At 44.3% G+C, this 576,716-nt stretch overlaps 1 protein-coding gene across 8 annotated transcripts; it reads right to left on the reverse strand.

Moving 5' to 3' along the window:
- Positions 1–3,826: 3,826 nt before the first annotated feature.
- Positions 3,827–486,493, reverse strand: NAV1 (neuron navigator 1). Of its 8 annotated transcripts, XM_044288203.1 has the most exons (31): positions 486,400–486,493; positions 485,481–486,005; positions 474,379–474,483; positions 432,686–432,788; positions 389,980–390,324; positions 379,460–379,598; positions 374,407–374,686; positions 344,745–345,405; positions 344,283–344,645; positions 339,801–339,842; positions 304,009–304,154; positions 303,222–303,389; positions 264,868–264,920; positions 264,670–264,693; positions 264,475–264,552; positions 250,186–250,269; positions 243,884–243,995; positions 241,805–241,926; positions 226,573–226,751; positions 226,051–226,213; positions 224,482–224,629; positions 206,649–206,743; positions 206,357–206,452; positions 206,084–206,249; positions 205,743–205,978; positions 195,382–195,536; positions 188,528–188,599; positions 116,640–116,836; positions 115,052–115,170; positions 38,088–38,285; positions 3,827–7,752 (listed from the first exon to the last, which is right to left on the reverse strand). In XM_044288203.1, the coding sequence occupies exons 2-31, from the start codon at positions 485,989–485,991 to the stop codon at positions 7,657–7,659; spliced, it is 5,256 nt and encodes a 1,751-aa protein (XP_044144138.1). In that variant the 5' UTR covers positions 485,992–486,005; positions 486,400–486,493; the 3' UTR covers positions 3,827–7,656. The 8 variants fall into 8 exon arrangements, with proteins under 8 accessions (XP_044144138.1, XP_044144141.1, XP_044144139.1 ...); XM_044288206.1 differs by lacking the exon at positions 474,379–474,483; XM_044288204.1 differs by lacking the exon at positions 264,670–264,693.
- Between the last annotated feature and the right edge of the window lie 90,223 nt (positions 486,494–576,716).

Genomic DNA, 576,716 nt, shown 5'->3' on the forward strand with positions numbered 1-576,716 from the left:
CCACCCTCTTTCATTAAACCACCAGGGAAGGTTTAATAAGTAGAAAATATGTATTACTTATTTTCTGTTGTTCTGAGGTGTGTCTTATAGTCCGGAAAATACAGTACACATGTTTGGGGGTCTATGTTTAGTGGCTCCTGTGCCTAGCGGTTCTTGCTGCCCAAGCTTGGGGTGGGAATTCTACCTGTGTCTATGAAAGTAGGCCATTGGGAAACCATGCAAAGGGACCTCCACATTGGTTTGTCCTGGATATTTTGTGCATGATGCCTTTGGGTTACAGCTACAGGTGCATCTCAATAAATTATAATATCATTGAAAAGTTAGTTTATTTCAGTAATTCAATTCAAAAAGTGAAACTCATGTATTATATAGATTCATTACACACAGTGATCTATTTCAAGGGTTTATTTCTTTTCATGTTGATAATTGACTAATGAAAACCCAAAAGTTAGAATCTCAAAAAATGTGAATATTATCTAAGACAAATAATAAAAAAAAAATTTAATACAGAAATATTGGCCTACAGAAAAATGTGTACAGTATATGCACCCAATACTTGGTCGGGGCTCCTTTTGCATGAATTACTGCATCAATGCAGTGTGGCATGGAGGTGATTAACCTGTGTCATTGCTGAGGTGTTATGGAAGCCCAGGTTGCTTTGATAGCAGCCTTCAGCTCGTCTGCATTGTGGGGTCTGGTGGCTCTCATTTTGCTCTTGAGAACATCCCATAGATTCTCTATGGTGTTTAGTCAGGCGAGTTTGTTGGCCAATCAAGCACAGTGATAATGCAGTTATTAAACTGGGTAATGGAAGTTTTGGCAGTGTGAGCAGGTGCCGAGTTCTGCTATAAAATGAAATCAGCATCTCCATAAAGCTTGTCAGCAGAAAGAATCATAAAGTGCTCTAAAATGTCCTGTTAGACGGCTGCGCTGACTTTGATATATGATATACTGTCACACAGTGGACCAACACCAGCAGATTGCATGGTTCCCCAAACCATCACTGACTGTAGAAACCTTATACTGGATCTTAAGCAACATGGATTGTGTGCCTCTCCACTCTTCCAGGCTCTGCAAAATTTACTTCAGTGGAGTTTGGACCACTGAGCAATAATCCTTTTTCTCCTTAGCCCAGGTAAGGCACTTTTGACAATTACTCTGGGTCATGCAACAGTTGTAGCTCATGCCCTGGATTCGTCTGTGTGTAACTCCAGCCGCAGGCCCCAAAAGTCTTGAATGGCTTTTTCCTGACATTCCTGGCTGTGGTTATCCCTGTTGCTTGTGCACTTTTTTCTACCAAACTTTTTCCTTGCACTTAACTCTCTATTAATTTGCTTGGATACAGCACTTTGTGAACAGCCAGCTTTTTTTTTTTTAGCAATGACCTTTTGTGGCTTACCCTACTTATGGAGGGTGTCAATGACTGTGTTCTGGACAACTGTCAAGTCAGCAGTCTTTCCCATGATTGTGTTGTCTACTGAACCAGACTAAGCGACCATTTAAAGGCTTAGGAAACCTTTGCACATGTTGTGTGTTGATTAGCTGATTAGAGAGTGACACCATAAGTCTACAATATTTAACTTTTTCACAATATTCTGATTTTCTGAGACACTGCCTTTTGGGTTTTCATTAGCTGTAAACCATAATCATCCACATTAAAATAAATACATGCTTAAAACAGATCACTCTGTGTGTAATGAATCTATATCATATGAGTTTAACTTTTTGAATTGAATTACTGAAATAAATTATATGCAAATGTATTGAGATGCACCAGTATTATTCCTAATTCCATTCAATATATAGATTGCAGTCATTGTCTTGGAATAAGAACTCTTTCTTAAGTGGATGCATTTTCTATTACAGTAACCATCCTGGGATGGGTTATCTACTACCAATATAATGTACACGGTAGAAAAAAAAATATAGAAACCATGTAAGACTCAAATATGCGGCAAAAGCAGTCAGTCAACACAAACAAATATTTGCATTTGTAATTCTATGAAATTCTTAATTGTCATTGTGTGAAATAGTTTATTGTCTTCCACATTTTCACCTCTCGCTCCCCTTTAAGTCTCATTATATCCACTTATATTTTAGTTTATAACATTAAAGAATACACTGTTAACTTTGAGATGGTCACATTTTAAATGGGAACATTCACAAAAAAAAATCTAATAAAAATGATTGTTGAATATATGTTTTCCAATGGCACAACTTTCTAAATACATAAAAAAAACTACATGCTACATGTTACCAGAATGGTACTGTCCATAATATTCTGTTCTAAAGACATCCAGGAACTGGAATAAAGTAAAAGGCAAACAATAGAGGAAATTGTGTACAAATGAGGAGGGGAATGTTTTATACATCCCACCCTAAGGCCACTGATGTCTCAGGGTATATTCATAAAGGGCCAGTAATTGTGCAGTAGAGTGGTAAAACTGAGGCAAAAAATGCACACAGTGTTTATATGCAGTTTTTTTAAATATATAACTGCCCTATGTGAATATACTTTTGTGGGTTGTTTTAAGCACCATGATAAATCTTGCTTGGCCAGAAAAAACAGCATCAACATTTTAGGCATTTCTAACAGGGGAACTTTAAAATAATCCTTACTAGCACCTGTGATCTTTTGTATAAAAGTCAATGATTCTCAATTTTGAAAACAACTTTACAATTGTAAAAACTTTCTGCTGCAATGGTTTTCAATTTCTTACAATTAATTCTTTAATCCACTTCATGAAGTATAATAGACTGTGTATACTGAGCTTTTAATAAATCAAATACAATGGTTCATCAAGTTACAATATTAATTGGTTATGAGATGACCATTGTATGTTGAAACAATTGTAACTTGAGTCCATAACTCTATGGAAAACTAGTAATTGGTTCCAAAGCCCTCAAATGTCATGCCAAGGTAACAATTTAATAAAGATAACTAGGACAGATAAGGAAGGTCCTATCATATAACAAGAATAGCTGATGAATGCTCTAAATCACTTTCTCTAATGAACACATGATCTTCTTCAGGGTCTGTATAGTACACAGTGTACCAGAAAAATAAAATGGAGCCACCATCATCATCTGACATCAAAAGGAGCAGCTCATCCTGGCACAGAGGTCAGTATAGGGCATGTAGGGTACTGGACTGTACTGCAAAGACGCCAATATAAATGTTTTAACTGAGAAATGTTCATGTGATTGATTGGATCTGAGACTGAGGCACTGTATGTTGAGTCTAGATTCAACTTACTATCCTACACCTCCTCAATCCTAAAACGTAATCTTTATTGGTTTATCTTAAATATCTAACTATAGAATTGTTAAAATTGTCAGTAGTTTCAACCCCTCATAATACCATATATAGGGTCCTGCATCAAATGGCCTGTGAATCTTAAGTTTTAATTCAGTAGAGTCACTCAGCCAACACATATAGGAATGATTATAACATTGTGCTTGTATCAATACTGGCAGCGCGCAGCCAGTCAAGCAACAATGGTTTACTCCAGACAGGCCATTTGAGGCAGGAGTTAAACACCACATCCGAACACCATAAGGGAAAATACAGTTATTAGATTCAACTTACGGTGCTCAGGAAAGACCGTTGTAAGTTACAAATATAGGTAAGGCTCGGACTGGGCCACAGGAGAACAGGTGAATCACCCGGTGGGCCCTGAGCAAGGTGCCGCTTTGTATCTTGTATCCTGTATTAAACTGGAGCCTATAACTGTTTTAACTTCTGTAAGTCACTGTTTTTCATACAGAAACACTACAAGTAGCTCAACATAAGAAAATGTGTATTCAGCAAAATTATTTAGATGAAAAAAGTTAATATAATTGCTTTATTTTCTGTTCATTAATAGAAATTGGAAAATGACAGATTTAGCAATATTAAATAAAGTTTTATGTTCAATATTGATATACTGGGAAACAAGCTACTGTACATCTACTGGTAGTGGCCAAATGAAGATGGTGAAATGTCCTAACCATTTCAAATTACTCTATCGATCTATCTATATAATACAACAGCACATGATCAGAGCTATTGATTGATATTTGTACGTCAAGAATCGACTTATTCGATTTTTTTAATAAACATTCATAATAGTCATAGTGGGGGTAACCATAGGAGGCACAGATCCATGTCTTGCAGGCAGGTATTTTTGTCAGCAGTATAATATTCCTTCAGCCCATTCGTTAGGGTCATTTACAGATATAAAATGGCTCTAAAGCACCAAGAAGTCTTAAATTCAAGTCCTGACAGAATAAATAATGGGAGAAAGGTATCTGCAGGTGTTCCCCTGAATCTGACAAACTGATCTTAGCACCAATGCCATATGGCTTTGTTTAACCCCAAATACCAGCCATCATTCTCCTACTCTCATAGTATTAAAGTGGATTTGACATTGTGCTAGGAGGGCAGCATATAACAGAGTTGTATGTAATAAGCTCAAGGGAGATATAATTTTCAACGAGATTCGGTACATGTAGAAAGCAGTAAGATTAGTTATTTCCCCTGCCAATAAAGTGGGATTCAAAATATTTCTGAGCGAGTTCATGAGTTTGTAAAATCTGTAAATAGGGAGACTTGTGAATGAATGCACGACTTTCTATATGAGTACTATATACTATATGCAGTGTTTTTACATGCATATATTCAGTCAAATTTATATATCTCATTTTCCCCTCTATCACATGACCTCCTTGGATATGGAACCATAGACAAAGCTACTCATTAGTGTACTAACCCACTGAAGTTGCTTACCTGTAATAAACCAAAGAAAAAGTAAAGTGCATTTTAGATAAATTGAAAGTCAGCACTACAAATACATTAATTTAAACAGCACAAAATGCTGCTAAAATGTTTGATAATAGTATCATGTCTTCAACCGTTCTACAACATAAAGGGGTTTGCCGGCCTAGGAGCCAACCAAACCAATGCTTTAAACCTGTGTCCAAGTTAAAAAAAAAACACTTATCTGTCCACAGTCCTGCCTTTGCGTCGCTGCTGTCCCATCCGCCAGATGGGCAGTGGCTTGGTCTCATGACTTATCTGGCCAATCACTGGCCTAAGCAGTCACATGTTAGCACTTAGAGACGTGCTGTTCTAGCATGAGTGCCCACTGAATGGCTATAGCAGTTACAGGACTAAGCCCCTTCTAATCCAACAAGGACAAAAAGCTGCTAGGAAGGGGGCAGCACTGTGGAAATTGGGGGATTCTGAACAGGTGACCCTTTTTTTGTTTCTAAATTGGGCACAGGTTCTTTGGAGCTTTGGGTTGATCAGCTCTGGAAAATTCCTTTAAATTAAAGTTGATTTCACTTATTAGTGTTGTTACACAAATTTACACAATATTCTTGTCATAATAGCTGTGGTGTAAGAAGAGATCTTCTGTAATTATAAGTCCAAAGATATTTACTGACTGACTGAAAAATGTATCAAAAGGGGCAAAACAAGTTCATTGTCTCATAGAACTCAGCATAGCTGAGTGATCTACAGTGCTTCATAGAAAAACATATACACAATAGGTTTGATGCACTATGTCAATGCTGACACTGAATTTAGCATACATTCCTATATTTAAGCTATATTGACTGAAATGTTTACAATACTGATATCAATAACCTTTTCAGGTTGTAATGAATTATTGATCATTTGCTTTAAGTTATTTGGGTTAGGCTTGTCATAGTTCTGCAACAATGTAGAATATCAATAATTTTAGGATTATTTTTTTTTTTGCAAATTACAAAGCAATATATTTAAAAACGGAATTAAAAAGAATTCAAAATTCTTAAATGACACATCCCAATTAGGTCTATTAACATTACAGTTATGTTGTATACTGAATATTTAGTTTAATTTAATGGTTTACTGCTGCTGCTGCTAATGAATTGCCATACCGTACTTTGCTTCACTGTACAGTGCTTGGTAATTACATCTTACAGGATGATACCCTTACCCAGAGGTGTAGCTAGCAGGTGGGTGGCTGCCTAGGGTCCACTGAGGAGAGGTGTCCACCAAGGGCACAGATGTTAATTGTGTACGGGAGAAGAGTGCACCCGCTCAAGGCCTCTGTAGGAGTGATCACCGCCGGACCTCAGGTTACACTGTGCCTGTTCTAAATTCTAGATCAAAACCCCCTGACAATGATTAAAATTTTCAGTGTGTGCATTGATGGAGTGGGTGGCCCTAGAACTTGGAACAGACACATGCCACAGCTCAGTCTTAACGTAGTTCTGTACAGGGCTCCAAGCTGGCGCCGTCTTCTCCCTCTTGCCATGCTGCTGCTAATAGAAGAGGAGCAACTTCAGCACAGCAAGAAGGAGGAAGAGACACTAATTTGGAGCCCCATGGAACAGGCACAGGCCACTGTAGGTAGAATCTACTGTACTAAATTACCAACAATCAGAGTGTTATCACTATGTTATCTGTGGTGTTACTTTACATAGGACTGCAGGTAACCTCTACTACATTATCTGTACTCAGTTATCATTGTGTTGACTGTGGTCAAAATCAACCCAGGAGTAGTCTGGTGGTGGCCAACAAAGAAGACATATGTTGTGTAGTAGCATATACAGAACTCTTGTTCAATTGGAATTCAATATAACTACTGATATTAGTCTGGGTATCCACATTCTGGTTTTGTTTAGGTTTTTGAAGCCAAAACCAAGAGTGCACTGAATAAAAGAGGAGTAGTAGCACCTGTCCTATATACAGTTTTTTATCCCCCTTAATGATTCACACCTGGGTTTGGCTTAAAAACATCAACAAAAAACCTGAAAACTGTGGAAACCCAGCCTTAGGATGCACTTCTGTAGTTGTAAATACACATTGGGGGCCCACTGGGTTTGGTGAACCCCTAGCTATGCCTCTGCCCATACCCTTAAAGGTACGGCCACATGATCAGGTTTCCTGATGCAGTTCTGGAAGCCAAAACCAACAGGTAATTAAAAAAAAGAGAAGAAGTATCTGTCCTTTAAACTTTCTCTCTTTTTATGATCCACTCCTGATTTTGACTTCCAAAACTGCATTAGGAAATCTGACCATGTGGCCGCACTGAAAATTAGAAAAATATATCTGACTTCAAATTTTCTAAAAACAAATCATATAGCAGTATATATGTACCCATTATTATGTCTAGCATGCTTTTGTGAGAGAGAGGGGAGTTCCAATTGGCAAAAGAATAGCATGAGAAATATGCTTAACAGAAGAAATAATATTTTGGTTAGGTCCACACAGTGCAGTTTAATGGACCTTTTGGTGTCTTTGGATATTATATTTTATAACAATAATAGCCACCTCTTTTGTCCTTGACAAAAAAGCTGGCATTCATGTAGTAATTCAGACTCAGTACTTAACATATAAGAAATAAAATAAGTAGGAACTTCCTCCTATAACTTGATTTATGAATTTGCCATTATAAAAAATAAAATAAAATAACATGTAATAAAAAAAAGCATCTGTGGCAACACTTGCTTTTTGATTTCTGAGCCAGGATTACATAATTATTCAGAAATAGAGGTGAAATAGGGTAATAAAAATCTGAATGCATCTAAATAATATAATTTCGCTCCATTTTGCAACTAGGGTATTGTATAGAGAATAGGTATCCTATTGTGGTTTCAGACTGCTTTCGGAAGATATTTGAATCTTCAGATGGTGGAAGATAGATCACCGTCACACATAGTCTCTTGGTCAGGTGATTCAATATAGTTGGCTGCTTCTTGGAGTTTTAAGAGCATTGCCATCTGCAAGACAAAAAAAAAAGAATCAATCCAGTATCTCAAAAGTTTTCTCTTGTGTTTTAGCTAAGGCTATTTTCACACCAGCGTTTAAGTTTTCCGGTATTGAGTTCCATCATAGGGGCTCAATAACGGAAAAAAAACGCTTCAGTTTTGTCCGGATTCATTGTCAATGGGGACAAAACTGAACTGAACCGAATGCTCCAGAATGCATTCTGTTCCTTTTAGTTGCGTTCCCAGACCAGAGTGCAAACAGCAGCATGCTGCGGTTTTCTTTCCGTCCTGGTATGCGGAGCAAGACGGATCCAGCATGATTCCCAATGCAAGTCAATAGGGGCGGATTCTTTTTCTCTGACACAATAGAAAATGGATCTGTCCTCCATTGACTTTCAATGGAGTTCATGACGGATCCATCTTGGCAATGTTAAAGATAATACAACCGGATCCGTTCATAATGGATGCAGATGGTTATAATTTCAGTAACGGAAGCGTTTTGTCTGAACCCTGCCGGAGCCAGCAAAAACGCTAGTGTGAAAGTAGCCTTACTTGGCTGATAAAAGGAATGTGAATGGATTTCTTGGATAACTACAGTACAGGTGAATAAAATAAATACTGTAATATATCTTATCAGAGAAAAATGCCTCAACATGAATGACCTTCAGTATGCTTGATCCTTTTATTTTCATGTAGATTATCCACTGCCAGACATGTCTCACATCAGTGTCCTCCCCTCTCTCATTCACAACATAGTGCATGCCCAGCAGAGCATGCATGTATATGGAGGAATCTTGAGATGGGTCAAACACGTCTTCGCCCAATATTCATCTCATGCGTATGGCTCGCTTTATATTTATTGTTTCCTACTAACTCTTAAAGCCTACTCATACATACAGATTATTAGCACTTTTCAAACAATTTAAAGAGATAGCAATTATAAATGTCATGCCTTATATGCCATCATTTATTATTGCCCCACAAAAAAAAACAAAAAAACATTCAACAAAAACCTAACTTAATCTCCTTATTTTTCAGGCTCTTGTTTTGTCAAATATCACAATTGTAGCCCTCCGATGCTATTGCAAATAAGTCAGAAAGTTTAGGAGGAGAAGGCTGGGTTTATGCTGCATACTTTTTTTTTTTTTTTTTTACTACACAGTGAGTGTGGCCACTTTGTTGGAAGGAATCTGCTAGTTTCTAATAATATAAAATACATTTGGTACAACCTGTAGGACATACTCAGTACCAGACACAGTACATACAAAAGTGGGCAAAATTGTTGGCACCCTTCTGTTAAAAAATAAAACGCCACAATGGTCACAGAAATAACTTGAAAATGACAAAAGTAAAAATAAATTTTTTTTTACTGAAAATCGGGCATTGCTTTTGAATTGTGGTTCTACAGAATAATAATAATAAAAAACTAATGAAACTGGTCTGGACAAGACAAAAATGATGGTACCCTTAAGTGCAATCACGTGCATTGCATTCTTGGATGTTTTTAGCTGTGTGTATTGGGTCACTATCCTGTTGGAGGACCCATGACTTACGACTGAGACCAAGTTTTCTGACACTAGGCAGCACTGGGCATTTCGCTCCAGTGCTAGATGCAGCCACAAAACATAACAGCCTCCTCCATGTTTTACAGAAGGTACAATGTTTTTTTCTTTGTATGATTGATTTTGCATCCGTGAACACAGAGCTGATGTGACTTGCTTTTTGGTCTCCAGTTTTGTCTCATCTGTCCAAGGACACTCTCCCAGAAGCTTTGTAGCTTGTCAATATGCATTTTGGCAAGTTTCTGCCAATCTCGCTGGTTTCCTCCTCGGCTGTCTTCCATTAAAGGGCTTTTCCAAGATTTTTATACTGATGACCTATCCAAAGGATAGTGAGACCCCTGTCAATCAGCTGTTTGAGAAGACACTGGCACTCCTGTGAGTGCAGTGGCCTTCTCTCTGCTTTTTGTAGGCTGCGTGACGACTAATTGGGCTGAGTGTGATACCAAGCACAGCCAATATACAATGTAAGGAGCTGTGCTTGATAAGCTGCGAGAAGGCAGCGAAGTTCACAGGAGTGCTGGTGCCTTCTCAAAACAGCTAATCGGCAGGGATCCCGGGTGTCAGACCCTCACCGATTAGATACTGAAGACTTAACCTGAGGATTGGTCTCAGTATAATTATCTTGAAAAAAACACTTTGGAATTAAGACAGTGAACCATTCGTATTATCCATCTCTTTAATTTGTCATAAATTTTCCTCTTGCGGCATGTCCAGGGAGGATGGCTCAGTCCTGTAGACAAACTTCTGAATAATATGTTAAACTGTAGTAACAGGAGCCTCAAGTTGTTTAAAAATTGTCTTATAGCCTTTACTTTTAACATGTTTGTCTCTCCTTTGCTTTGTTCAGTCCATGTTCAGTGTGGTACACACCACGATACCAAACAGGACAGTGACAACTTTTCACCCTGTAAATAGGCTGATCAATTACAAGACAGCTGTTATGCTAATTATAGGACACACCTTAGTTTATCATGTTCCTATGCTCCAATTATTTTCAAGGTACCATCATTTTTGTCAAGGCCAGTTGAAATAGTTTGCTTTAGAATTGTGGTTTAATGGAATCATTTTAAAAAACAATGTCTGATTTTTATTAGTTGATTTTCAGTAAATTTTGCCTGGTTACACAGTGATACTTCCATACTTCACTGTATAATTGGGCAGATTTGCCTTTTAGCAGCTTTGGATAGCATGTGGAGTAGGGTTGTTTCAATACCAAATTTTGTATTCAGTTTCGATACCATAAAAAAGTATTGCGATACTCGATACCACGCGAAAAAAATAAAAAGCCAAAAAAACTGCGTGTATTGCACATTTTATGGAACGTTTGGCCCTTAATCTAACAGTTCTATCCTATTTTTGGGGGGGACAAGATGACTAGAAAATAAAATGGCGAATCGCGCAGTATTTCTATTTTTTTCTTTTACGGCATTCACCGCATAAGAGATGTTTTTTAATATTTTAATAGTTTCGAATGTTTGGACGTGGAGATATGTAATATTTTATTTATTTATTGTTTATATATTTTTTATGTAAAATTGGGAAAGGGGGTTATTTCTACTAAATATTTTAGTGTATTTTTTATTTTTTTTTACAGTTTATTTAATAACTATTTCCCCCTTAGGGGCTAGAACCTGGGATCTTATAGTCCCTTGTCCTATTCACCCTAATAGAGCTCTATTAGGGTGAATAGGATCTCACACTCTCCCTGCTGCCCTGTGCATTGTGCACACAGCAGCAGGGAGCGGACCATGGTAGCCAGGGCTTCAGTAGCGTCCTGGCTGCCATAGTAACCGATAGGAGCCCCAGGCTCCAATCAGAAGCTGCCACTGCACCACCAATGAGAGGAGATGAGGGGACTCTGTGGCCACTGCCACCAATTATTTTAATACTGGGGATGGGGAGGGCGCACTGCGCCACCAATGATAATTAACGTTTAATATACAAATACAATCAGCGGCAGTTAACCCCTCAGGTGCGGCACCTGAGTGGTTAATTGCCGCGTGTCGCAACAAGCTGTCAGAAAGTCGGGTGCCGGCAATGTGTTTCTGCCGCCTGTATTTGTAATGTATTAAACGTTAGTTATCATTGGTGGTGTAGTGCGCCCTCCCCTTCTCCGCTCCTCTACGCTCTCATTGGTGGCAGCAGCACAGGGGGAGGGAGAGACTGCCTCCTTCTCCCCGTGCTGCTGAGAGCAGCCCGGCCATGTTCTCTGATACTGCACAGCCTACAGTCGTGGCCAAAAGTTTTGAGAATTACATAAATATTGGAAAAGTTGCTGCTAAAGTTTTTATAATAGCAATTTGCATATACTCCAGAATGTTATGAAGAGTGATCAGATGAATTGCATAGTCCTTCTCTGCCATGAAAATTAACTTAATCTCCAAAAAACCTTTCTACTGCATTTTCAGGAAAGAGGTTCAATTCTTGTTAAGAAGGCTTCAGGGCATCCAAGAAAGTCCAGCAAGTGCCAGGATCGTCTCCTAAAGAATATTCAGCTGCGGGATCGGAGTGCCACCAGTGCAGAGCTTGCTCAGGAATGGCAGCAGGCAGGTGTGAGCACATCTGCACGCACAGTGAGGCGAAGACTTTTGGGAGATGGCCTGGTGTCAAAAAGGGCAGCAAAGAAGCCACTTCTCTCCAAAAAAACATCAGGGACAGAATGATCTTCTGCTGAAAATATGGTGAATGGGCTGCTGAGGACTGGGGCAAAGTCATATTCTTCCGATTGTTTGGGGCATCAGGAAAAAGGCTTGTCCGGAGAAGAAAAGGTGAGCGCTACCATCAGTCCTGTGTCATGCCAACAGTAAAGCATCCTGAGACCATCCATGTGTGGGGTTGCTTCTCATCCAAGGGACTGGGCTCACTCACAATTTTGCCCAAAAACACAGCCATGAATAAAGAATGGTACCAAAACACCCTCCAACCGCAACTTCTTCCAACAATCCAACAACAGTTTGGTGAAGAACAATGCATTTTCCAGCACGATAAAAGCCTTTGAAACGTATGAAGTGCATGTAATTATATTTCACTACATCACAGAAACAAAGATCTAAAAGCAGTTTAGCAGCAAACTTTGTGAAAACTAATATTTGTGTCATTCTCAAAACTTTTGGCCACGACTGTAGTATCGATAAAAGGCAAATCCCAGTATTGTATCGATACTAGTCTAAAAGTAGACCAGGCTACATATGTATACAGAATATATGTTCTAAGTGTGGCCCTATTATATTTCTGCAGAGGTTGTTACCCAGCTTTCCCAGCAGGCTGCATTGTACAGCTGCATTGATGACTGCAGATTATGTTGCCCTGGTACCTTATAATAGATTCACACAGTGTATGGCATTGTGTGTATTTTATAAAACCAATATGCCCCCATCACTGCCCCACAGAGATTGTTGCATGACTTTCCAATATGCTGAATTGCTGAAAATTTGCCTAGTTCTGTAGTGATAAATCCCTTTAGTTAGCTACACGTCGTTCAGTGTACTGAAAAATCGGAGAGACAACAATCATGTTGTCCGTGAACCATATGACAAATTTACACACTGCATCAGGGCAGAGCTGTATTTTATATAACCAATATGCCCCCACCTCCGCCCCACAGAGTCTATCCCTGGACCAGATTTATTAGCCAGCCTAAGCCATTGTGATAAATCTGGTGCATTAAGACAGCCTGTCTAAGCTTATGCCATCTTTGAGTTTAGTAAATCTGGGCCAATGAGTTCACAGGTACATATACTAGGTGGAGCAGACAAAAGCGTAGTGTCCAAAGTCCTTAGACTATTCAAAGTCCTGGTTCCACTTCAATTCCAAAACAGTCAATGACCATTCATACTGCAACAATGAAATGCACTTTTGATCTTTAAAGCCACATCATATTAAAAATAGAGCAGCGCTTAAAAAAAATGGAAAAAACCAGCGCACATAAGGTGAAATGGTTTCACACCATTCCTCTGGTCAATAAATTGCAACCTTTATTATACTCAGAAACAGACAGTAAAGTCTAAGCATATCATGTCATATAAAGTCATGAAGTCCATACATGCCTGACTCAGAATATCACCATCTTTTTAGCTTCTTCAAGGGCATGGACTTCCAGTTTCCAGCAGGAGGCTTTCTCGTTTGTGATTACCTCTATTAACCCTTAGTAAGTCCCTACCCAAAATAGGTAAACTTCCCCAGTTAACATGATTTTATAAGACTTTAATTGTTAAATGCTTGGGTGTATAAGGAGATAAATTACCAGTAGAAATTACCAGTAGAAAGAGGGAGGAGCTCAAGCCGCTCTACAGAGCACTAGTGAGACCTCATTTGGAGTATTGTGCTCAGTACTGGAGACTACTGTATATCTCCAGAAGGATATTGATACTTTGGAGAGAGTTCAGAGAAGACCTACTCAACTGGTACATGGATTGCAGGATAAAACATACCGGGAAAGATTAAAGGACCTTAACCCCTATTTCACCTTAAGGACTTGGAAATTTTTTGCAAATCTGACCAGTGTCCCTTTAAGTGCTTATAACTTTAAAACACTTTGACTTATCTAGGCCGTTCTGAGATAGTTTTTTCGTCACATATTGTACTTCATGACACTGCTAAAATTGGGTCAAAAAAGTTAATTTTTTTGCACAAAAAAATAAATTTTTTACCAAAAATTTAGAAAAATTGTCATATTTCAAAGTTTCAGTTTCTCTACTTCTGTAATACATAGTAATACCCTCAAAATTTGTGATGACTTTACATTCCCCATATGTCTACTTCATGTTTGTAGCATTTTGGGAATGATATTTTATTTTTTGGGGATGTTACAAGGCTTAGTAATTTAGAAGAAAATTTTGAAAATTTTCAGAAATCTTCAAAATCCCACTTTTTATGGACCAGTTCAGGTTTAAAGTCATATTGTGAGGCTTAGATAATAGAAACCTCCCAAAAATTACCCCATTCTAGAAACTACACCCCTCAAGGTATTCAAAACAGTTTTTGCAAACTTTATTAACCCTTTAGGTCTTCCACAAGAGTTAATGGCAGATGGAGAAACAATTTTGAAATGTCTATTTTTTTGAAAATTTTCCAATATAATCAATTTTTTCCAGGAGTAAAACAAGGGTTAACTGCCAAACAAAACTCAAAATGGGTTGCCCTGATTCTGTAGTTTGCAGAAACACCCCATATGTGGTCGTAAACTACTATTTGGCTAAACGGCAGGACATAGAAGGAGGGGAACCTCATAGGGTTTATGGAAGGCAGATTTTGCTGGACTGGTTTATTTACACCATGTACCCTTTCAAGCCTCGTGATGCACCCCTAGAGTAGAAACTCCATAAAACTGACCCCATCTAGGAAACTACGGGATAAGGTGGTTGTTGTTTTGGGATTATTTTAGGGGTAAATATGATTTTTGGTAGCTCTATATTACTCTTTTTTGAGGCAATGTAGCAAAAAAATTTAATTCTAAAATTGTTTCTACATTCGCTATTTAGTTTTGTGGAACACCTAAAGGGTTAACATAGTTTGTAAAGTAACTTTTGAATACCTTGAGGGGTGTAGTTTCTTAGATGGGGTCACTTTTTTGGAGTTTCTAGTCTAGGCTACATCAGGGGGGCTTCTAATGGTACATGGTGTAAAAAAAAAAAAACTGTCCATCAAAATCTGCCTTCCAAAAACCGTATGGAGTTCCCTTCGTTCTATGCCCTGCCGTGTGGCTATATAGCCATTTACGACCACATATGGGGTGTTTCTGCAAACTACAGAATCAGGGCCATAAATATTAAGTTTTGTTTGGCTGTTAACCCTTGCATTATTACCGGCAAAAAGGATTCATATTGAAATTTTGCCCAAAAATGGGTGTTTTGGCACTGTTTTTATTTTATATTTTTAACACCATTCATCCGAGGCGTTTGGTCAAAAGTTATTTTTATAGCGACGACTTTTACGCACGCGACGATGCCCAATATGTATGGCTCTCAGACTTTGGAGACACTAAGCAGACATCCTAAAAACTGCGGCCCTCCAGATGTTGTAAAACTACAACTCCCACCATGCCCTGCTGATGGCTGTAGTTTGTCTGGGCATGCTGGGAGTTATAGTTTTACAACATCTGGAGGGCCGCAGTTTGAGGATGCCTGCTCTAAAACTAATATTTTTTGGGGGGAAAAAATTATTTCTGTGTCTCCAAAGTCTGAGAGCCATAGTGTTTTATGTTCTCTAGTGGACTGTTGGGGATTATAAAAATGTTGTACTTCATGGAAGTGTGATACTCCCTGAAGCAATCGATAATGCAGAGGCCCGGATGATCGGGGAATGTGTCACATTGAGTAGTGGTGTCCCCCTCTTGTGACACACTCTGCATCTTTTTTGGGTTTGTCCCTTTTTTCCAATATGGGGGACCACACCTGGAAAGTGTTGGCCATGGACGATCTGGGCGCCTCCAGTTCCCGAGGTACTCCGGCCTGCTCTTTCCCGGTCCAAAAAGATCTGCCTCATAGAACTGGAGGAATGTACCTGTGCTGCCAGCGCTTTGGGATAGTACAAAAGAGTTGTACATGGCAACCTGTACCAAGTAGACCGCAACTTTTTTGTACCATGCCTGGGTTTTGCGCATGGCATTATATGGCTTGAGGACTTGATCAGAGAGATCAACTCCTCCCATATACCGATTGTAGTCGACGATACAATCGGACTTGAGGACCGTTGCCGCGGTACCTCGCACAGGGACAGGGGTGGTGCTGTTACCGTGGATTGTGGACAGCATAAGGACATCCCTCTTGTCCTTATACCTGACCAGCAACAGGTTTCCACAGTTAAGTGCACGGGTCTCACCCCTGGGGATAGGTACCTGGAGGGGGTGGGCAGGGAGGCCGCGTTGATTTTTACGCACGGTCCCACAAGCGAGCGTGGATCTGGCGGCAAGGGACCTGAACAAGGGAATGCTGGTATAAAAGTTACCCACGTAGTGGGGTTATCCAGCAGTGGGTACATAAGGTCCCACACGAGTTTCCTGCTAACACCCAGAGTGGGGGGACATTCTGGGGGTTGAATACAGGAATCTCGCCCCTCGTACACACAAAATTTGTAAGTGTACCCTGAGGTACACTCACAAATTTTGTATAGCTTCACGCCATACCTCGCCCGCTTTGTGGGAATATATTGGCGGAAACTGAGTCTCCCCTTGAACGCAACGAGAGACTCATCAACCACGACCTCCCTTCCAGGTACGTAGGCCTGTTCAAATTTGGCCCCAAAGTGATCGATGACCGGCCGTATCTTATACAGCCGGTCATAGGCAGGATCACCTCGGGGTGGACATGCTGCATTATTGGAATAATGCAGACATTTCCGGATGGCCTCAAACCGGGGACGTGTCATGGCCATACTGTACAGTGGAGTCTGGTATAGGACGTCCCCACTCCAGTATTGCCTGACACTGGGTTTTTGGTAGGGGGGGGGGGCAAGTGACAGGGGGGGTCTGGGGTCTGATAGATGGATCAAAGAAAGTTTTGTGTAAAAGTTCATTATTTTTTTTTTCCTAACTAACGTTTCCCTTCTTTCCCTTCCTAATGGTGCCTCTCCCTCACTGACCCTAACCTACCTGGGTGGCGATGGGTGCAGGAGGGTGATGGATTATGATTAGGGGGACGCAGGAGCCTGGTGTGGACGGTGCTGCACGGTCAGGGTGCTGGACAGGAAGAGGAGGGGGAGAGAGGAGCGCAGGAAGTTTGAATCTCGCACCTCTCTCCCCTGCACCAATCAGCACCCTGGACAGCAGTGTTCAGCACCAGGGCCAGCACCGCTTCTGCAAATCTTCGCACTGCGATTGGTGGTGTGTAATCACGCCACCGATCGCAGTATTTTTCCGGTTCATCGGGTCACAGGACACCCGAATAGACCGGAAACGCAGAAAACCGCAGGTCTGAATTGACCTGCGGTTTTCTGCGATCGTCAATACAGGGGGGGGGGGGTTTGACGAATTAACGCTATGACGTACTAGTACGTCATGGGTCCTTAAGGATTCGGGATCCATGCCGTACCACTACGTCATGGGTCCCTAAGGGGTTAAAGGATAACTGTCACATTTAGACCCTAATTTCAATATATGTAGTTACTAATAACATGATATTCCAGAATCAGTTACTAATAGACTGACTTACCCCATATTTAATATGACTTACCCCATATTTAATAAGATTCAGCCCTTAGCAACCAGTCTGCATAAAACTGCAATTTCACTATTCAGTTAAGATGGCCGCCACTGCCCTCACCCTGAGGCTAATCACGCCTGCCGTCACTAGCCTTAACAATAGCCCCCCAAAAGTGTCAGTAACCAGAGCCCTCCCCCTAAAGGATTAATCTCCTGCAGCACAAAGGGGTCCTCTTACCACATGTTGCTTTCCCTGTTGTGCTCTGCTTCGACCCGCATTATCCAGCTCTGCTGAGTGAGGGAGCATCTGCCAAGCGCAAGGAGAGGGAGAAGTGCACACAGCCCAGGCACTGTTATCAGCTGCTGGGGAGGACCTGGCTTTAATCATTTACTTACAGTCCCTGGCTGTCAGTAATGTGACCCTGCACGCAGCGTGCTCCGTCCTTCAACAGATAGACTGACCATGCCTAGCAACCCTATTTTAAGCACAGGTAAAAGTAGGCAGTAGAGGAACAAAAATGTGGAATTGAGGGGTAATTGAATGCACAGTGAAAAGTTTAAATAGGGCCACCAAGGTGATATTAATCACCACAATCCAATACTCCCCCCCAAAAAAATATACGACAGTTATCCTTTAACATGTATAGCTTGGAAGAAAGATGAGACAGAGGGGATATGATAGAAACTTTTAAATACATAAAGGGAATCAACAAGGTAAAAGAGGAGAGAATATTTAAAAGAAGAATAACTGCTACAAGAGGACATAGTTTTAAATTAGAGGGGCAAAGGTTTAAAAGTAATATCAGGAAGTATTACTTTACTGTGAGAGTAGTGGAGGCATGGAATAGCCTTCCTGTAGAAGTGGTAGCTGCAAATACAATGAAGGAGTTTAGGCATGCATGGGATAGGCATAAGGCCATCCTTCATATAAGATAGGGCCAGGGGCTATTCATAGTATTCAGTATATTGGGCAAACTAGATGGGCCAAATGGTTCTTATCTGTCGACACATTCCATGTTTCTAAATCATACAAAAACAATTCTATACAGGGTGGGATAATTTAAATCAAGATTCTTATATCCTGGACATAGTTGTGTCAACCATAAAAAAAAAAAACACTCAAATAAGAAAGCCCTTTTATCACAGGGTCATATTTAAAGTTCATGCTGCCTTAGACACTTTAGTGCCGCCTCTCCCACTGTTCTCCAGACAATTTAGATAGCTGATGGCCAAACACTCCCTAGGTCATTAGCTCTCCCTCCCAACTCCCCAATACGCATACATGCTTAACTCAAAGCCACACTGCAAAAAAAAAGAAAAGAAAAAGATTAACCCTTTCGCTACCAGCGCCGTACATGTATGCCGCTGGAGCAATGGGTAAACCAGCTCGTGCAGGGTATTGAAGCTGCAATTCTTATTTTGGCCAGCAGATGGCAGGTCAACATAAGAAATTAGCAATTCTTGTACCAATGTAAGACATAATGCTTATATTTTTCCAATACGGTGATTGGTATAACGTAAAAATGTAATAAAATGTGATCAAAAAGTCACACACACTCCAAAATAGTATCAATAAAAACTACAGATTGTTCGAGTCCCCACACAGCTCAGTAGCTATAACTATATAAAAGTTATGGTGGTCAGACTATGGTGATGTAAAAAAAAAAATTTTTTTTTTCAACGTTTTCATTTATTTTTACATAAAAAAATGCAACGGGAACGCCGTAGGGACAAAAACCATAAAACGGTGGAGGAATCGTGCCCAATTTGGAATTTTTTCCCGCTTCCCATTACATATTAAATGGTGGAATTAGAAAGTACAACTTCTACCTATGTGAATGGAAAAATAAAAAAGTTATGGCTCAAGGAAAAAAATCTCCAGTATCCAAGGGGATAGGGCTGACATTTCCTACTTCAGTGTCATCAAGAAGCCCACTGAATTTAGATGCATGTAACTTAGCTAGTCCGATCAGCGGCAGGGGTCTGGCTGTTCCTGATTTAACCCTCTGTATGCCGCTGTCAGCGCTGAGCTTGGAATGTATGGGGTTTGTGGTACGGCTCCCTCCCTGTCCCAATCAGGTCATGGGGACCCAATGCCTATGGAAGCCATTTACATGCAGCTGTCTCCCCCAGAGATCGGGAGGAGCCATCGCTCTTCCCTACAATTACTTGTTGTTTCCCGGCAACAGATAGTGTTTACACAGCACGATCTGCTGTAGAGAAACAAGGATTTGTGTGTTCACACAAATGATCCAATTACCTGATGAATGAGCATTTCACTCGTTAATTGGGTAATTGGCAGTACATTTACACCACCAGATCATCGCTAACGAGCGTTACTATGAATGCTCTTTACAGATGATCTACGCGATTCTTGTGCCATGTAAAGGGCCATTTAGGTACTAAGGGTAAATACTATAACAGCTCTTTGAGGGAGTAAACATAAATTAGCATCCAGTATATACACATCTAGGCAAAAAGCCACACAGGCACAATTTTTTTTGTGTACACACTAGACAAGGATAAAGAACAGAGGCAATATATTGATATAACCATAAATGAGTCATAGATGTCTCACATTTATGAACATATGGACTCATAGGGGACTGCTTGCCTTAAAGATCCTGGACCTGCCAATGTTCTGGAGATGCCAGAAGCTTGACCAAATCTTTTACAGGTAGCCAGAGGGGCATATGGTGGGTACTGTAACAATGCCAGCTGGATACTAGACATCGGAACTGGACTTTACCTGCAGCAGTCACATTTCCTACCGGTGTCTCCCAGTACTTAGGGCTGATGTAACAGTCCTACAGGCTCACCTGTGTCAGAGGACCGCTGGCTGGAGGTAGGAGTGGAGCCCAGTGGCAAGGACCGCAGGCAGGTAGTAAGGGTGGTCAGACAATCCGGATGGCAACGGTGGTAGCAGTTCAGTAGGTAGGGATAAGGCAGAAGAGTAGTCGGTAGGCAGGCGGTGGGTCAGGGCAGGCGGCAGTAAGCGTGGTCAGACAATCCAGATGGCAACGGTGGTAGCAGTTCAGTAGGTAGGGATAAGGCAGAAGAGTAGTCGGTAGGCAGGCGGTGGGTCAGGGCAGGCGGCAGTAAGCGTGGTCAGACAATCCAGATGGCAACGGTGGTAGCAGTTCAGTAGGTAGGGATAAGGCAGAAGAGTAGTCGGTAGGCAATTCCTGGTCAGCAGTGGACTTCCAGCAGTAGCAAGAGCAACAGATGAGGAGAAGCTTGATCAAGGCTCAGGAGCTCAATAATCAGCAAGCTAGAGTGCAAGGGGCTCGACTTATATAGGGAAGTACCAGGTGTGGGGAATCAAGGGTGATGAGCAAGGCTTGGCAGGACTGAGGTTAACTAATAGGTTTCAGGGGGGAATGTCCAGAGAGGATGGTAGCCTAGTAAGCAGGGCTACTGCCTGGGATGTGGCTGGTCACGGGTTCGAATCCCGACAGTACTCCCCCCCTTCCAAGGTGACCTCCGGGCACCGCAGGGGCAGGCTTACCGGGGTGCCGTTGGTGGAACTCTTTTACCAGTCTGGGGGCGTGGACATTCTCTTCTGGCTCCCAGGAGTTATCCTCGGGAGGGTAACCCTCCCACCCAATTAGGTATTGTAGTCTTCCCCGGTGGATCCTGGAGTCGAGGATCTTTGCGACAACGTATTCTTCTTCACCCTGTACCCTCACGGGTGGTGGTGGGGGCGAGTGGGGGCGAGTGGCGGCCTGTGAAGGTGTTCTCCACGTATGGCTTGAGGAGAGAGCAAGGGAAGACAGGGTGCACCCTAATGGAGTCCGAAAGGTCGAGCCGGAACGTGACCTCGTTGATTTGTGCGGTGATCCGGAACGGACCCATGTATCTTTGGGCAAATTTTTTGGAGGGGACCTTCAATCTGAGGTTCCTGGTGGACAGCCATACCTTGTCTCACACATGGAAGCCCGGGGTGGGTTTGCGACGTCTGTCTTCTCCCTGTTTAAAGCGCCTCTGGGCAAGCTGGAGGTTGTCTATAATGTTCTCTTGTGCCTCCTGTAGGGTTGTTAGGCGTTCGGCCACTGCTGGGAGGGTGGAGGCAACGGGTAGGTGGGGAATGAACACCGGGTGTGAGCCTGTGTTAGCAAAGAAGGGGCTGTGCTTGGTTGAGCTGTGCTCAGCATTGTTGTAGGCGAACTCGGCCGTGGGGAGATGATCAAGCCAGTCATCCTGCAGGTGGGAGCTGAAACAGCGTAGGTATTGCTCTAGGGTCTGATTAGTTCTCTCCGTCTGCCCGTTTGACTGAGGGTGGAAAGCAGAGGACAGGTTCACTTTAACCCCGAGCGCCAGGCAGAAGTTCTTCCAGAACTTTGAGGCAAATTGTACACCTCGGTCGGAGACCACGTCGTCCGGGATCCCATGCAGCCTGAAGACCTCTCTGAGAATAAGATCGGCCGTCTGTTTGGCTGTGGGTAGGCCTTTGTAGGGGATGAAATGGGCCATCTTGGTGAGACGGTCGACCACGACCAGGATGGTGTTCATCCCTTTTGAAGGAGGAAGGTCTACCACAAAGTCCATGGAGATCGAGCCCCAGGGGCGGGAGGGAATCGGGAGAGGTTGTAACAGACCCACGGGAGAGGAACGAGGAGTCTTATTGCGGGCACAGACCGTGCACGAGGAGATGTACCTCTTGATGTCCTCCCTGTATGTTGGCCACCAGAAGGAGCGGGAGAGAAGCTCCTGGGTCTTTCTTGTGCCAAAATGGCCGGCCACCTTGGAGTCATGGTTGAGTTTGAGCACTTTGAGCCGTGCGATTTCTGGTACATATAGTTGTAGGTCCTGATGAAACCAATGACCGTTCTTAAACGTAAGGCTGACATTGCCTGTGGGGTGGGAGAGGAAGGGGTCATTTTCATATCCTTCTTTGATTGTGCCCAGGAGTTCTTTAGAGTAGGTGGCCCCTACAACCCTTCTCTCGGGCAAGATGTTATTTTGGCCCTTGTTACTCTGTGAGGGCTCGGAAAACATTCTGGAGAGGGCGCCAGCCTTGCCGTTTTTTGATCCAGGGTGATAGGTGATGAGATAGTTGAAGCGGGAAAGGAATAGGCTCCATCTGGCCTGTCTGGCTGAGAGTCTCTTAGCGCTGCGGATGAACTCGAGGTTCTTGTGGTCAGTTAGTACGATTATGGGGTTGGTGGCTCCCTCCAGCAGGTGTCTCCACTCGGAGAAGGCATCCTTGATCGCCAGTAGTTCTTTGTTCCCGATGTCATAGTTCTTCTCAGAGGGGGACATCTGGCGGGAGAAATATGCGCACGGGTGTAAAAGCATCCTCTCCCCTGTCCGTTGTGACAAAACTGCCCCCACCGCAGAGTCTGATGCATCCACTTCGACTGTAAATGGGAGCTCGGGGTTCGGGTGGATTAGGATTGGGGCAGAAGTGAAGAGGAGTTTCAACTTGGTGAAGGCCTCCTGGGCCTCGGGTGTCCAGGAGAAGGGGACTGCCTTCTTGGCGAGTTGGGTGATTGGTGCTATGACCTTGGAGAAGTTCCGGATAAACTTCCGATAGAAGTTGGCGAAGCCAATGAATCTTTGTATCTCCTTCTCGTTTTTCGGAACGGGCCAGTTCATCACAGCTTGGACCTTCCCCGGGTCCATACTTAGGCCCTCTGGGGAGATGATGTATCCGAGGAACTGAGTGGTGGTTCGCTCAAACTCACATTTCTCTAGCTTGATATAGAGAGAGTTCTGTCTGAGCCTCTGCAGTACCCTGCGGACGTGTTCGCGGTGCTGCTCGAGGTCTTCAGAGAAGATCAAGATGTCGTCCAGGTAAACGACTACAAACAGATCCAGCATGTCCCTGAGGACGTCGTTAATGAAGTGCTGGAAGGTGGCGGAAGCATTGCAGAGTCCGAAAGGCATGACCAGGTACTCGAAATGACCATAACGTGTCCGGAAGGTGGTCTTCCATTCGTCCCCAGGGCGGATTCGGACGAGGTTGTAGGCCCCTCGAAGGTCGAGTTTGGTGAAGATCTTCGCTTCCCGGAGTCTCTCAAGGAGTTCGGAAATCAGTGGGAGCGGGTACCGGTTTTTTACGGTTATGTCATTAAGCTTTCTGTAGTCTATGCAGGGACGCAGGGAGGAGTCTTTTTTCTCTACGAAGAAAAAGGGGGCTCCCGCGGGAGAGGTGGAGGGCCGGATGAACCCCTTCCTCAGGTCCTCGTCCAGGTACTCTTTCAGAGCCTTGAGTTCAGGCTCTGAGAGGGAGTAGATACACCCAAAGGGTATTTCGGCCCCGGGCAACAGTTCTATAGGGCAGTCGTAGGGTCGGTGTGGTGGCAGCTTGTCTGCGTTTTTCTTGTCGCAGACATCCTGGAACTCGCTGTATTGAGGGGGTAGCAGATCCTTGACAGATAGTTTTGAGATGGTGGTGTCTTCGGGTGGAAGGACGGGTTTGTGGGAGCAATTTAGCGTGCAGAACTCGGACGGGAATCGTATGCAGCGGGTTTCCCAGTCCACCGAGGGGTTGTGGGTGGCCAACCATGGGATGCCCAAGATCACTTGGAACTTCGGGGAGGCGATCAGAGAGAAGTGGATCTTTTCACGGTGATCTGGTTCTATGAGGAGTTGTAGTTCGGTGGTCTCGTGAGTGGCCGGCCCCAAGGAGAGTGGGGATCCGTCGACGGTTTCCAGGTCAATGGGGGCTGCCTTGATTGTCAGTGGAATATTCTTTTCACGTGCGAAGGTTAGGTCCATGAAGTTGCCTCCCGCCCCGGAGTCTAACATCGCTGAACAGGGGAGTTGTCGCCCCTCAATCTCGATGAGGATGGGGACGATGAAGTGGGATCCATGAGCCGCCGTGTTGTTATTTTCAGGGGCTGCTGGTGGGGTTGGAGTCTGTGGTTGCTCCTTTAGTTCCGTGACGGCAATAGTCTTTCGGATCTTATGAGGACATTTGATGGCAAAATGACCCGGCTCCCCACAGTAGAGGCAGAGGTTTTCGGCCTGCCGTCTCTCCTTGTCAGCTGTGGATAGAGACCTACGTAGAGCGTCGACCTGCATAGGTTCAGTTGCTGACCGGGGGTCGCGCTGGGCGGTGGAAGAGAAGGAATAAGTGGGTCTGTGGTCCAAGGACCAGAGTCTTTCTTTCTTCCTCTCGGAGAGTCTTTGATCTATCCGGATGCATAACAGAATGAAGTCATCCAGATCGTCCGGGGCCTCAACTCTGGCGAGTTCGTCCTTTATTAATTCGGACAGGCCTCGCCGGAATTGGCTCCTCTGTGCCGCTGGGTTCCAGGTGGTGTCCGTGACCCAACGGCAAAACTCAGCGGTGTATTCGGCGACGGAGCGTCTCCCTTGCCGCAGACTATGTAGTCACGCCTCGGCTGTCGCACAGCGGTTGGGGTCGTCGAAGACTTGGCTCATTGCGGTGATGAAGTTGTTTAGGTTGTTCAGGAGCTGACTGTTAGTCTCCACGTATGGTGATGCCCATGCTAATGCTTCATCCGTCAGGAGATTGACCATGAATAGCACCTTCTTCTTCTCGGTGGTGAAGGGGGCCGGGTACATCTGAAAATAGATGCGGCATTGGTTTAGAAACCCCCGATACTGACGTCTATCACCGCCGAATCTTGGTGGGAGTGGCATGCGGGCGTCTGCAGCCGTGCCGCGGACGTCCAGGAGTTGCCTCTGTAGTTCAATAATCTCGCTCTGTTGGCTTTGGACTACGACTTGGAGCTGGGCAAATTTCTCCTGATATGTAGTACCAAATTCTTGAAGTTCAGAGACCTGCTTACGCAGAGTGGCCATTGCGGACTCCATAGTGTGGCTGATTATTCTGTAACAGTCCTACAGGCTCACCTGTGTCAGAGGACCGCTGGCTGGAGGTAGGAGTGGAGCCCAGTGGCAAGGACCGCAGGCAGGTAGCAAGCGTGGTCAGACAATCCGGATGGCAACGGTGGTAGCAGTTCAGTAGGTAGGGATAAGGCAGAAGAGTAGTTGGTAGGCAGGCAGTTGGTCAGGGCAGGCGTCAGTAAGCGTGGTCAGACAATCCGGATGGCAATGGTGGTAGCAGTTCAGTAGGTAGGGATAAGGCAGAAGAGTAGTCGGTAGGCAATTCCTGGTCAGCAGTGGACTTCCAGCAGTAGCAAGAGCAACAGATGAGGAGAAGCTTGATCAAGGCTCAGGAGCTCAATAATCAGCAAGCTAGAGTGCAAGGGGCTGGACTTATATAGGGAAGTACCAGGTGTGGGGAATCAAGGGTGATGAGCAAGGCTTGGCAAGACTGAGGTTAACTAATAGGTTTCAGGGAGGAATGTCCAGAGAGGATGGTAGCCTAGTAAGCAGGGCTACTGCCTGGGATGTGGCTGGTCACGGGTTCGAATCCCGACAGCTGAATTGTGTAATATCTGAAAGTCGCATGGATAATAATATGAAGTATGTATAACACTAGCAGCTAACAAGAAAGCAAAGAAATAGGACTTCACCAATGGATGACAGGAACAGAACATGATAGTAAAGGGACAAAAAGATGATGGTGACAGTAGTCAGATGATGAAGCATATGTATGATAGGGATGATATGCAAGCAGCATTTTGGTGGAGCTGAATGGAGGCAAACTGATGCATTCTGAACGGATCCTTATCCATTCAGAATGCATTGGGGCTAAACTGATCCGTTTTGGGCCACTTGTGAGAGCCTTGAAACTGATCTCACAGGCGGACCCAGAAACATCAGTGTGAAAGTAGCCTTAGTTCCACAAGATCTTTCCATTAAATTTTAAAACAAGGTGACAGAATTCCTTTAAGGTTTGGCCTTAGAGCTCTATGGGCTATTTCTACAGTCAAATCCATAGTAGAGTCCTGGATTAGGATAGAACCTTCCTAATCCTGAAATTATTTCACAGTCCCAGTTCTCACGGTCTGGTATAGAGGCCATTTAAATGAAGTTAGCTATTAGGATATCAGTAACTGCAGAGTCATGTGAATGTAAGCTTGATTGTATTTCATCTAGAAGTTCAACCTGTAACCCCATTTGGAACACATCATGTTCACTTTCACTTTCATGGTGAGGTCAGAAAGATCTCTACGGTAAATAAAAAGAATGTGCGATGTACCACAGGGATCTTCCTCATCTGCAAGAATCTCATTGTCAGAGGGTGGGAGCAGGTCTTCTATTGGGTCAAGTGCAGAGGCCTGAGACATCTTTGCAGGGCTGCAATATCTCACAGACAATTGTTTAGGGAGGTATTTGTCCAGCTCTGTGAGAACGATAGCCTGACTTAGGGGTACCAATCACATCTTTAAACTGACTCTCCAGATAGGGCTGAAACGATTATTCGAATAACTCTATTAAATCGAGTCAAAAAATTCATCGATGCAGTTTCCCTGCATCGAGGAATCGTTCAGATCACGTGATCATGGAGCGGGAGTGAAATTAAGCGTCTCACTCACCGCTCCGTGTCCTCCGGAGCCAGAGAGGCAGGACTGAGCGGCCGGCACAGAGGAGGAGGGAGGAGGAGGAGGGAGGAGGGGGGAGTCTCTCCCTCCCCACTGTGCGCAGCTGCCGCTGAAGACCAAGTAGGAGGAGGAGGGGAGGGAATGAGGAGGAGGGGAGGGGAGGGACTGAGGAGGAGGGGAGGGGAGGGACTGTGGCCACTGCACCACCAATGAATGTGCCGGCCATATCCCACAGGGTCCCCCTCCCCCCCCCCCATCATTGGTGGCAGTGGCAGTTCCGATCGGAGCCCCAGCAGTGTAATGCTGGGGCTCAGATCGGTTACCATGGGAGCCAGGACGCTGCTTAAGTCCTGGCTGCCATGGTATGTTAGTAGTGAGCAGAGAGCAGCACATTATACTCACGTGCGCTGTGGCCGGCGGTCGATCCTTCTTCTGTCTGTGCGGCGGATTGCTAATGCTTACAGAATTAGCAATGCGCCGCACAGACCTATGAGAAGGAGCGACCGCCGGCCACAGCGCACGTGAGTATAATGCGCTGCTCTCTGCTCACTAACATACCATGGCAGCCAGGACTTAAGCAGCGTCCTGGCTCCCATGGTAACCGATCTGAGCCCCAGCATTACACTGCTGGGGCTCCGATCGGAACTGCCACTGCCACCAATGATGGGGGGGGGGGGACCCTGTGGCCACTGCCACCAATGATTAATACTGGGGAGGGAGGGAGGGGGGGTTGCGTTACCAGAGGCTTGGGGAGGCAGATCAGAGGCTGGGGGGAGGGAGGGGAGGCAGATCAGAGGCTGGGGGGAGGCAGATCAGAGGCTGGGGGGGGAGGCAGATCAGAGGCTGGGGGGGAGGCAGATCAGAGGCTGGGGGGGAGGCAGATCAGAGGCTGGGGGGGAGGCAGATCAGAGGCTGGGGGGGAGGCAGATCAGAGGCTGGGGGGGAGGCAGATCAGAGGCTGGGGGGGAGGCACCTTGGCATGTATAAAGTTATTGGTTTAGAGAGGGGTTAATGAAGGCACCTCCAAGGTGCTTTCATTAACCTCTTCAGACCAATAACTTTATACATGCCTAATGCCAAGGTGCTTCCATTAACCCCTCCAAACCCAATGGGCATGTATAAAGTTATTGGTTTGGAGGGGTTAATAGAAGCACCTTGGCATTAGGCATGTATAAAGTTATTAACCCCTTCAAACCAATAACTTTATACATACCTAATTACGTACGTTATTTTAAGTAGCTTTTTCTTATTAGATTACTCGATGAATCGAGAAATATAATCGATAGAATACTCGATTACAAAAATATTCGTTTACTGCAGCCCTATCTCCAGAATTGATCCAAAACATTGGTATCGCAGCCAGGATATTGCGGTTACCACATCCCAGTCATGTTTTTGTTAGTGTTCCCTATAAAGTTCTGAATGTGCTTTTGGGGAAAATAATTTACATTGAACACAACTTTGACCTGATCAGTGCTGTGCCTTGAAGGTTGAAAAGGGAGGGGCTCAATGCACTGCTGCCCCTACTAGGCCAGTGGTGCAGTACATAATAGGACCCATGTGAAATGATGGAGGAGTGAGCAGAAATGAAAGAAGAAAGACAGGAGGTATGTTGAAACCACACAAGGTAACTATTATATTATAGCAGGGAACTGAAGGGTCACTTTAACTTTGTCTTAACCAGATCAGACCATCTTGTATAATTTCTAAGCAAATATGAAAATGACAGAGAGAAAAGTGTTCGCAGATTATGGCTTCATGAAACTATTCAGATCCCACTTGGAGTAAAGGAGATTTCAGTCCATCATTTACTCATAATGAGCAATTCTGGAGTTGTGCACCTAATTGAATAAACAAGCTTGCAGATGTACAGAGTATTGTCTGCTCCTAAAAAAGAAAGATTACAATGGATGGAACCTGATGGTAAGAATCTCCGGTGCTGTCTATCCTTCTATTCCTGCGGTCCGCCACGTCCCACCAGCGAAGATTTTCAAAGTGTTCCATTACACGAACAGACCTTCCTGTCTGTTTAGTTAGAACTCCTCTGTCTTTCTAATAATTGCTTAAATATGTACACATATTACTGTTTTTGACAGCGTGCACAAACTTTAAAGTATAGTTTTATAGTACAGTTGAAAAGAAGACACAAATTTAGGATTTTTGCTGTAATTGACTGTAAAGGATTTGCAACCAAGTATTACAGAGTGATAGACACCAATGATAAAGTGAGTACATGTGCTAGGCCTGAACGCCAAGTATAAACACCAAAAGAGAAAAAGGCTAGCACAACTGGCAATGAATATAAACTTTATTATAATCTCAAAAAGAAAAAGAGAATCCAATAAAAAAAAATGATGAACAATATAATGGTGGATGAAGGACACACAGGATAAAATCGGAACACCACACTGGGCAAATGTAAACCAATACTGGCAAGGTCACAGAAATACTTACTAATGAGTAAATAACCCAAAGTGGGCGTATGATAAGTGGACCCGGTCAGAGCCATAAAAACAATATTAAAACCAGATACAGTACATAAGTATAAAGTGCAAAGTACACTGAACATGGATAATATAATAAACGGTTGAATAAATAAATAATGACATAAATACCAGAGTGGTGATCCAGAGAGCCCCGACGCACGTTTCGCGTAAGCTTCCTCAAGGGGTGTATGGTCACAGAAATACTAACTAATGACTAAATAACCCAAAGTGGGCGTATGATAAGTGGACCCGGTCAGAGCCGTAAACACAATATTAAAACCAGATACAGTACATAAGTATAAAGTGCAAAGTGGAAGCTTGAGGAAGCTTACGTGAAACGTGCGTCGGGGCCTTCTGGATCACCACTCTGGTATTTATGCAATTATTTATTTATTCAACCGTTTATTATATTATCCATGTACAGTGTACTTTGCACTTTATACTTATGTACTGTATCTGGTTTTAATATTGTGTTTGCGGCTCTGACCAGGTCCACTTATCATACGCCCATTTTGAGTTATTTACTCATTAGTTAGTATTTCTGTGACCTTGCCAGTATCGGTTTACATTTTGCCCAGTGTGGTGTTCCAGTTTTATCCTGTGTGTCCTTCATCCACCATTGTATTGTTCATCATTGTTTTTATTGGATTCTCTTTTTCTTTTTGAGATTATAATAAAGTTTATATTCATTGCCAGTTGTGCTACCCTTTTTCTCGTTTGGTGTTTATACAAGTATTAAAAAGTGAAAGCTTGATTTAGGGTTTTTATTCTGTCCCATTACTTTTGATTCCTTAACAAGTGGGAGGAACATATGCAAACTGTTGTAATTCCTACACTGTTCACCGGATTTGGATGTAAATACCCTCAAATTAAAGCTGACAGTCTGCAGTTAAAGCACATCTTGTTAGTTTCATTTCAAATCAATTGTGGTGGTGCATAGAGGCAAAAATGTTAGTATTGTGTTGATGTCCCAATATTTATTGTTGACCTGACTATATATATATATATATATATATATATATACACATACACACACACACACTGCAGGACACACTGCAGGACTACCCCTAGTAACATATATATATATATATATATATATACTGCAGTACATAGCTATTACTAAAGGTAGTCCTGCAATATAGTTGGTGAGGACATGGCACACAAAGGGACCAGGCTGAGGGACTGACTGATGGAGTAGCAGGAGGTAGTGTCAAAAAACCTGATAGCAGGAAGGCCGATGTCTCCATGTTTGGAGGGCAGGCAATCGAGTCTTATTGGTAGGGGCTGTAGCTCTGTCAGTGCATGGTGTGGGCAGGATGGGGAGGTGTCACCTTGTGGGGGCAACAGAGGATTTTGATCGGCTGAAGCTCTCACACATCGCAGGCCGTGTGGTCATTACCACACACATTATATGATAATGACAGCACACTGGGCACAGCAGGGCGGTAACCCGCAATGCTAGCCTCTGCTGTCATGATCATGCGGAGCTTCATGCATGATTTTTTAATATAATGACAGAGCAGGAGGACTGGTGGTTTTCCCGGTAAGGTGCATTGCCAATCCGCCCTGGCGAATTCTGGGGATCACACATGTGCTGGTGCTGTATGGTATAAGTAATCAATGTTGATATTGTTGACATGTGGGATAATATGACGCTACAGTGGAGGTGATATGTGTGGGGGTTCCACCAGTCCACATTTCATGCTTAGCCCAGTTTCTTTGATATTTTTTATAATTTTTTGCTCACGCTTGGATAATTTATCTCCCCATATCAGATTGATGTTGTAGTATTATCTTCAGTATATTTTGTGGCAAGTCCTTTTTTTGTTTTTAGTACTGCATAATATGCCCACATGTGTCTGTGTTCATGAACTTTGATTAAGCATTGGTTGGCATCATAAGGTATAGGTCTTTTTATATTATATAGAATAGGGCTTTTTGTCTCTTTATTTCAACCTTATTGTGGGTTAGTACTTGCATAAATAATGTGTTTGAAAAGGTTTTAACTCTGTGGATTTTTTTTATTTATTTTGTGAATTCATAAACCTGTTTTCTCATTTACTTTCGGTGTAAATATGTCTAGTCTCTAGTAACCAGCTAAGGTGTAATCTCTCATCTGACTACCTGTTTACTGTACTGAGCCTGACTATCGATTCTGCTCCTTTCCCTGAACTTGGAATGGCTATCTAGATTACGCATGTTCACTGCCTGCCCTATCTGGAATATGCATGTATTTAGCTTGCCAGACTGTATTCAGACTACGTGATTCCTTAGTGCTTCACACTGGTGTCTCTGACCCCTATGTGTCAGCAGACAACTACACCAAGACTACTCCAGAAGGTAGGTGGCTGGTTCACATCCCTGTACAGGGTAAATACCAGGGAACCACTAGGAGAGCGCCCTTGGATTTAGCCCAAAGTTAAACTGATTAGTTGGCACAGTGGGTCTACACCCATTTTTCTTGCTAATTATTATAGGGATAAAGGATTAATTGCTTGGCCTTAGAGATGGTTGCCAGGTGTGTTCTGGTCCACTAACCTATAGCTGGTATACTGCTGACTGAGATGCAAGCACTTCAGCTCTGTCAGACTATAGCTGTCAGCAAAGTGACAGTATATGTGCCAGACCTGAGAGAAAAATGCTGTATATAACAGAAGGTTTAACAGCCATACAAGGAAGAGTCCTGAGTATCTGTCATACAAGGTAATGCCTATACTTTGTTTACAGACTTCCCTGCATTTTGGTAAACCGAAGGTCCCCCACCATATTAACCACTACAGGACCGCCGTACGCAGGATTGCGTCCTGCCGGCGGCCCTGCTCTTCTGGGTGGACGCATATACGCGTCCTCCCGCGAGAGCCGAGATTTCCTGTGAACGCGCGCTCACAGGAACGGAAGGTAAGCGAGTGGATCTCCAGCCTGCCAGCGGCGATCGCTCGCTGGCAGGCTGGAGATCCGAATTTTTTAACCCCTAACAGGTATATTAGACGCTGTTTTCATAACAGCGTCTAATATACCTCCTACCTGGTCCTCTGGTGGTCCCTTTTGTTAGGATCGACCACCAGAGGACTCAGGTAGGTCAGTACAGTCGCACCAAACACCACACTACACTACACCCCCCCCCGTCACTTATTAACCCCTTATAAACCCCTGATCACACATGATCACCCCATATAAACTCCCTGATCACCCCCCTGTCATTGATCACCGCCCTGTCATTGATCACCCCCCTGTCAGGCTCCGTTCAGACGTCCGTATGATTTTTACGGATCCGATCCATGTATCCATGGATCCGTAAAAATCATGCGGACGTCTGAATGGAGCCTTACAGGGGGGTGATCAATGACAGGCGGGTGATCACCCATATACACTCCCTGATCACCCCCCTGTCATTGATCACCCCCCTGTCATTGATCACCCCCTGTCATTGATCACCCCCCTGTAAGGCTCCATTCAGACGTCCGCATGATTTTTACGGATCCGATCCATGTATCCATGGATCCGTAAAAATCATGCGGACGTCTGAATGGAGCCTTACAGGGGGGTGATCAATGACAGGCGGGTGATCACCCATATACACTCCCTGATCACCCCCTGTCATTGATCACCCCCCTGTAAGGCTCCATTCAGACGTCCGCATGATTTTTACGGATCCGATCCATGGATCCGTAAAAATCATGCGGACGTCTGAATGGAGCCTTACAGGGGGGTGATCAATGACAGGTGGGTGATCACCCATATACACTCCCTGATCACCCCCCTGTCATTGATCACCCCCCTGTCATTGATCACCCCCTGTCATTGATCACCCCCCTGTCAGGCTCCGTTCAGACGTCCGTATGATTTTTACGGATCCGATCCATGTATCCATGGATCCGTAAAAATCATGCGGACGTCTGAATGGAGCCTTACAGGGGGGTGATCAATGACAGGCGGGTGATCACCCATATACACTCCCTGATCACCCCCCTGTCATTGATCACCCCCCTGTCATTGATCACCCCCTGTCATTGATCACCCCCCTGTAAGGCTCCATTCAGACGTCCGCATGATTTTTACGGATCCGATCCATGTATCCATGGATCCGTAAAAATCATGCGGACGTCTGAATGGAGCCTTACAGGGGGGTGATCAATGACAGGCGGGTGATCACCCATATACACTCCCTGATCACCCCCTGTCATTGATCACCCCCCTGTAAGGCTCCATTCAGACGTCCGCATGATTTTTACGGATCCGATCCATGGATCCGTAAAAATCATGCGGACGTCTGAATGGAGCCTTACAGGGGGGTGATCAATGACAGGTGGGTGATCACCCATATACACTCCCTGATCACCCCCTGTCATTGATCACCCCCCTGTCATTGATCACCCCCCTGTCAGGCTCCATTCAGACGTCCGCATGATTTTTACGGATCCGATCCATGTATCCATGGATCCGTAAAAATCATGCGGACGTCTGAATGGAGCCTTACAGGGGGGGTGATCAGTGACAGGGGGGTGATCACCCTGATTACCCTGATCACCCCCTGTCATTGATAACCCCCCTGTAAGGCTCCATTCAGACGTCCGCATGCGTTCTGTGGATCCGATCCATGTATCCATGGATCCGTAAAAAATCATGCGGATGTCTGAATGGAGCCTTACAGGGGGGGTGATCAATGACAGGGGGGTGATCAGGGAGTCTATATGGGTGATCACCCCCCTGTCATTGATCACCCCCCTGTCATTGATCACTCCCCCCCTGGTAAGGCTCCATTCAGCCATTTTTTTTGGCACAAGTTAGCGGACATTTTTTGTTTGTTTTTGTTTTTTCTTACAAAGTCTCATATTCCACTAACTTGTGCCAAAAAATAAAATCTCACATGGACGCACCATACCCCTCACGGAATCCAAATGCGTAAACATTTTTAGACATTTATATTCCAGACTTCTTCTCACGCTTTAGGGCCCCTAAAAAGCCAGGGCAGTATAAATACCCCACATGTGACCCCATTTCGGAAAGAAGACACCCCAAGGTATTCCGTGAGGGGCATATTGAGTCCATGAAAGATTGAAATTTTTGTCCTAAGTTAGCGGAAAGTGAGACTTTGTGAGAAAAAAAACAAAAAAAAATCAATATCCGCTAACTTATGCAAAAAAAAAAAAAATTCTAGGAACTCGCCATGCCCCTCATTGAATACCTTGGGGTGTCTTCTTTCCAAAGTGGGGTCACATGTGGGGTTTTTATACTGCCCTGGCTTTTTAGGGGCCCGAAAGTGTGAGAAGAAGTCTGGGATCCAAATGTCTAAAAATGCCCTCCTAAAAGGAATTTGGGCCCCTTTGCGCATCTAGGCTGCAAAAAAGTGTCACACATGTGGTATCGCCGTACTCAGGAGAAGTTGGGGAATGTGTTTCGGGGTGTCATTTTACATATACCCATGCTGGGTGAGAGAAATATCTGGGTCAAATGCCAACTTTGTATAAAAAAATTGGAAAAGTTGTCTTTTGCCAAGATATTTCTCTCACCCAGCATGGGTATATGTAAAATGACCCCCCAAAACACATTGCCCAACTTCTCCTGAGTACGGCGATACCAGATGTGTCACACTTTTTTGCAGCCAAGGTGGGCAAAGGGGCACCTTTCGGATTTCGCAGGCCATTTTTTACACATTTTGATTTCAAGGTACTTCTTACAAATTTGGGCCCCTAAATTGCCAGGGCAGTATAACTATGCCACAAGTGACCCCATTTTGGAAAGAAGACACCCCAAGGTATTCCGTGGGGGGCACGGCGAGTTCCTAGAATTTTTTATTTTTTGTCACAATTTAGCGGAAAATGATGATTTTTCTTTTTTTTTCTTTTTTCCTTACAAAGTCTCATATTCCACTAACTTGCGACAAAAAATAAAAAATTCTAGGAACTCGCCATGCCCCTCACGGAATACCTTGGGGTGTCTTCTTTCCAAAATGGGGTCACTTGTGGGGTAGTTATACTGCCCTGGCAATTTAGGGGCCCAAATGTGTGAGAAGAACTTTGCAATCAAAATGTGTAAAAAATGCCCTGCAAAATCCGAAAGGTGCACTTTGGAATATGTGCCCCTTTGCCCACCTTGGCAGCAAAAAAGTGTGACACATCTGGTATCGCCGTACTCAGGAGAAGTTGAGCAATGTGTTTTGGGGTGTCATTTTACATATACCCGTGCTGGGTGAGAAAAATATCTTGGTCAAATGCCAACTTTGTATAAAAAAATGGGAAAAGTTGTCTTTTGCCAAGATATTTCTCTCACCCAGCATGGGTATATGTAAAATGACAGCCCAAAACACATTCCCCAACTTCTCCTGAGTACGGCGATACCAGATGTGTGACACTTTTTTGATGCCAAGGTGGGCAAAGGGGCACATATTCCAAAGTGCACCTTTCGGATTTCACCGGTCATTTCTTACAGATTTTGATTGCAAAGTACTTCTCACACATATGGGCCCCTAAATTGCCAGGGCAGTATAACTACGCCACAAGTGACCCCATTTTGGAAAGAAGACACCCCAAGGTATTCCGTGAGGGGCATGGCGAGTTCCTAGAATTTTTTATTTTTTGACGCAAGTTAGTGGAATATGAGACTTTGTAAGGAAAAAAGAGAAAAAAAAAAAATCATCATTTTCCGCTAACTTGTGACAAAAAATAAAAAATTTGAGGAACTCGCCATGCCCCTCACGGAATACCTTAGGGTGTCTTCTTTCCAAAATGGGGTCACTTGTGGCGTAGTTATACTGCCCTGGCAATTTAGGGGCCCAAATGTGTGAGAAGTACCTTGCAATCAAAATGTGTAAAAAATGCCCTGCAAAATCTGAAAGGTGCACTTTGGAATATGTGCCCCTTTGCCCACCTTGGCAGCAAAAAAGTGTGACACATCTGGTATCGCCGTACTCAGGAGAAGTTGGGGAATGTGTTTTGGGGTGTCATTTTACATATACCCATGCTGGGTGAGAAAAATATCTTGGTCAAATGCCAACTTTGTATAAAAAAATGGGAAAAGTTGTCTTTTGCCAAGATATTTCTCTCACCCAGCATGGGTATATGTAAAATGACACCCCAAAACACATTCCCCAACTTCTCCTGAGTACGGCGATACCACATGTGTGACACTTTTTTGCTGCCAAGGTGGGCAAAGGGGCGCATATTCCAAAGTGCACCTTTCGGATTTCACCGGTCATTTCTTACACATTTTGATTGCAAAGTTCTTCTCACACATTTGGGCCCCTAAATTGCCAGGGCAGTATAACTACCCCACAAGTGACCCCATTTTGGAAAGAAGACACCCCAAGGTATTCCGTGAGGGGCATGGTGAGTTCCTAGAATTTTTTATTTTTTGTCGCAAGTTAGTGGAATATGAGACTTTGTAAGAAAAAAAAAAAAAAAAAAAAAAAAATCATCATCATTTTCCGCTAACTTGTGACAAAAAATAAAAAGTTCTATGAACTCACTATGCCCATCAGCGAATACCTTAGGGTGTCTACTTTCCGAAATGGGGTCATTTGTGGGGTTTTTCTACTGTCTGGGCATTGTAGAACCTCAGGAAACATGACAGGTGCTCAGAAAATCAGAGCCGTTTCAAAAAGCGGAAATTCACATTTTTGTACCATAGTTTGTAAATGCTATAACTTTTACCCAAACCATTTTTTTTTTTTGCCCAAACATTTTTTTTTTATCAAAGACATGTAGAACTATAAATTTAGCGAAAATTTTTATATGGATGTCGTTTTTTTTTGCAAAATTTCACAGCTGAAAGTGAAAAATGTCATTTTTTTGCAAAAAAATCGTTACATTTTGATTAATAACAAAAAAAGAAAAAATTTCAGCAGCAATAAAATACCACCAAATGAAAGCTCCATTAGTGAGAAGAAAAGGAGGTAAAATTCATTTGGGTGGTAAGTTGCATGACCGAGCGATAAACGGTGAAAGGAGTGTAGTGCCGAAGTGTAAAAAGTGGCCTGGTCATGAAGGGGGTTTCACCTAGCGGGGCTGAAGTGGTTAAAAGAACAGACTGGCCATCTGTTGGAGTACTATTGGGAGTACTGCACCTAGCTGTACTGTGGAAATACATAGAAAGAGTGGGAGAGAAATTTAGCACCCCTTGGCTTAATTGGGAGGATTGTGCAGGTTATTTGCAACAGAAATCAGAGGGAACCTCTATATTATCTACACTCACTATACGCTGTCTTGGGAAAGCAGTCTATGAAACGTGTGTGATAATAACTGTGTCTAGTTTGGCCAACACGTATATTTGTGAACTGCTGAAGTTGCTAGTAAATCAGTTCATCTATCACCTCTGAGACCAGATTTGTCATTGCATGGATCAACACCTGCATTGCCACGGCATTTTACTTTGTCACCTTTATGGGATCCTTGCCTTGCACCCATAAACGCACTGAAAATAAGGGCATCCCGAAACTCCACCAGGCAGGCCTTCACTGGGGTAAGCCCCAAGGGGAAGAAAGGGTGCACCCTTCCCATCACTGCACGGCTCAGGGAACCACTGTATTACTGCCACTGTGAGTAGTACTGACACCGTGAGTACCATTGCCACCATCTGCAACACCAATATCACTATTGTACTCATCATCTCCCCTACCAGGCTTTATTCATCGTGGGACACATATGTTGGAAGATTTTCCAGATTTACTTGCCACGAATATACAAAAAACTTGATGTTTTCAGAGCCTAAGTGACAATTTATAAAAATAATTTAGGTATACCAGTGGGTCTGACTCCAAGGAAGCTGGTGGTGATTCCTTCACAATGTGTTCTCTAGGTGGTGATGCCGAGAGACTGGTACCCACAGTGGGTTGCGGTAAATGTAACAACTTTGACTGGTCCTGTTGTGCCAGAGGCCAGGGTAGTGTGCCTCTAACCCACTCAACTGGGTCTTCCCAGGCAGCTCTTTGTCCATGAACCTATAGTAATAAAGAGAGAAAAAAGGTGAATGTAGAAAATGTGCAGATTTACTTTCAATTGCAAATCGCAATCGTCACTAAAGGCTCTCACAAGCGGCCCCGTACGCCCCAATGCATTCTGAGTGGATGCGGATCCGCTCAGAATGCCTCAGTCTGGCACCGTTTGGCCTCCGCTCTGCTCAGCAGGCGGACACCTGGCCATGCGAAGCCAAACGGATCCGTCCAGACTTACAATGTAAGTCAATGGGGACAGATCCGTTTGAAGTTGATACAATATTGGCTCGATTTCAAATGGATCTGTCCCCCATTGACTTTCAATGTAAAGTCTGGATGGATCCATCTGACTAACTTTCACACTTAGAATTTTTTTCTGAAATATAATGCAGACGGATCCGTTCTGGACGGATCCCATCGTCTGCATTATAGAAGCGGATCTGTCTGTGCAGACACCAGACGGATCCGCTCCAAACGCAAGTGTGAAAGTAGCCTAATGAGAGAGAGCGCAACACGTACACTCTTCTTTCCCTCATTCTAGAGATCAGTGGGGGTTTCAGCAATAAGCCCTCTACTAATCAAAGCTTTTGATATGTCCCTATAGCATATAATTTTTTTGGGGAAATCTTAAAGGTGACTTGTCACCTGGATTTTGGGTATAGAGCTGAGGACATGGGTTGCTAGATGGCCGCTAGCACATCCGCAATACCCAGTCCCTATAGCTCTGTGTGCTTTTATTGTGTATAAAAACCGATTTGATACATATGCAAATTAACCTGAGATGAGTCAGAGCTTGAAAATATGACTCTTCTCTGGTCACACAAGTAAGATATGACTCTTTTATGTTAATTTGCATATGTATCAAATCGTTTTTTTTTTACACAATAAAACATATATACGGGACATATCCTCATTTTCACCCAGGCAGCACCCCTGACTTGAGCATTGGAGCAGTTCATGCTCTGATGCTCTCCAGTGACAAACCGGGCTCTCCATTGGGCTGCCAGGTGGAGGCTTCCACCCAGCAGTGACTTCGCCAGCACTGATGGGTGGGCTTTAGCGCTGCCCTAGCCTGTAAAACGGCTAGGGCAGTGCTAAATCCCGCCCATCAGAGCCGCTGACGTCACCGAACACTCTCTGAGCGGAAGCCTCTGCCCGGCAGTGTGTTATTGTAAATAAAAGAGCAGTGAGAGCATCAGAGCATGAAATGCTGCCTGGGTGAAATCATTGATATGTCCGGGTTCAGCTCTGATCCCGGACAACCCCTTTATTGACAGTTGGGGTCTCCAATTGTCATGTGCAGGAGGCAGAGATGCTAGAGTGATGTGATTTGTCCACTACTAGCAGTTTGCCAGCAGCCATTATACACTATTATATGTGATCTGCATATTGAGAACTGCATGGACAACAGATCCAATTATCAAGGTTCCTCTGCTAAAAAAAATTTGTATAATAAAAATAGAAATGAAGAAAACTAAACCCTACCCAAACCAAACTGCACTGCCAGGGACCATCTTATATGACATACAGTTGCAAGAAAAAGTATGTAAACCCTTTGGAATTATATGGAATTCTGCACAAATTGGTCATAAAATGTGATCTGATCTTCATCTAAGTCATAACAATACACAATCACAGTCTGCTTAAACAAATTACACACATAATTAAATGTTACCATGTTTTTATTGAACACACCATGTAAACATTCACAGTGCAGGTGGAAAAAGTATGGGAACCCTTGGATCTAATAACTGGTTAAACCTCCTTTGGCAGCCATAATGTTTCCTGTAGTTGCAGATCAGACATGCACAATGGTCAGGAGTAATTCTTGACCATTCCTCTTTACAGAACTGTTTCAGTTCAGCAATATTCTTGGGATGTCTGGTGTGAATCGCTTTCTTGAGGTCATGCCACAGCATCTCAATTGGGTTGAGCGCAGGACTCTCACTGGGCCACTCCAGAAGGCGTATTTTCTTCTGTTTAAGCCATTCTGTTGTTGATTTACTTCTATGCCTTGGGTCATTGTCCTGTTGCAACACCCATCTTCTGTTGAGCTTCAGCTGGTGGACAGGTGGCCTTAAGTTCTCCTGCAAAATGTCTTGATAAACTTTGGAATTTATTTTTCCTTCGATGATAGCAATCCGTCTAGGCCCTGATGCAGCAAAGCAGCCCCAAACCATGATGCCCCCACTACCAAACTTCACAGTTGGGATGAGGTTTTGATGTTGATGGGAACCCTCTTTTTCTCCACACATAGTGTTGCGTGTTTCTTCCAAACAACTCAACTTTGGTTTCATCTGTCCACAGAATATTTTGCCAGTACTGCTGTGGAACATCCAGGTGCTCTTGTGAAAACTGTAAACGTGCAGCAATGTTTCTTTTGGACAGCAGTGGCTTCCACTGTGGTATCCTCCCATGTAAATTATTCTTGTTTAGTGTTTTACGTATCATAGATTCGCTAACAGGGATATTAGCATATGCCAGAGACTTTTGTAAGTCTTTAGCTGACACTCACCTCATTGAGCAGTCTGCGCTGTGCTCTTGCAGTCATCTTTACAGGACGGCCACTCCTATGGAGATTAGCAGCAGTGCTCAACTTTCTCCATTTATAGACAATTTTTCTTACCGTGGACTGATGAACAGCAAGGCTTTTGAAGATACTTTTATAGCCAGCTTTATGCAAGTCAACAATTCTTAATCGTAGGTCTTCTGGGAGCTCTTTTGTGCGAGGCAATACTTCTTGTGCATAGCAAACCCAGAACTGGTGCGTGTTTTCTATAGGGCAGGGCAGCTGTAAACAACACCTCCATTTTCATCCCATTGATTGGACTCCAGTTGGCTGACACCTCACTCCAATTAGCTCTTAGAGATGTCATTAGTCTAGGGGTTGATATACTTTTTCCACCTGCACTATGAATGTTTACATGGTGTGTTAAAAAAAACCATGGTAACATTTAATTCTTTGTGTGTTAGTTTAAACATGGTAACATTTAATTCTTTGTGTGTTAGTTTAAGCAGACTGTGATTGTCTATTGTTGTGACTTAGATGACGATCAGATCACATTTTATGACCAATTTGTGCAGAAAGCCATGTGAACCAAAGGGTTCACATACTTTTTCTTGCAACTGTAGATGTATTTTACATATTCATAATGCATTGCAATCTATGTTATACCAAACAAACATACCAAACATATTAACTTTTAGATTTTTATCTCTCAACCCACACCCTACCTGATCTAATGTCTTCAATAAAACATTCTGACAGAGGAGCTTTAGGTTAAGATAATCCATAAATATCACACCTTGACTGGGAAAAGGATAATTTAGAATGTAGTCTTACCACCCAGTGCAACAGCAGCCACCCGGGGCTTATTGACAATAACGTCAATGGCACACAGTTAATCCCTCAGATGCCATGGTCAAATGTGACCACAGCATCTGGGAGAGCAAAAAACTGAAGCGTGCGCTCCCAGGCGTGCACCAGTTCCCCCTAGCAAGGATCAGGGTTGCTGAATAGTGTGTGCGGTAGCCTCAGTCCTCCTGAATGAGGCTGCCCCACATAGGTTCCTATTGAACATAGTCTCTATATACACCAATGCTAATGCTCTTGGGTCTATGGGAGAAGCAACGTGATGATTGTTTGTTCAAGTTCCTTATGGGAACTATAAAAAAAGGTGTAAAAAAATCTATAAATGTTTTTGAAAATATAAAAAAAATTAAAACTATAAAAGTTCAAATTGCCTCTTCTTTCCCCAAAATCAAAACAATAAAAAAATAAACATCATGGGCATCGTCGAGTGCGTAAACACCGTATCATTAAAATATAAAAATATTTATCCCATACAGTGAAATAAAAAAAGAAGTCAAATATTTTTTGGTCACTTCACCTCCCACAAAAAAATGGAATAAAATGTGATCAAAAAGTCAGACACAGCGCCCCGCAAAAAATGAGCCCTTACACAGCTCCGTAAACATAACTACAAAAAAGATATAGGGGTCAGAATATGTAGATGAAAAGAAAAAATTAAATTTTTCAAGGTTTTTGTTTTCAGTATTATAGGGCAAAAAATACGGTAGTTTTTCTTGCATTTTAAGACGCCCCGGCCCATAAGACGCACCTAGGTTTTTTAGGAGGAAAATAAGAAAAAAAATGTTTTGAACCAAAAGGTGTGCTTTTGGTGGGTTTTGAACTAATTGTGGTCTGTGGATGACACACTGTTATGGGGGATCTGTGGATGGCGCACTGTTATGGGGGATCTGTGGGTGACACTTATGGGGGATCTGTGGGTGACACTTATGGGGGATCTGTGGGTGACACTCATGGGGGATCTGTGGGTGGCTCTTATTGGGCTCTCTGGATGGCACTGTTATAGGGGATCTGTGTATGACAGTTATGGGGGGGTCTGTGGATGACACATATATAGCATCTTATGCTATGTGTCATCCACAGATCCCTCCATAAATGTCCCTGTAGTGAATGACCCTCAATACACGGGGTGGGGGTCGCATCTGGTTTTATAATGACAGAGGGGCCTGTGCAGTGACTGTATTCTACTACACGGGCCCCGCTCACTGTATAATCGTATCTCTAATAGTTAATTGTTATGTATATAATCGCATACTGAGCGCTGTGTATTACTTACAACTACAAGCACTCGCCACTCGGTAGGTAGCAGAGAGGAGGGAGAAGGCAGGCCGGGAGGACAAGCACTGGCAGTGTGAGTCATACATCACGTGCCTGCGCCGCCCACTTTATGAATGAATCAGGCGGCGTGGGCGCATGATGTATGACTCACGCTGCCAGCGCCCGTCCTCCCGGCCTGCCTCCTCTCTCCTCTCTGCTACCTACTGAGCGGCGAGCGCTTGTAGTTGTAAGTAATACACGGCGCTCATTTTGCGATTATATACATAACAATTAACTATTAGAGATACGATGATACAGTGAGCGGGGCCCGTGTAGTAGAATACAGTCACTGCACGGGCCCCGCGGCATCGCGGCGGGTGTATCATTGAAAACTCTGCAAAATCAGCAGCATTCGCCCTATAAGACGCACTACTATTTTCCCCCAACTTTTGGTATACAAATGTGGTATCAGTGTAATCATACTCACCCAGAGACTGAAAGTAACAGATCAGTTTTACTGCTTAGGGCACACTGTAAAAACAAAACCTATAAAACTGGCGGAATCTGGGTTGTGCAGTTGAAGAGCAGCAGCCTGACAAGGCACAGTACAGTGATTAGTTAAGCAAGTGCTCCACTTTTCACCCTTTACGTAAATAAATATTTTCTTGCTATGAGAAGAAATAACATCTCAACCAGAGAATAGTTAAAGTCAAAGGACAAATAACTAGCCAAAAGGGCTCATTACCAAACTTGACCCAGATCAACAAATAAATCCTTAAAATATAACTTTTAATGAAATATTTAAATGACTGTGAGCCAAAGAAAGTGTTTAAAAAGGACCTTTCACTACAATAAAAAAAATCTAAACTAAGTATGCTGACATGGAGAGCGGCGCCCAGGGATCTCCCTGCACTTACTATTATCCCTGGGCGCAGCTCCGTTCTCCCGGTATAGGCTCCGGTATCTTCAGATTTTCGGCTCAACTGGGAGGAGCCTGATCTTGTTCTCCTGGGCGTCTCCTTCTCCCAGCTCATAGCCTGAGAGGTTTTTTTCTCCCAGGTTATAAGCTGAGCGCTGCGATTGGCCAGCGCTACAGCCTGGGAGAGGGAGACACCCAGGAGAACAAGAGCAGGCTCCTCCCAGTTGAGACGAAAATATGAAGATACTGGAGCCTATACCAGGAGAACGGAGCGGCGCCCAGGGATAATAGAAGCGCAAGGAGATCCCAGGGCAACGCTCTCCATGTCTGTATACTTAGTTTAGATTTGTTATTGTAGTGAAAGGTCCTCTTTAAAATAAACTGTTCCCTGAATGCAGCGTCTGATTGATGTGGTTTTCTTGCCTGTAGTGGAGATGTGCACTCTCTCCACCACTCTACACTGTCATCAACCCTTCACTATTGGCCAGTTACATCACTGACTCACTATGAGAGCTGAACTTATTAAATCACACTGTCTGAAATACTGACTAATAAGACAGAAACAGGTGAACAGATCTTAAAAACTAAAGCTGCCCCACAACATGTTTCGCCAGAGAACTGGCTTCCTCAGGGGTAACGGGCAGAACTGTTTGGCAACGTCCAGGAAGTGGAGAATTGAGGATTAATGAGAAGGTCCACTTCAGGGACAAAAATGCAGACTGAGCTTCTGGGGTCAAATCCCAAGTGTTCACCCTCTTTTGGGTAAGAGCAGATAATGGGGAAGTCAGAGAAGAAAAATAGAGACTGAATTGCCGTTAGTAATTGGCAGTCCAAAAACAACTCTCAGAGCGGGGCCAGTCCAGTAATGCTGTCAACTTCTCAGGATCCATCTGAATACCTTTGTTATGATTACATTACCCAGGAAGGGTAGGGAGTTTTTTTTTAATTCAGCATAGTCTGTTCTCTCTTAAACGCTGGAGAACAATACAGATGTGCTTCCGGTTCGTAGACAGTCCAGAAGAGAAAAAAAAGATGTCATCTCGGTAGATCACCAAACAGACATGCAGCAGGTCAAGGAACACATGGCTAACAAATTCTTGGAAAACTGCAGGAGCATTGAATAAAACAAATTGCTGTCTTGAGTGTTAAAGGCAGTCTTCCACTCATCTCTCTCGTATTCAGATTAAATTGTATGCCCCCTAGAGATCCGACTTTGTGAATACCCTAGTTCCACATAATCAATATGTAATCATAATATGTAAAACATGAACTGGCCGTACCAAAGACAGACAGTCTGAGTGACAATCAGGACCCCAACCCAAAATCTGCTCACTGTTTCAGCTGATTATAAGAGCATGGAAGTGGAGCCACGGCAATCCCAACAAGAGAGGTCTAATGGACACATGCAGGATGTTAGGAGATCTTCTCCAAATGCAGGGCACACACTTGGAAGTTCACGGGCACAGTGACATATTGGATGGATTCTAGGAGTGGAGACCTTCTAACCAAGAACTTCTCCAGTGGTACAGTAGGTCTGCGGGCTAGATCATCAAGGCCTGGTGTGTTACCTGCTGAACCGGAATTCGGGAAGGCCTGTTCAGGAAACCTGACATCTCTACAATCAACCGTGGGTGCTGGAGTTTCCTGACTTGTGGGGATGGTCCCAACATACTGCCTCCACAGTACATACAGAAGTCGTTACTGCTTCTATGCTTGTGCTCCTCTTCTAACAGTCTAACGTCTAATGCTGTTTACCTGGAGGAAAAGCTAGGGGCCTCTGAAAGCATGGGGCCAATCAGGGAGTTATCCTCTCACATGTGGAGTCCATGAGACGTTCCCTGAAGTGAAGGTCTATACAGATGGCTACAGGGATCATGTCAACAGTGTAGACGGCATGGCTCATTCTTCCAGCCCAGACAACCCCTCCCAGATTGCAGCTACCAGGGCCTCAAGAATTTAAGAAGAAGCTGCAGAAACTATGGAATCAAGCTCCATAAAAACCTTGTGGAAGATATTAAAAAATAAATAAAAAATTAGGGGTCAATTAGTTCCCAGGTGAGTGCTTCTCTGGAGGAGAGGGAAACAAAAAGAACAACTTTGGACTGGTCTGAAGGAAACTGATGAACTTGTAACTTGAATTGTATGGTACACTGATTCAGAACACTTTAAAATATCTTGGGGTCCCCTTCATAGTGTATAGGAAGTGGCAAATGCAGGATGGAACCCGCAGGGGCTGTGAACAGCAGAGGTGATGAGCAGATGCTGGTGGTACAGGAACTATAGTGGTCAAAGTATCCTGAAATAGTATTCGGATACTACTGCATGTGTTGCTCCTGGCGAACACGCTGACTAGTTAGTTCCTGTTGGAACCACTGTGGCAACAGATTGGCATTACCCTGTCACGGCACATGCATTAAAGGGGTTTTACCAGTATTAGAAATGTATTAAAATAAAAGAATTCCCCATAAATAAAAATTCATTGAATACATGTATGTAAAATAAATTTATATTTTAAAAGATATAGATGCATTTTCCCCCCTATGTTTACCTGTCCGTTTCCTATGGTTACAGCCACCTCAGCAGTTGAGACTCGTTCTGTACTGCTTTGTGAAGGAGATGGCTGGGCTAACGCTAAGCGCTTTGTACAGCAAGCGCAGAAGCCTCTTGCCACTCGTTCACCCTGAAGCTCACCATGCTCCTGGCCCTCCCGCTCTGCCCAGGGTTGCCACCTTTTAAGCCAGGATTTTTTATTTTCTTTGTGGTGCCCGTATGTTTTTTGCCCTGGCAAGATCACACTGTGCCGCTCATCCCAGCACCTTCAGGAGGTAAATTATTATGTGTGCAAAGGTGAGGACCGCAGGGCAGCAGCATTACACATTACCAGGCACACTGTGTACACGTGCATGCTGACATTGATGAGGCCCAGCGGTCCGCACTCAAACTGCAATAAGCATGCCGAGGTCAGAAGAAAAGACCTCTCTGCATGCTATCAGCGTTGCTCCCCCTCTGTGCCTCCTAACTGCTCCTCTGGCGAGGATGTCGACTACCGTGCGGTTGTCAGTGATGAAGCATGTTGCTCCATTCTTCGCCCCAGACTTGTGAGGCCGCCACGATGGGATACAACTCTAGGAGAGGATTGAATGGCCTGAGGGTCCGAGTGGATTTTGGAAGGCCAGGAGTCCGCGAACCACTGGTGGCCGAATAAGGCACCAAACCCGACAGATGCAGCCGCATCGGAATACACGGTCGGACAGGTGGGACTCCAGTGAGGGACCATTCCATTCTGATAGGAAGACCCTCCACATGGCTAGGTCAGCCAGGGCTTCTCGGTCCAGCTGAATCAGTGGATGGAGGAGTCTTGCCGTGAAGGATCGACCCTGTGGAATGATACGGGTGGCGAAATTGAGAGAGCCCGGCAATGACTGAAGGTCGCCCTTAAACATAGTCCTGGATTCTACGTGAGTGGAAATGGACGTTTGGAGCCTGACTAATTTGTCCTCTGGGAGTCTGGCCTCAATTCTGCGGGTATCTAAAGATATGCCCAAGAAAGTGATGACCGTGGAAGGGCCATCGAACTTCGATGTATGAATGTGTGGGTATGTCTATAAATATGCATGTATGGGTATATGTGTCTATATACAGTGGGATGCGAAAGTTTGGGCAACCTTGTTAATCGTCGTGATTTTCCTGTATAAATCGTTGGTTGTTATGATAAAAAATGTCAGTTAAATATATCATATAGGAGACACACACAGTGATATTTGAGAAGTGAAATTAAGTTTATTGGATTTACAGAAAATGTGCTATAATTGTTTAAACAAAATTAGGCAGGTGCATAAATTTGGGCACCACAAAAAAGAAATGAAATCAATATTTAGCAGATCCTCCTTTTGCAGAAATTACAGCCTCTAAACGCTTCCTGTAGGTTCCAATGAGAGTCTGGATTCTGGTTAAAGGTATTTTGGACCATTCCTCTTTACAAAACATCTTTAGTTCATTCAGGTTTGTTGGCTTCCGAGCATGGACAGCTCTCTTTAAGTCACACCACAGATTTTCTATTATATTCAGGTCTGGACTGAGATGGCCATTCCAGAACGTTGTACTTGTTCCTCTGTATAAATGCCTTCGTGGATTTTGAGCAGTGTTTAGGGTTGTTGTCTTGTTGAAAGATCCAGCCCCGGCACAGCTTCAGCTTTGTCACTGATCCCTGGACATTGGTCTCCAGAATCTGCTGATACTGAGTGGAATCCATGCGTCCCTCAACTTTGACATGATTCCCAGTCCCTGCACTGGCCACACAGCCCCACAGCATGATGGAACCACCACCATATTTTACTGTAGGTAGCAGGTGTTTTTCTTGGAATGCTGTGTTCTTTTTCCTCCATGCATAATGCCCCTTGTTATAAAAATAACTCAATTTTAGTTTCATCAGTCCACAGCACCTTATTCCAAAATGAAGCTGGCTTGTCCAAATGCACTTTAGCCCACCTCAAGCGGCACTTTTTGTGCTGTGGGCGGAGAAAAGGCTTCCTCTGCATCACTCTCGCATACAGCATCTCCTTGTGTAAAGTGCGCCGAATGGTTGAACGATGCACAGTGACTCCATCTGCAGCAAGATGATGTTGTAGGTCTTTGGTGCTGGTCTCTGGGTTGACTCTGACTGTTCTCACCATTCGTTGCTTCTGTCTATCCGAGATTTTTCTTGGTCTGCCACTTCGAGCCTTAACTTGAACTGAGCCTGTGGTCTTCCATTTCCTCAATATGTTCCTAACTGTGGAAACAGACAGCAGAAATCTCTGAGACAGCTTTCTGTATCCTTCACCTAAACCATGATGGTGAACAATCTTTGTCTTCAGGTCATTTGAGAGTTGTTTTGAAACCCCCATGTTGCTACTCTTCAAAGAAAATTAAAAGAGGAGGGAAACTTACAATTGACCCCCTTAAGTACTCTTTCTCATAATTGGATTCACCTGTGTATGTAGATCAGGGGTCACTGAGCTTACCAAGCCAATTTGAGTTCCAATAATTAGTTCTAAAGGTTTTGGAATCAATAAAATGACAACAGTGCCCAAATTTATGCACCTGCCTAATTTTGTTTAAACAATTATAGCACACTTTCTGTAAATCCAATAAACTTCATTTCACTTCTCAAATATCACTGTGTGTGTCTCCTATATGATATATTTAACTGACATTTTTTATCGTAACAACCAACAATTTTTACAGGAAAATCATGACGATTAACAAGGTTGCCCAAACTTTCGCATCCCACTGTATATATATACAGTACAGACCAAAAGTTTGGACACACCTTCTCATTCAAAGAGTTTTCTTTATTTTCATGACTATGAAAATTGTAGATTCACACTGAAGGCATCACAACTATGAATTAACACATGTGGAATTATATACATAACAAAAAAGTGTGAAACAACTGAAAATATGTCCTATTCTAGGTTCTTCAAAGTAGCCACCTCTTGGCATTCTCTTGATGAGCTTCAAGAGGTAGTCACCTGAAATGGTTTTCACTTCACAGGTGTGCCCTGGCAGGTTTAATAAGTGGGATTTCTTGCCTTATAAATGGGATTGGGACCATCAGTTGCGTTGTGGAGAAGTCAGGTGGATACACAGCTGACAGTCCTACTGAATAGACTGTTAGAATTTGTATTATGGCAAGAAAAAAGCAGCTACTGTAAGTAAAGAAAAACGAGTGGCCATCATTACTTTAAGAAATGAAGGTCAGTCAGTCTGAAAAATTGGGAAAACTTTGAAAGTGTCCCCAACTGCAGTCACAAAAACTATCAAGCGCTACAAAGAAACTGGCTCACATGCGGACCGCTCCAGGAAAGGAAGACCAAGAGTCACCTCTGCTGTGGAGGATAAGTTCATCCGAGTCACCAGCCTCAGAAATCGCAGGTTAACTGCAGCTCAGATTAGAGACCAGGTCAATGCCACACAGAGTTCTAGCAGCAGACACATCTCTAGAACAACTGTTAAGAGGAGACTGTGTGAATCAGGCCTTCATGGTAGAATATATGCTAGGAAACCACTGCTAGGGACAGGCAACAAGCAGAAGAGACTTGTTTGGGCTAAAGAACACAAGGAATGGACATTAGACCAGTGGAAATCTGTGCTTTGGTCTGATGAGTCAAAATTTGAGATCTTTGGTTCCAACCACCGTGTCTTTGTGCGACGCAGAAAAGGTGAACGGATGGACTCTACATGCCTGGTTCCCACTGTGAAGCATGGAGGAGGAGGTGTGATGGTGTGGGGGTGCTTTGCTGATGACACTGTTGGGGATTTATTCAAAATTGAAGGCATACTGAACCAGCATGGCTACCACAGCATCTTGCAGTGGCATACTATTGGACCATCATTTATTTTTCAACAGGACAATGACCCCAAACACACCTCCAGGCTGTGTAAGGGCTATTTGACCATAAAGGAGAGTGATGGGGTGCTGCGCCAGATGACCTGACCTCCACAGTCACCGGACCTAAACCCAATCAAGATGGTTTAGGATGAGCTGGACCGCAGAGTGAAGGCAAAAGGGCCAAGTGCTAAGCATCTCTGGGAACTCCTTCAAGACTGTTGGAAGACCATTTCATGTGACTACCTCTTGAAGCTCATCAAGAAAATGCCAAGAGTGTGCAAAGCAGTAATCAAAGCAAAAGGTGGCTACTTTGAAGAATCTAGACTATGACATATTTTCAGTTGTTTCACACTTTTTTGTTATGTATATAATTCCACATGTGTTAATTCATAGTTTTGATGCCTTTAATGTGAATCTACAATTTTCATAGTCATGAAAATAAAGAAAACTTTTTGAATGAGAAGGTGTGTCCAAACTTTTGGTCTGTACTGTATATAACTATGTATGCATGTGTCGGTATACACATATGTATATATATATATATATATATATATATATATATATTTATTTATTTAAATATACACACATACATAAGTGGGTATATGTGTCTACCCCTCATCGCCAGTGTATTTTAACGGAGACCAGGATAAAGGGTAGAACCCAAAGAAATATATCGAAAACAAAAAAGGGTGGGAATATATGTGCTGTTATGGAGACTTCCAGGAAACTGGATTACCGGTGAGTGTAATACTCATTTCCCCAGTCGTCTCCATGACAGCACACATTGAGAACTAACAAAGTGAAACAACTCAGGGGAGACTACAGTACCCAGGACCTTGCATCCAAAGGCCATATCCTCATTGGCAAATACATCAAGCCTATAATGTTTGGTAAAAGTATGGTCCTCTTCCAAGTGGCCGCCCTGCAAATCTGCTCTAAAGAGACAGAGGCCCTTTTGGCCCAGAAGGTAGACACTGCTCTCACTAAATGGGCTCTGAGAGATGGAGGAGGATCTTTACCAGAGGCTGTATATGGAGCTCTTAGCTGCTTTCCTACCTTTATTAGGGCCAAAAAACTGCACAAATACATTTTTGTCTATTCTCCATTCCCTGGTAGCGTCAATATAACGAAGAACTGCCCTTCTTACATCAAGTTATGGAATTTTGCTTCCTGCTCATTCCTGGGATTGGCACAGAATGAGGGAATGACAATATCTTGGGACCTGTGAAAGGTGGATACTACCTTTGGGAGGAAATTGGGGTGCAATATCAATATTAACTTATCCTTTAAGACCCGAAGGAAAGGTTCCTGGATGGATAGGGCCTGAAGCTCACAAACTCTCCTAGCAGAAGTTATTGCTACCCGGAAAACCGTCTTACGAGTAAGCCACTTGATAGACAGAGAATCTAATGGCTCAAACAGGGAATCTGACAAGCCTAAAAGAACTGTGTTCAAGTTCCATTGGGCTACCAAATTCTTCATTCTCGGCTTTAGCCTATCTGCAGCGTTCAAAAACCTAGCAACCCAGGGGACATCATAAAGACTAGTGTTGTAGTGGGCACCTAGGGCGGACACCTGCACCTTTAGAGTGTTTGGGGAGAGACCCATATCCATACCATCCTGGAGGAACTCCAAAATAAGAAGGTTATTGGGAGTGGACTGGTTAAACCTGCCCCCCCCCCCCCCCCCCCCAAGAGGCAAACTTTTTCCACATCTTAAGATATGTTCTGGAGGTATTGGATTTTCTGCTGAACATTAGGGTACCTACCACCCTCGGAGATAAACCCAGACCTAGGAGGATGGACTGTTCAGTAACCAGGCTGATAGTTTGAAAAGCCTGGGATTCGGATGGCTGATTGGGCCCTGCGTTAGGAGGTCCTCCATCGGGGCAAACAGGATTTGATCCTCCCGGCTGAGGGATCTCAGAAGACCGAACCAGCCCCTTTTGGGCCAAAAAGGGACCACCAGGATTAGGGTACACTTCTCTGTCAGTAATTTCTGCAGGACCTTTGGGATCATCGGGATTGGTGGAAAGGCATAGACAAGACCCAACATCCAATCCTGAGTAAAGGTGTCTACTGCCATGCAGGGATCCCTTGGAATGAGGGAGAAGTAATGAGGAACCTTGTGGTTTTTCTTTGAGGCAAACAGATCCAGACTCGGACGGCCCCATTGGACCTGGATCTTCTGAAAGGCTGTATGAGAAAGACACCATTCGCTTGGATCTAGTCTCTGCCGACTGAGAAAATCTGTCTTTAGATTGAGGGAGCCCTTTAAGTGTACCACTGTAAGGGATTTTAGATTCTTTTCTGCCCACGAGAATATCTGTCTTTAGATGAAAGTGCGTCGTATCCCCTTGATGACAGATGAAGGCCACTGCTGTGGAGTTGTCAAAGTTGACCAATACATGTCGGTTTCTTGACTGTGTTGTGTTGCTTTTAGACCTTCCCATATTGCCCGAAGCTCCCTGTAATTTGATGACATCCCCCTCTGAGATTTCGACTAAGTCTCCTGGAAGGAATTCTCGGCTGCAAGAGTGCCCCAGCCCCAGAAGCTGGCTTCCGTTGTCAATGAGAAAACTTCCTCCTGATTTCAGCAGAGCCCCGTCTGTAGATTTTTTATCTCTGAGCCACCACTGTAAAAAGATTTTTACATCCCTGGTGTGGGGATTTCCTCTGGTAGGCAGCTTAGAGGACGCAGTATAGAGGCAATTACAAAGTCTTTAACTTAAATAGTTCAGTGTTTATTCACACAAAAGGCAAAACAAAATAACAGTTTGCAGTATTGGTGTATGTTCACACCATGGAAAGTCCACAGAACACAAATGTTCACCTAGTTAGCAGTTTTTTTATCAGCCATCCACTGCAGGCTTTAGGGGGCCTGTTTTCCAGCAATGCGGCTCTCAGTCCTTTAGCACGGCACACCTCATGCAGATCCCAAAACCACAGCGTCTCTACAGCTTCACTGTGAAGTGGAGTATAATCCACACAGCTGAGACTGCTGGCTGGGTTTTTATATCCCAAACCAAAACCCGTCCTGAAATGTGGGGAGAAGCCATCCACCCTGCACTTTGGCTGCGCCCAGTAAGAGCCGGCCCGGATCGGCTCTACAGCCATACTAAATAACAAATAGTGTCAGTCAGCACTAACTGCGACTAATACTTAAAATTACCGGCTCTTACCACACCGAGGCCAGGAATCTCGTTGACACATATATTCCGTCAATGACGGACCCTTGCGCCTTCCTACACTGCGTAGCTATATCTTCTGGCCTAGAGTTAGCTGAGACCTGTTCCATTTCCTGAGGATCAGATCTTGCAGGGGTCTCATGTGGTGTTGAGCCCAGGCAACCTCAGGGATACATGACGAGAGACGACCCAGCATTTTCATGCTTTCTCTTACAAAGCAAGCCGGAATTCTCAGGAATTGCCTGATTTTGACCTTCAGATCCTGGACCTTTGGGGAGGGTAGGAAAGATTTCTGGAGGCTGGAATATAGAGGGATGCCCAGAAAAACTCTCTGATTGGATGAAAGAAGGCTGGAGTTCTCCCAATGACTATCCAGCCAAGATCCTGAAGATGAGCAAGGACCACCTGGATATGTGATTGAAGCAGATCTGTACTTTCCGCTATGACTAACAGATCGTTCAGATATGGAACGATTAGTATTCCCTTCTGGCTTATGGCGGCCACTACTTCTGCCATGACTTTGGAGAAGATGTGAGGGGCAGAAGATATTCAGGCACATCAACTGATGATGATGAACCCTTCCTTCAAGCTGTACATGAGGATGGATCGGGATGTGGAAGTACGCATCCTTGAGGTCTATCGTGGCAATCATAGCCCCTTTCTTGATAAGTTTCACTGCAGACTTCACAGTTTCCATTTTGAATCTGTGGTAGATGATATGTTTGTTCAGTGGCTTCAAATTTATAATAGTCCTGAACTTGCTGCTTGGTTTTTCAAATAAAAAAAGGAGAATAGTGACCTCTTCCTATTTCCCAGATGGGAACACATTCTATTGCCCTAGGCATAATAACTTACTTATGCCATCAGACAGAAAATACATTTGAGATAAGGGGAGCCAGGTTAAGGTGAATATTTGTGTGTGGGAAGAGATTCTAGTTCTATCGCATAACCTTTCCTTATAATGTTGATAATAAAAAGGGTCTGCGATGACACGCTCCTAGGTATCTATGAAGAAGCTGAGTCTTCCCCCAACCATTGCTTGGAGGAGGAAGGGGAAGGATCCCCTTTATTGGGATTGAAGAGTAAATTTCTTCCGTTCCCCCCTTTTGTATAGCTCCACATGCCTGATTTCCCTCTATCTGTTTTGGTATCCTGAAGTTGTGGTTTGTTACGAAAAAACTGCCTCCTGTTTTTTGGTCTGTCTTCGGAAAACCCTTTATTGCAGTTAGTGGCGTTGTCTAGGATTTTATCCAAAGTCGGGAACGAATACATACTGGACATGCAACGGAAGAGAGATCAACTTGTTCTTGGACATCATATCCCCCGACCAGGCCTTCATCCAAAGGACCCTTCTAATTGTGTTAGACAGGACCGCCGTACGGGCGGATAGTCTTACGGACTCCACTGAGGCGTCTGCTAGTGTACATCTTCAGTAGGGGAAGGCTGTCCAAGGTTTGTTCCCTCTGAGTTTTATTAACTAGGTGTAACTCTAACTGCTCCAGCCATACTTTTATGGTACGGGCCATACATGTCGCGGCTACCCCCGGGTTTAAAAGGGCTGCCATAGCTTTCCATGTCTTCTTAAAAAGGCTCTCTGCCTTCCTGTCCATAGGGTTCTTCAGATGCATGGCGTCCTCAAAAAGAAGGACCGTACGTTTTGCGACCTTGGTCTTAATTCAACGGGTAATGAAGGAACCCTTTTCCGGCTTATCCCATTCAGCTTTAATCAGCTTCTGGATGTTATCCGGCACTGGAAACTAGGGCTGCAGTAAACGAATATTATTGTAATCGAGTATTCTATCGATTATATTTGTCGATTCATCGAGTAATCTATTAAGAAAAAGCTACTTAAAATAACGTACGTAATTAGGTATGTATAAAGTTATTGGTTTGAAGGGGTTAGTGTTAAGCAAAATACTAGTATTTTGCTGTATTTGTGAGAGGAGAGGCTGATTACACGGCTACTTACTTGCACCTGTGAGGCCAGGCTGGGTGGGTACTAGGCTATTTATAGGCTCCTGTAGGCCTAGGCTGACGACGGGTCAGCTGATTTCACTACCTGTGAGTCAGCTCTAGGATACAGCAGCATGGTGTGGAGGCTCCTTACGGCTGGGCGATGGCAGAATGTCTTAGCAGGGCGCTGGTATTCACGGTAGGATCGGAGTGGTTTGCATGGGACCAACGCTGCGGTCCGCGACATGTAGCGCTCTGAGATGTAGCAGAGTCGGGCGCTAAACGGTTGAATGAGGGTTGTTAGTTGGTTCAAGTCATGCACGCTGTGTTTTATATCAATGGTAAGGGGGAAAAAAAAAACGCTGTGGTATTGCATTTGATGGCATGGTGCCTACAGGGCGGCATGCGATGTGCAGTACTCTGGTTCAAAGCAGAGCGGGGTGCTAACGGTCTAGGGAATGCTCGGCTGTCTAGGGGCTTGTTGGGGGTCATTGCATATAGTTGTTGGCCTAGCAGGCGCCTGGTGTAGGTATGGTCGCAGGTTTCCTCTATTACAAAAAAAAAAAAAGAAAAATGTGTGTTTTTAACATGCAGGGGCACATCCGTAGCTAATGCCAAACATGCAAGGAGTTGGGGTATGTATACCAGGGGTCTGCATGTGGGGATCCACGCAGATCAGTCGAGGCGCCCGCATTTGAGTTCTGATGCTCCTGTAGGTAAGAGTGGTTTATCTATAAACTGTATGTTATGGGCACGCATGTGTCAGCGGTTCTGTGCTGGGGTATAGGTGCATTATATGTTGCCTTATTGTCGTTGCTTCATGTTCATACACGTTTATGTTTTGTTTTTTCTTTTTCTTTTTTGGTGGTGCTGTGGTGACCATCCCGGGAAAAAAAAAAAAAAGCCTGCAGGGTGTTACCTTCATAGCTATGTCCATGTGTCTGCATTTACAATTTATACTCTGTTCACCACTAGAGCTGCGTTCATGAGTTGCTGTTGCATAACATTGATACCCTGTTATCTCAGATTGCATTCACAGCTGCGTTATACAGTGCTCTTCATGCTCACAGCTGGGCCCATACCATGTTTCAGGCACTACTCACATCCAGAGCTGCGTTCACCCACCTGTTCATACATCACTTCGGCTTCCACTTAAGGCCGCATTTTTCTTTTCATTGCTACATCATGGTTACTCAGTATTTTCTCGGGGGCAGTCAGTACACCGCTCTGATACCGTTCTCCTAATGAACATAGCTGCTTTCCTTCAGGTTACATTTCTTCCCTCGCAGATTATATCGTCCCTCGCAGATATATGTCATGCAAGTATAGGTGTAGTATTTGCTACTAGTGATGAGCAGCAGGTGCCATATTCGATTTCGACGAAATTCGCGAATATTCGATAGAATATTCGTTTTATATTCGTCGAAATCGAATATTCGTCATTATCTTGTTATCGCGATTAATATGCGATTTAAATAATCGAATTTCGATTTTAACTTAAAGGCTACTCTCCTATTGAAATAGCAATTCGATTTTTTTCAAGTTATAATAATCGAATTTCGATTTTAACTTAGCCTAATATGGCATATAGCAGTGCTAAGTTAAAATCGAAATTCGATTATTATAACTTTAAAAAATCGAATTGCGATTTCAACGTAATTCTCCAATCCGACAGTACATTCTAGTATATGGAGTCGTTCCCATGGTGATGGGGACGCTCCATAAGCATGGAATATGGCTTCAATGGCTTGGTAGAATTAGCGAATTGACGAATATATTCGTTATATTCCACAAAACGAATATAACGAATGTATTCGTCATATTCCACAAAAGGAATATAACGAATGTATTCGTCATATTCCACAAAACGAAGATAACGAAGTATTCTGCATCTTCATTTTAGCTACCTATTCATCAACTTCGCTAATTCTAGCAATGATATAGGAAAGTTGACTATAGAGACAGCTAAGTATAATTCGCTATGCGATTATATGACTGCTTTTTTTTTAAATAAATAGAATAATTATAATACCTGATAATTATTATAATTATACTATTTATAAAAGTTACAATCGCATTACGCGATAATGACAACTACGTAATTATCGAGTAATGCGATTTATCTTTGTATGCATAATCATGCTGCACAAAAGTTAGCTTAACACCATAATAAAGTTACAATCGCATTACGCGATAATGACAACTACGTAATTATCGAGTAAGCCGATTTATCTCTGTATGCATAATCATGCTGCACAAAAGTTAGCTTAATACACCATAATAAAGTTACAATCGCATTACGCGATAATGATAACTACGTAATTATCGAGTAAGCCGATTTATCTCTGTATGCATAATCATGCTGCACAAAAGTTAGCTTAATACACCATAATAAAGTTACAATCGCATTACGCGATAATGACAACTACGTAATTATCGAGTAAGCCGATTTATCTTTGTATGCATAATCATGCTGCACAAAAGTTAGCTTAATACACCATAATAAAGTTACAATCGCATTACGCGATAATGACAACTACGTAATTATCGAGTAAGCCGATTAATTTTTTATTTTTCCGATATCGAGTATAGCGTTTTGAATCTTTCAATCATAAAATTCTCTTTACATACAATTTATTAAACAGTGTTGGATATAGTTGGTATACTACATGCGTTAAAATAAGCTAAAATGTCACAAGAAAAATAAATGGCGGGAGATTTACCTCAGCACTGGGCATGAAAATCGAAATGCGATTTTAAATTAGCGATAAAATCGCAATTTTTTTTTTTTTTATTCAAACTGACAGAGTAGAATCGTCAACCCTCCCCTCTCCTACCTTGAATAGCCAATGGGAATGGCCTGTCACACCTTAGCAACATCCATAGCAACCAATCGGTTAGTAGCCTGCCCCTTCACTATATAAATCAAGACACCGCCCGGTTGCCATTTTGTGGGTTTAGTTGTTGAAGTGAGAGGAGCTTGATTGTTTGTCAATTGAATTTTGCATTGATCTAATTGTGCATTGATCTAAATCATAGTTTATTAGATAGATAGGGATTAGGGAATTGATTAATTAGATAGTTTGCAGGGTAGTTCAGAAAGTTAGTTAGTTTAGGCAGTGTTAGGGCTCAGTTTATATAAAGTTCAGTGTAGAGTAGGGACTAGTTAGTTTGATTTGATTAAATACAGATAGGGAATTAGATAGTATTTTCAGTATCACTTAGCTTAGATAGAGTTAGGGTTTAGATTAACTTCTGACATATTAGCTTAGTGTAGGGTCTTAGTTTAGTGTCCTTCCGTATAAATTTGTAGTTTGTTCGTTTTGTCTTAGTCCATCCGTCCGTCTTTGTGTTTGTTCCGTTGTAGTTAGTTAGTAGAAAAAAAAAACAAAAAAACAAAAAAAAGTTTTACTGTTAATTGTGTTTGTTTTGTCTTAGTCCGTCCGTCCGTCCGTCTTTGTGTTTGTTCCGTTGTAGTTAGTTAGTAGAAAAAAAACAAAAAAACAAAAAAAAGTTTGACTGTTAATTGTGTTTGTTTTGTCTTAGTCCGTCCGTCCGTCTTTGTGTTTGTTCCGTTGTAGTTAGTTAGTAGAAAAAAAAACAAAAAAAAGTTTGACTGTTACTTGTGTTCATTTTGTTTTAGTCCGTCCGTCTTTGTGTTTGTTCCGTTGTAGTTAGTTAGGAGAAAAAAAAACAAAAAAACAAAAAAAAATTTGACTGTTGTGTTTATTTTGTCTTAGTCCGTCCGTCCATCCGTCCTTCCGTCTTTTTGTTTGTTCCGTTAAGGAGAAAAAAAATGAGCCACAAAAGTGAGGCACGCAGCCAGAGCAGTAGGGGCAGGCGAAGGAACGCCGCAGGACAGCAGCCAGCAGTCAGTGGAGCACGCCTGATCCCAGATTTTTTTGGGCATTGCAGCCGCCCAATTGGTTCGGACGAGGCGGATGCAATTGTGGCATATGTGGCACAATCTAGCGCCACCGATTCATCCGCCCAGGCTCGCAGCAGGAGCAGCAGCATCAGCAGCGATGGGGCAACTCCTCCTCCTGCTTCACCACCCCCCAGTCCCCAAGATGCTACCCTGCTCCTGTTTAGCGAGAGTGAGAGGGACATCTTGGGGGACTTAATGCAGGAGGGTGATCTTCAATTCAGTCCACCTGATTGTCAGGACCTTATGGAAGGGATAGAGGAGGAGGAGGGGGTACCTCCTGTGAGTACCCCAGTCACATCCCTTCCAACTGGTGCGGGTGTGGTCAGCCACACTACTCCCGCACCTAGTCAGACTCAGGTGTCAGTGAGGGGACAGCAGAGCCATGGCAGGGGCTCCATGTTTGCTGGTCCTCTCGGTCCATCACATGGGGGCCTTGAGTCTGAGGAGGAGGGTCACACAGAGTGTGTGCCACCTCCTTCATCACGTGATACCAGCACTGACGAAGGTAGGCAGGCCAGGCAAATGGTGCGCCAGGTCACCAGGGAGCCCAGTGTCAGGGGCTCCACTGGTAAGAGCAGCAGGCAGCAGCAGCCAGCTCCTACTGTGCGCACCGAGCCTGAACAGGCGCAGGTATCCTCCGCCCCATCTGACCAGAGGTTGGGGCGGAAGTCGCCTGTTTGGGCCTATTTCACCCTGGCAGCAGATGATGTCACAATTGGCATCTGTCAGCTATGCCATGCCAGGGTGAGGAGAGGGAGGTGTTTGTCTCGGCTGGGTACCAGTGCCCTGACCCAGCACCTTAGAGTCAATCACTGGCGGGAGTGGGAAGAGATGCGTGGTGGTCGTAGCAGCAGCGCCACCACCAGTGTGCAGGGGACAGCACCTCCTGCCACTGTTCAGCAGCAACCGCAGACTCAGTCCCACTCCACCACTCCCTCTCCTAGAGGTATTGGTACCGGCAGCCATACCTCTGCCTCCACTGCACCCTCCTCCAAGTCCTCCTCCTCTGCCGTCCGGCGCCAGCCCTCAATTGCTGAGGCTTTGGAACGCACCGCGCCCTACACCCCCGGGGACAGACGTGTGCGTTCTCTCAATGGGCTCCTGGCAAGGGTTATTGCCCAACATCTGCTGCCCTTCAACCTTGTGGATAGCAATCCATTCAGGCAGATGTTGGAGCAGGCCCAACCTAGATGGCGTGTCCCCAGCCGCCATTTCTTCGCCAGGACCGGCGTCCCTGCCCTCCACCAGCATGTGGTGCAGAATGTCTCCCTGTCGCTGGATCATGCTGTCAGCGACAGGGTGCATCTGACCATGGATGCCTGGACCAGCAGGAATGGGCAGGGGCGCTACATTAGTTTTACCGCCCATTGGGTGTCCCTCCGAGGCGCCGGGGAGGGAACAGCGGCATCAGACTTTGTGGTGCCGCCACGGGGTGTCCAGGGTGGAAACACTAGGCTTCCTCAAGCCACTGTCTCCACAGCTGCTGAGCCCCCCAGCAAGCGTCCCCGTAGCTACGCAACTGTGGGGCACGTCCGCTGCCAGGCCGTGCTCCAGCTTGTTAGCTTAGGGGAACGGAGACACACAGGACCTGATGTTCTATCAGCACTACAGGATCAGGTCCAGAAGTGGCTGACACCCCGAAGGCTCCAGGCAGGTATGGTTGTCTGTGACAACGGCAGCAACCTCCTCGCCGCCCTCCATGCTGGCAGTCTGACACACGTCCCCTGCATGGCACATGTCCTCAACCTGGTTGTCCAGAAATACCTACGGACATTTCCAGGGTTGAGTGACATTGTGCAACGTGTCCGTCGGATTGCCAGCCACTTCCGACGCTCCCCGACTCACCCTGCGTCCCTGTCCAGACTGCAGCGGGACAACAGCCTGCCCCCTCACAGGCTGCTTGTCGACAGCGTGACGCGGTGGAACTCCACCCTCCACATGCTGGAGAGGTTGTGGGAGCAGAGAAGGGCGGTGAGGGAATACCTGCTTGACCTAGGCACTCCAGGGCCAACCAACCCACTTCCATACATCACTAATGTGGAGTGGGGGCAGATACAGCAGGTCTGCCATGTGTTGGCCCCATTCGAGCAGGCGACCAAGATGGTCAGCGGGGAGCATGTCGGCCTCAATGACGTGCTCCCCTTAGTGTTCCTGCTGGACAGGACACTAGATCGCCTGCTCGAGGCTGGGGAGAGTGCCTTGGTGGAGCAAGATGAGGCGGCCTTGCTCCACCAGGACCAGGCCCAGGACGACGTGGAGGAGGAGGAAGACATTCACGACGTCCAGGAGTCTGTGCCTGGTCAAGAGGGAGAGACGGTGTTGGGGGCACCGTTAGTCCGGGGGTGGGGCAGCAGCAACAGGGACCACCATGAACAGCAGCTTGAGGACCAGGATATCATGGTCCCTGGCAGCCATGATGAGGCACAGCGAGCTGTCCTGTTCCCTATGGCTGCCCACATGCTACGCTGCCTTAGGAGGGACCCCCGGATCAGGAAACTGAAGGAGAGTGATGATTTCTGGTTGGCCACCCTTTTAGACCCTAGATGCAAGGGGAAGCTGGAGCAGTTCATCCCAACCAGCCGGAGACAGGCCCGGATGGAAAAACTGCGGGCCTGTCTCATCAAACGGCTGGAGGAGGCTAACCCGCGGCCTCAGGCTCCAGCTCTCCCCGCCCATCTCACCCAGCCAACGGCTGGTCCCAGCAGCACCAGCCGAGTTGGTGACCTTATGGGTGAGATGAGGCAGTTCTACCAGTCTGCGCGACCCAGTAGCAGCAGCAGCAGCAGCAGTCAACACCAGCGGCTGGCCCGCATGGTGGCTGACTACATGGGGTCAGTCGGTGCTTCCGACAGCATGAGCACCGACGACCCCATGGAGTACTGGGTCGCCAGGCTGGACACCTGCCGTGAGCTCGCTCAGTATGCGCTGGAGCTACTGTGTTGCCCCCCCTCCAGCATACTGTCTGAGCGGACCTTCAGCGCGGCAGGTGGGGTGGTCACGGACAAGAGGACCCGTCTGTCCACTGACTCCGTGGACAGACTCACCTTCATCAAGATGAACGAGTCCTGGATCGGCAGTGACTTCTTGGCCCCCGCTGTCGGTTCAGGCCGTTGAGAGGTCCCTTGTCCATCACTCTCCTTTTCTCTCCCTCCCAAAATCCGTTGTTTTTTTATCTTTTTAACTTATTTATTGATATTTTTAATTATTTATTAAATTATTTATTTATATTTAAATATGAATTGAATTATTAATGAATTAAACTGAATTTCTTTTTGATCAATTTAGTTATTAAATTATTGATTCTTTTTTTATTTTATATTTATTAAATATATATTTATATATGATTTTGCATATATTTTTAAAAAAATCTGACATAATTTATTATTTTAAGTAATTACTGTGCATGCCCACACAGCACACAATCTGACCTCACTAGTCTACGCCAGGTTTCCTGATCAAGGCACATGGAAGATGCAGCAGAACACTGTCTTTTCACTTACAACGACATCATGTGTTTTCTTGAAGCCAGGGGGCTGTGGAAGTGTCGGTGTTTAGCAGCGGCTCTTTCGTTCCTCCTCATGTCTGTGAGGAGGAATGTGTCCCGACGCTCCACCAACCCATACACGATCAGTATCGCACACACGCTAGTCTACATCCAACTGCTACACCCATCCCTCATGTTCCTGTGTGAGCACCGAAGGCAGTGATGAGTCAAGTTTCATCGGCCGGAGTCTGGAAGCGTTCCGTCATGATCCGACGGGGGCAACGCAAACTCCCTTAGGCCATGAAGCAGCGTTGTTCCAAAGCTGATGGAAGTGTCCACATTGGGGGTTCCACCAGTGAGCAACCTGCATGATCTCTTGCCGGTCATAGGGCATAATGATCCATTTTATGAGGCTATTTTGAACAAACGTGGTATTGATGTCAGGCGCAAAGGGTGCATACATCAGCATGGCACAGCGGATCGCCAACACTGTCATCCAGCACAGTGCATTTTTCATTCTGTTAAGAGGGCAACAAATGTTCTTCAGTTACATAGAACTGACACTAAACTGTTTGTGCATAACGATTAGCAGCTTGGCTACTTTTACATGGGCGTCGCAGATATGGTCCGAATGCGTCGTGTGAGCTTTCATGTAAAATGATGTGATCTTCCAAGCAAAGTTAATGACTTTTATCTGCGATTGTGCTAAGTCATTTATTTTTTTTCCACGGTGGTTCAATGCGTTGTGATGCGCTTTTCACGCCTCAGTTAAAAATATTCTGATTTATTTAGAACATATCTTAACAACCATCATTGAAAAACGTGCCGACACCTGCTTGAGGATGCGATGCATTTTTCACCCAACCCCATTAACTTCTATGGGCCGTGTCTTGCTTTAAAAATGCTGGATAAAAAACAAGCTGCATTTTTTAAGTAACACACAACTGATGCGTGAAAAATAAAAGCTCATGTACACAGACCCATAAAAAATAATGGCTCATGATTCAGTGCGTGTGCTATGCGTTCACATAACGCATTCCTACCGCGTGTTTAAATCGCCCTTGAGAAAGAAATGTATTATCTAATTTCATAAAATAGTATTCTTTCAGGATTTATATAAATGTACATTAATACGGTCCTCTAAAATGCGGTTGTACGGAGGAGTAAAAAAATCACCACTTAAATAGATCATATGTGGTAGCTAAATATATAGATGTTGTCTATAATGCAATATTAATATATCTATCTCACCCATTTCAGCACAGAAGCAATCAAATTTTGTAATAGTGCTGATATCAGCATTCTATTGGACCGTATTACTGCACATAGATATAGAACATAAACTAAAAATAATTTTTAATACCACGTTTGTTCAAAATAGCCTCTTAAAATGGATCATTATGCCCTATGACCGGCAAGAGATCATGCAGGTTGCTCACTGGTGGAAGCCCCAATGTGGACACTTCCATCAGCTTTGGAACAACGCTGCATCATCGCCAAATCGAGTTTGCGTTGCCCCCGTCGGATCATGACGGAACGCTTCCAGACTCCGGCCGATGAAACTTGACTCATCACTGCCTTCGGTGCTCACACAGGCACATGAGGGATGGGTGTAGCAGTTGGATGTAGACTAGCGTGTGTGCGATACTGATCGTGTATGGGTTGGTGGAGCGTCGGGACACATTCCTCCTCACAGACATGAGGAGGAACGAAAGAGCCGCTGCTAAACACCGACACTTCCACAGCCCCCTGGCTTCAAGAAAACACATGATGTCGTTGTAACGGATAAAAAAAAATTCCGCTGCACTTTCCATGTGCATGATATGTAAAATGAGATATCTTGTTCTATATGTACATGTTAATTCCTTTATATATTTACATACATTTTATGCATATCTATAATGTATATAATTAATCTCAATCTGTCTCAGTGGATGTATGTTGTTGCCCGGGTCTGGTGGGGGCCCATTCCCGGGATCACACCGCTGCTGCCCACACATTGCCTGCTGATGCCCGTCCTGCGCAGTGAGGCAGAGATATTTATAGGCCTTATACTGCAATCCTACTTCTACCTGCTGTTAATGCTGCTGCTGATCTACCTCACGTTGAATTGTCTGTATGACTTTTAAAACAAAGTTTGCTGCTGATGCCCATCCTGCGCAGTTAGGCCGAGATATTTATAGGCCTTATACTGCAATCCTACTTCTACCTGCTGTTAATGCTGCTGCTGATCTACCTCACGTTGAATTGTCTGTATGACTTTTAAAACAAAGTTTGCTGCTGATGCCCGTCCTGCGCACTTAGGCCGAGATATTTATAGGCCTTATACTGCAATCCTACTTCTACCTGCTGTTAATGCTGCTGTTGATCTACCTCACGTTGAATTGTCTGTATGACTTTTAAAACAAAGTTTGCTGCTGATGCCCATCCTGCGCAGTTAGGCCGAGATATTTATAGGCCTTATACTGCAATCCTACTTCTACCTGCTGTTAATGCTGCTGTTGATCTACCTCACGTTGAATTGTCTGTATGACTTTTAAAACAAAGTTTGCTGCTGATGCCCGTCCTGCGCAGTTAGGCCGAGATATTTATAGGCCTTATACTGCAATCCTACTTCTACCTGCTGTTAATGCTGCTGTTGATCGACCTCACGTTGAATTGTCTGTATGACTTTTAAAACAAAGTTTGCTGCTGATGCCCATCCTGCGCAGTTAGGCCGAGATATTTATAGGCCTTATACTGCAATCCTACTTCTACCTGCTGTTAATGCTGCTGCTGATCTACCTCACGTTGAATTGTCTGTATGACTTTTAAAACAAAGTTTGCTGCTGATGCCCGTCCTGCGCACTTAGGCCGAGATATTTATAGGCCTTATACTGCAATCCTACTTCTACCTGCTGTTAATGCTGCTGTTGATCGACCTCACGTTGAATTGTCTGTATGACTTTTAAAACAAAGTTTGCTGCTGATGCCCATCCTGCGCAGTTAGGCCGAGATATTTATAGGCCTTATACTGCAATCCTACTTCTACCTGCTGTTAATGCTGCTGTTGATCGACCTCACGTTGAATTGTCTGTATGACTTTTAAAACAAAGTTTGCTGCTGATGCCCGTCCTGCGCAGTTAGGCCGAGATATTTATAGGCCTTATACTGCAATCCTACTTCTACCTGCTGTTAATGCTGCTGTTGATCGACCTCACGTTGAATTGTCTGTATGACTTTTAAAACAAAGTTTGCTGCTGATGCCCATCCTGCGCAGTTAGGCCGAGATATTTATAGGCCTTATACTGCAATCCTACTTCTACCTGCTGTTAATGCTGCTGTTGATCGACCTCACGTTGAATTGTCTGTATGACTTTTAAAACAAAGTTTGCTGCTGATGCCCGTCCTGCGCAGTTAGGCCGAGATATTTATAGGCCTTATACTGCAATCCTACTTCTACCTGCTGTTAATGCTGCTGCTGATCTACCTCACGTTGAATTGTCTGTATGACTTTTAAAACAAAGTTTGCTGCTGATGCCCATCCTGCGCAGTTAGGCCGAGATATTTATAGGCCTTATACTGCAATCCTACTTCTACCTGCTGATGCTGCAGTGTGTCTTGGTGCTGTTAACTTAGTTGTAGAACTTTGACCAATAAAGTTAATCTTATAGTGCCATTTCCTGTATTTAATCTGAATATTTAGTCCTATGTATGTGTAGAACTTACACTATAGCGTTGACATTTATAAGATTTTGTGTTTATGTATCCTGCCTGCGTAGTTGTGTGAAAAAATTTGCAGTGCTTTTAGTGAAGAGTTATCATTTATAAGCTGATGCCTGTCATGACAGTGTTGGGTTACGCAGATCAAAGGGTAGCCCTTGTTCTGTAGCTTTAGTATTTAAATTCTACTGTCTGACATTATTCTGCTAAATTATGATTGATCCTTGTATTACATTACAAAAAAAATACTTGTTTAAGCAGTCTGTCAAGATTGTTTGGAGACAACCAGCATGGACCACTTATTTACAATTGTAGTTACTCTAGTAAATAGTATTGCATTTCTCAGAAATTGGTGGTCATATTTGCTATTCTGACATGTGATATGCTCATTATGTATAATCAATGATTAAGATAATATTAAAAAAATAAATATTTATTTTAAGTGTTATTAATCAACATTCACAAAAATTTTTTAATTTGATTTAATTTTTTATTTTAGTTTGTTATTTTTAAAAAATTGTGTTTGGGTGAGCCTAGTTGTGGTTGTCACTGTAAAAGGTGGGGACTGCACCTGGACTTCCATTGTCAGCAGTTGTTGTGCAGTTAAAACTGTACAGGACTGATTGATAAACACAAAAAAAGTTTATTATTTTATTATTTATATTTATTTTATAAAAGGATCGAGGTTCAAACATGGTGTCGTCAGTCATCCTGGGAGGGATGTCTGACTTCCGTGTTGGCCTCTCTCTACATGGTTTTGTGTGACTGGCGTCATACGCAGCCGTGTGGTAATCCGGTTTTGTGAATGTAGAATTATTGGCACATTTTGATGTAGCTATACACATTATTAATTTCGTTAAAGAATATATGTAATGAAAATTATCACCTGATTATTATAGAAATCATGTCAACATTTTTTGTGGGATTGCACTAAATTCATCCCGGTTTTCTTTTGTTAATGAGGTTGAAATGCTCCAACAATGAAATTTGCGTAACAATATATTTGCGTAACAATATTTTTTTTTTTTTGTTTGAAAATTAAAAAAAAAATTATGACATAAATGTCATTTTTAAATGACATGAAAAAAATAAATGCACATACAGTTTTAGTAGTTATTAATTAACACACTGTATTAATTTCTATTTTAAAATAATTTATTATTATACTATTTGATATATTGATAAATTCATAATTTAGCGGAATTTTGTTCACACACGTAGTAATATATTTTTTGGGTCAAATAATTATAATTTTTAAATGTAATTAGTACTTTGCACTATTACGTTTTTGCACTACTTGACTACTGTGCAAAACTTCTGAAAAAAAATAGCTTACAGTTCATTAAAGAAACAATTTAAAAATTTAATTTTATTTTTTGGTTTATACAAGATAACTTTGCCCTAAAAAGGTATATTATATAAAATATATAATATCCCAGATGCGCTTATGAAATGTGGTCATGAAATAGAAAAGCGGAAGGGGCTGTCAGTTCAAACTTGTTATCAGGAGAACCATTAAGAGTGGATAGATACTACTGTATATCAACCCTGCTTGGAGTGAATTCAAATCCTCCAAAATAAAACAACATGTGTAGTTTAACAGAGAAATCAAAGTTAGGAATGCAACTGGTTTATTAGTTTTGGCTTGAGCAAAATCTGCCTGTGGTGAAGACTAAACTGACACCTGTGTGTGGACAGTGAATAATTAATGAAATACACTCAAAAATATTTTGACTCCATGATGGTGGTGGTAAAAACATTGTCGTCATCCTACTCCTCGACTTCCTCCAGTGACTATGAGGGTAATGAAGGTGGTTGGTGAGAGGGTACAGCTTCACCTCTTACCCACATCTGGTGGGCTCGAGTCTGAAATATGGCCCAATGGTACCGCCTGCTCTTGTTCCTCCACACTGAAATTAGACTCCAACACATTTTTTAATGGAGTTCTGAAAAGGAACTTATAAAGAATAAATTGCTTCAAAATAACAGATAATTATTATTTTTTTAAATGTTAAAGCATAACCAATTTTTACGTCAAAAAATTATTATATGATGGGTTCTGTATAGAATAATTATTATATCAATGTTTTATTGTGCTTATTTCGGATTAAAAACAAATTACAAAACAAGGGTTAAAGATATTTTAAAATAGACTAACTTAATATCTCAATTAAGGTAATTTTTTTTGGGGGGGGAAGGTACTATTGCTGTTACTGACTGGATGATTTAAATTTAGAAATAAATAAATATACATTTTATTTGGAAATAGGTTAAATAATATATCTTTAACTATGTGAGTGTATATGTAGAAATAAATATATATATTTACTCTAGAAGAAGGACCATGATTCGCGCTGGTATATTTCATTGTTATTTAATTATTTCATGTTTCAATGGGTCATTCAATGAAATAAACAGTATACTAATAATGGCGAAAAGGTTAATTTTCTATAATTTGACAAAGATGGCCCATATCTTTGACTGTGCAATTGTTATGAAAAATCCTGTGCTTGTGCTGGGTCCCACATGGATTTATGAGGAACAATTACACGCCACCCCTCTGCCTTACAGAAGACCGTCACCACATTTATCATGTGAGTGAGGCCCCAGCATTTTCATATCTAGGTTCTATCTCCTATCCTCAATACAGGCATGTCTCATTATGCTAATCCTCCCTACCAGTTCTCGGCATGTCTGAGTTGTAAATTAACCAGGCATAAAGGTAGGGTTAATAAGCATGTCTTTAGTTTGGTTGCCTAAGAATAGCAACAGGAGACATACAGTCTGAGGTTTCCTTATGAAGCTGCATGAGGTGTGAGGTGATCTCAGCAGATGGTTATTAGGGTCTGTTGTCTTCAGAGGCTACAGGTGCGGTCATATGAACGTCCTGCTTCCTGGCTTAATATTCTTAATATTCTTATTTTACATTAACAGCCTGATTATACTCCTCCAAATATTTATGATTCAGATCCGGATAGGGACATGACATTGCGTAAGACCTAACTCAAAGCATATCGCTGTGTGGTTGTGCCATCATCCGTCATATGACTGAATATTTCAGGAGCTTAAAACAGGTCAAAAGTTGAGATCAGTGCTTATTGCAACCGGGGATAGGACCAGCGAGTTTGTATTAACTGATAAGACAACAGTTGTGTTGCTGTTACGCTTGTATTGGCTATCATACTGTAATTTATTTGTGTATGTCTCAGGATAGTACGTCCGACAGAGCATAGAACACCACAACAATTCTTTCCTGTTAGCAATGAATCTGTGTTCAAAGTTTCATTGAAATCAATTGTTGTTTTTTTGGAGTTTTTGAGGCACAGACATACATATGGTACATTTGATATAGATATATATATATATATATATGTAAAATGAATTATTTGCTACGTTTCTAACCATGTAGAAAGTAAACATTTTGAGACGAATATAAATAAATACTTTCATAAGAGAACATGTACATTACTGAGTGTTGGCGATGTTATGTCAGCATTGTACCGGGACATTATTTTGTTCGGATCGACAAGATCCATTGACATGGTCCAGCATATGGTTGGAAAAATTATTCACTATGACTATTTTCTTGTGCCGGTGGTCATGTGTGTGCCACAATTCAAACCGAATACTGCGGACTGTGGCGCTCATAGCAGCACGCGTGACGGGACCAGGTCCAATCATAGACATTGTACAACATGTATACATGTAATGCCAAAAATTTTTAATACAAGTCTTAGTAATTAATGTGATCATGTCACCAAAATAAGCAAAAATTTAGTTCAATTAATGTAAAATGTTTGATTTTAGGTTACTGTTAGACTATTTCATTGAATTTAAAATGTATGTTTGTGGTGTATGAGGAATGGTGTATTAGCCATCTGAGGAGAGGTGTACCTGTCTAGTGAATTGACGGTACGGTATGGGGTGCACAGCTGGTTCGCCTCCACGTGGTGCACCCTGGGTAACGCTAAATGAACCAGCAAATACTGAAATACTGGAGGTCGATCATTACTTCTCCTAAACTGTGTATGTGTGTTTGAGTGAGAGTGAGGTGGGGGGGGAATAGTTGATGGAGGCGGGTTAAAGGTGGTAAAGGGTTTAAGGGGGGATGTGGGGTTGGTGTGGGTTTTATAGCGTGGGATATATAGTGTGTAGCACGTTATTAAAGGTGAGATGTGCATGTAAGAGATATTTGTCTGCTCTCCATACATACATGTTACAGACATTGTAGTGTGATGTAACCACTTTAATTTGTGCCATAATCAAACAGCTTCACACCTAATGACATAGCTATACTTCTGCGTCTGATGTCTGTGATCGTCACTAATACTGATGGTGGACATTTAACCCATAAGATGCAGTGGTAACTTGTTAACTATAACACTGCACTGCCCATTGCACATTGCACTGCCTTCCGGTGATGAGCCTGTGAGATCCAGCCCTCTGGATGTCACAGGCCACGGGAACTGTATGAGTAATCGACAAAGTATTATTCATAAAGCCAATGCATTCCAATACTGAAGTATTGGAATGCATTGTAAAGGGGATTAGACCCCCAAAAGTTGAAGTTCTAAATTGGTAAAAAAATTAAGGTAAAAATAAAGTTGGAAAAATTTTTTGTCAACCAGCCCAAAAAAATGTTTCATGTCAAAATACAGTATTTCTCACCAAATAAATTTAAACAAAATACACCAAAAATTACTATGCAAAAAAAAAAAAAATACATAATAGGTATATAGAGCCAATTCAAGTGCCAATAAATCCAGCTAAAATCATACCTGTAAGGGACTCTGCGGTTTTGGTTCCCTTGCAGGCAGATACGGTGAGGCGTCCGCATGGGCGCCGGAGGGGAGGGCCGCGGGGATCTCTGTGGCAGAATTGCTGGGCTGATGGCAATACGTTGCGGCCGGTCCTGGCTCCGGTGTCTCCTGAGAGTTCCGTTCCGGCGTCCATGCTGGCACAATACAGTGCCCGTGCCAAGTGTGTTGGGCGTACGCGTGCATGCCCGAGGGGTTATTTGTAAAGAAATGCGCTACGTCGGTCACTGACAGGAAACGCATCTGTGCACAAATTCAAAGTTGATTAGGGATTTGATGCACAGGTGCTAATGAGTAGGATCATCGCATGACCTATGAGGTTCTGAAAAGCAGAACTCTGTGATTGACCAGCAGGTGTTTAAAAGGTGATCTCCCTGTGTGATCAGTGCTCACTGTTGTCTCTACAACCTGGGAGTATGCTGTTTCAGGTTCACTAAGTTTGTTCCATGCATGAACTCTGTTTGTCTCTATCAAGTGAATGCCTCTGGAAACCTAGTCTCTGCTCTACAGTTGCACCGTGTGTGGCCTCGGATCAGACCTTGGATACTTCACCGTCTCATCCTTAGGTACCTGGTTTCACAGACTCTTCTTTATGAACTTTAGCCTGGTCTGGCTTTTCTCTGACGTTTTCCCACAGAGGTTATTATTTGGTCTACGTTATTTCTGTATGATTTCTGGCTTGGACTTTACTGCTGTGTTTTCCATAAATCCACGTTTGTTCAGATCTTTGCCTGGTTGCTTGTGGTTCTGCAGCATTACAATACCCTAACCAAGTTAATCGCCAAAACAAATTAACAAATTATGGTTCTCCGACTATGTAAACAATAGAACATGATTGTTTGGTTTCTAATAATAAATCATTGTGTAAAAAGTTCAGAAATTAAAAATGATACCTATTAGGTATCCGTGACAACCAAGTCTATGAAAAAAAAAAAAACAATCTAACCTGTCAGATGAATGTTGTAAATAACAAAAAATAAAAACGGTGATAAAACAGCTATTTTTGCTTAACTTCACTCACAAAAAGTTTAATATAGAGCAACCAAAAAACATATGTACCCTAAACTATTGCCAACAATACTGCCACCCTATCCCGTAGTTTGTAAAATGTGCCTATTTTTTCAAGTTTCTACTCTAGGGATGCATCAGGGGGGCTTCAAATAGGACACGGTGAAAAAAAAAAACAGTTCTCAATAAATATTGAATTTGGTTTGACAGTTAACCATTGCTTTGGAACTGGAAATAAATAAATAAAATGGTAAATCTTACAAAAAATAGAAATTTAAATATTGTATCTCTATTTTCAATTAATTCTTGTGGGACACCGGACGGGTTAACAATATTTTCAAAATCAGTTTCAAATACCTTGAGGGGTGTAGTTTTTTATAATGGTCTCATTTTTGCATGGTTTCTATTAGGTAAGCCTCACAAATAGGGATGAGCAAAGCCGAAATGTATAGTTTTGGTTCGCACCGAATTTTTGGTTGTCCGTGACACGCAACAGAACCCTAACTTTTTCGTAAAAGTCCGGGTTCGGTGTTCGTTGTTCATCGCTTTCTTGGCACTTTTTGAAAGAGTACAAAGCAGACAATCAACAAGCGTCATACTACTTGCCACAAGAGGCCGTCACAGCCATTGCTATTTTATTGAGGGGTGAAATACAATTGCCAAAATAGCAGTTCCCTAAATCTGGTGTTTCAGCTGTGGCCAGCCAATTGTAATACTGTCTGGCAAAGGATATATTTTTGTTCAGGGTTGAAATACAATTCCCAAATTAGCAATTTCAGAATTTAGTGGTTTCTGCTGTATCAGACCTAATTTAAATATATCCCTAAAAGGGTATATCAGATTCAAGGTGCACATAGGGTCATTCTGAATAACTTCACACACACGCTACTGTGCATATCCCAGTCTAATTCTGTCTGTAAACCTATACCTGTCACCCAGCGCCTAAGTACTAGGCCTCAAATTTATATTCAGCTAAATCTGTGGTTACTGCTGTGCCTGTATTAGTGTAATACGGTACCTAAATAGATAGCCAGATAGTGTTAGTTGTCTTTAAGAAAAGGCCTGAATTTGAATTCAATACATTGGAGAACATTCAAAACAAGGTCATGTTACCAGTGGGATTCCACAGGGATCTGTACTGGGACCAATTTTGTTTAATATCTTCATAAGTGATATTGCAAAAGGCCTCGATGGTAAGGTGTGTCTTTTTGCTGATGACACAAAGATATGTAACAGGGTTGATGTTCCTGGAGGGAAACGCCAAATGGAAAAGGATTTAGGAAAACTAGAAGAATGGTCAGAACTCTGGCAACTGAAATTTAATGTGGATAAGTGCAAGATAATGCACCTGGGGCGTAAAAACCCAAGGGCAGAATATAGAATATTTGACACAGTCCTGACCTCAGTATCTGAGGAAAGGGATTTAGGAGTAATTATTTCAGAAGACTTAAAGGTGGGAAGACAATGTAATAAAGCAGCAGGAAATGCCAGCAGAATGCTTGGATGTATAGGGAGAGGTATAAGCAGTAGAAAGAGTGAAGTGCTTATGCCGCTGTACAGAACATTGGTGAGACCTCACTTGGAGTATTGTGCGCAGTACTGGAGGCCATATCTCCAGAAGGATATAGATACTCTAGAGAGAGTTCAGAGAAGAGCTACTAAACTAGTACATGGATTGCAGGATAAAACTTACCAGGAAAGATTAAAGGACCTTAACATGTATAGCTTGGAAGAAAGAAGAGACAGAGGGGATATGATAGAAACTTTTAAATACATAAAGGGAATCAACTCGGTAAAGGAGGAGAGCATATTTAACCACTTAAGGACCACAGGTTTATACCCCCCTAGTGACCAGGCCCTTTTTTACAAATCGGCACTCCACAACTTTAGCGGTTTATTGCTCGGTCATGCAACTTACCACCCAAATGAATTTTACCTCCTTTTCTTCTCACTAATGGAGCTTTCATTTGGTGGTATTTTATTGCCGCTGACATTTTTACTTTTTTTGTTATTAATCGAAATTTAACGATTTTTTTTGCAAAAAAATGACATTTTTCACTTTCAGCTGTAAAATTTTGCAAAAAAAACCGACATCCATATATACATTTTTCGCCAAATTTATTGTTCTACATGTCTTTGATAAAAAAAAAATGTTTGGGCAAAAAAAAAAAATGGTTTGGGTAAAAGTTATAGCATTTGCAAACTATGGTACAAAAATGTGAATTTCCGCTTTTTGAAACAGCTCTGACTTTCTGAGCACCTGTCATGTTTCCTGAGGTTCTACAATGCCCAAACAGTAGAAAACCCCCACAAATGACCCCATTTCGGAAAGTAGACACCCTAAGGTATTCGCTGATGGGCATAGTGAGTTCATAGAACTTTTTATTTTTTGTCACAAGTTAGCGGAAAATGATGATGATTTTTTTTTTTTTTTTTTTCTTACAAAGTCTCATATTCCACTAACTTGCGACAAAAAATAAAAAATTCTAAAAACTTGCCATGCCCCTCACGGAATACCTTGGGGTGTCTTCTTTCCAAAATGGGGTCACTTGTGGGGTAGTTATACTGCCCTGGCAATTTAGGGGCCCAAATGTGTGAGAAGAACTTTGCAATCAAAATGTGTAAAAAATGACCGGTGAAATCCAAAAGGTGCACTTTGGAATATGTGCCCCTTTGCCCACCTTGGCTGCAAAAAAGTGTCACACATCTGGTATCGCCGTACTCAGGAGAAGTTGGGGAATGTGTTTTGGGGTGTCATTTTACATATACCCATGCTGGGTGAGAAAAATATCTTGGTCAAATGCCAACTTTGTATAAAAAAATGGGAAAAGTTGTCTTTTGCCAAGATATTTCTCTCACCCAGCATGGGTATATGTAAAATGACACCCCAAAACACATTCCCCAACTTCTCCTGAGTACGGCGATACCACATGTGTGACACTTTTTTGCTGCCAAGGTAGGCAAAGGGGCACATATTCCAAAGTGCACCTTTCAGATTTTGCAGGCCATTTTTTACACATTTTGATTGCAAGGTACTTCTCACACATTTGGGCCCCTAAATTGCCAGGGCAGTATAACTACGCCACAAGTGACCCCATTTTGGAAAGAAGACACCCCAAGGTATTCCGTGAGGGGCATGGCGAGTTCCTAGAATTTTTTATTTTTTGTCACAAGTTAGCGGAAAATGATGATTTTTTATTTTTTATCTTTTTTCCTTACAAAGTCTCATATTCCACTAACTTGCGACAAAAAATAAAAAATTCTAGGAACTCGCCATGCCCCTCACGGAATACCTTGGGGTGTCTTCTTTCCAAAATGGGGTCACTTGTGGCGTAGTTATACTGCCCTGGCAATTTAGGGGCCCAAATGTGTGAGAAGTACTTTGCAATCAAAATGTGTAAAAAATGGCCGGTGAAATCCGAAAGGTGCACTTTGGAATATGTGCCCCTTTGCCCACCTTGGCATCAAAAAAGTGTCACACATCTGGTATCGCCGTACTCAGGAGAAGTTGGGGAATGTGTTTTGGGGTATCATTTTACATATACCCATGCTGGGTGAGAGAAATATCTTGGCAAAAGACAACTTTTCCCATTTTTTTATACAAAGTTGGCATTTGACCAAGATATTTTTGTCACCCAGCATGGGTATATGTAAAATGACACCCCAAAACACATTCCCCAACTTCTCCTGAGTACGGCGATACCAGATGTGTCACACTTTTTTGCTGCCAAGGTGGGCAAAGGGGCACATATTCCAAAGTGCACCTTTCGGATTTTGCAGGGCATTTTTTACACATTTTGATTGCAAAGTTCTTCTCACACATTTGGGCCCCTAAATTGCCAGGGCAGTATAACTACGCCACAAGTGACCCCATTTTGGAAAGAAGACACCCCAAGGTATTCCGTGAGGGGCATGGCGAGTTCCTAGAATTTTTTATTTTTTGTCGCAAGTTAGTGGAATATGAGACTTTGTAAGGAAAAAAGAAAAAAAAAGAAAAATCATCATTTTCCGCTAACTTGTGACAAAAAATAAAAAATTCTAGGAACTCGCCGTGCCCCTCACGGAATACCTTGGGGTGTCTTCTTTCCAAAATGGGGTCACTTGTGGCGTAGTTATACTGCCCTGGCAATTTAGGGGCCCAAATGTGTAAGAAGTACCTTGCAATCAAAATCTGTAAAAAATGGCCGGTGAAATCCGAAAGGTGCACTTTGCAATATGTGCCCCTTTGCCCACCTTGGCAGCAAAAAAGTGTCACACATGTGGTATCGCCGTACTCAGGAGAAGTTGGGGAATGTGTTTTGGGGTGTCATTTTACATATACCCATGCTGGGTGAGAGAAATATCTTGGCAAAAGACAACTTTTCCCATTTTTTTATACAAAGTTGGCATTTGACCAAGATATTTTTCTCACCCAGCATGGGTATATGTAAAATGACACCCCAAAACACATTCCCCAACTTCTCCTGAGTACGGCGATACCACATGTGTGACACTTTTTTGCAGCCTAGATGCGCAAAGGGGCCCAAATTCCTTTTAGGAGGGCATTTTTAGACATTTGGATCCCAGACTTCTTCTCACACTTTCGGGCCCCTAAAAAGCCAGGGCAGTATAAATACCCCACATGTGACCCCACTTTGGAAAGAAGACACCCCAAGGTATTCAATGAGGGGCCTGGCGAGTTCCTAGAATTTTTTTTTTTTTTGCATAAGTTAGCGGATATTGATTTTTTTTTTGTTTTTTTCCTCACAAAGTCTCACTTTCCGCTAACTTAGGACAAAAATTTCAATCTTTCATGGACTCAATATGCCCCTCACGGAATACCTTGGGGTGTCTTCTTTCCGAAATGGGGTCACATGTGGGGTATTTATACTGCCCTGGCTTTTTAGGGGCCCTAAAGCGTGAGAAGAAGTCTGGAATATAAATGTCTAAAAATGTTTACGCATTTGGATTCCGTGAGGGGTATGGTGCGTCCATGTGAGATTTTATTTTTTGACACAAGTTAGTGGAATATGAGACTTTGTAAGAAAAAACAAACAAAAAATTTCCGCTAACTTGTGCCAAAAAAAATGTCTGAATGGAGCCTTACCAGGGGGGGGGGGGGGGTGATCAATGACAGGGGGGTGATCAATGACAGGGGGGTGATCACCCATATAGACTCCCTGATCACCCCCCTGTCATTGATCACCCCCCCTGTAAGGCTCCATTCAGACATCCGCATGATTTTTTACGGATCCATGGATACATGTATCGGATCCACAGAACGCATGCGGACGTCTGAATGGAGCCTTACAGGGGGGTTATCAATGACAGGGGGTGATCAGGGTGATCACCCCCCTGTCACTGATCACCCCCCCTGTAAGGCTCCATTCAGACATCCGCATGATTTTTTACGGATCCATGGATACATGTATCGGATCCACAAAACGCATGCGGACGTCTGAATGGAGCCTTACAGGGGGGTTATCAATGACAGGGGGTGATCAGGGTAATCAGGGTGATCACCCCCCTGTCACTGATCACCCCCCCTGTAAAGCTCCATTCAGACATCCGCATGATTTTTTACGGATCCATGGATACATGTATCGGATCCACAGAACGCATGCGGACGTCTGAATGGAGCCTTACAGGGGGGTTATCAATGACAGGGGGTGATCAGGGTAATCAGGGTGATCACCCCCCTGTCACTGATCACCCCCCCTGTAAGGCTCCATTCAGACATCCGCATGATTTTTTACGGATCCATGGATACATGTATCGGATCCACAAAACGCATGCGGACGTCTGAATGGAGCCTTACAGGGGGGTTATCAATGACAGGGGGTGATCAGGGTAATCAGGGTGATCACCCCCCTGTCACTGATCACCCCCCCTGTAAAGCTCCATTCAGACATCCGCATGATTTTTTACGGATCCATGGATACATGTATCGGATCCACAGAACGCATGCGGGCGTCTGAATGGAGCCTTACAGGGGGGTTATCAATGACAGGGGGTGATCAGGGTAATCAGGGTGATCACCCCCCTGTCACTGATCACCCCCCCTGTAAGGCTCCATTCAGACATCCGCATGATTTTTTACGGATCCATGGATACATGGATCGGATCCACAAAACGCATGCGGACGTCTGAATGGAGCCTTACAGGGGGGTTATCAATGACAGGGGGTGATCAGGGTAATCACCCCCCTGTCACTGATCACCCCCCCTGTAAGGCTCCATTCAGACATCCGCATGATTTTTTACGGATCCATGGATCGGATCCACAAAACGCATGCGGACGTCTGAATGGAGCCTTACAGGGGGGTTATCAATGACAGGGGGGTGATCAGGGAGTGTATATGGGTGATCACACGCCTGTCATTGATCACCCCCTGTAAGGCTCCATTCAGACGTCCGCATGTGTTTTGCGGATCCGATCCATGTATCCATGGATCCGTAAAAATCATGCGGACGTCTGAATGGAGCCTTACAGGGAAGTGATCAATGACAGGGGGTGATCAGGGAGTGTATATGGGTGATCACCCGCCTGTCATTGATCACCCCCCTGTAAGGCTCCATTCAGACGTCCGTATGCTTTTTGCGGATCCGATCCATGTATCCGTGGATCCGTAAAAATCATACGGACGTCTGAACGGAGCCTGACAGGGGGGGTGATCAATGACAGGGGGGTGATCAGGGAGTTTATATGGGGTGATCAGGGGTTTATAAGGGGTTAATAAGTGACGGGGGGGGGGGGGGTGTAGTGTAGTGTTTGGTGCGACTGTACTGACCTACCTGAGTCCTCTGGTGGTCGATCCTAACAAAAGGGACCACCAGAGGACCAGGTAGGAGGTATATTAGACGCTGTTATGAAAACAGCGTCTAATATACCTGTTAGGGGTTAAAAAATTCGGATCTCCAGCCTGCCAGCGAGCGATCGCCGCTGGCATGCTGGAGAGCCACTCGCTTACCTTCCGTTCCTGTGAGCGCGCGCGCCTGTGTGCGCGCGTTCACAGGAAATCTCGGCTCACGCGAGATGACGCCAATCGGCGTTAGTGTGACCTGGCAGCGCCGCAGCATTGACGCCTTTCGGCGTTAGCGAGACGGGAGGAGGTTAAAAGAAGAAAAACTACCACAAGAGGACACAGTTTTAAATTAGAGGGGCAAAGGTTTAAAAGTAATATCAGGAAGTATTACTTTACTGAGAGAGTAGTGGATGCATGGAATAGCCTTCCTGCAGAAGTGGTAGCTGCAAATACAGTGAAGGAGTTGAAGCATGCATGGGATAGGCATAAGGCTATCCTTCATATAAGATAGGGCCAGGGACTATTCATAGGATTCAGATATATTGGGCAGACTAGATGGGCCAAATGGTTCTTATCTGCCGACACATTCTATGTTTCTATGTTTCTATGTTAATATTTTTCTTATTGTGGTGAATGGTAACAATGAGGAAAACATCCAGTAAAGGACGCGGACATGGTCGTGGTGGTGTTAGTGGACCCTCTGGTGCTGGGAGAGGACGTGGCCGTTCTGCCACAGCCACACGTCCTAGTGTACCAAATACCCTAGGTCCCAGTAGCCGCCAGAATTTACAGCGATATTTGGTGGGGCCCAATGCCATTCTAATAATAATGGGCGAAATCTCGTTGCAGCTCTGGGACTAGCCGGTTTCAAGCACATCCCTTGCTTGGCGCATGTGCTGAATTTGGTGGTACAGAAGTTCATTCACAACTACCCTGACATGTCAGTGCGGGCCGTCTGTGCGCGCTTCCGCCGTTCAGTTCCTGCCGCTGCTCGCTTGTCTGCGCTAAAGCGTAACTTCGGCCTTCCCGCTCACCGCCTCATATGCGACGTGCACACCAGGTGGAACTCCACCTTGCACATGCTGGACAGACTGTGCGAGCAGCAGCAGGCCATAGTGGAGTTTCAGCTGCAGCATGCACGGGTCAGTCGCACTACAGAACAGCACCACTTCACCACCAATGACTGGGCCTCCATGCGAGACCTGTGTGCCCTGTTGCGCTGTTTTGAGTACTGCACCAACATGGCCAGTGGCGATGACGCCGTTATCAGCGTTACAATACCACTTCTATGTCTGCTTGAGAAAACACTTAGGGCGATGATGGAAGAGGAGGTGGCCCAGGAGGAGGAGGAGGAGGAAGAGGGGTCGTTTTTAGCACTTTCAGGCCAGTCTCTTCGAAGTGACTCAGAGGGAGGTTTTTGGCAACAGCAGAGGCCAGGTACAAATGTGGCCAGCCAGGCCCCACTACTGGAGGACGAGGAGGACGAGGATGAGGTGGAGGAGGATGAGGATGAAGCATGGTCACAGCGGGGTGGCACCCAACGCAGCTCGGGCCCATCACTGGTGCGTGGCTGGGGGGAAAGGCAGGACGATGACGATACGCCTCCCACAGAGGACAGCTTGTCATTACCCCTGGGCAGCCTGGCACACATGAGCGACTACATGCTGCAGTGCCTGCGCAACGACAGCAGAGTTGCCCACATTTTAACCTGTGCGGACTACTGGGTTGCCACCCTGCTGGATCCACGCTACAAAGACAATGTGCCCACCTTACTTCCTGCACTGGAGCGTGATAGGAAGATGCGCGAGTACAAGCGCACGTTGGTAGACGCGCTACTGAGAGCATTCCCAAATGTCACAGGGGAACAAGTGGAAGCCCAAGGCCAAGGCAGAGGAGGAGCAAGAGGTCGCCAAGGCAGCCGTGTCACGGCCAGCTCCTCTGAGGGCAGGGTTAGCATGGCAGAGATGTGGAAAAGTTTTGTCAACACGCCACAGCTAACTGCACCACCACCTGATACGCAACGTGTTAGCAGGAGGCAACATTTCACTAACATGGTGGAACAGTACGTGTGCACACCCCTCCACGTACTGACTGATGGTTTGGCCCCATTCAACTACTGGGTCTCTAAATAGTCCACGTGGCCAGAGCTAGCCTTTTATGCCTTGGAGGTGCTGGCCTGCCCGGCGGCCAGCGTTTTGTCTGAGCGTGTATTCAGCACGGCAGGGGGCGTCATTACAGACAAACGCAGCCGCCTGTCTACAGCCAATGTGGACAAGCTGACGTTCATAAAAATGAACCAGGCATGGATCCCACAGGACCTGTCCATCCCTTGTCCAGAATAGAAATTAACTACCTAAATATCTGACAATAGACTGTTGCAGTGGTGGCTGACGTGAAGCCTGATTCTCTGTTATGGGACCTCTCTCCTCTGCCTGGGTGCCGGGGCCTAAATATCTGACAATGGACTGTTACAGTGGTGGGTGACGTGAAGCAAGATTCTCTGCTATGGGTCCTCTCTCCAATTGATATTGGTTAATTTTTATTTATTTTATTTTAATTTTAATTTATTTCCCTATCAACATTTCTTTGCAGCCCTCTAGCCCTTTCCTGGGCTTTTTTACACCCTTTTTAATGCCGAAAAGTTTGGGTCCCCATTGACTTCAATGGGGTTCGGGTTCGGGACGAAGTTAGGGTCGGATTCGGATCCCGAACCAGAACATTTCTGGGAAGTTCTGCAGAACTTCTCAAACCCGAACAGCCAGGTGTTCGCTCAACTCTAATCACAAAGTGACTTCAGAACAGAATTGGTACCTAAAAATTTGTTTTGCGAAAATTTAGGAAAAATTCAAGATTGGCTTCTAAACTTCTAAGCCTTGTAACAACGTTAAAAAATGATATATCATTCACAAAATCAACAAAAAATTAAGTGGACATATTGGGGATGTAAAGTAATAACTATTTTATTGAGGCATTAATATGTATTATAGAAGTAAAGAAATTGAATCTTTAAAATTTGTTAATTTAAAAAAAAATTGGTTAAATTTGGTATTTTATATATAAAAATTAATTATTTATACTTCATTTTAACAGTATCATAAAGTACAATATGTGAGGGGGGGGGGGGGGGGGGAATTCTCAGAATGGCCTGGATAAATCAAAGCGTTTTAAAGTTACCTCCACTTAAAGTGACACTGTTCCGATATTGCAAAAATAGCCTTATGGTGATAAATAGACCAGTCCCTAAGGGGTTAACAAATAGAACTGATATATGACTATATGTATGAATAGTGCATTATAGCAGTTGGATTATCAATGCTAATAGTGCTAGTAAATACTTTCGATTCACCCAATAGGTTGAATTGATATCTAATCCTGCTAATAATAAGGTCTTTACGCAATGCTATTATTTTAACTTAAATTATTAGCATTGCTATTTTAACTTACTACTGTCCAGATTGAACCTAACCAACCAATAAAGTGAATCCTGCTCTATTTTCTTATTTGTTAAATCTAAAAGTCAATTGTTCACATTATTCAATTTTCCAATTCGTCCCCCACTTTAAGTTTGGATCGAGTTCGAATGGAACATTAGCGCTATTTGTCTAATTTAATAGTCTATGGCTCAATATAAAAAAGTTACATTCGCACTCGAATACAACTTAGAGCAAGGTACCAATATGATATTTGCCTGCCTATACAGTCTACTATGTTTGGTTCGTTATCTCGAAAAAACGTCATTTAAATCATCGTGCGTCTGTGCATGCCACTGCCTGCGTCTGTAGGGGCGTGTCTGGGATCGAGTAGTGAGTGGAGATAGACGGAACAAAGATGTCGCGAAGCAATTTTACAGATGAGGAGCTGGAGTATTTCATCACTGTAAGTAATTCGACTCGAAAAAGTATGTCACTGTGCTGTTGTCCAAGTCCAAAGTACGGCCACTGTTCCAAGTCACTTTTAAAGGGGCGGTCACTAGTCTATTGACTGTTATAGGTGCAGCCATTGTTCCAAGTCACTTTTAAAGGGGCGGTCACTAGTCTATTGACTGTTATAGGTGCGGCCACTGTTCCAAGTCACTTTTAAAGGGGCGGTCACTAGTCTATTGACTGTTATAGGTGCGGCCACTGTTCCAAGTCACTTTTAAAGGGGCGGTCACTAGTCTATTGACTGTTATAGGTGCGGCCATTGTTCCAAGTCACTTTTAAAGGGGCGGCCACTGTTCCAAGTCACTTTTAAAGGGGCGGTCACTAGTCTATTGACTGTTATAGGTGCGGCCACTGTTCCAAGTCACTTTTAAAGGGGCGGTCACTAGTCTATTGATTGTTATAGGTGCGGCCATTGTTCCAAGTCACTTTTAAAGGGGCGGCCACTGTTCCAAGTCACTGTCAAAGGGGCGGTCACTAGTCTATTGACTGTTATAGGTGCGACCAGTTTCCAAGTCACTTTTAAAGGGGCGGCCACTGTTCAAAGTCACTTTTAAAGGGGCGGTCACTAGTCTATTGACTGTTATAGGTGCGGCCATTGTTCCAAGTCACTTTTAAAGGGGCGGCCACTGTTCCAAGTCACTGTTAAAGGGGCGGTCACTAGTCTATTGACTGTTATAGGTGCGACCAGTTTCCAAGTCACTTTTAAAGGGGCGGCCACTGTTCCAAGTCACTTTTAAAGGGGCGGTCACTAGTCTATTGACTGTTATAGGTGCGGCCACTGTTCCAAGTCACTTTTAAAGGGGCGGTCACTAGTCTATTGACTGTTATAGGTGCGGCCATTGTTCCAAGTCACTTTTAAAGGGGGGGCCACTGTTCCAAGTCACTGTTAAAGGGGCGGTCACTAGTCTATTGACTGTTATAGGTGCGACCAGTTTCCAAGTCACTTTTAAAGGGGCGGCCACTGTTCCAAGTCACTTTTAAAGGGGCGGTCACTAGTCTATTGACTGTTATAGGTGCGGCCACTGTTCCAAGTCACTGTTAAAGGGGCGGCCACTGTTCCAAGTCACTGTTAAAGGGGCGGTCACTAGTCTATTGACTGTTATAGGTGCGGCCACTGTTCCAAGTCACTTTTAAAGGGGCGGTCACTGTTCCAAGTCACTGTTAAAGGGGCGGTCACTGTGCTGTTGTCCAAGTCCAAAGTGCAGCCACTGTTCCAAGTCACTCTTAAAGGGGCGGCCACTGTTCTAGTCACTGTTATAGGTGCGGCCACTGTTCCAAGTCACTTTTAAAGGGACGGTCACTAGTCTATTGATTGTTATAGGTGCGGCCATTGTTCCAAGTCACTTTTAAAGGGGCGGCCACTGTTCCAAGTCACTGTTAAAGGGGCGGTCACTAGTCTATTGACTGTTATAGGTGCGACCAGTTTCCAAGTCACTTTTAAAGGGGCGGCCACTGTTCCAAGTCACTTTTAAAGGGGCGGTCACTAGTCTATTGACTGTTATAGGTGCGGCCATTGTTCCAAGTCACTTTTAAAGGGGCGGCCACTGTTCCAAGTCACTTTTAAAGGGGCGGTCACTAGTCTATTGACTGTTATAGGTGCGGCCACTGTTCCAAGTCACTGTTAAAGGGGCGGCCACTGTTCCAAGTCACTGTTAAAGGGGCGGTCACTAGTCTATTGACTGTTATAGGTGCGACCAGTTTCCAAGTCACTTTTAAAGGGGCGGCCACTGTTCCAAGTCACTGTTAAAGGGGCGGTCACTAGTCTATTGACTGTTATAGGTGCGGCCACTGTTCCAAGTCACTTTTAAAGGGGCGGTCACTGTTCCAAGTCACTGTTAAAGGGGCGGTCACTGTGCTGTTGTCCAAGTCCAAAGTGCAGCCACTGTTCCAAGTCACTCTTAAAGGGGCGGCCACTGTTCTAGTCACTGTTATAGGTGCGGCCACTGTTACAGGTCACTCTTAAAGGGGAAGCAGCTGTTCAAGTCACTCTTAAAGGGGAAGTCACTGTTAAAGGTGAGGTCTTTGTCAAAGTCAGTATTAAAAGGGCAGACTCTGTCAAGGTCACTGTTACATGGGAGGCCATTGTTGAAAGTCACTGTTAAAGTGGCGTCCAATGTGAAGTTTAATTTGTATATTTGCTTTTAATAAAAAAAAAAATTATTACTTTACTGTCATATAGTTCCATAGTGAACTATATAAATATGTACTCGTTTACCATTTTCATATTAAATTATATTTTTTTACGGTTGAGATGACTATAATTACTAATAATTGGATTTTAGAATTTTGGGATTACATCCTTTAATTGTTATATTGCAGAAAATGTTAGAAAAAAATTATGATGAAAGAACTTCACGGATAGAGAAGCAGGTGATTCTGAGGCGAATTGCCCAGCACCTGTTTAACCTGAATTCAAGGAGGCATTCAAAGAATGCATACTTAAAAAAATGGTCCGACCTGAAGAGGCACAAAATGAAATTTATCAAAGAGGTCAGAGACAGGAACTGTCCAGGTATGATGCTTACATTAATTTTCTATCACCCACCTATTGTTATTTATGTGTTCAGTTAGGCAAATAAGTATTTCTATCCCTTTACAACTGATAACTTAGTTGAGTGGTGTCGAACCGATGGGACGGGTGCTAGAGGCAGCACTCAGAGCCCTCTCTGTGGGCCGCATACCCTTGAAAAGGTCTAAGGTGCACTAATCGCCTTTAGACCTTTCCTACCATACAGCTTGGCAGGCACACTATTAACAGCACAGTCAGCATATTGAATGTAAGCAGCTGTTACAGCAAAATGATAATTGTGTAGAGGACAGACTATACTGGTATTATGGTACAATGGGAACTTTGGAAATTTGCAATAAATAATTTAGTTGGGTTTCTCTTCTGCCTAAAAGTTCTCCAGCACGGATTTAGTACATGGTGGGACACGTAGCTGATATTTACAATATATACATACACTGACAGCGAGATACAGATATATGATGTAAACCCTTATCCAATGTCAAAACAGTTGACTTGGTCCACCTCATTTCAATAACCCTGCAACAGTACCTTACAAACAAATACCCCCCCGGTACCTCATCCTAGCTCTTAACGTACTCAACTGTAAACCATCTGAAAGACTTCATTCATAGTTTCATCAAACACCAAATGATGTGAAATCAAACATAGGGGTAATCATCATCCCATCGAGATCACACCATAGATTCATTTGTGTACCGGTAGCTTTTTTTTTTTTTTTTGCTTTGCTTGTTTATCTTGGAATTTTTGTAACATTTGTTCATTACAGGGGCTACTCTTCCTAAAGTGCGCCCTAAGCGCTCCAATAAGATGAAGGTGGTGGTGGTGGAAGAGGAGCTGATGGAGGATGAGGAGGATGAGGAGCAGGAACAGGAGCAGGCAGGACCATCGGGGCATCAGGCCCATAGCCCACCGGAGGCAGATGAGGTCCAGGAGAATGAGGAGGAGGAGGAACAAGACGAGTTGGTGACCACCCCCCACCAGGAGGGTAAATACATTCTGTTGTTTTAATTCAAAAAATGTCCCCACACACATACAGGTGTCAGTTTAGTCTTCACCACAGGCAGATTTTAGTCAAGAAAACAATTTTAAACAAGTTCAAGTTAAACCTCTAATTCTTATTCAGACTTCAGATATTGCATAACCTAAAGTCCTCCACTTTGCGTTCGCTCCAAGCAGTGTAACAACAATATTAGCAGTCTTTAGGGTCTGTCAGAGACCATGCTTATTTCTCCGCAGGTTAAGTTTTCACATCTCCTGTCCACACTTGAAAAGAACTGCATTTTTAATCCAAACTTTATTAAAAAGGCTTGATGGAGTATGGGAGTGACCTGTGCCACTATATCTGTCTGGGCAGCCAGTTCAAAAACCCGGAGCCTAATTAAATACTAGTAATTTTTTTTTTTACAGCTAGCTGATGTTACTGGTGTACTGATTTCCGTAAAGTATCTAAATGAGGCATACTGTTTAATAATGGCTGTAACGAACATCCAAAATATAAAAATTTTCTTAGACTAAAAAATGAAAGTGCACAAAACAATATTAATATTTATATAAAAAAAGTCAACAAAGAACGTACAACACACAACAGTAATATAAAACATGAACACTATAAAGTAATTAATATACATAAAAAGCATTAACTTAACTAATAAGTCCATAACGTCTAATGAACTATTATTAATCCTAACTAAACAAATATATAATGGATTAAAATAGTAACATGGTACATAAGGCCGAATAAAGTCATCTGTCCATCCAGTTCGGCCGGTTATCCTGCAGGTTGATCCAGAGGAAGGCAAATAAAAAAAAAAAGGTGAGGTAGAAGCCAATTTTCCTCACTTTAGGGGAATAAAAAATTCCGACCCCGACTCAAAACAGGCAATCAAAATAACTCCCTGGATGAACGACCACTCTCTAGTAGCTATAGCCTGTAATATTATTACACTCCAGAAGTACATCCAGGCCCCTCTTGAATCCCTTTATTGTACTCACCATCACCACCTCCTCAGGCAGAGAGTTCCATAGTCTCACTGCTCTTACCGTAAAGAGTCCATAGTCTCACTGCTCTTACAGTATAGAGTCCATAGTCTCACTGCTCTTACAGTATAGAGTCCATAGTCTCACTGCTCTTACCGTAAAGAATCCTCTTCTATGTTTGTGTACAAACCTTCTTTCCTCCAGACGCAGAAGATGTCCCCTCGTGACAGTCACAGTCCTGGGGATAAATAGATGATGGGAGAGATCTCTGTACTGACCCCTGATATATTTATACATAGTAATTAGATCTCCCCTCAGTCGTCTTTTTTATAAAGTGAATAACCCTAATTTTCATAATCTTTAAGGGTACTGTAGTCGTGTGTGTGCCCACCGCCCCCCATTCCAGTTTTTACCTTAGTTGCCCTCCTCTGGACCCTCTCCAGCTCTGCTATGTCTGCCTTGTTCACAGGAGCCCAGAACTGTACACAGTACACCATGTGTGGTCTGACTAGTGATTTGTAAAGTGGTAGGACTATGTTCTCATCACGGGCATCTATGCCCCTTCTGATGCAACCCATTATCTTATTGGCCTCGGCAGCAGCTGCCTGATATTGGTTTTTGCAGCTTAGTTTGCTGTTTATTAAAATTCATTCATCCTTTTCCATGTCAGTGTTACCGAGTGTTTTACCATTTACTATGTACGGGTGACTTGCATTATTCCTTCCCATGTGCATAACCTTACATTTGCCAGTGTTAGACCTCATCTGCCACGTATCTGCCCAAGCCTCCAATCTATCCAGATCACTCTGTAGCAGTATACTGTCCTCTGTAGTATATATACAGTATACTGTCCTCTGTAGTATACAGTGGAGGAAATAATTATTTGACCCCTCACTGATTTTGTAAGTTTGTCCAATGACAAAGAAATGAAAAGTCTCAGAACAGTATCATTTCAATGGTAGGTTTATTGTAACAGTGGCAGATAGCACATCAAAAGGAAAATCGAAAAAATAACTTTAAATAAAAGATAGCAACTGATTTGCATTTCATTGAGTGAAATAAGTATTTGAACCCCTACCAACCATTAAGAGTTCTGGCTCCCACAGAGTGGTTAGACACTTCTACTCAATTAGTCACCCTCATTAAGGACACCTGTCTTAACTAGTCACCTGTATAAAAGACACCTGTCCACAGAATCAATCAATCAAGCAGACTCCAAACTCTCCAACATGGGAAAGACCAAAGAGCTGTCCAAGGATGTCAGAGACAAAATTGTAGACCTGCACAAGGCTGGAATGGGCTACAAAACCATTAGCAAGAAGCTGGGAGAGAAGATGACAACTGTTGGTGCGATTGTTCGAAAATGGAAGGAGCGCAAAATGACCATCAATCGACCTCGCTCTGGGGCTCCACGCAAGATCTCACCTCGTGGGGTGTCAATGGTTCTGAGAAAGGTGAAAAAGCATCCTAGAACTACACGGGAGGAGTTAGTTAATGACCTCAAATTAGCAGGGACCACAGTCACCAAGAAAACCATTGGAAACACATTACACCGCAATGGATTAAAATCCTGCAGGGCTCGCAAGGTCCCCCTGCTCAGGAAGGCACATGCGCAGGCCCGTCTGAAGTTTGCCAATGAACACCTGAATGATTCAGAGAGTGACTGGGAGAAGGTGCTGTGGTCTGATGAGACCAAAATAGAGCTCTTTGGCATTAACTCAACTCGTTGTGTTTGGAGGAAGAAAAATGCTGCCTATGACCCCCAAAACACCGTCCCCACCGTCAAGCATGGGGGTGGAAACATTTTGCTTTGGGGGTGTTTTTCTGCTAAGGGCACAGGACAACTTATTCGCATAAACGGGAAAATGGACGGAGCCATGTATCGTGAAATCCTGAGCGACAACCTCCTTCCCTCTGCCAGGAAACTGAAAATGGGTCGTGGATGGGTGTTCCAGCACGACAATGACCCAAAACATACAGCAAAGGCAACAAAGGAGTGGCTCAAGAAGAAGCACATTAAGGTCATGGAGTGGCCTAGTCAGTCTCCGGACCTTAATCCAATCGAAAACCTATGGAGGGAGCTCAAGCTCAGAGTTGCACAGAGACAGCCTCGAAACCTTAGGGATTTAGAGATGATCTGCAAAGAGGAGTGGACCAACATTCCTCCTAAAATGTGCGCAAACTTGGTCATCAATTACAAGAAACGTTTGACCTCTGTGCTTGCAAACAAGGGTTTTTCCACCAAGTATTAAGTCTTTTTTTGTTAGAGGGTTCAAATACTTATTTCACTCAATGAAATGCAAATCAGTTGCTATCTTTTATTTAAAGTTATTTTTTCGATTTTCCTTTTGATGTGCTATCTGCCACTGTTACAATAAACCTACCATTGAAATGATACTGTTCTGAGACTTTTCATTTCTTTGTCATTGGACAAACTTACAAAATCAGTGAGGGGTCAAATAATTATTTCCTCCACTGTATATACAGTATACTGTCCTCTTCAGTGTTAATTACTTTACACAGTTTAGTGTGTTCTATGAAAATTGATATTTTACTATGCAAGCCTTCTACAAGATCATTAATAAATATATTGAAGAGAATAGGGCCCAATACTGACCCCTGGGGTACCCCACTAGTGACAGTGACCCCTCCAGTACTGACCCCTGAAGTACCCCACTAGTGACAGTGACCCAATCTGAGTGTGTACCGTTAATAACCACCCTCTGTTTTCTATCACTGAGCCAGTTACTTACCCACATACAGACGTTTTCTCCCAGTCCGAGCATTCTCATTTTATATACTAACCTTTTATGTGGTACAGTGTCAAATGCTTTGGAGAAGTCCAGATACACGACATCCATTGATTCGCCGCCGTCAAGTCTAGAACTTACCTCCTCATAGAAACTGATTAAATTAGTTTGGCATGACCGATCCCTCACGAAGCCATGCTGATATGGCGTTATCTGCTTATTTCTGTTAAGATGCTCTAACATAGCATCTCTCAGAAAACCTTCAAACAGTTTACCCACAACAGATGTTAAACTTACCGGCCTATAGTTTCCAGGCTCTGTTTTTAGACCCTTGTTGAATATTGGCAACACGTTTGCCATGCGCCAATCCTGTGGGACATTCCCTGTCAGTATAGAATCTGCAAATATCAGAAATAAGGGTCTGGCTATGACATTACTTAATTCCATTAGGATACGGGGGTGTATGCCATCCGGTCCTGGCGATTTGTCTATTTTAATCTTTTTAAGTCGCTGATGTACTTCTTACTGGGTCAGACAGGAATTCATCTGCTTTATACACCAATCAATGATTGTCTTTTAAAGTAGATTTAAAATGTACATTTCCTTTACTTTTACAGAGCTTAACAGGTGTATTCGGAAATTTCGAAAGATGAAGCAGGAGCAGCTCGAGAGGATGAAGCAATTGAGGGCAAATCAAATGAGGAGGATGAGGGAGCTGAAGCTCCAATTCTCACATGAGATAACGGTGATGGAGATGGCCAACCAAAAGGCCTTTGAGGAAGGGATCCAAGAGCTGATAGACATGAAAAGGCTTCCATAATTTTTTTCATTTTATTTTTGTACGTTACTTCTGTTATTTGTTAATAATATTTTTCTTTATTTAAAGATTGTTTTCGAAATATTTATTGACTATCTCATTTATTGTGTTTTGTTTTATTTTAACCAATGGGGTTAGAGTACGGACAATTTAGTCTGGGCCAAAGTAATAATTCATTATCATTACATACAGCAGCCGCCGTTACATGGAAACAGGGTAATAGACATGGCGCCGCTTATGGTCGCACCACTTATTCACTATGACTATTTTCTTGTGCCGGTGGTCATGTGTGTGCCACAATTCAAACCGAATACTGCGGACTGTGGCGCTCTTAGCAACACGCGTGACGGGACCAGGTCCAATCATAGACCTTGCACAACATGCATACATGTAATCAAAAACTTTGGAAATACAAGTATTTGTACTTAATGTGATCATGTCATCAAAATTAAAAAAAATATGGGTATGAATGAAGAAAAATTGATTTTAGGTTACCGTTAGAACATTCCATTGTGTTTGGGGTATGAGCAATGGGGTATTGGCCAATGGTCATCTAAGGAGAGGTGTACCTGTGTAGTGAGGTGACGGTACGGTATGGGGTGTACATCTGGTTCGCCTCTACGCTGTGCACCCTGGGTTATGGTAAATGAACCAGCGAATACTGAAATACTGGAGGTCAATCTTTACTTCTCATAAACTGTGTATGTGTGAGTGAGGAGGTGGGGGGGACATGATGGAGGGGGGTTTAAGGTGGTGGAGGGTTTAAGGGGGGAGGTGGGGTTGGTGTGGATTTTATAGCGTTGGATATACAGTGTGTAGCACGTAAATAGAGGTGCTATGTGCTTATGAGAGACATTTGTCTGCTCTCCATACATACATGTTACAGACATTGTAGTGTGATGTAACCACCATAATTTGTGCCATAATCATTTACCGCTTCACACCCAATGACGTAGCTATACTTCATCCAGCAGAATAATTAAACATGGATTAATACTTATGCGGGCGCAGTGGCCACCTGCTTTGTGTGGCTGCATACACCCACGGCTAATGTGCGTGACCACCAGTAATACCGATGGTGGACATCTTAACCCATAAGATGTAGTGGTGACTTGTTAACTATAACAATACCAGCAATACGAATATTTTAGCAATAGTGTTGAATTCAAAATGCAACTTATTTTTATTGCATTGCAATTCCTGCTTTGGAGATTTTGCTATAGGTGGTATTGGTAGAATTAACTAATAAAACAAATACATTACTGTATGTCAGAATAGTGCATTATAAAATTTGGATTCACAATGTGGTTACTAATGATAGAAAATATTATCACATTGTGATTAAAAATTACCACTGCAAGATTCAATATCAGTTAAAGTTCGTTAATTCTAGACCCATTCCATTAGAGAACCAGCAGCAGCAGCATCAAATTGAAATCGCAATGCGATTAATATAACTTGAAGTAATCGCATTACGATTTAGCAAAATACATTAGGCTAGTATTAACGAATATGGAATATAGCATTACTTCTAAGTTGAAATCGCAATGCGATTCCTTCGAGTTATATTAATCGAATTGCGATTTCAACTTGGACCTGGTTTACTATGGTTGGCTTGGTTGAATTAGCGAATATGACGAATATATTCGTTATATTCCACAAAACGAAGATAACGAAGTATTCAGCATCTTCGTTTTAGCTCTATATTCATCAACTTCGCTAATTCTAGCAATCATAGGAAAGTTTACTATAGAGACAGCTAAGTTTAATTCGCTATGCGAAAATTACTTTGATTTTTTTAGAAAAGTAAATAGAATAATTATAATACCTGATAATTATCATAATTATTGTATTTATTAAAAAAAAAATATATAATATAATCGAATAGCGAATTAAACTTAGCTGTCTCTATAGTAAACTTTGCTATATGATTGCTAGAATTAGCGAAGTTGATGGATAGGTAGGTAGCTAGCTAGAGATGGAGAATATTTTGTTATCTTCGTTTTGTGGAATATAACGAATACATTCGCCATATTCATTTTGTGGAATATAACGAATATATTCGTCATATTCGCTAATTCTACCAAGCCAACCATAGTAAACCAGGTCCAAGTTGAAATCGCAATTCGATTAATTCAAGTTATAATAATCGAATTTCGATTTTAACTTAGCACTGCTATAGTCCATATTAGGCTAGAATTAACGAATATGGAATATAGCAGTGCTAAGTTAAAATCGAAATTCGATTTTTATAACTTGAAATAATCGAATTGCGATTTCAACGTAATTCTCAAATCCGACAGTACACTCTAGTATATGGAGACGTTCCCATGGTGATGGGGACGCTCCATGAGCACGCAAGTCGGCAGAAGCGGCAACGGGCACTGACTGGAGCAGCCAGGAAGCCCGGAATCCAAGGGACAGGTAGAACAACTTTAGGGAAGTGGGAAAGAAAAAAATATTAAAAAAAAAACAAAAAAACAAAAAAACGAATATTCGAAATATCGAATTTATATCACTATATTCGAAATATTCGCGAATTAGCGAAGTGCCGATATTCGCGAAAAAAATTCGCTATTCGAATATTCGCGCTCAACACTATTTGCTACCAGCAATAGTTGGTGTCCGAGCAGGGCCCTTAGCGAATGGTTGGACTTCATTAAGTCTTCTATCACATTCACCATTGTTATTTCAGTCCGCAGCTCCCGGGTTCAGACCTTCTTGCAATATGTTCATATGATCGTCAACATAGGGGTAAATCGTTTCTGACTACCGTCCGCTCTTTCAAAACATCAACTTTAGCTACCTCCTAAAACAACGGCACGTGACAAAGAGGTAAGGTATATAGAAGTCGCTGATATGTACGGTATATTCCGCACCTTCATCGGGCAGAGTTTTCGGCGTTCAAAGCGGGCATCGTAATGGTATGTATATATTTACTCTAAATAAGGTCCATGCTTTTTGGCCCCTTTAGGCTGCCCTACAGCAGCAGTTACGGCACAATTCTACTGCTTGTTGAAGATAGGGTTAGATAGGTTAGGGACACCTTTCTGATAGCCGATCCGAACACAAGTGTTAAGCAAAATACTAGTATTTTGCTGTATTTGTGAGAGGAGAAGCTGATTACACGGCTACTTACTTGCACCTGTGAGGCCAGGCTGGGTGGGTACTAGGCTATTTATAGGCTCCTGTAGGCCTAGGCTGACGACGGGTCAGCTGATTTCACCCACCCACCCACGCCATCTTACAGTCACTTCATATAGGGGTGGCCCCCTTTAGGCTGCCCTACAGCAGCAGTTACGGCACAATTCTACTGCTTGTTGAAGATAGGGTTAGATAGGTTAGGGACACCTTTCTGATAGCCGATCCGAACACAAATAACTTTATACATGCCAAATGCCAAGGTGCTTCCATTAACCCCTCCAAACCAATAACTTTATACATGCCTATTGGGTTTGGAGGGGTTAATGGAAGCACCTTGGCATTAGGCATGTATAAAGTTATTGGTTTGAAGAGGTTAATGAAAGCACCTTGGAGGTGCCTTCATTAACCCCTCTCTAAACCAATAACTTTATACATGCCAAGGTCGTGCCTGCAGCCTCCATTAACCACTCTCTCTCCATTTGCCTCACCCCAGCCTCTGATCTGCCTGCCCCCAGCCTCTGATCTGCCTGCCCCCAGCCTCTGATCTGCCTGCCCCCAGCCTCTGATCTGCCTGCCCCCAGCCTCTGATCTGCCTGCCCCCAGCCTCTGATCTGCCTGCCCCCAGCCTCTGATCTGCCTGCCCCCAGCCTCTGATCTGCCTGTCCCCAGCCTCTGATCTGCCTGTCCCCAGCCTCTGATCTGCCTGCCCCCAGCCTCTGATCTGCCTGCCCCCAGCCTCTGATCTGCCTGCCCCCAGCCTCTGATCTGCCTCCCCCCAGCCTCTGATCTGCCTGCCCCCAGCCTCTGATCTGCCTGCCCCCAGCCTCTGATCTGCCTCCCCCAGCCTCTGATCTGCCCCCCCGCCTCCTCCCAGCCTCTGATCTGCCTCCCCCCCCTCCCCCCAGCCTCTGATCTGCCCCCCCTCCCCACAGCCTCTGATCTGCCTGCCCCCTCTGGTAACGCAACCCCCCCTCCCTCCCCAGTATTAATCATTGGTGGCAGTGGCCACAGGGTCCCCCTTCTCCCCCCCATTATTGGTGGCAGTGTCAGTTCCGATCGGAGCCCCAGCAGTGTAATGCTGGGGCTCCGATCGGTTACCATGGCAGCCAGGAGTCACGCTACTGAAGTCCTGGCTGCCATGGTATGTTAGTGAGCAGAGAGCAGCGCATTATACTCACGTGCGCTGTGGACGCCGGTCGCTCCTTCTCATAGGTCTGTGCGGCGCATTTCTAATGCTGTAAGCATTAGCAATCCGCCGCACAGACAGAAGAAGGAGCGACCGGCGGCCACACCGCACGTGAGTATAATCACGTGAGTATAATGTGCTGCTCTCTGCTCACTAACATACCATGGCAGCCAGGACTTCAGTAGCGTCCTGGCTGCCATGGTAACCGATCAGAGCCCCAGCATTACACTGCTGGGGCTCCGATCGGAACTGACACTGCCACCAATGATGGGGGGGAGGAGGGGGACCCTGTGGGATATGGCCGGCACATTCATTGGTGGCGCAGTGGCCACAGTCCCTCCCCTCCTCCTCCTACTCTGTCCTCATTGGTGTTCAGCGGCAGCCGCGCACAGTGGGGAGGGAGGGACTCCCTCCTCCTCCCTCCGCTGTGCCGGCCGGCTCAGTCCTGCCTCTCTGGCCTCCGGAGGACACGGAAGCGGTGAGTGAGACGCTTAATTTCACTCCCGCTCCGTGATCACGTGATGTAAACGATTCCTCGATGCAGGGAAACTGCATCGATGAATTTTTTGACTCGATTTAATCGAGTTATTCGAATAATCATTTCAGCCCTACTGGAAACACAGACCTCTGCCTTTCCACCAGACCCCCGAATATCTCCTTCTGAACTATTCTGGGCTTCCTAGGAATTTCCATCCTGATCATGGACCTTATAGCTCTGATTAACTCTTCAATGTCTGCAGGGTTAAACAGAAATCTTATGTATTCATTAGATCTCTAGAAGTTACCGGTCTAGGGGGAGGGGCCTGGGAAGCTTCCTTTTATTGTGAGGCCAGGGCTGATTGAACTTCCTCTCTAACCATAGACTTGATATCCGCCTACAGGACTCAGATTTCACAACTGATGCAGTACACTCCTTGCACAGCGGTTTAGACCTGGAAGAGGGCAGACGCTTTAAACATAAGCCGCACTTCCTGGCCTTAACGTTAACAGAAGAGGAAGACTCCTTTTCTCCCTGAAAATATACAAGGGAGAGAAGGGTCAACCACTAAAGGGTAACAACAGTACATGAAGGGTGCCTGACTCAGGCTACTTACTGAACCTTGGGTAGTGGGGAGCTTCGATCCCGAGCCAGGTGTGGTAGGGGCACTCATGTTCAGCAGGTCCCGTCCACCAAGATCGCCAGAAGAACAAACAAGCGTGAAAACGCTTCGCGCCATCTTCAGCCGGCATTCTGCCCCTTTTGTTCCACTGGGCATGCGCCGGAACGAGCACCGGCGTGACGTCATGACACAAAGCCAAGCCCCCTCTGCGTCTGATGTCATTCCCTGGCGGCTGGAGGGATTTGCGTCGCTCCAGCCGCCATACCACTCCACATATAGTCCCCCAGGACCGCTGCAGGAGGGAACTTCGCCGGGGACACCAACACCAGCAGGGGCCCGGGCACAGACCTTAGCAGGAGGGAGAGCCGAACCACCAGCAACCACCTCCAGTCTGTATGGAAGATGCGCAAGATGAGCAAAGAAAAACGTTACTCACAGAAACCCCATAGAGCTCCCAGCACCTCTCCGGTCTTTCTTCCCTGGCAAGACAGGAAAAAACACTGGCGATGTGGGGTAGGGGCAGGGTTTTTAACCTCTGTGATTTTCCTGCCCTATCAGAGGAAGTCAATCTCTCAGTGTGTGCTGTATATATATATATATATATATATATATATTTGTGGTCGTGACTAAAAGTTGGACCCAGGCAGGCGTGCCCGTCTCGACATCTAACCGGCTGAGTTGTGCCTGGAGCCGGGTACAAGAGCAGCCTATAAGGGGGCTGCCCTGGAGGAGAAGATTAGAACATAAAGGGAATGGGAGGGTGGGTCGATAATCGAAACGCCTGCCGGGTAACAGTGAGAGAGGCCGATATAGGCTCAAGCCCCTCCCACAAATGCAGGCTGAGCTTCAGCCTTTCTAACTTGTGGTCATGGCTAAAAGTTGGACCCGGGCATGTCTGCCCGTCTCGACATCTAACCGGCTGAGTTGTGCCTGTAGCAGAGTACGAGAGCAGCCTATAAGGGGGCAAAAAGGAAACCAAGGTAGTTAATGCAAGGACTTTATTGAATCACAATACCAGAGGATGAAAAGCTTGCGAAATTTGGGGACCCTGTGCTTGGAAGCTGCGGGTGCAACACCAATATGGAAGGAATGGCCAGAGATTGAGCTAGGGTCGAAGTCTAAGCCTGATGCAAGTGTACGGATATGGCATATGAACTGTGCAGAGGTGAGAGGGCCATTGAGATGAGGTAGCAGTGGGCTGTTAGGGGGAGCTTCACAGATGGCGTTCATGAGCTGCCTGAGGACTTGTACCGGGCACCAATTATTGCTAGATTGGAAGAATTTCACCTCAACTGGGGGACCTGACTGTCTTGTCTTAGTGGACAATAACCTGAGCGTATAGTGGCTCTGGCTCCACACTAGTTGCTCCTTTAACAGACCGCTGCTGACCCTGCTGAGCTGCAAGTGAATTCACCTGGCCTAAGGAACCTGTAGAAGCCCAGGTACATGGTAGCTTTGATGAACAAGCTGGAGAAGGGCCCAAAAGGGTTGCCATCAAGGGCTGAATGCATCCTCCAGAACATCTCGCCCGTGGCCGCCTGTCTGCGGAAAGGGGGGTTGACCCTGCATTTCTGGACCTCACGCCTTGACTGCATGCGATGAAATGGAGCCCCCTCCCGGGTTACGGAGCATAGCGTGGTGTTGGACGCCCGCAAGGTACAACTTGATGGTGTTATATGAGAGATGTAAGTGGTGATGACAATGGGCGATAAAGGCCATGATGTACGGGATGTCCGCTAGCTCACCCTGTGGGTGGAGTCTGGAAAAATCCTGGTAGGTTCTCAGGCCAGATTGGTAGTTTCTGGCCGTTTTTGAGGCGAGGGACTGCTGTGCCAGGCCCCTTGCTGAGGAGATGAGAGCACTTAGTCCATGGTCAGGGAACTGAATGCCAGGGTGGGCTTCGGGCATGACCTGGAAAAAAAAGGGGAAATTAAATCGGGACAATGCGTCTGCCGCAATGTTTTTCTGGCCAGAAATGTGGCTGCAGTGCAAATGGAGGTAGATGCCGTTCCACCGGGAGAAGAACAACTCCCACATGGCCAGGTACGCCTATGTGTGGCTGTCCAATCGGATGATGCTGTCCTGGTCGGGCACCAAGGGAAGAAGCTGGAGTAGCCTCGATACGAACGTCCTCTGCCCTGGGGCATGATCCTAGAGGAAAAATTGAGCCAAAATTGAGCCCAGAAGAGATTGTAACTCGATTTTTTTAAGGCACCCGGAGGAGGCAGCGTGGGCAATAACCTCTCGGCATTGGGCGAGCTTCTCTCCCGGGAGGCTGGCTCCATTCAGACAGAATCTAGGATGATGACCAGGAATGTGACCCTAGTGGCGGGACCTTCAGTCTTGGCCTGGGCGACCGAACCTCTAGACTGACGAATATCTCAAGGAGGGTGACGAGATTGCGTGATCTGTCCTGCGGGCCCTCAATGATCAGAAAGTCATCCAGGTAATGGATGTCCGCCGTAATAGACCAAGATCCAGTGTAGCGCCTTGGCGAACTGGTCGAACAACCAAGGCCTGCTTTTAGAGCCGAAAGTGAGCCTGTTGGCAAAGTAATATTGGCCGTCCCACTTAATGCCACAACTGAGGTTGGATGGGGAGGAGCTTGAATGCATCCGTGATGTCCGCCTTTACCAACCAAGCGCCTCTGCCATACAACAAAATGGCTCGTATGGCGTCATGTATGGCGGAATACTTTATGGAGAACTCTTCAAAAGAAATGAGTGAATGAAGGCTAGGAATAGCAGAAACATGAGGGGCGGACAGGTCATAGATCGACCTTTTTTTATTAGTATATTTTTTTTTAGACACCAGGCCGATTGGGTTGATGCGCCATGAATGAAAGGGTATGGATGGAAAGGGACCTATAAGGAAACTTTTATCTACTTCGGACTGTATTAACTCGCCTGTTGCTGTTGGATCCCCGGTGGCTGATAGAAGATTCCTGCCTTCCCAAGGGACCTGCGGTAGTGTGATGAGCCCGTTGTGGAACCCTTCCGAGAAGCCTGCCAACAGGAATGCCGCAAAGTTCTCATCATGGTGGTCCCGAAGGAGAGCCGCCAGGAGGTCCACATTAATGTCGGCTAGTCAGGATTGTTTAGCCGCCCTCTTGGGACAGGAGGAACGAGGGAGGGCCCTAAAACACAAGTAGCAAACGTGGAGGGCAATGCAACCACCTGTGTTCAAATTATTACAGATTTGGCTCCTTCCCAGGTAGATGATGGGCCGGCCGAGCTTGTCGGTAGAAGGGGTGGGCCACAGAGGCCCGGGACTCCAGTTCCGATACTCTTGCTCGTACGTCCGCCACCGAGTCGACCAGTGTGTTCAAGGTGGACTGTAGCTGCACCAGCAAGAGCTGGATAGATGATGTGCCTGGCTGAACCCCGGAAGGATTGTGGCTGGTCATGAGGAGCTTATATAGTTCTGCCTTTCTGGCAGAGGCTGGGTGCGGGATGCCCCTCCTGTTAAGCTCCGCGAGTAACTTTGGAATGGTCCAACTCCTTTGTGACGAAGGACCGGCTTGGCCTGAAACGACTGTTTCAGGAAAGGCTGTCATCTATATCAGAGGGTTGAGACATGCTTGACCTGTGGAAACATAAATCGCCTGACAAACACAAACAAAAAACTAAACAAAAACAAAAAAAACAGAAGGGTGATGGAGTAAAGGACCGAGAAGGTGTGAGGACGGATAGATGCTCGGATAGATGAAGAATCTGATTAACCAAGAAACATTGACCCGTTGGGCTTGCCGAGGATGTCAGTGAGCACTTACCTGGACAGGACTGACTGGAACCTGTGAAAAGGCTAGAACCTGAAAGAAAAAGGGGGACAGGCGAAAACTTGAGAGTGCAGAACGAGGGATAACCCCAGACCTGTTGAGCCGGGCGAAATTCCCAGGATGGGGCGCACCCCTGGAGTCAAATAAACGATCTGAGCGTATCAGATTGGCTATTGACAGAAGAAGGCCACCTGAGTGTACCAGTTGGTAGGAGGGAGAGATGGCGCGTTGCCATGTGACGAGACAGAAGCTGCACGTAGCAGTGGCCTGCGGAGGGCGGAAGACATTACATAACGGACCTGTGAGCCAGGTGGACAAAGAGCGTGGAAGAAACCTGAGGACCAGGCGGAAGAGTGGCCCTGTATGCTGTGCTAGACCAGACAGCAGGACTTCCAGCTGGTGGAAAGGTGCGAGGAGACCCACGTACCAATTGAAGGTGAGTAGGCAAGGAGGACCTAGGTGTACCATGAACGAACTGTGCCCTGGGCGAACCCGGTGACGACAATGAGACAAAACAAGACAATCAACTGTGCCCGGTGAACAATCAGGGGCCTAGGAAGTGGCTAAAGACACAAGGACAACAGTGACCTGGGCGTACCAGGCAGACAATGACAGGCCTGGGTGTTAACAGGTGGAGAAAAGGCGTTGAAAGAGTGCCTGGGCGATCCTGGCCTGAGAGTATCAGGGAGGTGGGTCATTTAAAAATTTTTATTTATTTTTTTAACTTTATTTTTTATTTTATTTTTTAAATGCAACCCACACGAGCTAAAATATATTTCAGCTGTTATTGCTCCAAGGAGCATGCTAGCATGTCCCTGCCGCACCCTAAATGGGATGTCAGCGAACAGGACCGTAGGGTGGATAAACGTAATGGCATGCCCAATGCCACCCCCTGCTGACCAGATATGCGCAGCAGGCGCCCGAAAGCAGCTACCTGGAACCCAGCGTGACATGACCCCTAAAGGAAGCCGCGAGTCCCACCAGCCACCGCGAGAAGTACGGCGGGCACTAGATGTGGTGCGCGGGTCCCGAGCCCCCCCGGGAATCAGGTCGTCAAGTGGCAGACCACAAATGTCAGACCGAGGCCAGGAGGCAGGGCTGCTGGCCACCCATGAATCCCTCCTAAGAGAAGGCGGGGCGCCGCGTGCGTTCCACGGTGGAACACGCGCTGCCAGCCACGGCATTGGTAATTCTGCAGTGTGTTACCTGTGGCAGCTGGGGTGCGATGAGGATGCGACCAGCGGGAAACCTGAAAGCAAAGCTCGAAGGGGGAAGCTTCCAACTAACCCCCGTGCAATGCGGAAGCTGCAGCGTGAAGCGGCTGGGACGGCAGAGGGGAGCAGATGCGACTCTTCTACCCGGAAGTCGATAACCGAAATGCCTGCCGGGTAACAGTGAGAGGGGCTGATATAGGCTCAAGCCCCTCCCACAAATGCAGGCTGAGCTTCAGCCTTTCTAATATATATATATATATATATATCTATATATATATATATATATATATATATATATATATATATTATGACACAGTGAGAGGTTTGGTCTGGGAAAACACCTTTTTTTCCCAGCATGTGCTGCTGGGCTGATTTACAGCCAGTTAAGGTCAAATACCGGACCGGATTTTAAATGCCAGTCCGGGTTTTGGCAGCACCTGGCTGTCCTTAAATAGGCAGCTGGGCTCTGAAGAGAGGTACCTGTGTTGGGATCTGGGTGTCTTGTGTCTGGATGAAGGCTTGCTACCTGTTTGGCGTCAAAACAGGTTGGTGCTGCTATGAGCAAGGACTCTTTGAGGCAGAATTGCTGCATGGTGTGAATTACCACCAACACCGCAAGGTGACTTTTTTGTTTGAATATGAATGGTTGTTTTGTCACTTGCCTAAAGTGTGAATAAAACACTGAACTGTTTGATCCAAAGAACTTGTTGTTGTCTCCATACTGTGTCTGCTAATCCTGTCTACCAGAGCGCAGTACGGCAGTTTTGTGGTGAGAGGCTGCAGGACTAAAAAGTCGGACATGCAGGACTTTTAGTCCGGTGGCCTTTTCGCCGTGCACTGCTGTGTTGCGCCGGAGTTCCGCCCCGTTCCCATTATAGTCAATGGGGACGGAGGTCCAGCGGCACAGCGAAATAGCGGAAGGACAGATCCGACAGGGTCAACAGCCTGTCGGATCCGTCCTGCAGCAAGTGTGAAAGTACCCTAAGATGATCCCCGCAGACTACATCGAAACTTACCTGTCGATGTACGAGAAAGTGGCCATCAGGGAAAAGTCGCTCCATTCCTGGCATCCGATTACCAGCTGGTGTATTTCAACTTGCTGGGCGATAAAGCTGCCAACTACCAAAAAGTAAAGGGTGAGATTTTGGCAAGGCTGGGGGTGAATCTGTTGGTCCAGGCCCAGTGGATACATCAGTGGGGGTTTAAGACGGCTGAGCCTTCGAGGACCCAGTATTCTGACTTACTCCACCTCTTGCAAAAGTGGGTACAACCTGATGTGCTGAGTCCCCCGGCTTTGCCATATCCTCTCCAGCACTGGATCGGTCAGGTGTCTCCTGGCAATGCCCTTGAGATGGTGGACCTGGTGGAACGCTATTAAGCTACCAGGAATCTAAAGGAGGGTTCTGTCGGCAGGGGGTCGGCAAACCCCGGAAATCTCCACCCGAGGCCCAGAGACTTGAACCGATAAGACCTGCCCGGGATCTACCCAAGGTGGACCTGGCTCCAATAGTCTGCTGGCGGTGTCAGGAGCCTGGCCATGTAAGGGCTGACTGTCCCAATCGGGTTGAGCCCATGGACACTAACTATGGCTACCGTCAGTCACTATATGCCAGGAGACTGTGTGCAACAGGTACCCCAGTCTCTAGATCACTTGTGCCAAGTGGAAGTGGGAGACACTCCGGCGGAGGCTCTTCTGGACTCAGGGAGTCTGGTGACCCTATAAGGGCTAACCTGGTGCAGTCCCCTGAGTACACTGGCTGGAAATTCGGGGTGATGTGCATCCACGGAGACTTAAAAGACTACCCCACCGCGCTGGTGCCTCTAACCACAGTGGCTGGTAGATGGACCCACGAGGTGGCTGTCGCCACAAATCTACATTATGAGCTCATAATAGGGAGAGACTTCCCGGCACTGTGGCCTGCTATGAGAGTGACTGATACCCATGAGACAGGGGTAACCCTAGCAGAGTGGACTGGCTCAGGAGGGAGACCAGAACCCTGGGAACCTGAGACCGACGGGCCAGCTGTAGGGGTGACCGCCACTTCGGTGGGGGAGACAACCCCGCTAAGTGTGATGTGGGAGATGTGAAAGACTTGCCGCCGGGTCCTGAAATGGCGGACCTCAATGTCTCTGGGGATAATTTTGCTACCGCCCAACGTCGGGACCCAACCCTATCCCGCGCCTGGGAAAATGTGTTAATAGTAGATGGTGAACCACAACACCCTGGGGCAGAGTCAGTGTTGTGGTTCATCAAGATATGTTGCATCGGGTAAACCAACTACAGGGTGAACCTATTGAACAGTTGGTGATCCCCAAGGCTTATAGACAGCTTGTGTTCGATCTAGCCCACCAACAAGTTCGAACTGCTATATGGCAGACACCCTCACGGTCTCTTGAACGTGGCCAAAGAGGCGTGGGAATAACAACCCAATTCACATAAAAGTGTCATTGAGTACGTTACCCAGATGCAAGATCGGATAGAGACAGTGTTGCCTCTTGTTAGGGAGTATATGGAGGCAGCTCAGCGAGCCCAGAGTCGGGTCTATAATCGGCAGGCTCAGGTCCGGATCTTTAACCCAGGTGATCGGGTTTTGGTTCTGGTGCCGACAGTGGTCAGTAAGTTCCTGGCTAGATGGCAGGGGCCCTACGAGGTACTCATAGAATGTGTCGGCAGATAAGAACCATTTGGCCCATCTAGTCTACCCAATATACTGAATACTATGAATAGCCCCTGGCCCTATCTTATATGAAGGATGGCTTTATGCCTATCCCATGCATGCTTAAACTCCTTCACTGTATTTGCAGCTACCACTTATGCAGGAAGGCTATTCCATGTATCCACTACTCTCTCAGTAAAGTAATACTTCCTGATATTACTAAACCTTTGCCCCTCTAATGTAAAACTATGTCCTCTTGTAGCAGTTTTTCTTCTTTTAAATATTCTCTCCTCTTTTACCTTGTTGATTCCCTTTATGTATTTAAAAGTTTCTATCATATCCCCTCTGTCTCGTCTTTCTTCCAAGCTATACATGTTAAGGTCCTTTAAACTTTCATGGTAAGTTTTATTCTGCAATCCATGTACCAGTTTAGTAGCTCTACTCTGAACTCTCACCAAAGTATCAATATTTTTCTGGAGATATGGTCTCCAGTACTGAGCACAATACTCCAAATGAGGTCTCACTAGTGCTCTGTAGAGCGGCATGAGCACCTCCGTCTTTCTACTGTTAATGCCTCTCCCTATACACCCAAGCATTCTGCTAGCATTTCCTGCTGCTCTATGACATTGCCTACCTTTAAGTCTTCTGAAATAATGACCCCTAAATCTCTTTCCTCAGATACTGAGGTTAGGACTGTATCACTGATTTTTTATTCTGCTCTTGGGTTTTTTCGCCCCAGGTGCATTATCTTGCACTTATCAACATTAGATTTTAGTTGCCAGATTTTTGACCATTCCTCTAGTTTTCCTAAATCCTTTTCCATTTGGTGTATCCCTCCAGGAACATCAACCCTGTTACAAATCTTTGTGTCCTCAGCAAAAAGACACACCTTACCATCGAGGCCTTCTGCAATTTCGCTGATAAAGATATTAAACAATATGGGTCTCAGAACAGATCCCTGAGGTACCCCACAGGTAACAAGACCATTGTCTAAATATACTCAATTGACTACAACCCTCTGTTGTCTGTCCCTCAGCCACTGCATAATCCATTCAACAATATGGGAGTCCAAGCCCAAAGACTGCACTTTATTGATAAGCCTTCTATGTGGGACAGTATCAAAAGCCTTACTAAAGTCTAAATAAGCGATGTCTACTGCACCTCCGCCATCTATTATTTTAGTCACCCAATCAGAAAAATCAATAAGATTAGTTTGACATGATCTCCCTGAAGTAAACCCGTGCTGTTTTTCATCTTTCACTCCATGGGATTTTAGATGTTCCACAATTCTCTCCTTAAGTATGGTTTCCATTAATTTCCCCACTATTGATGTCAGGCTTACTGGCTTATAGTTGCCTGATTCCTCCCTACTACCTTTCCAATCTTCTGGGACGACTCCTGTTGCCAGTGATTGGTTAAATAAATCTGTTAATGGTTTTGCTAGTTCACCGCTGAGCTCTTTTAATAGCTTTGGGTGTATCCCATCAGGCCCCTGTGACTAATTTTGTATTACTTTTAGACAGCTGACTTAGAACCTCTTCCTCTGTAAAGACACATGCATCAAAAGATTCCTTCCTAACTGAAGTCCTTTTCCTTAATTTTCCTTTGTAAAAACTGAACAGAAGTATTCATTGAGGCAGTCAGCTAGTTCTTTATCTTCTTCCATATACCTTCCTTCTTTTGTTTTTAATTTGGTAATTCCTTGTTTTAGTTTCCTTTTTTCATTTATGTATCTGAAGAATGCCGTACCGCCTTTTTCCCCTGACTGAGCTAATTTCTCTTCTGCCTGTGCTTTAGAAGCTCTTAGAACTTGTTTGGCCTATCTCTGCCTAATCTATTTTTTTATTTTTTATTTTTATAATTCCTAAATGCTATCTTTTTGTTTTTAATGATCTTGGCCACTTCTGCTGAGTACCACAGTGGTATCTTCCTTTTTTTTGCTTTTACTGACAAGCCTAATGCAATTTTCAGTTGCCTTCAATAGTGCTACTTTTAAGTAGTCCCATTTCTCCTGGACTCCAATGCAGGGGCGTAGTGTGGGGGGGGGACGGGACAGGGGGGCCATTGCCTCAGGCGCCAAACTGCAGGGGGGCGCTCCTGCGCCGGCTGCTAGAGTTTATATAGTATCTTTTTTCAGGAAGCGGCTCTCTCTGCCGGAGTGCCGGGCCCTGCGCAACGGCCAGAGTCTGAGGCACTGAGGCAGAGAGCTGTTTAGTGCGCCCGCCTGGCCATGATGATTCATTTGTGCGGTCGCGGCGGGCGCACTACTAGGTTAGTTAACTGTTAACAGTAACTAGTAACCACTAATTAACATACATGGTCGGCGTCGCCGTCGGGATAGGCAATCATTAGGTTGGCCTGGCTCCATCCGGCTCCGCCAACTTTCCAGACGGGAAACACAGTGCGGAGCACGGGAGCCGGAGCCAGAGCCAGCAGAAGATTGCCAAGGAGCAGGAGGCGCCGCCACGGCAGAAGACAAAGACTGAGTCCGGTAGACCTATATGTCTCTTACCAGTTATGTTATGCAAAGGTGATTTCATTTAAGGGGCATCTCTGCTTTGGAAATCATTATTTGTTAGAATGGTCCCCTGAAGATAAATGGATCACAAGTTTGGACTCCCCACAATCAGATGTAATCAGTAAAGAGAACCTAGAAGTGAGTGTTCAAATCCCTTGCAGTGTCATCACAGAAGAAATTAAATATTGCAGGATTGTCACTGAAATCAGTGGACTGTCTATGTAAGGTACAAACCTGTTGAGTCCTCTAGAGCTAAGAGATGAGGGTCCTGAAAAGAGTACGCTTCTCTCCTAATGGATTTTCTAAATCAAACAAACCTTTTAACTGAGCCGCACTAAGGCAGTATGTGAAAAGTATCAGTAAATGGTGAATTGGTGATTTCAATAATATGGAATCACTAAGGAAATCTAATATTAATCTTATTTCTATAGAATATTATAGTAGTCATGTGTCTGATGTTGGCGAAGTACCAATGTCCTGATTTCCCCCTCCCACATATTACTGATATAATTGAGAAAAATATGCCAGATGGGGTGACAAGTCACGTTCTCTCAAGTTGGCAAGTGAAAAGTAATACGAGTTCATAAGTTCATGCTCGGAAAGCACGGAAGATTGGCAAGATAGATACCACGTGTGATCATATAGATATATGGTTCATGTTCAGTACTGCATACATTTAATTAGAGCACTGCTTATTATCCATATCTGCAAGGTATTATCTCATCGACTAAAGGTTAATAACCCCTGTTTCAAAAAGGGAACTTAGCCGGTACTTTCACCTCATATTATCTTACTAGTAAACGTCACATTGTTAATATACAATTTTTTTTCAATTAATTAAATATATCATTTAATAATGTCATTATTATTATCTTTACTCTAACAACAATATCAGCACTAAAGTAAATACTATGATGGAAAATATGATGTCATTGAATCTAGGTCCTTTCATGCATTCTTTTGAAAAGCTGTAGCCGTATACCTAATTTTCTATATTTATTTTATTCGTCACTATTTATATAGCACCGGCATTTTCGGCTGAGCTATTAGGCAATTTATGCATATACTTATGTAAAACAACTCTCTTCTTCCTTATCCCTCTCTGCTTGGCTCACAATTCTGTGCATTTTTCTACAATACACCTAGTAACAGACTAAGAGCTCATTCAGACGACCTTATAATTTGTTTCTGCATTTTACGGAACAGAATGGCCAGCCCTATAATAGAAATGCATATTGGGATATGTTTTTTGCGGGACCTCGGAAGGAAATTAATGGGTCTGCATCCGCTCCGAAAATTGTGGAAAGGAAGCAGACTCATATATACAGTTGTGTGAATGGGCCCACTTTTAGGGCTTACTTTGATGCATGGAAACCACTTTGGAATCAATGTAAAAGAATGCCTCAAATCTGTCTGCCAAAAAGAATGTGTCCTGCCCTATTCGGCAAGTGATTTCTGCACCAGAAAGCGTGTGGAGACCATGGCGGGAGGCAACACACTGATTATCATCAATCTATGTGGCTAATCAAGGTGTAAAACATGTAAGGAACTTCTGAAGAAACCCAAGGCTGTGCCTCGGCTTTTTGCCATGAGTTCCACAGGCAAAATACTTGGATATTTCCCATGTGAACATACCCTTATGTTACACTCAGACAAAATGTATATGTTGTGGACTTATCTATCTGCTGGAAACAGGGGTGGACTGGGAACTTAAAGTGGCCCTGGAAAAAAAACTAAAGGTGACCCCATTTTGTAGTCGGGTCCAATTGATGGAAGGCAGGGCCTAACAATACCATATTGTGGCACATTATACCACCCCAACAAAGCCAAATTCCACCAGCCATCACAAAATACTGCCCAGCAGCACAAAATACGTCCCCAACCACTGGCTGGCTGTGAAGAGGGCTTAGTTGGCACACTGGGCATCGGCCCACCAGGGAATTTCCCTGTAAGGTCTATGGCCAATGAACCCCTGGCTGGAAATCCACAGTAGCAAAATCTGCACTAAATTGTATTTTGTTGGAGAATTTATAGCATAAATGATATGGGTTCTCAGGAGCATAGCTAAAGGCTCATGGGCCCTGGTGCATGAGTTCAGCTTGGGCCCCCTTCCCTCAGTGCTTTTTGTCCAGAGGCATGGAAGCACATGTGCTGCCTGAGGCAAAAATTTAAATGCCACACCCATGCCAATTTCTTGGGGAACATGATTACTAGTATGGGCATTATTTAAGCATTATTACTTCTGAGGCACAAAAGGGACATGTTGGGGGCCCTGTAGGAGCACTATTACTACCATGTGTGCTCTAGCAGAGAATTATTCCTATTGGTGGGACTTTTGGAAGCACTATTATTGTGGGGGCACCTTGGCATAGTATCAGCTTACCACAATTATTTTTGGAGGATGTTATGTTTACACCATTAGTGTCAGGGACACTATTTGCTGGGCGTAGTTATTTTTGGGCACTGTGTGCCAATAATTATTGAAGGGGGTATTATCTGTGTGGTACTAGTATTATCAGGGGACTTATCTGTTTCTGCAGTATATTATTGGGAAGCACAGCGGCACAGTATTAGGGGTGGTAGGATGATTTGTCCAGAAAATGGGAGGATGATCGAAAAGTAGTAAACAATTTTTTTTTGTCAAACTGCAGAGACAAGAAATGGCTGAAAAATGGTGGTCTAGGCTGAAGGTCTAAAAGGAGAAGATGAAGAAAGAGGACATCTAATTCAAAGAAATGTCACTGGATGTAAGAGGTATGGGGGGCTGTATTACCCTGTATGCTCTGTAGTGATGGGAGGGTGGGTATAGAATTTAGCCTGTGCGTGTTCTGAAATCTGGGGCCTCACACCTATATACTACATTATCTGTACACAGATTGTTATCACAGTGTTATCTGTGGTGTTACATAGGACTGCAGAGGATATCTACTACATTATCTGTAAAAAGGGGCGTGGCCACAGGTTGGGGGGGCACAATACACAATACGGGTGCTGGCAACCCACGCTACGCCACTGCTCCAATGAAACTGTTTCAATCTGATGGGGACTCGTATACCACTAATCTAATTTTAGAAAAGTCCGTTTTTCTAAAATCTAAAACTTTTGTTTTTGTGTGGTATGACTCAGTAACTGTACTTATAGTAAACCACACTGATTGGTGATCACTAGAACCCAAGCTTTCCCCTACAGCAATATCAGATACCAAATTCCCATTTGTGAATACTAAATCTAAAATGGCCTCCTTTCGGGTTGGGTCCTCAACTACTTGCTGTAGAGATAATCCCAGTAGAGAATTTAGAATATCTGTACTCCTGGCAGAACTAGCTATTTTGGTTTTCCAGTTTACATCAGGAAGATTGAAGTCTCCCATAATGATAACTTCCCCCTTCAAGGTAATTTTAGCTATTTCCTCAACTAGTAGATCATCTAATTCTTCGACTTGGCTAGGTGGTCTATATATCACACCTACATGAGTTACCTTATGATTATCAAGCTGCAAGGTAACCCAAACTGACTCTAAATTGTTCTCGCAATCTTGTATCAAATTAGATTATATTCTATCTTTCACATACAGGGCCACCCCTCCCCCTTCTTGCCTTCCCTGTCTTTCCTGTATAGAGAGAACCCTGGTACTGTTATATCCCAGTCATTACTCCCATTGAACCACGTCTCAGTAACAGCCACTACATCTATATTCTCAGATGCCATTATAGCCTCAAGTTCATTGATCTTATTCCCTAAACTGCGATCATTTGTAGACAAGAATCTGAGCTTGTCATTTCTTAACCTTTGTGCTACTGGCATCTTCTGGCATTCCGGGGGGCAGTTGGACTGCTGGATTATCACTCTTTTGCCCCCCTTTCCTAGTTTAAATGCTCCTTAGCAAATACTTGGAACTATTCACCGAGGACAATCGTTCCCTTGAGAGAAAGATGCAAACCATCTTTCTTGTACAGTTCTTTTCGATTCCAACAAAAGCTAACATGAGACACAAAGCCAAACCCTTGGTTCAGACACCATTCACCAAGCCATACACTAAATTCCTTAATGCGCATCTTCCTGTAATGCTGAAGGTTATGCACAGGCAAAACTGCAGAGAATGAAATAGTTGATGCAACCGCCCGTATATCCTTTCCGAGTGTGTGAAAAGCTTCTTTCACCTTTGAAACCTCATTGCAAGCCAGATCATTTGTCCCAAGATGGACAATAACAGCCACCTCTCTTTCCTGCTTTGCTTGCCTAACAATATTAAGGATCCGTCGTCTATCCCTGCTAGCAGTAGCACCAGGGAGACATCTCACAACACCATTCTCCTCAAACTTCACACCTCTTATGATGGAATCGCCCACCAACAGCTGCTTACTATCAGTCCTCACCTTCTCCTTTTTGTCTTTGGCTTGCATACTTTAGGCATGGGAGATGATTGTTTCTCACCCACTGTGCTTGAGCCATCCTCCATGTTGCTCTTGCACTCTGAAAGTGCTGCAAATGAATTATGGAGAGCCACAGACTGTAGGGGCATGTCTTCTATCCCCAACTCTCAGTCTACCTGAACCTGCAGTAACCCATCTTGCATTTCATGGGGGCCTCTGTGGCAGTGGCATTGCAATGTTCTCAGCCTGAGTTTGTTTAATGGTTAATTTACAAATCTCATATTTCAAAAAGACAATTTCCTGCTGCATTATGGAGAGCTGTATACAGATCAGACAGTATCCAAACCTCAGAAGAGTGGAACCTGAAATAAAAGCACAACAATTCCTGCACAGAACCAGGTCTGCCATTGTAAAGAGGGGAAAGATTTTAAACAAACCAATCTTACTTGTTTTGATTGTGTCCACCTCCAGATTACCTCCTGAGTATCTCCTGAAAATCTCCAATGCACTTAAAAAATCAGCCAATTTTACTCGAGAAAATTGGAGATGTAAACTACAAGGTACACCAGCTATGGCGGCGAAAGCTGGAGCAGGTTTACCATGTGTATTTACGCAAACTGTGGAAAGATAGGGAAAGCTGTACAGAAGACAGCCTGCTGCCGTGTTTTCTAGAAGAGGGACCGGCCCCTCTGTCTGATGCAAGAGAGGCGGCTGGCACAGTAAAAATTGCTGATAGGCACTCCTCTAAACAGACTCAGGAGGCCAGGGAGTTTATTAGTCGGAACACAGATGTATTTTCAGACCTCCCTGGACGCACATAATCCAGCATGAAATTGTCACTTAAGCCTCAGGCAAAAGTCAGATTAAAACCATACTGGGTGCCCGAGGCTCAGCGACCAGCCATATCGGAGGAGGTGCAGCTAATAATTTTGCAGCTAGACGTCATTGAGGAGTCAAAAAGTGAGTGGGCCAGTTCTATAGTATTGATACCCAAGCCGGACGGGATGTTGCGGTTTTGTAATGACTTTCGAACAAGGTTTCCAAATTCGATGCGTATCCCATGCCTCGGGTGGATGAGCTCATCGAGAGTTTAGGACAAGCCCGATATTTTTCTGTTTGGGACCTCACGAAAGGGTACTAGCAGTTGGTCTTAATGGATGCTGCCAAAGATAAAACTGCCTTTATCACACCTGAGGGGCTGCATAAGGTGTTACCCTTTGGTCTGCATGGCGCCTCCGCCACTTTTCAGTTACTAATGGACATTGTGCTTCGTCCACATCGTCGGTACGCTATGGCTTACCTGGACGATATTGTCATCCACAGTACCGACTGGGAAAGTCACTTACCCAAAATGCAGGCTGTTGTGGACTCCCTTCGGAAAGCTGGCCTAAACGCTAACCCATACAAATGTGCAATAGGGTTAGAAGAGGCTAAGTAACTGGGGTATGTCATTGGGTGCGGAGTCATCAACCCCAAGTGAACAAAATAGAGGCGATATGTAATTGGCCCCGACCTGTCACCACTAGGCAAATAAAGTCATTCCTGGGAATGGTGGGCTATTACATGAGGTTTGTTCCCCACTTTGCTACTCTAGCCACGCCCTTGACAGGACTCTTGAAGGGACACATCAATGATGGTTTGCTGGGATGATTGGGCGGAAGAGGCTTTCTCCGCTTTGAAGCCGGCCTTGTGCGAGTCCCCGGTTTTGGTGACGCCCGACTTCAAAAGGGAGTTTATAGTACAGACCGATGCTTCCAAAGTAGGCCTTAGGTGCTGTACTGTCTCAGGAAGTCAACGGGGAGGAGCATCCCGTTGTCTTCCTCAGCCGTAAGCTCACCCCAGCCGAGACCCGGTATAGTATAGTGGAGAGAGAGTGCCTGGCTATCAAGTGGGCACTAGATTATCTCCGCTATGATCTGCAACTACAGGAAACGTTTGGCTGAAGTTATTGCTGCCAAAGGAGGAATAACTTGAAAACTTGGCACAACCCCATTGAAGGGGTATTTTCTCCTAACGACAGGTCATCTATATCAGATTGGCAAGAGTCCGACTTTCGGCACCCACGCCGATCAGCTGTATGAAGTGAATTCAGCATTTGTACATTCTCCTGATTGTTTACCTGCTTGACATCGCAGCACCACGCAGTTTAATTACACCTAAGACATCCTATTCACTTCTATGGACGTCTCTGTAGAATTCAAGTGTATGCGACGGAGCCATCCCATAAAAGTGAATGGGATGGTTTAAAGGGAACCTTTCATTTGGATTTTGTGTATAGAGCTGAGGATATGGGTTGCTAGATGGCCGCTAGCACATCCGCAATACACAGTCCCCATGCTTTTATTGTGTAAAAAAACAAAACAATTTGATACATATGCAAATTAACCTGAGATGAATCAGAGCTTGAAAATATGACTTTTCTCTGGTCACACAAGTAAGATATGACTCTTTAATGTTAATTTGCACAAAAGGCGGGAAATGCAAAAATGCATAATACTTTAAATATAGAATTTGTCTGCAAATGAAATTAAAAGTGTAATTTATATGTTTAGGGTAACACAATGAACATTCAGAAACGCTCAGTGAGGGTAGCATAGTAGAGGTGATAGGTTCCCTTTAAGTGTAATTACACTGCGTGTCGCTGCAAATTCGACGGCAAGCAGGTAAACAATGAGGGAAAGTCTGTACTCACACGGAGCACAGCCTTCTCTTCATAGAGCTGATCGGTGGGCCTGCCTGCACCAATCTGATATTGATGACCTATCCTGAGGACAGATTATTAGTATTAACCACTGCACAACCCCTTTTAAAAACAAAGGGTTGCAAAACTCAATATGATCAACTCGTCTGTGTCAAATAACTCCCTGTGTTAAGCCATGCCCCCCAAAACCACACACCCTTTTTTTATCCGAGTGAACTTGGCCGGTATTTTTTGTTGGGAAAGGTGGGAACCATAGCTTTGCCATCTCATCAGTATCGGCGATAGTGCGCTCAAGCTCATAAGAAGTCTAAGGGCATGCGCAGATCAATAATCAATATGCATCCTCATAATTTTCCACAGGGTCTTTGGTTATGCGTAGAAGCCATATGCAGGTCTTTTCAAGTTAGAGTTTATAACTTTGGACCTGCTAGTTTATATAAGGTGGCTTACATTTAGAACTGGCGCTGGAGGATCCACCGAAGTTATGGGGAGGCCTGAAACCATACATAACTCCGGCTTATCCACTTCCAGTTATGGGTCCAAACGCTGGTATAAATGTTACCCTAAGTAAACATTTTTATGGAGAATTATTATCAAATAGACTTTGCCTATAAATTCACCGATTATCTAATATACATATGATAGAGTGCTCATGTGACTATGATGTAGCCCCGTCCACAGCCTGTGAAATCTGAGAGAAAAGAAAAGAGCAGTTGGGATGCACAGTGAGAGTAAACTCACTGCTGGCAAAACCCCTTTAATGTTTCAAGTTACTAATCCAAACTTGGGTTCATGGCGTGTGCCACGATCATAACAAACCCGTAATTTGAAACTTTAATGCATCTGCCGCTACTTATAGTACATAAGTATACAAACATGAGACTAATCAAGTCTCATGTTACTGGCGGCCATATTAACAAAGCCTCGTCGGAAGCAATACATTTTATCACTGTAAGGAGCTGTATATTATTAATTATGAGTAGGAACAAACCGGGTTCGCTCATCACTAGCCCTGTCCCAATTTTTTTTAGATGTGTTAATTTTTTCATAAAATGGTAAAATGTCTCACTTTCAACATTGGATATGTGTTCTATAATCTATTGTGAATAAAATATGGGTCTATGAGATTTGCAAATCACTGCATCCTGTTTATATTTACATTTATTTACATATTATACAGCCTCTCAACTTTTTTGGAATTTATGGTCTATTGTGAATAAAATATGGGTTTATGAGATTTGCAAATCATTGCATTTTGATTTTATAAACATTTTTTTTGCAGCATCTCAACTTTTCTCTTCACAATACAGTAGCACACTTGCCTTGAGTCCATCCTTGGCTCCTTCTGAAAGGTATGGAATAATAGAGTTGTTCCACAGATCAATAAACCATACACGGAAATCCTCAATTCCAATTGGGCAGGACAAGAAAAAGCAAGGACCTATAAAAGTAAACAATGATCACCTTCCAAACGCTAATGCATTTTAAAATATGAAGAGCCATGGAAGTTACATACAGATATCTTTATGTAATAAGTATCGTAATGTAATTTTAGGTTACTGTACAATGCTGCTTCAAAGTACCGTATTTTTCGTCGTATAAGACACACTTTCCCCCCCCCCCCAAAAGTGGGGGGAAAATAGCAGTGTGTCTTATACGGCGAATGCTGCTGATTTTGCGAGTTTTCAATGATACACCCGTCGAGATGCCGCGCGGCGGGTGTATCAGCTGTGAGGGAGGAGGGGCTGGGGGCCGGCATCTGCTTTTATAATTACAGCGGGGCCGATGCAGTGACTGTATTCTACTACACGGGCCCCGCTCACTGTATAATCGTATCTCTAATAGTAAATTGTTATGCATATAATCGCATAATGAGCGCTTTGTATTACTTACAACTACAAGCGCTCGCCGCTCGGTAGGTAGCAAAGAGGAGGGAGGAGGCAGGCTGGGAGGACAGGCGCTGGCAGTGTGAGTCATACGTCACGCGCCTGCGCTGCCCACTTTATGAATGAAGCAGGCGGCGTGGGCGCCTGACGTATGACTCACGCTGCCAGCACCCGTCCTCTCAGCCTGCCTCCTCCCTCCTCTCTGCTACCTACCGAGCGCTTGTAGTTGTAAGTAATACACAGCGCTCATTATGCGATTATATGCATAACAATTTACTATTAGAGATACGATTATACAGTGAGCGGGGCCCGTGTAGTAGAATACAGTCACTGCATGGGCCCCGCTGTCATTATAAAAGCAGATGCCGGCCCCCAGCCCTGTATTGAGGACCCCTAGCCTTGTATTATGTGTCACCACAGATCCCCCATAAGTGTCACCACAGATCCCTCATAAGTGTCACCACAGATCCCTCATAAGTGTCACCACAGATCCCTCATAAGTGTCACCACAGATCCCTCATAAGTGTCACCACAGATCCCTCATAAGTGTCACCACAGATCCCTCATAAGTGTCACCACAGATCCCTCATAAGTGTCACCACAGATCCCTCATAAGTGTCACCACAGATCCCTCATAAGTGTCACCACAGATCCCTCATAAGTGTCACCACAGATCCCCCATAAGTGTCACCACAGATCCCCCATAAGTGTCACCACAGATCCCCCATAAGTGTCACCCACAGATCCCCCATAACAGTGCATCACCCACAGATCCCCCATAACAGTGCCATCCACAGACCACAATTAGTTCAAAACCCACCAAAAGCACACCCTTTGGTTCAAAAAATGTTTTTCTTATTTTCCTCCTCAAAAACCTAGGTGCGTCTTATGGGCCGGTGCGTCTTATACGGCGAAAAATACGGTATAATAGTGCAAATGAAAGGTGCATATTAACTCTAATGAGAGTGAATTAGTAAAAAAAAAAAAAAAAGAAAAATAAATTATATAGTAATTAGTTGCATACCTATGAGGAAGTCTGGGGTACTGTGTTTCTCCAGGAAAGTGTGCAAATGGTACCACAGCCGAGGGACCCAATCAAGAACCTTGAGTAGCTCCCCATGTCCAGTTCCAATGCTGCCCTCAGATTCTAGCAGCTTTCGACGTAAATATCGACCTAAGAACCCATTTGCTGGTTCCACATTGTTAGAGAAAGTTAGCATCCTGCAAAGGACAAAATGTTTATCACTGCATACTACCACTAAGCAGACAGAGTCCATAATATCTGAATCATACAGTCATGTGAAAAAGTAAGGATAACCTTTAAGGTTTAAAGGTAAAAAAAAAAAAGTATATCATAATTAAAGAAAATAACAGATAAGGTCAGGTTCACATCACCATTTAGCTTTCAGGTCATCTGATCTGTCAGAAGAACAGAAAAATAAATATGTTCCGTTTACATCACTTCCATCAGAGATCAGTTATTTTTAACGGGAGAAAAACTCCTGCAAAAAGTACTTTTTCTCCCGTCAAAAATAACTGATCTCTGGCAGAAGTGACACAAACTGATGCTTAAAATAATGAAATTTTTTTGTTCATTTTGTTTCTTCTTCAGATGGATTAGAAGAGCAAAAAGCTAAATGTTGATGTGAACCCATTGCCTGAAATGCCTGCCGAATCTGGAAATCTGCATACAAACTGATATAATTTGTTTCCGGATTCGTCTAACAAATGCATTGCAAGACCGGATCCGTCCCTCCGGTGTCATCCGGAAAACCGGATCCTGTATTTATTGGTCTGCGCATGTGCAGATCGGGAAACTGGATCCGTTTTTCCGGAACACTTGCTACCGGATCCGGCATTAATACATTCCAGTGTTCTGGAATTTTGGCAGGAGAAAATACTGCAGCATGCTGCAATATTTTCTCCAGCCAATTACCGTAAAAGGGACGGAACGGAAGACATCCTGATGCATACTGAACGGATTGCTTTCCATTCAGAATGCATTTGGACAAAACTGGAGCATTTTTTTCCGGTATTGAGCCCCTATGATGGAACTCAATACTGGAAAACTTTAAAGCTAGCGTTAAAGTAGCCTAACTGATAAGTTATTAAAAGAGATGTCTAGAATTTTACAAGCGATGGCCTAGCCTGATAAGGCCATCACTATCTGATCAGTGGGAGTTGACACCCCACACCCTTGCCGAACAGCTCTGGTGCCGGAACTAGACAATAGACTGAACTGGTTATTGCAGCACAGCTCATCGATAATCAGATAGTAATGGGCTATGATGAAAATAGGTCATCACTTGTAAAATCCTGGACAACCCCATTAAGGGGTTCGGGGCTCCGCTTGTGAGTTCCGTTTCAAGGCTCTCACATGCGTCCCCGAACGGATCCGTACTGCCCTAATGCATTCTGAGTGGATGCGGATCCGCTTAGAATGCATCAGTCTGGCACCGTTTGTCATCCGCTCCGCTCAGCAGGCGGACACCCGAACGCTGCTTGCAGCGTTCGGGTGTCCGCCTGGCCGTGCGGAGGCAAACGGATCCGTCCAGACTTACAATGTAAGTCAATAAGGACGGATCCGATTGAAGTTGACACAATATGGCTCAATTTTCAAACGGATTTCAATGTAAAGTCAATGTAATGTCAAAATTTCAATTATCATCTTTATTTTTTTTGTTCATGGCAATGCAAATGGATCTGCAGGTGTGAAAGTAGCCTAAGGTGTGAAAGTAAACGCAGGTGTGAAAGTAGCCTAAGCAAAAAATTCACAGATCTGCAATTCACATCTGTGGCAAAAATAAGTACACCTGAAGTAGCGGAATTCTAGTCATCCATATATGAAGCATTATTACAAATATGTGGTATTACTATCCCCTTCTTATCCAAATTGCGCCTCCTACGTTTATTCACAGAGTTGCAGGCTCCAAGTGAAACTAAAGCATAACTATATCCTCTTTTGGCGATTGCGAGAAACTGGAAAAAGAGGGAGCTTTCTTCACTTACACATTGATGGGTCAAGGCAGATCGGGTTTACAGATATGAAAAATTAGCACACTGGGAGTCTCTTTTCTCACTCAAGTTTGCAAATATATGGGGTCCATGGAAAACATATAGGGGTTACTCTGGTTAGGTTTTATTTCCCTGACCACGTGGGGATGACAATGCTGGTATCTGCTACGTCCTTTCTCTTTCTCTGGGCCAAATTAACTTTAAACACCCCTCCCCCCCAAATTTAGGTTATATATTTCTTTTTTTGGTTTGGTTGGTTTAATGTACTCATTGGTATAAAGTGGGCATTCAGATCAGGGGGATCATACTTATGTACTGTTATTAGTTGTTTGGTGTATTATATTCTGACTTGTCCAACCCCCCACCCCCAATGTTGACTCTTGTCTGCTAACCTTTAACAGATAATATAATAAAAACAGTTTTAAAAAAAATACACAATTAGATTTATCAAAAACATAAATAAGATCCATCCTCAAAGAGGAAAAAATAGTTTTAATTGACTCCTTTAGAAGAAGTGCCAATGAGTCTGGTAAAGGGCTAAAAACATTAGCCAAACAATTGGACATTTGGGGGCACATATATTTATGGGGTTCTCTGGGAATTAAGAAAGTGAAAAAAAAAAAATTGAATATTACTTTATTATAAATATATTCCCAAATACCTAATTTTGTCTGGGGAGCAATCATCAAGGGAAATAAAATGGCCGCAATCCTAATAGTACACAGAATACCTGTCCTAAACACATAGCAAGTGATGAATCGTTTGTGTGCTAGCACACGGTGTGGGTACCTCTTTGGTGCACAAAGACGACCTGGATTCAGAGAATTTTGGTATAGATGCTATTTATTATATTCAGTGGACAACGCGTTTCGGAGTTTATAACTCTTTTTTCAAGTCTAAAGAGATACAACAAAAAGGCCAAAGCCAAATGGATCCCCACACAGTTGGAGAGAAGTATATATAAGAAAAATATAGAATAAAATGCAAATAAAATAAATAAATCAATTAAAATAGAGTCAATCGATGTTAAATATTACACATCAAGGGCAGCTAGTAAGCCTAGCCCAAAATGAATTCTCAGTAAGGCCTCTTTCACACTTGCGTTGTCCGGATCCGGCGTGTACTCCACTTGCCGAAATTACACGCCGGATCCGGAAAAACGCAAGTGTACTGAAAGCATTTGAAGATGGATCCGTCTTCAAAATGCTTTCAGTGTTACTATGGCAGCCAGGACGCTATTAAAGTCCTGGTTGCCATAGTAGGAGCGGGGAGCGGTATACTTACAGTCCGCGCGGCTCCCGGGGCGCTTCAGAATGACGTCAGAGCGCCCCATGCGCATGGATGACGTGCCATGCGATCATGTGATCCATGCGCTTGGAGCGCCCTGACGTCACTCTGCAGCGCCCCGGGAGCCGCACGGATCGTAAGTATACTGCTCCCCTGCTCCCCTTTACCATGTCTGCCAGGACTTTAGCGTCCCGGCAGCCATGGTAAACATTGAGAAAAAGCTAAACGTCGGATCCGGCAATGCGCCAAAACGACGTTTAGCTTAAGGCAGGATCCGGATCAATGCCTTTCAATGGGCATTAATTCCGGATCCGGCCTTGCGGCAATTGTTCAGGATTTTTGGCCGGAGCAAAAAGCGCAGCATGCTGCGGTATTTTCTCCGGCCAAAAAACGTTCCGTTCCGGAACTGAAGACATCCTGATGCATCCTGAACGGATTTCACTCCATTCAGAATGCATTAGGATAAAACTGATCAGGATTCTTCCGGCATAGAGCCCCGACGACGGAACTCTATGCCGGAAGAAAAGAACGCAGATGTGAAAGAGCCCTAAAACGCGTATTCTAATAAGTCCTAGTAACGCAGAATAAACAAACAGGAGCATCATTTTATATATATATATATATATAAATATAAAAGTTTGGACACACCTTCTCATTCAATGAGTTTTCTTTATTTTCATGACTATGAAAATTGTAGATTCACACTGAAGGCATCCAAACTATGAATTAACACGTGGAATTATATACATTTTTATATTTTGGGACTATTCTAGTACTATTGGTATTATTTGCAACAGACTTGACTCACTCCTTTTGGTCGGTTTTCTATGCTTTAATTAGGGATGGGCCCTGAACTTTGTTTGGGCTATACATAGGTTCCTTACCGGAATTATATACATAACAAAAAAGTGTGAAACAACTGAAAATATGTCATATTCTAGGTTCCCTCAAAGTAGCCACCTTTTGCTTTGATTACTGCTTTGCACACTCAGGGCATTCTCTTGATGAGCTTCAAGAGGTAGTCACCTGAAATGGTCTTCCAACAGTCTTGAAGGAGTTCCCAGAGATGCTTTGCACTTGTTGGCCCTTTTGCCTTCACTCTGCGGTCCAGCTCACCCCAAACTATCTTGATTGGGTTCAGGTCCGGTGACTGTGGAGGCCAGGTCATCTGGCGCAGCACCCCATCACTCTCCTGCATGGTCAAATAGCCCTTACACAGCCTGGAGGTGTGTTTGGGGTCATTGTCCTGTTGAAAAATAAATGATCATGGTCCAACTAAACGCAAACCGGATGGAATAGCTGCAAGATGCAGTGGTAGCCATGCTGGTTCAGTATGCCTTCAATTTTGAATAAATCCCCAACAGTGTCACCAGCAAAGCACCCCCACACCATCACACCTTCTACCCCACTATGCTTCACAGTAGGAACCAGGCATGTAGAGTCCATTCGTTCACCTTTTCTGCGTCGCACAAAGACACGGTGGTTCAATCCAAAGATCTCAAATTTGGACTCATCAGACCAAAGTACAGATTTCCACTGGTCTAATGTCCATTCCTTGTGTTCTTTAGCCCAAACAAGTCTCTTCTGCTTGTTGCCTGTCCTTAGCAGTGGTTTCCTACCAGATATTCTACCATGAAGGCCTGATTAGCACAGTCTCCTCCTAACAGTTGTTCTAGAGATGTGTCTGCTGCTAGAACTCTGTGTGGTATTGACCTGGTCTCTAATCTGAGCTGCTGTTAACCTGCGATTTCTGAGGCTGGTGACTCTGATGAACTTATCCTCCGCAGCAGAGGTGACTCTTGGTCTTCCTTTCCTGGGGCGGTCCGCTTGTGAGCCGGTTTCTTTGTAGCGCTTGATGGTTTTTGTGACTGCACTTGGGGACACTTTCAAAGTTTTCACAATTTTTCGGACGGACTGACCTTCATTTCTTAAAGTAATGATGGCCACTTGTTTTTCTTTACTTAGCTGCTTTTTTCTTGCCATAATACAAATTCTAACAGTCTATTCAGTAGGACTATCAGCTGTGTATCCACCTGACTTCTCCACAACGCAACTGATGGTCCCAACCCCATTTATAAGGCAAGAAATCCCAGTTATTAAACCTGACAGGGCACAACTGTGAAGTGAAAACCATTTCAGGTGACTACCTCTTGAAGCTCATCAAGAGAATGCCAAGAGTGTGCAAAGCAGTAATAAAAGCAAAAGGTGGCTACTTTGAAGAACCTAGAATATGACATATTTTCAGTTGTTCACACTTTTTTGTTATGTATCCAATTCCACATGTGTTAATTCATAGTTTTGATGCATTCAGTGTGAATCTACAATTTTCATAGTCAATGAAAATAAAGAAAACTAGTTGAATGAGAAGGTGTGTCCAAACTTTTGGTCTGTACTGTATATATATATATATATATATATATATACACACACACACAAACCGGATTCCCAAAAAGTTGGGACACTAAACAAATTGTGAATAAAAACTGAATGCAATGATGTGGAGATGGCAAATGTCAATATTTTATTTGTAATAGAACGTAGATGACAGATCAAACGTTTAATCCGAGTAAATGTATCATTTTAAAGGAAAAATACGTTGATTCAAATTTTCACGGTGTCAACAAATCCCCAAAAAGTTGGGACAAGTAGCAATAAGAGTCTGGAAAAAGTTAATTTTAGCATAACGAAGACCTGGAAGACCAATTAACACTAATTAGGTCAATTGGCAACATGATTGGGTATAAAAAGAGCTTCTCAGAGTGGCAGTGTCTCTCAGAAGCCAAGATGGGTAGAGGATCACCAATTCCCACAATGTTGCGCAGAAAGATTGTGGAGCAATATCAGAAAGGTGTTACCCAGCGAAAAATTCCAAAGACTTTGCATCTATCATCATCAACTGTGCATAACATCATCCGAAGATTCAGAGAATCTGGAACAATCTCTGTGCGTAAGGGTCAAGGCCGTAAAACCATACTGGATGCCCGTGATTTCCGGGCCCTTAAACGACACTGCACCACAAACAGGAATGCTACTGTAAAGGAAATCACAGAATGGGCTCAGGAATACTTCCAGAAACCATTGTCAGTGAACACATTCCACCGTGCCATCTGCCGTTGCCAGCTGAAACTCTACAGTGCAAAGAAAAAGCCATTTCTAAGCAAGATCCACAAGCTCAGGCGTTTTCACTGGGCCAGGGATCATTTAAAATGGAGTGTGGCAAAATGGAAGACTGTTCTGTGGTCAGACGAGTCACAATTCAAAGTTCTTTTTGGAAATCTGGGATGCCATGTCATCCGGACCAAAGAGGACAAGGACAACCCAAGTTGCTATCTACGCTCAGTTCAGAAGCCTGCATCTCTGATGGTATGGGGTTGCATGAGTGCGTGTGGCATGGGCAGCTTGCATGTCTGGAAAGGCACCATCAATGCAGAAAAATATATTCAGGTTCTAGAACAACATATGCTCCCATCCAGACGTCATCTCTTTCAGGGAAGACCCTGCATTTTTCAACAAGATAATGGCAGAACACATTCTGCATCAATCACAACATCATGGCTGTGTAGGAGAAGGATCCGGGTACTGAAATGGCCAGTCTGTAGTCCAGATCTTTCACCTACAGAGAACAATTGGCACATCATAAAAAGGAAGGTGCAACAAAGAAGGCCCAAGACGATTGAACAGTTAGAGGCCTGTATTAGACAAGAATGGGAGAGCATTCCTATTTCTAAACTTGAGAAACTGGTCTCCTCGGTCCCCAGACGTCTGTTGAGTGTTGTAAGAAGAAGGGGAGATGCCACACAGTGGTGAAAATGGCCTTGTCCCAACTTTTCTGGGATTTGTTGACACCATGAAATTCTGATTCAACATATTTTTCCCTTAAAATGGTACATTTTCTCAGTTTAAACTTTTGTTCCGTGATTTATGTTCTATTCTGAAAAAAAAATATTAGAAGTTGGCACCTCCACATCGTTGCATTCAGTTTTTATTCACGATTTGTATAGTGTCCCAACTTTTTTGGAATCCGGTTTGTAGTTTCTGTAATCTCCTTAGATGTTTTCTCTGCTTGATGCATGCCAATGATTTGACCCGTCTCAAACAGACTAACATCTTTTCCACGACCACGAGATGTGTCTTTCGACATGGTTGTTTAAGACATGAGAAGCAACTCATTGCACAAGTTGGGGTTAAATAACTTATTGCCAGCTGAAAGATAATCGCCCATGCAGTAATTATCCGATAGGAGGCTCATAACTATTTGCTTAGTTAAATCCAGGTGGCAACATTTTTTTGGGACAGGCAGTGAATGTTTGGCAAAAGAACCACATGATGATGGGAACGTTATAGTTTGAGGATAATTTGCTGCATCACAGACTCATAGAATACACTGTAAAATCCTCATTATACCAGAGGCATGTGAGGATAATGTGAGTCCATTGACCATCACAACAACATATTCAATGCCAACTCAAAACACAGATCTGCTGTACGTGCCAACAAGACCCTGTGGGGGATTAGAAACCTGTACATGCAAGAAATTTGCCAAACATTGCACAAGTCAGAGACTGTAGAAGGTTAAAAGAAACGCCTGCTGGAGGTCGTTTTTGCCAAATGGAACAATACCAACTATCTGTTAAATTACTGCGCTATTGTTCATCTTTATCTTTATTTTCTGTGGGAATGACAATCAAATATTATCAGCAGTAATAAGTCAGAGCAACTGGATTAGTATTTTCTCTTGAAGACATTTTGCTAGTCAACCAACTGACTTTTCTCAATTAGAATTTCTAAGTCATCCAGTCGAATGACTTGTGAAAGAGAAAAAAGAAGTCCAGTTGCTCTGACCTACTACTACTGATATTTCATGAATTGGATGAATGAAAACCTTCACATAAAATCGAAGATTGACAAATCTGTAAATTAGGAGGCGTAAGCTTCTAGGTTCAGGACCAGCCATATGTTTGGGGAGCATCACATGAGCTTTTTATGCTTAAAGGGGTGCTGTCCCATCATGGTCTTACCTAGCACACTGCTTTGTTAGCTGAAAGGGCTTATCTCCAGTAGCCTATATGCCCTGTGGATGACTAACCTGGCAGCCTAGAATCACAGTGACCTACAACTCCACATCTTTGTTTTGAGCCTTCTTTAATACTTTGATCCAAATTGCAGAACAGGCCTCTGATGCAAACTAGCTTTCCTTAACCGCCTGCGGAGCGCCTAACGCAGATCCACGGTCCGGAGGCGGCAGCGCTGCGCACAGTCACACATTGGCGCGTCATCTCGCAAAACGCGAGATGATGCGCTTAGCCGGCCCGCGCATGCGCAATGCGGGCCGGCGTTTCTTCAAGGGGGGTCGCGTCATCAGCTTGCCAGCCAATGATCGCGGCTGGCAAGCTGATGATTTTTAAAAAATCCAATCAAAGGCCAGATAACAGATCATATTAGTAAATATGATCTGTTATATGGCTGCCCTGCTCCTCTGCTGGTCCTTTTGGTCGGTTGGATCCAGCAGAGGAGCAGGCTTCACAGTGAGTACACCAAACACCACACACTAGCCCCAGATCACCCCCTGCACCCCAATTAACCCTTTGATCGCCCCTGTCAATCACTAGTGAAAGGAAAAAAGTGATCAGTGTAAACTGTCACTTTTTTTTCCCACTGGTATTGACCGTTAGGTTTTAGGATAGTTTAGGCCCCTTGGTTAGGTAGTTTAGTGATCAGTTAGCGCCCAGCCCACTGCACCGCAGTCCCTTATTCGCTGATTAGCGTATCGCTAATCAGCATTTGTACTTTTATAGTATCTGGGTGTGATCAAAACTGATCACAGTCAGATCTATAATAGTATTAGTGTCACTTTAGTTCGCCCTCCACCCAAAACGCAGTGTTTGCCGATCAGGCCTGATCGGTCGCATTCGCCCACACCCGCCCCACCGCAGTGACAAAAAATCTTTTTTGTTTTATCACTGCACATTCACTTTACACGCGCTGCGGCGATAAAAAAAAAAATCAGTTTTGATATTTTTTATCAACCGCAGCGGCCTCCGGTACTTCGCTAGCCTCCCATTTGTAAGACAGGCTTGCTTTTTTTCTTGGGTAGTCTCAGGGAATACCCCTAAATTTAGTTGCCCAAATGTCAAACAGGGGGTATTCTTCTGAAGAGGCCTACAGGCTTCTGACCCAGTCGGATGAGGAATGGGAACCCTCATCTGACGAATCTAGCGGGTCAGAATATGAACCTGTAGAAAGCAGTGGCACTCTGGCCCAAAGTTCGGACGAGGAGGTTGAGGTCCCTGATAGCACCAGGCGTACCCGGCCCCGTGTCGCTAGACCACAGGTTGCGCAGGATCCGCTTCAAGGGCAGCAGAGTGGGACTGGCGCTGTCGGATTACGTGGTGAGGCATACACCAGCAGCGCAGCCCTCCCTGGACCTAGTACAAGCACTGCCGTACAACATGGTGAAGTGGCGAGCACCAGAAGGGCAGTTGAAGCTGGTACGGTGGCACGTGCATTAGTTACCCCGTCGCAGCCACCGCAAAGACGGGCCCGTAGACCCCCTAGAATCCCTGAGGTGCTGGCAAACCCTGATTGGCAGTCCCCAACTTCAGCCGCACCTGTAGTTCCCCCTTTCACCGCCCAGTCTGGAGTTTGGGTTGAGACAGCTCAGATCGGTTCGGCCCTGGGATTTTTTGAGCTGTTCTTGACTGCGGAGCTCTTGGACCAGTATGCCACAAAATTTATAACCGCCAACCCGGGAAGCTTTTATGTCCAGCCTTTCCGGTGGAAACCAGTCCAAGTTTCCGAATTTAAAACTTTTCTGGGCCTTCTCCTCAACATAGGTCTAACCAAAAAGCATGAATTGCGGTCATATTGGTCCACGAACCCAATTCATCACACGCCCATGTTCTCTGCTGCTATGTCCAGGGCACATTTTGAGGCCATCCTGCGTTTCCTGCACTTTAGTGAAAATAGCACCTCTTGTCCCAGAGGCCACCCAGCTTTTGACCGGCTCCACAAAATTCAGCCCCTCATAGACCATTTCAACCAGAAATTTGCAGATTTGTATACCCCAGAGCAAAACATCTGTGTAGACGAGTCCCTAATACATTTTACCGGGCGCCTTGGCTTCAAACAATACATCCCAAGCAAGCAAGCCCCGTATGGGGTCAAATTGTATAAGCTCTGTGAAAGGGCCACAGGCTATACCCACAAATTTCGTGTCTATGAGGGTAAAGATCAGACCCTGGAGCCGGTCGGTTGCCCTGACTACCTGGGGAGCAGTGGGAAGACAGTCTGGGACTTGGTGTCACCCTTATTCGGCAAGGGGTACCATCTTTATGTGGACAATTTCTACACAAGTTTGGCCCTTTTCAGGCATTTGTTTGGCGCCAGATTGGCGCCTGTGGCACAGCGCGAACTAGTTGCGTGGGCTTCCCCCAACGGCTCGTTACCACCCGTCTTGCAAGGGGGGAGAGGGCTGCCTTGTGTAACGAAGAACTGCTCGCGGTGAAATGGAGAGACAAGCGTGACGTTTACATGCTCTCCTCCATTCACGCAGACACGACAATCCAAATTGAGTGAGCAACCCGTGTCATTGAAAAGCCCCTCTCAGTCCACCACTATAACCTTCACATGGGAGGGGTGGACTTCAATAACCAGATGTTGTCTCCATATTTAGTTTCCCGCAGAACCATACGCTGGTATAAGAAGGTGTCTGTATATTTGATTCAATTGGCTCTGTATAATAGTTTTGTTCTCTACAGTAAGGCTGGGAGAACACGATCCTTCCTCAAATTTCAGGAAGACATCATCGAGAACCTCCTGTACCCAGGAGGTTCCGTGGCCCCATCCACCAGTGTAGTTAGCCGTCTACACGAGCGACATTTCCCCAATGTCGTTGCCGGTACCTCAACCCAACCGTCACCCCGAAAAAGATGTTGTGTCTGTAGCAGGAGTGGAATAAGGCGCAACACCCGCTATTTCTGTCCTGACTGCCCTGACCACCCTGCCCTATGCTTAGGGGAGTGTTTCCGGAAGTACCACACACAGGTACACCTAGCATAGGGATCATCTTACCAGGACAGGCACACAGGGCTATTAGGGCCCATTGACACAGAGCTGCTGCAAACGTCTCCTTTCACCTGGGACAAAGTGCATAACGCACTTCGCCACATCTTTGGGCGATTTGCGCTTTGCACATTGTCCCATGGGGAAGGAGAGGTTTGTTCTATAAAGGTAAAAAAAAAAAAAAAAATCACCAGTTCAAAAAGTTAAAGTTTATATGTTCTGTTCCAAAGTTAATAAAATTATTGCGTTGCGGCCTGTTTGTTTTTTTTTTTACCTTCCAGGTGGACCAACCGATTGACTAGCTGCAGCACTGATGTGCATTCTGACAGAAGCATTGCGCTGCTGTCAGATTACACACAAGTCAGTGTATGCGGCGCTGCAAGACGAGATTTCTCCTCTACAGTAAAAGATACGTTTGCCGAGGCATATGAGCTGAGGAGGAGGCGATGTTCCTATGCTTTGGCAAACACTTTGTATATAAAAAAAAAATCCCGGCAATGATTTATTCATCCACATCGATTGATATGAATGGAGAAATCTGGTTTGCCAGGGCATACGAGCTAAGTGGGTATGGATGTTGGGCGGACGCCTTTCCCGTCCTTTTTTTTTTTTTGGCAGAGATTTTTTCATCCACATTGATCGATGCGAATGAAGAAATCTGTGCTGTTCATTTTTTTCTTTCAGCCCAGAGGCCAAAATAAAAAAATTCTATGAACTCGCTAGGCCCCTCATTGAATACCTTGGGGTGTCTTCTTTCCAAAGTGGGGTCACATGTGGGGTATTTATACTGCCCTGGATTTTTAGGGGCCCTAAAGCATGAGAAGAAGTCTGGGATCCAAATGTCTAAAAATGCCCTCCTAAAAGGAATTTGGGCACCTTTGCGTATCTAGGCTGCAAAAAAGTGTCACACATGTGGTATCGCCATACTCAGGAGAAGTTGAGGAATGTGTTTTGGGGTGTAATTTTACATATACCCATGCTGGGTGAGATAAATATCTTGGTCAAATGCCAACTTTGTATAAAAAAAAATGGAAAAGTTGTCTTTTGCCAAGATATTTCTCTCACCCAGCATGGGTATATGTAAAATGACACCCCAAAACACATTTCCCAACTTCTCCTGAGTACGGCGATACCAGATGTGTGACACTTTTTTGCAGCCTAGGTGGGCAAATGCTGTGTTCTGGCTGTATGGGTATCTTCACTGCCAAAAAAAGTCTGTGTGTTTTACAAATAAAGCTTTTATTTGTTTTATATTAAAAAGAGAAAATGTTAAAGGGGGTGTCCCATGAAATATATTCTACAGTTTTCAAACCAACACATGGATCTGAATACTTTTGTAATTAAATGTAATAAAAAATGTAGCACAGCCACTGCGTTATTCAGTAAGGCTAGTTTCACACTAGCGTTCGGCTGTCCGCTCGTGAGCTCCGTTTGAAGGGGCTCACGAGCAGACCCGAACGCTTCCATCCAGCCCTGATGCAGTCTGAATGGATGCGGATCCGCTCAGACTGCATCAGTCTGGCGGCGTTCAGCCTCCGCTCCACTCAGCAGGCGGACACCTGAACGCTGCTTGCAGTGTTCGGGTGTCCGCCTGGCCGTGCGGATCCGTCCAGACTTACAATGTAAGTCAATGGGGACGGATCCGTTTGAAGATGCCACAATATGGCTCAATCTTCAAGCGGATCTGTCTGGACGGATCTGTTCTGAACGGAGCCTCCGTCTGCATTAATATGATCAGAACGGATCCGATCGAACGCTAGTGTGAAAGTAGCCTAAAATGTATAATGCCGGGGCGTGGCCAAGGAGCCGAGGAGTATGGCCGCTTGAACTCAGAGCTCCTGCTCCAGCAAAGCGTGTTAGTCAAGCTAAACCCTCAACAAAGTCGCTGCAGTGTCACCATTGGTACCGACTGGTGCCGGCAACTTCCCTGATGATGACAAGAGGCAAGAGAAGTATGAAGAAGCAAGGGAAGTTGGAGTTTTTCTTTGGCCAAGACAGAGACAAAGATGACAAAGATCAACCTGAAATTGAGAGGTGTACCAGAAGCAATCCAACCATCGGAGCTGCAGGCTTATATTAAAAAGCTATTCATAATCCTCTTACCAGAGAGTACAGAGCAAGATCTAATCATAGACCGAGCGCATAGAATCGCTAAACCTAAACACCTTCCTGATGACACTCCTCGGGATGTATTAGCCCGCATCCACTTTTTCCATATTAAAGAGGAAATCCTGCTGGCAGCACGGAAAAATGATACCTTGCCGGATCCGTATCAACCAGTGAAGCTATTTGCGGATTTATCTATGGCAACCCTCCAGCTTCGCCGCAAGCTTGCGCCCATTACCGCGGCGCTGCGATCACACTCCATTTTGCATAGATGGGGATACCCAGTGAAGGTACTAATCCAAAAGAATGGGGTTTTACATGTTATCCGCTCGGCTGAGGAGGGGAAAGCGATCCTGGCTAACTGGGACATTTCGGTGGAAGACGTCCCTCCGGCAACACAAAACCAGCGCGTTGATGCAGAAGGTGAATGGCACCGGGTTGAGAGTCGCCGCCAGAAAAAACACCGTTGAGTGGTTTTACAAGTACCCAGCTTACTGTGGAGCAAGGACATGCTCTACCTACTATGTGTCTCCAGGCAGTAGGCAAGACTGTATTTCCCCCAATTGATTCGCAAGGGATTGTGAGTTTTAACCATTGTGCTACTCTATTCTTGCCCTATTACTCGGGCAGTATGTTTTGGTTTTGCAGGTTTTTGTTTTTATTCTGTTATTATTTTACCTTACTAGAGTCGGGTCAATTCTTTGTATCACAGCTGAGTGTTTCGCTGGTGTCGTGGTGCGGTTCTCTCCACGTCGTCCGGGCAGCTTTTCATAAGCCTTTTACCAACATTAAAAATGGTGCTTAAATTAGTCTCATTGAACGTTCGCGGTCTTAACAGCCCATTTTTAAGCGACGGATGATGTGGAGAGAGGCCATCCTGACTAAATGTGATATATTCTGTGTGCAGGAGACACATATAGTTGCAGCAGACAAAGAGAGGCTGAAACATCCTGCGTTTCTGATAATTCTCCAGGCTCATGGAGCGAGTAAAAAACGTGGGGTAATGTTGGCGATAAAAAATTCTGTTGCTTATGTAGAGAAAATAACGTTGGTGGACGAAGGGGGTCGCTATATTATACATGTGTGCTGCATTAATAACATTCCTTATACCGTAGTGGGGGTGTATACTCCAAATATCCGTCCCTTGAGATTTTTGAATAGACTCTTCAAAAAAGTTCAATCTGTGAGAGAAGGGAGAGTTTTAATCTGTGGGGATTTCAATATGGTCCTTGACCCACTTCAAGATTCCTCCTCTGTTACAAGACATAGCCCCGTGTCTCTTGCTCAGACTCTGCTTGCAAACTCTTTGTTTGATGTTTGGCGTATCCACCACGCATCGGAAAAAGATTTCTCTTATTATTCGCCTGCGCATAAGTCCTATTCCCGTATTGATCTGATATTGGCTGATAGAACTACCTTAGACTCATCTACTGGTTCCTCTATAGGAACAATTACGTGGTCGGACCATGCTCCAATATCCATATCATTATCAGAAGAATTCACTTCGCCTCCGAACCCTATGTGGAGGGCTAATTAATTTATTTTGGCTAATGATAAATACAATTCAGAGATAAAGGAAGCATTACTTGAATATTTTCGATTCAATGTCAATTCAGGTCCAGACCCTTTGATTGTGTGGACGGCCCACAAGGCGTTTATAAGAGGAATATTATTGAAGATAGGTCATAGGCATAGGAAATTGAGAGAAAAACACCAGTCCGATATATTACAGCAAATTCAGACAACGGAAAAAAAAAAAAAATCCTCTCCCTCGGTTGAACTCTCTGATAAGCTTAGAATTCTTAGACTCCAACTAAGGGAAAGTTATTTACATTCCTATGAACTCTCGCTTAAAAGAATGAAGGCTAGATATTATTCGCAGGCTAATAAAGCGGGGAAATTATTGGCAAGCAGAGTCAAAGCGAGAGCCCTAAAATCGAAAATACCATTCTTGTGGGATTCCTCCAAGTCATATAAGTTATATGATCCTAAATCTATAGCTAATAGATTTATGTCTTATTACCATCAACTATACAATTTGAGAGTTGAACCGGGTTTTATCCCTGCTTCTCCAGAGAATATTGATGAGTTTTTGAACACTTTGGCAATCCCTTCATTGGAGGACTCTCACAAGACCTCTTTCTGACCCTATTTCGCAGGAAGAGATTTTAAAAGTAATTAAAAGCTTACCACACAACAAAAGCCCTGGACCGGACGGTCTCCCGAATTCCTATTACAAAATATTTATGGATAGCTTGCTCCCTCACTTGCAGGCATCACTGTCTCGTGCCATGACAACAGGTAATATGCCCAAAGAAATGTTGGAGGCGGTCATTGTCACTTTACCTAAGCCAGGGAAGGAGCCTTCCATTCCTCAAAATTTCCGTCCTATTTCCTTGCTCAATACAGATTTAAAGATCTATGCAAAAATTTTAGCGGCTCGCCTAACAGATATTGTCCCCACTCTGATAGACCCAGATCAGGTCGGGTTCGTGAAAGGGCGTCAGATTACTGACAATTCCAGGAGAATATTGAACCTTGTTGATTACGTGAATCGCATGAGAATACCGACACTGTTGGTCACACTAGATGCCGAGAAGGCTTTCGACCGTGTCAATTGGTCGTTTGTCTTCTCGGTACTATATAAAATGGGCTTTCCGGAACCTATTGTACGAGCCATCCAGGTCCTATATTCAAACCCATCGGCTAGGATATTAGCCAACGGAGTGTTATCTGACCCGTTCGCATTGTCTAATGGCACGAGGCAGGGGTGCCCCCTGTCGCCGCTGATCTTTATCCTATCTTTAGAACCCTTGGCGCAAGCAATCCGTCAAGATATTGGGGTGACGGGGGTTGGTGTTGGGAGCAGGCAACACTGTATATCCATGTACGCGGATGATATCATATTGTCTTTTACAAACCCTATGATATCTCTGAGGAAGGTTATGGACCTTATCCGCTCCTATGGAGTCCTCTCATATTACAAAGTGAACGAAAGTAAATCCCAGGCCCTCCCGCTAGGTATACCTGAGCCTTTATTGTCCCAAATGAAGACAGAATTTGCCTTGGACTGGCAAGAGTCTTCAGTCCAATACCTAGGTTTTAAGGTGACAACTACCCCTCAAGAATTGTATAAGGCAAATTTCCCGCCTCTTATACAACCACTCCAACTAGAACTCACCAATATGGCTAAATCGGAGTTACCCTGGGTGGGGCGCATCGCAGCGTTCCAACAGCACACACTCCCGAAATTGTTATACTTATTCAGTACCATTCCTATTCCCATTCCAGTGACTTTTTTCAACGCTATTAATAAGATGCTGAATGGTTTCATTTGGAATGGGCATAGGCCAAGGATTGCGAGGAGTATTATGTACAAACATAAAAAATCAGGGGGTCTAGGGCTGCCTAATATTTATGATTATTTTTTGGCTTCCAGAATCAGCCAGTTGAGGGAGTGGTGGAAAGGCAATGTGGAAAGGCATTGGGTACATATAGAGCAGTCACAAACCCCAGGAAGGAACTTGCGTGCCCTTTTAATGGTGGCGTTGCATGATGATTATATGGGCATTCAACCTGCATACTTTGTGTCTACGTCATTGGCGTTATGGAAATCTTACCATGACAAAGGATCGCACACGGTGGGATCAATGGCGCATATTACCCCGATAGAATCTCTCCAGTGCTTTTCCACGGATCTTCAGTTAAAAGAATGGAAAGATAGGGGGATTAATACAGTAGCAGATCTGGTGTCGGGGACAGCCTTGAAATCGTTTGAAATTATTAGGCAATCCTTCCAAATTCCCAGTAAGGAGGTCTTTCAGTACCTTAAGATTAGACACATTTTAGGAAACAATCCATCCTTCGTTATAAAAAGTCATTCCCAGCTATTAATTAGATGGTCTGCATCAGACACGGTATTTACAGGAATCAGATTCCTATATAGGTACCTGGGGGATAAGGATCAATTTCTTAAAACGGCTCCACTTCTGGCTTGGGAGTCAGACTTGGGAAGGCCCATTACTTTATTGCAATGGAAAACGGCTAACAAATTAGCCACCTCAACCCTTATCTGCGTATCGCACCTTGAAGCATTTATCAAGACCACCCTCCGATGGTATTTTACGCCATTTAGACTGCACACATTTTTTCCAAATGTAAGCATGCTTTGTTGGAGGGGTTGTAGTTCTAAAGGGACTTTGCTACATATTTTATGGTCCTGTTCGAAGGTTGCTACTCTCTGGGAAAGGGCATTTGATAAGATCTCTGAGATTGTGGGTTACCAGATCTCTCCGGACCCAGCACTAGCCTTGTTATTTATAGATCTGGACAAATTTTTACCCAAGTTTAGGACTATTGTGATCCACATACTGATTGCCACCAAACTAGCAATTACGAGGAATTGGAAGACTGACATTATCCCTGATATGAGGGAGATCATCGGAATGGTGGATGTAACAAGATCATATGAATATATGTTAGCACATCAGACCTTCCGAGTTGTTCGACATATACAGGCTTGGGAGCTCTGAAGAGGTCTGGACCCGTCATTGTCGGGGAGAATGGGATTGGGGTAGTCTCTCAGAAGGGCGAAAGCTAGGAACGGTCTATGCTTAATTGAACCCTGCGTGTATGTAGTGTTACGTGAAATGTTCAGCACATGCTTATATATATGTGAGTGCTTACATATGTGATTGTGATTATGAGACCTGACACTGACTCTACTTTGTATTTTGTGTTAATTCAGCTTTATTTGTTATGTTAGCTCTTTCTTCATATAACAAAAAAGTGGAGTTATTGCTTGAATTCTTTTATACAATTTGGATATGTATGACTGTTCATTGAGCATGTACTCTGACAATAAAAACGTATTGAACGTAAAATGTATAATGCCGCAATATTTATGGATTGTATATGCTCTTTCGCTGTTGTTCCCACGCTCTGCTACTTTGGTTCGAGTAGAATTGATACTTGTGGTCGTGGCAACCATGAACGTACCGAGTCCTACCTGAGATACCCTACTCTTAAGCGGTTAGAGTTGTGCCGCAAAAGCGTCGTGGAGGGACGCCTGAAAGAGGGCAAAAAGGCATACCGATTGGCAGGAGTAATTTATTATAACGTAATTACAAAACCAGACTCTAGAAAGCCATTGACATTTCAGTTTCGGGGTGAGGTACGTAACGGTTAAAACACGTGGAGCACCAACGTCCTAATTTCCGAATGACATGCGCTGGCACCTGGTTCATGGAGGCCGCGGATGCTACACCTATGCGGAATGAATGTCCCGAGATCGAGGTGGGGTCGCCGCCCAAGTTGGCTACTAGGGAGCGTACGTGGGACACAAACTGATGGGTGGTGAGTGGTGCCACCCCAAAGGGCAACAGTGGACTGTTTGGGCCGGACCCTGGCAAGGCTGATAGTAGCTGACGGAGAACTGTGACAGGGCACCATTGATGAGACATAGGGAAATAGGACACCGGGACTGGGGGGCCCATCTGTGAGGTTTTAGACGTCCTCAGCAGCAGCACGTAACCTTCGGCGTTTTGGACCAGCTGGCCGACTGTGAGAAACCTGCTGCCGCTGGGAGAACAAGTGAACTCCCCAGGCCTCAAGAAGCCATAGAAAGCTAGATAGATGGTGGATTTGAGCACCAGGCTAGGTAGAACCCCAAAAGGATTTCTATCCAGGACGCCAGACAGTCTACGGAAAAGGAGCCCGGTGACAGCCTGCCTACGCACTTGGCCTTGGGGCCCGCATTTGCTCAAACCCTTAAGTGCGGCTCTGACGGCATGCATGGAGAACACCGATGCCCGTTCGGGATGACTGATTGAGAGGAAATGTTGCACTCCCGACAAGTATGACCTCACCGTGTTGTGGGAGAGCTTGAGTTCTGAGTGGCAGTAGCCAATGAAAGCCAGGATGTACTCTACAAAACTGGATTCCCCCTGAGGACATTCCCTCTGAAACTTGCAAAACGCCTTCCACCCGGTGTTGTATGCCCTGGTGGTGTTAGGGGAAAGGGACTTGGATATCAAGGCGTGGGCCGTCTCTAGGTGATTGGTCACGCTAGGATTAAGGATTCGTGAGGAGGGACGGTAGCGCCCGCTACATCTGCCATCTGCGAACCTGGCACATGCGCACTATGGACATGGAAATGGTAATGTAGGGAGAGTTGCACTAATCGTCTTAATAGACACATGACATGGGATGATTTAGACGACCCACTGTTTACAATGTCTACCACTGCTGTATTGTCAGACACGAACAAAACAGACTGATTTACCCAATGATTGCCCCATATGTGGGCAGCTACCACAATGGGGTACAGTTCGAACAGTGCCAAGGTGTGGAGGAAACCTGGGATCTGTCTCACCTCGGCAGGCCATTCGCCTGCGACCCAGTGGGTGCCAAAAATAGCGGCAAAACCTGAGCTTGCAGCCGCATCTGAGAAGACTACAGGAGATTGACACGACAACTCGGGAATGAACAAGGACAACCCATTCCACTGACAAAGAAATTGGTCCCACATGTGGAGATCAGCTAAGGCCTGACTATCCAGACACACTGGGCTGTCCTGCTCCGGGGCCGTGGCCAGGAGCGCCAACAGGCGGGATATGAACGATCTTCCCTGCGGAATGATGCGCATAGCGACATTTAACATGCCCAGTAGTGACTGTAAATCAGCCTTAGTGACCACTGATTCTCACTAATTTGTCCGAAGGTAATCTGGCTGACATGTCCTGTGAGTCTAGAAAACCTTTGTTCAATTCGGACTCTATCAGTGTGTCTACAGAATTGGGATTCCTCTGGGCAGACTGAAGGTTCTTGCACTCATACGTGAATTCTGGAGTCGTGACTAACCCTGTATGGAAGCCCTCGTGAAACCCTAAAACCAGGAACTGCACGAACCCTCGATTGTGGTGACCTCGCAAGAATTCCTGTAAGCAGCTTGTAATGACCACACTCATGTAATTTTTCACCGACTTTGATGAGCACGCGACTCTGGGATGGGCCCTAAAACAGTTGGTGCAGATGTGCAACAGACGACATTGCCCGAAATTACAAGATGCGTAATTGTAATTGTTACAGATCTGGGCCCTACCTAGCTGAACAATGGGGCAGCCTAGCTTGTCCACGGAGCTGGGGGGTCTGAAAACATTGAGTGGCCCAGCTGACGAGCTGGAAGGGTACGATGAAGTACTGGCGGCTGACTTGTGGCACCACTCTACGGAGTGGAAGATGGACTGACAGGCGGAACAGGAGGGAGCTTTCAGGCCTGCAAAGTGCCTGCAGAACAGTTCTGTATCTAGGTTGGACCAATCTGTAACATGTTGGAACTTAGAAAGCGCAGCTGCTGCTTTGGCTAAAAACGAACAATGATAGTCGTAAAACGAATTTCCTCCATACTTGTAACCCAACTCTGTAACCCGAAAGAGGAACAGATCGAGTTCCTCCCTCCTGTCCGGCCTGGCAGAACATATGACATCCCTAAAAAGGCTAAACGCCATTACGAACTCCGGGGTGGTTAACTTGCGGTTAAGCCTGTGGTCACGGCCTCTCAGCACCACCGAGAATTCCCCGCAAGTTATGACTTTGTTGTCAGACAAGTCCCTGGAGGCTATCAGCAACGAAGTGAGGTTAACATCCCTACCCTCAAGAATGTCTTTCCTGATGCTGATTGGGACGAAATGAGATGGAGCCACGTTGGGGATGGCCTGGACAGTACGGGTATCCCCTACAGCAGAGCTGGTAGCGATCGGGACCTCAGGGGCAGAAACCGGAACGACCGAGCCGTGAGACTCGATTAACTCCAACCAGCGTCTGTATCGAAGTGACCGCCGATGTCAGAATGTTCAGCATGACGTGCAACTGAGCAAGTGACGTTTGCACCGTGGTCATAGGGGGATCGTCACTACTGGGCACTAAAGAGTCTTTCCACAGTCGATACAACTCTGCCTTCCTGGCAGAAGCCGGGAAAGGGACGCCCTTCTTCGTTAGCTCCGACATGAGCTTGGGAATGGTCCATGCTCGTAGGGACGGTATACTGCCCCCCTCAGACATTCCTGCTATGTTCTCATCCACAGACGCCTCGACGATGTCTGATGCTGTGGAAACAGTAATGTAAGTGAACGGCTGAACTGGGCGACCACCAGCATCCGTGAACTGTTTGGCAGCATGAAGAAGGTGCACTGCCCCCGTGTAACTATGCACACAAACACCAGAGGAACCGTGAGGGAGTGGCCAGGAACCGCCACCCAGAAATGCAAACACAGGGAAAATATGATCTACTTACCTACTCAGAAATCTACACTGACCACCGCAGAAAGCTTGTGAAACAGCACAACCTGGACGTGAGATAGTGCATGAGACACATAACCCACTTGTGGGCACTTCCTTTCCCCTCCCCAACGTGTACCCCTACTACCTTACCGACAAGCCACAATCACGGAATGAGATCAAGACAAAACTTGGACCTGGAAGCAAAACAATGAAGGTGTCAACTGTGGATCGTGCCTGCCATGCGGAACCATGCAGGTAAAACATGAAATGACTGGACGTGGGCAGTAAGCTGCAGGCGACCGGTAGAAGGGAGTTAATCGCTGGCTAACATGTTTCCCCCCGACCGTTCCTGGCATTGTCACGGATCCCTGCCTATCTAAGCGGCACGGTGGCCCGTGCCAGACTTTAGTGAAGATGCGGAGCGTGGCCAATGCGCCCCCCGCATCCCTCCACAATAACCACGTGGGGAGTGCGGAGCTCCCTGGCACCGTGGACCCGAATGGGGGGACCCCCTTGCGCAATGGCCTCCGCCCCACACCAACACGGTACGTGAGCCACGTGGAGGGCTGCGCAGCTCCCTGGTAGAGTGCCCAGTGCGGGGGTGCCCTCCTTCGCCCAGGGCCGACCCACCTGCCGGCTGAGCACTTCTACCGCGTGGGGAGTAGCGTAGCCCTCTGGCCTGAACCGGTGTAGGGGGGCCCCCGAATGAACACGGGCCCCGCCGCACTGGTCAATGGATGTTGCCGAGTGGGATGTCGCGCCGCTCCCTGGCAGGGTGCCCAGTGCAGGGGTGCCCCCCTTGCTTGAGGGGCCGACCCGCCGCCGGCTGGGCACACCCACCACGTGGGGAAACGGCGCAGCCCCCTGGCATCAGGGAGCCGGGACAGGGGGGAGGCCTTATGTGACACGGCCCCCACCCTTCACCGGTTGAAGACGTGCCGCGTGGGGGGTCGTGCCGCTCCCTGGCAGGGTGCCCAGTGCAGGGGTGCCCCCCTTGCTTGAGGGGCCGACCCGCCGCCGGCTAGGCACACCCACCACGTGGGGAAATGGCGCAGCCCCCTGGCATCTGGGAGTCGGGACAGGGGGGGGCCTTATGTGACCCGGCCCCCCCTTCACTGGACAAAATGTATGCCACGTGGCGCCGCACTCGCTCCCTGGCAGGGCGCCCAGTGCGGGGGTGCCCCCTTCATTTGGGGGCCGACCCACCGCCGGCTGAGTCCGTCCACCACGTGGGGAAGCAGTGCGGCGCTGGCCAGATCAAAGGGGAAGGGGGCCCTCTCCATCGTGGGCCCCGCCCCCCGCTGGTAATGTGAAACACTGTGGGACCTCCGAGCGGGGAAGGAGGGGAGCGTCGCCACCGTCGTGGCTCCGCCCCCCCGCCGGAGGAGGGCAGTGCTCGGGAGCTCTGTGGATGGGGGAGGAGGGGAGCGCAGTCACCGCCCCCCCCCCCCCGCCGGTGAATGACGGCCAGAACGTAGCCCCGTGGATGAGGGAGCCTGCCCTCCGTTACGGTCCGCCCCCAGCCTGGAAGAAGGAAGCGATGCGGTCCGGAGCGTGGCCCCCACTCACCTAGAGGCCAGCCACTGTTGTTGGCTTTAGTCTAAATACATTTTTGAGATGAGGAAATAGCCATTGCATGCTTCAACTTAAATGCCCTACTTTCATGATATAATATCACTAAATATTCCTAACTTTTTGTGAGAAGTGTATATAGTATACACACATGGTTGTCCTAATACTATATTTATGGATATAGTGTATACAGAATGTATGTAGTGTGGCCTCCATTACATCTCTGCTGGGGTTGTTACCAAGCTTTCCCAGACTGCTGAATTCAAAATTTGCCTTGCTATGTAGTGATAAGCCGCTTCATATAGCTAGCTCAAGTTGGCATTCAGAGTTGTGGAAAAGCTAGGTGAGAAGACTGTAAAGCTTGACCTGTGATAACAGATTACATTGCCCTGTTATCTTATGATAGATTCACACAATATATCAGGGTGTCATTGTGTGTTTTTATATAGCCAGTATGCCCCCATCAACACCCCACAGAGATTGTTACCCACTTTTCACAGACTGCAGAATTCAAGATCAGCCTATTTATGAATTGGTAAATTACCAGAGCTGTAGAATACCTATCTTGATTTGCTAGTCAGAAGCCTGGGTAAGTTGAGCAAGAATCTCAATGCCAAATCCTCCATGCTGTAAAATTGCTAGACAAATTTGTCATTCAGGATCACAGGAAAGTTTGATAACACATTATGTGGAACTGTAATAGGGACTGCTAAATACTAAAGTCTAACTAAATATATCCTTCTCCTCTCTCCCAAATAGTGTCCCACACGGACTATAAAATGAACACCTCCTGACAGACTGCACTGACTATATAATGAGCGCAGCCTGACAGACCGCACTGACTATAAGATGAATGCCTCCTGACGGACAGCACTGACTATAAAATGAGCGCAGCCTGACGAACCACACTGACTGTAGATGATCTGGGGTGAAATAATAAATTTAACCCCAGAGAAGTGCCCCATTTTTGGAACTACACCACTCAAGGTATTTATCAAGGGTGAAATGAGCATTTTGACACTACAGGTGCTTTGCAAAAAATGAATGAGCAGATGACCATACGAAAATTGTACATTTTCCACAGATATGGCATTTCTGTGCCCAGCTTATGCGATATGAGACTTGTGCTACATCCTTAAATTGTAGGGTATGAAAATTCTATAAATTTCAAAGTAAACTGATGTATAGGCACATGGCACTCTGATTTTTGTTTATTTTGTAGTATATGCTTGACGGAGTGGCACCTTCAAGGGTAAATGTGCTCCTATTTTATTTCGGGAGTAGCATTCCTGTGCACTTTTGCCCTTTCTATCAAACAGACCGCCTTGATTAGGTGGTACATATACTGTAGGTGTATTGAAACACGGATATGAGTGGCTCTACTTTGTGTGGGGAATTCTGGCTGGGTGCACGGTCAACTTTAAACACCCGTTTACTTAATAAATGCTAAAAGAAAATAGAATGACCGGCACTCACAATATACTTGGGTCACGCAGAAAATGCTAATGTCAAATTTAAAATGTATTCACATCTATAACGCATATGATAAAACATCTAGATTGGCCAATACTGCTAAAATTACAATAAAAAATACTAGACCACCTACATCTACAATCGTAAGGTCTTCGTACTAAATAAGTCACAATATACTAATATTCAAAATAATCGCTGGTTTGTTGCAGAAAGTTCGCAATCAGACTCTGGTGGAGTAATAAATCAGATGGAAAGATTGCTTTGAAAAAATATTTTCGAATGGAAAAAGGAGATGTATTGGGTATATGGGTACACAATGGCTCAATTCTTGCTTATGTTCACACTCGAACCGTATTGCGGCGATAATTCAGATGAACGGAAAATTCGGTATGGCCGTTTGGTTCACTGCAATAATTTAAATGGAAGGTGAAGTCAATCTAGCCACTTGGTTTGCGATTTTTTTCAGATAAAAATCAATAGATATAAGATCCTTTATCGATTTGTATCTGAAAAAAACGCAAACCAATTGGCTAGATTGACTTTACCTTCCATTTAAAATATTGCAGTGAACCAAGCGGCCATACCGAATTCACCCTTCATCTGAATTATCGCCGCAATACGGTTCGAGTGTGAACATAAGCAAGAACTGAGAAAGCATTCAGCCATTGTGTACCTATATACCCAATACATCTCCTTTTTCCATTCGAAAATATTTTTCGATTCGAAAATATTTTTTCGAAGCAATCTTTCCATCTGATTTATTACTCCACCAGAGTCTGATTACGAACTTTCTGCAACAAACCAGCGATTATTTTGTATATTAGTATATTGTGACTTATTTAGCCACTAAGACCTTCCGATTGTAGATGCAGGTGGTCTAGTATTTTATATTGTAATTTCTATTGTAATTTAAACAGTATTGGCCAATCTAGATGTTTTATCATGTGCATTATAGATGTGAATAAATTTTTAATTTGACATTAGCATTTTCTGCGAGACCAAAGAATATTGTCAGTGCCGATCATTCTATTTTCTTTTAGCATATACTGTAGGTGTGCTTGCTCCTCCTCTCATTGGTTGCTGGATGTTCAGGAGTGCAGACCCTGCACATATAGTGTGCTGCTCCTAGTCACCTCTATAGGTGACTAGGAGCAGCACACTATATGTGCAGGGTCTGCGCTCCTGAACATAGATGCCTAATGGCATAGGTAGGTTTAGCGTAGCACCCGCCTGACCTGAGACCATCTTTGCAGGGGTAGGTGGGCACAGATGTGTTTTGATCAAAATATATTGTCTAGAGGCTCAGATTTTATCATATCAGAATGAGGGCTTAGTCCATATATAATGCTTGCATCTATTTTGTTAGTCCATTATTATCTTTTTTTTTCAGTGATTTTTTTCATAAATGTAGTCATTGACATCTGCATATTTATTTATCGTATCGTGCAGGATGCTTTTATCTTAGTTTTTTTATCTTTTTCTGTGATTTTTTCACTACAGGTGTTTTGCAAAAAATGAATAAGCAGATGACCATATAAAAATTGTACATTTTCCACAGATATGGCATTTCTGTGCCCAGCTTGTGCGATGAGACTCACACTACATCCTTAAAATTGTAGGGTATGAAAATTCCATAAATTTTAAGGAAACTGCTGTATAGGCACATGGCAGGGCTCAGAAGGAAAGGAGCGCCATTTGGCTTTTGGAGTGCAGATTTTATTGGCTTTGGGAGCCCAGATTTTGCTGGTATGGCTTTTGGGTGGTATAATCACATTTGCAGAGACCCTGAGATACCCGTACAGTGGACAATATCAATAAGTGTCCCCATTTTAGAAACTAAGCCCCTCAAGGTATTTATATAGGGTGGAGTAAAAATTTCAACATCACACATATATTTTGCAGAATGTAATAAGCAGGGGACCGTGCAGAATAAAATCTGGAAGTTTTCCATAGATATGGTATTTCAGTCTGCAATATGTTGTGGCCAGCTTGTGCCATCTGAGACACACCTGTATGAGCAATTCAAGGTTTGGCCAATAGATCGTAGCATAGTCCACAAACTGAAACTTAAAGGGCTTGTCTCACTTCAGCAAATAGCATTGATCATGTAGGCTAATGTATTATTATTATTATTATTGACATTGCCTCATTTTCCAAAAAACACTCGGTACCACTGACATGGAAAAGGATCTAGGAATTTTAATAAACAGCAAACTAAGCTGCAAAAACCAGTGCAGGCAGCTGCTGCCAAGGCCAATAAGATAATGGGTTGCATCATAAGAACATAGTCCTACCACTTTACAAATCGCTAGTCAGACCACACATAGAGTACTGTTTACAGTTCTGGGCTCCTGTAAATAAGGCAGACATAACAGAACTGGAGAAGGTCCACAGGAGGGCAACTAAAGTAATAACTGGAATGGGGCAACTACAGTACCCTGAAAGATTATCAAAATTAGGGTTATTCACTTTAGAAAAAAGACGACTGAGGGGAGATCTAATTAATATGTATAAATATATCAGGGGTCAGTAAAGAGATCTATCCCATCATCTATTTATCCCCAGGACTGTGACTGTGACGAGGGGACATCCTCTGCGTCTGGAGGAAAGAAGGTTTGTACACAAACATAGAAAAAAATTCTTTACTGTAAGTGCAGTGAGACTATGGAACTCTCTGCCTGAGGAGGTGGTGATGGTGAGTACAATAAAGGAATTCAAGAGGGGCCTGGATGTATTTCTGGACGCTATAGCTTCTAGAGAGGGGTCGTTGATCCAGGGAGTTATTCTGATTGCCTGAATGGAGTAGGGAAGGAATTTTATATTCCCCGAAAGTGGGGAAAATTGGCTTCTACCTCACAGTTTTTTTTTGCCTTCCTCTGGATCAACTTGCAGGGTAACAGGCCGAACTGGATGGACAAATGTCTTTTTTTAGCCTTATGTACTATGTTACAATGTTATGTACTATGTTACTAAAAAGGAGATTTTTGTATAACTTACCAGTAAAATCTCTTTCTCACTCTTCATTGGGGGACACAGGAACCGTGGGTATAGCTATGTCCTCTAGGAGGTGCGTACGGAGTACTTAGGCCAGTGGTAGGGAAAATACCCCACCTAAGAAGGGGGGTTAATGCCCATGGCGACAACTAGTGCATATGGCGAGTCCTGTACCCTGTGGGAGTGCAATTAGCACCTAAGTAAGGGGGTAGTGCATACAGCACACCTTGTAACCTGTGATAATGTCATCCCGCCACCTATGGAAGGAGCTAATGAATACGGCAGGTACTGAACCCAGTGGAGATGCAATTCCAGCACCTACAGAAGGAGGAATGTATCCGTCCAGCACTGAAATCAGTGTTATTGTACTTAGTCCACCTATGGCAGTAATAGGTGGACTAAGTACTTAGTCCACCTATGGCAGTAATGTACTTAGTCCACCTATGGCAGTAATGTATCCCAAAGTAGTGCAATTACTCTGCCTAAGGAAGGGGGTAATGCCTACTACAAGTGCTGCTGGCCACCGTAGACCCAATCTTAGGAGATTGCTTTGGATTCATGTCAGGGTCTGAATCAGTGACTCCCCCACCCCTCCCTCGGACGGACCCGCTCCTGTGAGAGAGGGTGTGCCTGAGCGTGACCCGGGGAGGAAGGGAGGGGGTGTGGAGATATTCGAGAAGATGACCTGCTGTGGTCCGCTAGCGCGCAGGTCTACCTCTCAAAATCTCACCCCTGGCAGATGCAGACTGCGCAGGTGGGGGCTTATCAACCAAACTACCCAGGGGTGGAATGAGAACAGAGGTCCTGTATAAAATTGCACCGGCTGAGAATCATCAACCAAACGACCCAAGAAGGTGGATTGGGAACAGGGGTCCTGCATAAAATTGCGCCGGCGGAGAATTATCAACCAAACGACCCCAGAGGGTGGATTGGGAAGTTCCAGTTGTCTCCCACTGGAATTGCGCAGGTGGAGAATTATCAACCAAGCGACCCAGGAGAGTGCATTGGGAATTCCAGAGGTTCTCCACTGTATTGAGCAGGTGGAGAATTATCAACCAAACGGCCCCGGAGGACGTATTGGGATCCTGCAGTGGTCCTTCACTGGATTGCGCAGGTGGAGGATCATCAACCAAACGGCCCTGGAAGACGGATTGGGATCCTGCAGTGGTCCGTCATTGGATTGCGCAGGTGGAGAATCATCAACCAAAATGGCCCCGGAGGACGGACTGGGAACTATGCAAGGTCCCCCTTTACCCGAGATAGGACACGGTCCCAGTGTAGGACCACACAGACTGGTTGAGGAGGGGGACCCGTATGGACGCACATTTCCTTTATTATTATTATTTTTTTATTTTATTATTTTTTTAAACTAGGAAGATAGGAAGACGGCTTTTCACAGAGTTACCCCCCCCCCCCCCCCCAACGAATGCTGCATCGGCCGTGTCACAGACCGGGCAGAGAAAAGTGTGGTGCACGGCCGATCGCAATGCAGTTAACCCCTTCCGGAGCGGTGCCCAGGCGTCCGCTCCTAGGGGTGTAAATGTGGGAGGTGTCGGGGAGCGTGAGTCTCCTCCGCATATGTGACCGAGCGCCTCGGACTAGTGGTGCGCTCGGTGCCCGTATGCCCTGCTGGCTGCCATATTTTGAGCGGGGCAGCAAAAATCGCGACCAGAGCACCGAACGGTGCCGGCCGAACGCAGGGCGGTTAACCCCCTATGTCCTCTGAGGAGGAGGTCCTCAAAACATCAACCAAACGGCCTGTGTCAGAGGGGAATACTTTAGGAGTGCTGGAATGGCTGCAGATGCTGGGCTATGCTGAAGCTCTTTCTGTTCGCAGACTATTGCCACCACGAGGGAGGGGGAGACCAACCCAGAGGGTTAAACATACTCACCTCTCTTCTCTTTCCTGCCGCCATCTTCACCCCTCCTCGGGTCCAGCAGGGTCACCCCTTTAGCTACTGGTACTGTAGTGGCAGGACGCTGGAAAAGGGGGGGCTTGGATGGGTGACCCCTTGGCTGGTGGGATACAGGGGAGTGAAGCTGCCCTGGTCCACCTTGTCTTCTGTGGGGGAGGCAGCAGTGCGGGTGACCGGCGCTGGTGCAACTCAACCCCGGGAGAACAGGGAGGCGAGGAGTCCACTGTTTTCCCATCTGAAAAAGAAGGAATAAAATAAAATAAAATAAAAAATCTTCAGGAGCTTCCCTGTTGAGCAGGGAGGTCTTGCCTCCTATTGACACTAGAAAAAACTGAAGCTCTCTATCCAGGCTGGAGGGGGTATAGCTGCCAGGGGAGGAGCTAACAACTTTTACTAGTGTCAATGCCTCCTAGAGGACATAGCTATACCCACGGTTCCTGTGTCCCCCAATGAATATGAGCGAGACATACACTGCTCGTTTCCATGGTTATGACCACCCTGCAATCCAGCATCAGTGGCCGTGCTTTCACATTATAGGAAAAAAGCACCAACCTCTCTGGTGACAGGAACCGTGGGACCGCACATAGGCTAGTGATTTTTCCTATTTTGTGCAAGCATGGCCACCTCTGCTGGATTGCAGGGTGGCTGTAACCATGGAAACGATCAGTGTATAATGTGATGAAAAAATGTATGTAGCATGGTTACATCTGGACATAAAGGAGGCATGACTACTGTGTAGTGGAAACCCCTGTATGGGGGGTACTGCACCTGCCAGGACCCAACCAGTGATGGAGAAACAGGAAGCTGATGGCAGGAAAACTTGAGGAAGCTGAGTGGAGTCAATGCGGGGCTTCACTCCATAGGAGCATTACTATCAGGAGGCACTTAAGGGGATTTGAGAAAGAATCATTGTGAGGGAAATACAAAAAACTATGAGGGGGGAACTAAAGAAGGCATCATTGTGAGAGAGCACCTTACTATGTGTAACCCACTTAAGGGATGAGGCAGGAACTCAAGGGAGCATCACTGTGTGTGGGGACCAATTAAGGGGACATAATACTGTGCGGAGGGCACTTAGAGGGGATCACTTTGTGTGGGGGCCAGTAAGGGGTCCTTATTCTGTGTATGGGCTCTTAAGGGATCATCCTTTTGTGAGAGTGGCACTTAAAGAGGTATTCCAGTTTTAATGATTACATTTATTTTTATAGAGAATAGGTAGTTATACATCTTTCTAATATATATCTATTTTGCCCGCTGACCCGCACAATAGCGTCTCTCTAAAGAAAAAAAAAAATTGTATGGTCCACTTTATTACTGTAAAATGCATCCACAGGAGATCTGAATAGGTGCAAAGATGGTGTCAGTCATGTGATCCCTAAATCGTTACGTGACCTCTGGTATCCAGTTAAATGTCCAGATATCTAACAGGTTAATAACATTTTATTGAGATGCAGAGCATAAAATACAGTATATACTGCATTACTACCTGTTGTCCAATGGAAGTGTCCCAAGTGCTGACCTTGCACATACAGTCAGGTCCATAAATATTGGGACATCAACACAATTCTAACATTTTTGGCTCTATACACCACCACAATGGATTTGAAATGAAACAAACATGTTGTGCTTTAACTGCAGACTGCCAGATTTAATTTGAGGGTAGCTACAGAAATAAGCGGGGTAGACTTTTCAAGCGAATGGTAGAGGTGCAGATACTGCTAAGTCTGACTCTCCCAGTCAGAAGAGTAAAATAAAGAAATGGAAAGATAAGCAGGCACACTCTTATTTGGGTCAATCTATTTTGATTTATTTATAATATTAAAATATTGTTGTAGTTGTAGAGTCTTTTTAATAGACAGGAAAATAAATATTAAAATATGAATGAGTGCTAGCAATAAAAATCATAGGATCAATGGTTCAAGGTTAAGAGTCTATGAAAAAATGTTCTTTGTGGTAAAAATGGTAGAATGTAGAAAAATGTAAATAATAATATAAGTGGGTAATCGCCACTGGGTAGAGGATGAATAATTGCCACTGGACAGAGAATAGATGATGAGCCTTTTATTTGTGGAATAGTCTTTCATGAGTCAATAAAGATATACATTGGCAATCTTGTGTTAAGCGAGAGATGATCTTCTTTAAATCAAAACTTCAAGGTATATGTCACAATATATATGTGGTACAAATCGTTGTATCTTTGTGCAATGCTGTGGGAAGAAGGGATGCTCTGTGCCTGAGTGCGGCATCCCGCACTGTCTCTGGCTACAGAGGTCACTTTCCCTTCACCCGGTGCTGTTGTATCAGGTCCTCCAATGACGGTCGGCTGTTCCTGGAAGAGTGTCTGAAGTCCAGCGCAGCCTGGAGAAGTCGTCAGCGTGCCTCATGTTGCCTAGGACATTTAATTTGGGGGTATTTACATCCAAATCAGGTGATTAGTGTATGAATTACAACAGTTTGCATATGTGCCTCCCACTTGTTAAGGAACCAAAAGTTATGGGACAATTGGCTTCTCAGCTGCTCCATAGCCAGGTGTGTGCTATTCCCTCATTATCACAATTACAATGAGCAGATAAAAGGTCCAGAGTTCATTTCAAGTGTGCTATTTGCATTTGCAATCTGTTGCCGTCAACTCTCAAGATGAGATCCAAAGAGCTGTCACGATCAGTGAAGCAAGCCATCATTAGGCTGAAAAAACAAAACAAACCCATCAGACAGATAGCAAAAACATTAGGCATCGCCAAAACAACTGTTTGGAACATTCTTAAAAAGAAGGACCGCATCGGTGAGCTCAGCAACACCAAGAGACCCGGAAGACCATGGAAAGAAAACAACTGTGGTGGATGACCGAAGACTTCTTTACCTGGTGAAGAAAACACACTTCACAACAGTTGGCCAGATCAAGAACACTCTCCAGGAGGTAGGTGCATATGTGTCAAAGGCAACAATCAAGAGAAGAATTCACAAGAGTGAATACAGAGGGTTCCCCACAAGATGTAAACCATTGGTGAGCATTAAAAACGGGAAGGCCAGATTAGAGTTTGCCAAACAACATCTAAAAAAGCCTTAACAGTTCTGGAACAACATCCTTTGGACAGATGAGACCAAGATCAACTTGTACCAGAGTGATGGGAAGAGAAGAGTATGGAGAAGGAAAGGAAATGCTCATGATCCGAAGCATACCGCCTCATCAGTGAAGCATGGTGGTGGTAGTGTCATGGCACAGGCATGTATGGCTGCCAATGGAACTGGTTCTCTTGTATTTATTGATGATGTGACTGCTGACAAAAGCAGCAGGATAAATTCTGAAGTGTTTGCAATATTATCTGCTTATATTTAGCCAAATGCTTCAGAACTAATTAGACGGCACTTTACAGTGCAGATGGACAGTGACCCAAAGCATACTGCAAAAGCAACCAAAGAGTTTCTAAAGGCAAAGAAGTGGAATGTTATGCAATGTCCAAGTCAATCGCCTGATCTGAATCCGATTGAGCATGCATTTCACTTGCTGAAGACAAAACTGAAGGCAAAATGCCCCAAGAACAAGCAGGAACTGGAGACTGTTGCAGTAGAGGCCTGGCAGAGCATCACCAGGGATGAAACCCAGCATCTGGTGATGTCTATGGGTTCCAGACTTCAAGCTGTAATTGACTGCAAAGGATTTGCAACCAAGTATTAAGAAAGTGAAAGTTTGATTAATGATTATTATTCTGTCCCATTACTTTTGGTCCCTTAACAAGTGGGAGGAACATATGCAAACTGTTGTAATTCCTACACCGTTCACCTGATTTGGATGTAAATACCCTCAAATTAAAGTTGACAGTCTGCAGTTAAAGCACATCTTGTTCATTTCATTTCAAATCCATTGTGGTGGTGTACAGAGTCAAAAATGTTAGAATTGTGTTGATGTCCCAATATTTATGGGCCTGACTGTATATGTCATGTAGCACTGTTGCTTACTGAATGTCAGTGGAGTTCCACACAAATGATGTCATGTTTCATAGACTAAACTACTTCACTACGCAGTCGGGCTGTTTTACCAGCACTGCCATCTCCCTTCTGCACTTAGTGTCCACATCCATTGCTTCTGCCAAAATATCAACAAAGTGGAGATCAGCTTAAACAAGACCACCGCTTGAAAATATGAGGGCTAACATACTAAGGGTTAATAACTATGGAAATTATATAATATATTTTTTATGTGCACTTTTTATACATTTTTAATATATGTTTTTTATAGATATAATGATTCTATTTTTAGTATCCCTATACAATTAGGATTAAAGGGGTTGTCCGGGATCAAACTTATTTTTTTTAAAACATCTTACTCACCTTTAGTAGCCAAGTCTATGTTCCCAAGGTGGTTTGAGGTGTCTTTTACACTGGAGCATGGCTCCTACAGCCCTGGACACATTGTTTACATATCTGTTTATCTGTTTCTTCACTTCCTGCCGCACTGCATTGTGGGTCTCAGTGCAGGGCAGCATCTGCTGATTTCTCCTGTCTAACATCGTGTCCCTGCACCCGCCCCCCTCATACATATTCATGCATCCTGCACAGCCTTCACTCCTCCTTCGATCCGCCCCCCTCATACACATTCATCCTCTTGCCTCATATTCCTCCCCCATATGTACACCCATAAACTTCTCCTTACTCTATCTCTGGCATCTGTCATGTGCTCAGTGTTTGCACGCTTAGAGACAATCGGACACCATCACACTGTAAGGGGCACGCTCCCACATGCATCCATAAACATACCAGACACTGTCACACTGTAAGGGGCACACTTCCACATGCATCCATAAACATACCGGACACTGTCACACTGTAAGGGGCACGCTCCCACATGCATCCATAAACATACCGGACACCATCACACTGCAAGGGGCACGCTCCCACATGCATCCATAAACATACCAGACACTGTCACACTGTAAGGGGCACGCTCCCACATGCATCCATAAACATACCGGACACTGTCACACTGTAAGGGGCATGCTCCCACGCGCATCCATAAACATACCAGACACCGTCACTGTAAGGGGCACGCTCCCACATGCATCCATAAACATACCGGACACTGTCACACTGTAAGGGGCACACTTCCACATGCATCCATAAACATACCGGAAACCATCACACTGTAAGGGGCACGCTCCCACATGCATCCATAAACATACCAGACACTGTCACACTGTAAGGGGCACGCTCCCACATGCATCCATAAACATACCGGACACTGTCACACTGTAAGGGGCACACTTCCACATGCATCCATAAACATACCGGACACCATCACACTGTAAGGGGCACGCTCCCACATGCATCCATAAACATACCGGACACTGTCATACTGTAAGGGGCATGCTCCCACGCGCATCCATAAACATACCAGACACCGTCACTGTAAGGGGCACGCTCCCACATGCATCCATAAACATACCGGACACTGTCACACTGTAAGGGGCACACTTCCACATGCATCCATAAACATACCGAACACCGTCACTGTAAGGAGCACGCTCCCACATGCATCCATAAACATACCGGACACTGTCACACTGTAAGGGGCATGCTCCCACGCGCATCCATAAACATACCAGACACCGTCACTGTAAGGGGCACGCTCCCACATGCATCCATAAACATACCGGACACTGTCACACTGTAAGGGGCACACTTCCACATGCATCCATAAACATACCGGACACCATCACACTGTAAGGGGCACGCTCCCACATGCATCCATAAACATACCAGACACTGTCACACTGTAAGGGGCACGCTCCCACATGCATCCATAAACATACCGGACACTGTCACACTGTAAGGGGCATGCTCCCACGCGCATCCATAAACATACCAGACACAGTCACTGTAAGGGGCACGCTCCCACATGCATCCATAAACATACCGGACACTGTCACACTGTAAGGGGCACACTTCCACATGCATCCATAAACATACCGAACACCGTCACTGTAAGGGGCACGCTCCCACATGCATCCATAAACATACCGGACACTGTCACACTGTAAGGGGCATGCTCCCACGCGCATCCATAAACATACCAGACACCGTCACTGTAAGGGGCACGCTCCCACATGCATCCATAAACATACCAGACACTGTCACACTGTAAGGGGCACGCTCCCACATGCATCCATAAACATACCGGACACTGTCACACTGTAAGGGGCATGCTCCCACGCGCATCCATAAACATACCAGACACCGTCACTGTAAGGGGCACGCTCCCACATGCATCCATAAACATACCGGACACTGTCACACTGTAAGGGGCACACTTCCACATGCATCCATAAACATACCGAACACCGTCACTGTAAGTGGCACGCTCCCACATGCATCCATAAACATACCGGACACTGTCGCACTGTAAGGGGCACACTTCCACATGCATCCATAAACATACCGGACACCGTCACTGTAAGGGGCACGCTCCCACATGCATCCATAAACATACCGGACACTGTCACACTGTAAGGGGCATGCTCCCACGCGCATCCATAAACATACCAGACACCGTCACTGTAAGGGGCACGCTCCCACATGCATCCATAAACATACCGGACACTGTCGCACTGTAAGGGGCACACATATACATATATAGAGAGATCAAGGTAAACCTTATATACTGACCAGTTGAAACCGATGTATAACCACAGGAAAGGGAAATGCACGCACTGCAGCTCCAAAAGGAGAATGTGCAAAAAAGATTCATTCCAAAACACAAGTACGGGGCTAAAAAAATTATTTTAAACTAGACAAAAGCAGCCCCATTACATAAATAGTATTATCCGTTTATTTCAAATCAAAAAAAAAAAAAAAAAAGCAGACTGATTACACTATTACCTTTTCTTTCAACTGAGCCATTGTTTTATCTCTTTTTTTTTTTTTACACAATCAACATGCCATTGTCTAAATGCAATATATGCAATTAGCATGGCCATGTCATCCTGTGGTGAAAGGAATTCCTCCTTTCTAAAGCCTTCTGCCCCATTAGCTAGTAATTCTGATGGGAGGAGTTTTCTATGCTAACAAGCATAGTAATCCTCCTCCATTCATTGTAATGCTGAAGGCCCGGTGACGTCACCGACTGGGGGCGGGGCTTAGCGCGATGTTGGCCGGATAAGTAACCGCCCCTCCAACCTCTGCATTATCACCTAGACTGCCAGTGACGTCACCGACTGGGGGCGGGGCTTAGCGCGATGGGGGCGGGGCTTAGCGCAATGCCGGCCGGACAAGTAGCCGCCCCTCCAACCTCTCTGCATTATCATCTAGACCAGTGTTTCCCAACCAGTGTGCCTCCAGCTGTTGCAAAACTACAACTCCCAGCATGCCTACACAGCCAAAGGCTGTCCAGGCATGCTGGGAGTTGTAGTTTTGCAACAGCTGGAGGCCTACTGGTTGGGAAACACTGATCTAGACTGCCAGTGACTTCACCGGGCTCCGTGAGCAGGAAGAGGAAGCTTTGCTCGCCTGCCAGGGACCCGGTACGTCACTGAAGATAAGAAAATACTCACTTCCGGCCATGAATTGAAAGCAGAAAAACAGGGCTTCAGCAATATGCTCTAAAGGTACCACATGCATGTTTGTAATGTTTATGTTATTAGATTACTAATAGACAAATGTCCCCAATCCCGGACAACCCCTTTAATTATTGCAACATTGGACAGTATTAACTATAAAGGAAAATCACAACAAAACCGCAATATGCTGTATGAACTACATCTATAGCCATGCTATCTATAGTGGAAGCATGAGTCCACAACGGGTTTTCCAGCCAACTTGAAATCCTGATTCAACAGGACTATAAGGCCCCTTTCACACGGGCGAGTATTCCGCACGGATGCGATGCGCGAGTTGAACGCATTGCACTCGCACTGAATACCGACCCATTGATTTCTATGGGGCTGTTCACATGAGCGGTGATTTTCACGCATTACTTGTGCGTTGCGTGAAAATCGCAGCATGCTCTATTTTATGCGTTTTCACGTAACGCAGGCCCCATAGAAATGAATGGGGTTGCGTGAAAATCGCAAGCATCCGCAAGCAAGTGCGGATGCGGTGGGATTTTCACGCACGGTTGCTAGGAGACGATCGGGATGGAGACCCGATCATTATTATTTTCCCTTATAACATGGTTATAAGGGAAAATAATAGCATTCTGAATACAGAATGCATAGTAAAATAGCGCTGGAGGGGTTAAAAAAATAAATATATATTTTTTTTAACTCACCTTAATCCACTTGCTCGCGTAGCCGGCATTGCCTTCTGTCTTGATCTTAGCTGTCTGCAGCAACAGGACCTGTGGTGACGTCACTCCGGTCATCACATGATACAACACATGATCCATCACCATGGTAAAAGATCATGTGATGACCGGAGTGACGTCACCAAAGGTCCTGTTGCTGCAGATAGCTAAGATGAAGACAGTAGGAGATGCCTGCTACGTGAGCAAGTGAATTAAGGCGAGTTAAATTATTATTATTATTTTTTTTCTGTATTCAGAATTGTATTATTTTCCCTTATAACCATGTTATAAGGGAAAATAATACAATCTTCAGAATATCAATCCCAAGCCCGAACTTCTGTGAAGAATTTCCGGTTTGGGTACCAAACATGCACGATTTTTCTCACGCGCGTGCAAAACGCATTACAATGTTTTGCACTTGCGCAGAAAAATTGCGCGTATTCCCACAACGCACCCGCACATTTTCCGCAACGCCCGTCTGAAAGAGGCCTAAAAGTTGTACCAGATCTGGGGGACTCCTAACCACTGAGGAAGGAGACAGAGATCTCTGAAACGTAAGTCTGGTGTAAAGAGGACCCCCAGCCTAATGCTATATTGATACAGGATCCCCAAGATCTTGGAGCGCTTCATTTGATGCATCACTCTCTGCTACTTACAGCTGTGTGAAACGAACCGACACCTTCGGACTTTGCAGCTATCCCACACTCTGAAAGACTCAAACACTGCCGCCTCTGTGAGCACGCGGAACTCCGCGGACACAGAGACAAACAAATAATAGCTTGCAGTTACAGAGTGGAAGTACCAAGCCGCCTATACTACAATCTGCAATCAGGGTCAACTAATTGTGAGTAGCAGACATAATATATTAACCTCTAGATCAGCGGTTCTCAACCTAGGGGTCGCGACCCCTTTGGGGGTCGATCGTCCCTTTCCGGGGGGGGGGGGGTCGCCTGAGGCTTCTTATTATGCCCCCGTTCCCGGCCCCCAAGTGAGCCGCCGCTGCAGTCAAGCACAGGGAGATGAGTGCTTCCATTGCGCTCATCTCCCTTGTAATCTGCCTGTGCTGCGGCGGTGCAGGGGAGGGAGAGGTGTGACCCCTCCCCTTCCTCTGATAGGCTGCCGGCGCACTAGGCCGGCAGCCTATCAGAGGTCGGCGCAGGCGGCGCGACGACATCACGCCGCCTGAGCCTTACAGCGCGGGACACAGGCCAGAAGAGACCTGCATCGCATCGCTAACACTGAGGTAAGTATAAGTGTTTATTTTATTACAATACTGGCACATGAGTATGATGGGGGGGGGGACTTAATACTGGCTGGCACATGATGATGATGATGGGGGGGACTTAATACTGGTTGGCACATGATGATGATGGGGGGGACTTAATACTGGCTGGCACATGATGATAATGGGGGGGAGGGACTTAATACTGGCTGGCACATGATGATAATGGGGGGGGACTTAATACTGTCTGGCACATGATGATAATGGGGGGGGCACTTAATACTGGTTGGCACATGATGATGATGGGCAGGGGACTTAATACTGGCTGGCACATGATGATAATGGGAGGGCACTTAATACTGGCTGGCACATGATGATGATGGGGGGGGACTTAATACTGGCTGGCACATGATGATAATGGGGGGGCACTTAATACTGGTTGGCACATGATGATGATGGGCGGGGGACTTAAGTCCCCCCCCATCATCATGTGCCAGTCAGTATTAAGTCCCCCCCATCATCATCATCATGTGCCAGTCAGTATTAAGTCCCCCCCCATCATCATCATGTGCCAGCCAGTATTAAGTCCCCCCCCCCATCATCATCATGTGCCAGCCAGTATTAAGTCCCCCCCCCATTATCATCATGTGCCAGCCAGTATTAAGTCCCCCCCATCATCATGTGCCAGCCAGTATTAAGTCCCCCCCATCATCATCATGTGCCAGCCAGTATTAAGTCCCCCCCAATCATACTGGCTGGCACATGATGATGATGGGGGGGGGGGGAACTTAATACTGACTGGCACATGATGATAATGGGCGGGGGGACTTTATACTGGCACATGATGATGATTGGGGGATTGGGGGAGGGCGACTTTATACTGGAACATGATGATGATGGGGGGACTTAATACTGGCCCATGATGATGATGGGGGGACTTAATACTGGCACATGATGATGATGGGGGGACTTAATACTGGCACATGATGATGATGGGCGGGGGGGCTTTATACTGGCACGATGATTGGGGGGACGACTTTATACTGGCACATGATGATGATTGGGGGGACGACGACTTTATACTGGCACATAATGATGATTGGGGGGACGACGACTTTATACTGGCACATGATGATGATTGGGGGGACATATCAGATATTTACATTACAATTCATAACAGTAGCAAAATTTGTTATGACGTAGCAAGGAAAAAAATTTAATGGTTGGGGGTCACCTCAACATGAGGAACTGTATTAAGGGGTCACAAACAGTGGCCTGTCTATTTGACTGTGATCATGAGACCGTAGAACGGCATCTACATTTAAGGAGTATGGCATAGCGATATAATTGAAAAATATACGAAAGGAAGATATACAGAAATCGATTTAGAAGCAACTACCGCAATATATTGAAACTTTAACAAAGCTGGATAAGTCGGCTAAATGAATTAACTATTGCTACACTATAGTGCAGTTTTTTTTTTTTCCCCCAGTGCTTTTTGATTAGTGCCGTTTCTCAGAAGGAACTATTTCTCAACAACAGCACTGCTGGATGAAAATTACAATACTGCTGGGTACAACAATGTCCAATATAGTATAGTTCACCTCAGGTGGCACATTGCTGCAAAACGGTGGACTATTAGTCTCTCCATTTGACTATTGTGGTGACCGAATTTGAGAACTTTTTTGAATATATGGTTCCTTCTTGAAGATTCCATTATTGCTGGATCGAATGTTATTGCCCATTGTGGCGCAGTGTGTCTAACTGTAGATTCTCTGGGCACTGCTCACTATGGGAATATACTTCCATTGTGCCTTTTCTACTACATATGCACTTTATAATAAATATAGCAAATAGTGAGAAGGGCTATATTTATTGCATATTTTAATGAGTGTAATTTCACGTTGGATACTTTGCTTATAGGTCACGATTCAATTTTTGCTACATTTTCGACTTTTAAATTTTTATAACACATTTTCTGAAGTAATAGTGTGAATCACATACACTCACCTACAATATTTTATATATATTATTTTGTTACATAACATTTGGGCATTTTGATATTTATATAGATATTTCACAGATCACATTAAACATCACGCTAGGATTGAATTTTTATTATAGCAAATTAAATAAAAAGATATTCTGTCAACACATTGTTCAGCTATCAAGTGTATCTATATAAACTTTTTTAACTTATGTACAATAAATATTGAGTACTTATCCAAACAAGTTCCGAAATATATGCAATATTCCATATGAGGTGTGCACAACCAATCCATTAATTTAAACTTCACTACTCTAATTAGTAGAAAGATGGCTGGGCCACTTTAGGGGCCCAAATTCTAAAGAGCACCTTTAGGATTTCACGGGGCATTTTTTACACATTTGGATTTCAAACTACTTCTCACGCATTAGGGCCCCTAAAATGCCAGGGCAGTATAAATATCCCACAAGTGACCCCATTTTGGAAATAAGACACCCCAAGGTATTCCGTGAGGGGCATGGCGAATTCCTAGAATTATTATTTTTTGGGGCACAATTTAGCGGAAAATGATTTTTTATTCTTTGTAAGAAAAAAAAAAGTCTCATATTCCACTAACTTGTGACAAAAAATAAAATTTTACATGAACTCGCCATGCTCCTCACGAAATACCTTGGGGTGTCTTCTTTCCAAATGGGGTCACTTGTGGGGTATTTATACTGCCCTGGCATTTTAGGGGCCCTAATGCGTGAGAAGTAGTTTGAAATCCAAATGTGTAAAAAATGCCCTGTGAAATCCTAAAGGTGCTCTTTAGAATTTGGGAACCTTTGTCCACCTAGGCTGCAAAAAACTGCCACACATGTGGTATCGTCGTACTCAGAAGTTGTAGGGCAATGTGTTTTGGGGTGTATTTCTACATATACCCATGCTGGGTGAGAGAAATATCTCTCTAAATGTCAACTTTTCCCATTTTTTTGTACAAAGTTGTCATTTTAGAGAGATATTTCTCTCACCCAGCATGGGTATATGCAAAAAGACACCCCAAAACACATTGCCCTACTTCTCCTGAGTACGGCGATACCACATGTGTGACACTTTTTTGCAGCCTAGGTGCGAAAAGGGGCCCTAATTCCTTTTAGAAGGGCATTTTTAGACATTTGGATTCCAGACTTCTTCTCACGCTTTAGGGCCCCTAAAATGCCAGGGCAGTATAAATACCACACATGTGACCCCATTTTGGAAAGAAGACACTCCAAGGTATTCCATGAGGGGCATGGCGAGTTCATAGAAGATTTTTGGGGGGGCATAAGTTAGCGAAAATTGATTTTTTTAAGTTTTTTTCTCACTTTCCGCAAACTTAGGACAAAAAGTTCAATCTTTCATGGACTCAATATGCCCCTCAGCAAATACCTTGGGGTGTCTTCTTTCAAAAATGGGGTAACTTGTGGGGTGTTTGTACTGCCCTGGCATTTGAGGGTCTCCACAATCATTACATGTATGGCCAGCATTAGGAGTTTCTGCTATTCTCCTTATATTGAGCATACAGGTAATGAGAAAAAATGAACGGCACAGATTTCTTCATTCACATCGATTAATGTGGATGAAAAAATCTCTGCCCAAAAAAAAGGAGGGGAAAGGATCTGCCAGGACATAGGAGCTCTGTCCAACATCCAAACCCACTCAGCCCGTATGACCTGGTAAAGCCGATTTCTCCATTCACATCAATCGATGTGGATGAATAAATCATTGCCGGGATTTATATATTTTTATATACAAAGTGTTTGCCAAAGCATATAAACACCGCCCCTAAGCTCATAAGCCTCGGCAAACGTATCTTTTTGACTGCAGAGGAGAAATCTCGTCTTGCAGCAACGCATACACTGACTTTTGTGTAATCTGACAGCAGTGCAATGCTTCTGTCAGAATGCACATCAGTGCTGCAGCTGGTTCATCGGTTGGTCCACCTAGAAGGTAAAAAAATAAATAAAAAATAAATAAATAAAAAAACAGGCCGCAACACAATAAATTTATTAACATTAACTTTATATAACATTTGAACAGAACATTAACTTTTATAAACTTTATTGAACTTTTGGAACAGAACATTAACTTTTTTGCTTACCGGTGATTTTTTTATTTTATTTTTTACCTTTATAGGACAAACCTCTCCTTCCCCATGGGACAATGTGCAAAGCGCAAATCGCCCAGAGATGTGGCGAAGTACATTATGCACTTTGTCCCAGGTAAAAGCAGAGGTTAGCAGCAACTGTGAGTGAAAGGGCCCTAAGAGCCCTGTGTGCCTGTCCTGTGTCACGCAATCCCTATGCTAATAGTGTACCTGTGTGTGGTATTTCTGGAAACACTCCCCTAAGCATAGGGCAGGGTGGTCAGGGCAGTCAGGACAGAAATAGCGGGTGTCACACCTTATTCCACTCCTGCTACAGACGCGACATCTTTTTCGGGGGGGGGGGGGGGGGGGGCGCTTGGGTTGAGGTACCAGCAACAACATTGGTGAAATGTCGCTCGTGTAGACGGCTCACTACACTGGTGAATGGGGCCACAGAACCTCCGGAATACAGGAGGTTCTCGATGATCTCTTCCTGAAATTTGAGGAAGGATCCTGTTCTCCCAGCCTTACTGTAGCGAACAAAACTATTGTACGTAGCCAATTGTATTAAATATACAGACACCTTCTTATACCAGCATCTGGTGCGGGGGACCATAAATAAGGAGCCAACAACTGGTCAGTGAAATCCACCCCTCCCATGAGCAAATTATAGTCGTGGACAGAGAGGGGCTTTTCAATGACACTGGTTGCTTTTGGATTGTAATGTCTGTGTGAATGGAGGAGAGCATGTAAACGTCACGCTTGTCTCTCCATTTCACCGCTAGCAGTTCTTCGTTACACAAGGCAGCCCTCTCCCCCCTTGCAAGACGTGTGGTAACGAGCCGTTTGTTCTAGGAACAAATGCCTGAAGAGGGGCACACTTGTGTAGAAATTGTCCACTTAAAGAGTTTATACAATTTGACCCCATACCGGGCGCGCTTGCTTGGGATGTAATGTTTGAAGCCAAGGCGCCCGGTAAAATGTATAAGGGACTCGTCGATGCAGATGTTTTGCTCAGGGGTATACAAGTCTGTAAATTTGGTGTTAAGGTGGTCTATGAGGGGCCAAATTTTGTAGAGACGGTCAAAAGCTGGGTGGCCTCTGGGACGAGAGGTGCTGTTGTCACTAAAGTGCAGGAAACGCAGGATGGTCTCAAATCGTGTCCTGGACATGGCAGCAGAGAACATGGGCATGTGATGAATTGGACCAATATAACCGCAAGTCATGCTTTTTTGTCAGGCCCATGTTGAGGAGAAGGCCCAGAAAAGTTTTAAATTCGGAAACTTGGACAGGTTTCCAACTGAAAGACTGGGCATAAAAGCTTCCCAGATTTGTTTCTGCCACGACTAAGTCCAAGAGCTCCGCAGTCAGGAACAGCTCAAAAAACCCCAGTGCCGATCCGATCTGAGCTGTCTCAACCCGAACTCCAGACTGGGCGGTGAAAGGGGGAACTACTGGTGCGGCTGAAGTTGGGGGCTGCAAATCAGGGTTTGCCAGCACCTCAGGGACTCTAGGGGCTCCACGGGCCTGTCTGTGCGGTGGCTGCGACGGGGGAACTAATGCACGTGCCACCGTACCAGCTTCAGCTGCCCTTCTGGTGCTCACCACTTCACCATGTTCTACGGCAGTGCTGGCACTAGGTCCAGGATGGGCTGTGCTGCTGGTGTATGCCTCAACACGTAATCCGACAGCGCCAGCCCTGTTCTGCTGCCCTTGAAGCGGATCCTGCGCAACCTGTGGTCTAGCAACACGGGGCTGGGTACGCCTGGTGGTATCAGGGACCTCAACCTCATCGTCCGAACTTTGGGTCAGACTGCCACTGCTTTCTACAGGTTCGAATTCTGACACGCTGGATTTGTCAGATAAGGGTTCCAATTCCTTATCCGACTGGGTCAGAAGCCTGTAGGCCTCTTCAGAAGAATACCCCTTACTTGCCATTTGGTCAACTAAATTTAGGGGGTATTCCCTGAGACTACCCAAGAAAAAAAGCAAGCCTGTCTTACAAATGGGAGGCTAGCGAAGTACAGGAAGCTGCTGCGATTGATAAAAAATATCAAAACAGATTTTTTTTATCGCCGCAGCACTTGTGAAGTGATTGTGGAGTGATAAAAAAAAAAAAAATGTTTTGTCACTGCGGCGGGGCGGGCGTGGGTGAACGCACGTTTGGGCGACCGATCAGGCCTGATCGGGCAAACACTGCATTTTGGGTGGAGGGCGAGCTAAGGTGACACTAATACTATTATAGATCTGACTGTGATCAGTGAATCAGTGACTGCGGTGGGCTGGGCGCTAACTGACGCTAACTACCTACCAAAGGGGCCTAAGCTAACCTAAAACCTAACAGTCAATACTGGTGAAAAAAAAAAGTGACAGTTTACACTGATCACTTTTTTTCCTTTCACTAGTGATTGACAGGGGGTGATCAAGGGGTTAATTGGGGTGATCTGGGGCTAAATGTGTTGTGTCTTGTGTACTTACAGTGATGTGTGCTCTCTGCTGGGACCAACCGACGAAAAGGAACCAGCAGAGAGCACAGAAGCCATTTAACACATTATATTTATAAATATAATGTGTTAACTGGCTTGTGATTATATTTTGTGAAAATCACCAGCCTGCCAGCGATGATCATTGGCTGGCAGGCTGGTGACGAACTCCTCCTTTAACTTTTGCCGGCCCGCAATGCGCATGCGCGGGCTGGCTATGTGCTTAATCTCGCGCCTCGCGAGATGATGCGCTGAAGCGTGAAGGAGGAATGAATCGACCGCCTCCGGAACGCAATCCTGCGTTAGGCGGTCCGGCAGCGGTTAAAAAATAATCAATTTTGCCTTTTGTGTTAACCCCATTTTCCTCAAAGATTGTAAGTTCTTGTAAGCAATGCCCTCACTCCTATTGTTTCCTTTAGATATTAGCCTGTAATCCTGTGATGTCTTTCTGAACTGTAAAGTGCTGCAGAATACAGGGAGTGCAGAATTATTAGGCAAGTTGTATTTTTGAGGATTAATTTTATTATTGATTTTATTTATTCTCAATGAACCCAAAAAACTAATTAATATCAAAGCTGTATATTTTTGGAAGTAGTTTTTAGTTTGTTTTTAGTTTTAGCTATTTTAGGGGGATATCTGTGTGTGCAGGTGACTATTACTGTGCATAATTATTAGGCAACTTAACAAAAAACAAATATATACCCATTTCAATTATTTATTTTCACCATTGAAACCAATATAACATCTTAACATTCACAAATATACATTTCTGACATTCAAAAACAAAACAAAAACAAATCAGTGACCAATATAGCCACCTTTCTTTGCAAGGACACTCAAAAGCCTGCCATCCATGGATTCTGTCAGTGTTTTGATCTGTTCACCATCAACATTGCGTGGAGCAGCAACCACAGCCTCCCAGACACTGTTCAGAGAGGTGTACTGTTTTCCCTCCTTGTAAATCTCACATTTGATGATGGACCACAGGTTCTCAATGGGGTTCAGATCAGGTGAACAAGGAGGCCATGTCATTAGATTTTCTTCTTTTATACCCTTTCTTGCCAGCCACGCTGTGGAGTACTTGGACGCGTGTGATGGAGCATTGTCCTGCATGAAAATCATGTTTTTCTTGAAGGATGCAGACTTCTTCCTGTACCACTGCTTGAAGAAGGTGTCTTCCAGAAACTGGCAGTAGGACTGGGAGTTGAGCTTGACTCCATCCTCAACCCGAAAAGGCCACACAAGCTCATCTTTGATGATACCAGCCCAAACCAGTACTCCACCTCCACCTTGCTGGCGTCTGAGTCGGACTGGAGCTCTCTGCCCTTTACCAATCCAGCCACGGGCCCATCAAGACTCACTCTCATTTCATCAGTCCATAAAACCTTAGAAAAATCAGTCTTGAGATATTTCTTGGCCCAGTCTTGATGTTTCAGCTTGTGTGTCTTGTTCAGTGGTGGTCGTCTTTCAGCCTTTCTTACCTTGGCTATGTCTCTGAGTATTGCACACCTTGTGCTTTTGGGCACTCCAGTGATGTTGCAGCTCTGAAATATGGCCAAACTGGTGGTAAGTGGCATCTTGGCAGCTGCACGCTTGACTTTTCTCAGTTCATGGGCAGTTATTTTGCGCCTTGGTTTTTCCACACGCTTCTTGCGACCCTGTTGACTATTTTGAATGAAACGCTTGATTGTTCGATGATCACGCTTCAGAAGCTTTGCAATTTTAAGAGTGCTGCATCCCTGTGCAAGATATCTCACTATTTTTGACTTTTCTGAGCCTGTCAAGTCCTTCTTTTGACGCATTTTGCCAAAGGAAAGAAAGTTGCCTAATAATTATGCACACCTGATATAGGGTGTTGATGTCATTAGACCAAACCCCTTCTCATTACAGAGATGCACATCACCTAATATGCTTAATTGGTAGTAGGCTTTCGAGCCTATACAGCTTGGAGTAAGACAACATGCATAAAGAGGATGATGTAGTCAAAATACTCATTTGCCTAATAATTCTGCACTCCCTGTATGGTGGCGCTATTTAAATAATGTAAGAAATGTATTTAAACAAAAAATGTTATTTAGATTTACTTGTATATTTGAAAATTGTATGGTTTACTATTATATAAACATATATATATATATATACACAGTACAGACCAAAAGTTTGGACACACCTTCTCATTCAAAGAGTTTTCTTTATTTTCATGACTATGAAAATTGTAGATTCACACTGAAGGCATCAAAACTATGAATTAACACATGTGGAATTATATACATAACAAAAAAGTGTGAAACAACTGCAAATATGTCATATTCTAGGTTCTTCAAAGTAGCCACCTTTTGCTTTGATTACTGCTTTGCACACTCTTGGCATTATTTTGATGAGCTTCAAGAGGTAGTCACCTGAAATGGTTTTCACTTCACAGGTGTGCCCTGTCAGGTTTAATAAGTGTGATTTCTTGCCTTATAAATGGGGATGGGACCATCAGTTGCATTGTGGAAAAGTCAGGTGGACACACAGCTGATAGTCCTACTGAATAGACTCTTAGAATTTGTATTATGGCAAGAAAAAAGCAGCTAAGTAAAGAAAAACTAGTGGTCATCATTACTTTAAGAAATGAAGGTCAGTCAGTCCGAAAAATTGGGAAAACTTTGAAAGTGTCCCCAAGTGCAGTCACAAAAACCATCAAGCGCTACAAATAAACCGGCTCACATGCGGACCGCCCCAGGAAAGGAAGACCAAGAGTCACCTCTGCTGCGGAGGATAAGTTCATCTGAGTCACCAGCCTCAGAAATCGCAGGTTAACAGCAGCTCAGATTAGAGACCCGGTCAATGCCACTGCTAGGAAACCACTGCTAAGGACAGGCAACAAGCAGAAGAGACTTGTTTGGGCTAAAGAACACAAGGAATGGACATTAGACCAGTGGAAATCTGTGCTTTGGTCTGATGAGTCCAAATTTGAGATTGTTGGTTCCAACCACCGTGTCTTTGTGCGACGCAGAAAAGGTGAACGGATGGACTCTACATGCCTGGTTCCCATCGTGAAGCATGGAGGAGGACATGTGATGGTGTGGGGGTGCTTTGCTTGTGACACTGTTGGGGATTTATTCAAAATTGAAGGCATACTGAACCACCATGGCTACCACAGCATCTTGCAGCGGCATGCTATTCCATCCGGTTTGCGTTTAGTTGGACCATCATTTAATTTTCAACAGGACAATGACCCCAAACACACCTCCAGGCTGTGTAAGGGCTATTTGACCATGAAGGAGAGTGATGGGCTGCGCCAGATGACCTGGCCTCCACAGTCACCGGACCTGAACTCAATCGAGATGGTTTAGGGTGAGCTGGACCGCAGAGTGTAGGCAAAAGGGCCAACAAGTGCTAAGCATCTCTGGGAACTCCTTCAAGACTGTTGGAAGAACATTTCAGGTGACTACCTCTTGAAGCTCATCAAGAGAATGCCAAGAGTGTGCAAAGTAGTAATCAAAGCAAAAGGTGGCTACTTTGAAGAACCTAGGATATGACATATTTTCAGTTGTTTCACACTTTTTTGTTATGTATATAATTCCACATGTGTTAATTCATAGTTTTGATGCCTTCAGTGTGAATCTACAATTTTCATAGTCATGAAAATAAAGAAAACTCTTTGAATGAGAAGGTGTGTCCAAACTTTTGGTCTGTACTGTATATCATATAGGAGACACACACAGTGATATTTGAGAAGTAAAGTGAAGTTTATTGGATTTACAGAAAGTGTGCTAGAATTGTTTAACTGCTTGCTGCCACTGTAATGCCGATAGGCGTCCGGGCGGCAGCGCTCTCAGGTCTCAGCGACACCTATCAGACGCTATTTTGTAAATGGCGTCTGATATACCTTCTACCTGCTCCTCTGGTGGTCCCTTTTGCTTGGATCGACCACCAGAGGACACAGGAAGCTCTGTAAGTAGCACCACACACACACACACACACACACACACACACACACATTACACCCCCCTTGTCACTTATTTAACCCCTTATTAACCCCTGATCACCCCATATAGACTCCCTGATCACCCCCCTGTCATTGATCACCCCCCTGTAAGGGTCCCTTATCACCGCCAGTTACTTAGCTACTTGTTAGGTAGTTAGCGCCCAGCCCACCGCACCGCAGTCACTGATTAGTCGCTGATTAGCGTCATCGCTGTCGCTAATCAGCACTAGTACTATATAGTATCTGTAAGTGATCAAGACTGATCGCAATCAGATCTATATCAGTACATTAGGGTCACCTTAGACTCTACAAAAAACGCAGTGTTCGCCCGATCAGGCCTGATCTTGTGCGTACACTTGCGTTCAGTCCGCCCCACCGCAGTGACAGAATTTTTTTATCTGATCACTGCAAAAACACCATAAAATAGCTGCGGCGCTATAGAGATCGCTTTTGACCTTTCTGGATCTTTATTAGCGATCGCAGCTTTACTTCGCAAGCACTCCTTTTTACTAGGCAGGTGTGCTCTTTTTCCTGGGTAGTCTCAGAGTAATACCCCTTAAATTTAGTTAGCCCAAAATGTCAAAGGGGTATTCCGCTGAAGAAGCCTACAGGATTCTGGCCCTGATAAATGAAAGCGATGGGGACGCCTCACCCACTGAATCCAGTGGTTCAGAATATGAACCTGTAAACAGCAGTGGCACTCTAACCGCTAGTGAAGATGACGAGATTGCGGTCCCTGCCATAGTCAGGCGTACCCGACCCCATGTCAGTGTTCTGCGTACCCCGCGTGATGAGCCTCATTTGCAGCAGAGTGGTGCTAGCACTAATCTTTTTTATGGTGCGGCATACACCAGCAGAGCAGCACATCCTGCACCTTCTACCAGCACTGCCGTATTCCCTGGTGAAGTGGCAAGCACCAAAAGGGCAGTTCAAGCTGGTAAGGTGGCACGTGCAGTAACTCCCCCATCGCAGCCACCACGTTCACAGTCCCATAGAGCCCTTAGTCTCCCAGAGGTGCTGGCAAACCCAAATTGGCAATCCCCTGCTTCCGCCGCACCCGTATTGCCCCCTTTCACCTCCCAGTCTGGAGTTCGCATGGAGACAGCTAATTTAGGATCAGCAATTGAGTTTTTTTAGCTGTTCTTCACCGCGGATCTCTATGACTTTGTTGTGGCAGAAACCAACCGCTACGCCACACAGTATATAATCGCCAATCCGGAAAGCTTCTATGCCCAGCTTTTCCAGTGGAAACTAGTCACAGTTTCCGAATTTAAAATATTTTTGGGCCTTATCCTCAGCATGGGTCTAACTAAAAAAAATGTATTGCGGTCCTATTGGTCGAAAGACCCAATATATTACATGTCCATGTTCTTTTCTGCTATGTCCAGGGCACGTTTTGAGGGCATCATGCGCTTTATGCATTTTACTGACAATAAAACCTGTCATCCAAGAGGCCACCCTGCTTATGACCGGCTCCACAAAATTCGGCCCCTCATAGACCATTTGTCATTCATGTTTGCAGATGTGTATACTCCCAATCAGAACATCTGCATAGACTAGTCCCTTGTACATTTTACCGGGCGCCTTGGCATCAAACAGTACATCCCCAGGAAGCGCGCCCGGTATGGGGTCAAACTGTATAAGCTCTGTGAAAGGGCCACAGGCTATACATATCGTTTTAGGGTCTATGAGGGAAAAGATTCAAAACTGGAGCCGGTCGGATACCCTGACTACCTGGGGACCAGTGGCAAGATTGTTTGTGACTTGGTGTCATCCTTACTCCACAAGGGGTACCACTTATACATGGACAATTTTTACACAAGCGTGGGCTTATTTCGGCACTTATATCTAGTCGGAATTCAATGCTGTGGCACCGTGCGACCTAGTCGCCGGGGCTTTCCCCAACGGCTCGTTAATACCCGACTTGCACGGGGGAGAGGGCTGCCTTGTGTGACCAAGAACTGCTCGCGGTGAAGTGGAGGGACAAACGGGATGTTTACCTTCTGTCCACAATTCACGCAGACACGACAGTATAAATTGAAAGGGCAACTGGAGTCATTGAGAAACCCCTCTGTGTCCATGACTATAACCTTCACATGGGAGGGGTGGACTTCAATGACCAGATATTGGCTCCCTATTTAGTGTCCTGCCGCACCAGACGCTGGTATAAGAAGGTGTCTGTTTATTTAATTCAATTAGCTGTCTATAATCGTTTTATTCTCTACAGTAAGGCTGGGAGAACGGGATCTTTCCAGGAAGAGATCATTTTGGAACTCCGTGCCCCAAGTCCCTGATGTAGTTAGACGGCTACATGACAGACACTTCCCGAGTGTTTATCGTGGTAGCCCAACTCACCGTTCCCCAAGAAAAAGATGTTGTGTCTGTAGCAGGGCTGGAATTGGGCGTGACACCACCATTTTTTTTGTCCTGACTGTCCTGACCAGCCTGCCCTATGCATCGGGGAGTGTTTCCGCAAGTACCACACACAGGTACACTATTAGTGTAGGGATCGCGTGACACAGGACAGGCACACAGGGGTCTTAGGGCCCATTCACACATGTCTAAAAATGCCCTCCTAAAAGGTACTCATTGGAATTTGGGCCCCTTTGTGCACCTAGGCTGCAAAAAAGTGTCACCTATGTGCTATCGCCGTACTCAGGAAAAGTAGGGCAATGTGTTTTGGGGTGTCTTTTCACACATACCCATCCTGTGTGTGAGGAATATCTTTGTAAATGACAACTTTAAAAAAGAATTTATACAAAGTTGTCAATTTACAGAGATATTTCTCTCACTCAGCATGGTTATATGTAAAAATACAGTCGTTGCCAAAAGTTTTGAGAATGACATAAATATTGGAAAAGTTTCTGCTTAAGTTTTTATAATAGCAATTTGCATATACTCCAGAATGTTATGAAACGTGATCAGATGAATTGCATAGTCCCTCTTTGCCATGAAAATTAACTTAATCCCAAAAAAAACTTTCTACTGCATTTCATTGCGGTCATTAAAGGACCTGCTGAGATTTTGTCAGTAATCGTCTTGTTAACGGCCTCCGGACCGCCTAACGCAGATGTGCGGTCCGGAGGCGGCAGCGCTGCGCAGACTGACGCATATACGCGCCATCTCGCGAGACGCGAGATGACGCGCTTTGCCAGCCCGCGCATGCGCAGTTTGGGCCGGCATTTCATCGAGGAGTATTTCGTCATCAGCTTGCCAGCCAATGATCGCGGCTGGCAAGCTGATGATTTTTAAAAAATCCAATCAGAGTGCCAGATAACAGATCATATTAGTAAATATGATCTGTTATATGGCTGGCCTGCTCTTCTGCTGGTTCTTTTCGTCGGTTGGATCCAGCAGAGGAGCAGGCTACACAGTGAGTACACCAACACTACACACTTAGCCCCAGATCACCCCCTTGAACCCCAATTAACCCTTTGATCACCCCTGTCAATCACTAGTGAAAGGAAAAAAGTGATCAGTGCAAACTGTCACTTTTTTTTTTCCACTGGTATTGACCGTTAGGTTTTAGGTATAGTTTAGGCCCCTTGGTTAGGTAGTTTAGGGATCAGTTAGCGCCCAGCCCACCGCACCACAGTCCGTTATTCGCTGATTAGCGCATCGCTAATCAGCATTTGTAATTTTATAGTATCTGGAAGTGATCGAAACTGATCACGGTCAGATCTATAATTGTATTAGTGTCACTTTAGTTCTCCCTCCACCCAAAACGCAGTGTTTGCCCGATCAGGCCTGATCGGTCGCCCACACGTGCGTTCGCCCACACCCGCCCCACCGCAGTGACAAAAAAATAATAATTTTTTTTGATCACTGCACATTCACTTTACACGCACTGCGGCGATAAAAAAAAAAATCAGTTTTGATATTTTTTCTCAACCGCAGCGGCCTCCGGTACTTCGCTAGCCTCCCCTTTGTAAGACAGGCTTGCTTTTTTTTCTTGGGTAGTCTCAGGGAATACCCCTAAATTTAGTTGCCCACATGTCAAACAGGGGGTATTCTTCTGAAGAGGCCTACAGGCTTCTGACCCAGTCGGATGAGGAATGGAAACCCTCATCTGATGAATCTAGCGGGTCAGAATACAAACCTGTAGAAAGCAGTAGCTCTCTGACCCAAAGTTCGGACGAGGAGGCTGAGGTCCCTGATAGCACCAGGCGTACCCGGCCCCGTGTCGCTAGACCGCAGGTTGCGCAGGATCCGCTTCAAGAGCAGCAGAGTGGGGCTGCTGCTGTCGGATTACGTGGTGAGACATACACCAGCAGCGCAGCCCTCTCTGGACCTAGTACCAGCACTGCCGTACAACCTGGTGAAGTGGCGAGCACCAGAAGGGCAGTTGAAGCTGGTACGGTGGCACGAGCAGTAGTGACCCCGTCGCAGCCACCGCAAAGACGTGCCCGTAGAGCCCCTAGAATCCCTGAGGTGCTGGCAAACCATGATTGGCAGTCCCCAACTTCAGCCGCACCTGTATTTTTGCCTTTCAACTGCCCAGTCTGGAGTTCGGGTTGAGACAGCTCAGATCGGTTCGGCCCTGGGATTTTTTGAGCTGTTCTTGACTGCGGAGCTCTTAGACATAGTTGTGGCCGAAACAAACAGGATTGCCACACAATTTATCACCGCTAACCCGGGAAGCTATTATGCCCAGCCTTTCCGGTGGAAACCAGTCCAAGTTTCCGAAATTAAAACTTTTCTGGGCCTCCTCCTCAACATGGGTCCAACTAAAAGCATGAATTGCGGTCATATTGGTCCACAAACCCAATTCATCACATGCCCATGTTCTCTGCTGCTATGTCCAGGGCACGTTTTGAGGCCATCCTGCGTTTCCTGCACTTTAGCGACAACACCGCCTCCCGTCCCAGTGGCCACCCTGCTTTTGACCGGCTCCACAAAATTCGGACCCTCATAGACCATTTCAACCTGAAATTTGCAGATTTGTATACCCCAGAGCAAAACATCTGCGTAGACGAGTCCCTGATACATTTTACCGGGTGCCTTGGCTTCAAACAATACATCCCAAGCAAGCGCGCCCCGTATGGGGTCAAATTGTATAAGCTCTGTGAAAGGGCCACAGGCTATACCCACAAATTTCGGATCTATGAGGGAAAAGATCAGACCCTGGAGCCGGTCGGTTGCCCTGACTACCTGGGGAGCAGTGGGAAGACAGTTTGGGACTTGGTGTCACCCTTATTCGGCAAGGGGTACCATCTTTATGTGGACAATTTTTACACAAGTGTGGCCCTCTTTAGGCATTTGTTTCTAGAACGGATTGGCGCCTGTGGCACCGCGCGAACTAGTCGTGCGGGCTTCCCCCAACGGCTTGTTACCACCCGTCTTGCAAGGGGGCAGAGGGCCGCACTGTGTAACGAAGAACTGCTCGCTGTGAAATGGAGAGACAATCGTGATGTTTACATGCTCTCCTCCATTCACGCAGACACGACAATACAAATTGAGCGAGCAACCCGTGTCATTGAAAAGCCCCTCTCAGTCCACGACTATAACCTTCACATGGGAGGGGTGGACTTCAATGACCAGATGCTGTCTCCGTATTTAGTTTCCCGCAGAACCAGACGCTGGTATAAGAAGGTGTCTGTATATTTAATTCAATTGGCTCTGTATAATAGTTTTGTTCTTTACAGTAAGGCTGGGAGAACTGGATCCTTCCTCAAATTTCAGGAAGAGATCATCGAGAACCTCCTGTACCCAGGAGGTTCCGTGGCCCCATCCACCAGTGTAGTTAGCCGTCTACACGAGCGACATTTCCCCAATGTCGTTCCTGGTTCCTCAACCCAACCGTCACCCCGAAAAAGATGTCGTGTCTGTAGCAGGAGTGGAATAAGGCGTGACACCCGCTATTTCTGTCCTGACTGTCCTGACCACCCTGCCCTTTGCTTTGGAGAGTGTTTCCGGAAGTACCACTCACAGGTACACTATTAGCATAGGGATCATCTCACCAGGACAGGCACACAGGGCTATTAGGGCCCATTCACTCACACAGCTGCTGCAAACCTCTCCTTTCACCTGGGACAAAGTGCATAACGCACTTCGCCATATCTTTGGGCGATTTGCGCTTTGCACATTGACCCATGGGGAAGGAGAGGTTTGTTCTATAAAGGGAAAAAAAAAAAAAAGCACCAGTAAGCAAAAAGTATAATGCTTAGTTCAAAAAGTTAAAGTTTATATATTCTGTTCCAAAGTTAATAAAAAACATTTTTTACCTTCCAGGTGGACCAACCGATCGACTAGCTGCAGCACTGATGTGCCTTCTGAAAGAAGCATTGCGCTGCTGTCAGATTACACGCAAGTCGGTGTATACGGCGCTGCAAGACGAGATTTCTACTCTGCAGTAACAGATACGTTTGCCGAGGCATACGAGCTGAGGAGGAGGCGGCGTTCCTATGCTTTGGCAAACACTTTGTATGTAAAAAAAATATATATAAAAATCCCGGCAATGATTTATTCATCCACATCGATTGATGTGAATGGAGAAATCTGGTTTGCCAGGGCATACGAGCTAAGTGGGTATGGATGTTGGGCGGAGCTCCTATGTCCTGGCAGACGCCTTTCCCCTCTTTTTTTTTTTTTGGCAGAGATTTTTTCATCCACATTGATTGATGCGAATGAAGAAATCTGTGCCGTTTATTTTTTCATCAGCCCAGAGGCTGAACGGAAAAAAAAATCTCATTACCTGTATGCTCAATATAAGGAGAATAGCAGAAACTCCTAATGCTGGCCATACATGTAATGATTGCGGAGACCCTCAAATGCCAGGGCAGTACAAACACTCCACAACTGACCCCATTTTGGAAAGAAGACACCCCAAGGTATTTGCTGAGGGGCATATTGAGTCCATGAAAGATTTAAATTTTTGTCCTAAGTTAGCGGAAAGTGAGACTTTGTGAGAAAAACAAAAAACAAAAAAAAAACAATTTCCGCTAACTTATGCCCCAAAATTTTTTTTCGATGAACTTGCCAGGCCCCTCATTGAATACCTTGGGGCGTCTTCTTTCCAAAGTGGGGTATTTATACTGCCCTGGCTTTTTAGGGGCCCTAAAGCGTGAGAAGAAGTCTGGGATCCAATGTCTAAAAATGCCCTCCTAAAAGGAATTTGGGCACCTTGCGCATCTAGGCTGCAAAAAAGTGTCACACATCTGGTATCGCCGTACTCAGGAGAAGTTGGGGAATGTGTTTTGGGGTGTCATTTTACATATACCCATGCTGGGTGAGAAAAATATCTTGGTCAAATGCCAACTTTGTATAAAAAAATGGGAAAAGTTGTCTTTTGCCAAGATATTTCTCTCACCCAGCATGGGTATATGTAAAATGACATCCCAAAACACATTCCCCAACTTCTCCTGAGTACGGCGATACCAGATGTGTGACACTTTCTTGCAGCCTAGGTGGGCAAAGGGAACCACATTCCAAAGTGCACCTTTCGGATTTCACCGGTCATTTTTTACAGATTTTGATTGCAAAGTACTTCTCACACATATGGGCCCCTAAATTGCCAGGGCAGTATAACTACGCCACAAGTGACCCCATTTTGGAAAGAAGACACTCCAAGGTATTCTGTGAGGGGCATGGCGAGTTCCTAGAATTTTTTATTTTTTGTCGCAAGTTAGTGGAATATGAGACTTTGTAAGGAAAAAATTAATAAAAAAAAATCATCATTTTCCGCTAACTTGTGACAAAAAATTCAAAGTTCTATGAACTCACTATGCCCATCAGCGAATACCTTAGGGTGTCTACTTTCCGAAATGGGGTCATTTGTGGGGTTTTTCTACTGTTTGGGCATTGTAGAACCTCAGGAAACATGACAGGTGCTCAGAAAGTCAGAGCTGTTTCAAAAAGCGGAAATTCACATTTTTGTACCATAGTTTGTAAACGCTATAACTTTTACCCAAACCATTTTTTTTTGCCCAAACAATTTTTTATCAAAGACATGTAGAACCATAAATTTAGCGAAAAATTTATATATGGATGTCGTTTTTTTTGCAAAATTTTACAGCTGAAAGTGAAAAATGTCATTTTTTTGCAAAAAAATCGTTACATTTTGATTAATAACAAAAAAAGTAAAAATGTCAGCAGCAATAAAATACCACCTAATGAAAGCTCTATTAGTGAGAAGAAAAGGAGTTAAAATTCATTTGGGTGGTAAGTTGCATGACCGAGCGATAAACAGTGAAAGTAGTGTAGTGCAGAAGTGTAAAAAATGGCCTGGTCATGAAGGGGGTTTTAGCTAGCGGGGTTGAAGTGGTTAACTCAGGTGAGAATGTTGACGAGCACAAGGCTGGAGATCATTATGTCAGGCTGATTGGGTTAAAATGGCAGACTTGACCTGTTAAAAGGAGGGTGATGACTGAAATCATTGTTCTTCCATTGTTAACCATGGTGACCTGCAAAGAAACGCATGCAGCCATCATTGCGTTGCATAAAAATGGCTTCACAGGCAAGGATATTGTGGCTACTAAGATTACACCTCAATCAACACTTTATAGGATTATCAAGAACTTCAAGGAAATTCAAGTTCAATTCTTGTTAAGAAGGCTTCAGGCTGTCCAAGAAAGTCCAGCAAGCGGCAGGATCATCTCCTAAAGAGGATTTAGCTGCGGGATCGGAGTGCCACCAGTGCAGAGCTTGCTCAGGAATGGCAGCAGGCGGGTGTGAGCACATCTGCACGCACAATGAGGCGAAGACTTTTGGAAGATGGCCTGGTGTCAAGAAGGGCAGCAAAGAAGCCACTTCTCTCCAAAAAAAGCATCAGGGACAGATTGATCTTCTGCAGAAAATATGGTGAATGGACTGCTGAGGACTGGAGAAAAGTCATATTCTCCGATGAAGCCTCTTTCCGATTGTTTGGGGGATCAGGAAAAAGGCTTGTCCGGAGAAGAAAAGGGTTAGCGCTACCATCAGTCCTGTGTCATGCCAACAGTAAAGCATTATGAGACCATTCATGTGTGGGGTAGCTTCTCATCCAAGGGAGTGGGCTCACTCACAATTTTGCCCAAAAACAGCCATGAATAAAGGATGGTACCAAAGCACCCTCCAACAGCAACTTCTTCCAACAATACAACAACACTTTAGTGAAGAACAATGCATTTTCCAGCACGAAGGAGCACCGTGCCATAAGGCAAAAGTGATAACTAAGTGGCTCGGGGACCAAAACATTGACATTTTGGGTCCATGGCCTGGAAACTCCCACGATCTTATTCCCATTGAAAACTTGTGGTCAATCCTCAAGAGGCGGGTGGACAAACAAAAACCCACTCATTCTGACAAACTCCAAGAAGTGATTATAAAATAATGGGTTGCTATCAGTCAGGAATTGGCCCAGAAGTTGATTGAGAGCATGCCCAGTCGAATTGCAGAGGTCCTGAAAAAGAAGGGCCAACACTGCAAATACGGACTCTTTGCATAAATGTCATGTAATTGTAGATAAAAGCCTTTGAAACGTATGAAGTGTGTGCAATTATATTTCACTACATCACAGAAACAACTGAAATAAATATCTAAACGCAGTTTAGCAGCAAGCTTTGTGAAAACTAATTGTGTCATTCTCAAAACTTTTGGCCACGACTGTACACCCCAAAACACACTGCCCTACTTCTTCTGAGTACGGCGATACCACATGTGTGACTTTTTTTGCAGCCTAGGTGCACAAAGGAGCCCAAATTCCAATGAGGATTTCAAAGGGCATTTTTTACGCATTTGGATTCCAAACTACTTCTCACGCTTTAGGGCCCCTAAAATGCCAGGGCAGTATAAATATCCCACAAGTGACCCCATTTTGGAAAAAAGACACCACAAGGTATTCCATGAGGGGCATGGCGAGTTCCACGAATTTTTTTTTTTGGGCACAATTTAGCGGAAAATGTTTTTTTTTTGTTTCTTCTTACAAAGTCTCATATTCCACTAACTTGTGACAAAAAATACAATTTTACATGAACTCACCATGCCCCCTCGTGGAATACCTTGGGGTGTCTTCTTTCCAAAATGGGTTCACTTGTGGGGTATTTATACTGCCCTGGCATTTTAGGGGCCCTAATGCGTGAGAAGTAGTTTGGAATCCAAATGCATAAAAAATGCCCTGTGAAATCCTAAAGCTACTCATTGGAATTTAGGCCCCTTTGTGCACCTAGGCTGCAAAAAAGTGTCACACATGTGGTATCGCCATACTCAGAAGAAGTAGGGCAATGTGTTTTGGGGTGTATTTTTACATATACCCATCCTGTGTGTGAGGAATATTATTTTTTTATACAAAGTTGTCAATTTACTGAGATATTTCTCTTACGGAGCATGGGTATATGTAAAAATACACCCCAAAACACATTGCCCTACTTCTTCTGAGTATGGCGATAGCACATGTGTGACACTTATTTGCAGCATAGGTGCGTAAAGGGGCCAAAAGTCCAACGAGTACCTTTAGGCTTTACAGGCTTGCTCACAATTTAGCCCCGCCCAAAATGCCAGAACAGTAAACACACCCCACAAATGACCCCATTTCGGAAAGTAGAAACCCCAAGGTATTTACTGAGGGGCATAGTGAGTCCATGGGAGATTAATTTTTTTTGGCCAGAAGTTAGCAGAAATGAAACTTAATATTTTTTTTTCCCTCAGAAATTGTCATTTTCCGCTAACTTGTGGAAAAAAATTAAATCATACATAAACTCACCATGCCCCTCCGCGAATACTTTGGGGTGTCTTCTTTCTAAAATGGGGTCATTTCGGGGGTATTTATACTATCCTGGCATTCTAGCACCTCAAGAAACATGACAGGTGCTCAGAAAGTCAGAGCTGCTTCAAAATGCGGAAATTCACATTTATGTACAATAGTTTGTAAACGCTATAACATGTAGCACAATAAATTCTGACACAAACTTGTATAGAAATATAATTATATTTGAACAATTTAACCAGAGAAAGTTAAAAATACACTTTTTTTGAGAAAATTGAGGTCTATTTTGATTCATATCAGAAAAACGTGAAATCTCAGTAGCAATCAAATACCACCAAAAGAAAGCTCTATTTCTGAGAAGAAAAGGAGGTAAAATTCATTTGGGTGCCAAGTTGCATGACCGAGCAATAAACCATTAAAGTTGTGAAGTGCCGATTTGTAAAAAAGGGCCTGGTCACTAGGGGGGTATAAACCTGTGGTCCTTAAGTGGTTAAACAAAATTAGGCAGGTGCATAAATTCAGGCACTGTTGTCATTTTATTGATTCCAAAACCTTTAGAACTAAACATTTGAACTCAAATTGGCTTGGTAAGCTCAGTGACCCCTGACTTACATACACAGCTGAATCCAATTATGAGAAAGAGTATTTAAGGGGGTCAATTGTAAGTTTCCTTCCTCTTTCAATTTTCTCTGCACAGTAGCAACATAGGGGTCTCAAAACAACTCTCAAATGACCTGAAAACAAAGATTGTTCGCCATCATGGTTTAGGGGAAGGATACAGAAAGCTGTCTCAGAGATTTCAGCTGTCTGTTTTCACAGTTAGGAACATATTGAGGAAATGGAAGACCACAGGCTCAGTTCAAGTTAAGGATCGAAATGGAAGACCAAGAAAAATCTCAGATAGACAGAAGCAACGAATGGTGAGAACAGTCAGAGTCAACCCACAGACCAGCACCAAAGACCTACAACATAATCTTGCTGCAGATGGATTCACTGTGCATCGTTCAACCATTCGGCGCATTTTACACAAGGAGATGCTGTATGCGGGAGTGATGCAGAGGAAGCCTTTTTTTACGCCCACAGCACAAAAAGTGCCGCTTGAGGTGGGCTAAAGCACATTTGGACAAGCCAGCTATTTTGGAATAAGGTGCTGTGGACTGATTAAACTAAAATTAAGTTATTTGGGCATAACAAGGGGCGTTATGCATGGAGGAAAAAGAACACAGCATTCCAAGAAAAAGACCTGCTACCTACAGTAAAATATGGTGGTGGTTTCATCATGCTGTGGGGCTGTGTGGCCAGTGCAGGGACTTGGAATCTTGTCAAAGTTGAGGGGCGCATGGATTCCACTCAGTATCAGCAGATTCTGGGGACCAATGTCCAGGAATCGGTGACAAAGCTGAAGCTGCGCCGGGGCTGGATCTTTCAACAAGACAACGAACATAAACACTGCTCAAAATCCACTAAGGCATTTATGCAGAGGAACAAGTACAACGTTCTGGAATGGCCATCTCAGTCCCCAGACCTGAATATAATTGAAAAATTGTGGTGTGACTTAAAGAGAGCTGTCCATGCTCGGAAGCCATCAAACCTGAATGAACTAAAGATGTTATAAAGAGAAATGGTCCAAAATACCTTCAACCAGAATCCAGACTCTCATTGGAACCTACAGGAAGAGTTTAGAGGCTATAATTTCTGCAAAAGAAGGATCTACTAAATATTGATTTCATTTCTTTTTTGTGGTGCCCAAATTTAGGCACCTGCCTAATTTTGTTTAAACAATTATAGCACACTTTCTGTAAATCCAATAAACTTCATTTCACTTCTCAGATATCACTGTATGTGTCTCCTATATGATCTATTTAACTGACATTTTTTATCGTAACAACCAACGATTTATACAGGAAAATCATGACGATTAACAAGGTTGCCCAAACTTTCGCATCCCACTATATACAGTACAGACCAACAGTTTGGACACCTTCTCATTCAAAGAGTTTTCTTTATTTTCATGACTATGAAAATTGTAGATTCACACTGAAGGCATCAAAACTATGAATTAACACATGTGGAATTATATACATAACAAAAAAGTGTGAAACAACTGAAAATATGTCATATTCTAGGTTCCTCAAAGTAGCTACCTTTTGCTTTGATTACTGCTTTGCACACACTTGGCATTCTCTTGATGAGCTTCAAGAGGTAGTCACCTGAAATGGTTTTCACTTCACAGGTGTGCCCTGTCAGGTTTAATAAGTGGGATTTCTTGCCTTATAAATGGGGTTGGGACCATAGGTTGCCTTGTGGAGAAGTCAGGTGGATACACAGCTGATAGTCCTACTGAATAAACTCTTAGAATTTGTATTATGGCAGGAAAAAAGCAGCTAAGTAAAGAAAAACGAGTCGCCATCACTACTTTAAGAAATGAAGGTCAGTCAGTCCGAAAAAATGGGAAAACTTTGAAAGTGTCCCCAATTCCAGTCACAAAAACCATCAAGCGCTACAAAGAAACTGGCTCACATGTGGACCGCCCCAGGAAAGGAAGACCAAGAGTCACCTCTGCTGCGGAGGTTAGGTTCATCCGAGTCACCAGCCTCAGAAATCGCAGGTTAACAGCAGCTCAGATTAGAGACCAGGTCAATGCCACACAGAGTTCTAGCAGCAGACATTAGACCAGTGGAAATCTGTGCTTTGGTCTGATGAGTCCAAATTTGAGATCTTTGGTTCCAACCAGCGTGTCTTTGTGCGACGCAGAAAAGGTGAACGGATGGACTCTACATGCCTGGTTCCCACCGTGAAGCATGGAGGAGGAGGTGTGATGGTGTGGGGTGCTTTGCTGGTGACACTGTTGGGGGTTTATTCAAAATTGAAGGCATACTGAACCACCATGGCTACCACAGCATCTTGGACCATCATTTACTTTTCAATAGTACAATGACCCCAAACACACCTCCAGGCTGTGTAAGGGCTATTTGACCATGAAGGAGAGTGATGGGGTGCTGAGCCAGATGACCTGGCCTCCACAGTCACAGGACCTGAACCCAATCGAGATGGTTTGGGGTGAGCTGGACCACAGAGTGAAGGCAAAAGGGCCAACAAGTGCTAAGCATCTGTGGGAACTCCTTCAAGACTGTTGGAAGACCATTTCAGGTGACTACCTCTTGAAGCTCATCAAGAGAATGCCAAGAGTGTGCAAAGCAGTAATCAAAGCAAAAGGTGGCTACTTTGAAGAACCTAGAATATGACATATTTTCAGTTGTTTCACACTTTTTTGTTATGTATATACACATGTGTTAATTCATAGCTTTGATGCCTTCAGTGTGAATCTACAATTTTCATAGTCATGAAAATAAAGAAAACTCTTTGAATGAGAAGGTGTGTCCAAAATTTTGGTTTGTACTGTATATATATATATATATATATATATATATATATAAACAAAAACAGAATACCCCTTCCCGACCAGCGCTGTAATAGTACGGCGCTGCGGGACATGACTTGCCGTCCACCTCCGGTACTATTACAGCCCGCTGAACGGGCAAGTGCAGGAGCTGCGCCCAACCGATCAGCTGCAGGGGATCGGCTGTTCCCGTTAGCTGGACCCCTGCTGTATGCACCGGAATCGGTCAAAACACAGATGCCGGCGCATTAAAATAGTACCAAAAAAACTGGCACCTTATCCCCTAGTTTCCAAAATGGGGTCACTTTTGGGAGTTTCTACTGTAAGGGTGCACCAGAGGGGCTTAAAATGGGAAATGTCATCTAAAAACCAGTCCAGCAAAATCTGCCTTCCAAAAACCATGTGGCGTTCCTTTGCTTCTGCGCCCTGCAGTGCGCCTTTATATCAGGTTACAACCACACGTGGGGCGTTTCTGTAAACTGCAGATTCAGGGTAATGAATATTGAGTTTTGTTTGGCTGTTAACCCTCAATGTGTTAAATGAAAATAGAGATGAAACTTCAAAATTTAACTTTTTGGGCAGATTTTCCATTTTAATCCATTTTTTCTTTAATTCTTGTGGAATACCTAAAGAGTTAACAAAGTTTTTTAAATCAGTTTTGAGTAGCTTGAGGGGTGTAGTTTCTACAATGGGGTTATTTACCGGGGTTTTTCACTATATAAGCCCCACAAAGTGACTACAGACCTGAATTGGTCCTTAAAAAGTGGGTTTTGGAAATGTCTTAAACATTTTAAGAATTTCTTCTAAAATTCTAAGCCTTCTAATGTCTAACATTTTGAAAATTGCAAATTTTTAAAAAGTTTTGGTAAATTTGGTATTTTTTCATAAATAAAGGTGAAATAAAGTATTTTTCGCTTTATAAGACACACTTTTTCCCCCCAAAAGTGGGGGGAAAATGGCGGTGTGTCTTATAAAGTGGATACTTTATACTGGATATGCTGCACAGCGCGGCCAGCAAAGTATCAGTGTGGAGGGAGGAGGCGGGGACACGCATGGCGGGGCCCGGTGCAGTGACTCTACTCTAATACACTGGGCCCCGCAGCTGTTAAGTACATTCAATCCGAATGGGTCCGCAATTACTGTACTGTACTTACTGTAGTACCTTATGTATAGCATTAAGACGGCGCAGACCTCTCCTCATGTGCCGCCTGCCCCGACTGCCTGTTCATTCATAAAGTGAGATAACCAGGAGCTGCGGCACACTGATGAATCTTATGGGGGATCTGTAGATGACATAAGTGTCATCCACAGATCCTCCCATGACAGTGCTTCATCCACAGAGCCTCCATAAGAGTGCGGCATCCACAGATCCCTCATAACAGTGCGGCATCCACAGATCCCCCCATAACAGTGCGGCATCCACAGATCCCCCCATAACAGTGCGGCATCCACAGATCCCCCCATAACAGTGCGGCATCCACAGATCCCCCATAACAGTGCGGCATCCACAGATCCCCCATAACAGTGCGGCATCCACAGACCCCCCCATAACAGTGCGGCATCCACAGATCCCCCCATAACAGTGCGGCATCCACAGATCCCCCATAAGAGTGCGGCATCCACAGGCCACCATTAGTTCAAAACCTACCAAAAGCACACCTTTTGGTTCAAAATATTTTTTTCTTATTTTCCTCCTCAAAAACCTAGGTGCATCTTATCATCAGGTGCGTCTTATAAAGCGAAAAATACAGTATATTGACTCAAATTTATGACTATCATGAAGTACAATGTGTCACGAGAAAACAATCTCAGAATTGCTTTGATAAATAAACGTGTTCCAAAGTTATTACCACATAAAGTGACATGTGAGATTTGCAAAAAAATGGCCTCGGCAGGAAGGTGAAAACTGGCCCGGGAAAGAAAGGGTTAAGGGACAGGCTTTTGTAAGGGGGCCACTTAGGAACACTATTCTGCATGGAGGACACTAAGGGGGTATCATACTGTGGGGCGTGGCACTTAGGGGGCATCATATTGTGAAAAAAGCCAATAAGGTGGTATCATACTGTGAGAGGAGGGATTATGGAGGAATCCTACTCTGTGGGAGGCACTGAAGGGGAGTCATACTTTCTGAGGGGCACTAAGGGGCATCATTAAAGGGTATCTACAGTACCTTCAGAGGCAATCTTTGTTTATGATTACATTTTTGGCTAAAAATATTTTTATTAGGCCTTTATTAAAATATTGAGCCATTCTGTCACAAAAGGTTAACTGTTTTTCTAACTGTGTGACTGGTACTTTCATTTTGTGCTAGTCATCTAATAAACCTCATCTCTAAACTACTAAGAGGTCATAAACACTTATTTAAGCCACATTTTTATCAGTAAGATAAGGATTGATCTATAATAAGTATTTAGGAGGTCAGAGAGCAGAGGTAAGCTCCCAAATGACGGACAAGACAAAAAATCCACAGGCTGCTACTACAGCATCTCAGCTATGTACACAAAAAGAGATTCCATAGTGTTAATAAAGACCAATTGAAAAAATGAGTTCTTCAAATTGTACAATGCAATAATAATTACAAAAAAAAGTCGTAGTTTTATTCCGGCCGCCTCTCGGCATGTTTGCTGTGCTGCCGCCACCAAAACACAGGCCCGCCCCCATTACAGTCAATGGGGCCAGAGCGGAATTCTGTGTGCACGTGTGCACTAGTGGCAGCACGGATCCGACAGGCTGTTCACCCGCCGGAACAGCCTGCCAGAGTTCCTTGCCGCTAGTGTGAAAGTAGCCTTAATTACATTTTGAACTGAGGAACTGGCAACCTGAAAACGCCTTAATATTTTCTTATAGCATTCTGATTTGCGGGCCTCAACCATTTTCATTTTCAGACTGTTCGGCAGCTGTTTTTGGGGACAAGGTTAGAGGAGTCTAGATATTTTATAAAGCTTTTCAATTTGCATCACCTGGCCTTTCCTAACAATGATTGTAAAGGTATGTCACGACCCTTGGATATGGTCGTGATTCTTAGAGCCGCATGCAGTTGCCAGCGGCCAGGTTGGTTGTTTACCACAGGTGAGGTCTGTTAGTTGGTAGCCTCACGTGCGGTTGCCGCTGGCAATGTGGTGTTGTTGGCAGTGTAGCAGCCTGAGCTTGTTGCTAGGCGGCTCACTGTCAATGCATGCGGTTGCCTCTGGCAACGTGTGTTTATATGTGTGCACATTCCCTGTTTGGTGTGCACAGGGTTTGAGTTGTATGCACTTCCCCTTTAAGTTGGTGTCTTCTCTTCCCTGGTGTTGGAAGGGTTAACTTCCTTCCTAGTGTGTGTGCACTAGGTGTGTCTAGTTAGGTGTCGTGGGTATGACCTCAGGCCTCCTTATATGTTGGTGTGTTGGAGTCTGAAGGTCAGTTTGGATTTGGTTCAGCTTGGTGTGGAGCTCTGCTCCTGGGCTGTTTGTGATCCTGTCTGTGTGAGTCACCCTTATTTATTATTCTGTTTCCTTTGCTGTGTCTGTTGTCCCCTCCGGTGTGTTTCTGTCATTCCTCCCCCCACCTGGTGTATGTAGTTATGGTGTGGGTTTTGTTTGGAGGTTTGATTGTGGTGTGTGACGGCTCCGGAAGGGGCGTGCTTTCCCGGAGGTGTTAAGCGAAGGCAAGACCGTGGGTTTCCCAGCCTGGAGCCTCTTTCCATCTTGGCTGCGGCAGGTAAGAGTAGATAACATTGTTATTTTGCTTTGTGACTTACCTGCCGTACTGCTTCACCCATAGCCTTGCATCTGGTCAGCTACTGGGCCTTTGGAGACGCCTGTCATCCGTGTCGTGGATGCACAGGCATTCTCTGCCCTGTCATCAGGCCTAGGGCGTAGCAGGGATAGCAGGGTCCTAGGTTGGTGAGCATGAGCCCCCTTACCTTATGAGGTGGCTCATGCGCTAAGAGTCTAGGGAGAGTGTTTAGGGTTACGTTAGGAGGTGACCTGTTCCCTGCTATCTGGCATTGCAGCCTCAGCTATTGCATGGTGGGGGGGGGGTTTACCCACTCCCCGTCGTGACAACGCCTTAACTTAATCAGCTGTATGTAGTAATGGAGCAAAGTGAAAGTAGAGAGAGGAGGACATCGGGTGGGTGGGGGATGTGGCTAATGAGTAGCAGCAGTCTGCTACATAACCACAGCCACACAACAATCTGCTGTGTCCATCCTCCTATCACTACTTTAACTTCGCTCCATTACTACACATAGCTGATATCTTTTCATCTGCATGTAAGATGGTAACTTATTACAGCCAGATTGGTTAAGAGAGCTCTTTAGCTAACTGCACTGAACATCTGATATATCCTCTGTCCCAGCTGTGTTATGAGGACAGACTTTCTCTATGCTAGTAGAGGAGCCGTCATTTTATTTCTCCTGATGCTTGTCCCCTAGAGAAAACAAGACATTATAAATAATGAAAACTATTTAGGAAAGTGTTAATAATGAAGTAATATTTATATTTTCAGTAATTGTATGGCACAAAAAGGTTAATTAATTTTTTGAATGTATTTCAATGGCTTTTGTCACAACATGGCACATGATAACGCTATGACGTTTTATCAGAGTCAATTATAGCTCGGTTACATCTGTATGTCAATTTTTTATTTTTTTGTATTTTACAAGAGCAAGAGGCTTGATGAGGGGAAAAAGGCTTTTGTTTTTTACTTGAAAACTTTCTTTTTTAATTTGCAAAAACACATTTTATTTTAGTCCTACTAGAGGACTTCAGTTTCATCCTGTATTGTAAATACATTGAATCTGTCAGTTTTACACTATTAGACCCTACCTGTGGCCAGAGAGATTTCTGTAGTTGGCAGACTGGAGGCCTTTGTAAGGCTTCCAGCTGCCACAGCAACCCACGATTGTATTGAGAGACAGAGTCAGACAGTTAAATGGCCAGTATCGGATCTAGAGATCTGTGTAGAGGAGTGGGCCAAAATCCCTGTTGCAGTGTGTGCAAACCTAGTCGAGAACTACAGGAAACATTCAACCTCTGTAATTGCAAACAAAGGCTTCTGTGCCAAATATTAACACTGATTTCTCAGGTATTCAAATACTTATGTTCAGCAGTGCAAGACAAATACATTCTTTAAAAATCATACAATATGATTTCCTGATTTTTTTATTCTGTCTCTCAGAGTGAGGATGCACCTACAATGTGAATTTCAGACCCATCCATGATATCTAAGTGGGAGAACTTACAAAATCGCAGGATGTTCAAATTCTTCTGTTCCTCACTGTATGTGTGTATATAATATATATATATATATATATATATATATATATATAGATATATATATATATATATATACACATATATATTAGTATTTTTTTTTTAAATGACAACCCTCTTGAACACTTTATTCACTCCTGTGGTTGCAATGTTTTCACCTCATTCAGAGTCTCTTCAAGCTATGAGCTAAAATGTTACGACTAGTGTTTAGTGAATTTTTGTTTCAAGGTCGGCATACAAGGTTCAGGCTATGTAAAAATTCCGTTTGGATTCCGCTACCAATGCCCATATGTGTCCATTCACATGTTCGCAACCGTTTTGCAGTCCACAAATTGCGTATCCGCAAAACACGGACACTGGCCATGTGCATTCCGCATTTTGAGGACCACACATGGCCGAAGCTATGATATAAATGCCTATTCTTGTCTGTGGCTGCGGACAAGAATAGGACATGCTCTATTTTTTTTGCAGGGCCGCGGAACGGAAGTGCGGATGCAGACAGCACATGGTGGTGCTGTCTGCATCTTTTGCGGTCCCACTGAAAATGAATGGGTCCGCACCCCTTCCGCAAGATTGCGTAACGGATGCGGACCCGTTATGTGGATGTGTGAATGGACCCTTAGTTATGGTCTGTGGTAATCTTGCATAACCTGAACCTTGTACGTCAAACTTGAAATACAAGTTCGCTCATCCCCAGTTGCGACCACAGGGGTGAAAAGTATTTTTCTTTTCACTAATTTTTTGCGAGTGCTGCCACTTTTTTAAATTCTTATATTGTCCTGGATTTGTTGCAAGATTCATTGGCCTGCACCTCCATATTGATATTTGGCTTGATGTGCTGCCATTGTAATATATACACATGCTATTTGCAGCTTTTTTTCTGTCCGGGATGTGGGGACGCAACCAAGCGGATGCATGTTGGTGCATTCCGTTTGGTTCAGTTAACCAACGGATCTCAATAGCAGAATGAAAAACTCTAGTGTGAAAGTAGCCTTAGGGTTATTCCTGCACAGTTTTTATTTTTAGTTTTTTACAATGTTCACCTGACAGAGTAGATAATGTGATATTTTTATAGAGCAGGTTGTAACGACGCGGCAATACCTAATTTGTCTATTTATTTTAATTTTGGATTTACACAAACATTCTCTTTGCGTTTCCATTTTCTGAAAGCCAATTTTTTTTTTTGGGGGGGGGGGGGCGACTGTCTAAGGTAGGGTCTCATTTTTTGCTAGAAGAGATGATGGTTTGATTTGTACCATTTTGGGGCACATAAGAATTTTTTATCGCTTGGTATTACACTTTTTGTGTTGTAAGGTGATAGAAAATTTCTTTTTTGGCACAATTTTTTATTTTTTTACGGAGTTCACCGGACGGGTTAGCGCATGTGATATTTTTATAGAGCAGGTTGTTATGCACGCCTTTTTAATATATTTTGCTTTTACACAATAACAGCATTTTTGAAACAAAAAAAATATGTTTGAGTGTTTCCATTTTCTGAAACCCATATTTTTTATTTTTTGGGGGGCGATTGTCTTAGGTAGGAGCTCATTTTTTGCGGGATGAGATGACGGTTTGATTGGTACTATTTTGGGGTACATATGACACTTTTTTTTTATCACTTTTTATACCATTTCGTGGGCGGTGGGCAAAATTGCAATTCCATTTTTAGTGTGTTTTTTTTTTAAAAACCAATTATATGTACGGATATAGGAAGAAGTTAATTTTTTTTTTACTTTTTTCAGTTTTTACACTTTTTTTGACTCAGACTCACTTGGTTGTTGAAGATCCAGTAGGACTGATCCCTCTGGAGGTGAGGATGGCCATCCTACGCGGCGGGGGAAGGGGGTAGAGACGGCATTGGGCCGCTGCCACAGCAGAGCAGAGGCCTAATGGTTAAACAGTGTAAACTTTAACTGGACAGATATATCACGTTGGCTGATGCTGGAAGATAAATCTTTTGCATTTTATAACTGGCTAGCTATATGCCACCTATATGCTGGCTTAGCTTACAGAAAAAAAATGCATCAAATGTTTGGTGCATTTTTGCAGCACCATGCTGCACTTTTAAGCCATTGTCTTTGATATGCCACGCCCCTTTCAGACAAGCCGTAAAAAGTCTTAAAAATGAATAAATGTGGTGCAAGGCATATATGTTGGGTATTTCTTTATGGTGGCAGCAACGCAAATTACTTTGGAACAGGGTTAACAACCCTTGAGGACTTTTTGCGTTAAGATCATACATGTATGATCTTCACGCAAAAGGTCCTCAAGGACAATGGAAAAAAGTCCTCAAGGACAATGGAATAACCTCATTACTCTGTTAGAGTCAAAAATGTTGCTACTTACAGTATGCTCCTACTGTCATCCTACAGCTATCTTCTCTTACCACATGGGGTTCTCTGTTGATATGCCATGCAACCATATTTTTCAGCTTTGTACTTCAACTGTACTCCGATTATAAAACATAATTCTTTATCATACAAGTAATACTAGTAACTAGTAACTGACTGCTTTCCATCATTGTGGTTGACATTATACCCTATTCTGTTTATATCCCCTGATGCTGTAATGTCTACCTTCACCTCATTTAGTATTCTCAAATGGCATACTGGTTCGGTTTTTCATATTGCTGTACTGTACTCAAGATGTGATTATCTTTTGTGAGTATGCTATTTCTGACATGTGATGATATCAATGCTTCGTTACCTTTTAAAGAGAAGAGAAAAAACTATAACTTAATACAAAAAAACCTTTTCACAGAGAATCATTATTTTTTCACAGAACTGTACGTGCATAGTAATGACCTCTTTAATCTCTAAAATATTTACCTGAAACTTATGTGGAGTCCATGGTTTGGACTCATTTTCACTGGCTGATTGGTAGTTCCAATAATGTAAGGGCTGCAAGTAAAGGGTACAAAATAACAGGTTACTAAAAGAAAAAGAAAACAAAATACAAATAACTTACAGCAGTAAAAGCAACAACACATGGATCGCCCACAGTCGGGTGCAAAATGTAATACTTAGGGCGGCTTCACATCACGTTTGACGTATACAACGTATACCTTTTTTCCTTTTTACAATGGAACTCTATGATGAACGGATGCCGTTTAAAGTATACGTTTTTTATATTAGTTAAACGGATGGGAAAGGCGTGATGTGAACCCAGCCTAAGAGACACTAGTCCTCACTGCTATGGAATAAAATTGGATACTATTGTATACTAAAATGAATGGAATCCTATCGGCTTTCACAGAAATCTTCCTTTTCAATACAAATCCCACCTGCGGGATCCAGACGGCAGATTCCTAATAGTAAAAGGATTGCTGGGACAAACATTATACACATTTGTGAACATTTACGCCCCCCCAATTCAGAACAGGTCAACTGGCTCATTGATATCCTTTCCTTGGTGGAGTCTCACAGGGAGGGCTTTTTGATTATAGCTGGTGACTTTAACTTGGCTCCTAACCCCCTTGTGGACACCTCATCAGGAAAATCCCCTGTATCAATGAAGGCCCTTAAATTGTTTCACAATAAGCTCTATAACCTGGGGATGGTAGACATTTGGCGCTGCCTAAATCCCGAGACAATAGACTTTTCCTTTTATTCTTTAGCAAATACCTTGTATAGTAGGATAGATTACATTCTTATACCTAAAGAAAAACTTCAACTCTGCTCATCCTCCCTTATAGGTAACATTACTCTGTCCGATCATTCCCCCATTTATTGCACCATACGTCCGGATCTCAGGTCTGACAGGAACTTTACCTGGAGACTTAATGAGTCTCTGTTGGGCAATACTAAATATAAAACACAAATAGCTTCCTTTTATAGAGGATTATTTCTCAATTAATAATACCCCTGAGGTTTCCCCCCAGACTCTCTTGGATGCCCACAAACCGTATATCAGAGGCAGACTGATTAGTCTATGTTCTTTCCTTAAGAAAGAGTCAGAAAAAAAACTCAACACCTTATTAGCAAAAATACACGATGTGGAAAAAATCCATAAACAATCCTTACTAGTGAGCCACCTTTCAGAGCTCTCCTCTCTTAGATCACAACTCAAAAACCTTCTGAACGAACGCTCAGCTAAGTTCTTCCTGTCTGCCCAACAAAAAACCTTTGCGCATGGCAACAAAGCCTCGAAATACATGATGCGCAGAATAAAGCAGAGAAGAGACTCCCGTTATGTGCAATGCATCAAATCTTCCCAGGGCATTAATCTGTTCAAAGCTGAGGAAATTGCAGAACAGTTTAGGTCTTTTTATGAGTCCCTATACAATCTCCCACTCTCCAATCTCCCAAATCCTTCCCTGGATAGAGAAGCCAACATCAAATCTTTTTTAGACACCCTTAACCTCCCCTCATTAACGCCATCACAACAGGAACTGCTATCTAAACCTTTCACCTCTTTAGAACTGGTGACTGCTATTAAAATCGACCCCCCCCCCCCCCCAAAGGAAAGAGCCCTGGTTCTGATGGCTTGCCCATCTCTTACTATGCAACCTTCAAGGATCTACTCCTACCGTTCTTGCTCCCTGTCTGTAATAGCTCACTAACTGGTCACTCGCTTTCTGCAGATATGACAAATGCCTCAATTACAATTATCCCTAAAGACGGCAAGGATCCTACTTCCTGCTCTAATTATAGGCCCATTTCCCTGCTTAATGTAGACCTCAAGCTACTAGCAAAAATGCTGGCCACAAGACTACAGAACCTTCTTCCTGACTTGATCCATCCCGATCAGGTATGCTTTGTTAAAGGGCGTGAAGGGAAGGACAATACCACTAAGATATTGGACGCTCTTTTTTATGCTTCCCATAAAAATACCCCCCTAGTCATGATTGGAACGGATGCCGAAAAAGCATTTGACAGGGTGGACTGGACGTATATTAAGAAGGCTCTTCCCAAAATCTCTTATCCCTTCAGGCAAACTCCCTATTCAATTGGCAAACTCAACAATTAACATATCTAGGTATAAAGATCTCCCCCCATTTGTCAGACCTGTTTAATCTAAACTATAAACCCCTTCTAGCTTCTAGTCAGACTCAATTGGAGTCATTAGAGTTCCCGTACCTCTCCTGGTTTGGGAGGAAGAATATACTAATGTCCTGAATCTTGCCCAGACTTACTTACCTGATGCAGGTGCTTCCCATTGAAATTCCTAAACCAAACCTCATATCCTTAAATAAACTAATACACAAATTTATCTGGCAAGGCAAACACCCCCGTATCGCTTTTAACACCCTAACTAGGCCCAAAGCCAAAGGGGGAATTGGGCTCCCTGATCATGAGACATATATGAAAGCCATCCAACTAGAGTCATAGACTGGATTAGAAACCCATCTCACAAGTCTTGGCTTATTTTGGAGAATGCCCTTTTAACATCCCCTACCAGAGCGCTTTTATTGGCTGATAGACTACCTCCTGTACTAAGCTCTATCTCTAACCCCCTTATACGGAACACTTTAAAAGTTTGGAAGAATTTCTTGTCCAACACTGGGGTCCTAACTCTACCCTCCCCCCTATTGCAGATAAAAGACATAATCAACCTGGCTCCCAAAGACCTGAGATATAGCTGCCCCCTTGCTCTGACATCCTCTGAGATCGTGATTACACAGATCTTAGATCAAGATGGGTGTGTACTATCTAACCCTGAACTCTTTAAGGTACTGGACATACAGGCTCTCAACCCTATCCTGTTACACTTTCTTAAAACCGAATCTCTCCTTCTCATTAAGAAAACATCCCTACCCGGTGTCTTTAGCTGGTTTTAAGAAATGATAAACAGTAAGACATATCCACGCAAAACCATTTACACAATATATAAACGCCTGATATCCCCTCCTCCAACTCTTAAACCTGCTATAATTGGTCTTTGGGAAAAAGACCTCCAAAGGACCTTGTCACCTACCGAAATGACTAAGTCCTTGATCTCTCCACATAAAATATCGAGATGTGTGCGCATTCAGGAGAACAGTTACAAGATCCTCATGAGATGGTACAGGACCCCAGATAAAGACGTGTCTCTATGGCTCCACTGCCTCAGATACTTGCTGGAGGTGTAATAAGGCTAAGGGCTCCTTCTTACACATCTGGTGGTCATGTGAGTTAATCAATCCGTGGTGGCATAATATAATTTCTAAGTGCAACCAGATCTGTCAGACCTCTCTCCCCTGTACTGTTTACTGTTTAGATGGAGTAGGCTCATTAAAATCCTCGCTCTTTTCTCTCCTAGTGGCAGCAGCCAGATTACTTCTCCCTACCCTTTGGCTGTCCACGGAAGTACCATGCATTGACCATTGGATTAACAGGGTAGACCAGATTTACAGATTAGAGGAGATTTCACACTGGGAGTTGCGCTCTAGATCCACTTTCCTCCGCATTTGGTCGCCTTGGAGAGCTTATAGGAACTTCTCTTGATTGTCTTCCACCCACCCCTCTTCCAGCTGCTCAGGGTCCAAAACCCTGGCCTAATTGAATCTGGATCCCTTTCACCTTACATCATATTAATAATGTCTCAATTTACCTGTAACCTCTTTGTTCCTCTTTTTAATGTTTGGTTTTATTTGTTTATTTGTTTTTTCATTTGAATGCACGGACTCGAATACTCAAGATACTTGTGGCTTGACAAGCCTTCTTTTTTAGTTCACAATGCTACTTAACAGCTATATGTAGTCAAGATATCTCAATGCATGTCATCTACTCTGTATGAAATGTTTCATGCTATGTACTTGTCAATGTTTAATCCTTGAAAATGAAAAACAATAAAAATTGTTAATTACAAAAAAAATGACTGGAATCCTGTGAGACTGACATGTTGTCCCCTTGTAGGTCCTATTCAGTCCTGAATACCCCCCACTCTCTATTTTTATTCCTGGCTCTGGTTGATGTTACCAATAAATTCAAATACTCTTGTTTCCCAGAGTGAATAAGGCAAACAACACTGTCCAGTAGATACAAAAAAATCTAGGCTATTCACTATAGGATCTAGAAAGGGACAACAGGTCAGTCTTACAGGATTTCATAGTAAAAAGAGAAAAGGGTCCAGCTCAATTAAAATGTTACCTTTATTTTTCAGTGCAGATAAAAGCCTGAGGGGGCACGAGCCTCTCCAGTGTGGTTGCGGTTTCTTGGCAGTTATAAATGTGGGCATAAAATCTGTACGTGTTGCTCTCACATGCTACCTAGCAAGGAAGTTTTTTCCTATGCCATGAATCAAAGTTTTTCCATCAAACAATACATCAACTGTAACACCACTCATGTGGCATGTGGTATATTGTATTTCATGCACTCTCTCTTCCCTCCAGTACATTGGTTGCACCACTAATGGCCTTAAAGGGAAACTGTCATGTGGATATTTGATTATAATCTAACTAATTATATACAATCATTAACTACTAAAAAGTACCTTAGATGTATTCACTTACTGGTGTGACAGATGGTTACCTCATAATATACACACAAAGATGCTGCATGCTAATGAGCTGATTCAAGTCCGGCGTGATGTCATTGAGTCCAGCGTATATTTAATTCAGAGATATAGCCACTCCCCTGCCTACCTGCTGCTGATTCCTATGGAAACAAACTGTCATTCAGCAGCAGGTGGGTGGGGAGAGTCAAGAGCTCATGAATATTCATGACTCCTCATTATCAGCTGGAGCTTTTCAATACAAGATGATGGCAGATTGACTGGGTCAATTAAATAAAGTGACCCAGCATTTTGCTAAAAGAATCAGTCACTTATTTATGCTGCCCTTAGTTAGGACACCATAAAACTGGTAACAGGTTCCCTTTAAGGTTAGACTGTGCAGGCACATCTCTGACATTCCTCATTCACATGCCAGAAATGTGTCTGCAGTCAGCCTGCATTTTTCAGTGGTGCATGTTGGTGACACAGAGGGCTTAATAGTGCAAGGCTTGGGAAAGGGTTACTCCACATCAAGGGGTGGTAATTAGAAAAATAAGCTTTTGAATCGTGAGTTGTTCTGGATTTTTAAAATGGGGTCCACCGCACCAAGTGGACTTAATCGGAAACACTACTTAATGTTACATTATTGCATTTTTGATCCATGATTTGTGTGTGTTCTTTTGTTTTAATTTATCATGCCTTTTTAGCATGTGTTGTCAATTTCATTTAAAGGAGGAGCTTGTAGTTAGTGTGTCCACCTGCTCCTAGGTGGAGGCGCTATATATCCAACCTCCTCCTCAGTATGTGTATGTCATGAGGAAGGATCGCTATTGTCCCTCATCCGAAACATGTAGACTGGAGTGTAACTGGCTTATCTGCACTGAAAAATAAAAATAAAGGTAACATTTTAATCGAGCTGGACCTTTTTCTCTTTTTACTTAAGTAACGCTGTGGTTCCTGGTCTGGTCTGTGCTCGGTGTGACAGGGTTTGAGCACACCTACATTTTTTTCTCTCTGCCCATCTGCACGGGATTTCATAGGTTTTAGTGTTCAACAGTATCCAATTTTATGCCATAGCAGTGTGGACTAGTGTCTCTAAGCACCTGAATATAGCATGTGCCGACTGCAGCCACTCAAAGTCCTCAGCAATCTACAGCTGAGTACTGTGATTGGTTGGAGCAGTAAAGCTGGCCATACACATTAGTCTTTTGTCAGCCAGACGCACGTGTGTGTGGGGGGGGAGCTCCAGACTCAAAGATCAGGAGAAATTAAGATTATCATCCTACCTTTTTGTTCTTCGGGGGAGATAAGCCACCACCAGAAGTGTCTGGCAGTGGCTTTCTCTGCTCTCCCTATAAAATACACATTTGGCCAGGCTGAACATGCAGCCAGGAGGCAGTTGGGAGAGATAGCTATTGAATGCGTATGGGTGCCTTAAGGTCCCGAATCCAGGCATGCTACTGACAGTACAAATATTACAGTTGTGGACAACTTAGCAAGAATGGCCCAGTGTTATGTTCATTTTCATGTGGTGATCCATTACGAATAGTCTCCTCAAAAGACAAGGAGGCACTGCCTCCACCTGGAGAAAAAAAGGTCAATTTCCAGAGGCGACGAGGCTGCAAGACTGGAACAGAGTACCTCAGGGTGCTGCCACACTTAGTGGCTGTGCTGCATTTTGGATTTTGAAAAAAGGCATGTTGTTTTTGCAACATACCTGCGGTTTTGGTGCATTTTCTTCCAGCAAGGGAATACACAAAGCCGACATAAATGTACTTCTATTTTGTCATTAATGTAATTCAGTTTTGCTGTGTTATTTCCTTTTTCCTTTTCTGCCATAACCACAGTTAAGTTGTTGCAAAAACCACAGGGGTTTTTAAAAAGAGCATGCCTTTTTACACCCTTAAGATGTAAATGTATAGAATTCTAATTTCTCACACCCCTTCCCTTCAACCATAGCCCTTCCCATTCCTTGGTTGAACTTGACAGGCATGTGTCTTTTTTTCAACCATTCTAAGTAACTAAATACTATAAACAGGACTGTATCAGAAGTCCTCTCAATAATTCCAGGGGCAGTTAGTGGGTGCACAGCAGGAGAACAGAGGTGAGTATGTGGAGTCAGCAGTAACATTCATGTATTACTATACTTGACATTGCTAGCCAAAGGTGACAGATTCCCTGTAAACAAGGTAGACATGTGTTATGTCATATGCAATATTATATATTTTTACAAACTGTTTTGCTATACAGCTTTGCAGTTGTCCCTTACCACTTATGATATTTGCAGGTCAAGGCCCCATTCACCAATTCACTAATGGCTCCACTTTCACTAACATCATCCAGTAAAATGACTAAAGGGACATCACAAGGGCCTGTCTCTCTGTCAATCTGGTTTGCCAAGTTGGACAAATACAGTTGCAGATCCTAAGAAAATAAAGTAAAAGTTAGATATATCAAAAGATTTTCCTAACTTAGGCCTCCTTCACACTTGCGTTGTCCGGATCCGGCGTGTACTCCACTTGCCGGAATTACACGCCGGATCCGGAAAAACGCAAGTGTACTGAAAGTATTTGAAGACGGATCCGTCTTCAAAATGCTTTCAGTGTTACTATGGCAGCCAGGACGCTATTAAAGTCCTGGTTGCCATAGTAGGAGCGGGGGAGCGGTATACTTACAGTCCGCGCGGCTCCCGGGGCGCTCCAGAGTGACGTCAGAGCGCCCCATGCGCATGGATCATGTGATCCATGCGATCACGTCATCCATGCGCTTGGGGCGTCCTGGCGTCACTCTGGAGCGCCCCGGGAGCTGCACGGATGGTAAGTATGCTGCTCCCCTTTACCATGGCTGCCAGGACTTTAGCGTCCCGGCAGCCATGGTAACCATTGAGAAAAAGCTAAACGTTGCATCCGGCAATGCGCCGAAACGACGTTTAGCTTAAGGCAGGATCCGGATCAATGCCTTTCAATGGGCATTCATTCCGGATCCGGCCTTGCGGCAAGTGTTCCGGATTTTTGGCCGGAGCAAAAAGTGCAGTATGCTGCGCTATTTGCTGCGGCCAAAAAACGTTCCGTTCCGGAACGGAAGACATCCTGATGCATCCTGAAGGACGGACTGTCCATTCAGAATGCATTAGGATAATCCTGATCAGTATTCTTCCGGCATAGAGCCCCGACGACGGAACTCTATGCCGGAAGAAAAGAACGCAGATGTGAAAGAGCCCTTAATATATAAAATGATTATAGTATCAAAGAAATGTGATTTCAGAAATGTTAAATAAAAATAAACATTACAATATCTAATGGTAGAGTCAGCTTATGGGCAAATACATGCACATTAATATTATTGTTTGTAAATTATTTCGCAAAAGATTGTTTATTCACATATATATCTTAGGCCAGTGACCCTGCAAGGCATTAGCTTGCTAACTAAATCAGTTTTGCTCCATTTTCTCTAAATACAGGGTCACTCCCCTCCAGCCTTGTGTTCTATCGTTATCTTCAGTGGATGAGGAGCATATAATCAAATTTATCATTAATAGGTCTACTGGTGAAAGTTTATTGTGTTTCCTTGTGTCAGGGTCCATTTGTTCTAGCCTACCATAATATACAGGTCCTTCTAAAAAAATTAGCATATTGTGATAAAGTTGATTATTTTCTGTAATGTACTGATAAACATTAGACTTTCATATATTTTAGATTCATTACACACAACTGAAGTAGTTCAAGCCTTTTATTGTTTTAATACTGATGATTTTGGCATCAGTTTTTTTTTATCACGCGCGTACACATTGCACCCGCTCGATAAAAACGGAATGCAATCGCAGTCAAAACAGACTGCAATTGCGTACCTACTCGTGCCGTACGGGTTTGCCGCAATGCACCGGGAAGCATCCTGACCTTATCCGGACAAGCTTGTGTGCATGAGGCTTTAATCCTTCTTTTCCTACCAAGTTATCTTTTATCTGGAATACAGGTCCTTCTAAAAAAATTAGCATATTGTGATAAAGTTGATTATTTTCTGTAATGTACTGATAAACATTAGACTTTCATATATTTTAGATTCATTACACACAACTGAAGTAGTTCAAGCCTTTTATTGTTTTAATACTGATGATTTTGGCATACAGCTCATGAAAACCCAAATTTCCTATCTAAAAAAATTTGCATATTTCATCCGACCAATAAAAGAAAAGTGTTTTTAATACCAAAAAAGTCAACCTTCAAATAATTATGTTCAGTTCTGCACTCAATACTTGGTCGGGAATCCTTTTGCAGAAATGACTGCTTCAATGCGGCGTGGCATGGAGGCAATCAGCCTGTGGCACTGCTGAGGTGTTATGGAGGCCCAGGATGCTTCGATAGCGGCCTTAAGCTCATCCAGAGTGTTGGGTCTTGCGTCTCTCAACTTTCTCTTCCCAATATCCCACAGATTCTCCATGGGGTTCAGGTCAGGAGAGTTGGCAGGCCAATTAAGCACAGTAATACCATGGTCAGTAAACCATTTACCAGTGGTTTTGGCACTGTGAGCAGGTGCCAGGTCGTGCTGAAAAATGAAATCTTCATCTCCATAAAGCTTTTCAGCAGATGGAAGCATGAAGTGCTCCACAATCTCCTGATAGCGGCTGCATTGACCCTGCCCTTGATAAAACACAGTGGACCAACACCAGCAGCTGACATGGCACCCCAGACCATCACTGACTTGACACTGGACTTCAGGCATTTTGGCATTTCCCTCTCCCCAGTCTTCCTCCAGACTCTGGCACCTTGATTTCCGAATGACATGCAAAATTTGCTTTCATCCAAAAAAAGTACTTTGGACCACTGAGCAACAGTCCAGTGCTGCTTCTCTGTAGCCCAGGTCAGGCGCTTCTGCCGCTGTTTCTGGTTCAAAAGTGGCTTGACCTGGGGAATGCGGCACCTGTAGCCCATTTCCTGCACACGCCTGTACACGGTGGCTCTGGATGTTTCTACTCCAGACTCAGTCCACTGCTTCCGCAGGTCCCCCAAGGTCTGGAATTGGTCCTTCTCCACAATCTTCCTCAGGGTCCGGTCACCTCTTCTCGTTGTGCAGCGTTTTCTGCCACACTTTTTCCTTCCCACAGACTTCCCACTGAGGTGCCTTGATACAGCACTCTGGGAACAGCCTATTCGCTCTGTGTCTTACCCTCTTGCTTGAGGGTGTCAATAATGGCCTTCTGGACAGCAGTCAGGTCGGCAGTCTTACCCATGATTGCTGTTTTGAGTAATGAACCAGGCTGGGAGTTTTTAAAAGCCTCAGGAATCTTTTGCAGGTGTTTAGAGTTAATTAGTTGATTCAGATGATTAGGTTAATAGCTTGTTTAGAGAACCTTTTCATGATATGCTAATTTTTTGAGATAGGAATTTTGGGTTTTCATGAGCTGTATGCCAAAATCATCAATATTAAAACAATAAAAGGCTTGAACTACTTCAGTTGGTGTGTAATGAATCTAAAATATATGAAAGTCTAATGTTTATCAGTACATTACAGAAAATAATGAACTTTATCACAATATGCTAATTTTTGGAGAAGGACCTGTAGATGCCATGACCGATGATGTCACATCTACACCCGGCGCAGGCGCATTGAGGGTGGAGCGAGCGTCCGCCTCTCAGTGCGCCTGCGCCGATTGAAGACAGGTACAGCGCAGGCGCGAGATTTTGAATGCAAACAGGGACAATAGAGAACGATCCCATTCCCTGGCCCTGTCAATCAACATGAGAAGGGGGCATCTTTAGGATCGGAGGATGCAGCTGCTACCAGCAAGTAGCTGCCCTACTTGCTGGTAGCAAGGTAATTTGCATATTTTAAAAGCCCGTTTTTAACACAATCTACTGGACCAAAATGATTACCGGTAATTAGATTATGTAGGCATAAATCGCAGTATCGGTTTAGTGGGGTGGCAGAAGCCCTTTAAGTACATTTATTATTAATTTTGCTACTCACTTTGCACTTTTTTTGTCCTTTTGTTTGTCACCTTGTATGTGCCACTTTGTTTCCCTTGCACTTAGTGGTATATTTATATTGATTAACCATCTCCCGTCTCGCTAACGCCGATCAGCGTCAATGCTGCGGCTCTGCCAGGTCACACTAACGGCGTCATCTCGCGAGACGCGTGATTTCAAATCAAATCATTTTCCGCTAACTTGTGCAAAAAAAGGAAACTTCTATGAACTCGCCATGCCCCTCACGGAATACCTTGGGATGTCTTCTTTCCAAAGTGGGGTCACATGTAGGGTATTTATACTGCCCTGGCATTTTAGGGGCACTAAAGAAGTCTGGAAACCAAATGCCCTCCTAAAAGATACTCATTGGAATTTGGGCCCCTTTCCGCACCTAGGCTGCAATAAAGTGTCACACGTGGTATCGCCGTACTCAGGAGAAGTTAAGCAATGTGTTATGGAGTGTCTTTTTACACATACCCATGCTGGGTGAGAGAAATATCTCTCTAAAATGAAAACTTTGTATAAAAAAAATGGGAAAAGTTAACTTTTAGAGATTTCTCTCACCCAGCATAGGTATATGTAAAAATACACCCCAAAACACATTGCTCTACTTCTTCTGAGTATGGCGATACCACATGTGTGACACTTTTTTACAGCCAAGGTGGGCAAAGGGGCCCACATTGTAAAGAGCACCTTTAGGATTTCACTGGGCATTTTCTACTCATTTGGATTCCAGACTACTTCTCACGCTTTAGGTCCCCTAAAATGCCAGGGCAGTATAAATACCCCACAAGTGACCCCATTTTGGAAAGAAGACACCCCAAGGTATTTCGTGAGGTGCATGGCGAGTTCATGTAAAAATTTATTTTTTGACACAAGTTAGTGGATATGAGACTTTGTACGAAAAAAAATATACATAATTTTCCGCTAACTTGTGCCAAAAAAATAATTTGAGGAACTCGCCGTGCCCCTCACGGAATACCTTGGGGTGTCTTATTTCCAAAATGGGGTCATTTGGGGGGGATTTATACTATCCTGGCATTCTAGCGCCTCAATAAACATGACAGGTGCTCAGAAAGTCAGAGCTGCTTCAAAATGTGGAAATTCACATTTTTGTACCATAGTTTGTAAACGCTATAACTTTTGCGCAAACCAATAAATATACACTTATTGCATTTTTTTTATTAAAGACATGTTGAAAAATAAATTTAGAGAAAAAATCATACAGAAATGTCGTTTTATTTAAAAAAAATTATAACCGAAAGTGAAAAATGTAATTTTTTTGCAAAAATTTCAGTCAGTTTCGATTAATAACAAAAAAAGTTAAAATGTCAGCAGCAATGAAATACCACCAAATGAAATCTCTATACGTGAGAAGAAAAGGAGGTAAAATTATTTGGGTGGTAAGTTGCATGACTGAGCAATAAACCGCTAAAGTTGTGGAGTGCCAATTTGTAAAAAAGGGCCTGGTCACTAGGGGGGTATAAACCTGTGGTCCTTAAGTGGTTAAAGTACTAATATAACTTTTTTGGAGGGAAGATTATAGGGTCCCCTTTTCTTCTATGTATTTGTTATGCATCTAAAGTCTCTGAAACACTGTATTGTTGAGCACCTACTAGTCTACTTAAAGGACTGAAATTTAGTCTCAGGGCATGCACACAACTGTCTTCTGCTTGGCGCGGCACATCAAATTACTTATGAATGTATTTTATTGTTTTACTTGGCTCAGAGGCAGTCACATTTGGCAGTCACATAGTATGGAGTGCAAAGAACTTGTGTCCCAAGACTATTTTTGCTCTTGGTAGCTTAGTTCTCTTCCCCAATGGCACGATGTGGTGCGGACATATGCAATATTATGTGACGGTTCTTCTAAACTACTTTAGACCTAGCTCACACTTCAGTTGTTTAGTCAGTTATTGTGAGCCAAAACCAGTAGTAAAGCTACTCAGAGATTAGTAACATAGTACATAAGACCGAAAAAAGACATTTGTCCATCCAGTTCGGCCTGTTAGGTGTAATTTAAAGAATTGTACCTATTCTGTGTATTTGACCCGCACCTGGTTTTGGCTCACAATAACTGAAATAACTACGAAATAACTACGAAATAAGCCTTATTGAAATCAATCTGCTACATCATGCATCATATGTGGGAAATCCTTTTGATTGGTTCAAACTAGTATATATTGTGGGTGGAACAGACATGAGGTTATCCCCCAGAAGAAGCAACTGCAAAGCAGAGTTGGGGTGTTAAGTGCCCTAGTGGTCAGTACTTACCTTCATTTTTTTAAACTTTCAGGATGCCTGCGTAGTACTGGACTGCTTTGGGGGTTTGATATTAGTCTATATTGTGCAATTGGCTTCCTCATGTAATTATATATTTATATGTTTATTTTCCACTATGGCATCTATTTTTATGTGGGTATGGGTCTGGTTTACACATATTTTTTCATGGATTATATTAATATCTTTATATATGTGGTTAGTCCAAAATGTTGTGAGTGGCACTGCAGTCAAATAGTGAAGACGATCCAACTTCCAACTAGGTAAATGAAAAATTCCACAGCACTCCCCAAAAAAGTTAATTAAAAGTAGTGTTCTTTAACCCCTTAGGGACACAGACTTTTGTCACCTTAAGGACCAGGCAATTTTTTGCAAATCTGACCAGTGTCACTTTAAGTGCTGATAACTTTAAAACGCTTTGACTTATCCAGGCCATTCCGAGGTTGTTTTTTCGTCACATATTGCACTTCATGACACTGGTAAAATGAAGTCCTAAAAATTTTTTTTTGCATGAAAAAATACCTCATTTACCAAAAATTGGGAAAACTTTGCAAATTTCAAAGTTTCAGTTTCTCTACTTCTGTAATACATAGTAATACCCCCAAAAATTATGATGACTTTACATTCCCCATAGGTCTACTTCATGTTTGAATTATTTTGGGAATATTTTATTTTTTGGGGATGTTAAAAGGCTTAGAAGTTTAGAAGCAAATCTTGAAATATTTCAGAAATTTGCAAAAACCCGATTTTTAGGGACCACTACAGGTCTGAAGTCACTTTGCGAGGCTTACATAAGAGAAACCACCCAAAAATGACCCCATTCTAGAAACTAAACTGTGGCCCTCCAGCTGTTGCAAAACTACAACTCCCAGCATGCCCGAACAGCCTACAGGCATCAGCCTACAGCAGGGCATTGTGGGAGTTGTAGTTTTACAACAGCTAGAGGGCCGCAGTTTGAGGATGCCTGCTTTAGGTGTTGCACAAGAGTTATTGGCAAATGGGGATGAAATTTGAGAATTTCATTTTTTTTTTTTTTTACTAATTTTCCATTTTAACCCATTTTTTCCACTAACAAAGCAAGGGTTAACAGCCAAACAAGACTGTATCTTTATTGCCCCGACTCTGCTGTTTACAGAAACACCCAATGTGTGGCCGTAAAACTACTGTACAGCCACACAGCAGGGCGTAGAGTGAAAGGTGCGCAGTTTGGTTTTTGGAAGCCAGATTTTTCTGGACAGGTTTATTTACACCATGTTCCATTTGAAGCCCCCTAGAGTAGAAAGTCCATAAAAGTGACTTCATCTAAGAAACTACACCCCTCAAGGTATTCAAAACTGATTTTACAAACTTTGTTAACCCTTTAGGTGTTGCACAAGATTTAATGGAAAATAGAGATACAATTTCAAAATTGTACTTTTTTGCCAGATTTTCCATTTTAATATTTTTTTTCCAGTTACAAAGCAAGGGTTAACAGCCAAACACCCCATATGTGGTCGTAAACTGCTGTACGGGCACACGGTAGGGCGCAGAAGGAAAGGAATGCCATACGGTTTTTGGAAGGCAGGTTTTGCTGGACTGTTTTTGAAACCATGACCCATTTGAAGCCCCCCGATGCACCCCTAGAGTAGAAACTCCAAAAAAGTGACCCCATTTTAGAAACTAAGGGATAGGGTGGCAGTTTTGTTGGTACTAGTTTAGGGTACATATGATTTTTGGTTGCTCTATATTACACTTTTTGTGCGGCAAGGAAACAAGAAATTGCTTTTTTGGCACCATTTTTTTTTATTTACAGCATTTATCTGACAGGTTAGATCATGTGGTAATTTTATAGAGAAGGTTGTCACGGACGCGGTGATACCTAATATGTATACAATTTTTTTTATTTAAGTTTTACACAATGATTTCATTTTTAAAACAAAAAAATGTTTTAGTGTTTCCATAGTCTAAGAGCCATAGTTTTTCAGTTTTTGGGCGATTATCTTAAGTAGGGTCTCATTTTTTGCGGGATGAGATTACGGTTTGATTGGCACTATTTTGGGGTGCATATGACTTTTTGATCGCTTGCTATTACACTTTTTGTGACGTAAGATGACAAAAAATAGCTTTTTTTACACCGTTTTTATTTATTTTTTACGGTGGTCATCTGGGGGGTTAGGTCATGTAATATTTTTAGAGCTGGTCGATGCATACTTTTTTTATTTATGTAAGTTTTACACAATGATTTCATTTTTGAAACAAAAAAAATCATGTTTTAGTGTTTCCATAGTCTAAGAGCCATAGTTTTTTCAGTTTTTGGGCGATTATCTTGGGTAGGGTATGATTTTTGCAGGATGAGATGACTGTTTGATTGTTACAATTTTGGTGTACATGCGACTTTTTTGATCACTTAGTACCTTTTTTGGGAAGTAAGGTGGGCAAAATTTCAATTTCATCAGTTTTTTTTTTTTTTTATGGCGTTCACTGTTCGGGTAAAGTAACATGACCGTTTTATATATATCAGGTCGTTACGGACGCGGCGATACCAAACATGTGTAGGGAATTTTATTTTTTTGATTTTTAATCAGTGATAAATGTGTTTTTGGATTACCCTTTTTTTACTTTTTTTTTTTTTTACCCAGACCCACTTGGTTCTTGAAGATCCAGTGGGTCTGATGTCTGTATAGTTCAGTACACTATATATTGTACTGCACTGTATTTTACTTGCCTGTGACAGGGACTAGAAGATCGAGGAGACTGGCTGCACATGATTGACAGCCTCTTTGGTTTCACAGCTTTGGTGATAAACCTCTTTAGGACACATGACGTACCGGTACGTCATGATGTCCTGGTACTTAAGGACACATGACGTACTGGTACGTCATGTGTTGTTCTGATCACTGCCGCCCCTCCTTACCCTTCCCCGTCTGCGCAGTTTTGACCACAACTGAGCAGACGGGAAAGGTTCCCATGGCAACAGGACGCCTTCTCAGGCATCCTGCTGTCCATGGTTCTGAACAGATCTGTGCTAAAGGCATAGATCTGTTCAGAACCATGGACAGCAGGATGCCTGAGAAGGCGTCCTGTTGCCATGGGAACCTTTCCCGTCTGCTCAGTTGTGGCCAAAACTGCGCAACTGGTTGACCTGTTGCATGTGTGCTTGGCAGCTAAAGACGTCTGTGTTGCTCTTATGTCCATATGTACACTCATTGCTTTTTATATATGCAAAAATCAGCCCCTAAGAGTAACAGGGCGTTGCCATTACACCTAGAGGCTCCGCTTTCTCTGGAACTGCCTTCCTTCTGCATTTTGACTGGGCCAGGCAGTGAAAACATCATCACGGCCCTGTCAGAGTGCACAGACAGCAGCAGTTGCACTGAGCCTCTGGAAGTAACAGCAACACCCCTGTTGCTCCCAGAGGCTCATTTGCATATATTAAAACATTTTTCTCAGCAATGTAGGCACATATAAACATGGGACCAACACAGATACCTTTAGCTGCCAGGCACATATGTAACAGTTTCATAGGTATAAATCTGCTGACGAATGCCCTTTAAAATAATGGGCTGCGTTAATCCAGATATATATTTTAATTCATGAAATAACACATTGAAAACAAATTGTATTCAGTTTTATGGAGACAATGATCACTGTTATGAGGGCAAAAATGCAAAAACAAAAAAAATAGCAAACAATTTTAAAATGTTATATTTTACCATGTAAAGTGGTTGTCGCACTTCAGCAAATGGCATTTATTATGTAGACAAAGTTAATACAAGGCATTTACTAATGTATTGTCGCTGACCATATTGCTTCCTTTGCTAGCTTGATTTATTTTTGTATTGCATTATACACGGCTTGTTTCCATGGTTATGACCATCACTGCAATCCATCAACGGTGGCCATGCTGACGCACTATAAGAAAAGTGCAAGCCTCTCTGGTGGCTGGGACTCTGGGAGTATGCATAGCTACGCTTGTGCTGCAGTTCCCATCTCAGCCACCTTGTCTCTGAGCTTCAGCGGTGACGAGCGATAACCCTTGGGAAACAAGCAGTGTATAATGCGATGGAAAAACGAATCAAGCTAGCAAAGGAGACAATATGGACAATCACAATACATTAGTAAGTGTCTTGTATTAGATTTAGCTACATGATGAATGCTATTTGCTGAAGTGAGTCAATGCCTTTATGACCACACAAACATTTAGATTTTTTCCTCAGCATTCCAGTAGAAATACATTTTATTTCTGCATCAACACAGCAATTTTGGAGTTTCTTTTATTTTTTGTCCTATAAGGGAACTTACATTTTAAATTAATTTTATTAATAACAACATATTGACATACTGACAGGCTAACTGCAAATGTCAGAAAGCAGTACAATACATAGGTATAGGAAAGAGATTCACTAACCTTGCAAGACTGCTGATGCATATTGAAAGCAGTAACTATGCCTTCAGTGACCTCTCGTCCTGATCTTTCCACCAAATATTCAGCCAGTCTATGTGCTAGGAAGCTTTTCCCAGTCCCACTCGGACCAGACAATAGCAACCGTCGATGCTTAAGCAGCAAGCTAACATAGTGCTGGAGCATTGGTTTAGGTATAAGTGATTCAAACACAAGGAGGTCAACGCATCTCTCCTTCAGACCTGAATACAGAAATTGAAGAAAGATGAAAAAAAAAAGCCCCAATATTAGTTTAAGCGTTTGACTAGTAGGCAAACCACCCACTATCCCTAAACTTGTCAACCAACCTTTTAAGTGCAAAATAATATTTGTAGTGCTGCGCAGGTTTCTGGAAGGAAGAGTATCAGGAGTATGTGAATCTAGATCCCTCTTCACGTGTCCTAGGTTGTACCCAGTCAGAGAATCTCTCCCTAGACCTAATGTAGCTCCAGGGTCAACCTGATTAACATAATCCTACAAGGAAAAAATACATAATAAAATAATTAGAATTATAGGACGTATAATTTAGCATCCAGACAAAAACGGGAATAAACTAAAGAGCTGTGAAAATTAAAAGTTACCAAGAAAATTTGGCAAACAGCATCGTCCAGACTTTTCCAGTCAGCTTTGTTACTAATTTTTACATAGCCCAAATGGAACTCCTGCTGCTTCAGATCCTGAAAAATAATTAGATGACTAATAAAATGAACCAGACATAAATTATCATATTACTGATTATATCTTATTTGCTAATCACAAATGATTTTTTTTTTCGCATGCAATAAATAGTATTACAATTGAAAAATTATATATTTGTATCCTTTTATTTGAGCTTTTTTTTTTCCTTATGTAAGTAAATATGAAATAACTTACACCTTTAATAATATGCTGTGGGGGTACTCTCACTACAGTACGGAGTGTAACTTCCCTTTGAAGAGAACCGTTCACGCCATCTATTGGAGAAAAGTCTGCAAGATACAATGTATAATTCAAGACATATAAGATAATTCGGGGGATGTCACAGTCTTGGCACAGGTAAATAGATAGTTGAGGTCTGCACACTTGTGAGATCTGGGTGCCTGTGAAGAACTTAGTCAGTCAATCCATAATTAAAAATTATCCATGGCACTCCAGGTAAGCATAATGCAATTAATTCATCTTTTAATTAAATGTTTAATTACATTAAATATCCAGAAAATAATCCAACATAAGCCACAAATCGTAGTTATTTGAAAACTTTCGGTCCACGTGGACCTTCCTCTGCAGATGATTTTGTGGTAAAGTTGTGTATCTGGGTGGAGCATTGGATCTGAGGGGCTCCAGTACTAAGAGTGATTAAGGTTTAAGACTTATCCCCACTCTCACGACCTGTGGTCTTCCAATTACAGGGTCATGAATCCAACTGCAAATAGAAGCGTAGCCCCAGATCTCACAATTTTTCAGTAAGCACACTGGGAATGATTATATAACTACAGGGTGGGCCATTTATATGGATACACCTTAATAAAATGGGAATGGTTGGTGCTATTATCTTCCTGTTTGTGGCACATTAGTATATGTGAGGGGGGGAACTTTTCAAGATGGGTGGTGACCATGGCGGCTATTTTTAAGTCGGCCATTTTTAATCCAACTTTTGTTTTTTCAATAGGAAGAGGGTTATGTGACACATCAAACTTATTGGGAATTTCACAAGAAAAACAATGATGTGCTTGGTTTTAACGTAACTTTATTCTTTCATGAGTTATTTACAAGTTTCTGACCACCAAATGTGTTCAATGTACTGCCCATTGTGTTGGATTGTCAATGCAACCCTCTTCTCCCACTCTTCACACACTGATAGCAACACCGCAGGAGAAATGCTAGCACAGGCTTCCAGTATCCATAGTTTCAGGTGCTGCACATCTCGTCTCTTCCCAGCATATGCTGTGAAGATAGGAGATGTGCAGCACCTGAAACTACCTGTGCACGCATTTCTCCTGCGGTGTTGCTATCAGTGTGTGAAGAGTGGGAGAAGAGGGTTGCATTGACAGGGTACACTTACAAATTTCGTATATACGAGGGGCGAGATTCCCGGATTCAACCCCCAGAATGTTCCCCCCACTCTGGGTGTTACCGGGAAACTTGTGTGGGACCTTATGTACCCACTGCTGGATAAGGGTTATCACCTGTACGTGGATAACTTTTATACCAGTATCCCCTTGTTCCAGTCCCTTGCCGCCAGATCCACGTCCACTTATGGGACCGTGCAGAAAAATCAACGCGGCCTCCTGCCCTCCCCTCCAGGTACCTATTCCAAGGGGTGAGACCCATGCCGTTACCACTGGAAACCTGTTGCTGGTCAGGTATAAGGACAAGAGGGATGTCCTTATGCTGTCCACAATTCATGGTAATGGCATCACCCCTGTCCCTGTGCGAGGTATCGCAGCAACAATCCTCAAGCCCGATTGTATCGTCGACTACAATCGGTATATGGGAGGAGTTGATCTCTCTGATCAAGTCCTCAAGCCATATAACGCCATGCGCAAAAAGTTGCGGTCTACTTGGTACAGGTTGCCATGTACAGCTCTTTTGTACTATCCCGAAGCGCTGGCAGCACAGGGACATTCCTCCAATTCTATGAGGCAGTCCTCAAGGCCCTGATTTTTCGGACTGGGAAAGAGCAGGCCGGAGTACCTCGGGAACTGTAGGTGCCCGGATCGTCCCTGGCCAACACTTTCCAGGTGTGGTCCCCCATACTGGAAAGAAGGGACGAACCCCAAAAAAGTGCAGAGTGTGTCACAGGAGGGGGATACGGAAGGACACCACAACTAAATGCGACACGTGCCCCGATCATCCGGGCCTCTGCATTATTGGTTGCTTCAGGGAGTATCTCACTTCCATGGAGTACTAAATTTATATCCCAATTTAGCACTGACATCGGATAAAAAAACTGGTTCTCAGACTTGAGACACCCCAAAAAACTAAAATAATTTATTAAAAGTAGACATATTAGGTATTGCCGCGTCAGTAATAATCTAAAAATACCCCATGACCTAACCCCCCAGATTAACACGGTCCAGAAAAAAAAGGTGCAAATTTTTTTTTGTCACCTTACATAATAAAAAGTTTCATAGCAAGCTATCAAAAAGTCCCAGCCCCCAAAATAGTGCCAATAAAACCGTTGTCTCATCCCGCAAAAAATGAGCCCCCACCTAAGATAATCGGGTAAAAAAAATGAAAATGACACTTAGACTTTAGAGATACAAAAATTATTTTTTTGTATCAAAAAGGATAATATAGTCTAAAACCTAAATAATTGTAAAAAAGTAGACTTATTAGGTATCGCCATGTCCGTAAGAATCTCCTTTATAAAAATACCCCATGACCCAACCCCCCAGATTAACACGGTAAAAAAAAGTGCAAAAAAGATTTGTCACCTTACATAATAAAAAGTTTAATAGCGACTTCCGGTTCCGGTGCCGCCATGTGAGGACGCAGCGCTCAGAGCTCCTGCATATCGCCGAATACCTTTGTCATTTTGCAGCGCAGGGATCTGCTTGTCAACCCTGAAGGACGTCCGACTGACACCACTTACCTGCATCGAGGAGCTGATGGAAAGATACCTCCTCCGGAGCGGGCAGAAGATCACAGAGCTAGCGGCCTCACAGAGTGCGGCAAAAATGGCAGACACTCAGCCACTATTATTCAGGGAGGAGGGTTCCCAGAGTACCCAGGGAGAGGGGTCCCCTTTAGGTGGCTCGGCCACGTTGGACTACAAACAACTAGCCATTGAAGTGGCGATGCGTATAATGCCGGACATCCAGAAAACGCTGGAAACAACAATACTGGCCTCATTTAACTCCCTGAGGGAGGAGGTAAACCAGACCAGCATACAAGTGGGGGCCATAGAAAAAGAGCTGCGCTCCTTGCAACAGCAAGCAGGGAACACTGAGGCTGTTTTGAAATCCCAGCAGCATGACCTGGAATACCTGCGTTTTAAAGTTGATGATCTTGAAAACAGGTCATGCCGCAACAACCTGAGGGTGGTTTGTTTGCCTGAATCCATTAAACAACTGGACCTTTTGGATATATGTGAGAGAGAATTGCCTGAGGCTCTGGGCCTAAAGTTTTTCTGTCGAGTGGAGAGGGCCCACAGGATTGGCCCGGAAAAAGGCGTTTCTAGGGACTCAAACTCGGATTCTCCCCGCGGTGGGGATGGAAGGCCTCGCCAAGTTATTTTTAAATTGCTGGACTTCAATGATAAGGTGGCTTTACTCCTCAGTTTTCGTAAAAGGCGGCATCAGATAACCATCAGGGGCCACAAAATCTTATTGTTTGAGGATTTCTCGGCTGAGGTGGCGAAGAAACGCAAGGCTTTCAGCCCAGTCTGCACTGCATTCTACCAAAGGGACATCAGATTTCAGCTTCTTTTTCCGGCGGTTTTAAAGATTCACAGAGCACATGGAGGGACTATTACCTTTAGATCCCCCACTGAGGCAAAGGAGGCCCTAGATGAGATTATAGATTCGGAGCCGCATGATGTACCCCTCTCTCCACAGCGGTCTACTTTGAAGGACTCATTGGATCCAGCTGTTCGACGAGGGAATGACCGCTCGCGCAGTGGCCTAGAAAGGCCCTCCAGAAGGGGGCGTTGATATTCCTCAATTCAAAATGTGGTTGGGACTCAATCCTGAGGGGCAGTATTTTGTTAGTGCTGCTAAGTTTGTTCCAGATTAAGGATGTTTTGTTATTCTGCTCTATGCTCCGCGCTAAGGCCTTTACTGTTCAGTCGTACAAATTGCCATTGTTTAGGCTAGGTATGTGAGAGCTCTGCCATGGCGGAAAAAAGGAAAGTCTATAACTAGATTTAGTCACGGCTGTCACCATCTAGCCGTATCCGGTCTAGCGGTTTGACTTCTGCTGCCACACATCTGGGCAGTGCTATTTGGTTGCACTTATATTGGTTTTTGTCTTGTGTTTTTTGTTCTCTTTCCCTCCCTCCTTTCTCCTTCCTTCCTCCCCTCTCCTTTGGCTTTCTCTGCTCAGGGATCCGTACATACCAGAGCTACAATGAAAATTATCTTCTGGAATGTCAAGGGTTTACGCTCCCCACAGAAGCGGTCAAAGATTTTGCGCCACCTGAAGCGTCTTCAACCTGATGTAGTTCTCCTGCAGGAGACTCATTTGGAGGATAAAGATTTCTTCCGAATGAAAAAATACTGGGTAGGTTCTGTGTGCGGATCCTCAGCCAGGGAGCGCAAAGCTGGAGTACTCACATTACTACATAGAAATTTCTCAGGGAAAATACTATCAGAATCTCATGACAGTGAGGGCAGATGGCATAGGCTATTGGTAGAGATTGGAGGGATTTCTTATAGCATCCATAATGTGTATACCCCTAATGATAATAACGCCCCCTTTTACGCTCTTCTGGAGAACAGACTGCATCTGGATGGAACTCACAACAGAATTGTTGGTGGCGATTTTAACTCAGTCGCATCTGTTCTGGAAGACCGGAAGAGGGATGTAGGGATGGTCAGTTTGCAAAGGCTTTCTGACAAGGTTATACCTCCCTTATTAACCTCTACAGGATTATATGATACCTGGCGCTCTATACACCCCGATGACAGGGAGTATACGCATTTTCCGCACGCACATAATGTATGGTCTCGTATTGATTATCTTTTCCTTCCCTTGTATATGTCATCTAGGGTGGTCTCCGCTGAAATTCATGACTTACTTATTTCCGATCACTCACCTATCTCCATTTCCCTGCAGGATACCTACCCTAGAGGAACTGATTTTTTTCTGGCGCTTTCCTTCTTTTCTGGCCAAAGACGACAACTTTAAAGATACACTGCAAGGTTGGTGGTGGGAGTTCCAGGGTGACAATCCCCGGGATGCATCAGATGTTTCAACCCACTGGGAGACTGCTAAAGCGGTCCTGAGGGGTCGAATTCTCAGTTATGTCAGTAATTTGCGCAAGGTGGTCGCAAAACAATACCAGGAGGCTAGCTCGGCCCTCAGACAGGCATACACTCAATTCCTTCGGATGGCCACCACTCAGTATAAGGAGGCCTGGATTGCAGCTAGAAACACCTTTGAAGTTTGGGTGGATAAAAGAGAGGCAATGTATAGGTCGGAGTTCCAGATGGATCTGTTCAGATTTGGGAATAAGTCAGGCAAAATGTTGGCTAACTTAGCGCGGGGCAGAAGGGCTCCTACAGTCATCACAGCTCTGAAAGGGGAGGGGGGAGTGGTCCAAACAAATCCTAAGTTGATAAATGATTTGCTGGGAAAATACTATGAGCGTCTCTACAGTGACACTCCAGAAGACCCTGAAAAGGGCAGGCGATTTCTGTCAGACGTCAAATTGCCTTCCCTGACGGAGGAACAACAGGGATCTCTAAATGCAGAAATAACTGCTGAGGAAGTACTACATATAATACGTTCCTTACATAACGGAAAGGCGCCAGGCCCTGACCGATTCTCAGGAGAATTTTATAAAGTGTTACAAGAAAATCTTGCCCCCACGATGACGGACTATTTGTCACGGCTGTTTAAGGGTAACAAGAGTATACACAGTAAAAAGAGCTACTGACCGGACCCAAACTAGGGAAGAGAAAGGGTGACCCCTGTCAGACCCTCAACACTCTCCCTATGCTGCTAAAGCACATGCCCGGATCCAAATGGTGGAACGAGGCATGCCCGCGTACCTTAGACTGATGAGCCCTGTAACCCCTACAATAGTGGAAGGGGCACGGCCTCCGATGCCCTGCACAGAATAAGGAGGGAACCGGGGCCACCTCAGATCCAGTCAGGAAATCACCAGGTACATAACGAAGTCTGCACACTTAGCTGATGGAGCTGCAGCCGTAGAGAAGACGGATCCAAGGACCGCTGGCAATATCCGGAGTGCTTGCAGCAGCAGAACACAGGTCCAGAGAACTAGTAGCTAAAGGAGTGAAGATACTCAAGGCAGAGCTACAACTGAAAGGAGAAATATAATCCACGCCCTGCAATAGGAGGAGGGGTGATTTAAAGGCAGAGAAATCAAACGCAGGAGAGACAGCTGAGAGTAAGACCTCATCACAGGGGCGGAGAAACAGAACAGTGAGAAAACCTCCAACCCTAAGTGACATCATCACAGGGGTGGAGACACAGAGCTTTGAGAACGTCTCAAAGCTCTGGTAGTGACAGTACCCCCCCCTTCTACGGGTGGACTCCGGACACCCAGGACCCACCTTCCCAGGATGAGCCCTATGAAATGCCCTGATAAGGCGAGTGGCTTTAATGTCCGACATCGGAACCCACATCCTCTCCTCAGGACCATAACCCTTCCAATGAACGAGGTACTGAAGAGAACCGCGGACAATGCGAGAGTCCACAATTCTGGAAACCTCAAACTCCAGATTGCCATCAACCAAAATCGGAGGAGGAGGCAAAGAGGAGGGTACCGTGGGCTGGACATATGGTTTTAAGAGAGATCTGTGAAAAACATTATGTATCTTCCAAACCCGTGGAAGATCAAGGCGGAAGGCAACAGGATTGATGACTGACAAAATTTTATAAGGCCCAATAAACTTGGGGCCCAATTTCCAGGAGGGAACCTTCAGTTTAATATTTCTTGTAGACAACCACACCAGATCACCCACATTCAGGTCCGGACCAGGCACACGTCTCTTATCAGCCACACGCTTATACTTCTCACTCATCTTTCTGAGATTACTCTGAATCTTTTGCCAAATGGTAGACAAAGACGAGGAAAATCTCTCCTCCTCAGGTAAACCAGAAAGAGCCCCTCCCGAGAATGTCCCAAACTGCGGATGGAACCCATATGCACCAAAAAATGGTGACTTATCAGAAGATTCCTGACGACGGTTGTTCAAAGCAAACTCAGCAAGAGGGAGAAATGAACACCAATCCTCCTGGTTCTCTGCCACAAAACAGCGCAAATATGTCTCCAGATTCTGATTGAGGCGCTCAGTCTGACCATTCGACTGCGGGTGAAAAGCAGAAGAGAAGGACAGCCGAACCCCCAGGCGAGAACAGAAAGCCTTCCAGAACCTGGACACAAACTGCGTGCCTCTATCGGAAACAATCTCAGAGGGAATGCCGTGCAATTTAACAATATGATCGACAAAAGCTTGCGCCAACGTTTTAGCATTGGGTAAACCAGGGAAAGGAACGAAATGAGCCATCTTGCTAAAACGGTCCACGACCACCAGGATCACCGACTTCCCCGAGGAACGAGGAAGATCCGTGATAAAGTCCATGGACAGGTGTGTCCAAGGACGGGAAGGTATGGGTAACGGGAGAAGGGAACCTGAAGGTCGTGAACGAGGGACCTTAGCGCGAGCGCACGTCTCACAAGCCGCCACAAAACCCTCCACAGACTTACGAAGAGCCGGCCACCAAAATCTCCGAGCAATGAGATCTACCGTGGCTCTACTCCCGGGGTGACCAGCAAGAACTGTATCATGATGTTCCTTAAAGAGTTTGTGACGTAGCTCAGGAGGCACGAACAACTTCCCGGAGGGACAACGGGCAGGTGCCTCAGACTGGGCAGCCTGGACCTCGGCCTCCAAATCGGAATATAGAGCAGAAACAACTACCCCCTCCGCCAAAATGGGACCCGGGTCCTCGGAGTTTCCTCCTCCCGGAAAACAGCGAGAGAGAGCATCAGCCTTCACATTCTTGATCCCAGGGCGGAAAGTAACAACAAAATTAAATCTGGAGAAGAACAGAGACCATCTGGCCTGTCTCGGATTCATACGCCTGGCCGACTCCAGGTACGCCAGATTCTTATGGTCGGTAAAAACGGTGATAGGGTGCCTGGCCCCCTCCAACCAATGGCGCCATTCCTCGAAAGCCAACTTGATGGCCAACAACTCCCTATCTCCCACATCATAGTTTCTCTCTGCCGGGGAGAGTTTTCTAGAGAAAAAGGCACAAGGTCGCCATTTGGCAGGAGAGGGGCCCTGGGACAAAACTGCACCCACACCCACCTCGGAAGCATCCACCTCAACAATAAAAGGTAAGGAAACATCGGGATGCAGCAAGATGGGAGCAGACGCAAAACTCTCTTTAATCTTAGAAAAGGCTGCAAGCGCCTCCTCCGACCAAGAGGAAAAATCCGTCCCCTTTTTTGTCATGTCAGTAAGGGGTTTGACAATAGAGGAATAATTCAAAATGAACTTTCTGTAGTAGTTAGCAAAACCCAGAAAGCGCATCAATGCCTTCTGATTTTCAGGAAGCTCCCACTCCAGCACAGCACGGACCTTCTCCGGATCCATGCGAAAACCAGAAGCAGAGAGGAGAAAACCCAGAAATTGAATCTCTGATACCATAAAAAGACATTTCTCCAGCTTGGCATACAGTTTATTTTCCCGCAGTATCTGCAGGACCTGAAAAAGATGATCCTGATGAGTCTGAACATCAGGGGAAAAAATCAAAATATCATCAAGATACACCAATACAAATTTCCCCATTAAATGATAGAAAATACTATTAACAAAATGCTGAAAGACGGCCGGAGCATTCATCAGGCCGAAAGGCATAACGAGATTCTCGAAATGCCCGTTAGGGGTATTAAAGGCCGTTTTCCATTCATCCCCCTCTCTGACCCTGACCAGGTTGTACGCGCCTCTCAGATCCAATTTGGAAAACACCTTGGCCCCAACAATTTGGTTGAAGAGGTCCGGGATCAGAGGAAGGGGATAGGGATCGCGAATCGTGATACGGTTCAGCTCCCTAAAATCTAAGCAAGGTCTCAGAGAGCCATCTTTTTTTTTAACAAAAAAAAAACCTGCGGCAACAGGCGACTTTGAGGGACGAATATGCCCCTTCTCGAGACTCTCAGAGATATAGGTTCGCATTGCGAGTCTCTCCGGTTGTGAGAGATTGTAGAGGCGTGCCTTTGGCAGCTTGGCGCCGGGAATGAGGTTAATGGGACAGTCAAACTCCCGGTGAGGAGGTAGCTCCTGAACACCGCTCTCGGAAAACACATCCGAGAAATCAGAGAGAAATGATGGCAGAGTTTTAGTAGACACCTCAGCAAGAGTGGCTGTGAGACAATTCTCTCTACAAAAGTCACTCCACTCATTTATTTGCCTTCCTTGCCAATCAATAGTGGGGTTATGTCTAGTGAGCCAGGGTAGCCCCAAAACTAGAGGAGAAGGCAATCCGTTAAGGACAAAACAAGATATCTCCTCCACATGAGTGTCACCTACAGCTAGCCGGATATTGTGAACAATGCCTTTCAGAGATCTCTGCGAGAGTGGGGCAGAGTCAATAGCAAAAACAGGTATATCCTTTTCTAATGTACAAACCTGAAACCCATGCAAAGCTACAAATTGAGTGTCAATAAGATTGACGGCCGCTCCACTATCGACAAAAATCTCACAAGGAATGACCTTGCTCTCTAGCGCCACCCTGGCAGACAGGAGAAAACGGGAACTGCAGGTCAGAGGAAAAGCATCAATTCCCACATCAACTTTGCCCAAAGTAGCAGATGAAGCAGAACTTGATGATCTACCTCTTGAGGTTTTTCTCTTATTATCGCTCTTAGTACAGTTCAGGAATCTCCTAGACGGACAAACATTTGCCAAATGACCTATGCCCCCACAACAAAAACACACCATATTCTGAGGACTAAATCCTCTTTTATCAGGGGCAAGTCGGCCTAGCTGCATGGGCTCCTCCTCAGAGGGGAGCGAGACAGGATGAGACCCCTGCATACTGAATGAGTCCGCACCATTGCCCCTAGACTGACAATGGCTGGACGGAGAGGTCTTGTTTCTTTCCCTTAGACGCCTGTCAAGGCGTACCGCCAATGACATGGCAGACTCTAAGGATGTTGGTCTCTCATGGAAAGCAAAGGCATCTTTCAAACCCTCTGAGAGACCATGACAGAACTGACTTCGGAGTGCAGCATCATTCCAGCCTGAATCAGCTGCCCATCTCCGAAATTCAGAACAATAAAGCTCCGCAGACAGTTTGTTCTGGCATAGAACACGTAAGTTCGATTCTGCCAGAGCAACACGATCCGGGTCATCATATATCTGCCCCAGGGCCACAAAAAACCTCTCCACGGATCGCAGGGAAGGATCCCCTGATGGCAGCGAAAAAGCCCAAGTCTGAGCATTACCTCTGAGCAGGGAGATGACAATCCTCACCCTCTGTTCCTCATTACCAGAGGAGTGGGGACACAAACAAAAATGGAGTTTACATGCCTCTCTGAAGCGAACAAAATTCTCACTGCCCCCGGAGAACGTTTCCGGAAGTGAGACCTTTGGCTCGCAACAGACTCCATGAGCCGGAGCAGAGCCCAATGCTTGTAGCTGAGTCAGAGATTGACGGAGATCCGCTACTTCCAAAGAAAGACCCTGCATGCGGTCAACCAGGTCAGAAAGCGGATCCATGTCAACAAGGACGGTTTTGGTGGATTATAATGTCACGGCTGTTTAAGGGTAACAAGAGTATACACAGTAAAAAGAGCTACTGACCGGACCCAAACTAGGGAAGAGAAAGGGTGACCCCTGTCAGACCCTCAACACTCTCCCTATGCTGCTAAAGCACATGCCCGGATCCAAATGGTGGAACGAGGCATGCCCGCGTACCTTAGACTGATGAGCCCTGTAACCCCTACAATAGTGGAAGGGGCACGGCCTCCGATGCCCTGCACAGAATAAGGAGGGAACCGGGGCCACCTCAGATCCAGTCAGGAAATCACCAGGTACATAACGAAGTCTGCACACTTAGCTGATGGAGCTGCAGCCGTAGAGAAGACGGATCCAAGGACCGCTGGCAATATCCGGAGTGCTTGCAGCAGCAGAACACAGGTCCAGAGAACTAGTAGCTAAAGGAGTGAAGATACTCAAGGCAGAGCTACAACTGAAAGGAGAAATATAATCCACGCCCTGCAATAGGAGGAGGGGTGATTTAAAGGCAGAGAAATCAAACGCAGGAGAGACAGCTGAGAGTAAGACCTCATCACAGGGGCGGAGAAACAGAACAGTGAGAAAACCTCCAACCCTAAGTGACATCATCACAGGGGTGGAGACACAGAGCTTTGAGAACGTCTCAAAGCTCTGGTAGTGACACTATTTTAACCACCTTCTGCACACAGGTAGTTTTCCTGCTCATGTTAATGTTGCCCACATTAAACTGATACTTAAACCAAATAAAGACCCACAGGATCCAGGCTCGTACCGCCCGATCTCACTCATTAATCAGGATCTCAAGATATTGACTAAAATATTGGCTGACAGACTGAGTCTATTAATGCCTACCCTGGTAGGTCCTTCCCAAGTAGGTTTCATTAAAGGGAGGTCGGGGGTGGCGAATATTAGGAAGGTATTGGCAACATTGGACTGGGTTCGGCGCCGCCCTCAGCCAGCCTGGACCCCTATTTTGTTGGCTTTAGATGCGGAAAAGGCTTTTGATTCAGTACGTTGGTGTCATGGTCTTACCTCCTTGTTGGTCTCCTTCGTTTGACATGTGCTGGCGGCCATCTTGGTTTCTGGGTTTCTTGTAGCCTCCCACCCTGCGGCTCCTCCTTCCCACTGGGAGGAGCTGGATGCCTAGCTCATATATATAGGAGGTCTGTGGCTTCAGTTCTCTGCTTGGTCCTCCTGTGCTCACATGCTTCTAAGACTGCTGCTGCTTCTGGTTCCTGATCCTGGCCTCGTCTGACTACCCCGCTGATTCCTGATCCTGGCTTCGTCTGACTACCCTGTTGGTTCCTGATCCTGGCTTCGTCTGACTACCCTTCTGGTTCCTGATCCCTGGTTTCACAAGACCCTGCTTCGGTTTAGCCATCCGTTTGGACTTTTGCCTTACGGATTTATTTTCAATAAAGCCTTCTTGTTTCCACTCATTTCTTGTTGTACGTCTGGTTCATGGTTCCATGACATTAGGACCAAGCCATGAATTCTGACGGTACAGGGCCATCCTCGCTACCTACGCTGGTTGCCAGACTTGATCAGCAGGATCACCTGTTGGGTCGGTTCGCTGTGGCGTTGCAAACCCTGCTTGAACGCACGGCTCATTTAGCTTCCGTTGCCGATGGGTCGGTTGTCGCTCCTGGGCCCGCTCCTTCCTACCAGGTCGGAGACCGCGTATGGTTGTCCACCCGCAACCTCAACCTTCGAGTGCCCACTCCCAAGCTGGCGCCTCGCTTTGTTGGTCCCTTCCAAGTGCTTCGCAGGGTAAACCCGGTAGCCTATGCCCTTGCGCTTCCTCCTGGCATGCGGATCTCCAACGTGTTTCATGTCTCCCTCTTGAAGCCACTGGTGTGTAATCGTTTCTCTTCCTCGATTCCTCGGCCTCGTCCGGTCCAAGTGGGCAATCGTGAGGAGTATGAGGTGAGCAATATCCTGGACTCATGCCTGGTCCGCGGCCGGGTGCAGTTTTTGGTCCATTGGCGTGGTTATGGTCCAGAGGAGTGTTCCTGGGTTCCCTCCGCAGATGTCCATGCTCCTGCCTTGCTCCGAGCCTTCCACGCACGCTTCCCTCAGAAACCGTTCCTTACTCCGCGGAGGAGGGGCCCTTGAGGGGGAGGTACTGTCATGGTCTTACCTCCTTGTTGGTCTCCTTCGTTTGACATGTGCTGGCGGCCATCTTGGTTTCTGGGTTTCTTGTAGCCTCCCACCCTGCGGCTCCTCCTTCCCACTGGGAGGAGCTGGATGCCTAGCTCATATATATAGGAGGTCTGTGGCTTCAGTTCCCTGCTTGGTCCTCCTGTGCTCACATGCTTCTAAGACTGCTGCTGCTTCTGGTTCCTGATCCTGGCCTCGTCTGACTACCCCGCTGATTCCTGATCCTGGCTTCGTCTGACTACCCTGTTGGTTCCTGATCCTGGCTTCGTCTGACTACCCTTCTGGTTCCTGATCCCTGGTTTCACAAGACCCTGCTTCGGTTTAGCCATCCGTTTGGACTTTTGCCTTACGGATTTATTTTCAATAAAGCCTTCTTGTTTCCACTCATCTCTTGTTGTACGTCTGGTTCATGGTTCCATGACAGTTGGGACTGGTTGGGGGCGGTGCTCGATAAATTCAGGATTTTGGGGGATATCCGTACTTTTTTGAGGGGTCTTTATTCTAGCCCAGCGGCACGCATTCATACGGGAGTTTTTTTGTCTCGGGTTTTCGCCCTTCAGAGAGGGACTAGACAGGGCTGTCCGCTTTACCCCCTCCTTTTTGACCTAGCCATCGAGCCTTTAGCTAGATTTCTAGAGGATTCTGACTTGTATATGGGCATTACCATAGGCAAGAAGGAGGTCAAACTAGCTTTGTATGCTGATGATCTTTGGATTTTCATGGACACTCCCCAGCGATACTTAGGCCCTTTAATGGAGTTCCTGAGTTTTTTTTGGGTCCTTCTCGGGATATAAAATAAACTCGTCTAAAAGTGAGATTCTAGAGCTACACGCCACTAACCCACCGCAGCTTTGGCGGGATGTTGGTCTCTCTTTATCTGTTGTTAAGAAACAGGTTACGTACTTAGGGGTTAAAATTGGTAAGCTCCCGGGGTCACTATATTCGCTAAACTATCCTTCCCTCATAACGAAAATAATATCTGAACTACAGAGATGGCATTCACTTCCCTTATCCCTGTTGGGAAGGTGCCAGCTCATTAAAATGAGTTTTTCTAAGCTGCTCTACCCTCTCCAAACGCTTCCGATTCTACTGAAACATACTGATGTCACTGCACTAAATAAGGCTTTTACCAAGTTTTTGTGGTCTGGCAGGCGCCCTCGTATCTCTCTTTCGAAGCTTATGCTATGGAAACCAGAGGGAGAAGTGAAATTCCCGAATATACGGGGTTACAATCTAGCATGTCTTATGCGTCACATATCCGACTGGGTGCACGATACTGATCTTTTCTCTAACAGGGAAGTGGAACAAAACCTGGTAGCTCCATGGAACTTGGTATCGTGCCTTCACTCTAACCTGTCTGCATTACCTGGGGATATTAAATCTTCGCTTTTATTGAGAGATACGATAGCAACCTGGAAGGCGGTTAGGAAGACAGTAAATCTGCCTCATGCAATCTCTAAGTGGATGCCGTTATGGGGTCACCCGGAATTTCCGTCAGGAACTAGTTTGAGACCTCCTGAGCTGTGGATATCTAGGGGTTTGACTAGGGCGGAACATCTGATGCATCTAGGGGACAAACGTTGGCTGACTCCAAAAGAACTGAAGGAAAAATACGCCCTGCTGGATTCCCATTTCCTGCAAATAATGCAGATTGTGGGTTTCTGCTCACGTAGATTGCGTGATTTGTCGAGGGAGGCGACCAAAAATTCCTTAGATGAGATCCTCAGTTTCTCCCCCCAAACAGTTTCTCTCTCTAGGCTGTATAGGGCCTTTTCAGGAAATTTTACGAAAGCCAAGGTCTCCACACTTTTTAAGAAATGGGAGCACATCACCACGGATGACGAGATTGGGGTAAAGATCCTGGAAGGTTGGAGTAAGGTACGCCAGTGCGTGATAGGTGAGATTTGGCGTGAAACTTTCTTTAGGATGATGCATCGGGCAATCTATGGTTTTAACTTTCCAGCCTCTCCCCAGTTTACGGATCGTATCACACATTGTCCTAATTGTAAATTGGCGGCTACGGATTTCTGGCATGGCATTTGGACGTGTCCTGAGGTAGTCAAATTTTGGGCCGCTGTGATTGATTATATTAAGACGAACTGGTCGGTGGAATTGCCTATGGAACCCCAGGCCCTGGTCTTCCATTATATCCGTCCGGAGAACCAAACTCGGATACCGATTTTGTTGCACTCGGTCTTATTAGTAGCCAAAAGAGTCTTGCTCCAAAGATGGCTCATAGATGCCATGCCAGACATTCCTGCTGTGATCTCTGAATTGAAAGTTCTTTTGGGATTTGAAAGGATTGAAGCGTCTAGGCACAAAGAAGGCTCAGCTTCCAAATTCTTTAATAAATGTCGTACTTTTATTGCCGCACACTTTAGTCCGACAGAGATTGGGGAACTGGTTAAGCCCTTTCAGTACACCTCATGGTATCTTAAAGCTTCTCTAGGTAATACCCTGGGACCCCTGGCAGTGTAGTCCTGCCTCCCCCCCCCCTCCCCCCTCTTTCCTTTTATTTATTTCTGATTCTATTTACTTTTAAAATTTAAAAATTAGAAAATGCAGTCAGATTCATGTATACTAAACTCATGCTCCTCATGTTACTGTTTGTGACTCCCTGTCTTCCTCTGGAGGCCATGTGGGGAAAGTATGTATAATGTATGATATGTGGGTACATGACCCTTGCCTTGTTTCCTTTTTTGGTGAATCTGCTCCAAATAAACAGAATAAAAAAAAAAAAAAGTTTAATAGCAAGCGATCAAAAAGTCATATAGCCCCCAGAATAGTGCCAATAAAACCGTCCTCTCGTCCTGCAAAAAATAAGCCCCCACATAAGATATCCCATGACCTAACCCACCAGATAAAAAAAAAAGAAATGTGCCAAAAATGCTATTTTTGGCACTTTTCAATTTTCAATCTGTTTTTTCCGGTAACAAAACAAGGGTTAACAACGAAACGTTAATATTTATTACCCTTATACTGCAGTTTAAAGAAATGCCACATTTGTGGTCGTAAACTGCTGTATCAGTAAAAGGAAAGGACCGACATGGTTTCTGGAAAGCCGATTTTTATGGCCTTTTTTATTGACACCATGTCCCTTTTGAAGCCCCCCTAGAGTAAAAACTCCCTAAAGTGAACCCATCTAAGAAAATACACCCCTCAAGCTATTCAAAACTGATTATACAAACTTTATTAACCTTTTAGGTGTTCCTCAACAGTTAATGGCAAATGGAGATGACATTTCAGAATTTCAATTTTTGGTAACCCAATATACCCTAAAAATAGTCCCCCCAAAAATGACACCTTATCCCGTAGTTTCTAAAATGGGGTCACTTTTAGGGAGTTTATACTCTAGGGGTGCATCAGGGGGGTTGAAACAGGACACGGTGTAATCAAACCGGTCCATAAAAATCAGCCCTCCAAAAATCAAACGCCGCAGCTTTCACTCTATGCCCCGCTGTGTGGCCGTACAGCAGTTTATGACCACATTTTGGGTGTTTCTGTAAACTGTAGAGTCAGGGCAATAAAGATACAGTCTTGTTTGGCTGTTAACCCTTGCTTTGTTAGTGGAAAAAATGGGTTAAAATGGAAAATTAGACAAAAAAATAAAATTCGCAAATTTCATCCCCATTTGCCAATAACTCTTGTGGACAACCTAAAGGGTTAACAACATATGTAAAATCAGTTTTGAATACCTTGAGGGGTGTAGTTTCGTAGATGGGGTCATTTTTGGGTGGTTTCTATTATGTAAGCCTCGCAAAGTGACTTCAGACTTGAAATGGTCCCTAAAAATTGGGTTTTTGTAAATTTCAGAAATTTCAAGATTTGCTTCTAAGCCTTGTAACATCCCCAAAAAAATAAAATATAATTCCCAAAATAATTCAAACATGAAGTAGACATATAGGGAATGTAAAGTCATCACAATTTTTGGGGGTATTACTATGTATTGCAGAAGTAGAGAAACTGAAACTTTGAAATTTGCTAATTTTTCCCAATTTTTGGTAAATTAGGTATTTTGTGCAACAAATTGTTTTTGGGGACTTCATTTTACCAGTGTCATGAAGTACAATATGTGACGAAAAAACTCTCACAACGGCCTGGATAAGTCAAAGCGTTTTAAAGTTATCAGCACTTAAAGTGACAGTGGTCAGATTTGCAAAAAATGGCCTGGTCCTTAAAGGGAACCTGTCACTGGGATTTTGTGTATAGAGCTGAGGACATGGGTTGCTAGATCGCCCCTAGCCTATCCGCAATACCTAGTCCAAATAGCTCTGTGTGCTTTTATTGTGTAAAAAAACTGATTTGATACATATGTAAATTAACCTGAGATGAGTCCTGTATGTGAGATGAGTCAGGGACAGGACTCATCTCAGGTTAATTTGCATATGTATCAAATCAGTTTTTTTACACAATAAAAGCACACAGAGCTATGGGGACTAGGTATTGCGGATGTGCTAGGGGCCATCTAGCAGCCCATGTCCTCAGCTCTATACACAAAATCCCGGTGACAGGTTCCCTTTAAGGTGAAATAAGGCTGTGTCCCTATGGGGTTAAATGGATTTTTACAATATCTTTTTCTTCACAGAACTCTGTGTTAAGGAGAATGCTTATCACATGTTATCTCTGAAAACCGAAAAAGAAAAACCAAGCAAAACAGGAGGGAATGAAAACTGGAGATACAAAGATGGTGTGCCAAGGTTTCCTACAATCCAAAGAAGCTTCATATTATGTTTAAATCTAAGCAAGTATACAGTATACAATAACTGGAGGTGCTACTGTGCTGTGTACAGTGAAAAAGTATAGTGTAAGTAAATAAATAGCAATAAAGTTCCCCAATGGGCTATAAAAATAAACGTTAAAAAAAAAAAATAATTAGACCCCAAACCCACCGCACAAAAACTTTTCCTGCCCACATTGTTGTAATACTATCAATCCCGGGCAAGGCAATGAAAACCTTACAAGAAAACATATCAAACCTCTTGATTTTGATGGCCTATCTAGCAATCATATCAAGCAATGCGAATGAAAATTTGTATACTGAATAATTACTGCCAAAACCAATTGCTATTGCTGGAACCATCAGGAATAAAATGTGGAGCTGCTGATCCTTTAGGGTATTACCTTACCTGTATCTGATGATGCAGAGATTCCTAAAGACTGGTTTAGAGTCAATGCCAATGAACGTCGTGGAGAAGCAGAAGGATTGATTGTGGGTACTGAGGGAGGTACCACTTTCAAACGATCATTTTCTGCCTTTAACAGGTCAACTTCCAGCTGATGAGAAATGGCAAAACATGAAAAAAAATAGAATGTACCTACATAAAACTAATTACTAGGGTTTCTTTTAGGCCTCATGCACACGACCGTTGTGTGCATCCGTGTCCATTGTTCCGATTTCCGTGATTTTCTGCGGACCCATTGACTTTCACATATTCTAACACATGGTGATGGGGACGCTTCAAGTTAGAATATACTACGAACTGTGGACATGACTGCCCCCTGCTGCCTGGAAGCACCCAATCTCTTACAGGGTGCTGTGATCCGCACAATTAACCCCTCAGGTGCGGCACCTGAGGGGTTAATTGTGCGTATCATAGCCCCCTGTAAGAGATCAGGGGCTGCCAGGCAGCAGGGGGCAGACCCCCCTCCCTCCCTCTATTGTATTCATTTCATTAGTGGCCAGTGTGCGGCCCCCCCTCCCTCTATTGTATTAATTTCATTGGTGGCCAGTGCGGCCCCCCCTCCCTCTATTGTATTAATTTCATTGGTGGCCAGTGTGCAGCCCCCCTCCCTCCCTCTATTGCATTAATTTCATTGGTGGCCAGTGTGCGGCCCTCCTCCCTCCCTCTATTGTAATATTTTCATTGGTGGCCAGAGTGCGGCCTCCCCCCTTCCCGATCATTGGTGGCAGCGGAGAGTTCTGATCGGAATCCCAGTTTAATCGCTGGGGCTCCAATCGGTAACCATGGCAACCAAGATGCTACTGCAGTCCTGGTTGCCATGGTTACTTAGCAATATTAGAAGCACCATACTTACCTGCTGCGCTGTCTGTGACCGGCCGGGCGCTCCTCCTACTGGTAAGTGATAGATCATTAAGCAATGCGCCGCACAGACCTGTGACTTACCAGTAGGAGGAGCTCCCGGCCGGCCACAGACAGCGCAGCAGGTAAGTATGGTGCTTCTAATATTGCTAAGTAACCATGGCAACCAGCACTGCAGCAATATGGTGCAATTGCAAACGGATCCGTCCTCCATTGACTTTAAATGTAAAGTCAGGAGTCCCTATTATACCATTGGATCTGAGTTTTCTCAAATCCGATGGTATATTCTAACATAGAGGCGTTCCCATGGTGATGGGGACGCTTCAAGTTAAAATATACCAGCGGATTGGAGAAAACTCAGATCCGATGGTATAATAGGGACTCCTGACTTTACATTGAAAGTCAATGGGGGATGGATCCGTTTGCAATTGCACCATATTGTGTCAAGGTCAAACGGATCTGTCCCTATTGACTCCGCATGGCCAGGCGAACACCAAAACGACTTTTTCCTTCATGTCCGTGGATCCTCCAAAAATCAAGGAAGACCCACGGAAGAAAAACTGACACTGATAACGGGACTACGGAACCCGTTTTTGCGGACCGCAAAAAAAAATGGTCGTGTGCATGAGGCCTTATTTTGTATGTCAAATTTACCTGCATATTATGCATGGTCTCTCTAAGCTGTTCCAGCTGGTGGGCAGAATTAAGTGCTTCCAGGCGAATGTCAGTTAGCTTCATCTCTTTCTCCCATAACTCTGACCGTAATTTAGACACTTCTCTCTTCTCTGGCTCCTCACCTTCTTGAGCTTCAAATATACTAGATAAGCATAAAATAGTTACATTTCAGCTAACATCCAATTTTATTTGTCAATGCAAAATATGTTGGCACTATAAAAGTTAGACTTTTCCTTATTTATTATCCACTACTGAAGAAGTCTTGCATAAGAATCGACTAACTGGTGATTCTGATTGTCAAACATGTATTTAGTAGCTAGGTACTGTATTTACTGAAGGTATGGGGACAAAGTCTTTAATGCATTGTACTTTTTATTATACTGCATAGATCATTATGTCTTCATCTGTTTTCTGGAATGGTCTACTTGAAAGGGTCATCTTCTGTTTATTTCAAAATGCAGTTAATAAACTCAGACTGAACATAAAATATAAAATACATACACTGAGGATGAAGGTGAGGAATGCAAGGAAGGTGACTCTGGACCTGGTGGCCTATGGTGTTGTTTTGGTGATGTTGGTGCAGATGAGTCAGGAGTTGCCATCTCTTCAATATCAGAGTAGGAGGTGGCTGACTTGGGTCCTTTTTTCATACTGAATGCTTTATTAAATGAGCTGCGCAGCTATAAATATCAATAAGATTACATTCATAGTTCTTACAATTCAAGAAATGGTAAATATACTTCTACATTCTCTCTCTCTCTCTCTCTCTCTCTCTCTCTCTCTCTATATATCCTTTTTATGATTTGCAATAAACAATTTCCAATTATGTGTAAATATACATTACCACTATAAAATACCATAAAATTGAAACCTATCAAATAGCATACAAAAATAATTGGTCATGTTACAGTATATGCAGCTAATTATTGGTGAGCATGATTGACATATCCAAACCACAATTCCATTAGTATTGTAGGGGGCTGTCCAGCTTTTTCCAATTTTTGTTTAAAGAATGGGGACGAGAAGACCTGATAAGGGAGGTGGAATGGAGCAGCTGGAAGCAAGTGAGTATGGATCTTTCAACAGGCACAGTAGGCTGGGGTTGAAATTTACATTTAATGACAAAATATCTACAAGGCAGTTGGAATAGTCCTATTACTTTCTACAATTGCCAACATTATAACTATAGAAAATATGAAGAAATATGTTGACCCAGATTTCTGAACAGATTGTGCATCACTAGTAGTCGATACCTAATGACTAAATGAAAGGATGCTGAAAACAGCACAATGTCAAAACTACTTACTGAATGGCAACTTGAACTGCAGACATATTGCACAATATGAGTCTTACTAAATGCATGATATGTCCAATCTACCTGTACTGAAACATTTATGTAGCCATATTTAGGTTAGGATCCACTCATAGAGGCAACCTTGGCATGGTGAGTGGGCTTATTGCCTTTTGATCAAAATGTACACAAATGCCTCATTTAGCATGTAGCATGGAGGTAGTACACATGCGCTATTCAGTGCTGTCTCCTGCAAGAATGAGATCATAGCATTAGCAGTGGATGTGTGACTCATTTCTTCTTTACTCTCATTATTTAAGGCCTCATGCATACGACAGTATTTTTTCACTGTCCGCAAAATGGGGTTCCGTTGGTCCGTGATCCGTGGCCGTTTTTTCGTCCGTGGGTCTTCCTTGATTTTTGGAGGATCCACGGACATGAAAAAAGTCGTTTTGGTGTCCGCCTGACGGATCCGTCCTGAATTACAATGCAAGTCAATGGGGACGGATCCGTTTGACGTTGACACAATATGGTGCAATTGCAAACGGATCCGTCCCCATTGACTTTCAATGTAAAGTCTGGAGTCCCTTTTATACCATCGGATCTGAGTTTTCTCCAATCCGATGGTATATTTTAACTTGAAGCGTCCCCATCACCATGGGAACGCCTCTGATAGAATATACTGACGGATATGAGTTACATCGTGAAAACTCATATCCGACAGTATATTCTAACACAGAGGCGTTCCATGGTGATGGGGACGCTTCTAGTTAGAATATACTACAAACTGTGTACATGACTGCCCCCTGCTGCCTGGCAGCACCCGATCTCTTACAGGGGGCTGTGATCAGCATAATTAACCCCTCAGGTGCCGCTCCTGAAGGCGTTAATTGTGCGTATCATAGCCCCCTGTAAGAGATCAGGGCTGCCAGGCAGCAGGGGGCAGACCCCCCCCCCCTCCCCAGTTTGAATATCATTGGTGGCCAGTGCGCCCCCGCCCCCCTCCCTCCCTCTATTGTAGTAATAGCATTAGTGGCACAGTGTGCGGCACTCCCTCCCTCTATTGCATTAACATTGGTGGCAGTGTGCGCCCCCCCTTCCTCCCACTATTGTTTTAATACGTTGGTGGCACAGTGTGCGGCCTCCCCCGGCCCCCCCTCCCTCCCTCTATTGTTTTAATACATTGGTGGCAGTGTGCTGCCTCTCCCCCCCCCCCCCCCCCGATCATTGGTGGCAGCGGAGTTCCGATCGGAGTCCCAGTTTAATCGCTGGGGCTCCGATCGGTAACCATGGCAACCAGGACGCTACTGCAGTCCTAGTTGCCATGGTTACTTAGCAATAGTAGAAGCATCATACTTACCTGCTGGCTGCTGCGATGTCTGTGTCCGGCCGGGAGCTCCTCCTACTGGTAAGTGACAGCAATGCGCCGCACAGACCTGTCACTTACCAGTAGGAGGAGCTCCCGGCCGGACACAGACATCGCAGCAGCCAGCAGGTAAGTACGATACTTCTACTATTGCTAAGGAACTCCGCTGCCACCAATGGGGGGGGGGGAGAGGGGAGGCCGCACACTGCCACCAATGTATTAAAACAATTGAGGGAGGAAGGGGGGGGGGCGTCAATGGGGACGGATCAGTTTTCTGGCACATATACAATGTTACTATCGTACCAGATTAAGGCAGAAATAATACATTTATCCATCCAGTTCGGCCTGTTATCCTGCAAGTTGATCCAGGTAGAAAATAGATCTGTCTCCCATTGACTTTCAATGAAGTTCATGACGGATCCGTCTTGGCTATGTTATAGATAATACAAAAGGATCTGTTCATGACGGATTTATGCGGTTGTATTATTGTAACAGATCCGTTTTCGCAGATCCATGACCGATCCGCCCAAAAAAGCGAGTGTTAAAGTAGCCTAAGATACCTGAGTAGTGTCGAAAGCCTGCGATCTCATTATGTTTTCAGTTAGACATTAAAATATATCAACTACTGTGGAATCTTAGTTTCATATACAACATGATTTCTATGTCTTTTTCTGTATAAATATGTAACTTCTCACATTTTGTGTTAAACCATGTCTGATGATGGGACCTCAGCAATTCAAAAAGCTTGCTTTTTTCAACATTATTCTATTTGGGTCAGTTTTGCAAGTAGCATTTAGCAGCATCTTTACGGACATTGTATTTTTTTGTTGTTTTTGGCAGTCAATCTATTCATCTCTACAGGGATGCCAGAGATTGCTGGGCATTGTACTTAACTATATCTCTCAGCCTCATAGAGATGAATGGAGCATGTTTGACTGCTTCTCCATTTATACAGGGAGAAACGGGATCCTTGTTCTTTTGATCAGTGGGGAACCTATTCATTATATTATTCTACTGCAATTTTTTTTATATATTGCTCTCTTCAAGTACAAATGTTATTACAAAACTCCAAACTAGTAGATATGGCTACAAAAGTCTTTCACTGCTTCAGTCTTTTTTTTACAATTTGCCAACTATTTATGTTTGGTTATATTCGGGAAAAGAACTTTCCTTTATCATTATTTGTTTGATAACCAAACGAATAAAAACTGTTTTAAAACAAGTCTTTCACTGCTGCGACTGTGTTCATACAGCCTTCTAGAATGGACAGTGGATATGGAAACACTTTACCAACTAACCAGTTTGACTTTGGGCAAGTCCTAAGGCATTATCCTGGTGATGACCTTATTTTCACCCTTTAAGGCCTCTTTCACACTTGCGTTGTCCGGATCCGGCGTGTACTTCACTTGCCGGAATTACACGCCGGATCCGGAAAAAACGCAAGTGAACTGAAAGCATTTGAAGACTAATCCGTCTTCAAAATACTTTCAGTGTTACTATGGCAGCCAGGATGCTATTAAAGTCCTGGTTGCCATAGTAGTAGTGGGGAGCGGGGGAGCAGTGTGGCTCCCGGGGCGCTCCAGAATGACGTCAGAGCGCCTCATGCGCATGGATGACGTGCCATGTGATCACGTCATCCATGAGCGTGGGGCGCCCTGACGTCACTCTGGAGCGCCCCGGGAGCCGCACGGACGGTAAGTATGCTGCTCTCCACTACACTTTACCATGGCTGCCAGGACTTTAGCATCCCGGCAGACATGGTAACCATTCAGAAAAAGCTAAACGTCGGATCCGGCAATGCGCCGAAACAACGTTTAGCTTAAGGCCGGATCTGGATCAATGCCTTTCAATGGGCATTAATTCCGGATCCAGCCTTGCGGCAAGTGTTCAGGATTTTTGGCTGGAGCAAAAAGCGCAGCATGCTGCGGTATTTTCTCCGGCCAAAAAACGTTCCGGTCCTAAACTGAAGACATCCTGATGCATCCTGAACGGATTTCTCTCCATTCAGAATGCATTAGGATAAAACTGATCAGGATTCTTCCGGCATAGAGCCCCGACGACGGAACTCTATGCCGGAGATGCCGGAAGAAAAGAACGCAGGTGTGAAAGAGCCCTAACTCCTACACAGTGTTCTGGTCTTTGATGCAGGGGATCCACCAGGCTGTTACCTCTTTGAATAGTCCTGGGTAATTGGCAGTTGACTCTCAGGAGTCAGAGACACCGAGTTGTCAGGCAATACTCGTATTGAGGAAACAGGCCAAGGTCGGAGCAGGCAGAATTCGCATGTATATGTAAAATAAATCCGAGGTCAGGGAAAACTAAATGCAAGTGAATCCATAAAACATGTCAGAGGTCAGGGCAGTGTCAATAAACAGGCAGAGTGTGTGCACAGATAGAGAAAACACACCTTCACCAAGACTAGCAAACACTGAAATTCCTAAAGGCAAGAGGGTGGAACAAACAGCCCAAAATAAATAGGAGGGTTGTTAAGCACCTTAGGCTACTTTCACAGTAGCGTTTTTGCGGATCCGTCATGGATCTGCAAAAAAACGCTTCTGTTACCATAATACAGCCGCATGCATCAGTCATGAACGGAGACGGATCCGTCTTTAACACCAGTGAAAGTCAATGGGGAACGGATCCATTTTCTATTGTGCCAGATTGTGTCAGAGAAAACTGATACGTCCCCATTTACTTACATTGTGTGCCAGGACGTTTGGCTCTGCTTGATCAGGCGGAGAGCAAAACACTGCAGGCAGTGTTTTGGTGTCCGCCTCCAAAATGGAATGTTGACTGAAACGCACAGAATGAATGGAGCGAAGGCCACGCCTGCCTAGGATAACAGGGCAGCGGCAGACACATGTTGCCAGTGTATCACTTTTTTAGATCCGTCACTTCCAAAGAGCTCAAATTTTGAATCCATGGACATTTAGCTACATATATTTTTGTGACAAAAAAATCCAGTCCATACATTTGAATCACATGGGGGTCATTTACTGGCTTTTTACACTGGTCTTGGAGTCCCCCTTTGCGCTGCTGTAAGATCATAAGAACATCAATCTTTCAGGATCCAGGACCCAGCCTGGCCCCCGCCACACCCAAGTGGCAAACATGGCGCAAAATTTTAAAATGTCCATGCGACAATATTTTGTAAATTTTCAGGCCATCCTAGCCGCTTGGGAGTAGTGAGGGTGTGGCCAGGCCAGGGCCGGAACTTCAGCTCTGAAAAATGTACTCTATTTTAGGCCTGAAAACAGGAGTAAAAGAAAAGCAAAAACCTTTTCAGTCAGGGGCGTGCAGCCTCTTCATAAGATGAGTCGTCCGGCAGTGCAAAGGGGAAAAAAGACTGGCATAAAAACACGGTCTTTGTAAATGATCGTTAGTGTGTTTATATACTCTTAATACTGTAGGGCATATGAAATGGGGCTTTATAAGAAGAGATTGATAAAACATGTTAAAATGTATTGAAATCTTTATAAAATCCTTAATACCAAAAACAGGAACCCCACAGTCAGGTCTACATGTTTCAGATTGCTGAATCCTAAGGCTACTTTCACATTAGTGTTTTTTGCGGATCTGTCATGGATCTGCAAAAAAGCATCCGTTACAATAATACAACCGTATGCATCCGTCATGAATCCGGATCCGGTTGTATTATCTGTAACATAGCCATGACGGATCCGTCATGAACACCATTGAAAGTCCATTTTCTATTATGTCCGGAAAACAGATCCGTCCCCATTGACTTACATTGTGTGTCAGAACGGATCCGTCTTGCTCCGCACCACATCGCGGACAGAAACGCTGCTTGCAGCATTTTTCTGTCTGTGATTGGGATGCAACCAAACGGTACGGAATGCATTTTGGTGCATTCCGTTTCATTCAACTCCACAACACTACTATATGGGCCCTAGTAGAGACCCTTGGGAGGTAAACCTCAATATTCAACTGCATATACTGTATAATGAGTAGCCACTCGCACTTCTGTTGCAACATTGTTGAGGGGAATAGAAAAATAAGCAATTAAGAAACCAGCGCAGTAACTGAGTTTTAGTGTTGTGGGGTTATGGTTTATTAGAAACCAATATTTTAATAATGATCTAATAAAGTATATGTCTTAAGTTGCAAAAAGTAGTGCCCCTACAGGGATTTTCGGTCTTTTGACCGGTTGAATATTGAGATTCAGCTCCACACACATAAAAAAAGGTTTTAGGGGTTAGAATATGGATACAAAAAAGAAAATTATTCTTTTCAAGGTTTACATTTTTTTGTTTTTCCAGTGTAAAAATTCTATAAAAGATACATATGTGGTATTGACAGATTCGTACAGACCTAGAGTATGAAATAAACAGATCCCCAAAACATCTTTAAATGTAGAAATGCTAAAAAACCAAGGTCAGAGTAGGTAGGTCCACTAAATAATGGTAATGGGGTTGGTCACTGAAGATAAGGAAAGGGCAGAGTTACTAAATGTTTTTTTTTAGCTCTGTATATAGAAATGAAGAAAAGGAGCTGATATCGGTGGTGCCAGGGCTGTTAGTACATCCAATAAGATATTTAACTGGCTAACTGTAGATATAGCCCAAGCTAAGTTAAAAACGGTAAATGTGAACAAGGCTCCAGGTTCAGGTGGATTACACCCAAGACTTTTTAAAGAACTAATTTAGTTATTGCTGTGCTCCTGTTTATAATTTTTAGAGATAGTCTAGGGACTGATACTGTTCTGTCCCCAGATTCAGTTCCAGTTGTTTCTGTCTCTTTATCAGTTGACATGGCATTTTAACTGTTGTAATTCATTTGCATTACATTGTGTCGTAACAGCACCATCTATTGATGAGTTTAGGTATTTCACCCAGCCTGTTTTTCTCTATGCATTATGGGAGTCCCAGTGCATTGTGGGTAGTTCCTGGTTCTTGCCAGTCTTGTGCTGGTACAGCAAACAGCCACCATCTTTCCTGTCACATCATCTGTTATTCAGCCTGTTTTTGAGCATAGTCGGTAAGAGCACTATCTATGTGCCATTTACTGCATTGTATTATGTTTCTTGTATTGATAGCTCATTACTATCATTGTATTATATCATATACTGAATGTATAGCAGGTTAATCTGTGTTTTATGCCATATACCATGGTATTTATGTTCTAAAATACTACTGTTTTATTCTGTAGTTTCACCCTTTCCTGTCAGTCTACGAGCAATAAAGAGAACCTTAAAGCGGAACAGTCTCTTTTCTCTCAGAGGACAAAAAGGATTAGCTACATGTCAGATTACACACCGTGCTAACGTGTATGAGGACAGTATAGTGAAACGACTGCTGAGAACAAGCTCAGTGAATAACTGCCAAAGACAGCAGTAAAATGACTGCTGAGAACAAGCTCTGAAGATCAGACTGACGGAGCCGCCATTATCCACGTGGCGCCTGCATACGGATATCGCAACAGTCTTCTAACAGTCGCACCGAATATCTGACTATACGGAGCCCGCCATTATCCACGCAGAGCCTACTTACGGATATCGCAGAAGTCTCCTAACAGTCGCAACATGTCTATTAGTCGAGCATCTTCCATTAAGACAAGGTCTCAGATAAGTGGCTCTAATAGGACATCGATCAGAGAAGCTGCCACCATTGCCCGCGCCAAAGCAGAAGCAGCAAAGGCAAAAGCCAGCTTCATAGAACAAGAGGTGCAGATAAAGCTAGAGAAAGCGCAACTTGAAGCCACTCTAGAAAAACTGGCCGCAGATAAAGAGACAGCAGCTGCCATAGCGGAAGCAGAGTATCTAGAAGCCACGGAACTTCAGGAAACCAAGAGTCATCGCAGCAATGTCCATCCAGAAGTTGAATACCAAGATCCAGAACAGCGTACCTTACAATATGTCTATCAACATTCCAAGTCGGACGACGACCCAGATCCACAGCTTAATACAAAGCGGTTTGTTGACAAGCCAAGCCTACCTGCTTATTTGGATCATCAGAAAGTCGACTATCGGTCTCCTTGCAGCAGACTAGAGAATACACATCAGAGTGAAACTGCCTACAACAACTTCTCTCCAGAACAGAGAATCAGAAATCCGCCCCTGCTAAGAGAGATGCCCTTTGCTTCAGAACGGTATTACACAGACAGGATTAAACCAGAGACTTCCAACAGGTATGGCCATACACCACACATTCACTCTGACAACACACCACCAGCCGCCAATCAAGCCACAATGGACTTTGCCAGGTTCCTTGCTCGACGTGAGCTGGTCAACAAGGGACTTGTAAAGTTCAGCGACCGTGCTGAGAACTATAGAGCTTGGCGAGCTTCCTTCCAAAATGCCATCAGAGACTTAGGTCTGTCTTGTAGTGAAGAACTGGATCTCCTGGTAAAATGGCTGGGAAGTGAGTCCACGGAACACGCTAGAAGGATTAGAGACATCAATGTAAATTATCCAGACATTGGTCTAAAAAGGGTCTGGGAGAGACTTAATGAGGTTTATGGCGCAGCAGAGGTCATAGAAAGCGCCTTATTTAAGAGAATTGAGGACTTTCCTAAAATAGTGAACAAAGGCTATTCAAAGCTTAGAGAGTTAAGTGACTTATTAATGGAACTGAGTGTAGCAAAGGCAGAAGGGGATCTGGTGGGATTGACATTTCTTGACACTGCTAGAGGTGTGAATACCATAGTTCAGAAGCTTCCATACAACTTGCAAGAGAAGTGGGTCATGTATGGTTCTCGGTATAAACAGGCTTACAATGTACCATTTCCTCCATTTAATGTGTTTGTAGATTTTGTCTCTGAACAAGCAAAAATCAGAAATGATCCTAGCTTTGATTTCATGATGTCATGTGTCACCACCTCACTCAGTAAACCTCGTAGAGCAACGGTGGAGGTCCACAAAACTAACGTTTCTTCCACAGGCGCAGTCCATAAAGAGTTCAGCTCCTATCAAGGAGGAGACAAACCCAAGGACCCGACCAGACAGTGTCCCTTACACAGGAAGCCTCATTCTCTACTTAAGTGCAGAACCTTCAGAGAAAAGTCAGTGGAAGACCGCAAGACCTTCCTCAAGGAGAACAACATCTGTTTTAAATGCTGCTCGTCAACTTCGCACTTCGCCAGGGACTGTGAGGTTAGTGCAAAGTGTGCCGAATGTGACAGCTCAAACCATAACACAGCTCTACACCCTGGGCCACCATCGTGGGCTTCATCCAAAACCCAAGAGCAAAGCGGGGAGCTGAAGGACACAAATACTGACACTTTGGCAGTTACCTCTAAATGTGAAGAGGTTTGCAGAGACCTCAGAGGAGGCAGATCCTGCTCTAAAATCTCCCTAGTGAAGGTTTACCCAGCAGACGACCGAAGCAAAGCCATCAAAGTGTATGCAATTCTAGACGATCAAAGCAACAGGTCGTTAGCAAAGTCTGCCTTCTTTGATAGCTTCGACATCAAAGGACCCGGTGCCCCCTACTCTCTAAGAACTTGTGCTGGTACTGTGGAAACAGCCGGAAGAAGGGCTACATAGTTGAGTCCAGCGATGGTCAAGTGCGTCTGCCTTTACCAACTATACTGGAATGTAACCAGATTCCTGACAACAGGTCCGAGATACCCACGCCAGAAGTAGCAGCGCATCAGCCTCACCTGAAGCGTATAGGACACCTGATCCCGAACCTTGATCCTGAGGCTCAGATAGTATTACTCCTCGGGAGGGATATCCTACAGGTCCACAAGGTTAGACAGCAGATTAATGGACCTCACAACGCTCCATACGCCCAGAGACTTGACCTAGGATGGGTCATTGTAGGAGAAGTCTGTTTGGTAGGTGTACACAAACCAACAACTGTCTACAGCATGCTTACCAGTACACTTGAGAATGGACGCCCATCTCTTCTCCAACCATGCGAAAATCACTTCTTTGTCAAGGAACTGCCTCAAATTACTTCATCACCAGGTACCTTTGCAGGTCCCACCTACGATGACTTCGTCTGGGATGCCAATCAAGACCACCTGGGATCCACAGTCTTCCGCAAGACTAAAGAAGACAATCGTATAGCGATGTCATTCGAAGATAGACTGTTCCTAAATATAATTGAGGAGGGAATGGTGCAGGACGAAACAAGAAGCTGGGTTGCACCTCTACCCTTTAAACCTCAAAGACAACGCTTACCCAACAATAGAGAGCAAGTTTTCAAGCGATTTGTCTCTCTCAGGCACAACCTAAGAAGCAAACCTGAGATGAGAGATCACTTCTTTACCTTCATGGAAAAGATATTCCGGAATGGTCATGCAGAGCTAGCACCTGTACTTCGAGACTCGGAAGAGCGCTGGTACCTGCCCATGTTTGGACTAGTAGACCCCCATGCTGATGTTGAGATACGTCCTCAGGTATCTGTGTTACATACGGAGACTCTGGAGCACCACCTGAAATCCCACAGATTCAGTAGGTTCTCTACTTGGAGATCTCTTGTCCGTGCCATCACTTGCCTGACCCACATTGCTCGGTCGTACAAAGCAACCTCATCTGCAGATAAAGATATCTGTAGAGGTTGGCATCATTGTAAACATGTCTACACAGCTCTCGATCTAGAGCGGTCAAAAAATTTAATTATCCAGGCTGTACAGCATGAAACCTATGCTACGGAAATCGACTGTGTCGTCAGCCAAAGACCTGTGCCTAAAGGTAGTGTTTTAAGGAAACTAGACCCAGTGATCGATGAAGATGGGCTCTTAAGGGTAGGTGGACGCCTTATGGAAGCCGATGTAGGCCTAGCAGAGAAACATCCTGTGATAGTTCCTGGACAGCATCATATAGCTACTCTGCTCGTGCAACATTACCACGAACAGACAAAGCACCAAGGTCGTCTGTTTACTGAAGGAGCTCTAAGAGCAGCCGGAATGTGGATAGTTGGAGCTAAAAGATGTGTATGCAGATGCATATTTAAATGTGTTACCTGTCGGAAACTCCGTGGTATGTCACAGGCACCGAAGATGGCAAACCTCCCGTATGACCGACTAAGTATGGATCCACCCTTCACCAATGTTGGCCTAGACGTGTTTGGACCTTGGCCTGTGGTTGTCCGACAAACCAGGGGAGGCCGTGTGCACGGGAAACGTTGGGCGATTATGTTCACCTGTCTGTCCATCAGAGCTGTCCATATTGAAGTAATTGAATCTATGGATACTTCCTGTTTCATTAATGCTTTCCGACGTTTCATTGCCATTAGAGGACCTGTCAAACACATTCGTTCTGACCGAGGCACAAACTTTGTCGGAGCAGCAAGAGAACTACAACTCTCTTCCAACTTGGATGTTAACAACATAGAAAGATACCTCAGTGAACGAGAATGTACTTGGACCTTCAACCCACCACACTCTTCTCACATGGGAGGTGCTTGGGAGAGGATGATAGGCATCGCACGGAGAATCCTCGACTCAATCTTCTTACAAGAAGGATCTTCAAAGCTGACTCATGAAAGCCTGACTACCTTCATGGCAGAAGTATCGGCTATCATAAATGCCAGACCGCTAAACCCGATTTCTAGCGATCCTGATGACCCAACAGTTCTCACACCCGCCACACTGCCAAGTTTCAGTTTCTCTACTTCTGTAATACATAGTAATACCCCCAAAAATTGTGATGACTTTACATTCCCCATATGTCTACTTCAGGTTTGAATTATTTTGGGAATGATATTTTATTTTTTGTGGATGTTACAAGGTTTAGAACTTTAGAAACAAATATTGAAATTTTTCAGAAATTTACAAAAACCCAATTTTTAGGGACCACTACAGCTCTGAAGTCACTTTGCGAGGCTTACATAATAGAAACCACCCAAAAATGACCCCATTCTATAAACTATACCCCTCAAGGTATTCAAAACTGATTTTACAAACTTCGTTAACCCTTTAGGTGTTGCACAAGAGTTATTGGCAAATGGGGATGAAATTTGAGAATTTCATTTTTTTGCCTAATTTTCCATTTTAACCATTTATTCCACCAACAAAGCAAGGGTTAACAGCCAAACAAGACTGTATCTTTATTGCCCTGACTCTGCCGTTTACAGAAACACCCCATATGTGGCCGTAAACTACTGTACGGCCACACAGCGGGGCGTAGAGTGAAAGGTACGCCGTTTGGTTTTTGGAAGCCAGATTTTGCTGGACTGTTTTTTTTTTTTACACCATGTCCCATTTGAAGCCCCCTGATGCACCCCTAGAGTAGAAACTCCAAAAAAGTGACCCCATTTTAGAAACTACGGGATAAGGTGGCAGTTTTGTTGCCTATGATTTTTGGTTGCTCTATATTACACTTTTTGTGCGGCAAGGTAACAAGAAATAGCTTTTTTGGCACCGTTTTTTTGTTGCTATTTACAACATTCATCTGAAAGGTAAGATCATGTGATAATTTTATAGAGCAGGTTGTCACAGACGCGGCGATACCTAATATGTATACTTTTATTTATTTTTTAGTTTTACACAATGATTTCATTTTTAAAACAAAAAAGTTTTAGTGTCTCCATAGTCTAAGAGCCATAGTTTTTTCAGTTTTTGGGCGATTATCTTATGTAGGGTCTCATTTTTTGCGGGATGAGATGGCTGTTTTATTGGCACTATTTTGGGGTGCATATGACTTTTTGATCACTTGCTATTGCACTTTTTGTGACGTAAGATGACAAAAAATTGCTGTTTTTATTTTTTTTACGGTAGTCACTCATGTGATATTTTTATAGAGCCCGGCGATACCTAATATGTATACTTTTTTTTATTTATGGAAGTTTTACACAATGATTTCATTTTTGAAACAAAAAAAATCATGTTTTAGTGTTTCCATAGTCTAAGAGCCATAGTTTTTTCAGTTTTTGGGCGATTAGGTAGGGTCTCATTTTTTGCGGGATGAGATGACTGTTTGATTGGCACTATTTTGGCGTACATGCGACTCTTTTGATCACTTTTAGTACCTTTTTTGGGAAGTAAGGTGGGCAAAATTTCAATTTTCTCATAGTTTTTATTTTTTTATTTTTATGGCTTTCACCGTCCGGGGAAAGTAACATGACCGTTTTATAGATCAGGTCGTTACGGACGCGGCGATACCAAACATGTGTAGGGAATTTTATTTTTTTAATTAGTGATAAATGTGTTTTTTGATTTTCACTTTTTTTTTTCACTTTCTTACTTTTTTTTTTTTTACCCAGACCCACTTGGTTCTTGAAGATCCATTGGGTCTGATGTCTGTATAATACAGTACAGAACCCTATATAGGGTTCTGTACTGTATTTTACTTACAATGAACAGATCTATGCTTTTAGCATAGATCTGTTCAGCACCATGGACAGCAGGACGCCTGAGAAGGTGTCCTGTTGCCATGGGAACCTTCCCCTGCTGCGAAGTTGTGGCCACAACTTCGCAGACGGGGAAGGATAAGGACTGGGGGCTCTCTCCCTCTCCCATCGGGGGGCTGCAAACGCACAGCAGCCCCCCGATGGGAGAGGGAGGGAGCCGCATCTTACTGTTAACTCTTTCCATACAGCGGTCCATACGGACCGCTGTATGGAAAGGGTTAAATGGCTGACATCCATTCACAGATGTCAGCCTTTTATACCAAGGTGTCACTAGAAGCCAACGATTATTCGGCGGGAGGCGGGCGGGGGATTGCGATCCCGCCTGCCTCACCGCCCGCAACACCCCCCCTGCACCTCCCACCAGGCTAAAATCATGCAGGGGTGCAGGGAGGGTGATAACTATAGATTTGTGCCACACTAAAGTTTCTGATCGCCGCGGTCAGAAACACCGGAAATCGCAACAAACCACAGGTCTGAATTGAGCAGCGGTTTGCTGCGATCGCCGATACGGGGGGGTCATATGACCCCCCCCCCCCCAGGCGTTGTGACAGGATGCCAGCTGAATGATTTCAGCCAGCATCCTGTGCAGATTAACCCCTGGGGCGCCACAATCTCAACTTAAACTCATGACGTACCGGTACGTCATGGGTCCTTAAGGACTCGGGATCCATGCCGTACCGGTAAGTCATGGGTCCCTAAGGGGTTAAGGGACTATATACAGGAGTATGTGACTGTAAATAATATTATAAGTGATAACCAGCATGGGTTTACCAAGGACAGAAGTTGTCAGCCACTGTGCCACTGTGGCAGCGCGATCACCTTATACAGCTATGGACAGAGGGGCAGCTGTGGATGTAGTGTTCTTGGATTTTTCAAAGACTTTTGATACTGTCCCTCAAAGACGTTTAATAGTTAAAATAAGGTCTATAGGCTTAGAAAGTATAGTTTGTAACTGGACTGAAAACTGGTTAAAGGACCATGTCCAGAGAGTTGTGGTCAATGATTCCTATTCGTCTTCAATAAGTCCACCTTAGTCCGCATCTCTTCAGGTCCTGCTCCTCCACTTGTGAAATCAGGCTGTGCCACTGCATTGCTTTGACACTGTTTACTGGACAGCGTCAGTTCGATGGTGAGGATGCTGCCCACTGAGCAGACAGCATTTTTGCACCCCATTGGATCTAGGCTCTGCATTTACATACAGTGCATCAGAACGAATTGGGGACATAAATGGACAAAGATTGGTGGCAGAGATTAAAAGAAAATACAATAATTATCGGGGGACCAGTAGGAATCTTGCCATATAAGTCAAGATAATTTCAAAAGGTCAAAACAGGTCTTCTTTAACACCATTATAAAACTATGAAAGTGAAGGCTCATTTCTTTCACGGTCATGAAAATAAGAATAAACATCACTGCTTAGGAATCAAAATCAACATACTGAGAATAAGGTCTAAATTGTTCTCGTTTATTAAAGGAGTTGGCCACTTTCTGGTTATTGATGACCAATGTGTTTGTAAGATGACTATATTATATGGCGATCTTATGGGCAGGACCTCTATGTGGACAGCACAAAAGACTCTGTAAACAGGGGGGCATACCTCATGAACTATAGAAAATGGTGCAGGATTTAAACATAGGCTATATTAGTAATTGCCATATCTCACAACCACATTGGTGAACAATAACCAGAAAGTAGACAGCCCCTTTAACCATACAAGAAAGTGGGCAACTGAAAAAGAAAGATACTGCATAGCTTACCCAACTTTTCTTTTTCTTCTTTTTGTTGTCACTATCCTTGACACTCCCTGCACTACAGTGGCTTGATATGCTATTTAAGCTGGAAATGCTATCAGATGAATTCTGACGTCTAATTCGAAGCTCTAGTATAACAGAATAAAAATCAAATGAACAGAAATTAATGAATAGCAAGTGTAGATCTGAAAGTTTACTACAATTAAGCAATCTGTACTAGCAGTATAACATTACAGAAAAAGTAAATCTTGCAATGAAAATTATAAGATGGACACATTTGAAATACCCAGAGATGTATCACACAGTTCTTGTGTCATCATTGATAAGAATAAATAGGAAAACGATATTGAACATGAAATGCAATTGTGCTGAAAAGTGTTTCTAGCTCTCCTAAAGTGACAGTAAGGGTCCATTCACACGTCCGTTGTTTCTTTCCTGATCTGTTCCGTTTTTTGCGGAACAGATCTGGACTAGATCTGTACCCATTCATTTTCAATGGGTCCTGAAAAAAAAAATCGGACATTGTGCTGTCCCATTTTTTTTTTTCCAGGACCCATTGAAAATGAATGGGACCAGATCTGGTCCAGATCTGTTCCGCAAAAAACGGAACAGATCAGGAAAGAAACAACGGACGTGTGAATGGACCCTAAGTTGGTAATTATTAATTTGATTTAAAAACAGCCATATACACTTCTTTTTATGGGCTGTGGCTGTTAGGGGACAGTGTCTATAATATGTCCCCATCATATAATTTGTGTAAGATACTTCTACAGGTTTATTTAATAATGTCATTCACTATTTACCCATGCACAGTCAAAGGTTAATGTTCTGTGTTTTCTTAGCTACTAGAATAGGGCAGTATAGTGGCTCAGCCGTTGCTGCAACACTGGGGCTCTGAGGACAACAGCATGGAGTTTATTATACCATTTAATGTGGATTATGAAAATGTGGGTCAAGTTTTTTTTGTTTGTTTTTTTCCTTTACCTCATTTGTCATTGTTCATTTTCTTTCTCTTGGCTTTGAAGGTTTGGTAACTAAGTCTAGCAAGGCACACAGGATCTCTCTAGGTTCCACCCATACATTCCCGTTAAGCTGAGCATGCACGCGTTGTGAATGGAGAGAAGGGCAAAAGCAGCTAAGAGACTTGCCTTCTCAACAACAAATCTTTGAGGCTATTGAAATCCAACTACCTGATTGCCTATGCCTCATTCACAAGTGAGTGATTTCCATCAGTGATTGTGAGACAAAGCCAGGATTGGAGCCTCCACAGACAAAAGGTATAAGGGAAAGTTTGCACCTGTTATGTGGTTAGAGCCACAGCTGGTTTTGGCTCACAATCAATGATGGAAATCACTGACCAAAACATCTGCGCAAGACACAGGAGGAATATTTCTCCCAACTTTTATCTTTCTTCGACTAGCTCTCACTTCTCATTCCTAGTAGTATGACTATTGTACTGTATTTAACCCTGTGTTGCTATCTTCTGTACATCAAAACTATTAAAACTGATCTATTGTCAATATTTCTGAGTACATAAAGTTGTGCTTTTTACATTTTGATAAGAAAAATAAGGCCATTTTTGAAAACTACTAAAATAGTTGCAAATATACAGGTGAAACTTTAAAAATTAGAATGCAAAGTTAAAAATTGAAACTAATATATCAGATGGACTCATTACATTCAAAGCGAGATATTTCGAGCCTTTACTTGTTATAATTTGGATGATTATGGCTTACAGTTTATGAAAACCCCAAAGTCACAATTTTGAGGTATCCTTTGCTCAGTTTGACACTTTGAGCCTAGAATATTGAACCACAATATTCTAATTTTAAGTTGCATTAATGCAGGCATGCTCAACCTGCGGCCATCTAGCTGTTGTAAAACTACAACTCCCACAATGCCCTGCTGTATACTTATAGCTGTAGGCTGTTCGGGCATGCTGGGAGTTGTAGTTATGCAACAGCTGGAGGGCCGCAGGTTGAGCATGCCTGCATTAATGCAACTCCTTGCATTACTGAAATAAATGAACTTTTGCACGATTTTCTAATTTTTCGAGTTTCACCTGTAAATGCTTAACTGGCTTACCTCTGGGTGCAGGATCATGTAGATTGAGAGCACCTTGAATAACATCTCGTGCTTCAGAGTTCTTTGATTTAAGTAAATCAATAGTTTCCCTCAGTTCCACAAGTTCAGAGTCCTAGTAATCAGAAGTAAAGTAAAAAAAACTATATTTATTGGGATGAACTGAGTGATAAAATACAGCAGCATAAGCAGTGTAAAAATCAGCCTGACACCATTAAAACACATTCAGAACACAACTGCGGCTGGAATAACAAAGGGAAAAGGTCAAAAAGCTTGTGCAGTTTATTCCCATTAATGTGCTTCTTGAAGAGGGATATGAACTAATGATACACAGTTTGATATTTTTCAATGATAAAGACATCTTAAAGGGGTTATCCGAGTTATTTTTTTATTCTTTCTATGTTCCAAACTAAGCAAATGTAACAGCTTTCCAATTCACTCACTTTATCTGCAGTGGCTGGTTTCTAAGATTTCACTGAGGGTCACATGACCTGTGATGTCAGCTTCTCTCCCTGTGCTGATAATGTTCCTTTACAAGCCTGTAAAAGAAAAGTCACTGTGCTGGCCACGCCCCCCTTTACTGCAGTCTGCTCTTTGCAAGGATACTTAACCCCTTCAGCTGCACAGCTCTGCAGGCAGGGACAATTCTGGGCACTGGAGGTGATCTACTAGAGAGAGCATTACAGAAGAAGGTAGGGGGAAGATCCTGTGTCTATTAGCAGTGTCATTATACAGCTGAGACTTGTAGTCCTACACATACAACATGCTGCAGAGTCTCCCAGCACTCAGGGCAGCTCTTGTATCCACTCCCTTAGCAGTGTCATTATACAGCTGGGACTTGTAGTCCTACACATACAACATGCTGCAGAGTATCCCAGCAGGCAGACATGTCACTCAGGGCAGCCCTTTTATTCACTCCCTTAGCAGTGCAGGGGGAGGGGCAGAGATTGTTTTTATTGCATGTAAACAAAGAGCCAGAAAAGAACCAGGGAAATTAGGAAAAATATTATTTTTTTTGGCATAAAACTTGCTTAGCTCAGTTATATATAAGATTTTCAGTGCTATATTTTTTTCATAACTCGGACAACCCCTTTAATGCCCAGGGCTTGTGTTGTATATGGCCCTGACATTATCACAATGCAACATGTATGAATAAATATATTGGATAAACAAAAGGCATCATCTATGTCAGCTAAACATGGCAATGAAATTATGGACAGATCAGCTTTAAAAACATTTGGAAAGATTTTATATTTCTCAATGTACAGTAAGGGACATCATAAGAATTCTGGCTCTCACACACCTGTCTTTAAGAAGCCCTCTTACTCTGCACTCATCACCTATATTAACCAACTCCAGACCAGGCTGGAGATGCGATATATATATATATATTTTTTAACCCCTAACAGGTATATTAGACAACAGTGTCTAATATACCTGCTACCTGGTCCTCTGGTGGTCCCTTTTGTTTGGATCGACCACCAGAGGACACAGGTAGCTCAGTAAAGTTGCACCAAACACCACTACACTCCTCCTGTCACGTATTAACCCCTTATGAAGCCCTGATCACCCTCCTGCAAGCCTCCATTCAGACGTCCGTATGATTTTTACGGCTACATGGATTGGATCCGCAAAACGCATACGGACGTCTGAATGGAGCCTTACAGGGGGGTGATCAATGACAGGGGGGTGATCAGGGAGTCTATATGGGTGATCATCCCCCTGTCATTGATCACCCCCTTGTAAGGCTCCATTCAGACATTTTGTTGGCCCAAGTTAGCGGAAATTTTTTATTTTATTTTTTCTTACAAAGTATCATATTCCACTAACTTGTGTCAAAAAATAAAATCTCACATGAACTCACCATACCCCTCACGGAATCCAAATGCGTACATTTTTTTAGACATTTATATTCCAGACTTCTTCTCACGCTTTAGGGCCCCTAAAATGCCAGGGCAGTATAAATACCCCACATGTGACCCCATTTCGGAAAGAAGACACCCCAAGGTATTCTGTGAGGGGCCTATTGAGTTCATGGAAGTTTTTATTTTTTGTCCCAAGTTAGCGGAAAGGGAGACTTTGTGAGAAAAAATAAATAAATCAATTTCCGCTAACTTGTGCAAAAAAAATGTATGAACTCGCCATGCCCCTCATTGAATACCTTGGGGTGTCTTCTTTCCAAAATGGGGTCACATGTGGGGTATTTATACTGCCCTGGCATTTTAGGGGCCCGAAAGCGTGAGAAGAAGTCTGGGGTCCAAATGTCTAAAAATGTCCTCCTAAAAGGAATTTGGGCAGCTTTGTGCCTCTAGGCTGCAAAAAAGTGTCACACGTGGTATCGACGTACTCAGGAGAAGTTGGGGAATGTGTTTTGGGGTGTCATTTTACATATACCCATGCTGGGTGAGATAAATATATTGGTCAAATGCCAACTTTGTATAAAAAAATGGGAAAAGTTGTCTTTTGCCAAGATATTTCTCTCACCCAGCATAGGTATATGTAAAATGACACCCCAAAACACATTCCCCAACTTCTCCTGAGTACGGCGATACCACATGTGACACTTTTTTGCCGCCTAGGTGGGCAAAGGGGCACACATTCCAAAGAGCACCTTTAGGATTTCACAGGTCATTTTTTACACATTTTGATTTCAAACTACTTACCACACATTAGGGCCCCTAGAATGCCAGGGCAGAATAACTACTCCACAAGTGACCCCATTTTAGAAAGAAGACACCCCAAGGTATTCCGTGATGGGCATGGCGAGTTCCTAGAATTTTTTATTTTTTGTCACAAGTTAGCGGAAAATGCTGATTTTTTTTTTTCTTACAAAGTCTCATATTCCACTAACTTGTGACAAAAAATAAAAAATTCGAGGAACTCGCCATGCCCCTCATGGAATACCTTGGGGTGTCTTCTTTCCAAAATGGGGTCACTTGTGGGATAGTTATACTGCCTTGGCAATTTAGGGGCCCCAATGTGTGCGAAGTAGTTTGAAATCAAAATCTGTAAAAAATGGCCTGTGAAATCCGAAAGGTGCTCTTTGGAATGCGGGCCCCTTTGCCCACCTAGGCTGCAAAAAAGTGTCACACATCTGGTAACGCCGTACTCAGGAGAAGTTGGGCAATGTGTTTTGGGGTGTCATTTTACATATACCCATGCTGGGTGAGATAAATATCTTGGTCAAATGCCAACTTTGTATAAAAAAAATGGGAAAAGTTGTCTTTTGCCAAGATATTTCTCTCACCCAGCATGGGTATATGTAAAATGACACCCCAAAACACATTCCCCAACTTCTCCTGAGTACGGCGATACCAGATGTGTGACACTTTTTTGCCGCCTAGGTGGGCAAAGGGGCACACATTCCAAAGAGCACCTTTAGGATTTCACCGGTCATTTTTTACAGATTTTGATTTCAAACTTCTTTTCACGCATCTGGGCCCCTAAAATGCCAGTGCAGTATAACTACCCCACAAGTGACCCCATTTTGGAAAGAAGACACCCCAAGGTATTTTGTGATGGGCATAGTGAGTTCATGGAAGTTTTTATTTTTTGTCACAAGTTAGTGGAATATGAGACTTTGTAAGAAAAAAATATATATATCATTTTCCGCTAACTTGTGACATAAAATAAAAGGTTCTATGAACTCACTATGCCCATCAGTGAATACCTTAGGGTGTCTACTTTCCAAAATGGGGTCATTTGTGGGGTGTTTGTACTGTCTGGGCATTGTAGAACCTCAGGAAACATGACAGGTGCTCAGAAAGTCTGAGCTGCTTCAAAAAGCGGAAATTCAAATTTTTGTACCATAGTTTGTAAACGCTATAACTTTTACCCAAACCATTTTTTTTTTATCAAAGACATGTAGAACAATAAATTTAGTGAAAAATTTATATATGGATGTCGTTTTTTTTGCAAAATTTTACAACTGAAAGTGAAAAATGTCATTTTTTTTGCAATAAAATCGTTAAATTTCGATTAATAACAAAAAAAGGAGCAGTGTCAGCAGCAATGAAATACCACCAAATAAAAGCTCTATTAGTAAGAAGAAAAGGAGGTAAAATTCATTTGGGTGGTAAGTTGCATGACCAAGCAATAAACGGTGAAAGTAGTGTAGTGTAGTGCAGAAGTTTAAAAAGTGGCCTGGTCATTAAGGGGGTTTCAGCTAGAGGGGGTTGAAGTGGTTAATTGCACCTCTTTGAACTGATTACCTGTATAAAAGACACCTGTACACACACTCAATCAATCACACTCCAACCTCTCCACCATGACCAAGGTCAAAGAGCTGTCTAAGGACACCAGGGACAAAATTGTAGACCTGCACAAGGATGGGCTACAGGACAATAGGCAAGCAGTTTGGTGAGAATGCAACAACTGTTGCCACAATTATTAGAAAATGGAAGAAACCCAGGATTACTGTCAATCTTTCTAAGTCTGGGCCTCCATGCAAGATCTTGCCTCATGGGGTAAGGATGATTCTGAGAAAGGTAAGGAATCAGCCCAGAACTACACGGGAGCACCTAGTCAATGACCTGAAGAGAGCTGGAACCACAGTCTCAAACATCACTGTTAGTATCACACTACGCCGGGAATGCCCAGCTGGATGATCCAAAGGAGACATGGGAGAAGGTCATGTGGTCAGATGAGAATAAAATAGAACTGTTTTGTATCAGCTCCACTCGCCGTGTTTGGAAGAAGAGGAGGGATGAGTACAACCCCAAGGACACCGTTCCAACCATGAAGCAAAGAGGACAGGACGACTGCACCGTATTGAAGGCAGGATGGATGGGGCCGTGTATTGCAAGATTTTGGCCAACAACCTCCTTTCCTCAGTAAGAGCATTGAAGATGGGTTGTGGTTGGGTAATTTTTTTCATTGCATTATACACTGCTTATTGACTTTGAAGGGCTATGGCACCAACGTCAGATAGTTCTGCCACAAAGTAGCCCAATTATTAAGGTAGACAATATAGGAGTAAAATATGATATTAGGGACCACATCACGTGTAGATCAACAGGAGTAATTTATTTTATTAAAGTGTAACTGTCATTCTTTTTTTTATTATTGTAATGTGATGCTAACTGTTTTTGTAACATACTTTAATTACTGAAATTCTACATTTCTATTAGAAATATAGCTCTAAAGTGGCCCATTTTGAGCCTTAGCAACGCCCCCCTGTCTTCTGTTTACAAACAGTGGAGACTTGCTAACACTGACTGTGTTATATAAACAGAAGACAGAGGAGTGTTGCTAAGGCTCAAAATGGGCCACTTTATTGCTATTTTTCTAATAGAAATGTATGGTTTCAGTAACTAAAGTATATTACAAAAATGGTCAGTAACATTACATTACACATTACAAGAGTAAAAATAAGAATGACAGTTACACTTTAAATGGCCATGTAATAAAATCGATACGGGCAGAACTAAAAGAGCACTACAAACAAGAATAAATAAACACATAAATAATTTAAAGAAAAAAAATGAAAATCATCCTTTATCAAGGTCCCGACATAAAGGTATTTTTAAAGGTTCCATATTTGCGGGCATTGAAACAATCAAACCAGATATACGAGGGGGAGATTAAAAAAACTAATGTCCAGAGCAGAAAGCAGATGGATATATGAATTAAATAGCCTGGCACATGAGTGGTTAAACCAGGAAATTGAACGGTTTGCATTTTTAAGATGTTCACAGAAAGGATTTTAGAAGGCTATATATAAGGAATAAAAGAGTTACTGCACAATTCATGATACATAATCATAAAGGAACAAAGATGCAACATCAATCCTGATTAGTATAGGACAAGTTTTTCCTGGGAACAGCCTATATAAGAACATGCAGAAAGATAGGACCATTATCCCTGACGAAGGAGACAGGTGTCTCCGAAATGCGTTGGTTTCTTTTGGTCCCCCAAGGCTTACGTACAGTGTGACGTCACACCAACGCTCCAGGAAACTTGTTGGCTTCTGAAAAACGAGTGAATGCCGCTGGCCGGGGCACCGCTACGTGCAAGTAAAAGATGAAGATTCAAGCAAGGAGGATCTAGCATCTTAGTTAAAAAAAATAAGACGGGCAATACTGCAGGAAAAAGGCAAGTGACTGTAGTAGAACGCATACAAGTACTTTGTATTCATTTCTAGGAACTTTGCAACAATTAGTTACTATCAGATAAAGTGGAAACATAAGATGTACAGAATAAGCTATTTGCTCATCACCAGTAAGTGCGGGCAATATACATATTTTTAGTGTTCTTTTTCAATATATGTGACACTACCCTTACTATCATTGGATAACATTTACTACCTTCTCTTGTGCAGTATCAGCTAGATGACGTAGCCTCGAAGTCATGTTCACTAAAGACTGTTCAAATGCTGCAACTAAATTTGCCTGAAAAAATGAAACAATGTAGAAAGAATTATATATATATTTTTTTTTAACTGAGTTTTCATTGCATTTTTTTTTTTTACATAAAAACATATGCAATGAGCAATTATAACATGTAGGAAGTCACAATATTATATACATGACTTTTACTGACATTACTGGATATATTTCTTTCACGTTCAATAAAAAATCTCACACTCTAAAGACATGCAACTGTTTTTGGTCTAATTAAATGTTTACTTGTCCAAAAACACGTAAAGCAAGATAGACACATAAGACTAATGTGGGGTGAACCAGCAAACCCTCTAATACATACGGGGGTGTCTAAATTTTCCCCCATGGCCGATAGGATTGGGCTGTTTGATTTTAATATGCCTGATTACTTCTGGTCTCACATGAGATAGGGCTACTTTCACACTAGTGTTAATATATTCCGGCATTGAGATCCGTCATTGGGTCTCAATACCGTAAAAAAACGCTTCGGTTTTGTCACCATTTATTGTCAATGGGGACAAAACTGAACAGAAAGAACGGAATGCTCCAAAATGCATTCCGTTCCATTTAGTTGCGTTCCAAGACCAGAGAGCAAACCGCAACATGTTGTAGCTTGCTTTCTGTCCTGGGATGCGGAGCAAGACAGATCTGGCATGACCCCCAATGCAAGTCAATGGGGAAGGATCCATTTTCTCTGTCACAATCTGACACAATAGAAAACAGATCCATCCTCCATTGACTTTCAGTGGTATTCATGACGGATCCGTCTTGGCAATGTTAAAGATAATAAAACTAGATCCGTTCATAACGGATGTAGATGGTTGTATTATAAATAACAGAAGCGTTTTTGCTGAACCCTGCTGGATCCATTAAAAACGCTAGTGTGAAAGTAGCCTAAGCAGCCATCAGAGGTATTTGGCAGCGCCTCAACGCATGCATTACCGGTCTTATGTACAAGTATTGTCAGGAATAATAGCTGTCAGTTGTTGAATGTTTGGCCAACAGTACCATATGTGATTAAATTGCTGCTTCAAACACACTGTTATCTGTACTTACATTTGTCTATCTTACCAAAATAAAGCCCTCACACTTTTAATCATGTGGCCATCTTAGGCTACGTTCACACCAACGTTTTCGATTTTCGCTATTGGATCTCAATAGTTGAGGAAAACTTTTCCGTTTTGTCCCCATTCATTGCCAATGCGGACAAAACTGAACTGAAGGGAACGGAGTGCACCAGAATGCATTCCGTTCCATTGCATTTCCATGACGCACACAAAAGCACAGCAGGCGTTTTTTGAGTGTGTCCTGGTATGATAACAGTCATAACTCAAAATGAATAGAGACGGATCTATTTTCCGTAGGTTGTAAATGTGTATTTTCTCAGACACAAAAGAAAACGGATCCATCCCCCATTGTCTTACATTGGTTATAGAGACTGATCAGTCATTGCTATGTTAAAGGGGTTGTCCAGGTTCAGAGCTGAACCTGGACATCCCTCCATTTTCACCCCGGCAGCCCCCCTGACATGAGCATCGGAGCAGTTCATGCTCCGATGCTCTCCTTTGCCCTGCGCTAAATCGCGCAGGGCAAAGGCATTTTTCTGAGTTCCGGTGACATACCGGGCTCTCTATGGGGCTGACAGGCAGCCCGGTGACGTCATCGGCACTGATGGGCGGGATTTGGCTCTGCCCTAGCCAGTAAAACGGCTAGGGCAGAGCTAAAGCCCGCCCCTCAGAGCCGGTGACGTCACCGAACACACTGCTGGGCGGAAGTTACCGCCCGGCAGTGTGTTATTGAAAACACAAGAGCCTGTGCCCTGCGCGATCTAGCGCAGGGCACTGGAGCGCATCGGAGCATGAGATGCTCCGATGCTAGGCTCAGGGGGGCTGCCGGGGTGAAAATAAGCGTATGTCCGGGTTCAGCTCTGAACCTGGACAACCCCTTTAAAGATAATACAACCGGATCCGTTCATAACGGATGCAGATGGTTGTTGTATTATCATGTCGGAAGCATTTTTGCTGAACCATGACGGATCCAACAAAAACGCTGGTGTGAAAGTAGCCTAAGCTGATAAGATACAGTTGCAAGAAAAAGTATGTGAACCTTTTGGAATTATATGGATTTCTGCACAAATTGGTAATAAAATGTGATCTGATCTTCATCTAAGTCACAACAATAGACTATCACAGTCTACTTAACCACTTAAGGACCACAGGTTTATACCCCCCTAGTGACCAGGCCCTTTTTTACAAATCGGCACTCCACAACTTTAGCGGTTTATTGCTCGGTCATGCAACTTACCACCCAAATTAATTTTACCTCCTTTTCTTCTCACTAATAGAGCTTTCATTTTGTGGTATTTCATTGCTGCTGACATTTTTACTTTTTTTGTTATTAATCGAAATTTCACGATTTTTTTTGCAAAAAAATGACATTTTTCACTTTCAGTTGTAAAATTTTGCAAAAAAAACGACATCCATATATAAATTTTTCGCTAAATTTATTGTTCTACATGTCTTTGATTAAAAAAAAATGTTTGGGTAAAAAAAAAAAATGGTTTGGGTAAAAGTTATAGCATTTACAAACTATGGTACAAAAATGTGAATTTCCGCTTTTTGAAGCAGCTCTGACTTTCTGAGCACCTGTCATGTTTCCTGAGGTTCTACAATGCCCAGACAGTACAAACACCCCACAAATGACCCCATTTCGGAAAGTAGACACCCTAAGGTATTCGCTGATGGGCATAGTGAGTTCATAGAACTTTTTATTTTTTGTCACAAGTTAGCGGAAAATTATGATTTATTATTATTATTTTTTTTTCTTACAAAGTCTCATATTCCACTAACTTGTGACAAAAAATAAAAACTTCCATGAACTCACTATGCCCATCACGTAATACCTTGGGGTGTCTTCTTTCCAAAATGGGGTCACTTGTGGGGTAGTTATACTGCCCTGGCATTCTAGGGGCCCTAATGTGTGGTTAGTAGTTTGAAATCAAAATGTGTAAAAAATGGCCTGTGAAATCCGAAAGGTGCTCTTTGGAATGTGTGCCCCTTTGCCCACCTAGGCGGCAAAAAAGTGTCACACATCTGGTATCGCCGTACTCAGGAGAAGTTGGGGAATGTGTTTTGGGGTGTCATTTTACATATACCCATGCTGGGTGAGAGAAATATCTCTGCAAAAGACAATTTTTCCCATTTTTTTATACAAAGTTGGCATTTGACCAAGATATTTATCTCACCCAGCATGGGTATATGTAAAATGACACCCCAAAACACATTCCCCAACTTCTCCTGAGTACGGCGATACCACATGTGTGACACTTTTTTGCAGCCTAGATGCGCAAAGCGGCCCAAATTCCTTTTAGGAGGGCATTTTTAGACATTTGGATCCCAGACTTCTTCTCACGCTTTCGGGCCCCTAACATGCCAGGGCAGTATAAATACCCCACATGTGACCCCATTTTGGAAAGAAGACACCCTAAGGTATTCAATGAGGGGCCTGGCGAGTTCATAGAATTTTTATTTTTTTTGGCACAAGTTAGCGGAAATTGATTTTTTTTGTATTTTCTCACAAAGTCTCCCTTTCCGCTAACTTGGGACAAAAATTTCAATCTTTCATGGACTCAATATGCCCCTCATGGAATACCTTGGGGTGTCTTCGTTCCGGAATGGGGTCACATGTGGGGTACTGATACTGCCCTGGCATTTTAGGGGCCCTACAGCGTCAGAATAAGTCTGGAATATAAATGTCTAAAAAAATTTACGCATTTGGATTCCGTGAGGGGTATGGTGAGATCATGTGAGATTTTTTTTTTTGACACAAGTTAGTGGAATATGAGACTTAGTAAGAAAAAACAAAAACTTTCCGCTAACTTGGGCCCAAAAAAATGTCTAAATGGTGCCTTACAGGGGGGGTGATCAATGACAGGGGGTGATCAATGACAGGGGGGTGATCAGGGAATCTATATGGGGTGATCACCCCCCTGTCATTGATCACCCCCCTGTAAGGCTCCATTCAGACGTCCGTATGATTTTTTACGGATCCACAGATACATGGATCGGATCCGCAAAACACATGCGGACGTCTGAATGGAGCCTTACAGGGGGGTGATCAATGACGGAGGTGATCAGGGAGTCTATATGGGTGATCACCCCTCTGTCATTGATCACCCCCCTGTAAGGCTCCATTCAGACGTCCGCATGTGTTTTGCGGATCCGATCCATGTATCCGTAAAAAATCATACGGACGTCTGAATGGAGCCTTACAGGGGGGTGATCAATGACAGGGGGTGATCAGGGAGTGTATATGGGGTAATCACCCCCCTGTCACTGATCACCCCCCTGTAAGGCTCTATTCAGACGTCTGTATGCGTTTTGCGGATCCGATCCATGTATCCGTGGATCCGTAAAAATCATACGGACGTCTGAATGGAGCCTTACAGGGGGGTGATCAATGACAGGGGGGTGATCAATGACAGGGAAGTAATCAGGAAGTCTATATGCGTGATCACCCCCTTGTCATTGATCACCCCCCTGTAAGGCTCCATTCAGACGTCCGTATGCGTTTTGCGGATCCGATCCATGTATCCGTGGATCCGTAAAAATCATACGGACCTCTGAATGGAGCCTTACAGGGGGGTGATCAATGACAGGGGGGTGATCAATGACAGGGGGGTGATCAGGGAGTCTATATGGGCTGATCAGGGGTTTATAAAGGGTTAATAAGTGACGGGGGGGGGGGTGTAGTGTAGTGTAGTGGTGTTTGGTGCTACTTTAGTGAGCTGCCTGAGTCCTCTGGTGGTCGATCCTAACAAAAGGGACCACCAGAGGACCAGGTAGCAGGTATATTAGACGCTGTTATCAAAACAGCGTCTAATATACCTGTTAGGGGTTAAAAAAATCACATCTCCAGCCTGCCAGCGAGCGATCGCCGCTGGCAGGCTGGAGATCCACTCGCTTACCTTCCGTTCCTGTGAGCGCGCGCGCCTGCGTGCGCGCGTTCACAGGAAATCTCGGCTCACGCGAGATGACGCCTATTGGCGTTAGTGTGACCTGGGAGAGCCGCCGCGATGACGCCTTTCGGCGTTAGCGTGGCGGCAAGCGGTTAAACTAATAACACACAAAAATGTAAATGTTACCATCTTTTTATTGAACACACCATGTAAACATTCACAGTGCAGGTGGAAAAAGTATGTGAACCCTTGGCTTTAATAACTGGTTGAACCTCTTTTGGCAGCAATAACTTCAACCAAACGTTTCCTGTAGTTGCAGATCAGACGCGCACAACGGTCAGGAGTATATCTTGACCATTCCTCTTTACAGAACTGTTCAGTTCAGCAATATTCTTGGGATGTCTGGTGTGAATCGCTTCCTTGAGGTCATGTCACAGCATCTCAATCAGGTTGAGGTCTGGACTCTGACTGGGCCACTCCAGAAGGCATATTTTCTTCTGTTTAAGCCAGTCTGTTGTTGATTTACTTCTATGCTTTGGGTCGTTGTCCTGTTGCAACACCCATCTTCTGTTGCGCTTCAGCTGGTGGACAGATGGCCTTAAGTTCTCCTGCAAAATGTCTTGATAAATTTGGGAATTCATTTTTCCTTCGATGATAGCAATCCGTCCAGACCCTGACGCAGCAAAGCAGCCCCAAACCATGATGCCCCCACCACCATACTTCACAGTTGGGATGAGGTTTTGATGTTGGTGTGCTGTGCCTCTTTTTCTCCACACATAGTGTTGTGTGTTTCTTCCAAACAACTCAACTTTGGTTTCATCTGTCCACAGAATATTTTGCCAGTACTGCTGTGGAACATCCAGGTGCTCTTGTGCAAACTGTAAATGTGCAGCAATGTTTTTCTTGGACAGAAGTGGCTTCCTCTGTGGTATCCTCCCATGAAATCCATTCTTCTTTAGTGTTTTACATATCGTAGATTTGCTAACAGGGATGTTAGCATATGCCAGAGACTTTTGTAAGTCTTTAGCTGACACTCTAGAATTCTTCTTAACCTCATTGAGCAGTCTGCGCTGTGCTCTTGCAGTCATCTTTACAAGACGGCAACTCCTAGGGAGAGTAGCAGCAGTGCTGAACTTTCTTCATTTATAGACAATTTGTCTTACCGTGGACTGATGAACAACAAGGCTTTTTGAGATACTTTTATAACCCTTTCCAGCTTTATGCAAGTCAGCAATTCTTAAGCATAGGTCTTCTGAGAGCTCTTTTGTGCAAGGCATCATTCACATCAGGCAATGCTTCTTGTGAAAAGCAAACCCAGAACTAGTGTGTGTTTTTTATAGGGCAGGGCAGCTGTAACCAACATCTCCAATCTCATCTCATTGATTGGACTCCAGTTGGCTGACACCTCACTCCAATTAGCTCTTGGAGATGTCATTAGTCTAGGGGTTCACATACTTTTTCCACCTGCACTGTGAATATTTACATGGTGTGTTCAATAAAAACATGGTAACATTTCATTCTTTGTGTGTTATTATTTTAAGCAGACTGTGATTGTCTATTGTTTTGACTTAGATGAAGATCGGATCACATTTTATGACCAATTTGTGCAGAAATCCATATAATTCCAAAGGGTTCACATACTTTTTCTTGCAACTGTATGTGCCCAAAGATTGTCTGGCGCTGCTAAGTAAGCATCCAGGGGGACATTTACTAAAGGTTTTTGGATTTAAAAAAGCTACAAATTATGGTGCATGCAATATTTGCGGCTATTTAAGCTTCTCTGCACTTTGGAAAAGGGGTGGGGCTTAGAGAGAGGGGCAGGGCTTCATGTCACCCGCCAGATTTACTATTACTTTCACCAGAAAGTGGTATAAATCATAGCTAAAGTCTATGCCAGCCTCTAGCTGCAGTAGACTTCAATATCTGGCGCACGGCATCTGCCTCTTAATAAATTAGGTGCATCTCATGGCAGTGCAGGGAAAATCAAGACTAGGGTATGAGTATGACAGTTTTGATGAATGTCCCTCACTGTGTTGAAACCACTACAAAAAAAAAACCAAATGCAATCAAGAAAAAGAGGTGTGCAAAAAAGTGAGCAGACCAGATGTATACAAAAATAACACTTTTATTGCAAATAACACAAAACAGCACAGAACAAATATACAATGAGGGCAGCCTCATAAGCCCAAATCCCACAAACCTCCCCCCACTTTTGTATTGTAGGACTTTGTAATTATATCAGGAGATTGGTCTGTAGGGGTTGTGGTTCATCAGGGACCCCCTAACTGTGTGTTTGTACTGAGTATACTTTCTAAATTTTTCTCATTGGTTCTGTTTTATATTTTTTGCAATATCAGTCTTATATTCGAGTATTCATGGAATGTACTCACTTTTACACCACCTTCCCCTTTCTTATTTGTCATCTCTAGTGAGAAATAATGTCTATAAACTCACCAGTGGTGAATATAGGAGGCGGCGCTAGGTAAACAACTGTGTGACGTGCCAGTACACACCACACTACGGGGATGGTGCATGATGTGTTACAGTGAAGTAACAACAGATGATTGTTCAAGCACCGCTACTCTGAGTAACCGAGGCTATTTAAAACCGGACATGGTGTGTCACATTGCCATTGCCCATATACCCCTGAGAACATCAGGGATCTGACGATACATGTTGGGGGAGTGAATGAAGCAGTTTTAAAAGCAGGCTGTCGCTAGATCAGTTAGTTACAATAAGTTCGGCAAAAAATGTGGATCGGATGCAGACCAAAAGTATGGTCATGTGAATTGTGCCCTAAAGAAAAACGAAACATACAAATTACGCAAACATCTCCTCCTTTCCTTTGATCCTACTTTGTCTCAAATTTGTCTCAAACATCTAAAGAAATCTTCTGTCTGTCTGTCCTAGAAGATCAAACTTGCTCAATTTTCCTCCTTAATATCATGTTTCTGTGAAAAAATTTGTTGCAACAGTTAGCCTAAAGCTTCAAACTCCACCATACACATATATGGAAGGTCCGGCAGAATGTGTCTATGTATAATATGGGGAAAGCGGCAGTGCTTTATCTCCCTGGAGAGCAAAAGGATCAGGTGAAAATATTCGCTTTGCCTAATGTTTCTCTCCCCCAAGAACATCTGTCAGGGAAGAGTCAGGAGCTCAATACATAAATTAGGCCATCAGCTGAACCCACTGTTCTTAACACGTTTAGTCAACAATGCTCTAATGTGTATGGGGGCTCTAACTCTTCTGCCCTGTCAGCAGATTAAGCCATGCCTCTTGATAAAGTCCCATTCCTCACCAATTTACCAATTGAACAGATCAGCAGGATTTCTACAAGACTGTTGCATAAGTAACCAGAATATCTTGTAGACAAACACAGTTCACATTTATTATTTAATTAGTGTTGCTTTATACTCTTAAAGGGATTGCCCAGTCAGAAGGAGACCAGATGACGTTTGGGGAACATATGCAATTCCTAGCACATCCAACGCTGCTGTTCTGTTATCCTAGCTGGTTTGTGTTTACCCAGCTGTCAACATGTGACTGCTTCAGCCAATCATAACAGCAGAAGAGGCCAGTGACTGGCTGCACTGTTATCACTGTAACTTCACTGCTGGATAAAGGATTCAGAATTGCAGATTATTCCTCAAACATTGTCTGATTTCGTAGTAAAAACAAACAACCCCTGTAAGGACGTGGTTTACTGGATTTTGGCCTTCAAATTGTGGCATATTTTTTTCAAGCCCACCTTCCGAGAGACACAACTTTTTTCTGTGGAATGAGTTGTATTATGCAAATCCCATTTTGGCGTCCATATAACTTTATCATTTTAAATTTATATATTTTTATGTCTTACTAATTTCTTTAATATACATATATATATATATATATATATATATATATATATCTATATATATATATATATATATATAGTGACACAGTGAGAGGTTTTGTCTGGGAAAACAGGTATTTTCCTCCCAGCATGTGCTGATTTACAGCCAGGTGAGGTCAAATAACGGACTGGATTTTAAGTGCCGATCCAGGTTTTAGCAGCACCTGGCTGTCCTTAAATAGGCACCTGGGCTCAGAAGTGATGTCTCTGTGTTGGGATCTGGGAGCCTTGTGTCTGGATGAAGACTTGCTACCTGTTTGGTGTGAAAACAGGTTGGTGCTGCTATGGTCAAGGATTCTTTGAGGCAGAATTGTGAATTAACACCAACACCGCAAGGTGACTTTTTGTTTGATTATGACTGCTTGTTTTGTCACTTGCCTAAAGTGTGAATAAAACACAGAACAGTTTGATCCAAATAACTTGTTGATGTCTCTATACTGCGTCCGCAAATCCTGTCTACCAGAGCGAAACCCAACAATTGGTGGAGGATTCGGGCAAAAGCAGTGAGGCTGGCGTAGAAAGCAGATTTTTTTTGTTTCTGCATTTTTGAGGCACGGTTGTATGTCGTACATTAAACCAGCTGTATTACAACCAGTGCCTCACGACAAAATGGAGGTTGTTGTGAAGGCCCTCATAGAGGCTAATCTGCAGCAGCGAAAGACAAACCTGCAGCAACGAGAGGCCATTAAAGCAGCAGCAGGAGACTTACCAGTTGTTGCTACAACACGTGATGGCTTTGCAGGCAGCAGGAGCAACTCCAAACGTCCAAGATGCCCGGAAAGCAGTCCGTGCCGGACTGCCCTAAGATGACCCCCGAAGACGACATCGAAACCTACCTGGCGATGTACGAGAAAGTGGAAATCAGGGAAAAGTTACCCCGTGACCAGTGGGGTGAGGTCGTCTCTCTCTTCCTGGCATCCGATTCCCAGTGGGTGTATTTCGACTTGCCGGATGATCAAGCGGCCGACTGCCAGAAAGTCAAGGGTGAGATTCTGGCAAGACTAGGGGTAAATGTGTTGGTCTGGGCCCAGCGGGTGCATCAGTGGGGGTTCAACATGGCAGAGCCTTCAAGACCCCAGTATTATACAGTCCTGATCAAAAGTTTAAGACCACTTGAAAAATTGCAAAAATTCATATTTAGCATGGCTGGATCTTAACAAGGTTCCAAGTAGAGCTTCAACATGCAACAATGAAAAAAACGGATAAACTGAAACAGGCTGTTTTTCAGCTGATCAAAAGTTTAGGACCATGCCTCCAAAAAAAAAACTAACCCCCCCCCCCCCAAAACAGAAATCCAACTTCCAAACATGAACTCAGTAATGAGTAGCTCATTGTTTCACTTCAAAAATTTGTTTCGGCATGCTTGATGCAAGCGTTTCCATGAGGTGAGTGGGAACATTTCTCAAGTGGTGAAGAGAGCCGCACAAGGCCATCTACTGTCTGGAACTGTTGTCCATTTTTGTAAACTTCCCTTGCCATCCATCCCCAAAGGTTCTCAATTGGATTTAGATCAGGGGAACACGCAGGATGGGCCAAAAGAGTGATGTTATTCTCCTGGAAGAAGTCCCTTGTCCTGCGGGCATTATGTATTGTAACGTTGTCCTGTTGAAAAACCCAGGCGTTACCACACAGACGAGGGCCCTCAGTCATGAGGAATGCTCTCTGCAACATCTGGACATAGCCAGCGGCCGTTTGATGCCCCTACACTTTTTGAAGCTCCATTGTTCCACTGAAGGAAAAAGCACCCCAGACCATTATAGCGCCCCCTCCACTGTGGCGCGTAGAAAACATCTTAGGTAGGATCTGCTTGTCATGCCAGTAATGTTGGAAACCATCAGGACCATCAAGGTTAAATTTTTTCTCATCACCAAATAAAACTTTCTTCCACCTTTGAATGTCCCATGTTTGGTGCTCTCTTGCAAAGTCCAAACAAGCAGTTCTGTGGCGTTCAAGGAGACGAGGTCTTTGAAGACGTTTTTTGTTTTTGAAGCCCTTCAGTCTCAGATGCCTTAATTTGGGTCGAGGATCGTCCAGTGTCTTGACGGACAGCCAATTGCTGATGAAATTTTTTGGGATCTTCCACTTGACTTTTTTATTCCATAACCCTCAGGATCATTTAAGAAATTCCAAATTACTGTCTTACTGCATCTCACCTCAGCAGTGATGGACCGCTGTGAGAGACCCTGCTTATGCAGTTCAACAACCCGACCACGTTCAAAAAGGGAGTTTTTTTGCCTTTGCCATCTGTGACTACCTGACAAAAAATGACAATGAATCCACATCTTTGCACAGATTTGGCCTTTTAAAGGCATGTGGTCCTAAAATTTTGATCAGCTGAAAAACAGCCTGTTTTAGTTTAATCATTATTTTCAATTAATTGAATGCTCAAAATTTTTTTGTCTCACTCTCATTTCTTCTTGTTGCATGTTGAAGCTCTACTTGGAACCTTGTTAAGATCCAACAATGTAAAATATGATTTTTTGCCATTTTTCAAGTGGTCTTAAACTTTTTGTTCAGGACTGTATCTTACTTCACCTCTTGCAAAAATGGCTACAGCCTGACGTGCCGAGTTCCACTGCTATGCTGGATTGTATGTTAGCTGATATGTTCTGGAGGGCTTTGCAATACCCTCTCCAGCACTGGATCGGCCAGGTGCCTTCTGGCAATGCCCTGGAGATGGTGGACCTGGTGGAACACTATGAAAATCTTCTTTTGGGAGGTGGGCAGTCAAACCCCAGAAATCTCCACCCCAGGCCCAGAGATTTGAGCCAATAAAACCCAACCGGGATGTACCCACTATGGGCCTGGCTCCGTAAGTCTGCTGGCAGTGTCAGGAGCATGCCCATGTAAGGGCTAACTGCCCTGTCTCAGGAAGTTAACAGGGAGGAGCATCTCGTTGTCTTCCTCAGCCTTAAGCTCACCCCAGCCGAGACCCGGTATAGTGGAGAGAGAGTGCCTGGCTATCAAGTGGGCACTAGAATCTCTCTGCTATTATTTATTGGGGAGAAAATTCCGCTCTCACATGGATGAGCCAGGCCAAGGACAGAAATGCCCGGGTCATCCGATGGTTTCTATTCCTACAAAACTTTAAGTTTTAGGTGGAACACAGGGCAGGCCGGATACAAGGAAACGTAGATGCCCTGTGTTCCCCCCATCAGGGTTGAACAAAAGGGGGGGGGGATGTGACACAGTGAGAGGTTTTGTATGGGAAAACTGGTATTTTCCTCCCAGCCAGGTGAGGTCAAATACCGGAACAGATTTTAAGTGCCAGTCTGGGTTTTAGCAGCACCTGGCTGTCCTTAAATAGGCAGTTGGGCTCAGAAGCGATGTCTCTGTATAGGGATCTGCGAGCCTGGTGTCTGGATGAAAGCTTGCTACCTGTTTTGCGTGAAAACAGGTTTGTGCTGCTATGGTCAAGGACTCTTTGAGGCAGAATTGCGGCATGGTGTGAATGTTTTGTCACTTGCCTAAAGTGTGAATAAAACACTGAACTGTTTGATCCAAAAAACTTGTTGTTGTCTCTATACTGTGTCCGCTAATCCTGTCTACCAGAGCAAAACCCCACAATATATATATATATATATATATATATATATATATATATATATTTATGTACACACACACATACACAGTGTGTGTGTTTGTGTGTGTGTGTGTATATATATATATATATATATATATATATATATATATGAGAGAGTGTGGATATATATATATTGAGAACCTTACTTTTTGCAACGATGTAGCCGTGTGACGGCTTGTTTCTTGTGGGATTAGTTGATGTTTTAATGGTACCACTTTGGGGTACATACAACCAACATTGCTTTTTATACTGTTTTTGTTCATAAAGTGACAAAAAAAACAGCTATTATGGCGCGGTTGTTTATTTTCCTTGTTTATGGCATTCATCATGTGGTTTAAGAACATTATGAATTTATAGTTTGTTTATATAATAAAACATCTTTTAACTGGGACACAAGTTTTTGCTTTTTCTTTTTATAAACATTTATTTGACTTTATTAAAAATTTTCTTACACCCAATACAGGGCTATAACATTGTTGATTACTCATATAATAGAGTGCAATACTTCTTCAGTGCAGTGTATTACGCCTATCAGTGTAAGACCGAATGCACACGGCCGTGGAACACTGACGTGAGCGGTCCGTGGTTTCCCGGTCTGGTATCCTGCTGATAGCATGAGCGCACGGCGTCATTGGTTGCTATGACGCCGTGCGCTTCATGCCACCGCTGCACTACAGTAATACACAGTAATACACTCGTATAGCTCATTGGACACATAAAGGAGGACATTTATTAAGATCCGCGTTTTAGACACCGGTCTTAATAAGCCCCATACCTGGCGGTGGATCCGCAAGAGTTATGAAGAGGCGTAGGCCTCTTCATAACTTTGGCGATTCCTCAGCTACTTCTAAATGTAAGACAGCTTCCTAGCCATCTTACATTTAGCCCATTTTCTATGGCTTGTGTAGAAAATGGTAAATGAGACGGGCCTCCTGGCCCTGCCCCGCACACACCAACTTTTTTAGACCTGGCATGACTGAGGAGAAGTCGTAAATTGAGGTGCAAAGGACCTTTGCTCCGCAATATGGGCCAGAAATACACCAAATTTAGGCGCATTTCTGTTTAATAAATGACCCCCAAAGTCTGTACAAGGGAATTTCACTGGATTCTGAGGCTGGAATCATGTTTCCCAAAGGGCTTTAGTTTGCAGACATACTGTATATACAGTCTTTTTTGTTAATTGGGTTACATTGAGAACTTTCCAACAAAAAATATAGGAGTATACAGGTGCTTAAACAGTGAATGATCTGGTGCATAGGAGTTATTTAGAAAAGGAGCGGGAGGGATTATTCAGTCTTTTAAATTTTTATACAGGATTTATTCCTATTATGCCATGACTATGGGCAGGAGGTAATAGTTAATAAAGATGGCTGCTTGAACAAGCATTTAATTTAGTGTCTTGGTCACAATGCCTTTGGCAAGCACAGCATGTGGCATTATTCTTTTCTTCAAAATGACAGACAAAATGAGGTATGGTTTACAGTATGGTATAAACTAGAATTGTTCCACAGACTCCTACATAACAGACTACGCAAATGTAAAAAGCTAATATGCAGTGGAAAGGGGACAAATAAACTTCATCCATCTGCAAGATTTACAAGTTAGAGACCCAAGAACTACCTACTAACCATGCAGTCAAACTTGATGCTTACAAGTTTTTAACATTTGTTCCCTTTGTTTTATTACATTGATAGCTAATTTATGATGATTTAAACAAGGTCAAATTCACTTACAACAACATCTCATCATTCACATCCTGTTACAATTCACGGCACTTACATTGGCAGACAGCTGAGTAGTCAAAGCTGCCACTTTTTCTTGTGAGGATTCGAGTTCTCTTCGTAGCTTCCGAATTTGCTGCATCCCACATGAAAGTAAAAAATAAGTGTAAAAATGACATAAAATTATGTTTCTAGCAGAAAGCTGGAGCGGACAAAGGAAAAACTGCATCACAGGAAAGAATTTCAAATGTACCTCTGACTGCATCCTTTCCTCAGCCTGATAGAAAAGTTTGGCATGCCAAGGAAAAAAAACAGAGAGAAGGTTACAGTATTAGCAGATCTGTGCTCCTGTTTGCATCCAAAGCACAAGCAGAGATTCTTTCATGCACTGTTAATGAACTTAATGTTTTTCTAGAATGGGCAGCGATGTATGCAACCAAACAGTTCTTACAGAGGAATATGTTGAAGAAGCGCTTGATGCCAGAGACAGAACAGAACCGTGAACTGAAAAATAAATAGTTGAATATATTAGTATAGAAGACATAGCCATATAACAAAGAATAACACTATGACTTTTAAAACAGAAATGTTCAAAGTATAAAATTAGGGAACTGTTATCATTTTAATAATATACAAAAGGCAACATTTCTCAGTGGTAATTATTTAATTCTTTACCATTCAGTACTACAGCTTACAGATCATGTTCCAACCTGCACAGATATTGTACCAAGGATAAAGGCTTGATGCAGCACACTGCAACCACCCAAAATGACAGGGAAAAAGCTTGCATGAATGGTAAATGGGTTATCCAGTTGAAAGTATTATTATGAAATGAGTAAGGCATTTTAAAAGTAATACTGAAATGTGCATAAAATAATAAAATTGTAATTTTTTATTTTATTTACATTGTCCAGTCTGTTGTTTCTCCTGTAGGCACATCCTCGTCTACCTTCTCCTTCATTCAGTGGTGGACTAACATGCCCAGTAGCTTTCCTGATATGAGTGCCTATCACACCTTTCATTTATTCATCCCTACTTCTAAATTCAGAGAAATATCTAGCTCTATCTCTCTAGACAGTGGAGAAGGAAATTACTTTACATACCATGGTTACATTTATTTATCGAAAGCGTCTGAGGGACTATTTCCTATGCAGGGAGGAAGGGGTTAAAAATAGTCTTCCTGGGAAAAACTGGTGCTTGAAAAAATTGACGGCTCCCACAGAAAGTACAGACACAAAAAAATGAAGATGTGCAAGAACAAAAAATAGTGAAAATTTCATCGGAGAAGTGTTTTTCCTATACTTAGGGTCCATTCATACAACGGTAAGTGTGAATCCGCAAAACACAAGTACTGGTCGTGTACATTCCGCTGGTATGGCCAGCCCTATGATAGAAATGCATATACTAGTCCGCGACTGTGGACAAGAATAGGACATGCTGTCTTTTTTGCAGGGCCGTGGAATGGAACTATGGATGCAGTCCGCACCTGTTCCGGAACGGGTACGGAGCTAGGAATGCGGTCATGTGAATGGACCCTTAAAATAATGGTGTGCATTATTCCAGATATTTTTTTTATTTTGTGTGATAACCCCTTTAAGTGAATGTTAGTTGTTAGTGACCCTTTCACTACAAAAACAAAAATTACCAAAAAAGAAGAAAATGCTGTGTATAAGTCTGGATGCACATGGCCATGAGCAGTCCATGGTATCCCGGCCTGGCATCCTGCTGAGAGCAGGAGCGCACGGCGCTGTGCGCTTCATGCCACCGCTGCACTACAGTAATATACTTGTATGATCTATACGAGTGTATTAATGTAGTGCAGCGGTGACATGAAGCGGACGGCGTCATAGCCACCAATGATGTCGTGCGCTCATGCTCTCAAGAGGCCAGGATACCACGGACCGCTCACAGCCGTGGGCATTCGGCCTAAATATAATTATCTATACGCCCTTATGGTTAGTTTATCTGTTGTGACTGACATTTAAATTTATCTTCACTGAGCTACGGTTTTCATGTGTAAATATGAACTTGACAGACATTATATGGTAGCTGATTTAATTTCATCTTAAATTAAAGCAATCTTTGAACAAACATACAGACTCAAAGTACCCATGTGTGCATGTTGGCTTGATAGGGAGAAACATCAGAAAGTTAGATTTTTTGTTGTTGTTGTAACAGATCAGTTACAGATCAGTAATCCCTGAAGGTTTTATCTTTAAAGGGGTTCTCCAGGAATTAATAAAATGAAAATACTTAAATGTTATTTTATAATAAATATATTCACAAATACCTTTCATTACTTAGAACGGCTTGTTTTGTCTAGAGAGCAATCATTAGGAGAATAAAATGGCCGCCAATGGCCTACTTCACCACAATGAACCATAGTGCTGTCTCATACTCCTCTCTGCTTGTCAGAAATCATGATCCTAAATGCAGGTGAATCTCTGCGGGAATGAAGATGATGAGGAGACATGAGAGGAGGGTGAGGTGTGGCTAATGAGCAGTAGCATGTGTGATCAGGACAGGTTTTGTGTGAACTGATGGGACAGCGTCAATTTTGTTTCCCATGATGATCGCTCCCCAGACAAAACAAGCAATTATAAATGATGCAAGGTATTTGAGAATATATTTATAATAAAGTAATATTTAAGTATTTTCATTTCCTTAATTCCCAGAGAACCCCTTTAACCTCTTAAGGACATAGGGCGTACAGGTACGCCCTTGTGCCCTGGTACTTAAGGACACAGGGCGTACATGTACGCCCTGTGCATTTTCGATCACCGCCGCACGGCGGGCGGTGATCGGAACCCCGTGCCTGCTCAAATCATTGAGCAGGCACTTGGAGCAAATGCGCCGGGGGGTCCGGTGACCCCCCCATGTATGCGATCGCAGAAAACCGCAGGTCAATTCAGACCTGCGGTTTTCTGCGTTTCCGGGTTATTCGGGTCTCTGAAGTCCCGATAACCCGGAACAGGATGGTGATGGTGGTGTGATTTAACCCCACCAATCACCATCCAGCGATCCTGAGTGGTGATGGTGACATCACCACTCAGGATCGCTTTCTGATTGGTCTGTGGGCGGTCCGGCGGCAGATTCAAAAGAGGCAGGCGCTCCTCTCCTCCTCCTTTTGTGTTCCGGAGCCGGAGGAGAGAGGAGCTGCCTGCACGTGTCTGCTACCGCTGCCTGCACCCCGATCTGTGCCCCCCAGGACCCGATCTGTGCCCCCCAGGACCCGATCTGTGCCCCCCAGGACCCCATCAGGTACATAGGGACAGCTAGGGAAAGTTTGGTTTAGGCAGGGAAAAAAAAGGGAAAGTTAGTTTTTGAACTTTGATTGCATCACCCTAAGTTATGGTGTCTGGGGTCCACAGCACAGCTGTGTGACCCTAGACCCCCCCAGGGGTGCTGCCACTTGCCCTCCCACCCCCCCTGCCCCCCCCCCCACCTTTTTTGGGGTGCATTTTTTTTTTTTTTTTCGTGTACGCTGACTGTGGCCGGCACTTAGTGTCCGGCCACTGCACACCCCACTGCTGATCAACTTCGGACGGTTGATCAGCGGTTTTGAATTTTTTTCCCCACATTTTTTGCCCTTTTTTTTAGTTAGTTTATTTTATTTTTTTTCTGTTAGTTTTAGGGTGAGTTCGTGAACACCCGTGCCCCCACACACACGCACACAAAATAAAGAGTTACACACACGCACATATACACGCAGACACACACTCCCCTATGGCCCGCCGGACGTTCTCGGCCGAGGAGGCATACGCCCAGATTGCCTCTGACTCCGAGAGTCCCAGTGAGGATGAGGATGACCCCACATTCCTGTTGTCATCCGCATCCTCCTCATCATCTAGCGATGATGATGAGCCCCCAAGGCGGCGGAGACGCCGCCAGGCGGAGCAAGGGGACCGCCATGTTAGGGACCCTGTGGCCCACACTAGTACGAGCAGCTCTGGGGCTCGTACTGGTTTCCCGGCCCACCAGTTAAATCCACCGGAGCCCCCTGCCGGTGAACTTGTCTGGTGTAGCCCAGAGAGATACGAGCCTGTGATTCCTGATTTTGTAGGCCAATCAGGAATCCAGATTTCCACAGTGGGCTACACTGAATATGACTTTTTTTGTCATTTTTTCAGTGACCCACTGGTAAATCTGATGGTGGAGCAGACGAATCTGTACGCCCAACAGTTCGTCGCTCAACACCCGGGCTCCTTTTTGGCCAGGCCCGGTGGCTGGACGCCGGTCAGTGCAGCCGAAATGAGGACATTTTGGGGCCTCGTGCTGCATATGGGCCTGGTCAAAAAACCCAGTATCAGGCTGTACTGGAGTGGGGACGTCCTATACCAGGCCCCACTTTACAGTACAGCCATGACACGCTCCCGGTTTGAGGCCATCCGGAAATGTCTGCATTATTCCGATAATGCAGCATGTCCCCCCCGAGGTGATCCTGCCCATGACCGTCTGTACAAGATACGGCCGGTCATCGATCACTTTGGGGCCAAATTCATGGAGGCCTATGTACCTGGAAGAGAGGTCGCGGTTGATGAGTCTCTCATTGCGTTCAAGGGGAGACTCATTTTCCGCCAGTATGTGCCCTCCAAGCGGGCGAGGTATGGCGTGAAGCTATACAAAATTTGTGAGAGTACCTCAGGGTACACTTACAAATTTCGTGTGTACGAGGGGCGAGATTCCCGGATTCAACCCCCAGAATGTCCCCCCACTCTGGGTGTTACCGGGAAACTTGTGTGGGACCTTATGTACCCACTGCTGGATAAGGGTTACCACCTTTACGTGGATAACTTTTATACCAGTATCCCCTTGTTCCAGTCCCTTGCCGCCAGATCCACGTCCGCTTGTGGGACCGTGCGGAAAAATCAACGCGGCCTCCCTGCCCACCCCCTCCAGGTACCTATCCCCAGGGGTGAGACCCGTGCCCTTACCACTGGAAACCTGTTGCTGGTCAGGTATAAGGACAAGAGGGATGTCCTTATGCTGTCCACAATTCATGGTAACGGCATCACCCCTGTCCCTGTGCGAGGTACCGCGGCAACGGTCCTCAAGCCCGATTGTATCGTCGCTTACAATCAGTATATGGGAGGAGTTGATCTCTCTGATCAAGTCCTCAAGCCATATAACACCATGCGCAAAACCCGGGCATGGTACAAAAAAGTTGCGGTCTACTTGGTGCAGGTTGCCATGTACAACTCTTTTGTACTATCCCGAAGCGCTGGCAGCACAGGGACATTCCTCCAGTTCTATGAGGCAGTCCTCAAGGCCCTGATCTTTTCGGACCGGGAAAGAGCAGGCCGGAGTACCTCGGGAACTGTAGGTGCCCGGATCGTCCCTGGCCAACACTTTCCAGGTGTGGTCCCCCATACTGGAAAGAAGGGACGAACCCAAAAAAAGTGCAGAGTGTGTCGCAAGAGGGGGATACGGAAGGACACAACTACTCAGTGCGACACTTGCCCCGATCATCCGGGCCTCTGCATTGACGGTCGCTTCAGGGAGTATCACACTTCCATGGAGTACTAAATTTATATCCCAATTTAGCACTGACATCGGATAAAAAAAACTGGTTCTCAGACTTGAGACACCCAAAAAAAACTAAAATAATTTATTAAAAGTAGACATATTAGGTATCGCCGCGTCGGTAATAATCTCCTCTATAAAACTACCCCATGACCCAACCCCCAGATTAACACTGTCAAAAAAAAAAAAAAATAGGTGCAAAAAAATAATTTTTTTGTCACCTTACATAACAAAAAGTTTAATAGCAAGCGATAAAAAAGTCATATAGCCCCCAAAATAGTGCCAATAAAACCGTCCGCTCATCCCGCAAAAAATGAGTCCCCACATGAGATAATTGGATAAAAAAAAAAAAATTTAATTTTAGGTATTGCCGCGTCCGTAAAAATCTCCTCTATAAAAATATCCCATTACCTAACCCCCCAGATTAACACAGTAAAAAAAAAAAAAAAAAAAACAGTGCCAAAACCGCTATTTTTAGCACTTTTCCATTTCAATCAGTTTTTTCCGGTAATAAAACAAGGGTTAACAACCAAACAAAACTTAATATTTATTACCCTGATACTGCAGTTCACAGAAACACCACATTTGTGGTCGTAAACTGCTGTATCAGTAAAAGGGAGGCCGCAAAAGGAAAGGACCGACATGGTTTCTGGAAGGCCGATTTTGATGGCCTTTTTTATTGACACCATGTCCCTTTTGAAGCCCCCCTGATGTACCCTAGAGTAAAAACTCCCCAAAACTGACCCCATCTAAGAAACTACACCCCTCAAGGTATTCAAAACTGATTTTACATTCGTCGTTAACCCTTTAGGTGTTCCTCAACAGTTAATGGCAAATGGAGATGAAATTTCAGAATTTAAATTTTTGGTAACCTTGCGTCACAAAAATGTAATATAGAGCAACCAAAAATCATATTTACCCTAAAAATAGTCCCCAAAAAAATGCCACCTTATCCCGTAGTTTCCAAAATGGGGTCACTTTTAGGGAGTTTCTACTCTAGGGGTGCATCAGGGGTCTTCAAATGGGACATGGTGTAAATAAACCAGTCCATAAAAATCAGCCCTCCAAAAACCAAACGGCGCACCTTTCCCTCTACGCCCCGCTGTGTGGCCGTACAGTAGTTTACGGCCACATATTGGGTGTTTCTGTAAACGGCAGAGTCAGGGCAATAAAGATACAGTCTTGTTTGGCTGTTAACCCTTGATTTGTTAGTGGAAAAAATGGGTTAAAATGGAAAATTAGACAAAAAAATGAAATTTGCAAATTTCATCCCCATTTGCCAATAACTCTTGCGCAACACCTAAAGGGTTAACGATGAATGTAAAATCAGTTTTGAATACCTTGAGGGGTGTAGTTTCTTAGATGGGGTCACTTTTAGGGAGTTTCTACTCTAGGGGTGCATCAGGGGTCTTCAAATGGGACATGGTGTAAATAAACCAGTCCATAAAAATCAGCCCTCCAAAAACCAAACGGCGCACCTTTCCCTCTACGCCCCGCTGTGTGGCCGTACAGTAGTTTACGGCCACATATTGGGTGTTTCTGTAAACGGCAGAGTCAGGGCAATAAAGATACAGTCTTGTTTGGCTGTTAACCCTTGATTTGTTAGTGGAAAAAATGGGTTAAAATGGAAAATTAGACAAAAAAATGAAATTTGCAAATTTCATCCCCATTTGCCAATAACTCTTGCGCAACACCTAAAGGGTTAACGACGAATGTAAAATCAGTTTTGAATACCTTGAGGGGTGTAGTTTCTTAGATGGGGTCACTTTTAGGGAGTTTCTACTCTAGGGGTGCATCAGGGGTCTTCAAATGGGACATGGTGTAAATAAACCAGTCCATAAAAATCAGCCCTCCAAAAACCAAACGGCGCACCTTTCCCTCTACGCCCCGCTGTGTGGCCGTACAGTAGTTTACGGCCACATATTGGGTGTTTCTGTAAACGGCAGAGTCAGGGCAATAAAGATACAGTCTTGTTTGGCTGTTAACCCTTGATTTGTTAGTGGAAAAAATGGGTTAAAATGGAAAATTAGACAAAAAAATGAAATTTGCAAATTTCATCCCCATTTGCCAATAACTCTTGCGCAACACCTAAAGGGTTAACGACGAATGTAAAATCAGTTTTGAATACCTTGAGGGGTGTAGTTTCTTAGATGGGGTCACTTTTAGGGAGTTTCTACTCTAGGGGTGCATCAGGGGTCTTCAAATGGGACATGGTGTAAATAAACCAGTCCATAAAAATCAGCCCTCCAAAAACCAAACGGCGCACCTTTCACTCTATGCCCCGCTGTGTGGCCGTACAGTAGTTTACGGCCACATATTGGGTGTTTCTGTAAACGGCAGAGTCAGGGTAATAAAGATACAGTCTTGTTTGGCTGTTAACCCTTGCTTTGTTAGTGGAAAAAATGGGTTAAAATAAAAAATTTGACAAAAAAAAGAAATTCTCAAATTTCATCCCCATTTGCCAATAACTCTTGTGCAACACCTAAAGGGTTAACAACGTATGTAAAATCAGTTTTGAATACCTTGAGGGGTGTAGTTTCTTAGATGGGGTCATTTTTGGGTGGTTTCTATTATGTAAGCCTCGCAAAGTGACTTCAGACCTGAACTGGTCCCTAAAAATGTCGTTTTTGTAAATTGCTGAAAAATTTCAAGATTTGCTTCTAAACTTCTAAGCCTTATAACATCCCCAAAAAATAAAATATCATTCCCAAAACAATTCAAACATAAAATAGACATATGGGGAATGTAAAGTCATCACAATTTTTGGGGGTATTACTATGTATTACAGAAGTAGAGAAACTGAAACTTTGAAATTTGCTAATTTTTCCAAAAATTTGTTAAATTAGGTATTTTTTGGTGCAAAAAAAAATATTTTTTTGACTTCATTTCACCAGTGTCATGAAGTACAATATGTGACGAAAAAACAATCTCAGAACGGCCTGGATAAGTCAAAGCGTTTTAAAGTTATCAGCACTTAAAGTGACACTGGTCAGATTTGCAAAAAATGGCCTGGTCCTAAGGTGTAAAAAGGCTGTGTCCTTAAGGGGTTAATGCAAAACATTTTCAGCTGTATTCAAACCTCCCTAGAAGTAGGTATGAATGCATAAACCATTAAAGGGGTTGTCTGTTTTCATGATATTGATGACTTATCTTCAGGATAGGCCATCAATATTCAGATCAGTGGCGTTCCAACTCTTGCCATCCTTAATCGGCTGTTTGAAGGGGCTGCGGTGCTCCCTGCGTCCTTTTCAAAGTTTATGTTTACATTCACTTGAATGAGAGAGGCAGATTTAATTACACTGCACCGCCACTACAAGGCAGACTATGTGCAGGTAGACATCGCAGTGGATGAAGTGTTCACACAAGCGTTATGGCCCCTTGAAACAGTGAAGGGCGCGGAGTCAAACTGGCGGACAGGTCATGCATTTCATGAAACTGGACAACTCCCTAGTATCATGAAATGAGTATTTTTTATTATATACCCTATTATAAACAAGTACTAATATATAAGGTGACTAGGGATGAGCGAATCGACTGCAGATGAAACATCTGATATGGGATTTTATGGTGATCCTTAAAAAGTCTCCAAAAAAGAAAAAAGTACAGCTTTTTCCATTGAAAAACTGCTTTTCAATGGAAAAAACTGCAAAAATAAAATCCCGTCCATAGATTTGGTATAGCAGTGTCCGCAACCACATACACTATACAATAATCATATAATTTATCCCGCACAGTAAACCCCGTAAAAAAAAATAAAAAAATGTTGCCAAAATTTCATAAAATGGCACCAATGAAAACTACAACTTGCCCCACAAAAATCTAGCCCTCGCACAGCTCTGTAGAAATAAAAATAAAAAGTTTATGGGTAGTGTTGAGCGAAATTGTGTTTTCAAATTCTTCGTACAAGGGTCGTTTTCGGGTTATCTAGGAATCCCGTTATGGACTCCACTACTACAGACCATAATGGAATTCTATGATGGCACGCACTTCTATTGATGGCCATACACTTTTATTATGACGGTGTGGCGAAACCAACCTCGCCACGGTGCTTTGGAGGGGGCTGTTTGCCAGCCTCCTGCCCTGGGATTATGGTCCCTTAAAGGGGTTTAGGGACCATTGTTTAATAGCATTGCACATACACACACTTTACATACACCCGTGTCCTACCTTTTCAGCATGTTTCTAATTACCCTTTTTACCCAAAACCTTTATGGCAGGAAGTAACTGATTTCTTTCAGTCAGTGACGTACCGGGTCCCTTGCAGAGGAGGAAAGCTTCCTCTTCCGCTGCTCAGGGAGCCCGGTGAAGTCACTGACAGCCTAATTAATTATTCAAAAGTCTAGGAGGGGCAGTAACTCTCCTGGCCAAGATTGCGCTAAGCTCCGCCCCTCTAGTCAGGTGATGTCAAAGTGAAATAAAGTGCCTCCCCTAAAATGCTCCACTCCTTTCTGCCCCCATTGTCCCATATATAACAAATGCGCCCCCCCCCCCATGCGTCCGCTCCTTGTGGTGCAGATATTGATGGCAGCGGCTCAGGAACGGAGCCGCTGCCATCAGCAGAGAGCGTTAGCTGTAACTGTAACAGCTAACACTCTGTAACAGATGCGCGGCATCCAGATCCATGTGGTTGAGAAGGAGGGAGCTCCCTCTCTCTACCATCGCGCCCCTGCTGCTGCGATTGCGGCGGCCGATCGTTGCCATGGCAACCAGACGCCTAACAAAGGCGTCCTGGTTGCTATGGACCTAAGGCTAATCAGACCCTGAAGTCTGATTAGCCTTAGTCAGGGCTCCAGATGGTGACCAAAATGCGCCACCAATGAAGAAAACTGACCTGCAATACAAATACAGGAGGCGGTGCCGGAATCAAATAGCCGGCACCCGACCTCTGTGACAGGGAGCTGCGATCAGCTGCCGTTGAGTTAACCCTTCAGGTGCGGTACCTGAGGGGTTAACTGTCACCGGCTATTTGATTCCAGCACCGCCTCCTGTATTTGTATAAGAAACATTGGTGGCACAGTGCCCCCCCCCCCCCCCCCAGTATAATAAACATTGGTGGCGCAGTGGGAAGTGCCAATGAGGGTTAAAAAATAATAAAAAAAATTAACTCACCTCCTCCAGTTGATCGCGTAGCTGCCGGTCTCCTGTGCTTTCTTCAGGACCTGTGGTGACGTCACTGAGCTCATCACATGGTCTATTACCATGGTGATGGATTATGTGATGTATCATGTGATGAGCACAGTGATGTCACCACAGGTCCTTTGACAGGTCCCGAAGAAAGAACAGGAGACGATCAAATGGAGGAGGTGAGTTAATTTTTTATTATTTTTTTAACCCTCATTGGCACTGCTCACTGTGCCACCAATGTTTATTATATTGAGGCCGGGGGCGCACTGCGCCACCAATGTTTATTATATTGAGGGGGGGCGCACTGCGCCACCAATGTTTATTATATTGAGGGGGGGGCGCACTGCGCCACCAATGCTTATTATATTGAGGGGGGGCGCACTGCGCCACCAATGTTTATTATATTGAGGGGGGCGCACTGCGCTACCAATGCTTTTTATTATATTGAGGGGGGGCGCACTGCGCCACTAATGTTTATTATATTGAGGGGGGCGCACTGCGCCACCAATGTTTATTATATTGAGGGGGGGCGCACTGCACCACCAATGCTTATTATATTGAGGGGGGGCGCACTGCGCCACCAATGTTTATTATATTGAGGGGGGGCGCACTGCGCCACTAATGTTTATTATATTGAGGGGGGGGCGCACTGCGCCACCAATGTTTATTATATTGAGGGGGGGCGCACTGCGCCACCAATGTTTATTATATTGAGGGGGGGCGCACTGCGCCACCAATGCTTATTATATTGAGGGAGGGGCGCACTGCGCCACTAATGTTTATTATATTGAGGGGGGGCCAACTGCGCCACTATTGTTTATTATATTGAGGGGGGGCGCACTGTGCCACTAATGCTTATTATATTGAGGGGGGGCGCACTGCGCCACTAATGTTTATTATATTGAGGGGGGGCGCACTACGCCACTAATGTTTATTGTATTGAGGGGGGGGCGATGTTTATGGATAGATGTGTGAGCGTGGCCCTTATAGTGGGACGCTGTCAGCGGTGCTTATGGATAGATGCGTGAGCGTGGCCCTTATAGTGGGATGCTGTCAGCGATGTTTATGGATAGATGCGTGAGCGTGGCCCTTATAGTGGGATGCTGTCAGCGATGTTTATGGATAGATGCGTGAGCGTGGCCCTTATAGTGGGACGCTGTCAGCGATGTTTATGGATAGATGCGTGAGCGTGGTCCTTATAGTGGGACGCTGTCAGCGATGTTTATGGATAGATGCGTGAGCGTGGCCCTTATAGTGGGACGCTGTCAGCGATTTTTATGGATAGATGTGGGAGCGTGGCCCTTATAGTTTGTTGCAGTCTGCTATCCCTAAGGTTGTATACCATGAGTAACTAGCACAAGCATAAAACTAAAAATGATCTACCATTGTGGAAAGATGGAGCTGCTCCCTGTGTGTTAGTTCACTGTCTGCAAACACTGAGCACATGACGTGCAAGAGCCAGAGCAAGGAGGAGTCTATGGGGGAGGAATATGTAAGAGGGGGGTGGATCTATGGAGGAGGCGGAATATGTATGAGGGGGGCGGATGCAGGGAGGTGATCTGCACTGGGAGCCACAATGCACTGCAGCAGGAAGTGATGGCATACATAAACAGATATGTACACAGTCTGCTGGGGACTGTAGGAGCCATGCAGCAGTACAAAAGCTACCTAAAAACATCTTAGGAAGATAGATTTGGCTACTAACAGTGAGTAAGCAGTTTTAAAAAAAAAAAATAATTGATCCCGGACAACCCCTTTAAGTTATTGGGTCTTAAGGCACTTGGGACTGAGCCCTCTGTTCCTGGATTGCATCATTTGCCTTACTTGCTTGGATTTTACTATTCCCATTGTGAGAACAATGGATGAAGCACATGGTGAGAACAATAGATAGCGGCCATTTTAACTCACAGACACTGTTCTGACTTTTCAACACGGTGCTATCTTGCTTGTATTTGGTGCACAGAGACATCATTCAGTAGTTTGAAACTACCAAACAGGGGACACATTTATTAGTGACTATTTTCTGTATAACTTGTATATTTTCGGTGTAACTGGCATAAAACTGTATCTTCCAAACTACTGAACGGATGTGGGTGAATTTTGGATATGTGGTTCACCCAGATCCCCCGGTTCCAAGGATATATTTGGGGTTCCTGTGATATGTTTTATAAAACTGTATTTCTCTGCCTTTGATAATTATATTCGCCATTGTGTTCAATAATCATCACCGGCAGAGGGGAGGATTTTGTGTGGGTGTGTTCCATTGTCCCATTGTGTGTTTAAATGGTGATGTCTGTCCTGTTGTCTCCACATGTGTATTGGCGATTTCCCCTTTGTCCTGAGAGATAATTGGATTACTTCTCGGTTGTCTCCGGGACAGAGAGGAGGAAACCATGATGCATTGTGGGGATGTGTTGTATCTGTCCTGTATTTGCAACAACTGTAATAAAAACCAGGCTGGGTGTGCCTCGTTATTTGGGGGATTCCCTGTATGCTGTTAGAGACTGATTGCCAGGAGTGTAAGCTGATTGTATGCTTTTCCTGTTCGTCTGCTAGCAGCTATTCGCGAGGTTCCAGTTTGGAGTTTGGTGTTCTGCAGTAGCTGTGCCTGTCTCTCAGAAAGGGGCATATCGCCTAAACGGATTTTAACCCCTTGTCTGCTGAAACGGTCCGTTACAGACGGAATGCAGTATGGAATGCCTCTTATAGGCTTCCGTGGCACATACTGTCATAGAATTCCATTATGGTCTGTGGTAGCGGAATTCATAACTGAATTCTTAGATAACCCGAACCCAAAACAAGTACCTGAGTTTTCCAAAAAAAAAAGTTTGCATAATGGCTTTGATTCTTTGTACAATCATAACTGTGTAGGAACTGTTATGTTTGGGCTCTCCTAATGTTTTTTAGGCCATGTTATTCCACTTCAGCTGCACAGCTAGAAGCATTTCACCCAGAAGCAGAGGGCATCTCCCTTCTATGGGATGTCAACCAGCACTGAACTGCTGTGATGTCCTTTCCCACTGTTTGTTTTCAGCTCATAGAACAGATAAGGAGGGATAAATCCCACTTACAGACAGATAAACATGATGCTGGCTGCCAAAATTAATGGTTGAAAAAAGGAGAATAGTGCCCTAACTAGGCAGTTGCTTTCGGCGGTAGAGGCGGCAGAGAATAGTTAAGTAGATAACCCTACACCAGAACATGAGTTTCAGTGGAAAGAGGCGCAGCAACAGTTGGATGACTGCTTACTCCGTAATGCCCATAATAGACGTTTTTTCCTGAAGCAAACGTATTATGAGGAAGGGGAAAAGGCGGGCAGGATGCTGGCTTTGATTACTAGAGCGCAACAGACTTCTAATTATCTGGCGGCGCTGCGCGACACGGATGGTACGGTGCAGGTGACCACAGACAAGATATCCCAGGTATTGTCGCGGTTTTATCAGAACCTTTACTCTTCTAAAATTGTGGCCACGGAAGCTGACATCAAAAATTTCCTTCATCCCCTACGGATGCCCACTTTAGATCAGGATCAGAGAGCACTTCTGGATAGCCCTTTCACTTTAAAAGAGTTGGAAATAGCGCTGGGTGATATGGCTAACAATAAGGCCCCAGGGAGTTATGGCCTGCCTGCAGAAATGTATAAACAATTCGCCCCAGTCCTGTTGCCCCAGTTACTGGAAGTGTTTAATAAAGCCCGGCTGCTGGGGAAACTGCCTGACACAATGAATGAGGCAATTATAGTTGTAATACCAAAACCGGGGAAGGATCCGATGGAGGCGGAATCATATAGGCCCATTTCATTGTTGCAGGCGGATGTTAAACTACTGGCTAAGATATTGGCTAATAGGCTTAACTCAGTCATTGCCTCGCTTATTAATAAGGATCAGGCAGGATTTATGCCAAACATGTCGACAGCGGTGAATATCAGGAGACTACACTTAAATATCCAGGTTGGCCAGGTTCACGCCTTGAATGCGGCGGTTGTGTCTCTTGACACGGCCAAAGCATTTGACAGCGTGGAATGGCGATACTTGTTCCTGGTATTGGAAAAGATGGGGGTGGGATCGGTCTTTATCGATTGGGTGAAAATGTTGTACGCGTGCCCTTCGGCCAGAGTGCAGGTGAACGGATACATATCTGACTCTTTCAAACTGCAGAGGGGTACCAGACAGCGTTGCCTGTTGTCGCCGCTACTGTTTGTGGTGGCAACTGAACCCTTGGCGGAGGCTTTACGGTCATCCACGGAAGTTAAGGGATTTAGATATGGGTCAGTAACAGAAAAAGTAGTGTTATACGCAGATGATCTGCTTATGTTTTTAGATGACTGGGAGACGTCCCTGCCGGCTGCAATGGAGATCATTGATGACTTTGGACAAATCTCGGGCCTACGAATAAATTGGACTAAGTCAATCCTGTTGCCACTGGCTGGAGATGTTTCTTCGGATTCTGTCATGACCGGAGGGTTACAGATCGTATCTAGCTTCAGATATTTGGGGATACAGATCTCCAGAAATAGTGGGGACTTTATAGATCTAAACGTAATGCCGTTACTAGATAAGTTCAGGAGGAAAGTGCAGGCATGGGCTAAGCTGCCTTTATGTATTGTTGGCCGAATAAACCTGATTAAAATGATTCTTATGCCCCAGCTTCTCTATGTGCTGCATAATGCTCCCGTATGGATTCCACTGAAGGTGTTCTACACTGTCAACGCCATTTTTAGAGACCTAATCTGGAAGAAGGGGATCCCTCGTATAAAACTGAGCACCCTGTGCAGACCTAAGACGCAGGGAGGATTGAGTGTCCCTGATCCCTTGGTTTATTTTTTGGCAGCCCAAATGCAGCACATAAGGGGTTAGGGCGAGGAGGAACAGGCAGGTAGGATAGGATAGTAATAAGGCAGGTAGGATAGTCAAATACTTGCTCAAAAGGGGATGCCTTTCGGCGCTAAAGGATGGCACTTTCAGGGAAATGGGGAGAAGGTACGAAATGTTGGGCATGATTCATATGGTGTGGTGGAAGACAAGGAAAATGGCAGGTATCAAGGGATATACGAAATTTACTTCAATATGGCCGAATATCATGTATGATGAACTCAACAAGGTCTCCAGCGCTAGGGCATGGAGGAAATTTGGTTTGGACAGAATATGTCAGCTATTCGAAGGTACTTCCCTTAAAGAATTGAATGCTTTGCAGTGGGAGTTTAGCTTGCCTAAAGCTCTTTTCCACGTCTACTTGCAAGTAAGACGTGCCATACAAGTGCAGGATCTGATCGTAGACCTCATGGCTACTGGGGGCGGTTCTGGGGGAGTGATATCGCTGCATTATCCAAGCCTGATGGAAGCTTTACATAAAAATAATCCATTGCATCTGTTTAAAAAATGGGAAAAGGATATACCGGAATTGAAGGATGACCAATGGGAAAAAGTGCTTACTGACTTCCCTGACATAGCGGTAAGTGAGGCTCATAGGGTCTCACAATTGCTGCTGCTTCATAGAGCATATAGAACCCCGAAAATGTTACATAAAATAGGGTTTCGTGCCGACGATAAATGTCCTAGATGCGGGGTTACGTCCGCTGACCTCATACACTTAATGTGGAACTGTCCGCGATTGTGCAGATACTGGAAGGATGTGGCTGACCTCATTGGGAAGGTTTATGGGGTCACAGTTGAATGTTCACCTCTATTATGTGTTTTGGGATATGCTGGTGGTGGCTAAAGGTGGTTAAGTTGGCGATTCAGCGTATCCTGTATCAGGCCAGGAAGCGGATAGCGTCCCGATGGATTGCTTCAGATTCACTGGAGGTGCAGGAGGCAGTTCACACTTTGATCCAACTTGAGAGTTATGTGTACGTACTCTGGATCTAGAACGGTTAATGAGTGGAGTGTGTATGAGCAGGAATGCCTGTAGTATGAGCGTGGGTTAGATCGTATCCTGGACTTTGCTGGATGATATTTCCAAGATGGACTGCACCTGGACTTCGGGGCTGGGGGGGGGGGGGGGGTTTGGGAAGGGGTTTCTTTGTTTTGTTCTTGATGTTTGAGATGAAAAACAAAAATACAAAGATTTTGTCTTCAAATAAAAAGATTGGATCCCAAAAAAACAAAACAAGTAGGAGGCACATATGCAAACTATTGTAATTCCTACACCGTTCACCTGATTTGGATGTAAATACTCAAATTAAAGCTGACAGTCTGCAGTTAAAGCACATCGTGTTCGTTTCATTTAAAAATCCATTGTGGTGGTGTACAGAGCCAAAAATGTTAGAATTGTGTCGATGTCCGGGGGGGCGGAGCCATCGCTTGAGCCGGGTGGACGTGTGAAGCGCTGCTCTCCTGCCTGCATATCCCTCTCAGCACTTCAATATAAGCTAACTGGATGCTGAAATGGTCAAGATCGGGAGCCAAAAGACCACAGACCAGCTAGGAAGCAAATCGCTCCCAAAATCAGGCCGGGGAGATGGAGAAATTTATTAAAAAGGCTGCCGCTGCAGCAGTGTGCCGCGGTTCCAAGATGGCGCCCGGCACACCACGCTCCGGGCACAAGCTGCCTGCAGGTAGGGGATGAACCCAGTGAGGCAGAATGCCTGCCGATTTCCAGAGCTTTTTTAAAAGAAGCTCTCGCAGAAGCTCTGGGCCCCCTTAGTGTGGACATTTCTGCGATAAAGGAGGACATTAAACATATTGGCAGGAGAGTGGAGGCCCTGGAGGAAACTCAGGCCGCAATCCTCCAACACCAGAGCGAAGTGTCTTCTAACATGTCGCTAGCTCAGGTTCACATAAATGCCTTATATACAGCCTTGGAAGACCAAGAAAATAGAAGCAGGCGCAATAACTTGTGCTTTAGAGGGATACCAGAAACCATCTCAGCTATGGACATCCCAGAGACGGTAATTCAGATATGCCTCAAGATCTTAGGCCCTGATTCGGCACTTGACGTCCTGCTTGAACGGACTCACAGGGCCCTTAGACCCAATCCGCAGGCGAATGATCCCCCAAGGGACGTAATTTGTAAATTCCTGCATTTCCCTGTGAAGGAGGCCATACTTGCAAGCGCCAGAAACTCCAACTCTGTGGAGTGGGAAGAAAACAGCATCACGATTTTTCAAGATTTGACGCAATCGACTCTCAAGAAGTGTAAAGCCCTGAAACCTCTCACGGATTGGTTGAGACATCATAGGATTATCTACAGATGGACATTCCCTTTCGGTTTATCCTTCCTACACGATGGTCGCCGCATCCATATCTCCTCATTTACAGATTTGGACAAAGCATACGATCTTCTCCAGATACCTCCACTACCCATAACTAACTGGGACATGGCCCAGAATCTGAACTCTCTTTCTGACCTTCCAAAGATAATCCCCTGGGAGCCCCAACGCACCCCAAAACCCCAAAGAAGCAGAAGAAGAGACTCTTTTTCCACCCCCAAACACCTGTCCATGGTGGATAAGTAACCTGCACTGCTTTTTCCCCTCTGGGTTTAGGAGACCAAGAAAACTATCAGATGGGACTTATTTCCTCTGAGTTAATGTTCCTAAGTTCGAACTGTGACTGCAGGCTATTTACTTGGGGGATAGCCTGGCTTGCTTTTTTTTTATCCGAGCCTCGCTCTCCACCTGGTGATAGATGTAGAGACAGTAGGGATTTCTCCCAAGAGTTTTCCCATCTGTTTTAAGGTCAGGCCAGTCATGTTATTGCTGATCAACTCTTGTATTGTTCTAATAACCCCCGGTCTGCTTATGCTCTTTTACACATCAGGTGCTGGGTGAAGTTCTCTTACTCACTCGCCTATACACCTAAACACTATACATCAACCTCTCCACCGGACGAGTGTAGATGAAATACCCTCCCTTCCCCTACCCCTTTAATGCTATAAAGGGACAGATGTTAGAAGCCTTTCTAGTCATTGTACTGACCCCCACTTTCTCTATCACCAACACAAGAGCCATTAGGCTCCAGTATGTTTGCTACTGTAGAGGGAAGTGCTACTGAGTATGCTACCCTACCCCCCTCTACATATATTATGTTACCTTCTCAGAAAGGCATAACTGATATAACTTACCTTGTTTGGATGATATCCATCCACCCTTTATCTCCGCTTAATGTTTTGTTTTATGTTTCACTTTGTTCTTATTCTGACAGGTACTCAAGATATACTCTACTGTTCTTTCAACTGTGTAAGGGGGGATCCTCGCAGGGAAAGAAAGCTTATGAATGGGACTACCGAGAAACCCTGATGTCCCCAGGCTCTCCTCGTGGCTGCACTCACCTCCTCACGGTGTATCTGTTTTGTCAATTTTTCCCTAGCCTTACCACGCATAGACCTTCTCTGCCAAAAAAGTTATGGCGGACTTTAAACTAGCATCCTACAATGTTAAGGGACTGAGATCCCCTTCTAAAAGAAGTCAGATCTTCTCTCTCCTGCACAAAGAGAAATGTTCAGTGGTCTTTCTTCAGGAGACGCACTTCAAACACAATAATTATCTCAACCTTTCTTTCTCTAAATTCCCCTGTTGGTACCATTGTGGGGCCGGGGGTGCAGCCTCGAGGGGGGTCAGTATAGGCTTCCGCAGAGGCCTCCCTTTTCAATATAAGTCTCATATACAAGACTCAGATGGTCGTTACTTGATCCTTAAAGGACAGGTAGGACAATCTTTATTCACGTTTGTAAACATTTATGCCCCAAATACTGATCAGCTTAGCTGGCTTATCCCCATTTTCTCTCTAATAGAGCAACACAGAGAAGGTTTTCTAATTGTTGCTGGGGATTTTAATGTGGCTTTCAATCCTTTAATTGATACGTCCTCTAAAAAATCCCCTGTTTCAGCAAAGACTCTCAGATTGTTGCATACAAAATTACACAGCCTGGGAATTATAGATCTATGGCGTTGTCACAATCCTGACTCAATTGACTACTCCTTTTACTCTTCTGCAAATAACTCCTACAGCAGAATCGATTATATTTCGGTCCCTAAAGAGAAACTACAATTCTGCTCAATGCCTAAAATAGGAGACATCACACCCTGTCAGACCACTCTCCGGTCTTCTGTAATATATGTCCGGACCCAAAAAATGCCAGGCAAGTGAATTGGAAATTCAATGAGTCTTTGCTGAACAAAACACTTTCCAAATTTCCTCCTATTTAGAGGAATATTTCTTAACCAACAATACGCCGGAAGTTCTCTTGGATGCTCACAAGGCCAATATCTGAGGCAGGTTGATCAGTCTTTGCTCCTTTCTTAAGAAAGAATCGGAAATCGGAATCGCAAATTCACCAGGCAGAAAAAGCACATAAGCAGTCTTTGATGGCACAACAATTAGCAGAACTTTCTTCTCTTAGAACTCAATTGAAAAATCTTCTGAATGAGCGCTCAGCCAAATTTTTCCTGTCCGCTCAACAGAAGATGTTTGCTCATGGCAACAAAGCCTCTAAATATGTTATGAGCCGAATCAAACAGAGGAGAAACTCCCGCTATCTTCAATCCATTAAATCCCCCCAAGGAGTCCAACTCTTCAAAGCAGAGGAAATTGCGGAACAGTTTAGACTATTCTATAAGTCCCTATACAATCTCCCTAACTCGGACCTCCCTAACCCCTCCTCTAGTAGAGAGTCCAATATTAGCTCCTTTCTGGAGACTCTTCACCTCCCTACATAAAATCAAGCACAACAAGAAGCCCTGATTAAACCGTTCACTATCCCTGAACTGACCACTGCTATTAAGTCTACCCCTAAAGGCAAGTGCCCTGGCCCTGACGGTCTCCCCATAACTTATTATATGGCCTTAAAAAATATCCTACTGCCCCACTTACTCCCCGTCTGCAACCTAACGACGGCTAACCATCCACTTTCCTCTGAAATGACTAAAGCAGTCATAACGATAATCCCCAAAGAGGGCAAAAATCCTCGACTTGCTCTAATTATTGCCCAATCTCCTTACTTAATATTGACCTAAAGCTTTTAGCCAAGATGTTAGCCTCTAGGCTACAAAACCTGCTTCCTGAGTTAGTCCACCCAGATCAAGTTGGCTTTGTCAAAGGCCGTGAAGGCAAAGATAATACTACAAAAATATTAGATGCCCTCTTTTTCGCTTCTCACAAATCCATTCCCCTGGTCTTGCTGGGCACGGACGCCAAGAAAGCATTTGATAGAATTGACTGGACCTATATCAGACTAACCTTGTCTAAATTCCAAATACTGGAACAATACATCAATTCTATATTTTCCATGTACAGTTGCTCCTCGGCGTCCGTGTCAGTCAATGGACTTCTCTCCTCCCATTTCCCCATTAGAAATGGGACGAGACAGGGATGCCCCCTTTCCCCTCTTATTTTCATCCTAGTAATGGAATCCCTGCTGCATGCCCTCAGACAAAATAGGGATATTAGGGGTTTGAAAGTGGGGCCTCGTGATTTTAAATTGGCTGCCTTTGCTGATGATTTATTGATCATCACCACTAACCCACAGAGTTCCATGCCCAAGATTCTATCAACACTTAGCCTTTTTGGTTCCCTTTCTAATTTTAAAGTTAACCTATCCAAATCCCAGATTTTACATATGGGCCTCTCCTCTGCCAGTCTCTCCTCCCACAAAATATATTCCCCTTTTAATTGGCAAACCCAACAACTAACCTACCTGGGGATCAAAATATCTCCTCACTTACCCGAGTTATTTCAATTAAATTACAAGCCCCTCCTAGCATCTATGACAGCTCAGATGGACTCTCTAGACTCTCCATACCTTTCCTGGTTTGGAAGAAAGAACATCTTTATGTCATTGATCATGCCAAAACTCACATATATGATGCAAGTTCTCCCTATTGATATCCCCAATTCCTACTTTACATCCCTGAATAAACATATCCGCAAATTTATTTGGCAAGGTAAGAACCCATGTATCTCGTTTGATACTCTGACTAAACCTAAGGCTAGTGGGGGTATAGGCCTTCCGGACCCTAAGTCCTATATGGTTGCTATTCAGCTCTTTAGGGCCATATGTTGGATTAGAAAACCTCCCCATAAATCCTGGCTCTTACTGGAGACTGCTCTTCTCCCTTCCTCTCCCCAGGCCTTCTTGCTGGCCGACAGACCACCCCCAGCCCTAAACTCAATACCAAGCCCTCTTATACGTAGCACTTTAAGGGTCTGGGGCGGTTTCTCGTCCAGTTGTGGGGCCCCACTACCTCTCAGTTCACTCTTGCTTATCAGAGATATCATTGATTTAGCCCCTAAAGAGCTGAGAGAGAGTTGTCCGCTCCCCCCCCCCCCACCTCCAGAAGGAACAATATGGTTTGTGGAGATGCTGTGTAGTACGAGATACCCACCTAAACCTATCTCGACGATCTACAAACATCTGAAGTCTCCTACCTCTGCCATTAAGCCTGCAATAGTGGGCATATGGGAAAAAGAAAGTCTTTGACACCTCTAGAGATTTCTAGATTATTAATCCTCCCTCATAAAATATCTAGATGCATACGTATCCAAGAAAATAGCTATAAGATCCTTATGCATTGGTATAAGACTCCAGACAAAACTTGCAGATATAGCAAAAATGCCTCTGATTTGTGTTGGAGATGCCACAAAGCTAAAGGTTCCTTTTTGCATATTTGGTGGTCATGTGACATGATCAATCCTTGGTGGCACACGATTACTCAATTATGTAATCAGATATGTTTGACATTCTGTCCCTGCTCTCCTGATCTGACTTTGCTATCATTGGGGTTGGAAGGCATCGACCCATATAAAAGATCCCTCTTTACTCTCCTGTTGGCTGCCGCTAGACTGCTCCTGCCGACTCATTGGTTGTTTTTCAATATCCCTAGTATTGAACATTGGACCAATAAAGTCGACCAAATATATAGACTACAGGAAGTTTCCCATTGGGAATCACACTCTAGACCTTCTTTCTTAAAAACCTGGTCGCAATGGAAACTATATAGGAACTTTGATTAGAAACAGAGGTCAATACTTGTCCCTTACCTTTTCCCCAATGCCACTCCCCTTCAAATTCCCATATGGGTACTCACTTTCTTACCCCTCCCTCCCTCCCCCCCCCCCCCAGCCCACACACTCATGCTACTTGAAATAAGACCTTTCTCCTATGAGTACACGCTCATTTTGACTTATTCAAAAATCTTTTCTTGTTGATACCTGTCATGTTGGGCCTAACCGCCCTTTAGTTGTTTACACTTGTGACGTCTTATGAATAATGATGTTCGCTACTTCTTTAATGTCACATGTACTGTTGTATATTTTACCCTTGGGAAAATGTATACTGCTTTGAAAAACTGAAAACAATAAAAAAAAAAATATAATAAAAAAAGAATTGTGTCGATGTCCCAATATTTATGGACCTGACTATATGTGGTATATATGGTGAGCTGTAGTTGCGGGAGATTTTATATAGGGAAGACAATCAGGAGTCTATGCGATAGGTTTATGGAACATTTTAATTCCATTAGCACCGGGAAGGGGTGCCCACGTTTAATAGAACATGTTAGGTCTATGCACGGAGGCAACCCCAAAGTTCTATGTTTTGCTGGATTGGAGGTAATTCCTTGGCAACCATGGGGGAGATATGCATGGCACCATGTTGAGAAGAGGAGCTAAATGGATCATGCATTCCGATGTTCTGGGTACGTTAGGATTAAATAAAAAGAATGATCTGAGTGTTTTTTTTTGTAGTGTTGTTGTTTTAATTGTTTTGCTATGCCTTCGTATTGTTTTTATACTCTGTTCACCTTCTGAGTTCACACAGACTCTTTAGGTGTATCTATGATATAAAGGATAGGACATACAAGCATCCTGACGTCAGAGGCCTGAGGAAGCGCGATCTGTCGCAAAACAGCCGTCGCCACAAGTTCACTGCGTTGAGGTACGCTTGTCCGCTCTCCGTGCTACGCATATATATGTAACCCACCTGAATCAATAAAAGAAGATTCCACGCTATGTGGTGAGTGTCGCCTTTTTCTTGTTTCTTTTTGTGGCTTATGTAACTTGCTTCTATTTGGGGCTGAGCACCACCGAAGTAGATATAATGACCTGGGGTCATAGTAGTGCCATCCTATTTACTGTTACTATTTTTTGGACTGTATTATTGGTAATGCTAGAAACTATTGCTATAACTTTTTAATTTTTTAATTATTTATTTTAAGTGAATTAACTCATTTCTGCCACATTCAGGGGTAAAATTCACAGCCTGTTAATTTTACAGTCAGCAGGTAGCGCTCTTACATAAGGAAAAGCGCTCCCTCCCTTTAACACTATGATAGATCCTTGTAGCAGGATGCTGCAAGGATCTATCACAGCCTGACCGTTCGTGCTGGTCTCGGCACTGCTCCCTGTGACCGCAGCTGTCTAATGAGAGCACGGTCACAGAGATCTTCAGCGACACTGGCCGCCAGTAGAACGCGATGTAACCAAGCGCTAAAAGGTAGAGGGTTAAAGGTAGAACACTGAAAAAAACAGGGGAGAATATACAAACTACATGCAGATGTTGCCCATGATCAGATCCAGACATAGGGACCCAGCGCTGAAAAGCAAGAGTACTAACCACTGAACCATCGTGCAGTCCAAAGTTGACTTCCATTCAAATTATTTAAAGGGTATCTGTCAGTAGATTTGTACCCATCTGCTCATTTGCAAATACTGAAACCTAATTTTTCTCAACGATGCGGGCACATATGAACACAGATGCCTTCAGATGCCAAGTGCACATGTAACAGGTCAGCCAGTTTCATAGTGGCTAAAATGGTTATAATACTCATATCACCATTTTCACCACTGAGGAAGGAACAAGGAGGTTCAAAAACGTGTTTGACGCTAGAAGTATGAACACTGTTTCCAAAAATCCATCAATAACACTGTATGGTCAAGTGGCATTAAGCTGTGGAAAGCACATGGAGTGATATCGCTAGACTATAAAACTCCAGGAATCCTATTCAGCTCCAAAAGACATGTGGAGCGAGGAGATATCGGCTGTAGCGGTCTGGAGTGCAGAGAGACACAGAGCGCAAACACTGTTTAAAGCGATCTTGGCAGCAGGAACAAGCCCGAGAGCCGTACTATGTGGAATAACAAGGTGCAGCATCACCTGAAGACCTGTGAGGAGGGTGAGACTCGCTTCCCAGCACAACATTTGTACAATTGACTTTATGAACATTAATATTGTCCAAAGAAGCTAGCGACTTGACTTAATGGGACAATTACCTACATGAACAAACTTGAACTATGGTGGATAGACAAAATCTGACTATATATTGTTTGTTTAATTTTATTGTTCGAGACTGTTCTGTTTTTTATTTCAGCATTTTGGGGTTTATATATATATATATATATATATATATTTATTATCTACAATCACTGGAGCTGGTCTTATGTTGGTTACAAGAGCATTTTATTAGCAAGAGGGTAGTAGCTGACCGTGTTCGTGATTGTAGCCATAGTGCAAAGGTGTGGTGAACATCAACTTGTGTATAAAATAATTTGTCTATAAATCACTATTATAGACAAATTTTTATGTTATCCACCCAAAAAACACTTCTGAAATCTTTGCCACTAGGGGTTCCTTCTAGCAATTTTGCTGTCCCTCAGTGTTACAAGGTGAATCATTGCTGTGTAGACAACAGCATAGGTATAAGGATAATGATCAGCCGGCACTCCGGAAAATAGCATGGTGCACGTGTCCTGAGATAACGATCTCACATCAACGATAAGAAAGAACCGGCACTCACTGGCGTGTTGCAAAGAAAGTTGATGTCTTTAATGGTCACATATATACATCCGTGACGCGTTTCGACTCACGTCTGGAGTCTTTCTCAAACAAATGAATATGACATACAAACTAAGTGAACAGGTGAAACTTAAATAGACCGCCAAAGCGGAAGTGACATCATGGTAACCATGGTAATGAAGTATACAAAACAAATCAATTGAAGAGAGGATCCCAGCCGCAACAAACATCATAGAAATTCTAATCTTGTTGCAATATATATCCATATACTGATCCATATAATAATGATGTCGATGATGCTTGAACCGAGAGTATGACTTGCATAGTTTCCTGTAAATCTCCAGGATATTATGCACATATTTTATATCTGTGATTAACCTTTCTCTCTCCCTCCGTTTCATAGCTTTATAGTTATTAAAAAAAAATTATTTTTATTTTGCAGAAAACTTGAAGACATCCCAGCGGCACCATTATCAGCATCATCGACATCATTATTATATGGATCAGTATATGGATATATATTGCAACAAGATTAGAATTTCTATGATGTTTGTTGCGGCTGGGATCCTCTCTTCAATTGATTTGTTTTGTATACTTCATTACCATGGTTACCATGATGTCACTTCCGCTTTGGCGGTCTATTTAAGTTTCACCTGTTCACTTAGTTTGTATGTCATATTCATTTGTTTGAGAAAGACTCCAGACGTGAGTCGAAACGCGTCACGGATGTATATATGTGACCATTAAAGACATCAACTTTCTTTGCAACACGCCAGTGAGTGCCGGTTCATTCTTATCGTTGATGTGAGATCATTATCTCAGGACACGTGCACCACGCTATTTTCCGGAGTGCCGGCTGATCATTATCCTTGTATCTATACCGTCTTCAGCGCGAGCACCTGTGGACCCTTTTCTCTAATGAATTCCTTTTCTTATTCGGATGAACGGGCACATGAAATTGTGTCCAATGTGACTGCCAATGTGGATTTTTTAAAGATACCTCCAACAGAGTTTCGAGGGAGAGAGCTGGAGAAGGAACTTAAGAGGTTAACCTCTTGGGAATTGCATGTCTCCACTCTTGCTGAATATTGCCGGTCACAACGGATTCCGGGTGGACTAAGGGTTCACCTGCGACCTACATTCTTTTGTGATAATATTGATTATTGCACCAAATTTGCTAACATTTTAAATAAATGTTCCATGGACTTGATGGTGTTAACCATCGAATTTCTCACAGAGGCTATAGCCACCAGCAAGGAAAGGGTGGCGTCTATTGAATCTCAATTGAAAGACGCATTACCGACAGCTGAGTTAACAGAGTTAAAATTGAAAGTTGATAAGATCTGCACTAACCTGAGGAGGGACATCGAAGGCACCAAACGCCAGAAGTTCATCAGGGATTCCGAGGACTATCAAAACAAGCGCATCTATAAATGGCAGGATTTATCGGGTACTGCAACTTCATTGCACACTCGGCCACAACGCCGCACAGGGTCCATGTCTTCCGGGTCTGGCAGCGATTCCACCACTGGAGCTCCACGTCCGACTTTTTTAGGCAGACGACGGCAAAGAGCCCCACGAAGAATACAAGAAGAGCAGGACGTCATTATCGGCGCAGTGGACGCTCCGCGGACGACACGCTCCCAGGTACTGACTCATGCCAAACCCTAGTCTTTAACATTTCTTCTAAAAGTCTAAGCCCATTACAACTTAGTGTATTAGAAAGGGGCTTGTCATTTTGTCCGACTACTCCGTTGGACAGCTTTGAATTGGACATGGACTGTCAGCGGTTTTTTCGGAACATCAGGCTCAAAGCGCATTTCTCTGATCCCGATAAAAATATGACTGTGAATGTCAATGTTAATGAATTTTCTTTGACCCTTAAGGATTTCGGTTTGAGGTTGAAGAGTAATTTTCAACCGCCTAAATCCTATCATCCTGTAGAAACATTTGTAGCATTGGTTCAAAAAGATATTTCTCAAGCATTGCAGGATTTAAGACATGGAGGGTGTCACTTAACACATAATCTCACATGCCCTGAGAAAAGAGCCATTGAGGATCTTTTACATGACAACACTCTAATCATTAAACCTGCGGACAAAGGGGGTGCCCTTGTCGTTATGGACAAGGCATATTACATTGCTGAAATTTTGGGGCAATTATCCAACAATGAGATTTATCAACCGTTACAAGGGGATCCTGTATATACTATCAAAAATAAGCTTTGCACCTTGGTAGGCACATACTTAGAGGATAAAACTATAGATCCAAAATTGGGGGAGTATTTGATTAATCATCATCCTGTTACGCCGGTGTTTTACATACTCCCTAAGGTGCACAAGTCTCTCACCCAGCCCCCTGGTCGACCAATTGTGGCTTTGACGGACTCGATTCTGTCCCCTCCAGCCATCTTGCTAGATAAGGTTTTAACACCCTTAACTAAAACCATGCCTTCGTTTCTTTTGGATACCAATCAATTTCTTAATGAGGTTAGGCTATTGACGTTACAGGAGGATGATTTGCTTGTTACTTTCGATGTATGTTCTTTATATACTTCTATTACTCATGCAAAGGGAATACGTGCCGTTGAGTGGTTATTAACTCTTTCTTCTTACACCTCACGTGAAAAAGATTTTTTTCTCAGTTTATTGACAATTATTTTGTATGAAAATTATTTTTTATTTCAGGATACTTTCTATAAACAGCGCTGTGGGACCGCGATGGGTTCGAATGCCGCACCGCCGTACGCAAACACATACATGTCATGGTTTGAAGATAAATACATCTATTTAAATGAGCTGTTCATATTGCATTGTAATTTTTGGCGTAGGTTCGTCGATGATGTGTTTTGTGTGTGGCGCGGCGGCATTCGGACCCTTCTAGAGTTTACGGAATTTTTAAATTCTGTGTGGAGTGAGCTTCAGTTCACTTTACATTATGATGATAGGGGGATTAGTTTCTTGGATACTGTTGTCACTAAAGGAAATGGTGGAGTCATAGTAACTGATCTCCATATTAAGGATACTGGCAGAAACTCTCTTTTACACTATTCAAGCAACCATCCCCCAACCGTCAAAAAAGCATTACCTCATTCCCAGTTTCAGAGGACATCCGCTTGAATGAGATGAGCGATAGATTTAAACAACGCGGATATCCCACCTCATTACTTAATCAAGAAAGGCACAAGGCCACTGCGGCATGTGCTAAAACCACTAAACCACCACGTATTCCTTTTGTCTCTAAATTTCACCCTTGGGTGCATAAATGCAGACTAATTATCAACCGACATTGGAATATTTTATCTAGGGCATATCCCTCTGTTGAAGAATTTCAGAATCGTCCGCTCATTTGTTATAAGCGCAATAAGAATTTACGCGATATGGTGGTGCGGGCCGACATTGGCAGCTCTCATACTGAGAGACGACAAAGTACATTATCTACACCAAAAAATGGCACCTTCCCCTGTTTGGGATGCATACATTGCTCAAGTGTAATCAAGGGTGAATTCTTCTCACATCCGCAAACTGGCAAACAATTTCCCATTAAGGGATTTTACACATGCAATAGCAATTTTGTTATTTATTTATTGAAGTGCCCATGTGGCTTGTTATATGTAGGCGAAACCTCCATGCGGATGAAGGATCGCTTTTCCAAACACAAGTCTACAATACGTACCAAAAATCTGCTCCTGCCCATCCCGCACCACTTTGATCGACAGAATCACAATATATCACAACTTCGCTTTCAGATTATTGAACATGTACCGCAACCTCGCAGGGGTGGCGATAGGGTAAAGATGTTGAAGAAGCGTGAATCCTATTGGATTCACACTTTGCAAACATTGGAGCCCAAAGGCTTGAACCGAGAGTATGACTTGCATAGTTTCCTGTAAATCTCCAGGATATTATGCACATATTTTATATCTGTGATTAACCTTTCTCTCTCCCTCCGTTTCATAGCTTTATAGTTATTAAAAAAAAATTTTTTTATTTTGCAGAAAACTTGAAGACATCCCAGCGGCACCATTATCAGCATCATCGACATCATTATTATATGGATCAGTATATGGATATATATTGCAACAAGATTAGAATTTCTATGATGTTTGTTGCGGCTGGGATCCTCTCTTCAATTGATTTGTTTTGTATACTTCATTACCATGGTTACCATGATGTCACTTCCGCTTTGGCGGTCTATTTAAGTTTCACCTGTTCACTTAGTTTGTATGTCATATTCATTTGTTTGAGAAAGACTCCAGACGTGAGTCGAAACGCGTCACGGATGTATATATGTGACCATTAAAGACATCAACTTTCTTTGCAACACGCCAGTGAGTGCCGGTTCTTTCTCAACAGCATAGGTATGTCTTCACTGGCTGGCTCTGGAGCTCAGTGCGCTTCTGAGCTCAGTGCAGAGGACCCTTCCCAATCCAGGGCTCACGTCTTGAACACTGTAGAAGGCTCAGCCTCTTAGACTTCTGTTTTCTGTATATGACAGCCACATCTTTTCTACAGTACATAGTAAGTGCATTTCTTACTCCAGTCATTATATAATTCCTTTATGAAGTGTTGAGTGCCTCTGTATGTGTTGGTTTTAGTTTATTATTCAGAAACCCTCAACAGGCTGACTCTGCAATAAATGTCTTGTGTTCTGGATCTTTCGACTCTGTGTGCTGTGAGTACGGTCTTCTGTGACCTGCAATTATTTTTCCCTCTCTGTGCTGTCATGATAATGGAAGGACCCTGCACATTGTGGAGGGGGACGCATGGCCATACTGGCATTGCCTGATGGCTGTCTTGTCCCTAGGGCTAAGGTATTCTGCCCGGTGACAAGGTTATACTTAAGAGACCAGTTTTGGAGGGAAATGGTTTACCACTCTTGTGGGATCACTGGGCAGAGGATTAATTCTGCCCAGTGATTTTTCCCTCAATTGGCTGGGCAGGTAGCCTATGATGTCCCAGGGTCTGGGGGAAGGTTAGCGGAGCCCTGGAGACAGTAATTGATTGGTGGTGGTGGGAGGTTTTGGGGCTATAAGTGTCCGAGCTCCCCCTTTGATCTGTACCTGCCTGTGGAGCCGGATTCTTTGTGCCCCTCCCGCCCGCCCCCTTTTTTGAAGGTGGTTTGGCCAGGGCCTGAGGAAGGGTGAGGTAAGGATAGTCATCCCGTGATGGGATGGACTCTGATTGATATATTTATGGTATTGGAGTCTGAGTTTATGACTACACTCTTAAAAGGTTTTCAGTTAAAGTTGTATTGGTTAATTTTAATAAATCAGGCCTTGGCCATTTTACCTCCACTCTTTAGTCTGTGTCTCTTTTTATTAAAGGTGTAACGGCATACAAGGGAATGCTCCAAACCCCCGAACGGAACCTCACGAATAGCTGCTAGAAGACGAATAGGAAACGCACCCAAGCGGCTTACACTCCTAGCAATCAGTCCCTAACAGCGTACAGTGATTTCCCCCCCCCCCAAGAACAAGACGAGGCTCCGTGTTGAGGGTCAAGCAGTGGACACCCATAGCTGTGTGTTTATTGATCTTATATAACATTGGTACACATCAGTACCACCCACAGTGTTTTGTAAAAACAACCAATAAACACGTAAAATACACTCAGACACTCCCACACAAAATCCTCCCCTCTGCCTGTGATACAATTACCTTACACAATGGGTTGATGTAATTATCACAGGCAGGAGAATACACAGTGTCTTCTGTCCTGGAGACAACCGAGGAGTAAGTCAATTATCTCTAAGGACAAAGGGAAATCGGCAATACACACGAAATGGCACGAATTAGACCAGGGGTTCAAAAGTTAGTAAAAATCCCCTAGTGTTGATCAGTTACCCAAACACCAGCCTCAACATGATGAAGGGTAAAACAGGAACTCTCTTTATTTGAACACACAAGCATTGATTTATACACATCTTCCAACAAGGTTACCACCCACAGGGTTTTGTAAAAACAGCCAATCACATGCATTTACAGCATTGAAACCTTCCCAGCAATTGTACACAAAATCCCCTTCCCTCTGTCTGTAACGCAATCAACAAAATACAATGAACATTGTCTGTGACTCATTTAACTAACACACTGGCATTGTCTGAGACGCAATCAACAAAATACAATTACCAAATGTAATGGGCTAACTTAATCACTCACAGACAGAAACGACACATTTTTCCTAAAACACAGAAAACACCTCAAAACCCCACATATCCCCATAATGTATACATCCATGGATAGCTCTGATCTGGGTGAACAACATATCCAAAAATCACCCAGATCCGAGCAGGGGTTCCTGAATTCCATGGAAGTCACATTTGGCCAGCTGCAAGCATGGCTTTCCTGCCCAAAACAGTTCCACAGATTTAAGCCGGTCTGTCTTCTCCTTAAAAGTTAGTATGGGCCATAATCCTGGGGCAAGAGGCTGGCAAACAGTTCCAAAACCCAGTGGAGAGGTTGGTTTCGCCACACTCCCCTTTTCCAAACAGACTAACAGGGTATCTGACCTTCTGCCGGTTAGTGCCCTTGTTAGTCCAGCAGCCCACCCACAAAACAGAAACAGCAGTACAGCCCACCCACAATAAATGGTTACTACACCTGAGCAAGGGATAAACCTGTCCATGTCCGTGTGCCTCACCACAGCTGTGTGGGGGTGCTGAGTGGGCAGAGACCAGCGGTACTTTGCCCTGGTGCCAGCGCTACCACGGAAGAAGCCTGGTTGTAGCCTGGTTGTTGGAGGGGGAGACCGACTGTCTCCCCTTTAGATACACCGCTCTGCTGTTGTAGAGAGGGACCGACTGTCTCCCCTTTAGATAGACCACCATGCTGCTGTGGGGGGAGACAGACTGTCTCCCTTTTGGCTAAACAGTCCTGTTGCTGGGGGACAGGACCGACTGTCCCTACCCCCTGTGCTGTGAGTGCAGAGACCATGGTCCCATCTGCACTGTTGTGGGGCTTACTGTCTTCCCCTGGCTCCCAATTCCCTGTAGATTACAATGCCACTGGGGAATGGAGACTGGGCTCCCAATTCCCTGCATATTACACTGCCGCTGGGGGATGGAGACTGGGTTTCCAATTCCCTGTATATCACATGGCCGCTGGGGAATGGAGACTGGGCTCCCAATTGCCTGCATATCACACTGCCGCTGGGGAATGGAGACTGGGCTCCCAATTCCCAATAACTCCCATTGCCGCTGGGGGACAGGAACGACTGTCTCTGCCCCCTGTAACTCAGCCTGCCGCTGGGGAATGGAGACTGGGCTCCCAATTCCCTGCAGGAGCAGTGGAGAGACCTCAGTCCCATCTCCACCGGCCACCTGGGGTTCTTCCCAGTAAACATCCATAATATCCTCCCAGCTGAAGGGCTCTGGACCTGGGTCTGACTTCTTGCTGTCCTGCTGAGGCTTCACAATGGAGTGGAAGAGATCTTGGTAGTCCTGCTCCAGTTCCCACTCCAGGGTTGCTAGGTGAGCCAGGTCTTTCTCTACCTCATGGGGGTCATCCCAATCCTGCCTAGCTTCCCTCTCGTAGAAAATGTTCTGAAGTCTGCACTGTGCAGGGCTCCCAAAGTCAGGCTCTGCAAAGGACTACCATAACAAGCCAGGACCATCAAACGCCTCTCCCTCTGGCTTGTCATGCTCAGCTGTCCAGGGTATATATTGTGCCATATACCACCAGAGCGCCTGCTAGGCCTCCTCTAGCCATAGCTCCTGCCATACCCAGTGCTCTAGTTTCTTCACCCATTCCTCCAGGGGCTGCTCTCCCAGGAAGGGCATCCGCAGGACCACTTGCTTCTGCAATTGCTGCTCTTCACTGGGGAAACTCTCGCCTCGCTGGTATTGTACATTATCCAGGGCCTGGTACCAGATGCCTTTCCTTAATGCATCCCGGCCATCCAGGTTTTCCTCATCGTATGCCACTGCTTGTTCCATTCTGCTGCTGTCAGGGTCGCTGTACTGGGACATGCGTTGTCCTCAAATTGTAATTCCAGGGAATTATGTTTCTTTGTAGCTGTCCTTCTGGGCTGTGAGAACGATCCTGCCACTTGCCACCAAATGTAACAGCATACAATGTAATGCTCCAAACTCCGAACGGAACCTCACGAATAGCTGCTAGCAGACGAATAGGAAATGTACTCCTAGCAATCAGTCATACAGTGAATCCCCCCAAGAATGAGACCAAGCTTCGTGTTCAGGGTAAAGCAGTGGACACCCATAGCTGTGTGTTTATTGATCTTGTATAACATTGGTACATATCAGTACCACCCACAGGGTTTTGTAAAAACAACCAATAAACACACGTACAATACACTGAGACACTCCCACACAAAATCCTCCCCTCTGCCTGTGATTCAATTACCTTACACAATGGGTTGATGTAATTATCACAGGCAGGAGGATACACAGTGTCTTCTGTCCTGGAGAAAACAGAGGAGTAAGTCAATTATCTCTCAGAACAAAGGGAAATCACCAATACACATGTGGAGACAATAGGACAGACATTACTAGGTTCTTTTGTTTTGTCATCTTGTTAGCCTCTCTCAGCTGTCATGTAGTTGCACTGATTGCATCCCTTTAAATCCCTTCCCATACTGCATAACTTTGCGGTTTATACAACTTCCTGAAGTGTGTACATGCTGGATGCTACAACTGATCCTTCTACAGATAAGTCTGTTCATTGATTTGTGTTTTCCTGTTTGCTTGATCCTAGGTGACCCTGACTACCTCCGTATTGAGCGTAGGGAGCCGGTGGTCGTGTCCCCGCACTATTATAGGGTGTTCAGGTGTCATACAGTCGAGGCACAAGGGCATGCAATTTTTTATCATAGACATCTTTGCATGGGCTGAGAAGACAGGGAGAGTTTCAGGGCTTAAATAGGGGTCACCCTTTTGTTCCTTAGTTTCGGATCAAGCCCGTCGGATCCTTATTTGTAACTTCTTGTTTTCTGTTACACCATCCGTGACATTATATACAGCCAAAACCGTCTCAAGCATGGATCCGGTTTCACTTTTGACTGAACACATGCAGGGTCTTTCATTGGAGGCAGCAGATCTCCGTAAAACTGTATCTCAGTTTCAGGTGACCGGTTCAGCTTGCGTTCATGGAGTTTGTTCTGAGCCTGAGATCTCGCTCCCGGATACCTTCTCCCGGGGTAGTGAGAATTTTGTTAGTTTTAGAGAGGCTTGCAAACTCCATTTTCGCCTACTTCCCTATTCCTCTGGTGATGAGGAGCAGAGGGTGGGGATCATCATCTCGCTGCTCAGGGATAACGCTCAGTCTTGGGCCTTTTCGCTGCCAGTGGGGGAACGGCCCCTCCGTTCAGTAGATTAATTTTTTTTAGCCCTGGGTCAGATATATGATGATCCAGATCGTATTGGTCTGGATGAGTCTAGACTACGTCTTTTATGCCAGGGTAAACAGTCCTGAGTTCAGAATTTCTGGAGATGGGAAGCTGATACTGGATGCTGCACTCCGAAGTCAATTTTGCCATGGTCTTTCAGAGAGATTGAAAGATGCATTTGCCTTTCATGAGAGACCTACCTCCTTGGACACTGCCATGTTTCAGGCCGTTCGCATTGACAGGCGTCTTAGAGAGAGAGGAGAGATCACTCCTACCTGTCATATTCAGTTAAAGGACAGTGCGGCGGTCTCATTCAGTGCACAGGGGTCTCAGTCTCTCTCAGAGACTGAGCAGGAGCCCGTGCAGCTGGGTTTGCTTGCCTCTGACAACAGAAGATTCAGCTCTCAGAGGAGGGTTTGTTTCTGTTGTGGAGGTATAAATCATTTGGCAAATGTTTGTCCCTCTAGGAGATTTAGGCAGTTTTTTGAGAGTAATAAAGAAACAAAAATAAAAAAAAACCTCTAAAAACGTTCCATCTGTTACTATTGGCCAGGTTGATGTGGAAATTGAAGGTTTTCCGTTTGCTTGTAGTTCCCGTTTTGTCCTACCTGCCAGGGTGGCGCTAGAGAGCAAGAACATTTTTGTGAGATTTTTGTAGATAGTGGAGCAGCTGTCAATCTCATTGATAATCAACTTGCTATAACACATGGTTTCCAGGTATGCACTTTGGGAAAGGATATACCTGTTTTTGCTACTGATTCCGTTCCACTTTCTCAGAAATCGTTAAAGGGCATAGTTCACAATATCCGTTTGATTGTGAGTGATACTCATGTTGAGGATGTGTCATGTTTCGTCCTAAGCGGGTTGCCTACTCTTCTAGTGTTGCGGCTACCCTGGCTCACTAAACATAACCCCACCATTGATTGTCAAGCGAGGCAAAAAAATGGTTGGAGTGACTTTTGCTGAGAGAATTGCCTTACGACATCTGTTTCAGAGGTTTCTACTAAGACTGAGTACGATTGCCCTATTAATCTCATCCCAGGCGCCAAGCTGCTGAAATCTCGTTTATACAATCTCTCCCAACCTGAAAGGGTCGCTATGCGTTCTTTTATCTCTGAGAGTCTGAGAAAGGGACACATACGACCCTCGAAGTCACCTGTTGCCGCTGTTTTTTTCTTTGTTAAGAAAAAAGATGGTTCTTTAAGACCATGTCAGGATTTCAGGGAGCTGAACAGTGTCACAATTCGTGACCCTTATCCGCTTCCTCTGATCCCGGACCTGTTTAAACAGATTGTTGGAGGGCTTCAATAGGGGTCACCTATTTGTTCCTTGGTTTCGGATCAAGCCAGTCGGATCCTTATTTGTAACTTCTTGTTTTCTGTTACACCATCCGTGACAATAGGGCTCACTGGGGACTGGATTAGAAGTATGGGAACTGAAGTCTTAAGCAGCATAGTTCTGGCAGACTGTATTTGGACACGTCACAGGCTTGAGGAGAACTACAGAATGCAGGGGTAGCTCACTGTGACAATAGCACTGGGGAGACTGGAATGGATCCTAACACTGTCTCCAGCAAAAGTTAATTTGTGAGAAGCTTTAAAATGTAGTCAGCCTTTATGTTTTTTCTAGTAATGATAGTTTTGAAGCCAAGAAAGTAAAACTGACACCAATACTTTTACTGTATCTTGTCCCCATAATTAAGAGCAGTATTTTTCTCCATACAGATGCTCCCCAGGACCCAAACAGTACTATTACTATACACATGATACACTTACTCATGAACAAATTGACAACTGGGCGGTTTTTACCACCCAGTGTCAAAGAGCTGGGAACCTGAGCCACATTGTCAGAATGGTTTCAGCAGTGTGATCTCATGAGACACCACTTACACATTTTAGGGGTAAGCCACCCTGATACTGTTCACGTATGTTGGTTCACAACTATTTAACACTGGATGATGGAGACCACCCAGTTGTTAATTTATTAATTAATTTGTAAGTTGGAAAGTGACAACCACAATTCTGGGGGAACAGAATCACCTAAAAAAAAATATCTGGGAACTAGAAGTAATAACATATGGTGTCAGTTTTTAGTAATGTACACAGATTCTCTTTAAACGGGCTGTCCAGAAGGGTAACATTCTTTAGCGAGGGCTTAAAATGGGATAATAAAAAAAAAAGGGATACTGATCCTCAATGATCTGCCACTCCTGTTCAATACATACTGGTTTTCCATTGGTCTCTGGATATGCCAGGCTGCCAATGTGACCAACTTCAGGCAGCGATTAGCAGAGCAGGCATCTCTGCTCCAGTGTGTCAACAGTGAACTAGGAAGCAGACACCAGTGCGAACACAGTATGCACTGGAATGGGAGAGAAAAGGGATGAGGGTGAAGTATCCTTTTAAAAAAATCTTTCCCACCAAAGCCCTTTCTGAGCCCCCACACACAGAAAACTAATTTAGCCACTACCCATTAGTGTATACATGTTACACTATATGCTGCCTCCGTCTGTTTTTCCTCTGCTTTATTACAGCTACTGTATGAGAGGTGACTTCATCTTGAGATAGGAGGTGAGACCTGCACCAATCTGACATTTATGGCATATTCTACCAATATGTCATAAATGTCCCAGATAGGACGACCTATTAAAGCATCCAATCCATTTTGACATACATGTGATAATGTGATTATATAAGTAACTATGTAAGGGCACTTTCACATTTGCGGCATAGGATTCTGGCAGGCAGTCCTGTCGCCAGAACTGCCTGCCGGATCCGGCAATCCGGACGCAAACGGGTGGCATTTGTCAGACGGAACCGGATCCGTCTAACAAATGCATTGAAATACCGGATCCAAGTCATCCGGAAAAACGGATCCGGTATTTATTTTTTTCACAGATTTAAAGGTCTGCGCATGCGCAGACCGGAAGAACAGATCTGTCAATGCGGCAATTTTAAAGCCGATCCGGCACTAATAAATTTCTATGGAAATGAATGCCGATCCGGCATTCCGACAAGTGTTCAGGGTTTTTGGCCACAGAGAAAAATAAAGCATGCCGCTGTATTTTCTCCGGCCAAAAAACGTAAGAGGGACTGAACTGAAGACATTCTGATGCATAATGAACGGGATGCTCTCCGTTCAGAATGCATTAGGATAAAACTGATCAGTTTTTTTCCGGTATTGAGCCCCTAGGGCGGAACTCAATACCGGAAAAGAAAAACGTTAGTGTGAAAGTACCCTAAGTGTAATAGGTCGAAACGTCGCTGTTTACTGGCTGCTTGAGTGAATAAATCACCACTATTTTCATTATTTACCAGCGAGTGCTGCGGATTATTGAATTGTCTCAATATATAACATCAGATTTATTCTTCTGCATATAATAAAATCATACCTAAATGGCCTTAAAGGGAATGTCATCACAATATTGGACTATTACCTGCAGTACTGCAGATAAGGAATCTAGATTGCTATTTTTCATTCTCATACTGCTCATCTGCAGACATGATAAGTAACACATTAGATTTATCAGAAGGATAGCAAAAACTAAATAGTTAAAGGGGTTGTCCGGGTTCAGATCTAAACCTGGACATACTCCGGTTTTCACCCAGGCAGGCCCTCTGATATTAGTATCTGAGCATTTCATGCTCTGATGCTCTCCCTTGCCCTTTGCTGTATAGCGCAGGGCAAGGGCTTTTTTGCCTATGTTTTTACACTGGTAGGCAGAGGCTTCCACCAACCAGTGTATTTGGTGTAGTCACCGGCTCTGATGGGCAGGCTTTAGCGTTGCCCAAGCCATTTTACAAGCTAGGAAGAAGCTGAAGCCCGCCCATTAGTGCCGGTGACGTCACTAGGCTCACTGCCAGGCAGAAGCCTCCGCCTAGCAGTCTCTATGGAGAGCCCGGTACATCACCAGATCTCTCCTAAAAGAGCCTTTGCCCTGCGCGATTCAGCACAGGACAAAGGAGAGCATCGGAGCATAAAATATTAGGGGGGCTGCCTGGGTGAAGATGGGACAACCCCTTTAATTCTGCAGTTGTTTTTTTTTTTTCAAGTAAGAAATTCTAGATAACATTTATGCACTTACCATCATCAGGAGGGTCTTTAAATGACCCTGATCGAGTCATTGTTCCTTTAGGCCGATCAGCAAGAGATAGTGAACTCCCTAAATTTGAAGAACTGAAAAGTTCAAAAGAAGAGTCTTGAGCTGGAATACTGCTTGACCGAGCAATACGAGGAGCAGAAGAAGGACTCACTGTTGGGTAATAAGATGAAAAGTCATTTCAGTTCTATTTTAGTTTTTCTTGTTTTTATGTTTCTATTTCTAATTCCTAGGAAATAGTTAAAAAGGGGAAAAATAGTCTGTTTATTGCACAAATTGTGAATTAAGTATTTTTTTACATGATGTCTGTCTGTTGTGGCCTTTGATATAGGGGATAAATGAGTTATGGTGACTAGTGTGGGGTTAGAAGCTGCAGTTTCCACTGTTATATTTCCTGTGCCAGCAGTTGCAGAAAACAAATCATGGAGATGCCGAGTGTCTGACCCACATGGATCTGAAATTGATTACAAACCCTGAGGATAGGTCAGCAATATCTAGAAACCGAAAAAAAAGTAGTGTATGACGAAATTAAACATAAAACAACATCTACGCATTCTCCAGACTTTTGTAGCAAACTGTGACAAATATTGTGCATCAAATTCATTACTTGTTTTTTGACACATTTACCAAATATATTATACTAAATTTAAGACAATTTGTGCCCCGTTTTCTGATATTGCCATTGTGGGAAATGTAAACATTGTATACTAGAAAAATGATATATTTTCATCTATTGTAAAATTAACAGGCATAAAACAAATATCAAACTCACCCAAACATGCTAAGTTTTTTTTTCCTAAGTTAGTAAGTGGTAAAGGTGGAGGTAGAGGAGATAAGTCATCACTATTATCTTGAATGCCCCCAATGGTGTGTGAATGACGCCTCTCCTTGGGTTCATCCTGAGAATGTGACTGATACCTGATATGTGAAAACAACAATTAAATGGAGTTTTCTGACTGGCTGTTCTAAAGTTAAAGAGGACCTTTCATGGGTCCAGACATTATTAAATAACTAGCAGGTTATGTACAGCATAGTGTAGGGATGTAATATCGCTTACTAGTCTGGGCACCGATCCGTTCGCTTTCCCGTCTGGTATGCTAATGTAGAGCATTGGTACAGAGAGGAGGAGGCTGCCCTGTTTCTCAATGGGCGTCTCCTTCTCCCGGTACCGATCCTAGTTTAATGTGCCATTATTCACTGTTAGAGTGCTGCCAGAACTGAATTTAGCATAAGAATGGATATCTGACCCCCTTTGCCACATCCACTGTATTTTTGCTAGATAATTTTGCTTTTGGTTTAACAAATACATAGATTCCACATTCAAATTCTACGGCATATTATCTCATAACACTATTCTCTAATATACCAACTGAATATTTATGAATACATTGACGACTGGGTATTAAAGGGAACCTGTCATCAAGAAAATGCTAATTAATCTGCAGGCAACATATCATAGAGCAGGATTTGCTGAGCAGATTAATATATAGTTTTGTGAGAAAAGATTCACTATAACTTATTGCTCATTCTGGGCTTTGAAGTCAAGGAGGCAGTCCTATCAGTGACTGACAGCTATCTGTGTATACACAGTCACACAGGGAAGGCTGACAATCACTGATAGGACCACCTCCTCCATACAGCTATCTGTGTATACACAGTCACAGAGGGAAGGCTGACAATCACTGATAGGACCCCCCTCATACAGCTATCTGTGTATACACAGTCACAAGGGGAAGGCTGACAATCGCTGAGAGGACCGGCTCCTCCATACAACTATCTGTGTGTACACAGTCACAGAGGGAAGGCTGACAATCACTGATAGGACCCCCCTCATACAGCTATCTGTGTATACACAGTCACAGAGGGAAGTCTGACAATCACCGATAGGACCGGCTCCTTGACTGCAAAACCCAGAATAAGCAGGAATTGAAATTAATGAAATACATGTTTTCCTGAATCCTTTCTCATGAAACTATACATCAGTCTGCTCAGCTCTTCCTGCTCTGTAACATTCTGCCTGCAGCTCAGACACCATTTTCAACATGACAGGGTCCCATAAAATGTTCAATGTCAAAGGGACGTGTTTCGCTACACAATGTGTCAGCACTGATCACTGTGTAGGTACACTCCCCCATCTGATAACACCCAGTAATGAATTGATTCGAAAATTTCTAGGAGGAATAACAAAGGAACTACACAATGCACAGTTCTAAAAAAGATACTCGGGAATTCTTAATTCATGGAGAATACAAGTATTAACTAAAACATGTTAGCAGAGTTGACAGTTTCTCTTTAAGCCCTTGCCTACCACTGCACAACTTTATACAGGGAAATAGGCTATTTAACTGTAACCAGCTATATATATACAGCGGGTTAAAATACAATCTGCCGATGCCCCATGGCACTGTAGATCATTGCGACCGCACTTTCATTAGACACAGTGAAGATCCCAGAGACCTGGGAAATAATCATTGTGACAAGTGTCAGAATCATCCTAGGTGAGGTAAAAGTTTACTTACAAGGGCACTTTCAGCTATGTGAGAGTGACCCCTGCTGGCTGTAAAGTGAAGTGTTATCTTGCTGTCTGTGAATTAACATCTTCCTTCCCTGGCTGTGGTAGGAAGGGGTTAATTCACTTTCAAAAAATAAATTAGTAAAAAAATAAATTAGTAAAAAATAAACAGTAGAAATAAAACAATAAAAGTTATAACTATAGATATCAGCTTTAGGCTTCTTTCACACTTGCATTGTCCGGATCCGGCGTGTACTCCACTTGCCGGAATTACACGCCAGATCCGGAAAAACGCAAGTGAACTGAAAGCATTTGAAGACGGATCCGTCTTCAAAATGCTTTCAGTGTTACTATGGCAGCCAGGACGCTATTAAAGTCCTGGTTGCCATAGTAGTAGTGGGGAGCGGGGGAGCGGTATACTTACAGTCTGTGCGGCTACCGGGGTGCTCCAGAATGACGTCAGAGCGCCCCATGCGCATGGATGACGTGCCATACGATCACGTGATCCATGTGCTTGGGGCACCCTGACGTCACTCTGGAGCGCCCCGGGAGCCGCACGGACGGTAAGTATGCTGCTCCCCCGCTCCCCACTACACTTTACCATGGCTGCCAGGACTTTAGCGTCCCGGCAGCCATGGTAACCATTGAGAAAAAGCTAACAATTACATTTTAAAAGCAATCAAATTACTGTATATATTAGTCCCTTGTGGGACTTTTAAGTAGTAAAAAAAATAGAAAAAAAATACACATTTATTAACCGCCTCCGGACCGCCTAATGCAGGATCGCGCTCCGGAGGCGGCTGTCTCAGGCAGAGTCACGCATTGGCGCGTCATCTCGCGGGCATGCGCATCGCGGGCTGGCAAAAGTTAGAGGAGTATTTCATCAACAGCCTGCCAGCCAATGATCATGGCTGGCAGGCTGATGATTTTCAAAAAAAAAACAAATTAGAAGCCAGTTAACACTATATTTATAAATATAAGGTGTTAAATGGCTTCCCTGCTCCTCTGCTGGTCCTTTTGGTTGGTTGGTTCCAGCAGAGGAGCAGACATCACAGTGAGTACACACCAAACACCACACATAGCCCCAGATCACCCCCCATCACCCCAATTAACCCCTTAATCACCCATTGATAGCCCTAGTGTCAATCACCTAGTGAAAGGGAAAAAAGTGATCAGACAACTGTCACTTTTAATTTTACTGGTATTGACTGTTAGGTTTTAAGATAGTTTAGGCCCCTTGATTAGGTAGTTAGCGATCGTTTAGCCCCCAGCAAATGCACCGCAGTCACTGATTCGCTGATTAGCGTATATCGCTAATCAGCATTTGTACTTTTATAGTATCTGTAAGTGATCAAAACTGATCACAGTCAGATCTATTATAGTATTAGTGTCACCTTAGTTCGCCCTCCACCTAAAACGCAGTGTTTGCCCGATCAGGCCCGGTTGGTCGCTCACACGTGCGGTCACCCATGCCCGCCCCGCCGCAGTGACAATTTTTTTTAATTTTTTTGAGAACTGCACAATCACTTCACAAGCGCTGCGGCGATAAAAAAAATCAGTTTCGATATTTTTTATCAATCGCAGCGGCTTCCGGTACTTCGCTAGCCTCCCATTTGTAAGACAGGCTTGCTTTTTTTCTTGGGTAGTCTAAGGGAATACCCCCTAAATTTAGTAGTCTAAATGTCAAATAAGGGGTATTCTTCTAAAGAAGCCTACAGGCTTCTGACCCAGTCGGATGAGGAATGGGAACCCTCATCTGACGAATCCAGCGGGTCAGAATATGAGCCTGTAGAAAGCAGTGGCAGTCTGACCCAAAGTTCGGACGAGGAGGTTGAGGTCCCTGATACCACCAGATACCACCGCCAGCAGTGCAGCCCACCCTGGACCTAGTACCAGCACTGCCGTACAACATGGTGAAGTTGCGAGCACCAGAAGGGCAGTTGAAGCTGGTACGGTGGCACGTGCAGTAGTTACCCCGTCGCAGCCACCGCACAGACAGGCCCGTAGAGCCCCTAGAATCCCTGAGGTGCTGGCAAACCCTGATTGGCAGTCCCCAACTTCAGCCGCACCATTAGTTCCCCCTTTCACCGCCCAGTCTGGAGTTCGGGTTGAGACAGCTTAGATCGGTTCGGCACTGGGATTTTTTGAGCTGTTCTTGACTGCAGAGCTCTTGGACACAGAAACAAATCGGTATGCCACTCAATTTATAGCCGCCAAACGGGAAGCTATTATGCCAAGCCTTTCCAGTGGAAACCCGTGCAAGTTTCCGAATTAAAAAAATTTCTGGGCCTTCTCCTCAACATGGGTCTAACCGAAAAGCATGAATTGCGGTCATATTGATCATCAAACCCAATTCATCACATACCCATGTTCTCTGCTGCCATGTCCAGGGCACGATTTGAGGCCATGCTGCGTTTCCTGCACTTTAGCGACAATAGCACCTCTCGTCCCAGAGGCCACCCAGCTTTTGACCGGCTCCACCAAATTCGGCCCATCATAGGCAACTTCAACAACAAATTTGCAGATTTGTATACCTCTGAGCAAAACATCTGCGTAGACGAGTCCCTTATACATTTTACTGGGCGCCTTGGCTTCAAACAATACATCCCAAGCAAGCGCGCCCAGTATGGGGTCAAATTGTATAAGCTCTGTGAAAGGGCCACAGGCTATACCCATAAATTTCGGATCTATGAGGGTAAAGATCAGACCCTGGAGCCGGTCGGTTGCCCTGACTACCTGGGGAGCAGTGGGAAGACAGTCTGGGACTTGGTGTTACCCTTATTTGGCAAGGGGTACCATCTTTATGTGGACAATTTCTACACAAGTGTGCCCCTCTTCAGGCATTTGTTCCTAGAACAGATTGGCTGCTGTGGCACCGCGCGACCTAGTCGCCGGGGCTTCCCCCAGCGGCTCGTTACCACCCATCTTGCAAGGGGGGAGAGGGCTGCCTTGTGTAACGAAGAACTGCTTGCGGTGAAATGGAGAGACAAGCGTGACGTTTACATGTTCTCCTCCATTCACGCAGACACGACAATACAAATAGAATGAGAAACCAGTGTCATTGAAAAGCCCGTCTGTGTCCACGACTATAATTGTGGACTTCAATGACCAGATGTTGGCTCCTTATTTAGTTTCCCGACGCACCAGACGCTGGCATAAAAAGGTGTCTGCATATTTGATTCAATTGGCTGTATATAATAGTTTTGTTCTCAACAGTAAGGCTGGGAGAACAGGATTCTTCCTCAAATTTCAGGAAGAGATCATTGAGAACCTCCTGTATCCAGGAGGTTCTGTGGCCCCAACCACCAGTGTAGTCTACACGAGCGACATTTCCCCAATGTCGTTGCTGGTACCTCAACCCAACCGTCACCCCGAAAAAGATGTTGTGTCTGTAGCAGGAGTGGAATAAGGCGTGACACCTGCTATTTCTGTTTTGACTGCCCTGACCATCCTGCCCTATGCTTAGGGGAGTGTTTCCGGAAGTACCACACACAGGTACACTTAGCATAGGGATTACATCTCACAGGACAGGCTCACACAGGGCTATTAGCGCCCACTCACACAGAGCTGCTGCAAACCTCTCCTTTCACCTGGGACAAAGTGCATAATGAACTTCGCCACATCTCTGGGCGATTTGCGTTTTGTGCATTGTCCCATGGGGAAGGAGAGGTTTGTCCTATAAAGGTAAAAAATCAAAAAATCACTGGTAAGCAAAAAAGTTAACGTTCTGTTAAAAAAGTTAAATAAAGTTTATATGTTCCGTTCAAATGTTATTATAAAGTTAATAAATTTATTGCGTTGCGGCCTGTTTTTTTCTTTTTTTTCTTTTTTTCCTTTCAGGTGGACCAACCGATCGACTAGCTGCAGCACTGATGTGCATTCTGACAGAAGCATTGCGCTGCTGTCAGATTACACAAAAGTCGGTGTATGCGGCGCTGCAAGACAAGATTTCTCCTCTGCAGTAAAAGATACGTTTGCCGAGGCGTATGAGCTGAGGGGGCGGCGGTGTTCATATGCTTTGGCAAACACTTTGTATATAAAAAAATAATAAAAAATCCCGGCAATGATTTATTCATCCACATCGATTGATGTGAATGGAGAAATCGGGTTTGCCAGGGCATACGAGCTAAGTCGGTATGGATGTTGGGCGGGGCTCCTATGTCCTGGCAGACGCCTTCCCCCCCCCCCCCCTTAATTTTTTTGGCAGAGATTATTTCATCCACATTGATCGATGCGAATGAAGAAATCTGTGTCGTTCATTTTTTCTTTCAGCCCAGAGGCTGAACGGAAAAAAAAAATCTCATTACCCGTATGCTCAATATAAGGAGAATAGCAGAAACTCCTAATGCTGGCCAGACATGTAATGATTGCGGAGACCCTCAAATGCCAGGGCAGTACAAACACCCCACAAATGACCACATTTTGGAAAAAAGACACCCCAAGCTGAGGGGCATATTGAGTCCATGTAAGATTGAAATGTTTGTCCCAAGTTAGCGGAAAGGGAGACTTCTAAAAAAAATTCTATGAACTCGCCATGCCTCTCATTAAATACCTTGGGGTGTCTTCTTTCCAAAATGGGTTCATATGTGTGGCATTTATACTGCCCTGGCATTTTAGGGGCCCTAAAGCGTGAGAAGAAGTCTGGGATCCAAATGTCTAAAAATGCCCTCCTAAAAGGAATTTGGGCCCCTTTGTGCATCTAGGCTGCAAAAAAGTGTTACACATCTGGTATCGCCATACTCAGGAGAAGTTGGGCAATGTGTTTTGGGGTGTCATTTTACATATACCCATGCTGGGTGAGATAAATATCTTGGTCAAATGCCAACTTTGTATTAAAAAAATGGGAAAAGTTGTCTTTTGCCGAGATATTTCTCTCACCCAGCATGGGTATATGTAAAAAGACACCCCAAAACACATTTCCCTACTTCTTCTGAGTACGGCGATACCACATGTGTGACACTTTTTTGCAGCCTAGGTGGGCAAAGGGGCCCACATTCCAAAGAGCACCTTTCGGATTTCACAGGGCATTTTTTACACATTTTGATTTCAAACTACTTCTCACGCATTAGGATCCCTAAAATGCCAGGGCAGTATAACTACCACACAAGTGACCCCATTTTGGAAAGAAGACACCCCAAGGTATTCCGTGAGGGTGCATGGCGAGCTCCTAGAATTTTTTCTTTTTTGTCACAAGTTAGCGGGAAATTATGTTTTTTTCTTTTTTTTTCTTACAAAGTCTCATATTCCACTAAATTGTGACAAAAAAATAAAAACTTCCATGAACTCACTATGCCCATCACGAAATACCTTAGGGTTTCTTCTTTCCAAAATGGGGTCACTTGTGGGTTAGTTATACTGCCTTGGCATTTTAGAGGCCCAAACATGTGAGAAGTAGTTAGAAATCAAAATGTGTAAAAAATGCCCTGTGAAATCCTAAAGGTGCTCTTTGGAATTTGGGCCCCTTTGCCCACCTAGGCTGCAAAAAAGTGTCACACATGTGGTATCGCCGTACTCAGAAGAAGTAGGGCAATGTGTTTTGGGGTGTCTTTTTACATATACCCATGCTGAGTGAGAGAAATATCTCGGCAAAAGACACCTTTTCCCATTTTGTTATACAAAGTTGGCATTTGACCGAGATATTTATAACGTAGTATACAGTAGAGCAGTATACAGCACCCCACAGTATACAGACTCCCACAGTATACAGTACCCCACAGTATACAGCACCCCACAGTATACAGTAGCTTACAGTATATTAGTATAACAGCCCCTGTCACCTCTTCCTGATGCAATCTTTACAAAAAAAAGCCGCACGGTTAAGGCAAACCTCTCCTGCAGCAACACACCTGGTAGAAAGAAAGGACCTTTGATGGCCTCATAGCCATGTGACCAGTAAAATTGCTAGGTTACTGGTCACATGGTGAGGATGTCATCCAAGGTCCTTTGTCCTGAGAGAATAACAGCTCTCCTCTCACAGCTTGCTGCCTGGAGTATCGGCAGGCAGGCATGGCAGCACCCCCCTGTGTAGCTGACAGCCTGACACCCGGGGCAGTAGCCAGCAGGGCTCAAGAGGCAGCTGCCCTGGGGCCCCAAGGAGCAACTGGGCCCAGGGCAGCTGCCCTTTTGCCCCTTGTTAAAGACGGCCCTGGATATTAATACATTTGATATGGCGTTCCCAGTTGATTTTGTCTATACTGTTTTGTGATTTTATTGTGGCCCTCTTTCCAGAGTCACGATGTTAATAAGTTCTGAGATTACGACTTTGTAGACTATTCCTATACCAATCACGCGGTTAGTTAGCGCAAGCTACTATAGCTGTTATTTAGTATATATATATATTAGTTGGTTGAAAATAAACCATATCTTAATTAGATCTATTGGCTCAAACATGGTCAGTATATGCGTTCATTATCATCTACAGGAAGCTACTATATTATCCACTATTATGTGTTAGTCCACAAATTTGTAGTAATACATGTGTCATTTCGATCCTGCGTTCTATGTTAAGATTTCCCATTCACACTTTTTGCAGGAGTTCTCTAATGCCCCTTTCACACGGGCGAAATTTCCACGCGGGTGCAATGCGTGAGGTGAACAATGCGAAAATTTCACCCGTGTGAAAGGGGCTTCATTGCAAAAAGTGTGAATGCAATGCTCACCCGCACTGAATCCGGACCCATTCATTTCTATGGGGCTGTGCACATGAGCGGTGATTTTCACGCATCACTTGTGCATTGCGTGAAAATCGCAGCATGCTCCTTTTCACGTAACGCAGGCCCCATAGAAATGAATAAAGTTGCATGAAAATCGCAAGCATCCGCAAGCAAGTGCGGATGCGGTGCGATTTTCATGCACGGTTGCTAGGTGAGGATCGGGATGGGGACCCGATCAGTATTATTTTCCCTTATAACATGTTTATAAGGGAAAAATAATAGCATTCTGAATACAGAGTGCATAGTAAAATAGGGCTGGAGGGGTTAAAAAAAATAATAAAATAATTTAACTCACCTTAATCCATTTGTTCACGCATGGTGATGGATCATGTGACTGACAATGTGATGAGCGCAGTGACATCACCACAGGTCCTTTACCTAGGTCCTGAAGAAAGAAGACAGAAGAGATGCCGGCTGCGCGAACAAGTGGATTAAGGTGAGTTAATTTATTTATTTATTTTAACCCCTCCAGAATGCATACTAAAATAGTTTATAATTCTGGGTACCACAGTCGTTTTTTTATCACGCGCGTACACATTGCACCCGCTCGATAAAAACGGAATGCAATCGCAGTCAAAACAGACTGCAATTGCGTACCTACTCGTGCCGTACGGGTTTGCCGCAATGCACCGGGAAGCATCCTGACCTTATCCGGACAAGCTTGTGTGCATGAGGCTTTAATCCTTCTTTTCCTACCAAGTTATCTTTTATCTGGAATACAGGTCCTTCAAAAAAAATTAGCATATTGTGATAAAGTTCATTATTTTCTGTAATGTACTGATAAACATTAGACTTTCATATATTTTAGATTCATTACACACAACTGAAGTAGTTCAAGCCTTTTATTGTTTTAATATTGATGATTTTGGCATGCAGCTCATGAAAACCCCAAATTCCTATCTAAAAAAATTAGCATATTTCATCCGACCAATAAAAGAAAAGTGTTTTTAATACAAAAAAAGTCAACCTTCAAATAATTATGTTCAGTTATGCACTCAATACTTGGTCGGGAATCCTTTTGCAGAAATGACTGTTTCAATGCAGCGTGGCATGGAGGCAATCAGCCTGTGGCACTGCTGAGGTGTTATGGAGGCCCAGGATGCTTCGATAGCGGCCTTAAGCTCATCCAGAGTGTTGGGTCTTGCGTCTCTCAACTTTCTCTTCCCAATATCCCACAGATTCTCTATGGGGTTCAGGTCAGGAGAGTTGGCAGGCCAATTGAGCACAGTAATACCATGGTCAGTAAACCATTTACCAGTGGTTTTGGCACTGTGAGCAGATGCCAGGTCGTGCTGAAAAATGAAATCTTCATCTCCATAAAGCATTTCAGCAGATGGAAGCATGAAGTGCTCCAAAATCTCCTGATAGCTAGCTGCATTGACCCTGCCCTTTTTTTTATTTTTTATTAACAATTTTTATTGTTTTTCAAATAATAACAAAAGATACATGACATTGGCGGAGAAGTAGCGCCAGTATAAAAGTACAAAAGTATAAATATATGGTATTAAATCATACCAGCACATCATAACACAGCAAATCAGTAAGCAGTGCCATAAATTAACATAAATAGGGAAGGGGAAGTGGAGAAAACATCAACCAAACAAATGGTATAAATCAGGTGAGACATAAATATACATTATAGCTCATTAGATGCAGCAACAGGGTATGGCACTAGGTCAATTATTTGCCCTACACAGTAGAGAAAGGGTAAAATGGTTATAATGAGAAAAGAAAGCTAGAAAAAATAAATAAAAAATAAGCTAGTAAAAGTTAAGGAAAAGTCAAGGAAGGCCCCTAAACGTCTTCCAAGGAACCCACATGTCCAGGAAGGCGCTTCTAGTACGGGTTTCCCAATGAGAAAGTTCCTCTAATCTATACAGTTGGTCCACCTTTTGTGTCCATTTAGCCTCATCTGGGGCCTCTGTAGAAAGCCAGGCGGCAGCAACTAAAATTCTAGATGCAGCTAATAATATAAGCAATAAGGACCTAACCTTCTTGTGTATCCCTTCCAGCCCCAGGCCAAGGACAGTCAGTTCAGGAGAACACACCAAAGAGGTGCCACAAATCTTATTACATTTAGTTATTATGGAATGCCACCATGATTGAATAGTTGGGCATTCCCACCATATGTGATAGAAAGTGCCCTTAGAGGTTTTGCATCTCCAACAGGAGTCGGAAACACCAGAAAAGTATTTTGCAATATTCTCTGGAGTTTTATACCACCGCATCATAATCTTGTACCCATTTTCCTGAACACGCACGCACCTTGAAATTTTATGTGGAACAGAAAACATAGTCTTGATTTCAATGGGGGTTAGAGATCGATTGAGATCTTTTTCCCAAACTCTCACTATAGCTGGTGTAATGTCAGTCACCGGTGATTTGATCCTTTTGTATATGAATGAAATTAATCTATTAGGCGCTTGTTTAGATCCAATTAGCCCTTCAAACCATGGGAACAAAGGTGTCACCTTAGGAAGGCTCTCCGCAGAAGCCATTTCAGTTAGTATATATTTGTGTACAAATGAAAGAGACATAGATTCTTTCAAGTTGGTAAAAAGGAGAGGAAGGGGGGGGGGAAGGTATCGTGCTCTTTTAGAATATCTGATACGAGTAAGTTAGACTGCCTAACCACAGGGCTACAAGTCTCTTTCAAATCAAAGGGTGCTAAATAAATGACATCTCCCAAAGTCAGAAGCGGGGAAGGAGTGGAAAGCATTCTACCACTAGAGGAGAACCATTCCCAAACTGCCAGTGAGCATCTTATCATAGGGTTTTGGATTTGAGAAGATGGGGGAAAGGCTTTCCCAGCAAGCAGAACAGCTCTGGGAGTGGAGGGGAGAAAGCTATTTTCCATCTGAACCCAAAATTTATGGGGGGGAGCCCTAATCCAATCTACTACTCTGGCTAGATGTATGGCTTTCATGTATATTTCAGGATCTGGGAGATTAATCCCACCCAGCTCCTTTGGTTTGGTGAGAGTGTCCAATGCAATTCTCGGTCTGCGCCCCTTCCAAATAAAATGACGCACTGCCTTGTTAAATCTATTAAAGAAGGATTTCGGTATCTTGATAGGCAGAACCTGCATGACATATGTCAATTTGGGTAGAATCAATGCCGATACCATATTTTTTCTGCCAAACCAAGACAGAAAAGGGAGGTCCAACGAGTCCATCTGGTCAATAACCGACTTTAAAAGAGGGATAAAGTTTAGTTTGTATAAGTCCTTAGTATTAGGGGATATGTTCACTCCTAGGTACGTCAACCTTTGTGTAGACCAGTTAAAGGGAGACTGGAGCTTAAGAATTCTAATTGTTGAGGGAGGGAACCCACTATGAATGAGTTCAGATTTAGCAGGGTTTACCTTGAAATTAGAAAGTGACCCAAATAAATCCAACAATGATAAGATAGCAGGAAGAGATTTTTTCGGATTGGTTGTGCAGATCAAGAGATCATCGGCAAATGCAGCCAATTTGATTTCCTGACTTCCCACTTTAAGTCCTATAATCTCTGCCTGCTGTCTCAGGGATTGCAAAAGCGTCTCCATAACCAATACGAAAATAAGCGGGGACAGAGGACAGCCCTGTCTTGTGCCATTCCTTATACTGAAGCAGGGAGACAGGGTATCATTAACTAGTACCGATGCCGAGGAGGAGTGATACATAGCCCAGATTGCATTTGAGAATTGAACAGGGATATTAAATTTGGCCAGTGTAAGACTAATATATAGCCAGTCTATTCTGTCAAACGCCTTCTCGGCATCGGTACCTAAGAGAACTATGGGTATTTTTTTAAAAGAGGAGAAGTACAATGCATTTAGAACTTTCATAACATTGTCCTTACCCTCTCTTCCCTTAACAAATCCGACCTGGTCTGGATGGATCAGGGAGGGGAGTAGTTTTTGCAGCCTAGTAGCCAACATTTTGGCCAATAGTTTAAGGTCAGTGTTAAGCAAGGATATAGGACGGTAATTTGAGCAGATGGAATGATCCTTACCTGGTTTGGGAATAATTGTTATCGTAGCTCTAGACATATCGGACGACATAGGGGAGTTAAGCAGAGCATTATTGCATATTGGAAGTAAGTGGGGAAACAGGACTTCGGAGTAAGCTTTATAATAGGACAGAGGTAAACCATCCGGTCCGGGGCATTTCCCGGTCGGGGATGAATTAAGTGCTTCTTGAATGTCCGCTATCGTAAACGGAGCAGCCAGCTGGTCATGCTGGCTATTTGTAAGGACAGGGAGATGAAGTGAGCTAAGGAAGGAAGAAATATTTTGTTCCTTGTCCAGTCCAGGATCAGGCAGACGGGGGGGGGGGGGGGGGGAAGTTATACAGGGACTCATAATACAACTTAAACTGTTCTGCTATTTCTTCAGTTTTGACCAACATTGAACCTGATGGAGAGGTAATTTTATGTATGAAGCTATTCAGTTTTCTACGTTTAATCCGCTGCATCTGAAACTTTGTTGCTTTATCGCCATGAGCAAAAAATTTTTGCTGAGAGCTTAAAAAATACTTCGCAGAGCGCTCATTTAGTAAATTTTTAAGCTCTGTTTTGAGTAAAATAAGTTCAGATAAGTGAAGTTGCAATAAAGAAATTTTATGGGTCTTCTCCAAGTTGTTAATCCTGGTAAGAAGGGAGTCTATTTTTTTGTCGGCCTCTTTCTTCAAATAGGAGCATAGGCTTATCAATTGTCCCCTTATATAGGCTTTATGGGCATCCCATAGGGTATTTGGGGAAGTATCAGAAGTATGATTAATTTGGAAGTATTCCTTTAGGAGGGAAAGTATTTTATTCTTATGTTTGGCATTTTCCAAGATGGACTCGTTGAACCTCCAACCAGATTTCTTACCCATACCTTGTGAAGGGCGGATGGAACAGAAGACTGGTGAATGATCTGATAGCGTCATGGACCCTATTTTCGCCGAAGAGCAAAGTTGCAAGTGTTCTTTGGAGATTAATACATAATCAATTCTGCTATATGAGTTGTTGGCTGCAGAGAAAAAAGAGTAATCAATATCATTAGGATTAAGACATCTCCAGACATCAACCAAACCAAGTTTGAACATTCTAGCCAGAGTAGCTTTGATTGCCTTAGAGGGGAGAGCTGATTTTCTTGAAGACGTATCTAAAAGGGGGTTAAGAGGCATATTCAAATCTCCCGCTAATATTAATATACCTTCCCTATGTTTCTCAACTAAAGATAGAAGGCTGGCAATCCATCTAGTTTGGTCAGCATTAGGGGCGTAGGCATTAACAAAAGTGTACAAGGTTTGACCGATTTTTCCTTTTAATATAATGTAACGGCCCTCTGGATCTTGAACATGACTCTGATAGGTGAATGGGGTGTTACGCCTGAAACCAATGCTGACCCCTCTAGATGCCGCCCCATCCGCGCCACAATGATACCAAGTAGGGTATTTAGTGAATGATAGGTTTGGAAAGTTATCCTGCTTAAAATGAGTTTCTTGTAGGAAAATCACTGCACTTTTTTCCTTCCAGAGGAGAGAGAAGATTTGACTTCGTTTAGAGGGGGACCTTAACCCTTTCACATTGTAAGAGACAATTACTAGTTCAGACATTTCTTGACCATAATAACATATGAAGCATAGCGATGCATAATGAGCAAAATAGAATCTATGGACCCTGACTTACACCATATTAACATAGAAACAAAAACTTGAGACCACACTAAGTGGTATAACAACAACATGTGAAGTCGCATGGACAGCAACTATCAAATGGGGTAGGGGGAGAGTGAAACAAGTTCACAAGTAACCTGCATCAGGGAGGGAACCGGCCTAAAATATAAATCATAAAATCATAAGAGACAAAAGCATAGATCAGATCTATAAAAGGAAGGTGACATTAAAGCTGGGTTAAAATAACAGTATAGCGGATTACAAATAGAGAGGGACTGACAGGACAGTAGGAGAACAAAGGAAGAAAAATCAAAGACAAATGACACCAAGAATTCAGGAGCCATCCTGTGAGAAGTGGGTCTTTTTTGGCGTTGAGACATCTCTGAACTTCTTGGACCTCATCTTCTTCAGTGTTGTAGTGGTCTCCCAAGGCTGGGGAACAGGCAAAGCTGGTAGAGCTGAAATATCTTGAACTTTGTCCCAGTCTGGAATGTTCAAAGGAGGAGAGTCTAAAGCTATATAAGCTTCCGATAAGTCCGAGAAGGATGATATCATGATCCTTTTTCCATCAGCTAGGAAGGACAGCCCAAACGGAAAGGACCATCTGTAGAGGATCTTCTTTTCTTTAAGCAATGATGTAAGGGGCCTCAAAAATCGCCTTTTTTGCAGGGTAGATGGTGATAAGTCCTGATATATCTGTATCTGCGACTCCTCCAGGAGAATCGATGGTGCAATTCTGGCAGCCTTCAAAATTGCTTCCTTATCCTGGTAGTTCAGGAAACGGCATATCACGTCCCTGGGGGGATCAGTGTCCTTAGGACGGGGGCGCAAAGCTCTGTGTGCCCGTTCTATTATCAGCATGGCTGGATCAAATTCTCCCAGCAAGGAAGTGACTATTTTTGTAATGGCGTTCGGAATGTCTGAGGTGGAGATAGTCTCAGGGATCCCTCTAAACCGGAGGTTATTACGCCTTCCTCTATTCTCCTGGTCTTCCAGGGAGGAATATAACTGGTTAAAGTGAAACTGACAGGCAGATAGCGATTTAGTGACTGCAGCGCTGTGTTCAAGCGTCGCTGCGTGCGCAGTTTCTAGCGCATCCACTCTGTGGCCTATCTGTTGAATGTCCTGAGCCACCTCCTGTAGTTTCGAGATTACAGGGTGCATTGCCTCCTCTAAAGCCTGCTTAATAAAGCTACGTGACACCGGGAGGTTGCGGGACTCACCCTCTTCCTCCGCGTCTTCCTCCCCTTCAGAGAAGCTTGTAGTGCGGCCTCGTGGAGCGCCGCCGGGAGCCGCGGCCATCTTGGATTCTTTGGCCGGGCCGGCTGCCTGCTGCTTCTTTAGATATTTCGTCATGTCTGAGACCGCTGGCGAAGATTTAGCTTGTGCAGCTTGGTCACACTGCTTCTGGCCACCATATTTGACCATTTTGAGCTCTCAGTGTTGAAGATAGCCGTTCCCTCAGCAGGTTGAAAGCAGGAGCTCTAACCGGATGCTTCCATTCAGTTCAGGCGCTAGCTCCGCCCCCCCCCCCCCCCAACCCTGCCCTTGATAAAACACAGTGGACCAACACCAGCAGCTGACATGGCACCCCAGACCATCACTGACTGTGGGGACTTGACACTGGACTTCAGGCATTTTGGCATTTCCCTCTCCTCAGTCTTCCTCCAGACTCTGGCACCTTGATTTCCGAATGACATGCAAAATTTGCTTTCATCCAAAAAAAGTCCAGTTCTCTGTAGCCCAGGTCAGGCGCTTCTGCTGCTGTTTCTGGTTCAAAAGTGGCTTGACCTGGGGAATGCGGCACCTGTAGCCCATTTCCTGCACACGCCTGTACACGGTGGCTCTGGATGTTTCTACTCCAGACTCAGTCCACTGCTTCTGCAGGTCCCCCAAGGTCTGCAATCGGTCCTTCTCCACAATCTTCCTCAGGGTCCGGTCACCTCTTCTCGTTGTGCAGCGTTTTCTGCCACACTTTTTCCTTCCCACAGACTTCCCACTGAGGTGCCTTGATACAGCACTCTGGGAACAGCCTATTCGTTCAGAAATTTATTTCTGTGTCTTACCCTTTTGCTTGAGGGTGTCAACGATGGCCTTCTGGACAGCAGTCAGGTCGGCAGTCTTACCCATGATTGCGGTTTTGAGTAATGAACCAGGCTGGGGTTTTTTAAAACCCTCAGGAATCTTTTGCAGGTGTTTAGAGTTAATTAGTTGATTCAGATGATTCGGTTAATAGCTCATTTAGAGAACCTTTTCATGATATGCTAATTTTTTTAGATAGGAATTTGGGGTTTTCATGAGCTGTATGCCAAAATTATCAATATTAAAACAATGAAAGGCTTGAACTACTTCAGTTGTGTGTAATGAATCTAAAATATATGAAAGTCTAATGTTTATCAGTACATTACAGAAAATAATGAACTTTATCACAATATGCTAATTTTTTTAGAAGTACCTGTATATGGAAACAGATAACTGGGTAAGAAAAGAAGGATTAACAGAACTCCTGCAAAAATAGCCAAGTGTGAATGGGAAATATTGAAAAAGAACGCAGGATCGAAAAGAAACATGTATTACTACAAAACACAATAGTGACTAATATAGTACATTGCTGCAGATTATAATGAACACATATACTGAACATGTTTGAGCCAATAGATCTAAATAAGATATGGTTTATTTTCAACCAACTAATATATTATGTATAAATAAAGCATTAGAGAGCATATACAGGGAGTGCAGAATTATTAGGCAAATTAGTATTTTGACCACATCATCCTCTTTATGCATGTTGTCTTACTCCAAGCTGTATAGGCTCGAAAGCCTACTACCAATTAAGTATATTAGGTGATGTGCATCTCTGTAATGAGAAGGGGTGTGGTCTAATGACATCAACACCCTATATCAGGTGTGCATAATTATTAGGCAACTTCCTTTCCTTTGGCAAAATGTGTCAAAAGAAGGACTTGACAGGCTCAGAAAAGTCAAAAATAGTGAGATATCTTGCAGAGGGATGCAGCACTCTTAAAATTGCAAAGCTTCTGAAGCGTGATCATCGAACAATCAAGCGTTTCATTCGAAATAGTCAACAGGGTCGCAAGAAGCGTGTGGAAAAACCAAGGTGCAAAATAACTGCCCATGAACTGAGAAAAGTCAAACGTGCAGCTGCCAAGATGCCACTTGCCACCAGTTTGGCCATATTTCAGAGCTGCAACATCACTGGAGTGCCCAAAAGCACAAGGTGTGCAATACTTAGAGACATGGCCAAGGTAAGAAAGGCTGAAAGACGACCACCACTGAACAAGACACACAAGCTGAAAAGTCAAGACTGGGCCAAGAAATATCTCAGGACTGATTTTTCTAAGGTTTTATGGACTGATGAAATGAGAGTGAGTCTTGATGGGCCAGATGGATCGGTCCGTGGCTGGATTGGTAAAGGGCAGAGAGCTCCAGTCCGACTCAGACGCCAGCAAGGTGGAGGTGGAGTACTGGTTTGGGCTGGTATCATCAAAGATGAGCTTGTGTGGCCTTTTCGGGTTGAGGATGGAGTCAAGCTCAACTCCCAGTCCTACTGCCAGTTACTGGAAGACACCTTCTTCAAGCAGTGGTACAGGAAGAAGTCTGCATCCTTCAAGAAAAACATGATTTTCATGCAGGACAATGCTTCATCACACGCGTCCAAGTACTCCACAGCGTGGCTGGCAAGAAAGGGTATAAAAGAAGAAAATCTAATGACATGGCTTCCTTGTTCACCTGATCTGAACCCCATTGAGAACCTGTGGTCCATCATCAAATGTGAGATTTACAAGGAGGGAAAACAGTACACCTCTCTGAACAGTGTCTGGGAGGCTGTGGTTGCTGCTGCACGCAATGTTGATGGTGAACAGATCAAAACAATGACAGAATCCATGGATGGCAGGCTTTTGAGTGTCCTTGCAAAGAAAGGTGGCTATATTGGTCACTGATTTGTTTTTTGTTTTTTTTTGAATGTCAGAAATGTATATTTGTGAATGTTGAGATGTTATATTGGTTTCATTGGTAAAAATAAATAATTGAAATGGGTATATATTTGTTTTTTGTTAAGTTGCCTAATAATTATGCACAGTAATAGTCACCTGCACACACAGATATCCCCCTAAAATAGCTAAAACTAAAAACAAACTAAAAACTACTTCCAAAAATATTCAGCTTTGATATTAATGAGTTTTTTGGGTTCATTGAGAACATGGTTGCTGTTCAAAAATAAAATTAATCCTCAAAAATACAACTTGCCTAATAATTCTGCACTCCCTGTATAGGTAACATATATATTTGTATTAACTATAGAATTATAGAGACACATTTGTGGAATATATATGTGTATTAACCATAGAACTACTAAACAGCATTTGTGGATGTTAATCGCAATGTCTGAGCAATGTTCAAATAGCAATGAACATATTATAGTTCGGTCCAGAGTTTTGACATTGACACCAATTTGATTCAGGTGTTAGTGTTTGCACAACTTGGAGTAATCCAGCAGCTATGGAGCGCAATCAGCTTCCCGAGCATACACAATTCGCATGCGCTGAACATTAGGTGCCGGCGCCAATGCGCATATTAGGCATGAATGCAAGTAGTCCGACCAGCACAGCAATCCATACTAATACAGCCACGTATGTTCAGTGGCATACATAGAGAAGTAAGGGTCCCATAGCAAGGATCAAAACAGCCCCCCCCCCCCCCCCCATCCCACAGTGGACAGAAGGGTTTCCACCTAAACTCCTTTCAATGACCCTTGGCCATTTTATCCACTGCCTCACTTGCTAAAAGTTGTTCCTTTAGAGCATGGTTTCTCAACTCCGGTCCTTGGGACCCATCTACCGGTCAGGATTTCAGAATATACCACAAAATGAATACCTGTGTACCTAATTGTATAATCTGCTCAACACTAAGGAAATTCTGAAAACATGACTGGTAGGTGGGTTCCGAGGACCAGAGTTGAGAAACCCTGCTTTAGAGGGTAGAGTCCTGACCAAGTTTTCAACCCCAGTAAAAGAGGAGATGATGCCAACTGGGCCCCTCTTGCCCTGGGCCCCATAGCAGTCGCATGGTCTGCCACTATGGTAGTTATGCCCCTGGTATGTATTTTATGTCATCCAAATCCACAACACTACTGGAGATGTGGTAAGCGGAAAACATCATTACTTACCAGACTATTGTGGAGAACTGTCTGCATTACTGTCGAAAGTGAACTTCTAAATAACAGCTATAGTAGCTTGAGCTAACTAACCGCGTGATTGGTATAGGAATCGCCTACAAAGTCGTAATGGCAGAACTTATTAACATTGTGGCTCTGGAAAGAGGGCCACAATAAAATCACAGAACAGTACAGACAAAATCAACTGGGAACGCCATATCAAATGTATTAATATCAATAAGATACCTTGCTTTGAGACTGCTGTTAGTAACTAGTGAAACCATGACTATATTCAGTGCTATGACAAAGGTTAATATACATAAAGTTGGTACTATCATGGTATTATTTTTATTTTTTTTGTATATTGTGTTTTATGAAATAGGGATTTATTGTGACCTTTTTTTTGTATGATATTACGATTAAAATCATTACATTATAGAGCAGGCCAATTAGTTATCATATTATTGTAACAGCTAGGTGGTGTAGCAGGGTGAGCTGTATTCCGGTGAGCCCCCTCCACCACTCCCCCCCCCCCCTTCCCCACTTGTATCTTCATTGCATTATTTAAAAAATAATATTAAACATTATTTTCAACATTTTAAGCCCTTCTACCCCTGGCCATTTTTCACCCTCCTGCCCAGGCCATTTTTGCAAATCTGACATATGTCACTTTATGTGGTAATAACTTTGGAACACTTATTTATTCAAGCCATTCTGAGACTGTTTGAGACTGTTTTCTCGTGACACATGGTACTTCATGACAATGGTGAATTTGAATCAATATATTTCACCTTTATTTATGAAAAAAATCGCTAATTTACCATTTTTTTTAAAAAAAATTGCAATTTTCTACATTTCTATTTGTTTACTTTTAAAACAAAAAGTTATACCTCATAACATAGATATTATTTAACATTCCACATAGGTCTACTTTATGTAACCATACAGGGTGTTCAAACCTTTTCTTTTTTGTTATTTTAAAAATGTAAAAGATCAAAAAAAATTATAAAATGTTTTGCTTCAAATACAGAAGGAATGTGTCATCTTTAACCCCTTCACGCAACATCACGTACATGTACGTGGGGGGATGTGGTGCCTCACCGCATCCCCACGTGCATGTACGTGATCGGCTTTCACTGTCAGCGCAGGGACCGAAGCGCTGAAGATTCAGTGAAGCCGGCGTGCTGGGGTTGCTAGGCAACCAGAGAAGCCGGAAGGAGTTGTATTTGACCCCTGACCCGCCCACGATCGCTGTGATTGGTCCAATACTGCAGAGGGACCAATCGCAGCACATCGGTGCAGGTAAGGGGGGGTTAGGGAGGGACTGTGTGCCTCTCCTTCTCTGATCGTCCCCATTCCTGTCAGGAAAGCGATCAGAGAAGGAGAGTGTGACAATATACTATACCTATCACATGTATACTAGTCATGGAGCACTGCTACTTAGCGCTCCATGACTAGTATACTCCTCATCGCATTTAACTGTCACCATGTCTGCAGACATGGTGACAGCGCTGAGTGCCGACTGTTACACAGAGCCAGGCACTCAGGCTTAATGCCGAGGGGGGTCCTGTGAGCCCCCCGTATCGGCGATCGGGTAGTTTCGGCACCCCCCCCCCCCCATGGGCGATCGCTCAATGTAGTTTCTGATCCCTGCGGTCCCTGGGCGGTGTGGTGCGGGCAGGCGGGATCGCGATCCCCCACCCGCCTTCCATTATAATCATCGTTGGCGTCTAGTGGGTTATACCAGGGTGCCAGCACATTTCTGGCACCCTGGTATAAACGGCTGACATCGGTGATGCGATGTCACCCGTTTAACCCTTTCCATACCGCGGTCCGTACGGACCGCGGTATGGAAAAGGTTAACAGCTCAGGGAGCTCCCTCCCTCTCCCATCGGAGGGCTGCTGTACCTTTGCAGCCCCCCGATGGAGAGGGAGAGAGCCCCCAGACAGCCCCCCCAGAGCCCCGTCCTTACCCTTCCCCATTTGCCAATAACTCTTGTGCAACACCTAAAGGGTTAACAAAGTTTGTAAAATCAGTTTTGAATACCTTGAGGGGTGTAGTTTATAGAATAGGGTCATTTTTGGGTGGTTTCTATTATGTAAGCCTCGCAAAGTGACTTCAGACCTGTAGTGGTCCCTAAAAATTGGATTTCTGAAAAATGTCAAGATTTGCTTCTAAACTTCTAAGCCTTGTAACATCCGCAAAAAATAAAATATCATTCCCAAAATAATTCAAACATGAAGTACACATATGGGGAATGTAAAGTCATCACAATTTTTGGGGGTATTACTATGTATTACAGAAGTAGAGAAACTGAAACTTTGAAATTTGCAAATTTTTCCAAATTTGGGGTAGATTTGGTATTTTTTTATAAAAAATAAATAAATTTTGGGACTTAATTTTTCCAGTGTCATGAAGTACAATATGTGACGAAAAAACAATCTCAGAACGGCCTGGATAAGTCAAAGCGTTTTAAAGTTACCAGCACTTAAAGTGACACTGGTCAGATTTGCAAAAAATGACCTGGTCCTTAAAGGGGTTCTGCACTTTCAATTAACTGATGATCTATCCTCTGGATAGATCATCAGCTTCTGATCGGTGGGGGTCCGACACCCGGGACCCCCGCCGATCAGCTGTTTGAGAAGGCAGCGGCGCTCCAGCAGCGCCGCTGCCTTCTCACTGTTTACCGCCGGGCCGCCCGCCCACTGACATCACGACTTGTATCAACTACAGTGGGCGCGGCTAAGCTCCATTCAAGTGAACAGAGCTTAGCCGCGCCCACTGTAGTTGATACAAGTCGTGACGTCAGTGGGCGGGCGGCCCGGCGGTTATCAGTGAGAAGGCAGCGGCGCTCCTGGAGCACCGCTGCCTTCTCAAACAGCTGATCGGCGGGGGTCCCGGGTGTCGGACCCCGGCCGATCAGAAGCTGATGATCTATCCAGAGGATAGATCATCAGTTAATTGAAAGTGCAGAACCCCTTTAAGGTGAAATAAGGCTGTGTCTTGAAGGGGTTAAAGAGGACCTTTCACCGGATTGTATTAATTGAGATAAGTACCTGTACTTGTGGGGTACTTGATGCTGCTACCCTGTCTGTTTTGTTACAATAACGCTCCTACGCCGCGCTGTGCCCCCCATTATTTTCCCTGCTCAGTATGCAAATACTGGGCATCGCAGCGATGGGGAGGAGACGCAATCTTTCTCCGTGGGTGTCTCCTTCTTCCCTGGCTGAAGCGGAGTACAGGTACTTATCTGAATTAATAAAATAAGGTGAAAGGTCCTATTTAACTGTATGCGTTTTGGAGATCATTTCAGCTTCAACTTGCTTAAAAGGGTTTTCTCACTTCAGCAAGTGGTATTTATTTTGTAGAGAATGTTAAACTAGGCAAATGCAAATGCTTCACAATGCACTTACTGCATCTGCAGTGGCTGCTTTCTCAAATTTCACTAAGGGTCATATGACCTGTGATGTCAGCTTCTCTCCCTGCTCTGATGATGTTTTGTGCAAGAGCCTGAGAGAACAGATCTGTGTCTGTACACCAGACTTCACTGTGCTGACCACGCCCCCCTGCACTGCTTCCCTGTGTCTCTCTCCCACTGGATACTTCAGCAGCAGAGAAGGCTGAAGGCTTTGGTGAGAAGCTGTAGGCAGTGAAGAGACACAGAATCTGCCCTCATCCTGCAGACACGGAGCTGACAGATTGGAGGAGTTCTGCAGAGCAATGCACAAGAACAGGTAGGGGGAAGTTCCTGTGTTTATCAGCAGTGTCATTGTACAGCTGGTACTCTAGTCCTACACATACAACATGCTGCTGAGCATCCTAGCAGTCAGACATATCACTCAGGGCAGACTTGTATTCACTCCCTTTGCAGAGAGGAAAACCTCAGAGATTGTTGTTATTGCAGGTAAACAAAGGGCCAGAAGAGAACCAGGGAAATTAGGAAATATAATTTTGTTGGCCTAAAACTTGCTTATCTTAGTTATAGCACTGTAAATCTGATGGGCAGCAATATATATCTTTTTTCATAACTCAGACAACCCGTTTAATACAAGGCAATTACTAATGTATTATAATTGTCCATATTGCCTTTGCTGGCTAGATTCATTTTTCCATTGCATTATTCACTTCTCATTTCCATGGTTACGATTAGAGATGAGCGAATGTCATATTTTTACATTCGTTCATGCTTCGTTTACTGGTAAAAGGTGAATTTTGTTGTGGATTCCGTTACCACGGACCATAACACAATTCTATGAAGGAATGTATAATGGAATGCCTTTAGAAGCATTCCGTTATTCATTCCGTCATAATAGAAGTCTATGGCCTGCATAACGGAAACAGGACGCATCAGTTTTGCAGCCCATAGACTTCTATTATGAAGGAATAAATAACAGAATGCTTCTAAAGCCATTCAGTCATAGAATTGCGTTATGGTCCATGGTAACGGAATCCATAACATAATTCACTTTTTACCAGTAAACGAAGCATGAACAAATTTCAAAATATGACATTTGCTCATCTATAGTTACAATTACTCTGCAATCCAGCAGCAGTGGTCGTGGTTGCACGCTATAGGAAAAAGTGCTGGCCTCTCTGGTGGCTGGCACCATGGGAGTGTGCATACGTGTCACGGCTGTTTAAGGGTAACAAGAACATACACAGTAAAAAGATCTACTGACCGGACCCAAACTAGGGAAGAGAAAGGGTGACCCCTGTCAGACCCTCAACACTCTCCCTATGCTGCTAAAGCACATGCCCGGATCAATGTGGTGGAACGAGGCATGCCCGCGTGCCTAAGACTGATGAGCCCTGTAACCCCTACACTAGTGGAAGGGGCACGGCCACCGATGCCCTGCTCAGAATATGGAGGGAACCGTGGCCACCTCAGATCCAGTCAGAAAATCACCAGGTACACAATAATGTCTGCACACTTAGCTGATGGAGCTGCAGCCGCAGAGAAGACGGATCCAAGGGCCGCTGGCAATATCCGGAGTGCTTGCAGCAACAGAACACAGGTCCAGAGAGCTAATAGCTAAACAAGTGAAGATACTCAAGGCAGAGCTACAACTGAAAAGAGAAATATAATCCACGCCCTGCAATAGGAGGAGGTGTGATTTAAAGGCAGGGAAATCAAAGGCAGGAGGAACAGCTGGGAGTAAAGACCTCATCACAGGGGCGGAGAAACAGAACAGTGAGAACACCTCCAAACTCTAAGTGACATCATCACAGGGGTGGAGACACAGAGCTGTGAGAACGTCTCAAAGCTCTGGTAGTGACAATACGCCAGGGCTTATTCTCATAGTGTGCAAGCACAGTCACTGCTGCTGGATTGCAGGGTGGACGTAATCATGGAAACGAGTTGTGCATAATGCAAAGGAAGCAATATGGATAATATCAATACATTAGTAAGAGGCTTGTATTAACTTTCTCTACACGATTACTGCCACTTGCTAAACTGAGACAACCCCTTTAACTCTTCACAGTAATAGTAATTTTGACCGGGGATGCCCAAACTTTTGCGTGCCATTGTAGAAACGTTACATTACACAAGTAGCACCTTTTTCGCTGTACAAACATGCGGCAATAATTTTAGGAAAGTTTTGAAATCTTTTGTAACACAATAGGCCTATTGCTAAAACTTCAGAAATTGGCCTGGTAAGGAATTATTTCACGTTACACCCACAACATTAACCCTTTCATGACCAAAGGTCATTGATGCCCCAGTGTCCAGGTCAAAATTTACAAATCTGACATGCGTCACTTTATGTGGTAATAGCTTGTAACGCTTTTACTTATCCAAGCCATTCTGAGATTGTTTTCTCGTGACACATTGTACTTCATGACAGTCATAAATTTGAGTCAATATATTTATTTATGAAAAATTATTTATTTTTGAAAAAATTCTAAATTTACCAAAAATTCCAAATTTTCAACATTTCAATTTCTCTGCTTCTAAAACAGAAAGTGATGCCTCATAAAATATTTATTACTTAACATTCCCCATATGTCTACTTTATGTTGGCATAATTTTGGAAATGTTATTTTATTTTTTTAGGACGTTAGAAGGCTTAGAAGTTTAGAAGCCATTCTTAAAATTTTAAAGAACATTTCCAAAACCCACTTTTTAAGGACCAGTTCAGGTCTGAAGTCACTTTGTGGGGCTTACATAGGGGATACCCCCCATAAATGACCCCATTGTAGAAACTATGCCCCTCAAGTTACTCAAAACTGATTTTACAAACTTTGTTAACCCTTTAGGTGTTCCACAAGAATTAAAGGAAAATGGAGATGAAATTTCTAAATTTCACTTTTTTGGCAGATTTTCCATTTTATTACATTTTTTTCTTTAACACATTGAGGGTTAACAGCCAAACAAAACTCAATATTTATTACCCTGATTCTGCGGTTTACAGAAACACCCCACATGTGGTCGTAAACTGATGTACGGGCACACGGCAGGGCGCAGAAGGAAATGAACTCCACATGGTTTTTGGAAGACAGATTTTGCTGGACTGGTTTTAGATGCCATGTCCCATTTAAAGCCCCCCAATGCACCCCTACAGTAGAAACTCCCAAAAAGTGACCCTATTTTGGAAACTAGGGGATAAGGTGATGGTTTTATTGGTACTATTTTGGGGTACATATGATTTTTAATTGCTCTATAATATGTTTTTTTGTGAGGCAAGGTAACAAAAAAATGTCTGTTTTGGCACCGTTTTGTCATCTTAATTTTTTTACAAGATTCATCCCACAGGGTAGTTCATGTGCTATTTTATATAGAGCAGGTTGTTACAGACACAGTGATATGTCTACTTTTTTGTTTGTTTGTTTCAGTTTTACATAATAAGGCATTTAAAAAAAAGAAATTATGTTTTTGTGTGTCAATTTTCTGAACGCCATATTGTTGTGCATTTTCAAAGGTAAATGCATTGATATCCAATTATTTTAGTCAAGATGAATGTGCATTGCCTTTAAGAGCCATGCTCGACTATAGTTACAATTTTGTATATCTTGAGTAGTCCACAGTAAGGTCGCACAAAGGTTTCTACTCTTCAGTGTTATTCTTCTCATGAATGTGCCAGTCTGAGAAGAGGCCTCCTTGTCTACTTTTAAATTTATGACGGAAGATAAAGATAAGCTCTATGCAGCTGGTGATAATGACCTATACAATTAGGTATTTATTAATGAAGCAAAATATATAATATGTATGTATTCATTTAATGAGCCTTAGTCCTTAGCATAAGACAATCAGTAGAACATATAATATATATTATATTATACTGTTATATGTTATGAAGACAACATGTATCCAGTACATTATATGTATTTCTCATTAGGAGAATCTTTGTCTTTGAAGATGTGTGTTTTGTAACAATTATTCACCTCTTTGGTATGACAGGAGGTATTGATATCTCTGTGAGAAAACAAGGCCATTGAAGTTATTTATGAAAAAATAAATAAACAGTGTGAGAAACATTCAGAGAGACGCCTAGAGGTCTGTCTCTAATTGATACAAGTGTCAGAATTAATCCCTATAGCTTTGAATCAAAGCTTTTAAGGTCAAATGTGGAACATACGTTTTATTCAAACTTACATAAGTTAACCCTTTATACTAGGATACAAATAGCTTACACAGCAGTGCCACCTAGGTATGTGTAGGTGACATTCCAAGAGTAGCAAAAGTGCATTCTGGGTAAGGTTATGATGTCACATTTTTATCAATGGTCACACCCATCCGACAATGATTGGAAAGTTCCAAACTAGGAAGGTGTGTCTAACTGATAAGTTTGTGATCATAAACCATACACAGGAGGGAAAAAGACACACAGACAAGAAAGAGGAGAGGAAAAAGAGAGGAAAGAGAAGTTAAGCTCTTTAGAGGGGTCTATCAAGATGAAAGCCATGGTGAGATGCGCTATGATGGACAACCCAGCTTTCCTAGGAGCAGAAGTGAGATTTCTACTAGGACTTGGTAAGAGACACAGAAAATGAAATTTCATTTTATTAAGACTAATTTGATAGTGTGGGTGAAATTATACCATCTAGATTGGTGAATAAATAAATAATTAAATTAATTGATCATCTCCATATTGAGCTGTAGTCTTAGGATATTGTGAGGCTTCATTCTACCTGCAGAAGAATCTAGACTCATAGACTCATAATTTAGCAAAGGATTAAATAATTGCTTATATATATATTGATAAAACATTCTTTGCCAAGCTAAATGATGGATTCCCACAGGAAAGACTTGTTTCAAGATATGGTCTAGCAAAGATCCTAGATCCCTGTTATTTATCTTAATAGTCTTACCAAAGTTATTTGTGTGAAAATAGTCCAGGATGGGGCGGAAGGATACAGTTATCTCTTCTAAGTTATATCCTTGATTGGATTTGCCCATACCTGAAGTCATGTGATGAGTAGTTGGTCAGAGGGGGGTGGAATGTATTTAGCATTCCATATTGATGTCTAGGATTAGACATGCCCATCCTGATATCATGAGGTTTTCTCTGAACAGGAGTAATACAGGTCCTTCTCAAAAAATTAGCATATTGTGATAAAGTTCATTATTTTCTGTAATGTACTGATAAACATTAGACTTTCATATATTTTAGATTCATTACACACCAACTGAAGTAGTTCAAGCCTTTTATTGTTTTAATATTAATGATTTTGGCATACAGCTCATGAAAACCCAAATTTCCTATCTAAAAAAATTAGCATATTTCATCCGATCAATAAAAGAAAAGTGTTTTTAATACAAAAAAAGTCAACCTTCAAATAATTATGTTCAGTTATGCACTCAATACTTGGTTGGGAATCCTTTTGCAGAAATGACTGCTTTAATGCGGCGTGGCATGGAGGCAATCAGCCTGTGGCACTGCTGAGGTGTTATGGAGGCCCAGGATGCTTCGATAGCGGCCTTAAGCTCATCCAGAGTGTTGGGTCTTGCGTCTCTCAACTTTCTCTTCCCAATATCCCACAGATTCTCTATGGGGTTCAGGTCAGGAGAGTTGGCAGGCCAATTGAGCACAGTAATACCATGGTCAGTAAACCATTTACCAGTGGTTTTGGCACTGTGAGCAGGTGCCAGGTCGTGCTGAAAAATGAAATCTTCATCTCCATAAAGCTCTTCAGCAGATGGAAGCATGAAGTGCTCCAAAATCTCCTGATAGCTAGCTGCATTGACCCTGCCCTTGATAAAACACAGTGGACCCACACCAGCAGCTGACATGGCACCCCAGACCATCACTGACTGTGGGTACTTGACACTGGACTTCAGGCATTTTGGCATTTCCCTCTCCCCAGTCTTCCTCCAGACTCTGGCACCTTGATTTCCGAATGACATGCAACAGTCCAGTGCTGCTTCTCTGTAGCCCAGGTCAGGCGCTTCTGCCGCTGTTTCTGGTTCAAAAGTGGCTTGACCTGGGGAATGCGGCACCTGTAGCCCATTTCCTGCACACGCCTGTACACAGTGGCTCTGGATGTTTCTACTCCAGACTCAGTCCACTGCTTCCGCAGGTCCCCCAAGGTCTGGAATTGGTCCTTCTCCACAATCTTCCTCAGGGTCCGGTCACCTCTTCTCGTTGTGCAGCATTTTCTGCCACACTTTTTCCTTCCCACAGACCTCCCACTGAGGTGCCTTGATACAGCACTCTGGGAACAGCCTATTCGTTCAGAAATTTCTTTCTGTGTCTTACCCTCTTGCTTGAAGGTGTCAATGATGGCCTTCTGGACAGCAGTCAGGTCGGCAGTCTTACCCATGATTGCGGTTTTGAGTAATGAACCAGGCTGGGAGTTTTTAAAAGCCTCAGGAATCTTTTGCAGGTGTTTAGAGTTAATTAGTTGATTCAGATGATTAGGTTAATAGCTCGTTTAGAGAACCTTTTCATTATATGCTAATTTTTTGAGATAGGAATTTGGGGTTTTCATGAGCTGCATGCCAAAATCATCAATATTAAAACAATAAAAGGCTTGAACTACTTCAGTTGGTGTGTAATGAATCTAAAATATATGAAAGTCTAATGTTTATCAGTACATTACAGAAAATAATAAACTTTATCACAATATGCTAATTTTTTTAGAAGGACCTGTGTATATATAACTTATGTTCCTACTTTGATATCCTAACCCAGTGGTCGGCAAAGTGCGGCTCGCAAGCCACAAGCGGCTCTTTAGACACTTCTATGCGGCTGTTTGGTGCGTAATAATCGAATCGTGAATAATCGAATCGCGAATAATCGATAAATGCGATTTTGCCGACCCGTAATTGATATATGAAGGGGCACATAACTGGCTTTATGTGTGAAGTTTTTTTACTACTGTCTGAACTCTGAAACAAGCTTTCTCCTATTGATAATATGGCCAGCCTCTGTACTCACTGTCCCTATTAATGCACTGCAGCGAGCGGCTTCCGGTGCAGCTACATCACTTCTACAGTGCATCATTCACAGAAGCTTTACAGTGGGTCACCCACAGCTGCTTAACAGTGCGTCATCCACAGACACATAACAGTGCGTCATCCACAGATGCTTAACAGCGCATCATCCACAGAAGCTGAACAGCGCATGCACTACTTTTTTGCATTGCGGAGGCACAGCCAGAAGCACCATGGAAGCACTCTGTAGCACTCATATCCCGGATCCTGGACCCATTGAAGTGAATGGGTTCATGATGCGGGCTGCTTACGGCCGTGTGCAGCCCGCATCATGGACCCATTCACTTCAGCATGCGCTACTTTTTTGCAGTGCGGAGGCACAGCCAGAAGCACCACGGAAGCACTCTGTAGCAGTCATATCCCGGATCCTGGACCCATTGAAGTGAATGGGTCCATGATGCGGGCTGCACATGGCCGTGTGCAGCCCGCATCATGGACCCATTCACTTCAGCATGCGCTCCCTTCCTATATATTTTAGGTTTTAAAAATGTGGCTCTCAAAAGAAATTTCAATTGTGATTTTGGCGATATTTGTCTCAGTTGACAAAAAAGTTTGCCCACCACTGTCCTAACCTAATAATAGCTTGGTTATAATGTGACAAGTTATTTCCACTCACATGTATTGTTAAGCTTGCAATGCTTTATATTAACGCTATATATATTCATTTGCATGTATCATTGTGTTTATTTACTTATATATGTTTATAACCTTGTAACCAATAAATCTGCATATTTTTATAAAACCTGTGTATTATTGTATAATGCAGAACTACATGTTTATCAATAACGTCATCTCACGTCAAAAATAACTTATTTATCTGAGGAAATAGTCGGACTCAGATGTGAATTGCATCAATTAGGTTGTCTACAATTCACCAGGTCATGATTTTAAGAATTTATAAAATGTTATACATTTTATTTTTTTATGGTTAATTATTTTTATGACGATAATTAATAATTCTTAATTGAACTATTACAACCCGACAATATGTTTTTTATTTTTCTACCGATCGTCTTGTGCAGGGGCTCGTTCTTTGCAGAAAGAGTTGGGGTTTTCATTGGGACCATTTTTGGGTACATATGATTTTTTGATCATTCATTATTACACTTTATGGGGCAAGGTGACCCAAAAATTTGCTGTTTTGGAACATTTTTTATTTTTTATTTTACAGCGTTCATCTGAGGGGTTAGGTCATGTGACAGTTTTATAGAGCAGATCGTTACGGACGTGGCAATACCCAATATGAATACTTTTTCTTATTTTTTACACAATAATAGCATTTCTGAAACAAAAAAAAATATGTTTTAGTGTCTCCATAGTCTGAAAGCCATAGCTTTTATATTTCTTGGGCGATTGTCTTAAATAGGGGCTCATTTTTTGCAGGATGAGGTAACGGTTTGATTGGTACTATTCTGGGGTGTATACACCTTTTTGATCGCTTTTTGTGATGTAAGGTGACAAAAAAACACTGTTTTTATTTTTTATGGTGTTTATTGGACACTCATGTGATATATTTATAGAGATGGTTGTTACGGAGGCTTTTGTTTAGTTTTTTAAATTTTTTTATAGGAAGAGGCAATTTATTTTTTTAAATTTACATTTTTATTTATTTATTGATTTATTTATTTTAACTTTTATTATTTTAACTTTTTTTTTTATCAGTTCCCTCTTGGATCTTGAAGATCCAGTGGGGCTGATGATTGTACTATACTTTGCAATGCTCTTGCATTGCAAAGTATAATACTACCAGATTTCCTGTAGGTGGCAACACCGGACGCCTTTGCAAAGCGTCCGGTTGCCATGGCAACCATCGGGCGCTGCAATCGCAGCGCAGCAGCCCGATGGTTAAGAGAGGGAGCTCCCTTTATTAACCCCATGGATGCCACTGCCGTGGCATCTATGGGGTTACAGCAGAGTATCAGCATAGAGCTGACACTCGCTGCTGATGGAGGCGGCTCAGGAATGGAGCCGCCACCATCACACACAGCAGGGGGACTGCATCGGGGGCAGCGCTGGAAAAGGTGGGGATACGGCCAGCATTCAGAAAGATCGGGGCAGGATGAATGTATTGGGCGGGGAGGGGGCGGACCGCATCAGGGGCATGCTACATGGAAGGGGGTGGGCGGGGGGGACCCATTGCAGAGGCAGGGCTCACGGTGGTGGTGGGGGATTGGAGGCGCACAGTAGGCGCACAGTAAGGGAGCACAGATCGCGGGGCTTTAGGACACTACCTGATTTCAGGCTTTGATCTGCAGAGTGCAGATCACAGCCTTAAACTGGCATTTTAACACTGCCGCGATCCGATTGGTTAGTCTGCACACACTAACCAATCGGATCAATTGCCGGCATGGGACCACTCTGATTGGTTCCTTGCGGGTATTACTAGACTGTATGCTGTCCGTGACAGCACCAGGGCAGGGGCAGAAGAAGGACTTACCTGTGCATCACCGGACTTGTGAGTTAAGATGGCAGCCAGCATGTGCTCGCGGGCGAACACAGTGAACTGGCCATCACTGAACAGCATCATGAAAACCAAGGAACACACCAGACAGGTCAGATACAGTTGTGGAGCAGTGTAAAGCAGGGTTAGGTTAGAACAAAATATACCAAGCTCTAAACATCTCATGGAGCACTGTTAAATCCATCAAGACATGGCTGTCCACCTAAACTGACAGCCCAGGCAAGGAGAACGCTAATTAAAGAAGCAGCCAAGAGGCCCATGTTTACTTTGGAGAAGCTGCAGAGATCCATAGCTCAGGTGGGAGAATGTGTCCACAAGAAAACTATTAGTCGTGTGCTCTTTATGGAAGAGGGGCATGAAGAAAGCCATTTCTGAAAGCAAGCCATAAGAAGACCCATTTGCAGTTTGCCACAAATCATGTAGGGGATACAGCAAATGTGTGGAAGAAGGTGCTCTAGTCAGATAAGACCAAAGTTGAACTTTTTGGTCTAAAGAACTGCCATGACGTCTATACATGTGGTAGCTGCACGGATTGCGGTCATGAAGGGGTTAAATGTATTTTATTGGGATTGTATGTAATAGAGTAACACAAAAAATAATCACCAAAAAATGAAACTGACTTACGTATATATGAAAATCCCAAAAACCTTATTATAAATATATATGAACAGACATGCATAATGAAAGAAGGCAGCACAAGGCAGGACACACAGATGAGGAGCAGGACCCAAGGAGAGGCCGGGAGATCAGTGCACAAAAATAACAGCAGGGAAAAAAGAATGCTAGCTAAAAAAGTGTACCTCAAAACCTCATGACAGCAACACCCCAAACAAAGTGCAAAGAGGGCAATTGTAGAGATTGAGGTTAGAGTACATGGACAAGATTAAACATACCCTGAATGGTGCAAAGATCTCTCGGCCAACTCCTGACCCAACGCCGCTTCGCCAGTAAACCTGGATTCTTCCGGGCTTACTGGCGAAACTTTGTTTGGGGTGTTGTTGTCATGAGGTTTTGAGGTACGCTTTTTTAGCTAGCATTCTTTTTTCCCTGTTATTTTTTTGCACTGATCTCCCGGCCTCTCCTTGGGTCCTGTTCCTCATCTGTGTGTCCTGCCTTGTGCTGCCTTCTGTCATTATGCATGTATGTATTGTTCATATATATTTATAATAAAGTTTTTGGGATTTTCATATATACTTAAGTCAGTTTCATTTTTTGGTGATTATTATGACTTCTTCTGGGTCAGTTTTTTCGATTTACTTGATATTTATTCTGTCCGGTTAATATTGGTTGACCAGAGAAGCAAGTACGTGTGAAGTGAAAAGAAAATGATACATGGTCTACAAAATTTTTAATAAATAAAAATCTGGAAAGTATGGCGTAGACTTGCATTCAGCCCCTTGAGTAAATACTTTGCAGGACCACCTTTCACTGCAATTACAGCTTCAAATCTTTTGGGGTATGTCTCTACCAGTTTTAAACATCTAGAGGCTGAAATTTTTGCCCAATCTTCTTTGCAAAATAGCTCAAGTTCAGTCACATTGGCTGGAGAGCATCTGTGAACAGCAATTTTGAAGTCTTGCTACAGATTCTCAGTGGGATTTAGGTCTGGACTGTGACTGGCCCATTCTAACACATGAATATGCTTTAATCTACACCATTCCTTTGTAGTTCTGGCTGTATGTTTAGAGTCGTTGTCCTGCTGGAAGGTGACCCTCCGCCCCAGTCTCAAGTCTTTTGCAGCCTCTACCAGATTTTCCTCCAGGATTGCCCTGTATTTATCTCCATCCATCTTCCCATCAACTCTGATCAGCTTTGCTGTCCCTGCTGAAGAAAAGCACCGCCACAGCATGATTCTGCCATGACCATGTTTCCACGGTGGCGATGGTTTGTTCAGGGTGATGTGCAGTGTTAGTTTCCCGCCACACATAGCGTTTTGCATTTAGACCAAAAAGTTCAACTTTGGTCTTATCTGACTAGAGCACCTTCTTCCACACGTTTGCTGTATCCCCTACATGATTTGTGGCAAACTGCAAATGGGTCTTCTTATGGCTTGCTTTCAGAAATGGCTTTCTTCATGCCCCTCTTCCATAAAGGCCAGATTTGTGGAGCACACGACTAATAGTTTTCTTGTGGACACATTCTCCCACCTGAGCTATGGATCTCTGCAGCTCCTCCAAAGTAAACATGGGCCTCTTGGCTGCTTCTTTCATTAGCGCTCTCCTTGCCTGGGCTGTCAGTTTAGGTGGACAGCCATGTCTTGGTAGGTTTGCAGTTGTGCCATACTCCTTCCATTTTTAGATGATGGATTTAACAGTGCTCCATGAGATGTTTAGAGCTTGGTATATTTTGTTCTAACCTAACCCTGCTTTACACTGCTCCACAACTGTATCTGACCTGTCTGGTGTGTTCCTTGGTTTTCATGATGCTGTTCAGTGATGGCCAGTTCACATGTTCGCCCGCGAACACATGCTGGCTGCCATCTTAACTCACAAGTCCGGCGATGCACAGGTAAGTCCAATAATATACATTTAAGTTCGGGGGTGCATCGTGAAAAAATGTGTAAAAGTTCAAGGGCTATGAATTCTTTTTGAAAGCACTGTACCTCTCCTGACATGTGAGAGAAGGTTGCTAAAAATAGATCTTTCTTCGCCTGCGCTGCCACGGAGGTAGTATCCACCAGATGCTAATGAGTGTTGTGCCTCACTGCATAAAAGTAGTGTGCATCTGAACTTTGTCTACTTGCTTTATAATAGTAATAGATAGTACATCTTTAAGAACTTTCCTGAATGTATTTGTTTTAGTAACTACTTGCATTCTAAATGCAGTAACAATTTAGGAGCGTCATTACTATGACAATATCAAACTCTTCAGGAGCACACTCCCACCTGACAATTCATTCACAAACTTCTAGCAGGAATAACAAAGGGATGGCAAAATATACTGTGAGGTGGTGACAGGAGTCATCTATGAGGGGCGATATGTGTCACCCAGAATGTTGCAGGAAGCATTCTAAAGTGGCTTGCTTACCAGGAATGTGCCACCAAGGTGCCGAGCATTGGTGGAGTAAAAGCCCTAGTATAGGTGTCTACTAAGTTAGCTGGTGGACACAGATAATAGATAGTTAGCTGGTTCAGCTAGTTCAGGGTGGGCTTTTACTGGGAACAGGTAATGTGTTGGGTGGGTGCCTGTTCCCCAGGTTCCAGTCCGGGACTTGAGGCATGCTCATGTCCAAGGATCCTATTTAACCCTGCTGATAGATCTTAGGTGTGTCTCAGTCTGGAGGAAAGGCAGACAGTGTGAGGTAACATTGTCAGAGCGTGCTACAACTGTTTGACCCAGCTGCCTGTTCTTTTGATGAAGAGCCTAAATAAAGAGGACTTTTTGTTGAACATTTTGGTGTCCCTGCCTCTGTACACTCATCAAGTGAGTACGGTTCCCCACAATACATAAGAAATGTGATCAATAATTGTTGATTTATGGGGAAAGCAAGTGGTTACTAAAACATGCAAAAAAAAACTGTCTACGATCCGACAGAGCTCTTGATGAGCTTGCCTGATGGCAATAGCTTGCCTCCTTCCCCTCAGATGGGTGCTACAATACTAACTTAAACATACAAACCTCAATCCTTTTTTTGGTAACGTGTTTCGATCCTGGACAGAACTGTTGGAATAAAAATAAACAAGTAAGGCTAAGAACTTAAAACCCTGACAGCACAAAGTATAGTTTACAAAAGCTTTTGGCATAAAAAAAAATAATAATTGTAACATCCGTACAAAGACCATTTTGAGAAAAAAAAAAATGGTGTTTTCCTCTAATCTCGACACTTTCTAAAGTGGACAGAACTTTGCAGAAAGGACAGGGCCAACTTGGCCCGACACATTTACAATAGTTTATGCTAGAACACTAGTGTAAATAATAACCTAAATCTACTCCAGCTCCCACCTGGAGTAGATGTCAGTTTACAGCGCATGGATGGCAGAAGATAAAATCTCTTAATAAAATGGTTGGATCTTCCTCCTATCGGCTTCTTACTAAGACTGGCATGTGAAACTCTAAATGACACACACTGTATGCACCTTTGCATAAGTGTACAAAACAAGACACTGCACAAGCAGAGATGGTTCAGAGAAACTAAGGTAATGATTAGAATGAATGGAGTTATTCAGTTGGGAAAAAAAACTGCTTAGAGTGAACTAATAAACAGAGGTCGCATTACATTTTTTCCAGAAGAGTAAAAAATATTCCTCTTACCATTTTTGAGGAGTATTTTTTAACCGAGGAGGGGACAGATAATATACTGTGGAATCTGGAAACGTTAGCCTATACATTTTTCTGCTGGACTTTGTAGGATGGAAAAACGTGGTACACTACACTTTTCCATCCTGCAGAGTTCTGCCCCCAAAAATATATATTTATTTTTTTACAATGGCACTACAATGGAACGATGACAAAAACACACCCTTATGTGCCCGATCCAGCACTTCTGTTATTTTTGTAATGAACGTTTGATGTGAACGTGGCCTAAGAGGTGGGTATTTATGCAGGGGAACCATTACTGATCTAAATAACAGCAGACAATTATAGCCAAGTGATAACAAAGTCTAATATAGTGGATCTTCCCTGTACTTTATCACTAGGCTATAATAGCCTGCCTGCATTCACTACACACTGCAGTACATGCATCACGCACTACACTACAAACATCAGTGTGTGATGTATGTGGTGCAGCGTGTGATGTTTTTGGCGCAGTGTGTGATGTTTCTGGGGCAGTGTGTGTGATCTATGTGGCGCAGTGTGTGTGATCTATGTGGCGCAGTGTGTCTGATATATGTGGTGCAGTGTGTGTGATGTATGTGGCACAGTGTGTGTGATGTATGTGGCACAGTGTGTGTGATGTATGTGGTGCAGTGTGTGTGATGTATGTGGCGCAGTGTGTGTGATGTTTGTGGCTCAGTGTGTGTGGTTAAGGTCATGATCGGTGTGGAGAATGGAGTGGTTTGAGTGAAATTGGATGCTATCAGATTTAATGAAGCCATAACACAATGTTGTTGGAGAGGGAATGTGTTACTTAGGTCTATTATAGGGTTAGCACTATAATCTGAAAGGAGCCAGGATAAAGCCTTTCCATTATTGAGTTGGGGCTGATCTTTTCCAGACCTGCACCACTATTGCTTCTCTTCCAACTAATTTGATTAGCACAAATTGTTTCTGAGCAAACTTGGATGCTGACTGCGGGTGGTAGGAAGGAGACATTGTTACCTGGTAACTTGTTTCCTTTATAGCCTCTCAGCAGGCATCATTGGCTGCTCTGCTTGCTTCAAGGATTTTATCTCAGCCTGGAGTGGTGTTATCTTACTTTTTTATGTCACAGCAAATTCTGCCGAGCACCAAGCTGGCCCATGTTTGCCGGGGTCCTTGGGCAGTGCGCCCGGCACTCCTTACTACAGCCACCCCTGGGAGCTAGCCCCTTCTCCTTACCGCTCCCACCAGTTTCCCCTGCTGCAGGACACTATCACTCCGGCAGTCGCGCAAACCAACCAATAACAAAGCTTCCCTGCTGTAAGGAGCTCTGTTATTGGTTATTGCAGGCACAGGCAGCATCGCTGCACTGCCCATGCAGTTCACAGCGTGCCCTGCTCTGATGATTTTAAGGGAAAAGTCTAAGTCGTATTGGTATACCTTAGACTTTTTACAGGGAGTAAAATGTCCTGAACAGGCGTTTATGACGCTTATGCAGGCGTTATTGCGACCTCTGCTAATAACCATGTCTAAATATATCAAAGGTCAGAAGAGAGATCTCGTCCATGGTCTGTCTATTCCCAGAATGCTAGATATCAAGGGGTCATCATCTATGTCTACAGCAAAATAATATTTTTACCAACATAAGAGGGGTTTCTTTAATGAGACTATGGCACTGTCTACCAGAGGATATTGTTACCCTAAGTTCACACCTGAGCGTTTTACAGCACGTTCAAACGCGCTGTAAAACACTCAACACGTGAAAACAAATGCTTCCCTATGGCCCTGGTTCACACTTGAGCGTTTTTACAGCGCGTTTGAATGCGCTGTAAAACGCCCGACGCAGAAACAAGTTCTTGAGCTTTTTTGGGGGCGTTTGTCGCGCGTTTGGGCCATAGACTCATTGGACAACACTGCAGTGAATCACACAAATGCGCGTCAAACGCGCGTTTACTATTGCAAAAAACCGCACGACAAATACGCACGTTTTACGCGCGTCTCAGAAACGCTCAGGTGTGAACCCAGGGTTAGGGTTAATTTGTTGAAAGCATGTAAGATGGGACTAGATGATTTTCTTTAACCCCTTCAAGACCAAGCTAGTTTTTACCTTCAGGGCCAGGCCATTTTTAGCAAATCTGATATGTGTCACTTTGGAAATGACTTTAAAATGCTTTTACTTATCAAGGCCATTTTGAGAATGTTTTCTCATCACATATTGTACTTCATGACAATGGTAAAATTGAGTAAATAAAATGTATTTCTATTTCTCTACTTTCATAATAGACAATAATACCTCCAAAAATAGTTATTACTTTACATTTACCATATGTCTACTTCATGACTGGATCATTTTGTGAATGCCATTTTATTTTTTGGGGACATTAGAAGGTTTAGAAGCAAATCTTGAAATTTTTCAGAAAATTTCCAAAACCCACTTTTTAAAGGTATAGGGGCACATTTATTAAGATCGGCGTTTTAGACACCAGTCTTAATAAAGGCCCATAGCTGGTGGTGGTTCCGAAGTTATTAAGAGGCGCAGGCCTCTCTCCGTAACTTCCTAGCTTTCTTACATTTAGACCATTTTCTACACCTAAAACAAGCGCAGAAAATAATGAATGAAATGGGCATGCTGGCCCGTCCCGTTGCGCTGCCATCTGCGTCTGAAATATGCCTAATTTAGGTGTATTCCTGAATAGTAAATGACCCCCATAATATTAGATTATTAGATTTCTGGAGATGATAGAGATTCAACTTGATAGACTTGCATATTTTTCCAACCATACCATCTCACTATATTATTTTAGGAAAGCAGGTAAAGCTACTTTCACACCTGCGTTAGGTGCGAATCCCTCTGGTATCTGCACAGACAGATCCGCACCTATAATGCAAACGCTTGTATCCGTTCAGAACGGATCCGTTTGCATTACCATGAACAAAAAAAAATATTGTATTTACTTTTTTGTTCATGATGATGCAAACTGATCCGTTTTGACTTACATTGAAAGTCAATGGGAGGCGGATCCGTTTTCAGTTGCACCATATTGTGTCAGTGAAAATGGATCAGTCCCCATTGACTTACATTGTTAGTCAGGACAGATCCGTTTGGCTCTGCATCGTCAGACGGACATCAAAACGCTGCAAGCAGCATTTTGGTGTCCGCCTCCAGTGCGGCTAAACGGAGTCAAACTGATGCATTCTGAACGGTTCCTTATCCATTCAGAATGCATTGGGGCTAAATTGATCCGTTTTGGGCCGCTTGTGAGAGCCGTGAAACGGATCTCACAAGCAGGACCAGAAACGCCAGTGTAAAAGTAGCATAAAAAACAATAGTAAAGGCACTTTTGCATGGGCAGAGAATTTGTTCAATTATTGGGAATGTGCGTTCCTACAAACATTTGCTTCTGATAATTGGGCAGTGTAAATGTGCTATCAATCACTAGACAAATTTTATCTTGCCTTACCTTTATCCATCAGACAAGCTTTGATTTATTGGGTGGCTCGATTGTTTATACAGTTCATAAAATTATCATTTTGGCTGCAGCACTCTCCCTGTGTAAATTAGCAATCTCAGAAGCTATTGTTCATTCCCATACAGATGGGATGATTTCAGCATGTGAATGCAGCTCACACAAGCGAACAGTGATCAGGATTTAATGTTTTTTTCCTGTTTACTGTGCTGTGTAGCAGCTCATGTAAATGGGACTAAGCTACTACACAATAATAGGAGATTCTGACAAACTCAAATGGAAAACTTCAATACACAACATTTTCATACATAAATTTGCTTTGTCTTTGCATCAAAATGCCTGAAATAAAACTGCTTATGTCATCAATAATAAGTACAAATATGACTACATTTACCACTCTGGTGCAGGTGACTTGAGGTTGCTATCATTCCACCCGGTATCTGGTGTTTGATCATCACCATCTCCAGTATACTGGGCAGGAGGGACACTGATAGTGAGAGGAAGTGACTCCATGCTACGATGTAACCCTGACAATTTTGGGTACATTCTAAAGTTATTCAGTCCCTGGGAAAAGCTGGCTGAATTGATGTTTAGGATAGGTGCAGGACTTGGTGTCAGACAAGCAACACCAGTAGGGACTTCGAGCTGTTTACTTGGCACCAAATCTGTAACACAAGGAGTAAAATCTAGGCTGTTTGAGTTGACTTTATCAAGATTTGATAAGGCAGGTGTCTTAATGAAAGGTTTTGCCGTAGCCCTAAAATAAAAGAATTAAAATACGATCAGTAAGATCAAGGTAACTATTTCAATATTTGTTCAAAGAAGATATATTAATGATTCAGCAAGTTATGCTCACCTGTGAGGTGTGGTTGGAGCTCCTTCCTTTACATTTGCCATATTTGCATCCACTTTAGCGTTTGCTCTGCATTCTGTGTCCTGAGCTACAGCCTTTGCTTTAGCCTTTTCTTTTTCACGATCAGTTTGGTTGACTCCCAGTCGACCTCCGCCAACTTTTGATGGCTCCTTAAGACGGGTAGACGGAGTCCCCATAGACTTTCCTTGTACTGGCACAAGACTGGCATCCACACTGCTGCTTAGTGGCCGTCCAGCACTTCTACCCCCAGTAACACTTATAGAGCTAGATTTGGCAGGTCGTGGAAGGCTACGGTACTGTATATTGGTGCGGGCAGATGGAGAGAGGAACCCGGGTTCTGCTACTCCTGTAACATCTAAGCTTGTCTTCCGGTTCCCACTTACAGACCCTGAAGCAGGTTTAACAGGGATCCCTGAAGATTTTGGCATTTTACCTAGAGTGGCTGAATTACCAGTGAGTGGAGAAGAAGGGGCAGTTGGCTTCTTATAGCCAAAAGATGATCCTGGACGGTTAATGCCTGAAGGAGGTTTCTTTGTGTCAGGTGATCGAGGATCTCGTCCTGCATCAGAAGATGACCGCTGCAGTCCAGAAGTTTTTAGGGTCAGTTTAGACTTATCAACTGCTTTCTGTTCAGGCTTAGCTCCTGAAAAATAGCAAAGATTCAAATATACTGTAAATAAAAAGTGAAATAAAAATAACTATGGCAGTTAATAATCACTATTATTGTCAAGATTTATTTACAGTGTATTTGTGGTAAAAACCTGCATTTCCTCTTTAGTTATAATACAGAATATTGTACAGTTTTCAAACCAGCATCTGGATCTGAATACTTTTGTAATTGCATATAATTAAAAATGTATATTTAGAGTTATTCAGTAAAATATATATCTGTAGAGCGCCACCTGCTGTTTGTTCTTTTTGTTATTTATTTGACCTGCTCACTCAGAAGGCTGCACATGCTCAGTTTTATCCTTCAACTGCCTCCTGAGCTGTGATAGGGAGAGCTGAGACACACACACCCTTAGCTGCAGCAGAAAAGACACTCCCCTTTAGCTTTCACCTTTATATAAATCTAACAGAGCAATGAATGAGGAGATCTCTGGATCCATGTGAGGCAGAGGGCTGGTTCTAGCTTTGTTAGGAAGAGGTTGTCATGTACTATGTGATGTCTGATCATGGGATAACCTCTTTAATGCATCTACTTAAATACAGTAAAAAGTGATTTCAAAATATTTTCACAGTTGGGTCATGTGCTGCTTGGGGACACGACATCGGTGAGGCCATTCACTGGCTGCAGCAGGGCATATAACCTCATCTCTACAGGATGCTTACACACCCTGGGACCCACACAGCTGGAACTAAGTGGCCCAGAGAAGTTAAGTATACTTCCCTTCACAGGACCAGCTGGGTGGTGGGTATTTTTAAAAATAAAAATGTGAAAACCTCTTAAAAGTGAATGTAAAGGAGCAGAGTCACTAGGGCTAGCATTTCATATATCTCCCTTAAAAGTGAAATGACAGCGATGTCGCTTCTGGTTTATCCCCAGCCCACTTTTTCACTACTTCAAAATTGCTGAGAAGCAAACAACATAGCAGATTATAGAACTCAGATGGTGTGCACCATAATATGAAACTTTTTAGAAAAGTGGAGCAAAATGCTTAAAGGGGATGTCCATTCTAGGAGTTAACTTAAAAGGGTTTTCCACGATTTTTTTCTACTGATGACCTATCCTCCGGATAGGTCATCAGTATCTGATCGATGGGAGTGTAACACCGGAGGCCCCACCAATTAGCTGTTTTGAGAAGGCACTGGCATGCCTCTAGCCTTCTCCCTGCACGCCAAGCACAGCACCATACATTGAAACAAATCAATCCGGCACTCGCTCTAAGGATTGGCGTTGCAGCAGGAAGGAACGAAGCTCCACGTAGAACAGATAAAGGATCCCAGCAACTGCTATTATGCTTGAAAATAAATGTCTTCTTTATTTCATATTAACAGCACACAGCCTTTGTTAATTAATATGAAATAAAGAAAAAATGTATTTTCAAGCATAATAGCGGTTGCTGGGATCCTTTATCTGTACATTGTATAGCGGCTATGCTTGGTATCCTGCTCAGCCCCATTCACTTCTATGAACCTAAGCTGCCTCTAGGCATGATCAATAAATGTGTCGTCACTGGCCTAGGAAAAGCAAAGAGAAGGATGCGGTGCTCACAGGAGCACCAGTGCCTTGTTAAACAGCTGATCGGCGGGGATCCCAGGTGTTGGACCCCTACTAATCATGTACTGATGACCTATCCTGAGGTCATCAGTTAAAAAAAAAAAAAATTCTCAGAAAACCCCTTTAACCCCAGGCCATAACTTGTGCTAATAAAAAAAAAAGAAAATTCACTCATCTGTCCAAAGTCCCAGCATTGAAGCAACATAACTCTCCTCCTAGCTGCTTCGAGAAGTGACTTGGCCCTTTGACTGCTGCAAGCAATCATTGGTTACATGTGCTAGAATGGCACATTACTGAGTGCCACATCAGTCACAGGACCAAGCCTCTTCCAGTACTAGAACAGAGGAACAGGTAAGTGCACAGCTCCTTTAATACGCTTTTCCCTCAAGACACAACGGTTTCAGGATGCAATATTTTCAACTTACAATCGGGTACTATACATGAACCTCACAAAGCTCCATATCATGGATGGAATGCCATCTGGGCCTTGCGCCTTCCCAGCAGGGAGGTCCGCGATCGCTAGTTTAATCTCCTCCAGTGTAATATCTTCCAAGACCCCTCTATCCAGATCACTCAGCTGAGGATGAGGCACCTCAAGAAGGTATCCACAGCTCATGCGCTGTGTAGTCATAGCAGAGCCATACAGATCTGTGTAGAAGCTCCTGAAGCACTCTAGGATACCATCCACTGATTCCAGCACCCCGAATTCTGATAACTGGGGGGGGGGACATATTACTGCCGCGCGAGGTGTGCAAGAAGCTTGCCAGCCTGGTTGCCCATCTCAAATGCCTGCTGTTTGAGAAAGCATGATTTGCGGTTGCTTTTTTCTGACAAATGTATCATATATAATCTACCTTTATTAAGCCATTCTAGCCTGTTCTCATCTGTCAGGGGAAGTTGTAAAAGTGTTTAGTTCCACCTCTTTGTGCTGCGTATCTTTCTTGAAGAAGGATATTGACAATTTGAAGGCAACCTCTCAGGTACGCCTTCATCGTTTCCCACAACAATAAACCATTCGTCTCAACATCCTGCACCTCCAGAAACATCATCAGTTGATTTGGAACCCTGTCAGTAATGGTGAAAAGAGATAACCAGAAAGGATGTATGTGCATCTTTCTTCCCTGTCTAACAACATCGGGGAGTTTTAACTCTACCATTACTGTGACATGGTCCAAGGGACCCTGGGGCCCATATCTCACATCATCAAGATCGGTGTATACTAAGGCATTCCCTAAAATGTAATTTAATCCTGGAAAGAGCTCCCCTGGAAGGAGTGAAGCATGAGTATTCCTGTAAAAGCAGATGTCTGATCCGCCATAAATCCAGCCACCCCATCTCCACAGCTATTCTGGACAGAACAGTGTCACCTAAGGTTCCTATGGACCAGTCAGTATAGTGACCCCTCTGGAGTGTGAGCTGCCATATGCATTAGCTAGGTATTGAACCCAGGGTTTTTTAAGCCTACTCCTGGTCTCCAGCGTAAGGCGAGTTACTTGTAGGCCAATAATGAGTGGGTTAAAGGAGCGAATGTGTGAAAATACTGCTATCCTTTTCTTGGGGTCCCCCAATCCCCTTACATTCCATGACAAAACCTTTATGGAGGCCATTTTCGATCTATCCCTATTCTTATAGGATACACTCCTACTCTTTCCACAGGAAAGGTGCAATCTGTCCTGTGACACCAATGCACTAGTACCCCTCCATCTAGCTTTACTAGGAGAGAAGCCCACACCTGGATGGAACAAAACCAAAAAGTACATAACTTAGTACACATAAGTAACAAAGTGAATAAATGATCGTTGGAATCTAGTCCAACAAGTATAGGGGCCAAGGTATCGGGGACCGGCATAGTACAATTAGATGGAATACCTATGCAGGTGTTGCTCCCACCCCACATCATCAAAAGCAACATATGACTTAGAATCAGAAATAGTGACATATTGTGCAGAAGAAAAAAAAGATATGATATAATTTATCTCCCAAACGAATGAAGTCAGCAAGCAAGGAAGCTAACAGAGAATTACACAGCTCGTCAAGTCCCACTTCTGAAGGCACAATGACAGGTGAGTATTATGGCGATTGAAAGATCACTGAACAACAGGAATACTTCCGCGATACACGCTTCCAATGCATCAGTGTGGTCCTGAACGTCCCGATTTCCTGATGACCCAATCTTCCGCTTCTTTGGGGTTAGCGAAGAAGGTGGTTTTCTCTAGAAAAAACCAGGTGTGGGGGGGCACACTTCAAATGACAACACTCTGAGGGATGGTAATAATACAATTTATGAAAATTTAAATTAAGATTACGCCCCTAAAACATACATAAAATGTGGTACATCATTGAATATGTTCCAATCAATTAAAATGCACACTCGATTCGCAGGATGGCTCTGTAAAGCAATGTATATTGTTGTCCACAATCGGCAGTGCTAACCAAACAATTGATAGCTAAAGTCCGGCACCTTCAAGCTAAAGGTGATAGTGTCCCGCAAGTAAGTGGGGCAGATGTATATGTTCACATCCACTGTTTATTCCAGTGCCCTCTCAATCTCATGCCCACACTTAGGAGCTGACAGTCAAGAACTTGAAAATGATGTTATGAGGTAAAGTGCTCCAAACCGAGCCCGGTCTTACCCTTCACCGCTGTTGTAGCGTTGTTCCAGGAGGCCGCACACCCGCAGCGTCCCACGTGGTGTGCTGCTGCCTGTACGCGGCGTCCCACGTGACCTGGTTTCCAAGGGGACCGGATGCAAGCTCGTGTGACGTGTAACTAGTGCGTCAGCGTCCACTCTGTGCTTTTAGGTTACGTAACTCTTTCTTTTCTTTGCCGGCTTTCTCGCTTTTTCTTTGCTTGTAGGTAGATCAACGCTTACTCTAGACACCGCCAGACGCGTTTCGGGGTCTCAAGCCACTTCCTCAGTGGCCTCAGGTGGTTTTCTCGCCGTCCACTACTCGTAGGCACGCTGGATATGCCATGGAATATTGTAGATTTAGGTCCCGGAGGCGCAGTTTAACCACTTCAACCCCGCTAGCTGAAACCCCCTTAATGACCAGGCCACTTTTTACACTTCTGCACTACACTACTTTCACCGTTTATTGCTCGGTCATGCAACTTACCACCCAAATGAATTTTACCTCCTTTGCTTCTCACTAATAGAGCTTTCATTTGGTGGTATTTCATTGCTGCTGACATTTTTCCTTTTTTTGTTATTAATCAAAATCAACTTTCAGCTGTAAAATTCTGCAAAAAAAACGACATCCATATATACATTTTTCGCTAAACTTATTGTTCTACATTTCTTTGATAAAAAAAAATGTTTGGGCAAAAAAAAAAATGGTTTGGGTAAAAGTTATAGCGTTTACAAACTATGGTACAAAAATGTGAATTTCCGCTTTTTGAAGCAGCTCTGACTTTCTGAGCACCTGTCATGTTTCCTGAGGTTCTACAATGCCCAGACAGTAGAAAACCCCCACAAATGACCCCATTTCGGAAAGTAGACACCCTAAGGTATTCAATGATGGGCATAGTGAGTTCATAGAACTTTTTATTTTTTGTCACAAGTTAGCGGAAAATGATGATTTTATTTTTTTATATTTTTTTTCTTACAAAGTCTCGTATTCCACTAACTTGTGACAAAAAAAAAATACTTCCATGAACTCACTATGCCCATCACAAAATACCTTGGGGTGTCTTCTTTCCAAAATGGGGTCACTTGTGGCGTAGTTATACTGCCCTGGCATTCTAGGGGCCCAGATGTGTGAGAAGAAGTTTGCAATCAAAATCTGTAAAAAATGACAGGTGAAATCCGAAAGGTGCACTTTGGAATGTGGGTCCCTTTGCCCATCTAGGCTGCAATAAAGTGTCACACATCTGGTATCGCCGTACTCAGGAGAAGTTGGGGAATGTGTTTTGGGGTGTCATTTTACATATACCCATGCTGGGTGAGATAAATATCTTGGTCAAATGCCAACTTTGTATTAAAAAAATGGGAAAAGTTGTTTTTTGCCAAGAAATTTCTCTCACCCAGCATGGGTATATGTAAAATGACACCCCAAAACACATTCCCCAACTTCTCCTGAGTACGGCGATACCACATGTGTGACACTTTTTTGCAGCCTAGATGCGCAAAGGTGCCCAAATTCCTTTTAGGAGGGCATTTTTAGACATTTGGATCCCAGACTTCTTCTCACGCTTTAGGGCCCCTAAAAAGCCAGGGCAGTATAAATACCCCATATGTGACCCCACTTTGGAAAGAAGACACCCCAAGGTATTCAATGAGGGGCCTGGCGAGTTCATAGAATTTTTTTTTGGGCATAAGTTAGCGGAAAATGATTTTTTTTTGTGTTTTTTCTTTCAAAGTCTCACTTTCCGCTAAAAATCTTTCATGGACTCAATATGCCCCTCAGCAAATACCTTGGGGTGTCTTCTTTCCAAAATGGGGTCATTTGTGGGGTGTTTGTACTGCCCTGGCATTTGAGGGTCTCCGCAATCATTACTTGTATTCTCCTTATATTAAGCATACAGGTAATGAGATTTTTTTTTTTCGTTCAGCCTCTGGGCTGAAAGAAAAAAATGAACGGCACAGATTTCTTCATTCACATCGATCAATGTGGATGAAAAAATCTCTGCCAAAAAAAAAAAAGGAGGGGAAACTCGTCTGCCAGGACATAGGAGCTCCGCCCAACATCCATACACACTTAGCTCGTATGCCCTGGCAAACCAGATTTCTCCATTCACATCAATCGATGTGGATGAATAAATCATTGCCGGGATTTTTTATTGTTTTTTTTAATATACAAAGTGTTTGCCAAAGCATAGGAATGCCGCCTCCTCCTCAGCTCGTATGCCTTGGCAAACGTATCTTTTACTGCTGAGTAGAAATTTCGGCTTGCAGAGCCGCATACACCGACTTGCGTGTAATCTGACAGCAGCGCAATGCTTCTGTCAGAATGCAAATCAGTGCTGCAGCTGGTCGATCGGTTGGTCCACCTGGAAGGAAAAATAAAAAAATAAAAAACCAGGCCGCAACACAATAATTTTATTAACGTTGGAACAGAACATATAAACTTTAACTTTTTGAACTAAACTTATTACCTTTTTGCTTACTGGTGTTTTTTTTTTGTTTTTTTTTACCTTTATAGAACAAACCTCTCCTTCCCCATGGGTCAATGTGCAAAGCGCAAATCACCCAAAGATGTGGCGAAGTGCGTTATGCACTTTGTCCCAGGTGAAAGTAGAGGTTTGCAGCAGCTGTATGTGAATGGGCCCTAATAGCCCTGTGTACCTGTCCTGGTGAGATGTGATCCCTATGCTAGGTGTACCTATGTGTGGTACTTCCGGAAACACTCCCCTAAGCATAGGGCAGGGTGGTCAGGACAGTCAGGACAGAAATAGTGGGTGTCATGCCTTATTCCACTCCTGCTACAGACACGACATCTTTTTCGGGGAAGGATCCAGTTCTCCCAGCCTTACTGTAGAGAACAAAACTATTATACAGAGCCAATTGAATCAAATATACAGACACCTTTTTATACCAGCGTCTGGTTCTGCTGGAAACTAAATACGGAGACAACATCTGGTCATTGAAGTCCTCCCCTCCCATGTGAAGGTTATAGTCGTGGACTGGGAGGGGCTTTTCAATGACACGGGTTGCTCGCTCAATTTGTATTGTCGTGTCTGCGTGAATGGAGGAGAGCATGTAAACATCACGCTTGTCTCTCCATTTCACCGTGAGCAGTTCTTCGTTACACAATGCAGCCCTCTGCCCCATTGCAAGACAGGTGGTAACAAGCCGTTGGGGGAAGCCCGCGCGACTAGTTCTAGAAACAAATGCCTAAAGAGGGCCACACTTGTGTAGAAATTGTCCACATAAAGATGGTACCCCTTGCCGAATAAGGGTGACACCAAGTCCCAGAATGTCTTTCCACTGCTCCCCAGGTAGTCAGGGCAACCGACCGGCTCCAGAGTCTGATCTTTACCCTCAAACACAAAATTTGTGGGTATAGCCTGTGGCCCTTTCACAGAGCTTATACAATTTGACCCCATACCAGGCGTGCTTGCTTGGGATGTATTGTTTGAAGCCAAGGCGCCCGGTAAAATGTATCAGGGACTCGTCTATGCAGATGTTTTGCTCTGGGGTATACAAATCTGCAAATTTCTGGTTGAAATGGTCTATAAGGGGCCGAATTTTGTGGAGCCGGTCAAAAGCTGGGTGGCCTCTGGGACGGGAGGTGGTGTTGCCGCTAAAGTGCAGGAAACGCAGGAAGGTCTCAAATTGTGTCCTGGACATAGCAGCAGAGAACATGGGAATGTGATGAATTGGGTTCGTGGACCAAAATGACCGCAATTCATGATTTTTAGTTAGACCCATGTTGAGGAGAAGGCCCAGAAAAGTTTTAATTTCGGAAACTTGGACTGGTTTCCACCGGAAAGGCTGGGCATAAAAGCTTCCCGGGTTGGCTGTTATAAATTGTGTGGCATACCGATTTGTTTCGGCCACGACTAAGTCCAAGAGCTCCGCAGTCAAGAACAGCTCAAAAAATCCCAGGGCCGAACCGATCTGAGCTGTCTCAACCCGAACTCCAGACTGGGCGGTGAAAGGGGGAACTACAGGTGCGGCTGAAGTTGGGGACTGCCAATCAGGGTTTGCCAGCACCTCAGGGATTCTAGGGGCTCTACGGGCCCGTCTTTGCGGTGGCTGCGACAGGGTCACTACTGCTCGTGCCACTGTACCAGCTTCAACTGCCCTTCTGGTGCTCGCCACTTCACCAGGTTGTACGGCAGTGCTGGTAGTAGGTCCAGGAAGGGCTGCGCTGCTGGTGTATGCCTCACCACGTAATCCGACAGCACCAGCCCCACTCTGCTGCTCTTGAAGCGGATCCTGCGCAACCTGTGATCTAGCGACACGGGGCCGGGTACGCCTGGTGCTATCAGGGAAATCAGCCTCCTCGTCCGAACTTTGGGTCAGAGAGCCACTGCTTTCTACAGGTTCGTATTCTGACCCGCTAGATTCATCAGATGAGGGTTCCCATTCCTCATCCGACTGGGTCAGAAGCCTGTAGGCCTCTTCAGAAGAATACCCCCTGTTTGACATTTGGGCAACAAAATTTAGGGGTATTCCCTGAGACTACCCAAGAAAAAAAAGCAAGCCTGTCTTACAAATGGGAGGCTAGCGAAGTACCGGAGGCCGCTGCGGTTGATAAAAAATATCAAAACTGATTTTTTTTTATCGCCGCAGCGCCTGTAAAGTAATTGTGCAGTGATAAAAAAAAAAGAGTAATTTTTTGTCACCGCGGTGGGGCGGGCGTGGGTGAACGCACGTGTGGGCGACCGATCAGGCCTGATCGGGCAAACACTGCGTTTTGGGTGGAGGGCGAACTAAAGTGACACTAATACTATTATAGATCTGACCGTGATCAGTTTTGATCACTTCCAGATACTATAAAAGTACAAATTCTGATTAGCGATACGCTAATCAGCGAATAAGGGACTGCGGTGCGGTGGGCTGGGCGCTAACTGATTCCTAAACTACCTAACCAAGGGGCCTAAACTATCCTAAAACCTAACAGTCAATACCAGTGGGAAAAAAAAGTGACAGTTTACACTGATCACTTTTTTCCTTTCACTAGTGATTGACAGGGGCGATCAAAGGGGTGATCAAAGGGTTAATTGGGGTACAGGGGGGTGATCTGGGGCTTGTGTGTGGTGTTTGGTGTACTCACTGTGAAGCCTTCTCCTCTGCTGGATCCAACCGACGAAAAGGACCAGCAGAGGAGCAGGGCAGCCATATAAGAGATCATATTTACTAATATGATCTGCTATATGGCTTCTGATTGGATTTTTTAAAAATCAGCAACCTGCCAGCCGCGATCATTGGCTGGCAGGTTGCTGACAAAATACTGCTTTAACTTTTGCCGGCCCGCGATGCGCATGTGCGGGCCGGCTGTGACCGAAATCTCGCGTCTCGCCAGATGACGCACGGATGCGTCCAGGAGGAGTAAATCAACCACCTTCCGGACGCATCCGTGCGTTAGGTGGTCCGGAGGTGGTGAACCAAGACAAAGGTGGCTCTCTTCTTTTGAAGGTCAGCTGAGAAATCCGGGTATAAGGAAATGGTCGTATTTTCATGCTTGATTACTTGTTTATTCCTCGCTTGACTGAGCATAAGATCCCTGTCTTTCCAGTTTAATAATCTCGCAAGAAGAGGCCTCGGTGGAGCTCCAGGAGGAGGGAATTTGGCGGGAACCCTGTGCGCTCTTTCTATGCAGTGGAGAATGACGCTTCTGGATACTGTGCTTTGAACCACAGCTCAAGAAAAGTGGCAGGGTCCCGTCCCTCTGCTTTTTCCGCCAAACCCAGGATTTGGACGTTGTTACGTCTGGCTCTGTTCTCCAAATCATCACATTTCTGCTTCCACTGACTTACAGAGCGCTCCAGGTCTTGCACTTTAACTACCATGGGCATTGTCAGGTCTTCTAGGCCAGAGACCCTGTCTTCAGTATTCTTAACACGATCTCTTAGCTGCTGAACATCGTGCCGAAACAGGCCCAGGTCCACCCTCACCTCCTCTATCTTTCCAGTGAGCGATGTCTGGCAGGAGGAGATCGCTGACATTAGCTGGACGTAGGCTGTCTATAGGGTGAACTCCGATTCCTCTGAGCCCTCAGCCTCCAATTGCTGTTCTGCCTGAATGCGGGTCACCGCCGCACACGATGGTGAAGGCGCGACGGCCCCATGTTGGGCCTCTTGCCTCGCATATTCTTTAAGCTTTTCAGCCGCAGTTTGTGCTTTGTTTGGACCCATATTTGGTGTGCGGGGTTTCCTCTTGCGCTTGCACACCATACACTCGATGGTAGGAAGTATGAATTGCATATTGGTCCACGAACCCAATTCATCACATGCCCATGTTCTCTGCTGCCATGTCCAGGACACGATTTAAGACCATCCTGCGTTTCCTGCACTTTAGTGACAACAGCACCTCTCGTCCCAGAAGCCACCCAGCTGTTGACCGGCTCCACAAAATTCGGCCCCTCATAGACCACTTCAACCAGAAATTTGCAGATTTGTATACCCCAGAGCAAAACATCTGCATAGATGAGGCCCTAATACATTTTACCGGGCGCCTTGGCTTCAAACATTACACACCAAGCAAGCACGCCCGGTTTGGGGTCAAATTGTATAAGCTCTGTGAAAGGGCCACAGGCTATACGCACACATTTCGAGTCTATGAGGGTAAAGATCAGACCCTGGAGCCGGTCAGTTGCCCTGAATACCTGAAGAGCAGTGGGAAGACAGTCTGGGACTTGGTGTCACCCTTATTTGGCAAGGGGTACCATCTTTATGGGGACATTTTTACACAAGTGTGCCCCTCTTCAGGCATTGTTTTTTAGAACAGATTGGCTGCTGTGGCACCACGCGACCTAGTCGCTGGGGCTTCCCCCAACGGCTCGTTACCACCCGTTTTGCAAGGGGGAAGAGGGCTGCCTTGTGTAACAAAGAACTGCTCGCAGTGAAATTGAGAGACAAGCATGACGTTTACATGCTCTACTCCATTCACGCAGACACGACAATACAAATTGAACGAGCAACCAGTATCATTGAAAAGCCCATCTCGGTCCACGACTATAATTTGCTCATGGGAGGGGTGGACTTCAATGACCAGATGTTGTCTCCTTATTTACTTTCCCGCAGGACCAGACGCTGGTATAAGAAGGTGTCTGTATATTTAATTCAATTGGCACTGTATAATAGTTTTGTTCTCTACAGTAAGGCTGGGAGAACAAGATCCTTCCTCAAATTTCAGGAAAAGATCATCGAGAACCTCCTGTATCCAGGAGGTTTCGTGGCCCCAACCACCAGTGTACCCAATGTTGTTGCTGGTACCTCAAACCAAGCGCCACCCCGGAATTTTTTTTGTGCGTGTAGCAGGAGTGGAATAAGGCGTGACACCCACTATTTCTGTCCTGACTGCACTGACCACCCTGCCCTATGCTTAGGGCATAAAGATAAATATGCCAGGCCATATGCGCCGCCACTCACCGGCCTTACCATGCCCCCTTTTCTCGTCACTTTTCAGAAGGAAAAGAGAGTTGTAGATTTAGCCATAAAAATAGCATGCAACAAAATCTGCGACCTTGGGTCAACATTTATTAAGTGATTTATTTGGTGTATTAAAGAGGTATTCCCATCACATACAATGGGTGCATATCACTAGGATATGCCCCCATTGTCTGATAGGTGCGGGTACCACCTCTGGGACCTGCACCTACAAAGAGAACGGAGGAGGGAGATTGGTGCCCCTGCTCCTATTCATTTCTATGGGGCAGATGGAAATAGCTCAGCTATTTTCGGCGGCCCCAATGAAATAAATGGAGGGCGGCTGTGCATGCGCAGTGCGCCTTCATTAATTTCCCCGCTCCGTTGTCGTTGTAGGTGCAGGTCCCAGAGATGGGACCTGCCCCTATCAGACAATGGGGGCATATCCTAGCTATATGCCCCCATTGTATGTGATGGCAAAACCCCTTTAACTCCTTAAGGACACAGCCTTATTTCTCCTTAAGGACCAGGCCATTTTTTTGCAAATCTGACCAGTGTCACTTTGAGTGTTGATAACTTTAAAACGCTTTGACTTAACAAGGCCATTCTGAGATATTGGCAAATGGGGATGAAATTTTTAAATTTTATTTTTTTGGCCACATTTTCCATTGTATCCCATTTTTTCCACTAACAAAGCAAGGGTTAACAGCCAAACAAGACTGTATCTTTATTGCTCTGACTCTGCCGTTTACAGAAACACCCCATATGTGGCCGTACACTACTGTACGGCCACACAGCGGGGCGTAGAGGGAAAGGAGCACCGTTTGGTTTTTGGAGGGCTGATTTTTATGGACCGGTTTATTTACACCGCGTCCTGTTTCAAACCCCCTGATGCACCCCTGGAGTAGAAACTCCCTAAAAGTGACCGCATCTAAGAAACTACACCCCTCAAGGTATTCAAAACTGACTTTACAAACATTGTTAACCCTTTAGGTGTTGCACAAGAGTTATCGGCAAATGGGGATGAAATTTTAAAATTTCATTTTTTTGCCAAATTTTTAATTTTAACCCATTTTTCCACTAACAAAGCAAGGGTTAACAGCCAAACAAGACTGTATCTTTATTGCACTGACTCTGTCGTTTACAGAAACACCCCATATGTGGCTCTACACTACTGTACAGCCACACAGCAGGGTGTAGAGGGAAAGGACCGCCGTTTGGTTTTTGGAGGGCCGATTTTTATGGACCGGTTTATTTACACTGTGTCCTGTTTCAACCCTCTGATGCACCCCTGGAGTAAAAACTCCCTAAAAGTGACCCCATTTTGGAAACTACGGGATAAGGTGGCGGTTTTGTTGGGATTATTTTTAGGGTACATATGATTTTTGGCTGCTCTATATTACTTTTTTGTGAGGTAAGGTTACCAAAAATTTTATTTCAGAAAATTCATCTCCATTTGCCATTAACTGTTGAGGAACACCTAAAGGGTAAATAAAGTTTTCAAAATCAGTTTTCAAAACCTTGAGGGGTGTAGTTTCTTAGGTGGGGTCACTTTTAGGGAGTTTTTACTCTAGGGGGGCATCAGGGGGGCTTCAAAAGGGACATGGTGTCAATAAAAAAGGCCATCAAAATCGGCCTTCCAGAAACCATGTTGGTCCTTTCCTTTTGCGCCCTACCTTTAAGTGATACAGCAGTTTACAACCCACGTTTCTGTAAACTGCAGTATCAGGGTAATAAATATTACGGAGGCCTAATAAGTCTACTTTTTTACAATTATTTAGGTTTTAGACTATATTAATCCTTTTTCATACAAAAAAATGTTTTTGTATCTCTAAAGTTTAAGAGTCATTTTATTATTATTTTTTAGCCGATTATCTTATGTAGGGGCTCATTTTTTGCGGGATGAGAGGACGGTTTTATTGGCACTATTTGGGGGGGCTATATGACTTTTTGATTGCTTGCTGTTAAAATTTTTGTTATGTAAGGTGACAAAAAAAGTTTTTTTTTTTTTTGGGGGACCATGTTAATCTGGGGCGTTAGGTCATGGGGTATTTTTATAGAGGAGATTATTACCGAAGCAGCGATACCTAATTTGTATACTTTTTTTTATTATTTTAGTTTTTACCATTTTTTTGTCTGAGAACCAGTTTTTTTATCCGATGTCAGTGCTAAATTGGGATATAAATTTTGTACTCCATGAAGCAACCGTCAATGTCATACTCCCTGAAGCAACCGTCAATGCAGAGGCCCGGATGATCGGGGCATGTGTCGCACTGAGCTGAGTAGTGGTGTCCTTCCGTATCCTCCTCCTGCGACACACTGCACTTTTTTTGCGTTCGTCCCTTCTTTCCAGAATGGGGGACCACACCTGGAAAGTGTTGGCTAGGGACGATCCGGGCGCCTCCAGTTCCCGAGGTACCCCGGCCTGCTCTTTCCTGATCCGAAAAGATCAGTGCCTTGAAGACTGCCTCATAAAACTGGAGGAATGTCCCATATACCGATTGTAGTCGACGATACAATCGGGCTTCAGGCCCATTGCCGCGGTACCTCGCACAGGGACAGGGGTGATGCCATTACCATGAATTGTGGACAGTACAAGGACATCACTCTTGTCCTTATATCTGACCAGCAACAGGTTTTCACTGGTAAGGGCACGAGTCGGACCCCTGGGGATAGGTACCTGGAGGGGGTGGGCAGGGAGGCCGCGTTGATTTTGCCGCACGGTCTCACAAGGGGACGTGGAACTGGCTGCACGCTCTATGTCTTAAAATAGTGCTGTTACTTAATGGTAGCTTTTGGGTTTGCCTTGTTATCCTTTTTGTCTCACTCAGGGATCTGTAGCTTCTTCTTCTCAGCTGTTTCTTGTCCAGCACTCCCAACCTCCTTATATTCCCCTCTCCCTCTTCTCTGGTTGCCAGATATAGAGCTTCCTGCCTGGACTTCTATACTGACCCACTGGAGCTGAGTTGCTGTTATCCTTGGTTGTCGTACCAGAGCATTACCCTCCGGATCCCTGTTGGTTGTTTGTTGTCGTCACCTGGGATTATGTGTTTTGTCAGTATTGTCTGTCTTCTCCCTAGTGTTTCCCTTTAGTGTTAGTGGTGCGGACTAGTGTTCCCACCACCCTATTCACTACGTAGGGCTTATTTTAGGGAAAGCCAGGGTTTTAGGAACGTGATCGGCGTACGGGTGAGGAACCGATCTAGGGACGTCAGGGCAGTCAGGTGCCAGCCGCAAGGTGAGTTAGGGGTCACCATCTTTCCCTCTCCCTTGGACAGGGCCTTCCTTTTCCCTCCCTTTGCGTCACGCATGTGATCGGCACGCCGGTCGTGATAGGAACAAGGGGATACTAGTATAAAAGTTATCTACGTAAAGGTGGTAACTGAAGAGAAATGTGACTCAATTTTGTCTGTTCTAACAATATGTATTGTGATAGCATCTTGTTCATGCACTGTTTTAAGTTCCCCCACTGGAATTTAGGTTTCTTTCCCTGTCCTTGGACAGTTTCTTGAAATTCATAAATTTTAGTGAAGGCAGTCACGCTTTACAAGGTCATTCCGGCTTAATGTTTACCGGCCTATATGTGTCTACATATGATTGGTTAATGCTGTTACTATGTAAATTATACTCTCTGCCTAATAAAAGGCTGATCTGTAGGACAATAAAATCTGAGTGTTTCTCAGTGATACCCGTGTGCGTGACAGTCCTTTGCTGCTGAGGAATACTCTCCTGACGTCAGTAGGGTCAAATCAAGGTAATCCTAGAGGTCCAGAAAGATCCGAATCCTTTCAATTTGGGGGCTCGTCCGGGATCGAGAAGGTCATCCTTGCGTCCGGTAAGAAAGACATCCGTTTGGAAAGACATCCTTTTGTCCACCTGTCTGGTCCGAGGGCACTGGCCACGTCTCGATCCGTAAGTTTTACTTTTGTATCCGGGATACACAGTTAAAGCCTTAATATAGACTCAGGGAGTTTATAGTCAGTACTTGGAGTACTGCATATTGCTGTCAATACGGCATAAGTCTCAGGGAGACTAACGTGAGTAAGGCATAAGTCTCAGGGAGACTAACCTACCTTGGTTTGACCCATATAGATAACTTTGTAAAGTGCTAAGATTATTATAGAGTGATAAGATTATTTGTTATATTGTGTGGAGATTCTGTCTGGGTGGTAAGTGTACAGACATACTCCACTGTTCAAAACTAGATTTCCCTCCCCCTAATGTAGGAGAAACATGTAAAGAATATGTTGCTAGGGTTAGCCCCACAAATTACTATTTCAAAAATCCATGGATAGATAATTTGGCGGGCTGGACAGAATTCATGGAAGCCTGTAGTCCTTTTTCACGTGATGGGGACAATGGTCCTTATTACATGGATATGGTCAAAGGGTTGTGCCTAGGGGACAAGGTCGCCTGGCTGCACTTTGAACCAGATCCAGAGTTGGATATAAAATATATGCAGAAGGGAGGGGAACAGTGGCTAGAAATAGTGCCCCATTGGTATGATAGCAGTACAAAGAAAACTAAACCACCTAAAATAATGCCTGATGAATCGAGGAAACATGATCTGGAGGCAGACCTAAGAAAAGGTAGAAAGGGGGAGCTTGCGCCAGTCTGAGATGGCCGCTTGATTCTGAGCTCCGTGCTACAGTCCGTTCCATGCACTAGCTATCTGTAGCAAAAAGCCCGAAAATGGTAAAAAATCGGGAACCCCAAAGCAGGGGAGCACCCAAGCACCAACAAAAGTCAAGCCGCAGGAGGAGACATGGACAAGTTTTTAAGAAAAGCGGCCGCTTTGTTTGTTGCCCGTGACTCCAAAATGGCGCCGGCCCAGCCTCATAAAGTCAGATCGGAAGATGAGAGCGACAATGAGAAGCCGCAAGGTAGGGGGACCTTTCCGATTACCAGAAATTATCTGAAGAACACCCTGAGCGAAGCCCTTGAACCCCTACTAAGCGAATTTGCCGCCATGCGCCAAGATATGCGCCATATAGGAGATAGAGTTGAAGCGCTTGAGAATCAACAGGCCCAGATACTGGATCACCAGAGGGCTACTTCAAACTCATTCCAAAAATGTGGCTCCTACCTGAATCAACTTCAGAACGCCTTAGAAGATCAGGAAAATAGGGGTCGCCAAAACAATCTGCGCATAAGAGGGATCCCAGAGTCTGTGCTGCAGTTGTCTCCCTCTGCTCCTCACTCCTGGGCCCAGAGTTCGCCCTAGAGATTGTAATAGAAAGGGCTCACAGGGCACTGCGACCCAAACCTAAAATCGGAGGAACCCCCAAGAGATATAATATGCAAATTTCTCAACTTTCAAGTCAAAACAGCAGTCCAAGAAGCTGCCAGAAACAGACCAGACATCTTATCTGAAGGTGCTCAAGTATCAATTTATCAAGATTTAGCCCCCTCCACTTTTAGGAAGCGCAAATCTCTTAAGCCTCTGATGGAGTGGTTACGGGCGAACAGGATCCTTTACAAATGGAACTTTCCTTTTGGACTTTCCTTTTCACAAGGAGGCCGCCGTATTAACATCACCACCCATGCTGATTTGGAAGCTGTATACGACCACCTACAAATTCCTCCTATGCCGATTGATAACTGGGATTTTTTCCAGGATCTCAGTGCTTTATCTGAAGTCCCGACGGTTGAGGCCTTCACCTTACAGCATACCCCTAGGGCTCACAAAGTGGGGAAGAGGAATCGGCAACTAACACCCAAGAGGCTATCTCAAGATTAATCTTCTGCTGCGTTTTTCTTCTTTCTGGCGTTTTTCTTCTTCCTGGACATTCTTGGATCTATCCAGATAATTTACTTCTTCCTTACAAGAGGACTTTCGCTATTGTCTGCTTAGATAGTTTAAGGGCCGTTTTACACGAGCGGATGCCGTGCGTGGCATCTGCTCAGTGAAAGAGTGCCAAGACCCGATGCAGACTGCAGAGGCACGGAGCATTAACATGACTGTTAATGCTCCGTGCCTCTCTGTGACCTCTTTAGTAAAGAGGTCACAGAGAGGCACGGAGCATTAACAGTCATGTTAATGCTCCGTGCCTCTGCAGTCTGCATCGGGTCTTGGCACTCTTTCACGGAGCCGATGCCAAGCACGGCATCCGCTCGTGTGAAACGGCCCTAATACTGCTAGTAGATCCAGGTTTAAATCCAGCATCGTATAATATTGCCTCTGTCCTTCTTGCCTCTCTTACCTTTCCTCCCCCTATCTCTTCAACTTTTCCTTCAATGTCCTTCTGACTCCACATTCTTCTTCCTCTACTAGCCCAATCAGGGCCTATTCGATTCTTTCCTTCCTTACAATCCCGATAGTTGCTTGTATGAATATAAGCTACGTCTCAGATTGCAATTTTATGTGCTGAACGGTATGTTCACTGGTCTTTGACCAACTTTTTCCCCCATGCTTTACACCAGTGGGTCACCCCACATACTATGTAATTTTTTGGTTTTATGTTTTGTTCTCACCGTTTTCCCTCTCCCTTTGTTTAGCTCTAGGTACCTGATACACTCACACTTGATTCCTTGAAGGAATACACAGAACCCTGGGGATCTAGCTTCTCCTCTGGACGGGGTGCAGATACCTCAAACTGTAAGTGTTCTCTCCTGGGGGACTGGCACACATTGCACCCCTCCACCCACAATAACCCCTGGTTATGGCTGACATCCAAATAGCCTCTTATAGTGTAAAGGGCTTTAACTCACCCTCCAAAAGAAGCCACATTTTTACTATTCTACGCAAGGAGGGTTCGGATGTGCTGCTCCTCCAGGAGACACATTTCAGGTTCAACCAATACCCCAATATGGAATTCTCTCACTACCCACTCTGGTTTCACTGTGGGGGGAGCTCTGCCTCATCCGGAGGAGTAAGTATAGGATTTAAGAGGAAGGTTCCTTTCAAATACGTTAATCATATACAAGACCCAGAGGGTAGATTTATTATGGTTAAGGGTAATATTGGTGCCCAAATATATACCTTTATAAATCTGTATGCTCCCAACTCCAAACAGGCTAAATGGCTCTCTTCCATAGCCCCAATGATCACCTCCTTCAAGGAAGATATTGTTGTTTTGGGTGGTGATCTCAATGTGGCCCTCAACCCCCAATTAGACTCCTGCTCACGCAAAACTTCCCATTCAAAGCGCTCTTTAAAGCATATCAAAAACATTCTATGGGATCTCCATCTAATTGATGTCTGGCGTACTCATTATCCCAATACCCTAGATTATACATTTTACTCCCATGTTCACAGCAATTATCACCGCATAGACTACCTCTTCATCTCAAAAGTGCACCTCCAACTATGCCCGACGGCCAAAATTGGGTCTATCCACTTGTCAGATCATGCCCCAATTTATCTCATGGTATCCTCTCCAACACGAAAAACCAAAAGCTTTAATTGGAGACTAAACAAATTTATTCTTGGAAACCCAGACTCTATAATATTACAGGCTATAGCTACTAGAGAGGGGTCTTCCTCTGGATCAACTTGCGGGATAACAGGCCGAACTGGATGGACAAATGTCTTTTTTCGGCCTTATGTACTATGTTACTATGTTACTATTAAGAAAATAGCTTCACTATTTGATGAATACTTCAGCTTGAACTCCCTACCAGAACTCTCGCCCCAAACCATCTGGGACGCACACAAACCCTTTATCAGGGGTGAGTTCATTAGCTTAGGTTCACACTTAAAAAAACTTAGAGAGAATAACATTAGTAATCTCCTTTCCAAGATAAACAAGTTGGAATCTGTCCATAAACGTACCCTCTCTGAAACCCAGCTTCAAGAGCTCTCCAAAGCAAGAGCCGAATTAAAAGCTCTGTTACATAATAATTCGGCTAAATATTATCTCAGTTCTCAATATAAGTTCTTTACACACGGGGATAAAGCCACCAAATTTCTTATGAACAGAATAAAAACTAGAAGAACAGACAATTATATACATCAATTGTCTTCCCCAAATGGTGACCCGGTCTTTGCCTCATTTAATATTGCTAAACAATTTAGGGACTTCTATGAAGCTTTATATAATCTTCCTTCACCCCTCTTTCCAACATCTCACTCCTCGCTAGTTGACACGTTCCTGAAATCAACATCCTGTCCGACTCTATCAGCGGATCAAAAACAGTCGCTTGAAGCCCCATTTACTATGGATGAAATATCCATAGCCTTGGCCCAAATGCCCCAGGGGAAAAGCCCGGGCCCAGACAGATTCCCCGCATCCTATTACAAAACCTTCAGAAAGCAGCTTTTGCCACGTCTACTTGCTGTGTGCAATCAGTCCTTGCAAGGCATCCCTTTATCCAGGGATATGATGTCCGCTCATATAGCTTTGATTCCTAAGGAGGGGAAGGACTCTATAAACTGTGCGCAAACTACAGGCCTATCTCCCTTCTAAACATTGACCTTAAAATTCTTGCGAAATTACTAGCGAACCGTTTGGCAGTCCTTCTTCCTCTTTTGGTACATGTGGATCAGGTGGGCTTTGTGCGTAATAGGGAGGGTAGAGACAACACTACTAGAGTCATCAACGCACATACCTCCACTCCTCTTGTACTCCTCAGCACTGACGCTGAAAAAGCGTTTGACCGCATAAACTGGAATTATCTAAGCCATGTTTTAGAGTTTTTTGGCCTGACTGATCCATATATTAAAGCTATATTTGCTATGTATAACCAGGCTACGGCCCGGGTAATGGTTAATGGCGACCTATCCTCTCCTTTCCGAATTCAAAATGGAACCAGTCAAGGCTGTCCCCTGTCCCCCCTGTTATTCATCTTGGCTATGGAACCCCTCCTATCCAAGCTTAGAGCAGACACTGAGGTCAAAGGCATATTTTTAGGGGGCCGGAGCCATAAACTTGCGGCATTCGCCGATGACGTTATGATTATGACATCCAATCCTAAAACCTCTCTCCCCATAATTCAGGAGCATTTAAAGAATTATAGTGCAGTCTCAGATTTTAAGATTAATGACAGTAAATCTACCATTATTAGCACTGGAATATCCCTACAACTTAAACTCTCCTTAATGGAAAATTCCCCATTTAACTGGTCTTCCCCAACCATTACCTATCTAGGAGTGAAACTCAGCCCCAACATTTCAGATTTATTTACACTTAACTATGTCCCATTAAAAACCGCTTTATTCTTAGCACTAGATAAAATCAACAAATCAGCCCCAACTCTATCATGGTTTGGTAGGAAAAACCTCCTCTCTGTTTTTATTATTCCCCTTCTCACGCACCTCCAACAAGTCCTCCCAATTCCCATTCCAAAGTCCTATTACACCTCTCTGAAATAGAGATTTAGAACATTCATATGGAAAGGTAGGAAAGCGAGACTCTCCTACTCCTTCTTTTCTCGTTCTCGTATGGCAGGTGGGATTGGGCTCCCAGACCCTGAACTCTATGAGAAGGCCATTCTTATGTCAATAATTATTGACTGGTTGAGAAACACAGATAGCAAATCCTGGGTGGCATTAGAACAAAGTATTATTGGTATGCCAGCTCATGCCCTATGTCTGGGCTATCACCCCCCCCCCCCCCCCCCAAATCAATTTACAATCCTTCCCAATAATTAAAGCTACAGTAGAAACCTGGAAGTAGTGGAACCACTCTTATTGCTCTATAACCTTTACATCTCCCCTTGTTACTACTAGTGACATTCTCGGTTCATCCTCCATGGGCCTCGAAACACTTCTTCTAAATTAATTAGATCCTCATTCCACACATTAAATCCTTTGTCCATAAAAATAACATGAATGGTGAGCTCCTTCGTCCTCTTACATGGTTTGAAGCCTTAATAATCAATCCTAACTCCCCAAAAAAAACTATCTCTCTTATCTATAACAAATTAAGATCTCCCCCTCTAATTGTTAAACCGGCTTTCATCCGCTCGTGGGAATTAGAAACTGGAGTAGATCTCCCTCTCCAAATCTTACCCACACTATTTGATATCCCACACAAGTCATCTAGATGTGTTAGGGCCCAAGAGAATGGCTACAAAATTATGTTGCAATGGTACATTACCCCAATTAAGTCCTCACGTTTCACTAGACCTACCTCTAGCGATTGCTGGAGATGCCAAAAGGAGAAGGGCACCTTCCTCCATATCTGGTGGCTGTGTCCCATTATTAACAAGTGGTGGGCGGAAATCTTTCAGATTTGTAACCAAATTTGTTCCTCATCGGTTGATACTTCCCCTTATGGGGCTTTGCTTTCTTTTTCAATGACAAAACCTCTCCGTCCCCCACCTTCCTCTTCAAACAGCTTTTGTTAGCGGCTCATCTCTTGATACCCAAATACTGGTTACAGTCTAGCTTACCCTCAGTGGAGCAATGGAGGCTCAAGGTAGATCAAATCTACCGTTTCGAGGAGATGGCTTCTTGGGAATCACGAACACACCCGACATTTTTGAAAAGGTGGGCCCCCTGGACAAAATACTGATTTCTTTAGTACCAAGCTACTCTGCCCCACTTTTTTTTCCTTTTTTTTTTTTTTTATACCCTTAGGTCCTGCCTTGTAAGTTCCCCTAGTAATTAAAAAATATGGCCAAATTGGTTCAATGACTAGAGGTAGATAGGGATGGTTACTTAATCCATCACCTTAATTAGGTCAGCATTGTTGTGTCTTGTAGTAATTGGACTCTACTCCATATGTCTTGGTATATAACATATATATACGCTGAGTTTCTCATTTAATGGATTGTAACTGCTGTTATCCCCAATCCTTCCTGTGCAATAATATATTCACATGTATTTGTGCACGGTACCGATTTACACCACTGTTGGTGTTCTGTTTACACTGTATATTTTCTTAGAGCGGAAAAAATATATAAAAAATAAATATGAAAAGGTAGAGTCAAGTTTTAGACAGACCTCCTCCATACCAAGTTCCTAATGTCCCCTGTAACAATACAGACAGGTCAGTGGGTAAGAAAAGTTGTAATATACAAAAGATCTACCCTAGTTTTACAGAACAAGAATTAGCAGCTGCAGCTCATGCTAGCCTGCAGCAACAACCCACTGCACCACCCGCACTACTGTTACCACAACAGCAGGTGCCACCCCCACATGGTCCACCAGGGGTTGCAGCTGCAACAAGAAGCCCTCCAGCTGAGTCACCCACTTCTACCTCAGTGCAGGGGGAGATTCGGGAGCTGAGGTAGAAGAGGGTCCCTCACAGAGTGATAGTTTTGGAAGTCCTACCCTTGCACAACGTTTGAGGAGTAATGCCCGTAATGAGACATTCCCCTTCCCCCCATAGAGATAGAGGACATAAACAGAATTATCAAACATTGTCCTAAGCCGCACTCCACACCATTAGGCACAATCACATATCTCAAGACAGCCTGTAAGGGTAGAAATTACACACAAGAAGACATGAAGTTAATAATTAATGGTGTTATAGACACACACTCCGGGTGGGACTGGACGAAAGTCCCCTCAATCAATAACATTCAGGGACAAGTCAGTGCTGATGCTTACAGATTAAACACAGAGCAGGGTAGGACTGATATGTGGCAGGAACTCACTGAACACATGACAGACATTTTTAAACAATGCCGCTAAGAAAGCGGCATTGTTGGCTCCAGCAACATTGCAAATGACAAGACTGGTACCCCCCTTCACTAGAACTAACTCAGATGCTAGTGGACCTCCAGTCCTCAGCCACTGAAGATGAAATGGCTGATTGGTGTTACCCAATTATGCAGAAGAATCCTAAGACTGTATTAATCTGCAAAGAGGGGAAGCCATGCATACCACAACACAGCGCTCCTCTGTTCATTGCACATTTTCATGGAGTAGGACACAACAGCATTCAAACATACATGCTGCTAACACAAAACCTTTTATATTATGGGTATCAAAGAGTTAGTTTCAGACTATGTAAGGAGATGCATCACATGTTTGAGGAACAATCCAAACAACAACGTCAATGTCCCATAGCAACATCTTGACTACCCCACCACTCCTTTCACACATTTGCAGGTAGATTTTACACACATACCTAGGCAGAAAGGGAAGCAGGAATACGCCTTGGTCATAGTTGACATGTTTTCAAGATGGCCAGAGGTCTACCCTACAAAATCAGAAGATGCAAAAACAGTAGCAAGGATACTCACACAGAACATCATTCCAAGATGGGGCTGCCCACTGGTGATTGAATCTGACCAGGGGCCGGACTTCACCTCAAGGCTAAATAAGGAACTTGCTAAAATTCTGGAGATGGAATGGAAATTCCATATCCCATGCCACCCACAAAGCTCAGGCATTGTGGAACGCATGAACAGGACAATAAAATATAAATTGAGAAAAGCAACAGGTGGCACATTTGAAAAATGGAAAGAAGTATTACCAATAGTGCTAGCTGAGATCAGGAGGACACCTAATAAGAAAATAGGGATGTCACCATTTGAGATACTCATGGGTAGGCCATTCCCCACCCCTTGGACCAAGCACCCACTGGTAGTGCAGGACGGGGATATGGCTCTCATCAGAGAATAGTATGTTACCAAACTAATAAAGGTCCTAAGTAAAACTGAAGAAAAAGTTGCTTGTAAGTCTCCTTCTCTTCCACAGGAACTCACCCACCCATTTCAGGCGGGAGACACTGTGCTGGTAAAGACTCTGAGGAAAGGAAAAGCTCCAGGGGACTTCACCTACGGACCACCAACCACAGTGGTAGCAGTGACCCGCACAGCTGTCCTTACAGAAGACACACCCACCTGGATACACGCCACCAGGGTAAAGTTGGTCACAAAGACATCCCAAAAGGAGGTACTAACGGGAGCAGATAGCTCTGACCTCCACCAGGATACCCTTCCCCAATTCTGGGAGATGGTCCAAGACCATCATAATACTCCTGTCAGCGATCTCATAGACTTTTCTGGTAGGTAACAAAGGAGAAGTGGCCATAATTCAGAAGGATGGCATTACCACCTTTTGGTACAATTCCTCTAACACACATGTAGCTACATTTTCTTTTGATTTTTGCAATATAGTAAGTTGCCCTCCTCAGGTTCCATGGCAGTGTAACATGTACTGAGACACCCCCGATTCCAGGAGTATACATATCTGTGTAACTAATAATTACTGGGGACAAGAATGCAAATATTGGGGATCTGTGGGGATGGAAAGATAAGATCTAGACTAGAGGGTTCCTGGAAAGGTGAATGTGCTCTTGCGAAAGCCATAATGAATATACACATATTTAGTGAACATGAGATCCCTAGTGTAGGGAGAGTGACAAGGACCAAAAGATGGGTAGTTTGGACCCTCACGTGTATATAGACGCAATAGGCGTCCCAAGAGGGGTCCCGAATGAATTCCAGGCAAGAGATCAAGTTGCTGCTGGCTTTGAATCGATCTTTCCAATCATTACAGCTAACAAAAATGTAGATTATATCAATTATATTTACTATAATCAGCAAAGATTTACAAATTATACTAGAGACTCCTTGCAAGGAGTGGCAGAACAGCTACAGGCACATTCCATCATGACATTTCAGAATCGCATGGTATTAGACATGATACTGGCAGAGAAAGGAGGTGTTTGTAAGTTGCTGCACCCTGCATCGTGCTTGCACCTTCATACCCAAAAACAGGCCCTAATGGTAAGGTCACACTGGTGATACAGAAACTCTGGGACTTATCCATCGAGTTCAAGAAGAACTCAGGCATTAATTACCCTTGGGATCAATTTTTTGGCTGGTTCTCCAATTGGAAACAGGCACTTGTACAGCTAGGTATCATTATTTTAGTAATCATAGTTATAAAAGCCGCCGTCACAATATGCGTTATACCGTGCGTCAGGAAATTGATAACGAAGGGTGTTTCCAACATGTCATTCTATGAGACCCTGATACCTGACACTAAAGATCATTCCCCTGAAGGTTAGAAAAAATATTTAGCTGTTTACAGAGAAAAGGGCAAGAATAAGAACCATATTATATGAGAAATTTGGTTCCAAGAGGGGATTGAAGAGAAATGTGACTCCATTTTGTCTGTTCTAACAATATGTATTGTGATAGCATCTTGTTCATGGACTGTTTCAAGTTCCCCCACTGGAATTTAGGTTTCTTTCCCTGTCCTTGGACAGTTTCTTGAAATTCCTAAATTTTAGTGAAGACAGTCACGCTTTACAGGGTCATTCCGGCTTAATGTTTACCGGCCTATATGTGTCTACATATGATTGGTTAATGCTGTTACTATGTAAATTATACTCTCTGCCTAATAAAAGGCTGAACTGTAGGACAATAAAATCAGAGTGTTTCTCAGTGATACTGACAGTCCTTTGCTGCTGAGGAATACTGTCCTGACGTCAGTAGGGTCAAATCAAGGCAGTCCTAGAGGTTCAGAAAGATCCGAATCCTTTCAGTAACCCTTATCTAGCAGTGGGTACATAAGGTCCCACACAAGTTTCCCGCTAAAATCCAGAGTAGGGGGACATTCTGGGGGTTGAATACGGGAATCTCGCCCCTCGTACACACGAAACTTTTAAGTGTACCCTGAGGTACTCTCACAAAGTTTGTACAGCTTCACGCCATACCTCGCCCGCTTTGAGGGAACATACTGGCGGAAAATTCGTCTCCCCTTGAACGCAATGAGAGACTCATCAACCGCGACCTCCCTTCTAGGTACATAGGCCTGTACAAATTTGGCCCCAAAATGATCGATGACCGGCCCTATCTTATACAGACGGTCATAGGCAGGATCACCTTGAGGGGGACATGCTGCATTATCTGAATAATACAGACATTTCCGGATGGCCTCAAACCGGGAGCGTGTCATGGCCGTACTGTAAAGTGGGGCCTGGTATAGGACGTCCCCACTCCAGTAAAGCCTGACACTGGGTTTCTTGACCAGGCCCATATGCAGCACGAGGCCCCAAAATGTCCTCATCTCGGCTGCACTGACCGGCGTCCAGCCAGCGGGCCTAGCCAAAAAGGAGCCCGGGTGATGAGCAACAAACTGTTGGGCGTACAGGTTTGTCTGCTCCACCATCAGATTTACCAGTGGGTCACTGAAAAAATGACAAAAAAAATATTCAGTGTAGCCCACTGGTGGGTCTAGGGTCACACAGCTGTGCTGTGGACCCCAGATACCCTACTTAGGGTGATGCAATCAAACTTAATTTTTTTACCACTAACTTTCCCTTTTATATCCCTGCCTAGCCCAACCTTTCCCTATACTTTCCCTAATTATCTGCTGATAAAGATGGGGGTGGCACAGATCCTGGGGGCAAGGATAGGTGCTGGGGCACAGATGCTGGCTCAGATTGCACGTGCAAGCAGCGCTCCTCTCTCCTCGGGCTCCGGATACAAAAGGAGGAGGAGAGGAGCGCTGCTATGATTTGAATCTGCCGCCGGCCCGCCCTCCTACCGATGAGAAGAGATCCTGAGAGGTGATGTCATCATCACCATTCAGGATCGCAGGATGGTGATTGGTGGGGTAAAATCACACCACCGATCACCATCCTTTCCGGGTTATCAGGTCCTCAGAGACCCGAATAACCCGGAAACACAGCAAACCGCAGGTCTGAATTGACCTGCGGTTTGCTGCGATCGCCTACACAGGGGGGGGGGGGGTCACAGGACCCACCAGCGCATTTGCCCCAGGTGCCTGATCAATGATTTGAGCAGGCACCAGGGTTCCGATCACCGGCCGCTGCACGGCGGTGATCGAAAATACACAGGGCGTACAGATACGCCCTGTGCCCTTAAGTACCAGGACATAAGGGCGTACCTGTACTCCCTGTTTCCGGAAGAGTTTAATACGCCAAATATTCATTAATAAATGTCGACCTATTTATAAAACTGGTTTTGTCCTCAATAGTCTGCAACAGGCCAAAGTTATTATAACTTTAGAAATCCAGTTGTTTGTTGGCATTCCTGTGGAGAAAGTTGGGTTTTGGCCTTATTTATCATAGGAATTGTCTAAAAAAATTTGCTCAATTGCACTCCACTGACATACAGTAAGTGAAATTAAGTCACAATGTGATACCTTGCCTGTGCTAAATTCAACAAGTGCTGTCTACCACTTTCTAAAATTTGGCACACAGACTTTTTGTTACCTTTGCACAAATAGCCAAATTTAAAGGCAAACTTCTATTTATCCCATGCTGAATGTGGGCCTCATGCCTCAGCAGTCAGAGCCCTCGCTCTGTAACTGGTCTACCACTTTGTGGCTGAGGTGCTGTGGTTTCTCAATACTTCCACTCACAGCCGATTTTAAAATATCTAGGAGGGAAGGAATTTCACAAACCTGAAATAGTGGCATCTAGAGATGAGTGAATTGACTTCGGATGAAACATCCAAAATCGATTTGCATAAAACTTTGTTCCAATACTGTACGGAGCAGGAGCTCCATACAGTATTAGAATGTATTGGCTCCGATGAGCTGAAGTTATTGCTTCGCAAAGCCAATACATTCTAATACTGTACGGAGCTCCTGCTCCGTACAGTATTGGAATGAAGTTTTATGCGAATTGACTTCGGATGTTTAATCTGAAGTCGATTCGCTCATCCCTAGTGACATCACAATACAATACCATGCTCGACTTTACTGAACTTTTTAGAACGGCCCATTCATTCACAAATGTTAGTAAAGGCATGCTGCATGACTAGGGACTGTATTTCTATACACCTGTGACAATGGGACTTAATGGAATACATGAATTCAATCATTAAGACACATGTACCAATACTTTTATAGAATATATACCAATCTTTATAATCCTGCTTGTGATGATTATGAGATTACTGCAGAAAAGTGATCTGTACAGAGGTTTAGTGGCCAGAGTGAATACTTCAGAATTTCAGGATATATATTTTTTCTAATATACATAGCAACATGGAAAATGAAAAAAATCTTAACATTTTGTTTACAGGGTTTGTTAAAGTTATTTTTTTCAAATGAGGGCAGGCATCAGGATAATAATAAATACAATAAAAAATTGTACTCACTACCCTGAAACCTCTGACCCTCTCCGCCACTGCAACCATTACATCATGTTTTTGGCTGCAATGATGACATGCCTGTACACCACAAATGACCACTGCAGACAATCACTCACCTCAGCAGATTGGCTACAGCGGTCTAATACCGCAGTCAGGAAAACAAAGCCCAGCAGGGAAGATTGACAGAAAATTCTGAAATTGAAAATCCATGTGCTTGCTGTCCCGTTCAAATGAATGGAACTGATTTTCAGTTGCAGAATTTTCTGCCACAAAATATGCAGCGTGTGAAGGCGCCCTTACATCTGGAATGTGGAAGGTTTGACATGGTAAGTATCAGTTTTTATATGCAGTATGTGCTTCCGCAAGGGGAACACGACTATATATTTGTATTTAGTCTGTAAATGATTAATGAACTACCTCCTCCTTTGGAAACTGCTTGTCCAGTTTGGGTGATAGGCGATGTAACACCAACGGGTGGGTTTTTTCCTTTCCGCAATGGCTGTCCCAGACTGACAGGTTTCTTTATATTAGATTTTGCACTATCATCATTCTTTTCTCTGCGCCAGCGGGATGAACCATGCTCTGACTTTAAGCTTCCACTGTCATACTCCATCTTGCGAGGACCACGTTCTTCTGATTCACTGTGCCAGCTTAATCCACTGTCGGCCAGTGACCGCTTTTCAGAATCAGTGCGTAGCTGTGGGGAAAATACAGTATAAGTATAGACCTTTAATGCAAGTTTTGTTAACTGCTAAACATATTAAAGTACATGTAATAGAGTTGTGTTATTTCTGGAAAATGTAATAGTAAAATCCTTCAACTTCCTTTTTGATTATCAGAAATATCAGAATACCAGCATACACTTGTATTCTTTCCAGTAAAAATGGAAATCTGATGAGCTCATTATAAAAAAAGGTTCCTAATTGATGAGAAAAATGGATGATAATGAATCTTTCATGGATCCTGTAAGGCATGACAACAGTATGAACAGAACCTTACTGTCACGGACGTACCGAGAAATACAGATGTCCCGGAAACAGTGAGGGTCAGGAGATCTGTGAGACTGGCAACACGTGGTTTGATCTGACAGGTTTCCCTTGTGGATCAATAGGTGTCTGTATTGTTTCTGGTAATGGCCACACCCCTTGCCTCCAGGTGTTGCTTATGTGGTCATTTAACCTTCCTTAATTATAGTTGCTTCTCCCACTATGCTGTGCGGTTTATAGCTTCTGTACCTGTGGATTGTTTGTAGTTGGATCTCGGCTGAGTTCCTGGTGCTTCCATAGCCTCTTTGAAGTTAAGTCATTCCCTTCCCTTTTTGTATTTTGTTTGGGTTTTGTGTGTTGCATTTCCCTATTGTTTGTATTAGGCCTGAAGTAGACTCCTGTTCGTACTCCCTTTTGGAGGAACAGGTAGTCTCGTCCCTGCCATTAGTACCAGGGTCCTATTGGGCTAGATAGGACTTTAGGTATTCCCGAGTATGAACTCGCCTACCTTTGGGGTCTGTTCATACTGGTAGTCAGTCAGGATTTTGGTTATGGTTTTAACTAGGAGGTGTCTATCTATCTTCCCTAGTTCTGAGGGCCGATTCCCTGTTTCCCCTTTCCCTCAAATGCTTGGTGTGGTGTTTCCCTCCCACACCGAAGCGTGAAACTTACAATCCCAATCAAGTGCCAAATTATCAAATGCTAACGATTACCAGAATGTCAAAAAATAGATATACAATATAACTACCTTTTACAAATAATGGCTTAAACCTGAACTTATTAAACCAAATATTATTTTTATTATCTGTGATGCATTGCCTTACTGTTAATAGAGCTGCACTGATCTGTGTCAGTTTCTGTTCTTATTAAGATTGGATTGACCCACTGGGGAGTTGATGAATCCCCAAATGTGCCCCCAAACCAAGAGTGCTCCTTCCTCAGTCCCACAAACTCTGTGCAGCACAAAGCGCAATTTATAAATAGCACTTTTCATCTCATTCATATGACCATTGAGCAGTGTATTTCATGGCTGCATAGCTAGATTAAAGGGTGTCCTACTGTGTTTTCTACTTTTACCTTTGTCCCCCTTACCCATAACTTTTCTACCAGCATTAGCATGTCACTCTGTGCAGCAAGTGAATTCCTGGTTTCCAGCTCACAGCATGCAGTTAAGGTAGCACAGTGGCAGTAACAGGAGATTACTCAGTCAGTGTGGTGTTCCCACTCTCACAGACATGAAATTAGGAAAGTAAGCCTTCCTATCCTGAATCTGCATATGATTAAACAGTACCTGTGGCCCTCCATTCAGGGGTGGATATACATCCAGTGTGGCACATTGCCTATGTTTGAGTGTGTTGCGTATGTCCTATGTGTGGTTGGTATATATCCATGGTGTGGCAAGGTTTCCGCTGCTATATGGAATTTTTGACTGAAAATCCTCAAATGTAGGAAACTTCTGCACCTTCGCCTAAATTTAATTTTTCTGGGGTGTGGCCCAGGCAGTGTGTTGGAACTCTTGACCAGGCAAGCAAGGATTCTGCTGCTATGTGAAAAATTTGACTCTCATTAATATGCAAATGTAGCGCACTTTTGTGGCTTCACCTAAATCTAATTTCTCTGGAGTGTGGCCAGTGCGGTGGATTTATAACTACTCATACTCCTTTAAACAGCGGCCATTGGTTCTTCTAAGCAGCTGCCTAACACTCTTGAAAATTAAAATGGTTGCGGCCCATAAAGCAGGAGAAGGCTATAAGGTAACAATTAGTTTTCAGGTTGCCATTTCCTCAGTTCGAAATGTAATTAAGAAATGGCAATTAAAAGGAACAGTGGAGGTCAAGAGAAGGTCTGGAAGACCAAGAAAATTTTCAGAGAAAGCTGCTTGTAGGATTGTTGCAAATGAGATACCCCGCTTGACTGCAAAAGACCTTCAGGAAGATTTAGCAAAATCAGGACTTGTGGTACATTGTTCTACTGTTCATCGATACCTGAACAAATATGGTCTTCATGGAAGAGTCATCAGAAGAAAACCTATCCTATGTTCTTACCACAAAATCCTGCATCAGAAGTGCACAAGAACATCTAAACAAGCCCAATGCATTTTGGAAACAAGCAACATAGAACTCTTTGGCCACAAAGAGTTGTTTGGAGAAAAAAGGGCACAGAATTTATCGAAAAGACGACTTCTCCAACTCTTAAGCATGGGGATGGATCAATTGCCAATGGCAAGGGAACATTTCACAGGTAGAGAGAAGAATGGATTCAATGAAATTCCAGAAGCAAATATAAACGCAACTGTAAAAAAGCTGAAGTTGAAAACAGGATGGTTTCTACACATAGATAATTATCCTAAAAACATCTCAAAATCCACAACAGACTACCTAAAAAGCTGAAGGTTTTACCACAGTCCCCTGATCCGAACATCATTGAAAATCTGTTGACAGACCTCAAAAGTGCAATGCAGCCAAGACGGTCCAGGAATCTCACAGAACCTGATGACTTTTTCAAGAAAGACTGGATGAAAATCCCTCAAACAAGAATTGAAAGACTCTAGGCTGGCTACAACAAGTGTTTACAAGCTGTGATAATTGCCAAAGGGGGTACTAGGTACTAACCATACAGCATTCTCAAAGTTTTGCTTCCTTTTTTGTTATTCTGAAAATGTAAAAGATGAAAATAAAAAAAGTTTTTGTCTTTTGGAGATCATTTCATCTTTAACTTGCTTAACTGTTCACAGCAACAGTAATTCTGACAAGGGGTGCCCACTTTTTGCATGCCACTGCACATCTATAGATTACACAAATAAATATGCATATAATATCCAAAACTTCATAAATGTTAAACATCATAAATGCCTATGTACTATGAATTTGAAATACCACAAATTATTTTCCCTACAGCCAAAAATACTTCTTAAAGAAAGTCCCTCACAGCAAATTCACAGTTAAACCAGGTAGAATTCCTTACCGGATATTTCTGATATTTTACACTACAATATTGCTTAATTCAAGAATAAAAAGTACTTTTAAGGCTACTTTCACACTGTCGTTTCTGGGTCCGCCTGTGAGATCCGTTTCAAGGCTCTCACAAGCAGCCCCAAACGGATCAGTTTAGCCCCAATGCATTCTGAATAGATACGGATCCGTTCAGAATGCATCAGTTTGGCTCCGTTCCGCCTCCATTCTGCTCTGAAGGCAGACACCAAAACGCTGCTTTCAGCGTTTCGGTGTCCACCTGGCGGTGCGTAGCCAAACGGATCCGTCCTGACTTACAGTGTAAGTTAATGGGGACGGATCCGTTTACATTTACACAAATATGGTGCGATTGTAAACGGATCCGTCCCCTATTGACTTTCAATGTAAGTCAGGACGGATCCGCTTGACTTAGGGATCTTTCACGCTTGCGTTGTCCAGATCCGTTGTGTACTCCATTTGCTGGAATTACACGCCAGATCCGGAAAAACGCAAGTGAACTGAAAGCATTTGAAGACATCCTGATGCATCCTGAACGGATTTCTCTCCATTCAGAATGCATTAGGATAAAACTGATCAGGATTCTTCCGGCATAGAGCCCCGACGACGGAACTCTATGCCAGAAGAAAAGAACGCAAGTGTGAAAGAGCCCTTACACTTAGACTTAGATTTTTTTTTGGGGGACGAAGTTATGCAGATGGATCCGTACTGAGCGGATACCAGCGCTTGCATTTATAGGTGCGGATCCGTCTGTGCACATACCAGACGGATCCGCACCTAACGCAGGTGTGAAAGTAGCCTAATCTATATACAAATGAGCGATTAAGTGCACCAAGGGTGCCAAACCACCATTGCTCCTCCTGCTTCCTCTGCCATTCCCTCCCTCTACTTGATTGACAGGACTAGGCATGATAATTATGCAGGCGCCTGGCAAAGGAAGCAGGAGGAACAAGGGTGCACAGAGTGACTAAGTAAAAGCTATCATTACATTTAGCTCAGCTATACCTACAAAGTGCTTTTACCTGGTTTAGGCTCCATTCACACGTCCACAATGTGTTTTGCGGATACACGGAGCCACGGATCCGCAAAACACGGAAAGCGGCAATGTGCGTTCCGCATTTTGCGGACCGCACATTACCGGCACTAATAGAATATGCCTGTTCTTGTCCGCAATTGCGGACAAGAATAGGACATGTTCTATTTTTTTGCGGAAACGGAAGCACGGATGCGGAAGTGCGGATCCACAAATATGGATGCGGACAGCACATTCCGGCCCCATTTAAAATGAATGGGTTTGCACCCGTTCCGCAAAATTGCGGAACGGATGCGGATCCATTTTGCGGACGTGTGAATGGACCCTTAACAGTAAATTTCCTGGCAGCAAACCCCCGTGCCACTTCCTTTAAAAATGCTATGAAGAGAATTTTAACTATTTTAAATATTTAGTGTGACCGCTGTGTATTTTAGATTAGTGTATACAGAACCCCAAATTTAAAGTGTTATGTTCATTCTTACAGCAATAGTTGAGCTTCGTCGCGATGCAGTTGGCGTGGATGGTAAAGAGGTAAGAGAAGAACTGGCGTTGCATTCCTCGGAACTAAGGTTTCCTGAAGCATCACTCAGACCACTGCTTATGGAACTGCTCTCATCCCAACTGTGAAAATAATACAGGTATGTAGTTATCAGTGATAACAACTTGTGTAAATTATTACCAAAAGTTTCACTTAACACATTAGGGACCAGGCCATTTTTCCTTAAATTGGACATGTGTCACTTTATGTGGTAATAACTATGAAATCCTTTTCACAGCCGTGTGCGGGCCGTGGAACCACGGCCTGGATCCCTCCTGAGTGCAGGAGCGCACGGCGCCACTGGTTGCTATGACGCCGTGCGCTCCCTGCTGCCGCCGCAATACAGTAATACACTGGTATGATCTATACCAGTGTATTACTGTACTGTGCCGGCAGCAGGGAGCGCACGGCGTCATAGCAACCAGTGACGCCGTGCGCTCCTGCTCTCAGGAGGGATCCAGGCCGCGGTTCCACGGGGCATTAGAATGCATTAGGATAAAACTGATGCGTATTTTTCCGGTATTGAGCCCCTATGACGGAACTCAATACCGGAAAAGAAAAACGCTAGTGAGAAAGTACCCTTAAATCTTCAATTGTCACCAGCCATATCTTCTGTCAGAAGCTGTGACAGTTACAGGGAAAGAGCTGTACTAGAAAGGGCACACCCCTGATCTGCCACCCTTAAGACATTCTACCAGAGCAATTGAAGCAATGAATCGGGAGATCTCTGGATCCTTGTGAGGTACAGGGCCGGTTCTAGGTTTGTTAGGGCTCTTTCACACAAGCGAGTTTTCAGTCCGGATGCAACGCATACCGTCCAGTCTGAATCCTGACCCATTTATTTTAATCTTTTTAGAGAAAACCACGCACACTCTTGAGAGTTTAGATATGCCAGGTGGCATATCTAAACTCTCAAGAGTGTGTGTGGTTTTCTCTACAAATATACACAGGCTCTGCTGTATACCACAGCACCTCGCTCAAGTACTAGGAGTGCAAGTTCCTCCTCCTTACGCCATTTATTTTAATGGGTCTGTGTACACGAGCATCATTTTTCATGTATCATCTCTGCATTCTGGAAAAGTCACAATGTTTTATATTGTGTGTTTTTCACTCAGCCTTGGCTCCATAGAAGTGCATGGGGCTTATTAGAAAAACAGAAGGCATCCAGATGCCAGCATATTTCACTGATAGTTGCAAGGAGATGTAGGTTCTTCAGTTTTTCTTGAAAAATGCATGAAATCCGGATGGAAATATCGGAAACACTGAAAACAATCGCGGACAAAAGCGATTAAACTCCTGAACAGATCCTGACACAATCCGTATCGCTCTCTATAGAAAGATATTGTCATGTACTAAATGATTTTAATTTTCTTTAATGGAATAACCCCTTTAAGAGCATGACATTTATAATTCTGAGCATTAGCAAAATTTTTAAGGTCATACACATATTAACCTTAAAATCACAAACTTTCATCACATTTTTGATTTTAATAACATATCAAAAGAACTCAACTAAAGAGGTAGCCAGCAATATCATAACTCCAGGTGAACCCAGATCGTCATTTTAAAGCGATTTGATGTCAAGATAACATTGGCTACATCTGTATCTGTAACTACTAGCAGTTAATTTACTAGCAGGTAAAGGTGGACAGATAAAGGTCTTCTAAATATGTTTATTTATCTACTCAGTCTTTGTTATCAGGACTCTGAGAAACAAGATTTTCTGGTCTGATGAAACCGAGATTGAACATTTTAGTCCGTTTTGATGCCTACGGGCCTACTTCCCTGATTAGCTGAGCGGCAGATGCACACCACAGGGAACAGTGGGCGAGCTATGGATGCTCATGGTCGCCACAGTGCCGATTACTAGCCGACAGCACACCATCAGATGCGGCCATCACTGAACTTACCATCAGTCCACCAATTTCTTACCTAAGCTCCTGATGACGAGCGGGGTTATACCAGCTACAGAAAAGCATTGAGCGAGTGGGAAAGCAGTCAGACTGACGTTGGGCCGACTATTTGTTTTGCTTCGGGCTTGAATCTGATTCAAGGTCTGCCCTGCAGTGCTCTGCTAATCAGCTGATACTAAGTGCTGAGAGAATCCTGCATGAGGGCAATCATTAATCTTCAGTGAAAAACTGACGCATCATGGATCAAAGTAGTGCATGTCCTCATGATTGTTTTTACTGACCCACAGTCAGTAAAAAAATACTGAAATGTGAACAGGCACATTTAAATCAATGGGTACGTGTGCTGTCCGCAGAAAGTGCAGACAGTACACGTCAGTGAAAAACGGAAATGTGAACGAGGCCTAAAGGATCACCATGCGCATTTGAGGTGTGGTGATTTACTCATCTTGTGCTGACAAGTGTAAAGGCTTTGGGGTGAAAAAAAATAAAAGGAAGTTACCTTCTGTCAGGAGCTACAGACCTCAAGGTATTTATTAAGGGGCTGAGTGAGCATTTTGAACCCACGGGTGTTTTGCAGACATTAATGAGCAGGGGACTGTGCAAAATTAAAATTGCAAGTTTGCCAAAGATATGGCATTTCAGTTCCCAATATGTTGTGCCCAGCTTATGCCATCTGAAACACACAATGCCCTTTAAATTGGTACAGTAGATGTGTTCAAATGGGTGCTGAAATGCTATAAATGGTATACTGCTGCTTATGATGCAGGGTTCAAAAGGGAAAAATCACCTTTTGGCTTTAGCAACTGAGATTTTGATGGATTGGTTTACAGGTGCCGTGTTGCTATTGAACAGCCTCTGGGTACCAGTAGAGCCATTTTCTGAGCACTATTTATTTTTCTCTCCATGGAGCTGTGTGGGGACTTATTTTTCGCAGAATGAGTTGCCATTATCATTGGTTCTATTTTGGGTTACATACAACTTTTTGATTGCTTTTTATTTTGCCTTTTGGGAAGCAGGACAAAGAAAAGCAGCAATTCTGCTATTGATTTTTGGGTTTTGTTATTGTGTCGTACACTGTGTGGGAAAAAAATTACATGATATCTTTATTCTGCACTCAGTACGATTACAGAGATACAAATTTTATTAACATATTACCACCTTCATTCAAAGCATTTTTTGAAAATAAAAAAAACATGTTCTTGCATTCCATTTTCTGAAAGCCATATCTTTTTAATTTTTCTGGCGATGGTCTTGTGTGAGAGCTTGTTTTTTGTGGATAAGGTGATGGTTTCATTGGTACTATTTTGGAGTACTGTATTTTTCGCCCTATAAGACACACCGGCCCATAAGACACAGCTAGGTTTTTGAGGAGGAAAATAAGAAAAAATATATTTTTAACCAAAAGGTGTGCTTTTGGTGGGATTGAACTAATGGCGGTCTGTGCATGACACTATTATGGGGGATCTGTGGATGATGCACAGTTATGGGGTGGGGGATTTGTGGATGGCACTGTTATGTGGGGGATCTGTGGATGGCACTGTTATGGGGGGGAGCTGTGGATGGCATCATGATGGTGGAGGGGATCTGTGGACGGCGTTATGATGGTGGGGGGGATCTGTGGACGGCATTATGATGGTGAGGGGGGGATCTGTGGATGGCATTATGATGGTGGGGGGGATCTGTGGATGGCATTATGATGGTGGGGGGGGATCTGTGGATGGCATTATGATGGTGGGGGGGATCTGTGGATGGCATTATGATGGTGGGGGGGATCTGTGGATGGCATTATGATGGTGGGGGGATCTGTGGATGGCATTATGATGGTGGGGGGATCTGTGGATGGCATTATGATGGTGGGGGGGGGATCTGTGGATGGCACTGCTATATGTGTCATCCACAGATCCCCCCATAACAGTCCCATCCACAGATTGCCCCCCATCATAATGCCATCCACAGACCCCCCCCCCCCCTTCCCCATCATAATGCCATTTATTTTTTGTTTTTTACATTCATCTGACAGGATAGATCATGTGATATTTTTATAGGAGGTCGTTTTGGATGCAGCAATACCACATACGTATATGTTTATTTATTTGCTTCAGTTTCACATAATAAAATAATTTTGGGGAAAAAAATTCATGTTTTGTGTCATCATTTTCTGAAAGTCATATTATTTTTATTTTTCTGGCTATTGTCTTGTGTGTGGACCCGTTTTTTGTGGGAAGAGTTGACATTTTTATAGGTACCATTTTGGGGTACATATGATTTTCTGATCACTCAATATTACACTTTTTGTGTAAAATGGCTGTTTTAGCACAATTCAATTTTTTATGGCATTACTGATAGGAGGGATCATATGATATTTTTATAGAGCCAGTTGTTACGGACACAACAATACCGCTGTCAGCATTGCAATTCATTGCAATATGTGGGAAAAGGAATCTAATAAAGTGCTTCTTATAGTCACCTAAGGTGACATTAAAAAATGCAAAACATTTATTTTTTGTGCATCTGAATAAAAAAATAGAGGGGCTCCAAAATTTTGCCATATATTTAACATCTGTGGTTGGACAGTGCTGCTGTCAGGGAGAAGGAGAGACACTGGCGTCTCCTACTTGCACCGAATGTTGAGACATTTCTGGGGGCCACAGCGGACGAACGGAGCGGAGCCCAGGAATAATAGTAAGTGCACTTAGATCCCTGGGTGCCGCTCTATGCAGCCTGCTACTAAGTTCATATTCTTTGGACCCATGAAAGGTCCTCTTTAATATGTGTCACCAACGCATGTGTCTTAACTCCAGTGTCCACCTGTGATGTTATATGCATATAAATAGAGAGGTCACTGTGTACATACATGACGTGTATATCTGTATATATCGTGTGTACTGGGCTCCGGTAGACTGATGGCTTACATTGATGGTGTTTTCTGTGTTTTCATCTGCGTCGCCCTTTGTGAACGACAGCCCACTACTGACTGCTAACATAACCCCTGGCTATGTCACTGCAGTCACTGTCCATGGGGGTGATTTATAGGGGTAGGAGAACTTCATATTTGAGGTCAGCTTCCTCATGTACTGCTATTTTGGGGGTGGAGAGTGACATCATCACAGAATGACCCCCTTCCCCCACAATACCAGTTGTCACTTCTAGCCCATGTGGAGCCCTGTCCTCTTTAAAATCTCGCAAAGAAGACTTCCTCCACAAATTATCCTAATAGGATTTTACCCCAGTTAGATGGATCGTAAGAGGCGTCCCTACACTACCACACACCGCCCCATACAGTATAACGTCTCCTTGTGGCCCACTGCCCCATACAGTATAATGTGTTCTTGTGGCCCACCGCCCCATACAGTGCAACGTTTCCTTGTGGCTGCCCCATACAGTGCAACGTCTCCTTGTGGCTGCCCCATACAGTGCAACGTCTCCTTGTGGCTGCCCCATACAGTGCAATGTCTCCTTGTGGCTGCCCCATACAGTGCAACGTCTCCTTGTGGCTGCCCCATACAGTGCAACATCTCCTTGTGGCTGCCCCATACAGTATAATGTCTCCTTTTGGCCCAAGTGTTTTTTTCTGCTAAATGGGTATTTATAGCGATATATATCGTTATCGCGATAAATTTCTTAATATCGTTATCGTGGGAATATTTTTGATATCGCCCAACCCTAGTCTAAGATGACATCTGTGACAAGATGGTCAATATTTCATTTGAAACAATATCCGTGAAGAGTCTGGTGTTTGGTCCATATGTGTATTTTTGCCGTCCATGTGTCACGTTATTCCACGTGCACTGCTAGGCTGGAAAGGCGATTTTCAGAACCTCTCCTAAAAACAGTCAGTGAAAAATAGTGGAAGAACATGGATGCCATCTATGTTCTCAATGGTTGTCACAGAACCACAGGCTTGAAAGGGGCGTGACTGGTCACCAAAATAGAACAAAATAGTGCATGTGTCTGTGTTCTTTCTGCAGACCTCCGGCCTACAGAAAACCACTGATGTCCAAATAGAAAAAAGAAATGTATACAGATCCACATCTATGATTCTCTTACATGTGAATGAGACCTTAGTAAATCTGCCACAATGTGTCTCTGTGACAGGATAAAGCATATCTGGATATTGGTAAGCTATTGTGTGGAGGTCATCCTCAAGATAGACACACTAGCATGCATATATAAAGCTATCACAAAATGTTAGCATTCGGTTGCTTCTTCTTGCAGGCCCTCGCCTCTCCATGAACTGTATGAAAGAACGGCACTGCTCTAACCACAGAATCAGTCACAGACACAAAGCAACACTTCCTCACAGACATAAGGCGCCTCCAACATGGTCTCAACTTCTGACATGAACAATAATGCAAATACAGTTTATACCATAGAAAAACCTATTAAACATATTTAGAATGAGATAACATCTGGTTAAATAAGAACATTTCTTTTTTCACCTCAAGTACACAGACATGCATACACAGTTCTGCAACCAGCTGAGGTATGTGTCCTGTTATACCATACCGTTCCATGACTCCCTCTGTGTTAATGCTTCCCAGGCCCGTCTTGAGGGGTATCGCAGAGGGGTCCCTGCTCAGGGCTAGCGAACACAGTTGTGAAATGCTCCATATTTCCAGTTGTCAACCAGGAACACAGCCAAAAGATTACTAACGTTTCACACCCTACACCAGACTGATGGGCTCCTCCTCACATATTAACACATTCACTGCAGGGCACTTAAAATGCACAACAATCTGATGTATCAGAAATTAGGCCAGGTTTCAAAAATCTCAATCCTGCACACTAAGAATGAATTAACTATTACAACAATAGGGCTAAGTGTGGCAGAATAAGGTGAAGAAAATGTATGCATTAGTTGGTGGCACACAGTTTAGGCTTCGTTCACATCACCGTTCTGGCTTTCCGTTCTCCTTCTCCGTCTAGGAGCAGGAGAACGGAAAGGACGGAAAAGGCACATAACTGACGCCAAACTGAGTCAAACGGAGCCCTTAGGACCCCATAGATTATAATGGGGTCCGTTATGTTTCCGCTCAGAAGATGATTTTTAAGCGGAGACAAAACTCCTGCATGCAGGACTTTGAAAAACACATGTGCAATGTAATAGAAAAAAAACACTATAAAATATTTCAGTGCTAAAACATACAAAACAAAAAACAATACAAAAACGCTGATCAAGCCAGGAGTTTGAGGCCTCTTACACATGAACGTGTGTCCCCTGTGGCCGTATTGCGACCCGCAAATCTGGAGTGCTTTTGTGGGATTCCGTTCCACAAAAAGATAGAACTTGTCCTATCTTTATGCGGAACGGATGGATCGCGGACTCAATTCAAGTGAATGGGTCCACGATCCGCATGCGGCTGGCTAACTGTCGGTGCCCGTGCAATTTGCGGTTTTTGTTGACCCCCATTACATGAGGTTTTTCACAAGAATCCAGGCAGAGAAAACTCAGTATATTAAAGTACCAGTAAGGCTGCGTTCACACGGGCGAGATTTCGGCGCGGGTGCAATGCAGTAGGTGAACGCATTGCACCTGCACTGAATCCTGACCCATTCATTTCAATGGGGCTGTGCACATGAGCATTTTTTTTCATGCATCACTTCTGCAATGCTTTAAAATCGCAGCATGTTCTATATTCTGCGTTTTTCACGCAGCCCTGGCTCCATAGAAGTGAATGGGGCTGCGTTAATAACGCATTGCATCTGCAAGCAAGTGCGGATGCAATGCGTTTTTCACTGATGGTTGCTAGGAGATGTTGTTTGTAAACCTTCTGTTTTTTATCACGCGCGTGAAAAACGCATCAAAACGCATTGCACCCGCGTGGAAAAAACTGAACAACTAAACGCAATTGCAGCCAAAACTGACTGAACTTGTTTGCAAAATGGTGCGAGTTTAACTGAACGCACCCTGAATGCATCCGGACCAAATCTCTCACGCTCGTGTGAACTCAGCCTAAGGCCCCTTTCACACAGGCGAGTTTTCCACATGGGTGCAATGCGTGAGGTAAACACATTGCACCCGCACTGAATCCGGACCAATTCACTTCAATGGGTCTGTGTAGTATGTACATGAGTGTTGTTTTTCACAAATCACTTCTGCGTCGCCTGAAAATTGCAGCATGTTCTATATTTTTTCACACAGCCCTGGCCCCATAGAAGTGAATGGGGCTTCAGTGAAAAATGCATTGCATCCGCTGCTAAGAGATGTTGTTTGTAAACCTTCAGTTTTTTATCATGAACAACTGAGTGCAACTGCAGACAAAACTGACTGAACTTACTTGCAATCACTGAACGCACCCTGAACGCATCCTGAACGCATGTGGACCTAATCCGTCATGCTCGTGTGAAAGAGGCCTTAGGTGTTGCCTGGGAATACATAATTTTTAACTGATGCCGCCAGCCTGCCTCCACTATTAAAAGATTTAGGCCTCTTTCACACGGGCGTCAGTTTTTTTGCCTGGATAAGAGCCAGGTGCGTTGCGGGAAAATGCGTGATTTTTCCTCGCGAGTGCAAAACATTGTCATGCGTTGCACTCGCGTTAGAAAAATCGCGCATTTTTGGTACCCAAACCCGAACTTCTTCGAAGAAGTTCGGGCTTGGGATTGATGTTCTGAAGATTGTATTATTTTCCCTTATAACATGGTTATAAGGGAAAATAATAGTATTCTGAATACAGAATGCATAGTAAAACAGCGCTGGAGGGGTTAAAAAAAAATAAAAAATAATTTAACTCACCTTGATCGCGAAGCCGGCATCTCCTTGTGTCTCCTCTGCGCTGAACAGGACCTGGGGTGAGCTGCTCCATTAAATACCGGTTAAGGACCTTTGATTACGTCACTCCGGTCATCACATGGTACGTCACATGATCTTTTACCATGGTGATTCACCATGGTAAAAGACCATGTGATGACCGGAGTGACGTCAGGAAGTAAACAAGCCATTTCCCGGAAGATGGACACGGAGCCAGAACGCAGGGAGCAGGTAAGTATGAATCTTTCAACGATGGATGAAGGCTGCGGGCATTTTTGTATAAAAAATGTCAAGACATTGCTATGTAAATTTAGAGGATTATACCATATATAGTAGAGCAGCGGTCCCCAACCGCCAGGCCCTGGAAGATGGTTTGCCGGGCCGCGGCAATCAGGGCAGTCTTAAACGGAAGGGTGTATGGCTGACATTGGGGAGGTTTATGGCTGACATTGGGGGCTGTTAGATGGCTAAAGGTTTGGGGGTTTATCTGAGCCATTGTGGGTCTGATCTGAGGTCTGATTAACATTGGGGGTCTGATTGCTGGTCTGACCTGAGGTGTAATGAAAAATATTTTTTTCTTATTGTTCTCCTCTAAAACTAGGTGCATCTTATAGGGCGGAAAATACGGTACAGTGCAGCAGAGACCAGTGCAGCAGAGATCAGTAGACCATAGTCAGTTTATATAGTCGTTATATAGTGTTATATATTTTAATATGCACCCTGTGCTTTGTTATGCGCGCTAATCAGTCAGAATTCCATGTCAGACCCCCATGAGACCTCAGATCAGCTCCCCATCGGACTTTCATGCCAGACCCCCGTCTCAGACCTCGGATCAGAGATAAAATAAATACATTCACTTACCTCTCCTGCTCCGCTGGAGAGAAGCGGCAGAGCAGAAGAGATAAGGCACGTGTGCACACGTGTGCGCTCCATGGCCGTATTGCGGACCGCATTTGCGGATCCTCAATACACTGGCACCGTTCCGTGTGCATTCCGCGGAACGGAAGCATGGAACAGAACCCTACAGAAGCACTACGGAGTTCTTCCGTGGGTTTTCGTCCACTACTTCAGTTCCACAAAAAGATAGAACATGTCCTATCTTTTTTGCGGAACGACCGGATTGCGGACCCATTAAAGTGAATGGGTCCACGATCCGCTGCAGCTGTCCCATGGTGGGTGTTCATGGAAGATGCTTAAGTGAATGTATTTATTCTATCTCTGATCTGAAGTCTGATAACTGGGGTCTAGCATGAAAGTTTGATGGAGGGCTGGTCTGAGTTCTGCTGCAGCAGTCATGATCCCTTGTCTTCTCTGGCCCACACTGCACTGTCACCTGACTGCATGCAGCATCGGGTAATATTCTGCACACTATGCCCCGCAACTGTATGTAGTCAAGACAGTGCAGCACGGCCCCAGGGGAGAATATCAGAGAGTTCCAGTACTGACAGTCCTTCATTCCCCTCACCTACTGCATACTAGTCAGCGCTTTATAAGACATACTGCCATATCTCTCCCACTTTTGGTTGGGAAAAAGTGTGTCTTAGAATGGTATATTTCCAGGAAGCCACTGAGATAACATAAAAAAATGTAACAGAAAAATCGCATGAGCTTTTACTGCACTTTTTGATATGGTTTATGTTTTTACAGTTCAGACAATTTTATTTATCATATTTTTGCAAAAATGCATGCAGTTTTAATTTCACCTTAACAACATATAACTAAATACTTAGGAAGTACGGTACATGCTCATTGTAAAAGTCTAATTATAGATCTCAAGTTAAACAGTGATATAGAACTCACCTTGTAATAATATCATCATCCTCATGTGTCACCTCTTTTGCCAATTTACAGTCAGAGTCACTTCCATAACCTGATTTCAAATCCTGGCCACCACTTTCTAGAAGTTCTAAACGTTGGGTAATGCTGCATATTCGTGAACCCCCACGGAGGGGCATAGTGTGAGAGAACTGCCAGGCTCCTCCACCATGTTCAGAACGACAACCACCAAGTGAGGGAGCTTCCCCTGCTTGCAGGCGTGGACTGGCCTGTCCATAACGCCAGGACACAGGAGAAGAGCGATTCGACAGACTGGAAATACTGCGTGGATTGGCATCATCACTGTCATAACATGTCATATCTAAAGAGCTAAAAAAATATATATACATATTAACATGCAAGATTAGAAAAGACTGGAAGAAGAACAGCAAATAAAAAATATAACAGCCTTGCTACCAGGCCTGTGGAGTGGAGTCACCCCCTCCTCCAGCACCATTCTCTAAGGGAATGGCCTGGTTCTCCATACAAACAGCAGTGGTGACATTCCACAGGTCAGATTGTGGAAAAATAGAGGAGCCGAAAGTTTACTGACTCCACATGCCTGCTCAGTAGTACAAAAAGAAGTCTAAACAGTGTATTTATTAAAACTTATATACTAAATAAAAATTATATACTATTAGATTAGTTTATGAAAACTATTTTCAAACAATCACAAAGATGCAGCAGTGCTCTGTGAGCAACAAGATATATGCAAGGATGCAATATTTGTATTATTTTAATGTGAATAACTGCTATATTTACTGTACCTGTACCTGTACACCCCGCCGACCCCAGATTACCCCCCCCACCCCCCCCCACGAGTGGCCCACCAACGGTGGAGATCCTACTTATGCTACTTTCACATTTGCACTTTTCCTGCATCAGTCATGGATCAGCAAAAATGCTTCCGTTACTGATAATACAACCATCTGCATCTGTTATGAACGGATCTGGTTGTATTATCTTTAATATAGCAATGACAGATCCATCTCTAAAACCAATGTAAGTCAATGGGGGGAAAACGGATCTGTCACCATTGACTTACATTGTGAATCATGACGGATCCGTCTTGCTCTGCATACCAGGACGCAGTTGTCGTGACACAAGGGGGGCAGGTCACCACTGTGGCCCATGATTGGCTTTAGCGGTCACGTTTAACCGTTAGTGGATGTTGACTTCAGCGCTGTGGGAAGAAGAAGAGCTGGTCCAGGAGAGACAGAGACTAAACCCGGTGGTGGGGACCAGATAAGTATGATCACCACCGCAGGTCAGCCACTCTGGGAGGTCTATATTAGGCCTCATGCCACCTTTTTTTTCAAACTCCTCTAGAAATATCATATGCAAAACTGGGAAGAATAGGACATGTTCTATATGTTTTGCAGGGCTGCAGAACACGGATGTGGACAGGACACAGTGTGCTGTTTGCATCTTTTGTGGCCCTATTACATTGAACATACGGCCACGTCATTGTGTCTTAGCTAACCCCTTTAAGGAGCAAACATTTTGATTATATTTAGTGAGCCCACTTGTCCACAGAAGACAAGCTCACTCATATACGAGTCTCTACATCACACAGCTCTCTTGGGGCTAGGACTACAAAATGAACTCACTGTGGCGGAACCCGCCTCGCCACTGGGCATTGGAGAGGACTGGCTACCCGCCTCCTACCTGCTGACTATGGCCCCTGGTAAATTTGTACATTTGAATGCAATTTGGGCATGTGGTATTTTATATTGCTGCTACTGGCCCTTTAATGACCATCCGTGGACATATTATGACTTTTAGGAACAATGCCCTTTAAGACTGTGTAGCAGATTGCATTCAGGCTGTCTTAAATATTATGTATGTTATTATGGGTTCGGTTAAATTGTATTGCGATGTATTGTAAACTGTATATATCTTGCTCTTACTGTAATGTTTACTATGTTCAAGGCATTGCTGTTCTGTGCCTCTTCTCCTCCCCCTTTTTCCTGTCCCATTGTTTCCCCAGCAAGGTGTTGTCTCAGGGACACTGGGAGACCAGTTTAAACCAGCTGTCCCTCCTCAATCTCCCATCAGTCCTTGCTATTGTCTGGCCCCATCCTTCCTTGTACTATAGTCCTCCATGTGCCCTGTTGTATGTAAATGAGGCTGTTGGTGGGGTTTAAAGTAGGTGTGCTATGTCTAAATAAAGTCAGTTCCTGTTTTAACCCTCAAAGTGAAGTGTTGTCTCATTCTTGGGGGAGGATTTATGGTATGTTGTTCCAGTTTGACTGCTAGGAATGTAAACCTATTCGTATGGTTTCCTATTCAACTGTCTACAGCATTCATATGCTTGAGAGGATTTATAAGCTTCTTCGGTTCGGTGATGGTGGTGTCTGCCAGAGTGCTTGGAAACCTCAGGAAACGCTAGGAGCATCCATCAACGGAGGTACTCAGTCGGGGTGCCAGGTGATACATTGGTGGCAAGCAGGAAGAGAGCCTAGATAGAAGATCATCCAAAACAATTGTAATACAGATTGCTTCTTTATATTCGATGGTGGTAAAAACGATCTGACTTTCGAATATACACCCAAATATTCTGGACCACAATCGGACCCGATTAAAGATATTCGTAGCCATTTATCCTATAGGGGATAAAATTGACTTATGAGCAGTGGCATAAAAACAGAGACAGATTGTGCCACTAATAAATAGGTACAATAGTGGTCTTTATCAGAGAAAAATATAATCGGCGGTGAATACCAAAAAATAAAAAATGATTGATAGTTCAATAGTGAAATTGTCAGAAGTCAGTGACAGAGATAAGGGGATTGATGGGGATTGATGGCGTATATGTAACTCCATTTTGTCTTATTCAGCAACGTGTATTAGGATTGCAACAGGCCAGTGCACTATTCTAAGATTTCCATTCTGTCTTCCCCCCTCTGTAGATATTGGAGACCAGTTTAGAAAAAGGCCCATACCAGCCTTACTTCACAAGGTCATTCTCATGTTTATACCTGAATGATTAACTGCTGTTACTATGTACCATCTATTTCTGTAAATGTAGAGCTCATGTGTATTTAGGCCATACGATAAGGCAAATGCTAACATATGATTGTATGTAGTAGGGGGTCAATCCTACCCTATATTAAGTGTTGGCAAGCAATGAATAAACAGAATGGATCAGAACAAGACACCTTTTTAGTCTCCACTCTCATTCATTCTCCTGGTACCAGATAAGACTTAATTCAAGCTGATCACCGAAATCTTGTGTGTGTGTATATATATATATATATATATATATATATAGTATAAGTATTTTAGAAGTGATAAGATTATCTGTTTGTGTGAGATACTGACCGGGTGGTAAGTGTACGGTCACATCCCACTGTTATTGTCAAATTGATGTATTTTGGGTTAATTACTGTTAATGTGTAAAATTGTTTGTGTTGTGGAGGTCCGCAAGACGCCCCATTTTTAGCTAGGATCTGTGATCTGCTGACCCGGAAAATATGAACGCAAGTGGTGGTCCGAAACAACAATAGTCGATAGGGGTCCAAAGAGTATAGAGAGACATTAAGATACAAATCAGCTGATCAGTTGACAGGTCTTGTCGGCGCTATTTCAGTGCAGTACAGCCAGTCCTGACAGCTATTGTCTCACTTATTCTTTGAACTATAAGTACTAACATGGGAGGACAAGGGTCTAAGTCTAAATTCCCTAAACCAGAAGAAACTTGCAAAATCTATGTAGCTCGTGTTAGTCCAACAAACTATTACCTGATCAACCCGTGGGTAGATAATCTAGCAGGCTGGACTGAGGTAATGGATGCTGCGGATCCATTCTCCAGGGACGGTGATAATAGTATTTATCATATGGCTATGGTCAAAGGACTATGTCTAGTTGATAAAACAGCCTGGCCGCATTTCGATGCGGGTCCTTCCTGGGACATGGAGTACATGTCCAGGGGAGGAGAACAGTGGCTGGAAATAGCCCCCCACTGGTATGATGCAGGTAATAGCAAGAAGAATAAGAATCTAAAAAGTCCCAAAAATGATAGGACTCTACATGAAATAGAACAGGAGGTAGGCACATAGAAGAGAAGTCAGAAATCCCCTCCACCTTATAATAAATCCACCCCCACGGCACCTCTGTACCCAGTTCTGACTCAGATTAAGGAAGATGCTGTGACAGCGGTTATACCATTGAAACTAGAAGAAAAATACCTACCCCCCATGCCTACATGTGGAAACATAATGGAGCGCGGTTTAATTACTGGCACACCGCATACTAGTTATAATACACGCAGTAAAAGTAGACTAAAAGATGAAACAGAACAGGAAGAATTAAAAGAGGGAGTCCAACTAATCGCTCCCTTTCTGACAGTAGGACAACACTTAGGCTACTTTCACACTTGCGTTCGGGGCTCCGCTTGTGAGTTCCGTTCAAAGGCTCTCACAAGCGGCCCCGAACGGATCCGTACTGCCCCAATGCATTCTGAATGGATAAGGATCCGCTCAGAATGCATCAGTCTGGCAGCGTTTGGCCTCCGTTCCGCTCAGCAGGCGGACAATCGAACGCAGCTTTGAGCGTTTTGGTGTCCGCCTGGCCGTGCGGATCCGTTCATAGTTACAATGGAAGTCAATGGGGACGGATCCGTCTGTCCTGGCTCCGCTTTGACACGGATCCGTTCAAAAACGTTCATGTTTCTGCGCATGCCCAGTAACTTCCTGTCCCTCCCCCTCATCGTCGGATCATTGACTTGGTGAGACTGGTAAGTGTATGAAGTTTTGTCTGTTTGTCTATCTTTCTTTTTTTACTATCTATCCATCTATCTCTCTATTTCTAGGGTGGGGGGGCTGCTGGCACTTGGGAAGGGGTGTGTGTGTCTGGAACAGTGGGAGCCGCTGGCACTGGTGGTGTGGGCTGCCTTTATGGGGGGCTTCTGGCACTGGGGGGGGGGGCGTGTGTGGCTGGAACTGTGGTTTCTGTTGGCACTGCGGGGGTGTTTGTGGCTAGAACTGTGCGGTTTGCTGGCATTGCAGGGGTGTTTGTGGCTGGAACTGTGGTTGCTGCTGGCACTGCGGGGGTGTTTGTGGCTGGAACAGTGCGGTTTGCTGGCATTGCAGGGGTGTTTGTGGCTGGAACTGTGCGGTGCTTCTGGCACTGCGGGGGTGTTTGTGGCTGGAACTGTGCGGTGCTTCTGGAACTGCAGGGTTTTTTGTGGCTGGAACTGTGCAGTGCTTCTGGCAGTGCGGGGGTGTTTGTGGCTGGAACTGTGCGGTGCTTATGGCACTGCGGGGGTGTTTGTGGCTAGAACTTTGTTTGCTGCTGGAACTGCAGGGGTGTTTGTGGCTAGAACTTTGTTTGCTGCTGGCATTGCAGGGGTGTTTGTGGCTGGAACTGTGGGGGCTGCTGGCATTGGGGGGGCTGAGGGCACTGTGGGAAAGTTGTTTGGAACTGGGGGTCTGATGTCATTGTGGGTGGCTGCTGGCACTATGCGGGGCTGCTGTCTCTCGGGGTGTTTATGTCACTTGGGGGGATTATGGCTCCTGTCGGATTAATTTTTTTAATCATTTTATTATTAGGGTCGTTCCAAAGAATAAAAAAAAAAAAAAAAAAAAGAAAAGAGACATCTGCGGTGGGGAAACCCATATCTATATTTTAAAAAGTAAGTATTAAAAAAAAAAAAAATGTTGATATATGAGGAAATAGTGCTCTACAAGTTCCTTTAACGTTATCTGCATTTTGTCTGGTATTCTGTTGCGTACAGATGTCATCAAAGAAGACATCCGCGATAGATTGGAATAACCCACCCAGAAGGCGCCGCAGTATACAGTGGCCGATAAGTATAAACTCAACACTTGGAGTTTTTACTGTTTGATTCGTTGCATTAATCAGTATGTGCTCTTATTATAGATTTCTTCATCATCATCAGCGGAGGGCTCTCCCGAAGTGGGCGGCGCCAGCCCCCCACAGTCAGATTGAAAACTGTTCTCTCCGTCTGAGTCTAACGGGCTGTCTGAGACAGTGGAGCGTTTGGCTCCCCTGTTTTGGCCAGCCCCCCACAGTCAGATGGACAACTGTTCTCTCCGTCTGACTGTAAAGGGCTGTCTGAGACAGTGGAGCGTTTGGCTCCCCTGCTTTGACCAGCCCCCCACAGTCAGATGGACAACTGTTCTCTCCATCTGACTGTAAAGGGCTGTCTGAGACAGTGGAGCGTTTGGCTCCCCTGTTTTGGCCAGCCCCTCACAGTCAGATGGACAACTGTTCTTTCCGTCTGAGTGTAAGGGGCTGTCTGAGACAGTGGAGAGTTTGGCTCACCTGTTTTGGCCAGCCCCCCACAGTCAGATTGAAAACTGTTCTCTCCGTCTGAGTCTAACGGGCTGTCTGAGACAGTGGAGCGTTTGGCTCCCCTGTTTTGGCCAGCCCCCCACAGTCAGATGGACAACTGTTCTCTCTGTCTGACTGTAAAGGGCTGTCTGAGACAGTGGAGCGTTTGGCTCCCCTGTTTTGGCCAGCCCCCCACAGTCAGATTGAAAACTGTTCTCTCCGTCTGACTGTAAAGGGCAGTCTGAGACAGGGGAACGTTTGGCTCCCCTGTTTTGGCCAGCCCCCCACAGTCAGATTGAAAAGTTTTCTCTCCGTCTGACTGTAAAGGGCTGTCTGAGACAGTGGAGCGTTTGGCTTCCCTGTTATGGCCAGCCCCCCCACAGTCAGATTGAAAACTGTTCTCTCCGTCTGACTGTAAAGGGCTATCTGAGACAGTGGAGCGTTTGGTTCCCCTGTTTTGGCCAGCCCCCTATGGTATACGGTAGACATAGCATAAAACATGGATGTTTTATTTAGAAACAATTCCTAACTTTCCTTTTTTTTTCTACAGAAGTGCCAGCAGCACTCGAGAGCCTGACCAACCTCCTGAGGCGGAATCGGAACAGATCGCCAGCTCCAGCCCTCCTGTCCCTCATGCATCGACTCAGGATAATCTGGGTCCCCTACCGGGTCCCTCTGCTCAACAGAGGCTCTTAGGTTTCCATCAAAATTTGAGAGCCCTGGTGAGCGGGCAGAGATCCGGTAGGCCAAGTCGAGCCGATTATGCGAACCTTGTAGAGGTCGTTTCCGACGCTCTAGAAGGTTTTGCCCAACATCAGATGGAGTTTGGTGCTGACTTGATTCGCCGCTGGGAGGCGTATCAGCGCAGCCCAAACTACCATTATGGGCTAAACATGATCGGTTTGATGGACTCAATGACGCCCGAGCAGTTGCATGAGTTTAAGATCATGGTGAGTTTATGATCATGCTCGGGTCCCCTCCTCCTCAGACCCTTCCTTTCTCCACACCCCACAATTACGCCCTGCATCCTTTCCTATGGCCTGTAGTTTAACCTCAGTGGCTCGCCAGGACAGGGGGGCTACCATTGCCAGCCCCAGCACATCGAGTCCACGACAGTCCACCTACCCTCACAGTTATGAAAATGTATAAAAAAAATAAAAAAAAGTTTATATTTATTTTATTTATTTACAGTAAAAAATAAAATAAAAAAAAATTATACTTTACTGCACTGTGTCTGTGTTTTTATTGTCCTGTACAGGGAACCTTGGCACTATAGCTGTGTTGAAATAAAAACTACCCTAGTCTCACTACTGTGCATTTATTACAACACCCTTGGTAGTTTTTATATCAAAACAGCATTAGTGCCAATGTCGTAAGATCCATTAAAACCTGACCATCAATAATGAGCTAAATTTTGGCTCTTTATTGATCGTAAACCCTATGATTGGCACATCAATATTGTGCCCTTTCATATGAGCCCTTGTGGGAGTCACGGTCTGTCAGCATCATCAGGAATTCATTAATAAATTGTGATTTTAACGTTTAATGATTTCCCGATGACGCTAATATAACTAGTGTGATTACCACAAGGGACACGCAAGGGACATACAGTTTTTAAAGGGGTATTCACATAGACAATGGGGGGATTTCACTTGAATATGCCCCCATTGTCTGATAGGTGTGGGTAACATTGGTAGGACCCGCACCTATATTGAGAACGGAGCGGGGAGCACTGTTGCTGTAGGACACATTTCCCATGGTATGTCCACTGCCAAACGCTAATCCCCGCCTCAACCATAGAAATGAATGGAGGGCGGAAGCGCAGTGCGACCTCATCTACTTTCTTGGCTTCGTTCTCAATATATGTGAGGGTACCAGCCGTGGGACCTGCGCCTATAAGACAATGTAGGTATATCTTAAAGTGGTATGCCCCCATTGTATGAGATGAGAAAACCCCTTTAAGGCCTCTTGCACACGACTGTATGCCACAAGAGACATACGGTCCGTGAGCGGGCCATATGTCCCGTAGTGGCATTGATCGTGCACACGAGAGTACACAGCATAATAGTGTACAATCATCCTGTGCAAGTTGAGCTGCCCGCGGGGATATAGTCTTGCACTAATAGATCATATGAGTGCATGACAATAGCCCAGTTTGCGGCACAACATGGTCAGCATCATGATGCTCTGTACTCCTGTACGTACTATCAATGACGATCAGGGACATATGGCCCGCTAACAAACACTATACATCTTTAAGTGCATGTAGTCGTGTACAAGAGTCCGAAAGGTGTGGTCCATTATCAAAGTCGGACCAGCTTTGGAACTTCAACAAGATAGCCCTGGAGAAATATAGGAGCATTACAACCCTATAGATCTCAATACATGAAGATGGAACCTAGAGATGCTTTTCCTTCCAAAACGGATCCGCTAAACAGATGACAAAACGGAAACCAAGGTGACAAACGGATCCGTAATACAGACGGATCCGTACAAACGGATCTGTCTGAATGGCTTCCGTTTGGCTCCGTTTAGTCATTTTGTTGACGGATCCGTTTGAAATGCCCTTCAAACGGATCCGTGAAACGCTAGTGTGAAAGTAGCCTTAGTAAAAAAAGCCCATAGAAATAGACGATCTCAACAAAATTATTAAATATTGTCCCAAACCTTCTATAGCCCCACTGGGGACTATTACATACCTAAAAAAAGGCCTGTAGAGGGCGCAACTATACACAGGAAGATTTAAGGCTTATCCTGGATGGTATTATAGGAACACACACAACATGGGATTGGGAGAAGGTCAACTCTATATCTATGATTGCACAACGTTGTGATGCTTCAGATTATATATGCAATACAGAAGAGGGGCAGAAAAGAATATGGGAGGAGATTGAGGTCCATATGAATGAGGTATTCAAACAAAAATCTTCATTGCCTGTAGCAGTAGCCTGCAAACAGAAATCTGCTGAAACAGTCACTGAATTCTGGAAAAGATTCATTGACTGCTGGAAGACTGAGGCCGGGCTACCTGTGCGTGACAAGGATAGTTTGATTATTTCCACATTTATAAACAATTTGTCAGATAAGTTGATTTTAACTGTGAAGCAAAATGTGTCCTCATGGACTTCAGATACAACTGACGATTTTGAGAAACATCTCTTTGAAAAAGAAGCAGCTGGATGCTTTGAGATAAGGAAAGCAACATCCCCCACACACGCATATACTAGCTGAGGCAGGGGGAGGAGGGGTGGGAATAACAGCAGAACCAATGAAAAACATGAATCATTGCCAAATAATTGTTGTTCTAACTGTGTAAAGGAAGGACATTGGGCACGTCAATGCCGCGCACCAAGGAGGGGTAGGGGGAGAGGTCAGGACTACAACACACAGAGACCTGACACTCAGTCACAAAATAATCAACCAAGTCAGATAAACCACAGACATGGTTCACAGAGTCAGCCCAGATTCCCATTAGATTGGCATCAGCAAAACTCATACTGAGGATGCCCGGAGGGACACGCCCCAACTTTCACACAGGTTACAACACAAAAGGAAGGACACACCAGTAATTCTACTTAGAATAGGAGGACGAAAAGTGGGGTTTCTAATAGATAGTGGAGCTACTTCTAGTGTGTTAAACAGCTCAATGTACAAATGGCCTTTAAGGAAGTGCGCGCCCTCTATGGGGATAAATGGGGTACTGACAAGGATATACAGAACAGATTCCTTACCAGTAGAAACCATTGATAGGGAATACATTACAGATCATGCTTTTAGCATCATACCGGAATGTCCTTTGAGTCTGCTGGGAAGAGACTTATTCATTAAGTTAGAATTGCAAATCACTGTTGAGAACAATGGCATCAGTGTATACTCTGATGCTTTGCCCATAATAACCCCCACACCTCTGATCTTTACAAACTTACAAGATCACTCAGAATTAGAGGAAATAGACCCATCAGTATGGGCAAAGGGGGACTATGACACAGGATTCATTGACTGCACACCATACAAATCAAAGAAGGCAGTACACCTGTATATCAGAAACAATACCCACTGTCAAAAGAGAAACTTGATGGACTTAGGCCAATAATAGAAGAATTCCTACAAAAGGGAATCCTGGAAGAGGTGATTTCACCCTACAGCACACCCATGAATCCTGTGACAAAGGCAGATGGTACTACCCGCTTTGTACAGGATTTAAGGGCAATAAATAATATCATTGTGCCTATTGCTCCTATTGTCCCAGATGTCACCTCACTTCTTTCTGCAATTCCTGCAGACGCTGTCTATTTCAGTGTGATAGATCTGAAGAATGCTTTCTTTTCTATCCCAGTTGATAAGGCAACCAGACTACTTTTTTCTTTTTCCTTTGACGGACGACAACTGACCTGGTGCAGAATGCCTCAGGGATATGCTGATTCACCTGTAGTGTACAGCATAGTCCTCCAAGCGACGTTAAAACCATGGTTCCCCCCCCCCCCCCAAGGTTCTGTGCTGCTGCAATATGTCGATGATTTGTTACTGTGTAGCATGTCAGTTGAGGCCAGCATTCAGGATGGTTTATCACTGTTAAAATGGTTGTTAGGATGTGGTCACAAAGTGACACTTAAGAAAATGGAATGGTGTAAAATGCAGGTTGAATACTTGGGCTTTGTCCTCACAAAAGGTGAAAGGAGAATCAGCGCAGAAAGAGTCCAGTCTATTGCGGGTCTGGTCACCCCGCACACCAAGAAAGAAATGTTGTCTTTCCTTGGTATGATAAACTACTGTAGACAATGGATTCCTGATTGCTCCTACTATGACAATGTTTTGAGGCAAGCCACTGTGGATGAAAATCCAAATTTGATTAAATGGTCTTCTGAAATGTACAATGCATTTGATTATTTGAAATGTTCACTCATGTCGAGTCCAGAGCTGGGCCTCCCTGACTATAATATGCCCTTCCACATGTTTGCACGCCAAAATTGTAAAACCATGGCGGGGGTACTGACACAAGAACACGGAGGCAAGTTGCGTCCTTGTGCGTTTTTCTCAAAGGTTATGCCCACCTCTGTACAGGGGATGCCGGCATGTCTGCGTTCCCTTGCAGCCTGTGCAATGATGGTGGAATTAGCAACTACTTTCACCCTGGGACATTTAACCTTCTTGCACACTACACATGATGTTGTAGGCTTACTCAGCACAAAGATTATCTGGATATGAGATCCTGTTGCTCAGTAATCCTTCACTCCAGATTAAATATGCATCCAACATTACAGGACCAGCACCTATTTAAAAATGCATTACTAGGGCTGAAAGGAACAGAAGACGTCCTTCCTGACACATATGATTGCCTACAGGTGCTCAATCATGAGACATCACCCAGGGCTGACTTATCAACTGTTCCCATACCTGACGCACCAGAAGTTTTTGTTGATGGATCATGCTCTCGTCCCACTGACACTATATTCTGTGCAGCATATGCTATTGTCATGCTGCCAGATATAGTCTTGGAAGCAAGCCTAATTCCCATCCAGTCTGCACAGGCAGCTGAACTCATTGCACTCACAAGGGCTTGCATACTACACACTAACAAACCAGTCACTATTTACACAGACAGCAGATATGCTCATGGTGTAGTATGGGATCATGGAATGATTTGGCAGAGGAGAGGATTCACTGCAGCAGATGGTAAGAGAATCTCACATGCGCAGCTAGTCACGGACCTCTTGGCCGCAATCAGATTGCCTTCAGATCTAGCTATAGTACATTGCAGGGCACATACAAATGGAAAAGACAGAATTTCAAGAGGAAATGCACTTGCAGATAGTGTAGCTAAAGACACAGCCAAGAGAAATCCAAATAGAATGAATCATGACAATTGGGAAATGGCAGTCTTACACCCACCCTCACCTGATTTGACACACATGCTAACAGACCTACAAAGGTATGCCACCGAAACAGAGGAGAAGGATTGGTGCTATCCAATCTTGCAGAAAAATCCAAAGTCTGGATTGATCTGCAAGGAGAGGAAGCCATTCATACCTCAGCATAGTGCATCCATCTTCATTGCACACTTTCACGGGGTAGGACACAACAGCATACAAACTACCCACATGTTGTTGAGCCAATGTTTTTACATCACTGATAGCAAACAGCTGTCACGGAATGTGTACAGGTAACAAGGCAAAGCAACATGTATAAACGACTCGCTGGATCCAAAAACTAAGGAACCAAGGGAGACCCCTGCAGAAGACCTGGCACTTTCCCTGGCTGCTCAGCCTATGCAAAGATCCTAATGGTGGAGGTTTGCATATCCACGAACCTTGACTATAAAGCCCTGAGCACCCTACTATAGTGAGGGGACACGACCACCGGCTCCCTACACAAGACACGGAGGGAGTCAGGGTCATCTGGGATCCAGCAAACAGATATAAACATATAAAAGTACACTTAGCTTTGAAGCAAACAGGAGGACAGATCAGCGTGCACACACACTCCAGGAGGAAATATAAGCCGCCCAGAAAAGCATTCTGAGGAGGCATTTAAAGGGAAGCAATTAAGACATGACAGCTGAGAGAGGCTGACGAGAGGAGGAGCTGAATACCACAACACAGAAATTCAAGGAGGAGGTTCTGAAAGGCCTCTGTCAGAGCTTCTCAGCTGTCTGGTTGTGACAGTACCCCTCCCTCTACGAGTGGACTCCGGACACTCAGAGCCCACCTTCTCAGGATGGGACCTATGGAATGCCCTGATGAGACGAGAGGCCTTAATGTCCGTCACTGGGACCCACATCCTCTCCTCAGGACCATACCCCTCCCACTGAACAAGGTACTGAAGAGAACCGCGGACAAGACGAGAATCCACAATCCTAGAGACCTGGAATTCAAGATTCCCATCAACCATAATCGGAGGAGGAGGCAAAGGCGAGGGTACAATGGGTTGAACATAAGGTTTCAATAAGGACTTATGAAAAACATTATGGATCTTCCAAGTCTGAGGAAGATCAAGACGGTATGCAACAGGATTGATGACAGACAGGATTTTGTAAGGCCCAATAAACCTAGGACCCAACTTCCAGGAGGGAACCTTCAATTTGATATTCTTGGTAGACAACCACACCAGATCACCAACATTCAGGTCCGGACCAAGCACACGTCTCTTATCAGCCACACGCTTATATCTCTCACTCATGCTCTTTAGATTCTCTTGAATCTTTTGCCAAATAGATGACAAAGACGAGGAGAATCTGTCCTCATCAGGTAAACCAGAAGACCCCTCTCCCGAGAAAGTCCCAAACTGTGGATGAAACCCATATGCACCAAAAAATGGTGACTTATCAGAGGACTCCTGACGACGGTTATTTAAAGCAAACTCAGCAAGGGACAAAAAAGAACACCAATCCTCTTGATTCTCCGCCACAAAACAACGCAGATATGTCTCCAGATTCTGATTGACGCGCTCTGTCTGGCCATTCGACTGCGGGTGGAAAGCAGAAGAGAATGACAACCGAACCCCCAAGCGAGAACAGAAAGCCTTCCAGAATCTGGAAACAAACTGCGTGCCCCTATCAGAGACTATGTCTGAAGGAATACCGTGCAACTTGACAATGTGATCAACAAATGCCTGCGCCAGCGTCTTAGCATTGGGCAAACCAGGAAAAGGGATGAAATGCACCATTTTGCTAAAACGGTCCACCACCACCAGAATCACAGTCTTCCCCGAGGAACGAGGCAGGTCCGTGATAAAGTCCATGGACAGATGTGTCCAAGGACGGGAAGGAATAGGTAAGGGAAGGAGAGGACCTGATGGCCGTGAATGAGGGACCTTGGCACGAGCGCAAGTCTCGCAGGCTGCCACAAAACCCTCAACCGACTTACGAAGCGCAGGCCACCAGAATCTCCGAGCGATGAGATCCAGTGTGGCTCTTACCCCCGGGTGCCCAGCAAGGACCGTATCGTGGTGTTCTTTAAAAATCTTGTGTCTTAAAGCGAGAGGCACAAACAACCTCCCAGGAGGACAAAGATCAGGAGCCTCTGACTGGGCTGCCTGCACCTCTGCCTCCAATTCAGGAAAAAGAGCAGAGACCACCACACCTTCAGCCAAAATGGGACCCGGGTCTTCAAAATTCCCGCCTCCCGGAAAACAACGTGACAGGGCATCTGCCTTCACATTCTTAACTCCAGGGCGGAACGTGACAACAAAATTAAACCTAGAAAAGAACAACGACCATCTGGCCTGTCTCGGGTTCAGACGCTTGGCTGACTCCAAGTAGGCCAGATTTTTATGGTCAGTAAATACGGTAATAGGGTGTCTGGCCCCCTCTAGCCAATGGCGCCATTCCTCAAAAGCCAACTTGATGGCCAACAATTCCCTATCTCCCACATCGTAATTTCTCTCTGCGGAGGAGAGTTTTCTTGAGAAAAAGGCACACGGTCGCCAATTGGCAGGAGAGGAACCCTGAGACAAGACCGCCCCCACACCCACCTCAGAAGCATCAACCTCAACTATGAAGGGTAATGAAACATCAGGTTGCACCAAGATGGGAGCGGAAGCAAAACTCTCCTTGATATCAGAAAAGGCCTTACGCGCCTCTACTGACCAAGAAGAAAAATCTACCCCCTTTCTGGTCATATCAGTGAGTGGTTTAACAATAGAAGAATAATTCAAAATGAACTTCCTGTAATAATTGGCAAAGCCCAAAAAACGCATCAGCGCCTTTTGATTCTCAGGAAGCTCCCACTCAAGCACAGCGCGGACCTTCTCGGGGTCCATGCGAAAACCAGAAGCGGAGAGAAGAAACCCCAGAAATTGAATTTCTGGAACCGCAAACACACATTTTTCCAGTTTCGCATATAGTTTATTCTCCCGCAGGATGAGCAAGACCTGACGTAAATGTTCCTTATGAGTTTTGAAATCGGGAGAAAAAATCAAAATGTCATCCAAATACACCAATACAAATTTTCCCATCAAATGATAAAAAATGCTGTTCACGAAATGCTGAAAAACGGCTGGGGCATTCATCAACCCAAAAGGCATAACCAAATTCTCAAAATGGCCCTCAGGGGTATTGAAGGCCGTCTTCCATTCGTCCCCTTCTCTGACCCTGACCAGGTTGTATGCCCCTCTTAAATCTAATTTGGAAAAGACTTTAGCCCCAACAACCTGGTTAAACAGGTCCGGGATCAGAGGAAGCGGATAAGGGTCACGAATTGTGATATTGTTCAGCTCCCTGAAATCCAGACAAGGTCTTAAAGAACCATCTTTTTTCTTAACAAAGAAAAAACCAGCGGCAACAGGTGACTTTGAGGGTCGTATGTGTCCCTTTCTCAGACTCTCAGAGATATAAGTACGCATAGCGATCCTCTCAGGTTGGGAAAGATTGTATAAACGAGATTTAGGCAGCTTGGCGTCTGGGATGAGATTAATAGGGCAATCGTACTCCCTGTGCGGGGGCAAATCCTGAACTCCACTCTCAGAGAAGACATCCGAAAATTCAGAGAGAAAAGATGGTACAGTCTTAGTAGCAACCTCAGAAACAGATGTCGTGAGGCAATTCTCTCTGCAAAAGTCACTCCAACCATTTATTTGCCTTGCTTGCCAATCAATGGTGGGGTTATGTTTAGTGAGCCAGGGTAGCCCCAACACTAGAGGAGTCGGCAAACCGCTAAGGACGAAACATGACACATCCTCAACATGAGCATCACTCACAATTAAACGGATATTGTGAACTATGCCCTTTAATGACTTCTGAGAAAGTGGAGCGGAATCGATAGAAAACACAGGAATATCCTTTCTCAAAGCGCACACCTGGAAACCATGAGTTATCGCAAAGTGATTATCAATGAGATTAACCGCTGCTCCACTATCCACAAAAATCTCACAAAAAATGTTCTTGCTCTCTAGCGCCACCCTAGCCGGCAGGACAAAACGGGAACTACAAGCAAACGGAAAATCTTCAATTTCCGCCTCAATCCTGCCAATAGTAACAGACGGAACATTTTTCAAAGATTTTTTCCTCTTTGTTTCTTTATTATACCCAGAGAACTGCCTGAATCTCCTAGAGGGACAAATATTTGCCAAATGATTAATACCTCCACAACAAAAACAAACCCTCTCATGCGGGCTGAATCTTCTATTGTCAGAAGCAATCAACCCCAGCTGCATGGGCTCCTGCTCAGAAGGGGCTGACAGCGACTGAGACCCCTGCGCAGAGAATGGGACCGCTGCACAGTCCTGGGACCGAGTATGACAGGAAAGAGAGATCTCTCCTCTCTCTCTAAGACGCCTGTCAATACGAACGGCCTGAGACATAGCAGAGTCCAAAGAAATAGGCCTTTCATGAAAGGCAAATGCATCTTTCAATCCCTCTGAAAGACCATGGCAAAATTGACTTCGGAGTGCAGCATCATTCCAACCAGTATCAGCTGCCCAACTCCGAAATTCTGAGCAGTATATTTCTGCGGATTATTTACCCTGGCATAGGAGACGTAGTCTAGACTCCGCCAGAGCAATACGATCCGGATCATCATATATCTGACCCAGGGCTAAAAAGAATTCATCCACTGAACGGAGGGGCCGTGCCCCCTCCGGCAGCGAAAAGGCCCAGGACTGAGCGTTACCCCTGAGCAGCGATATAATGATCCCCACCCTCCGTTCCTCATCACCAGAAGAATGGGGAAGAAGGCGAAAATGGAGTTTGCAAGCCTCTCTAAAACGCACAAAATTCTCACTACCCCCGGAGAACGTATCCGGGAGCGAGATCTTAGGCTCAGAACAAGCTCCATGAACGCAAGCTGAACCGGTCACTTGAAGCTGAGACAAAGTCTTACGGAGGTCAGCTACCTCCAATGAAAGACCCTGGAAGCGTTCAGCCAAAAGTGAAACCGGATCCATGCTTAAGACGGTTTTGGCGGCTTATAATGTCACGGAATGTGTACAGGTAACAAGGCAAAGCAACATGTATAAACGACTCGCTGGATCCAAAAACTAAGGAACCAAGGGAGACCCCTGCAGAAGACCTGGCACTTTCCCTGGCTGCTCAGCCTATGCAAAGATCCTAATGGTGGAGGTTTGCATATCCACGAACCTTGACTATAAAGCCCTGAGCACCCTACTATAGTGAGGGGACACGACCACCGGCTCCCTACACAAGACACGGAGGGAGTCAGGGTCATCTGGGATCCAGCAAACAGATATAAACATATAAAAGTACACTTAGCTTTGAAGCAAACAGGAGGACAGATCAGCGTGCACACACACTCCAGGAGGAAATATAAGCCGCCCAGAAAAGCATTCTGAGGAGGCATTTAAAGGGAAGCAATTAAGACATGACAGCTGAGAGAGGCTGACGAGAGGAGGAGCTGAATACCACAACACAGAAATTCAAGGAGGAGGTTCTGAAAGGCCTCTGTCAGAGCTTCTCAGCTGTCTGGTTGTGACAACAGCTAGTCACAGACTACATACATAGATGTATTACGTGATTGAGAAACAACCCTAACAACCCTCTGAAAATACCTCACCAACACCTTGACTACCCCACTACACCATTTACCCACTTGCAGGTGGATTACACGCATATACCTAAAACAAAAGGGAAACAAGAGTATGCATTAGTGATAGTGGACATGTTCTCAAGATGGCCAAAAGTTTTTCCTACAAAGGCAGAAGATGCTAAAACTACAGCCAAAATCCAGACTCAGCAAATAATCCCAAGATGGGGCTGTCCTCTGGTTATTGAATCAGACCAGGGGCCGGCCTTAACCTCAAAACTTAACAAGGAGGTAGCTAGACTGTTACAGGTGGAATGGAAATATCATATTCCGCACCACCCGCAAAGCTCAGGCATTGTGGATAGAATGAACAGGACGGTTAAAGACAAACTCAGGAAGGCCACTGCTGGTACATTTGAAAAATGGAAACAAATCCTACCCATAATACTTCAAATCAGAATGACCCCCTAATAAGAAGTTAGGGATGTCACCATTTGAAATTCTGATGGGTAGGCCTTTTCCCACACCATGGGCAAGACGCCCCCTGGTGGTGCAAGAAGGGGACTTGGACCTGATCAGAGAAGAGTATGTTACTAATCTGATCAAGATCCTCAGTAAAACTGAAGAAAAAGTTGCTAGTAAGTCTCCTTCTCTTTCACAGAAACCAACCCATCCATTCCGAGTAGGCGACCAGGTGATGATCAAGATCTTAACCAGTACAGGACCACCGTACGCAGGATTGCATCCTGCCGGTGGCCCTGCTCTTCTGAGTGGACGCATATACGCGTCCTCCCGCGATACCCAAGATTTCCTGTGAACGCGCGCACGCAGGCACGCGCGCTCACAGGAACGGGAGGTAAGAGAGTGGATCTCCAGCCTGCCAGCGGCGATCGCTCGCTGGCAGGCTGGAGATCTGATTTTTTTAACCCCTAACAGGAATATTAGATTCTGTTTTGATAACAGCGTCTAATATACTTGATACCTGGTCCTCTGGTGGTCCCTTTTGTTTGGATCGACCACCAGAGGACACAGGTAGATGTGTAAAGTAGCACCAAACACTACACTACACCCCCCCTGTCACTTATTAACCCCTTATGAACCCATGATCACCCCATATAGACTCCCTGATCACCCCCCTGTCATTGATCACCCCTCTGTCATTGATCAACCCCCTGTCAGGCTCCGTTCAGATGTCCGTATGATTTTTACGGATCCATGGATACATGGATCGGATCCGCAAAACACATGCGGACGTCTGAATGGAGCCTTACAGGGGGGTGATCAATGACAGGCGGGTGATCACCCATATACACTCCCTGATCACCCCCTGTCATTGATCATCCCCCTGTCATTGATCACCCCCCTGTAAGGCTCCATTCAGACGTCCGCATGTGTTTTGCGGATCCGATCCATGTATCCATGGATCCGTAAAAATCAAAGACGTCTGAATGGAGCCTTACAGGGGGGTGATCAATGACAGGGGGTGATCAGGGAATCTATATGGGTGATCACCCGCCTGTCATTGATCACCCCCCTGTAAGGCTCCATTCAGACGTCCGTATGTGTTTTGCGGATCCGATCCATGTATCCGTGGATCCTTAAAAATCATACGGACGTCTGAATGGAGCCTTACAGGGGGGTGATCAATGACAGGGGGGTGATCACCCATATACACTCCCTGATCACCCCCTGTCATTGATCACCCCCCTGTAAGGCTCCATTCAGACGTCTGCATGTGTTTTGCGGATCCGATCCATGTATCCATGGATCCGTAAAAATCATACGGACGTCTGAATGGAACCTTACAGGGGGGTGATCAATGACAGGGGGGTGATCACCCATATACACTCCCTGATCACCCCCTGTCATTGATCACCCCCCTGTAAGGCTCCATTAAGAAGTCTGCATGTGTTTTGCGGATCCGATCCATGTATCCATGGATCCGTAAAAATCATACGGACGTCTGAATGGAGCCTTACAGGGGGGTGATCAATGACAGGGGGGTGATCACCCATATACACTCCCTGATCACCCCCTGTCATTGATCACCCCCCTGTAAGGCGGATCCGATCCATGTATCCGTAAAAATCATACGGACGTCTGAATGGAGCCTTACCAGGGGGGTGATCAATGACAGGGGGGTGATCAGGGAGTCTATATGGGTGATCACCCCCCTGTCATTGATCACCCCCTGTCATTGATCACCCCCCTGTCATTGATCACCCCCCCCCCCCCCCCCTGTAAGGCTCTATTCAGACATTTTTTTGGCCCAAGTTAGCGGAAATATATATTTTTTTTGTTTGTTTTTTCTTACAAGTCTCATATTCCACTAACTTGTGTCAAAAAATAAAATCTCACATGAACTCACCATACCCCTCACGGAATCCAAATGCGTAAACATTTTTAGACATTTATATTCCAGACTTCTTCTCAAGCTTTAGGGCCCCTAAAAAGCCAGGGCAGTATAAATACCCCACATGTGACCCCATTTCGGAAAGAAGACACCCCAAGGTATTCCGTGAGGGGCATATTGAGTCCATGAAAGATTGAAATTTGTGTCCTAAGTTAGCGGAAAGTGAGACTTTGTGAGAAAAAATAAAAATAAAATTCCGCTAAATTATGCAAAACAAAATAAATTCGATGAACTCGCCAGGCCCCTCATTGAATACCTTGGGGTGTCTTCCTTCCAAAGTGGGGTCACATGTGGGGTATTTATACTGCCCTGGCATTTTAGGGGCCCGAAAGTGTGAGAAGAAGTCTGGGATCCAAATGTCTAAAAATGCCCTCCTAAAAGGAATTTGGGCACCTTTGCGCATCTAGGCTGCAAAAAAGTGTCACACATCTGGTATCGCCGTACTCAGGAGAAGTTGGGGAATGTGTTTTGGGGTGTCATTTTACATATACCCATGCTGGGTGAGATAAATATCTTGGTCAAATTATATATGGATGTCGTTTTTTTTGCAAAATTTTACAGCTGAAAGTGAAAATGTCATTTTTTTGCAAAATAATCGTTACATTTCGATTAATAACAAAAAAAGTAAAAATGTCAGCAGCAATGAAATACCACCAAATAAAAGCTCTATTAGTGAGAAGAAAAGGAGGTAAAATTCATTTGGGTGGTAAGTTGCATGACCGAGCGATAAACGGTGAAAGTAGTGTAGTGCAGAAGTGTAAAAAGTGGCCTGGTCATTAAGGGGGTTTCAGCTAGCAGGGTTGAAGTGGTTAAGGTTCCTGGCTCTCTTGTATAACATGAGAGGATGAAGAAGAAACTCTTCAATCCCCCCATGTCCACTTTTCAAGACAGGCCAGTGTTTTAAAATGATTTGTCGAACATGTGTACTGTCCTCCGTGTAGACGGTAACTAGAGGAATTCTCTTCATTTTTTTATTATTGTTTTTGCCCCTCTTTGTAAGTAGGTCACTGCGTGATTTATCCTGTATGGAGATAAGATGTTGATCCAGTAAGGCTACAGGGTAATCTCTATCTATAAGGCTGAGTTCACACGGGCGAGATTTCCGCGCGGGTGCAATGCAGTAGGTGAACGCATTGCACCTGCACTGAATCCTGACCCATTCATTTCAATGGGGCTGTGCACATGAGCATTTTTTTTCATGCATCACTTCTGCAATGCTTTAAAATCGCAGCATGTTCTATATTCTGCGTTTTTAACGCAGCCCTGGCTCCATAGAAGTGAATGGGGCTGCGTTAATAACGCATTGCATCTGCAAGCAAGTGCGGATGCAATGCGTTTTTCACTGATGGTTGCTAGGAGATGTTGTTTGTAAACATTCCGTTTTTTATCACGCGCGTGAAAAATGCATCAAAACGCATTGCATCCGCGCGGAAAAAACTGAACAACTAAACGCAATTGCAGCCAAAACTGACTGAACTTGCTTGCAAAATGGTGCGAGTTTAACTGAAGGCACCCTGAACGCATCCGGACCAAATCTGTCACGCTCGTGTGAACTCAGCCTAAAGGATTGTGTCATACGTTTTAGGGTACCTGACAATTCACCTTTGTCGCTCACTATGCGTTTAGCACGATAAAATTGCCTCAAAGGAAAGGACTTAACCACAGGCTTAATGGTGAGACTGTGGTCACGGACCAACTCATCAATAGCACGCCGCTCAATTTGTGTTATATTAGGATGTGTAAATCTTTTCTTTTCATTCAATGTCAAAGTATATTGACAGTCTTCACATATTGACTATTTGTCCAAGCTCCAACCGTACCTGGATAAATTAAGATCCGAAATACAGGATACTAAACGCAGTAAATGGCAACGTGATGCCCTAGATTATAACACAGGGAATGTGTATAACTGGACAATTAATCATCAGTCACAACAACGCACTCAAAAAGCCAGAAAGAAAAACCCTACTAGGGACTTGACCCAAAGTCAACAAAATAATTCTACTATTGAGCCTTTTTTAGAGTACACAATGAACCCATCAGGAAGAAACGAACGCGGCGTGGAGGACGAAAACGTCACCGTTACCAACACCAAAACAAGGAGCAAAAGGCCACTGGTCAAAAAACGCAATTAAATAATACTAATATTGTGGTAAATATTTCTTCACATGTTCTATCAGATATACAATTGAATGTTTTAGCTAAGGGCCTAAGCTTCTGTCCTAATAGCAATACGGATTGGCTGCAACTTGAAGCAGATTTATACCAATTTTTTCATAGACTGAAGTTTAGAACCTGGTTTTCAACACATTCAGCTACTGGTAATATTTGTACGAACACTGAATTGAAATTGAGTGATTAAAATTTGTTTAACAAAAGTGATTTTATTCCACCTGTGTCATTTCCTGCGATTGATCTATTCATTGATGCGGGAATGAAAGATGTCAATACTTTGAAATTGAATGAAAAGAAAAGATTTACACATCCTAATATAACACAAATTGAGAGGCGTGCTATTGATGAGTTGGTCCGTGACCACAGTCTCACCATTAAGCCTACAGACAAGGGCGGTGCGATTGTGGTCATGGACACTCATCAATACATTGCAGAAGCCAATAGACAATTGGAGGACTGTGAGGTTTATCAAAAATTACACACGGATCCTAGATGGGACATTGAACGAAAGATACAGAGTTTGCTACAAGAGGCCAGCAACGCTGGCATCATTGATGAAGAGCTCAAGTCCTTTCTTTCAGTTTCACATCCTATGACACCGTTTTTGTACCTATTGCCCAAGATTCATAAAAATCTTAAAATTCCCCCTGGGAGACCCATCGTTTCTGGTCGCGGATCCTTGTTGTCCAATATATCTATCTTCCTTGATAGGTTATTATAGCAATATGCATTGTCAGCACAGTCCTACATTCAGGACACTTCTGAAGTTTTAAATAAATTGGCAGAGATCACTTTATCATCGGATGCAATTTTAGCATCGCTAGATATCACCAGTTTATATACCTCAATCAGACATGACTTTGGTATAGAGGTGGTAACTAAGGCCTTGACTCAGTCTACCTTTTCAGCTGAATGTCAGGACTTCATCTTACAACTTCTACATCTGGTACTGTCATGCAATTATTTTTTATTTGGGGATCATTTTTATCTCCAGAAGAAGGGGACCGCCATGGGGTCTAATGTGGCCCCGACTTATGCCAACATGGCGGTCGCCTTCCTCGAGGAGACGTACATGTATGTATCGCCCCACTTCCGACATGTTCTGAAGTGGTGGCGATACATAGATGATATTTTTTTGATTTGGACAGGGTCAGAGGACTCACTCATGGAGTTCTTTCAATTTTTGAACACTCTTGATGCAGACATTAAATTTACGTTGGCATACTCTTGTGAACAAATACATTTTTTGGACACTGTTGTGACTTTGAGAGATCATGTGCTATCAACGGGCTTATATTCTAAGCCCACTGATCGCAACACACTACTAAGTTACAACAGTGCACACCCTAGAGCTATGGTTAAGTCCCTTCCTTTGAGCCAATTGTATCGTGCTAAACGCATAGTGAGCGACAAAGGTGAATTGTAAGGTACCCTAAAACGTATGACACAATCCTTTATAGATAGAGATTACCCTGTAGTTACCGTCTACACGGAGGACAGTACATATGTTCGACAAATCATTTTAAAACACTGGCCTGTCTTGAAAAGTGGACATGGGGGGATTGAAGAGTTTCTTCTTCCTCCCCTCATGTCATACAAGAGAGCCAGGAACCTTAAAGATAAATTAATTCATACCGATATAGGTCCACAAAAAGAGTCTGGCCAGACCTTTCTACGCTGCCCCATATTGGGGAGTTTTCCTTGTTTAAATTGCATCAATTGCCGATATATGCAAAAAGGCAGTTTCTTCCTGCACCCATTGACACAGAAAAAGTACTATATCAAGCATTTTTTGACATGTGAATCTTCATTTGTCGTATACATTCTTTGGTGCCCATGCCAGTTATTATTATTATACATTGGTGAGACTTCAGTTGATTTTAAAAGTAGAATTAACCAGCACCGATATACCATTCGTAAAAAACGTATGGACCTTCCAGTCCCTAAGCATTTTACTGACATGGGCCACAAGGAAAGGGACCTCAAATGTATGTTGGTTGACCATATTCCCACTCCGCGTAGGGGTGGCAATAGACATGTAGCAAGGCCGATTCATTGGCCTGTATTTGTGGGAGGGGCGTCCTGGACTATATCTGGCTCATACCTCTCTCCATGTGAGGACGGACGGCAGCAGTGTTCTGTTACAGCCGGCGGCGTCAGCATTTCCTAGGTAACAGAGCGTCACTTCCGGTCGGCGCTTCCGGCATCCTGGTCCTCCTCGTGCGGCGGGTAAGTACCTGCTGCCTCAACGCAGCATCGGTTCGTCAAGTCCGGTTGGTGGGGTCGGTCCCTCTAAGGTAAGAGAGGGACATCCCCACACCGGAGCGCCAGTCTGGCAGCATGCCCCGCTCCCACGTGACTCGCACGCAGGTAGCAGGAGTCAGCGAGACTCCGATTCCTTCAAGTGTTCCTCCGTCCAGTTTGTTTCATTTGCTCAGGGTAATGTTGCTAGAGGCCTGTGAGAGAGGGGGGGGGGGAGGCTGGTTACGGCTGTGCACAGGCCCCACGGCGTCCCTGTGCTCCGCTCTGGTGGCTTGCCGGTGCACGGTGATATCATCTGTGGGCTTGGCAGCACTGAAGACAATTCACATACAGGTAGCTTGGTGGAGTGTCTTCAGTGATGCCGTGGCAACAGGGCACGGCTATGGTTGTTTCAGGTTATGCGTGTAACAGCTGACGCTAAGATTTACAAAGGACTGTCAAGTGTTTTGTCTTGTGCCTGGTTTATATGTAAAGATTTAATCTGATAATTAAAAAAAAAAAAAAAAAAAGCTTGCACCCATAGGGTACAGGCAGACAGTATTTTGTGGGGGGCAAAGTCTGGCACGGGCCGCCGTGCTGTTAGTTAGGTGGTGGGGGGGTCTATGCCGTGCAGTGTGGTCGTGATGAGTTGTTGGGGGACCGTGCCCCCAGTAACAAGCGCCCCTAAACGTTTGACAGCAGGGGCACGCCGGACCCTTCACATTGCATGGCATTTAATTCATTGTTCTGTTGTAGTTGGGCAGGTTTTTCAGTTGCCTGTCTTCATACACCTTCAACACTTTGCTTACCACTTAGATAGCCGTGTTTTTTCTGGCGCAGGCTCGTCAGTCGTTCAGCCAACTCCGCGTTTTCTCCCGGTAATCAGACAATCGTACCTCGTCACCCAGCCTGGGTCATTTGTACGCTGGCGCTAGCAAAAAAAATAAAAACGTATTTTGTTTAATTCATGCGTACAGGTCTACTTCCACGGTTGATCCCTTTGTGTTCTTCTCATACCAGCATCTTGTCCTGTTTCGGTAAGGTACTCCTTCTTTGGCTCCAAATTCGTCCACTGTCACACGTCTCCTTTTTCTCCATACCTCAGCTGTCAGGTGGTCACCAGGGTCAATTTTCTTTGCATGACGGTTTCTGCAGTGGCGGTGGTGGTGTCAAAGCACGGGTGTTAGTCAATCTTGGCACTTAACAGTGTTAATGACGGTTCGTCATTTTGCTTGTTTCAACAGTCCGGTCATGTCTCACGGGTCAGATATCGTGGATGCTTCTGGCGAAGACCTGGGTTCTAGGGCATCGGAATCCAGCAGTATTCCATCTCTGCGCAATTGGACTGTGCCAAAACTCATGTCTGAATTAGCCAAAAGAGGCATTCCTTTCCCGGCCGCTGCCAAGAAGGCGGAATTATATAGGCTACTGGTGTCCACCCCTGCAGAACCTGGCCAGCAAGAGGTCTCTATGGCCACGGTTCAGACCTCATTAACTCAACTCCATGTCATGCTGAATATCCTCACCTCCTCCGTGTCCGGTGTGCAATCCAGATTGGAGTCGGTGGAGGCTAGGGTCGCTGGCTTGTCCTCACCCGCCACTCTGTTGCCAGTCGTAGCGGCACCCGTTGCCAGTACTTCAGGTAACTTTGTTACAGTGCCCAACGTCACTCCAGCTCATTTAATTCCGGCTAACATCAAGAAGGACATCCTCGATGGCAGAGACGTGAACCTAGCCTCCCTCCTTATTGCCACTCGTGACCTATCGGACAATAGGGTCATTGCGTGCGGCGATGTTTCTGTCGTCCTGAAGGGACGCAATCTTAGGCTTAGCAGGAAGTTGACGATTCCGGAGTTTGTACTTGCCTTTAGTCTCTACCGAGATATCATCTGTTCGGTACGACCAGATATGAGAGAAGAGTTGGACCTGTATCTCTTCAGGGTCACTGAGTTGGGCTACAAGTACGGAGGCTTCGGGTTTTATGATTACCATTGCTCGTTTTCTGCTAAAGCAGCAGCTGCGCTTAGTCAGTTCCAGTTTACTACCAACTGGGCCAACATAGACACAGAAATATTCTGTAGGCACTTCGCTGGGTTTAAACCATCGGCATGCTCTTCATGCCAGTCTATCTATCATACTGGAGAATGGTGTCATAATGCCGCAAGCGCCCCAAGGTCCAATCCTTCTCCTCCTATTCCTGGTCCTTCGGCTGGCGTCCAGCAGAATTCTGCGGTTGATAAACTCGGCCGGCCAATCAAGTATCTGGGCAGGTTGCAAATCTGCAACAACTACAATTTTGCCACTTGCAATTATAGTCAGTGCGGTCTGTTGCACATTTGCGCCAACTGTTTCCGAGCCCACCCGAAAGTTGCCTGCTCATTAAAAACCGATAAACATTGCATGAGTGTGGTAAATATAGACCTCCTGGAATTGTACTTACAGGGGCATGAGTATGCTTCCTTCTGCGACTTCCTTGTGTCAGGTTTTACCTACGGTTTCCACACAGGTCTTGTGGCGTTACCGGACCACACCCATGAGTGTAGAAACTTGCAGTCCGCATCCCTCAACCCCAGGTTTATAGATAGACTCCTCCAGTTGGAGCTAGACAAGGGATACATCATCGGCCCCTTCTTGTCATCCCCATTCGACCGCTGGAGGGTCAGCCCCATAGGGGTGGTCACGGGAAAGTTCAGCCGCGAAGAGAGGTTGATTTTCGATCTGTCAGCGCCTCACGGGTTATCTACTCCCAGTATGAATTCACTTATTCCAGCGGAGGAGGTCAGCATGGTGTACGCCTCCATCGATCAGGCTATTGCACTCATCCTTGCCACAGGCCCTGGGGCGATCTTGTCCAAAGCGGACATATCAGACGCCTTCAAGTTGATTACAATCAGGCCAGAACTTTGGCGGTGGCACGGGATCAAGTGGAATTCCCTTTATTATTTCGCCACAAAGTTGACTTTCGGATCCCGTAGCAGCCCTTGGATTTTCAATCAGCTGGCGAAAGCCTTGCACTGGATCCTCGAGAACAGATTTTGTTGCGAACATGTTATACATTACTTGGACGATTTTTTGCTGATCGAATCTCCACAGGGCTCGCGTCGCGATCTTCAGAGCTTGTTAGCTTGTTTCGCCCAATTAGGGATTCCCGTTTCCCCCAAGAAGGTGGACGGTCCTGCGACCACCATCACCTTCCTGGGCATCGTGTTGGACACAGAGAGCAGGTCAGCTAAGTTGCCAGAAGACAAGTTGGCTAGGGTCCGGGCAGTCATTCGCAGTTTCGTCACTGGGAGGATCACCACCAAGGTGGAACTACAGTCATTGTTAGGCATGTTAAATTTTGCCATGCGCGTCATTCCCCAGGGTAGGTCTTTTGTAGCCAGATTGTTACCACTCCTCTCAGCAGCTCCCTGTCAGGATAGTCCAGTATTCCTGGACAGTCAAGCGCAAGCGGATTTGAGCATGTGGGACCACTTCTTGAGTCACTGGAATGGCGTGTCCATGTTTGTCCCGGCGGTCTCGCATAGCTCCCCTGTCATATTCTCCAGCAGCGGGGTCAGCACTGGTTTCGCTGCTATTTTTGGCCCCCATTGGCTGAACGGGGCATGGCCGGAGGAGATTTGCGAGACCACGGGAGTTTCCCAGGCAACGGAGGCTGGGGACTTGTATCTCGTAGTGGCGGCGGCTCGCGTTTGGGGTAACCAGTGGACAGGCCGTACCGTGGTCTTCTCCTCTGCTAGTTCCTCCTCCCTAGCCATCCTTGACAGTGGCAAATCCAGGTCTCAACTGGTCATGTCCTTGATGAGACGTCTGGTACAGTTGTCGCTTCTACACAACTTCTTATTCTGTGGTTCCCTCATATGTGATGCGCAGGAAGTAGCAGTTGACGCCTTAGCTAAGCTGAATTACTCTTTATTTTTCTAGGTTTGCCCCGAAGCCGACACATCGAGAACCCCGTCTCCTCGTCTGGCCATGCTCTTTCTCAGTTAAACCAATACTTGACCACGGCCCATGGGCTGTTTGCCAGGTCGCTCTCGGCTAATACCACCAGAGTGTACAACACTGGCTGGCGGTTGTACTGCAAATTCCAGCAGGAACACCCCCGAGGCGGCCTGGGCCATATAGACTTCATATTGGCGTTCATCGGGTACTGCCATGAGCACATGCACCTTTCCCATGGCACCGTCAAAACTTACCTGTCAGGGGTCCAACATCATTTGTCTCGCTCTCAGCCAGAAAGAACGTCGTTGTTTTCCAGTCACGTGGTCAAGGCCACGTTGAAAGGTTTACAGAACTGTACCCCAGGTGTCAGCTCCCGTAGACAGCCCGTGTCCGGCCCAATCTTCAGAGGAACGTACGATTTGTTAGACCTTAGGCCTTTTGGGGTTCTGCAAAGCTTAGTACTTAAAGCTGCCATTTACTTGGCCTTTTACGGCTTCATGAGGCCAGGGGAGTTCACGTCACTGTCACTTAGCGGCCCCTTCCTATCCCGCCGACAGTTGGTTTCCAGCCCAGAGGGCTTTGTCTTGTCTTTGCCTGTGACCAAGACCTCCCAGTCGGGTCCCCCTACCCAGATCAAATTCTTCCCCACATGACACAAATGGTGTCCGGTCCACGTTCTGCAGGAATTGTCAGAGGCACTGGCCAGTCGCGGCACTGACACCCCACTGTTACCCTTCGGGACAGCAGCATTGTCCACCTCCCAATTCATAGCGCACGCACGCATACTGGCGGCCAATTTAGGTTTAGACCCCCTAACGGTGTCAGGGCATTCGTTCAGGATAGGAGCAGCCTCAGCCGCTTCCAGGAATCAGGTGCCAGCTCACATTATCCGTAAGTTGGGCCGATGGCGGTCATCTTGTTACAGCCGGCATGTTCCGAACCCTGTCAGCGAGATTTATTGTGCCTTTCAGAATTTGGCGTTGTAATATGTCAATAAACACGTTTGTTTTTTCATGCTGGGTTTTTGGCCTCTTTCAGGTGTACTCTCGACGGAAGCGGTTATGCCACAACTCAAGCCGCCAGTTCTGTTTGGGGGGTATTTCAGGGCGGTAGATTCTTTCACACATAGCCCCGGCCACAAGCTTTACTTAAGAAATGTGAGATCCGATGGATTGCCAAATTAAACACATTGAGACCTCAGGGATTAAATGTGGATTATATGCCCTGGTTATTGTCCTGAGTGATTGTGCTTTGGATTCTGCTCGCCTGTTTCTATATGGAGTTATGTGTGGTAGTGCCCCTTGTTTATATAACGGGGTGATCTTATATATTGTTTTTATTACCTTCAGGATTATGGTGAACATTGGGCTTGTTTACATCAGGAGTGAGCGATGAAAGGTCAATCTTATGAATCATGATGGGACCCGAATTATTTATTCTATAAGTCTGTATACACTTTGTCTCTCAGTGTATAACAAAATTTATTGCGGATATAAAATAATTAGACTTACTAGGTGATTTCTGTGCAGTATTTATTTTGTATCTTACACATGAACTTGACTATACACGACATTGCTACAAAATACCTGTGGTGTCCAGTTGTTCTGTCTACACGTTCGGGTTCCATATGTGGAAAAGCCGTTGGAGCCATTGATCTCAGAGAGATTGGTGACATTTAAGATTTTTTAATGGACCATTATATGCTTGCCACCGTAATCTAGAGGATGATCCCGGGTCTGTTATGTTGGATTTCCAGGAATGGTATCCAAAGTACAGGGGGGATATTTTAGCCTGTGGCTCTATGAAGACAGTATGAGCCACATGAGCTGCACTCCTCGTTTAGACTAGCGGGCTATTTGATAATAATCATGCTGAGTCCAATGTCCAACAAGAATAGTGGCGGTACTACCGCATACTACATACAGTCATGTGAAAAAATTAGGACACCCTTTGAAAGCATGTGGTTTTTTGTAACATTTTTAATAAAAGGTTATTTCATCTCCGTTTCAACAATACAGAGAGATTAAAGTAATCCAACTAAACAAAGAAAACTGAAGAAAAGTCTTTTCAAGATCTTCTGTAAATGTCATTCTACAAAAATGCCTATTCTAACTGAGGAAAAAGATAGGACACCCTCACATGTATTCCCTCTTAAATTGGCTCAGATCTCACACAGGTATATCCAGGGCCGGCTCCAGGTTCATGTGGGCCCTTGGGCGATAAATCCCAGTGGGCCCCCGTGAGGCATTTTTTTACATTGACATGTCCCCCTGTGGCTCCCACACGGTATAATGACCCCCAGTGACCCCTATACAGTATAATGACTACTAGTGGCCCTTCACACAGTATAATGACTACTAGTGGCCCTTCACACAGTATAATGACTACTAGTGGCCCTTCACACAGTATAATGAACCCCCAATTCCCCCCCCCCCCCCGTATTATGACCACCTGTGGCCCTGCATTCAGAATAATAACCCCCAGTCGCCCCCATTCAGAATAATGACCCCCAGTAGCCCCCACACTGGGGGAATACTGTATGGAGGGGGCTCTGGGGGTCATTATACTAAATGGGGGACACTGAGGGTCATTATACTATGTAAAGGGCCCTCACAGTATAATGACCCCACAGCGACACTCCATGCAGAATAATGACCCCTAGTCGCCACCACACTGGGGGTTATACTGTATGGAGGGGGCACGAGGGGTTATTATATTTAATGGGGGCTCTGGTGGTCATTATGCTAAATGGAGGGTCAATGGGGATCGTTATACTAAATGGGGGGCACTGGGAGTCATTATACTGTGTAAGGGGCCCTCACAGTATGATGAATGACCCCCCAGTGGCCCCCTCACATACCTATCATTGCAGGGGAGCTGGTCGTCCTGTCCATCACTAACCGCAGCTCCCTGCGCTCTTTCTCTCCTCCGGCCCGCTGCAGCAGTGAGCCAGGCCTGGAGCAGAGAAGGAGATGTGCAGTGATGTAGCTGGAACTAACTGGGCCCCACAGCAAATTTTAGTACGCCCCCCTCCTCCCCAATGTGTGTTCACATCACGTTTTCCTATCGGTTTGATGTATACAAATGTGCAGCGCTCCACGTTTTTGTATCCTGCAGAGTCAAGTAAAAAATGCATACGTTAACGTATATGGTTTTTTACAATGGAACTGTATGGTGACCGGACGCCACTGTACGGCATCAGTCTGAGGCATCTGGTAACGCATACATTTTTGGTATACATTAAATGGATGGCACAAATGGGATGTGAACCCAGCCCTAGTGTCAGAATAAGCCCCAGTACACAGCAGAGCAGCGTGGCGGAGAGGGGAGGCCGCCATGTACTGACAGAGCGCTACCTGGTCCTGCTGGTCAGGGATGAGGACTGTGCTTCCCAAGGATCATTTTCTACTGGGAAATACAGTGCACAATATAATACACTAGAATCCATATAATATAAAGATATTAGCCCTACCCCCAAATAATAATACAACACTTGCGTTCGGGGCTCCGCTTGTGAGTTCCGTTTGAAGGCTCTCACAAGCGGCCCCGAACGGATTCGTCCAGCCCTAATGCATTCTGAGTGGATGCGGATCCGCTCAGAATGCATCAGTCTGGCACAGTCTGTCCTCCGCTCCGCTCAGCAGGCGGACACCTGAACGCTGCTTGCAGCGTTCGGGTGTCCGCCTGGCCGTGCGGAGGCGCGCGGATCCATCCAGACTTACAATGTAAGTCAATGGGGACGGATCCGTTTGAAGTTGACACAATATGGCTCAATTTTCAAACGGATCCGTCCCCCATTGACTTTCAATGTAAAGTCTAAACGGATCCGTTTGCATTATCATGCAAACGTATACGTTCTGAACGGATGTAAGCGTTTGCATTATAGGTGCGGATCCGTCTGTGCAGATACCAGACGAATCCGCACCTAAACGCAGGTGTGAAAGTAGCCTTAGGCTACTTTCACACTAGCGTTCGATCGGATCCGTTCTGAACGGATCCGATCATATTAATGCAGACGGAGGCTCCGTTCAGAACGGATCCGTCTGCATTAAATTGGCAAAAAAAAAGCTAAGTGTGAAATTAGCCTGAGCAGATCCGTCCAGACTTTTACATTGAAAGTCAATGGGGGACGGATCCGCTTGAAGATTGAGCCATATTGTGGCATCTTCAAACGGATCCGTCCCTATTGACTTACATTGTAAGTCTGGACGGATCCGCATGCCTCCGCACGGCCAGGCGGACACCCGAACGCTGCAAGCAGCGTTCAGGTGTCCGCCTGCTGAGCGGAGCGGAGGCTGAACGCCGCCAGACTGATGCAGTCTGAGCGGATCCGCATCCATTCAGACTGCATCAGGGCTGGACGGATCCGTTCGGGTCCGCTCGTGAGCCCCTTCAAACGGAGCTCACGAGCGGACAGCCGAACGCTAGTGTGAAACTAGACTTAGGCGTATTTCTGACACAGATTGTGGCACAAAGGTCCTTAGCACCGCAATCTGTATCTTTTCCCGCTCATGCCAGGTCTAAAAAAGGATGGCGTGGGCAGGGAAAGGGATACAGTTATGGCCATGCAGTTATTGGATACCACCGCCATATAGTGATAACACCGCCATACAATGATAAAACCACCATACAGTGACCGGATAAAAGGGTATAAAAGGGCACAGTACAGGGAATGACTATGGGCACTGCACAGGGTGTGGTAAGAGGGCACAATGCAGGGTATAAAGGGGCACAGTACGGGGTGGGGGGCACAGTCACATGACCCTGTGACGTTAGAAGGTCCTTATGGTGAATGCTGTTCAGATGCCACCATAATGAGAGGCAGAGGAGTGAGACAGGGGCCCTGGGTGGACAGGAGGGGTGGACACAGCAAGTAGGGGGAAGGGGCTCTGAGGGGGATTCATACAAGTAGTGGCAGGAGGTCTGTGCAGGGCAGCAACAGGAGATAGGAGGGTGAAACAGGAGCTCTGGATACATGAGGGAGGAAAGGAGACAGCAGGGGCCCCATGAGGATGAGATAGGACAGAATATGGGGGGGGGGGGGCAGGTGTCATGGGGGCAAACTGCTTAATGAAACAGTAACACAACTAAATAGAATGAAGCAGCAGCCGATCGAAGAGACCCCCCCTTCTGTCCCAAGAGACATTCACAGTGCAGACTGCAGACTCACTCACAGACTGTCTTCAGCTCCAGCTCCAGCCCTCGGTCTCTCTCCTCAGGCAGCGTGTGTCCTGTGTAGAGGGGGCGTGTCTGAGTCTCTGCAGCTCAGAGGGCCCCACCAAAGGGGTACTGCGTAAGTGAAGTGACAGCAGTGAGAGCTCCCATCTGTATTGATGGAAGTGCTCATAGCAGCTCAGTGGGCCCCCCCAGGAGCATTGGGCCCCGGCACTTGCCCGGGGATGCCGGGTTATGACGCCGGCCCTGGGTATATCACACCAGGTGCACATAATTAGTAGATCGTTACTCTGCATGTTGAATGAGGCTTGCCCTATTTAAACCTCAGACATTTAGTTTGGTGTGCTCCTGACTGTTGAAGTGAGAGTGAGCACCATGGTGAGAGCAAAAGAGCTGTCAGAGGACTTCAGAAAAAAGATTGTAGCAGCCTATGAGTCTGGGAAGGGATTTAAAAAGATCTCAAAAGATTTTGAAATCAGCCATTCCACTGTCCGGAAGATAGTCTACAAGTGGAGGGCTTTCAAAACAACTGCCAACATGCCCAGGACTGGTCGCCCCAGCAAGTTCACCCCAAGAGCAGACCGCAAGATGCTAAAAGAGGTCTCCAAAAACCCTAAAGTGTCATCTCGAGAACTACAGCAGGCTCTGGCTACTGTTGATGTAGAAGTACATGCCTCTACAATCAGAAAGAGACTGTACAAGTTTAACTTGCATGGGAGGTGTGCAAGGAGGAAAACTTTGCTTTCCAAGAGAAACATCGAGGCCAGACTGACATTTGCCAGAGATAAAGTTGACAAAGACCAGGACTTCTGGAATAATGTTCTTTGGACAGATGAGTCCAAAATTGAATTATTTGGACACAACAGCAGAGGACATGTTTGGCGTAAACCAAACACAGCATTCCAAGAAAAGAACCTCATACCAACTGTGAAGCATGGAGGTGGAAGTGTCATGGTTTGGGGCTGCTTTGCTGCAGCAGGACCTGGTCAGCTCACCATCATAGAATCCACGATGAATTCTACTGTGTATCAGAAGGTGCTTGAAGAACATGTGAGACCATCAGTTAGAAAATTAAAGCTGAAGCGGAACTGGACCATGCAACATGACAATGACCCAAAACATACTAGTAAATCAACCAAAGATTGGCTGAAAAAGAAGAAATGGAGAGTCCTGGAATGGCCAAGTCAAAGTCCAGATTTGAATCCCATTGAGATGCTGTGGGGTGACTTGAAAAGGGCTGTACGTGCAAGAAACCCCTCAAACATCTCACAGCTGAAAAAGTTCTGCATTGAGGAGTGGGGTAAAATTTCCTCAGACCGATGTCGAAGACTGGTAGATGGCTACAAGAACCGTCTCACTGCAGTTATTTCAGCCAAAGGAGGTAACACTCGCTATTAGGGGCAAGGGTGTCCTATCTTTTTCCTCAGTTAGAATAGGCATCTTTGTAGAATGACATTTACAGAAGATCTTGAAAAGACTTTTCTTCAGTTTTCTTTGTTTAGTCGGATTACTTTAATCTCTCTGTATTGTTGAAACGGAGATGAAATAACCTTTTATTAAAAATGTTACAAAAAACCACATGCTTTCAAAGGGTGTCCTAATTTTTTAACATGACTGTATATCTTTTATCTTCTTTATAGTAATGGTACTTCCGTCTATATAGTCACCTTTATCTCTCAGATTGATCGTTGACCCATTTGTCTTGTTTTTCACATGTGAACTGGTAGCGTGCGGATTGCAATGGGACTCTACGTAAAGCCGTTGCAAATCTGTGTATTATGTCAAGTTTCATACGTATATCCACAGTTTTTAATCTTGATGATTTTACATTTTGATACGTGTGAGGTATTCTAGTAAAATTATAATGCTCCAGATATGATATTCATACATTTGAGAACATTGAACATGCGACCATATTCCCTGATGTGACCGCGAGATTGTGGAGCATTTGGAATCTCATATTGCCCTCCTGATGATGTGATACATCTAGTCACATGATCGGGGGTGCGATCACATGGTATGATCACATGCTCTAAGGTCCTTGGACATGCGCATCCTGATGATCGGTCTGAATGGATGATCACGTGATCGGAGTATTCAGGAAGGTCCTTTGACATGCGCAATGTAATGCTAGAGACGCCGGGACCCACATGGATCGACCCCATCGTGCGCTCCTGCGACCCAGCTCATCATTTCCCACACCCACACCTGTGTTAATAATTGTCACAATTAGATTATTTTGTATTATGCATGGTTATGCTGAAACTGTCATGAGAAGGATAAGCTGCAGAATTCTTTATTTTTATATTTAAATGACGAGGGAGCGCCAGTTTAATTGGCGTCCCACGTGCAGGCATATGCATCTATATTCTGCACCATTCCTTTACCTCTCATCTATGAGGTAGCCCATTGAGGAGCCGACTATCTTGGCATACCTCTAGACCAGCTGATTTATCAAGTCCTTTTTGGGTTTGCGAGATCGATCATTCATCTATGGATGGATTCACAACTTTTTTCCATCTCCCCTGATGAACTGCTTAGTGTCCTGGCAGTGAAACATGCATGTAGGGATTTTCATGCATTTCTAGGGACATATAGAATTTTAGATTGAGGGACAGGTTCCGGACAGGGTCGTCTTTGTAAGGACGAGTGCCCTGTGGTCAGGCTGCTACCATACCGTTTAGTATCAGGGCTGACTGGCTAGTTAGCTATAGGGACCAGATTAGGGACCCTGCACACATGTGTATTATTGCCAGCCTTTTTTCCTGATGCTCATCTGGATATCTATATTGGATGAGCAATTATCAACACAACGTGTGGTGAAGCATCTGGCAACCGTCCCTGGGTACCGGTAGGAGTAAGTGCCGGTTGCTAAGTGCCGCCGCGCACTCTAATTTATGTATATTTTTCATTTGGGATAATTATTGCAAATTGAAAGGTTATTGACCTATTTATCTCAATGTTCGTATTTGCACACTATTTTTAGGATCTTACCACTTTTATCTGCATTTAAAAAAAAATATGTTATGTTTTAGGATTATCCTTTCTGATTTATGTTTTGACTCCAGGTAATCCAGAGCACAGACATATATCAGATCTGACAACTCACTTTTTTGACTATTATAAATAACAATAGCCTCCAAAGGTGTACATAGCCTTTAAGTACCCCAGGGTATCCAGCCATTGCCTGGAGAAGAATAGGGTGTGCGCCTTGGTCCTTTGTGAGCCAGGGAACGGAGCAACGGAATTGTTGAATAGCCTGTAAGCTAGAAGGAGGGGCGATCCATCATAATAGTTTGGTCAGAGATAATATATCCCAGGAAAGGTATTGAGGACTTCTCAAAAATACATTTCTCAAATTTAGGCCTCTTTCACACTGGAATGTGCGGCCCGTGGTCGTGCTGCGGGCCGCAATGAAAGATGTCGTTGACACATGCTTGGAATATCACAGGAGCATTGCTGCGACTGAAAGACAATACCAGGTATTCATAATGTCTGTCTCACGTGTGAAAAGCGGTTTTCCATTGTGACACAGTGAAGGTTATAGTCTGGGAAAACAGGTATTTTCCTCCCAGCGTGTGCTGCTGGGCTGATTTGCAGTCAGGTGGGGTCAAACACCGGACTGGATTTTAAGTGCCGGTCCGGGTTTTGGATCACCGAGCTGTCTTTAAAAGACAGCTGGGCTCAGCAGCAAGGTGTGTGCGCTGGGATCTGAGGCTTGTGCCGTGCTGGAGGGCCGAGACCCGTGTTTAGCCTGCAATGGACTGCTTGAGGTAGAACTGCCAACAAGGTGATTTTTGCTATGTGGACTTTCAATTGTGTGTGAACTAACACCAAGACTGCAAAGTGACGTTTTGTTTTTGCCTTATGTGTGAATAAACACAGAAGTTTGATTTAAGAACTGGTAATTTGGCTCTGTACTGTGTCCGCATACCCTGTCTACAAGAGCGAATCCCCACAATTGGTGGGGAATGCGGGCAAGCGCAGAGAGTTTTTTATTTCAGGTACGGCTGGATGTCCTGGATTAAATAAGCTAAATTCAAACCTTTGTCATGTGACAAAATGGAGGCTGTAATGAAAGCTCTCGTGGAGGCTAACCAACACTAGCAAGAAACAAACCAGCTGCTGTTACAACACGCAATGGCTTTACAGACGGCAGAAGCGTCCCAGAGTGTCCATGATGTCCGGAAAGCACCCTTCGAACTGCTATATGGCAGACATCCTTGTGGTTTGTTGGACTTAGCCAAAAAGGCATGGGAACAGCAACCTACTCCGCACAAAAGTGTCCTTGAGTACGTTACTCAGATGCAAGAAAGAATAGAGACAGAGTTACCTCTTCTTAGGGAGCATATGGAGGCAGCTCAGTAAGCACAAAGTCGGATCTATAATCGGCAGGCCTGGGTCCGGATCTTTAATCGGGTTTTGATTATGGTACCGACCGTGGACAGTAAGTTCCTGGCTAGGTAGTAAGTTCCCCCAAGTAAACATAATAGAGGCTATACGGAATTGGCCCCGACCTGTCACCTCTAGGCAAGTAAAGTCGTTCCTGTGGATGGTGGGCTATTACATGAGGTTTGTCCCCCACTTTGCTACGAGAGCCGCGCCATTGACAGGGCTCTTGAAGGGACATAAGTCAGTGATGGTTCACTGGGATGATCGGGCGGAAGAGGCTTTCTCCGCTTTGAAGTCTCCTTGTGTGGGCCCTCGGTTTTGGTGATGCCCGACTTTAAGCGGGAATTTATAGTACGGACAGATGCCTCTGAAGTAGGTCTCGGTGCAGTACTGTCCCAGGAAGTCAACGGGGAGGAGCATCCCTTTGTCTTCCTCAGCCGTAAGACCACCCCAGCCGAGACCAGGTACAGTATAGTGGAGAGAGAGTGCCTGGCTATCAAGTGGGCACTCAAGCCTCTCCGCTATTATTTGTTGGGGATAAAATTCTGCTTGGTGACCGACCACTCTGCTCTCAAGTGGATGAGTCAGGCCAAAGACAGAAATGCCTGTGTCACCCGATGGTTTCTTTCCCTACAGAACTTTAAATTTACAGTGGAACACAGGGCAGGCCGGTTACAGGGGAACGCGGATGCGCTGTACCGAGTACATCGTCTGGCGAATGTTCACCCCCTCAGGATTGAACAAGGGGGGGGGGGGTATGTGACACAATGAAGGGTATAGTCTGGGAAAACAAGTATTTTTCTCCCAGCGGGTGCTGCTGGGCTGATTTGCAGCCAGGTGGGGTCAAACACCGGACTGGATTTTAAGTGCCGGTCCGGGTTTTGGCAGCACCAAGCTGTCCTTAAAAAACAGCTGGGCTCAGTAGCAAGGTGTGGGTGCTGGGATCTGAGGCTTGTGCCGTGCTGGAGGGCTGAGACCCGTGTTTAGGGGAAACAGGCCCCCTAAAAGCCTGCTATGCACTGCTGGAGGTAGAACTGCCAACAAGGTGATTTCCAAGGTGGACTTTCCATTGTGTGTGAACTAACACCAAGACTGCAAAGTGACGTTTTGTTTTTGCCTTATGTGTTAATAAACACGGAAGTTTGATTTAAGAACTGGTAATTTGCCTCTGTACTGTGTCCGCATACCCTGTCTACCAGAGCGAATCCCCACACTATTCATCCACCTTGAGGAACCGGTTCAAACTGTAAGCACCCTGAACGTCCAGTTTAGAAAATATTCTGGCTCCACTGAGCCTATCAACGATCTCTGAATTCAGAGGGTACAGGGGGTACTTGTTTTTTCTATGATAATCTTATTCAGCCCGCAATTACAAATACAAAATACAGGGCCAGAGAGATGAATCCAGCACCAAACCTCTCCCCAGGTTTACTTCAATACACTCTGACATGGCTTGTGTCTCAGGCAATGACAGTGGCTATAAACCTCTGTGCGGGGAAGTAGTCCCAGGAATTAGGTAAATAGGGCAATAGTAAGGACGATGAGGTATCAGAGTTTCAGCCTACTTCTAAAACAAAATCTTCTCCATGTGGAGTGCACCCACTTGAAGTTCCACGGGGATGGATTTAGGAAGCACCATCCCACTGGTAGATGTCAATTCTCTAGGTGCAAGGTTGGCATGCAGGATTGATTCACAAAGACATGAGGCAGGAAGTGTTCTGCTGAGAAAGAGTCTAGGAAGACCTGCATGGTAAACCGACTCCCACCTCAAGACAGGAAAATGGGTAGAGTACATTTTGGACTGGCAGTAGAATCACTCTGCCAACCAATGGATTTGACTTAGGGCTAAATCTAAGGGCGATATCCTGACATTTACCTGGATTTCACATTTTAACCCCTATACAGGTATCTGGACTTCACTGCAGGGAATTCACAAGACTGCTACCTCCTGGAGTAGTCTACATGGGGTTGGCTGCTGACCCATGTCAAGAGACAAAGGCGGGATGTATGGGCATAGGCTGCCAACATAACAGTTCTGTTTGGACCCGACAAAGGTTGGCTTTGATTAGCAAGGCCTTGTGGTAAGCGTTTTAGTTCTGTCTCTGCTATGGAGAGACAAACTGTTCAACTGCTGGTGTGATGATCTGGGGAGCCATCGTATATGACAGTTGATGACCCCTAGTAGTGATATGAGGGACACTAACAGCTCAGCAATATGTGCAGGACATCTGGCGGCCACATGTGTTGCTTCTCATGGCAGAGCTTCCAACTGGCATTTTTCAGCAGGATAATGCTCGCTCACACACATTCAAGTGAATGGGATGGAGCAGCTGCAATTACACTGCTCCACCACAGCAAGGAGGTAAACAGTGAAAAGAACGCAGCGCTCTTCAAACAGCTGATCAGCAAGTGTGTTGGAAGTTGGACCCCTGCCTTTACGATATTGATGACCTATCCCAAGGACAGGTTGACAATATCAGGCAAGTGCCTTTTTAAACGTAGCTCTTTATTTGTTAAATAAGCAAACTAACAACAAAATAAATAATTAAAAAGGGTTCCCCATTTTATGTCGGCTATTTTGGTAAATAATATTCATAGTTTAGCTTGAATGGGGCCATAATGTTGACGATTTCGGTTGGCATGGGTTTTTTTCATGATAAATTCCCCCTATGACATTAGCAACAAAGAATAAAGATGTTTACAACATTTTAATGAAATGGTGAAAATTAAGAAATTTGATCCGTTAACAAGGGATAATCTCACAATAAAATTGTATGGTATGCCATAGAATTCTGATCAATGGGGGCCAAAAGCAGAGACTGATACCGATCAATCTCAAAAAGTGGAATGTGCACTCTGATCTCTTGTCACAGACTTACACTACGTGCAGAATTATTAGGCAAATGAGTATTTTGACCACATCATCCTCTTTATGCATGTTGTCTTACTCCAAGCTGTATAGGCTCGAAAGCCTACTACCAATTAAGCATATTAGGTGATGTGCATCTCTGTAATGAGAAGGGGTGTGGTCTAATGACATCAACACCCTATATCAGGTGTGCATAATTATTAGGCAACTTCCTTTCCTTTGGCAAAATGGGTCAAAAGAAGGACTTGACAGGCTCAGAAAAGTCAAAAATAGTGAGATATCTTGCAGAGGGATGCAGCACTCTTAAAATTGCAAAGCTTCTGAAGCGTGATCATCGAACAATCAAGCGTTTCATTCAAAATAGTCAACAGGGTTGCAAGAAGCGTGTGGAAAAACCAAGGCGCAAAATAACTGCCCATGAACTGAGAAAAGTCAAGCGTGCAGCTGCCAAGATGCCACTTGCCACCAGTTTGGCCATATTTCAGAGCTGCAACATCACTGGAGTGCCCAAAAGCACAAGGTGTGCAATACTCAGAGACATGGCCAAGGTAAGAAAGGCCGAAAGACGATCACCACTGAACAAGACACACAAGCTGAAACGTCAAGACTGGGCCAAGAAATATCTCAAGACTGATTTTTCTAAGGTTTTATGGACTGATGAAATGAGAGTGAGTCTTGATGGGCCAGATGGCTGGATTGGTAAAGGGCAGAGAGCTCCAGTCCGACTCAGACGCCAGCAAGGTGGAGGTGGAGTACTGGTTTGGGCTGGTATCATCAAAGATGAGCTTGTGGGGCCTTTTTGGGTTGAGGATGGAGTCAAGCTCAACTCCCAGTCCTACTGCCAGTTTCTGGAAGACACCTTCTTCAAGCAGTGGTACAGGAAGAAGTCTGCAAGGTAAGAAAAACATGATTTTCATGCAGGAAAATGCTCCATCACACGCGTCCAAGTACTCCACAACGTGGCTGGCAAGAAAGGGTATAAAAGAAGAAAATCTAATGACATGGCCTCCTTGTTCACCTGATCTGAACCCCATTGAGAACCTGTGGTCCATCATCAAATGTGAGATTTACAAGGAGGGAAAACAGTACACCTCTCTGAACAGTGTCTGGGAGGCTGTGGTTACTGCTACACGCAATGTTGATGGTGAACAGATCAAACACTGACAGAATCCATGGATGGCAGGCTTTTGAGTGTCCTTGCAAAGAAAGGTGGCTATATTGGTCACTGATTTGTTTTTGTTTTGTTTTTGAATGTCAGAAATGTATATTTGTGAATGTTGAGATGTTATATTGGTTTCACTGGTAAAAATAAATAATTGAAATGGGTATATATTAGTTTTTTGTTAAGTTGCCTAATAATTATGTACAGTAATAGTCACCTGCACACACAGATATCCCCCTAAAATAGCTAAAACTAAAAACAAACTAAAAACTACTTCCAAAAATATTCAGCTTTGGTATTAATGAGTTTTTTGGGTTCATTGAGAACATGGTTGTTGTTCAATAATAAAATTAATCCTCAAAAATACAACTTGCCTGATAATTCTGCACTCCCTGTATATCGGAGTGGGCATCTGTCAGAGCGGCTCTCTGTTTTGCCTAATAGATGGCATATGGGAAGGGGTGTTCTGAGACAACTTTAAATCTTAAAATCATTCTATGGATGTGGGTCACAATCTTACTTTCAAGTTTTTCTATTCGAAAAGTTCTTACCTGTGTGTTACCTGAGATCCTCGAAGACTGGACATTGTCTCCTCCAAATTTTGTCTGAGATCCAGCACATTTTGGACAGTTCTTTTTCGTTGAGTCTCAGGATCTGAGAAAGATTAAATTAAAAGCACATTATAACATATAATTATAATTTTAATATATAACTTGTGTGACTATTCAAAAGAAATATCTTACAATACAGTATGCTAGTTTTTACACTGGTCACTATAGCAGTCACAACAGGCTGACACTACCATGGCAGTGTGGACTAGAATATAATAAGCTAATTTATCTAATAATCATTACATCAGGAGTCAGCAACCTCAGGCACCCCAGTTGTTGTGAAACTACAACTCCATGTATGCTCCACTCAATTCTGGCTGTCAAGTGGCTGGCAAGCTGATGATTTTTAAAAAAACTAATCAGAAGCCAGTTAACACATTATATTTATAAATATAATGTGCTAAATGGCTGCTGTGCTCCTCTGCTGGTCCTTTTCGTCGGTTAGTCTCAGCAGAGGAGTGGGGTGATGTGCGGTGATCTGGGGGCTAAGTGTTGTGTGTTGTGCACTCACTGTAAACTGTGCTCCTCTGCTGAGACCAACCGACGAAAAGGACCAGCAGAGGAGCACAGTTCACAGTGAGTACACAACACACAACACTTAGCGCCCAGATCAACCCCCATGACCCCAATTAACCCCTTGATCGCCCCTGTCAATCATCTAGTGAAAGGAAAAAAGTGATCAGTGTAAACTGTCAATTTTTTTTTGACTGGTATTGACTGATAGGTTTTAGGATAGTTTAGGCCCCTTGGTTAGGTAGTTAGCAATCGGTTAGCGCCCAGCCCACCACACCGCAGTCACTGATTCGCTGATTAGCGTATCGCTAATCAGCATTTGTACTTTTATAGTATCTGTAAGTGATCAAAACTGATCACAGTCAGATCTATAATAGTATTAGTGTCACCTTAGCTCGCCCTCCTCCCAAAACACAGTGTTTGTCTTATCAGGCCTGATCGATCGCACACACGTGCGTTCACCCACGCCCGCCCCGCCGCAGTGACAAATTATTATATATATTTTTTATCACTGCACAATCACTTTCTAAGCGCTGCGGCGATAAAAAAATCAGTTTAGATATTTTTTATCAATCGCAGCGGCCTCCGGTACTTCGCTAACCTCCCATTTGTAAGATAGGCTTGCTTTTTTCTTGGGTAGTCTCAGGGAATACCCCCTAAATTTAGTAGTCCAAATGTCAAACAAGGGTCAAACTAGGCCTCTTCAGAAGAATTTCTGAAGAGGCCTACAGGATTCTGACCCAGTCGGATGAGGAATGGGAACCCTCATCTGCCGAATCGAGCGGGTAAGAATATGAACCTGTAGAAAGCAGTGGCAGTCTGACACAAAGTTCGGACGAGGAGGTTGAGGTCCCTGATACCACCAGGCGTACCCGACCCTATGTTGCTAGACCACAGGTTGTGCAGGATCCGCTTCAAGGGCAGCAGAGTGGGGCTGGCGCTGTCGGATTACGTGGTGAGGCATACACCAGCAGCGCAGCCCTCCCTGGACCTAGTACCAGCACTGCCGTACAACATGGTGAAGTGCGAGCACCAGAAGGGCAGTTGAAGCTGGTACGGTGGCATGTGCAATAGTTACCCGTCGCAGCCACCACACAGACAGGCCCGTAGACCCCCTAGAGTCCCTGAGGTGCTGGCAAACCCTGATTGGCAGTCCCCAACTTCAGTCGCACCAGTAGTTAACCCTTTCCGGTGGAAACCAGTCCAAGTTTCCGAATAAAAAAAAATTCTGGGCTTTCTCCTCAACATGGGTCTAACCAAAAAGCATGAATTGCGGTCAAATTGGTCCACGAACCCAATTCATCACATGCCCATGTTCTCTGCTGCCATGTCCAGGGCACGATTTAAGGCCATCCTGCGTTTCCTGCACTTTAGTGACAATAGCACCTCTCGTCCCAGAGGCCACCCAGCTTTAAACCGCCTCCACAAAATTCGGCCCCTCATAGACCACTTCAACCAGAAATTTGCAGATTTGTATACCCCTGAGCAAAACATCTGCGAAGACGAGTCCCTTATACATTTTACCGGGCGACTTGGCTTTACACAATACTTCCCAAGCAAGCGCGCCCGGTATGGGGTCAAATTGTATAAGCTCTGTGAAAGGGCCACAGGCTATGCCCACAAATTTCGGATCTATGAGGGTAAAGATCAGACCCTGGAGCCGGTCGGTTGCCCTGACTACCTGGGGAGCAGTGGGAAGACAGTCTGGGACTTGGTGTCACCCTTATTTGGCAAGCGGTACCATCTTTATGTGGACAATTTCTACACAAGTGTGCCCATCTTCAGGTATTTGTTCCTAGAACAGATTGGCTGCTGTGGCACCGCGCGAACTAGTCGCACGGGCTTCCCCCAACGGCTCGTTACCACCCCTCTTGCAAGGGGAGTGAGGGGGCTTCCTTGTGTAATGAAGAACTGCTTGCGGTGAAATGGAGAGACAAGCGTGACGTTTACATGCTCTCCTCCATTCACGCAGACACGACAATACAAATTGAACGAGCAACCAGTGTCATTGAAAAGCCCCTCTGTCTCTACAACTATAATTTGCTCATGGGAGGGGTGGACATCAATGACCAGATGTTGGCTCCATATTTAGTTTCCCGACGCACCAGACGCTGGTATAAGAAGGTGTCTGTATATTTAATTCAATTGGCTGTATATAATAGTTTTGTTCTCTACAGTAAGGCTGGGAGAACAGGATCTTTCCTCAAATTTCAGGAAGAGATCATTGAGAACCTCCTGTATCCAGGAGGTTCCGTGGCCCCCTCCACCAGTGTAGTTAGCCGTCTACACGAGCGACATTTCCCCAGTGTAGTTGCCGGTACCTCAACCCAACCGTCACCCCTAAAAAGATGTTGTGTCTGTAGCAGGAGTGGATTAAGGCGTGACACCCTGCCCTATGCTTTGGGGAGAGTTTCCGTGAGTACCACACACACTTAGCCTAGGGATCACATCTCACAGGACAGGCACACAGGGCTATTAGGGCCCATTCACACAGAGCTGCTGCAAACCTCTCCTTTCACCTGGGACAAAGTGCATAATGTACTTCGCCACATCTTTGGGCGATTTGCGCTTTGCACATTGTCCCATAGGGAAGGAGAGTTTGAACTATAAAGGTAAAAAAATAATCAGTAAGCAAAAAAGTTAACGTTCTGTTCAAAAAGTTAAAGTTTATATGTTCTGTTCAAAAGTTATTATAAAGTTAATACATTTATTGCGTTGCGGTCTGGTTTTTTCTTTTTTCTTTAGTTTTTTTTACCTTCCAGGTGGACCAACCGATCGACTAGCTGCAGCACTGATGTGCATTCTGACAGAAGCATTGCGCTGCTGTCAGATTACACAAAAGTCGGTGTATGCGGCGCTGCAAGACGAGATTTCTCCTCTGCAGTAAAAGATACGTTTTTTTAATATATACAAAGTGTTTGCCAAAGCATATGAACACTGCCGCCTCCTCAGCTCATTTGCTTTGGCAAACACTTTGTATATATTAAAAAATAAATAAAAATCCCGGCAATGATTTATTCATCCACATCGATTGATGTGAATGGAGAAATCGGGTTTGCCAGGGCATAAGTGGGTATGGATGTTGGGCGGAGCTCCTATGTCCTGACAGACGCTTTTTCCGGTTTTATTGGCCCTATTTTGTGGGCTATATGATTTTTCGATCGCTTGCTATTAAACTTTTTATTATGTAAGGTGACAAAAAAAAACTTTTTTTTGCACTGTTTATATTTTTTTTTTTCTGGACCATGTTAATCTGGGGGGTTAGGTCATGGGGTAGTTTTATAGAGGAGATTATTACCGACGCGGCGATACCTAATATGTCTACTTTTAATAAATTATTTTCGTTTTTTGGGGTTTCTCAGGTCTGAGAAACAGTTTTTTTTTAATCCGATGTCAGTGCTAAATTGGGATACAAATTTAGTACTCCATGGAAGTGTGATACACCCAGACGCAACCGTCAATGCAGAGGCCCGGATGATCGGGGCACGTGTCGCCCTGAGTAGTGGTGTCCTTCAGTATCCCCCTCCTGCGACACACTCTGCACTTTTTTGGGGTTCGTCCCTTCTTTCCAGTATGGGGGACCACACCTGGAAAGTGTTGGCCAGGGACGATCCGGGCGCCTCCAGTTCCCGAGGTACTTCGGCCTGCTCTTTCCCGGTCAGAAAAGATCGGGCCTTGAGGACTGCCTCATAGAACTGGAGGAATGTAACCCTGTGCTGCCAGCGCTTTAGGATAGTACAAAAGAGTTGTACATGGCAACCTGTACCAAGTAGACCGTAACTTTTTTGTACCATGCCCGGGTTTTGCGCATGGCGTTATATGGCTTGAGGACTTTACAACACTGAGACTAGGCCACAGGATGTGATATGTCAGACTTTTTTTCAGATAAAGGAAGACATAAAGGCAAGCATGCAATATGGGGCCTCTATACAGCTTCTGGCTGACATTTCCCTTACTATGCTGGCAAAAACAAGAGCTTTCTGCCCCTTGCTACCGACCTTGTGACTGGATCTGCTGGATTTTTATAAATGCACAGAAGGCCTTGTGTTCTCCTTTAAGTATCTTAGACTACATTCATATGACAGTGAAAAACAGCCATGTAAAGGAAGTCACATGGCCGTTTTTAGAACCGAGAGAAGTCAAAGGGGCTATTCACATATGAATAGCGGCCGTCAAAAAATAAGACACATCCTATTTTTGGCTTTTTTTCACTGCGAGAGGGACCCCATTGAAATCAATGGGACCATGCTGGGGGCGCATGGTGACGTAATCACGCTGGCAGAGCAGGTCCTTCTGCATCAAGAGCGGCAATCTCTGCACATGCAAGTGGAAGAGATGAGCAATTTTTTATTTTATTTTAACATCTGATAAACCACGCTTTAGCATGAATTATACTTCTTTCCTGACAACTATACATAATACTCCCCATATCTAGTTGACGACAAGCTTTAAGCTAGAGCTGAGTATCACAGACATGAGAAGCACAACTGCATCTGCAGTTCTGCCCTCAGCATGCTGATGTCTAGCCCTGTCAATCAAGAGGGGAATGGAGTGTGCAGAGCGCAGGGATTCAGCCCCATCAAATGTGCTAATTTGTATATGAATAATAAACACATATCTCTCCAGCAGTTTAACATACAGGCAAAGGAAAGGTATCATTTTAAACAGCATCATCAACCCTATCAGATAGTATCCCTGGTTTCATACAGTTGATCATGTTCATAGAAACCCTTTAAAAAGAGCACCAATCCCACTGGTTAGGTCTCAACTCTCAAGTCAACCCTCCTTCTGCTTCTCTGCAAAAAAGCAAGTGAACCCATCAAGCTACATTCCCCTTTAATGATGGGCCTCTGATCGCTCATGACAAGGTCTGAATGGATGATCAGGGTGAAATCTTTTGACCAACTTGGAGGCATTCACAGAGCTGACAGCAACCCACGAGCTCTCCTTGAAACTATATCCCTTCCAGTGCTCTAAATGTTGAAGGTCACTTTTAACTCCTCTGGAGTTCAACGGAAACCATTTGTACCTTGCACCTTAAACTAAAGATTAACTCTCACTAAGATAGGTGGTGACAGAAACTTATCAATATTGACTGGAGGGTGGTATTGCTTCAATAGGGACTTAAGAAAGATCTTTGGAATCATGAAAGATGGAGAGAGTTTAAGATGGTAGGCGGATAGGTTAATGACCTTAATTATTTCATATGGCCCAATGAACGTAAGTCCAGATTTGGCAAAAGAAATACTAAGTTTGAGATAAGTGTAAATACTGGCCCAGAAGAGTGGTTTCTATCTGCAACTCTCTTCAATACTTTTCTGAACCTGAGTTCAAACCTGCTTTAAACTGGTCATTACACAACTCTACTTTAGGAGTGTTGGAATCAGTGGAGGAACAAGAATCAAACACATATTGAAACCATAATTACTGTATAAAGTAGAGGATTTGATGGAGTCATGGACCTGGCTGTTTAACTCAACCAGAGGAAGGAATGACATTCTGTCTGTCACAGAAATACAGTAACATCTGGGGATTTGATGTGGGATATGTTCAGGAACAAAACAGCTCAAATGTACAGAACTAAACATTGGGACAGCACTTCTCCCTTGACACTCGGGGTACTTTCACACCAGCGTTGCTGGATTCCGGCAAGCTGTATGTAAACGGAAACCATTTGTAGACGGATCCAGATGCGGATCCGTCTCACAAATGCATTGCAATACTGGATCCGTCTCTCCGGTGTTATCCAGAAAAAACAGATCAGGTATTTATTTTTTACTTTTTTTAAGGTCTGCGCATGCGCAGAACGAAAGACCGGATCCGTGAATGCAGCAATTTTAACCCCTTAAGGACACAGCCTTATTTCACCTTAGGACCAGGCCATTTTTTGCAAATCTGACCAGTGTCACTTTAAGTGGTGATAACTTTAAAACGCTTTGACTTATCCAGGCCATTCTGAGATAGTTTTTCCGTCACATATTGTACTTCATGACACTGGTAAAATGAAGTAAATTTTTTTTATTTTTTTTGCATAAAAAAATATACCTAATTTACCAAAAATGGGGAAAAATTTCCAAATTTCAAAGTTTCGGTTTCTCTAATTCTGTAATACATAAGTAATACCCCTAAAAATTGTGATGACTTTACATTCCCCATATGTCTACTTCATGTTTGAATTATTTTGGGAATGATATTTTATTTTTGGGGAATGTTACAAGGCTTAGAAGTTTAGAAGCAAATCTTGAAATTTTTCAGAAATTTACAAAAACCCAATTTTTAGGGACCACTACAGCTCTGAAGTCACTTTGCGAGGCTTACATAATAGAAACCACCCAAAAAAGTGACCACATTCTATAAAGTACACCCCTCAGGGTATTCAAAACTGATTTTACAAACTTCGTTAACCCTTGGTGTTGCACAAGAGTTATTGGCAAATGGGGATGAAATTTGAGAATTTCATTTTTTTGCCTAATTTTCCATTTTAACCCATTTTTTCCACTAACAAAGCAAGGGTTAACAGCCAAACAAGACTGTATCTTTATTGCCCTGACTCTGCCGTTTACAGAAACACCCCATACGTGGCCGTAAACAACTGTACGGCCACACATCGGGGCGTAGACTGAAAGGTGCGCCGTTTGGTTTTTGGAAAGCAGGTTTTGCTGGACAGTTTTTTTTTGACACCATGTCCCATTTGAAGCCGCCCTGATGCACCCCTAGAGTAGAAACTCCATAGAAGTGACACCATCTAAGAAACTACACCCCTCAAGGTATTCAAAACTGATTTTATAAACTTTGCTAACCCTTTATGTGTTGCACAAGATTTAATGGAAAATAGAGATACAATTTCAAAATTTCACTTTTTTGGCAGATTTTCCATTTTAATATTTTTTTTCCAGTTACAAAGCAAAGGTTAACAGCCAAACAAAACTCAATATTTATGGCCCTGATTCTGTAGTTTACAGAAACCCCCTATATGTGGTGGTAAACTGCTGTACGGGCACACGGCAGGGCGCAGAAGGAAAGAAATGCGATACGGTTTTTGGAAGGTAGATTTTGCTGGACTGGTTTTTTGACACCATGTCCCATTTGAAGCCCCCCTGATGCACCCCTAGAGTAGAAACTCCAAAAAAGTGACCCCATTTTAGAAACTACGGGATAGGGTGGCAGTTTTGTTGGTACTAGTTTAGGGTACATATGATTTTTGGTTGCTCTATATTACACTTTTTGTGCGGCAAGATAACAAGAAATAGCTTTTTGGCACCGTTTTTTTGTTATTTACAACATTCTTCTGACAGGTTAGATCATGTGGTAATTTTATAGAGCAGGTTGTCACGGACGCGGCGATACCTAATATGTATACAATTTTTTTTATTTATGTAAGTTTTACACAATGATTTCATTTTTAAAACAAAAAAAAGTTTTCAGTTTTGGGGTGATTATCTTAAGTAGGGTCTCATTTTTTGCGGGATGAGATGATGGTTTGATTGGCACTATTTTGGGGTGCATATGACTTTTTGATTGCTTGCTATTACACTTTTTGTGACGTAAGATGACAAAAAATGGCTTTTTTTACACCGTTTTTATTTTTATTTTTTTACGGTGGTCATCTGAGGGGTTAGCTTTTGATTGTTACAATTTTGATTGTTACAATTTTGGCGTACATGCGACTTTTTTAAACACTTTTATTACCTTTTTTGGGAAGTAAGGTGGGTAAAATTTCAATTTTCTCATAGTTTTTATTTTCTTATTTTTATGGCGTTCACCGTGCGGGGAAAGTAACATACCCGTTTTATAGATCAGGTCGTTACGGACACGGCGATACCTAATATGTGTAGTGAATTTTTATTTATTTATTTTTAAATTCAGTGATAAATGTGCTTTTTTTTATCTTAACTTTTTTCACTTTTTTTTACATTTTTTTGACCCAGACCCACTTGGTTCTTGAAGATCCAGTGGGTCTGATGTCTGCATAGTACAGTACAGTACACCATATAGGGTACTGCACTGTATTTTACTTACACTTTGTCTGAACAGATCTATGCCTTTAGCATAGATCTGTTCAGCACCATGGACAGCAGGACGCCTGAGAAGGCGTCCTGTTGCCATGGGAACCTTCCCCGTCTGCTCAGTAGTGGTCAGAACTGCGCAGACAGGGAAGGGTAAGGACGGGGCTTCGGGGGGGCTGTCTGGGGGCTCTCTCCCTCTCCCATCGGGGGGCTGCAAAGGCACAGCGTTAACCTTTTCCATACAGCGGTCCGTATGTGCGGACCGCTGTGTGGAAAGGGTTAAACGGCTGACATCTCATCACCAATGTCAGCCGTTTATACCAGGGTGCCAGCAATGTGCTGGCACCCTGGTATACCCACTAGAAGCCAACGATTATTCAATCGGAGGCGGGCGGGAGATCACGCCTCCCGCACCGCCCGCAATCATTCAGGGGTGCAGGGGGGAGGGATACATTTATATTTTACGAATGCTAAAGTTTCTGATCCCCGCGGATCAGAAACTGCAGAAATCGCAGCAAACCAGGGCACAAGGGTACCAGGGCACAAGGGCGTACCTGTACGCCCTGTGTCCTTAAGGGGTTAATGCCGGATCCAGCACTAATACATTCCAATGGAAAAAAAGTGCCGGATCCGGCATTCCAGTAAGTATTCAGGATTTTTGGCCGGAGAGCAAAATGCAGCATGCTGCAGTTTTTTCTCCGTCCAAATACCGTAAAAGGACTGAACTGCGTCCGCTCCATCCTCAATGCACCTGCGCCGGGTGTAGATGTGACGTCATTGGCGCAGGCGCATTGAGGATGGAGCGGGCGAGCGAGCGGCCGCCTCTCAGTGCGCCTGCGCTGATTGAAGACAGGTACGGCCGCGGCGCAGGCGCCAGATTTTGAATGCAAACAGGCAATCAACATGCGGAGGGGGCGTCATTATGATAGGAGGGTGCGGCTGCTACCAGCAAGTAGCCGCCCTTCTTGCTGGTAGACAGGTATTTTACATATTATAAAAGTACGTTTTTAGCAAAATCTACTGAACCAAACTGATTAATCACATTATGTATGGATAAATCGCAGTATAGTGATTATAAGTACACAAAAATAAAAATAAACTGTTTAGTGGGGTGACAGAAGCCCTTTAATATCATAATTGGCTTCTACTGGCGAAACTTTACGGAAGGCAGCAGCACAGGTCTGTAAGCTAGTGAGATTTGACAGACCTTGAGATATAATAGCCTCCACTCCCACCTTGTAGGCGTCGACCTCGACTATGAAGGGCTGTTAGAGATTTGGCTGAACCAGCACTGGTGCAGTAATGAAGTGTTTCTTCAGAAGCTCATACGCCGGAACAGCTTTTGAACTCTAATTACCTGTGGCAGCCTTCTTCTTAGTAAAATCTGTTAGAGGCTTTGCCAGTGTAGAAGACCCAGCAATACATTTTTAAAAGCCCAGCAAGCTCTGGAGAGCCTTAACCCCTTAAGGACGTAGGGCATATAGGTACGCCCTTGTGTCCTGGTACTTAAGGACACAGGGCGTACATGTACGCCCCGGGGTATTTTCGATCACTGCCGTGTGGAATCATTGAGCAGACGCCTAGGCTAAATTCGCGGGGGGGGGGGGGGTCCGTGACCCCCCCATGTTGCGATCGCGGCAAACCGCAGGTCAATTCAGACCTGCGGTTTGCTGCGATTTCTGCAGTTTCTCATCCCCGCGGTCCCTGACCGCGGGGATCAGAAACTTTAGTATTCCTAAAATATATCTGTATCCCCCCCCCCCCCCCAACCCCTGCATCCCTGAGTGATTTTAGCCCAGTGGGAGGTGCAGGGGGAGGGCTGCGGGCAGTGCGGGAGGTGTGGCAGGCGGGATCGCGATCCCCCGCCCGCCTCCCCTTGAATAATCGTTGGTGGACAGTGGGTATACCAGGGTGTCGGCACATTGCTGACACCCTGGTATAAACGGCTGACATCTGTGATGCAATGTCAGCCGTTTAACCCTTTCCATACCGCGGTCCGTACGGACCGCTGTATGGAAAAGGTTAACAGCTCAGGGAGCTCCCTCCCTCTCCCATCGGGGGCTGCTGTGCCTTTGCAGCCCCCCGATGGAGAGAGCCCCCAGACAGATACCCTCCTTACCCTTCCCTGTCTGCGCAGTTCTGGACACTACTGAGCAGACGGGGAAGGTTCCCATGTCAACAGGACGCCTTCTCAGGCATCCTGCTGTCCATGGTGCTGAACAGATCTGTGCTAAAGGCATAGATCTGTTCAGATAATTTTGCCCACCTTACTTCCCAAAAAAGGTAATAAAAGTGATCAAAAAAGTCGCATGTACGCCAAAATTGTAACAATTAAACCGTCATCTCATCCCGCAAAAATCATACCCTACCCAAGATAATCGCCCAAAACCTGAAAAAACTATGGCTCTTAGACTATGGAAACACTAAAACAGGGGTGGCCAACCTGTGGCTCTTGAGTTGCATGCGGCTATTTGCTTCTTCAAGTGCGGCTCTAGCTGTGGTGCCTGGAAGCAGTCAGGCCGGCTCTCTCTCCACCCCATGCTCAGATCTCTCTTCCTGATCAGGCACTGTTGCTACTTTGCAGCTCCTACTCACTCTCCACTATGTCCTGATGCACACAGTGTGAGAATGTAGTAAGTGAGACATGCACTATGACCTGTCGTTGTGCTCATCATGTCACAGTGGAGAGTGTATTAGAGTAGCAGGTGCCCGAGCAGGAGCCCAGTGTCTGATCAGAAGAGGGAAGAGATTTTTTAAAATTTTAGAACTGAACATGGGGTCTGATCTAAGCATGGAAGATTCTGATCTAAGCATGGAAGATTCTGATCTGGGCAATGGGGGGTCCTGATCTGAGCAATGGGGGGGGGTCCTGATCTGAGCAATGGGGGGGGTCCTGATCTGAGCAATGGGGGGTCCTGATCTGAGCAATGGGGGGTCCTGATCTAAGCAATGGGGGGTCCTGATCTGACCAATGGGGGGTCCTGATCTGACCAATGGGGAGTCCTGATCTGACCAATGGGCGGGTCAGATCTGAGCATGGTCAGGTCAGATCTGAGCATGGTCAGGTCAGATCTGAGCATGGGGGGGTCAGGTCTGAGCAAGCGGGGATCTGAGCATTGGGGGGAGATCTGAGCACTGAGGGTCTGACACTGGGAGTCTGATTTGTGTTGTCTGATCTGAGCATTGGGGGTCTTATTTTGGGGGTTTAATTTGGAGGCCTGATGAGGTTTGGGGATCTTATTTTAGGTCAGATGAGCATTGGGGATCTGATTTAGGAGTCTGGTCTGAGGTCTGATGAAAAATATATTTTTTTTTTTCTCTGCTATTGAAAAATAAGAATTTTTTTTTTGTCAGACCTCAGATCAGATGAAAAATATTAGTTTTCTCTTATTTTTCTTTGTAAAAACCTAGGTGCATCCTGTAGGGCGAAAAATACGGTGACTCATGTGTAAATGAATAGCTTGTGGCTCCTTGTAGTCATCCTTTTTTTTTTTTTTTTTTTTTGGGGGGCTCGTTGTGTCTGTAAGCTTGGCCATCCCTGCACTAAAACATGATTTTTTTTGTTTCAAAAATGAAATCATTGAGTAAAACTTACATAAAAAATATATATATACATATTAGGTATTGCCACGTCCGTATCGACCGGCTCTATAAAAATATCACATGACCTAGCCCCTCAGATGACCACCGTAAAAAAAATATAAATAAAAAAGGTGTAAAAAAAGCAATTTTTTGTCATCTTACGTCACAAAAAGTGTAATAGCAAGCAATCAAAAAGTCATATGCACCCAAAATAGTGTCAATCAAACCGTCATCTCATCCCGCAAAAAATGAGACCCTACTTAAGGCTCCTTTCACACCTGCGCTCAGGTGTCCGCTCGTGAGCTCCGTTTGAAGGGGCTCATAAGCGGCCCTGAACGCAGACGTCTGGCCCTAATGCATTTTCAGTGGAGGCGGACCCACTGAGAATGCATCCGTCTGCCAGCGCTCAGCCTCCGCTCCGCTCAGTGAGCGGACACCCGAACGCTGCTTGCCTGGCCGTGCGGAAGCGAGCGGATCCGTTCCGACTTATAATGGAAGTCAATGGGGACGGATCCGCTTGAAGATGACACCATATGGCTCAATCTTCAAGCGGATCCGTCCCCCACTGACTTTCAATGTAAAGTCTGAACGGATCCGCTCAGGCTACTTTCACACTTAGAACATTTTTCTAAGTTATAATGCAGACAGATCCGTTCTGAATGGAGCCACCGTCTGCATTAATATGAGTGGATCCGTTCAGAACGGATCCGCTCGAACGCTAGTGTGAAAGTAGCCTAAGATAATCGCCCCAAAACTGTAAAAACGATGGCTCTTAGACTATGGAGACACTAAAACTTTTTTTTTGTTTTAAAAAAGAATTAATTGTGTAAAACTTACATAAATAAAAAAAATGGTATACATATTAGGTATCGCCGCGTCCGTGACAACCTGCTCTATAAAATTACCACATGATCTAACCTGTCAGATGAATGTTGTAAATAACAAAAAAAAGGTGCCAAAAAAGTTATTTCTTGTTACCTTGCAGCACAAAAAGTGTAATATAGAGCAACCAAAAATCATATTTACCCTAAACTAGTACCAACAAAACTGCCACCCTATCCCGTAGTTTCTAAAATGGGGTAACTTTTTGGGAGTTTCTACTCCCACTACTCTGTCAAAAAAAACAGTCCAGCAAAATCTGCCTTCCAAAAACCGTATGGCATTCCTTTCCTTCTGCGCCCTGCCGTGTGCCCGTACAGTAGTTTATGACCACATATGGGGTGTTTCTGTAAACTACAGAATCCGGGCCATAAATAATTAGTTTGGTTTGGCTGTTAACCCTTGCTTTGTAACTGGAAAAAAAAAATTAAAATGGAAAATCTGCCCAAAAAGTGAAATTTGAAATTGTACCTCTATTTTCCATTAAATCTTGTGCAACACCTAAAGGGTTAACAAAGTTTGTAAAATAAGTTTTGAATACCTTGAGGGGTGTAGTTTCTTAGATGGGGTCACTTTTATGGAGTTTCTACTCTAGGGTTGCATCAGGGGGGGCTTCAAATGGGACATGGTGTCTAAAAACCAGTCCAGCAAAACCTGCTTTCCAAAAACCAAACGGCGCACCTTTCACTCTACGCCCCGCTGTGTGGTTGTACAGTAGTTTACGGTCACATATGGGGTGTTTCTGTAAACTGCAGAGTCAGGGCAATAAAGATAGTCTTATTTGGCTGTTAACCCTTGCCTTGTTAGTGGAAAAAATGGGTTAAAATGGAAAATTAGGCAAAAAAATTTAATTCTCAAATTTCATCCCCATTTGCCAATAACTTGTGCAACACCTAAAGGGTTAACAAAGTTTGTAAAATCAGTTTTGAATACCTTGAGGGGTGTAGTTTATAGAATGGGGTCATTTTTTGGGTGGTTTCTATTATGTAAGCCTCGCAAAGTGACTTCAGAGCTGTAGTGGTCCCTAAAAATTGGGTTTTTGTAAATTTCTTAAAAATATCAAGATTTGCTTCTAAACTTCTAAGCCTTGTAACATCCTCAAAAAATAAAATATTATTCCCAAAATAATTCAAACATGAAGTAGACATATGGGGAATGTGAAGTCATCACAATTTTTAGGGGTATTACTATGTATTACAGAAGTAGAGAAACTGAAATTTTTGGTAAATGAGGTATTTTGTTATGCAAAAAAATTTTTTTTTTTTTACTTCATTTTACCAGTGTCATGAAGTACTATATGTGACGAAAAAACAATCTCAGAATGGCCTGGATAAGTCAAAGCGTTTTAAAGTTATCACCACTTAAAGTGACACTGGTCAGATTTGCAAAAAATGGCCTGGTCCTAAGGTGAAATAAGGCAGTGTCCTTAACCTCTTAAGGAAATAGGGCGTACAGGTACTTAAAGGGACACTGACAGGCCCAAAAAGCATATTTAGGGGTATATATGACAGTATAGGTCTTATAAAGGGTATTAGAATCATCTAAGTATCCCCCCTGTCCGCCTCATAAATACAGTAAAAAGAAGTTTTATAACCTGCTTTCCTGGCGTTCAATCTGCCCAAGGGGCGGTGCTTCATATCAATTTACGCCCAGCCAGCCTCGCCACAACTGCCGTTTGAAGCGCCGCCCAGTTCATCAATATTCACTGAGCTGGGCGGCTACTCTGAAGCGCTGTACTAGTGTCCCGGGCCATCTTCAGCGCATGCGCCCGGCACCCTCACTGGCCGGGATCGCATCCCGCGTCTGCTTTATGCGCATGCGCTGTGGTTGATCAGCGGTTTTGAATTTTTTTCCCCACATTTTTTGCCCTTTTTTTTAGTTAGTTTATTTTATTTTTTTTCTGTTAGTTTTAGGGTGAGTTTGTGAACACCCGTGCCCCCACACACACGCACACCAAATAAAGAGTTACACACACGCCCATATACACGCAGACACACACTCCCCTATGGCCCGCCGAACGTTCTCGGCCGAGGAGGCATACGCCCAGCTTGCCTCCGAGTCTGAGAGTCCCAGTGAGGATGACCCCACATTCCTGTTGTCATCCGCATCCTCCTCATCATCTAGCGATGATGATGAGCCACCAAGGCGGCGGAGACGCTGCCAGGCCGAGCAAGGGGACCGCCATGTTAGGGACCCTGTGGCCCACACTAGTACGAGCAGCTCTGTGGCTCGTACTGGTTTCCCGGCCCACCAGTTAAATCCACCGGAGCACCCTGCCGGTGAACTTGTCTGGTGTAGCCCAGATCGATACGAGCCTGTGATTCCTGATTTTGTAGGCCAATCAGGAATCCAGATTTCCACAGTGGGCTACACTGAATATGACTTTTTTTGTCATTTTTTCAGTGACCCACTGGTAAATCTGATGGTGGAGCAGACTAATCTGTACGCCCAACAGTTCGTCGCTCAACACCCGGGCTCCTTTTTGGCCAGGCCCGGAGGCTGGACGCCGGTCAGTGCAGCCGAAATGAGGACATTTTGGGGCCTCGTGCTGCATATGGGCCTGGTCAAGAAAACCAGTGTCAGGCTGTACTGGAGTGGGGACGTCCTATACCAGGCCCCACTTTACAGTACAGCCATGACACACTCCCGGTTTGAGGCCATCCGGAAATGTCTGCATTATTCCGATAATGCAGCATGTCCCCCCTGAGGTGATCCTGCCCATGACCGTCTGTATAAGATACATCGATCACTTTGGGGCCAAATTCATGGAGGCCTATGTACCTGGAAGGGAGGTCGCGGTTGATGAGTCTCTCATTGCGTTCAAGGGGAGACTCATTTTCCGCCAGTATGTGCCCTCCAAGCGGGCGAGGTATGGCGTGAAGCTATACAAAATTTGTGATAGTACCTCAGGGTACACTTACAAATTTTGTGTATACGAGGGGCGAGATTCCCGGATTCAACCCACAGAATGTCCCCCCACTCTGGGTGTTACCGGGAAACTTGTGTGGGACCTTATGTACCCACTGCTGGATAAGGGTTACCACCTTTACGTGGATAACTTTTATACCAGTATCCCCTTGTTCCTGTCCCTTGCCGCCAGATCCACGTCCGCTTGTGGGACCGTGCGGAAAAATCTATGCGGCCTCCCTGCCCAACCCCTCCAGGTACCTATCCCCAGGGGTGAGACCCGTGCCCTTACCACTGGAAACCTGTTGCTGGTCAGGTATAAGGACAAGAGGGATGTCCTTGTACTGTCCACTATTCATGGTAACGGCATCACCCCTGTCCCTGTGCAAGGTACCGTGGCAACGGTCCTCAAGCCCGATTGTATCGTCAACTACAATCGATATATGGGAGGAGTTGATCTCTCGGATCAAGTCCTCAAGCCATATAACTCCATGCGCAAAACCCGGGCATGGTACAAAAAAGTTGCGGTCTACTTGGTACAGATTGCCATGTACAACTCTTTTGTACTATCCCGAAGCGCTGGCAGCACAGGGACATTCCTCCAGTTCTATGAGGCAGTCCTCAAGGCCCTGATCTTTTTGGACCGGGAAAGAGCAGGCCGGAGTACCTCGGGAACTGTAGGTGCCCGGATCGTCCCTGGCCAACACTTTCCAGGTGTGGTCCCCCATACTAGAAAGAAGGGACAAACCCAAAAAAAGTGCAGAGTGTGTCGCAGGAGGGGGATACGGAAGGACACGACTACTCAGTGCGACACGTGCCCCGATCATCCGGGCCTCTGCATTGACGGTTGCTTCAGGGAGTATCACACTTCCATGGAGTACTACATTTATAACCCAATTTAGCACTGACATTGGATTAAAAAAAATGGTTCTCAGACTTGAGACACCCAAAAAAACTTAAATAATTTATTAAAAGTAGACATATTAGGTATCGCCGCGTCGGTAATAATCTCCTCTATAAAAATACCCCATGACCTATTCCCCCAGATTAACATGGTCCAGAAAAAAAAAAAAGGTGCAAAAAAAGTTTTTTTTTTCACCTTACATAATAAAAAGTTTAATAGCATGCGATCAAAAAGTCATATAGCCCCCAAAATAGTGCCAATAAAACCGTCGCCTCATCCCGCAAAAAATGAGCCCCCAGATGAGATAATTGGATAAAAAATAAGTTAAAAAAGTGACCCTTAGACTTTAGAGATACCCAAAAACAAATTGTATCAAAAAAGATATTGGGTATTGCCGCATCCATAAGAATTTCCTCTATAAAAATATCCCATGACCTAACCCCCCAGATTAACTCGGTTAAAAAAAAAAAAAAAAAAAAACTGTGCCAAAACCGCTATTTTTGGTACTTTTCCATTTCAATCAGTTTTTTCTGGTAACAAAACAAGGGTTAACAAATAAACAAAACTTAATATTACCCTGATACTGCAGTTTACAGAAACACCACATTTGTGGTTGTATTCTGCTGTATCAGTAAAAGGGAGGCCGCAAAAGGAAAGGACCGACATGGTTTCTGGAAGGCCGATTTTGATGGCCTTTTTTATTGACACCATGTGCCTTTTGAAGCCCCCTTGATGCACCCTAGAGTAAAAACTCCCTAAAAGTGACCCCATCTAAGAAACAACACCCCTCAAGGTATTCAAAACTGATTATACAAACTTTATTAACCCTTTAGGTGTTCCTCAACAGTTAATGGCAAATGGAGATGAAATTTCAGAATTTTAATTTTTGGTAACCTTGCCTCACAAAAATGTAATATAGAGCAACCAAAATTCATATTTATTTGCTAAAAACAGTACCGCAAAAAATGCCACCTTATCCCGTAGTTTCCAAAATGGGGTCACTTTTAGGGAGTTTCTACTCCAGGGGTGCATCAGAGGGGTTGAAACAGGACACGGTGTAAATAAACCGGTCCATAAAAATCATCCCTCCAAAAACCAAACAGCGCACCTTTCACTCTACGCCCCGCTGTGTGGCCGTACAGTAGTTTACGGCCACATATTGGGTGTTTCTGTAAACGGCAGAGTCAGGGCAATAAAGATACAGTCTTGTTTGGCTGTTAACCCTTGCTTTGTTAGTGGAAAAAATGGGTTTAAATGAAAAAAGGGTTAACGACGTATGTAAACTCAGTTTTGAATACCTTGAGGGGTGTAGTTTCTTAGATGGGGTCACTTTAGGGAGTTTCTACTCTAGGGGTGCCTCAGGGGGCTTCAAATGGGCTTCAAATGGGACATGGTGTAAATAAACCAGTCCATAAAAATCAGCCCTCCAAAAACCAAACGGCGCACCTTTCACTCTACGCCCCACTGTGTGGCCGTACGATAGTTTACAGGGCAATAAAGATACTGTCTTGTTTGGCTGTTAACCCTTGCTTTGTTAGTGGAAAAAATGGGTTAAAATAGGTTAAAATGAAAAATTTGACAAAAAAATGTAATTCTCAAATTTCATCCCCATTTGCCAATAACTCTTGTGCAACACCTAAAGGGTTAATAACGTATGTAAAATCAGTTTTGAATACCTTGGGGGGGTGTAGTTTCTTAGATGGGGTCATTTTTGGGTGGTTTCTATTATGTAAGCCTCGCAAAGTGACTTCAGACCTGAACTAGTCCCTAAAAATTTAGTTTTTGTATATTGCTGAAAGATTTCAAGATTTGCTTCTAAACTTCTAAGCCTTATAACATCCCCAAAAAATAAAATATCATTCCCAAAATAATTCAAACATAAAGTAGACATATGGGGAATGTAAAGTCATCACAATTTTTGGGGGTATTACTATGTATTACAGAAGTAGAGAAACAGAAACTTTGAAATTTGCTAATTTTTCCCAATTTTTGTAAAATTAGGTATTTTTTGGAGCAAAAAAATAATAATTTTTTTACTTCATTATACCAGTGTCATGAAGTACAATATGTGACGAAAAAACAATCTCAGAACGGCCTGGATAAGTCAAAGCGTTTTAAAGTTATCAGCACTTAAAGTGACTCTGGTCAGATTTGCAAAAAAAATCTATTTCTCTACTTCGATAATACATAGTAATACCTCCAAAAATAGTTATTACTTTACATTCCCCATATATCTACTTCATGTTTGGATCATTTTGTGAATGATATTTTATTTTTTGGGGATGTTACAAGGCTTAGAAGTTTAGAAGCAAATCTTGACATTTTTCTGAAATTTTCAAAAAACCCAATTTTTAGGGACCAGGTCTGAAGTCACTTTGCGAGGCTAACATAATAGAAACCACCCAAAAATGACCCCATTCTATAAACTACACCCCTCAAGGTATTCAAAACTGATTTTACAAACGTCGTTAACCCCTTTAGGTGTTCCACAAGAATTCATGGAAAATAGAGATACAATTTCAAAATTTCACTTTTTTGGCAGATTTTCCATTTCAATAATTTTTTTCCGGTTACAAAGCAAGGGTTAACAGCCAAACCAAACTCAATATTTATGGCCCTGATTCTGTAGTTTACAGAAACACCCCATATGTGGTCGTAAACCGCTGTACGGACACACGGAAGGGCGCAAAAGGAAAGGAATGCCATAAGTTTTTGGGAAGGCAGGTTTTGCTGGACTGGTTTTTTTGATACCATGTCCCATTTGAAGCCCCCCTGATGCACCCCTAGAGTAGAAACTCCAAAAAAGTGGCCCCATTTTAAAAACTATGGGATAGGGTGGCAGTATTCTTGGTACTAGTTTAGGGTACATATGATTTTTGGTTGATCTATATTACACTTTTTGTGAGGCAAGATAACCGTTTTTATTTTTTGTTATATACAACATTCATCTGACAGGTTAGATCATGTGATATTTTTATAGACCAGGTTGTCACGGATGCGGCGATACCTAATATGTATACTTTTTTTTATTTATGTAAGTTTTACACAATGATTTCATTTTTGAAGCAAAAAAATATCATGTTTTAGTGTTTCCCTAGTCTGAGAGCCATAATTTTTTCAGTTTTTTGGCGATTACCTTGGGTAGGGTATGATTTTTGCGGGATGAGATGACGGTTTTATTGGCACTATTTTGGGGTGTGTGTGACTTTTTGATCGCTTGCTATTACACTTTTTGTGATGTAAGGTGACAAAAAATGGTTTATTTAGCAGTTTTTATTCTAATTTTTTTTACGGTGTTCATCTAAGGGGTTAGTTCATGTGATATGAAAAATGGTTTATTTAGCACAGTTTTTATTTAAAATTTTTTACAGTATTCCTCTGAAGTGTTAGGTCATGTGATATTTTCATAGAGCCAGTCGATACGGACGCGGCAATACCAGGTTGTCACGGATGCGGCGATACCTAATATGTATACTTTTTTTTATTTATGTAAGTTTTACACATTGATTTAATTTTTGAAGCAAAAAAAAATTATGTTTTAGTGTTTCCAGAGTCTGAGAGCCATAATTTTTTCAGTTTTTGGGCGATTACCTTGGGTAGGGTATGATTTTTGCGGGATGAGATGTCGGTTTTATTGGCACTATTTTGGGGTGCATGTGACTTTTTGATCACTTGCTATTACACTTTTTGTGATGTAAGGTGACAAAAAATGGTTTATTTAGCAGTTTTTATTCTAAATTTTTTTACGGTGTTCATCTAAGGGGTTAGTTCATGTGATATGTTGGTTTACACAATAATATAATTTTTTAAACAAAAAAAAAAATCATGTTTTAGTGTTTCCATATTCTGAGAGCCATAGTTTTTTTTCAGTTTTTGGGCGATTATCTTAGGTAGGGTCTCATTTTTTGCGGGATGAGATGACTGTTTGATTGGCACTATTTTGGGGTGCATATGACTTTTTGATCGCTTGCTATTACACTTTTTGTGATGTAAGGTGAGAAAAAATGGTTTATTTAGCACAGTTTTTATTTTTTATTTTTTACGTTGTTCATCTGAGAGGTTAGGCCCTGTGATATTTTTATAGAGCCAGTCAATATGAACGTGGCGATACTAAATATGTATACTTTTTATTTATTTAAGTTTTACACAATAACAGCTTTTTTCAAAGCAAAAAAAAATATGTTTTAGTGTCTTCATATTCTGAGCCATAGTTTATTTTTATTTTTGGGGAGATTGTCTCAGGTAGGGGCAAATTTTTTGCGGGATGAGGTGACGGTTAGATTGGTACTATTTTGGTGTGCAAACGCCTTTTTAATCGCTTGCTGTTGTACTTTTTGTGATGTAAGGTGACAAAAAAATTGGTTATTTAGCACAGTTTAAATTTTTTATTTTTTACGGTGTTCATCTGAGGGGTTAGGTCATGTTATATGTTTATAGAGCCAGTCGATACAGACGCGGTGATACCTAATATGTATAATTTCTTTTCCCCCCTATTTTTTCCCATTTTTTTTTTTACTTTATTTGGGGAAAATTAATTTTTTGCTTATTTTTACTTGAAACTTTTAAATTTTGGGGGGGAAAACTTTCTTTTTTTAACTTTCTTTTTTTGTTCTACTTTGGAACTTGAACTTTTGGGGGTATATTCCTTTACAATGCATTCCAATACTTCAGTATGAGCATTGCATTGCTGTGTGAGTAATACATCACCTAATATGCTTAATTGGTAGTAGGCTTTCGAGCCTATACAGCTTGGAGTAAGACAACATGCATAAAGAGGATGGTGTGGTCAAAATACTCATTTGCCTAATAATTCTGCACTCCCTGTAATGTACTTGTTGTTTACCTCATGTAGATCTTCCTCATGCTATTTTTCAATTTGGATTATCCTAAACCATTTTCACCAAGTTTACCTTATGTATGTAGCACTTCCTGTTGCGTTACACAACCAAACCCATGATGCACTTCTTTCTCTGACCCAGCCCTATCACTGCCGCTGCTTTGACAAGCCCATGGACAGAACATGACAATAAAGAGCTACATGGACATGGTCATGAGACAACAGCACATAATGGAAGATAGAAGCAGCAAAGGTAAAGGTAAAAGAAATTGATTACAAAATTACAGCTACTGTATCTTCATAAAACCCCTTTAATGGTTTCTGGCTGCACCCAGTCGCCAATCGCCTGCACTTTGGCAGGATCCATACCAAAAACCTAAGCCAGGAGGACAAAACCCCCCAAAAAGCACATCCTGAGCCTCAAACACACATTTTTCTTGTTTGGCAAACAGTAAGTTTTCATGTAATTTTTTTCATCACAGTATGAACATAAGAGACATGAGATATGAACATAAGAGACATGAGATATGAACATAAGAGACATGAGAAGCCTGGTCAGAAAAAAAATGACCATTCCATCAGAATTCCACCATCCAGAACTGGATCCGGCACCACTGGATACGAACAGAATGTCCACCAGCCCAATTAAAGTATAATGAGGTCCGGCAGACATTCCATCCGCATCCACCTGAGTAGCGGAGAAGAGTTGCATGCTGCGGTTTGTATCCGGACAAACCTCCACTTGCCTGCCGCTGCACTGCTACCGCAGATGTGAAGGTAACCTAAGTAAACATCTACAAACCAGCCTATAAAGTCCCTGAAAATATCATGAACACCTAGAATACAGCTGGAACATTAAAAAGACTGAAAGGCATGACAAGCCGTTCATAATGCTCCTCTGGGGTAGTAAATGCTGCCTTCCATTTAACATCCAACCTTATCCTGATCAAGTTGTTAGGTATCCTAAGACCATGCCTGGTGAAGACTCCTCCTCCCGTGAAGTTAATTAAAGTTGGGTATCAATGGTAAACGACATTGATTTCAAAGCTTAGTGCTCGGGAACCAACAGGGGAAGTCATATTCCTTATGGAAAGGCTGTTTGCATTCTGAGACTGAGAAAACATAGGACAAATCCTCTAAATAATGGGGCAGAATAGTATGGGTGGCGGAAACGTTATTGAGAGAAAACGTCATACAGGAGGAATGTCAGTCAGAGTTCACCCAGACACCAATCAACCACTGGGTTTGTACTTCTGTATCAATGGAATTCCAAGCACAACCGCAGTGGGCAGAGACTCCAAGACACAGAATGATATTGACTAGTTATGCATAGCACCAACTAACACAAATCTCAGGAGTCATGAAGGTGGTCATACCATTGGACAAATGAGTGCTGTTGACTGCTGTCACCTTAATAGGAACTTACAACCTGATAAAGGGCATTTTAGGCGCCTTAACCACCCTGGAGTCTATCAAGTTGGCAGCAGCTCAGCAGTCAATAGATGCTTTCCCCCAACAATTCTAACACAACATCACTAGTGGCAAAAAAAATTGGGGAAAGAAATTAATTACCTGCGTGACTAGGTAGGCTTCCTTGGACCCATCTATGTGTTGGAATCTTTTTGGTGGCTGGCATTTAGGACAGGAGCAAAGTTGATGTCCAAAAGTTCCACAATAGAAGCATAGTCTATGCTCTCTCCAGTGGTTTCTGAGATCATGGGAAAATTGCATGTTTCCAATCTGCATGGTTTTATCTGGAGAGGACAGAACAAGGGAGGCAGGGCAGTAGAAAGCTCCAAATGATGCTCCCATAGGCATCTATCCAGATGAATCACCAAAGATATAACCAACTCCATCCAGGGTAGCAGGAGGAAGATGATTGCCTTAGGCCTCGTTCACACTTCAGTGTTTGGTCAGTGATTTCCATCAGTGATTTGTGAGCCAAAACCAGGTGCAGCTCTAAACATAGAACAGGAGCAGATCTTTCCCTTCTACCTAATGTCTATGGAGGCTCCACTTCTGGTTTTGGCTCACAAATCACTGATGGAAATCACTGACCAAACACTGAAGTGTGAACTAGGCCTTAGGCAACTTTCACACAGGCGAGTATTCCGCATGGATGCGATGCGTGAGTTGAACGCATTGTACCCGCACTGAATCCCGACCTATTCATTTCTATGGGGCTGTTCACATGAGCGGTGATTTTAACGCATCACTTGTGCGTTGCGTGAAAATCGCAGCATGCTCTATTTTGTGCGTTTTTCACGCAATGCAGGTCCCATAGAAATGAATTGGGTTGCGTGAAAATCGCAACCATCCGCAAGCAAGTGCAGATGCGGTGAAATTTTTGCGCACGGTTGCTAGGAGACGATCGGGATGGAGACCCGATCATTATTATTTTCCCTTATAACATGGTTATAAGGGAAAATAATAGCATTCTGAATACAGAATTCATAGTAAAATAGTGCTGGAGGGGTTAAAAAATAATAATAATTAACTCACCTTAATCCACTTGATCGCGCAGCCCGGCATCTCCTGTCTTCATTTTAGCTGTGTGCAGGAACAGGACCTGTGGTGACGTCACTCTGGTCATCACATGGTCAATCACATGATCCATCACCATGGTAAACGATCATGTGATGGATCATGTGATGACCGGAGTGACGTCACCACAGGTCCTGTTCCTGCACACAGCTAAGATGAAGACAGAAGGAGATGCCGGCTGCGCGATCAAGTGGATTAAGGTGAGTTAAATTATTATAATTTTTTTTAACCCCTCCAGCGCTATTTTACTATGTATTCTGTATTCAGAATGCTATTATTTTCCCTTATAACCATGTTATAAGGGAAAAAAATACAATCTACAGAACACCGATCCCACGACGATTTTTCTCACGTGCGTGGAAAACGCATTACAATGTTTTGCACTTGCGCGGAAAAATCGTGCATGTTCCCGCAACGCCCGTGTGAAAGAGGTCTTAGATGCCTAAACTCGGTGCAGTATTCTTCAGCTGAATCATAACCCTGTCTTAAAAACACTATTTTGCACTCCACTAGCAATACAGTCAGGGTTGTCATACAGTAGGCAAAGTGCCATGCAAAAAGTGTTCACAGAAGGCAGTTCAAAAGAGTTAAAAGACAAAGAAAATGTGCAGGTTAAAGCCTTAGGGCTCTTTCACATCTGCGTTCTTTTCTTCCGGCATAGAGTTCCGTCGTCGGGGTTCTATGCCGGAAGAATACTGATCAGTTTTATCTTAATGCATTCTGAATGGAGTGAAATCCGTTCAGGATGCATCAGGATGTCTTCAGTTCCGGAACTGAATGTTTTTTGGCCGCAGAAAATACTGCAGCATGCTGCACTTTTTGCTCCGGCCAAAAATCCTGAAGACTTGCCGCAAGGCCGGATCCGGAATTAATGCCCATTGAAAGGCATTGATCCGGATCCGGCCTTAAGCTAAGCGTCGTTTTGGCGCATTGCCGGATCCGACGTTTAGCTTTTTCTCAATGGTTAACATGGCTGCCGGGACGCTAAAGTCCTGGCAGCCATGGTAAAGGGGAGCGGGGGAGCAGCATACTTACCGTCCGTGCGGCTCCCGGGCGCTCCAGAGTGACGTCAAGGCGCCCCAGGCGTTATCCATGCGCATGGGGCGCTCTGATGTCCCTCTGGAGCGCCCCGGGACTATGGCAACCAGGACTTTAATAGCGTCCTGGGTGCCATAGTAACACTGAAAGCATTTTGAAGACGGATCTGTCTTCAAATGCTTTCAGTACACTTGCGTTTTTCCGGATCCGGCGTGTAATTCCGGCAAGTGGAGTACACGCCGGATTCGGACAACGCAAGTGTGAAAGAGGCCTTATTCACAAGTCAGTATTTTGGTCAGTGATTTCCATCATTGTGAGCCAAAACCAAGATTGGAGTCTCCACAGACATAAGGTATAAGGGAAAGATCTTCTCCAGTTTTGGGCTTAGAGCCGCACCTGGTTTTGGCTCACAATCACTGATGGAAATCACTGACGAAAACTGACTGTGTGAATAAGGCATAAAAGTCTAAAATAAAGCTTACAGTTCTCCCTAAAAAAGGTCAATTCCTTATGGTGGCCAGAGGACCTATCAGGGAGATTAAAAGGGTATTCCCATCACAGACAACGGGGACATATCGCTAGGATATGCCTCCATTGTCTGATAGGTGCGGGTTCCACCTCTGGGACCCGCACCTAAAACGAGAACGGAGCGGGCAGAGCTGTGACTGTAGGACCTCGGATTTCCCAGGGTCCACCACCAAGCGCGGCCCCTGCTCCCATTAATTTCTATGGGGCAGACGGAAATAGTCGAGCCAGCGCTTAGCAATTTTCGGCAGCCCCATAGAAATGAATAGAGGGAGGCTGCTTGCAGAAATTGATCCATGAAGATAATTTTAAACCTGTTATTCTGTAGCAGAACTGATCGGACACAAGTAACCTGTCCAGCAAACCGCACACGCACTACCAGACGTGAAAGCCAAAAACAGCATCCAAATGCAATGTCAGAAACAAGCAGACCAAAACAAGATGCTGGTCACGATCTCTGTCATTCCCAAACCTGGGAGGCTTTCTTCCTTCAGTGCTAGCTTCAGCCCCATTTAATTAATGCGGACATTAAATATTTTGGCAAAGTTATAGCAAACAGGTTGGCATCCTTGTTGAGTTGGGTTATTAATACAGATCAAGTTGAGTTTGTCCAGAGGCGAGAGACTCGTGGCAATACTAAAAAGCTCTCCTTAGGCCTCTTTCACACGGGCGTCAGTTTTTTTGCCCGGATAAGAGGCGGGTGCGTTGCGGGAAAATGCGCAATTTTTCAGTGCGAGTGCAAAACATTGTCATGCGTTTTGCACTCGCATGAGAAAAATCGCGCATGTTTGGTACCCAAACCCGAACTTCTTCACAGAAGTGAAGTGAAGGTGTTCTGTAGATTGTATTATTTTCCCTTATACCATGGTTATAAGGGAAAATAGTAGCATTCTGAATACAGAATGCATAGTAAAACATCGCTGGAGGGGTTAAAAAAAAATAATAATAATAATTTAACTCACCTTAGTCCACTTGATCGCGGAGCCTGGCATCTCCTTGTGTCTCCTTTGTTGACTAGGACCTGTGGTGAGAATTAAATAGAGGTAAAGGACCTTTGATGACAGCACTCCGGTCATCACATGGCCTTTTACCATGGTGAATCACCATGGTAAAAGAACATGTGACGTACCATGTGATGACCGGAGTGACGTCATCAAAGGTCCTTTACCTCTATTTAATGCTCACCACAGGTCCTAGTCAACAAAGGAGACACAAGGAGATGCCAGGCTTCGCGATCAAGTGGACTAAGGTGAGTTAAATTATTTTTTATTTTTTTAACCCCTCCAGCGCTGTTTTACTATGCATTCTGTATTCAGAATGCTATTATTTTCCCTTATAACCATGTTATAAGGGAAAATAATACAGTGAATAGACTGTCACCTAGCAACCATGCGTGAAAATCGCACCGCACCGCCATTGCTTGCGGATGCTATGCGATTTTCACGCACCCCATTCACTTCTATGGGGCCTGCGTCACGTGAAAATCGCACAATATAGAGCATGCTGCGATTTTCACTCAACGCACGAGTGATGCGTGAAAAATCAATGCTCATGTGCACAGCCCCATAGAAATGAATGGGTCAGGATTCAGTGCGGGTGCAATACGTTTACCGCACGCATCGCACCCGCACGGAAAACTCACCCGTGTGAAAGGGGCCTTATAGATTCTGACATGCAGAAATATGCTATCCTTGCCTGCTTGGTCAATGACAAAACTGAACCGAGTCCACTGGATGATTTTAAGTGCGAACCTTCAACAGACAGGAATTGGTCTGTCTCTTTTAGGAAAAAAAATTCACTCTACTACAATTCCCCCCCCCCCCCCCCAACCCCTACAATACGTCCTTCCTGAACCATATCTAATGGAACTAGACAAGAGTGCTTCTTGCCCCCCTTGCTCTATGTCAGTCCCATGGAATATATGGCTGTGTTCCCCAGATACCATGGGCGTGAGAACTGGTGATCGTCATCATAAATTAGCTTTATATGTGGATAACCTCCTGCTCTACATTTCTAACCCAACTATTCACTTGTTCTCATGAGGGAATTTGAGAAGTTTGGAAGTGTTAATAACTAAAGTAAACGACTCGGAGGTGGAGGCTCCAAGCTTCATCTTGCTTCAGAGATTGTTTCTCAACCATCAAATAATTTTTCTACCCATGTGCACAATATATCCATTAACTCCTTAAGGACACAGCCATATTTCACCTTAAGGACCAGGCCATTTTTTGCAAATCTGACCAGTGTCACTTTAAGTGGTGATAACTTTAAAACGCTTTGACTTATCCAGGCCATTCTAAGATTGTTTTTTCGTCACATATTGTACTTCATGACACTGGTAAAATGAAGTAAAAAAAAAAATCATTTTTATTAATAAAAAAATAAAAAATTTACCAAAAATTTGTAAAAAATTGCACATTTCCAAGTTTCAATTTCTCTACTTCTATAATACATAGTAATACCTCCAAACATAGTTATTACTTTACATTCCCTATATGTCTACTTCATGTTTGGATCATTTTGGGAATGATAGTTTATTTTTTTGGATGTTACAAGGCTTTAAAGTTTAGAAGCAAATCTTGAAATTTTTCCAAAATTTTCAAAAACTCAATTTTTAAGTTCAAGTCTAAAGTCACTTTGTGAGGCTTACATAATAGAAACCACCCAAAAATGACCGTATTCTAGAAACTACACCCCTCAAGTTATTCTAAACTGATTTTACAAACGTCGTTAACCCTTTAGGTGTTGCACAAGAGTTATTGGCACATAGGAATGAAATTTAAGAATTACAATTTTTTGGCAAATTTTCCATTTTAATCCATTTTTTTCCAGTAACAAAGCCAGGGTTAACAGCTAAACAAAATGCTATATTTACTGCCCCGATTTTGTAGTTTTGCAGAAACACTCCATATGTGGCCGTAAACTACTGTACGGGCACACAGTAGGGCGTAGATGGAAAGTGCACTGTATGGTTTTTGGAAGGCAGATTTTGCTGGACTGGTTTATTTACACCATGTCCCATTTGAAGCCCCCCTGATGCACCCCTAGAGTAGAAACTCCATAAAAAGTGACACCATCTAAGAAACTACACCCCTCAAGGTATTCAAAACTTTGTTAACCCTTTAGGTGTTGCACAAAAGTTATTGGCAAATGGGGATGAAATTTCAGAATTAAATTTTTTGGGCAAATTTTCCAACTCCAGACAAGTTCACCAGCAGGGGGCTCCGGTAGATTTAACTGGTGGGCCGGAAAACTAATACGAGCCCCAGAGCTGCTCGTACTAGGGTGGGCGTCTCCGCCGCCTTAGGGGCTCATCATCATCGCTAGATGATGAAGAGGACGCGGATGACAACAGGAAAGTGGGTTTATCCTCATCCTCACTAGGACTCTCAGACTCGGAGGCAAGCTGGGCGTATGCCTCCTCGGCCGAGAACATCCGGCGGGCTATAGGGGAGTGTGTGTCTGCGTGTTCGTGCGTGTAAATCTTTATTCAGTGTGCGTGTGTGTGGGGCACGGGTGTTCACAAACTCACCCTAAACCTAACCGACAAAAAAAAATGACTAACCGCCACGCGATAGGAAATACATAGGGCGTACAGGTACGCCCTGTGTCCTTAAGTACCAGGACATCAGGGCGTACCTGTACACCCTGTGTACGGAAGAGGTTAAAGGGAGTCTGTCACCAGCGACCTCTCTATCCAACCGTTTTTCATAGACACATAGCTGTGGTTCACCCGATTAAAATGCTGTTTTTCTTTTTCTCTATTCCGGAGATATGACAGTTTTACGGTATTGAGATCCGTCATAAGGGCTCAATACCGGGAAAAAACGCTTCAGTTTTGTCCCTATTCATTGTCAATGGGGACAAAACTGAACTGAACGGAATGCTCCAAAATGCATTCCATTCCGTTAGTTGCGTCCCCAGACCGGAGAGCAAACCGCAACATGTTGTAGTTTGCTTTCCACCCTGGGATGCGGAGCAATACGGATCCGGCATGAACCCCAATGCAAGTCAATGGGGACGGATCCGTTTTCTCTGCCACAATCTGCCACAACAGAAAATGTATCCATCCTCCATTGACTTTCAATGGTGTTCATGACGGATCCATCTTGGCAGGGCTCCAGATGGCGACCAAAATGGTCGCCAATGCGACTTAGAATTTACAAATGGAGACAAGACTTTTTAGTCTTGTCACCATTTGCGACTAGACCCGCCACCTCAGCTCTGCAGCTGAATACAGCGGCGGGGCACAGGAGCTGATAGTTCTCTGCCCCGCCGCCGATGTTCTTCTCAGCAGCGTAGTGGAGAAGGAGTCTCTCCCTCCCCCCTGTGCGGCCGCCACCGCCAATAAGAAGAGAGACGGGAGGAGGAGGGGAGGGGCTGTGGCCACTGCGCCCACCAATGAAGATAACTGACCTGTTAATACAAATACAGGAGGCGGGTGGCGGAATCAAATAGCCGACACCCGACCTCTATGACAGGGAGCTGCGATCAGCCGCAGTTAACCCTTTAGGTGCGGTACCTGAGGGGTTAACTGCAGCGGATCTCAGAGCTCTCTGTCATAGAGGTCGGGTGCCGGCTATTTGATTCCGGCACCCGCCTCCTGTATTTGTATTAACAGGTCAGTTATCTTCATTGGTGATGCAGTGGCCACAGCCCATCCCCTCCCCAGTATAATAAACATTGGTGGCACAGTGCGCCCCCCCATCACCCAGTATAATAAACATTGGTGCCAATGAGGGTTAAAAAATAAATAAATTAACTCACCTCCTCCAATTGATCGCGCAGCTGCCGGTCTCCTGTTCTTTCTTCAGGACCTGTCAAAGGACCTGTGGTGACGTCACTGAGCTCATCACATGGTCCATTACCATGGTGATGGATCATGTGATGTACCATGTGATGAACACAGTGATGTCACCACAGGACCTTTGACAGGTCCTGAAGAAAGAACAGGAGACCGGCAGCTAAGCGATCAATTGGAGGAGGTGAGTTAATTTTATTTTTTATTTTTTAACCCTCAATCGACCTTCTATAGAGCATTCTGTATTAAAGAATGCTATTATTTTCCTTTATAACCATGTTATAAGGGAAAATAATACAGTGAATAGACATTCATCCTAGAAACCATGCGTGAAAATCGCACCGCATCCTCACTTGCTTGCGGATGCTTGCGATTTTCACGCAGCCCCATTAACTTCTATGGGGCCTGCGTTGCGTGAGAAACGCACAACATAGAGCATGCTGCGATTTTCATGCAACGCACAAGTGATGAGTGAAAATCACGGCTCATGTGCACAGTCCCATAGAAGTAAATGGGTACGGATTCAGTGTGGGTGCAATGCGTTCACCTCACGCATTGCACCCACGCAGAAATCTCGCCCATGTGAAATAAGGTGAATAAGACAAGGGTTCCAGCCCCTAAGGGGGCTAATAGTAAAAAAAAAAAAACACATACACTAAGGCTACTTTCACACTTGCGGCAGTGTGATCCGGCAAGCAGTTCCGGGATCCGTCGATCTCAATGCATCATCTCACAAATGCTTTGGTGTGGTATTGAGTATCGCAATACTTTTTTATGGTGACGAAAGCGAATCAAAATTTTGGTATTGAAACAACCCTATGCCGTTCTGATCGACGTAGCGTTGTCATGATACCACAATTTTAATTCGGTTTCGATTTGGCGACTAAAAATGTAATTTGGCTCCTAAATTGTTCAGTTCAGGAGCCAATGGCTACTAGGTATTTTTTTTAGTCTGGAGCACTGCTTGGGTATATTATATTATGCCGATGGCTGTATTATCAGTAACGCTAGTGTAAAAGTAACCTAATACGCGTCACCATTGCTCTTGTTCCACCCATTCTCCCCTCCAGCCCCTCCCTGGCTGCCTTGATTGACAGTACCAGGCAGCAAGTGAGGGGCTGGAGGGGAGGATGGGTGGAACAAGAGCAATGGTGACACCCTCAATACACCAAAGGCATATTAAGAGAAAGTATTATAACTCAGATCAAAAAAAGAAAAACTGTGTTTTAATCAGGTAAACCATAGCTATGTGCAAACGGCTAGATAGGGAGGTCTCTGCTGACAGATTCACATCTTGGAGTGTAAAAAAGAATTATATATTAAACTGCATACCTCTCTTTCAGTGCACCCTTCAATACAGACTTTATAATCATCCACAACTATTTGGGTTTGGCCATATTAACCACCTCCCGACCGCTGTACGCACCGATGCGTCCGGGAGGTGGTTGATTTATTCCTCCTGGACGCATCGGCGAGACGCGAGATTTCGTCACAGCCGGCCCGCGCATGCGCATCGCGGGCCGGCATTTCGTCAAGAAGTATTTCGTCAGCAACCTGCCAGCCAATGATCGCGGCTGGCAGGTTGCTGATTTTTAAAAAAAACAATCAGAGAGCCAGATAGCAGATCATATTTGCAAATATGATCTGTTATATGGCTGCCTGCTCCTCTGCTGGTTCTTTTCGTCGGTTGGATCCAGCAGAGGAGCAGGCTACACAGTGAGTACACCAAACACCTCATACTAGCCCCAGATCACCCCCCTGAACCCCTATTAACCCTTTGATCACCCCTGTCAATCACTAGTGAAAGGAAAAAAATAATCAGTGCAAACTGTCACTTTTTTTTTTCACTGGTATTGACCGTTAGGTTTTAGGGATAGTTTAGGCCCCTTGGTTAGGTAGTTTAGGGATCAGTAGGCGCCCAGCCCACCGCACCGCAGTCACTGATTCGCTGATTAGCGTATCGCTAATCAGCATTTGTACTTTTATAGTATCTGGAAGTGATCAAAACTGATCACGGTCAGATCTATAATTGTATTAGTGTCACTTTAGGTTCGCCCTCCACCCAAAACGCAGTGTTTGCCCGATCAGGCCTGATCGGTCGTCCACACGTGCGTTCACCCACGCCCACCCCACCGCCGTGACAAAAAATATTTTTTTTTGATCACTGCAAATTCACTTTACACGCGCTGCGGCAATAAAAAAATCTGTTTTAATATTTTTTATCAACCGCAGCGGCCTCCAGGCTTCTGACCCAGTCGGATGAGGAATGGGTACCCTCATTTGATGAATCTAGCGGGTCAGAATACGAACCTGTAGAAAGCAGTGGCTCTCTGACCCAAAGTTCGGACGAGGAGGCTGAGGTCCCTGATAGCACCAGGCGTACCCGGCCCCGTGTCGCTAGACCGCAGGTTGCGCTGGATCCGCTTCAAGAGCAGCAGAGTGGGGCTGGTGCTGTCGGATTACGTGGTGAGGCATACACCAGCAGCCCAGCCCTTCCTGGACCTAGTACCAGCACTGCCGTAGAACATGGTGAAGTAGCGAGCACCAGAAGGGCAGTTGAAGCTGGTACGGTGGCACGTGCAGTAGTGACCCCGTCGCAGCCACTGCAAAGACGTGCCCGTAGAGCCCCTAGAATCCCTGAGGTGCTGGCAAACCCTGATTGGCAGTCCCCAACTTCAGCCACACCTGTAGTTCCCCCTTTCACCGCCCAGTCTGGAGTTCGGGTTGGGACAGCTCAGATCGATTCGGCCCTGGGATTTTTTGAGCTGTTCTTGACTGCGGAGCTCTTAGACTTAGTTGTGGCAGAGACAAACCGGTATGCCACACAATTTATAACCGCTAACCCGGGAAGCTTTTATGCCCAGCCTTTCCGGTGGAAACCAGTCCAAGTTTCCGAAATTAAAACTTTTTTGGGCCTCCTCAACATGGTTCTAACTAAAAAGCATGAATTGCGGTCATATTGGTCCACGAACCCAATTCATCACATGCCCATGTTCTCTGCTGCTATGTCCAGGACACGATTTGAGACCATCCTGCGTTTCCTGCACTTTAGTGATAACAGCACCTCCCGTCCCAGAGGCCACCCTGCTTTTGACCGGCTCCACAAAATTCGGCCCCTCATAGACCATTTCAACCTGAAATTTGCAGATTTGTATACCCCAGAGCAAAACATCTGTGTAGACGAGTCCCTGATACATTTTACCGGGCGCCTTGGCTTCAAACAATACATCCCAAGCAAGCGCGCCCGGTATGGGGTCAAATTGTATAAGCTCTGTGAAAGGGCCACAGGCTATACCCACAAATTTCGTGTCTATGAGGGAAAAGATCAGACCCTGGAGCCGGTCGGTTGCCCTGACTACCTGGGGAGCAGTGGGAAGACAGTCTGGGACTTGGTGTCACCCTTATTCGGCAAGGGGTGCCATCTTTATGTGGACAATTTCTACACAAGTGTGGCCCTCTTTAGGCATTTGTTTCTAGAACGGATTGGTGCCTGTGGTACCGCGCGAACTAGTGGCACAAGTTAGCGGAAATAGATTTTTTTTGTATTTTCTCACAAAGTCTCCCTTTCCGCTAACTTGGGACAAAAATTTTAATCTTTCATGGACTCAATATGCCCCTCACGGAATACCTTGGGGTGTCTTCTTTCTGAAATGGGGCCACATGTGGGGTATTACGCGTCCAAGTACTCCACAGCGTGGCTGGCAAGAAAGGGTATAAAAGAAGAAAATCTAATGACATGGCCTCCTTGTTCACCTGATCTGAACCCCATTGAGAACCTGTGGTCCATCATCAAATGTGAGATTTACAAGGAGGGAAAACAGTACACCTCTCTGAACAGTGTCTGGGAGGCTGTGGTTGCTGCTGCACGCAATGTTGATGGTGAACAGATCAAAACACTGACAGAATCCATAGATGGCAGGCTTTTGAGTGTCCTTGCAAAGAAAGGTGGCTATATTGGTCACTGATTTGTTTTTGTTTTGTTTTTGAATGTCAGAAATGTATATTTGTGAATGTTGAGATGTTATATTGGTTTCACTGGTAAAAATAAATAATTGAAATGGGTATATATTTGTTTTTTGTTAAGTTGCCTAATTATGTACAGTAATAGTCACCTGCACACACAGATATCCCCCTAAAATAGCTAAAACTAAGAACAAACTAAAAACTACTTCCAAAAATATTCCGCTTTGATATTAATGAGTTTTTTGGGTTCATTGAGAACATGGTTGTTGTTCAATAATAAAATTAATCCTCAAAAATACAACTTGCCTAATAATTCTACACTCCCTGTAGATGGCTGTATATTTAAACTGTGGCCAGAGATTTACACTTAGGCTAAGTTCACACAGCAGATTTTTCACACGCAAACCCGTGCGTAAATCTGCTTCAAAATTACGCATGAACTTTAGTCCAATAGATTTGAATGGGATTACGCAGACCCGTTCACACTTCAAACTTTATGCATGCGTATTTTCACATGTGCAATTCTGCGTAAATTCACACTTAATTTGTGCTATAAAAAGTTGCTCTGCGTTGCGGTATTTTTTTTCTATAAAAAGGCCCATTAAAATCTTCTGCACCAGGCCCATGATGCTCTTAATCCGGCCCTGGCTATGCCCCTCATTGAATACCTTGGGCTGTCTTCTTTCCAAAGTGGGGTCACATGTGGGGTATTTATACTGCCCTGGCTTTTTAGGGGCCCTAAAGTGTGAGAAGAAGTCTGGGATCCAAATGTCTAAAAATGCCCTCCTAAAAGGAATTTGGGCACTTTTGCAGCCTAGATGCGCAAAAGTGTCACACATCTGGTATCGCCGTACTCAGGAGAAGCTGGGGAATGTGTTTTGGGGTGTCATTTTACATATACCCATGCTGGGTGAGATAAATATCTTGGTCAAATGCCAACTTTGTATAAAAAAATGGGAAAAGTTGTCTTTTGCCAAGATATTTCTCTCACCCAGCATGGGTATATGTAAAATTACACCCCAAAACACATTCCCCAACTTCTCCTGAGTACGGCGATACCAGATGTGTGACACTTTTTTGCAGCCAAGGTGGGCAAAGGGGCACATATTCCAAAGTGCACCTTTCGGATTTCGCAGGCCATTTTTTACACATTTTGATTCCAAAGTACTTCTCACACATTTGGGCCCCTAAATTGCCAGGGCAGTATAACTACCCCACAAGTGACCCCATTTTGGAAAGAAGATACCGCAAGGTATTCCGTGAGGGGCATGGCGAGTTCCTAGAATTTTTTATTTTTTGTCACATGTTAGTGGAATATGAGACTTTGTAAGGAAAAAAATAAATTAAAAAAATCATCATTTTCCGCTAACTTGTGACAAAAAATTAAAAATTCTAGGAACTCGCCATGCCCCTCACGGAATACCTTGGGGTGTCTTCTTTCCAAAATGGGGTCACTTGTGGGGTAGTTATACTGCCCTGGCAATTTAGGGGCCCAAATGTGTGAGAAGTACTTTGCAATCAAAATGTGTAAAAAAATGGCCTGCAAAATCTGAAAGGTGCTCTTTGGAATATGTGCCCCTTTGCCCATCTTGGCTGCAAAAAAGTGTCACACATCTGGTATCGCCGTACTCAGGAGAAGTTGGGGAATGTGTTTTGGGGTGTCATTTTACATATACCCATGCTGGGTGAGAAAAATATCTTGGTCAAATGCCAACTTTGTATAAAAAAATGGGAAAAGTTGTCTTTTGCCAAGATATTTCTCTCACCCAGCATGGGTATATGTAAAATGACACCCCAAAACACATTCCCCAACTTCTCCTGAGTACGGTGATACCAGATGTGTGACAATTTTTTGCAGCCTAGGTGGGCAAAGGGACCCACATTCCAAAGTGCACCTTTCGGATTTCACCGGTCATTTTTTACAGATTTTGATAGCAAAGTACTTCTCCCACATATGGGCCCCTAAATTGCCAGGGCAGTATAACTACACCACAAGTGACCCCATTTTGGAAAGAATACACCCCAAGGTATTCCGTGAGGGGCATGGCGAATTCCTAGAATTTTTAATTTTTTGTCGCAAGTTAGTGGAATATGAGACTTTGTAAGGAAAAAAAATAAAAAATCATCATTTTCCGCTAACTTGTGACAAAAAATAAAAAGTTCTATAAACTCACTATGCCCATCAGCGAATACCTTAGGGTGTCTACTTTCTGAAATGGGGTCATTTGTGGTGTTTTTATACTGTTTGGGCATTGTAGAACCTCAGGAATCATGACAGGTGCTCAGAAAGTCAGAGCTGTTTCAAAAAGCGGAAATTCACATTTTTGTACCATAGTGTGTAAACGCTATAACTTTTGCCCAAACATTTTTTTTAAATCAAAGGCATGTAGAACAATACATTTGGTGAAAAATGTATATATGGATGTCGTTTTTTTTGCAAAATTTTACAGCTGAAAGTGAAAAATTTCATTTTTTTGCAAAAAAATCGTTACATTTTGATTAATAACAAAAAAAGTAAAAATGTCAGCAGCAATAAAATACCACCAAATGAAAGCTCTATTAGTGAGAAGAAAAGGAGGTAAAATTCATTTGGGTGGTAAGTTGCATGACCGAGCGATAAACGGTGAAAGTAGTGTAGTGCAGAAGTGTAAAAAGTGGCCTGGTCATGAAGGGGGTTTCAGCTAGCGGGGTTGAAGTGGTTAAAGAGCATCTGTCAGCATGATCAACCTTATTAAACCAGGAATTCTGCCTGGTACAGTTGATCATGCTGATTAAAATGATACCTGTAGGAAGAACCATTGATGAGATTATCTGCATTTTTAATCATATGCAATTATGCAAAGGAGGTGATTCAAGCAACAAGGGGCCAGACGTAGCCCTCATTAGCACTGCTTATGTAACACTGTGCTGAACGGTTCTGCTTACAAACATAGCCAACATAATGTTTTAATCAGCATGATTAACCCTACCAGAGAGCATGCCTGGTTTAATAGTGTTAATGCAGTAAATAGGGGCATTGCTTCTTTACCATTTTCAGATGGTACCCATCCTGCTACCAAGGGCATTCTTCAGGAGCTTACAGAGGGCCACTGGGAAGTTTGTTTGGGAAAGTCTTAAACCTCGATTAGGTCACAATATTTTAACTTTCTCCAAGGAATCAACTCCTGAATTTTTTTTTTCTATCATCAATCTGCACTTTTACTGAGACTTGAGGACTGGTTTCACAATGGTGTGCACAACAATGGGTGGGCTTAAAGATATCCACTGTCTACAATATGGAGCAGTACAGGGGTCTAAAAGATAGATGGGGGTGTGAGCTCTGAGACCCCCACAGATACCTAAAATAGGGTTAGAGAAGTGTGCACATGGAGCGCGCTATCACCTCACTGCTGAGCACGGTATCAAGAAGCGCACATAGACATCTATGGAGCCTGTCTCGTGTTCTAGGGATCAGGGGGGGTCTCTGCGCTGAGACCCCCACCAATCTAAACTTTTGACATGTCTCTATGATATATCAAATGCTTTTTGAAAAGTTTTAGACCCTTTAAGAATTTTTATGACTGCTGCTGCTATTCAGAACCCCTGCCTCCTCAACTGTGGGGACATGTGATCCATTCCCGACCTGATGTGCAGACAGTACAGAATTCCAGGGGTAGTATAGGGCACAACATTATTGTAGGCATAGTTATATTTACATTTATTCCAGGAGACCCCTAGGAAGAAATATTGTTTTGATGGCATGTTACAGCTCTTACTATTTTCTCTATGCCCGCTCTGCCCCCCGTATTGGTTTCCCGCCTGGTATGTAAATTCATACTATCGACACAGGGAGAGGAGACGGCCCCGTTTCTCAAAAAAAAAGCTAACCTTCTCCCTGGCTGTGACGCTCTCCGCTGTGATTGGTCATCTCACAGCCAGTAGGAGACACCCATTGAGAAACATGGCCGTCTCCTTCTCCCTGTGCTGATGGTATGAATTTACATACCAGATGGGCATAGCGGGGGAACAGAGAAAATAGTAAGCACTGACACATGCCATCAGTATGCCCTACACAACCTGCTAGTTATATGATAATGTCCAGACCTGTGAAACGTACTCTTTGAAGGGAACCCAATTTTGAACCATTATCTACTGTAATACATGACTAGTACTGCAGATAAGGAGTCCAGATGATTATTGTTCTATTGCACCCCGTTTCTCTGCTGTCAAAGCTGCGTTGCGATACATTGTCAGGACTGCTGTTCATGCGCACGTGAGTCTTCTCCATCCTGTTAGGGCAGCACAGCAGTCTGGGCTGTGTATTTCAGTGCAGCTCTGAAACCTGATAGCGGAGGAACCAGGGGCAGTGATCTGGACTACTTATCTGCAGGACTACTCATGTATCACTGTATATTAATAATCTAAAATTGAGATGACATATTCCCTTTAAAGGAGAGGTGTTAACAAAAATGTTCTATGCTAGTTAAGACCAGATAATAACATATCTCCTTTTTTTCTAATCTGTTTTTATTTTTGGCTTACAGACTTCTTTCTTCTATTTCATGAACATGATTATGGGGGCTGCCATCTTGCCTGAGCAAGATTTAGACTTGCACCAGCAGAAAAAACAAAGTTTAATTCATATGCAAATAAGCACTCGCAAGTGCCAAGGGGAGGAGTTCAGTGTGTAAGTGCCCAGGCTGCTCTGCCTTCTTCTCACTTTACTCCTCCCCAGTCTCTGCCTTTGCCCGCCCCCTAAAAGTCTCTTGCCTCATCGATAGGGCAAAGGCAGAGGCTGGGGAGGAGTAAAGTGAGAAGAAGGCGGAGCCCCTGGGCCCCTACACACTGAACGCCGCCCCTGGGCACTTGCAAGTGCTCATTTGCATATGAATTAAACTTTGTTTTTCCAGCTGGTGCAAGTCTAAAGAAAAGAACAAAGGTACCGTTACAATCCTGTATAGGTGTGCTACAGAGCCATGTAAGCACTGTATATGGCCATATGGAGGTGACAGACTCCCTTTAACTGCATTTAGAAGGCCCATGGACCATAGACACAATGGTCAGGAGGGGACTCTATTGACCTCTATGGGAGAGTTTTCTAGGCATGCTCTGAGACCTGTGCAGAGGGGATAGTACAGGGAAAGGATAGATAAGCTCTGACAATAAATAAAACCAATAATTGGAGGGCACTCAAATATCAGGAGGTCAAATGTATACCAGATACATTTAGTAGAATGGTCAACCCTATTTATTAAAAATGCATACACACAATAAGAAATAAAATATAATAAATAGTCTGCGCGGGCCTGACTATAATCTCAATAGTATCAATATGCTATTTCAAATCCTTCTGTGGATCCCTGTGTGGATGCTCCACGTGGGTCTCAGTGCTCCCCCTTAGATATGGGGTAAAATCGTATTGCTATAATGAGCACTAGTCCACCTGGAGCGCCACACCAGTAGTAATCACAGAGGATAGTGGGTTGCAATAAATCAACACTACTATATAGTATAGCACACATGCAACTAGAGAAAAAATATACAATACTATATTAATAGTGATATATTGATATGAATGATAATCTGCAAGATAAAAATCGCAGCAGAGTAAAAAAATCTGATGTCTATTCAGGTTTCCTCCAAATAATCATGTGGACAACAAGTCCCGCTGCAGTGTGACTCAATGATTCTTCCAAAATGTGAATAGAATAGGAATAAATTTTAAAATAAAATCCTCCTAAATCCCCTCCAATGAGGATGGATCAATACCTCTTGATTCACTAAACAGACAGAGGTTTGCATGTACTGTCCTGATCTCTCTTGCAGTTTCTCTATGTATTACCGCAATTATATTGTGAGAAATGCCATTTTGGTATAATCATTCATCATAATTGCCACATACGCCAATAGATCTGTTAATCTGTGTATTTGTCACAAGGGCTACATTACCCTCCGATGGTCTTGGTAGGATAGTGCCGGCTTGAGTGTGTCTCTTAAATACCACAATAGCGTGCTCTCTGGACGCCACGTGTGCTGGGATCGCTGTTCTTTTCTTTTCTACGGAAGGTACCATAGTCCCGAAACGCATTTGGTGTTGACAGCACATGAATTTAAGACAGTCCAAACCTCACGGTTATACAGAAAATCCAATTATCGGAATATACCGAGATAGCCACCTGAATTAGAGACAGCGCAGCAAAGAAAAGTACGGCAATCCCAGCACACGTAAGACGCCGACCAGAGCGCACGCTATCGTGGTATCTAAGAGACACACACAAGCCGGCACTATCCTACCAAGACCATCGGGGGGTAATAATGTCCCCCATAGAGGTCCCCAGCAGGAATAATGTCCCCCATAGTGGACCCCAGCAGTAATAATGTTCCCCATAGTGGACCCCAGCAGTAATAATGTTCCCCATAGTGGACCCCAGCAGTAATAATGTTCCACATAGTGGACCCCAGCAGTAATAATGTCCCCATAGTGGCCCCCCATTTGTAATAATGTTCCACATAGTGGACCCCAGCAGTGGTAATGTCTCCCATAGTGGCCTTCAGCAGTGGTAATGTCTCCCATAGTGGCCTTCAGCAGTGGTACTGTCCCCCATAGAGGCCCCAAACATTTGTAATGTCCCCTATAGAGGCCCAAGAATTAGTAATATCCCCCATAGTGGCCCTCAGCTGCAATGTTTTGTTTATGCAACATTGGAACGAACTACGTTAAAGGAATTATTGGAAGCAAGGGGAAGAAAAGCCAGCAACAAAACCAAAGCTACTCTTGTGGCCGAACTCATGGAGGGGGACAGAGCGATCCACTGCGGCAACTCCACAGGAGACAGAGCCAACGGAATGATAGGGGCTTAGCCTGAATGGGCTCAGCACCTCATGGTGCCATTGAGACATAGGTTGCTAGGGGCTTGGGTTTTCTGCCCTTTCCCCTGTTCTGTTTCCCTGTGTTTTTATCTTCCCCAGGTGATGTGAGCCAGCTGGATACCGGGCAGCTTCAGGATTGGTCAGTAAGGCTGAGGGGACAGTGATTATTATTGGTTAAGTCGGTTGCTGTCTGGTTGCTGGGCCCTGTTCTAATTTTATCCAGGTCCTGGATTGGTTGGTGGAGCGGTTCGGCGGGAAGTCTTCCTAGTTAAGAAGGTATCGTACCTGAGGAGTTCAGTCGTCGTGTCAAGATCAGAGAAGAGGCTTGTCCACGTCGGGGAAGAGGTCCGGAGGCATCGGCGGTGAAGAAGGAGCTCCGGGTGTCGGCATCTGAAGGAAGAAAACGGCGGTGTGAAGCAGCGGTGAAGCGGCGCCTGATGCGATAAGTGGGGCGAGTGTCGTTTGGTTTCTGCGGCCCCTGAAGCAAAGGAGACCAGCAGCGGAAGAAGAGTTTGCGGCTGAAGATGGACCCTAGCAGTACAGAGGCTCTCCTCGGCCACATTCGCAATAGAGCTCTTACCTGTGGCGGCGATGAATGGCTGCGCAGGTTGTTGGCCGGGGAGGTGCTGATGTCGCAGGGTACCGGTACGCAGCGAAACGAAAGAGTCGGGACGGCGCATGCGCCGGAAGATGGCGGTGCCAAGTTTTCATCATGTCGCGGCCGGAAGTTCGTCATCACCGGTGGCGAACCAGGAAGTGGGAGTCGCCGCTGGGGAGCTGCCGTCGGCCACCGCTACAAGGAGCTCCAGCAGGAGGAAGAGACCCAGGAGGGTCTATTCGCCGCAGAGGACCAGCAATCAGGGCAGGCACCAGCAGTCTCCTCCCAGGTCGGCGGTCTCGCAGCCTGGTTTAGAGGAGATAGCTGTGTCGCCGCCTGAAGACATCATTCAGCCACCCAGGGGTGAGATTGCAGACAGGCATGCATTGCTGTCTATTAACCCTAATATGTCTTTTTTGCAGGATTTAGCTGCATTGTTGTCTGATTTAGCTAAAGGAAATAGAGTAGGTTCAGTGCAGCCAGCGGAATCGCCATCAGTGGCGTGGGTGGATCCCCCTTTGCCGGCGGCTAGTTTAGCTTCTGGCGGAGGGGGTCCGGTTCTGGAAAATGCGGTAGGGGTTAATGAAGCATGTTTAAAAGAAGCATTGTCATGTGAAGCTTCTCCTCTGGGCTTTCATCTGTCTAATGTAGTAAAGGAAAAAATTTGGCGGCGTGAGTATGTGGACATTTTGTCTCTACTGCCGTCTGCCAAAGAGGTTTTTAAGGTAGATAAAAAGACGGATGAAAAATCAGAGGAAGAAAGGCGAAGGGGTATTGTTAAATCATTTAACAATTGGTTACAGGCTTTTTCAATTTATGCTTCCATTTTAGTTAGTAAGTATCCGCAACTGGGTGTGGGTCTGTTTCAGCATGTTGATACTATATTGGAAGCTTATCGTAATTTCGGTGGGCTTTCATGGTTTCATTATGATGAAACTTTTAGACAAAGCTGGCGGTGCATCCTGGATTGAAATGGGGTAACAAAGACGTAGGTTTATGGTTGAGTTTAATGTTACCTCAAAGGACGGTGTCAGGCAATAGGCAGCAGGTTGCAGGTTCACAGAGTTCGTTTAAGAAGGGCTTATGTTTTGCCTTTAACGAATCGGCGTGCAAATGGTTGAGTTCGTGCAGGTATAAACATGAATGCTCCATTTGTGCGGGTCCGCATCCAATGTTTAGGTGTTTTAAAAGGCCCTTTGGATCTCAGCAGGTTGCCAATAACCGGGAGTATGCGAGGGGTGCGGACTCCAGTGATCCTGCAAAACATGCTGCCTTGGCTAGAAATATACCCAAACAAGGAGAAAGCAGAGTTATTAATTAAGGGTTTTTCAGCGGGTTTTTTCGTTCCTACTTTTAAAGGGCCAGGTTGTCTTTTATGTGATAATTTGAGGTCCGTTTCAGAGAATATGGATATTGTTAGAGAGAAAATTGTTAAAGAAGTAGCATCTGGTAGGGTAGCAGGCCCCTTTTGTTACCCCCCTTTTGAAGATTTTCGTGTTTCCCCTTTAGGTTTAGTGCCTAAGAAAGCTATGAATGAGTTTAGGATTATTCATCATCTATCCTATCCAGAAAAATGCTCTTTGAATGATGAAATCGATGATCAGTTATGTTCAGTCTCTTACAGTTCCTTTGATGATGCTATAAAATTATTAAATTCATTTGGTAAAGATTGTTTAGTGGCAAAGGCAGACATTAAATCCGCTTTTCGTTTATTGCCAGTATGCCCTGAGGGTTTCAACTCCTTAGGTTTTCAATTTGATGGGAGTTTTTTCTATGTTATGTGTTTGCCCATGGGTTTTTCTTTGTCATGTTCCTATTTTGAATCTTTTTCGTCGTTCCTTCACTGGGTTTGCATGTTTAATGTTAAAGTTGGTGGTTTGCTGCATTATTTAGATGACTTTTTGTTTATTGGTCCAGCAGGTTCGGAGGTTTGTTTTCGTTTATTGAATCGTTTTTATGAAGTATGTAGGTTTTTTGGTGTTCCGCTAGCGGTAGAAAAAACTGTGTTACCTTGTTGTTCTATTGAGTTTTTAGGCATAACTATTGACACCGTTGCAATGGAGTTTAGGTTGCCAGGTGAGAAAATTGAGAAGTTGTTGTCATTAATTAGGAGAATGTTGTTAGCTAAGAAGACAACTTTAAAGGAGCTGCAAAGTCTATTGGGTTTGTTTGCTTTTGCATCTAGGGTGATTCCAATTGGTAGGATTTTTTCTAGGAGGTTGTATATGGCTACGAGTGGAGTGAAGTCTCCAGGAGCTCATGTCCGTTTGAAGAAAGAGCTTAAGGATGATTTGAGAGTATGGGAGGAATTTTTAGTTAATTTTAATGGAGCAAGTATTTGGCAAGGCGATTTTGTGGAGGCAGCTGAGTTGAGGCTGTTTACTGATGCATCGGGTTCTTGGGGTTATGGGGCATTTCTAGATGGTCAGTGGTCAGCGGAGGCGTGGCCGGAGTCATGGAGATCAGAAGGGTTTACGAAGAATTTAGTTTTATTGGAGTTGTTCCCGGTGGTAGTGTCCTTAGTAATATGGGGTTGTGAGTTGGCTAACAAGAGGGTGTTATTATATACTGATAATAAAGGCGTATTTTTTGCAGTAAATTGCTTATCATCTAATAATAAATTAGTAGTGAAGTTGTTGCAGGTTTTGGTTAGATGTTGCCTGGCTAGAAACGTTTGGTTGAGGGCAAAGTATTTACCAAGTAAAGAAAATGTAATAGCAGATTCTCTTTCTCGTGCACAGTGGAAGGAGTTTCAAAGGCTGGTTCCAGACGCGAAGAAGGAAGGCATCCCTTGTCCGGCTTACTTATGGGAAGTAATTTGGCATTAGTGAACGAGCTCATTCGGAATTCGTTAGCACCTAATACGTGGAGTGGGTATGAATTAGCTTGGAATAAATGGTTGGGTTTTTGTAGAGATAGGAATGTTGGGGTTTTTGAAGGTGATATGGGTTCAATTTTAGATTTTAGTTGTAGTTTAGTTAGGATGGGTCTGGGTTATTCGGCTATTCAGAAGACTCTGGCTGGTATTTCTTTCTTTTTTAAATTAGCAGGTCTTGCTCCGATTAATAGTTCCTTTATTGTGAAGCAGTTGTTGAAGGGTATTCGGAAGGATTCGTTTGTAGCTGATATGCGTCGGCCGGTTACTTTTGAGCTGTTAAAGAGGTTAGTGTCGGTTTTGGAGCAGGTAGCGTCTTCTTTGTTTGAGTTCCGGCTGTTTAAAGTGGCATTTGTTTTAGCATTCTTTGGGGCCTTTAGATTGAGTGAGTTAGTGGCACCAAATACTCAGTCAGTGTCTCCATTAGGTTTGTTGGATGTTAAGTTGGGTAGTGATTCAGTTTTGATTTCGGTGTCAAAGTCGAAAACAGATCAGTTGGGGAAAGGTTTGGTTTTTACCTTGAATAAGCTGGGTAATTCGGAAGTTTGTCCTGTTCAGTCAGTTAAGGAGTTTTTAATGGTTCGCCCGGTTGGCGCTAGTTCTTTTTTGATTCATGAGAATGGTTTGTCTTTATCTAAATTTCAGTTCAATGCTGTTTTTAAGAAATGTTTATGCTTGTTGGGTTTAGGTTCTGAGCGTTATTCCTCTCACTCCTTTCGTATCGGGGCAGCTACGGAAGCTTCTAGATTGGGTTTAGATGGAGCTCTGATAAAGAGAATTGGTAGGTGGGAGTCGGACTGCTATAGAGCATATGTTAGACCTAATCTAGTGTGATGATTATAATTCTTTTTCAGATTCTGAAGAGATTAGAATTTGGATTATGGGACATTCGTTCATTTTCTGGGCGGAAAGGAGATCTTCGGTCCGTAATTATTCCCAGCAAGTATTTTTCAATATTCCATATGTTTGTATATATTGGTTTGGGTTCAGAGGTATGAAATGGAGTCATGTGGTTCCTATTTTGAAAGGGGAGTTACAGTCACACTTACCTCCGCATGTGATTATTTTCCATGTGGGTGGGAATGATTTAGGTAGAAATAAAACGCTAGATTTGTTAGCTGAAATGAAGAGAGATTTAGTTTTTATTAATAAGCGCATCCCTGGGGTGGTTTTGATTTTTTCAGAGATTATCCCTCGTTTTTTGTGGAACAATCCTCAGCTGAGATTTTTAGATAAGATTCGTAGAAGGATTAATCGAGGCTTGGAGAAATTCATGCCAATAGTGAATGGGTGGTCTCATCGTCATTTGGAGTTGGAGGGGTCAATCCGTGGGTTATATCGAGAGGATTTGGTTCACCTCTCGGATATTGGGCTTGACATTTTTATTAATGGTTTGCAAGTAATGATTGAAAGGGCTGCGGTTTTATTGGTGGGGGGGGCAAGTGCGGATGAATCCTCGCTTGCCTGTTGGGGTTAGTCGCTCAGAATTCTGGGTGGATTTAAATTAATTCAGTAAATGGACTTGAATATTATTAATTTGGTTTTATATTGGTTTTAATGGTTGAGTTATGTAACCCCTAATAAGTTAATAAAGACCGCGGCCTTTTCATCCACTTGGTGTGTTTGTGTATTATTAAATTTGTTGTAAGGTTATTGTTGAATATGGCACCATGATAGGGGCTTAGCCTGAATGGGCTCAGCACCTCATGGTGCCATTGAGACATAGGTTGCTAGGGGCTTGGGTTTTCTGCCCTTTCCCCTGTTCTGTTTCCCTGTGTTTTTATCTTCCCCAGGTGATGTGAGCCAGCTGGATACCGGGCAGCTTCAGGATTGGTCAGTAAGGCTGAGTGGACAGTGATTATTATTGGTTAAGTCGGTTGCTGTCTGGTTGCTGGGCCCTGTTCTAATTTTATCCAGGTCCTGGATTGGTTGGTGGAGCGGTTCGGCGGGAAGTCTTCCTAGTTAAGAAGGTATCGTACCTGAGGAGTTCAGTCGTCGTGTCAAGATCAGAGAAGAGGCTTGTCCCGCCCACCCTCCCTGAACGTTCTGTCGCGGTCTTTGTTTCTTTGAGGGGGGGGTTAGTCGCTCAGAATTCTGGGTGGATTTAAATTAATTCAGTAAATGGACTTGAATATTATTAATTTGGTTTTATATTGGTTTTAATGGTTGAGTTATGTAACCCCTAATAAGTTAATAAAGACCGCGGCCTTTTCATCCACTTGGTGTGTTTGTGTATTATTAAATTTGTTGTAAGGTTATTGTTGAATATGGCACCATTTACAAGAGAGCTCAATAGCTTTTTACCCAAACACCCCCTCCGTGGAGACACTAGAAAGACTGATGGCAGATGTACACAAATACATTGTAGCTAAGCAAAACGCTATTCGGCGAGTCGGGGAAGGAGCTCCAGCACCCACCAAGCTTTTAAAAATTACACAGAAGGAGAAAGTGATATTGACGAATACCTACAGGATTTCGAAAGGTTGTGCCAGCTAAACGACATCAGCCCCTGCTGGCAGGTAGATTGTCAGGCCGCGCCGCAGAGGCATACCGAACAGTCCCAGACGAAGACATCAGAAATGATCACAAAGTCAAACAAGCCATCCTAGCACGGTATGCCATTTAATGGACTAACCACAGAACTGCAAAATTGGGTACGAGATCGCAAACCCTGTACCCTACCAGAGGCAGCCAAGCTAGCTGACGAGTTCCAAGACACCAGGCGAGACCAACGCACACCACACCGAACCACGTATGGATCTACCACCCCTCTGCCAGCAGTGACTACGTTTGACTACGTTGGCTCACCCACGACCAGCCGCGAGCCACAACCAGTACCCTCCTAGGTACAATACCCGACCACCGATCCGCTGCCACACCTGCAACCAACAGGGGCACATCCAGAGAGACTGCCCACGTAACCGACCTTGCCAGAACTGGAACCACCAGGGTCCTCCTCCCCCAATCGGGCTGCAGTACACTGCTGCCAAAGAGGATCTGTGCTCCCAACATCCACAGTCACCTCAATAGAAGAGCCTCTGGGAATCCTACACGAGGTAAACCCCATACAAGCCGCCTCAGACAACCGCCAGGGCCACCGCCAGGTGGTACACATGGAGGGGAAGAGTATACAAGGATTATGTGACTCTGGGGCCACGTTAACCCTGGTCCGAAATCATTTGGTGCCTAAGCACACCCTCACCGGAGACTGTGTAGCTGTACGGGTGGCAGGGGGAGCAATTTACAAAGTTCCCACTGCCAAGTTGCATTTGAATTGGGGGACAGGGAATGGAAACGTGGAAGTGGGAATTATGCAGGATTTGCCCGCTGATGTTATTTTGGGCAACGACTTGGGGGAGCTCACCTCTGCTTTTGTCCCTCAACAAACTATCCAAGAGGCCTACCCGGTTGTTACCCGGCAGCACGCACCACGGCTCCATCCGATCACTCTGAGGCTCAGGTAAAGAATATGCCACACACCCCTCCTATTCTCCCCTGGGATGCCCCCCTGGAATTTGGCAGTGAGGTGGCCCTAGATCCCTCCTTGCAGGTATATAAAGATAGGATAAACAAGGACCAAGGAGGGTTGGATGGAGAGAGATATGCTTGGGACAAAGGTCTCATATACCGCTATGCAGAGAAGGTAGCCCGAAAGTATAGACAAGAGTTGCTGTGCATCGCGCACGATATACCATTATCAGGACATTAAGGAATCAGACGAACAAACTTCTTCTGGCCAGGTATCTCAAAGGATATTAGACAATACTGTCAAACGTGCGATACCTGCCAGAGGGTAGGGAAGAGAGGGGATCGCTATAAAGCCAAACTCAGATCCCTGCCCATAATTGAAGAACCCTTCAGTCGAGTAGCTGTAGACATAATAGGACCCCCTAGCGAAACCCAGTCCCTCCGGCAAGAAATACATCTTGACCGTAGTGGACTACGCCACTAGATACCCAGAGGCAGTGGCGTTTACCAATGTACATGCAGAGACTATAGCCAATGCCCTTATGCGAATATTCTCCCGTATGGGATTTCCCCGGGGGATTATATCGGATAGGGGCACCCAGTTCACTGCAGAGGTCACCCACCAACTCTGGAAAGTGTGTGGGGTGAAACCGATCTTAAACTCTGCCTACCACCCCCAGTCCAACGGGCTATGTGAACGGTTTAACGGAACACTTAAACAGATGATCTGCATGCTCATAGACACTCAAAAAGACTGGGAACGGTTTTTGCCCCACTTGTTCTTTGTCTATAGGGAAGTACCCCAAGAATCCACGGGATTCTCCCCTTTTGAATTATTGTTCGGGAGGAGAGTGAGGGGTCCCTTAGACCTTATCAGAGAACACTGGGAGGGAGGGGTAACTACGAATGGTACCCCTATTGTCCCATACGTGCTGGAGTTTAGGGAACGCTTGGAGGCTCTGACCCAGACGGTACGTACTAACCTCCAAGCGGCCCAGCAACGACAGCGCAGATGGTATGATAAGGGGGCCAGGGACCGCAGTTTTCAGGTCGGGCAGAAGGTGTTAATCCTACGGCCAGTCCCTAATGACAAGCTGCAGGCCTCCTGGCAGGGCCTATACAAGGTGGTGGAGCAAATCTGCGATACCACCTATGTGTTCGGCCCGTGCGCTGGAGCAGGGGGCAGATGCATACTCCATGTGAACATGCTGAAGCCCTACTACGAGCGCATAGAAGAGGTGACCGCTATTTGCGCCTCTGCCGCAGAGGACTTTGACAATTTACCTCTCCCAGACCTCCTAGAGAAAGAGGGCCAGAAAGAGGACCTGGAAGAGGTTCAGTTAGGTGAACTGTTCAGCTGTACTTGCCGCCCCTGATCCAACTAAACGCTTTCTCGTCCACACAGACGCTTCTATGTTTGGATTGGGGGCAGAACTGAGCCAAGTCGGAGAAGATGGCGGCGAGCATCCAGTGGCTTACTTAAGCAGAAAACTTTTACTCCGGGAAGTAAGCTACGCCGCCATAGAAAAAGAATGCCTGGCCGTGGTGTGGGCCCTTAAAAAGCTGCAGCCCTATTTGTATGGACAACTCTTTTCCTTACTCACAGATCACAACCCATTGGTGTGGCTTAACAGGGTGTCAGGAGACAATGCCAGGCTGCTGCACTGGAGTTTGGCGCTGCAGCCTTTTGACTTTACCATTCACTACCGCCCTGGGAAGCAAAATGGCAACGCCGACGGGTTATCCAGACAAACTGAACTTGAAAAGTGATCTGTGAGCACTCCTTCGGACATCCCCAAGCCGATCCGTTGGGATCAGACTGTGTATGCCGGCTTGGTTCTGGGGGAGCATTGTGGCAAACATCGCCACTTATAGAATGTCTTTCTTGTCTGTACCTCTTCCCCTCCCCCCTTTTTCTGACCCATTGTTTCCCCAGCAGGGTGTTGTCTCAGGGACACTGGGAGACCAGTTTAAACTAGCTGCAGTGTCCCCCCTCAACCTCCCATCAGCTCTTGCTATTGTCTGACCCTACCTTTCCTTGTACCATAGTAATCTATGTATTGTATGTAAATGAGGCTGTTGGAGGTTTGAAACCAGGTGCGCATGCCTAGTAAAGTCAGTTGACTCCCAAACTGTGTGTCGTCCAGTTACTGGGGAAATTGTCTCTTGGATATTGACCTGCTTCTTCAGCTACAAGGGGATTTAAGTGAAGATATTGAGGGTATACCTTGAAGCTCTGCAACATAAGGCTAGGTTTACAAGACGACATTTGTCGAGCGACAATATTTATAATGATAATCTATGGTGTTGCACTGCAACATGCGACACAACAGTTGCAAAAAATCCATTTGCGTCACAGTCATCGCATGTCGCAGTGGAACACCATAGACTATCATTCTAAAAATTGTCCCGCAACATTGGTGCGACATCAATGTCGCGCGACACATGTTGCAGTGTAGTTGTGTCCTATGTGTTGCGCGACAAATATCGTTGTGTAGACCTAGCCTAAGGGAAAGATCTGCACCTGTTCTGTATTTAGAGGTGCACCTGGTTTGGGGTCACAATCACTGATAGAATAGTGTATAGACCCTAATAAAGGGATGGCCAACCTGCGGCCCTCCAGCTGTTTTAAAACTACAGCTTCCATCATGCCCTGTCTGCCTACAGCTATCCGTCTTTGTAGCGTGACAGAGTCTCTATGGACTTACCGCTGTTTTCTATTGTAGCAGGTTAAATCATCCGTGATTTCAGGACCAAATGCTGGACTGTACAATGGTCCTCACTGTGGAGTCTGAAATGCAGGCCGTTCACTGCGGAGAGTGACCTATTAAAGGCGCAGTCCACCTTTTTTAAGCCTCGGGTGCTTCTAATAATGGAACATTACAAAAAACAGACAATGCAAAAGCGCTCTGCACACAGAAATAAGAAAGTAAATAGTACTATACTCACTATAGGAAATGTACCACTACCAATGCTATTGCTAGGTCATAAATGTGAGATTCTTGGCAAATAATCATTTGTACCTGTCCCCCAGCGTCAAGGTGATCTCTTTAGGACAGGAACCTATGCTAAATACTACCTCTTCTGGTGACATACCGGCCTCCATTAAATTCTGGGAATGCAGGTTCAAGCATGAAAAGTCTATGTAAGTCAAGGGTACTGGAACAATTTTTTTTCATTACCCAAAAAATAAGATCCAGCACCCATTGACTTACACTGATTTTAATGCCGGATCCAGTTTGTTCAAATTCTATTTAATACAATCTGATCTGGACAAAACGGATTCATCCAGGATTGAACAGTGATCATTTAAAGGGGTCGTCTCATCATGGGCAATCGGGGCATATCGCTAGGATATGCACCCATTGTCTTATATGTTCGGGTCGGGACCCGCACCTATATCGAGAATAGAGCCCCAAAAGTGAAGGAGGGTGCACTGCGCATGTGCAGAAGCCCTCCATTCATTTTCTATGGGGCCAGCGAAAATCAGCGTACAGCACGGCATGGTGGAGGTTGTAGTTTTACAACAACTGGAGAGCCGCAGGTTGGCCAGCCCTGCCCTAATACATCACTTTACTTGCATTGTACCATTACTCTTTTCTTCCTCCTAGAAAGATAGGAATAAATTGTCAGCTGGGTATTAACAACCGCCTTGTAAAAAGTGGTGTGTCTCTACCCAGTGTGGCGCTGCCTGTACATTGTCAATTTATGAATTCGATTATAAAAGGAATAAGAGAGGAATTGCAAAATAGAATTAAGGCCTCTTTCACATGAGCGCTCCGGATTGGCTCCGGATGTATTCAGTGAAACTCGCACCATTTGCGATTCTGTGCGGGTGCAATGCGTTTTGATGCGTTTTTCACACACGTGATAAAAAAATTAAGGTTTATAAACAACATCTCTTAGCAACCATCAGTGAAAAACACATTGCATCTGCACTTGCTCGTTTTTCACTGAAGCCCCATTCACTTCTATGGGGCCAGGGCTGCGTGACAAACGCAGAATATAGAAGATGCTGCAATTTTCACACAACGCAGAACTGATACGTGAAAAAAAAATGCTCATGTACACAGACCCATTGAAATGGGGGGGGTGTCCTTTATGCTACAACTCTTTCCCTACCACAGCTCATGGGCGTGTCCTTTCTGCTGTAGCGTCTTCCCCACCACAGCTCAGCGGACGTCCTTTCTGCTACAACTCTTTCCCTACCACAGCTCAGGGGCGTGTCCTTTCTGCTGTAGCTTCTTCCCCAGCAATGTCCGAAATATCTAATTACATACCATTAGATATTCAGATCCAGGTGAATGATTTTAAGGCACAACCCTTTTGATTAAAGATTCTGAAGACCTGTTATGTTATAGGGAACAGAAATATCTGAATCCAGGCCCCATGCGCTGACTCACTTCACAGAGAATTTACAGATTCATCATTGTGCTTTTTTCTTACCCAACATCTGACTGAAGAGCAGCTGCTCCAGATCGCCCAGAACAGTCACCACTAGTTCGGGGTCCACTTTGAGGAATGCCTTCTTGTCCTCAGAAGGCTCTTTTGTAGGGTCTTCTGCTGGGGGGCCACCAGTGGTGGTGTCTGAGGTTTTACTTAGTGGTTTTACCTCAGCATATGGACCACGGGGAATGCGGCTAGGTGTCCTGGGTTGAAGAAGGGAGTGTTCTGAGCGAGATAGCACCCTGGACATGGCAGGTGATGGGGGGCCCACATTATGGTTCCTTGGAGGCGTCACTGCAGATAGGTCATCACACCAGTCAGGACCACACAGGCGTAATTTCTTCTCAGCATCGGTCAACACGGAAAGATTTGTAAGAGACCTCTGGCGTCTAAGAGGTGCACCAGGTAGACGAGATTCATGGGCCGTACTTGGGGGGCCACGAAAAACACGTAGTTCTGCAGAGCGGCCTGGACCCACCCCTGGGGGAGGCTTTACTTTCCTCTGCATCATTTCACCTGGCTTTCCTGGAGCAAGAAGGACAGGGGAGAGAAATTACAAGGGAGGGCTTTAGTAAAGACAGGGCATGCATGACAAGCTTGGCACCACTGGCCTAAGGTGAATGACAAATGAAGCTGCAATGTATCCGAATCCGAGAAAATGACATAAGGAAAATGGAGAAAGAATGGGGGGGGGGGAGCAGATTTTACAAGGATGGAAAATGGTGGTGGTGTAATGTAGTATCGATAGACAGAAGCACGGATAATACAGCAAATGGAAGGAGGAAGGCACAGCACAGACGCTGGAGCAGCAGGATGGTCTGAGGAGACAGGCTAAGGCGAATAATGAGAGGAACCCACGGCTCCAGCAGCGACCACTAACACCCAGTCACAACTGACCGCAATCAGAAGGACAACGTACCCCGTTTTTGGTCCTAACGGTGGTGAAGCCGAGGGCACTCCCTCCGCTTTCTCTTTCCTGTACGTCCCCAAGGATGCTGAGAGAAAGGGAGGAGGGAAGTAGAGAGAGGAAGCGTCAGGAAGGAGGAGGCAAAGAGACATGCGAAGAAAGAGGAGGAGGGACTGCAAAGCGCAGCTCCGAGGGGCGACGACTTGTAGTGTGTGTGTATAGTGGCAGAAGGGGGACTGCCACAGAAAGCAGGAGGCGTTCTGCTGCAATGTACCAGTGGCATTGGGTTTTCCATCAATATAGGGACCTTGGGGCTATGTATGAAGACACGTGCGGCACTGGTGAATGATGCCTGCTGTCAGCAATCATTCTCCTTAAGGCGAGTACTGTGCCAGGCTGCCGTTTGCAGAAGGGCGGGCAGAACCTTGCTGCCAATGTCGCACTGTGGTCCGAGCTCACAGGCTCCTGCGCCTCATTGTTTGAGCTGATCGGATGTGGCCCCCTAGAGGGCTCAGCGGCACTTACAGTCTCGCCCAAATTCTCGCGCAAGGCCGAGTTTTTACGCATTTCCGACGTATTTTCACTAACATCTGCTGAGCTTTGTAGCGTGACAGAGTCTCTATAGACTTACCGCTGTTTTCTATTGCAGCAGGTTAAATCGTCCGTGATTTCAGGACCACATGCTGGACTATACGATGGTCCTCACTGTGGAGTCTGAAATGCAGGCCGTTCACTGCGGAGAGCGACCTATTAAAGGTGCAGTCCACCTTTTTAAGCCTCTGGTGCTTCTAATAATGGAAAAAAAAAAAACAGACAATGCAAAAGCGCTCTGCACACATAAATAAGAAAGTAAATAGTACTATACTCACTATAGGAAATGTACCACTACCAATGCTGTACCACTACAAATGCTATTGCTAGGTCATAAATGTGAGATTCTTGGCAAATAATCATTTGTATCTGTCCCCCAGCGTCAAGGTGATCTCTTTAGGACAGGAACCTATGCTAAATACTACCTCTTCTGGTGACATACCAGCTTCCATTAAATTCACAGAATGCAGGTTCAATGAAAAATCTATGTAAGTCAAGGGTACTGGATCAATTTTTTTCATTACCCAAAAAATAAGATCCAGCACCCATTGACTCACACTGATTTTAATGCCGGATCCGGTTTGTTCAAATTCTATTTAATACAACCTGATCTGGACAAAACGGATTCATCCAGGATTGAACATCATGGGCAATCGGGGCATATCGCTAGGGTATGGGTGCCATTGTCTAATATATGCGGGTCGGGACCCGCACCAATATCGACAACGGAGCCCCAAAAGTGAAGGAGGGTGCACTGCGCATGTGCAGAAGCCCTCCATTCATTTTCTATGGGGCCAGCAAAAATAGCCGAGCGCTGGCTCAGCTATTTCCATCGGCCTCATAGAAATGAATGTGAGCGTGGGCCGCGCATGCGCGTTACGCTCCCATTAACTTCTATGGGGAGCCGGCTTGGTGGTGGCTGGACCGGAGTCCTCCAGCCACCACCTTGCCGGGCTCGGTTCTCGATATAGGTTCGGGTCCCAGCGGTCCCGCTGGCACCCACACCTATAAGACAATGGGGGAATATCCTAGCAATATGCCTCCATTGTCCATGATGAGACAACCCCTTTAACTTGTTTCATCTGCAAAAACCGCAACTACATAAAAACAGTGGTCAAAAAGCATGTTTTTTTCTCATGCTTTCCTCCCAAAGCTGGTAACGTAAAATTGAAAAAGTAGCATTTTTTGCACAAAATGCAGCTTTTGCAACAATTTGTAACTTTTGTACACCAGAAAACTGTCCTCCATGAACTGCACACTTTTTTTTACATTGTATGCTAAAAGTGTCCCCTTTTTGTAGTTGTGTCCAAAATACCATATTGTGGCACATTATACCAACCCAGTAGAGCCAAATACCACAGTCCATCACAAAATACATCCCCGAAAACTTCCACTGGCCGAACATGAGGAAAATTTCCCTGTAAGGTCTATGGCCAATCCACCCCTGAGGATAGGATACCACAGCCCCAGTTTGTTATTAGTCTGGTCCCTGGAGATGCACAGGTCCACCAAGAAGATGCATAGGTGCAGTGTTGTGAAGCAGCATTACCATCAGAGACATTTATCTGAGACCATGCGGTCCAATGTTCCCTCTAAGCCTTTGCAGTTGCTGGGCGATACATCGTGAAAGGTGTGCAATCTGCTATTAAAGGTGCATTCTCATGTAACAATCACAGGATAAACCTGAAATACTGTGCGACCATCTCTGACTTTTCTGTGTGCATACCATAAAAGTCTGATTGATGCAGACTCTGTATCGAGAACAGAGCTCCATTTGCCTAAGGGCTTGTACACACGACTGTATGAAGCCCGTGCTGTGCACCACAAATTGCGGTCTGCAATGCACGGGCACCGACCGTGGCCCAGCCGCATGGGGATGGACCGTCCATTCCTCAAAAAGATGGAGCAAGTTCTATCTTTTTGCAGTGCGGAGGCACGAAACGGAACCCCTGGAAGCACTCCGTAGTGTTCCGTTCCGCATCTCCGGATTTGCAGACACATTGAAGTGAATGGGTCCGCATCTGTAATGCAGATTGCACATGGAATGGTACCCGTGTATTGCGGCTCCACATATGTGGCTCTCTTGATTTACTTCTATGGGAGAATGAGACCTGTGGTGGACGCTGAATCTACTGTACTCCTGTAGATACGTCATAAAAGTCTTACCTGCAGTCCTATCTAACACTACAGATAGCACATGGATAATTCTGAGTGCAGATGATGTAGTAGATGGTCATACTCCAAAATTTTAAAAATTCCAAGTGGAGTCAGCTACAAGCATCACTGATAATGATCAGTGATGCTTGTAGCTGGCCCCTGAATTATTGTAAAATAAAACTCACCTCACCCCGTTCCCCCGGCAAATAGAGCACACATGCTCTCCTCAGCAGCAGGCATGGTGAAGTGACATCATTATGCCTGCAGTGCTGACTAAGGATCAGAGATTTATCATCATTCTCTGGCTTTTGCGCTCTTTTATTCAGCACTGGGGGTGTGATGAGAGCACCGTCAGCTGAATGGTGAAGCAAGAAGCAGACAGTTCCCTGCTTCACCATTGCCCTCAACTGTTTCTTCCATAGAAGTAACGGAAAACACAAGGATTAGCCCCAGGAAATGGCAATGAGGCTAATCTATGTGCTGATCCATGGCAAACTGCAGTATAAAATACACCTTAAGGACTCTTTCAGACGGCCATATGTACTTGCGGAACGGGTGCGGACCCATTCATTTCCATAGGGCCACAAAAGATGCGGACAGCATGCGGCATGGTTCTGTTCCGTGGCCCAGCAAATAATATAAAGCAAGTCCTATTCTTGTACGGAATCACAGACATGAATAGGCATTTCTATATAGTGCTGGCCCTGTGGGTTCTGCAAAATGCGGAATCTGTGTTTTGTGCACCACAAAACACTTTTGGCTGTCTAAATGAGCCCTAAAATATAGTCTGTCACGTGAACACAGCGAACACAGCCTGAGTGTTCTAGCTCCCCCCAGTGCGGGATTCATTCTAAATCTCTTACTACTCGTGCATAATGTCCTCCAGGCTGCTGCTTTTGAGTGTCAAATGCTGGGACAGGATCTCCTTTTTCTGTAAGGCCTGCTACAAATATGTACGTCCGGCTCAGTTCCCCTCCAGTGTGAAGCAGAAAACGCTGGAGAGAAACTGAGCCACAACTGATCCAATAGTTTTCTATGGGACCATATACAGTGCCTTGCAAAAGTATTCACCCCCTTGACTGTTTTCGTATTTTGTTACATTACAGCCTTAAGTTCAATGTTTTGTTAATCTGAATTTTATGTGATGGATCAGAACACAGTAGTCTAAGTTGGTGAAGTGAAATGAGAAAAATATATAAATAAAACTATTGTTTAGAAATAGAAAACAGAAAATTGTCATGTGCATATGTATTCACCCCCTCTGTTAGGAAGCCTATAAAAAGCTCTGGTGCAACCAATTACCTAGTTAGTGAAATAATTTCCATCTGTGTGCAATCTGTGTGTCACATGATCTGTCATTACATATACAAACCTTTTTTGAAAGGCCACAGAGGCTGCAACACCTAAGCAAGAGGCATCACTAACCAAACATTGCCATGAAGACCAGGGAACTCTCCAAACAAGTTAGGGGCAATGTTGTTGAGAAGTACAAGTCAGGGTTAGGTTATACAAAATTTCCAAATCTTTGATGATCCCCAGGAGCACCATCAAATCTATCATAACCAAATGGAAAGAACATGGCACAACAGCAAACCTGCCAAGAGACGGCCCCCACTAAAACTCACGGACCAGGCAAGGAGGGCATTAATTAGAGAGGCAGCACAGAGACCTAAGGTAACCCTAGAGGAGCTGCAGAGTTCCACAGCAGAGACTGGAATATCTGTACATAGGACGACAATAAGCCGTACGCTCCATAGAGTTGGGCTTTATGGCAGAGTGGCCAAAAGAAAGCCATTACTTTCAGCTAGAAACAAAAAGGCATGTTGTGAGTTTGCGAAAAGGCATGTGGGAGACTCCCAAAATGTATGTGTCATGCCCTGCTTGGACGGTGTGCGGAGGTCTGTCAGATTGGCAGCACGTGTCTAACCTTTTGTTTGTTTTGGAATCATTCTGCATCCGCCTTCCTTCAGGTGCTCTTGGTGGGGTCATTGGCTTAAATTGCCTTCAATCCCAGAGGGCTGTGCGGGTTATAGAATTCTGTCTGGCCTTAGATTCAAGGAAGGAAGGATTGTCTGTTCCAGCTCAGACAAGTTTGGTTTCTGTTTGGGTTGTTTGCGGTCTAGGCTATTTGTGTGTCTTCTGCCCCATTCACCATCTCAGGGATTCTAGGGTGTTTGCAGTCCAGGCATGAGGACACTTCATTCCTACCATCAAGGTCTGAATGTGGGCTTAGCAGCATAGGGAGAGAAGTCGTGACATTATAACTCGCCATACTGTGACTGCCATTACTCAGCGGTTTTGTGATGGCGTCAATTGATGCACTGGTTGTCCGCATACAGGGATTATCCCTAGAGGTTGCGGATCTGCGTAGTTCGGTCACACAGTGTCAGAGTGTTCTGGCATCAGGTGCAGGTCAAATTGGAGGGGAGCCTAAAGTCACTCTTCCCGAGAAATTTACAGGGGGTGCGGATGATTTTATCCGCTTTAAAGAGTCATGCAAATTGTATTTTTGACTGTGCCCATTTTCATCAGGTGATGAAAGTCAGAGGGTTGGTATCATCATGTCTCTGCTTAAAGGGGACACGCAATCCTGGTCTTTTTCTCTGCCGTCCGGTTCTCTGGCCCTCCGGTCGGTGGAGGAATTTTTCAAAGCCCTGGGATTGATTTACGTTGACCCAGATCGGGTCTGGATGGCAGAATCTAAATTGCGTAACTTATTACAGGGTGAACATACTGCAGAGGTTTACTGCGTAGAGTTTAGGAGATGGGCTACTGAGTAAGGGTGGAACGACCCTGCGTTACGTAGTCAGTTTTGTCAGGGGTTATCTGAGAGGTCGAAAGATGCCCTGGCTTTTCATGAGTACCCAGATACTCTAGAGAATGCTATGTCTTTGGCTATACGGTTGTATAGACGTATCAGAGAGAGGTGTAAGGGTCCCTCCGTGCAAGGGATCCCTTCTGCGTGTGGTTTCATCTCACCTGCTGCCCAGGGTGATATTACTTATAACTCTGGGGTAGGGGAGGAACCCATGCAGTTGGGTCAGATATCTTTTCATTCTGGTAGGAAAAACTTTAGGAGATTACATAAACTATGTTACTTCTGTGGAAAAAGTGACCATTTTGTTTTTGCTTGTCCTTTTGTTAAACCGCATGATGATATGAAAGAAAACAAAAACGTCCTGACTCTTGGTAGCGTGAATGGAGTAGTGGAACAAGCAGGTATGTAAGCTCCCTGTAATTCTCGTTTTCTCCTTCCAGCTATGGTGGCACTAGACTCAATTTTCTGTTAAGGTATTCATTGACTGTGGTGCTGGGTTAAACCTTATTGACTTTCTTTTTCTTCAAAATCTGGGTCTAAGAACGTGCACTTTAGAATGGGAGATTCCGGTGTTTGCAATAGATTCTTCAACTCTTTCTCAAAGGAGTCTCACTCATATTGCACATGGTATTCAGTTGAGGGTGGGTGATTCACATGTAGAGTTTATATCTTGTTTTGTCATGAGGGATTTGCCTGCTCCTATAGTCCTAGGTTTACCGTGGTTGACAAAACATAATCCAATTATTGATTGGCAAGCAAGTCAAATTATTGGTTGGGGAGAATTTTGTTCGGAGAATTGTCTTGGCACATCTATCTCTGGGGTGTCCACTGCGGTTCTACCTCAATATCTCTCAAACTTTGCGGATGTCTTTTCGGAGGGTGGGACCCAGGAATTGCCCCCTCATCGTGACTATGATTGTCCAGTTAATCTCATCCCAGGAGCTAAGTTGCCAAAGTCTCGCCTTTACAATCTTTCCCAACCTGAAAGAGAGGTCATGAGAAAGTATATCGCCGAGAGTTTGGCAAAAGGTCATATTAGGCCATCTAAGTCTCCGGTGGCATTAGGTTTTTTCTTTGTCAAGAAAAAGGATGGATCACTGAGACCGTGTTTGGATTTTTCGGAATTGAACCGTATTACGGTCCGGGATCCGTATCACCTTCCTTTGATCTCCGACCTTTTTGATCAGATTGTTGGTGCCAGGGTGTTTTCCAAGTTGGATTTGAGAGGGGCCTACAATCTGATCAGAATCAAGGAAGGGGATGAGTGGAAGACGGCCTTCAATATGCATGAGGGTCATTTTGAGAACTGGTTATGCCTTTTGGGTTGACGAACGCGCCAGCGGTATTTCAGCGATTCGTCAATGACATTTTTCATCACTTGGTGGGGAGGTTCGTGGTAGTTTACTTAGATTACATTTTAATTTACTCTCCTCATCTGAAGACCCATCAGGATCATGTCAGACAGGTTTTGACGATCCTTCAGAAGAATAAGTTATATGCCAAATTGGAAAAATGTGTGTTTTCTGTGCAGGAGCTTCCGTTTTTGGGATATCTGTTTTCCGACTCTGGTTTTCGTATGGACCCCGAAAAAGTCTGGGCAGTTCTGGAATGGGATCGAACAGAGAATCAGAAAGCTTTGATGCGGTTTTTGGGGTTTACTAACTATTATAGAAAATGTATTCTAAACTATTCCACCATTGTTAAACCTCTGACTGATCTCTGTTTGGTCGGAGGAGGCATTGCAGGCCTTTTCGACTATTAATGAGTGTTTTGCGTCTGCTCCCATTCTGGTGCAGCCCTATGTGTCTCAACCATTCGTGGTGGAGGTGGATGCATCAGAAGTGGGGCTGGGAGCTGTGCTGTCGCAGGGTTCTTATGGCAAATGGGTCCCGTGTGCTTTCTTTTCCAAAAAGCTCTCGGTCACCGAGAGGAACTATGATGTGGGAGATAGAGAGTTGCTGGCTGTAAAGTTGGCCTTTGAGGAATGGCGTCACTGGTTGGAGGGGGCTTCTCACCCCGTTACTGTTTATACGGATCATAAGAATTTGGCTTACCTGCAATCTGCCAAGCGTCTGAACCCTAGACAGGCCAGATGGTCACTGTTTTTTACCAGGTTCAATTTTGTTGTTACTTTTCGTCCGGGGGTCAAAAACATCAAGGCAGATGCGTTGTCTCGCAGTTTTCCTGGGGGAGGTGATTCAGAGGATCCTGCTCCGATTTTGGCTGACGGGGTTGTGGTTTATGTTCTGTATCCCGAATTGGAGATGGAGGTGTTGGGAGCCCAGGAGGGGGCTCCTGGTTCCTGTCCCCCAGGGAGGTTGTTTGTTCCCGAAGAACTGCGATACAAGGTTTTCAAGGAACATCACGATACTGTCCTTGCTGGACATCCTGGTGGTAAGTCCACCTGTGACCTTGTGTCCCGTAGGTTCTGGTGGCCCAGGTTACGTAGGAGCATTGAGGATTATGTGGCAGCTTGTGAGACCTGTGCACGATCTAAGGTTGCTCATACTCGACCGGCTGGTTCGCTCCTTCCTTTATCTATTCTGTCTCGTCCTTGGACGCACTTGTCCATGGACTTTATTACGGATCTGCCGAGTTCCTCTGGGAAAACAGTAATTTTGGTGGTAGTTGATCGTTTTAGCAAGATGACTCTAACTAGTCTGCCTAATGCCAAGACTCTCGCGCAAATTTTTGTTGACAATATAGTGAGATTGCATGGTATTCCTTTGGATGTGGTTTCTGATAGGGGCACGCAGTTTGTCTCCAGGTTATGGAGGGCGTTCTGCTCTCGGCTTGGCATTCAACTTTCATTCTCTTCGGGTTTTCCATCCGCAGTCGAATGGACAGAAGGAGGGTACTAATCAGAACTTGGAGACCTACTTGAGGTGCTTTGTGGCGGAGAATCAGGAGGACTGGTCCTCATTCCTGCCTTTAGCAGAGTTTGCTTTGAATAACCGTAGACAGGAATCCATGGGTAAGTCGCCATTTTTTAGCGCATATGGTTTTCATCCTCAGTTTGGTACCTTTTCTGGGACTAGTTCCTCTGGGATGCCAGAGGAGGAAAGGTTTTCTTCTACCTTATCCTCTATCTGGCGGAGCATACAAGGGAATTTGAAGACGATGGGTGAGAGATATAAGCGAATGGCTGACAGGAGACGTGTGATTGGTCCGGACCTGTGTGTGGGTGATCTGGTGTGGTTGTCCACTAAAAGCATTAAATTGAGAGTGCCATCTTGGAAACTGGGTCCAAGATTTATCGGCCCGTACAAAATATCTGCGCTGAGCAATCCAGTAGCGTTTCGACTGGATCTTCCGCAGACTTGGAGGATCCATGATGTCTTCCATAGATCTTTATTGAAAAAATATGTGAGACCAGTGGAACCATCGCCATTGCCCCCTCCTCCTGTTCTGGTCAATGGGAATGTAGAGTTCGAGATCTCCAGAATTCTTGACCCTAGAGTTCTTCGGGGTTCCCTTCAGTACCTTGTACACTGGAGGGGATACGGCCCCGAAGAGAGGATGTGGGTTTCGGCACTGGAGGTCAACACCAGCCGACTAGTTAGGGCTTTTCACAGAGCCCACCCGGATAAGGTTGGTCCGGGGTGCCCAGATGTCACCCGTAGAAGGGGGGTACTGTCATGCCCTGCTCGGACGGTGTGCAGAGGCCTGTCAGATTGGCAGCACGTGTCTAACCTTTGTTTGTTTTGGAATCATGCTGAATCCGCCTTCCTTCAGGTGCTCTGTGGGGTCATTGGCTTAAATTACCTTCAATCCCAGAAGGCCGTGCAGGTTATAGAATTCTGTCTGGCCTTGGATTCAAGGAAGGAAAGATTGTCTGTTCCAGCTCAGATAAGTTTGGTTTCTGTTTGTGTTGTTTGCGGTCTAGGCTATTTGTGTGTCTTCTGCGGTCTAGGCTATTGGTGTGTCTTTCACCATCTCAGGGATTCTAGGGTGTTTGCAGTCCAGGCACGAGGGCACTTCATTCCTACCATCAAGGACCTGTCCCCAGCATCTAGCCTAGACACTTGTGTATTTGGTTGTCTGTGTATCTGAGATCCTGTCCGCCGTGACAGTATGGAGGAAGATGCTCTGGTCTGATGAGACTAAAATTGTACTTTTCGGCCATTAAAGAAAACGCTATGTCTGGCGCAAACCCAACACATCACATCACCTAAAGAACACCATCCCCACAGTGAGACATGGTGGTGGCAGCATCATGCTGGGAAGATGGGACTGGGAAACTGGTCAGAGATGAGGGAAAGATGGATGGTGCTAAATACAGGGATATTCTTGAGCAAAACCTGTACCACTCTGTGCGTGATTTGAGGCTGGGACGGAGGTTCACCTTCCAGCAGGATAATGACCCCAAATACACTGGTAAAGCAACATTTGAGTGGTTCAAGGGGAAACATGGCCTAGTCAAAGACCATATCTCAATCCAATAGAAAATCTGTGGTCAGACTTAAAGATTGCTGTTCACAAGCGCAAACCATCCAACTTGAAGGAGCTGGAGCAGTTTTACAAGAAGGAATGGGCAAAAATCCCAGTGGCAAGCTCATAGAAACTTATCCAAAGTGACTTGGAGCTGTGATTGCAGCAAAAGGTGGCTCTACAAAGTATTAACTTTAGGGGGGTGAATAGTTATGCACATTGACTTTTTCTGTTATTTTGTCCCATTTGTAGTTTGCTTCACAATAAAAAATCTTCAAAGTTGTGGGTATGTTCTGTAAATTAAATTATGCAAATCCTCAAACAATCCATGTTAATTCCAGGTTGTGAGGCACCAAAATATAAATAATAAGGGGGGGGGGGGGAATACTTTTGCAAGGCACTGTATATCTTCCGCATCAGTTCTAATGCTGGATGTAAAATAGCGCCAAACAGAAAAATGCTGCATATTTTTATTTCTGGCGCTATCAGTGTACAGACACCAGAGCTGTGCGTAGAAGTGCAGTTCACATTTATTAGTTTGAGCCGGCTCCAGCATAAACCAACTGGCCAGGCACCACTGATGCACTGTATGTGAAGGTAGCCTAAGACCCCTTTCACACAAGCGAGTTTTCCTCACAGGTGCAATGTGTGAATTGAACACATTGCACCCGCACTGAATCCTGACCCATTAAGTTCTATTGGTATGTGTACACATTAATTTTCACTCATCATATGTGCGTTATGTGAAAATCGTAGCATTTTCTATATTCTGTGTTTTTCATGCAGCCCTGATCCCGTAGAAGTGAATAAAACTGATGGTTGTTGATGATGTTGTTTGAAATACTTTAGTTTTTTTTCACGTGTGAGAAAAACACATCAAAACTGATTGCACCCATGCAGACAAAACTGAAACACTAAATGCAATCACAAACAAAACTGACTGCATTTCAGTTTTTTACTGAACAGATCCGGACACAATCTGTATCGTTCGTTTGCTGTGTATGAGAGACATGACAGTTAGTCTCCACCCATCCTGAAGCTAAGTTCGGATAAAACTGACAATAAGAACAATAAAGTCTATAAAAATGCAGGATAAAGGCCCATTCACATGACCATATCCGTTTTTGCAGTCTGCAAATAGTGAATCCGAAAAACAAGGATACCGGCCGTGTGTGATCCACATTTTGCAGATCGGAATATCCTGCCCTATGATATAAATGTCTATTCTTGTCTGCAAGTTCAAGAATAATCCCACGCACAATTGTGATGATTTCAGTATGAGAGTTTTAAACCCTTCTAACCCGGGCCAGTTTTCACCTTCCTGACCAGGCCATTTTTTTCAAATATGACATGTGTCAATTTATGTGTGGAATGCTTTTACTTATCCAGGCCATTCTGAGATGGTTTTCTCGTGACACATTGTACTTCATGACAGTGGTAAATTTGAGTCAATATACAGTACAGACCAAAGGTTTGGACACACCTCCTCATTCAAAGAGTTTTCTTTATTTTCATGACTATGAAAATTGTAGATTCACACTGAAGGCACCAAAACTATGAATTAACACATGTGGAATTATATACATAACAAAAAAAGTGTGAAACAACTGAAAATATGTCATATTCTAGGTTCTTCAAAGTAGCCACCTTTTGCTTTGATTACTGCTTTGCACACTCTTGGCATTCTCTTGATGAGCTTCAAGAGGTAGTCACCTGAAATGGTCTTCCAACAGTCTTGAAGGAGTTCCCACAGATGCTTAGCACTTGTTGGCCCTTTTGCCTTCACTCTGCGGTCCAGCTCACCCCAAACAATCTCGATTGGGTTCAGGTCCGGTGACTGTGGAGGCCAGGTCATCTGGCGCAGAACCCCATCACTCTCCTTCATGGTCAAATAGCCCTTACACAGCCTGGAGGTGTGTTTGGGGTCATTGTCCTGTTGAAAAATAAATGATGGTCCAACTAAACGCAAACCGGATGGAATAGCATGCTGCTGCAAGATGCTGTGGTAGCCATGCTGGTTCAGTATGCTTTCAATTTAGAATAAATCCCCAACAGTGTCACCAGCAAAGCACCCCCACACCATCACACCTCCTTCTCCATGCTTCACGGTGGGAACCAGGCATGTAGAGTCCATCCATTCACCTTTTCTGCGTCGCACAAAGATAGGGTGGTTAGAACCAAAGATCTCAAACTTGGACTCATCAGACCAAAGCACAGATTTCCACTGGTCTAATGTCCATTCCTTGTGTTCTGTAGCCCAAACAAGTCTCTTCTGCTTGTTGCCTGTCCTTAGCAATGGTTTCCTAGCAGATATTCTACCATGAAGGCCTGATTCACACAGTCTCCTCTTAACAGTTGTTCTAGAGATGTGTCTGCTGCTAGAACTCTGTGTGGCATTGACCTGGTCTCTTATCTGAGCTGCTGTTAACCTGCGATTTCTGGGGCTGGTGACTTATCCTCCGCAGCAGAGGTGACTCTTGGTCTTCCTTTCCTGGGGCGGTCCGCATGTGAGCCAGTTTCTTTGTAGCGCTTGATGGTTATTGTGACTGCACTTGGGGACACTTTCAAAGTTTTCCCAATTTTTCGGACTGACTGACCTTCATTTTTTAAAGTAATGATGGCCACTCGTTTTTATTTACTTTTAGCTGCTTTTTCCTTGCGATAATACAAATTCTAACAGTCTATTCAGTAGGACTATCAGCTCTGTATCCACCTGACTTCTCCACAATGCAACTGATGGTCCCAACCCCATTTATAAGGCAAGAAATCCCACTTATTAAACCTGACAGGACACACCTGTGAAGTGAAAACCATTTCAGGTGACTACCTCTTGAAGCTCATCAAGAGAATGCCAAGAGTGTGAGAAGCAGTAATCAAAGCAAAATGTGGCTACTTTAAAGAACATAGAATATGACATAGAATATTACGTTTTTGTTATGTATATAATCCCACATGTGTTAATTCATAGTTTTGATGAAAATAAAGAAAACTCTTTGAATGAGAAGGTGTGTCCAAACTTTTGGTCTGTACTGTATTTAACCTTTATTTATTAAAAAAAATCACAAATTTACCCAAAATTCAGAAAAATTCACAATTTTGCAAATTTTAATTTTTCTACTTTTAATACAGACAGTAATGCCTCATAAAATAGTTATCAGTCATCATTCCCAATATGTCTACTTTATGTTGACATCATTGTATAAATTACATTTTATTTATGTAGGACGTTAGAAGGGTTAGAATTTTAGAAGCAATTTTTAAAATTTTCAAAAAAAATTCAAAAAACATTTTTTAACCCCTTAGGGACCGGGCTCTTTTTCACCTTAAGGACCAGGCCATTTTTTGCAAATCTGACCAGTGTCACTTTATGTGGTGATAACTTTAAAACGCTTTGACTTATCCAAGCCATTCTGAGATAGTTTTTTGTCACATATTGTACTTCATGACACTGGTAAAATGGAGTAAAAAAAAAATCATTTTTATTTATAAAAAATACAAAATTTACCAAAAGTATGCAAGAATTTGCAAATTTCCAAGTTTCAATTTCTCTACTTCTATAATACATAGTAATACCTACAAAAATAGTTATTAGTTTACATTCCCCATATGTCTACTTCATGTTTGGATCATTTAGGGAATTACATTTTATTTTTTGGGGAAGTTACAAGGCTTAGAAGACTTTCAGAAATTTTCAAAAACACACTTTTTAAGGACCAGTTCAGGTCTGAAGTCACTTTGTGAGGCTTACATAATAGAAACCACCAAAAACTACTCCATTCTAGAAACTACACCCCTCAAGGTATTTAAAACTGATTTTACAAACGTCGTTAACCCTTTAGGTGTTCCACAAGAGTTAATGGCAAATAGAGATAAAATTTCTGAATTTCTATTTTTTGGCAAATTTTCTATTTTAATCAATTTTTTCCAGTATCAAAGCAAAGGTTAACAGCCAAACAAAACTCAATATTTATTGCCCTGATTCTGTGGTTTGCAGAAACACCCCAAATTTGGTCGTAAACTGATGTCGGAACGCCATGTGGTTTCTGGAAGGCAGATTTTGACAGCCTTTTTTATTGGCACCATGTCCCATTTGAAGAACCCCTGATGCACCCCTAGAGTAGAAACTACATAAAAGTGACCCCATCTAAGAAACTACACCCCTCAAGGTATTCAAAACTGATTTTTTTTTGTAATTATCTTTTTATTAAAGTATTTTATATAATACAGTAATACACCAATAGAAGCAAACATTTGTCCATTAAATGCATAGATTATCAAAGAAGGGATATACATCCAATAGCAATAAAGATAGCAGTTGAATATTTGCAAGATACATGAACCAAGATCTATTTAGCAAAATATAGTAAAGTATACCATATGTTAGTGATGTTTGTCACTAAAGAGTCATATAAACAGTAAACTCGTACAAAAGGGGAAGACACCACAAGACAAAGGAGGTAAGGAAGGAGGGATAGGAGACTGGTACCATTAATGTTTAAGAGTGTGAGTAAAAAAAATCATCCCATAATTGCCATACTTTCTCAAATCGATCAGTCTGATTAGCCAGTATGGCTGCTAGATGTTCCATTTTTCTAACCTCAGCAATACTAGCAATAAGATCAACCTGTACAGGTTGTACAGATCTCTTCCAAAAGCTCGCAATCAGACCCTGGCGGCTGTCAAAATGTGCAAAGTTAGTCTTAAGAAGTGCCTTTTCAACGGGATATGAGGCATGTTCAATAGAAAAAAAAAAGGGTCCAATGGAAATCTAATATTGAGAAGTTGGAAGAGAATGTCTTGTACCAGAAGGGGCGTATCAGGGAGCATTCCCAAAAATGTGAATATGAGTTCCAAATCCCGATCCACATCGCCAACATCTGTCTGAAACATTGGAATTAAGATGTCTCAGCAGCTGCAGAGTGTGGTACCAAAACATCAATACCTTGTATGAGTTTTCCCCATGAGTAATGCAGGAGGAAGTCATTGCCGTCCTATTCCAGATCATTCCCCATTCACCAGCCGAGATAGTACGATTCATATTTTTTCCCCATTTAGTCATATACGCATGTCTAACAAGTGTAGGAGAAGGGGGAGAAGATAAGATAACATATATATCAGATATCAGTCCCTTTGTAGTGTCCGACAGCTTACACAGTTTTTCAAATGCAGTAGGTTTGGACACCTGGGACTGTATAAGGTATGGAGAAAGTGTTGTAATTGGGTATGATGAAAATTGGTGGAATCCGGCAAATTGAATGAGGATTTAAAGGGAACATGTCACCAGTTTTATGGTGTCCTAACTAAGGGCAACATAAATAAGTGACTGATTCTCTTAGCAAAATGCCGGGTCACTTTCTTTAATTGACCCAGTCAATCTGCCAACATCTTGTATTGCAAAGCTCCAGCTGAAATTGATGAGTCGTGAATATTTATGAGCTCCTGACTCTCCCCGCCCACCTGCTGCTGAATGACAGTTTGTTTTCATATGAATCAGCAGCAGGTGGGCAGGGGAGTGGCTATAGCTCTGAATTAAATATGCGCTGGACTCAATGACATCACGCCGGACTCGAATCAGGGAAATTAGCATGCGGCATGGGGCATCTTTGTGTGTACAGGGAGTGCAGAATTATTAGGCAAGTTGTATTTTTGAGGATTAATTTTATTATTGAACAACAACCATGTTCTCAATGAACCCAAAAAACTCATTAATATCAAAGCTGAATATTTTTGGAAGTAGTTTTTAGTTTGTTTTTAGTTTTAGCTATTTTAGGGGGATATTTGTGTGTGCAGGTGACTATTACTGTACATAATTATTAAGCAACTTAACAAAAAACAAATATATACCCATTTCAATTATTTATTTTTACCAGTGAAACCAATATAACATCTCAACATTCACAAATATACATTTCTGACATTCAAAAACAAAACAAAAACAAATCAGTGACCAATATAGCCACCTTTCTTTGCAAGGACACTCAAAAGCCTGCCATCCATGGATTCTGTCAGTGTTTTGATCTGTTCACCATCAACATTGCGTGCAGCAGCAACCACAGCCTCCCAAACACTGTTCAGAGAGGTGTACTGTTTTCCCTCCTTGTAAATCTCACATTTGATGATGGACCACAGGTTCTCAATGGGGTTCAGATCAGGTGAACAAGGAGGCCATGTCATTAGATTTTCTTCTTTTATACCCTTTCTGGCCAGCCACATTGTGGAGTACTTGGACCCGTGTGATGGAGCATTGTCCTGCATGAAAATCATGTTTTTCTTACCTTGCAGACTTCTTCCTGTACCACTGCTTGAAGAAGGTGTCTTCCAGAAACTGGCAGTAGGACTGGGAGTTGAGCTTGACTCCATCCTCAACCCAAAAAGGCCCCACAAGCTCATCTTTGATGATACCAGCCCAAACCAGTACTCCACCTCCACCTTGCTGGCGTCTGAGTCGGACTGGAGCTCTCTGCCCTTTACCAATCCAGCCATCTGGCCCATCAAGACTCACTCTCATTTCATCAGTCCATAAAACCTTAGAAAAATCAGTCTTGAGATATTTCTTGGCCCAGTCTTGACGTTTCAGCTTGTGTGTCTTGTTCAGTGGTCTTGTGTGTCTTTTAGCCTTTCTTACCTTGGCCATGTATCTGAGTATTGCACACCTTGTGCTTTTGGGCACTCCAGTGATGTTGCAGCTCTGAAATATGGCTAAACTGGTGGCAAGTGGCATCTTGGCAGCTGCACGCTTGACTTTTCTCAGTTCATGGGCAGTTATTTTGCGCCTTGGTTTTTCCACACGCTTCTTGCGACCCTGTTGACTATTTTGAATGAAACGCTTGATTGTTCGATGATCACGCTTCAGAAGCTTTGCAATTTTAAGAGTGCTGCATCCCTCTGTAAGATATCTCACTATTTTTGACTTTTCTGAGCCTGTCAAGTCCTTCTTTTGACCCATTTTGCCAAAGGAAAGGAAGTTGCCTAACAATTATCCACACCTGATATAGGGTGTTGATGTCATTAGACCACACCCCTTCTCATTACAGAGATGCACATCACCTAATATGCTTAATTGGTAGTAGGCTTTTGAGCCTATACAGCTTGGAGTAAGACAACATGCATAAAGAGGATGATGTGGTCAAAATACTCATTTGCCTAATAATTCTGCACGTAGTGTATATTATGAGGTAACCATCTGTCACACCAGTAAGTGAATACATCTAAGGTACTTTTTAGTAGTTAATGATTGTATATAATTAGTTACATTATAATCAAATATCCACATGACAGGTTCCCTTTAAGACTTTCCCATGGTAATATTCGCAGGGTTCTATAGTCGACAATATCCACAAACCTGAATAATTTATTAGTAAACCAAGGTTTTTTAAAAAAATGGCTCCACGCTCATTGGGATCTGTGGGTTAAATAGAAAAAAAAAGTCATGGATGATGTGACAAATCCCCCTCTTATGAGTGTGCCACGATTACTTGGAGAGGACTACTTGCCAGCCTCTTACCATGTGATTACGGTCCCATGTTGAATGTACCTGTTTTATGTAATAGCTGCATAGTTAAATAGCATAGTTAAATAACTTCATGTATTTTGCTGTCTTTTGCTACCATGTGGCTAATGAAGTCTGGCCTCTGTCCCTGGGAGATAAGTGGATCACTTCTCAATTGTCTCCAGGACAAAAGACTGTGTAGAACTGGTTTTCGGCAGAAAAGAAAGTGTAGTTCTGAATGCCTGTGTTACTTCCAGTAAAATCTTGTTCCAGCATTCAGCTTTGGCTCATGTATGGAATTATTTGGCGATACCAGCGATACTAGTGATAATAGCGATTTATTGCTCTGTGGATTATTTGGCTGTGCTATTTCAAGGGAAGAAGGGAATACTGCAAGAGGAGTTTTGCTGGAGGTTGCAGCATTACTTGGCCCAACTGGATGGGCCTGTATCAGAGGAGGGTATACTGGACTATAGAGATGCCACTCGAAAGGGTCTGTGGTATGAGGCCTTAGAGGAGGTACAGCGGCGGCGGAGAGAGAGCCTTCCCAGTGAGGAACAGAGGTTCCAGGTACTCGTGGCCCTGCGGTCACCCTTCCTAGCAAAACAACCCTTTGCTGAGTGGGTGACGAAACTGTGGAACCTGATTCGGGAGGAGTTGTGGCTGGACAAAGCATAGCGGGCACTAAAGTGGTATACCACCTAGCGCAACCCATGGATGACTAACCACTATCTGCCAGAGGGAGAGGATTATAATGGTCCGGGCTTACTGTGGGAAGCCTTTGAGGAGGGAGATGACTTTGGATGCCCCACAGAATGTCGGTTCTGGGACATCCACGACATCAGGGAAACCATGCTGGACCTTCCCCGAGCGGATGACCTTGGGCCAGACCTGATGCATCTAGTCACCGTGGAGTGGGAGCTGGAGCAGAGCTACCGTCAACTGTTTAACCTAGCTCAACCACCATCCCTCAGCCCAGAGGATTGCCCAACCAACCTCAGAGGTGAGCAACCTCATAGACTGGTCCTGGGAGGACCCACAGACGGCAGGTGGAGATGGTACCGGGGTCTCTCTACCGGCCCTACAGGGATGCTGGGCCGCCTGCCCAGATCTCCAGCGGAAGTTCATATCACAGGGAGAGGAGACAACCGGTCTCTCTCCCCAGCGGCAACCTGAGTTCCAGGGGGAGGAGATGCTGGGTCCCTCTGCCCTACAGCAACCAGAGTGCTGGGGAGGAGAGGCAACCAGCCTCACCTTCCAACAGCAGTCAGGGATACCGGGAAAAGGGGAACAAAAACCCCACTACACGGGCGCAGATAAGACCGCGGGCTCGGTGCCAGTCCTACAGGGATGCTGGACAGTCGGTCCAGATCCCCAACCATCTCCGCAGGGATACCATGAGGAGGAGGTAAGCGAGCCCTCCCCTTCCCAGCTACTTCCCAACTGAGTTCTGGGGGCAGGGGATGAGCCTGCGATACCCACTGATCCCTTCCCAGCGGAAGAGCTGGCATCAGGGCAGAGCGCTGCTAACCTCTGCTCCACCGACCCCCTTGTTACAGGGCTGGCTTGCACCCCCCTCACCCCAGCAGAAGTGCTGGCATCAGTGCAGAACGCCGCTGACCGCTGTCCCCCAAGTAGCCCCAGCAGTTTGCCTAGCTGCACCAGGGATACTGAGGATGCTGAACTGTTTCACCACAACCTGGGACCTACAGACCAGCACTGTCCCTTGTGGGTGGGCTTCCCGACTAATCTAGGTACTGACCGACAGGAGGTCAGATACCTGTTTAGTCTTAACCCCAAAGGGAAGATATGTGACAAATCCCCCTCTTTTGAGTTTGCTACGAGTACTTGGAGAGGACTACTTGCCAGCCTCTTACCATGTGATTATGGTCTTATGTTGAATGTACCTGTTTTATGTAATAGCTGCATAGTTATATACACTCACCTAAAGAATTATTAGGAACACCTGTTCTATTTCTCATTAATGCGATTATCTAGTCAACCAATCACATGGCAGTTGCTTCAATGCATGTAGGGTTGTGGTCCTGGTCAAGACAATCTCCTGAACTCCAAACTGAATATCAAAATGGGACAGAAAGGTGGGCTACAACAGCAGAAGACCCCACCGGTAGAGTCCGAATTTGGCATAAACAGAATGAGAACATGTATCCATCATGCCTTGTTACCCCTGTGCAGGCTGGTGGTGGTAGTGTAATGATGTGGGGGATGTTTTCTGTGCATACTTTAGGCCCCTTAATGCCAATTGGCCATCGTTTAAATGCCACGGGCTACCTGAGCATTGTTTCTGACCATGTCCATCCCTTTATGACCACCATGTACCCATCCTCAGATGGCTACTTTCAGCAGGATAATGCACCATGTCACAAAGCTCAAATCATTTCAAATTGGTTTCTTGAACATGACAATGAGTTCACTGTACTAAAATGGCCCCCACAGTCACCAGATCTCAACCCAATAGAGCATCTTTGGGATGTGGTGGGATGGGAGCTTCGTGCCCTGGATGTGCATCCCTCAAATCTCCATCAACTGCAAGATGCTATCCTATCAATATGGGCCAACATTTCTAAAGAATGCTATCAGCACCTTGTTGAATCAATGCCACGTAGAATTAAGGCAGTTCTGAAGGCAAAAGGGGGTCCAACACCGTATTAGTATGGTGTTCCTAATAATTCTTTAGGTGAGTGTAAGTTCATGTATTTTGCTGTTTTTTGCTACCATGTGGCTAATGAAGTCTGGTCTCTGTCCCTGGGAGATAAGTGGATCACTTCTCAATTGTCTCCAGGACAAAAGACCGTGTAGGATCGGTTTTGGGCAGAAAAGAAAGTGTAGTTCTGAATGCCTGTGTTGCTTCCAGTAAAGTCTTGTACCAGCATTCAGCTTTGGCTCATGTATGGACTTATTTGGCAATACTGGCGATACCAGCGATTTATTTCTCTGTGGATTATTTGGCTGTGCTATTTCAAGGGAAGAAGGGACACGGATGATACCGTCACAGATGATTTTTCAGAGACCAAGGAAAAGCGTTGTTTGCAATTTCTCCAAACGTTATATGTGAGGGCCATAGGACCTAGTAATTTTGGTAAAAGGTGCTTCTGGTAGGCGTGACCATAATAGAGAGTTGGGGTGTATGGGGGCTATCCATCATTTTTCTCTCAACCCATCTAGAATATGCCAAAAGTGCAGACCAGGCCGGAAGCCTCCTAAGGTGTGTAGCCCAATAATACTTTGCAATATCAGGTACCGCCAAATCCGCCTTGCGACCTAAATGCGGTAAGGCTAGAGCACGCTATGCGGCCAAGAAAAGATATCGGTAGTGACATCCACTTGTTCATAAGGGCTTTAAGGTCCTTGAAGACCGCCGGGAAATTGTTGGCATATAAGGAGGAGTACATATTGGTAAGATTAACACCCAGATAGAGTATAGAGTTCTCACTCCATTTAAAGTGAAAGTTAGCTTTTAAGATCGCTAGTCTATCAAGGGGATGGTTGAGCGGCAGGGCCTCGTATTCACCTTATACCCTGAGAGCCTACCATATGACTCTAGCCATTTAAAAAGGTTCGGGAGTTTGACATGAGGGTCCATTAACGTCCTAAACCCTTTAGGTGTTCCACAAGAGTTTTTGGCAAATGGAGATGAAATTTCAGAATTCTAAATTTTGGGAAAATTTTCAATTTTAATAAATTTTTTCCAGTAACAAAGCAAGGGTTAACAGCCAAACAAAACTCAGTGTTTATTGCCCTGATTCTGTAGTTTGCAGAAACACCCCATATGTGGTCGTAAACTACTGTACGGGCACACGGTAGGGCATAGAGGGAAAGGAGCGCCGTGTGGTTTTTGGAAGGCAGATTTTGTTGGACTGGTTTATTTACACCATGTCCCATTTGAAGCCCCCCTGATGCATCCCTAAAGTAGAAACGACATTAAAAGTGACCCCTTTTTGGAAACTATGGGATAAGGTGGCAGTATTGTTGGGACTATTTTTATGGTACATATGATTTTTGGTTGCTCTATATTACATTTTTGTGAGGCACGGTAACCAACAAATAGAAATTCAGAAATGTCATCTCCATTTGCCATAAACTGTTGAGGAACACCTAAAGGGTATATAAAGTTTGTAAAATCAGTTTAGAATATTTTAAGGGGTGTAGTTTCTTAGATGGGGTCACTTTTATGGAGTTTCTACTCTAGGGGTGCATCGGGGATTCTTCAAATGGGACATGGTGCCCCAAAAAAAGGCCATCAAAATCTGCCTTCCAGAAACCATATGGCATTCCTTTCCTTCTGCACCCTGCCGTTTCTGTAAACTGCAGAATCAGGGTAATAAATATTAAGTTTTGTTTGGCTGTTAACCCTTGCTTTGTTACTGGAAAAAACTGATTTAAATGGAAAATTTGCCAAAAATAGCTGTTTTGGCACCATTTTTATATAATTTTTTTGACTTTTTTTATTTAATTTGTTCATCTGAGGGGTTATGTAATGGGGCATTTTTCTAGAGCAGATTCTTACGGAAGCAGCTATACTTAATATGTCTCATTTTTTTAATTCTTTTAAGTTTTACACTATATTATCCTTTTATAAGCAAACAAAAAAAAACATTTTAGTATCTCCATAGTCTAAGGGTCAGTTTTTTTTAATTGTTTTTAGCCAATTATCTTAGATAGGGGCTCATTTTTTGCGAGAGGAGAGGGCGGTTTAATTGGCACTTTTTGATTGCTTGCTATTACACTTTTTGTGATGTAAGGTGACAAAAAAAAAAAACTTTTTTTGGCACCGTTTTTATTTATTTTTTTGACCGTGTTCATCTGAGGGGTTAGGTCATGGGGTATTTTTATAGAGCAGATTCTTACGGACACGGCGCTACCTAATATGTCTCCCATACATAGGTTTTACACTATATTATCCTTTTATAAACAAAAAAAAATCTTAGTATCTCCATAGTCTGAGTCAGTTTTTTTTTATTTTTGTTTTTAGCCGATTATCTTAGGTAGGGACTCATTTTTTGCAGGATGAGAGGACGTTTTTATTGGCACTATGTTGGGGGGCATATGACTTTTTCATCGCTTGCCTTTTTTTGCACCATTTTTATTTAATTTTTTTGACCGTGTTCATCTGAGGTGTTAGGTCATGGGGTATTTTTATAGAGCAGATTCTTACGGACGTGGCAATAATATGTCTACTTTTTGCATTTATTTTAGTTTTACAAAATAATATAAAAAAAAAAAAAAGTATTTTGTCAAGTCTGAGAACCATAGTTTTTTTTCCGATTGTCAGTGGCTAAATGGAATTAAAATTGGGGAAGGGGATTATAAATTTAGTACTCCATGGAAGTGTGGTACTCCCTGAAGCAACCGTCAATGCAGAGGCCCGAATGATCGGGGCACGTGTCACACTGAGTGGAGGTGTCCTTCCGTATCCCCCTCCTGCAGGGGAGGGCTGGGAAGGGGGGAAGGGAGACAATTGCCCCCCCAGGCCACCCTAAGGCCTCGTTCACACTTCAGTGTTTGGTCAGTGATTTCCATCAGTGATTTGTGAGCCAAAACCAGAAGTGGAGCCTCCACAGACATGAGGTAGAAGGGAAAGATCTGCTCCTGTTTTGTGTTTAGAGTTGCACCTGGTTTGGGCTCACAAATCACTGATGGAAATCACTGACCAAACACTGAAGTGTGAACGAGGCCTAAAGCATGCCAAAAACGGCCACTGGGCCGTTTTTAACGCTTTTAAATTCCTCAGGTTCTAGTTGCCAGCAGCGGTGGGGGGGGGGGGGGCAGTAGGAGATGAGCGCTTCCATTGTGGAAGCGCTCATCTCCATATTCATCTGTATCGCCGTCTTCAGGACAGCGATACAGATGCCTGTGCTGCAGCAGGGGAGGGAGAGGCGTCTTCCTTCCCTGTTCTTCTGATAGGCTGGCTCAGGCGGCGCAGTAACGTCATTATCATCACACCGCCTGAGCCGGGCAGCACACAGCGGGGGACACAGTCCGGAAGAGGCCTGCATCACATCACTGCTGGGGAAAGGAGCACTATAGGAGCATCTGCTGGGGGCACTAAGAAGGGACATTTTTTTTACTGGCATATTATGGGGGACACTATGGGGAAGGGGGAGAGGAGCACTATAAGGGCATTTACTGGGCACTATATAGGGGTATTTTATACTGGCATACATTATGGGGACATTAGCTCAACTGCGGGCACTAAGCAGGAGTATTTCATGATACTGTCATAATATAGGGAGAATTATTACTACTAGGAGGTATTATGCGGAGCTTTACTACTACTGGGGGGCTATGAGGAACATAATTACTAGTATGGGCACTATAGGGGCATTATTACTACTACTAATTACTAGTATGGGCACTATAGGGGCACTATTACTATTACTAAGTGTGCTCTGGCAGAGAATTATTTCTATTGGTGGGATTTTGGGGAGCACTGTTACTTTGGGGGGAACCCTGGCATAATATCAGCTTAGCACAAATATTTTTGGGGGACATTATCTTTATACTATTAGTGTCTGGGTGCAGTAATTTTTTAGAGCACTGTGTGCCAATAATTGTTGAAGGGGGACACTATCTGTGAGGTAGTAGTATTTCCAGGGGGACTGTTTCTGCAGTATAGTATTGTGGGTGGCAGGAAAGGGTGTTCAGAAGATGTGAAGATGATGGAAATGTGGGAAACTAATTTCTGTTTGTCAATATCTGCAGAGACGGGAGATGGCTGAAAAATCATCATGGCGGTCTGGTCTGAATGGAGAAGATAAAGAAAGAGATGGATGTAAGAGGTATGTGGCGCTATGTAGAAGAGGAGATGCTCCGGCTCATCCCCCTGCCATTTGCAGAAGGAGGATTCAGAGCTGGGTGAGGACGGCCAAAGCGGGCAACAGGCCACGGGCGGGTGGCAGATGGTGGGGGGAACCACAGGCCTTGAGCAGGATCTGGGGGGGGGGACAGAGCGGAAAAGCTTCCTGGTTGTAGCCTGTTGTTTATTGTATAATGTGAAGCAGGCAGTGCAGCCAGGACAGGCCCCCCTCTCCGTATGGTGTGTAGAGACAGGCCTCAACTATAGAATGTCAGTGGTACAGTGTTTGTTGGGAGTGGCCTATTATATGTAGGAGGGGCTTTTAATAATGGGCAGGGCTAAAATGGGCCACTTGACTGGGTTTGCCCCCCAGGACTAAGGCTGCCAACCCTCCCCTGCCCTCCTGTTACACACTCTGCACTTTTTTTGGGACGGTCCCTTCTTTCAAATATGGGGACCACACCTGGAAAGTGTTGGCCAGGGACGATCCGGGCGACTCCAGTTCCCAAGGTACCCCGGCCTGCTATTTCCCGGTCAGAAAAGATCAGAGCCTTGAGGACTGCGTCATAGAACTGGAGGAATTTCCCTGCGCCAGCGCTCCATGACAGCACAAAAGGGTTGTACAAGGCAACCTGTACCAAGTAGACCGCAACTTTTTTGTACCATGCCCGGGTTTTGCACATGGCATTATATGGCTTGAGGACTTGATCAGAGAGATCAACTCCTCCTATATACTGATTGTAGTCGACGATACAATCGGGCTTGAGGACCGTTGCCGCGGTACCTCGCACAGGGACAGGGGTGATGCCGTTACCGTGAATTGTGGACAGTACAAGGACATCCCTCTTGTCCTTATATCTGACCAGCAACAGGTTTCCACTGGTAAGGGCACGGGTCTCACCCCTGGTTATAGGTACCTGGAGGGGTGGGTAGGGAGGCCGCGTTGATTTTTCCCACAAGCGGACGTGGATCTGGCGGCGAGGGACTGGAACAAGGGGATACTAGTATAAAAGTTATCCACGTACAGGTGGAAACCTTTATCTAGCAGTGGGTGCATAAGGTCCCACACAAGTTTCCTGCTAACACCCAGAGTGGGGGGACATTCTGGGGGTTGAATACGGGAATCTCGCCCCTTGTACACACAAAACTTGTAAGTGTACCCTGAGGTACTCTCACAAAGTTTGTACAGCTTCACGCCATACTTCGCCCGCTTAGAAGGAACATACTGATGGAAAATGAGTCTCCCCTTGAAAGCAATGAGAGACTCATCAAACGCAACCTCCCTTCCAGGTACATAGGCCAACAAAAATTTGGCCCCGAAGTGATCGATGACCGGCCTGATTTTGTACAGGCGGTCATAGGCAGGATCACCTTGGGGGGGGGGGGGGAATGCTGTATTATCTGCATGATGCAGGCATTTCCAGGTGTCCTCAAACCGGGTACGTGTCATGGCCGCCCGTACTGTAAAGTGGGGTCTGGTAGAGGACGTCCCCACTCCAATAATGCCTGACACAGTTTTAGACTAGGCCCATGTGCAGCACGAGGCTCCAAAACATCCTCATCTCGGCTGCACTGACTGGAGTCCAGCCACCCGCCCTAGCCAAAAAGGAGCCCGGGTGTTGAGCAATGAACTGTTGGGCGTACAGGTTCGTTTGTTCCACTATCAGATTCACAAAGTAGTCACTGAAAAAAATACTAAAATAGTCATATTCAGTGAAGCCCACTGTGGGAATCTGGATTCCTGCTTGGCCAACAAAATCAGGAATCAGAGGCTTAAAATGCTCTGCGGTACACCAGGCAAGTTCACCGGTAGGGGGCTCAGGTGGACTTATCTGGTGGGCCGGAAAACTAGCTGCTCGTACTAGTGTGGGCCACAGGGTCCCAGGCATGGCGGTCCCCTTGCTCCGCCTGGCAGCGTCTTTGGGGGCTCATCATCATCGCTAGATGATGAGGAGGACGCGGATGACAAGAGGAAAGTGGAGTCATCCTCGTCCTCACTGGGACTCTCAGATTCAGAGGCCAGCAGGCCGTCTGCCTCCTCGGCCGAGAACGTCCGGCAGGCCATATGGGAGTGTGTGTGTGTGGAAAACTTTATTCAGTGTGTGTGGGGGACGGGTGTTTGCGTACTTTGCCCTACACCTAACAGAAAAAAAAACTAAATAAAAAATTTGAAAATCCCAAACAGTGTAAAAAAAAAAAAGATTCAAGCGCGGTGATCAACGGTGGGGTGGGCAATGCGCTAACTGTGGCCGAACGCTAAGAGTGCCGGCCACAGTAAGGGCATGAAAAAAAAAAAACACTTGCGCCCAGTGCTCCAGACAAAAAAAATCTCAAGGAGCTATTGGCACCTAATCTGAAAAATTTAGGAGCCTGTGACAGGGTGTCACAATGTTTTGCAGAGAAAGTGCTGGATGGTGTGTACGTTGCACCAAGTTTCCGGCACTTCATGTGTTAAAAGGCTCCAGGAAGATTTGGTTTTCTTTGTATCCAGAAGCTTCCTGGGAAAAAGAAAGCCAGTTTAGTGTCCTGGAGCCGGTCAGGGAAGAGTTGGGTAGGTTCCCTGACCACCCGGAGCCAGTCCGGGTTTTACCTGCCTGGGGGACTGCTCACACAGATGTACTAATTAAGTCAGCAGCCCTGACCCAGGAGCTCTCTCTCTGGGAGTCTGGGCAGTCTGTATGAGAAGCTGCAATCCTAGGAGCTCTGAGAGCGGGCTGCTTCTCCACCTAACTACTGAACTGTAAGTTGCTCTGTTTTCCCCTTGAAATTGCTCTTTGTGTTTAGTGTTATGAGTTTAGCTAGGGCTGCCGAGTGAGATAGGCAGGAGCCAGATGGCTATTGTTATTTTGGTTTTTGTTCGTTGTTTTGAGCAACTTGCAAAATAAATTAGCAACAGTGTGACGCACAAGCTACAAAGGTGTCGATTGTTCTTGTTTCTGCCCAAAATAACCCCGCAGGAAGGTGTAACAGTTCACAAATTGGTGTCGGATGCGGGCAGACGGATCCCTGCCAGATACCATCCCTCTAGCAACTTGAATTGCATTTCATCTTATCATCCAATACGATGGAAGACCTGGTGTTGAGGTTGGCACAAGCCTGTGCAACCCAGCAAGAAGCAAATGCAGTCCAGCAAGAGACTAATGCCAGATATGAAAAAGCTTTGGCGGCACAAGCTGAAGCTGCAGAAAGAGACAGGCAAATGCAAGCTGAAGCTGCTCGGAAAGACAGAGAAACTCTTACAGAGGTTCTGCAGCAGCTGGCGAATATGCATCAGGATCGACCTAGCAATAGTGGGTTGATTAAAGCAAGCCACTTTCTTCAGAAAATGACCCCACACGATGATGTGGAAGCGTTTCTGAATAGGTTTGAACATACCACAGATCGGGAGGCGTGGCCTTATACTCAGTGGGCGGGGTTGGTTGCTCTGTTTCTAACGGGGTGACTCTCAGAAAGCGTATTTTGATTTGTCTGCTGAGGATGCCCAGGACTATGAGAAGCTAAAGCTAGAAATTCTCTGCCGTTTGGGTGTCACTCCGGCTGTGCGGGCCCAACGAGTGCACCACTGGAATTACCAATCTAATAAGTCTCCCAGGTCACAGATCAATGACCTAATTTATCTGGTACGAAAGTGGTTGCAACCTGAGATACTCACGGCACCCCAGATTGTCGAAAGGGTCACAATGGATCGCTTCCTGACCGCGCTGCCGTTTGAATTAAGAAAATGGGTCAGTCACGCTGATCCAAAGTCTGCCAATGAGTTAGTTGAGAGGGTTGAACGCTACCTCACAGCAGAGGGGTTTTTGGCAGGGGGGTCTGTCCCTGAGAACTTGCCTGTAAAGCGGCGTCGCAACCTTAAATGATGATCCTGGTTTGAAAACGTGGGTGAAGACCAACATGGATACAAGGCTGCTGAAAGAGACCCTACCAGGCTCCGGTGTCCAGTGCTGGAGGTGCAAAGCCCGAGGGCATGTGGCTGCTAAATGTCCTGACGTCCCAGTACCTATGGAGTGTGGAGCCGCTCTGCCCCTTTCCTTCTTTGCTCATCCAGCGTGTCTGACATCTGCGCTGGCTCACATGGCACAGGTCAAAGTGGGTGAAAGGAGTGTCCAGGCCTTGCTGGATTCTGGGAGCCTCGTTACGCTTGTACATTCAGACCTTGTAGCTTCAGACCAGCTGAAAAACCAGTGCATGGGTGTTGTGTGCATACGTGGTGATTCAAAAAGTTATGGTACAGCGGTGGTCCCCATTGAGACTCAGTTTGGTGTGACGTCCCATGAGGTTGGAGTATCTAAATCCCTGATGCATAGTGTCATACTAGGGCAGGACTTTCCTTTGTTCTGGGACCTGTGGGCAGTCGAGTTTCCACCTTGTCATATATCTTCTATATGAAAGAATCTTCATATAAAAGAGAGGATAAAAAAAAATATAAAAATTATATTATCCTCCAGGCGGACATAAAAAAACGCCTCTAAGTTCTTTTTATCAAGTATCTTTGATTTGTGCAAGCAGTGAAACAAAGGGACAATTGTATATGCAAAAATATATTATTGTTTATTATAAAAACCAAAGATAAAAAGCAATACAACTGCAAAACAAGTGATGAAGGTACAAAGTAACACCCAAAATGTACCACGCGGTGGTGTTGACACACTCCTATCTGATCAGCACAGTATGATTTAATGATTTATGACGACCAGTATCATACTTTTAACAAATGGACTCATATACCAAGAGAAACTTAGGATCTTCTGTTATCAAACAGGCTATAACAATAAAACACGGATGTACAGGAAAATAACTGTTATCCCTTGACTCTGTTTTCCTATGACCAATCAAAAATATATGATATTAATATGATAAAATATTCAGCTCGGCAATCAGACTAAGGAAAATAACTTTCCAAGGGTTTAGTCCTCTTTTCAAATAATGCCAGATCTTCCATTAACAATATGCATCTTTGTAAGAGAATAATCAGCATTATGGAGGCACCTAAGACTATATATTCCCACAGTATGGGAACTCTTGGCTAATGACTATATCTTATTAATATCATGAGTAGTAAACAAAATATACGTTACCGGGTCAAAGGTAGACAGAGTTCAGATGGGACCAGTTCTGAAGAACTTTCCTAGTAATCCAAAAAGAATAATCCAAGTTTCTTCTGATAAAGTTTTTCTTTTTGATTGAATGAATGGATCAATGGATATATGGATCTTATTCCCTATCTCTCTAGTTCTCTCTTGCTACCCCGCACACGAGTAATTATTTCCCCCCTTATCTAAGAATCATCCCCTTTAGGTTAGGGATTCCCAATCAGGTAAGGTGGGTGTACTTGCATGCTAATAACACCATGATGTCATATCAACTCCTAATATGGTAAAGAACAAATAATGAAATAATATAATATTGTCCATCTGCCTCCAGATGGCACTGCGGTATTGTAAATGAACATCACAACTTTAAGCATTTAAAATTAAATATCTAATAATATGTTTTCAGGACCTTGTTGACCTTTCTATATAAATCATTGAGGAAGGTCTTTCCCTGACACTTTTAATTACCTATGTCCTGGACTTGTTGGAGTTGACTGTCTTCTCCTATCTTTTTGAAATATAGGTTGACTTGATGAAAATTTTATATAGCGGCTTTGATGCTTGGCATGGGAACTTGTACATTTCACTTATCTACATCCACGAATAGCTATTGTTTTGAAATGGCATTTACTCTTCCCAGAAATCCAATTAACATAAACTTGCTTGTTTCTATACCTTCTACAATACCTTCTAAATGGTAAATACATGGTATGACATATATATAAATTGATACATTGTTACACATAGATAATACATTATATGAATTATTGATTAACATATGCTGTAAACTAAATATACCATGCAGAGATATATATAATATAATTATGAATATATAAATTGAACTTCATATAGCAGGTGTGCCTCAAGAACATGAAACCTTATCAAGTAACCTTGTTCCCTCCAGACAGATATGTCTTAGGGAGTTGACTTACTCCTTACAGATGGTCCCATATCTTTAGCAATAACTTTTAAACACAATGTCCGTTTATATTATTTTTTATAAATTGAACTTGCCATGAACTCATGCCATGAACTCATCTTGGCTTCCTCAGCTACATAATAGAACTTTGGTTCAGGCTGATTTTATTCTTAAAGGCAATGAGATGAGTATACATTTTGATCATAATGTCATTAGATAATATTGTATACGTATGAAAATGCACAACAACCTCAAGTTTCCCTAAGTGTGAGGGATGAAACTCCGGCTAGCCTGCCTAACTTTGGGGATTCTGGTTCTGAAGTACCAGCCGGTGGACTGGCCCCAGTTAAGCCTGACCAGTTCCCCTTCTCTGTGCTAGTGGGGGGAATCCGAGAGACCTCAAGAGTCTGTGGAAGAGTTACCTATGCCAGAAATAAACTGCTCTCAAGATAACTTTGGCACATCCCAACTGAAGGACCCAACGTTAGCTCATGCTTGGGAAAATGTTGCTGTGGTTAATGAGGTTGCCCACAGTACGGGCTTGGAGAAGGTGTACCCTCACTTTGCTGTCAACCATGATCTTCTCTATCGTGTTGATAAAATAAGGGGTGAAGTCATAGAGCAACTAGTTGTTCCCAAATTGCATAGGAAAGTGATACTTGACCTGGCTCATAAAAACCCAAAAATGCAGCAACGGGTACTCCAGAGGTTTTTGGCCTGGTATATTTGCAGAAATCAAATGAGTCTGTGCGTTTTGCCCAGAATGTCAGTTGACGTCCCATGTGCCTCATTACCGGGGACCCTTGGTACCCCGTTACCCATCATTGAGGTACCTTTTCACAGGATTGCAATGGATTTGGTGGGGCCCCTGGTGAAGTCTGCAAAGGGACATCCATACATTCTTGTGGTTTTAGACTATGCCACTAGGTATCCCGAGGCAATTCCTCTGCGGAACACGTCAGCTAAAACTATTGCCCGGTAGCTGTTTCATATGTTTGCTAGAACAGGCATTCCCAAAGAGATCCTGACGGATCAAGGAACACCTTTCATGTCAAACGTAATGAAACGTTTGTGTAAGCTGCTGGGTATAAAACAGTTAAGGACATCTGTCTATCACCCTCAAACTGATGAGTTGGTTGAGCGCTTCAACAAAACCGTCAAGAGAATGTTAAAAAGGGTCGTTGAGGCAGACGGGAGAGATTGGGATTGATTGCTCCCCTACTTGATGTTTGCTGTTCTTTCGGTGCCTCAGTTGTCTACTGGGTTTTCCCCGTTTGAGCTTTTGTATAGGCGACACCCCCGGGGGCTTTTGGATATTGCAAAGGAGACATGGGAAGAGGAGCCCTCTCCCCACCGCTCCGTGGTGGAACATGTTCTACATGTTCTACAGAAGCAGGACCGCATCACAGCTGTAATGCCCATAGTACAAGAACATATGAGACAGCTCAAGAGGCCCAAAGTCGCAAATACAATCAGGGAGCCAGACTCAGGGTTTTTCAGCCGGGTGACCGGGTCCTGGTTCTGGTTCCCACTGCAGAAAGTAAAGAGGTTGTAGAGAAAATAGGGGAGGTGAATTATAAAGTCCACCAACCTGACAAACGGAAAAAAATGCAAATCTATCACGTCAATTTAATAAAGGCCTGGAAGGAACCGTTAGTTTCTATGGCAGCTGAGCCTTTCAGCCCTACACTTCAGAGGAGAGTTACTGAGGTGAAGGTCTCGGAGACTTTGTCAAGGGCACAAGCCCAAGAGGTAAAGGAATTCCTCCTTAGGAATGCTGATGTGTTTTCAGAGTGGCCAGGTTGCACTCATGTAATTAAGCATGATATTGTTACAGATCCACAAGCTCGGGTTCGCTTGAAGCCATATCGCGTTCCTGAAGCCCGCAGACAGACAGTAGCCGGTGAGGTTCAGAGAATGTTGGAGCTAGGTGTTATTGAGCCATCTCATAGTGATTGGAGTAGCCCCGTGGTGTTGGTACCAAAACCGGATGGGTCCTTGTGGTTTTGCAACGACTTTCGCAAATTAAACGAGATCTCAAAGTTTGACGCTTATCCTATGCCACGAGTGGATGAGTTAATAGAAAGGTTAGGTCCAGCCAGGTACATTACCACCCTGGATCTAACCAGAGGTTATTGGCAGATTCCACTTACTTCAACGGCTAGGCAAAAGACAGCATTTTCTACTCCACAGGGCCTGTTCCAGTATGTGAGAATGCCGTTTGGGCTTCATGGGGCCCCTGCCACCTTTCAGAGGTTGATGGATGAAGTCCTCAGGCCACACCGGCACTTCGCGCTGGCCTACCTTGACGACGTGGTGATATTCAGCTCGGATTGGGAAAGTCATCTTCCCAAGGTCCAAGAGGTGGTAAACTCAATTCGGCAGGCTGGTCTGACGGCCAATCCCAAGAAATGTGCCCAGGGCCTTGAAGAGGCACGATACCTAGGGTACATTATTGGTAAAGGCCTCATCAAGCCTCAGGCTCAAAAGGTACAGGCAATTAAGGAGTGGCCTCAACCTTGCACAAAAAAACAGGTGAGAACGTTTTTGGGCATGGTAGGGTATTACCAGAGGTTTATTCCAGATTTTGCCACCATAGCTGCTCCACTTACGGACCTAATCAAGGGCAAAAGCTCAGGGGGAATTTCTTGGAACAAAGATGCTGAGGTTGCGTTCTGTAACTCAAGGAGGTGTTATGCAGTAGGCCAGTTTTGATCGCTCCCGATTAAAAAAAAAGTTTGTTGTTCAATCAGATGCTTCCAATGTGGGCCTAGGGGCCGTGTTGTCACAGTTGGTGCATGGAGAAGAACACCCAGTGATATATTTGAGTAGGAAGCTAACCCCGGCTGAGAAAAACTATAGTATTGTGGAGCGTGAGTGTTTGGCCATCAAGTGGGCTTTGGAGACTCTGTGATACTATCTGCTTGGCCGTCGATTTCAGTTAGTGACAGATCACTCCCCTCTTACCTGGATGTCACGGGCCAAAGATCATAATGCAAGGATGACCCGCTGGTTCCTGTCACTACAGGACTATAATGTCTTAGTGGAGCACAGAGCAGGAAAGCTGCAGGACAATGCTGACGCTCTCTCCCGAACTCATTGTATGTTCTTGGAAAGTGTCCGTACCCACGGGTTCAAACAGAGGGAGGGGGTATGTGACAGGGTGTCACAATGTTTTGTAGAGAAAGTGCTGGATGGTGTGTACATTGCACCAAGTTTCTGGCACTTCATGTGTTAAAAGGCTCCAGGATGGTTTGGTTTTCTTTGTATCCAGAAGCTTCCTGGGAAAAAGAAAGCCAGTTTAGTGTCCTGGAGCCGGTCAGGGAAGAGTTGGGTGGGTTCCCTGACCACCCGGAGCCAGTCCGGGTTTTACCTGCCTGGGGGAATGCTCACACAGATGTACTAATTCAGTCAGTAGCCCTGACCCAGGAGCTCTCTCTCTGGGAGTCTGGGCAGTCTGTTTGAGAAGCTGCAATCCTAGGAGCTCTGAGAGCGGTTGGCTTCTCCACCTAACTACTGAACTGTAAGTTGCTCTGTTTTCCCCTTGAAAATGCTCTTTGTGTTTTGTGTTATGAGTTTAGCTAGGGCTGCCGAGTGAGATAGGCAGGAGCCAGACGGCTATTGTTATTTTGGTTTTTGCTCGTTGTTTTGAGCAACTTGCAAAATAAATTAGCAGCAGTGTGACGCACAAGCTACAAAGGTGTCGATTGTTCTTGTTTCTGCCCAAAACAACCCTGCAGGAAGGTGTAACAGTTCACAGAGCCAAATTAATTTTTTCGTTGCCAAATGTAAAATACATATAACTATAATAAAAAATAAAAGACTTGTCTGGCTACAGTGCGGGGAAAGCGGACTGGGGTGACGTTACGCAGTCCGGCATGCTGCCCAGATGTGGCATAGCACAGTAGGGCCCATTCCTTGCGGCTCTTCAGTGTACAGGGCCCCAGTGAACACTGAGCAGATGCGTCCACTCTGGGGTTCACCTGAACACCTACTTCTTTGGTGTAAGAGCGGCTCAGTCAGCCCCAACTCCGGCCCCAGCTGGCTGAGCAAGGACTACAGCTGAGCCCATAACTGGTAGTTATCCAGGCAGTTAAAGAGAAGGGCAGACTTCATGGGCCCCCTTGTAGGGAGACCTCCAGTAGGGCCCCTTGGGTTTGTAGTAGGGGGGCTGTAGCCGATAAGTGGACCCATAGTTTGGGAAGGGCGGATAGGGAGGGTGCATGATCAGAGTCCTGCAAGGAGCAGGTGGGCTGCGCGGCTGCCCCTTATATCAGCCTAACGTTACTTTACCAACCGGCAGCCCTGCAGCCTTAACACCTTCACTGCCAGCCACACCTGAGCCTCCACAGCCTGGTGGCATCTCCGCATTGTAGGCTGTAGGCTGTACAAATGGCAGAGTGCTCCCTCATACCGCTGCACGTGCGCCAACTGATGGAACTGGTCACAATTGCACTTATCAAGCTCACACCAGAAAAGGTTCCCCCCCACTTCAGCATACAATTGGAGATGCGCAGAGAAAGTTAGGTAGGTAGGCGGGGGGGAGATACTGGGCAACGGCAGCCATTAGCAAGTGGCGAGGTGATCATCAGTCATCTCACCACTTGCTAATGTTAAGTTTGTAAAGGGTTACTAGGAGCCCCGTGCTGGTCAAGACACTCAAAAGCCAGTGAACCATATCTCTTTCAAAAGTCTGTGCTTAGTAGGAGGGGAGGTTATCTCCTGGAGGTTATCTCCTCCTACTAAGCACAGATTATTGAAAGCGATATGGTTCAATGGCTTTTTAGCGTCTTGACCAGCACGGGACTCCTATTAACCCTTTTATTCCCTTATTAAGAATGTTTGTGAGCCCAGGCAGGGAGCTCACACGGAGCACCAGCAGCGGCCACCTGAGTGTTATCAGGGTTGTAAAGACGATAAGAATTAGCCTTTATCAGCGGCAGCGCAGGGGTGACTGTGACAGTCTGTTTGTAGATTGTTAAGTATTCGCTTCTCAAGCTAACCTCTGTTCTATGGAGCAGTCGGCATGGAGCAGCTCCCTGTCTTCATGACTCTGACTGAAGATCAAGCTGCTGCTGTGTTCAGCTCGGGAGAATGGGGTGTGAGAGGAACAGGTAATGGCAGGGCAGCCCGGGGGATACTATCACCAATCAGCAGCCTCCTCTCTAATAACAGAGCTCTGCATTGTGCAGAGCTCTGTTATTGGATTGCCGTCTGCCTGCTGTATGAAATCCCGTTCGTACTTCTTAAAGCGGCAGAGCAGCGGAGGGTCTAGGCGCAAATGGCGACAAGACTACAAAGTCTTGTCGCCATTTTGCAATTCTAAGTCGCATTGGCAACCATTTTGGTCGCCATCTGGAGCCCTGGGTGGGGGGGGCAAGCCGCAGCACCCCTAGAGGTCTAGGGTCACACAGTTGACTGCTGTGGACCCCAGACACCCAATCCGGGTGCTAGACCACAATAAAAACGTTATTTTTGGCCTAGTAGGCCTGAAGCCTATGCGGTAGTGAAATCCTGCCGCAGGCGTGCATGATGATGTCACCGCGCGCACCTGTGCTGGGACTCAGCAGCACAGTGTCGGGGCTCTGCGAGCAAGCGCATGTAAGTATTTTTTTCTTGTTTTTTTTCTTTCATGTGCCAACTTTGGGGGACGTGAGGGGGCTCGGGTGCACACAGGAAGTCGTGGGGGGGAGGAATATGGTGGGATACTGTGTCGGGCAAAATTATTATGGGAGGGATTAATATGTGGGGGGAACATTACTATATGGGCAATGTGGACAATATAGGGTGTTATTACTTGGGGCACTCTAGGGGACATTATAACAGCTATAGACACTATAGGAACATTTGGGGTAATTTATCAAACTGAAAATCAAGTTCTACTTTGCACCAGTTTGATAAACGACCCAAATTATGTCTATTAGGGTCACTATTTTTTCAGCAGTAACTATACCTGTTAGGAATATTCTTTTCTTTCCCTCTTATTGGTACCCCTTGTACCAGACTTCGGTATTCAGCTTGATTTGATTCTTATCTGGGGCCAGAGAGAGCGACGTTGATACAAGACACACTTCTGGTGTTGTTCAAAGTCACTCTAAGTCTTTATTGATCTTGTGAGACATATATAGTCCTAATCCAATATCATCATGTTTAAGTTAACCAATCACAGAGTAACACACGTCTTAGCCAGCTACATATTTCAATTATCTTATCTTTTATCAGAGTCAAGGCTATATGTGGGCAAAACATAGTTTTCCAAGAACTCTTTACCCCTATGTGTTCCTGTGTACGTGATGTTAGTACATCACGTACACAGGAACACATAGGGGTAAAGAGTTCTTGGAAAACTATGTGTAACGGACCGTTTCAGCAGACAAGGGGTTAAAATCCGTTTAGGCGATATGCCCCTTTCTGAGAGACAGGCACAGCTACTGCAGAACACAACCTCCTGAACTGGATACAAAATAGCACTCTAAACTGGAACCTCACGAATAGCTGCTAGCAGACCAACAGGAAAAGCATACAATCAGCTTACACTCCTGGCAATCAGTCTCTAACAGCATACAGGGAATCCCCCCAATAACGAGACAAGGCTCCGTGTTGAGGGTCAAGCAGTGGTCTGACGTGCTGGCACACCCAGCCTGGTTTTTATTACAGTTGTTGCAAATACAGGACAGATACAACACAATGCATCATGGTTTCCTCCTCTCTGTCCCGGAGACAACCGAGAAGTAATCCAATTATCTCCCAGGACAAAGGGAAATCGCCAATACACATGTGGAGACAACAGGACAGACATCACCATTTTAAACAAACAATGGCACAATGGGACAATAGAAACACACCCAGCATATTCCTCCCAAGCTGACAAGTTACACTTATTATAAATAATCAAGGAGGCAATTGTGATTATAATACTAACAAATAATATTCTTAACCAACTCAAATCCAGCATCCAGCTCAATAACCAGTCCCACCAAGAGGATGAATCAACATCCATCTTAATATTATTGGTTATGTCATGTAACGATTGAATATGGGATTGGATTGATCTGGAATGGTCAGATAAATTAAAGCAACACATTCCTTTAAAATCCTGACACCCTACATTGTCTTTCAGCAACAAATAATCTACAGCAAATCTGTTTTCCAGCACTGCTCCTCCTAGTCCTTGTAGATCTAATAGTATGTCTGATAAGGCCATAGAGGTATGATTCAGAGATTTGGCCAAGTCACATGCAATAGAATTTATAGTACGAGAATTATATATAGCCAGTGCAGGCACTCCTGTTATGGAAACACCCAAATTTATATATTCTGCATGACTGAGAAGGGGTAGTGTAGAGTCACAGTCTTCTGATGAAGTCTTGGTAACTGATCTATAAGCTCTCCTGATAGGGGGTCGACTGGGAAGGGCTAAAGTCAGCCTGGATAATGCACAGGGACCTCCAATAACATTGGCAGGGATGTAATTGTAAGTGCTGTTACCACAAGACAAAAACCATCCCTTAGGGAGCATGATATTATAGATACAACTAGGTGTCACTATGGTTTTGTTACAACTCATGGAATTATTCAGGGAGCTAGCAGGTCTACTATTCTTTTTACAGGTGTCCTCAATGTAATCATATACATTATTCTTAGGTAATCCTTCTTTTATACCTTTATCGTCACAATATAAAGTCATGTCTTGGGAAAAAGTAAAACAGGTCTCTGCTGCAGTCACGTTAATAGTCATTATTCTAATATTATCCATGCCATTTTCTAATTTCTGAGACTCCCCACAGAAATCATACAAAGGAATAAAAGATTGTGTATTGTTAACCATCAACCAGACTTCAAGGAGGGATTCATCGGGTGTAGGCACAGCAACAACACATGTTTGTATAAGGTCTCGTGGACTCTGTAAATCTTTAAGGCGCAATGAGCTAACATTTAGGGCCTTCACTATCCTGATTATACTATTCTGTTCAGAATAAGAGGGGCCAGGAACAAAAGGATCTTGCTCCTGAGCTCTTTTAGAGACTGTGTGATTATTTGGTGCACCATATAATAAACTCATCTTCTCTGGATGATTAATACAAGTGGTAATGAGTCAGATTGGCAAGAAAACACAAAGATTAATAATCAGCAGCAGACAAACAAATCTCCCAGAATATTGTGGGTTCTTCATCTTCAGCCTGTGGCAAGGCTTCTTCTGAGCTCCCCTCTTTGTTCAGGGATTTCACACCTGCTTCACCCTCTTTGTCTTTGTTGGACACCGGAGAAGAAGCCTCAGGGACCCTTTTCACCCTGCTAGCATGAATCCAGATCGGAGCCTCCTCTGTGAGAATAGCTGTTCTAGTGACTGCTACCATCGTGGTAGGGGGTCCGAATGCCAGCTCCTTGGGATCTTTTCCTTTACGTAGTACCCTGACCATCACCGTGTCCCCAGCCCAGAAGGGGTGCGTTGGTTCCTGTGGAAGTGTACAAGCAACTTTTTCTTCAGTGTTGCTAAGAACTTTATTCAGTTTTGTGACATATTCTTCCCTAATCTGGTCTATGTTGCCTTCCTGTACCACTAGGGGGTGACTTGCCCAAGGAGTTGGAAAGGGCCTACCCATAAGGATTTCAAAGGGTGACAGTCCTAACCTCTTATTGGGAGTCATTCTTATTTCTGCCAATATAATAGGTAGGATTTGTTTCCATTTCTCAAAAGTACCTGCTGTGGCTTTCCTAAGTTTGTCTTTAACTGTTCGATTCATGCGTTCTACAATTCCGGAGCTTTGGGGGTGATACGGGATATGAAATCTCCATTCCACCTGTAGCAATCTGGCTATTTCTCTATTTAACTTAAATGTAAATGCTGGCCCCCGATCTGATTCAATAACCAGGGGACATCCCCATCTCGGAATTATCTGCTGAGTGATAATCCTTGCTGTGGTCTTGGCATCTTCCGCCTTTGTAGGGAATACCTCTGGCCATCTAGAAAACATGTCCACTATGACCAGAGCGTATTCTTGCCTACCCTTTGTCTTGGGGATATGTGTGTAGTCAACATGTAAATGATATTTTCTTACCGTCAGCTGTGGTGAAACCCCTGCGTTGCCAGATTACCCCATGGTCCCAGACAACCCCGTGTGCATATCTGCTGTCTGTGTATATTGTGACAGGTTTGTTTTTGTGTATTTGACATGCCCTTGTAAGTGCTATTAATTCTGCAGCTTGGGCTGATTGCACATGAACGGGTCGTGATTCAAGGATAATATCTGCCAGCATCACTACTGCATATGCTGCACAGTAGACGGTGTCGAGTGGACGTGAACATGAACCGTCTACAAACATTTCTGGTGCGTCTGGTATGGGGGTGGCTGACAAGTCTAGTCTGGGGGAGGTTTCGTATTCTAGTACCTTGAGACAGTCATGTTCGTCTGGTAAAAAGTCTTCTGTCCCTTTTAGTCCTAGTAATGCATTTAGTATAGGTGCTGGTCCTGCCATATGTGAGGCATATTTAATCTGTAATGATGGATCACCGAGTAAAAGGACTTCATATCCTGACAATCTTTGTGCTGACATGTACTGCGTATGAATACCTCTGAGTAGTCCCACTACGTCATGGGTAGTATGCAAGACAGTGTGGTGTCCCAGTATAAAGGGTGTGGCCAATTCCACCATCGCACAGGCCACAAGAGTACGTAGACATGCCAGCATCCCTTGTACAGGGACAGGCATTACCTTTGAGAAAAAGGCACAAGGACGCAACTTTCCCCCATGTTCTTGAGTGAGTACCCCCGCCATGGTTTTACAGGTTTTTCGTGCAAACATGTGGAATGGTAGGTTATAATCATGGAGGCCCAATCCTGGGCTACACATCAATGAACATTTCAGAGTATCGAAAGCATTCAACATTTCTTTTGACCATCTTATTAGCTCTGGGGATTCTTCCAGAGTGGCTTGCCTCAAAATATTGTCATAATAAGAACAGTCGGGGATCCATTGTCTAGAGTAGTTTATCATACCAAGAAAGGACAGCATTTCCTTCTTAGTGCGAGGGGTGACCAGGCCCGCAATAGACTGGATTCTCCCGGGACTGATTCTTCTTTCCCCCTGTGCGAGAACAAAGCCCAAGTATTCAACCTGCTGTTTGCACCAATGCAGTTTCTTTAACGACACTTTATGACCACATTCTGACAACCATTTCAACAAGGATATACCATCATATACACTTGCCTCCATTGACATGCTGCACAACAGTAGATCATCAACATACTGTATCAGGATGGAACCTTGGGGGGTGCCACGGTTTCAAAGTGGCTTGGAGGACCATGCTGTACACAACTGGTAAATCAGCATACCCCTGTGGCATTCTACCCCAGGTCAGTTGACGTCCCTCAAAGGAAAAAGCAAAAAGGAGTCGGGTACTCTTATTAACTGGGACTGAGAAGAAAGCATTTTTCAAATCAATCACACTAAAACAGACGGCTTCCGCGGGGATGGAGGAAAGGAGATTTGTGACATCAGGAACCACCGGGGCTATGGGCGCAATGAGATTGTTGATTGCCCTCAAATCCTGGACAAAGCGGGTAGTACCATCTGCCTTTGTCACAGGATTGATAGGGGTTGAGAAAGGTGAAATCACCTCCTCGAGAATTTCTTTTTTCAGAAATTCTTCTATCATTGGCCGTAGCCCCTCAATCTATTCCTTGGACAGTGGGTATTGCTTTTGATACACCGGTGTGGCACCGGGTTTAAGATTTGCTTGATAAGGTGTGCAATCAATCAGGCCTGTGTCATAGTCGCCCTGTGACCATAGTGAAGGGTTTATGTCTCCTAGCTCAGGGTGGTCCTGTAAACTAACAAAAGTACATATAGCCGGGGTCACTATGGGCATGGTGGCTGAGTGAATACTTAGTCCGTAATTTTTTACTGTCACCCCCAAGTCCAACTTCACAAACAGGTCCCTTCCTAATAAACTTCAATCCGGTATGATGCTGAAAGTATGGTCCGTGATGTATTCAGCGTCCACTGTCTCTATTGGGAGGGCACCCGTTTTATATGTTTTAGTTAATACCCTGTTGATTCCCATAGAGGGGTCAGACTTTCTTAAAGGTCCCTTGTACATATCTTTGTTTTGCACACTGGAGGTGGCGCCGCTGTCTGCCATGAATCCTACCTTTCTTCCCGCAACTTTAAGCAAAATAATCGGTGTATCTCTCCAGTGGGTGGTGACCTGTGTGAAAGCTGGGTTGACTCACTCCGGGCCCCGTTAGTAGGGTTGTTGATGATTCCAATCAATGGGGAACCTGGGCTGAGTCTGTGTACCCTGTCTATCTGTATTCTGTCCCCTATGTGTCATGGGCTGTTGTTGGCTGTGTGCTCCCCGATTCTGCATGTCTCTCCTGGGCATTGTGCACTGTCTAGCCCAATGTCCCTCCTGTCCACAGTTATAACAGCGGTTATTCATGGTTTGGAAGTCTTGGTTTCTATCATTTGATCTATGAAAGTTTCCTGATGTCTCTCGCTTGTTTCTCCCTCTCCCTCAGTTCCCTGCATACGCATGTGTGGGGGCAGGGGATTTGCTAATGTCGAAACACCCTGCAGCTTTCTTTTCATAAAGGTGTTTTTCAAATTGATCTATGCTGTGTGAAGTCCACGTGGAGACGTTCTGTTTTACTGTAAGCATTAGCCTATCAGATAGATTGTTAATAAATGTGGAAATAATTAGACTGTCATTCTGGAGAACCGGTAGCCCTGCCTCCAATTTCCAGCAATGCATAAATCTCCTCCAGAAATCAGTAATGCTTTCTGAGGGTTTTTGCTTACATGCTACGGCTACTGGCAGTGAAGACTTTTGTTTAAATACCTCTATCATGTGTTCTTCTATTTCCTTCCATATTAACTGTTGTCCATGCTCAGTGTTACAAATATAGTCCTTTGCGTTAGTATTGGGGTCTATTTCTGATACTGTTGTTACCTTTTTCCAATCCCATGAACTATGGGAACCCACTATTCCGTCAATTATAAGTCTAAGGTCTTCTTGGGTGAAATTCCTCCCTTTACAGGCTTTCTTTAAATAGGCTTGGGGCAGTGTTTAATAATTTTATTAAGGTCATCTATGTCCAAAGCCTTTTTCATCAGTTGATTACCAACCGTCAAAAAAGGCATGGATGTCTCAGGTCCCCTAGTCTCACTATCATTTTCCACTTTTTCCTTCTTCCTTAAATTATATCTCGATACAGTTGGGGGTGTGGGTTGTTTACTAACTGCGTGTCCTGCTATTATGTGACTGGCTGCTATTAAATCCTCTTCTTCATCATTTTTATATTGCTGTAAGGATGGATAGAGAGGGAGGAGTGTGCGAGGGGGTGGTAGGGGCGCTGAACAGTTCATTTTATGTACATATGAAGGTGGGGGATACAGCTGATTTTTTTTAAATCATTTTCCTTCTTAGTCTGTATCTCATGTAGTTTTCTATCGTCTTTTGATCTTTTTAAACCTTTTGTCTTGCACATGTTGGGGTTATACCAGTGGGGAGCTATGTCTAGCCATTGTTCTCCTCCTTTCTGCATATAATCCATATCCCATGAAGGGTCAGGTTCAAAATACTGCCAGGCAGCAGTGTCGCCTAAGCATAGACCCTTGACCATGTCCATGTGATATATGCTATTGTCTCCTTTCCTGGGAAAGGGGTCTACCGCTTCCATTGCCTCTATCCACCCTGCCAAATTATCTACCAGGATAATACCATTTGTCGTCCATTCTAATTCTGCACTTGTTTGCAGTGAATGCTGGATCGGTATGGTGATTACTTCTGGGCAATATACTTATTTATGGAAATATGGAATTTATGGAAATACTTTGTAGGACTGACTCGGGCAACATATTGTTTACATGTTTCTCCTGGTTCTGGTTTAGGGTATTCTGTCTTAGATTTTTGACTACCCATTATCAAAACTTATTTTCTTACAAAAATAATTCAAAACAGTAATAGCAAAAAACAAAACAGAATGTTAGTCTTGGGACGACAGCTGTACACTTACCACCCAGCCTGTCCCTTCCCCTTATATAACTGTGTTAGACAAAACAACTTATTATGCAAAACTTCTACAATGATCAAACAACTTATTATGCAAAACTTCTACAATTATCTTATTAAGAATCAAATCAAGCTGTAAAACCTTCTGTTCCCTGAACATATCTTTTACGGGACTCCCTGAGCCCTCTGAAGTGCACTTTCCTTTTTACTGGACTTCCATGAGTCCTTTCTGTTCCCGGAACAGATTTTTACGGGACTCCCTGAGTCCTAGGGCAAAACTCCCTGAGTTATGCTTACTGTATCCCTGACACAGTACTTCACCCAAAGTCTATCTAAGGGTCCCTTATGTACTTACTTGAATCGAGACCTGAGAATGACCTTCTCGATCCCGGAAACAAGCCCCCAAATTGTTAGGAATATTATTTTATTTCCCTCTTATTGGTACCCCTTGTACCAGACTTCAGTATTCAGCTTGATTTGATTCTTATCTGGCGCCAGAGAGAGCAACGTTGACACAAGACACACTTCTGGTGTTGTTCAAAGTCACTTTAAGTCTTTATTAATCTCGTGAGACATATATAGTCCAAATCCAATATCATTATGTTTAAGTTAACCAATCACAGAGTAACACACGTCTTAGCCAGCAACATATTTCAGTTATCTTATCTTTTATCAGAGTCAAGGCTATATGTGGGCAAAACACTTAGTTCTTGTGAAATAGTTTTCCAAGAACTCTTTACCCCTATGTGTTCCTGTGTATGTGATGTACTTATGTATAGCTAGTGATGGAATTTAAAGCTTATATACAAAATAGACTTTGAACTGTAATAGAACCCTTCAGTACCTGGGACATTGGGGAGCACAATGGGCACAGTATTGGGAATGGCATAAGGATGACACTGCTGGGACACCAGGATGGGGAGGTTGATGGAAAAATTGAGAAATCTAACGTGTCTGTGTGACAAACTCCGTAGAGACGAGATGCGGCTGAAAGAATTTCTCATGGCGGTCTAACAGAGGAGAAGAGGAAAGAGAAAGTCTACATGACAGGAGATGTCCCTGGATGTAAGAGGTATGTAGTCAAGTAGTGGGGGGGCGTGCCAGAGAAATGACCCGCCCCAGGTGCAAAACACCCTGGGCACGCCACTGCTCACAAATACACCGATTTGTGTCTGATGGCACAAAAAGACTCACAGTACAGCCAAGCTTCTCTCTCGCCCGCTCCACGGACCTGTATAAGCGGGGAGAGGAGCTACGGCCATTCAAAATTGTCACTGCGCTCGCCCACCTGCCCAGCCAGCCAATCAGAAGCGATCCTGAGAGGTGGCGTGACCGCCACCTCTCAGGATCGCAGGACGGTGATTGGTGGTGGATTATAACACCACCGATCACCGTCCTATTCCGGGTTATCGGGTCACCAGAGACCCAAATAACCTGGAAACGCAGCAAACCACAGGTCTGAATTGACCTGCGGTTTACTGCGATCACCGACATGGGCCTACTAGGTATAGCAGTGGTACTATACACCCAAAAATTGGTGAATTTCACACGAAAATGTTAATGACAATTTTTTTTTTAAATGGCCTACTAGGTATAGCATTGGTACTATACGCCCAAAAATGTAAATGACAAAGTAGTGAAATGATATAAAATAAAATAGGTACAAATAAAAAATTAAAATTTGGTTTATGAGGTGGAGTTCCATATGGAGTAGGAGTTTGAGGAGGCGGTGGATGTAGCGGTGTAGGTGGAAGCGGTGGTGGAGGAGGATGAGGTATCCAACACAGGTTTTTGGTTTTAATTTTATTTTTTTAAATTAGGGTACACTCTAAAAGAGTGTGAAATATCCAAAATACAAGAATGAGCAATTGCGCTGCAGTATAACAATGGCTGGTTAGTGCCGGTACACATGTCTATTCTGCACAAGGTACAGACAAGTCCTGAGGGCTCTATGCCTGGTTAATTTTAATGAACGTGAGCTTGTCCACATTGGCTGTGGACAGGCGGCTGCGCTTGTCTGTGATGACGCCCCCTGCCATGCTAAACACACGTTCAGATAATACACTGGCAGCAGGGCAGGCCAGCACCTCCAAGGCGTAAAGGGCAAGCTCAGGCCATGTGCCCAATTTGGAGACCCAGAAGTTGAAGGGGCAGACCCGTCATTCAGTACGTGTAGGCGTGTGCACACATACTGCTCCACCATGTTGGTGAAATGCTGCCTCCTGCTAAGACGTTCCATATCAGCTGGTGGTGCTGGTTGTTGTGGCGTACTGACAAAGCTTTTCCACATTTCGGCCATGCTAACACTGCCTTCTGAGGTGCTGACGGTGCCCCAGCAGCGTTGGCGACCTCTTCCTCGTCCTCTGCCTTTGCCTTGTGCTTCCGCTGTGCCCCTGCTGTCAGGTGGGATTGCCACCAGCAGCGCGTCTACCGTCTGGGTGCCACCCTGCTGTGAACATGGTTCCTCCTCCTCCATCTCCTCATCCTCCACCTCGTCATCCTCCAGAACTGTGCCCTGGCTGGACAATTGTGTACCTTGTGTTTGTAGGTGCAGGAACCCAACCTCGGAGCCACTTGGGAATGACTGGCCGAAAACCCTACGAAATGATCCCTCTTCTTCCTCCTTCTCCTGTGCCACATCCTCTTCCATCATCGCCAGGAGCGTTTTTTCAAGGAGGCATAGGAGTGGGATAGTAACACTGAGAATGGCGTTATCGGCACTGGCCATGTTGGTGGAGTACTAGAAACAGTGCAACAAGGAACACAGGTCTCGAAAGGAGGCCCAGTCATTGGTGGTGAAGTGATGCTGTTCCGCCGAGCGACTTACCCATGCGTGCTGCAGCTGAAACTCCACTATCACCAGCTGCTGCTCGCACAGTCTGGCCAGCATGTGCAAGGTGAAGTTCCACCTTGTGGGCACATCTCATATGAGGCGGTGAGCGGGAAGGCCTAAGTTACACTGCAGCGCTGACCGGCGAGCAGCAGCTGGGTGAGAATGCCGAAAGCGCACACTTTTATGCAGCAGCTCTGACATATCGGGGTCATTTTCAAGGAATCTCTGCACCACCATATTCAGCACATGCGCCAGGCAAGGGATGTGCGTCAAACCGGCTAGTCCCAGCTGCTACGAGATTTCGCCCATTATTGCACACCACCAGGCCGGGCTTGAGGCTGACTGGCACAAACCACTCATCGGTCTGTTGTTCAAGGCCCGTCCACAGCTCCTGCGCGGTGTGGGGTTTGTCCCCCAAACAAATAAGTTTTAAAACTGCCTGCTGTCGTTTACCCCTGGCTGTGCTGAAGTTGGTGGTGAAGGTGTTACGCTGACCGGATGAGGAGCTGGCAGAGTAGGAGGAGGAAGCAACAGGAGGCAAACTGAAGCACCCTGCAATCTTCCGTGGTGGAAGGACATGCGCCAAACTGCTATCTGCCTCAGGCCCAACCACCACTGCATTTACCCACTGTGCTGTTATGGAGATATAACGACCCTGACCGTGCTAACTGGTCCACGTATCTGTAGTCAGGTGCACCTTGCTACAGATGGCATTGCACAGTTCACACCTGATTTTGTCCCCTTCTTGGCTGTGCAAAGAAGGGATGGCTCGCCTTGAAAAGTTGTGGCGGCTGGGCACGACGTACTGTGGGACAGCCACCGCCATAAGGCCTTTCAAACTATCCGTCTCCATCAGACGGAATGACATCATTTCAAAGGCCAGTAATTTAGAAATGCTGGCATTCAGGGCTAGGGATCGCGGGTGGATGGGGTACTTCCTCTTCTCCTCCAGTGTTTGGGAGATGGAGAGCTGAACACTTCCTTGGGACATTGTGGAGATGCTTGGTGACCCAGGTGTTGGTGTTGCTGGCAAATCCTCTGTTAGTGGGGTGGCAGGTGGCACTGTCACTCCAGAGGTGGATGAAGAGGCCAAGACTGCAGCAGAATAGGAAGCAGGAGGAGCCAGAGACCTTTCTTGGTTTTTGAGGTGTCTACTCCACTGCAGCTCGTACTTTGCACTTAAATGCCTGGTCATACAGGTTATGTTCAGGTTGAAAACGTTTATGCCTCGCTTCAGGCTCTGATTGCACAGCGTGCAAGCCACTCGTGTCTTGTCGTCAGCACATTGTCTGAAGAACTGCCACGCCAGGGAACTCCTTGGAGCTGGCTCTGGTGTGCCCGGTCCCTTGCTGCGGTGGGCAGTAAGAGGCGTACTGTCTAGAGGACGGCTGCTCCGCTTTGCACCCTGCTCCCTCTTCTGCTGTGCTGGTCACTCTGTGTGACCACCGCCTCTTCCTCCGAACTACATAGGTCACTCACATGACCTTGATTCCATGTGGGGTCGAGGACATCATCGTCCTCCACATAATCTTCCACCCAGTCTTCACTCCTGCCTTCCTTGTCGGTCTGCACACTTTCAAAAGCTCCAGCAGTTGGCACCGTTGTTTTGTCATCATCCAAGACGTGCTGCGATGGTCCTCCCATGTACAAATCTTGAAAGATAAGTGGTTGGACATCGGTGCACTCAATCTCTTCCACTTCTGGGGCAGGGCTAGGTGGATGGCCCTGGGAAACCCTGCTACCAGAGTCATCAAAAGCAGAAGTGACTGCGGCATGACTTGGGGCTCAGACTGCTTGGCTGATTTGCAAGGGGGTGAGGTGAAAGACTGATGGACATCGGCTGCAAGTGCCAACTGTGGTCTTTCAGCAGGAGACTGGGTGGGAGACAATGTGAAGGAACTGGATCTACTCTCAGCAACCCAATCTAATATCGCCTGTACTTGTTCCAGCCTCACCATTCGTAGAGCAGCATTAGGCCCGCCCAAATACCGCTGCAGGTTTTGTCGCCTTTTCTCACCTGAGGAAGGGGTTTCACTTGTGTGTGTAGCTGGCACAGATCGACCACGTCCTCCCCCTGCAACATGAGCTCCATCAGCAGCACCACAACCTGGGCCACGTCCCTTATTTGATGCTCTCCTCATATTTTTCTCATTTTGGATAGTGCAAACAATGGGTGTTTAATTAATAGTACCATAGAACAACAGTATGTAAAAGGTGTATCTCACACGGCCTGAACAAAACTAGGCCTCAATTTAATTTGTTTTTTTGCCTAACATGGCTGTATTTCAAATACCTGAATCAAACCCCTGTATGTAAAGGGCGTATCTCACACGGCCTGACCCACTGTAGGCCTGAATTTATTTGCCCAAAATGGCTGTTTATCAAATGGCTGTATTTCAAATGCCTGAATCAAACCACTGTATGTAAATGGTGATCTCACAGGGCCTGAACCAGCATAGGTCTTAATTAAATATTTATTTGCCCAAAATAGCTGTATTTCAAATGGCTGTATTTCAAATGCCTGAATCAAACCCCTGTATGTATTTTGTGTATCTCACACGGCTTCAATCAGTGTAGGCCTGAATGAAAGATTTATTTGCCCACAATGGCTGTATTTCAAACATCTGAATCAAATCCTTGTATGTAGAGGGTGTATCTCACATGAACCACTGTAGGCCTGAATTCAATATTGGTGCACGAAATGGCGGTATTTCAAATGCCTTAATCAAACTCTTGTATGTAGAGGGTATATTTCACACGGCTTGAATCAGTGTAGGCCTGAATTAAAGATTTATTTGCAGAAAATTGTTTCAAATGGCTGTATTTTAAAAGCCTGACTCAAACCCTTGTATTTAGAGGGTGTATCTCACAGGGCCTGACCCAGTATAGGCCTGAATTAAATATTTATTTTCCAATATGACTGTATTTCAAATGCCTAAATCAAACCCCTGTATGTAAAGGGTGTATCTGACAGGGCCTGATCCAGTATAGGCCTGAATTAAAGATTTCTTTGCCCAAAATGGCTGTATTTCAAATGCCTGAATCAAACCCCTGTATGTAGAGGGTGTATCTCACACTGCCTTAACCAGTTTACTCCTGAATTCAATATTGGTGCACCAAATGGTGGTATTTCAAATGCCTGAATCAAACCCCTGTATGTAGAGGGTGTATCTCACAGGGTCTGAACCAGTGTAGGCCTGAATTTAAGATTTCTTTGTGCAAACTGGCTGTATTTCAAATGCCTGAATCAAACTCCTGTATGCAGAGGGTATATCTCACACGGCCTGAACCAATGTAGGCCTGAATTTAAGATTTATTTGTGCAAAATGGCTGTATTTCAAATGCCTGAATCAAACCCCTGTATGTAGAGGGTGTATCTCACACGGCCTGAACCAATGTAGGCATGAATTAAAGATTTATTTGTGCAAAATGGCTGTATTTCAAATGCCTGAATCAAACCCCTGTATGCAGGGGGTGTATCTCACACGGTCTGAACCAGTGTAGGCCTAAATTAAAGAAGTAATTGCACAAAATGGTTGTATTTCAAAAGCCTGAATCAAACCCCTGTATGTAGTATCTCACAAGGGTATGGGGGTATATAGGTGTATCTCACAGGGCCTTAACCAGTATAGGCCTGAATTAAATATTTCATTTCCCAAAATGACTGTATTTCAAATTGCTGTATTTCAAATGCCCGAATCAAACCCCTGTATGTAAAGGGTGTATCTGACAGGGCCTGAACCAGTATAGGCCTGAATAAAATATTTATTTTCCCCAAATGACTTTATTTCAAATTGCTGTATTTCAAATGCCTGAATCAAACCCCTGTATGTAAAGGGTGTATCTGACAGGGCCTGAACCAGTATAGGCCTGAATTAAAGATTTCTTTGCCTAAAATGGCTGTATTTCAAATGCCTGAATCAATCCCTTGTATGTAGAGGGTGTATCTCACACGGTCTGAACTAGTGTAGGCCTGAATAAAATATTTCTTTGCCCAAAATGGCTGTATTTCAAATGCCTGAATCAAAACCCTGTATGTAGAGGGTGTATCTCACAGGGTCTGAACCAGTGTAGGCACGAATTAAAGATTTCTTTGAACAAAATGGCTGTATTTCAAATGCCTGAATCAAACTCCGGTATGTTGAGGGTGTATCTCACAAGGCCTGAACCAGTGTAGGCCTGAATTCAATATTGGTGCATCAAATGGCGTTTTTTGAAATGTCTGAATTAAACCCTGTATGTAGAGGGTGTATCTCACATAGCTTGAATCTGTATAGGCCTGAATTAAAGATTTCTTTGAACAAAATGGCTGCATTTCAAATGCCTGAATCAAACCCCTGTATGTAGAGGGTGTATCTCACAGAGCCTGAACCAATGTAGGCCTGAATTAAAGATTTATTTGCACAAAAAAGCTGTATTTCATAAGACTGAATCAAACCCCTGTATGTAGAGGGTGTGTCTCACACGGCCTGAACCAGTATAGGCCTGAATTAAAGATTTCTTTGCCCAAAATCTCTGTATTTCAAATGCCTGAATCAAACCCCTGTATGTAAAGGGTGTAGTTCACAGGACCTGAACCAGTGTAGGCCTGAATTAAAGATTTATTTGCCCAAAATTGCTGAATTTCAAATGCCTGAATCAAACCCTTGTATGTAGAGGGTGTATCTCAAACGGCCTGAACCAGAGTAAGCCTGAATTCAATACTGGTGCACCAAATAGCGGTATTTCAAATGCCTGAATCAAACCCCTGTATGTAGAGGATGTATCTCACACGGCTTGAATCAGTGTAGGCCTGAATTAAAGATTTATATGCCCAAAATTGCTGAATTTCAAATGCCTGAATCAAACCCTTGTATGTAGAGGGTGTATCTCACACGGCCTGAACCAGAGTAAGCCTGAATTCAATACTGGTGCACTAAATGGCGGTATTTCAAATGCCTGAATCAAACCTTTGTATGTAGAGGGTGTATCGCACATGGCTTGAATCAGTATAGGCCTGAATTAAAGATTTATTTGCACAAAATGGCTGTATTTCAAATTCCTGAATCAAACCACTGTATGTAGAGGGTGTATCTCACACGGCCTGAACCAATGTAGGCCTGGAATAAAGATTTCTTTGCCCAAAATGGCTGTAATCCAAATACCTGAATCAAACCCCTGTATGCAGAGGGTATATCTCGCATGGCCTGAACCAGTGTAGGCCTGAATTAAAGAATTATTTGCACAAAATGGCTGTATTTCAAAAGCCTAAATCAACCTCTTGTATGTAGAGGGTGTATCTTACAGGGCCTGAACCAGTATTGGCCTGAATTAAATATTTCTTTTCCCAAAATGACTGTATTTCAAATGGCTATATTTCAAATGCCTGAATCAAACCCCTGTATGTAGAGGGTGTATCTCACACGGCCTGAAGCAGTGTAGGCCTGAATTCAATATTTGTGCACCAAATGGCGGTATTTCAAATGCCTAAATCAAACCCCTGTATGTAGAGGGTGTATCTCATAGTGCCTGAACCAATGTAGGCCTGAATTAAAGATTTATTAGCACAAAATAGCTGTATTTTAAATGCCTGAATAAAACCCCTTTATGTAGAGGGTGTATCTCACACGGCCTGAACCAGAGTAGGCCTGAATTCAATACTGGTGCACCATATGGCGGTATTTCAAATGCCTGAATCAAACCCCTGTATGTAAAAGGTGTATCTCACATGGCTTTAATCAGTGTAGGCCTGAATTAAAGATTTATTTCCCTTAAATGGCTGTATTTCAAATGCCTTAATCAAAACCCTGTATGTAGAGGGTGTATCTCACACGGTCTGAGCTAGTGTAGGCCTCTATTAAATATTTCTTTGCCCAAAATGGCTGTATTTCAAATGCCTGAATCAAACCCCTGTATGTAGAGGGTGTATCTCACATGGCCTGAACCAGTGTAGGCCTGAATTCTATATTGGTGCACCAAATGGCGGTATTTCAAATGCCTGAATCAAACCCCTGTATGTAGAGGGTGTATCTCACATGGCCTGAACCAGTGTAGGCCTGAATTCTATATTGGTGCACCAAATGGTGGTATTTCAAATGCCTGAATCAAACCCCTGTATGTAGAGGGTGTATCGCACATGGCTTGAATCAGAATAGGCCTGAATTAAATATTTATTTAAGCAAAATGGCTGTATTTCAAATGCCTGAATCAAACCCCTGTATGTAGAGGGTGTATCTCACACGGCCTGAACCAATGTAAACCTGGAATAAATATTTCTTTGCCCAAAATGGCTGTAATTCAAATGCCTGAATCAAACCCCTGTATGTAGAGGGTGTATCTCACATGGCCTGAACCAGTGTATGCCTGAATTAATGAATTATTTGCACAAAATGGCTGTAGTTCAAAAGGCTAAATCAAACCCCTGTATGTAGAGGGTGTATCTCACAGGACCTGAACCAGTATTGGCCTGAATTAAATATTTCTTTTCCCAAAATGACTGTATTTCAAATGGCTATATTTCAAATGCCTGAATCAAACCTGTGACGAAACCAACCTCGCCACGGTGTTTTGGAGGGGGCTGTTTGTCAGCCTCTTGCCTCAGGATTATGGCCTATACTAACTTTAAAGGGAACCTGTCACCCAAAAATCGCCTATTAAGCTGTTTACAGTACCTTATAGTGCTGTATAGTCGTTTCCTGATGCACTTTTTGTTAGTTTTGCCGCATGTATGCTCAGTCAGAAATCGATGTTATATTCAGCTGCTGCCCCGTGCTTCAAGTCAGGCTTGAAGTCACGGGGGCAGCGGCCTCGGCGTCTTACATGGCCCTCTCCCCGCCCCCTGCCTCTGTGACTGACAGCCGAAATCCGATTCCGGGACCGCGCTCAACGGCCGCATGCGCAGTAAAGGGCGGCAGGAGCGCGGTCCCGGCTGCCGCGCGTACTACGCGCCGTCTTACTTTCGCCGCACTGCGCATGCGCCCGACATCCTGTATCAAACGCGCCCGCGCCCAGATGCCGGGTGCGGGCGCGGTCCCGGCTGCCGCGCGTACTACGCGCCGTCTTACTTTTTGCCGGGCGCGGGCGCGTTTGATACAGGATGTCGGGCGCATGCGCAGTGCGGCGAAAGTAAGACGGCGCGTAGTACGCGCGGCAGCCGGGACCGCGCTCCTGCCGCCCTTTACTGCGCATGCGGCCGTTGAGCGCGGTCCCGGAATCGGATTTCGGCTGTCAGTCACAGAGGCAGGGGGCGGGGAGAGGGCCATGTAAGACGCCGAGGCCGCTGCCCCCGTGACTTCAAGCCTGACTTGAAGCACGGGGCAGCAGCTGAATATAACATCGATTTCTGACTGAGCATACATGCGGTAAAACTAACAAAAAGTGCATCAGGAAACGACTATACAGCACTATAAGGTACTGTAAACAGCTTAATAGGCGAGTTTTGGGTGACAGGTTCCCTTTAAAGGAGAAGACAGACCAGCCGCACAGCTTAACTCTGTCTTTGGAATTGTATTTTATGTTATTATGCGTTTGGTTAAATTGTATGTTATGTGAGGGTACCCAGATAGCTAATATTATTGTATTCGTGTATTCACCTAATGATATGCACTCAGACTTGAGCTATCTGGGGATATGCTAAATGTCTGTGTTTGCTGTGGGGGTGTGACATTGTGTGTTTGGGTGGTGATTCCTGTCCTGTTGTCTCCACATGTGTATTGGCGATTTCCCTTTGTCCTGAGAGATAATTGGATTGCTCCTCCACCAGGGCAGAGAGGAGGAAACCATGATGCATTGTGGGGATGTGTTGTGTCTGTGTGTCGCAGTCTCCCTTCTGGTCCCCTAGGGGCGTGGCCACCAGATGGGGACCTGCATAAATACGGGCGGGTAGCCCTCAATAAAGAGTTCTTGTTTTATCCTTCATCATGTTGAGACTGGTGTTTGGATAACTGATCAAAACTGGGGGATTGCTATACGCTGAAGATTTGCTATACTCCCCTGGCATAACTACTAGCTCTTGTAAGAGCTGTTCCTGCTCTCTGGTTTTAGGAGAGGTTCACCCACTGAAGCCTGGAGCCTTGTCGTAGGTCCAGGGTGGGTAGGAGACGGTGAGACCTCAACCAAGCTTCGGCGGTTCGTGGGGTCTGCAGTGCGTAAGGTGTCAAGTGGAGTGCTTGGAGTCCTCGGAAAGCACTAGGAGCATCTAGCAACGTAGGTACTCGGTCGGGGTGCCAGGTGATCCGTTACATTGGTGGCAAGCAGTGGGATGGCGTCCTAGTGTGAGGAGAAGCAGCTCGGAGACACCGTTCGTGGAGTATATTGAGGGCAACGCTAGTATCCGTACAGCGCCCCTACAGCAGGATGGAATCGGCTAGTCTTCGAACAGCGTTCCACTACGAGGAGGATGATGACCCGGACTGGAGGGATGCAGTCCGGAAAGGCGTCTGGCACGAGGCCCTTGAAGATGTACAGCGTCGGTGGGGCGAGTGTCTCCTCAGTGAGGAGCAGCAGTTGCGGATGCGAGTGGCCCTGCGAATGCCCCTTCTGGGAGAGAAGCCCCCGAATGAGTGGGTGACAAAACTGGAGAGCCTGGTATGGTAGGAGCTTTGGCTAGATGACGCCTACCAGGCACTCTGGTAGTATGTGATTCGGCACTCCCCCGGGATGGCTGAGCACGACAGACCCGAGGGTGAGGATTATGATGGCCCTGGCCTGTTGTTTGAGGCCTTTGCAGAACCGGAGTTCGGAGATGCTGGAGGGTCCCGGTTCTGGGATATCTATGACCACAGAGAGGCTATGCATGATTGGGCTACAGCGAGAGAGGTGAGACAAGACCTGGCATCTCTAGTGACAAAGGAGTGGGAGCTGGAGCAGAACTACCAATACTTCTTCAGCTCAATTCGATCCCAATATACACTGCCAGAGAGCTGGATGGCAGTCCCAGACCTTCAACCCTACAGCTGGGAAGACCCGACTGAAGTATCCCCTGCTTCAGTACCAGCTACAGAGGTAGGTGTCCTCATAGACTGGTCCTGTGAGGAAACACAACAGGCAGGTGGAGACAGGACCGAGGGCTCTCCACCGGGATGCTGGGCAGCTGGCCCAGACCCTCAGCAGCAGCCGGAGTTGCCAGGTGTGGACGCAGGTGGTCCTTACTCGCAAATGTTGAGGGACCTCACAGACTGGTCCTGGGAGGACCCACAGATGGCAGGTGGAGATGGGACTGAGGTCTCTCTACCGGCCCTACAAGGATGCTGGGCCGCCTGCCCAGATCTCCAGCGGCAGTGCATATCACAGGGAGAGGAGACAACCGGTCTCTCTCCCCAGCGGCAACTTGAGTTCCAGGGGGAGGAGATGCGGGGTCCCTCTGCCCTACAGCAACCTGGGGAGGAGAGGCAACCGGCCTCACTTTCCACCAGCAGCCGGAGATACCGGGAAAAGGGGAACACAAGCCCCTCTGCATGGGTGCAGATGAGACCGCGGGCTCGGTGCACGTCCTACAGGGATGCTGGACAGTCGGTCCAGATCCCCATCCATCGCCGCAGGGATACCAGGAGGAGGAGGTAAGCGAGCCCTCCCCTTCCCAGCTACTTCCCAACAGAGTTCTGGGGGCAGGGGATGAGCCTGCGATACACACTGATCCCTTCCAGCGGAAGAGCTGGCATCAGGGCAGAGAGCCGCTAACCTCTGCTCCACGACCCCCTTGTTACAGGACTGGCTTGTACCCCCCTCACCCCAGCAGAAGAGCTGGCATCAGGGCAGAGCGCAGTCGGCCTCTGCCCTCCCCTATCCTTTTGTCCAGAGGGTGACTCCCCACCGGCTACCCCAGCGGAAGAGCTGGCATCTGGGCAGAGAGCAGTTGGCCTCTGCCCTCCCCTATCCTCTTGTCCAGAGACTGACTTCCCACAGGCATCCCTAGCGGAAGTGCTGGCATCTGGGCAGAGCGCAGTCGGCCTCTGCCCACCAAGTACCTACAGCTCCAAGCTGGAGAACCACAAGGAAGCAAGGAGTCGCAGATGCCCACTCAACAGCTGGGGACATACAGAACAGAGCCAGGCCCCAAGATTCAACAGGTCCAGTATTGGGTTGTGGTTGGACTGCCAGACTAACTCAGGTACTGACCGTGAGGTCAGGTATCTGGTTAGTCTTCCCTGAGAGGGGGAGATGTGTGACGAAACCAACCTCGCCACAGTGTTTTGGAGGGGGCTGTTTGCCAGCCTTTTGCCTCAGGATTATGGCCCATACTAACTTTAAAGGAGAAGACAGACCGGTCGCACAGCTTAACTCTGTCTTTGGAATTGTATTTTATGTTATTATGCGTTCAGTTAAATTGTATGTTATGTGAGGGTACCCAGATAGCTAATATTATTGTATTCATGTATTCTGAGTGCCATTCACCTAATGATATGCACTCAGACTTGAGCTATCTGGGGATATGTTAAATGTCTGTGTTTGCTGTGGGGGTGTGACATTGCATGTGGGGGTGGTGATTCCTGTCCTGTTGTCTCCACATGTGTATTGGCGATTTCCCTTTGTCCTGAGAGATAATTGGATTGCTCCTCGGGTGTCGCCAGGGCAGAGAGGAGGAAACCATGATGCATAAATACAGGCGGGTAGCTCTCAATAAAGAGTTCCTGTTTTATCCTTCATCATGTTGAGACTGGTGTTTGGATAACTGATCAAAACTGGGGGATTGATATACGCTGAAGATTTGTTATACTCCCCTGGCATAACTACTAGCTCTTGTAAGAGCTGTTCCTGCTCTCTGGTTTTAGGAGAGGTTCACCCACTGGAGCCTTGTCGTAGGTCCAGGGTGGGTAGGAGACGGTGAGACCTCAACCAAGCTTCGGCGGTTCGTGGGGTCTGCAGTGCGTACGGTGTCAAGTGGAGTGCTTGGAGTCCTCGGAAAGCACTAGGAGCAGCTATCGACGTAGGTACCCGGTCGGGGTGCTAGGCGTTCCGTTACAAAACCCCTGTATGTAGAGGGTGTATCTCACACGGCCTGAAGCAGTGTAGGCCTGAAATCAATATTGGTGCACCAAATGACGGAATTTCAAATGCCTGTATTAAACCCCTATATGTAGAGGGTGTATCTCACATGGCTTGAATAAGTATAGTCCTGAAATAAAGATTTCTTTGCGCAAAATGGCGGTATTTCAAATGCCTGAATAAATCCCTGTATGTAGAGGGTGTATCTCACACGGCCTAAATCAGAGTAGGTCTGAATTCAATACTGGTGCACCAAATGGCGGTATTTCAAATGCCTGAATCAAACCCTTGTATATAGAGGGTGTATCTCACACGGCTTGAATCAGTGTAAGCCTGAATTAAAGAATTCTTTGCCCAAAATGGCTGTATTTCAAATGCCTGAATCAAACCCCTGTATGTAGAGGGTGTATCTCACAGGGCCAGAACCAATGTAGGACTGAATTAAAGATTTCTTTGCGCAAAATGTTTGTATTTCAAATGCCTGAATCAAACCCCTGTATGTAGAGGGTGGAACTCACACGGCCTGAACCAGTATAGGCCTGAATTAAATATTTCTTTTCCCAAAATGACTGTATTTCAAATGGCTATATTTCAAATGCCTGAATTAAACCCCTGTATGTAGAGGATGTATCTCACACGGCTTGCTTTAGTGTAGACATGAATTAAAGATTTATTTGCCCAAAATGGCTGTATTTCAAATGCCTCGATCAAACCCTTGTATGTAGAGAGTGTATCTCACACTGTCTGAACTATTGTAGGCCTGAATTAAATATTTATTTTCCCAAAATGGCTGTATTTTAAATGGCTGTATTTCAAATGCCTGAATCAAACCCCTGTATGTAGAGGGTGTATCTCACAGGGCCTGAATAAATGTAGGCCTGAATTGAAGATTTATTAGCACAAAATAGCTGTATTTCAAATGCCTAAATAAAATCACTGTTTGTAGAGGGTGTATCTCACACGGCCTGAACCAGAGTAGGCCTGAATTCAATACTGGTGCACCAAATGGCGGTATTTAAAATGCCTGAATAAAACCCCTGTATGTAAAGGGTGTATCTGTCAGGGCCTGAACCAGTATAGGCCTGAATTAAAGATTTCTTTGCCTAAAATGGCTGTATTTCAAATGCCTTAATCAAAACCATGTATGTAGCGGGTATATCTCACATGGCTTTAATCAGTGTAAGCCTGAATTAAAGATTTATTTGCCCAAAATGGCTGTATTTCAATTTCCTCTATCAAACCCTTGTATGTAGAGGGTGTATCTCACATGGTCTGATCTAGTGTAGGCCTCTATTAAATATTTTGTAGCCCAAAATGGCTGTATTTCAAATGCCTGAATCAATACCATGTATGTAGAGGGTGTATCTCACAGGGTCTGAACCAGTGTAGGCCTGAATTAAAGATTTCTTTGACCAAAATGGCTGTATTTCAAATGCCTGAATAAAATCCCTGTATGTAGAGGGTGTATCTCACACCACCTGAACCAGAGTAGACCTGAATTCAATACTGGTGCACCAAATGGCGGTATTTCAAATGCCTGAATCAAACCCCTGTATGTAGAGGGTGAATCTCACACAGCCGGAGCCAATGTAGGACTGAATTAAAGATTTCTTTGCGCAAAATGGCTGTATTTCAAATGCCTGAATCAAAGCCCTGTATGTAGAGGGTGTATCTCACACGGACTGAACTAGTGTAGGCCTGAATTGAAGATTTCTTTGCCCAAAATGGCTGTAATTCAAATGCCTGAATCAAACCACTGTATGTTGAGGGTGTATCTCACATGGCCTGAACCAGTGTAGGCCTAAATTAAATAATTATTTGCACAAAATGGCTGTATTTGAAAAGCCAAAATCAAACCCATGTATGTAGAGGGTGTATCTCACAGGGGCTGAAACAGTATAGACCTGAATTAAATATTTATTTTCCCAAAATGACTGTATTTTAAATGGCTATATTTCAAATGCCTGAATCAAACCCCTTTATGTAGAGGGTGTATCGCACACGGCTTGAATCAGTGTAGGCCTGAATTATAGATTTCTTTGCCAAAAATGGCTTTATTTCAAATGCCTGAATCAAATACCCTTTATGTAGAGGGTATATCTCATAGGACTGAACCAGTTAAGGCCTGAATTAAATATTTCTTTTCCCAAAATAACTGTATTTCAAATGGCTGTATTTCAAATGCCTGAATCAAAACTCCCTGTATGTAGAGGGTGTATCTCAGACGGCCTGAACCAGTGTAGGCCTGAATTCAATATTGGTGCACCAAATGGCGGTATTTCAAATGCCTGTATCAAATCCCTGAATTTAGAGGGTGTATCTCACATCGCTTGAATCAGTATAGGCCTGATTTAAAGATTTATTTGCGCAAAATGGATGTATTTCAAATGCCTTAATCAAACCCCTGTATGTAGAGGGTGTATCTTAAATGTCTTGAATCAGCGTAGGCCTGAATTAATGATTTCTTTGCACAAAATTGCTTTATTTCAAATGGCTGTATTTTAAAAGCCTGAATCAAACCCTTGTATGTAGAGTGTGTATCTCACATGGTCTGAACTAGTGTAGGCCTAAATTAAATATTTATTTGCCCAAAATGGCTGTATTTCAAATGCCTGAATCAAACCCCTGTATGTAGAGGGTGTATCTCACAGGGTCTGAACCAGTGTAGGCCTGAATTAAAGATTTCTTTGACCATAATGGCTGTATTTCAAATGTCTGAATCATACCCCTGTATGTATCTCACACGGCTTGAATCAGTGTAGGCCTGAATTCAAGATGTCTTTGCCCAAAATGGCTGTATTTAAAATGCCTGATTCAAACCCTTGTATGTTGAGGCTGTATCTCACACTGTCTGAACTAGTGTAGATCTGATTTAAAGATGTCTTGGCCCAAAATAGTTCTATTTTAAATGCCTGCTTCAAACCCCTGTATGTAGAGGGTGTATCTCACATGGCCCGAACCAGTGTAGGCCTCAAATAAAGAATTATTTGCACAAAATGGCTGCACTTCAAAATCCTGAATCAAACCCCTGTATGTAGAGGGTGTATCTCACAGGGCCTGATCCAGTATTGGCCTGAATTAAATATTTCAATTTCCAAAATAACAGTATTTCAAATGGCTGTATTTCAAATGCCTGAATTATACCCCTGTATATAAAGGGTGTATCTGACAAGCCCTAAACCAGTATAGGTCCTAATTAAATATTTCTTTGCCCAAAATGGCTGTATTTCAAATGGCTGTATTTCAAATGACTGAATCAAACCCCTGTATGTAGAGGGTGTATCTCACATGGCTTGAATTACTGTAGGCCTAAATTCAAGATTTCTTTGCCCAAAATGGCTGTATTTCAAATGCCTGAATCAAACCCTTGTATTTATGTTTCTCACATGGTCTAAACTAGTATAGGCCTGAATTAAATATTTATTTGCCTAAAATGTCTGTATTTCAAATGACTGAATCAAACCCCTGTATGTAGAGGGTGTATCTCACACTGCCTTAACCAGTGTAGGCTTGAATTCAGTATTGGTGCACCAAATGGCGGTATTTTAAATGCCTTAATTAAAGATACACCCTCTACATATAGGGGGTATGTAGAGGGTGTATCTCAAATGGCTTGAATCAGTGTGGGCATGAATTAATGATTTCTTTGCACAAAATGGCTTTATTTCAAATGGCTGCATTTTAAAAGTATGAATCAGGGGGCGGAGCCTAGCGGCGCATGGAGTAGGACGCACGCCGCACTAGCTCCGGCAAGAATCCTGACTAAAATACCCACGACGGTGGCGATATACCTTCCACACATCCAGAGGAGCAGGGGACATAGCCAGGAAGCGGTCCGGTGCGGAGAAATATAAGCATGCCTGCAAAGAGAGGCAAAACGCCGAGCCGGCAGGACAGAGAGGCACGGGTCCCAAGATGGCGCTGAGGAGGAAGAGTGGCCTGACCTGGGGGCGGCGGTGAGTCAGGGAGCGGCAGCGCGGCTGGAGCGCTTCGCTCACAAGCCACACCAGTTCCCCAGCCCTGTGTGGGAAGAAGGAGAGGGCACCCTGTCGCAGGTGGAGGAAGGCTCAGGGGAGCAAGATAACCCCTGTAAAGAAGATCAGCAGTCCCCAGTTCAGCATGAGGAGGGGGCGAGTGCTAGCCTGTGCAGCACTGGAAAGTGTCTGCCTGTAATCAAAGCCCCTGAGCCCACCCTGAAAGATGTAATGGCAGCTATTGCTAGCTGTAACGCCACCCTCCAGAATATGAATATTAATATTGGAAGTCTAAAAGCGGACATGTCCATTATCCGTCATGACCTGCATAAGGTGGCTGAACGCACCTCAGAAGTGGAGAGGAGGGTCTCGGATCTGGAAGATGGGGCTGTTACCCTACAGAGAGAGAGCCGGGCTGCGTCAAAGGATATAGCGGCGCTCTACGCTAAAACCGACGACCTCGAAAACCGTTCCCGACGCAATAATATAAGGCTGGTGGGCATTCCTGAGAAGTCTGAGGGCCCAGAGGCCACTGATTTTATTGAGAAATGGCTCGCGGAAAAATTCCGCGATAGAGGACTTTCTGCACTTTACGCTGTTGAACGAGCGCATAGGGTCCCCACCAGGCCTTTGCCGCCAGGACGTCCGCCACGTCCAATACTGGCTAAAATCCTGCACTATCGAGACAGGGACACTATACTGAGGGCTGCAAGGTCTCATCCTGATTTAAAAATTAATGGAGTTCAGGTGTCCCTGTTCCCTGACTATTCGTCGGATGTACAGAAAAAGAGAGCTCGCTTTGTGGAGATTAAACGGAGGCTGAGAGATTTGCAAGTACAGTACTCCATGATGTTCCCGGCCAGGCTCAGGGTGGTGGCGTTTGGATCAGCGGTGTTCTTTGAGGACTCGGATGCTGCGGTCAAGTGGCTGGATCAAAATGAGCGTCGCCTTAGGATTCCATCAACAGACACCTGAGACTGTTGGACATTCCTGCCCCTGATTGAAGTTTTGAAGTCCCAGGGACTGTCCGCCCACCGTTGTGGACATTTTCTTTTGTCTTTAGCCGGTTGCTGGAGACATCTTGTGGGTAGAGCATACGCCCGAGGTTGCTCCCCACCTTCTTAATGTGCCTGTGTACGGTATCGTGCTGGATGCTGTGCTGCTTCAGGCGCTGTTGGGCCAGGTTCACAATGTTGGCCCCGAGTTCATTACTGAATCTAATTGTGCTGCATATGTTTACTGTCTGGGGAGGGTTAGTTGGGTGGGGGGAGGGAGGGGGGAAGGGATTAGCGGGGGTTAATACTGTCAAAGGTGCTATTGTTGGCTACTCTAAAATGCTGAAACGTACAGTCCTTGTATATTCTGTTGGGGAAAGTAGGGAGGAGAGGGGAGTCTGTAATCTGATGATTAACAGTGTTTTTTCCCGCAGCGGTTGGGAGGTAGAAAGGTGTGGATCTCAAATGTACTTTTATATATGTATGCATTCTTATGGGACCTGTTACGAGAATACTTAGCTGGAATGTGAGGGGAATGGCGGATGCTACGAAGAGACACGGTCTGTTCCGGTACCTATCTAGATATCAGCCGGCAATAATATGCTTGCAAGAAACGCATGTGACCAAACAATCTATACATGTCATGCAAAAGCCGTGGCTGGGTTATTCTGTGCATTCCGTCTTCTCCTCGCATTCCAGAGGGGTTAGTATCCTAGTCCATAAGAATATCATATTTGAATGTCTCAGGGAATGTGTGGATGAAGAGGGAAGGTTTATAGGAATGCATTGTGTGGTTCAAGGGATAAGAATGGTGCTAGCGACAATCTATATACCCCCACCATTTTCCTCAGTGCCTTTAAGGAAACTTATGGAATTTATGGCAGAATTCTCTGAACTTCCAATGTTGATAGTGGGAGATTTTAATAATGTACTTGACAGTTCGCTCGATAGATGCCAGATCACACCTAGTGGTAGTAATGCGGGTGAAACCTTGTTTGCAAGAATACTGAGGGAACTAGGTCTGATGGATGTATGGAGAGAGACCCACCCCCTGGACAGGAAATACTCGTGTTGCTCCTCGACTTATGGCTCCCTGTCGCGTATAGATCTGGGTCTGGTAAATGCGCATATGTTCCCGTTTGTACAGAACTCAGAATATCTTGCTAGGACCCTATCTGACCACTCCTTATTTAGCATCGCCCTCGACATCTCTGTGACAGCCAGGCCGGGGGTTAGTTGCTGGCGATTGAATGCCTTTTGGTTAAAACTGATGGGTGAGCCGACTGATATGCTTCACTCCCTTAGGGAATATTTTTGTATAAATGAAGGGACTGCGTCTCCGTCAGTCGTCTGGGATGCAATGAAGGCCTTCCTCAGAGGATCCTTTATTAAAACAGTCAGTCGGATTAAATCTAAATCTAGAGAGCTTGATCGGCAGAAGCAGGATAATATGAGGATAGCGGAGGAAGCTTTTGTGTTAAATCCTTCTATCATGACAAGCAACACCTTGAAGGCTAGGCAGGAGGAGTTGAGGTGTCACCTTTTGGAGGTAGCAGAGAGGAAACGACTGTTTTACAAGCAGCAATTTTTTACTGAGGGTGAGAGTGTAGGCCATATGCTCTCGGTTATCGCAAAAGCGCAGCAAGGGTCACAATGTATATCTGGCCTGTTAGATGCTGGCGGCGTCCTCAGGCGTGATACGGATAACATTTTGAATATACTGAATAATTTTTACTCCTCTCTGTATACTTCTAGGGTGACATGCTCGGATGAGGATATTGACACCTTTTTAGCCACATTAAATCTCCCTAAGCTTTCCAGGGAAGACAGTATGCGATTAGAGGAGCCGATTGAGTTGGAAGAATTGAAGGCGGCAGTAGCTGCTATGGCCAACGACAAGGCTCCAGGTTTAGATGGGCTTCCGGCGGAAGTTTATAAGTCCTTTTCGGAAGTGCTGCTCCCGGAACTTCTGAAGGTATTAAATTATTCCAAGGAGAGGGGGGAGTTGCCTCCGTCCATGCAGGAGGCGGTAATAGTAGTCATTCCTAAGCCAGACAAGGATCACTCTCTCCCTGACTCATATAGACCGATATCGTTGCTCTCCGCTGATGTTAAGTTGCTTGCAAAGGTCTTGGCCATGCGTCTGTCTAAAGTGATTTTGTCTATCATACATTCTGACCAGACTGGCTTCATGCCTCAGAAGTCAACGTCAATTAATATTAGAAGAGTGTTTGCCAGTATTCAACTTCCAGCTGATAATGTTGGAGATAGAGCTATCCTTTCTTTAGATGCGGCCAAGGCCTTTGACAGCATTGAGTGGCGATTCTTGTGGAGAGTTATGGCGTATATGGGATTTGGAGATGAATATATATCCTGGGTCCGGGTGCTATATTCTAAACCCAAAGCATGTATCAGGGCGAATGGAGGAGTGTCCCCCAAGTTCTGCCTGGGCCGGGGTACTAGACAGGGGTGCCCGTTGTCGCCTCTGCTATTTGCAGTTGCGATTGAGCCATTGGCCGCAGCAATTCGGAAATCAACGGACATTCGGGGGTTCCAATATGGGACAGTTGATAATAAAGTGGCGATGTATGCAGACGACACTTTGCTTTTTCTGGGGGATACTGGTCCATCGTTGGAAGCGGCTATGAAAATCATTGATTGCTTCAGGGATCTGTCGGGTCTGACTATTAACTGGAGTAAGTCGGCGATTATGCTGCTTGACGGGCAAGTGCAATCACAGACAGTGCGAGACAGAAGTATTCCATGTGTAGCGACCTTTAAGTACTTGGGTATCCATATATCCCCGAGAATACGAGACTTTGGGCGCCTTAATTTTGACCCGCTGGTTGTTAAATTTCGTAATAAAACTAAGGCATGGTGTAAATTATATCTGTCAGTGGCGGGAAGAGCCAATCTCATTAAAATGGTGTTGATGCCCCAGCTACTCTATGTTCTACATAATTCCCCGGTCTGGCTGTCAAAGTCCAAATTTGCTCCAATCAATGCTACTTTCAGGGAGCTCATATGGCGGAAGGGGCAACCGAGAATTAAGCTGGAAACGTTGCAATATCCTAAAACGGAAGGGGGCCTTGCAGTGCCAAACCCCTGGGTGTACTTCCTGGCGGCACAATGCCAACATTTTAAGGGGTGGCTGGAACTGGAGTCGAGTGAGATGTCGTGTCAGTTGTTTAAGTATTGCTTGTCCTCTAGTGACCTGCTGCTAATCCTTGAGACTAAGGGGGCTGGAAGGAGTGGTCCGTTGGGTGATTTGGGACATCTGATGCAATCCGTGTGGAATAGGGTCAAGCTCCTGAGGGGGGTTTTCGGCAATACGGAATACACTCCACTGTGGGATAATCCCGTGCTGCCGGAATTCCTCTCCCTGTCTGAGTTTGGGGCATGGAAAGGGAAGGGTATTCTGAGGTTGGGACATCTTTTAGAGGAAAAGAAGTTCATGTCATTTGCCAGATTTGAGGAGAAGTATGAACTGCCTAGAACTCACTTTTATAAGTACCTTCAGGTGAGACACGCTTACAACTCCACATTTAAAGGTACAACTATGGTGGCGGGGAGAGATGCTGCATTGCACCTGATTCTGTCCAGGGGGGCGAGGAGAGGTATGATTTCCTGTATATACAAGATGTTGCTTGACAAGTTTCTAATGTCACATCCGCTTGCGGCTAAAAGTAAATGGGAAAAAGATGTTGGCGAATTAACTGACAACCAGTGGTCTGACATACTGGAGGCGATACCTCTCTCTTCCTTGAGTGAAGGGCGTAAACTCTCACAGCTGTTTATTGTCCATAGAGTCTACAAAACACCGGTTTTTTTGTTCCGTATAGGGTTTAGACCCACGGATGAATGTCCAAGATGCTCTGTGGTGTCTGCAGATTTGTTGCATATGATGTGGACGTGCGAAAGGTTGGGGAGATACTGGGAGTTGGTACGTCAGACGACACAGGACGTTTACAAAGTACGAATACCCTCTGACCCGAAAGTGTGTGTGTTGGGATATGTCTCTGAATTGGCCACTGGTCAGGTGCATAAAATAGCTATAGGTAGAATGTTGTATGTTGCTAGGAAATTAATCGCCTTACATTGGATACAGACAGCGCCGCCAACGCTAGGCGAATTCTTAAGTGCGGTTGATGTGATGCTGAGTTATGAACGGATGGTATACCAGAAGCGTGGATGCCCAGCGAAATTTGAAAAATTGTGGGATCCATGGCTGTCGTTTCGACGTCTGAATAGAGGTGTTTAACAATGTGCCTTTTGAATCTTGCAGGTTGGGTGGGGTGGGATGGGAGGGGTGGGGGGGTTGGATTGTAATCTGTTTACTGCACGTAGCTTGGCGTCCTTTTCGTTATTAGCCGTATGGACAGCATGTCTCTATGTCATCCTTGTACGTAATATGATAAAACGTGTAGCTACATTGTAAAATGTTCAATAAAAAATGATCTGATTTAAAAAAAAAAAAAAAAAGTATGAATCAAACCCTTGTATGTAGAGGGTGTTTCTCACACAGTCTGAACTAGTGTAGACCTGAATTAAAGATTTCTTTTCCCAAAATGGTTGTATTTCAAATGGCAGTATTTCAGCTGCCTGAATCAAAACCCTGTATGTAGAGGGTGTATCTCACAGGGTCTGAACTAGTGTAGGTCTGAATGAAAGATTTCTTTGCGCAAAATGGCTGTATTTCAAATGCCTGAATAAAATCCCTGTATGTAGAGGGTGTATCTCACACAGCCTGATCCAGAGTAGGCCTGAATTCAATACTGGTGCACCAAATGGCGTTATTTCAAATGCCTGAATCAAACCCCTGTATGTAGAGGGTGAATCTCACACGGCCTGAACCAATGTAGGACTGAATTAAAGATTTCTTTGCGCAAAATGGCTGTATTTCAAATGCCTGAATCAAACCCCTGTGTGTAGAGGGTGTATCTCACACGGACTAAACTAGTGTAGGCCTGAATTGAAGATTTCTTTGCCCAAAATGGCTGTAATTCAAATGCCTGAATCAAACCCCTGTATGTTGAGGGTGTATCTCACATTGCCTGCACCAGTGTAGGCCTGAATTAAATAATTATTTGCACAAAATGGCTGTATTTCAAAAGCCTAAATCAAACCCATGTATGTAGAGGGTGTATCTCACAGGGGCTGAACCAGTATAGGCCTGAATTAAATATTTCTTTTCCCAAAATGACTGTATTTTAAATGGCTATATTTCAAATGCCTGAATCAAACCCCTTTATGTAGAGGGTGTATCGCACAAGGCTTGAATCAGTGTAGGCCTGAATTATAGATTTCTTTGCCAATAATGGCTTTATTTCAATTGCCTGAATTAAATACCCTGTATGTAGATGGTGTATCTCACAGGACTGAACCAGTATAGGCCTGAATTAAATATTTCTTTTCCCAAAATAACTGTATTTCAAATGGCTTTATTTCAAATGCCTGAATCAAACCCCTGTATGTAGAGGGTGTATCTTTCACGGCCTGAACCAGTGTAGGCCTGAATTCAATATTGGTGCACCAAATGGCGGTATTTCAAATGCCTGTATCAAATCCCTGTATGTAGAGGGTGTTGCTCACACGTCCTGAACCAATGTAGGCCTGAATTAAAGATTTCTTTGCGCAAAATGGCTGTATTTCAAATGCCTGAATCAAACCCCTGTATGTAGAGGGTGTATCTCAAATGGCTTGAATCAGGCCTCTTTTACACTTGCATTGTCCGGATCCGGCGTGTACTCCACTTGCCGGAATTACACGCCGGATCCGGAAAAACGCAAGTGTACTGAAAGCATTTGAAGACGGATCCGTCTTCAAAATGCTTTCAGTGTTACTATGGCACCCAGGACGCTATTAAAGTCCTGGGTGCCATAGTAGTAGTGGGGAGCGGGGGAGCAGCATACTTACCATCTGTGCGGCTCCCGGGGCGCTCCAGAATGATCAATGCCTTTCAATGGGCATTCATTCCGGATCCGGCCTTGCGGCAAGTGTTCCGGATTTTTGGCCGGAGCAAAAAGCGCAGCATGCTGCGCTATTTGCTGCGGCCAAAAAACGTTCCGTTCCGGAACTGAAGACATCCTGATGCATCCTGAACGGATTTCTCTCCATTCAGAATGCATTAGGAAAATCCTGATCAGTATTCGTCCGGCATAGAGCCCCGACGACGGAACTCTATGCCGGAAGAAAAGAACGCAGGTGTGAAAGAGCCCTTAGTGTAGGCCTGAATTAATGATTTCTTTGCACAAAATTGCTTTATTTCAAATGGCTGTATTTTAAAAGCCTGAATCAAACCCTTGTATGTAGAGGTTGTATCTCACATGGTCTGAACTAGTGTAGGCCTAAATTAAATATTTATTTGCCCAAAATGGTTGTATTTCAAATGCTTGAATAAAACCCCTATATGTAGAGGGTGTATCTCACAGGGTCTGAACCAGTGTAGGCCTGAATTAAAGATTTATTTGACCATAATGGCTGTATTTCAAATGTCTGAATCAAACCCCTGTATGTAGAGGGTGTATCTCAAACGGCTTGAATCAGTGTAGGCCTGAATTCAAGATTTATTTGCCCAAAATGGCTGTATTTAAAATGCCTGATTCAAACCCTTGTATGTCGAGGCTGTATCTCACACTGTCTGAACTAGTGTAGATCTGAATTAAAGATGTCTTGGCCCCAAATAGTTCTTTTTTAAATGCCTGCTTCAAACCCCTGTATGTAGAGGTTGTATCTCACAAGGCCTGAACCAGTGTAGGCCCGAATTCAATATTGGTCCACCAAATGGCGGTATTTCAAATGCCTGACTCAAACCCCTGTATGTAGACGGTGTATCTCACACGGCCTAAACCAATGTAGTCCTGAATTAAATATTTATTTGCGCAAAATGGCTGTATTTCAAATGCATGAATCAAACCCCTGTATGTAAAGGGTGTATCTCACATGGCCTGAAACAGTGTAGGCCTGAAATAAAGAATTATTTGCACAAAATGGCTGCACTTCAAAATCCTGAATCAAACCCCTGTATGTAGAGTGTGTATCTCACAGGGCCTGATCCAGTATTGGCCTGAATTAAATATTTCAATTTCCAAAATGACGGCATTTCAAATGGCTATATTTCAAATGCCTGAATTATACCCCTGTATTTAAATCGTGTATCTGACAAGCCCTGTACCAGTATAGGCCCTAATTAAATATTTCTTTGCCCAAAATGGCTGTATATCAAATGGCTGTATTTGAAATGCCTAAATCAAATCCCTGTATGTAAAGGGTGTATCTCACAGGGCCTGAACCAGTATAGGCCTGAATTAAATATTTCTTTGCCCAAAATGGCTTTATTTTAAATAGCTGTATTTCAAATGCCTGAATCAAACCCCTTTATGTAGAGGGTGTATCTCACACTGCCTTAACCAGTGTAGGCTTGAATTCAGAATTGGTGCACCAAATGGCGGTATTTTAAATGCCTTAATCAAAGATACACCCTCTACATACAGGGGGTATGTAGAGGGTGTATCTCAAACGGCTTGAATCAGTGTAGCCATTTGAAATACAACCATTTTGGGAAAAGAAATTAAATATTTCAATTTCCAAAATGACTGTATTTCAAATGGCTGTATTTAAAATGCCTGAATCATACCCCTGAATGTACAGGGTCTATCTGGCAGGGCCTGAACCAGTATAGGCCTGAATTAAAGATTTCTTTAACCAAAATGGCAGTATTTCAAATGACTGAATCAAACCCCTGTATGTAGAGGGTGTATCTAAAATTGCTTGAATCAGTGTAGGCCTGAATTAATCATTTCTTTGCACAAAATGGCTTTATTTCAAATAGCTGCATTTCAAATGCCTGAATCAAACCCCTGTATGTAGAGGGTGTATCTCACCCGGCCTGAACCAGTGTTGGCCTGAATTCAATATTGGTGCACCAAATGGCGGTATTTCAAATGCCTGTATCAAACCCCTGTATGTAGAGTGTGTATCTCACAGGGCCTGAACCTGTATAGGCGCCTGAATTAAATATTTATTTTATCAAAATGGCTGTATTTCAAATGGCTGTATTTCAAATGCCTGAATAAAACCCCTGTCTGTAAAAGGTGTATTTCAGTGACTGAACCAGTATAGGCTTGAATTAAATATTTATTTTCTAAAAATGACTGTATTTCAAATTGCTGTATTTCAAATGCCTGAATCAAACCCCTGTATGTAGATTGTGTATTTCACAGGTCCTGAACCTGTCTAGGCCTTAATGAAATATTTATTTGCCCAAAATGTATTTCAAATGGCTGTATTTCAAATGCCTGAAACAAACCCCTGTATGTAGATTGTGTATTTCACAGGTCCTGAACCTGTCTAGGCCTTAATGAAATATTTATTTGCCCAAAATGTATTTCAAATGGCTGTATTTCAAATGCCTGAAACAAAACTCTGTATGTAGAGGGTGTATCTCACACGGTCTGGGCCAGTGTAGCCCTGAATTAAAGATTTCTTTGCCCCAAATTCCTGTATTTCAAATGCCTGAAACAAAACCCTGTATGTAGAGGGTGTATCTCACACGGTCTGGGCCAGTGTAGCCCTGAATTAAAGATTTCTTTGCCCCAAATTCCTGTATTTCAAATGCCTGAATCAAACCCCTGTATGTAAATTGTGTATCTCACAGTGCCTGAACCTGTATAGGCCTTAATTAAATATTTCTTTGCCCAAAATGTCTGTATTTCAAATGCCTGAAAAAAAAAAACTTTGTATGTAGAGGGTGTATCTCACATGGCTTGATTCATTGTAGGCCTGAATTAAAGATTTATTTGCCCAAAATGACTGTATTTCAAATGCCTAAATCAAACCCTTGTATGTAGAGGGTGTATCTCACACGGTCTGAACTAGTGTAGACCTGAATTAAAGTTTTCTTTACCCAAAATAACTGAATTTCAAATGCCTGAATCAAACCCATGTATGTAGAGGGTGTATCTCACAGGGTCTGAACTAGTTTAGGCCTTAATTAACCGCCTCCGGACCGCCTAACGCAGATGTGTGGTCCATAGGCGGAAGCGCTGCGATAGTCACGCATATACGTGTCATCTCGCAATACACGCGATGAAGCGCTTTGCCGGCCCGCGCATGCGCAGTTCGGGCCGGCATTTCGTCAAGGGGGGTCGCTTCATCAGCTTGCCAGCCAATGATCGCGGCTGGCAAGCTGATGATTTAAAAAACAAACAATCAGAAGCCACATAACAGATCATATTAGTAAATATGATCTGTTATATGGCTGCCCTGCTCCTCTGCTGGTCCTTTTCGTCGGTTGGATCCAGCAGAGGAGCAGGCTTCACAGTGAGTACACCAAACATTACACACAAGCCCCAGATCACCCCCCTGCACCCCAATTAACCCTTTGATCACCCCTTTGATCGCCCCTGTCAATCACTAGTGAAAGGAAAAACGTGATCAGCGCAAACTGTCAGTTTTTTTTTTCCACTGGTATTGACCGTTAGGTTTTAGGATAGTTTAGGCTCCTTGGTTAGGTAGTTTAGGGATTGGTTAGCGCCCAGCCCACCGCACCGCAGTCACTGATTCGCTGATTAGCGTATCGCTAATCAGCATTTGTACTTTTATAGTATCTGGAAGTGATCAAAACTGATCACGGTCAAATCTATAATAGTATTAGTGTTACTTTAGTTCGCCCTCCACCCAAAACTCAGTGTTTGCCCGATCAGGCCTGATCGGTCGCCCACACGTGCGTTCGCCCACACCCGCCCCACCGCAGTGACAAAAAAAATATTTTTTTTGATCGCTGCAAATTCACTTTACACGCGCTGCGGCGATAAAAAAATCTGTTTTGATATTTTTTATCAACCGCAGCGGCCTCTGGTACTTCGCTAGCCTCCCCTTTGTAAGGCAGGCTTGCTTTTTTTCTTGGGTAGTCTCAGGGAATACCCCTAAATTTAGTTGCCCAAATGTCAAACAGGGGGTATTCTTCTGAAGAGGCTTACAGGCTTCTGACCCAGTGGGATGAGGAATGGGAACCCTCATCTGATGAATCTAGCGGGTCAGAATACGAACCTGTAGAAAGAAGTGGCACTCTGACCGAATGTTCGGACGAGGAGGCTGAGGTCCCTGATAGCACCAGGCGGCCCCGTGTTGCTAGACCACAGGTTGCGCAGGATCCGCTTCAAGAGCAGCAGAGTGGGGCTGGCGCTGTCGGATTACGTGGTGAGGCATACACCAGCAGCGCAGCCCTCCCTGGACCTAGTACCAGCACTGCCGTACAACCTGGTGAAGTGGCGAGCACCAGAAGGGCAGTTGAAGCTGGTACGGTGGCACGAGCAGTAGTGACCCCGTCGCAGCCACCGCAAAGACGGGCCTGTAGAGCCCCTAGAATCCAAGAGGTGCTGGCAAACCCTGATTGGCAGTACCCAACTTCAGCCGCATCTGTAGTTCCCCCTTTCACCGCCCAGTCTGGAGTTCGGGTTGAGACAGCTCAGATCGATTCGGCCCTGGGATTTTTTGAGCTGTTCTTGACTGCGGAGCTCTTAGACATAGTAGTGGCCGAAACAAACAGGTATGCCACACAATTTATAACCGCCAACCCGGGAAGCTATTATGCCCAGCCTTTCCGGTGGAAACCAGTCCAAGTTTCCGAAATTAAAACTTTTCTGGGCCTTCTCCTCAACATGGGTCTAACTAAGAAGCATGAAATGCGGTCACATTGGTCCACGAAACCCAATTCATCACATGCCCATGTTCTCTGCTGCTATGTCCAGGGCACGTTTTAAGGCCATCCTGCGTTTCCTGCACTTTAGTGACAACACCGCTTCCCGTCCCAGAGGCCTCCCAGCTTTTGACCGGCTCCACAAAATTCGGCCCCTCATAGACAATTTCAACCTGAAATTTGCAGATTTGCATACCCCAGAGCAAAACATCTGCGTAGACGAGTCCCTAATACATTTTACCGGGCGCCTTGGCTTCAAACAATACATCCCAAGCAAGCGCGCCCGGGATGGGGTCAAATTGTATAAGCTCTGTGAAAGGGCCACAGGCTATACCCACAAATTTTGGATCTATGAGGGAAAAGATCAGACCCTGGAGACGGTCGGTTGCCCTGACTACCTGGTGAGCAGTGGGAAGACAGTCTGGGACTTGGTGTCACCCTTATTCGGCAAGGGGTACCATCTTTATGTGGACAATTTCTACACAAGTGTGGCCCTCTTTAGGCATTTGTTTCTAGAACAGATTGTCGCCTGTGGCACCGCGCAAACTAGTCGCGCGGGCTTCCCCCAACGGCTCGTTACCACCCGTCTTGCAAGGGGGCAGAGGGCTGCATTGTGTAACGAAGAACTGCTCGCGGTGAAATGGAGAGACAAGCGTGACGTTTACATGCTCTCCTCCATTCACGCAGACACGACAATACAAATTGAGCGAGCAACCCGTGTCATTGAAAAGCCCCTCTCAGTCCACGACTATAACCTTCACATGGGAGGGGTGGACTTCAATGACCAGATGTTGTCTCCGTATTTAGTTTCCCGCAGAACCAGACGCTGGTATAAGAAGGTGTCTGTATATTTAATTCAATTGGCTCTGTATAATAGTTTTGTTCTCTACAGTAAGGCTGGGAGAACTGGATCCTTTCTCAAATTTCAGGAAGAGATCATCGAGAACCTCCTGTACCCAGGAGGTTCCGTGGCCCCATCCACCAGTGTAGTTAGCCGTCTACACGAGCGACATTTCCCCAATGTCGTTCCTGGTACCTCAACCCAACCGTCACCCCGAAAAAGATGTTGTGTCTGTAGCAGGAGTGGAATAAGGTATGACACCCGCTATTTCTGTCCTGACTGTCCTGACCACCCTGCCCTATGCTTTGGAGAGTGTTTCCGGAAGTACCACACACAGGTACACCTAGCATAGGGATCACATCTCACCAGGACAGGCACACAGGGCTATTAGGGCCCATTCACTCACAGCTGCTGCAAACGTCTCCTTTCACCTGGGACAAAGTGCATAACGCACTTCGCCACATCTTTGGGCAATTTGCGCTTTGCAACATTGACCCATGGGGAAGGAGAGGTTTGTTCTATAAAGGTAAAAAAAACAAAAAAAAAAAACAACAGTAAGCAAAAAGGTTAATGTTTAGTTCAAAAAGTTTAAGTTTATATGTTCTGTTCCAAAGTTAATAAAATGATTGCGTTGCGGCCTGGTTTTTATTTTTTTATTTTTTTTTACCTTCCAGGTGGACCAACCGATCGACCAGCTGCAGCACTGATGTGCATTCTGACAGAAGCATTGCGCTGCTGTCAGATTACATGCAAGTCGGTGTATGCGGCGCTGCAAGACGAGATTTCTACTCTGCAGTAAAAGATATGTTTGCCAAGGCATACGAGCTGAGGAGGAGGCGGCGTTCCTATGCTTTGGCAAACACTTTGCATATAAAAAAAATAATAATAAATCCCGGCAATGATTTATTCATCCACATCGATTGATGTGAATGGAGAAATTTGGTTTGCCAGGGCATACAAGCTAAGTGGGTATGGATGTTGAGCTCCTATGTCCTGGCAGACGCCTTTCCCCTCCTTTTTCTTTTTTTTGGCAGAGATTTTTTCATCCACATTGATCGATGCGAATGAAGAAATCTGTGCCGTTTATTTTTTTCTTTCAGCCCAGAGGCTGAACGGAAAAAAAAAATCTCATTACCTGTATGCTCAATATAAGGAGAATAGCAGAAACTCCTAATGCTGGCCATACATGTAATGATTGCGGAGACCCTCAAATGCCAGGGAAGTACAAACACCCCACAACTGACCCCATATTGGAGAGAAGACACCCCAAGGTATTCGCTGAGGGGCATATTGAGTCCATGAAAGATTTAAATTTTTGTCCTAAGTTAGCGGAAAGTGAGACTTTGGCTTTTTAGGGGCCCTAAAGCGTGAGAAGAAGTCTGGGATCCAAATGTCTAAAAATGCCCTCCTAAAACGAATTTGGGCACCTTTGCGCATCTAGGCTGCAAAAAAGTGTCACACATGTGGTATCGCCGTACTCAGGAGAAGCTGGGGAATGTGTTTTGGGGTGTCATTTTACATATACCCATGCTGGGTGAGATAAATATCTTGGTCAAATGCCAACTTTGTATAAAAAAATGGGAAAAGTTGTCTTTTGCCAAGATATTTCTCTCACCCAGCATGGGTATATGTAAAATGACACCCCAAAACACATTCCCCAACTTCTCCTACGGCGATACCAGATGTGTGACATTTTATTGCAGCCTAGATGGGCAAAGGGGCACACATTCCAAAGAGCACCTTTTGGATTTCGCAGGCCATTTTTTACACATTGTGATTGCAAAGTACTTCTCACACATATGGGCCCTAAATTGCCAGGGCAGTATAACTACGCCACAAGTGACCCCATTTTGGAAAGAAGACACCCCAAGGTATTCCGTGAGGGGCATGGCGAGTTCCTAGAATTTTTTATTTTTTGTCGCAAGTTAGTGGAATATGAGACTTTGTAAGGAAAAAAAATAAATAAAAAATAAATCATCATTTTCCGCTAACTTGTGACAAAAAATAAAAAATTCTAGGAACTCGCCATGCCCCTCACGGAATACCTTGGGGTGTCTTCTTTCCAAAATGGGGTCACTTGTGGCGTAGTTATACTGCCCTGGCAATTTAGGGGCCCAAATGTGTGATAAGTACTTTGCAATCAAAATGTGTAAAAAATGGCCTGCGAAATCCGAAAGTTGCACTTTGGAATATGTGCCCCTTTGCCCACCTTGGCTGCAAAAACAGTGTCACACATCTGGTATCGCCGTACTCAGGAGAAGTTGGGGAATGTGTTTTGGGGTGTCATTTTACATATACCCATGCTGGGTGAGATAAATATCTTGGTCAAATGCCAACTTTGTATGAAAAAAATTGAAAAGTTGTCTTTTGCCAAGATATTTCTCTCACCCAGCATGGTTATCTGTAAAATGACACCCCAAAACACATTCCCCAACTTCTCCTGAGTACGGCGATACCAGATGTGTGACACTTTTTTGCAGCCTAGGTGGGCAAAGGGACCCACATTCCAAAGTGCACCTTTCGGATTTCACCGGTCATTTTTTACAGATTTTGATTGCATACTACTTCTCACACATATGGGCCCCTAAATTGCCAGGGCAGAATAACTACGCCACAAGTGACCCCATTTTGGAAAGAAGACACCCTAAGGTATTCTGTGAGGGGCATGGCGAGTTCCTAGAATTTTTTTTTTTTTGTCGCAAGTTAGTGGAATATGAGACTTTGTAAGAAAAAAATAAACAAAAATCATTTTCCGCTATGTGACGACCACCCGCCAATCCCGTCGTACTATGCCACAGTTGCCATACAGGTCTCCACTAGAGACTCCTGGAGGCGAATCCACTGTGAGCACAGAAGACGTTTAAGATTGGTTGGTGGGCCCAGACAGGATGCAATCATGATTGTATGTACAATCGGTAAAAATAAAATTACTGATTTCATGCTGGAAATTTATATTTGCAACCTAGCTAGTACATTAACAATTTATAAAAATAAAACAATTTGGTAGTATGTCTTCTGAGGACAGAGTTCTTAGCATAGATCAGGTCATCAAGTAACAAGGGCAAAACTGGAACGATGAAATCGTTAGTTTTTATTCTAAAACTACACACAAAAATATATATATATATTAAAGCTGACATATAAATATACCTGCCAGGTGAACAGATTGGTTTGGATAGAAATAGTTAGAGGTGGAAGGAAATAGAATGTCTGTAAGTTCAGAATTACCGTGGTAGGGTCCAGTAATAGGCAAAGTCTTTGAAATAATAATCCAAGATGGTGAGGTGCCCGTGTCCCTGCGGGCGGTCGAGATGTTAGGTGACGTCAGATGGTAGGTGAAGGACGCAGGACCTGAGTGTGTCACTGTTTTTACCTACTCTGAAGTGGGGAGTGGTTATGACACGTTCAGGTCCAGCCTTGTGTAATTGGAACAGGGGCAGTCCTTTGCCCCATAGGGAGAAAACTTGGCAGCATCTTTGCTTTGCCCATTTCTCCATATCCCGTAAGTCCAATCAAGAAATATAGTTGATATTGATAATCAGTACAATTTTACGCATCATCTGATAACAAATACGACTAAAAGATAACACAGGGTGCCTGAGAACCTTTATATCTCAGAGCGGGAATCTCTGATTTGTCCACGGGTTTCCTAGAAGGTGGGTTAGGAGAACCAAAACCATCTCTGAAAAGATGGTTCCTTTCACATTTCCATAACCCATGAAATATTAGGAAAATATGGGAAAAATATGAAGCTTATGGATTGAAGAGGACTTTCAGATCATCTTCCTTCCTGTACCAACCAGCTGTGTGATAAGGATCTGTCCTTTTCTTCTGAAGCTCGCTGCCCAGGCTAAAGGTGTGAGACCCCTGCTGGTATTGGAGACACTATGGCTGCAGAAAGGAAGTTTTTTATGAAGTTCTGTCAAGAGAATACCAGATTGATGGCTACTCAACCTGGCATGGGGCAGGAAGATTCTTTGGCAAGAAGGTGCTAATTGTACCTCTGATCTGTGAGTTACTCCTTTAGTGAAAGAGAAGATTCTTAGTGAAGGCTCTTTTGTCTTTGTGATTGAGAAATATGGCGCATTTGTGATTTCCTAGTATCGCTGTGGATCGCAAAGCGTCACACCTCCCCCCTTTGGAAGATTGGGGAAGGAGTGGTCAGCAAGACTGGGACTGACGCAATCCCAACTCCCTATTTGAACTCGTTACAGCGGGAAAGTCCGTCAGCATTCTGATGGCGACTTCCCGGTTTGTGCTGAATCGTGAAATCGTACTGTTGGAGCGCTAAGCTCCAGCGGAGAAGTTTTCCGTTGGTACCAGAAGTACGTTTCAGCCAGCTGAGAGGGTTGTGATCTGTGATGACCATGAAGGATCGTCCATATAGGTACGATTGTAATTTCTGTAGGGCCCATACGATCGCTAGGCACTCTTTCTCAGTGGTGCAGTATGCGGTTTCCCGCAGGAGTAGTTTTCGGCACAGGTAGAGACCAGGGTGCTCATTCCCGGTTGCGTCCACCTGACTAAGGACGGCTCCCAGATCGTGGTCTGAGGTGTCAGTTTGTACTAGGAACTGACGGGAGAAGTCGGGAGCTTGAAGGACAGGAGCGCTAGCTAGCGCTTCCTTTAGGGCCCGAAATGCCTGTTCTAGTTCCGAGTTCCATGTGACCGTGTTGGGTTGTTTTTTGCCCGTTGCATCGGTCAGCGGTTTAGCCTGAGTACTATAGGATGGAACAAACTTCCTATAGTACCCTGCCGTTCCCAGAAATGCCTGTATTTGTTTTTTGGTGTTAGGCCGTGGCCATGCTACAATGGCATCGACCTTCCCTATCTGAGGTTTCAGGGTCTGGCTGCCTACTCTGTGTCCTAAGTACTGAACCTCTGTCATGGCAATCTGACATTTGTTGGGCTTAACGGTCAGATTGGCAGCGGACAGTCTTCCCAATACCTGTGACAGATGGTCAAGGTGATCTTCCCAGGTTGGACTATATATGGCTATATCGTCCAGATATGCTAGGGCATACCCTTGCATTCCTTCCAACAGTTCATTCATTGCCCGCTGAAAGGTGGCGGGCGCATTCTTCATCCCAAAGGGCATACAAGTAAACTCATAGAGGCCAAAAGGGTGTCACGACCCTTGGTCATGGTCGTGACTCCTTGGGAGCCTCATGCAGTTACCCGCGGTTTTGGTGTTGTGTCAACCGCAGCTGGGGGCACTTAGTGGTTTGCCTCAGGTGCGGTTGCCGCGGATAACAGGCATGCGTGCGGTTGCCCTTGGCAACGTGTTTATATGTGTGCACATTCCCTGTTTGGTTTCCACAGGGTTTGAGTTGTATGCACTTTTAGTTGCTGTCTTCCCTTCCACTGGGGTTGGAAGGGTTAATTCCCTTCTGTGTGTGTGAACATTGGGTGTGTCTCTATGTGGGTGTGACCTCAGGCCTCCTTATATGTTGGTGTGTTGGAGTCTGAAGGTTCAGTTTGGATTTGGCTCAGCTTGGTGTGGAGCTCTGCTCCTGGGATGTTTGTGATCCTGTCTGTGTGATTCACCCTTATTTATTATTATGTCACAGCGGGGAGTGGGGAAAACCCTCCACCGTGCAATAGCTAATGCTGCAACGCCAGATAGCAGGGAACAGGGAGCAGGTCACCTCCTAACATAACCCTAAACACTCTCCCTGGACTCCTAGCGCATGAGCCGCCTCATAAGGTAAGGGGGCTCATACTCACCAACCAAGGACCCTGCTATCCCTGCTACACCCTAGGCCTGATGACAGGGCAGAGACTGCCTGTGCATCCACGACACGGATGACAGGCGTCTCCAGAGGCCCAGTAGCTGACAGGATGCAAGGCTATGGGGGAAGCCGTACGGCAGGTAAGTCACAAAGCACAATAACAATGTTGTCTACTCTTACCTGCCGCAGCCAAGATGGAAAGAGGCTCTGGAAGGGGCATGCTTACCCGGAGGGGTTAAGCGAAGGCAAGACCGTGGGTTTCCCAGCCCGGAGCCTCTTTCCATCTTGGCTGCGGCAGGTAAGAGTAGACAACATTGTTATTGTGCTTTGTGACTTACCTGCCGTACGGCTTCCCCCATAGCCTTGCATCCTGTCAGCTACTGGGCCTCTGGAGACGCCTGTCATCCGTGTCGTGGATGCACAGGCAGTCTCTGCCCTGCCATCAGGCCTAGGGTGAGGCAGGGATAGCAGGGTCCTAGGTTGGTGAGTATGAGCCCCCTTACCTTATGAGGCGGCTCATGCGCTAGGAGTCCAGGGAGAGTGTTTAGGGTTACGTTAGGAGGTGACCTGCTCCCTGTTCCCTGCTATCTGGCGTTGCAGCATCAGCTATTGAACGGTGGGGGGTTTTCCCCACTCCCCGCCGTGACAAAGGGGTGATGAATGCGGATTTCGCTCTTGCCTCTGGTGCAAGCGGAATCTGCCAGTATCCACGGCTCAAGTCCATGATTGTTAGATAGCTGGCGGACGCCAGCTGATCCAGCAATTCATCAATTCGAGGCATGGGATACGCATCGGTTATGGTGATGTCATTCAGTCTCCGATAGTCGACACAGAACCGGGTTGTCTTGTCCTTTTTGGGGACTAAAACAACCGGACTATAGGATTTCTGGATGACCATTAACTGTAGCATCTCATCAATCTCTCGTTTGATCTCAGCCTGCACTTCGGGTGAGGTGCGATAGGGGCCCTGCCGTAAGGGCTTGTGGTTCCCTGTGTCAACTCGGTGAGCTGCTAGGTTGGTTTGGCCAGGGATGCCTGAGAATGTGGCGCGGTGCGCACTCAGGAGAGTGGTGAGCTGAAGCTTCTGTGGGTACGAGAGGTGGGGGTTGATGTTCCAATCATCTGCCACGTCTCGTAGCTCGGCTAGCGAGTCTATCAGTGGATCTGGTTCTTCGGGTTCTAGCTGGCTACACACTGCTAATACATACTGCTCTCTTTCCTCGTGTGCTTTTAACATGTTCACGTGGAACAGTTTCTGTCGCTTACCCCCGAGACTCACTAGGTAAGTGACTGGGTTCACCTGTTTCAGAATGGTGTATGGCCCGTCCTAGGCAGCCTGCAATTTGTTCTGCCTGACAGGGAGTAGGGCGTATACCTTCTGACCTGCTTGGTATGACCGCTCTCTGGCATGCTGATCATACCAAGCCTTCTGTTTGGCCTGTGCCTTTGCAAGGTTTTCCGTCACTATGGTCATGAGGGACTCCATTTTGTCCCAAAATTTTAGGACATATTCAACCACAGAGACTTCTGAGGGGTTACCTTTTCCTTCCCAGGTCTCCCGAATCAGTTTTAAGGGCCCTCGGACATTTCGTCCATATAGGAGTTCAAAGGGTGAGAACCCAGTGGACTCCTGTGGCACTTCTCTGTAAGCGAACAGCAAATGAGGCAGATGCCGCTCCCAGTCCTTCCCCTGCGAATACACGAACGTGGCCAGCATTTGCTTTAACGTTCCGTTGAAACGTTCGCAAAGGCCGTTGGTTTGCGGGTGATACGCACTGGAAGTGGTGTGCTTGATTTGCATCCTCTCACAGAGGGCTTCCATTAGCTCCGACATGAAGCAAGAGCCCTGATCAGAGATCATCTCGGCGGGGAAACCTACACGCGAGAAAATCCCGATCAAGGCATCTGCCACCGTGGCCGACCTAAGGGAAGACAGTGCTACCGCCTCTAGATAACGGGTGGCATAATCCACGACCGTTAAGATGTAGCGCTTGCCAGAACTGCTAGGAATGGGAAGGGGACCAATTATATCCACTGCCACTCGCCGGAAGGGCTCTGTGATCACGGGCAGTGGCTGCAAAGGAGCTTTGCGGGGTCCTCCAGCCTTCTTAACCCTCTGGCAAGTGGTACACGATCGGCAGTACTTAGTTATGTCCGTTCCCATCGTGGGCCAGTAAAAATGGTTCTGAACACGTTTGTGGGTCTTTCTGATACCCAAATGTCCTGCAAGTGGAATGTCGTGGGCTGCTTTGAGCACCTGTGCCCGAAATTCCCTAGGGACTACCAGCTGTCTCGTGTTCTCACCTGCGCCACCTTTTGTAGGCTGTACAGCTTCACAGTACAGTCGGTTGTTCTCCCAATAGATTTTATATGGAGTGCCCTCACCTGGAGGCTGGCCAGCTCGGGCCCTAAGTGCCTCCAGACTAGGGTCACCCTTTAAGGCCTGCACGAATGCAGCGCCAGCGGTCTCCTCCAGCTGACCAGTGACGTATAAAGTCAGCTGTGGAGAGTTACCTTCAATGCAGGGGTCAGAGGTGGGTGGAGGGACGGCTGTTTCTGTCCCCGCAGCCCCCTCTGAGCCCAGGTTACTGGCGACACTGGAAGCGTCTACCAGCGCAGTTACCCAATCATCATCATCATCACATGAAAAGGTCTTTCTCGCATTGTCATCCGCCTGAGGGTCAGAATCGCTAACACTAACACACGCATTTGGATCAACAATGACAGGTGCAGAAGTAGGCAAATGACATTCGGTTGCTTGTACATTTAAATCTGATACCTCCCTAGGTGCGTTAGGGACAGTAGGAATAGCAGGCAAAGTGTCCCCGTCTCCCTGTTTCCCCAAAGGGCTGTACAGTACCTGGTTTAGGTCAGGGAGCCCTGCTTGGGCCTCCTGCGCGCTTGCAGGGTATTCATATTGGGAAACAAGGGTGCCCAAATCAGTGCCAAGCACTGTGGCAACAGGAATATCATCCAGGACCCCAACAACCCGCTTTTGTCGTCCCATTCCCAAATCAATGGTGACTTGGGCTTGGGCCACATGAGTGCGAGTGCCCCCAACTCCGGTCAGAGCGAGGTACTTTCCTGGAAGGATATCCTTCTTCGTAACAAGATGTGAACGGACCAAGGTGACATCTGCACCGGTATCACGGAATCCGATGACAGTCTGGCCGTTCACAGTGACAGGCTGGTGATTCTGGGATCCGCGGTGCACCTCGGGTCCTCCGACCAGCAATACAGCAGATGAGGTAGGTGTGGAAACGTTGGCCCCCTTAGGGCTTGGCGTCGTCGCGGTGCTAGGAGGTTGGGCCGGCTTCCCTGCGTAACAGGTTTGCTTGGTGTGACCGGGCCTGCGACACAGCTCACACCAGGACCTGGTTGTCTCACGGTTCACAGGGCCAACGGGCCTACCTTCTCTCCAGTTCTGGGACATGGCTCTGTCCTGGTTGGGTACTGGAGTTTTGCGGCTGTCAGGTACCAGGGGTTTGCGGATGTCTGATACCACCGGCCCGTGGGTGTCCGTCATCACAGGTTTGCGAATGTCCGGTACCCGGGTTGCGACAAACATGTCTGCCAGCTCAGCAGCTTCTTTCACAGACTGGGGCTTGCGCTCCAGCACAAACTGTCTCACATCTGTAGGGCATATTGCAAGGAGTTGGTCATGGATCATCAAATCCTCAAGGGTAGCATAAGTCTTTTCTTTAAGAATTCTAGTCCATTGGCGGAATGTGGTGCATAAGCGGCTAGCCACATCCGCGTAAGAGTCTGTGGATCCTTTCTGGATGGCACGGAACTTTCTCCGGTAAACCTCAGGGGTTAACTGGAACTTAGCAATTATGGCATCCTTGATAGTTGGATAATCGCAATCTTGGTCTGTGGGTAGTTCCCAAAAGCATCCAGCGCTTTACCAGTCAGCTGAGGCGTCAGGTGTAGAGCCCACTGATCCTCAGGGATGCAGAACTGGCGGCACGCTCTCTCAAACGAGCGTAAATATAAATCAATGTCCCTGTTTTTCTCCATAACTGGAAACCTTGCTTTGGGGACCACCGGTAGAGGAATGCCTCCTGCAGCAGGAGTGTTAGGAGAGGAAGACCGCTCGGCCTGTCTCACTTGGGCCAGTTCTAGTGCACGCTGGTGCTGCAGCGCTTCTCTCTGAAGCTGGAACTGTCGCTCCTCTCTTTGCTGCTGTTGCTGTATCTCCAGGTAAAAACGTAAATCTGCGCCAGTCAGGCCTGGTAATAACTGCTGGCTCATAGGGCCCAAGGCAGTGAAGTTCAGTCCAGAGCTGCTTGTTCCTTGCTGAGGGTTAGCAGGGGCTGTGGACATGCTGTTATCCAGGGTACCTGCATCACCCGGAGCTGAAGTAGCAACATCAGCACTCCCATAGCTGGCGGTGCTGGGTGACGTTGAACGAAGGGGCAGCGAATCCTCCCGCACGGGATTGGAATCCTCCATCGCTTGGCCGTCTCTCTCCGTCAAAGCTTTGATCAGCTGTGATCGATTTTTGTTCAGAATGGCAATGCCTTGTGACTCACACATGGCTTGTAAGTCGGCGACAGACCAACTCTGGTAATTTGGAACTGAATCAGACATTCAGAAAAGAAGAGAAAATGAATAGGATATAGCGAAGAAAAGGTGGGGAAAATGTAAACCAATCTATTCCTATCAATGTGTACCGTTTTGCACCCGGAACACAAGTTCCGCAGGACAGGATACTAAGTAACCACTGTCCTAATGTTATGATTGCGCAAAAAGCTGCACTTGTCAGTTCTTTGTGCTCTGATCTCCCAAAAGCTGACTTCTGCCTGGTTTTGGGTTCTGCTATCCCACTAGCTGCCAACAATGTGACGACCATCCGCCAAACCCGTCGTACTATGCCACAGTTGCCATACAGGTCTCCACTAGAGACTCCTGGAGGCGAATCCACTGTGAGCACAGAAGACGTTTAAGATTGGTTGGTGGGCCCAGACAGGATGCAATCACGATTGTATGTACAATCGGTAAAAATAAAATTACTGATTTCACGCTGGAAATCAAATTAATTTGCTACCACTACTCTTCGTATTGAATCGGGCGAAGAAACCCCGGCTAGCTAATCCTTAAGGGACGAAACGGTTATTTGCAACCTAGCTAGTACATTAACAATTTATAAAAATAAAACAATTTGGTAGTATGTCTTCTGAGGACAGAGTTCTTAGCATAGATCAGGTCATCAAGTAACAAGGGCAAAACTGGAACGATGAAATCGTTAGTTTTTATTCTAAAACTACACACAAAAATATATATATTAAAGCTGACAGATAAATATACCTGCCAGGTGAACAGATTGGTTTGGATAGAACTAGTTAGAGGTGGAAGGAAATTGAATGTCTGTAAGTTCAGAATTACCGTGGTAGGGTCCAGTAATAGGCAAAGTCTTTGAAATAATAATCCAAGATGGTGAGGTGCCCGTGTCCCTGCGGGCGGTCGAGATTGTTAAGGAAATTATCCAGCTTTTACTATGGATATAAAAGTGTTTTTCATTTTATCTGTATACGTGATATAATTTGCTGACATTTGAAAAGAAAACTATAGAAGTGAACTGTGTGTGTTAAGATAAGATAACATTTGTACTACTCCTTGTAATTTTGCCTCTTTTGCTTAAAATTCCTAAATACCATTAGTTAACACATTTTTGTAAAGTGAAACTTGAAAAATAACTAACCAATCAATAGATGGATTCAAAAGCCATTATTGAAATGTCTGTAAACCAATCATGTTTTACTTTGAGGGGTTACACCCTGTGAACTGTGTATAAATAAAGGGTGCAGGACACTTTCACTTTAGGGTCCTGACAAGGTTTTGAACTATACTCAGACTTCTGTCATTTTCCTCCGTCGACGTCATTCACCTGAACACGAGGCAACGATCATCACGTGGCTGACCTTTGGCCTGCCGCAACATTTTCTGGTGGAGAATGCGGGCACCATAACAACACTCCTAGCTGCAGATCGCGACACGGAGACCAGGACCCAGGAAGACCGCGGTAAGTAACCCATTGTGTTACTACCTGTCTCCTGAGCTCTGCTCGCTGTTCTGCAGTGTGGTGTGTGAACGTGGTGCCTGTACCGTGTTCTGGTGAATGTATTATTTCCCCTATATGTGCTAAACTGTCTTTAGGCGTATGAATGCACGAATGTGTGAGTGGCTGAGATAAGCTGAATCTTGGAGGGGTCTGTCCCTGCTCCTCCTGAGCCAAGCTGAAAGTCTAGAGCTCGCTGACTGGCTTGTCCGGTCCCTGACTCTGGAGGCCTCTGGTTCTGGTGGAGAAAGGGTTGACAGACCTATACTGGAGGAGGCTGTGAGAAGTGGCAGTGTATAAAGCTGTCCAGTAAGTTTGGATAGGGGCCCTGCAGTTCCTTGTTGGTACCTGAAAAGGCGCCTGAGGTCAGGGGTTGTTCCAATGTTATGTCATGCTGTGTGGTTTCACATGTACTGAGTGCCTGCTGATATTGTGTGAGGAAGAATTACTGCATTGCTGCCAATTCCTGTGCTGTACAGTGTATACATGCGTGGGTATTATGATTCCAGTTTGGATTGGGTGGTTGCAGTTATAATCATTTGGATTGCAGTATTTGTTTGCTTCCTGTGCCATAGAAAGAACGAAGAGGGGTTTAAGGGGTTTCCAGCGAGTAACCCCAGAGAGGACGTGTGAGTTACTCTGTGTGAGGGCAAGACTATATTGTAGTATTGCCAGACCAGTGGATAGTGCTGCCTCGGAAGTGTGCCCACAGCACCACTGGTAGGAAAATTGGTGCCGCCTCGGAAGTGTGTCCACGGCACCAATAGTAGTGCCGCCTCGGAAGTGTGTCCACGGCACTACTGATAGTGCTGCCTCGGAAGTGTGTCCACAGCACTGTTGTAATTCACCAGGTGTGTGAGTACCTGGATAGTGAATTACAAGGAGCCACCCACGGGATGGGGGCTACACAGAGTAAGCGTTCCTCTGAGAAGGGAGCAGAGAAATGGGTCTCTGCAATTGATATTATGCAATGCGCAAAGGGCACTTAAGCAACCAAAGACTGTAGACAAATGCTAAAGAAATTAGGAGCAGGTGTGAATGGAACATTGGATGAACCAGTATGGCAGAAATTTCTTACAAATTTTAAGGGGTGGTTGGAAGACCATAACAAATATGACCAGGCCACAATGTGGTATGATGTAGCCCAGGGAATGACTTTGACTGCCCATAAGGCAAAAGACACTGACAAAGGGACTATGTATGAAATAAACCCTGGGTAAAAGAGCAACAGGACAATCAGACTGACACTTTTATGATGCAAACACAAGACGCTAAGCAGACTGTAGCTGACTATGCCACAGCTTTAGAACAGCTCTGGCTTGACTATGGGTATGAGACAGGAGACAGTAAGGACATGAGACTACTAAAACATACATTCATGTCTGGATTAAAAGCACCCATACAGGATGCGGTGAAGAAGGCTCGCCCTGATTGGCGGACCTGCCAGTTCCCTGACCTAGTGGCCATAGCAAAGGGAGCTGAGCTAGACTTACAAAATAAAAAGAAGCCAATAATGGCTAACCAACCTTTTAAACCTAAGGGCAGGTTTCAGGAAAGAATACCAGGTGGGGATCAGTCTCTACGTAACTGGGACCAAGTAACATGCTGGAATTGTGGGAAAAAAGGGCATTTTTCAGTCAAATGTCCCCGGAGAGGTCAGGCTACTGCCCGGACCTCTCAATGAAGTGACGGCAATCCTGTGAGTTCCCTCAACGTTAACTACCCCCTTGACGCAATCCCAGGTCCACAACTAATCATCACATCCACATGTGAGGACACAGGGAATTCAATTGACTTTTTGGTAGACACAGGAGCAGCCCATACCCTAATACAAGAAAAATATGTGCCTGAGGAGCTTATCTCCTCAGATTACATCTACTGTCAAGGGGTTGAGGGAACAACTGTTAAACTCCCACTAACAAAGCCTGTAAACTTAATATTCATGATGCTGCATCTATTGTCACGCGTGTGTTGGTAAGCTCAGATAGTCCATACAATTTGCTGGGGACTGACGTACTCAGTGCCATGAGGGCATCTGTGGATTTCTCTTCAGGAAAACCCCAAATTACAGCCCCTGTGTCTGAAGAGACTCTGTGTGCACTTATGTACTTAATGACATTTAGTGCCCCCTCTGCCTCTCAGAATACACCCCCAGATTGGCTGTCTGAAGTGCCATCACATTTGTGGGCAACTTCCAAGACAGATGTGGGCAGACTACCAGTAACTCCGGTGGTTGTGCAGCTGAAACCTGGCATTAAGCCGCCATGTGTGCGTCAGTACCCATTAAATTCTTCACAGGAAGATGCCATTGCAAATGATCTGGAAGAGCTGTTGGGGAAAGGGTTAATAATCCCTATAAAAAGCCCCTTTAATACACCCCTATTTCCTGTAAAGAAGAAACAGACTGTGAAGGGTCAACCTCCAGTCTATCGTATGGTGCATGATTTAAGGGCAGTGAATGCTGTAACTGTCATAAATACACCACAAGTGCCCAATCCACACACGCTGTTAAACCAAGTGCCCATAGATGCCACATATTTTTCTGTCATTGATCTTGCAAATGCTTTCTTCTCTGTCCCTTTAGATAAGAATGCTGGCCCTACTTTGCTTTCACTTTTCGTCACAAGCAGTATGCATGGGTCGTTTTACCACAAGGGGCGGCCAATTCCCCTGATATTTTCTCCATCGCTCTACACTCTGTGTTGCAGTCCTGGCAGCCGGCCTATCCGGACACTGTTCTTTTACAATATATTGATGATTTGTTGCTTTGTTGTCACAGTCCTGGCAGCCGCCTATCCGGACACTGTTCTTTTACAATATATTGATGATCTGTTGCTTTGTTGTCACAGTCCTGGCAGCCGGCCTATCCGGACACTGTTCTTTTACAATATATTGATGATCTGTTGCTTTGTTGCCACAGCTCTGAACAGTGTAAAGAAGAATCTTTATCTTTGCTTATTTTCCTTGCTGAAAATGGTTCTAAAGCCTCCAAGGAGAAGCTGCAACTTTGTAAATCTACTGTGATTTTCCTAGGTCACTGTATTTCTCCAGGTACCAAACACCTCACAACTGAGAGGGTTACTGCTATACAGCAGCACCCCCTGCCAAGTACTCCAAGGGCTCTGCGTGCCTTTATTGGACTTGTCAGTTACTGTCGCCCCTGGATTAAGGATTGCTCTCAGATGATGCAGCCACTATATGATTGCCTCAAAGGAGAGACCTTTGAACTCACACCAGGAGCTGTGAGTGCATTTCATACATTAAAACTCACTCTCACCACGACACCAGCATTGGGCATCCCCAATTACAAACAAACTTTCACATTGTATTGTCATGAGCAAGGGGGGTTTGCCTCAGGTGTGCTGTTCTAAATCCAGCTACTTTGATGCCAGTGGATTTAGAAGAGGAGGGGGAGTGGGAGTAGTAGAAATATCTGATCCAGTTGCAAATCATAACTGTCATGAATTGATGATTGCAGAAACAAAAGGGTTACCAAATGTTACTGAAACACCATTAACTAATCCTGATGCTGAGTATTTTGTAGATGGCTCCAGATGGCGGAATGACGAACAAGGACACTTTGTCACCGGGTATGCGGTAATCCAGGATGGTAAGGTAATCATACAAAAACCACTCCCATCTTGTGCGTCTGCACAGGAGGCAGAGTTGAAGGCACTCACTGAGGCATGTACAATGGGTAAGGGACTGAGAATAAATTGCTACACTGATTCCAGGTATGCTTTCAGGGTAGCACATGATTTTGGTGTTATCTGGAAAACTAGGGGATTTCTGACTTCATTGGGCAAACCAATTAAAAATTCAGAAGCAGTACAGAGCCTCATAGAGGCCCTAGAGCTGCCCACAGAGGTAGCCATTGTTAAAGTGCCAGCCCATGTGAAGCAAGATGATCCGCTAGCTGTGGGAAATGCTCAAGCAGACCAAGCAGCCAAACAAGCAGCCGGTCTGCCGCTCCTGACATTGTTTTTTCCAACTATGCCAGATTTGTCGCTCTTGCAGGAATTACAGGCCCAGATAACGCCTCAAGACAAAAAGGTATGGATGGAGGCGGGGGCTACGAAGACAGGAGAGCACTGGCAGGTAAATGGCAGAACATGTTTGCCTCGGAGTTTGTATCCGATGATGGCCAATTTAGCACATGGCCCTACTCATTTGTCGAAAGGAGCTATGAGCGCACTAGTGTTAGAACATTGGTTTGCACCTGGAATTCAGACCCTCTTTGAAAAGTTTGTTCAGGGTTGTCTTACATGTGCCAGACATAACCCTGGGAGGTTTGTAAAGACCCCCAAGAAACACACTCCCAAACCCTTGTACCCGTTTCAAAGAGTGCAGGTGGATTACATCCAGCTACCCAAGGTGAGCACATATGAGTATGTCCTTGTAGCCATTGATGTATTCTCAGGCTGGCCAGAAGCTTGGCCAGTAACTACAGCTACAGCCAAAAATACTGCTAAGAAAATATTGTCAGAGGTAGTCTGCAGATATGGGATTCCAGAGGTGATAGAGTCAGACAGAGGTACACACTTCACTGGGGAGATAATGGGACACATACTGAAGACCCTAGGGATCACACAAGCTCTACACTCTCAACAGTATGGAGTCACTATAGTGGTGGTCCAAGATGGAATCACTCATGTGGTACGGTTATTGCTTTATTACTTTCTGTTCTGTATTAAGTAGCTCTAGGTCCTAAGTGGAAGTTCGGATGGAGACTCATCTTTTGCAGAAAGGAAGTGTCCATTCCAGGTTTCCCATCACCAAAGTGTCCATAACGTTGACCAGAGGAGGATGGAGGTGGACTTTCAAGGCGGTTCCAGGCCTACTCACCATTTTGGTCAAGGGATATGCCATGATTGACAGCACTGTCCAACCAAGGGACAGCAA

The sequence above is a fragment of the Bufo gargarizans genome, chromosome 3 (assembly GCF_014858855.1).
Source record: "Bufo gargarizans isolate SCDJY-AF-19 chromosome 3, ASM1485885v1, whole genome shotgun sequence".
Lineage (NCBI taxonomy): Eukaryota > Metazoa > Chordata > Amphibia > Anura > Bufonidae > Bufo > Bufo gargarizans.

Bases quoted from the DNA above. Each gene is read 5' to 3' on its own strand.
- NAV1 (XM_044288203.1), bottom strand. From the start codon at position 485,991: ATGATGCAGAGGAAAGTAAAGCCTCCCCCAGGGGTGGGTCCAGGCCGC. The intron at 474,484-485,480 runs GTAAGAAAAAAG...TTCTTCCTTCAG, and splicing joins GCTCTTCAGTCAGATGTTGG to ATGCCGACACCCGGAGCTCC. The intron at 115,171-116,639 runs GTATGCAACTAA...TTACTTTTATAG, and splicing joins TACCCCAGACTTCCTCATAG to GTCCTTGCTTTTTCTTGTCC.